This window comes from Heptranchias perlo, chromosome 11 (genome assembly GCF_035084215.1).
Source record: "Heptranchias perlo isolate sHepPer1 chromosome 11, sHepPer1.hap1, whole genome shotgun sequence".
NCBI lineage: Eukaryota > Metazoa > Chordata > Chondrichthyes > Hexanchiformes > Hexanchidae > Heptranchias > Heptranchias perlo.
In genome coordinates this window covers 45,491,231-45,976,886 of record NC_090335.1, presented here as the reverse complement: position 1 = coordinate 45,976,886, position 485,656 = coordinate 45,491,231, and the positions used below count along the sequence as shown (strand labels likewise).

Genomic DNA, 485,656 nt, shown 5'->3' with positions numbered 1-485,656 from the left:
TTATGGCCTGCTACTTCCTGTGATATTAATAGCACATTCCTTACTTCTGTACAGAGTGCTTTGGTCAATTTGACTCTCTGTTCAGTTGTTCGAGACTGACTCCGTATTGGTTAATGGCCATCTGACTTTATTTAGCACAAGCAAGAATCAATACATTACAGTATTTAAGCAGTAATTTACAAAGCGCAATTGAGAATTATATTATCCCGTTATCCTTTGGGTGGAGATCATAACCTGGGCGCATATGGCCTTGTTCCCTTGTTCCACACGTCCTTGTGCCTCCTGGGCTCTACCCCGCTTCCTAGCAAAGAGGTAACTTATATACATCATTTGGGGTTCCTCTTTATGGCTGCCCCCCTTATGCAGCAACCCATAACCAATCCTGGCACTACACCTTCTCTGGGTGCACCTGGCCTTTCACCTTTTTTGCTCAGGTGCCTTATTGCATACCTTCCCAAAAGTACCGTTGTTGATGGTTTCATGTCCCAACTTGTTCCTCTTTCTGACCTGCAAGGTCCGTTAGCAGGGTGCACCTTGCGCCTGACACACAATGGTTTCTCAACGAGTTCTCTCCTCATTCTGGAGCGTAAGTGCCTAAAGATCCGTCCAGACCTGTCCCACAGCTCGTAGTCAAAAGCAGTCTATTATAGCAATACAGCAGTCTGAGCCCAAGATATAGATTAGTCCTAATTCCACATATTCTTACAGTGCCACAAAGAACTCAATCCAAAACAGTATGACTTAGGACCAGTTCAAACCGGTTTGGGTATTTAACTTAATTACATGCTGTGATCTACCTTAACTCAGCAACTAGTTAACAGGACATAATTATCCCAGGCGCCTCTCTGTCTGCTAATTATATCTATTATTATGTTGCAACACACTTTATGAGTGTAACTCTCAACTTTTAACTAGTGCAGTAGTAAATTACCCATGATGTTGCCCATGTTCAGTTGATGAAAAAGATCTTTTTTAGGAACAAGATAGTGATAGAATTGAGAAAGCGACTTCAGCAACTCACTCTGCAGAGCCATATAGTTCCCAGAGCCTGCAACTATATTAGAACAGTTGACTTGACAAAATTGAATAGGAAATATTGACATTGTAATTTACAATTGTAAATACTGGCAGAAAAACAGGATCAAAATTTGTGACGACAACAAGTAAGGTTGTAGATAGGAAGTGAATACTTCATGCAAGTTTTTAATAATATACAAGTAAATCTCCTATTCTGCTGCACATGAGAAGTCAAGATCAAATGTAATCTTCAGGTAATGTGGGATTGGAGAGCAGCAGATAATTGTAACAGGGAATGCAGATATAATTCAATCCCCATTTTAAAGTTATACATACTGTCCTTATATTTATATAATGTGTTGATTTGATATGTTAATAGTTAAATAGCAGAAAAGTGGAGTTGATTGGACATAGGAGTTTCTCTGGAATACAGGCTGGGGAGCTGGAGGACAGAAGCCCAAGGTGCAACAGTGCCATTACTAGCTGAATGATGTAATTATGGCATGACAAGTTTACATAGGCCATTAGCAATGTGCACATTGGTATTTATAATTGAAAAAGTTGACAGAAAAGTGCGACATAAATGTGACAGCACAAAGTAAGGTTTTGTAGACAAGAAGTGCACACAGCTAAAATATTTTTAATGTAATACTAACACTAACATGAGTGTTGCTCATGGTGACAGCGGGCGGGAATCAGAAAGCTTTCCGATCAAATCTGGAGTCAGGCAGAGCTGTCCTCTCTCCTCCGTCTTGTTCGTGTGTTGCATCGAACCTTTTGCCGAGTCCATCAGGAGGGATGCGGGCATAAGAGGGGTGATGATCCCAGGCAGCGGAGGTACTCAGGTCAAGGCCTCCCTGTACATGGATGACGTCGCCGTCTTTTGCTCGGATCAGCTCTCGGTCCGCAGATTGATGAGCATCTGCGACCAGTTCGAACTGGCCTCGGGGGCCAGGGTAAATCGTAGCAAGAGCGAGGCCATGTTCTTTGGGAACTGGACCGACCGATCCTTTGTCCCCTTCACCATCAGGTTGGATTACCTGAAGGTGCTGGGGATCTGGTTCGGGGGGGCCGGGGCGTGCACCAAAAACTGGGAGGAGCGTATTTCCAAGGTTAAGCAGAAACTGGGACTGTGGGATCGACGATCCCTCTCGATCGTGGGCAAGAGCCTGGTCATCAGGTGCGAGGTGCTCTCGGTGTTGCTGTACGTGGCCCACGTCTGGCCCATACCTCGCTCCTGCGCCGCGACAGTCACCCGAGCCATCTTCCACTTTATCTGGAGATCAAAAATGGACCATGTCCGCAGGGTCACGATGTACAAATCTCCAGAGAAAGGGGGGAAAGGCGTGCCCAACGTGGCCCTCATCCTGAGGGCCACCTTTGTGTGCGGCTGCATCAAGCTGTGCATAGACCCTCGGTACGCAAACACAAAGTGTCACTACGTGCTGAGGTTCTACCTGTCCCCGGTGTTGAGAAGGATGGGCCTGGCCACGCTGCCACGGAACGCTCCGTCCAGTTGGACCATTCCGCCCCACCTGTCCTTCGTGGAAATGTTTGTGCAGAAAAACACCTTTGACCACAAGGCGATCAGCAAGTGGTCCGCACGTAACGTCCTCGAGACCCTGCGGGAAAAGGAGATGGTGGAACCTGTCGGTTGGTTCCCCGAGCAGACTGTCAATGTCATTTGGCAGAACGCCTCATCGCCAGAGCTTTCAAACAAGCACCAAGACCTAGCTTGGCTGGTGGTGAGAAGGGCCCTTCCCGTCAGGTCCTTCATGTACTCCCGGACTCTCAGCGCCACCGCGCGCTGTCCCAGAGGAGGCTGCGGTGGAGACGAGACCGTCACCCATCGCCTTCTGGAATGTGCCTTTGCAAAGAAGGTCTGGAGAGAGATGCAGTGGTATCTGTCCGGGTTCGTCCCGAGCAGTTCCGTAACACAGGATTCTGTGCTCTACGGGCTGTTCCCGGGGACGCACACTGAGACGGACATCAGCTGCTGCTGGAAGACCATCAACTCGGTGAAAGACGCCCTTTGGTCTGCCCGAAACTTGCTGGTCTTCCAGTACAAGGAGCTGTCCTCGACCGAGTGTTGCAGACTGGCACATTCCAAGGTCCAGGACTACGTGCTGAGGGACGCACTGAGGATGGGTGCGGCTGCCGCAAAGGCTCTGTGGGGAAAGGCAACCGTTTAGAGCCTTCCCGCCATTGTATACTGAGGGGCTGCAATCAGGGAAAAACCCCCTCGGGCAGAATGTAAAATTCTAACTGATGTAATGTAACTGTAATGAATCTGTAATGAACCTGTAAAGAATCTGTAACGTACCTGTTATCAAAAATGTGTATTGAGTGTATTGCAATGAGGCACCCTGGAGTGTCATGAACTGTAATTATGTCCAATGTGTTCATTGAACTGTACTTGATGTAACCTGCAAATTGTAAAATCTGTATTGTGTACGTTTGGAATGTGATCTGACAACTGTATTGTATGTATTGCCCCAAATTTTATGAATAAAGTATATTTTTTGGAAAAAAAAGTGTTGCTCATGGTGAGTCGCAGGTTGTATAAAGACAGGAGTGTTTTGCAAAGTAATATTACCAAGGACACTGATATATCAACATTGGGAGCAGCTCTGGGATCTGGCAGTACTGGGGAAAAGAGTCTCAGGGTCTAGCAGTATTTTGAAATGTGCTCCCTGGGTCTGGGGATCCCAGGGGTAGGGTCCCATAGTTCTGCAAACATTGGAGAGGGGGGTTATAGGATCATTAGGGCAGGTCCTGGGATTTGGGATGACTGAGAGAGGGATTCTGGGATATAGGGGCTTTGGGGAGGGACTTATCATGGTTTATGAACATTTGGGCTGGTTATGAGATCAGTGAGCACTAGAAATCTCGTCTAGAGGTTTGTGAACACTGAGAGGGGTTTCTAATGTAGAAGTGGGGGAGAGGAAGTCTGAGGAAAGAGAACCCAAGGCCCAGCAGGACTCAGGCAGAAGTTTTAGAGCTTTGGTGGTCACTGGGATATGGCAGCATTGGGGGAGCAGAATCTAACACCCATTAACCCCTTTTGAACCATCATGCCCACACTTCCCCCATGTTCTAACATGTCAGGTACCACCGCCACCACTTTCCCTATCATCAGCTTTACATTCTTAGCTGAAAGCATTTAAGCATAAATTTTCTGAATGTTAAAATTAATGGGAAAAGAATTATGGTCCAGGGGTGTAAAATTTCTTGATATGCAGCCCTGGTGTGCAGCAGGAGACCGCTATTAGTGAGTTGCTTATAAACCCTTTAATAAATACAAATTTCCAAAAGCGATCAACAATTATACCATAAAATGCTCTGGGGTAATCATTTCTGCACATTTTTTGTAAAGAAATTCATGAAACCTCAAAAATGGTTCAAGAGAAAAGTAATAATTGAATATATACAACCAAAAGTCATGACTGACTAAAAAAATCCAACCTGTCAATAACCTGTGTTTTCTTTCACATCAACAAAGAACCCATAATAACATTTGTTACTGTTCCCACTACTGCCTCTGTTTTTCTATCAGGATTTAATAACAGAAAAGTACAATTATAATGTATTTACAAATATTTATCATTTGCCTGAATTAAAGCTTTGAGAATTCAATTTCCAATTTCTTTCAAAGTTTTTTGGTAAAAGCAAACACACTCTCAAACCCTCAGAGGATAAGTGGGCATACCATTGACCTTTCAATTCCTGCTAATCCACAGATTGCTTGCTGGGAAATTCTACAAAATGCACAAGCTCAAAATTCATAGATGTGATTGAAAACTCTCTTAATTGTTGTGAGGTAAAAATATCTAGTCAAAACCCATGTCTTTTGGGAGAGGCAAAGGCCTTCAAATGAAAACATTAACAAAGGCATTAAAAAGCACAAAATACAATTCAATTAATAAATGTAATCATGTTTTTGTAAATATGTATTTTTTTGATTTTTCCCCCCTTTTAATTAAACCTTATTTAGTACATAAGAAATTTTAGTTAGAAGCATAGAAAGGTTACAGCACGGAAGGAGGCCATTTGGTCCAGTGAGTCCGCGCCGGCTCTATGCAAAACAATCCAGCTAGTCCCACTTCCCCGCCCCATTCCCGAAGCCCTGCAATTTTTTTCCTTTCAAGTACTCATCCAGTTACCCTTTGAAAGCCATGATTGAATCTGTCTCCACCACCCCCTCGGGCAATGCATTCCAGATCCTAATCACTCGTCTGTAAAAAAGCTTATCCTCATGTCACCTTTGGTTCTTTTGCCAATCACCTTAAATCTATGTCCTCTGGTCCTTGACACTTCCATCAATGGGAACAGTTTCTCTCTATCTACTCTGTTTCGACCCTTCATGATTTTCAATACCTCTATCAAATCTCCTTGCAACCGTCTCTGTTCCAAGGAGAACTCCAGCCTCTCCAGTCTATCTAAGTAACTAAAGCCCCTCATCCCTGGAATCATTCTAGTAAATCTCTTCTGCATCCTCTCTAAGGCCTTCACATCTTCCCTAAAGTGCGGTGCCCAGAGCTGGACACAATACTCCAGTTGTGGCTGAACCAGTGTTTTATAAAGGTTCATCATGATTTCCAAACTTTTGTAGTCTATGCCTCTATTTCTAAAGCCCAGGATCCTGTATGCTTTTTTAACCACTTTCTCAACCTGCCCTGCCACCTTCAACAATTTGTGTACATAAACCCCCAGATCTCCCTGTTCCTGTACCCCTTTTAGAGTCATGCCTTCTAGTTTATATTGCCTCTCCTCATTCTTTCTACCAAAATGTATCACTACGCATTTTTCCGTGATTATTTTCATCTGCCATGTGTCCGCCCAGGCCACCAGCCTGTCTATATCCCTTTGAAGTCTATCACTATCCTCCTCACTGCTTACTACCTTTCCAAGTTTTGTGTCATTTGCAAATTTTGAAATTGCGCCCTTTAAACCCAAATCCAAGTCATTAATATATATCAAGAAAAGCAGTGATCCCAGCACTGACCCATGGGGAACACCATTGTACACCTCCCTCCAGTCCGATAAACAACCGTTCACCACTACTTGCTGTTTCCTGTCACTTAGCCAATTCTGTATCCATGTTGCTACCGCCTCCTTTATTCCATGGGCTGCAATCTTGATAAACCTACTATGTGGAACTTTATCAAATGCCTTTTGGAAGTCCATATACACATCATCTGCACTGCCCTCATCTACCATCTCTGTTACCTCATCAAACAACTTTATTAGGTTAGTTAAACACGATTTGTCTTTAACAAATCCGTGCTGGTTTTTCCTAATCAATCCACACTCATCCAAGTAACTGTTAATTCTGTCCCGGATTATAGTTTCTAAAAGTTTCCCCACCACTGAGGTTAAACTGACTGGCCTATAGTTGCTGGGTTTATCCTTACACCCTTTTTTGAACAAGGGTGTAACATTTGCAATTCTCTAGTCCTCTGGCACCACCCCCTGTATCTATGGATGACCAGTACCTCCGCAATTTCCACCCTTACTTCCCTCAGCAACCTAGGATGCATCCCTTCCGGACTGGGTGACTTATCTACTTTAAGTACAGCTAGCCTTTCTAGTACCTCTTCTTTATCAATTTTTAGCCCATCCAGTATTTCAACTATATCTTTCTTTACTGTGACTCTGGCAGCATCTTCTTCCTTGGTAGAGACAGATACAAAGCACTCATTTAGTATCTCGGCCATCCCCTCTGCCTCCATGAGTAAATCTCCTTTATGGTCCCTAATCGGCTCCACCTCTCCTCTTACTACCCGTTTACTGTTTACATGCCTGTGGAAAACTTTTGGATTCCCTTTTATGTTGGCCGCCTGTCTATTCTCATACTCTCTCTATGCCCCTCTTGTTTCCTTTTTCACTTCCCCTCTGAACTTTCTATATTCTGCCTGGTTCTCACTTGTGTTATCAACCCATTATCTGTCATACACCCCTTTATTCCGTTTCATTTTACTCACTATCTCTTTTGTCATCCAGGGAGCTCTGGCTTTAGTTGCCCTATCTTTCTGTCTCGTGGGAATGTGCCTAGACTGTACCCAAACCATCTTCTCGTTAAAGGCCGCCCACTGTTCAATTACAGTTTTGCCTGCCAATCTTTGATTCTAATTTATCCGGGCCAGACCTGTTCTCATCCCATTGAAATTGGTCCTCCTCCAATTGAGTATTTTTACTTTTGAGTGGTCTGTGTCCTTTTCCATAGCTATTCTAAACCTTCTGATACTATGATCGCTGCTCCCTAAATGCTCCCCAACTTGTTCCACTTGGCTCGCCTCATTCCCTAGAACCAAGTCCAGCAATGCCTCCTTCCTCGTTGGGCTGGAAACGTACTGGTTAAGAAAGTTATCCTGAACACATTTCAAAAATTCCTCCCCCTCTTTGCCCCTTATATTATTATTGTAATCCCAGTCTATATTAGGATAGTTGAAGCCCCCAGTCATCACTACTCTATAGCTTTTGCACCTCTCTGTAATTTCCTTGCAAATTTGCTCCTCTATATCCTTCCCACTAGTTGGTGGCCTATAGAATAAACCCAGTAGTGTAATGGCTCCTCTTTTATTTCTTAACTCTAACCAAATTTGTTAGTTGAAGAACAATGGTGAATAAAAATATTTTTAAAAAACATTGAACGATGGCCACATTGTGCAATCACAGAGTGACATTCTCTCACTACAAAATAACAGGTATTGTGTGTCGCACAGTGTGTGACCTTTAGCTTTAAAATTTCCCATCACAGTAACAGCTTTAACATTGAAAATACATATCATAGTGACACCTACAGGAGTAAAAGTTACTGCAGGTACTTAGAATGAGTTTTCAACGAAATGTACCCTTGAAATGTACCCTACGTACCAAATGTAATATATAATAAATAGGATATATATGAAAGCAGAACAATGAAGAAATTTTCCATTCTCAGAAAATTTGCCAAAGTACATGTGTCCAGCGCTAAACTGCATCAAGTTAAATGGTATCTAGCATGCAAGCAATAAGCATTTTCACATTAAACAGCTTTACCTTAACTTAGCTTTATCATTGGTTTTATAATTTTGCAATCCTAGCCTTAGCACTATATCAAGTGAACCCCATATTGATGTATGACACATCTTGCATCTTTCAGAAAATCTTTTAATGTTGTAGATCACTTATGTTTCCACCAATAGCAACTTGCATGCTCAGACATGTTTTGGGAGGCATGGTGGCCATATACATTACTAGTCAAGCTCTTCAACCTTACAGCATTTCACCAAGCTGGTCATGATTGTAGGGAGAAAAAGCCCATAATAGACAATAGTGTCCTAGGCCCAACCATCTTCAGCTGCTTCATCAATGACCTTCCCTCCATCATAAGGTCAGAAATGGGGCTGTTTGCTGATGATTGCACAGTGTTCAGTTCCATTCGCAACCCCTCAGATAATGAAGCAGTCCGTGCCCGCATGCAGCAAGACCTGGACAACATCCAGGCTTGGGCTGATAAGTGGCAAGTAACATTCGTGCCAGACAAGTCCCAGGCAATGACCATCTCCAACAAGAGAGAGTCTAACCACCTCCCCTTGATATTCAATGACATTACCATCGCTGAATCCTCCACAAACAACACCCTGGGGGTCACCATTGACCAGAAAATTAACTGGACCAGCCACATAAATACTGTGGCTACAAGAGCAGGTCAGAGGCTGGATATTCTGCGGCGAGTGACTCACCTCCTGACTCCCCGAAGTCTTTCCACCATCTACAAGGCACAAGTCAGGAGTGTGATGGAATACTCTCCACTTGCCTGGATGAGTGCAGCTCCAACAACACTCAAGAAGCTCGACACCATCCAGGACAAAGCAGCCCGCTTGATTGGCACCCCATCCACCACCCTAAACATTCAATCCCTTCACCACCGGCGCACAGTGGCTGCAGTGTGTACCATCCACAGGATGCACTGCAGCAACTCGCCAAGGCTTCTTCAACAGCACCTCCCAAACCCACGACCTCTACCACCTAGAAGGACAAGGGCAGCAGGCACATGGGAACAACACCACCTGCACGTTCCCCTCCAAGTCACACACCACCCCGACTTGGAAATATATCACCGTTCCTTCATCGTCGCTGGGTCAAAACCCTGGAACTCCCTTCCTAACAGCACTGTGGGAGAGCCTTCACCATACGGACTGCAGCGGTTTAAGAAGGCGGCTTACCGCCACCTTCTCAAGGGCAATTAGGGATGGGCAATAAATGCTGGCCTCCCCAGCAACGGCCACATCCCATGAACGAATAAAAAAAACATACAAGCAACAGGAGGAGGCCTAACCAACCTGAAGTCTCTAATTCGGTGTGAAGAAATTACTTGAAATAGTGGGCTAGAATGTGTGGAGCAATCAGCAAGGATCATGCAGAAAGGAATTGGCTAGTGCATTTAACTGACGCTTATTCTATCTGCCCCTAATCTTTCACGTACTCTGTCATTCATTAACTTATCATGTGGCTATTTGAGGTGAAAGTGCATGTTGCAAACACTGAGCACCATTTAACTTGATGCAGCATAGTGTTGGATACATTTTCTTTGGCAAACTTCCTGAGGGTGGAAAATGTCTTCCGTTTCTCAGTGGCCATCCTCTTCTCTAGTGTCAAACCAAGTATTGGCAAATCACATTTGTTACAAACAGTGTGTTGCTGATTCCGTTATAATACTTGTTCATCTTCAGTTTCTATAGGTGTCTGTAAGTAAACAACCAACAGTTGCCCCTTAAGAAGCAAAGCTCTCCATTGTGTATGCCATTTTTCATGAGTTTCCGTGGATGAACAGGAGAACCTCCATAGAAATTGATCCCCCAGTCTTGGATGAGTCCTGCAGCTCAACATCAGTAAGACCAAAGCCATTGTCTTTGAACCCCACCACAAACTCTGCTCCCTCACCACTGACTCAATTACTGTCCCCAGCCACTAAGGTTGAACCAAACCCTTCACAACATTGGCATTATGTTTGACCTGAGCTGAGCTTTCAACCTCATGGGCTCGATATTACCAGGGCGGCGGGTTTGTGGCGGGGGGTCTATTGGGCGCGTGGGTAACGCGCCCGGTGAAATCAGTCTGCCCCACGCGCGATCGCAGGCTAATTGGATCCACTTACCTGGTCTTCCGAGTTCCCCACTGCTGATCTGCGCGTCGGGCGGACTGCGCTTACGCAGTAAGCTCTGTCAGCTGGAGGAGCTCTATTTAAAGGGGCAGTCCTCCACTGACTGATGCTGCAAGAAATAGGAAAAAGTACAGCATGGAGCAGCCCAGGGGGAAGGCTGCTCCCAGGTTTAATGATGCCTCACTCCAGGTATCATTGGATGGTGTGAGGAGGAGGGGGAGGACAGAGATCTTCCCCCCCCGGTGGGCGGGAGGAAGCAGCCTGCCTCTGCCACCAAGAAGGCCTGGCTCAAGGTGGCAGAGGAGGTCACCTGCATCACCAACATATCACGCAACTGCATACAGTGCAGGAGGCGCTTCAATGACCTAAGTAGGTCAGCCAAAGTGAGTACACTTACTCATTTCCCTACACTCTGTCTGCCACATCACCGCCCCCACCCCACACCTCCTTCTACACTGCCAACACTACTCTGTCACATCACCCCTCACACCCACTCAAACCTCATCTTCATCTTACCTGCACTTACTCACCTCACCAGTACTCATCCCGCCACTACCACTCAACCCAATCCTCATACAATCTCATGGATCTATCTCATACTCACCCTCTCATGCATCTCTTTCACGGTCAGCCTCACTCAACCAGCCACTACCTGTGCTGCAGCCACAGGGCATGCATCACATATGTGCAGTAGCCAGCGTAAGGCAAACGTGTCGTGAGCATGAAGGGGATGCACAAGGGTGTTTGAGGGTTTGTCATGGTTTTTACTTATATTTAATTTTTGAGCAACTCACATCACATATTATATTGGCACCACTACTGCCACGTCTTTGCGAATCTTGTCTGGTTTGTGCAATAATGCCCTTTCCTGAGGATCACAATGAAGACCCACACCTGAACACACCCATTGTGTCACTGCAGAGTGGGTGTAGATGTATTTGCAGGGCCCTTTTGTGCAGACGTCGGCGATGTCCCCGGTGGCACCCTGGAAGGATGTGGAGGAGAAGTTATTGAGGGCAGTGGCGACTTTGACAGCGACAGGTAAGAAGATGGTGCTTGGGCCAGCCGGGAGCAGCTCGGCATGAAGGAGGCTGCAGATGTCCACGACTACATGTCAAGTGACTCTGAGACTCCGTGTGCACTGCTGCTCAGAGAGGTCCAGGAAGCTGAGCCTCGGTCTGTGGACCCTGTGGCGAGGGTAGTGCCCTCTGCGACGCATCTCTCTCTGCCTTTGCCCTCCCTCCTGCTGTGCAGGTGGATGTGTCACAGCACTGTGTTGTGGAGCTCCACGTGTCAGAGGTGGACGGCATGGCCGGCGAGGCTGGTAATGTTGTTTGCCCTCCGAGGAGGTCATGACTGCAGCTACGGCGGCCCCCATCCGGAAGATGTACATCTGAGGGGTTCCGCAAGGTAGATACCTGTGTCTGGACCCCGGGGTAAGTGTGCAAGTTAGTGAATTTTATTGTTAGGAGGAGGGTGGTGGACGCCATACTTGGTCCAAAGTGACAGAGTGGCCTCTTGCAATGAGTGAGGGTCTCCCCCCCCCGCCACCTGTCAAATGGACCTTTGCAGCTGCCACAGGCTGATGGCTGCAACACGTCCATTTCAACTGGGAGTGTTTCCCCCTGTACAGGAAACAGTCCCAGTTGTTTGCAAAATCCCACCCCTCCTGAAATACCAGAATAAATACTTTTAAGTGGCACCCCGCTGGCTTTAATTGCCTGTGGGAGTCCCACATGCGGGGGCTGCGCGCGTACATCGGCGCGTCTGTGGGGAACCTGGAAGTGGGCGGGTTGGAGCCGGGCTCCCGACCCGCTCCGGGATTCCCCAATTTTTGGAGCCCCCCGCCAGGAACGCACCCGATAGCAGGTGCTAATATCGAGCCCCGTGTCTTATTCATCACCAGAACTGCTTCCTTCCACCACCATGGCATTACCTGCCTCTATCCCCATCTCATGCCCCTTTGTTACTACAACCCTTAATGCTTTTGTCCTTACTGACCTCCCACCCGCTTGCCTTCATAAACTTCAACTTGTCCAGAAGTCTGCTGTTCATGTCTTGCCCACACTAAGTCCCAGTCACCCCATCCTTGTTGACCTTCACTGGCTCTCCGTCTCCCAGTGCAATATATTTAAAATCTTTGTCCTCATCTACAAATTTTTCCATGGCCTTACCCTACCCTACTCTGCAAGATTCTGCAGCCCTACACATCTCAGATGCTCCATTGCTCTCACTCTGGCCTGTAACTTACCCTCCTCCCTTCACCCCTCCAATTGTGGCAGAGCTCTCAACCATTTGACTACTACTATAAATCACTGGTTAGGCCCCAGCTGGAGTATTGTGTCCAACTCTAGGCACCACACTTCCGGAAAGATGTCAAGGTCTTAGAGAGAGTGCAGAGATTATTTACTAGAATGGTACCAGGAACGTGGGACATCAGTTATGTGGAGAGACTGGAGAACCTGGGGTTGTTCTTAGAGCAGGGAAGGTTAAAAGGAGATTTAATAGAGATGTTCAAAATCGTGAAGGGTTTTGATAGAATAAATAAGGAGAAACTATTTCCAGTGGCAGAAGGATCGGTAACCAGAGGACACAGATTTAAGGTAATTAGCAAAAGAACCAGAGGCGAGATGAGGAGAAATTTTTTTATGCGAGTTGTCATGATGTGGCATCCAATGCCTGAAAGGGTGGTGGAAGCAGATTCAACAACTTTCAGAAGGGAATTGGATAAATACTTGAAGGGGAAAAAATTGCAGGGCCACAGGGAAAGAGCAGGGGAACGGGTCTAATTGGATAGCTCTTCCAAAGAGCCGGTGTAGGCATGATGGGTCGAACGGCCTCCTTCTGTGCTGTATCATTCTATGATTCTACTCTCTGGAACTCCCTCCCTAAACCTCGCCACACCTCTCTACCTCTCTCTCCACCTTCAAAATTCACCTCATTAACCAAGCATTTGATCACCCCTCCTAAATTCTATCTTCTGGTTCAATATCCATTTCTTTACACCCATCTACAAAATGTCGTGGGACATTTTGTTTTGTTAAAGGAACTACACAATTTCAAGTTGTTGCCAACTGGCGTAGGATAAATATATTGTTTGAACTTCCAGTGTACATGGCATCCGCCTTTATGATGTGTTGGTGATCATCACATAGACTGTGCATTGATTGAATGGAACCCCTTCCTATCTCTAAAAGCTACAGCATTCGTGGAAGGAGCCTCTATGACCACATGGGTTCCATTGTTGAGACCCTGCACCCTTGGAAACATTGCCTTCCTGAAAGAGTGCAGAATTCTCTCCTGCTGACAGGTTTTCTGTTGGAAAAAATGAAAAAGTAATTTGTCTTGGCAAACAAGGTATCAGTGACCTGATGGAAGCAGTGGTGCACTGGAGATTGGCTGCTTTTATAGATCTCCCCGAGGCAGCTTGAAAGGAGACAGTTGCTGGTAATTTTTAAAGCCATAGGAAAAACTATCTCAGTCTTCGATGAAGTTTGCAGGTCAGACTGAGAGACTGCCTGGTGCAGCATAGATAGCAGAGGCAGATCTCCTTGGATGTGCCCATGTAATTGTGCTGAGTAGATTGCCTCCTTGGGTAATGGTGGCTCGGAACAGACCACCTCAGATGCAGGCAGACCTGCCTTTTTGAATTCCTGTGCAACTCCTCCTTACTGTTCAGTTCTCTGAGAGCCAGTGAAATTCCCAGAAGAATGCCCACCATACCAGTTTACAATACTTAAATAGAGATTGAACTCCTTGCAATGGTAGGAGGGGAGAAAGGAAAGAAAAAAGAAGTGCAAAAAAAGTGCAAAACTTTAAAAAAAAATTGCAGCTAAATGCAACTGAAAGAGCTATTCATTTAGTCCCATATCCTGTTAAATTTTTCTTCCTCTACTTCCCTTTTAAAAGCTATAATGGATCCTGTTTTCACTGCTGTTTCTGGTACAGCATTCCATGTCTTAACAACCCTCTGTGTAAAAAAAGATAATCTCTGAACTCTCCTTTTGGTGATAACCTTAAATGTATGCCCTCTGGTTACTAATTCACTGACTAGTGAAAATAGTCTTTTCCCAATTTACCTATCAAAACCCTTTATAATTTTGAACTCCTCTATCAGATTTCCACTTAACCTTCTGTGTTCTAATGAAAAGAAAATTAGCTGCTGTAATCTCTCCTATTAATTAAAGCCGCTCATTCCTGTATCATTTCAGTGAATCTCTTCTGCATTCCATCTTTCCTAAATCTGGACACAGTATTCTAACTGTAGCCTAAACAAAGACTTATATAGGATTAGCATCACCCCTTTGCTTTTATGCTCTTTCCCTAATTATAAAACCTGGGATCCCATATTCTTTTATCAACTTGTCCTCTGACTTGTAAAGATTTGTGTATTGAAGTCTTGGGTCTCTCTGTTTTTATATTCCTTTTAAAATTTAGTGTGTATACCCTGTCCTTATTCATCCTTCCAAAATGTATCACCTCATATTTCTCCACAATAAATTTCATCTAATACCTACTGCCCAATTGATTTTACATTGAAAAAAAGCACTTATTGATCATTTAACAATTAACATGCTAGGTGTAAGTTTTTCAGTTCTGTTAATTAAGTGTTAAAGAGCAGAAAAAGTATAATCACCATATAACTTCAGCAACCCATGCAGATAAACTTCAGTAGTGCCCAGTATTGTATGCAAAGAAAATAAAACACACAGGTTTGCGATGTTTTGAATTGTGCTTCAAGGTTTTGATAGAGAATAGTCAGGTTTCAGAGCTCTGGGGAAGCTAGCACAACTTTGGCTCCTGGTATCATTCCTAGAATCATAGAAAGGTTACAGAACGGAAGGATGCCATTCGGCCCATTGAGTCCATGCCAGCTTTTGCAAGAGCAATCCAGCCAGTCCCTCTCCCCTGCCCTTTCCCCGTAGCCCTGCAAATTCTTTTCTTTCAAGTACTTATCCAGCTCCCCTTTGAAGGCCATAATTGAATCTGCCTCCACCACTCCCTCGGGCAGTGCATTCCAGTTCCATCCATTCACTGTGTAAAAAAATATTTCCTTCATGTCACCTTTGGCAAAAGAACCACTCACCTTAAACCTATGTCCTCTGGTCCTTGACCCTTCCGCCAATGGGAACAGTTTCTCTCCATCTACTCTGTCTAGACCCTTCATGATTTTGAATACCTCTATCAAATCTCCATGCAACCGTCGTTGTTCCAAGGAGAACAACCCCAGCTTCTCCAGTCTATCCAAGTAACTAAATTCCCTCATTCCTGGAATCATACTAGTAAATCTCTTCTGCACCCTCTCTAAGGCCTTCACATCTTTCCTGAAGTGCGGTGCCCAGAACTGGACACAATACTCCAGTTGTGGCTGAACCAGTGTTTTATAAAGGTTCATCACGACTTTTGTACTCTATGCCTCTATTTATAAAGCCCACGATCCCGAATGCTTTTTTAACCACTTTCTCAACCTGCCCTGCCACCTTCAACGATTTGTGCACATATACCCCCAGATCTCTCTGTACTTGCACCCCTTTTAGAGTTGTACCCTCTAGTTTATATTGCCTCTCCTCGTTCTTCCTACCGAAATGTATCACTTTGCATTTTTCTGGGTTAAATTTCATCTGCCACGTATCTGCCCATGTCACCAGCCTGTCTATATCCTCCTCACCGTTTACTACCCTTCCAAGTTTTATGTCATCTGCAAATTTTGAAATTGTGCCCTATACACCCGAGTCCAAGTCATTATTATATATCAAGAAAAGCAGTGGTCCCAGCACCGACCCCTGGGGAACACTACTGTACACCTCCCTCCAGTCCAAAAAACAACTGTTCACCACTACTCTGTTTCCTGTCACTTAGCCAATTCTGTATCCATGTTGCTACTGCCCCCTTTATTCCATGGGCCGCAATCTTGATGATAAGCCTACCATGTGGCACTTTATCAAATGCCTTTTGAAAGTCCATATACACTTCATCATCTGCATTGCCCTCATCTACCCTCTTTGTTACCTCATCAAAAAACTCAATCAAGTTGGTTAAACACGATTTGCCTTTAACAAATCTGTGCTGGCTTTCCCTAATCAATCCACACTCATCCAAGTTACTGTTAATTCTGTCCCGGATTATAGTTTCTAAAAGTTTCCCCACCACTGAGGTTAAACTGACTGGCCTATAGTTGCTGGGTTTATCCTTACACCCTTTTTTGAACAAGGGTGTAACATTTACAATTCTCCAGTCCTCTGGCACCACCCCCGTATCTATGGATGTTTGGAAGATTATGACCAGTACCTCCACAATTTCCACCCTTACTTCCCTCAGCAACCTTGGGTGCAACCCATCCGGACCGGGTGACTAAACCACTCACTGTAAAAGTGACAGGGAACAGTGCACATCAGGAGGGTTGAAGTAATTCAAAAGTAGATCAGGGCAACCAAGAAAATGGTGATAGGGTGCAGGGGGTGAGGGAGGGGTGGAGGGCATTGAGATTGGTCAGGTGGGAGGTAGAATTCTGAAGCACTATAAGTATTAATCAGGTATGGTACAAGAGAGAGAAAAAACTAGGTATATTTTCCCTGGTCACGCAACCAGATTCAAACACTGCTGCAGCATAATGGTCCTCTAACACAAGGCAATATTGTAACTCTTAAATTTAATTAGAAAAAAAAAGTATCCACTCATCATTAGTTTAACCAGCTGAGAGTCACATTTGAGCATGTACAACTTTAATATAAAGAGAGTGCTTCACCAAAAGGAATGCATGAATGGGAATCGGGGAAAACTCTCCAGTGGCTGGAGTCATACCTAGCACGAAGGAAGATGACAGTGGTTGTTGGAGGCCAATCATCTCAGCCCCAGGACATTGCTGCAGGAGTTCCTCAGGGCAGAGTCCTAGGCCCAACCATTTTCAGCTGTTTCATCAATGATCTTCCCACCATCATAAGGTCAGAAATGAGGATGTTCGCTGATGATTGCACAGTGCTCAGTTCCATTCGCAACCCAACAGATAATGAAGCAGTCTGTGCCCGCATGCAGCAAGACCTGGACAACATCCAGGCTTGGGCTGATAAGTGGCAAGTAACATTCGCGCCAGACAAGTGCCAGGCAATGACCATCTCCGACAAGAGAGAGTCCAACCACCTCCCCTTGACATTCAACGGCATTACCATTGCCAAGACCCCCACCATCAACATTCTGGTCAATTACCATTGACCAGAAACTTAACTGAACCAGCCACATAAATACTGTGGCTACAACAGCAGGTCAGAGGCTGGGTATTCTGTGGTGAGTGACTCATCTCTTGACTCCCCAAAGCCTTTCCATCATCTACAAGGCACGTGTCAGAAAATATATTGCCGTTCCTTCATCATCACTGGGTCAAAATCCTGGAACTCCCTACCTAACAACAATGTGGGAGAATCTTTACCACATGGACTGCCGCGGTTCAAGAAGGTAGCTCATCACCACCTTCTCAAGGGCAATTAGGGATGGGCAATTGCCAGTGACGCCCACATCCCATGAATGAATAAAAAAAATATTTGCACTATAATTCCATAATGTGATTAAGAACTGTCATTTGAGTTAAGAGATAAGTTTCTTATGATTCTTCAGTTGATTCAGGTTTTAGTAATCTAAATAACTGGTGTTAAGCAGGTTGACTAAAGTAGAACAAAGCTGAATCCTAATGTTTTAAAACTAGAATTCAGTTACCAAGAAACAATATGACACTAGCAACCAATATATCACTGTAAAATTTATTGGGAGATGAGGAACATGTTTCTAAACATTATATGTAATACAATCTCCACTACAAAACCATTGAGGCCAGTTATTATAGCATCAGTCACCTTAATTCATTTACAAGGCACATTAAAAAAAATTTAAAGACAAGGTGATGTCTTAGATTCTTGTAGGTTGCTGTTGGTTTTCATTTAGGCTGTTTGTCCTTGACTTTTAAATCGTAGTCATACCTGAGGACATAAATGAGACAGTAAGGCAAACTTTAAAAAAGGACAATAAAGTTGGTATTTAGTATGAAACAAAAAAGGTAAGTGGCATTACAGACCATCCTTCCTTAGTACAGTGCGACTATATAAATGTCAGTGCTAGCAAAGCACGATCTTGAATGGAATCACAGAGACTCGGACGTAAACAGGACACACATGGTAGCTATTGTACGAGTTTATCAAACATGATGTTAAATTTCAGTTACTTAATATTGTAAAAGTCAATCCAACATTGAAGATTCATCTAAGTGAAATTGAAACAGCAGAAGAAGGTTTGCATCTCCGAGCTTGAAGCCAGTAGATTGCTTTAAAAATATCAAATGATGTAAATCAACATACTTCATCACTGTGCGTGTTTATCATGATTTGTTACAATTAAACAAAAAAATGTTCATGCTTATGTACTGAACATCTTTGGGTGGTTCAAATTGATTAATTTTATGTATAAAAATCTTACATCTAATAACAATGTTTTGCTAACATTTCATTCTCCATCACTTCAAAAAAGGACTATGACTTTGGATATTAAATACAATAGAAAAATCTGCCATGTAGACTCACCAGGATGTTACCAGGAAAGAGTGGTTAAAGTTAAAAAAAAGAGAATTGAGAATTTAGACCTTTTTTCTTTGGAACTGAGAAGGTTAAAGAGTGACCAGGTAGAGGTCTTCAAAATTACGAAGGATTATGATGATAGTGATAAAACTAGCCTGCAAGATATAAAAAAAGGTGCAAATTTAAGAATTGGCAAGGAGGTTAGAAAAAAAGTCTTCAAACGGAAGGCAGTTAGAGTATGGAATTCTCTGCCACAAATTGTTGTTGAAGCAGGATCCAGAAATATTTTAAAAAGGGAATTAAGATATTGATAGTTTTTAAAAAGAGGGCTATTAAAAAGAGTATGGGGATTGAGCAGGAGAATTCAATTAGATTAGGTGGCTCATAGAAAAACATACATGCTGGACCAAATTCCTATAATTCTGATTCATTTGTAGTTTAAAATAGACAAATTTAGGTTATAGTCAGCTCTATTCTGTTGCTTTCAAAGAAAAATTCCAATGGGCCTGTAACATTTTGAGACTTTTACCTCTATGTTCTGGAAGAGATTTGGTTTCAATTTATGCTGTGATATTGAAATTAAGTTAAATCAAGTTTGTAAAGGATTAATTCCCAGGATTGCAGCATTCATTTCAACATTACAAAAGTCTGTAGTCACTGGGAAATGTGCACTAATGAGTTGCTTTGAAGGGAAATGAGCCAGCTATAGAACTATTTATATTGGCATACTGCGTCAGCATTGAGACGACGAGTCATCACTGAGTCTTTAGCAATTCCCACCCTGAAGGCAGAAAGGTTTTGAATCATTACTATGAAAGGAGGGTTAGGTGAATAGACGTGTCGTGAGCTTCCACATCTAGTTAGGGGTATCTCATTCAAGGTGGTAACTTTGATTGGCAGCTCAGTGAGCCAGTCCATGACACACAGCAGAACAGACTTTCTCTCTGCCTCTGGGGAGGGAAGTCTGGAACAGTTTCTCCAGGCAGCTAGTGTCAGTCAATCACAAATTCACAAACAGGCTTGAGTATGGCAGATTTAAATCATTCTGCTTGTAACCAAAAGTTAGTTGTCATTCAGGGACAGCTAACTTGTAAGTGAATTTGGCCCATCATAGAGGCAGATTTGGGCATTTTGTTTTATGCTACAAGGAGCTGTAGGAAATAAATGTATCTCACTGGAAAACTGCACTATGTTCATTCATATATTTCATGTCAAATGAAATTGGTGTCATGGTTCGGAACTCTTTGCCATTTTGCACAGATAGGATTTGGATATGAGTGGGTCTAAAATGGGTCAGGTAGTGCCCGTCGTGTAGGCGCTACGCGAACTCCTAAGGACCCAAAATGGCATCCGCAATGCATGCGCACACTTCCGGCGTGACATGCGCAGGACGCCATATTGGAAAAGGCATTTGCGGATGCGCACTTAACGAATGCCGGCAGCGTGCAAAGTAGGGAGAATATGCAGATCAGTGTGCAATGCTGATTTAAAGAGACAAATTTTGGAACTTCATGCTCCAGCCAAAGCACGGTCTTAACCTCGCACAGCTGAACATATCTTAAACAGCATAGAGGACCCCCCTCCCCCACCACCCCTGCCTGACCAGCGCTATTTAAAAAGAGATCATGCAGGAGTTACAGGTTAGTTGCTGGATTATTGCTTATGGCTGCTGATGCATTTATACCAATTTTTGGAGGTCTCCTATACTTGAATACTAGGACTAAGGGGCATAGCCTAAAAATTAGAGCCAGGACTTGCAGGAGTGAAGTTTGGAAATGTTTCTACATGCAAAGGGTGGTAGAAGTTTGGAACTCTCTTCCGCAAACGGCAGTTGATGCTAGCTCAATTTTTAAATTTTAAATTTGAGATTGATAGATTTTTGTTAACCAAAGGTATTAAGGGATATGGGGCTAAGGCGGGTATATGGAGTTAGGTCACAGATCAGCCATGATCTCATTGAATGGTGGAACAGGCTTGAGGGGCTAAATGGCCCACTTCTGTTCCTATCTTCCTATAATAACTTTTCAATACTCTACAGGGAGTGGGCTGGCTAGCTGACAAGCAACAGCAACAGCACTGGCGGAGTGGCAGGGGTGGGACAAGAATGCTGTCATCCTGAGAGAGGACAGCAGGTTCATACTCCATGGAGCCACTCCAATTGCTGCCTCCTGTTAGGTGCCACCTTCTCCTGCAAGAAAGCAGGACCTGTGTCAGTGAATGTCCTGCAAGGTGTTTGGGTGATGTAGCTGTCATGGTTGAATAGCTACCAGTGTGTGTGACCTATGAGTTGTGGGTGTGCGGCTTGCAACAGTGGTAATGTGTGAGGTTGAGAGGAAGCATCCAATTGGAAGAGTTGAGTACTGATTGAAAGAGTTTGTTGGTAGGTGGGTGATGGGGGTGGGATGTAGTGCATGGAGCAGTGGATGAGACTAGTGGTGCAGTTGGTAGGAGATGCCCCTTGACAGTTGAACTCACTCACCTTGACCACTCGTGTCAAAGCATTGAATTTCTTCCTGCACTGCATCCACGTTCATGGTGCTATGCGCCTGGCATTGACTTCGTCCCCTACTGCCTCGGGAGCATATGTCTGGAGGGCCTCTTGCCTCCCTGCAGATATAGGATGTCCCTCCTTCTGTCCATCTCTTGCACCAAGGCCTCTAGTGCATCATCAGAGAACCCTGTGCACACTCTCTCGCAGACCCAGTACAAACTCAGATCGGCAGATTGGTGGGGTCTGGCGTGCAGATTGGAGGATGTGGGATTTAGTAGTGCGCAACCTTTATTCAATGTTTTAAAATAAATCAACAGTTTGTAAACAAAGGGTCGAGACGTGCATCTGTATTTTACATGTGCGATGTCTGATCTCCGTTGAGACTCCGTGCAGACCTGTAACTTATATTTTGCAAATATCAGAGTCCCGCAAACATTGAGCAGCCCAGTTGTTGCTCATTAAAAATTCCAGAGTTTCCATCATCATCATGCTGCACTACATTGCAGCACAGATTCACTTCCCAATTGACTTCCACCACTTCCTGCAGCCACAATACACCTTCCCTTTAAGATTCAGGCTGCCTTTAAGCGATATCCGGGCCCCCTGCTGTTGAGCAGCCACTCAACAGCTCAGGTAGGGCTGGCTGCACATAGCAATCATAGAAATCACCAGGCAGCATGAATATTACGTTGGGTGGGGGGGGGGGGTTAATCCAATATAATCCCCGAGATCTTTTAAAATGTGGTGATTTGAGCAAAAAAGCTTGCCTGAATAGGGCTAGCTTCTCAAAACTGCCTCATTCAGACAAGAGGTGATTAAAATATGAGATGGGAAGTTGTTTCTTTGTTGTGGTTATTCAGTAAGATGGCTCATACCTTGGTGTTGAAAATCTTTTTTTAAAATCTGTGTGAGCTGAGAGAGAGGCCTTTAAAAATTAGAACACAGATGCTAAAATGGGAGTCAAGTAGCAGCAGGTTGCATGAGGAAAGGATCACTGTCTTGGACAGTAGGGCGGGATGCAGAATGAATGTTCTTTTAAGTTGAGCAAGACAATCTACTGGAGTGGTCTACCACTCATGCGTTCTTTGATTTTGTAACAGTATGTGAACAATTGTACCAAGCAAATCTATTCATAATCATTGCCTCACTGTGGAATAAAATAGCTTACAGTTTGAATCAAACTGCATGTCATCTATCATAGTAATCAGCACAGGAGGCGGCCATTTGGCCCATTGTGCCTGTGCCAGCTCTTTGAAGGAGCTATCCAATTAGTCCTATTCCCCTGCGCTTTTCCCACAGCCCTGTAAATTTTTTCCCCTTCAAGTATTTATCCAATTCCCTTTTGAAAGTTACTATTGAATCTGCTTCCACCACCCTTTCAAGCTGTGCATTCCAGATCATTACAACTCGCTGCTGAAAAAAGTGTTTCCTCAAGCCGCCTCTGGCTCTTTTGCTGATCACCTTAAATCTGTGTCCTCTGGTTACTGACCCTTCTGCCACTGTAAACAGTTTCTCCTTATTTACTCTATCAAAACTGTTCATGATTTTCAACACCTCTATCAAATCTCCCCATGACCTTCTCTGTTTTAAGGAGTAGAATCCCAGCTTCTCCAGTCTCTCCACGTAACTGAAGTCCCTCATCCCTGGTACCATTCTAGTAAATCGCTTCTGCACCCTCTCTAAGGCCTTGACATCCTTCCTAAAGTGTGGTGCCCAGAATTGAACACAATACTCCAGCTGAGGCCTAACTAGTGTTTTATAAATGTTTCGCATAACTTCCTTACTTTTGTACTCTTATGCCTTTATGAATAAAGGCATAGAGGTTAACAGTCTACATTTGGAGAAATTGAAGGAGTAAATGTTTGTAAGACACAGAAGTTTGGTCCCGATCACAAGGGAGTTTCAGATGTACTCCTGGGTCCTGCTCCCATACATAGGGCAGTGGGAGTCAACATCCATAAAAAGCAGACACTCAGACCACTTAAGGGAGCGAGTGCCACCACTGTATCCAGAGAAGATATCTATGGTAGTCCTGAACTTATAACAGTTGGTTTACAATCGACTTCACCTCACTAGATGGCCTTTCAGTCTGCCTTTTGAAAAGACAGGAGAACACATGTTCAAGACCACAGAATCCAGTACACACAACAAAGGTCTACTGTTAAAATCCTTGGATCATGTAATTGTTTGATTAGATACTGGGTGCAAAGTACGCTGCGAATCGTGGCGTACTCGAATTCTATTTACAGGAGTGACTGGTAAGGCTAAACCAGAGAATATCTAGAGTAGATCAGTAAAATTTGTAGCAGGATCCCATAGATTGCTATTCTAATTATACAACACCCAGCTCACTTATTCTTTAGAAAGATGCATTACCTACCTGGCAGGGGGTTTCATTCTTTCAACGAGCTGCCAGAGGCAGTAGTAGAGGCGGGTACAATTTTGTCTTTTAAAAAGCATTTGGACAGTTACATGGGTAAGATGGGTATAGAGGGATATGAGCCAAGTGCAGGCAATTGGGACTAGCTTAGTGGTATAAACTGGGCGACATGGACATGTTGGGCCGAAGGGCCTGTTTCCATGTTGTAACTTCTATGATTCTATGATTCTAATGATATCCATTCTCCATGCACTAAGAGTACAGCCTAATTTGGCAGGTTCCAGGGAAATCAAATGCTAAAGCACCCATATGATAACTTCATCATGATGTTGCTGAACAGTGGTGTTGCATATGGTCTTCTATGCCCATCATATAAAGTCCCAGGACCTGTGCCATAGCATCATTGTTTTGACCTCAAGTTAAACTGAATGTAACTGATCAGTTACACTTAACTCCCCAAAAGATATACCCTGTAGGGATGAGTAGGATCGTGGCGTATGGAGATGCTTATTACTTGAGGAATGAAGGAGATCATACCAGATGGGTAATCTATCTTCCTTTTGTATCCTCCACACACTATGGGAGCTTAGCAAAGTAAAGAAAGAAGAAATGTTCATTTATATAATGCCTTTCACATAAAAAGGATGTCCTGTAGCAATTCACAAATAATGGATTACTTTCGAAGTCCAGTTATTGTTGTTATGTACACAAGGAGGGAGGCTGGGGAACTAAACGTCCCTGCACAGCAGCCACAACACCAGCTGCCAGGTACAATTTGCCAATGGCATTTTCGTGCACTGCAATTAAATACTTAGTAGATGTGCAAGAATTGTTTCAAACAACAGCCTTATATATCCTATCAATTGGAATCTGATTGAGAAAAGCCATAGAATGGTTGGAATTGCCTCAGCTCGCTATTATAAGGTTTCTTTTCTGCAAGACGATAGCAATGCAGGTGCACTCAACCATCCATATAACTATCTTCTGTTTAATCACTGGCATGCTTTGGGTGCACGCTTATAGCAAAATAATAACTGATGAATCTTCCTAAATTGCTCTGTTCGAGAGAGAAAATAATCAGGTTCTGTAAGCATCTACATAATAAAAGCAATGTACAAATATGGCCTACGCTATGGTGGATAAAATAACTTTTCAGTCTAATAAAACTAGGAATTGACTTAGTTTAAAATATTTGAGCAAGCTAGATTGATAAATTAATTATGGCTGATCTACAATAAGGCCTTGCAGTTCAGAAAACTATAAGCTGAATCTATGCTAAGATTGCAAATTTCCATGAAAGAAACAAACTTATACATTCAAAGAGGTTCAGATGGGGGGCACATTGGCTTGTGAAGAACTAAATTAAGGTCCCACTGGGAACCATTGCAGGTCTAAACTCGGCAGTTTGAAATACCTTGCACAAAACTGGATGTCAACAGTTAATCCCCTAATGATGCAAAATGTGTCTTGGAAGATTGAAATACTTACCACATGAATCAAAATAGAATTAAGTTTTATATCAATGCTGAACAAATGCTGGAGGTACTCCAGAATGTCTGGGACATCCTATGAAACAGAGCCAATCAACTTAATGGAACATCATCACGCAAAATGTTTCCATTTTTGTATTATAGCTTGTTACTAGGAATTAAATCAAAGCATACACCAGCAGATTGGGAAATCCTAATATAGCAGTCCTCAATTTTCAATATCCAGGCTGTCAACTGGAATGGCATTGGGTTCTGATGCAATATTTGATGCAGTGGGATTTTGTCTCGGCTCGTTGCCATGCTATCCAAGAACCACAGTTTATGGGATCAATAGGGTTTACTATTATAACAGTCGCTATGTATTCCCAAATCTTTTACATTACTCATTGAATCGGGAAAGGGAAGAAACAAAAACTTGCATGCAGGAAGACACCATTCGACCTTCTAGTCAATACTGCTTTTGTCCTCAAGTAGAAATATGGGAGCTGGTGGTTGTTTGGAGATGCAAACCGATCCATCTCTGGGCACCCTGAAAAAGAGGTCTAGACGGCTGAAGACTTGGCTGCCAACGGTGGGAAAGAGAGAGGGGGATGCACAATAGGCTAGAATCAGAGGAATAGCGAGTTCTGGGGGGGGAGGGGGGGCAGGGGGGGAGGAATTTGTAGAGCTTGAGGAGGTTTCAGAGATAGAGAGGGGCAAATTCATGAAGGGATTGAAACACGAGAATGACATTTTAAACTGGAGGCATTGGTGGACTGGGAGAGGGTACACATATCGACTTGCCATGTAGTACGGTCTGGAAGTGTTACAGAATTAAACTTACTGGCCTTAATTCCTACTGATATTTCAATCATTCATTTGCCCTAAGCCGAGTTCCATGCTGTCACCTGTGAAGAAGGCCATCCCCAACAGGCAAACCATATGATCACAGACCAACAAGGGCTGTTTCTGTGCTGATTGTAAATTTCAATTTGTGATGTAGCCCTTTGCACGCTAATATTCTTGCTCGTTATTGCTTGCTTTGTTTTCTCCTTATGTGGCCATCTCGGGAAAACAAGATTGTTCACAACCTAAAGAGCATCACTTTCTTTTAAATCTTACTTGCATTGATAAGGGAAGCTCATAGTCTTTCTGCAAGTTCATTGCTCGGTTTCAACCATTAACTGCAGGTATCAAGATGCCAACTCCTGGGAAAGCTACAAAAGAAACAAAATTCTGGCTGCCCTGTTTAAATAATATTGTATGAGATATTGAACCGTTTAATGTAACCTACCGCCTGCTGTAGAGAAGCTGCAGACTTCATCCTAACTATTGCAACAAGATATCCAACGAGAGGATAACTTTGGCTAGGGGAAAACGAAACACATTGGCATTATGGCTTGGGTCCTGGGCTTCTATGTCACACAGGAGTAGGAGATTTTAGGTGCTGCAACATTAGGACAACATTTTCATGTGTGCTTATTAGCATGTGCCTTCCCAGACCTATTCAACTAGATTATACAGCAACTTGCATTTATATTGCACTTTTAATGTAAAATTCATCCCAAAGTGCTTCACAAATAGGCAAAATGAAAACAGGTGCTGAGCCATGAAGGAAGAATTTAGGATACTTGACTGAAACCTAGGTTGGAGATGGATTTTGCTGAGGTTTTTAAAGAGAGAGAGAGATAAAGAGGTTAAAAGAGGACATTCCAAAAAGTAGGACTGAGGCAGCTGAAGACTGGATCACAGAAGGCTCAAGTCAAAGGAACAGAACATGTCAGAAAGGATATAGGGCTGGAGGAGATTGCAGAAATACGGTGGAGCAAGGCCATGGAGAAACACAAAGACAAGAACGACATTGAAAGGATCAGGGGACAGACAGCCAGTGTAGTGATAGGCGAGTGAGACTTAGCACAGGACAGGATACGCGAGGCAGAGTTTTGGAGAAGTTGGAGCTTCGGAACATCAACAAGGAATCTGTTAAAGTAGTTGAGTCTGGAGATGACAAAAGCTTGAGGTAATGGCAGAAGCAGGCAAAGTTGGATGTGAAAATAAGCAAAATGATGAGGAAAACAAACATTGCAGATTTATTGAAATGTGTGGAAATACAATTTTGCAATCTCTGCTAACACTTCATACAGGAGGTAATGCATGTTTAAGTTATAGTTTAAAAAGAGACTTTAAAAGTGAAAACAATCTTACTTTAGAGTCTAGGATTTCTAGTGCCTAAACCATGTCGCCAGTAAACAAACTTTGCTACATTCAGATACTTACTTCAAGATACGGATTAGCTGCATACCACCTGCACAGCCCAAGAAGAAGTTCACAGAAAACAAACTCCAGGTCTTCGGAATAATCACAAGCGAGTATCTGGACCAAATGAAACCTGTTGTTACAAAATAAATTATTAGTTTCTATTGTCCAGTTCAGTATCAAAATGAGCAAAACCAACCACAAGAAAGCAAGAATCAGAAAAGGTCATTGGGCCTATTATGGACTCTACCCCAGCTATTTAGTGTCTTGAACAAACATGTGGCATAAATATTCCCTGATCTCCAAAGGTAAGAAAGTAAAATTCCAGAATTCACCTCTCCAGTATTCAGCTCCAACCAGCTGGCCCCCTAGAAGTCCTAACCACTTTGAGGCAAAGAATACTATTGGATCTCACAGCTCCTTTGCTCCCCCTGGTCTTAAACAGGATGCATGTTCGAGTCTACTAGATAAATTTGTATTATGTTCCTCTCTAGAACATTCATAATATATTAGTCTCTAATAGAGAAGCTGCACAGACAGTAGAGAACCGAAGAGTGCCACTGATAGCAATAAAGGTTATCTGTGCCCCCAACTCTTGTGGTTTACAGAGATCGACAATTAACGAACACTAATGGGAGGTATAATCAAAACATCTAGTTTATACTTTAGAGTTACTACTTAAATTATCAACTAATTCAATTAATAATATTACAAGGACTGTCCTGATGCTCCTAAAGTTCAACCTGATCACTTTTGGAGCAAATGCTATGTTGTAAGAATATTTATATTAAGATAGGAAAAAATAAATATATACATTAGACAGAAGAGCAAAGTGCTTAAAGCACCATCATGCAGCACCATAGCCTTATCAGACACAGGCTAGATCATCCACTTCACAGGATTCTTTCTCTCAGCTGTATTGCTATGGTAGTACTTCCCCTGAAAAGAGTCAGGGTGGGGGAAAGAGTAGAATGGGAGAAGGTTAGAGTTGGTCCAAGTAATTCCTGTTCACTACTTGGCAACTGCTTCATATGGTAATGCCACGAGAGCAAGTCAGCATCCCACCCAGAGGCTAGGTTCAAAGAATGAATAAAGTTTAAACCAGAATACATTAGAAAAAATATTTTTAAAAGACTTTACATTACCTGTAGCACAAAGCACTGCTGACTGAGATGGACTAAGTTTGTCTGGAGGCCTGGCCAAGTCAGCTAATCCTGCGGTGACTAAAGCCTGGACAGAAAGTGGGAAAAATCGACATGAAATAAAACACTTCAGTGACAATATACCACAAATGCATTTACCTCCTTTGATTGGCATTTTTTCCCCCCAATTCCAATGGAATTCCAAAATCCAACACCATTTCTCAGCATTTTTTATTAGTTAACACAGTGAGTAGCTGAGCCAGTCAGACCAGGAAGGTCATAAGTTCCATTCTTGGTCTGTCCTGAGTTAATTGGTCAAAGCTGAGACAATTGTAGGGGACTACAGTTAGCCTCAGTGTCACAAGTTATGAAAAGGAAAATTGGCCAAACTTCATATTCCTAGTCACTTAATCACCTGGGTTTATTGAGTGTCATATAATATAAAAACACGATGAAGTAAATGCATACTATTGTTCTTTCTGAACATTATGCAAGAGCTGCATTTGCTCTGTAATGAACTTATTGCAACTACACTGGGGTTCAATTTTGCTCCTTGTTCAAAAGTAAAAGTTATCCTAATCATTTTTATTGCATTTACACCACAACCAGCATACTTCAATCACAACATTATTACTGCATATGACTGTATCACTTTCTGTTTTTAGTTGTTCATTATTGGCAATCTGCAAACCAGGTGGTGATGTTTTTATTTGGAGGAGGGACTGTCCAAGAAGAGGGAAAAGGGTAATGGTTTCACTAGATATTTACATGCAGCATTCGGTAGGTAAGATTTATATGCAGATTGCAGAAGTATAGCTAGAAGCAGACTATTTTCAGTAGTTGAGGGGTCAAGAATGAGGGGGCATAGATATAAGATTAAATGCAAGAGATTTAGAACAGAGTGCAGAAGAAATCTCTTCACACGGAAGGCTTTGAGGCTCTAGAATTCACTTTCAGGGTTAGTGGTTGAGGCAGAAACTAGGTCAACATTCAAGATTAGATTGGATAGGTGGATGAAGGAAAAGAGGTTGAAAGGATATGGGGGGTAATTTTAACCCCAAAGAATGGGTGGGTTGGGGGCGCCATGCATCCAAAACCCGGAAGTCCCATCCCTACTTAGTGTCGGCAGATGGATTGTTAAAGGGGCAATGTACCTCATTGCGTTAGTTGAGGCACTTAATTTTGTTTTTTTTTTAAGGTATTATAAAGGTAAAACATATTTAACCTTATCTACACAGGTTTCCCATGGCTTCTGATTCTCGTCAGGTGAGAGAAGGCGAGAAGGGCCGGATCCATGAAGTGAGTGCCTTTTTTGCACTGCTTGTGGGCCAGGAGGAGCAGTAGTGCTCACCTGGTGCGATCGGACCCCTGATGGCCGAGATCCCCCCCCCCCCCTCCATGACAGACCCGCCCTCCTCCTCCGATGTCTCCGACCCGCTCTCCTCCTCCGATGTCTCCGACCCGCCCTCCTCCTCCGATGTCTCCGACCCGCCCTCCTCCTCCGATGTCTCCGACCCGCCCTCCTCCTCCTCCTCCTCCTCCTATGTCTCCGACCCGCCCTCCTCCTCCTCCTATGTCTCCGACCCGCTGTCCTCCCCCTCCTCCTATGTCTCTGACCCGCTGTCCTCCCCCTCCTCCTATGTCTCTGACCCGCTGTCCTCCCCCTCCTCCTATGTCCCTGACCCGCTGTCCTCCCCCTCCTCCTATGTCTCTGACACGCCCTCCTCCCATGTCTCTGACACGCCCCCGATGTCTGCGACCATCCCATCCCCCCGTCCCCAATGTCTCCGGCCTTCTCCCCCGACCTGATCACCTCCTCCACCCTGATCTTCTCCATGCCCCCCCCCCCAACCATGTCATTCTCGGCCCACGATCTCTATCTCCCACACTCCTCTCCGATTCGCGGCTCCTTTCCCTCCCTCCAGGCAGCCAGCCTGTCAACTGGCTGGCTGGCACCCAGAAGCACGAATAATTACCTTCAATTGAGTCGCGATCGCAGATTGCAACACGCTCACTTGACTTCCAGGTTCCCCATGCGAACATCTACCCACGTGCTCAGTTCTCGGCTCAGAGTGAAAATCATGTGCATGGAAACAAGGTGGGTAAATGTGATTAGAAGTATTTGCTTGTGTGGAGGGTAATGTCCAACATCGACTGGTTGGGCTGAATGGCCTGTTTCCATGTTGTAACTTCTGTGTATTTCTATCTATTAATCTTTGTCTAATTTCTTGCAACACTTCTACGGTGACCTCAGATTACAAAACAAAACTGTGAACACAGGAAAAGTAGCTTTATAAAAATATTTCCCCCCAAATGTGAAAAATTGGAATAGTAAGTCTGTTATCAGCAAACAAAAAAAGATACTGCAAGAATTATTGTGCAAGTATCCTCAAAATAGGGCAGGCAAATATTTGGATACTTAGTCAGTCATAATGTGGTGGGCAAACATTTCAATAATGAAAACAGAACAGTTGTGACTTTAGGATGTAAATAAATTTTGTTCATCATATTTCACACCAGAGTCCTCTATGGGGGTTGTTTATTTTAAAATAAATTCTATTTGAAGAGATTTTAAGTCATTCCTATATGCTAATATTGTCTAACACCAAAGCAACCACAGCCATCTACTACCTAACCTAAGGGGTGCAACTGCCTCCTGGATCAATCCTTTAGTTTTGGTCTGTGGTCAGGGACTGGAGGATGTGACTGTGAGTCAAGCAGGTATGGGGACCAAGGATGCAGTGATGGAGGAGACTCAGCCTTTGACCTTGTCCAACAGGTACTCACCACCTGTATGGGCGAGAACAAAGACTGCAGGGAAGATGGGCAAACTGACCACTGCACTGTGGTACAGGAGGCCATTCAAGTTGGGGGAGCAAAAAGGAATGTGGTAGTGGTAGGGGATAGTATAGTCAGGGGGTTAGATATTGTTCTCTGCAACCGCAACTGGGAGTCCCGACGGCTACGAGGGGTAAGGATGTATCCTCACGGCTGGAAAAGAACTTGGACCATGAGGGGGGAGATCCAGTTGTTGTGGTCATGGACTGGAGGATGTGACTGTGACTCGTAGGAGCCAACGACATAGGTAGAACTAGGAATGAGGTTCTGCTGAGGGAGCGAGAAGCCAGCGTCCAAATTAATAAGGAGAACCTCAAACGGTAACAATTTCTGGATTATTAGCTGAGCCATGCGCAAATTGGCATAGGGTCAAACAGATCAAGGAGTTAAATGCGTGGCTCAAAGAGTGCTGTGGGAGACAAGAGGTTGCGATTCATGGGAGACTGGCACCAGTACTGGGGAAAGAGAGAGTTGTTCCGTTGGGATGGGCTCCACTTAAACCGGGCTGGGACCAGTGTCCTGGCGAATCGAATAACTAGGGCTGTAGATAGGACTTTAAACTAAAATTTGGGGGGGGGGGAGAAAAAAAAGAGGGTTCAGAGGAGGGGAAATTTATAAATCTAAAGAGAAAATTGAAGGCCATTGAGCAGCCTAGCGATTTGGGTAAAGATAAGCAGAGTGTGACAGGAAGAGAGAGAGTGTTCAATGATAATAATGCATCGATGAGTAAAGTCAAATCAGGGAAAAATAGTAAAAAGTTAAAATTATAGGTTCTTTATCTGAATGCACAAAGCATTTGTAATAAGATTTATCTCTCAATGGAATGTATATTCGTTGAGAATGATAAAATATTTCTTTAAATGATTGCCATTGCTTATCTTTTAATCTAATTTCCCAGTCTACCTTAGCCAACTCACCTCTCATACCTATGTAATTGGCTTTGTTTAAGTTTAAGACTCTAGTTTCTGACTTAAGTACATCACTCTTGAACTCAATGTGAAATTTTATCATATTATGATCACTCTTCCCCAGAGGATCCCTTACTATGAGATTACTAATAATCTCTATTTCTACCATTAATGGTAGAAATAGAGATAAATGGGTTTGATCTAGTTGCCATTACTGAGATGTGGTTGCAAGGTGAGCAAGGTTGGGAACTGAATTTTACAGGGTACTTGACTTTTCGAAAAGACAGACAAAATGGAAAAGGGGGTAGCCCTGATAATAAAGGATGACATAAGAAAGGATCTTGGCTTGGAAGATCAGGAAGTAGAATCAGTATGGGTGGAAATAATAACAAGGGGCAGAAAACACTGGTGTGAGTAGATTATAGGCCCCCGAACACTAGTTATACTGTTGGACAGAGTATTAATCAAGAAATAAGAGGAGCTTGTAACAAAGGTAATGCAATAATTATGGGGGACTTTAATCTTCATATAGACTGGGCAAATCAAATTGGCAAAAGTAGTTTGGAGGACGAGTTCGTGCAATGCATTCAAGACAGTTTCCTAGAATAATACGTCGTGGAACCAACCAGGGTACAGGTTATTTTAGATCTTGTCTTGTGTAATGAGACCAGATTAATTAGTAATCTCATAGTAAGGGATCCTCTGGGGAAGAGTGATCATAATATGATAAAATAACTAATTAGAGAAGTTAAGGGTTGTATTAGATTAAAAGAAGAGACTTATAATGTTGCCAAAAAGAGTAGTAAGCCTGAGGACTGGAAGGGTTTTAGAGATCAGCAAAGGATGACCAAAAATTTGATATGATAAAGAGGGAGAAATTAGAATAGAAACTAGCAAGAAATATAAAAACGGATTGTAAGAGCTTCTACAAGTATGCAAAAAGGAAGAGAGTAGCAAAAGTAAACTTAGGTCCCTTAGAGGCTGAGACAGGAGAAATTATAATGGGGAATAAGGAAATGGCAGAGATGTTACACCTTTGTTGCAAGATGGCTCCTGGGCTAACTGCTCCCTAGGGAGCTCCCTTGCTGCATAACTCTATCCTTGGCCATCTGTTGTCCTTTCTCCCCAATCTCCTCTCTTCTACTGTTTAAGATCCCCTGGCTCTAATAGTGGGTGCATTTTAGCCCAAACTACCAGTTCAAGCTGCAAGTTTAAAGTTATCTGGGCCCACTGCCCATCCCCCGACCATGCCTTCTCTTTGTTTCTTCCAGTGAACACTGGATATTTGTTCAAATTTGGCTTCCAAATTCCTGGATTTCTCTGCTGTCAAGACTACGCTACTCCACTGGACTATACTGCAAGTTTCAGCTGCTGTGACTCTGATCTGCTATTCAGTTGTTTAAGTTTTAAGGTAACTTTGTCTAGCCTACAGCCCATCCCCCACCGCTGCTGTTACCTGCTGATCTTATGACCGAAATAAAAACAGAAAATGCTGGAAAAGCTCAGCAAGTGAGGCAGCATCTGTGGAGAAAGAAACAGAGTTAACGTTTCAGATCGAAGAACTTTTGTCAGAACGGGAAGATGTTAAAAAGTTAAAGTTTTTAAGTAAGTACAGAGCCAGGGAACGTGGGGGAGGAAAGAACAAAAGGGAAGGTCTGTGATCGGGTAGAGGGCAAGAGTGACAAAAGGGATGATGGTGCAAGCCAAGGAGGGTGGCAATGGGACAAGTTAAGAAACAAAAGATCGATCTAGAGGAGCTGTAAATCGCAACAGCAGAACCATAACCAGCAGCTGCAGTCCAAAAAAAAATGGGAGCAGTGGTTATGATCTGAAGTTATTGAAATCAATGTTGAGTCCAGAAAGTTGTAAAGTGCCTAATCGAAAGTTGAGCTTCATTGGAACAGTGTAACAGGTTGAGGACAGAGAGGTCAGAGTGGGAGTGGGGGAAGGGGAATTAAAATGGCAAGCGACTGGCAGTTCAGGGTCACGCTTGCGGACTGAGCGGAGGTGTTCAGCAAAGCGATCACCTAATCTACGTTTAGTCTCCCCAGTGTAGAGAAGACCTCATTGTGAGCTGCGAATACAGTATAATAAATTGAAAGTAGTACAAGTAAACCACTGTTTCACCTGGAAGGAGTGTTTGGGGTCCTGGACGGTGGGAAGGGAGGAGGCAATAGGGCAGGTGTTGCATCTCCTGTGCTCGCACGGGAAGGTGCCGTGGGGAGGACGGTGGGTGTTGATGGTGATGGAAGAGTGCACCAGAGTGTTGTGAAGGGAGTGGTCTCTTCGGAATGCTGAAAGGTGAGGGGAGGGGAGGATGTGTTTGGTGGTGGGATCGCGCTGGAGGTGGTGGAAATGGTGGAGGATGATACATTGAATGTGGGGGATAGTGGGGTGGAAGGTGAAAACAAGGGGGACCCTATCGTGGTTCTGGGAGGGAGGGGGAAGGGGTGAGGGCAGAAATGCGAGAAATAGGACGGACATGGTTGCGGGCCCTGTCAACTACCGTGGAGGGGAATCCTCAGTTAAGGAAAAAGGAAGTCATATCGGAAGCACTGGTGTGGAAGGTGGCATCGTCAGAACAGATGCAACGGAGACGGAGAAACGAGAAGGGAATAGAGTCCATACAGGAAACGGGGTGAAAGTGTAATCCAGGTAGCTGTGGGAGTCAGTGAGTTTGTAATAGATACCGGTTGACAGCCTATCCCCAGAAATGGAGATAGAGAAGTCAAGAAAGGGAACGGACGAGTCGGAGATGGACCACGTAAAGGCGAGGGAAGGGTGGAAATTGGAAGCAAAGTTGATGACATTTTCTAGTTCAGGGCAAAAGCAGGAAGCGGCATCAATGCAGTCATCATTGTACCGGAAAAAGAGGTGAGGGAGGGACCAGAGTAGGACTGGAACAAGGAATGTTCCACGTAACCCACAAAAAGGTAGGCATAGCTGGGACTCATACCGGTTCCCATAGCGACACCTTTTATTTGGTGGAAGTGAGTGGAGTCAGAGAAGTTGTTCAATGTAAGAACAAGTTCAGCCAGGCGGAGGAGGGTGGTGGTGGATGGGGACTGGTTGGGCCCCCGTTCAAGGAAGAAGCGGAGGGCCCGTAGGCCGTCCTTACGACTGTCCTACTCGTCCAACTGGTTTTTCAACTTTATTTTGCTACAGTGTGGTTCCTCGTCAAAAATTCACTCTGCTGGGCCGTAGTCTGTTTCTTCACCGCTTCTGCTTCGTACAGTGACCTCCAACTTAACCACTGTTTTTTTGTCCTGTGATCAATTCTGCACACCTCCTGACTCTTCATTCCCACTGAAATTCCTCCAGCAGCGCATCCTCTGATACTCTACCCTTCAAATAGCTTCTGGACTCACTCGCCCTCCACACCTGTCTCCGAACCTGGACATCAGTTCGTCGATGCTCCAAGCTGACGCCACCCTATCTACGTCAACTTTATCCCATCACAGGACCTCTGACTTTAATCTTGGACTCCCTCCTATTGTCTCCTCTCTATTCCCTGTTTATTACCAGGACATACCTATCCCAATCTTGCTATGTAACCATGCCTATGTAACATGAGTTTCCCTGTGTCCATTCACGTGTGTGTTTTGGCTGCCACTCCGGACCTAAGCCCATTGCTTCTATTTCCTTTTTTTCTTTTCTCTTTACCCCTCCTAGGCCCCTCTCTCCTATTGTCACATCTCCTTTCATTTCTCCTCTCTTGGGTACACTGCCCCCCACCCCCCCAAATCCTTACCCCAACCCTTCAGCACTACTCAACCTTCCTACTCTCCTGCCGCCGTCCCAGGCTTGATTCCCTCTTAGATAAGCCTAGAGCTTCCCTCTGTGCCTCCCTTGGCATCCTCAGAGGAGCCCATCGAGGCACTCGTCACTGCGTCCTTATGAGCAGCAACCCCAACTGCCCCATCCTACCCTCTTACTGACCTTCCCGCCCAGCGCTCCTGCTGGAGGCTAATCTTGCTAATCTCTTTCCCATCCCACTCACCCCTCCCAGCGCTGACCCTGTGGACTCTGCCAGCGGATCAGTTATCACCGACCTTCTCCGCATCTCCCTCCAGAATGTCCATTCACTTGTGAACATGGCCCTTGCCATCCATGAGCTTACTATGGATGACTGCATCGACATCATGGCCTTGATGGAAACCTGGCTGAGGGGTGACGATATTTTCCCCTTTAATGAAGCCTCCCCACCTGGCTATATCTTCCAACACCTGCCCCGCCCAGACCGCCGTGGTGGCGGTGTGGCCCTTATCACTAAATCACACTTTGGTCTGTCCCCCCACTCTTCTGGCACCTTCTCCTCCTTTGAGCATCTCAGCTTGTTCCACCCTTCTCACCTCTCCTTTAAAATCCTTGTTCTCTACTGCCCACTCAAGTTTCTCACTGAGATAACAACTGCTTTCCTCCCTCAGCCTCTGCTCCGAGCCGACTTCTCATCCTCAGTGATTTCAACCTCCATTTCAACTCATCATGCTCTCTCTCTCCTCTGAGTTCACTGCTCTACAATCCTCCCTTAATCTCTCCCTCCATATAAACTCCACAACCCATATTCAAGGCCACCCTCTCAACCTTGCCATCTCATGTGGCCCCTCTACTCCCATCGTGTCAATCACGGATAAGGCCATCTTTGACCACTTCTTTGTATCCCTCTCCACCCAAATCCCCCTTCCCCCTCCCAACCCCACATCCTTCTGTGTCCGCCCCGGAAAAAAAAAACTCTCCTCCAAGTCACTTACGACACTTTCAAATCCCTCCATTCACCAGGACATTTCTGTAACTACCAAGCTGCTCATTCACACCCTCACCTCCACCTTTGATGCCCTCGTCCCCACTAAAACCATTACTCTCTCTCACCTTGGTCGTTCCCTCTGGTATGGCCCTCATCTTCGCTCCCTTAAGTCCAAGGGATGCAGATTTGAATGTTTATGGTGGACAACTGGTTTAGCCATTCATCACTAGATCTGGCTGGACCACATAAAGAACTATCGGGTCCTGCTCTCCTCTGCCAAAACTGCTCACTATTCCAGGATCATCCTGAAATGCAAAGATAACCACCGGCTTCTCTTTTCCACTACAAACCATCTTCTTAAACCCCTCTCCCCTCCACCCTCACCTCCAATGAAAAGTGTGAGGAGCTCATGGACTTCTTTGTCACTAAGAACGAGGCCATCCATTCAGCTGCCTCAGCCGCTTCCCTCTCTTCCCCTAGCCCATCAAGCCAAACTTCCCCTATAGATCCCCCCCTGCCCTAGCCCTGAACTCACATCTTTCTCTAGTTTCTTTCCTATCTCCCCTCAAGCCCTCGCCGAGCTCATCTTGACCATGAGACCCATCTCCTGCTCCCTCGACCATATTCCCACTAAACTGCTGACCACCTAACTTCCTTTCTTGGCCCCCATATTAGCTGATACCGTTAATAGTTCCCTCTCCTCAGGTACTGTTCCCCTCCTCCTCAAATCTGCTGTCATCACCCACCTCCTCAAAAAACCGACCCTTGACCCCTCTGTCCTTGCAAATTACCACCCCATCTCCAACCTCCCTTTCCTCTCCAAAGTCCTTGAACATTTTGTCGCCTCTCAAATCCGTGCCCATCTTTCCGGCAACTCCATGTTTGAATCCCTCCAATTAGGTTTCCGTCCCTGCCAAAGTGCTGAAACGGCACTTATCAAAGTCACAAATGACACCCTATGTGACTATGACCGTGGTAAACTATGCCTCCTCATCCTTCTCAACCTGTCTGCAGCCTTTGACACGGTTGACCACACCATTCGCCACTAACACCTCTCGTCCGTCGTCCAGATGGGTGGGACTGCGCTCGCCTTCGATAAGGTGCCACACAAAAGGTTGTTACACAAGATAAGGGCCCATGGGGTTGGGGGTAATATATTAGCATGGATAGAGGATTAGTTAACGGACAGAAAATAGATAGCAGGAATAACAGGTCATTTTCAGGTTGGCAGGGTGTTACTAGTGGGGTGCCACAAGGATCAGTACTGGTGCCTCAGCTATTTACAATTTATATTAATGACTCAGATGAAGGTAATGAGTGTAATGTATCCAGGTTTGTTGACGATACGAAGCTAGGTGGGAAAGTAAGCTGTGAGGAGGACACAAAGAGTCTGCAAAGGGATATAGACAGGTTAAGTGTGTGGGCAAGAAGTTGGCAGATGGAGTATAATGTGGGGAAATGTGAGGTTTTTCATTTTGGTAGAAAGAATAGAAAAACAGAATATTTTTTAAAGGGTGAGAAACTATTAGATGTTGGTGTTCAGAGGGATTTGGGTGTCCTGGTATACGAAACAGAAAGTTATCATGCAAGTGCAGTAAGCAATTAGGAAGGCAAATGGTTTGTTGGCCTTTATTGCAAGGGAGTTGGAGTACAAGAGTAACAAAGTCTTGCTGCATTTGTGCAGGGCTTTGGTGAGACCACACCTGGAGTACTGTGTACAGTTTTGGTCTCCTTACCTAAGGAAGGCTATACTTGCCTTAGAGGCTGTGCAACAAAGGTTCACTAGGGCAATTCCTGGGATGAGAAGGTTGTCCTATGAGGAGAGATTGAGTAGAATAGGCCTATACTCTCTGGAGTTTAAAAGAATGAGGGCTGATCTCATTGAAACATATAAGATTCTGGGAGGGCTTGGCAGGGTAGATGCTGAGAGGCTGTTTTCCCTGGCAGGAGAGTCTATAACTAGGAGGCATAGTCTCAGGATAAGGGGTCAGCCATTTAGGACTGAGATGAGGAGAAATTTCTTCACTCAAAGAGTTGTGAATCTTTGTAATTCTCTACCCCAGAGGGCTGTGGATGCTCAATTGTTGAGTTATTCAAGGCTGAGATTGATAGATTTTTGGACTCTAAGGGAATCAAGGGATATAGGGATCGGGCAAGAAAGTGGAGTTGAGGTCGAAGATCAGCCACGATCTTATTGAATGGCGGAGCAGGCTCGAGGGACCATATGGCCTACCCCTGCTAATATTTCTTATGTTCTTAGAGGAAAATCTCAGCAAAAAAGTTTGATAGCAAAGCACAGAAAAAGATAAAATAAGATTTCTAAAATTTATGTTTCCATCCCCTCCATTACAAGCTCCCATGTTACCACCTATTTTCAGCATGCAAAGTTTGGACAACCCAGGCAATGAACTCTTTCATCATGTCCGTATCAATTCCTTCTGCGATTAGCTAACAGAGATGCATTCCTGACTTTAAACCTAGGTCCCATCTGCCCCCTTAGGTAGACATAAAAGATCCCATGACATTATTCGAAGAAGAGCAGGGGCGTTCTCCTGATGTCCTGGCCAACATTTATTCCTGAACCAAGATAATTAAAAAAGTTTAGTTGGTCATTTAAAGACTCATCAAATTGATAATTTAACCCCTTAAGCCCAAAGTATGAGAACAAGTTGCATTAACTTGGCTTGTATTCCCTTGAGCTTAGAAGGTTGAGGAGTAATTTAATTGAGGTGTTTAAAATGGTAAAGGGATTTCATAAGGTAGATACAGAGAAACTATTTCCTATGGTGGGGGAATCCAGAACAAAAAGGGCATGATCTTAAAATTAGAGTTAGTCCATTTAGGAGTGAAATCAGGAAGCACTTTTTCCACACAAAGGGTAGTGGAAATCTGGAACTTTCTCTCTCAAAAGGCTGTGGATGCTGAGTCCATTGAAACTTTCAAGACTGAGAGCAATAGATTTTGTTAGGTATCAAGGGTTTTGGAATAAAGGCAAGTAAATGGAGTTGGGGTACAGATCAGCTATGATCTAACTGAATGGCGTTACTGGCTTGAGTGGCTGAATGGCCTACTTCTGTTCCTATGTTTCAGTCAGTCAGAGTCTTAGGGCCGCATATTTCCAAAAGGTAAAACATGTTTTAATCTCAAAATTTAGAATTTAATTAAATCAAAATATGCATGCACATAAGCAATTTCATACACGTACAAAATTACATTGCAGGGCCCATTTTACGGCACGAAAGTCCCAGGAAATTATGGTGTAATTGATCTACGCCATTACTTATTCCACTCCACAATTTCCTGGAAATTTTGCGCCGCTCCGCCATACTCTCGTCAAAAGAATATTTTTGGTAATGATCATAGCTCTGTCCATTAAAAACAATGGCGATCGTAATTTCCTGATTGGATGTTTGTTTTCTCGTCGCTGCCACTTAGACTGGAAAATAATGGCACTAGTGGCCTGATTTATTGCACCAGGATTGATATGGAAACAGAGAGCCAAAATCAAATCAATCCAAACAAAGAGTCTCACCTGAACTATAAGAACTGCAGCTGGAACAATTAACATTGACAGCACTATAACTTAAAATCCTAGTGCAAGCATATTTGCCATTTCTTGGCAAACAAATTATGTCTTTAATAGGATTCAATTGTAGTGTATAATGGATAGCATAGTCCAGTAGTCATGCATATGCAGCAATTACGTACATCCATTTAAATGCTCCATATGTGCATTGTGAATAGATTAACAGTGCCCAGCCCTGCTTGAAATGTTCAGACTGCTAATTTTGTCTATTATCCTTAAAACACATGAAATTTATCTTAACTCGTTGATAACTATGTTTTAATATGCAATGTAAAATTCACAGTACGTACAGTCTAAATCAACTGATATTTTGCATGCACTGCTGACAACTAACACTTAAAAATTTAAGTCTGATTCTTCTGACGATGCTCTTCTGGGGAATTGACATCACTATCTCGACAGTCAAGCACACGAAGATCAGCCTGATTATCTGCCTTCCCTCTCTTTTGAAATCTATATATTTCCATGTGGCATGGAGGAATCCAATTGTGGGGGTTAGCTATTGATCAAATATTTGATCAATAGCTAACAAAACTCGGATCAGTGATCAACCAGGGGTTCAAACAAATCTTCCTGTAATTTACAAGCCCAGTAATTGCTCATGCCTATTAACATTTTATCATTATTAACAAAGATGTTTAAAATGGGGGAAAAATCTGAGAGGTGTGAAACTTCCCTACACGTTGCAGGAGCTGCACAAGGTTTGTGGATACGGGAGTTGATTAAAGAATCAACTAAAATAAGGATAAAGAAGAATTGGGTTTCGTTGTACTGGTGCATTTTACAGACGAAACTATATTTTGAAATAGAAATTGTTCTGTTTATAGTTCCAAAATAAGTTTGTTTAGTTTTACGGTGTATTACTTATTTTGATAGAAAAAGCTAGAAATCAGACTATATGAGTTAACCCAGTTAGGGACAGAAATTTCATGTGTTTCATTGACACTCATGGTTAAATTGTATTTCCATCCAACTCTCTATATTTGACCCACAGATCCTCCATTCGGCCTCTTTATTGACATCAGTAATTCATTCTATGTTGACTCTGATGTTCATATATCCACTTTGAAACCCTGCTTTCTATATCTTTCCAGCTTTGAAATTCTTCCAATAACATGCCCTAAATCAGTTCTAATGTTTTACATAACTGCACTAGTGTAGGCTTATATTTCATGGGAAGTAAAATGGAAATTATTTGACATTGTAATCATTCTCATTGTAATAAGAATTGGGGTAACTGAATGTTTTCCTCGTCTATCTAATGAGACCTTAATATGATCACAATTAATGCAAGTGTCCTGAAATTGGTTTCTGTAATAGATGGAATCCCCTTGCAGGCACCAATCAAGCTTAATTAACACAGCTTTAAAAAAAAAGGTCACTTGCACAATAATTGTTTTATGCAAGTGTTAAATGTACAAAAGATAGAAACACTGCCCAAGAGTACTATTAGTCACTGGACACAACATCTGTATTAGTTCAAAATAATTATATTGCCATTACCATTTAAAGAATTTGGTATAGATATAATTATATACATAGACAAATAAAATGGCAGGTTTATTCGGATTATACATACGTGAATAAAAGTGCTCAGAAAGTCGCTATCCATTTTATGCCAACCAGCAAGTGTGCCACACGCTATTGGGGCACTAGGTTTGTGGACATTCAGCATCTCTTCACAAATGACAGATAGAAATCGCCAAATTTGTCACCTATAAAATTCTGTTAATTTCTAATTTGTTCACTTTTCAAGATAAAGCAAGGAAGACATAAAAACATCTGTTCAAATTAAGTAATCTACATATTTTCTTAAATTTTCCATCACAATTTTAACAGTATTCACCTTTTCCATATAACTGTATTTGGTATTTGTTTTACAGAAACAGAGCATTTGAAACTTTATCCAAATCTGGATAAGCCAATTCCTATGTTTTACATAGGAACATAGGAAACATAGGAACAGGAGTAGGCCATTCAGCCCCTCGTGCCTGCTCCGCCATTTGATAAGATCATGGCTGATCTGTGATCTAGCTCCATATACCTGCCTTTGGCCCATATCCCTTAATACCTTTGGTTGCCAAAAAGCTATCTATCTCAGATTTAAATTTAGCAATTGAGCTAGTATCAAGTGCCATTTGCGGAAGAGAGTTCCAAACTTCTACCACCCTTTGTGTGTAGAAATGTTTTCTAATCTCGCTCCTGAAAGGTCTGGCTCTAATTTTTAGACTGTGCCCCTACTCCTAGAATCCCCAACCAGTGGAAATAGTTTCTCTCTATCCACCCTATCCGTTCCCCTTAATATCTTATAAACTTCGATCAGATCACCCCTTAACCTTCGAAACTCTAGAGAATACAACCCCAATTTGTGTAATCTCTCCTTGTAACTTAATCCTTGAAGTCCGGGTATCATTCGAGTAAACCTACGCTGCACTCCCTCCAAGGCCAATATGTCCTTCCGAAGGTGCGGTGCCCAGAACTGCTCACAGTACTCCAGGTGCGGTCTAACCAGGGTTTTGTATAACTGCAGCATAACTTCTGCCTCCTTGTACTCCAGTCCTCTAGATATAAAGCCAGCATTCCATTAGCCTTATTGAATTGGCAAGACTTGTTTAAATTCAGTAGAAAAGTTGTCACCAAGATAAAGTGTAATTAAATATTACAACCAAGACAGAGAAATCTCACCGTTAGCAGTGGGATCGATAGGTACATTGGCTTCGCCACTTATATTCACCACTATGCTCGTTGCGGCATAGTCTAATAATACCAGGAAACTTTGGATTACATTAGCAAAGGCGAGTTTGGTGCGCAAAACAGCAAAATTTATATAGTGTGCATTACCGATCTTGCCGTTGCAGGAAATTCTGAGCCAGTATATCATAGTAATTGTACACTGTAGATGTGTACTGTTGAATAACTCCTTTCGGAGGCATACTTGCTGGTTGGCATAAAATGAATATCGACTTTCTGAGCACTTTTATTCACATATGTATAACCAGAATAAACCTGTCATTTTATTTGTCTATGTATATAATTATATCTATACCAAATTCTTTAAATGGTAATGGCATTGTGCTGATTTGCTAAACCTTTGAGTTTGTTGTAACATGGTATACTCACCCATTTCATAAGTGGTGCCCAGAAAAACACCGTGCGAGGACCTAGAAACAAGATAGAAGTCATTAAAGGTTTACATTTTCAGGATGCAATTTAATAAAATTCTTGACTTGTTTGAATAAAGGCCAATAGTATAGGACACTATAGATTGAAAGAGTAGGAGGGAAGTTAAGGTAAATTAACAGTTAAGTGAAGGGTTTTAAAAGCCTTTGCATTGTAGAAGGCTGAGAAGTCTCAAGGATACAAATAGCTGCTAAGGATGAATTAGATTAGAAAATGGTGCAGAGCTCTAAGTTCAACACAACGAGGATTCAGGAAGGACAGAGCTTTTAGAAAACATAGAGAGTTTAGGAGGAACCAGACAGAAAAGTTCACACAAAAGATTTTTAAAAGTTAGCTAGTTGGAACATTCCTTGGGAGAACTTTTTTCAGGGATCCACTTATTGCAATAGATTTAAGTATTGTATCATGACTTATTCTTCACAGGGGTAATCAAATGATTGATAACAGTAATGTACACTAATTTCAGTAAACAACCTTAAACATTTTACTATTAGAGTGAGGGTCCTGAAAAAAATCCAGTATTTTTAAAATACAGGATCTTTAATCCTATTATTCTTAATCATCTTGTGCAACATCCTTGTGCCAGACAAAAAAAATCAAGCAACATGCTTCGACTTCTCTGCTGGGAAGGACAAGAGAGAGTGGGAAATATTCAGCTGCAATTTGAAATGCAGCAGCAAGTGTCATGGTGGACACCATGGTTGTTTACGCACTTTTTCGGTCTTCTGCCAACGTTACAGCGGACAAGTGAGCAAACCCTGTGGAAATTCACCTCCAATGTATTGATACATGGGGCATGATTTTAAAAGGGAAAAATGGGTGGTTTGGGAGCACAGGGGCATTCAAAATCGTAACCACTTCGGACCTGCTCCCAACCTACCCATATCCAGTTTTCACCGAGGTGGGATGAGGGGCAGGTGACCAACCTGCTCCCAGGAGACGGGTCGGGCATTAAAATCTTTCAAGGAGGCTGCGGGCCTCCATTTTTCCAGTTTCTGATTTCAACCCCGGGGGGGGGGGGGGGGGGGGGGGGGCGGTAATCCCGGGCCTTCTCTTTCACGTTACGTGAAAGGAGGCGAGAAGGCCCGAGGCTAACAGGTAGATGCCTTTCTGGCACAGTTTGTGGGCCCATAGGAGAAGAAGTGCTTCCCCCAGGCCCAACAAGCATACCTGCAGCAAACCCCCAACGATCTCCAACTCCCCCCACCCCGATCTCCGAATCCGACCCCCCCACCCAACGATTGCGGATCCCTGCCCCCGATCCTCCTCAACGATCGCAGACCCCAGCAATGACCCCCTACCTCCCAACAATCGCGGACCCCCACGATGACCCCGATCCAGACACCCCCCCCCCATCCCTCCCCCCCACAACCCCCGTGCCAACCCATGGCGCCCCCCCCTCGCCTCCCAATCCATTCAAACAAAGACTTACCTGAACACGTCCGCTATCTGGCTGGTCTCCCGTCCGACTGAGACCAGCCTATCACTCAGGCCGGCAAACTGACAAAAAAAAGACGTCCTTATGTCAAAATCATAAGGACGTCCGGGAAACACGTACTTCTGGGTTTCCCGTCCACAATTTGACCCCCCACTGCCCCCTTCCCGGCTCAGAGTCAAAATCATGCCCATGATGTCTATCCTCAAGGATTAATCAAGTTTAATTGAGTGATATATTTTGATCAACCGCAAACAATTTAGTAATTCACACACGGAAATGTGGGGAAAAGAAATGAAAATATAACTGATTATGCTGCAAGATATTCAAATATTAATTGGCATTTCTGCTCCCCTAGCTAATTTTCTCCCCTACATTCCTGAAGGCATTGACTGCTTGTCAGGGTACGCCTCCATGGGTACTGACTGTCCTCTGATGCCTTGCTCAAGTATCCATCATTGATGTGCAAGTCTAGACAGCGTGTCGGGGCAGACTATTCTTCCACACGTGAATCATTGTCGTGCCCAAACCCATCCCCACCTGATATCCATACACAAAGACTTTAAGCAAGGGTTGCTGGAAAGCAATCAGAAGTGGAAACCCTGGCCAAATTTTCCTTCCCTAACCAGAGTCCTAGGTTGTAGCTAAATCAGCTAACTGCACAGATCAGGGATCAATCCTGAGAACTTCTTGACCTGTATAGCTCAGATACTCATTGAATAAACTCATAGTACTATCAGGGGTATTATATTAATTGACATTAATGCAATAATATATTTGTGAGGTTTAAGGAAAATGTACTTCAATAATCCTTAGTTTAATAATGAATTTGTTGACTACAGTCTGAAAAAATTACCATATTTAAAATACTTCCAAAGAATTGAATTTACATGGCAAAATCATCTGAGCTGTGCATAGCAGTGACGCTGTGATGACTGTAGATGAAAACAGAATAAAAATGTGGAAACATTTTAGTTTTGTGGTCAAAGAAGCAGAAACCGATTTTACTAAGAATAATCAGCCTCTGTGATGATTTTGCCAACTTGATTTTTGCAGCACCAGCAGTGTGCATGCTCAAAAACAAACCCAAAGGATTAGTCTTTTTATTGCCTATAGTCTCTTTTTTGAGTCAATTGATATTTTAAGTGCAAACAACTTTATGTAGGTATATTTGCTGTAAAGTGTAGTTTATTTAGTAACCTGTTATTTCAGCAGAAACTGAAAATCTGTAGCTTCATCTGTGTCACACGTCTGTAAACTGGTAACAGCCACACCAATCTAGTACTAAAAAGGTAGGCCCACTGCAAAGCATTTCTTGTTGAGCAAGTTTTTCTTTTATAGTTCATCATAACTATTAAAAGGTTTTAATTCACTGATTTGTTTTTAAATAGGTTCAGGATTTTAAATAGGTTCAGGATTTACACTTTTATATTTAAAAAAAAATACATGGAACTTTAATAAATACAGCTTTGTGGTACTGGTTACACAAACGTAATTGTGCATTAGTTGCGCAAGAAATCAGAAGAATTGCCAAGGGCATTCAGAACAAAAAACCCACAATACCTTGCTGTAGTTACGCAACAACTGCAGAGAAGATTGCTATAGCTTATCCCATTGTAAAGCCATCTGTAAATTCATTGTTAAATGAAATAATAAAATGCAAATCAGTCTAACGTTATGATTCTGTTTTGTAACAGATTAGAAATAATTCTTTCACAAATTTGTTTTCCCAGTTCTTTTTTAAAAGGGACGTTCAACAAGAAGGAGACAAAACTATGACGATCACACCACAGCTGCAATTTATGCAACAAACAAGTAAAAGGTGGGCTATAGTAGTTAAAACATTACTTTTTTAAAAAAAGAACCATAGCAATGAAAATAGTGTTTGGCAAATTTTGGTTGGGATGGAGGACAGCCATATATCATTTCTTAGGATAAGGTCAAGTCTAATGAGACACTTCTCTAAACACTATTACATGATAACTAGTCCCTTTTAAATCATATTTGAATGTTTTTGTATTTAAGGCTTTTCTTCCAAAAAAATATTTTTAAGACCAACACTTCAAGCTCCCTTAGCCCCCCTTCTGTTTCTCAGTAATGAATTCTTGTGCTAGCCCACAAATTACCAGATTTATTGAATTCAATGTCTTATTCTCTGCAATATATAACATGATAATTAACCGACCTTCTACCATGGATCAGCAAAATTACCCAATGAGTAGTTTAGCCGCATGAACCAGAAGGTTTCTGGTTTGATGCCCAGTCTCTACTGAATTAGCTAGGGCAGCAGTAGGGGTGTCACAATTGGTCCCAGCAATCTGGGATAGGCAAGGTAAAACTGGTAAGGATTTCTGCTCCCAATTATTATGCAATAACCTTGGATCAATTAACACGCATGATTGTTGGGAAAGGACAAGATTGGGTTTGATGGTGATGTCCTCTTCTGTGGTCAAATAGCCACCATCAGTCACTGTAGAATCGTTGAAATTTACAGCACAGGAGGCCATTCAGACCCTTGTGCTGGCTCTCCAAAAGAGTAATCCGTTTACTCCCATTCCCCTGGCCTTACTCTATATCCTTTTCCAAATATTTATCCACTTCTCTTTTAGAAGCTATTATGGATTTCTTCCACCACTGTTTCTGGTAGGGCATTCCAGGTCCTAACAACCATCTATGTAAAAGCATTTTTTCTAACTTCTCCCTTTGTTCTTTTGGTGATGATTGTAAATTTATGCTCTTTAGTCACCAGCTCACGGACCAGAGGAAATAGTTTCCACCCGATTTACCTCGCAAAGCCCCTCAATTTTGAATACCTGTCAGACCTCCTCTTAAACTTGTCTGTTCTAATGAAAAGAGCCCTAGACTCTCTAGACTATCTTGATAACTAAAGCTTCTATTCCAAAGTATAATCTTAGTCATTCTCTTCCGCACCCTTTCCTAAAGTATTTGGTACAAAGCCAAACTCAATATTCTAACTGTAGCCTAACCGCTACCTATCTGCCTAATTTACTAATCCGTCTGCATCCTCCTCAAGTTGCTTACATTATTATTCACGGTTACCCAAGCTCCATATTTTTGTGCCATCTGCAAATTTTGATATTGTGCCCCCTATACCCAAGTCCAAATCATTTACATCTATTTAAAGCAATGACCCTGGTGAACAAAACTGTCTGCATCCCTCCAGTCCAAACAAAATCTGTATATATGCTCAGATGAAGAATGGGAACTTGAGTGGAGCACTTAAGGACAGAGTTACTTCCTTAAGGAAAGGAGTGGGGTACATTGCTAAGAAAAAAAAAAGTACAGCCGAGTAAAAGATTAACTATTCATTGTAATATGATCTGTATATAGTCACATGAACTCAAAAAATAGCATCAGAAAAGCTTCAAAGATACCTGGATGACCTGAAGCAATGGGCAAGCCAATGATGAATTCTGATAAACCCTGGAAAAATCACTATGCGCTCTTCTCCAAAAGAAACAAGCACAAGGAACACGATATGAGGATTGAGCTGCTGTCAAAACCAACAGAGAGCAGAAGTCTCTGGGCAAACTTTCCAGAGAAATGTGGCTTGATTCCAAACCATGCAATTGGAGGGGGAAGGGGAGAGAGTGAGAGAGAAAAAAAAGAGGAAGTAGGGGGGAAAAAGAGAGAGAGAGAAGAGTGGAAATGTTGCCTTCGAGGGGCAGAGGCTGATGGGCGTTTTGAAAAATGTTGCTCTGGGCTGATGGGAATTTTTTTAAAATTCAGCTGTTAGGATGGGGGAGGCTAGTGGGTTCTGTTATTCTATCTTTCAGTATTTTTGCTGAAGCACAACCAAGTTTGCAAATAAAAACAGGATCAGAAGTGACTTACAACATCTATATGTTCTAACTTGGTTTCCTGAAGCTGCCTCCCAGCCCCTCTCCTATACAAACCATCCATTTTATACTAATGCAAGATATTGTTGAAGTTACAAATATGCACGTGTTTGGCACTATTTACTTTTTTTGCCACTAAACAATGGTTGGGGTAAATCTATACAGGCCAGCTGTCACAAGACCACTTTACTGGCTAGTGGGTCACGGCACTTCAACACTCAAGTGGATATGCAAGTTAATTTTCTATTTACAACGGAGGCTTAAGCATCACTGCCATGTGAAAACCCTGGGAGAGGTGAAAAACCAGATCAAAGTTAAGTTTATCATCATTTTTTAAAAATCATATCTGGAAATTTAAAAGGTAAATTTGCTTTAACATTTAGAAGTAAATGCACCTACATAGACAATATGTCTTCAATCTTAACAGTGACCTGTATTTCTAAAGATAAAGCTTGAAGGACAAAACTCAAATCAACAGCATTCCGAAACTAACCAAGTTGATCGCCCACACAAACTGACAGATTCCATAACTTACCAGTGTGAAGTGGGAATTGTTTTAGCTCCACCTCATCTGAGTTACATTTCTACCATAACCAGGCATTCATTTAAAAAAAAGTTAGGAATTGATTAGCTTTGCTAAAACAGTGAAATATCAATGTCCACCTCACAATACTTAATTCACCGGAAAGATGAAAATGACAAAGTCTTTGAGTAGTCGATCTTCTCTCCAACAACCATTTAAACCTATCTTTGTCTTTACTTTACACAAAACTACATCATTTGTTATAGTAGCAGCTGTCAGGCCCCGGCCAGTGACAAAATGCTGCGCATCAAAACATATTTAAATCTTTCATTACAAGGTTTGCTATTTGTCTTCGTGCAGCAGATCTCATTGTTTATTTCTCAATCACATTCTAGTAAACAACACAGAAAGTGCTCAGTAAATATTTCACACCGGCTGTACCTCCGCAGCAGCACTGCCGCCACACACATAAGAACATAATAGGAGCAGGAGTAGGCCATACGGCCCCTGCTCCACCATTCAATCAGATCATGGCTGATCTTCTACCTCAACTCCACTTTCCCGTCCTATCCCCATATCCCTTGATTCCCTTAGTGTCCAAAAATCTATCCCTCTCAGTCTTGAATATACTCAATGATTAAGTATCCACAGCCCTCTGAGGTAGAGAATTCCAAAGATTCACACAACTGCTAGCAGCAGGCTGGCACTGACAGCGCCAGTCTATTCTGCAGCTTATGAGCAGAAACGTATAAAGCAGCCACGATGTCTGTCCGCGCCGGTCGCAGCATCAAAACCTTTACCTGCCGGGTGATCATAAAACGGCCGCATTTTGGGAGGAAGCATTAATCCAATCTTGTCCATCACTCTGTGATAATTCGCTCTCAGACCGGACACCGCCATATTTCACTATTATAACTGACAACCGGCAAATAAACAATAGTGCGTATCTGTCCGATAATATAAATAAACCAAAGCGGCAGTATTTAAGAGCCCGACTCGCCACCAATATCCTGCACTTCGTCCTACAACTTTGTCCTTTACATCCCTGAACCAAATAGGTGACGTCGAAATGACACGCAGCTCAGCGACCTCCGGCGGAGGGGAGGAGCCAAATGGCGCACTGGGCCCTGGTAACGTTAGGAAGAGAGCAGCCTACCTCGCTAGTCACTTATAACCCGCCCCCTACACGTCCATCTCCAAGGCCGCCGATCGACGCTTTACTTGGGTCGCTGCCAACACGGTCCGCAGTCTCCGCTAATGCGATTGGTTAATGAGGACGTCAATCATTCTGTTTGAACCAAGTTAGATTGAAGCGCAGAGAGGGGCGTTGGCCCCGCCTTCTACCCCGTCGCATTCTCGCCGGCTGTTTGAACGTAATCTCGCGATGTTTTCGGGTTGACAGGCCTATCGCTGACAGACAGACGTGCAACGATTCGCTTAGAGCTAACATGACGGCGATCACTATAATAATAACGATGTGAAAGGACTTCTGGCTGGTTCGGTCGGGGGTTGTTTATTTGTATTTATAACTTCTACATTTGTGTCTGTCGAGTGGACAATGACGGACGTTCGAACCGATTAATATATTTTTTATAACTGGAGAAGCGGCAGGAAGGCAGGATGTCACGTCCCACAAACCTGGTTTGGGATGTGAGGAAGCGCTCGCTGGGGCTGGAGGATCCCCGATTAATTCGCTTGTCCTATTTAGGTAAGAAGTGGTTGACTGGCTGCTGAGCTCCAGCTCAACCGCCCTCCAGACACCAGCACCTGTCTGTCCCCTGCATTTGTAGAGTTTAGTAATTGCGTTTTATAAAATGGATTGATTGCGTATATTTCTTAACCTGAATTATGTTTCCATTTTTGGAGATAGAAATACCCTCAATAAGTATTTTTTAAAATGCACTTAATATTTTTCTTCCCGGGGGGGGTGATAGTCCTGGTGATTGGGTAAATATTTCTACTTGTGTCGAATACACTTCTTCGGGAGTAAATTTTATTTAAAACTAGAAAAGGCATAGGCTGCGATTGTTCTTGAGATAAATAAAAATGTGCAAGCATAATAGTTGACAACAGGATATACGTAACGTAACGTTGAATGTGCATTGTGTGTTTTTCTAGTGGTGGGAAATAGTGTCTTATTTTTCACCGATACCTTGGTTTAGTAGTTTCACAAAAGTTTTTTTTAAACTTTCCCTTTAAAACTTTAAAATTGCAAATATAAGTCTAAGAAAATAAAATAATTCAGTTTAATACACACCACCAAAGGCTGTTGCTAAGCTATTGACGTAATAATAGCCAGATGACAGCGTTTCCAAAATGAAGCATTTGACTTCCAGAAAAACAATCTTCTAGGCTAGGGCATCTTTGAATATTTATTATGACAATAAGTAGGTGTATAGGAATATAACGAAAATGTGGCAATTAAGCTCATTCTGGGAATGAAGGCTTTTATCATGTAGTTGTGCCCATTCTTCAAATTGCCAAGTTATGGATTATTATCTGCCCTTTTCTTGACCATTACCCAAGTTAATGACCATTCCTGCTTCACCTTCTCATCACGTGATTATCCTGTTGCCTATGAGTTTCTTGAATGAAATAAAAATAGAAAATTATTTTTTTATGATTCTCCATTTTGTATTTTACATAAAGTACAACTTTGAATAATTGAGAGAAACTTCATTTAACTTTAAATTCAGTTATTAAGTATGTTTATATTTTTCATTTTGGCAAATAAATCAAATCAATCAACAAGTTCTGTGTATACAGAATTTTTAAAAGGCTCGATCTCAAATACAGTCATCATAGTCACTTATCCCAACTAGTCTTAAAAAACCTTGCAGTTACTTACTTAAAGTAATTAATATTAGTAAAGAAAAAGTACTGGAGAAATGAATTGGACTTAAAGCTGACAAATACCCTGGACCTGATAGCCTACACCATAGGGTTCTAAAAGAGGCAGCTGCAAAGATAGTGGATGCATTGATTTTGATTTTCCAGAATTCCCTAGATTCTAGAACAGTCCCAGTGGATTAGAAGGTAGCAAATGTAACTCTGCTATTCAAGAAAGGAGAGGAAAGAAACAGGGAACTACAGGCCAGTTAGCCTGACATCAGCAATCGGGAAAATGCTGGAATCTATTATTAAGGACGTAGTAACGGAGCACTTAGAAAATCATAATATGATTAGGCAGAGGCAACATGGTTTTATGAAAGGGAAATTGTGTTTCACAAATCTACTGGAGTTTTTTTGAGGATGTAACTAGCAGGGGTAGATAAAGGGGAACCAGTGGATGTAGTACATTTGGATTTTCAAAAGGCACTCGATAAGATGCCACACAAAAGGTTGTTGCACAAGATAAGTGCTCAAGAGGTTGGGGGTAATATATTAGCATGGATGGAGGATTGGTTAATGGACAGAAAACAGAGAGTAGGAATAAACAGGTCATTTTCAGATGGGCAGGTTGTAACTAGTGGGGTGCTGCAAGGATCAGTGCTTGGTCCTCAGCTATTTACAATCTATATTGATGACTTCAATGAAGGGACAAGTATAATGCATCCAAGTTTGCTGACGATACAAAGCTAGGTGGGAAAGTAAGCTGTGAAGAGGACACAAGGGGCTCAATTTTCAAAAGGAGCCGGGAATTTGAGGTCGGGAAACCCATTAGTACGGGTGTCCTAGATGTCCGTACGATTTTGATATAAGGACATTTTTTTGTCAGTTTCCCATCCAACTGACTGGCTGATTGACAGGCTGGTCTCAGTCGGACAGGCGACCAGACAGGGAGAGGACATCTGCCTTTGTTAGCATGGGGTGGGGGGGACCATGGGTGGGCAAGGGGCACGGGTGGGCACAAGGATCGTGAGTCATGGGGGATGGGATTGGGTGTCAGTCACGGGGGCGAGCGGGATCGGGGGACATTACGGGGGTCCACGATCGTTGAGGGGGAGGATCGGGGTCAGAGGATCAGGGGGGTGGTGGTTGGTGCAGGTAGGCTTGTTGGGCTTGGGGGAAGCATTTCTGCCCCTCTGGGCCCACGAGCTGTGCCTTTCTCGGCACTTACCTGCAGTCTCGGGCCTTTTCGCTTAATTCACGAGGCGTAAAACAGAAGGCCCGGGAATCCTGGCTCCCCGGGGTTGAAATGGGGAATTAGCTAAAAATGGAGGCCTGAAACCTCCTTGAAAGGTTTTAAGGCCCAACCCGCCTCCTGGATGCGTCCCCTTGTTCCGCCCCCGTGAAAACCGGAAATGGGCGGGTTGGGGGTGGGTCTGAAATGGTGGCAATTTTAAATGCCCCCCTGTCCCCAACCCACCCATTCTTTCCTTTTAAAATTGAGCCCAAAGAGCCTGAAAAGGGAGACAAACAAGAAGATGGCAGGGGGCGAAAAGTGAGGTTATTCACTTTGGTACGAAGAATAGAAAAACTGAATATTTTTTAAATATTGGTGTTCAGAGGGATTTGGGTGTCCTTGTACATGAAACACAAAAAGTTATCATACAGGTACGGCAAGCAATTAGGAAGGCAAATGGTATGTTGGCCTTTATTGCAAGGGGGTTGGAGTACAAGAGTAAGGAAGTCTTGCTGCAATTGTACAGGGCTTTGGTGAGACCACACCTAGAGTACTGTGTACAGTTTTGGTCTCCTTCCCTAAGGAAGGATATACTTGCCTTAGAGGGGGTGCAACAAAGGTTCACTAGATTGATTCCTGGGATGAGAGGTTTGTCCTATGAGGAGAGATTGAGTACAATGGACCTATATTGTCTGGAGTTTAGAAGAATGAGAGCTGATCTCATTGAAACATATAAGATTCTGAGAGGGCTTGACAGGGTAGAGGCTGAGAGGCTGTTTCCCCTGGCAGGAGAATCTATAATTAGGGGGCATAGTCTCAGGATAAGGGGTCTACCATTTAGGACTGAGATGAGGAGGAATTTCTTCACTCAGAGGGTTGTGAATCTTTGGAATTCTCTATCCCAGAGGGCAGTGGATGCTCAGTTGTTGAGTATATTCGAGGCTGAGATCGATAGATTTTTGGACTCTAAAGAAATCAAGGGATATGGGGATTGGGCAGGAAAGTGGAGTTGAGGTCGAAGATCAGCCATGACCTGATTGAATGGCGGAGCAGGCTCAAGGGCTGTATGGCCTTCTCCTGCTCCTATTTCTTATGTTCATAAGTGCATGGTCTCATTATAAACATATCAAAATGTTCAAAGTTAAATCTGTGTACTTGACAACCAACCAGCCTGTCATCAGAACAACAACTTATATTTTTATAGTGCCTTTAACATAGAAAACATCTGAAAATGCTTCAAAGGTGTACTCAAAAGATGGACCCTTAGCCAGAGATATTTGGAGGGGTGACCAAAAGGGGTGGGATTCAAGGAGGGAGGTGGAGAGGCAGAGGGGTTTAGGGAGGGAATTCCAGAGCATGAAGCAAAGGCAGCTGACAATTTTTTTTAAATTATTCGTTCATGGGATGTGGGCGTCGCTATTGCCCATCCCTGATTGCCCTTGAGAAGGTGGTGGTGGGCTGCAGTCCATGTGATGAAGGTTCTCCCACAGTGCTGTTAGGTAGGGAGTTCCAGGATTTTGACCCAGTGACAATGAAGGGACGGCGATATATTTCCAAGTCGGGATGGTGTGTGACTTGGAGGGGAACGTGCAGGTGGTGTTGTTCCCATGTGCCTGCTGCCCTTGTCCTTCTAGGTAGTAGAGGTCGCGGGTTTGGGAGGTGTTGTCGAAGAAGCCTTGGCGAGATGCTGCAATGCATCCTGTAGATGGTACACACTGCAGCCACGGTGAGCTGGTGGTGAAGGGTGTGAATGTTTAGGGTGGTGAATGGGGTGCCAATCAAGTGGGCTGCTTTGTCCTGGATGGTGTTGAGCTTCTTGAGTGTTGTAATGTGGTGAAGAGGGGAGGAGATCCACAAAATGCTAGAGAAGGATATGCTGATGGGGTTAGATGAAGAGTGGTGGGAGGAGGCTCATGTGCAGCATAAAAGCCGGCATAAACCATTTGTGCTGAATGGCCTGTTTCTGTGCTGTAGTCTGTATATAATTCTATATAAGTCAGAGAAGCGGAGTGTTCGAGTTTGGGATTGTAGGGCTGAAGGAGGTTAGAGATAGGGAGGGGTGAGGCCATGATGGGATTTAAATGTGAGGTTGAAAATTTTAAATTTGAGGTGTTGAGGGACTGGGAGCCAATGTAGGTTGGCGAGGACAGGGATTATGGGTGTGCATGATGTGGTGCGGGGTAGGATATGGGCAGCAGACTTTTGGATGAGATGGAGAGTGGAGGATGGAAGGCAGGCCAGGAGAGCATTGGCATAGTCAACACTGAAGATGACAAAGGTATGGATGTAGGTTTAAGAGACAGATGGGCTGATGTAGGGGCAGAGGTTGGGGATGTTCTGGAGATGTAAGTAGGCGGCCTTTGTGAGCGGTCGGAAGCTCAGCTTGTGGTTGAATAAGCTGCTGGATTTCCAAACGGTCTGGTCAGCTTGAGACTGTGGCCTAGCAGGAGGGTGGATTGGTGGCAAGGATATGGAGTTCGTGGCGGGGGGCAAAGACCATAGCTTTGGTCTTCCCGGTGTTTAGCTGGAGGAAATTACAGTTCATCCAAAACTGGATGCCATACAAGCAGTGTGACAACTCAGGCAGTGGAGGAATCTTTGAGGGGTGGTGAAGAGGTGGAACTGGGTGTCATTAGCTTACATGTGGAAGCTTATCCCACGTCTATGGATGATGTTACCATGGGATAACATGAGGATTAGGAAGAGAAGGGGAATAGGATAGATCCTTATGGACTCCAAAGATAACGGTGAAGGGGAGGGAGGAGAAGAGAAGATATTGCTGGACATGCTCTGGCTTTGATCGGATAGAGTGGAACCAAGTGAGGCAGTCCTACTGATCTAGACAACAGAGGAGAGTTGTTGAGGAGGATGATGTGGTCAACCATGTCAAAGGCTGCACAGAAGTTGAGGAAGGATAATGTACCACGATCACAGAGAATGTTGTGAACTTTTTGAAGGGGGTATGAGGATGGTGGTTTTGAAAAGGAAGGGCATAGTACGTGGGGAGAGCAAACCAATTACAGTGTCAGCCAGCATGGATGCCAGGAAGGGAAGTTGGGTGATCAGAAGTTTAGAAGGTCAAAAGAGCACATGTATGCTGATAACACCCAGCTCTACCTCTCCACCACCTCTTGATTCCTCCACTGCCCCTATCCTGTCTGGCTGCTTGTCCGATATCCAGTCTTCGTTGAGCTACAATTTCCTCCAGCAATCGTCTTAGGGCCCTGCCACAGACTCCGTACTCTTGCCACCGATTCCATCACCCTCACTGGCCACTGTCTCAGATTGAACCAGATTGTTTGCAACGTGCCACGTGACCATGAGCTGAGCTTCCGACCTATATCCTCTCCATCAGAAAGCTTGCCTACTTCCACCTCCATGACGTTGCCCATCTTTGCACCTGCCTCAGCCCATCTGCAGCTGAAACCTGGAATTACCTTGGTTAATGATTTCCAGTTTTTAAAAAAATCATCTGGGGTTTTACATTTGATCATAAACCAATCATGCAACTGTGGACCAAAGGAATATTCCTTTAAAGCATTCCAGTGTAACCTAAATCCATCAACATAGCAATCTAGCCAATATATGCAGGTTGAGACCATAAGATTCCCCCTAATTTCCATATGTATGTCAACAACATCCAACTCCAGCTCTTCACCACAAGCCTCGATTCCACAATCATCTTTGTGTTGTCAGGTTGCCTATCTTGACGTTATGCGTAGATGAGCCTGAATTCTGGAAAGACCAAAGCTATTCTTTGGTTCCCAGCAGAAACTCACTAAGGCTGAACCAGATGCTGGTTTATCCATCACCATGAAAGCATATTTCTATCTCTGCCTTCACCCCTATCTATCTCCCTCCAAAAGCTGCTGAAACTCTTACTCGTGCTTTTGTTGCCCCCGAGACTTCTCAAATGCACTCCTTTTTGGCCTTCCAAACTCCTCCCTATACAAACTCCAAATTGTCGAAAACTTTACACTCATATACTATCCCACATTAACTCCGCTCACTCATCAGCTCTGTCCTTGCTGATCTCCACTGGATCCCAAAACACCAAATCCAAAATCCTTGTCCTCATTTACAGATCCCTTAAGTGGAGCTTACCGAAGCCAGGGACGATGGGTGAGTGAAACTTAATGTAGGACAGAATGTGGGTGGTGGAGTTTTGGACAAGCTTCCCACCTAGTTTGAAAGATTACACTAACTAAGGTTGTATTGCCTAGAATTTAGATTCAGGGGTGATTTGATCAAAGTTTTCAAGATATTAAGGGGAACCATTGGGGTAGATAGAGAGAGAAACTATTTCTGCTGTTTGGGGAGTCTAGGACTAGGGGACATTGCCTAAAAATTAGAGTCAGGACTTTCAGGAGTAAAATTAGGAAACACTTCGAAATGCAAAGGATGCTAGAAGTTTGGAAATCTCTTCTGCAAATGGGAGTTGATGCTAGCTCAATTGTTAATTTTAAATCTGAGATTGATAGACTTTTGTCAACCGAAGGTATCAGGGATATGGGGCTAAAGCGGGTATGCGGAGCTAGGTCACAGATCAGCCATGATCTTCCTTGAATGGTGGAATAGGCTCGAGGGGCTAAATGGCCTACTCCCGTTCCCATGTTGCTAATTTCCTTCTGCCCGAAGTCCCAGTCCACAATCTACACTCCTCTGACTTTAGGATCCTGTGCATCCCCCTTTCTCAATGTTCCTCACTTGGTGGAAGAGCTTTCAGCTGTTTTGGTCCCACCCACTGGGACTCCTTCCCTAAACTTGTTTGCTTTTACCTTCCCTGCCATCAGAAAACCTTAAAACCTTCCTTCTAACCTGTGCCTTCAGTCAACTCCTAAATTCTCTACTGCTTGGTCTGTATCTCTTCTAATTGAAGCTCCATAGGGCACTTTATTATGTTAAACGTGCTATACAAATGTAAGTTATTTATACTTCACGTAGAGAAACTTAATTTTGTGAAAATGAAGAGCAATCGCTTCATATGCTGTTTACTGAAGAAAATGGTGTCATTAACAATAAATCAAAAGCAAAATACTACGGATGCTGGAAATCTGAAATAAAAACAGAAAATGCTGGAGAAGTTCAGCAAATGAGGCAGCATCTGTGGAGAAAGAAACCACAGATGCTGCCTTACTTGCTGAGCTTCTCCAGCATTTGCTGTTTTTATTTTGTCATTAACAATACTGAATAAGTGTTTGGAATCATTTATTTTGAATTACACAGAATAACCATAAGTTGTTAAACATGAGTTTATTGTCTTAAATTGTATGATGGAGATATATGTCATATAGTTCATTTGTTATACTTATATAATGTGAGGCGTTAAAGACCTAACGTGATTAAATCAAGACAAATGAAATGCAAAATTTATGATTTCAGACTTATGAAACGTGTACGTGCTACTTGCAGTGTGATAATTTTCCCCTTTTAGCCATAGAAACTTATTCTAACTGAAAAGTCAGCAGCATGACAGAGCATCAATTGGAAGGTTAGATTGATAGTTATATTGGAAGTGAATATTGAAACCTGTTATCAAGGAAGATGTTCAAGTGCATAACAAATATTTCCGAACCTACATTGGTTTATCACATGGTGGTTGTGCCATAGAAATTTATTTGAATTGTTCAAAGCTCTTCCAGAATTAATGGATGATAAAGTGATGGATATCCTAACCTAGAAATGATTGTTCACTATATAGGCAGACATACTTCTTCGTATCACATACCTCTATCCGTTACTTTAACATGTTCATATTAATTGCATAATTATGTCAAAATTTTATGTAAAATATTTTCCTTCTATAAAATGGGGGAGTACTTTGATTAAAAACTACTCCCTGTGATACTACCAGAGCCCGTCTTAATTTAAACCATGAAATTCTCTATATTTAAATGGGGGAAGTGAGCCAATAACAAACCTGTCCGTGGGTAGCTGTAGGTTTCTGGGGAGATTTCCAGTTGGTCCATGAAAATGTTGTCAATTGCCAGTGCTTTCAGTCTCATGGTTTTGAGATGTTAATGCATGTGAGTTTGCAGCCCATGTTGGTGACACCCTATCTGTTTGAGGACAGCCAAGTTATTTGATATCTGTCAGGTGTCGGAGATAATCGAAAACTCATCAAATACTGAAAGTCTACAGGGTTACACTTTATCTGCCTGAAAGATAAAATTGACAATGTGTTTTCATGTCATAGTGGTGATCTAGGACTCTGTAGTGTGAAGAAGCAGACACACATTAAATTCATCAAAGTCTCAATTAAAAGACTCTGAAAGGCCCTAAAATTTCACACTTTATTTTTTTGAGACAGTTTAAAGTAAGTCAAATATTGCATGGCTGACAATTGTCTGTATTCCTTTTGCTTCTGTGTAATTATGAATCTTTAGTAAATAAAATTGACTAGTTTTAGCCTGAACAATAGAATCTGATAGAATGGTGTTTTCGGAGTTGCCAGGAGTGTATGGTGAGCAGCCTGTGTAACCTCCAGTTCAAAAGATTGCGGTAAAAGGATAATTCTTAATCCTCTGACACGCAATTCTATTTGACAACATGCATAAGGGTACCAGTTTCGGATCATGGGAGGCATGGGTTAGCCCATGGAAACTGCACAGGGCTGTGAACACAAATAAGAGAGTTGAGAGCAAGCCCAAATGATAACCATCCCCCTAGAATTCCCTTCACCTTTTCAGGAATGTCATATTAACGTATGAAATAGACTGATTTTATTTATGTATAATAAAATGTATATGTATTTTTGTGTTTGTGTGTTGTGACTTAATGCACTTCCTGTTGCTGCACTTTCTTCCTATTTCACAGTTTTGTCAAGCTTTGTGGTACTTAGCAGCATCTGCTTATATTACTTTTAATGGGTAATGCTAAACTGCCGTACCATTATATTTGCCTTTTAAGTGGCTCTACTGTGCCTATAAAACTCTGTCACCCAGCATTTTCTACAACCAGCTCTCCTGCTGCCAAGTTTAAAGCATTTTATATACATCTTTTGAATTTTAAAAAATTAATGGAACTTTTGGGGCTAGCCACAAATTAATCGAACAAATCTGCCCTGAACAGATGAATTTGAGCTTTGGGGGAAAAAAGCAATTGTGAATGAAATAAATACAGCTTCATGACATGATTCAGGCTTTGAAGCAATGGGCCAGCTAGGAATTAATTAAATATATAAATCTGACTTTCGGGGCAGTGGGACAGATGCAAATTAATGAAATAGATAAATAAGGAACCTCAATTTCTGCAATTGGACAGACCCCATTTATAATTAAGTAAATGGGGTTTGGATAAAGAAATATGGCCTCAATACATCAAATTGTACTTCTGGGACAGCAGTCTGGCTGGGAATTAATAAATAAATTATGTTGAATAAATGACCCACAAATTAATAAATTATTTTTAATCAAAGAGTCGGCACAGGCACGATGGGCTGTATGGCGTCCTCGTGTGCTGTATGATTCTATGATGAAATTAAGTAAATTGATGAAAACAGGCTTTGCAGAGAATGGGTCAGCGGCAGGTTAATGAATTAAATTAATGTGCTCTGAGTTAGTGGAATCTAACTTTTGGGGGAGCGATGCACCTCCAAATTTATTAATTAAATTATTAGGGTCTGGTTAAAGGAAATTTGGGCTGTCCACTTGCACCCCAATATCTCTGCTCCTCTGTAGCTCTGCCTACTGCTCTCCCTCCCTGCTTCTCCATACCTATTCCTCCTTCCAACTCTACTCTTCATTTATATTTATTTCAATCTGCAATACTTTCATAAGTCTGATCCAAAATTCTCTACCTCCACAAATTCCTCGATTTTCCAATACCCACTGCCCTTGATGCTCACTACCACCAAAGATACCTATTGTCTGCTCACTATTTATTGCCAAACAATTCTTTTCCCCCAATGCCCACTACCCACCATCCAATCTTCTCGCTCTCTATCAGCTTGCTTTACACCCACTACTCACTACAAATCTCCTCAACTACTCATTGTACCCATACTCCCTACCCACTCCTCACATGCTAACTACAGTCTCTGCAATTAGAGATTTCTCCAACCCCAATTTAGAGTATCCCACACCATCCACCTTAGTTTTTCCCTATCCCCCAAGTACTCCCTACGCCTTCAACTATTCACTAACCTCTCAACCTCGTTACTACTGTGTACTCCACCTCAACTATTCTGTCCCCCTCACCTAAAAATTATGTTATTTCCTTTGCCAGCTACTCATTACTCTCCAAATTACTCACTACCTTGGATTACACCTCAATTACCTAATCTCCTAAAGTACTTGCGTCACCTCCTAAATCATCACATAACCAATACTACTTTGCAAAACGCCATATTCTCTCACTTACCATCATCAACACCACACCACGCCCACTTCCTTATAAAGCACTATTACTTCTGACTTCCTGTCATTGGTGTGATAGTAGATACTCAAGTAGTATTATAAATACGGAGTTGAATGATTGAAATGAGGTTAGAATTCAGGTTATTTCCCAACACTCCTTGCTCGTGAACACTACAAAAGGCATCTTCCATAAATAGGCCAGTGTCTCTTATGAACCAAAATGTAACCTTATGAAGGAATGGGATGTACTGTGCCTTGCAGCGAACTATCTATGCTTTCTATTTTGAGTTATACTGGCTATAGAACAGATTTCTCTTCATGGCTTGCCATGGTCTCCTGCTTGTTCCACATGAATTACCATGGTCTCATGGAGCTTGCTTCATTACCTTCAGGGGTGAAAAAAGATGTATAAGCAAGTTATATCAGCAGATAGAGTACTTAGCTTTCAACTGTTTCCTGAATTCAACATAAATAGCTTTGAGAGTCTTAATCCTTTAAAATGTACCTTTGAATTTTTAAGTAAGTGAATTCCTTTGCATTCACGGAGATCTGTCTTGCCACAGTGATCTGGAAATATACTAGATCTGACTTAGCGAAAGACGAGCAGCTGATAAAAGTCTTTGTGCAAGTAATTAATGTAAATAGAGCTAATTTGCCTCTGAAGCCAGCACATACACTGTAGACAGTCTGTGCATTTGTCCCACCCTTCACAAAAGCAATAGAATGGCCTTCTAGAAACCAGTTTACAGAAACTAGTTTAGATTTGCCATTAATAAGTACTACACTACTTCCAGACAGAGATGTATATTCACATTGCTGCAACCACTCAAGAAAGGAAAGAAACACAGCCGTAGCTTCCATTTTAAAAATCCCAGAGCCTTGGCCAGCTACAATTCGAATAAAAGGAAATCACAAAATCACAATTTGTGAATAAGGAAGGCTATTTGGCCTATCTTGGTTTATCCATCTAGTAAGATCCTAAAGTTCCCCCCATGGTGGTACCCAGTTGTTTCTTAAATTATTCCAGGGTTTTTGCCTCCAATACTCTCCATTCTATGTACCGATCATGCTTTGTATGAATAGGAACTTCTTGATATCAGTCCTAAATTTGACTCTTACTAATTTGAATCTGGGTCCCTTGTCCTACTCTTGTAATTTAGTTAGAAGTAAATATCCAGTTTTACTTTCTCCATGCCATTTTCTATTTTATATACCTCAATAAGATCACCTCTCAGATGCCTTCTTTCAAAACCAAAAAGCCCAAGTTTCTCCAGTTTTACCTCATAACTCAGACCTCTCAAACAAAAGATCAGACATGTGGCTCTCCTCTGCACTGCCTTCAGCACTTGAATCTCTCTCCCATGTCTTGCTGATTAGAACTGGACACAATAACCAAAATGTGGTCTGACCAGAGAAGTATATAATTTGAGCATGACTTTCTCTGACTTGTACCCTACTGTTTGGCAATATCGTTCAGCATTCTGTTTGCTTTGTTGATTGCTGTTCTGCAGTGGTTGGGTATGTTGAGCATTGAGTCTACTAAGATACATAGGTCTCTTGCAGCTTCATCCTTAGTTATTTCAACACCATTCATAGAGTACATGTTTCATCCATTTTCCTTTCTATGTGTGCAGTATTGTGTGCATTAAATTTCATCTGCCATTATGCTGCCCACTTAATTTATTTTGCCCAATTTATAGTAATTTCTGAGTTGCCTTCACCAAATCCATTGTCCCTTTTAGTTTGGTATCCTCTACAAATCTGAGAGAACATTCTCGTCTAATTGAACTACTGGTTGTCCAAAAACCTTGCAACCTGGAGAACTTAGTGGCACAATGGGTTGAAGCTGGCCTTTCATATCCAGGACCCAAATTGAAATCCAGCTCAGAATGATAGGATGAAAGACTTTCTCTGTCTATTGGCTGTAAGGGTCCTCTATGAAATGAGTTTGTGCTGCATTAATCCAGTTTCTAGTGGATACGGGCCAAAACTGACCCTAATTTGGCACTAATCGGCATCGTGCTCAGAGAGGCCAAGGATGTAACACTGATGCAGTAGGGGGTGATGGTGTTCTGAGTTTGGGACTGAGGTACATTGCTGGGGCAGACTTGAGGGAGCTTTACTTTGCAGTACTTTTCTGTGCTATACTTAACCCTGGAGTGCTTGATACTGGCAAAGGGTGCTTGGAATTCAAATACACTAACTGAGTAGCAAAATAGTGAATGTTACTTGCATTTTGCTGGCACTCTATATTAAAGTTTTGAAACTTACCAAGTAACTAGTTACTTAGTAACTATCTGGAAGACCAATGCTAGCTTTTAATCCCATTATTTTTATAACTGTAGGCTACAGCTTATATGACTTTTTGCAATTCAGAGCAGGAGGGGGAGGGTGAACAGCCAGTAGTCGTGGTCCATATTGGTACCAACGACATAGGTAAAAAAAGGGATGGGGTGAAAAAAGGTGAATTTAAGGAGTTAGGAGATAAATTAAAAAGCAGGACTTCAAAGGTAGTGATCTCAGGATTACTATCGGTGCCATGTGCTAGTGAGTATAGGAACAGGAGAATAGACAGGATGAATGCGTGGCTGCAGGGATGGTGTAGGAGGGAGGGATTTAGATTCCTGGGACATTGGGACCGGTTCTGGGGAAGGTGGGACCTGTACAAGCATGACGGGTTACACCCGAGCAGGACCGGGACCAATGTCCTTGCGGGGGTGTTTGCTCGTGCTGTTGGGGAAGGTTTAAACTAGAGTGGCAGGGGGATGGGAACCTGAGCGGGGAGTCAGAAGGGAATAAAGTTGAGAGCAGCAAGAGAGGGGAAGACCCAGGGGAAATCTACAATACAAATAGTACAAACAGTTGTTCAAGAACAAGTGAAAGGGAAAAGCGTAGAGCAGCGGAAAGAAAGTGTACTTTAGGCACGACAGATAAAATAAAAACTAGAAGGCGTAAGGCGATTAACCCAGCATCAAAGCTGTGGCAGGGGATTGGGAACCTGAGCAGGGAGACAGAGGAAAGCGTGTCAGGAAGGGACAGAAGGTATGGAGTAAAAGGTAAAGTGTTAAAAAAGGAAAAAACAGGAACTAAGTGTCACAAAACATATTTGAAAGTTCTTTATCTGAATGCACGTAGCATTCGTAACAAAATGGACGAGTTAACGGCACAAATAACTACGTATGGGTATGATCTTGTGGCCATTACAGAAACATGGCTGCAGGGTGACAACGACTGGGAATTAAATATGCCAGGGTATTTAACAATCAGGAAGGACAGGCAGGAAGGAAGGGGAGGTGGGGTGGCTATGTTAATAAGGGAAGGAATCACTGTAATACAGAGAAATTATATTGGGACAAAGGATCAGGATAATGAAACAGTTTGGGTAGAGATAAGGAATAATAAGGGGAAAAAAACACTCCTGGGCGTAGTATATAGGCCTCCTAATAGTTGCAACTCTGCTGGAAGAAGTATTAATCAGGAAATAGTCGGGGCATGTAATAAGGGAACAGCTATAATCATGGGGGATTTTAACTATCATATTAACTGGACAAATCAAATTGGGCAGGGCAGCCTTGAGGAAGAGTTTATTGAGTGTATTAGGGATGGATTTCTTCAGTATGTAACTGATCCTACAAGGGGGCAAGCAACCTTGGACCTGGTCCTGTGTAATGAGCCAGGATTAATTAATAATGTCCTAGTTAAGGATCCCCTTGGAATGAGTGACCATAACATGGTTACATTCCATATCCAATTAGAGAGTGAGAAGGTTGGTTCTCAAACAAGCGTACTGAGCTTGAATAAAGGAGACTATGATGGTATGAGAGCGGAATTGATTAAAGTGGACTGGGAAAATAGATTAAAGGGTAAGACGGTACATGAACAGTGGTGTTCATTTAAGGAGTTATTTTACAACTTTCAAAAAAAAAATATTCCACTGAGGAAAAAAGGGTGTAAAAGAAATGACAGCCATCCGTGGCTAAGTAAAGAAATCAAGGATAGTATCCGACTAAAAACAAGGACATATAAGGTAGCCAAACTTAGTGGGAGGATAGAAGATTGGGAAGTCTTCAAAAGACAGCAAAAAGTAACTAAAGGATTGATTAAGAAAGGGAAGATAGATTATGAAAATAAATTAGCAAAAAATATAAAAACAGATAGCAAGAGTTTCTACAGTTATATAAAAAGAAAAAGGGTGGCTAAGGCAAACGTAGGTCACTTAGAGGATCAGACCGGGAAATTAATGGTGGGAAACATGGAGATGGCAAAAATGCTGAACAAATATTTTGTTTCAGTCTTTACGGTAGGGGACACTAAGAATATCCCAACACTGAACAAACAGGGGGCTCTAGGGGGGGAGGAGCTAAATACGATTAAAACCACTAAGGAATTGGTACTCAGTAAATTAATGGGACTCAAGGCGGATAAATCCCCTGGACCTGATGGCTTACATCCTAGGGTCTTGAGGGAAGTGGCAGTCGGGATTGTGGATGCTTTGGTAATAATTTTCCAAAATTCTCTGGACTCGGCAAAGGTCCCGGCAGATTGGAAAACTGCTAATGTAACACCCTTATTTAAAAAGGGTAGTAGGCAGAAGGCTGGAAATTATAGACCAGTTAGCCTAACATCTGTGGTGGGTAAAATTTTGGAATCTATTATTAAGGAGACAGTAGCGGAACATTTGGATAAACATAATTTAATAGGACAAAGTCAGCATGGCTTTATGAAGGGGAAGTCATGTCTGACAAATTTGCTTGAGTTCTCTGAGGACATAACGTACAGGGTGGATAAAGGGGAACCAGTGGACGTAGTGTATTTAGACTTCCAGAAGGCATTCGACAAGGTGCCACATAAAAGATTATTGCTCAAGATAAAGAATCACTGGATTGGGGGTAATATTCTGGCATGGGTGGAGGATTGGTTATCTAACAGGAAGCAGAGTGTTGGGATAAATGGTTCATTCTTGGACTGGCAACCAGTAGCCAGTGGTGTTCTGCAGGGGTCGGTGCTGGGTCCCCAACTCTTTACAATCTATATTAACGATTTGGAGGAGAGGACCGAGTGTAACATATCAAAGTTTGCAGATGATACAAAGATAGGAGGGAAAGTAGAGAGTGAGGAGGACATAAAAAACTTACAAGGGGATATAGACAGGCTGGGTGAGTGGGCGGAGATTTGGCAGATGCAATACAATATTGGAAAATGTGAGGTTATGCACGTTGGCAGGAAAAATCAGAGAGCAAGTTATTATCTTAATGGCGAGAAACTGGAAAGTACTGCAGTACAAAGGGATCTGGGGGGGTCCTAGTGCAAGAAAATCAAAAAGTTAGTATGCAGGTGCAGCAGGTGATCAAGAAGGCCAACAGAATGTTGGCTTTTATTGCTCGGGGGATAGAATATAAAAACAGGGAGGTATTGCTGCAATTATATAAGGTATTGGTGAGACCGCACCTGGAATACTGCATACAGTTTTGGTGTCCATACTTAAGAAAAGACATACTTGCTCTCGAGGCAGTACAAAGAAGGTTCACTCGGTTAATCCCGGGGATGAGGGGGTGGACATATGAGGAGGTGGAGTAGATTGGGACTCTACTCATTGGAGTTCAGAAGAATGAGAGGCGATCTTATTGAAACATATAAGATTGTGAAGGGGCTTGATCGGGTGGATGCGGTAAGGATGTTCCCAAGGATGGGTGAAAGTAGAATGAGGGGGCATAATCTTAGAATAAAGGGCTGCTCTTTCAAAACTGAGATGAGGAGAAACTTCTTCACTCAGAGGGTAGTAGGTCTGTGGAATTTGCTGCCCCAGGAAGCTGTGGAAGCTACATAATTAAATAAATTTAAAACAGAAATAGACAGTTTCCTAGAAGTAAAGGGAATTGGGGGTTACGGGGAGCGGGCAGGAAATTGGACATGAATTTAGATTTGAGGTTAGGATCAGATCAGCCATGATCTTATTGAATGGCGGAGCAGGCTCGAGGGGCCGATTGGCCTACTCCTGCTCCTATTTCTTATGTTCTTATGTTCTGTATGCCCTGTAGTCACATGCAGCCTTTATATGTGCAGTTTTTCCCCATAATTTCAGGGCAGTTTACAGCCTTGAGTCCAAACAGCTAATGTTGGGGTAGAGTTTGCGCTGGCTTTTTCAGCACAATCCATCCGAAACAGTGCAAAACATCGTGGAAATTTCGATTTACACTGGCCCAGTGTAATTCGAGTTTCTGCAATCTTTTGCCCTGGCTCAAAAATCATTTAGCTAAAGCTGGCTCCACCCACAAAACTGGTTAGGCGCCGAACGAAATAACGTGGATGGTGAGTTTGCGCCAATTGCGCCAACCTACAGACGTTCGATGTGGGACTGCAAATTAAGCTCATTTTCTTAGGCACAAGCAGGCACATTTTAAACGTTTTTAAATATTAAAAAATATTTAATTTACTAAGAAACTGACTAGTGTACACCAATGAAAATAATAAATGGTTCAGTACAGTTTTTTCAATTCATTTTCAATTATTTAAAATCAGGTTACTCATAGGTGGAAGACTAGACACTGTTATTAAAAAAAATGCTTAATTTTTGTCATAAACCCATTTTCAGCTGTATTAAAAAAACTGCACCAGGTTACCACCCTTAAATACATTAATGAATATTTTTTATTGCAAAAGAAAAAAAACGGTTATGCTCTGTTAAGCTGTCGGAATGCGCTGATTCATGGAAGATTTTACATTTGTGATTATGTTAATGCATTTTAGCGGAAACTCGGACTGAAATTCCGCTGGCGCAATTTTCGGTCTCATTTTGCGCCCCGATGCTGATTGCGCCCAGAACAGAAGCTCTACCCCTTTATGTGCACCCTGATGGGTCAGCTGTTCCAGTGTGCTGCAAAGAATGTCCAATAAGAAAGGGTCATGTAGGGTTATAATCGACAACCCCAGTTTCACGTTCTAGCTGTATATATTGCAATATGTTACTGGCTGGTGCATCAGGGAAAGCACTGATGGGCTGTGAGAATAATAAAGGGAACCTGCCCATACATTTAAAATGAAACTCAGCAGTAGAGAAAGAGAGCTTCAATATGGGTGCTTCAGGACATGACTGGCAATCAGGTGAGGAAGGTCCACATTTGGCCAGTGATGTTCTTGCTTCTAGAGCAATTTTCAAGTGGTGAGTACTGATGACAACATTACAAAAACAGGAACTTGCACGTAACGCAGATCACTCATTATGCCCATGTAGGTGGTGGATGAGGCTGAGGATTTATTAGGAGATTTACTTGAAAATTGATCTGTAACTAGAAGCTTTATAGTAATGATGACACAGTTCAGGTGCAGGTCTGTGAGTTTAACACTGTTTCCTGACCAGTCCAGGGTGTGCAAGCATAATTACAGGTAGATAAACCGTAGCCTAGACAGATGTGCGATCATTCCACCTTATTTCTTACTGAGATGCTGTCAATGAACATGCACAACCTTTGGTCAATATACAGTATGCATTAATCCATTTGTACAAGAGGATACCAACGTCTTCTGTACATTGGAACACGCCTTTTTAAATTCAGATAATTGTTTAAGATATAGAGGTGCTACATTATAGAAGCTAACATATTGTGATATTATTGCTGCAACTGAAAACCCAAGAATTTGTAATGCAATCCAAAATGATGATAGGGATCATCTAAATTTAGAAATGAAGTGATGCACTGTCAGTATTTTTCATGAAGGTTAAATATAGGACACAAGTGTTTTGACAAAAGAAATTGGGCAAGCAGATACAGAAATGCTATTGCAAAGAACATTAAAAATGAATGTACCTTATATAGTTAAACATTGCTGTATTGCAGTTATACCAACATTATTCATTGTTCTTTATTTTCCATTTATCATTTGTGAAGTGCATACGGTAGTATTATTGGTTGGGACTTTCCTGGATGCACTTTATTTCAGTGTCTCATATTTTAGAAACATTTTCCTCTGCTTCACAATCAAATCATTCTATTTTGCATTCTAAGTGGGAACTGCTTGTATACCTACTATTGCCATTGGCAGTGCACTCTTATGGTAATTGTTTCAAGTTTCTGTTCTTCAGTTTAATGCTGCCAGTTGGTCTTTGTCATTGAAAGGACTGAAGCCCAAGGACTGAGTGCTGCAGTAGATTAAAACATTCGGTTAGATCCTTGTGATGCATCCAATCTGATTTAACGGTGTAATATAAATTTAGCAAAACAACATTGTATTCTAAATACATTTAAATTGCTCTCTGCTCCTTCACTTGTTTGTTTCTTTCTGCTTTCACATTTTTTTTTTCTCTCTCCTCCTTTCACTTCATTATTTTTCTGCTTTCATTTATGAATGTCTCTCTCTGCCTTCACAACTGATTATTTCCCCGCTCTTTTTACTTTTTTCTCCTTCCCCTTGTTAGTCTTCTGTTTTTAACTCTCTCTTTGTTCTTGTGACTATGGGCAGTGAGAGGGACTCAGGTGAGTGGCTGAGTTAGAGGAAGCAGCAGGTGGGAACTTGGGTGGCAGATAGAAGCAGCAGCAGTTGGCCTTGTGGGTGGGCAGGTTGGTGGCCACCATATCCGAGGGTGTGATGAGAAGGCATGCCAGTGATGCTGCCTTATTCTGGGGGTGGGGCCCAAGTGTGTCCTGCTTGGCAGTTGACTGTAGGGGCAATGACACAGGGTCAGCTTCCATATGAATGCTGATGATACCCAGCTATATAGGTGCTTCAGGAGATGACTGGCAATCAGGTGAGGAAGGTCCACATTTGACCTATATCTATCTACTACAACAATAACAACTTGCATTTATATAGCATACTTAAGAAAAGACATACTTGCTCTGAGGCAGTACAAAGAAGGTTCACTCGGTTAATCCCGGGGATGAGGGGGCGGACATATGAGGAGAGGTTGAGTAGATTGGGACTCTACTCATTGGAGTTCAGAAGAATGAGAGGCGATCTTATTGAAACATATAAGATTGTGAAGGGTCTTGATCGGGTGGATGCAGTAAGGATGTTCCCAAAGATGGGTGAAACTAGAACTAGGGGGCATAATCTTAGAATAAGGGGCTGCTCTTTCAAAACTGAGATGAAGAGAAACTTCTTCACTCAGAGGGTGGTAGGTCTGTGGAATTTGCTGCCCCAGGAAGCTGTGGAAGCTACATCATTAGATAAATTTAAAACAGAAATAGACAGTTTCCTAGAAGTAAAGGGAATTAGGGGTTATGGGGAGCGGGCAGGAAATTGGACATGAAGCTGAGTTCGGATCGGTCAATGCCCTGTGGGTGGCGGAGAGGGCCCAGGGGCTATGTGGCCGGGTCCTGCTCCGACTTCTTGTGTTCTTTAGATTTGTGGTTGGGATCAGATCAGCCATGATCTTATTGAATGGCGGAGCAGGCTCGAGGGGCCGATTGGCCTACTCCTGCTCCAATTTCTTATGTTCTTATGTTAATGTAGTAAACCCCAGGTGCTTCACCGGTGCATTATCAAACAAAATGTGACACCGAGCTAAATAAGGAGATATTAGGACAGGTGAAAAGAGGTAGGTTTTAAGGAGTGTCTTAAAGGAGGAGAGAGAGGCGGAGAGGTATAGGGAGGGAATTCCAGAGCTTAGGGCCTAGGCAGCTGAAGACACGGTCGTCAATGGTGGTGTGATTAAAATGGGGGATGTGCAAGAGGCAAGAATTGGAGAAGCTCAGAGATATAAGAGGGTTGTAGGGCTGGAGGAGGTTACAGGGTTAGAGAGGTGCAAGGCCATGGAGGGATTTGACAACAAGAATGGGAATTTTAAAATCGAGGCTTTTCCAGACCGGGAGCCAGTGTAGGTCAGCGAGCACAAGGGTGGTGGGTGAACGAGACTTGGTGCGATTTAGGATATGGGCACCAGAGGTTTGGATAAGCTCACGTTTATGGAGGGTGGAAGATGGAAGGCCGGCCAGGACAGTATTGGAATAGTCAAATCCAGAGGTAACAAAGGCACGGATGAGGGTTTCAGCAGCAGATGAGCTGAGGCAGGGGCGGAGATGGGTGATCTTACGGAGGTGGAAGTAGGCGGTCTTAGTGATGGAGTGGATATGTGGTCGGAAGCTCATCTCAGGGCCAAATAGGACTACTACATTCCTAGAACCCACAACTACCTCTGTGCTGGTAGGTTGACCGCCCAACATTTTCATGCTTGAATCAAGAATTGGGAAGACCAAAGTAATTGTTTTTGCTGTCAATGGCTCCTGCCACTGACCCACTGACTTTGTTCCCTCCCCTGACCTCGGCTGCTCACTCAAGCTGAATTAGATTCAGTGTGAAAACTCAGCTTCTGGTTCAAACCACAGCTGAATTTCATAATCAAAACTACTTTCATCCACCTTCGCAACATTGACCACCTCCAATTCTACATTACTCCCCCGTCCCCTCCCCTCTCCCTGCCGAAACCCCTTTCCATGTTTTGGTCAGCTCTAGGCTCGATTTCTTCACTACTCTCCCTACTGACCTTCCATGCTCTACGAACTCCAAGTTGTTTGAAACCCACCTCCAGCAACCTGTCCTTCACACAGCCCTGCTTGTCCTTCAGCCCATGCTCATTGTCCAATGCTGACTTCCTGTCCCTGAGTGAGTTGAATTTAAAATCCCTGTTCTCATCTAGAATTCCCTCCATGATACCCTCCCTTCTCCTGCACCCCACCCCTCACCTCTACAATCTTCTCCAATACTTATGTGCCCTCCAGTCTTCTAAGTCTGGTCTTTTATGCACCTTTTCCACCCTCTGCTCCATCATCCATGTAAGCATCAGCTGTAGCTGACACTAAGGCTACATGGAGCAACTCTGTAAAGCATATTTCTTTTTAAATTAAAAACATTACTTGCCTATAATGTTGCCTTCCCTCGAGAGATGCTATTACGATCGAGTAAAGGATGCTCTCCATGCATCTGGGTTTTGCTCGTTTGACATTGATGCTGTATTTAAAACTTTTCTGTTCTCCATTGTTAAAAAATTGGACATATTTGAGCACTAAATTCACCAAAACTATAAAAATAAATCAAGCATTAGCTTCTCTCTGCTGTTTTCATATACAGTTTCTATCACATCTCTGCAAAGTTACTTGTGGATTGGAATTTGAAATTTAACCGTACTCGATGCAAACCTTCTGTAACAAGGTGATAGTAGACTGCTATTGTAGCATAAAATGTGCAATGGGCATTAGTCAGTTAAGTGCATAACCATAATAGGAAACTTATCGGGTTCTGATTCAGATCAGATGACTACTCATTTTGCCTTTAACCTACAAAGGTTGGATCTGCTCAGAACACTTCATAATTAAGACAAAGTAAGGTATACACAATTGGAGAACCGTGGAATGACTTGTGTACTCCACAGTGTCCCCCGTATATATTTTGTACAATTTCCTCTAGATAACTTAACAAATAGCTGCTTTTACCTTGCACGAATTAACGACGTTATAACTGCGGTTCCACTGCAGCTGGAACAGTATGTTTACTGGGACCATGAAGATTGGCGACAGTCAGAAAGACCCAGTTTAAAAAAGAAAGGTCTTCCTCACTATTGGTCTTTAAAAAAACAATCCGTTGAGTTTATAGTTGTTGCTGATTCTGTATAACCTGGAAATTGACAAAAGGATGCAGATGAAACAGTCTAAAAGCAGCTTTAATTTTCCTATTGTGTTTTTCTTAATGACATTTGGGGTTGAATTTGTATATTGTGCCACAAGAAAGAAAAATGATCTTTCATTTATAGTGCGCCTTTCATGTTGTCACGACGTCCAATGAAGTATGCTTGAAGTGTAGTCACTGTTGTAATGTAGGGGAATGTAACAGCCAATGTGCACACAGCGAGATCCCACAAACAGCAATTAGTTAAATGACCAGATAATCTGTCTTTATTGATGTCAGTTATATAGAAACATAGAAAATAGGAGCAGGAGTAGGCCATTCGGCCCTTCGAACCTGCTCCGCCATTCACTATGATCATGGCTGATCCTCTATCTCTCCTGCTCTCTCCCCATACCACTTGATGCCTACTGTGTCTAGAAATCTATCAGTCTCCTTCTTAAATATATTCAGTGACTTGACCTCCACAGCCTTCTGTGGTAGAGAATTCCACAGGTTCACCACCCTCTGAGTGAAGAAATTTCTCCTCATCTCAGTCCTAAATGTCCTACCCTGTATTCTGAGACTGTGACCTCTTGTTCTAAACCCCCCAGCCAGGGGAAACATCCTCCCTGCATCCAGTCTGTCTAGCCCTGTCAGAATTTGATACGTTTCAATGAGATCCCCTCTCATTCTTCTAAACTCTAGTGAATACAGGCCTAGTCGACCCAATCTCTCCTCATATGACAGTCCTGCCATCCCAGGAATCAGTCTGGTGAACCTTCGCTGCACTCCCTCTATGGCAAGTATATCCTTTCTTAGGTAAGGAGACTAAAACTGCACACAGTACTCCAGGTGTGGTCTCACCAAGGCTCTGTGTAACTCCAGTAAGACATCCTCGCTCCTGTACTCAAATCCTCTTGCAATGAAGGCCAACATACCATTTGCCTTCCTAACTGCTTGCTGCACCTGCATGTTTGCTTTCAGTGACTGGTGTACAAGGTCACCCAGGTCCCCTTGTACATCAACGTTTCCCAATCTATCACCATTTAAATAATCCTTTGCCTTTCTGCTTTTCCTTCCGAAGTGGATAACTTCACATTTATCCACATTATACTGCATCTGCCAGGTATTTGCCCACTCACTCAATTTGTCTAAATCGCCTAAAAGCCTCTTTGCATTCTCCTCACAACTCACAATCCCACCTAGTTTTGTGTCGTCAGCAAACTTGGAAATATTACATTTGGTTCCCTCATCCAAATCATTGAAATATATTGTGAATAGCTGGGGCCCAAGCACTGATCCCTGCGGTAGCCCACTAGTCACCAATCGCCTGCCATTCCGAAAAAGACCCATTTATTCCTACTCTCTGTTTCCTGTCTGTTATCCAGTTTTCAATCCATGCCAGTATATTACCACAATCCCATGTGCTTTAATTTTGCACACTAACCTCTTATGTGGGACTTTATCAAAGGCCTTCTGAAAATCCAAATACACCACTTCCACTAGTTCTCCCATATCTATTCTACCAGTTAGATCCTCAAAAAACTCCAGTAGGTTTGTCAAACACGATTTCCCTTTCATGTTAACTTTGTCTAATCCCGTTGATATTTTCTATTATAAAGGCTTATATAGAGCCTTTATAATAGACTCTAGCATTTTCCCTACTACTGATGTTAGGCTAACTGGTCTGTAGTTCCCTGTTTTCTCTCCCTCCTTTTTAAATAGTGGGGTTACATTTGCCACCCTCCAATCTGCAGGAACTGTTCCATAATCTATAGAATTTTGGAAGATGACAACCAATGCATCCACTATTTCCATGGCTACCTCTTTTAGTACTCAGTTGAGGGATAAATATTGGCCAGGACACCAGGAGAACACCCCTGCTCTTCCAATAGTATCATGGGATCTTTTACATCCACCCCGTGAGATCAAGAGGGGGACTCGGTTTCAGGGCAGATCTGAGAGTTGAAAAAGTTTGTAAGTACTTTGAAATAAATCTTTTTTAGGATACAAAGCAGATATTACCAGTAGAATTACCTCAAAAAGCTGTGTGAAACAATTTCTATTCAAGTTTCACAAAATTATCAATTGTGATGTAGAAAATAGTTGCAACTGCCAATTTTTTTATTGAAACATGTCAAACTGCAATCCAGATCTGATTTGGAATGATATATTGCTGACAGGTTCCTCTCTCTGTGCTAATTCAATTCCATTTATTGTATAATTATTTGCCCCAGATGTTTTGACCCATGTATGCATTGTATGATATTCCATCTATCCTACCTGAAAATCTTATTTTTATAATTAAATTTACAGATGACTTTCAGAATTGATCACTTTCACAACTGAAAACAATCTACATGCAGAAGATTGATACTGTGATTGAAGTGTTTTGTGCAAATAAAGTGCAAAATTGGTTCCAGGTTATACTTTGAGGAGATGAGATGGGATAGGAATTTTATTCTTCTTTTTCTTTCTGTTGGGGTAGAATAGTTCATCTCGTGGCCTTAAAAAGAATTAGTAAAACTTGATCACAGCAGACAACTGAATCTAAATGACAGTCCCACCCTTTACTAATAGAAATATCTGTAGTTCTTTTTTTGTAATTTGTAATTCCTAGAAATTAGTGAAATAATGAATAACAATCAACATCTTGCATGTAGTGAACAAATACAACCGTGTTTGCAATGGGAATAACTGGAGAGGACATCGTTGGTTAAGATGTCATGGCATTGTTCATACAGTCTTTCCCTACTTCAATCTTTATAATTGTAAACAATTTTACAACACCAAGTTATAATCCAGCAATTTTATTTTAAATTCACAAGCTTTCGGAGGCTTCCTCCTTCGTCAGGTGAACGATGTGAAAATTGCTGGACTATAACTTGGTGTTGTAAAATTGTTTACAATTGTCAACCCCAGTCCATCACCGGCATCTCCACATTAATCTTTATAGGCATCTCCCTTGGGTTGATGTGTCCGTTCTTTCATAGTTAACGATTGGGCACTTCCCACTGTCATCTGGCCAGAGCAGATTATACTAGATATAGTTAAATGCACTTTCTTGTTGCTTTGTTTCAAATATTTCCCCATGTTGATAGCTTTGGCACACCAGTGACCGAATACAAATCGGGTATGACATTTTATTGCTGTGCAGTTTCCGCTGGCATTTCACGTGGTAGATGTAATTGGAGTTTTAAAAAAAAGTAACCAATACTCATAGTAATCACTGAAGTTATCTACACTTACACTGCACATGTTTTTACTTCTACAATACACCGAAGATTGTGACTGTATGTTCCTCATTTCACCAATTTTCATGAATTTAAAATTAACGTGGAAACAGAAGGACTGTAGGTATTTCTGTAGATTGCAAGTTTGAGGAACCTTGCTCGAGTGTCTTCTAGTTTCCCAAAACAGAACCTCTGACTGGTCATGAGTACTATAAATGTGTTTTAATGAACAATAGATACAGAGCTGAAATAAGCCCAAATATTTAGTGTGTACATATATACACATACATACATAAACAGCACATATTTCCCCAATGTGCCTTAAAAAACAATTTAAAACCACTGTATTAATTAATTTTCTTTTTTTTGGAATAAAATTTTTTCTTCTCAATGGAATCTTGAGTCCATTCACTGTCATTGAAAAACATTAGGAGCTTCAACTTTCTTGTACCAATGTAGAGTTGTTGAACGGTAATATTTAACATTTAGTATTGAGCATTCTAATAAGGGCGCCTCATGAATGGTCAAGAGGTTTGTACATCACTGGATTTCTCTCCCCGTTATCCCTTTTTGTGATGTTCTCAGTATGTTTTGCACATAGAAATGTTCTGCATTATGTTCAAACAAGCTAAGGTACTGCACCAGCATAAAGTAAATTATTTTTTTCCTGTCTTAAAATGTATTTTTGTATAGTACCTTAATATTTACTGTAAAATGCCTAGGCTGTCTTGATGATTCAATAATTATTTTAAAAACAGTATCCTCAGATGGATATGGAGGTAACAAATTATACCTTGGAAACAGTTTTCATTAACACTGATTCTGAAGAGTTTCTGAAGAGTTTCAGTGATGCAGATTGGACTGTTAAAAAGATACTCTTGGCCAATTGTTTTCAAAATCAACTGCCATTTAAAGGTGAACAGGCAATTAGAGGGGTGATTAGGCAAGTAAGCAAAGCTGCAAGAGATTGCAGTATGATAATACTGGGAAGTTTCAGTGTCCCAAAAATCATTTAGTTGAAAGAGAGGGATCATTTTCACTGAGGTAATTTGGCTGAATAAAGAAGTCAAAGCAACCTAAAACTAAGGAATCTTACAACACCAGGTTATAGTCCAACAGTTTTATTTGAAAATCACAAGCTTTCGGAGGCTTTCTCCTTCGTCAGGTGAGTGTGGGATTCCATGAAAGGTACCGCATATATAGTCGGAGAACAATGCCTGGTGATTACAGATAATCTTTCTAACTGCCCGTTATCAAGGCAATCAAAGGAGTTGAATAGTGTTCAGACAGAGAGACATTACATACAGGACTAGTGAATATACAAACGGTCAGAACCCAAAGACAGAGAGAGAGAGAGAGAGAAACATCCGAAAGGAAGAGAAAGACAGAGAATGACCAGTTATATTAAAAACAGATAACTTTTTTTCGCTGGTGGGGTTACGTGTAGCGTGACATGAACCCAAGATCCCGGTTGAGGCCGTCCTCATGGGTGCAGAACTTGGCTATCAATTCTTGCTCGACGATTTTGCGTTGTCGTGTGTCTCGGAGGCCGCCTTGGAGAACGCTTACCCGAAGATCGGTGGCTGAATGTCCTTGACTGCTGAAGTGTTCCCCGACTGGGAGGGAACCCTCCTGTCTGGTGATTGTTGCGCGGTGTCCATTCATCCGTTGTCGCAGTGTCTGCATGGTCTCGCCAATGTACCGTGCTCCGGGGCATCCTTTCCTGCAACGTATGGTCTTGGAGGGAGTGCAGTGTAGGTTTACTAGAATGATACCCGGACTTCAAGGGTTAAATTACGAGGCGAGATTACACAAATTGGGGTTGTATTCTGTAGAGTTTAGAAGGTTGAGCGGTGATCTGATCGAAGTTTATGATATTAAGGGGAACAGATAGGGTGGATAGAGAGAAACTATTTCCGCTGGTTGGGGATTCTAGGAGTAGGGGGCATAGTCTAAAAATTAGAGCCAGACCTTTCAGGAGTGAGATTAGAAAACATTTCTACACACAAAGGGTGGTAGAAGTTTGGAACTCTCTTCTGCAAATGGCAATTGATACTAGCTCAATTGCTAAATTTAAATCTGAGATAGATAGCTTTTTGGCAACCAAAGGTATTCAGGGATATGGGCCAAAGGCAGGTATATGGAGTTAGATCACAGATCAGCCAAGATCTTATCAAATGGCGGAGCAGGCACAAGGGGCTGAATGGCCTACTCCTGTTCCTATGTTCCTAGATGTGAAAAATTAATTTTTCACTTCAGTCTGCACTGAAGAAGACAGGACAAATTCCAGTTTTGATGCAGGAATTTATGGCCAGCTTGGAGATCAGTAAAGCATATGTTATAAAGAAACTTAAAGAATTAAATATCTACAAGGTATTGGATCAGACAAAGTAGATTCTGGAAATCTAAAAAAAAGAGTAGGCGCTCTACAGTGAGATTCTACAATGTTTTGTTTACAGTAGACTACAATACGAGGAATTTAGAAGGCAATTTCAATTGTAAATCGACATGATGGGCATCTATGGTATCTTTTTTTAAAAAAAATTTCTATTCATCTTTGTCAATTACTGGAAAAGTTACATTACATCTATTGCCTTTTGTAAGTTATTATATGATTGATCAGAGTCAAACCTGTTTGCCAGTGTACATTATCCTTTGTTGATATTCTTCAGTGGTGGATTCAAATAGCCATTTACTGCTTTTCTGGGGTGTGCTCATTGCTGCAATGATCTAAAGCTTGAACACTTCCAGAAACAGGAGATGAAAGTCGAGATACTATAAATTAATGACTCTTTTTGTTATTCAAAATAATCCATTTGCACTGCTGACTTTGTTTGTGGCCAATAAAGTCACAACATGCAGATGCTGTAAATAGTGATTGTTTATTATTTATATAACATTTGTATTTCATCACTTTGATTCTGGCTATTGTTGACTCTGACAAATAGTATTGAAAATGCTTGCAGGATTAATCTGCATAAACAAAGGAAAAAAGACTTGTATGCATTGAGTGTCTTGAGCAGAAATATATATCCTTTGATAACTGTTTAAGATACTGATTGAGTGTTGGTTTATCTGTGAGGCCAACAGTTGGCCTTCAATAGGGAAAATGGGGGCATAGGTTCGAGCTGAATGGGAGCTCAAAAAACTTATTTTGATTAGATTGACAAATGTAGAATTTGATCTGATTGAACCAAAATTGAATCTTGCAGCTTGACATCAACCCAGAGTTATCAACACAAATTTGAAATTCTTAGTCTACTCAAATTCTCTTCTGTCATCTTCCACCACTTCTGAAAAAAAATCATCCTATCCTTGATTAGTAGGGCACAATCATTCAACTCACAGAAATCCCCATTAACTTGATCAGTGACGCTTTTTTGACCCATTAGAGGGAGTATTGCAAGGGATGCTTCCATCTGTTTTTCCTGCACCAGGTGGTCTAGACGGAAATAGCTAACTCTTCTTTTCCCCATGGAAATATGCAGTGTAGTTGTCAATTAGACTGGAATTCCAACTCTGTTCTATAGTAGCTGATTGCTCAATGTGTTAATGTCGATTATAGTAGATTGCAGTTCAGGGACTTAGTTTCCTAATATGTTAGCTATTGTCATGTGTAATGCATGCTGAAAGGTTGTGTTGTTATCGACACTGTCCATATATAGCCTTTATTTTTAATGGTAAAATAATCAAAGGATTATAATAACAGTAATTGCTGTTGTCGTATTCAACACCACTACTCTTAGTTTGATCAATTGTAAACAATTTTACAACACCAAGTTATAGTCCAGCAATTTTATTTTAAATTCACAAGCTTTCGGAGGCTACCTCCTTCCTCAGGTGAACGATGCGGAAATGAAGTCCTCGAAATGAAGTCGCATTTATAATTCACAGAACAATGCTGGTGATAACAGACAGTTTTTTCAACTGCCCGTTGCCAAGGCAATCAGTGTGCAGACAGACAGGTGTTACCTGCCAGGTCTCAGAATATACAAATCACCAAAAAAAACAACAAACAAAAAAAAAACAGAGATAGAGAGGTAGAAACATAGAAAAGACAGCAACTGACCCGTTATATTAAAAACAGATAACATTTGTTTGCTGGTGGGGTAACGTGTAGCGTGACATGAACCCAAGATCCCGGTTGAGGCCGTCCTCATGGGTGCGGAACTTGGCTATCAATTTCTGCTCGACGATTTTGCGTTGTCGTGTGTCTCGAAGGCCGCCTTGGAGTACGCTTACCCGAAGGTCGGTGGCTGAATGTCCTTGACTGCTGAAGTGTTCCCCGACTGGGAGGGAACCCTCCTGTTTGGCGATTGTTGCGCGGTGTCCGTTCATCCGTTGTCGCAGTGTCTGCATGGTCTCGCCAATGTACCATGCTCCGGGGCATCCTTTCCTGCAACGTATGAGGTAGACAACGTTGGCCGAGTCACAGGAGTATGAACCATGCACCTGGTGGGTGGTGTCCTCTCGTGTGATGGTGGTATCTGTGTCGATGATCTGGCATGTCTTGCAGAGGTTACCGCGGCAGGGTTGTGTGGTGTCGTGGACGCTGTTCTCTTGAAAGCTGGGTAATTTGCTGCGAACGATGGTCTGTTTGAGGTTGGGTGGCTGTTTAAAGGCGAGTAGTGGAGGTGTGGGGATGGCCATAGCGAGGTGTTCGTCGTCATTGATGACATGTTGAAGGCTGCGGAGAACATGGCGTAGTTTCTCCGCTCCGGGGAAGTACTGGACGACAAAGGGTACTCTGTTGGTTGCGTCCCGTGTTAGTCTCCTGAGGAGGTCTATGCGATTTTTTGCTGTGGCCCGTCGGAACTGTCGATCGATGAGTCGAGCGTCATATCCCGTTCTTACTAGGGCGTCTTTCAGCGTCTGTAGGTGTCCATCGCGTTCCTCCTCGTCTGAGCAGACCCTGTGTATTCGCAGGGCCTGTCCATAGGGGATGGCCTCTTTGACGTGGTTAGGGTGGAAGCTGGAAAAGTGGAGCATCGTGAGGTTGTCCGTGGGCTTGCGGTAGAGTGAGGTGCTGAGGTGCCCGTCTTTGATGGAGATTCGTGTGTCCAAGAAAGAAACTGATTCTGAGGAGTAGTCCATGGTGAGCTTGATGGTGGGATGGAACTTGTTGATGTTATCGTGTAGTCTCTTCAGTGATTCCTCGCCGTGGGTCCATAGAAAGAAAATGTCGTCGATGTATCTGGTGTATAGTGTTGGTTGGAGGTCTTGTGCAGTGAAGAAGTCGTGCTCGAACTTGTGCATGAAAATGTTGGCGTATTGGGGTGCAAATTTGGTCCCCATGGCTGTTCCGTGTGTTTGGGTAAAGAACTGGTTATCGAAGGTGAAGACATTGTGATCCAGGATGAAGCGGATGAGTTGTAGGATGGCGTCCGGAGATTGGCTGTTGTTGGTGTTGAGTATTGATGCTGTCGCAGCGATGCCGTCATCGTGGGGGATACTGGTGTAGAGTGCCGAGACGTCCATCGTGGTGAGAAGTGTTCCTGGTTCAACTGGTCCGTGGGTACTGAGTTTTTGTAGGAAGTCTGTAGTGTCGCGACAGAAGCTGGGGGTTCCCTGTACGATGGGTTTCAGGATGCCCTCGATGTATCCAGAGAGGTTCTCACACAGGGTTCCGTTGCCTGATACGATAGGACGTCCAGGTGTGTTGGCTTTGTGTATCTTTGGGAGGCAGTAGAAGTCTCCCACGCGGGGATTACGTGGGATGAGAGTGCGTAGGATGCTTTGAAGGTCTGGATCGAAGGTCTTGATCAGTTTGTTGAGCTGGTGGGTGTGTTCTTTGGTCGGGTCTGCGGGTAACCGTCTGTAGTGTTCCTGGTTGTCCAGTTGTCGGTATGCTTCTTTGCAATAGTCCGTTCTGTTCTGTATGACTATGGCTCCTCCTTTGTCCGCTGGTTTGATGACGATGTTGCGGTTGTTCTTGAGAGCGTTGATGGCGTTGCGTTGTGCTCGGGTGACATTCTGGACTGTCTTCTGAGTGCGGCTGATGAATCTGGCATTGACGCATTTCCTGACAGCTTGAGCATACATGTCCAGCTGAGGGCAGTGACCCTCTGGAGGAGTCCAGTTTGACTCTTTCCTCTTCGGTTGCTGTACCGCGGATCCCTCTGTCTGCTGTTCCGGATCGTCAATTGTCTCATTGGGTTCGCTGCTGAAATTTTGTGGTTTGTGGTAGAATTCCCGGAGCCTCATTCTCCTGATGAATTCCTCTGTGTCCGCCGCGAGACTCGTGGGGTCCATTTTGGTAGTGGGGCAGAAATTGAGCCCTCGGCTGAGAACTTCGATTTCGTCTGGTTGAAGGGTGTGGTCGGACAAATTGACGATAGACTTCCCTGTGGTTGCAACCGTGGTGCCAGGGGAAGCTTGGTCGATGCTGGTGGTGATGCCGAGTTTCTCAAGCTTCCTGCTCTTGGTTTTCATGTAGGCAGCGTAGTTCCGTTGCCTCGTCTGTTTGGCGGTATAACGTAGCTGGTCTGCTGTGTCCTGAGTACAGGTTGAGAGTATGGACTCTATCTTGGTTTGAAGGTTGTGGCGTCTGCTGTAGAGTTGGTGTACGAGATGGTTGCGGAGTGTGCGAGATGTACGGCGGCAGAGTCTCTCAGCATAATCCGAGTTGTATGTGGACCTGAGTGGGTTCGTGATCTGGAGTCCTTTCGGGATCTTGTCTGCTTTCTTGCAGCTCTGTAAAAACTTGATGTCTGTGTCTAAATGCGCGATCTTCTTGGATATCCTTTCCACTGTGAGCCGGCAGTTTGTGGTGTCGATGGTAGTCATGATGTGGAGATGCCGGTGATGGACTGGGGTTGACAATTGTAAACAATTTTACAACACCAAGTTATAGTCCAGCAATTTTATTTTAAATTCACAAGCTTTCGGAGGCTACCTCCTTCCTCAGGTGAACGATGCGGAAATGAAGTCCTCGAAATGAAGTCGCATTTATAATTCACAGAACAATGCTGGTGATAACAGACAGTTTTTTCAACTGCCCGTTGCCAAGGCAATCAGTGTGCAGACAGACAGGTGTTACCTGCCAGGTCTCAGAATATACAAATCACCAAAAAAAACAACAAACAAAAAAAAAACAGAGATAGAGAGGTAGAAACATAGAAAAGACAGCAACTGACCCGTTATATTAAAAACAGATAACATTTGTTTGCTGGTGGGGTAACGTGTAGCGTGACATGAACCCAAGATCCCGGTTGAGGCCGTCCTCATGGGTGCGGAACTTGGCTATCAATTTCTGCTCGACGATTTTGCGTTGTCGTGTGTCTCGAAGGCCGCCTTGGAGTACGCTTACCCGAAGGTCGGTGGCTGAATGTCCTTGACTGCTGAAGTGTTCCCCGACTGGGAGGGAACCCTCCTGTTTGGCGATTGTTGCGCGGTGTCCGTTCATCCGTTGTCGCAGTGTCTGCATGGTCTCGCCAATGTACCATGCTCCGGGGCATCCTTTCCTGCAACGTATGAGGTAGACAACGTTGGCCGAGTCACAGGAGTATGAACCATGCACCTGGTGGGTGGTGTCCTCTCGTGTGATGGTGGTATCTGTGTCGATGATCTGGCATGTCTTGCAGAGGTTACCGCGGCAGGGTTGTGTGGTGTCGTGGACGCTGTTCTCTTGAAAGCTGGGTAATTTGCTGCGAACGATGGTCTGTTTGAGGTTGGGTGGCTGTTTAAAGGCGAGTAGTGGAGGTGTGGGGATGGCCATAGCGAGGTGTTCGTCGTCATTGATGACATGTTGAAGGCTGCGGAGAACATGGCGTAGTTTCTCCGCTCCGGGGAAGTACTGGACGACAAAGGGTACTCTGTTGGTTGCGTCCCGTGTTAGTCTCCTGAGGAGGTCTATGCGATTTTTTGCTGTGGCCCGTCGGAACTGTCGATCGATGAGTCGAGCGTCATATCCCGTTCTTACTAGGGCGTCTTTCAGCGTCTGTAGGTGTCCATCGCGTTCCTCCTCGTCTGAGCAGACCCTGTGTATTCGCAGGGCCTGTCCATAGGGGATGGCCTCTTTGACGTGGTTAGGGTGGAAGCTGGAAAAGTGGAGCATCGTGAGGTTGTCCGTGGGCTTGCGGTAGAGTGAGGTGCTGAGGTGCCCGTCTTTGATGGAGATTCGTGTGTCCAAGAAAGAAACTGATTCTGAGGAGTAGTCCATGGTGAGCTTGATGGTGGGATGGAACTTGTTGATGTTATCGTGTAGTCTCTTCAGTGATTCCTCGCCGTGGGTCCATAGAAAGAAAATGTCGTCGATGTATCTGGTGTATAGTGTTGGTTGGAGGTCTTGTGCAGTGAAGAAGTCGTGCTCGAACTTGTGCATGAAAATGTTGGCGTATTGGGGTGCAAATTTGGTCCCCATGGCTGTTCCGTGTGTTTGGGTAAAGAACTGGTTATCGAAGGTGAAGACATTGTGATCCAGGATGAAGCGGATGAGTTGTAGGATGGCGTCCGGAGATTGGCTGTTGTTGGTGTTGAGTATTGATGCTGTCGCAGCGATGCCGTCATCGTGGGGGATACTGGTGTAGAGTGCCGAGACGTCCATCGTGGTGAGAAGTGTTCCTGGTTCAACTGGTCCGTGGGTACTGAGTTTTTGTAGGAAGTCTGTAGTGTCGCGACAGAAGCTGGGGGTTCCCTGTACGATGGGTTTCAGGATGCCCTCGATGTATCCAGAGAGGTTCTCACACAGGGTTCCGTTGCCTGATACGATAGGACGTCCAGGTGTGTTGGCTTTGTGTATCTTTGGGAGGCAGTAGAAGTCTCCCACGCGGGGATTACGTGGGATGAGAGTGCGTAGGATGCTTTGAAGGTCTGGATCGAAGGTCTTGATCAGTTTGTTGAGCTGGTGGGTGTGTTCTTTGGTCGGGTCTGCGGGTAACCGTCTGTAGTGTTCCTGGTTGTCCAGTTGTCGGTATGCTTCTTTGCAATAGTCCGTTCTGTTCTGTATGACTATGGCTCCTCCTTTGTCCGCTGGTTTGATGACGATGTTGCGGTTGTTCTTGAGAGCGTTGATGGCGTTGCGTTGTGCTCGGGTGACATTCTGGACTGTCTTCTGAGTGCGGCTGATGAATCTGGCATTGACGCATTTCCTGACAGCTTGAGCATACATGTCCAGCTGAGGGCAGTGACCCTCTGGAGGAGTCCAGTTTGACTCTTTCCTCTTCGGTTGCTGTACCGCGGATCCCTCTGTCTGCTGTTCCGGATCGTCAATTGTCTCATTGGGTTCGCTGCTGAAATTTTGTGGTTTGTGGTAGAATTCCCGGAGCCTCATTCTCCTGATGAATTCCTCTGTGTCCGCCGCGAGACTCGTGGCGGACACAGTTTGATCAGCAGCTCTACCCTAATGTCTTATTGCATTTTTGATAACAGTAATAATTCTCTCACAATGTTCTCTATTTTGCTGCCTATTGTACTCCATGCTTAACCTTTTATTTTGATTATTCTCAATACAGGAAGAAGAGAATTCATCCAAAGACTAAAACTTGAAGCTAAATTGAATGTGCATGATGGTTGTGTGAGTATACACTTACAAACTTTAAAAAAATATTCTAGCAATGAACAAAGAAATGGTGTACTCCACCATTTTTTGCCCTGTACTGGAATCTAAGGAGGCTCAGAAAATCAAAATTTCAATTTTTGAAAAGTGAATGGCTTTCCATTTTAATCAAGCTAAAAATATTTGTTGCAGTACTTATTTTTTTTCTGCTTTCATTATTGCATCACTATACATCCGGTTATCTACATTACTTCATACCTCTTTTAAATTTTTTTCCCCAACCAGAGTGCTAGATTATCTTTATTGGCTCTGGTTAGGGGTATATTGCTTCCAGTTTGGAAACCAAGAGATACTATAAAAGGATGGTTAGTCCCTTCCCATTTGTTTCTATTCCCGTTCCTTCTTCTTGGTATTGGCTGAAAGTTACATTTCAACTAGTTAAAGTTAACTAATGCATTATACTCCACGATGGTGCATATCATAATTGGGATACTTACAATTTCCTAAATATTTTGTCATTTAAGTAGACAATGTGATATTTGACTACTAAACTAATGAGCACAGTTCTATATTACAAGATAAATACGAATTCGGCCCATATTAATTCATCGGTCCAGAAGCACCCTACAGTCCTCCCATTGCAATATCCAATTGTTTCTTAAATAGACCCAGGTATTTGCCTCCTCCACTCTATTTGGAAGTCTATTCCAATTGTTGATCGCTCTCTGCAAAGAACTTCCTGATATCAGTCCAAAAGTTCCCCATTACAGTTTTGGATCTCTGTCCTCTTATCCTATTCCCACAATTTAGTTTAAAGTAGTATACCAGATTTACCTTTTCAAAATCATTTACTATTTCATTATTTACTATTTTATATTTTATCACCGGTCGGATGCCTCCTCCCCAGGCTGAGAAACCGGAGGCTCTAGTCTTTCCTCGTATCTCACACCTCTGATATCAGGGGGATAATTTTAACCCCCAAGGACTGGTGGGTTGGGGCAGGTGGGAAGGTAAAAAAAAAGTAAAACTCTAACCCCCACCTGCCTACAAGCCGCCCACCTCTGGTTTTAACGGAGGGGGGGGTGGGAGCGGGCGATCAGTCCACCCTCGGGAGGTTTTTGAGGAGGCTGCGTGCCTCCATTTTAACTCAAGTTTTATTTAACTCCCGGGAGGTCAGAATCCCAGCATATGAAAGGGGGCAAAAAGGGCCGCATCCATGAGGCAAGTGCTTTTTATTGCACTGCTTGTAGGCCTGGAGGAGCAGGACTCCTTCCCCCTGGCCTGCCAAGCTTACCTTTTCAACACCCTGTAATGGGACCCTTGCTATCGGCCAAGCCTCCCCCTTCCACGGCATCTGCTCTGTGGCGTCCGGCGTCCGACCCCCTCCCCCACCCCAAAGTGAACTCCAAAGACCCCGCACTCACCCCGACCCATCCAATCCAATACTGCAGATCACTAACACCCGGGGTGGGGGAGGGGGATGCTGGAAGAGAATAAGTCTGGCATCGCGGGGGAGGGATGATGGGGGTTGGCGGGGGAGACACGGTTGGCTGTCGGGCATGAAAAAATTTAAAACGTCAAAATTGGCAGGATCATTACTTCCAGGTTTCCCATTCCCAAATCCTCTCCCCGCTCTCTTCCTGCCTCGGGGTTAATATCCAGCCCGATATGTTTCAAAAAATCATTTGGAATGCCAAGGGAAATTGACTAGTATTACAATTATAAAGCTACTTAAATATTAGGAATAGCTCTATTATTGTAAGATCAACCATAATCAATTCAATTAAGCACTGAAAACACAATTTTAAATAACATTTTAAATACTTTTGGTGTCCTGTCACTTTTTTTTTCCTCTTTATTCTCTCCACCTCTATTCTTTATCCTATTTTTTCATTTTAACTTTTGTTTACACTTTTTCTACTTAATGTGGTCTATTCACAATCAACTTTTAGATTGTGCTCCAGAACTAGCTGCGCCTCTAGCCAAGCTATTCCAGTACAGCTACAACACTGGCATCTACCCGACAATGTGGAAAATTGCCCAGGTATGTCCTGTCCACAAAAAGCAGGACAAATCCAATCCGGCCAATTACCGCCCCATCAGTCTACTCTCAATCATCAGCAAAGTGATGGAAGGTGTCGTCGACAGTGGTATCAAGCGGCACTTACTCACCAATAACCTGCTCACCGATGCTCAGTTTGGATTCCGCCAGGATCACTCTGCTCCAGACCTCATTACAGCCTTGGTCCAAACATGGACAAAAGAGCTGAATTCCAGAGGTGAGAGTGACTGCCCTTGACATCAAGGCAGCATTTGACCGAGTGTGGCACCAAGGAGCCCTAGTAAAATTGAAGTCAATGGGAATCAGGGGGAAAACTCTCCAGTGGCTGGAGTCATACCTAGCACAAAGGAAGATGGTAGTGGTTGTTGGAGGTCAATCATCTAAGCCCCAGGACATTGCTACAGGAGTTCCTCAAGGCAGTGTGCTAGGCCCAACCATCTTCAGTTGCTTCATCAATGACCTTCCCTCGATCATAAGGTCAGAAATGGGGATGTTCGCTGATGATTGCACAGTGTTCAGTTCCATTCGCAATCCCTCAGATAATGAAGCAGTCCGAGCCCGCATGCAGCAAGACCTGGACAACATCCAGGCTTGGGCTGATAAGTGACAAGTAACATTTGCGCCAGACAAGTGCCAGGCAATGACCATCTCCAACAAGAGAGAGTCTAACTACCTCCCCTTGACATCAACGGCATTACCATCGCCGAATCCCCCACCATTAACATCCTGGGGGTCACCATTGACCAGAAACCTAACTGGACCAGCCATATAAATACAGTGGCTACAAGAGCAGGTCAGAGGCTGGGTATTCTGTGGTGAGTGACTCACCTCCTGACTTCCCAAAGCCTTTCCACCATCTACAAGGCGCAAGTCAGGATTGTGATGGAATACTCTCCACTTGCCTGGATGAGTGCAGCTCCAACAACACTCAAGAAGCTCGACACCATCCAGGACAAAGCAGCCCGCTTGATTGGCACCCCATCCACCACCCTAAACAATCTCTCCCTTCACCACCGGCGCACAGTGGCTGCAGTGTGTACCATCCACAGGATACACTGCAGCAACTCGCCAAGGCTTCTTTGACAGCACCTCCCAAACCCGCGACCTCTACCACCTAGAAGGACAAGAGCAGCAGGTACGTGGGAAGAACACCACATGCACGTTCTCCTCCAAGTCACACACCATCCCAACTTGGAAATATATCGCCGTTCCTTCATCGTCGCTGGGTCAAAATCCTGGAACTTCCTTCCTAACAGCACTGTGGGAGAACCTTCACCACATGGACTGCAGCGGTTCAAGAAGGTGGCTCACCACCACCTTCTCAAGGGCAATTAGGGATGGGCAATAAATGCCGGCCTCGCCAGCGACGCCCACATCCCATGAACGAATAAAAAAAAATTATCGTCACATATACTGTTTATGAACATTTTCCTCTTGAGACGAGCTGTTGGATAAATTGATTATCAAGGGTTAACTGCATTTCTGGAAAAATACAGGGAATGCCTTTAAGAGTTTTTTGTTCCATCTTTGCAACAGGTAAACACAATTTGCTGGAATGATACAGGGGAATATATTCTATCAGGATCCGATGACACCAACCTAGTGATAACCAATCCATATAGTAGAAAGGTAAATTAAGTCATAATATGTGAATTAAAAATACAGTATAAGCAAGTATCAAAGTACGATGTTGAAAAAAATGTACTGTTAAACATAGATGGTATTTCATTCTTTTTATTTCGTGGGATAAAATTATCATTGTCTCTTAACACATTGGGGTCGATTTTAGCATCCGCGATCGGGTGCGTTCCTGGCGGGGGGGGTGGGGGGGCCTCCGAAAATCGGGGTTTCCTGGGGCGGGTCAGGAGCTCCAACCCGCCCACTTCCAGGTTTCCCACAGACGCGCTGACATGCGCGCGCAGCCCCCGCATGTGGGACTCCCGCAGGCAATTAAAGCCGGCGGGGTGCCACTTAAAGTATTTATCTTGGTATTTCAGGTCGTTTACAGACCTGATTAACGAGATATTTCAGGAGGGTTGGGATTTTACAAACAACTGAAACTATTTCCCATACTGGGGGAAACACTCCCAGTTCAAATGGACGTGTTGCAGCCATCAGCCTGTGGCAGCTGCAAAGGTTCATTTGACAGGTAGTGGGGGGGGAGACCCTCACTCATTTCAGGAAGCCCTCCTGTCACTTTGGACAAAGTTCAGCCTCCACCACCCTCCTCCCAACAATACAATTCACCAACTTGCACACTTACCCCGGTGTCCAGACACATGTACCTACCTTGCGGACCCCTTCAGATGTACACCTTCCGGATGGGGGCCGCCGTAGCTGCAGTCATGACCTCCTCGGAGGGCGAACAGCATCACCAGCCTCGCCGGCCACGCCGTCCACCTCTGACACGTGGAGCTCCACAACACAGTGCTGTGACACCTCAACCTGCACAGCAGGAGGGAGGGCAACGGCAGAGAGAGATGCGTCGCAGAGGGCACTACCCTCGCCACAGGGTCCACAGACCGAGGCTCAGCTTCCTGAACCTCTCTGAGCAGCAGTGCACACAGAGGCTCAGAGTCACTCGACATGTAGTCGTGGACATCTGCAGCCTCCTTCATGCCGAGCTGCTACCGGCTGGCCCGAGCACCATCTTCTTACCTGTCGCTGTCAAAGTCACCACTGCCCTCAACAACTTCTCCTCCGCATCCTTCCAGGGTGCCACCGGGGACATCACCGACGTCTCTCAGTCGTCTGCACAAAAGAGCCCTGCAAATACACCTACACCCACTCTGCAGTGACACAATGGGAGGCATCTGGTGTGGGTCTTCATTGTGATCCTCAGGAAAGGGCATTATTGCACAAACCAGACAAGATTCGCAAAGACGTGGCAGTAGTGGTGCCAATATAATATGTGATGTGAGTTGGTCAGAAATTAAATATAAGTAAAAACCATGACAAACCCTCAAACACCCTTGTGCATCCCCTTCATGCTCACGAGATGTTTGCCTTACGCTGCCTACTGCACATATGTGATGCATGCTCTGTGGCTGCAGCACAGGTAGTGGCAGGTTGAGCGAGGCTGACTGTGAAAGAGATGCATGAGAGGGTGAGTATGAGATAGAGCCATGAGATTGTATGAGGATTGGGTTGAGTGGTAGTGGCGGGATGAGTACTGGCGAGGTGAGTAAGTGCAGGTGAGATGAGGATGAGGTTTGAGTGGGTGTGAGGGGTGATGTGACAGAGTAGTGTTGGCAGTGCAGAAGGAGGTGTGGGGTGGGGGTGGTGATGTGGCAGACGGAGTGTAGGGGAATGAGTAAGTGTACTCACTTTGGCTGACCTACTTAGGTCATTGAAGCGTCTCCTGCACTGTATGCAGGTGGGCGATATGTTGGTAGTGCTGGTGATCTCCTCTGCCACCTCGAGCCAGGCCTGCTTGGTGGCAGAGGCAGGCCGCTTCCTCCCGCCCGCCGGGGGGAAGATCTCTGTCCTCCCCCTCCTCCTCACCCCATCCTATGATACCTGGAGTTAGGCATCATTAAACCTGGGAGCAGTTTACCCCCTGGGCTGCTCCATGCTGTAATTTTTCCTATTTCTTACAGCATCAGTCAGTGGAGGACTGCCCCTTTAAATAGAGCTCCTCCAGCTGACAGACCTTACTGCGCGCGAGCAATCTGCCCGCCGCGCAGCTCAACAGCGGGGAACTCGGAACAAGAGGTAAGTGGATCCAATTAGCCTGCAATTGCACGTGAGGCAGACTGATTTCACCGGGCGCGTTACCCACGCGCCCAATCGCCCCCCCCCCTGCCGAGAACCCGCCGCCCTGGTAATATCTGGCCCATTGTCTCTAGAAGTATTATTTTAAAAAAACTATAATTTTTTTTCCCCTCTACAAACAATGTACAGGATTGATAAGTTACTTAAGGTATATTGTTCTCCCAGAATATTTAGACAAATGAATTGTATAAGGAGGTGCACCATATTCAAAAGAAAGTCTTTGCCAATAGATAATCAGGCAACTGGTTTAAGGATTTTATCAACAGATACATGTGGTGGCACAGTTGTGTCCTGGAGGCTATATAGGAACAGGAGTAAGCCATGCAACCCCTCGAGCCTATTCCGCCATTCATTCAGATCGTAGCTGATCTGAGTTTCCTTTCCTTCCCAGTGCAGGAAGCCTTGTCTTTGTGCAAAAGGGAAATCCTTTCCCACACAGTCTCTGCTCAACACTGTTTAAATTGGGGACTTAGTGGAGTGAGCAATCAAACCCGTGTACTCCGTTACGTGCTCCAAACTACCCTTTTGGTCTTTTTAATCTTTTCTGAAGATTGTAGCATGACCTTGGATCCAAATCTAGTTATGTGGGGCTCTTCTAGTGGCAGCTTGTAACTTTTAAATCGCACTGAACCTTAACAGCTAGTTTGTCTGAAATTCATGCAAAGACAGTTATGCATTTTGCAAGTAAATGTTAAGGAGGACTTTTATCTTAATAAAATTTTCAAAATTATCCTTTTGTTGCTGCTACATTTTGTTGGCAGAAATTGGAAAACAGTAGTTGATTGCAGCTCATGAAAGCCAACATAAAAGATCAAAGTTATCACTTTATGTAATGCCAGGGGATATTACATCTCACTAAAGTTGTAAACTGGCTTGAGTTGTGCTCTAAGGTGCATTAATTTATTACCTTCTGTAAAGTGCAGAAAACAATGATTGCTGGACAACCAAGTCAATCCTGTAGTGCTGTATCATTACACTTGTCTAAGGATAATTTTGCTTCACTTATGTGATGACAACTGTGTGTCTCTTTATTTAAAGAAAAATAAATTCTGGTTTCAGATTCTTTCAACTATACGTTCAGGTCACCGAGCAAACATTTTTAGTGCAAAATTTCTTCCACACACCAGTGACAAACAGATTATTTCCTGCTCAGGAGATGGTGTCATATTTTATACCAACACAGAGCGAGATGCAGAAGCAAATCGACAGTGCCAGTTTAACTGCCACTATGGAACAGCTTATGAGGTAATATAGTAATATTGGTGGTGATAGTGATATTATGGGTGGAGAATAACAAAATGCAGGAAATCCTTGATTCAGTCATCTTTGATTCCAGAAACTCTTGTATTTGATGTAAGAGTTTAAAGTTTATTTTTGTGAGTTAAAAGTAGTTACTTTCTAAATTAATTCTCTGAAATGCATCCTGAATACCATAATTGATGTATCCTGTGCCACAAACTTCCTAGTCATATGTGATGAGAGCTCTGAAAGGATAGTGAAAATTATCAATGATTGTTTTCTTACCCTCCTAAGTTATCAACTCAGCTAACGGTTTAGTCTGACAACCTGTGTAGGTTGCAGACTTGCTCTTGTCCACTCTTTTCTCCACCTACCCCTCAAAATCCATTAAATGTTGTTCAAGCAGTCCACAGTAGAATCATAGAAAGATTACGGAAGGAGGCCCATTGAGTCCGTGCTGGCTCTATGCAAGAGCAATCCAGCTGGTCCCACTCCCCCGCCCTATCCCCGTAGCCCAGCAATTTTTTTCCTTTCAAGTACATATCCAATTCCCTTTTGAAAGCCACGATTGAATCTGCCTCCACCACCCCTTCAGGCAGTGCATTCCAAATCCTAACCGCTCGATGTGTAAAAAAAGTTTTTCCTCATGCCACCTTTTGGTTCTTTTGCCAATCACCTTAAATCTATATCCTCTGGTTCTTGACCCTTCCGCCAATGGGAACAGTTTCTCTCCAACTACTCTGTCTAGACCCTTCATAATTTTGAATACCTCTATCAAATCTCCTTTCAACCTTCTCTGTTCCAAGGCGAACCCCAGCTTCTCCAGTCTATCCAAGTAACTAAAGTCCCTCATCCCTGGAATCATTCTGGTAAATCTTTTCTGCACCCTCTCTAACGCCTTCACATCTTTGCTAAAGTGCGGTGCCCAGAACTGGACACAATACTCCAGCTGTGGCCGAATCAGTGTTTTATAAAGGTTCATCATGACTTCCATACTTTTGTACTCTATGCCTCTATTTATAAAGCCCAGAATCCCATATGCTTTTTTAACCGTTTTTTCAACCTGCCCTGCTACCTTCAATGATTTATGTACATAATCCCCCAGATCTTTCTGTTCCTGTACCCCTTTTAGAATTGTTCTTTTATATTGCCTCTACTCATTCTTCCTACTCAAATGTATCACCTTGCATTTCTCTGCATTAAATTTAATTTGCCACGTGTCCGCCCATGCCACCAGCCTGTCTATATTCTCTTGAAGTCTATCATGGTCCTCCTCACTGTTCACTACACTTCCAAGTTTTATGTCATCTGCAAATTTGGAAATTGTGCCCTGTACACCCAAGTCCAAGTCATTAATGTATATCAAGAGAAGCAGTGGTCCTGGCTGTCACTCTGCCTGGAGGACGTGGATGTCATCTGTTTTTATCTGTTAGATAGTAAAAATAGTGTACAGAGATTATTTATAATACAGCCCAAGCATAATTATACTTGGTGTGTGTGTTAATGTGCAAGAAAGTCAAAAGGCATTCAATATTTCTTGTATCCATTATTAAAGACTAATGATGTGTGGTGTCATCAAATGAAAATTTGAAAATATAGCACATTTCATGGACGTAGTTTGGGTTTTGATTTGGTCCTGCATTAGTAGAGAAAAAAAGATGAAATTATTGCTCTTGACCTTCATAACAGCATAATGTTAGTGTGAGCTAAATTTATTACTTGTTTTTTTAAAAAAATAATAAAACCATACTCCCTGAATCTCAAACTCCACCTCATGGCAATATAACTTATGCATTGCCTTATCCAGTGGTTTTGTGTTTTAAACCTTATTTGATGTATTAGCTTTGGTTAATCTGGAATTCAGTTATGTAATTAAGGTGCTTGTCCTGTGTTGTCATTTGAGTGAGTTAACTAACATTCTACTCCATAAAAAATAATCTTTCGTGACTTTGAAATAGTTTAAGTTTACTGAAACAATTGTATATAACCAAAACTCCATGCCATTATAAGATAGTGGCTGGCTGTGTATAAAATTAAATATATAACGGGCTGCTACCATTCCATTTCCAGTCGCATTTTGTAAGATGGCAGTTACTGACTGGTTTTGTACTTTGTTCTTCATTTAAGTTTTTATCTTAAAATATCTTAAGTGCAGTACAATGTAGTGTGTAAGTTGTGAGGCACAGTTGTTTTGTGAAACTACAGCATATTGTGTATAACTTTGCTCAGCTCAATTTCTGCAATTTCTTAAAATTGATGCAATATTTTGAAATTCTTATTGGAAAGAGTTGGGAAGTTCAAAATAATGGTCTATAAAATTGTACACAAATACCACACTTTATTTTAAAACTGTTTTTGCAAAACTGGCTTCATTTTCAAAAATGTAATTGAGTTCTTTGCCATTTTGAAATATCTTTTTCCCTATTTAGTTTCACATGTACTGATCACCATGCCCTAATTGAGATAGCAGAACTTGTTTTCTGTCTTCGCACCGGTATGAGTCTTATTGCATGAGGAGGTGTATGACAGTGATGCAGGGTGACTGTTTTTCTCCCAACCTGTGGAAAAGTACCTCATCTCTGTACCTCTTCTTTCCATCTTGATGGGAACTCAACATATTGGGTACATTCTACTACTCCTAAATCACTGGCTTTCCATTGCAAAATTTAAATTTTCTCTGTTCATGTGAAAAGAGTATTATCAAATGTTACACAATCTCTTTCATGCAATCTTCCTAAATCCATTGCAATAATGAATCATAATTGCATCCAAACATTTAATATTCCCACTTAATATTTTAAATTGCAGAGCTTAAACTACAAAATACATTTTAAATTGTGTAGATTAAGGAAATATCCCTTTTTGCTAGGGTTAAACAAAGCCATTTACAACAACAACTAACATTTATATAGCGCTTTTAATGTAGCGTCCCTTGACGCTTCGCAGAGCAATTATCAAACAAAATTTGACACCGAGCCACATAAGAAGATATCAGGACAGGTGACAAGAGGTAGGTTTTAAGGAATGTCTTAAAGGAGGAGAGAGAGATAGAGATACAGTGAGGTTTACGGAGGGAACTCCAGAGCTTAGGGCTTAGGCAGGTGAAGGCATGGCCGCCAATGGTAGAGCGCAGAAAATCGGGGATGCAGAAGAGGCCAGAATTGGAGGAGTGCAGAGATCTTGGAGGGTTGTAGGGCTGGAGGAGGTTACAGAGATAGGGAGGGGCGAGGCCATGGAGGAATTTGAAAATAAGGATGAGAATTTTAAAATCGTGGCGTTGCCGGATCGGGAGCCAGTGTAGGTCAGCGAGCACAGGGGTGATGGATGAGCAGGTCTTGGTACAACTTAGGATACAAGCAGCAGAGTTTTGAATGAGCTCAAGTTTACAGAGGGTGCAAGGTAGGAGGTCAGCCAGGAGAGCATTGGAATAACCGAGTCTACGACAATCTAGCAGCTTTCATGGTCACTTTTGCTGATGCTAGCCCACAAATTAACAGATTTATGAATTCAATTTCACAACTTGCCATGGTGGGATTTGAACTCACAACCTCTGGATTGCTAGCTCCGTACCGTAGTCACTAGGTTACCATGCCCAAATACAGTCAGTCCTATGGATAAGGAAAGTTGCAAGTTTGATCTGTGGTATTGAGTTAGCTAATCTCAACTACTGTAGAAGTACAGCTGCAGTAATTGGCTTCAACATACTTGGGTTAGGAAGAGAAAAATCAGAATTCATATTCGTGATTGCTACTAGGTGACACCTGTTGGAAGATGCATGTATGGCTGTCTGGTGAAGGTTAGATTGGTCTTAGCTGTGATTCCTTCCAATGGCCAAGTAGTCTGACAACACTTGGGTAGATTTTCAACTTATTGCCAGGCGTAAAACTGACATTGCGGATCAGCTGCGTATTATAAAAATTGCCTGATTTTAATTTCCGTTGATTTCAAATGATCCGCAACGTCAGTTTTATGCCCATCAGCAAGTTGAAAATCTACCCCTCCTTGTGCTGGCTCACATATGAAGAGCAGCCATTTGCAACAATACATGCTGCTTTTTTTTTTCCAGATCATGACAGTACCAAATGATCCTTACACATTTCTATCATGTGGTGAAGATGGTACAGTAAGGTGGTTTGATGTGAGAGTGAAGACTAACTGTACAAAAGAAGATTGCAAAGATGTGAGTTTAAGAAATACACATTTCATAGACATGATCATACATTTTTAGCGCGCCTGATATAAAGATGCTACTAATAATATGCTCAGATGTTTGTCTGAAAACTCAATTAACAGCATCCTGTTGCAAATTTGCATTTTTTATTTGCAAATTTGTAATGTTTAAATGTGAATTTGCAACATAGTAAGGTCTGTTTAAAAGTAGCCAAAATGAACTAGAATTATGCTGGCACTGGAGGTGGGTTACCACTAGGTCTCAAGATCCTTTTATGAATGTATACTTTAAAACAGAATTGGTAAAGGGTCTGTTCACTGTTTTGGCACACTGGTTCAAGATATTGTTGCAAGGTTACTGAATGAACACAGCTTCAAATAAGCCAGGTTTGCTTGAAAGATGTAGTCTGATCATAACACCTTAAAATATAGCTTCCAGTATTTATATTATAGATTGTTAGAGCATAAAACAATTGGGCAGTGTGATCTTTCGAACCTGGAGTTTTTTTGTGTGTGGTAAATTGAGAGGTAAAGATTAACTTGTTGTTAATGCAAAGTGGACAGCAAGGTATCTGAAATGCTGTTTCAGTTTCTGCAACCATGTTTAGGATTAAGTAAGTAGCAAGGACTTGTAAATAAGCCAATGAGTAAAGCAAAGCTGTTTTGTGTCCATAATCTGTTTGTCGTGGAGGGTGGGAGTCTCTCTTCTGGACTGGTTTATAAAGCTTGGTAAGTTAGTTGTTTAAGTTCTGCTCGTGTTTACTGGTTGTCTGTTTTTGTATCAGGTTTGATATGAGTATTTTACTGTCAAATGCCCTCTGTAAAGTTAAGCACCTCACTTTCAAATGTGGACATTCTGTATAACAACATTAACTGAATTGACTTGAATTTTTGAGTTAGCAATTTCCTAATTAGAAATGTATATCTTAAAACTAAAGATAATTTCCTTAAGATTTCAAAGTGTCTTTCAAAACAGGACATTCTAATAAACTGTCGTCGTGCAGCTACTTCAATCGCTATCTGCCCCTTGATGCCATACTACTTGTCTGTTGGCTGCTCAGATAGCTCTGTGAGAATATACGATCGAAGGATGCTTGGCACAAGAGCTACAGGTATTTAATATTTTTTTACTTGTCACCCAAAATAAGAGCAGGCCTATTTAACATTACGGGCAGCCTGAAATGTAATTATAAGTTTAGTTTCAATTATAAGTTGATATGATTTAAATCCTCATATCCCTTTTGGATGATTTGCAGCAGGGAACATGCATATGCAGTGGATGCAAAATGTAAATTTTAATAAATGAAGGCGATTTGAAAGTATAGTGTTTTAACTGAGGACAGATAGCTTGTTAAAGGACAAGTTCACAGGTCTGGTCTTTTAGTCAATCTGGAAGCCTTAATTACTATTACTTCGAGAAGTTCAATATTGCAGTTGATTCAACTCTCGAGTATGTAACATTTTGTAGCGATCTGATTTTGTCTAAAATCTGTAGGCTCTGATTAGGTGTTACAGTTTTCTGATGACCCAGATGGCAAAATGTTAGGTAAAATTTCATCAGTAGCTGAATGTGAAACATGATAGGAGACATCACTCTCATGGTACAGTTGTACCATAGAGCCTTCAGTGGTATTCTGTGTTTCATAGATGGGTTCGATAGATGACATTAATCGAAACAATGCAGAGAAATGTGAGATGATGCGTTTTGGAAGGAAGAATAAGGATACTGTAAAAGGTAGAGGAGCAGAGGAACTCTGGTTTAGAGGGACAAATCTTTAAAAATGAGAGAACAGGCTCGATGGGCCGAATGGCCTCCTTCTGTGATGTAACGATTCTATGATTCTATAAAGTTTTTTTTTAAAAAGCATGTGGGGTCCTAGGTTGTATAAATAGGGGCATAGAGTGCAAAACCAAAGCTAAACCGATAGATATAGCACCATTAACATGGAAAAAAATGTCCCAAGGTATTTAACAGAAATGCCAGGAATAAATGAATGCCGAAGAGGGAGATATTAGGAGGGTTGACCAAAAGTTTGGTCAGAGGTGGGTTTTAAGGAGGATGGTAAAGGAGGAGAGTGAGGTGGGGAGGGGAGGCAGAGGGGTTTAGGGAGGGAATTCCAGGTGCCTAAGTGTGGCTGAAGATACAGCTGCCAATAGTGGGGCGGGGGAAATTCTCAAGAGAGTGTGGGGACGTTGCAGAGCTGGAGTTGGTTACAGAGATGGGAGGGGCGAGGACATGAAGGAATTTGAATGCAAGGGTGAGAATTTTAAATTTGAGTTTGAGGTGGAAACAAACGGTCTTTGTGACAGAAAGGCTGTATGGTTACAAACTCAGCTCGGGTCGAATAGAACACCAAGGTCGCAACCTGAGATAGTGGCCGGGGAGGGGGATAGAATCGGTAGCAAGGGTATGGAGTTTATGGAGGGGGCCAAAGACTTGGCCCCGATATTTAGGGGGAGGAGGTGTAACGGCTGGGAAACCTGGAAATGTGGGTTTCCTGGCAGTCCTGCCAAATTTAACAACAGGATCTCATTTAAATTTTTTTGACTCCATTTCCCAGCCAGCAGCCAGCCAGATTGGGAAGCTGGCTGGCAATTGGGCGGAAAGACCTATAGCACCAGGCCGCAGTCGGGGAGCAACAGGAAGGAGGGAGAGATCTGGGGTCGGGGGGGTGGGGGAGGGGAGCATGGAGAAGGCCACAGGCCATGTGTAGATCAGGGGGCAGAGAGGGGAGAGGACATTGCAGGCCGTGAGCATATTGGGGGCTGGGGAAATGGGGAGGGGACATTGCGGGCCGTGAGTAGATCGGGGTGAGTGAGGGCTAGGAGGGAGAGGACATTGGGGCTCGTGAGTAGATTGGGGTAAGGGGGGGGGGTGGCGGAGGACATTACAGGCCGTGAGTATATCGGGATGGGGAAGGGGGGAGGGGACATTGCGGGCCGTGAGTAGATCGGGGGTGGAGGGGGGAAGGGGGAGAGGACATTGCGGGCCTTGAGTAGATCGGGGGTGGGAAGGGGGAGAGGGCATTGCGGGCCGTGAATAGATCGGAGGTAGGAGGGGGAAGAGGACATTGCAGGTTGTGAGTAGATCGGAGATGGGAGGGGGTAGAGGACATTGTGAGCCGTGAGTAGATCAGAGGTGGGAGGGGGTAGAGGACATTGCGAGCCGTGAGTAGATCAGGGGTGGGAGGGGGAGAGGACCTTGCGGGGCGGGAGTAGATCAGAGGGTTTGCGATCGCGAGCGTCCGATTGTAAGGGGGGTTCTGATCGTGGGTAGGGAAGCAGGTTAACTTGAGGCACCGGATGGAAGCACCCCTGCTCCTCCTGGTGCACAAGCAGTGCTGGAAAGGCACATATCTGCTGGATCTGACAGTTCTCACCTCCCTTCAGCTGCTGGGTTTCTCGAGCCCTGTGAAACCCGGTCCACAGCCATTAAATTTAAAACTGTCCTAGAATTTGAGGCACGCAGCCTCATTAAAATATTTAAATGACAGGCCCGCCTCTGGAGAGCAGGTTAGTTGCCCGCTCCCCAACTCATCTCCGTTAAAACCAGAAGTGGCGGGTTGGGGTCGGGTTTCCAATTTTTGAATTTTTAACCCCTCCGCCCCTCTCTTGCCTGTCCTGAGGGGTTAAAATCCCCCCCCCTCCCTTTTGCCTTCGGTCTTATCAGTGTTTAACTGGAGAAAATTCTGGCTCAGCTAAGACTGGACGTCTGACAAGCAGTCCGATAACACAGACAGTGGAGGAGTTGAGGGAGATGGTGGAGAATTAAAACTGGGTGACGTCATTGCACGTGTAGAATTTGAATCCATGTCTGCAGATGATGTTGCCCAGGGGCAGAATGTAGATGAGGAAAAGAAGGGGCCAAGGATAGATCGTTGGGGGACTCCAGAGGTAACAGTGTAGTGGCAGGCAGAGAAGCCATTGCTGGAGATACTCTAACTATGATTGGATAAGTAAGAGTAGAAGCAAGTGAAGTTTGTTGGAACAGAGAATGCTGTACAAGTAATAGTGGTTGAAATAGAAATCATAACAGCTTCTATGCCGATCAATTAACTAAAAGTTGATTCCAAATGCAGTTTGTTGCAAACTAAAAGAAGCATTTTGCAGAAAACGTTTTAACTAGGATCTGAGATGTTAATTTTTTTTTATTCGTTCATGGGATGTGAGAGTCGCTGGCAAGGCCAACATTTATTGCCCATCCCTAATTGCCCTTGAAAAGGTGGTGGTGAGCCGCCTTCTTGAACCGCTGCAGTCCGTAAAAGATAAATATTTGAAAATGAAAAGGAAATAGGACAGCTCTTTCAGAGAACTGGAAGAGGCACGATGGGTCAAATGGATGTCTTCTGTGGTGTAAAATTCTATTGTTCTACGTTTATCTTTATTTCTTTGCAGGTAGTTACAATGCTCGAGCAACTACTGGAATGTGTGCAAGATTTGTACCACCACATCTTACCAATAAGTCTTGTCGAGTTACATCTCTCTGTTACAGTAATGATGGGCAGGAAATTCTTGTTAGTTATTCCTCAGACTACATTTATCTTTTTGACCCCAATGATGATCAGGGTCGTGAACTTAAACTCCCCTCAACAGATGAGAGAAGAGAACCAGAGGTAGGTGATTTCTTAGTATTTGAGACAAAGGGATTAATGCTGCATCATAAAAGTTGGTATGCCGATCAATTAACTAAAAGTTGATTCCGAATGCAGTTTGTTGCAAACTAAAAGAAACATTTTGCAGAAAACGTTTTAACTAGGATCTGAGATGTTAATTTTTTTTTTATTCGTTCATGGGATGTGAGAGTCGCTGGCGAGGCCAGCATTTATTGCCCATCCCTAATTGCCCTTGAAAAGGTGGTGGTGAGCTGCCTTCTTGAACCGCTGCAGTCCGTGTGTGAAGGTTCTCCCACAGTGCTGTTAGGAAGGGAGTTCCAGGATTTTGACCCAGCGACGATGAAGGATCGGCGATATATTTCCAAGACTGGATGGTGTGTGACTTGGAGGGCAACGTGCAGGTGGTGTGTTCCCATATACCTGCTGCCCTTGTCCTTCTGGGTGGTAGAGGTCGTGGGTTTGGGAGGTGCTGTCGAAGAAGCATTGGCAAGTTGTTGCAGCCACGGTGTGCCAGTGGTGAAAGGAGTGAATGTTTAGGGCGGTGGATGGGGTGCCAATCAAGCGGGCTGCTTTGCCTGGATGGTGTCGAGCTTCTCGAGTGTTGTTGGAGCTGCACTCATCCAGGTAAGTGGAGAGTATTCCATCACACTCCTGACTTGTGCCTTGTAGATGGTGGAAAGGCTTTGTGGAGTCAGGAGGTGAGTCACTCGCCGCAGAATACCCAGCCTCTGACCTGCTATTGTAGCCACAGTATTTATGTGGCTGGTCCAGTTAAGTTTCTAGTCAATGGTGACCCCCAGGATGTTGTTTGTGGGGGAGTTGGCGATGGTAATGCCGTTGAATGTCAAGGCGAGGTGATTAGACTCTCTCTTGTTGGAGATGATCATTGCCTGGCACTTGTCTGGTGCGAATGTTACTTGCCACTTATCAGCCCAAGCCTGGATGTTGTCCAGGTCTTGCTGCATGCGGGCACGCACTGCTTCATTATCTGAGGGGTTGCGAATGGAACTGAACACTGTGCAATCATCAGCGAACATCCCCATTTCTGACCTTATGATGGAGGGAAGGTCATTGATGAAGCAGCTGAAGATGGTTGGGCCTAGCACACTGCCCTGAAGAACTCCTGTAGTAATGTCCTGGTGCTGAGATGATTGGCCTCCAACAACCACTACCATCTTCCTTTGTGCTCGGTATGACTCCAACCACTGGAGAGTTTCCCCCCGATTCCCATTGACTTCAATTTTACTAGGGCTCCTTGGTGCCACACTCGGTCAAATGCTGCCTTGATGTCAAGGACAGTCACTCTCACCTCACCTCTGGAATTCAGCTCTTTTATCCATGTTTGGACCAAGGCTGTAATGAGGTCTGGAGCCAAGTGGTCCTGGCTGAATCCAAACTGAGCATCGGTGAGCAGGTTATTGGTGAGTAAATGCTGCTTGATACCACTGTCGACGATACCTTCCATCACTTTGCTGATGATTGAGAGTAGGCTGATGGGGCGGTAATTGGCCAGATTGGATTTGCCCTGCTTTTTGTGGACAGGACATACCTGGGCAATTTTCCACATTGTCAGGTAGGTGCCAGTGTTGTAGCTGTACTGGAACAGTTTGGCTAGAGGCGCGACTAGTTCTGGAGCACAAGTCTTCAGCACTACAGCCGGGATGTTGTCAGGGTCCATAGCCTTTGCTGTATCCAGTGCACTCAGCTGTTTCTTGATATCTCGTGGAGTGAATCGAATTGGCTGAAGACTGGCTTCTGTGATGGTGGGGATATCGGGAGGAGGCCGAGATGGATCATCCACTCGGCACTTCTGGCTGAAGATGGTTGCAAACGCTTCAGCGTTGTCTTTTGCACTCACGTGCTGGACTCCGCCATCATGGAGGATGGGGATGTTTACAGAGCTGCCTCCTCCCGTTAGTTGTTTAATTGTCCACCACTATTCACATCTGGATGTGGCAGGACTGCAGAGCTTTGATCTGATCCTTTGGTTGTGGAATCGCTTAGCTCTGTCTATGGCATGCTGCTTCCGCTGTTTAGCATGCATGTAGTCCTCAGTTGTAGCTTCACCAGGTTGGCACCTCATTTTTAGGTACGCCTGGTACTGCTCCTGGCATGCTCTTCTACACTCCTCATTGGACCAGGGTTGTTGGTAATGGTAGAGTGAGGAATATGCAGGGTTACAGATTGTGCTGGAATACAATTCTGCTGCTGCTGATGGCCCACAGCACCTCATGGATGCCTAGTTTTGAGCTGCTAGATCTGTTCTGAATCTATCCCATTTAGCACAGTGCGACAGGTAGATTGGTGAGAACGAGGTCAAGTCGGTTTTTCCCTCGTGTTGGTTCGCTCACCACCTGCCGCAGACCCAGTCTGGCAGCTGTGTCCTTCAGGACTCGGCCAGCTCGGTCAGTAGTGGTGCTACCGAGCCACTCTTGGTGATGGACATTGGAGTCCCCCACCGAGAGAACATTCTGTGCCCTTGCTATACCCTCAGTGCTTCCTCCAAGTGGTGCTCAACATGGAGGAGGACTGATTCATCAGCTGAGGGAGGGCGGTAGGTGGTAATCACCAGGAGGTTTTCTTGCCCATGTTTGACCTGATGCCATGAGATTTCATGGGGTCCAGAGTCAATGTTGAGGACTCCCAGGGCCACTCCCTCCTGACTGTATATCATGTACTGCCACCTCTGGTTGGTCTGTCCTGCCGGTGGGACAGGACATACCCAGGGATGGTGATGGAAGAGTCTGGGACATTGGCTGAAAGGTATGATTCTGTGAGAATGGCTGTGTCAGGCTGTTGCTTGACTAGTCTGTGGGGCAGCTTTCCCAATTTTGGCACAAGTCCCCAGATGTTAGTGAGGAGGACTTTGCAGGGTCGACTGGGCTTGTATCGCCTTTGTCATGTCCGGTGCCTAGTGGTCCGTCCGGTTTTATTCTTATTATGACTTTTCGTAGCGAGATTTTACAACTGAGTGGCTTGCTAGGCCATTTCAGAGGGCAATTAAGAATCAACCACATTGCTGTGGGTCTGGAGTCACATATAGGCCAGACCAGGTAAGGGCGGCAGGTTTCCTTCCCTAAAGGACATTAGTGAACCAGATGGGTTTTTACGACAATCCGGTAGTTTCATGGCCACCATTACTGGTGCTAGTTTTTTTTTTAATTCCAGATTTTATTTTAATTAATTGAATTTAAATTCCCCAGCTGCCATGGCAGGATATGAACTCATGACTCCAGATTATTAGTCCAGGCCTCTGGATTACTAGTCCAGTAACATAACTACTATGCTACCGTACCCATTAAGAGTAAGTGAGGAAGAAAATGACATGATAAATATGGTGGATCCAGTAGTATCAGTTAGTTCTGTGAAGTTTACTTTGTGATCATGTTTGAAGTTGCAATGTTTGCATGTAAAACTTGAGTGTTCGACAGCACCTCCCAAACCCGCAACCTCTACCACCGAGAAGGACAAGGGCAGCAGGCACATGGGAACACCACCACCTGCATGTTCCCCTCCAAGTTACACACCATCCCGACTTGGAAATATATCGCTGTTCCTTCATCGTCGCTGGGTCAAAATCCTGAAACTCCCTTCCTAACAGCACTGTGGGAGAACCTTCACCACACGTACTGCAGCGGTTCAAGAAAGAGGCTCATCACCACCTTCTCAAGGGCATTTCGGGATGGGCAATAAATGCTGGCCTTGCCAGCGATGCCCACATCCCATGAACGAATAAATTAAAAAAAAATATTTTCATTGGAATTTAAATTCTGAATGAAAAGAAAATCGCTGTACATACATTTGTTCCTGATCTCTACTGTAGTCATCTTGCAAACTATGCCCTTAACAGTTTAATTAAACACTATAAACAGCTTATAATTGAAGTGATATTTGTTAAAATTTTGATTTGAATCAGAATATGTAATAATGAGATATAGCTTTCATTCAATTTTATTAGTTTAAAGTGCAATAGTGTGTGGTGGGGGGAAGGAGAAGAGGCTGTATTGATCAGTATATAGCAATGTTAATACTTACCTGTGGAATCAAGATGATGACTGCTTAGCACACTTCCCTACGAGACTCCTGGAGTCCATTACTACCCACCTACAAGAGCCAACAGTTCTCCCTTCTACCTGTGAAGCTCCCAATTCAGATCCCACAGGCAGTTCTCGGCAGTATCAATTTAAAACTGAAATATCGGCTTCTTCTTTGGGCACAATTGTGTGATGGCAATATTCCACACCAGTGCAATGACTGACTCCTGTGGCCCTGGTGAAGAAGAATTTCCACTCTGAAAACTCCCCCACTAGAGATTGACTTTCTGAGATCCTACCTTGTGGATTCTGATCTGAATATCATAAGACGTTTAAGGGCCATTTCTGGACTGCTAGACAGCCATTCAGAACTCAGATCACATTTGACCGCAAGCTAGCAAGCCAATCATCTCTCCCACAGGTACTTGCTATCTTTTTAACTATGTGGTGCTTTGGAATGTTTACTACATTTAGGATATGTATTTATATATAGGGTGCTATATATAAATGTAAATTGTTGTTACCTGTAGAGCTAACTTCACCTTTTAATTATACCTCCTTTAAGTCTTTTTGGTGAGACCTGTGAGATTTGCTCAAAAATATTGTGACAGACTGGCTCACAAGTTAGATTGGCACATTATAAATAAAATTTTCATGGAAATGTTGAGAAAGCTGGAATATATTAGTTTTAAATAAGCCAATCGCCATGTTGTTTTTACAGTTCCAGACAAAAAAAATCTAGCCTGTAGCATTAATGTTGAAAAGTGTTTGGATGATTTTAAAGCCTTTCAGAGCTTTGCCCCAAAGCAGTATCTGTTGAGTTACTTGGTTGCATTTTGACAATTTGGTGCTATTGTTGAAAACTAACATTTGTTACTAATGAAGAATGGCAATATGCACATCCCTAAGCTGATCTTGGTGTACTACAAGCATCATGTCCTTTTTTAAAAAATTAAATACAGTATGTTCTAGCAGGAGCAAAAGAGATTCCCTCATGGAAACTGTTTTAATTTACCTCGACCTTCTGTGCACCAGCAGGATTTTTGGAATAAGAAAATTGAAATATGAAACTAGGTGTATTTGAACATAGCTGACCAAAGGCCATTGAAATTAAAGCCAAAATTTGGTCCACTGGCATTGCTGAATTAGTCAACCACACAGTTGAAGCTGAGCTTTGGATTTCCTTCCCATTGCAGTTCTGGAGGTTTTAAAGAATATGCATATCTGTCTGTTTACAAGTATCTGAACTCAACCCAAATCTACCTCCAAACTTAGCTGTTTATTGGGTCCGGCTATAAACCAGGCTTTAGAGCTGGTGACTTAAAATCACATTCAGCTCTACAGATACTGTTGGTTTCTGCTGACATTCTACACCGCGTACCATTTGTTGCACAGTGCAGTACTTTTGACAGAATGGTGTTGCTGTTAAAATGTTATACAGTGGCCGTGTTGGATCGGTACTCCTCAACAGACTAAAACTGGTTGCACTACAGCCCTCTAATGGAATTCCCTTGATAGTTAGTGCATGACCTTGCAAAAGCTTAGTCAGCTGTGCTTGCAAAATGCCTAGTGCATGTTTACCAAGGTGAATACATTTCCAAGAACAACGCCAACAGCATGTGATTATTGGTTCAGACTCTGTTTATAGAACAGCTATTGGAAATGTTAGAACAAATGCATCTCTTCAAAGCCCTACACGATTGTACTGTTTTTATAACAGTCTCTTATGTTTCCATTGCAATGCATGTTTGGTGTGATCTTTTGAGCCATAATATTGCTAATTTTGTAGAAATTGACAGATGGTGTTGAGAAATGGGCAGTTTCGCACCATTAGTGTGTGCACATTTACAGCAGTCTGTTTCCTGTGTACATTTTAAACTTTTTAGTCTTTTTTTAAAAAGCTGATGACCCGCTCTGCCACTATTCAATTCCTAATTAAAAAGAGGTGACTATACCATAAGCTCTCATCAATCATTAGAAAATTCACTGGCAGTTGGAAGCGAGCTTCATGTATGTGTTTGCTTGCATGAATGGAATGCTGCCTTCCAATTAACAGAGATGTAAATAGCCAATATAAGTGAGATTCTCACCCGTTAATGCCCACAAGTCAATGTCATTACTTTTTTTTTAAAAAGTGGTTGGTGCAGTATAAGTGGGTATAAACACCTAAATCTAAGGAATTCTTTTTCATTTCCCAATTCTGTACATTTTTTAATTATGCTAAATTGGGTCGTGCAGCACCCGTTGTTTCGGAGTTACACGGCCTGTCCGACATCGAAGATGATGTCTTAGCTGCGCAGGCACGTTTCCAGCGTGACGTGTGCCGAACGCCATCTTGGTATTGGAGTTAGCACATGCGCAAATACCGAACACTGGAAGCATGTAAAGTAGGGAGAAAATGTAATCAGTGTGCAAAACTGATTTAAAGTGATAGACACCATTTTGGACCTGAACGCTCAACTCAACGCAGCCTTAACCCCGACCATCTGAAAATATCTTACAGTGCCTGGAGGACCCCCAACCAGCGCTATTTAAAGGGGCCATGCAGGTGTTGCAGGTTAGTTGCTGGTTTATTGCTTCTGGCTGCTGGTGGAGTAGGAAGTGTTTTTTGAAGCTCCCTATACTTACTGACAGTTCCTACAGTATATTTGAGAATGCTTTGGTAGGTACTGCCTTACGGTTTGGAAAGTTACAACCGTGGTTGAACAACATTCCTGGCAACCATGGGCGGTCTGCTAGGGCTCCTGCTGGACATTGAGCACGACTGGGAGCATGCAGTGGGCCACGCATAGCAGGTCAAGTTGTGAGGAGAGGGAGGACGAGGGGGCACAGGGCACTGAGCAGGAGGCCCTATCCAATGAAGGCCTTCTGGGACCAATTCTCTTACCTCAACATGACTGAGGAGGATTGCATCCGACGCCTGAGGTTCACCAAAGAAGCCATGACCAAGATCTGTCAACTGATGTGGCCACAACTGCAGCCTCAGAGCAGGACAAGGACAGCATTGCCTGTGGCTGTGAAGGTCACCGTGGCGCTAAATTTCTACGGCCTTTGTGATGTAGCTGTCCAAAGTGCTAGCTACCTTTCACCCAGCTCGGCAAGTCAAAGGCTGGCTACTGGACAACAAGGGCCATCCCCTCACACCGGGGCTCATGACACCGGTCAGGAACCCACGCACACGTGCACAGCAGGCCTATAATGAGACCCATGCTGCCACGTGCAACATCGTGGAGCACACCGTAGGCCTCCTTAAACAACGCTTCCACTGCCTGGACCGGTTTTGAGGAGCCCTGCAGTACTCCCCTGAGTGGGGTGGATAGATTCGTGGTGGTCTACTGCATGTTGCACAACCTTGCCATCATGAGGGACCAGTCTTTGCCACCAATGATCGGAGAAGACCCTGAGCCAAAGGCTGAGGAGGAGGGGGAAGAGCCGGAAGATGCAAGGGTACATCAGGGACTACATGCCTTGTCTGTAAGGGCTCTGCGTGCTTGCCTGATCCGTGCCTGCTATCAATAATGTCAACTACATCCCCCAATTCACCAACAGTCCTACACTCTCCACCTTTCTGCTCCCACAAGACAATCAAATCGCCCTCCATCTGATTGCACATTGGTTTCCCCCTCAGCTCATCGCACAAATAAAAACCACCACCAAATGCAAATTCAAAGTCTCATTTATCAATGAATAAATGAAATTATGCAAACAGAACAGAACTATTCACTCTCGTGCATTCCCTTGTTTGTGTGCCGTTACCTATCCTAGTGCTCCTACGAGGTGCTTCCCCAGTAGCTGCTGCATGGGTGGTGGGAGATTGCTAGCCTTCAATGCAGGAGCATGTAGATGTCCTTGGAGCAGCTCTGGGCTGGGAGACTGGGCATGGGCTGCAACAGTCTGGCCTGGCTGGCTGATAGGCAACAACAGGGGCACTGGCGGGGAGGCAGGAGTGGGAGCAGGAATGCTGTCATCCTGAGAGAGGACAGCAGGTCCGACTGCCATGACGCCACTGCCACACTCTCGGGGCAGCGCCTCAGCAATGCTAGTGATCAGCTGGAGAACAGATTGCTGGACTGCTGCAATGTTCTGGAAGCCACGTTGCACAGTGGTCCCCAGAGCCATGATAGCAGCAGCCTGAGCTCCAAATGCAGCAGTCAAACTTTTGATGGCAGATGTTTGTGCTGCAATGGAAGCTGTGACATCAGGCATCAGGCGCTGTATCATGGGGGGTTCCACAGGTGACGACCCGTTCCATGTTGGAAAGGATGGGCTCCAAGCTCTGTGCCAAGTTGGAGCTGGACCCCTCCAAGCCCCTTCTCGTTGTGCGCAGGCTTTGAGGTGCCCCGAGCATTTGGTGGTGTACGCCCATCAGCCGTCTTCTGTAGCCTGACCCATCGACGTCCTCATCTGACTTCTCTGCAGCAGAACTAGTGAGCAACCTCAACCTCCGGTGAGTTGGCCCCTGCGGTATCCGTTGCCCCCCCGCCCCGGCTCCTGCGCACTTTTGCCCGGCGTCTCACCACATGCAGATCCCTCCTCTAACCTAACCTCTAAAGGACACGCAGTGTCAGTCTCTGAGCTGGTGGAAGCGAGTGTCAGATCGAGTGACGGTGCGGCTTCGGTGTCTTTTCCCCCCCCTCAACACCACCCCCCCCCTTTCCTCCTCCTCCTCTTCCTCCTCCTCCTTGGACGCTGCCGCCACGTGTTCTTGGGTATCTGCAATGACAAAAGGAAACAGGTTGAGTTGTGGAGCAGGGAGAGGAGCACGTAAGACGTGCATGCTGACAGCATCTGCAGCACGTGAGTCAGAAAAGATTAAGGGAGGAGGGAGATGTGGGAAAGGAGAAGGAGCATTAGATATGCAGAGACCCCCTTCATCGGGACCTCCAGCGCGGCATGTTGTCACGGCTGCAGCGACGGCCCACCCAATGATCTGGAGCACTGTCTCCTAGTGGGGTGAGGATGTGTAAGTGTGCCCATCCATCCTCGGGTCCCTCCTGCTGCCGGCTGTTATGCGCCACCTTCTCCTGCACGACAGAGGACAGTGTGTCAGTGAGTATCCTGCAAGGTGTGTGGATGATGTGCCTGTCGTGGTCGAATAGCTGCCAGTGTGTGTGACCTGTGAGTGGTGGTTGCGTGGCCTGCAAGTGCAGTTCTACGTGTGGGTGAGATGCAGCACGCCGAGTGCAGCATTGCATATGGATGGGCAGTGTTTGTTGGTGGGTGGGTGACGGAAGGTGTGATGCGTGGAGCAGTGGTGCAGTTGGTAGGATGTGGCACTTGACACTTGCATTCACTCACCTTGACCACTTGTGTCAAATCATTGAACTTCTTTCAGCACTGCACCCATGTGCGTGGTACCATCCTCCTGGCATTGACATCCTGTGCCACAGCCTGCTAATGCCTGCGGAGCTGCAGTCTGGAGGGTCTCCCGCCACCCTGCGGATACGTGTTGGTCCTCTTTTCGTCCACCCCTTCCTTTAAGAGGTGCAGGCTGCTGATGACGTTGGCTGAGCATGCCCCATTTTTTAGAAAAACTTGCATTCTAATTAAAAAGGAGCTTTCAAGAGGTGGCATAATCATCCAAACAGCCATTTTATCCATCATTGTATTACTTCAAATGGCTTCTGCTTGTGAAGGTCAGTGAGAATGAATTTGGAAACGAAGTTCACGTGCTGCCTGCGTAGGGGCCATCGCGCGCGGGGTACTAGCGCATCACGCAACCCTTGCCCGAAAACGGCCCTTATCTAATTTTCCCCCCATTTTCTCTTGTCTTGCACACACTTTCTGTCTCTTGCGTACTCATTCTCTCTCATGCTCAGCGCACGCACATGTTCTCTCTCTCTCTCTCTCTCTCTCTCTCTCTCTCTCTCTCTCTCGTGCTCAATCATGCACTAACATTGTCTCTCTCTTGCACACGTGCACACAGACACATTCTCTCACTCTGCAGTGTGGCATCCAGAGTGTCTCCCGAATCGCCATTGTTTTGATGTATGCTGCACAACTCTGCTCCGATTGAGCCACCTATAGAGTAAGACATGGAGGCAGAGGAGCATGAAGAACACAAAGACATAGAGAATAATGAGGAAGAGCAAAGCCGACCAATCCTGCCAGCTGCAACAGCTCATCACCAGCAGGTCATCAAGGAGTGCTTTGGCTAAATCATTCGTACTCCCCTGCACCAACAATCCTGCCCAACATCAGTCCTTGTCCTTCCACGCATTTTAAGACAGCACTCAACCCAAACACCAACCTGAGTATTTCTGTCAAATCACTTGCCTCGTCAACAAATGCTGCACACCAAGAATTCCATAAAAAGTGTTATTTATAATTAACTCAAATGTATCTAAATACTAATAATTTTCCTCCATCCCTCCCCCTTCCTTCTTTCCTCCATCCCTCCCCCTTCCTTCTTTCCTCCATCCCTCCCCCTTCCTTCTTTCCTCCATCCCTCCCCCTTCCTTCTTTCCTCCATCCCTCCCCCTTCCTTTTTTCCTCCATCCCTCCCCCTTCCTTCTTTCCTCCATCCCTCCCCCTTCCTTCTTTCCTCCATCCCTCCCCCTTCCTTCTTTCCTCCATCCCTCCCCCTTCCTTCTTTCCTCCATCCCGCCCCCTCCCTTCTTTCCTCCATCCCTTAGTCTTGACATCCCACGTGCAATGCCAACTAGTATAATTTAATATTATTTGCTCGCTTTGAATATAAGTTAAAAATCTTGTACATTTGATAAGTTTCGATATGTAAGGTGAGGTCTGAAAAAGCTATTTTTAATGATTAAGTTAGATTTAAATCTTACAAGAAGAGGAAAACAAACCTAAACAAACTACTTTTTATTTCAGTCATTTATCAAAGTTAAGTTACTTCCACATATAACAGAAAGGTATAATGAGTTCCAGACCCTGCAAAAGTAAGTGCATAAAATGGTGCATAAGATTTCAGTTCCAACATTTAAATTTTTTTGAAGAACTACTTACACATTCTTGAATGTTAGAATAGCTTAATGATCATTCCGCACTATTGGGACTATGTTCCAGGTCAATTGTTTATATTATTTTTAAGAACCTTGAATAATGGTTCCCCTTCACCCAGATTTATGATATTTATTTCTAGATCCGACAGCCACCCGTTAAACGCCTGAGGCTTCGAGGGGACTGGTCTGATACTGGTCCACGGGCTAGACCAGAGAGTGAACGAGAACGAGACGGTAAGTACTTTTTACATTAAATGTAGATACGTTATCTTTAATTGTAAAGATTGGTAGAGCTCAACATAATCCGAATTGTATAGGATTGGATCGTTAAAACTATTAGTTTATTCAAAACTTCTGATATATTGCATGTGGAATAAAATTATTAGAAAGCAAAAGGGATTGGCTTTAAGTTGATGCTGTAGTATAGCAAACCTCTAGCTTTTAAGTTAATGGCAAAACTTGGAAGTACATTACAAGCAAGTAATTACATTGAGATGTTCAGATGACAGCATTATGTACTTTAGCTTTATTCGAATGGTTTACAAATATTTTGTAAAGCCCCAAATGGTTGTAATTCCTTGTCATGAACTCCCCAAGTATTCTACATATTTATTATGTACAGGCATAGAGTTTGATGTGATAATGAATAGTTCTCTAGGGGAGAGGTGCTGCTGCAGCTGAGTATTTTAATAGGTAGTGTGAAAATCTGACAACTGTTTTGTCTGTTAAATATCACAAGATCAGTGCAGTCAAGGGAAGCCATTTGATCTATTTTAATTCATCCTTCCTGTGGAAATAAGCTTGCAGCTCACCCTATCACATCACCTAACTGGATCCTGAATCACTCCTCTAGAGAACAATTCCAAATGTTGATTGTTCCTTGCATGAAGTTCTTCGTGATATCTGTCCCAAATTGACTTGTCACCAGTTTTGGCCTATTCTCCCTTGTTCTACTTCTTACAGTAGAGTTTTGGGTTACTTTATTTATGCAATTTAATCAACAATCGCTTCCTTTCAAGCCTAAAAAGCCTCATTTTCACCAGTTTTTCCTCAAAACCCAATCCTATAATGTTAAGGATGAGCCTCATGGCAGTACTCTGCACTACCTCAATGGCCTGAATGTTTCCCTTATGTTTTAGTAAACTTATGGTTCTGGGGAAAATTAATTGAAGATTGGGGCCATTGACAAGCTGATTGGCAGGGAGGGGAACACGGAGCACAAAACAACCAGCTTTTCTTTCTGGTTACCACAGGATTATTGGAGAGGGGGGCAGCGACAACAAGCAACAGAGCCGCAGTATTGGAAAACTAGTGAATTGGGGCGGGGGGGAGCAGCAAAGCAGGTGGATAGGTGGGCCACTAAGTTTTCGAGCCAGCAAGGGCAGGCAGAGTGGCCCAGTGGTCTCAGCAGCATTTAACAAAAGAGACACCGCTGCAGCAGCAATACTCCTGCTAAATAGAAGGGGCCTGCAAGTGGGGAGGACCCAAGGAGTGGAAAAATAGGAGTGGGGAACACGAAAACACGATTTCCATGGGTCTGAAGTGAGTACAATGGAATTTGCCTTTACTTATCTTTAGCAAGATGAAAGCTGTTCTCTGGGAAATGCACTGGCATAGTGCCACCCTGTGGTGAATGTTAAGTACTATAGTTAGAATTGACATGAAGCGCTTTAGTTGACGGACAGTCACGTAATGTTAGATGGCGTAACATTGTGCTAACAGCGCCACCTACAGGTGCAACACCATTACACTGTTGAGGTCACCCATCATCTTTAATATACGGCAAAGTAAAAACTACAACAGATATGCATTCAGGACTCTTTTTTTCTTTTACATACACACTCACATTCTCTCACTCACTCACTCACACTCACTCACTCACTCACTCACACACACACACACACACACACACACACACACACACACTTCGAAATTTTATGTATGCAAAATGGGCACAACGAGGCCCAATTTCGGGGAAGGGTGCCAGAAAACATACTCAGATTGCACAATCACAGTTCAGTTCATAGAATCACAACTCTGGGCAAAAATATCAAGTCCAATCCCAGGCTTTTGGTAGAGGCTGAGGCCTTCAAATATAAACATAAATGAAGGCTTCAATGGAAAGGAAAACTGAGTGGAGTGTAAAATGGGCCACTGAACCACTGTCACCCGCTTCAGGTCTGGCAGGAACAGTTAAAATCGACCCCATAGTTTCTGCCTCAACTGAATTAGGGCAGATTTTAAAAAGATGAGGAGTGAGCTAGCTGAGGTGAAGTGGAAGGAGACATTGCAGAGCCTAATAACTGTGTGTAAAGAAGTTTCTCTTTCTGTTCTAAATATTGTTAGTGGATTTTCTATTACTGTCGCTACAAAAGGGTTGTTAATCCTTCAATAATAACTGCCGCATGATACAAGCCTGAGTAGTTATAAAGTAGCAAGCTTTAATAGATTGACTCATAACAGTATTAGAGTTATAATACAACTGTCTTCATATTACGTTAAATGACAAGCAATCAATACAACCTGGTTTTCCCGCGAATTCAGGATGATCAGACCTGGCCTCCGCGGACTGCCTGTGGCAATGGACTTCCGACCGTCCTCTCTTGAGAGCTCTAACTTTTGGGAGGGAGCATGCCCTATCTTTATACTATTCGGCTGCGTTGTTCTGCACGTAAGCATCTCTGTCCTTATCTCCTGGTTGTAAAACATCCCACTGTGCTGACTCTTGTCAAAAACAACCAAGGATGGCAATACTATGTTAGCGTGGCTACCTTATCCCTTATCTCTGCTGCATAAACAGTTTGTTCCACCTCTGCCTTGCTTGGCATTTGCGATGTCTACTGTTTACGTAGTCTTTCACTGTTATCAGGTCTTAGTATGTTTATACTATTTGGTATGAACTGTCTCTTGACTTTTACTTGTTTTTCACCATTTTAATGCCTCAGCATTCTTTCAATGACCTCTTGGGTTTCTATAAGTTATCTTTCTCACAGAGATGCTGAACTTCGCCCCCCCGTTTACCATCCGCCCTCTTGCTAAGATGCTTGGTGCTGTGCTAGCCGGTATCCTTGTCTATGCTTGTTTCAAACCACAGTCTTATATCTACCTCTTCTTGAACCTGAGTGAAACCGCTTTGATTCAATTTTCACTCTATCCCTCAACTCTCTTCTTGGTCTTGCCTAAGATCATCTTGACTTTACATTTTATCAACATTAGGTTTACATAAGCACACAGACATTTACATATTGGTTCCAAGTTTCATTTGGTTAATACAGAAACCTACAATGTATCATATCAAAAAATCATGGACTTAAAAAGATTCTCCAGCTCTCCTTTTACTAATATCCATCTTGTGGATATTTTTGCTAAGTATTATTTCTCCTTAGCCCAATTTCATTGTTAACTGAATGGAACCTAATCCTGAATTTTGGAAATCCAAATTACTATGTCCCTCTTTACTTTAATTTCAAGCCCTCTGGTACCAGTGTTTCCTAATTGTTTCATTAATTAGTCATTTTCTCTATGGAGCAACTGTCGATGCCTTGTTTAAAAGGTTTTCTCACTCTCCTAAACCACATTAAACATTTCATGCTGTTGTCAAGTAACTAAGCATGTCTGAGACCCGTTCTTCAGTGCATCTTCATCATGCATTTCCGCATACTGGTTGCATCACAAGCAACATATCAAAGGTAACTTTCTGCTGGCCAGTTTCTTTTTCCTCATAGTATTTCCAGATATGGCACGTCATATGTCAGTAAGATTCAATCCTGTAAGAGCAACTGCTCTGTTTAAAGAGTGGTTCCAATAGCTCACCAGGCCGTAGGCCTTTATAATCATGTTCTTTATCCTGGTCTCCGTTTGCAATTGATGGCAACGTACATTTGTATCTTTCTTGTCCACTGTAGCCATTCTTGGACTTTCAGATTATCTTATCAAAAGATCGGGGGGTGGGGGGGGTATCTGGAGGTCTTTGCTTATCTTCCCCGCATGTTTCCGAAGCCTCGGATAGTGGCCAGGCTATCGAATGCAGTTTTCTCATTGTTCAGTATAGGCAAGGACACAAATATCTCCATGAGAAAGTTATCAATTTGCTATTCTCAACTACACTTTCCTGACTTTCACTAGATTGTATATTTGTACCAGATTGATATCTTTTGGTAAATCAGGCCCAGGTGATTTATTTACCCATAATCAACCAGGGCGATGACTTTAGAAAAATTACCTTTTGGTGGTGTAAATTCTCTGTTTCTACCTTTATATTCTCAATCACTTCCTCTCATCCAATTTTACACATCCCATTATATTACCATTTCATCTCATTCATCAACCCTGGAGGAACTTTGTCCAATACAATATTTACAGTTTGGTCCAATATCTTAATACATTTTTTGTTTATTTAGCTTAAATTCTTCTTGGCCGCTTTTCATTATCCCAATTCGAGAGCAGTATTGTTGGACTGATAGGACTTGTCATTGTTCAATTTTATTTCTTCTTTGATGCACAGTATTGGGCAGGAACCATTTTGACTAGACTCCTTTTATTTAAAATATAATTTGATTAAACTACAGGTAAATTTTCCCTTTTCGAGTGCTTGAACAGCAACTCACATCAGTTTATCTTACCAATTCCAATTTCAGAAACAAATTATGTCCAGGCTTTGTGGTTTTACAGTAGAGACAGAAGTGCTTGTAATTACTTTTGGATATATCTTCCCCCTTCCCCCTCCCCCCACCTCCATAAGCACTCTGTCTCTGAAAATAAATGGGTTAAAGCAAAACAAATCAAAATGTTTTCAAAAGAGGAAAAGCAACTTGGTATATTCTTAGTTAAGAATAGAAGAGACTTGATCAAGGCTGATGATTGCTTTTCCATCTCTATGTAATTTTGAATTTTCAAAATTCAAGTCTTAAGTCTTAGTCCAAAACGTCACCATGCTGTGATATTTGATATCTGCTGATGTCTGCAGATAAGGTTTTAAATTGTTAACACCACTGATCACTTCCTGCACCAATGTTTCTCCAGCAAAGGTTACTCCGTAACTTTGTGAAGCCACTTTTATGTCAAAGAACTACTCTTGGTAATCCTACACCATCAACACTCATACGATCCCGAAAACCATGGTCACCTGTTTAAAAAGAAACACAGAAAATCCATTGTGAATCTTCTTAAGACTCCAAGGGGTTAATTTGTCAATTCATGATTTCATTCTGTCACCGTGGGGAAATATCCAACTAAATTATGCCAATTATTTTAAATCAATGCAAAGGTTGTTGCTTGGTGAATCAAAAACAGATATCTCTGTCCTTGGAAAGGATTTAACTTCTTTGCAGAAACAAAACGACGGAGCCAGATATCATCAGACCCCGCAGCGCACGTTAACGTAGTTTTCACATAAGAACATAAGAAATAGGATCAGGAGTAGGCCAATCGGCCCCCCGCCATTCAATAAGATCATGGCTGATCTGATCCTAACCTCAAATCTAAATTCATGTCCAATTTCCTGCCCCCTCCGCGTAACCCCCAATTCCCTTTATTTCTAGGAAACTGTCTATTTCTGTTTTAAATTTATTTAATGATGTAGCTTCCACAGCTTCCTGGGGCAGCAAATTCCACAGACCTACTACCCTCTGAGTGAAGAAGTTTCTCCTCATCTCAGTTTTGAAAGTGCAGCCCCTTATTCTAAGATTATGCCCCCTAGTTCTAGTTTCACCCATCCTTGGGAACATCCTTACCGCATCCACCCGATCAAGCCCCTTCACAATCTTATATGTTTCAATAAGATCACCTCTCATTCTTCTGAACTCCAATGAGTAGAGTCCCAATCTACTCAACCTCTCCTCATACGTCCGCCCCCTCATCCCCGGGATTAACCGAGTGAACCACCTTTGTACTGCCTCGAGAGCAAGTATGTCTTTTCTTAAGTATGGAGACCAAAACTGTATGCAGTATTCCAGGTGCGGTCTCACCAATACCTTATATAACTGCAGCAATACCTCCCTGTTTTTATATTCTATTCCCCCTAGCAATAAACGCCAACATTCCGTTGGCCTTCTTGATCACCTGCTGCACCTGCATACTAACTTTTTGATTTTCTTGCACTAGGACCCCCAGATCCCTTTGTACTGCAGTACTTTCCAGTTTCTTGCCATTAAGATAATAACTTGCTCTCTTATTTTTCCTGCCAAAGTGCATAACCTCATATTTTCCAATATTGTATTGCATCTGCCAAATCTCCGCCCACTCACCCAGCCTGTCTATATCCCTTTGTATGTTTTTTATGTCCTCCTCATTCTCTACTTTCCCTCCCACCTTTGTATCATCTGCAAACTTTGATATGTTACACTCGGTCCTCTCCTCCAAATCGTTAATATAGATTGTAAAGAGTTGGGGACCCAGCACCGACCCCTGCGGAACACCACTGGCTACTGGTTGCCAATCCGAGAATGAACCATTTATCCCAACTCTCTGCTTCCTGTTAGACAACCAATCCTCCACCCATGCCAGAATATTACCCCCAATCCAGTGATTCTTTATCTTGAGCAATAATCTTTTATGTGGCACCATATCGAATGCCTTCTGGAAGTCTAAATACACTACGTCCACTGTACGTTATGTCCTCAAAGAACTCAAGCAAATTTGTCAGACATGACTCCCCCTTCGTAAAGCCATGCTGACTTTGTCCTATTAAATTATGTTTATCCAAATGTTCTGCTACTGTCTCCTTAATAATAGACTCCAAAATTTTACCCACCACAGATGTTAGGCTAACTGGTCTATAATTTCCAATAAGGGTGTTAAATTAGCAGTTTTCCAATCTGCCGGGACCTTTGCCGAGTCCAGAGAATTTTGGAAAATTATTACCAAAGCATCCACAATCCCTACTGCCACTTCCCTCAAGACCCTAGGATGTAAGCCATCAGGTCCAGGGGATTTATCCGCCTCGAGTCCCATTAATTTACTGAGTACCAATTCCTTAGTGATTTTAATCGTATTTAGCTCCTCCCCCTCTACCTTCACGTAATTTTTAGAAAAATTGTTGTGCAGGGAGTTTTTTTTTTAAAAAGTACTTGTGCCTGGCCTTTTTATTTACAAATGTTGCAGATCAAATTCCAATTGTTCATAGTATCACAGCACAGGAGGAGGCCATTCGGCCCATCATGTCTGTGCTGGCTCTTTGAAAGAGCTATCCAATTAGTCCCATTCCCCTGCTTTTTCCCCATAGCCTTGTAATTTTTTTCCCCTTCAAGTATTTATCTAATTCCCTTCTGAAAGTTACTATTGAATATGCTTCCACTGCCCTTTCAGGCAGTGCACTCCAGATCAGTACAACTCGCTGCATAAAAAAATGTTTCCTCATGTCGCCTCTGGCTCTTTTGCCGAACACCTTAAATCTGTGTCCTCTGGTTACCAACCTGCCTGTCACTGGAAACAGTTTCTCCTTATTTACTCTATCAAAACCGTTCATGATTTTGAACACCTCTATCAAACATCCTCCTAACCTTCTCTGTTCTAAGGAGAACAACCCCAGCTTCTTCAGTCCCTCCCCATAACTCATGTCCCTCATTCCAGTAAATCTCTTCTGCCCCCTCTCTATGGCCTTGACATCCTTCCTGAAGTGTGGTGCCCAGAATTGAACACAATACTCCAGCTTCAGCCTAACCAGTGTTTTATAAATGTTTAGCATAGCTTCTTTGCTTTTGTACTCTATACCTCCATTAATAAAGCCCAGCAACCCATGTGCTTTTTTAACAGCCTTCTCAACTTGTCCTACCACCTTCAAAGATTTGTGTATGTGCACCCCCAGGTGTCTCTGTTCCTTCACCCCCTTTAAAATTGTACCGTTTAGTTTATATTGCCTCTCCTCATTCTTCCTACCAAAATGTACCACTTCACACTTCTCTGCGTTAAATTTCATCCGGCATATGTGCGCCCAGTTCACAAGTCTGTCTATGTCCTCTTGAAGTCTGTTACTATCCTCCATGTTGTTTACTACATTTCCGAGTTTTGTGTCATCTGCAAACTTTGAAATTATTCCCTCTATACCCAAGTCCAGTTCATCAATATACACCAAAAGGAGCACTGGTCCTAATACTGATCCCTCGGGAACACAACTGTATACTTCCCTCCAGTCTGAAACACAGCCATTCACCATTACTCTCTGGTTTCTGTCTATTAGCCAATTTTGTATGCACGTTGCCACTGTCCTTATAATCCCATGATCTTAAATTTTGCTAATCAGCCTATTATATGGTACTTTATCAAATTCCTTTTGAAAGTCCATCTATACAACATCAACTGCACTATCCTCATTAACCTTGATCTTTACTTCATCAAAGAACTCAATCAAGTTAGTCAAACACGATTTTCCTTTAACAAATCCGTGCTGACATTCATTTATTAGCCCATACTTTTGCAGTGGTAGTTAATTTTGTTCCCGATTATTGTCTCTAAAATTTCCCCACCGCCGACGTTAGGCTGACTGGCCTGTAATTGCTGGATTTATCCCTCTCCCCTTTTTCGAACAGGGGTGTAACATTTGCAATCCTCCAATCCTCCAACACATCCCCATAATCTAAGGAGGATTGGAAGATTGTGGCTAGACCCTCCGCAATTTCCACCCTTACTTCCCTCAGTAACCTAGGATACATCCCATCTGGACGGGTGACTTTTCTACTTTGAGTAGAATCATAGAAAGGTCACAGGAAGGAGGCCTTTCGGCCCATCAAGTCCGCGCCGGCTCTATGCAAGTGCAATCTAGCTAGTCCCACTCCCCCGCCCTTTCCCCGTAGCCCTGCAAATGTATTCCTTTCAAGTACTTATCCAGTTCCCTTTTGAAGGCCATGATTGAAGACAGGCTGATGGTCTGGGCGGGCACATGGCAGATGAAATTTAATGCAGAAAAATACAAGTCATACATTTCGGTAGGAAGAACGAGGAGAGGCAATATAAACTAGAAGGCACAACTCTAAAAGGGGTACAGGAACAGAGAGATCTGGGGGTTTATGTACACAAATTGTTGAAGGTGGCAGGGCAGGTTGAGAAAGCAGTTAAAAAAGCATACAGGATCCTGGGCTTTATAAATAGAGGCATAGAGTACAAAAGTATGGAAGTCATGATGTACCTTTATATAACACTGGTTCAACCACAACTGGAGTATTGTGTCCAGTTCTGGACACCGCACTTTAGGAAAGTTGTGAAGGCCTTAGAGAGGGAGCAGAGGAGATTTACTAGAATGATTCCAGGGATGAGGGATTTTAGTTACTTGGATAAACTGGAGAAGCTGGGGTTGTTTTCCTTGGAACAGAGACAGTTGCGAGGAGATTTGATAGAGGTATTAAAAATCATGAAGTGTCTAGACAGAGTAGATAGAGAGAAACTGTTCCCATTGGCAGAAGGGTCAAGGACCAGAGGACATAGATTTACGGTAATTGGCAAAAGAACCAAAGGTGACATGAGGAAAACTTTTTTGCACAGTGAGTGGTTAGGATCTGGAATGCACTGTCCGAGGGGGTAGTGGAGGCAGATTCAATCATAACCTTCAAAAGGGAACTGGATAAGCACTTGAAAGGAAAAAATTTGCAGGGCTACGGGGAAAGGGCGGGGGAGTGGGACTGGCTGGATTGCTCTTGTATAGAGCCGGCGTGGACTCGATGGGCAGAATGGCCTCCTTCCATGCTGTAACCCTTCTATGATTCTACATTTGTCAGAAGCCTTCTTTTTTCTGTTTCATTTTAATCTCTATATCTTTAGTCATCCAGGGAGCTCCAGCTTTGGATGCCCTTTCTTTCCCACTCTGTATCTAAACCAACTCCTCCTGGAAGGCCTGCCATTGTTCAATTACTGATTTGCCTACCAATTTTTGATTACAATCCACCTGGGCCAGATCCCTTTTTAACTCACTAAAGTTAGCCCTCCACCAGTTATGCATTTTCATATTTGATTGTTCCTTGTCCTTTTCCATAACAATCTAAACTTAATGATATAATTCTCACTGTTCCCCAAATGCTCCCCCACTGAAACATGCTCCACCTGCCCCACTTCATTCCCCAGAACTAGATCCAACACTGTTTCCTCCCTGGTTGGGCTAGAAACACACTGTTCCAGAAAGTTCTCTTGATCACATTTCAAGAATTCCTCCCCTTCTTTGCCCTTTACATTGTTACTGTCCCAGTCTATACTGGGATGATTGAAGTCCCCCATTATCACTACTCTATAGTTCTTGCATCTTTTTGTAATTTGCCTGAAAATTTGCTCCTCTATCTCCTTCCCAATATTTGGTGGCCTGTTGTATACGCCCAGTAGCGTAATAGCTCCTCTCTTGTTCCTTAATTCTAACCAAATAGACTCTGTCTTTGAGCCCTACACTTCATCATCCCTTTACATTGCTATCATAGTTTATTTGATCAATACTGCCTTGCCCCCCCACCTTTTCTTCCCTTTGTTTCTTGAATACCTTGTAGCTAGGAATATTAAGTACCCAATCCTCCCCTTCTTTGAACCAGGTCTCTGTTATTGCCACTATGTCATAGTTCCAAGTGGCAGCTTGAGCTTGCAGCTCACCAATTTTATTTATCTCACTACGTGCGTTTACGCACATGCCCTCTTTTGCCTTGCATTTGCCCTCTGTCTGATCCCTCCTATTTCTGAACTATTCTTTACTCTGGTGCTACTTGTCCCTCCCATAACTCTGTGCACCTTGTTTCTCCTCTAATGTTTCATCCTGGTGCCCGTCCCCCTGTCAAATTAGTTTAAACCCTCCCCCACAGCACCAGTTAACCTCCCAGCGAGGACATTGATCCCCTGTTGAGGTGCAACCCTTCCATCTTGAACAGATCCCCCCTGCCCCAGAACTGGTCCCAATGCCCCAGGAACCTGAAGCCCTGCTGCACCATTTCTCCAGCCATGCATTAACCTGTCTTATCCTACAATTCCTATACTCAGTAACGCCTAGCACTGGGAGTAATCTAGAGATTACTACCTTTGAGGTCCTACTTTTTAACTTCCTCCCTAGCTCCTGAAATTTTGACTGCAGGACCTCGACACTTTTCCTTCCTATGTCATTGGTTCCCACATGGACCACGACATCTCGCTGTTCCCCTTCTCCCCTCAAAATGTTTTGCACCCTCTCAGTGATGTCCTTTTCCCTGGCACTAGGAAAGCAACACACCATGCAGGACTCACGTTGGTGGTTGCAGAAATGCCTGTCTATCCCCCTGACTATTGAATTCTCTATAGCAACTGCATTTCTTTTGCCCTCCCCGTGCAGCCGAGTCTCTCTCGGTGCCGTGGATTTGCTCCTAACTGCACTCCCCCAAGGTGTCAACACCCTCACTGGTTTTCAACACTGAATACCGGTTTCTGAGTGCCACACTCCTAGGGGACTCCTACACTGCCTGCCTGTCTTCCTAGTCTGTCTGGTGCTAACCTACTCCCTCTCCACCTGAACTCTCTGTAGCTGCAGGGTGTCCACCTCCTGAAATGTGATGACCACGAAACTCTCAGCTTCCCGTATGCGCTGTAGTGACGCCAGCCACCCCCAAGCTCAGAAACTCTGAGCTTATGCTCAAGCAGTTAGCGGCACTTCCCTCATGGCACAGGATGTGCATGCGATGGGCCCCAGCTGTGCTGCCATGTTAGCTACAGTTATTTAAGCTGTTTGTTTAGCTTTAAGGTAATTTACTGTTTATCTAACACTTAAAACGCTAACCTCTTTTTAAAAAAAACACTAACTAACCACTAAGAACAATAAGCACTTAACACTAATCAATGAACTAAATACTTACTGACTTGCACTCGGCGCTCCTCCTTGTCTTGTGATGTCTTTTTGACTTTTTCTTGATTTTTTTTTATTCCTTGCGTGGCTCCCTTTATACTCTGCTCAGTCTTAGTCTTAGTCTTTACTTTAAAAAATTATGTTTTTTTGTTCAAGTTTTAAAAGTTGATAGTTTAGTTTATATTTGTTAAATCCTTTAGTATTTATTTAAGATAATTCTTATTCAAGCAGGCATTGGCCCATGCTCTCTCCCCTCTGATGTCCGCTGGACGTATGCATCCATTGGACAATCGCTTTTCTGAGTTCTGTGGGGATGACCATTCGGTTCTGATAACGTACCGATTTATCAGTGTCTAGGGTGATGTCCTCCCCATTTTTAGGACATCCCTGAGGCCACGGGCCTGTGCCCTGTACGGCAATCTGCAGCTGCTGGATCCAGGGATCCTTGTTTTGCAAATTTATTGAATTTAACTGTTCACAAGCCACTCGGACAGGAGTCATCCTGTCGCTAATGGGCAGGGCCCACCATTCGCCACTCTGCTGGACAGCTTTAGCCAATAAATCAGCTTTTCCATTTTTTGCCACCCATGGTGTGTTTTTAGGCAATGCCTTCGCTTTAACAATAGCTACCAAATGTGTTTGATTTCGGGCCAGTTCCAATGTTTTTTATAAGAGGTCAGCGGTGGTTAACAGCTTTCCATCCGCTAAGGTGAATCCTCGTTTTTCCCAGATAGGTAAATAATCAGTCAGTAGCAAACAAGTAAAATGGCTATCGGAGAAAGTGGTCATGGCTCGTTCCCCCTACGTCCATCTGGAAGACATAGGCCACTGCAGCTAATTGAGCTTGCTGTGCTGATCAGCCTCCATTTAAATCTTTTAATGCACCTGACTGTAACAACTTGGTGGGGGTGTGGGCGGTCAGAAGTACGACTTTATCTAATCCGGTGATATAGGCAAATTTGTTAGTGGCCCAGTAGACAGTTAAAAGTGTTTCTCACAGGCGGTGAACATCTGTTCCATCGATGACTGTGTTTGAGGGGATACATTGGGATGTTTTAGTCCCAAAGTCTTCAGTGATATCCCACTAGCCCTAAAAATGACCGGAGAGTCGGTACATCTGTTGGGATGGGATGGTGGCTACGGCCGCTATTTTATAGCTCGTAATCTTTCTGGACCCCTGAGTTAGTCACTTCTAGATAGTCTACCTGATCACAGTCAATTTGTGCCTTTTTTGGGTTTAATTTTAATCCACTCATTGTGATCACTTCTAACAGTCCTTTTAACAGAACGTAATGTTGTTCCATAGTCTCAGTATGTAAGAAAATATCATCCACCTACTGTACTATTGGTGAATTGTCAGAAAATTCGGTCAAGATGTCCTTCAACATCTGATGAAAAATGGAGAGGAAGTTGTGAAATCCCTGCGGTAAACAGGCCCCGGTATATTTTTTTTAGAAATAGGAGCAGGAGTAGGCCGTACAGCCCCTCGAGCCTGCTCTGCCATTCAATAAGATTATGGCTGATTTTCTACCTCAACTCCACTTTCCCACCCTATCCCCATATCCCTTGGTTCCCTTAGTGTCCAAATATCCATCGGTCTCAGTCTTGAATATACTCAACGACTGAGCAGCCACAGCCCTCTGGGGTAGAGAATTCCAAAGATTCACAAACCTCTGAGTGAAGAAATTGTTTCTCATCTCGGTCCTAAATGGCCCCTTATCCTGAGACTATGACCTCTAGTTCTAGACTCTCCAGCCAGGGGAAACAGCCTCTCAGCATCTACACTGTCAAGCCCTCTAAGAATTTTATAAGTTTCAATGAGATCTCCTCTCATTCTTCTAAACTCCAGAGAATATAGGCCCATTCTATTCAATATCTCCTCATAGGACATCCCTCTCATCCCAGGAATGGAGTTTTAAAAAAAATGATGAGTTTAAAAAAACCCTACCCTTTTCCACATTTTATCCTTCCAGTTGTTGTAGTTCGGCATTGCATGCTACTAATTTTCTGGCTCAGTTTGCACCTTCGGTTTGAAGGTAATCTACTGATGCAGCCAAAGTCGTGTTGTAAGCAATTGTATGATTTAATTGATTTTCCACCTCTCATTTTTGTTCCATCAGCTTTTTGTTGAGGTTGCCCTCGGTTTCTAATTGTTTCTTAAGTTTTATAATTTGCTGTCCTTGCTATAGTACGTCTATAGCTTTCCACATTTCCTTTCTCACGTGCTTTTCTTTGGTTACTGTCGTAAGCAAACTCTCCTAACTGTTCTAGGTTTTCTGCTTTTTCTATCAAGGAGATTTATTAACTCTTAGATAGTCCAACGACACGACATTTCTCAATTCTTGTCCTAGAGATACAAAATATCTTTTATTTAATCTTTTCTGTTTTTCGGTCACTTTTTACTGACCAAAGCTGATCACAAGATAAAGGGGTGCTGTCAGTTTGCTAACAGCTACCACATTTCAATACAACCAAAAGGATTATCTCAAAATTTTCAAAATTGATGCTCTATTCTAGATAACAAGATATTGTTCTTCGATTACAGTTACACACATTAACAACTCCTTACACATCAATTCACACCCACCAATTCTCAACACAACTCCAATCAGATCAATTCACGCTCACCAATACTCAACACAACTTCAGTCAGATTAATTTTCATATGTGATAATCTCACATGGGGAATTTGAGACTCTCGTATTTAAATTTATAAGAACCAGAATTTCACGGTGGCCACAATAAAAGTCTGGTTTCCATGATTTAATAGGTCAGTTAACCTCAATAACTCCAATTTTAATTCAGCAATTTCAAAATTGAACACAAGACAGCACAGATAAAATTATCAATATAGCACATGGTCACTAAAACCCAGCAAATTACATTGTTTTTCGTTTCATTCGTTCTTCAGGTATGCCTTTCCAAAGACTGTGAAAATACTGGAAATAACTGCTTTCACAACTAAACAAAATCTTTAACATAACACAAAAGAGGAAAACAAAACAAGAATTAAAAAGGGATCATAGCCCGCAACAGCAAAAGAAAAGCGCTCACAATGAGGATAGGCTTCTTAAAGAAACAGTACACTTTTTTTTATTCGTTCATGGGATGTGGGCGTCGCTGGCTAGGCCAGCATTTATTGCCTATCCCTTCTTGAACTGCTGCAGTCTGTGTGGTGAAGGTTCTTCTCCCACATTGCTGTTAGGAAGGGAGTTCCAGGATTTTGACCCAGCGACGATGAAGGATCGACGATATATTGCCAAGTCGGGATGGTGTGTGACTTGGAGGAGAACATGCAGGTGGTGTTGTTCCCATGTGCCTGCTGCTCTTGTCCTTCTAGGTGGTAGAGGTTGCGGGTTTGGGAGGTGCTGTCGAAGAAGCCTTGGCGAGTTGCTGCAGTGCATCCTGTGGATGGTACACACTGCAGCCACAGTGCGCCGGTGGTGAAGGGAGTGAATGCTTAGGGTGGTGGATGGGGTACCAATCAAGCGGGCTGCTTTGTCCTGGATGGTGTCGATCTTCTTGAGTGTTGTTGGAGCTGCACTCATCCAGGCAAGTGGAGAGTATTCCATCACACTCCTGACTTGTGCCTTGTAGATGGTGGAAAGGCTTTGGGGAGTCAGGAGGTGAGTCACTTGCTGCAGAATACCCAGCTTCTGACCTGCTCTCGTAGCCACAGTATTTATGTGGCTGGTCCAGTTAAGTTTCTGGTCAATGGTGACCCCCAGAATGTTGATGGTGGGAGATTCGGCAATGGTAATGCCATTGAATGTCATGGGGAGGTGGTTAGACTCTCTCTTGTTGGAGATGGTCATTGCCTGGCACTTGTCTAGCACGAATGTTACTTGCCACTTATCAGCCCAAGCCTGGATGTTGTCCAGGTCTTGCTGCATGAAAACAAAAGAACACTTTCTGTAGCTAGTGACCTTCTTCCTTTCCCCTTCTTGATTCCATGGTAGACTACTCTTTTTTTTTACTAAGCTAAATTTCAATTTCTTATGTTTGTGACTTAACCCCATTCTGTGCTGACACAGAGTCTCAAGCTCAGTCTGTGACCTCACCCAAGCCTGATGTGGTGAAGGTCCCTCCATTTTTCTTTTTGTTCTTCTTTCTTCCTCATCTTTCGACCTACCTGTCCGAATTTCAACTTCCTCTCTCAACCTCCCAAACTCTTATGGTTGAAACAACAAGACTCCTGCTTTCCAATCCTCCTCTTTCATTTCCTTCTCTTTTACCAGCTTCTTCATCTTAGTCTCCACCTCACACAAAGTCTGACAGATTTAATTAATACAGTGCAAGTTCCTATGTTCTCCTGGATATACTTGGCATTTTTACATAATTCCTTTACAGCTTCTGTCTGCTGCGAAAGGACTCATTTTAACTCATCATCCTCCTGCACAATTTCTTTCCTCTTCTCTCAAGGGCATGCATGACCGTAATGACTTTTCCACTTAAGTGTAAACTGTCGAACATAAACCATCTCGGCACGGTTTATTCTCTCATGGGCTTGAGGGATTGGCTACTTTCAACTACTTATTCCTCCTCCCCATCTTCTCTCACTGGCTTGACCTTTAGCTCACTCGGTCGAACCATTTTTTCCTCCTCCCCGTCTCCTCGGAATTACTCAGTCCATCCCTTAATACTAGCTACTTTAAATCTTTAAAATTCTGGCCCACCCAGGGACGCCGTATGTTAGCGGATTTTCCATTACTGTCGCTGCAAAAGAGTTGTCAATCCTTCAACATTAACTACAGCGTGATACAAGCCGGAGTGGTTATAAAATAACAAGCTTTAATAGATTGACTTACAACGGTAATACAACTGTCTTCAAATTACATTAAAAGACAAGCAATCAATACAACCTGGTTTTCCTGTGAATTCAGGATGATCAGACCTGACCTCTGCGGATTGCCTATGGCAATGGACTTCCAACCGTCCCCTCTCGAGAGCTCTAACTTTTGGGAGGAGCATGCCCTATCTTTATCCTATTTGGCTGCGTTGTAAGCATCTCTGTCCTTATCTCCTGGTTGTAAAACATCCCACTGTGCTGACACTGTCAAAAACCACCAAGAATGGCCACACTATGTTAGCGTGGCTACCTTATCCCTTATCTCTGCTGCATAAACAGTTTGTTCCACCTCGGCCTTGCTTGGCATCTGCATTGCCTACTGTTTGCGTAGTCTTCCACTGTTATCAGGTCTTAGTATGTTTATACTATTTGGTACGAACTGTCTCTTGACTTTTACTTGCTTTTTACCATTCTAATACCTCAGCATTCTTTCAAAGACCTTTTGGGTTTCTGTAAGTTATCTTTCTCAGAGATGCTGAAAAACTTTGCCCCTCCTCCCGCCTTTAACATCCGCCGTCTTACAAAGATGCTTGGCGCTATGCTAGCCGGTATTCTTATCTATGCTTGTTTCAAACCATATTCTTACAAATATCTTACATTTAATCTTGTATTTATGGCCTAGACCCCTCAACTAAGATTGTCAATTCTGATTGGAGGCATTCCTGAAAGTTTGACCACGTGACATTCAGACCATGTGACGTCTACAAATTTTATTGCATTTATCATCTAAAGCTAGGTCCCCTGTAGTTGAGTATCTTTGCTCATGATTTCGCGCCAGCAGCTGCTTTGCGAGCAGTTCCAAGAACCAGGTGGCCATTCGTGAGAAGGCAAAGATGGGAAACCGTAGGTGGAGAAGAGGGGATACCAAACGTGGGGGAGCAATTGGCAGATGATAAACCAGAGGTGGGAGGAGCTTTGATTCCACCAGTAACTAATGGTGACTTACTGAAATTGCACTGATAACTAATATTAATACTGGTAATGTTCAGATTCCCCTCATAACCCACAGTAATACAATAACTCACTGATAGCCTACATAATGCCCTGATATCCTACCTGTAACTAACAGTAATCCTATAACCTGCTGATATTCAACCTGAAATTAAAACCAGTATCACCCTGCACTGCACAAGGTACAATCAGGTTCCCCAGTTGATGCCACTTGTAATAGAACCCATCTTCCGTCTTATCTCCTTGGACTCCGACTTGTACTTAGGTTTTGTGTGAAGGTGACAACTCTGAACTCAGAACCTTAGTCAGAGACAATTGATACTTGGACTTCACATGTCGGCATAAAAAACCGGCATGCATAGACCGACCTGAGCCAAGCCAAGAGATCACACAAAGGGCAGCAAGCTCGGTGTTTGGAGCACTTCTTAGAGGGCACATCGTTCTAAACTCAGCTCAGCACCAATATTTCTAAACCACTCCCCGGACTTGGACTCAATAAAGGAGAGTTTTCATAGAATGAGAGAAATTACAGCACGGCACTCTCTCCTGTAACCCCATTCCCCCAGATCCTTTTATATTCCTGCTTTTCAAATATTTATCCCACTCCCTTTTAAATTGTGTTTTAGTCTCTACCTCAATTGCCACTTTTGGTAAAGGATCCCATGGTCTAATAGCCCTCAGTTTAAAAACCTTCCTCCTCCCTTCCCCCATGGTTCTTCATATATTTTTGCATGGAACTGCATCTGCCATCTATCTGCATATCCTGCCAACCTATCTGTGTCTTGTATCTTTCATAGTCCATGTCACAAATTGCCATACCTCCCCCACCCCCCAAATTTGGAATCTTCAGCAAATTTTGAAATTGTTCCTTCAATTCCTAAGTGCAGATCATTTACATATATAATAACTCAAATATTATAATTGTATGTATTATTTAACTTTCAAAAGGGAATTGGGTATATACTTGAAAAGGAAACGTGTAGGGCTATGGGGAAAGAGCAGAGGAGTGGGACTAATTGGATAGCTCTACCAAAGAGCCGGGACAGGCACGGTGGGCAGAATGGCCCTCTTCTGTGCCATACGACTCTATATTCTGGAAATGTAGTATGGTGTTGCTATGCTAATGAAAGTGTAAATAAATGTGAAGGCATTAATAATGCTGCAGTTTACCAGAGCAAAAGAAACTTATTTGCATTTTGGTACTCAAGGTCTTATACATGTAATACAAACATTTATTAAGAGAATATCTGTAAATTGACTTATTTTAATCTTTCAGGAGAACAGAGTCCTAATGTGTCACTAATGCAGCGCATGTCAGACATGTTGTCCAGGTGGTTTGAAGAAGCCAGTGAAAATGCACAAAGCAACTTAAGAGGAAGGGGAAGATCGCGATCCCGAGGTACATAGCCATAGTCACTAAAGACCTCATAAAAATATTGCAGCATATGTACATTGGGTAATGCTGCTAACTTCTGTTATATATGATATATGAAGCCTGTCCGAGTATATTCTGAAAGTTAACTTTCAGGATATATTCGGACAGGCTTCTTTCATATTACAACTTGTTTTTTTTGTTATAATTTGTACTTGGGGGGTGGAAGAATCAAGGGTGTGATTCAGTTTTGCTCACATTTAACCTCCCCATTATCTGGACAAAGGAAGAAAGATGATGGCCCCGTTAATAACTCCGAGGTGGGAATATCCTGGTAAATTCATATTTTGCAGTGAACTGCTCTTCATCACTTCATGCGTAATGAGATGTAATAACATCACTTCATGCGTAATGAGATGTAATAACATTACAAACTTAAACAAAAACCCAAAAAGGAGAGTTGCTAATGGGGCAAAATGGAATGTTTGAATATTCTCTGGAACAGAATGTTTTTCAAAAGATTATTGCTTTGACTCTAGTGGGGGAAAAACAAGGAATTTAAAACAAATCAACTGCCTAGTAAAGATTGGAAAGGAGACATTAAACATTACAGATATGATGGTTCCAGCGCAATGAGTGGATATGCTAAAAAGGAAACTGTATTTTGTCTTTCCTGTTTGGATTATTTATTACACTCCATTAAAATGGTTATACTGAGAGCTTTCGTATAATTTAAAGAAAGACAGAGGAAGGTGCACTTCAGGCCTAATTGAAATAATGAAAGTTAACTTTCAGGATATACTCAGACAGGCTTCTTTCATATTACAACTTGTTTTTTTGTTATAATTTGTACTGGGGAGTGGTACAGTCAAAGGTGTGATTTAGTTTTGCTCACATTTAACCTCCCCATTATCTGGACAAAGGGAGAAAGATGATGGCCCTGTTAATAACTCCGAGGTGGGAAGAGAGCGGGGGGAGGATTTGCAGATGGGAAACCCGGATGTATGGGTTTTCTGGACGACCTGACAATTTAGGCGTCAGGACGTCTTTTAAATTTTTAAAATTGGTTTCTCGCCTGCAGCCCGCCAGATTGAGAGGCTGACTGCTGTCGAGCAGGAGGGGGTCAGATCGCCAGGGGGAGGGTCGGCCAATCAAGGTGGTCCGATCACGGAGATGGAAGCAGGTTTGCTTGGGCTGGGGGGAAGCATTACTCCTGGCCCAAAAGCAGTGCTGGAAAGACACTTACCTGTTCCATTCAGCTGTTGTCACCTCCCTTCAGCTGCCGGGTTTCCCAAGGCCTGTGAACCTGTCCCCCAGGAGTTAAACAGGAAACACAGATTGAATTTGAGGCAAGCAGCCTCTTTAAAATATTTTAAGGTCAGACCTGCCTCCTCTCCAAACCCGCCTCCGTTAAAACCGGAAGTGGGCGTGTTGGAGGCAGGTTGGGGTCGGGTTTCTGTTTTTTAAAATATTTTTAACCTGCCTTTTCCCCCCCCCACCTCCCATCCTGGGGGTTAAAATTACCCCAAATGATCTCACCAGAACGCTAACTTGCAGAACAAATAATAAAATTGTTAGCTCTTCAAATGTACACAACAATTACTTTCAATGATATAAGGCCCAATTTTAGCACCCGGTCTCGGGTGCGTTCTCGGCGTGGGGGCCTCTAAAATCCCGAAATCGAGGAGCGGGACTGGATCGCGCCTCGATCCCGCCCACTTCCGGGTTCCGCGCTGACGTGCGGGGGTGCGTGCGCAGCCCCCGCTGGTGGGAATCCCGCAGGCAATTAAAGCCAGCGGGGTTCCACTTGAGTGTATTTATCTAGGTATTTCAGGTCATTAAATGACCTGATTGAGCTGTTTTTTTAACAAGTGTGGGATTTTACGGTGAAATGAGACTGTTTCCCATACTGGGGGAAACACTCACACTCCCAACGGACGTGTTGCAGCCAGCAGCCTGTGGCAGCTGCCAAGGTGCATTCCACAGGTTGGGGGGGGAGAGCCTTCACCCACGCAGGAGGACACTCCGTAACATTGGGCAACGCCTGCCCTCCACCACCCTCCTCCAAGCAAGAAGATTCACCGGCGTGGAAGTGCAACCCCTCGGTGGACGAACAGCATGACCAGCCTCGCAGTCCACGCCGTCCGCCTCAGAGACGTGCATCCCCACAACACGGTGCTGTGGCACATCCACCTGCACAGCAGGATGGAGGGCATCCGCAGAGAGAGATGCGTCGCAGGAGGCACTACCCTCCGCACAGGGTCTACAGACCGAGGCTCAGCTTCATGGACCTCTCTGAGCAGCAGTGCATACGTAGGCTCAGAGTCACTCGGCAGGTAGTCGCCGACATCTGCAGCCTCCTTAATGACGAGCTGCTCCCGGATGGACCAAGCAGCATCTTCTTACCCGTCGCCGTCAAAGTCACCACCGCCCTCAACTTCTTCGCCTCCGGATCCTTCCAGGGTGCCCCGGGGGACATCACCGGGGTCTCTCAGTCGTCTGCACACAAGTGCATAAGGCAGGTCACCGATGGGTTGTTCCGCAGGGCCTCGACCTACATCAACTTTGCCATGGATGAGCGCAGCAGACGGAGAGGGCGGTTGGATTCCGTGCTGTGGCTGGCTTCCCACGGGTGCAGGGTGTAATCGATTGCACCCACATAGCAATACGGGCACCTCCACATGAGCCAGGCTGTTCATCAACAGGAAAGGGTATCACTCCATGAACGCCCAGCTCATTTGTGACCACCGCCAGAGATTCCTACACGTGTGCGCCAGATACCCTGGCAGCTGCCACGATGCCTTCGTCCTCAGGGAGTCCACGGTCCCGCCCCTCTTCCACGCACCCAACACCGGTAACGGCTGGCTCCTCAGCGACAAGGGATATCCCCTGCACACGTGGCTTATGACACCTCTGAGGAACCCCATTACCGAGCCGCAGCGCCGATATAATGACAGCCACATTGCTACCAGGTCTACAATTAAGCAGACCATAGGGCTGCTCAAGATGCGCTTCAGGTGCCTTGATCGTTCCGGGGGAGCACTCCAATACACGCCACTCCGAGTGGGACGAATTATAGTTGTCTGCTGTGCCCTGCATAACATGGCACTACAGAGAGGGGTGCCGCTGGAGGAGGCCCCATGCACACCCGCCACCCACACTGAGGACGACAATGAGGAGGAGGAGGAGGAGGAGGAGGAGGAGGAAGAGGGAGAGGAGGAGGAGGAGGAACGACCCATGGGCCGAACACCGGCTCACCTGCGTGCTCGTCAGGCCAGGGAGGCACTCATATGCCAACGGTTCTCCTAACATCACACTGTGTGAGGCGTTCACATGTCATAACGTGCACAGACGAGGGTCCATACAGGCTCCCTCCACAGAAGAGTGGTGCCTGCACACCTGCACCCACTGTATTATGTCCAATGGGTGGGACGGGGTGGTCGTCGTCATGATGAGGCGCACGGAAGGGACATATTGCACAAGCCGCAGAATTATGGACAAGAGGTGGCTGCATTGGTGAGAAAAAGTGAGTTTATTTTGTGTTGACATTCAAAGAGTGGTAATAAAAAAAAATAGACAAACACCCTGGTGCAATCCCTGTGTGCTCACGGAACTTTAGGCTTTCGTTTCCGGGTACCCCTACGTGGTGCTACCCCTGTGGCTCCAGCAGAGGTGGTGGCAGGTTGCTCCTGTTCGTGCCCTGACCTGGTAGATGCTTTGGGCCGACGCCCCCTGGGTTTCGGTGCCCGTGAGGGCACCTCCACAGACTGCTCCTCCTGCACCTGTGCAGGGGCAGACTCGGCCACCTGGAGAGGATGGGCTATTGCGGGCACTGGTTGAGAGGGGGGCAACGGGTGAGACGTGGGGGCGCCTTGAGTAGCGTCCACACTTCCAGCGCAGATACACACACCTCGGTGGGTCCCCCCCCTCAGTTAGTTGGGATTGCACATGGTGAGTCACCGCGCACACGTGAGCATGAGCAGACCCTGGTGGCAGGGTCAGCCGCAGAGGGTCCGCGTCGGTGGGAGCACTTTTCTCCAGGCTCTGCTCAGCCGGACCCAGATGCTGAACCCAGGGGGCCACCAGTCAAAAGGAGAGTCGTCGAGGGGCAGCAGCACATTGCTGAGGTACTGGGAGAGGTGCCACGCGCACTCTCCCCAATCGCACGGAGGATGGAGGAGTCCAACTCCTGCATGAGGGGAATGGTGGCACAGGTGCAGGAGGGTATCGCTGCGATAGTGTCTTTGATATAATAAAACAGACCAAGGAGCTTTACAGAGGCATTCTCAGAAAAAAGCCAAAGAAGGAGATATTAGGAGGGCTGATCAAACATTTGGTTAAGGAGGGGTCTCAAAAAAGGAATGCTAGGTTAGAGAGGTGGTGGGATTTAGGAAGGGAATTCAAGTGTGGGGCTTAGGCAGCTGAAGGCACAGCTGCTACTGGTTGGGTGAATGGAGGGGATGGACAAGAGGCCAAATTTGGAGTTTGGGGGCTGGAGAAAATTATAGAGATAGGGAGGGGTGAGGCCATGAAGGGAATTAAACATGAGGGTGTGGATTTTAAATTTGAAGCATTGAGGAGCCAATTTAGGCCAGTGAGGATTAGGGTGCTAGCGAGTGGGAATGGAACTGGTTAGTCTCCTTTCTTTCATTTAAAAATTTTGCATTGGTTAAATACTTCAGAAATGAAGGAAAATCATTTTTGCAGGACTTGTAGAGAGAAATGCTTGCAGTTGTTTAAGATCCGTTGATATTAATCTATTGAAGTAGGAAATAATATGTACATTTTCTGCAGTGTGTAAATTACAGTTTCAAGATAAATTAGTCGATACTCTTTGTTTTATTTTTGAGAAAGGTATTCTGCCAGTTTCCAAAATACGTCCTGCGCAATATGTGAATTGTGGGGGTTGATTTTAACCCTGGGTGGTTTTCGGGCAGGCGGGAAGCGGGACAAGTGCGATACATACTCGCTGCAGAAAATTTCAGGCCCACGGTATTTTAATTCACAGGTCTCATTTAAGATTGACTGGCGGGTTTACTACCCGATTAGTGGCTGAATGGGAAACTGTAGGAGTAGTAGAGTTCGGAAACCTTCTTTTAAGAAAAGCGGTATGGGTTGATCGCTTGTGTGTTAAGTAAATTGAAAGAAATTATTGGATTGGCATTAAAGTAATCACTTTTATCTCGTTTGGCGGTTTGGTCTTTCAGTGATTTTTTTTTCATGGTAGCTTCTTAGTCTGCATTGGCAGTATTTCATTGATATAGAGGTTGGCTGAATGGTTTCAATGTTCTTTAATGCAGAATTAAGGGAGTGGTGAAATGGGATAACAAGGACTGTTAATGCAGAGGGGCTTCCTGTAACTCTTCAGAGGAGGGGAATGAGCCTGTCACCAAAAGCACTGTTCTTTTAACTGATCCTTGGCCCCTCTAGCTTCTATGCATTATGTTACTGCTCCTCCTTCTGGTTCTCCCTCACTTTTATCCAATTCTTCCTTGTCATATGATGCCTCTTCCAATTGCAGTCCTCTTTGCATTGCCAGGTATTGCAGAATACAGCACACTAAAATAATGTGGCATACTTTGTCTGGACCATATTCTAGGGAGCTCCCAGACTGATCAACACACCTAAACCTTTGCTTCAATGTAGCAATGGTGTGCTGTATAATGTTCCTGGTGGTTGTATGCCTGTGATTGTACCTGAGCTGATCAGACTTGTTGAGGTTGCAGGGGGTGGTGTTATCAGCCATGTGTGTAGGGTGTGCCCCTTGTTCCCTAGCAGCCACCTCCTGACATTCCCGATGGATGAGTGTCGCAGGATGAAGGAGTTGTGTCAGCTGACAGCAAAATTGGCACAGACTTGCATTATTCTTCTGCTGTGATCACATACCAATTGTATAATGATGGAATGAATGCCTTTCCTGTTCACAAAAGCTCCTGGCTCATCTACTAATGCCTTCACGGTTATACGGTCTATTGTGCTCCGAACACGAGAGAAGCCAGCCACTGCTGCACATCCCAATGTTCTCTCTTTCTAGCTGTTGCCATCCATGGGGAAGGTAATCTTTTGGTTGGCTCTGGCATGGAGGGCAATAGTGACCTGCTTCATGCAGCTATGCACTGCAGACTGGGAGGTGCGGGTGATGTCTCCTATAGCAGAATGGAAGGAGCCTGAGGCGAAAAGGTTAAGGATGGTGGTAACTTTGACAGCCAGTGGAAACATGATTCCCGGTCCAGCAGGCAACAGGACCTGCTGCAACAGGCTACATAAATCACCAACAGCATCTCCGATGAAGCACAGCCTCCCGATGCAATGCTCCTCAGAAATATCCAGGAAACAAACTCTTGGCCAACAGACCCTGTTGGGCTCAATAAGGCCTTCTATGAACAGCCTATCTTCTGTCTCCTAACAAGCCCACCTGCTGTTTCTGGTTGTTGAGGCTGCTGCTGCAGCTGCTCCTCTTTCTCCAGCTGTTCCTTCGTCCAAAGCAAAAGATCAAAAATGGCACCTATGACGAGCAGTGAGTGTTTGATCAGGGTGAATAGGGCAAAAAAAAATCAGAAACAAGCAATCTCCAAGCTCAGAAATCCACTAAACTCAATAGCACACTTATCCCTGTAATCTGAATGCCTGCAGCTGAGTGCTTCCAATCACATCAGTCAGTTTGTGAGGTTTTATTCAGCAGGCTGACCGCTGGGCGTAATTCCAAGCTGCACGGTTAAAAATCGTATCTAATTACATCATAGGACCCTGATTTGCATGTATTAATGAGGCACCCGTCTATTTTCAGTGGGTGTGGTTTTCCAATGAGAACGGGGTAGTAAGTCAATATTCGCTATTGTAATGGCCCACCCACCCCATTCCTGCTGCGTGGGTTGGGTTAAAATTGCTCCGTGGGTGTAAAAAAAAGTAACAAATAAAATGTAAAAACTCAAAAGTGGTTCTCTTTATGAAATTAGTGTCAACTGTGCCATTCTGAAAGCCAGTTTTGTGCAGTAAATTTAATTCCACAAAGAACAGGACTGAAGACACTGAAACTACTTAGGACCCTGTAACGCTCCCACAATTAAATTTTTGCCCCATTAATCTTGGTCTGTTTTCCAAACCCAGATCTCTGAGATAACGGGACTATGTTCTAACACTAGTTCCTCTATTAACTGAAAAGCCACATACTTGGATATCTTCCTCCAAAGTGAAATTCCTTAAAAGCTTTCATATTACTAAAACTTAACATCCACCAGTTTTTTAAATATGAGGTTGAAGCCCCACAAGCCATGTCAGAAGTGATCATTTACGAGTAGTTACTTTTTTCTTCCCTTCTGCAAATCAGTGTAGCAAACGCCCAAAGAATGATTTTATTCACACTAACTTTTTTCACTATAATGGGAAGTACAGTGTTGGTGAAAATCAGATGGAGTTTTGGTTTGAAAATACTGGGGTTACTCTCTTATGACAGGAAATACTGGTAGATCAGAAGCGTCAGATTCAAGCACACCAGCTGCCCAAGAAGAAATCGGAGAAGGTACAATGGAGGTCGATGCTCCAGCTGACCAGGTGCCTCAGTCTTCGTCTTCCTCCACAGTTTCAGCTCAGGCTCCATCAACATCCTCCTCAACTGCTGGCTCCTCTTCCACTTCTCTCCTCTCTTCACCTGATGGTGAACAAAAGCGTTCCTCTCAATCAACTGACAATCCCCCACAATCAGGTAAGAAGACATATGGCTGTAAATGCTTGTTATAATATGGATAACACTTTTTTAATTAAAAAAAAATCTATATTGGAGTGCCAGCTATTTTTCCAAGAGCTTGATATATGCAATTCTGGTTTCATTTTTAACTGGCTTCCATTTTAACATTTCCCAAAGATAAAATGCCTATATCTGAAAGTAAAGATATCCTAATCCTCCAAAAGCACTGGATTCCTGTTCATATCCTGGCTTTAAGATCGTTGAATGAATACCATTCAAATTTTTTTTCTGTGGCACACCTCAAAGTGCAGAGGAACAGGGCACGTTGATTGGTGACTTGCTGCGCCACTAAATACATGGCCTGTTTGTTGTGAAAGGCATAGGCATGGGGTAACTGAAACAAAATGAAAGCAGCTATTTTGAGATTACTTTGCTTGTATTGTTAAAGTAATGAAATTCTGCATTGATACTCTATAGTGATTCACAAATAGTACTACAATAGAGATGATTAACACTGTTGTGATTATAAGTTTTATATGTTACTCCAGCATACCCAATGGGTGACATGGAACAATTTATTTGTGACTTCATGCCTCATATCCAGTTTATTTCCAAATATTATATAACCAAAAAATTGCAAAGTAAATTTTGGAAAAAGAATTGAAAATACCAATTTACTCTCCTGTGTTCAGCAGCTCACAGAATGGGCAATTGGGGTGCAGACTATATGATAATGCTAATGCTTTTCTGAAGTTAAATTCAGTCTTTTACAACAGCCTGAACTTAACAGAATACCTCTCCTCATCCTTTCCTCCCCCTTGAAACTAAAAGTCTGGTTGACAGCTAATAAAACAGACCTATTATATGAGGAACTCAAGTGACAGTCAAGTCAGTTGTTTTTGGGCAGAACAATAGTTCTATAAAGCATGAATCTTTTCTATAATATATAAAACTACATAGAGGATTCATTGGATTAATGATATTAGTGTAATTATTTAAGCACATTATGCAAAGGATTTTTGCTAAGATAGCTGAAGTTAGTTTCAAAAGGCTAGCAATTGTAAAGTTAGATGTAACGTCAAACATTTTTAACTAAGTTATGCATAAATTGAATGATTTTCATGGGAGAAAATCCTTACACGTATGCAGTAATCTGGTTCAAGGCCTGCTGTAGTACGGTGCCCCATCTGTTTGTTCAAAATGAGAACTCTGGAACATCTGCTAAACATTACTAAACTGAAAGCAGCAAAGATTTTAATTTTTGAGAGTGCAATATAGAGCCCCTGACTGCTGAACTAGAGATTGATTTTTGTTGCTTTAATTTAACTAAAATAACCTTTTTTAAAGATTCCTTACACATTTTTGATCTTCCCCACCTTCTGTTAGTTTTGCATTTCGTATAATGCTTTGTTGGATAACAGGCAGGCCATGGATCATCTTTTGCTGGAGTGCAAATTTATCTTGATGTTGTCTGTCTGTGTGAATTATATAAAATATGCCATCTAAATAGGGACTTTAATCATAACAGCATGTGGTGTATGCATGTTTGGTGTGTTTTACCCCCATGTCTCCTCTCCGGGACAGCATATGGTGTGTGTCTTCTACTTCCTAATCATGTACTCCTTCTAAATGTTTACCGACTGAGAAGAGGAAGTAAGATGAGATGGCTGCTGCATGTCAATAACTGCCTCTGGGAATGGGGGTGGTCAAGTACCTAATTGCACTGTGTTAGTAGGCTCTGCAACTGCAGGTACCACAGGCATGGATATGGCAGCTGTCTGGCCCTGGATGCTATCTGATGCACCTACAGTCATTTGAACAGAGAAAGTTGGCTCGATTTATCCTCTTCAACTTTTCTACCAGAAGAATGTACTCGACAATACTTACAGACAAGTTAACTAATTTACATGACAGACTGTCATATAACAAATGTTTGTATTTGCCATTGGTCATGCTTAGGTACATAGTAGTGAATTTCCACAAGATTACTGGGCCTAGTTACTTGATTATTCCCAGGGTGCAAATTTATAAAAGAAATAGGTGAGAAAATTGCAGATGCATTAGTCATAATTTTCCAAAACTCTCTAAATTTGGGAATTCTGCCTTTGGATTGGAAAATTGCAAATGGCACTCCATTATTTAAGAAGGGAAAGAGGGAAAAACCAGGTAACTACGGACTGTCAGTTTAACATCAATTATGGTGAAGTAATTGAAATCTATCATCAGAGACAGAGGGAGTAATTTTAACCCCCAAGAAAGGGTGGGTTGGGGATGGGTAGCAAATTAGAATAACAGTTTTTTGGAGTGGCACTGCATCCCAACTCCAACACACCCACTTCTGAGTTTGACCCAGGCATATTTGGATGCATGCACACAACAGACACCTGGAAGTCCCGCCCGCACTTAAAGCTGGTGGGCGGATACTTAAAGGGAAAAAGTACCTCATTGAAATAGTTGAGGTACTTAATTTTCTGTGTATTGCTAAAGTTAAATGAATTTAACCTTACTTCGGGTTTCCCATCACTTCCGATTCACGTCAGGTAAAAGCAGCGGGAAGGGCCGGATCCATGAGGTGGGTGCCTTTTTTGCACTGCTCATGGGCCAGGAGGAGCAGGAGTGCTTCATCGAGGCCCAACAAGCTCACTTGGTCCTCCATCTCCGATGCTGTTCAGTTTTAGGCATTGTTACTCCAGGAAAGATATGTTGGCCTTAGAAGGAGTACAGTGCAAATTCACCAGAATAATACCAGGGTTTAAACAGTTAAATTATGAGGACAGGTTGCATAAATTTGGCTTTCATTCCCTTGAGTTTAGAAGATTGAGGGGTGATCTATTCAAGCTATTTAAAATGATTAAACAATTCAAAGGGTAGATACAGAGAAACTATTTCCTCTAGTGGGAGAGTGTAGAACAAGAGGGCATAATATTAAAAATTAGAGCTAGGCCATTAAGGAGTGAAATTAAGAAGCACCTTTTCACACAATGGGTAATGGAAATGTAGAATTCTCTCCTCCAAAGATTGTGGATGCTGGGTGAATTAAAATTTTAAAGACTGAGGTCAATAGATATGTGTTAGGTAAGGGTATCAAGGGATATGGAAAAAGGGCGGGTAAATGGAGTTGAAGTACAGATCAACCATGATCTAATTGAATGGCCTACTCCTGTTCCTATGACCCGCTCCTCCCTTGATGAGGATCCAAATGATCAGTCCAAGCAGCTTTCCTGAAGTCTAGCTCTCGGATATGTCAAAGCTAGGTTTCTTTGATATGCCATTTGAAATGTCCTTTTATAGCTCTAGATCAGAAATTAGATAAACATTAATATTAGGAAATGAGACCAGGGACATTTGATTGAACTCCTCCATAAGGACAAATTATTAATTTCCTACTAGACATCATCTAGAATCTCAGTGTTGCACTGTTTGACAAGGTACACATTTCTTTTAAGTCTTTCTTACGTATGCTCGTGCTGTACAACGACCTGTTACGATTTCTGGTAATGCTTTTGTAACAACATTTATAATTGAAATTTCCCTATGTAAAGACCCACAGACAGAACCACCACCAAGACAGCAAACGCAAGTAACAGAGACTAACACTGTGGGAAACTACTAGTTACCAGCAAATAGTTCATATTTCTTCAGTTCAGTCTTGCAATATGTGCCTGTAGATAGGATTTCTGGTTAAATTATTGCCTGACGGTAAGCAAGTTGCAGTTTTCCTAAATCATAGGGTATCACCTAGACTCAAGACCCAAGTATCATTCACTTTAGAGGTGTCATTGGTATTCTTTCTGATCTTTGTCTTTTGATTATAAATGTTTAAATACCAATAAACTGTTATTTTATTTTCCTTTTTGTTTTGACTTTTTCTTACATCTGACTTTCCTTTTGCTTCTGTCATTAACTGTTTCTGTCTGTGTCAGAATTAAGAGTTCAGTCCAATCGACCATCTGGGGTAAGTTTAGTCAGTAAACGTCTACAGCAACTGAGACTTTTGAAGGCTGAACAACAGAAACAGCAAGATCTGGCAAAGAAGTCTTCATCACAGCCTGCCTCTGACCATTTCACCCATGAAGGCTTCTCACTGCATCCTAATATTTCAGGTTGCTGTTTGCTTTAAAATCTATCCTAGAACCTAGATGTGATTATTTCCATTTGATGCCTTATTTTGCTCCCTACTTACAAGTTAATAAAATTAGTTCTGTAGAATTGCCATTTAATGTGCTAAACCTTTTAACAATAATAAATATATTAAAGTAGAAATGGGTATGCCTGTAAATCATCATAGAAGTCATTGCTGGATACACAAACATGTCATGTAGCATTTCTATATACTTAAAAAGATTTGTGTCTGCAAGTAAATTCAAATTTCCTTAATTTTTGAATAGTGTCGTAAGGCTAAAATGATCCATACAGCCTAGGTCTAAGTGGAAAAGAATTTTTCTGTGAGATTTTTTTTAAAACCATCAGACATTGGTTCCTTGCTCGTAGTAACTATTGAAAATAGATTGAAACTAAATTAGCATTTTGGAGTGGTGGTATGAGAAGGATGAAGTTTTTTTGGTGGGGAGGTATGATTTTATTTGTTGGAATTGTAACTACTGTAGGGCAATATAAATTGTAACATGAAGGATTTTACTGTGAAGAAATTCTAGTTTTCTTTATCCAAACTATGTGGATTCTTGTGCTTAGTCTGCTTTCCCATGTACAACACTAATAGAATGATATAGAAGTTGAATGTTTAAGTGCTGCAGTGAAACATTTTTGTGATAAACCTTGGCCTACTGTTGAGGATTGGGGTGAATTGAAATATATTGAGTTAAAGATACTTGAATTCCTGTCTGAGGCTGAATAGCGGATTCCCTGATTATGCTATTTTTGTGCCAAATTTAAACACGGCTCAATTTTAAACTGCCAGGTGGGAACGCTGCAGAGTGAGCGACTGACCTGTCCGGGAGTGGTATCAGGGAGGCGCGGCTGATTTTAACGGCCAGGCCTCATTAGCATGCCGCTTACCGAAATCCAGACCTAAATTGCCGGAAAGTTGTCAGGAAGTGGCTGCCGGGCCATTAAAATTGGGCCAAAGGAGGTCTCTGCCAGGGACATGGGGGAACAGTCCTCAGCACACGGTGCGTGGAGGGGATCCCGGTCAGGGAGGAAGCATGGGGCAGAGGAGCCCCATGATTTCCTTGTGGGGCCCGGAGGAGCACTCCTGCTTCCCCTGGCCCAAAAGGAAACTAAAACAAAATTTAAAAAACATACCTTGCTGAGCCTCTTATAACCGTGGCTGCTGTTCCCAGTAGGTTTTTCTTGGCAGGGAACCTACCACTGCTCCCTCACTCAGGCTTTGGGTTAAAATAGCAGATCAGTGTGGGAAAGAGTGGATAAGTCCCCGCTCCACCTTAACTGCCCCCACTTAGTTTCCACCAGGCAGGGGGAGTTAAAATTGACTCCATAGTGATGTAAATCTGGCATGAAAATAATAATCAGCAATAGAATCTCACTCAAATTTGGCTGCATCACATCTACCAAAGCCCATCCAAGTTGGTGGACTGGTGTGCTGGCTCCACTATAACCGCTGTAGTTGAGACAATTCTCCATCGGCTGACGAGCATTTGACTGACCCCCTTGGGCCAATAGGCTTGTTTTGGTAAGTGGGTTAGTATGTGGCTGGCTTATACTCATTTCAAATATTGGGTTCTTTGGTTTCTCCTGCAGTGGATAGAAACAAAGAACTTGCATTTATATAGTGCCTTTTACTTCCTCAGAACATCCCAAAATGCTTTACCGGGTATGAATTACTTTTGTAGTATAGTCACTGTTGTAATGTAGGTAAACATAGCAGCCAATTCTGCACTGGTGTGTTATCCTAGATTATGCGCTCTTGTTTCTGGAGTGTGGCTTGAACCTTCTGACTCAGTGAGCCAAGGCTGACATGGATAGCATACATCCTACCCTTTGTGCAGTGATGTTCCAAGTTGAGAAGGACATTGGAGTACCCAGTATGTGTGACTAATGTAATTAAGAGGATTTTATTTGAGGTCCATCTTTTGTTCGAGCGAGATAACTAAAATAGCAATATAAGACTATTTGTGTACATAGGAAAATTTCCCTTGCATTCTGCAATTATATTGGCTCAATGGTATCACAGTTACTTCTGATTCAGAAGGTCCCCCTCCTGCACTTCTGTATATGATCTGTGCTGACCTGGAGTGCAGTACTGGGGGAGTGTTGCATTCTCTCAGAAGCTCGTTCTGCCTGTTCTGATGGACGTTAAAGATTACATAACACTTTTAAAGAAGATCAGGAAGTTCTCTGATCATTCATCTTAATGCTGCCAGTGGGATCTTGCGTTATGTAAATTGGCTACCATGCTTGCCTATAAAATAAATACACTTTAAAAATAATTCATCGTTAAGCGCTTTAGAGCATTCCGATGATGTGAAATGTGCTATATAAATCCAAGTTCCTTCTTTTACATTGTTGAGAATTTGCTTAAGAATTTCCCTGTGCCTTTGGATTTCACTGAAGGTATTGGAAAAAGCAATTTTCAAATGATTGCAGTCAGGTAAATGACTTAATGTACAAGCAATAAATATTGTTACGAATCTTGTTTGTTATCAGAAGTCATTTGATAAAGTTCCTCAAGATTTTTTAAGAACATTAAGGGCTCGTATTATTAAGTTAATGGAAAATTAGCTAGCTGGATTAATAATGAGCTTGGTAATAAAAAAACAGAAGATGGTGATAATTTGGAAAAGCTTTGGCTATTAGCTGAGTTAGCTTATCTCAGCTAGGGTGATGCTATAATTGACCTCCATGCCCCTGGGCTGGAGAGGGACTCAGCTGGGATGCTGATAGGGATGCTACAATTGGCCTCTTTCAATAATGCCACTAGGCTGGACAGGGGAAATCAGCCAGAGGTCAGTTCCTGATTGCTATCCAGTGAGCCCTGCTGGAAAGTGCACACAAGTAGGCAGTTGGTTTGAATGCGATCTTACCAGTTTGTGATGCCCTTCTCAATTGAAATGGCCTGACATTCATTGCCTAAGCTCATAGTTGAAGACTAGCCACTTGAGCAAGGCACCAGAGGATGCCTGGGGCTCATGGACCTGTATGCCAGCATGAGTTGGTGTCTTTAGGAGAACGTGGAAGGAGAGGGGAAAGAGAGAAAGGCATTAAGTCAAGTATTTCACTTCATTTTATTTTTTATTCAGAAAACCTATGGCTGGGAACAGAGACTAGCAGAAGTCTTTACAAACAATTTATAAACCGAGTACCTGGAAAATAAAATTTGCTGCTGATACCAAGTTATGCGACCAGATTACAAGCAAAAGAGAGATAGCCAGCATTCAAATGGATCTGAACTAATTAAGCAGATAGGCGAAGGAATAATACATGGATTTTAATATATATAGTCTGAAAGGGAAGAGGTATAACTAGTGATGGTCAAAAGTTAAGTGAAAGAAAACCTAGTCGGAGGCATAAAATGGAGCTTGTAGGTAAATGATGGAGCAGCCAAAACCTGACCCACTGTTTGGCTGATGAAGTAGAGGTGGTGCTACATGAAGTAGTTGCAAGGAGCCCCATTTGACATTCCATAGCAGCAGCCCCTTAGGTCAGCATTGCAACATGCCTGGAAAGAATTGGAGATAGATTTGAGTTGAGTTAGTTATCCTCCCAGCAAGGACATTGGTCCTAACCTTGTTCAGGTGAAGCCCTCCATCCTGTACAGGCTGCTGCTTTCCCCAAAACTGGCCCCAACACCCAGGAATCTGAACCCTTCCCTCCAGCCATGCATTTCAGTCTATTATCTTATTGTTCCTGTATCTTATTGTTCCTGTATTAATAAGAGGCACCAGAAGTAACCGAGTCCTGCTGTTTAATTTGTCGCCCAAACATTGAACATAATATTTAGGGACTCTTCGTGTAGCTACAAAAGTACCGATCTACACCTCAACGTAATCCCCATTATAAACTACATTTCCGTATGCTATTCATCCTTCTCCTCTTCCTCCTCCTCCGTCCCCATGCAACCATTTTTCCAGTGTTGTGGAATTGCTTGTGTTTGCCATTGTCACAAGTACAGTACTAAATCCCTATTTGTCAATTCAGTGACCTCTGGATTCCTATGCTGCTTCCTGGCTCCTCTCCTACCTGGTGGATGATCACGCAGGTCCCTTCCTCATTGCTTCACACTGCCTGCGGGATGGTTCTCTCTTATGCTTACCTGGAACCCATCAGCCTCCCGCATGTGACTGTGTCCCTAGCTGCTCCTAAAATTCTAAAACTTACAGCTCAAGCGAAAGCAGTCAGAGATGCTTCCTGCACGCGCGGTCATCCCGAACACACATGGTTTCCTGGATTCACCCCCCCCCCATCCTGAACACACATGGTATCTTGGACGCACCCCCCATCCCAGTCATGCTCAGTATCCAGGACGCCCCCTCCCTGCTCCCAATATGCAGGCACTGCACATCACCGACTTCAGCTGTCCTTCCATATTAAACTGAACAATTTACTCTTAAAAATGTTATTACTTCAAACACAACAACTGAATGATTTGTCCCCTCAAATTTCATTTTAGACCAACTCCATCTCAAGGATGATCCCCCTGAGGCTGAACTCCTGATCTGCTAAACTCCACACTCTATTGGGTCTTCGCACTCCACTGTGTTCTTCTTGCTCAGGATTAATCTCCCACTAGTTCACTCCAACATACACTCTTTTACCTGGCACAAAAGCCCAATCGCCAAAAGAAAAACCTGCCAATTGGAGAACAGCTAATCATATCACTTACATAATCAATCAATTAGTCTTGTACCAGCTCAGACCAGCCCACAAGCAAACCACCAGATAGACAGGTTAAACGGTTCTTGGCATCGAACGGTTAAAATGAAGTAATTTAAGTCAAAATATAATAAATACATAAGAAATGTTCTGTGGAAGAAACGGACTTCATGAGTGAGTAGCATTTTGTTTGTTCCATGTTTTATGTTCTCCTATTAGAAGAGAAATTGCTCAAGTAGTGAGCTAAGGAACAAGTTTATGTCCTCAAATGGACAAATTTGTATCACTGAAAGCATTTGTTTGATCTGGCAGTTTGAAACAAAGCAGGAGGAGAGAAGACTTCTGTGGTATTATTTATGTTATTTTTGTTTCTTGCAGAATGTACACCTTTTTGCTACAGGAATTGGTAACCCTTACCACAGAATCAGTAGATTTTTGCTAGCCAAGGGTATTAAGGGATATGGAGCCAAAACGGGTAGATGGAGTTAGGATACAGATCAGCCACAATCTCATTGAAGGGCAGAACAGGCTCAAGGGGCTGAGTGGCCTACTCCTGTTCCTACGTTCCTCTAATCCCAAAGGGTGTGCAGAATCATGATACAATGTTAGCAATATGATGTCTGCTTGTGGTGTGCAAAGTTTGGAATAAATGGAGAATTATGTTTTCAAAAAGTGGCTTAATTTGAATTAACTGCAGAATTCATTTGGAGTGAATCCAGTGCTGCTCATTTCACATTTTGGATTTGCTTCAATTGAACTTGTTTTATCTGCTGTGCAAAAGTGTATTCAATTCAAATTGGTTGTCAGTTTGAAGTTGATCAAAATCAGTAACTGGATTATTAGTCCAGACCATTGGATCGCTAGTCCAGTAAGATAACCAGTACACTACTGTGCTGCTATAGTATTTCTGGGAAGAAAAATTGCAATATACTTTTGCAGGCCTAGAATATCTTATTTATCTATAGGGTGTATTTGGAAGCACATTCATATGACTCGCCAGCCTGTGATTTTCCTGCCCATGAAGATGATTGGGGGAGGGGGGAAGGGAGGGCGTTTAAGAGGGAAATCATCAAGTACACAAACTAAAAAAGAAAACCCAGCCTATAAGTTTAATTTTGGTGAAAAGCAGTTTCAGTTTCATACCCATGCTAAACTTGTGAAATGCAAGTTGGGTGTTAAGACCCCAAACTAACTCCAAAGCAAAAACTACCTCCTCCAGGGAGCCTTGCTCCACTTCAATCCGGTGCCAGGTTGAGGCCCGCCTCTTGATTTAGGCTGCATTTTCACTAGCTGCAACATCAGTGCGAAGTGAAAATGTTTCATAAATGCTACAGTTGTAGTGTGAATCATCCTAAAATTGTTTTGCCATTTCGAATCCTGTAAATTGTACATGTTTGTCGTTTTAAAGAAATTAATTCTTGGGATGAGGCCATCACTGGTAAAGCCAGCATTTCTTCTCCATCCTTAGTTGCCCTTGTACAATTGAGTGGCTTGATAGGCCACTTCAGAGGGCATTTAAGAATCAACAATGTTGGTGTGGGACTGGAGTCACATATAGGTTCAAGAAGGCGGCTCACCACCACCTTCTCGAGGGCAATTAGGGATGGGCAATAAATGCTGGCCTCGCCAGCGACGCCCACATCCCGTGAACGAATAAAAAAAAGGTCAGAACTGGCAGATTTCCTTCTCTAAAGAACATTAGTGAACCAGTTGGGTTTTTACAAACATCCAACAGCTTCGTGGTCACTTTTGCTGGTTTTTAACTGAAATTAAATCCTCAACTGCCATGGTGGGATTTGAACCCACATCCATCTGGATTATGAGTCCAGGCCACTGGATTGCTAGTCCAGCAAGATAACCACTACACTACTGTAGTGCTGTAGTAGTTCTGATCATTTTTGGGGTGAAAAATTGCAATATACTTTCACAGGCCTAGCATATCTTATTTATCTATAGGGTGTAATTTGCATCAAATAATTTCAGTACCTAAAACATACATTCAACTAAAATAACATTCATAAAACCATTACTATTTTTTCACTGAATTTTAGAGATAAGCTTTACAGTAAATTTGCACTAGTTTGTGTATATGTGATATATCAACAAAATTAAAATCATGTTGATCTCACAGGAGCAGCCACATATACAATTTTTGCAATACAGTTGAAAGTTGTTTTTTTAAAAAGTTGATGCTAATGGTAGCAATTGCACAATGTTATTTCACAGAGCTATTTAATATAGCAGGGACTGTAAAGAGTCATGGGATATTTTTAATGTCTGGGTTTAAGAGAAACTAGTGAACAATTTTAAAATTTAGCTCCAAGTCTATTTTTGTTAAAGATCTAGTGCAATCTTGGAGATCATTTTTGCTGGCAATAACATATAATAGGTGTATTTCAGACATAGTTTTGTCCCATGTTATTTTCCATTGCTGTTGGTAAAGCTGGTTCCTTACCAAAGTGCAATTCTGCCAGACTGCAGAATTGGATGTCACCAAGCAAATTGTAGTTTATTTTTAGTGGTAGATTGCTGACATGTCTACTCTAGTTGGCTCAGAATTAACTAAAAAGTTACTTGTGATACAGAGTCTATATATAGGCAGAAAGTAACTTCACTTTAACCACAGGCATGGAACCTGCTTTTCACAAGAGATCAGATTCATAAAAGACTTATTATAGTTTTTAAGTTCAAATATTGAAAAATTCTCTGCAACAAGGGAACCTAGTGAATTTTACAAAATAAACTCATCTGAGTTCTTAGCTGCTAACTAGCCACCAGACCATAATGTCTGGTAATCAATTGTAGATGTCCTTAACAAGTGTATGTAAATTAATAGTGGCCAATTTAGATATTTTACCCTGATATCTTATTTGATAATCTAACTTGAGAGTCCAAAATCAAATGTTTTTAATTGTTAGATAAAAGAGAACCATGTGAGTCATCCTGTACAGCTGAGTCACTTGTCCAAATTCATCAGAATACAATACTAGAGTACTTTGTGTCCTGCTATTTATGTTACCATAGCAAAAGATGGAAATAAACTAAAATTGACCAGATATGTTTATCAGAAGTTGAGATCATTTTGAATGGAGTCTATAAAAAAGAAAAAAAGTTATCAAAAGTACAAAGCAGAACTGATGACAGATTGTGAGGTTACTGAAGGAAGACAAAGCAAAGTTAGTAGTGGCAGAGCCTTCAGCTGCCTTAGTCCTAATCTCTGGAATCCTTCCTAAATTCTCAGCCTCTCCACCTTTAGAAACCTTTTTGAAACCCATCTTTTTAACGAAGCTTTTACCTTCCAATACCTCAGTCAAATGTCCATTCTTCATGCGTGAGCCTAGATGTTGAGTGTTGGCAATCCTGTCCTCATTTTCACTTTTTTCCCCCCTCTCCTCCCTAGCCTGGTGGCATTGAGGCTTATTGTAGTGCATTTAGATACACTGGCTGAGCTCATATTTTAGCTTCCTACCTGGAAGCACTCTTGTGCTTGGTTAAATACAAAAGGTTCACCATCATAAAGGCACTATTTAATATCAAACAGTAGAACCACTTGCCAACTAAACATTCAGCCTGAAACTGAAATTTATGTAACCCTCATTGTGAAATAAATTGTGTGCTTTGCATCAGAGAAAACTAATTATTTTGTCGATGTGTTGTTCCAGTTTACATTCATTATCTCACAGCATAAAGCCTGCCATATCTCACCTGCTTGCAAAAATTAATTTTAAAAAGAAGTATTCACAGCTTTGTGGCTTTTATTTGCTTGGGGAGAGATATTCACAAAAGTGCAATTTAATTTTTAAGTTAAATCTAATTTTTGTTTCAGATTCCCCTTCTTCTGTGGTAAACAAACAGCTTGGATCCATGTCACTTGATGAGCAACAGGGTGCGTGCAGCAAGAGATATGTGTATAAACACATATTTCTTCATTAACTCCTCCATGACTTCATCTGTTGTCTGAAGAATTTTATTTCCTATTTTTATTTTACTTTGCCATAGTGTATTGGTTTCAGTTGCAGCAAATTGCTGTCACATTGATCTATTTTATTTGAATGGGCATTGAATAAATCCCCCCCTCCCGATGTTTCGAATCCTTATTACCTGCTGTGAAGAATAAAATCAGTTCATATACTTGCACATAATTAGACTTTGCAAATATAATGTAAATTTTAAAACTACCGTATCCCTTATTATACTAAACCCCCTTATAGGCTTTAAAAAATTAAAGTACATACTTTGCACCCATTTTTGGCTTAATCTCCCAGATTATTGTAGGATGGGGCAGATGGAGAGTGAACTATTCTGCTGTTGCCCTAATTATTAGCCTTAACTACAACATCAGAAGAGAACCCCCGACTGCACCATTGTGACAATTCCAACATGTTTTTTGCCAATCACACTCAATGCTCATCTTAATGAGGATAAAATTCACCAAAAAAGGACTTCACCCCTTTTTTGATCTCTTCTTTCTTTACTCACTGCAACCATTTCCCATTCCCAGAACAGGGGGAGTTTATTTGCAAATTGTCAAGTTTGACCATTTAATGCAAACTAACTAGTTGCAAAAATATGTTTTTTTTTAAACCAGATTTTCACTACATTTGAACTTTCTCTCAACAGACTTTGGGTTTCTTTGAAAAGGAGAATGTTGATATCCATTTGTACATTACTGTAAACAACAGCAACGTGCATTTGTTGAAAAATGACCCAATGTGCTTCACAGAAGCATAATCTGACAAAAATCAACAAGTCAAAGAGGGGTGACTAAAAGCTCAATCAAAGTAGTGGGTTTTAAGGAGTGTCTTAAAGGAGGAGAGGGAGATGGAGAGGCAGAGAGCCGTACGGAGGGAATTCCAGAGCTTAAGACCTGGACGGTTGAAGGCACAGTCACCAATGGTGAAACTAAGGAATTTTAGGATGCATAAGAGGCCAGAGTTGGAGGAATGCAGAATTCTCAGAGGGTTGTAAAGCTGGAGAAGGTTACAGAGATAGAGAGGGGTGAGGCCATGAAAGGATTTGAACACGAGGATAAGAATTTTAAATTTGAGGCTTTAGGGGACTGAGAGCCAATATAGGTCAGCGGGGTGTGTGAGAATTGATGCAAAATATTAAACGGGCAGCAAAGTTTTGCATAAGCTAATCTTAATGGAAGGTGGAGGATGGGAGGCCAGCCAGGAGAACACTGAAACAGCCAAAATAAAAAAGAAATAAATGAAAATGCTGAATATACATAGCAGATTAGTTAGCATCGTTAGAGAAAGTGGCATTTCTGGTGTGTAACCTTTCATCAAAACCTGAAACATTAATGACAGATGCTGACTGACTTGCTGTGTATTTCTAGCATTTTCCATTTTAATTTCAGATTTCCAGTATTTGCTTTTTTCTTTAATATCTTTTAAGATATTGAAGTGACAAAGTAGAATTCAAAGACCTTTAACGGTTTTTTCACCTGAAAATGTCAGTGACTTCAGCAAATTCAAAATAAAAAGTAGACTTGAAGAGAATAATCCACCTGCACATCCAGAAACATTTAATCATTAACCGAAAAGTGCGATTTATTTGATATTCATCGAGCTTGTGTGTTTAAGTATGGCTGATGTCTTTTTCTGGGCAGTTATAAATCTACAGTAATGGCAAATATACAACAGCTCCTCTTTCTTTTCCCCGCTCCTCCCCCTTCCCACAGCACGTTATGAAGCAACCAATGTTTCATTCTCCCCTTCTTTCCTTCCCTCACCCCACCCCCCCCCCCCCCCACTGCGCTCCTTCGAATCTCTATGACGATGCTGCTGGCTGCGGAGAAAAGACTTTTGGGAATATTGTCTATATCCATTATGTTAAAAGAATTTTGCTTCCAGAGCAATTGCAGGTTGATGGAAGCCTCAAGCCCTGTTGTCAATGGGAAGAGCCTGGCCATGTATGAATGAATTCATATTTCTTTTAAACTTTCATATTTAAAAGTAAAACATTTCAGCTATTTTCTAACGATGTAAGAGGGCTGCCAGTTTGTTGCTTCCTAGCAAAGTGAACAAAAATACCTGCTTTACCTTGAAAAGGACACACCAAACATTGAAATTCAGTTTTATATTTGGACACCTGACTTCAGTATCATTTATAGTAAATTCATTGGCAGCTGCTTTGATAACCTTGGGTTCCTTTACAAATCCTGGAGAAATGCTTGTGGAATGTTCCAGTGAACTTATCACCTCAGTAACCAACAAATATTTCATTCAAGATTTAAACTCAACTGAAATATTGTTTGCATTAACACAGCATATACATCAAATATGTTTCTGTATTTGATTGCTTCTATTATTTTAGTTTCACATATTTTCCTTATGCACAAGGCAATGCTATTGAGAAACCTGCACAAAATAAAACCTGAATTCATAGATGGAATTTTTGTTCAAGTAGCAATTAATTTGAATGAGTATTTAAATATTTGTATCTCAACAGTTTTGAGCCTTTTTTCCTTATAAATACTTTTCAGTGTGTGGCAGGGAGGGGAAAGTTCTTAACTGTTCCCTCTCCTGGTTTAATTCCTGAAGTATTTTTGCAAAGGTTTTTTTTGATTCTCAGTGTTCAAATTGTTAAAATCTATTCATTAATTTAATCTGGTGGGATTTTTTGAAATTAGAAAATTGACTAATAGCTCATCTTAAAAAGGGCTGCTGGAACTTTAAAGTTTTTTTCATTGTACTGTGAAGAATTAGAATTTCTTTGTAAACAAGCAAGTAATTATATGTGCAGTCCGTCCTGTGTAAGGCATTCTTACGTGAGATTTTAATTTTTGCAGGTAGTAGTGCTGATAGTTCCAGCATCAGAACAGGGGGTGTTGAACCAGTTCTTAGTTTGCATTATAGTACAGAGGGAACCACTACTAGTACAATCAAGCTGGACTTTACAGATGAGTGGTAAGTATAGTATGTAATACTCACCAGCGATCTTGAAGATCAGTTTGCTGATCTTCAAACAGTTTTTATGTTTATGCCTACATTTGTTTACCTTTCTTCATCTACAGGTTTAATGTCCAAGAATGGCATTCGCACAAGTGTTCTGAATGGTTGTTTAGATATTCACCTTGCAGTTACTTTGTCACTCTAAACTGCATTTAGAAATGCTATTAGGGTTATATAAAAATAATACTTTGTATTTTAAACAAATTACTCCCAGCTAAAAATCTACTGTTGTTTCTCCAAATATGCCTAAGTAGAAAAAAGTGTTGCACCTTGTTATCGCTTAAATTGTTGGGGAAGCTTTTCAGATTTGTCTGTTGTTCCAGGTACAGTTACTTAATTTGTGCAATTGCTGACATAAACATTTATTTCAGAGGAGGGAATTTCCATCGGAATAATTTTACCTATTTGATTATTTTGTCATGATAGCAGCAGCCAGAACTTTCAAGGATATCCGTGTGGGTGGTATTTTGAGGTTCTGGAAGTTTTTTTATGCATTAGAAAATACATAACATTTTCTCACTTTCTACTGGTGTTGATGTTTCACAAACAGCAAAATTTGTAAGAAACAGAATACAGCAAATGCAAATACAAAACTGCAGAGTGATTATCCCAGTGAGTGCTGGAGTTTTCTATTAGTTTGTTGGCCTGCTTTGACAGCTCCTTTTATTAAAATGCTAGGAACAGTTCAGCTTCAACTTCAAGGGGAACTGGAATTCAAAGCAAGCAAAGTAATCGGGAAGAATCGCAACAAATACAAAGCCCTGGGGAGCATTCAGAAGAAATTATGAATTCAAGTAAGACTTGGTGCTCCTAGATGATCTAGTTAGATATTTGGAATGTATGAAAAAGAGGAAAACTGATTTCTAATTCGTTAAAATTAGTCTTTTGACCAGAAATCAAATCTTTTTCCAGTTTACTTTTTGAACAGTTTAATGCTAATTCACTGTGAAAAGTTACTTGTTTTATAGTAATATAGAAAATGATGGGCTATACATAGCAGGTCAGTCAGAATATGTTTTTTAAAAAATGCACCATAGAATCATAGGGTTTTACAGTGCAGAATGAGACCATTTGACCCATCGTGCCTCTGAAGGCTATTTGAAAGAGGTAACCAATTAGTCGCACTCCCCTGCTCTTTCCCCTTGGCCCTGCAAATTTTTCCATTTCAAGTATATGTCCAATTCCCTTTTGAAAGTTACTATTGAAACTGCTTCCACCACCATTTCAGGCAGTGCATAACAGATCATAACAACTTGCTGCATTAAAAAAAATCACCTCATCTGCCCTCTGGTTCTTTTGCCAATTATCTGAAATCTGTGTTATCTGGTTACTGACCCTTCCACCACTGGAAACAGTTTCTCATTATTTACTCTATAAAAACTCTTCATAATTTTGAGCACCTCTTTTAAATATCCCCTTAAACTTCTCTGCTCTAAGGAGAATATTACCAGCTTCTCTAGTCTCTCCACATATCTGAAGACCTTCACCCTTGATATTGTTCTGGTAAATCAACTCTGCCCCCTCTTCAAGGCCTTGACCTCCTTCCTGAAGTGTGGCACCCAGAATTGGACACAATACTCCAGCTAAGGCCTAATCAGTGATTTATAAAGGTTTAGCATAACTTCCTTGTAGTTGTACTCCATGCATCTATTTGTTAAGCCAAGGATCCCATATGCTTTTTTAACAGCTTTATTAACTTGTCCTGCCACTTCAAAGATTTGTGTATGTAAACCCTGGGTCTCTCTGTTCCTGCACCCCCATTTGGTTTATATTGCCTTTCCAATTCTTCCTCCCAAAATGCATCACGTCACACTTCTCTGCATTAAATTTCATCTGTCATGTGCTTGCCCATTTCACCCGTCTCTCTATATCCTCCTGAAGTCTGCTACTAGCCTCCTGACTGCTTACTACATTTCCAAGTTTTGAGTCATCTGCAAACTATGAAATTGTGCCCCCTATACCCAAGTCCAGGTCATTAATATATATCAAAAAGAGCAGTGGTCCTAATACTAACCGCTGTGGGACACCACTAAATACTTCCCTCCAATCTGAAAAACTACTACAGTCTGTTTTCTGTCTCTTAGCCAACCCTTTAATTCCATGGGCTTCAATTTTGCTAACAAATCTTTTGTGTGGCACTTTATAAAATGCCTTTTGAAAGTCCACACACACATCAACTGCACTACCGTCATCAACTCTCTCCTTAATATTTCCAGTCTAAGACCTTTCCTCAGAACTGTTCTACATCCAAAATGTTAATCTATCTTTTTAGAAGTACTGACTGATATGCTGTGCATTCCCAGCACTTTTGTTTTTATTTCAGATTTCTAGCATTTGCTGTTTTTCTCTTTATTTATGGTAGTGCAAATTGTATGTCTTGTTTTAGTATACATTACACCATGTTGCCTATTAAAATTATTAGTAAATTTGATTGGAAAAAAAGTAACCTTAATACCTTTAGTCATGCAATTTATTTGAATGTAAGAGGTGATACCAACATGTGTAAATTTATCTACAAAGACAAAATGTGAAATTTCAAATAAATTATCTAGAACGAAATATAATTACTGTTTCACAAACAGGTGTATTTTATTTTAAGTTGTGCACACACATCAAACTTAAAATAAGTGTGCTCACCAACATAAATGTATTAATCCTCTTCATATACTGAAATTTATTCTATCAATCTTTTTGCTCTTTTATAATACTGGAAAATATAGTAGTCGTGGGGAACAGAGGAAGAATTATTCCAGTGCTTTAAATTAAGAGCTCATTGATGTGTTTGTGAAATCTGGAGGGTATATTCATAATTTTTGTCTTTAGCGATGTAATGTTTGCTTCTTCTAGTAATTGGAAAATTGACTTCCCCTATAAATCAAATTGCAAGTTGTCTTTCTGAAAATTAGATGAAGTTTGCAATTACAGATTGGGTAAATTAGAAAATAGATTTTAATCTGGAAATTAAATAACAAATGTTTTCCACACAAGTAGTATTATTAAGAAAGAGATGTGGCCAAATTAGCAAATTTCAGGTTTTTGCAAATATTTAACTTTCACTAAGTTAAGACTACCTTAGATTTGATGACCAGCTCTTGGTTATTTATGCAATGAATTTATGTTCATTAAAGTGAGAAATACCAGTACTGAATATGAAATTATTTTATACTTTTAGCACTCATTGTCTGTCTCATGCACTTCCTGATATAGCACAGGATAAGTGCAAGGTGAAGTTCCCTTTACAGTGTCCCAACAGGGTGCCACAATCCTAATCTTTCATTGTATAGATGTGACCTCTATTTCTGCATCAGCCATCTTGTGGCCTCTGTGTGTGAGACTGCCGAATGCTAGGTTATGGTCGGTTTTTGTTGTATGTTTATGCCCATTTGGAGCCATGTTAAGGCAATTTGAATTAATTGCAGTTAGGAATCTTAGCAGCCATTAGGGAAAATAAACTTTTGTCCTGTCAGTTTAGGCTAGATTAGGTCCCTGCTCCCCCCTCAACCAGTCCACTTTTATTTAATGACTCCTTTTATATACAAGACCCTACTACTTTAGGTTTCCATGTTTATAATAGTAGATAGTGAGCAAGTAACTGTTGAATGTGGCTGGAACAACAGTAAAATATAATTAAACAGTTTTTAAATGGCTCTAGCAATTCAGTAGGGCTGGTGGGGTCCATTTGGTTCTTGGCAGAGAATGTGTTCAAATGCCAGTAGTCCAGTGGAGAGTGACAGTGGTGTGTCTTTCTGATCCACCAGATGTCCATGGCCTTCAAATTGTTTTTATGTTTGTTATACCTATTACAATGTTTGCCTTTCTTCATCTTCTGGTCTAAGGTCCAAAAATGGCAAATGCACAAGTATTCTGAACAGCTACTGATTCTGTTAATCAGAATTGCTGTCTATGATTTTGATTGGTAGTTATCCCTTGGATTAGTGGAGAGAATAGGTGGCTTCATGTGATCCTTAAAATGCAACTGAAAATTCTACTTTGAACTTCAGGTTCAGCTTATTTCACGAATTGACCCTTTGAACCTGAATTTTGAATCCAAAGTCTATATTTCAGTTCATTATTATGACTTCTTTGTTTTCTTACAGATGGTTCTGCAACTGAATCATCTGAACATTCAGGTAAACGAGTATGCAAAGTGAGGCATGTGGAGGTTGATGAAACCAATAAAGAAGGAAGTACAACCGAAGAGAGCAGGGACAATGTAATAGATTATAGCTGCCAGACTGCCCCAGCAGGTTTAGATGGGGGAAGCTTACAACAGCAAGAAGATGCCTCTTGCCAAAATACAGAAAGTAGTGAGAACTGCACCAGAATTGCTGAATCCACGCAGCAATCGGAACCAGTAAGATTGAGTAATCAGGAAGAGTCTACAAGAACATCTGCCAATCGGGAAACTGATGACAGTGATGATGATCCTATTTTAATTCCAGCTTCAAGGTTTAGGTCAGGACCAGGACATAGGTAAGATATATGCTACTTGTTTATAAACTTAAGCCAGTTTCTAATGTGTCCACCCTACTGAATTGTTTGTGAATCTTTATTTAAAGCAGTAATTTGGTTCAGCTTTAAAATTAATACAGTTCAAAAATAGATTTTAATTGATAATAAATATGCAAAATTTAAAATACCCTCATGGTATATTTTTCAGGATTATGATTCAAAGTTGGCTGTGCTCAAATCAGATTGCTAGAGCTGCCTTTTTTGGTTGCAACGGCATTGCTTGGAAATTTGCATAACCTTACCATGCTTAATTTAACATTTGTGCTTGATGTTCCACACTAAGCACCCATGAAGCATTAAAATCTAGGATTTTACTCCATGTCACTTCAGTTTTGCAGCAGGCAGGATTCTAGATTGATTTAGTTTCCCTTAACAGTTTGAAGCTCTGTTGTGGTTCATTCACTATTTTCTAAATAATTTAAAAACCTATGTCATGGAATCCACTACACAATCCCTTAGTAAAAAGATTGATACTTAACATATTTTTATCGATCACTTGAATTTTCCTAAATCAATAAAGACTAGTTTCATTCTAATTGTAATCCAGATGAGTTGAAAGGTCACTTAATATTATTTTCTTGTTCGTATTAACACCTACAAAACAAAAGCTTTTGAGGTTACAAACTTTACTTTTCTGGAGTACCATTGGGATACTTTGCATCACTTCCAATAAGCATATGAAAAGAAGGGAGAAAAGACTTTTGGGGCCAATGCAACGTCGTGCAACCCTCTCCAACTAATAGCAATGCTAACTCCAGGGGAGATGAAAAAACCCGTGGCCAATTTCAGAAAAAATTGAAAAATTGCTCCAAACTCCATAAGATAACCAAGGAACAACGATAAAAACTTGCATTTATATAATGGCACCGAGGTTCAGAAAAGTCTGAAAACTTCATATGGTTACATTTTCCAATATGACCCCTACAGTTCCATTGGGTCTGTTGGAAGGTGGGGTGGGAGGGTGGGGGTAGTTGCCTTCTGCTTCGTGTGCATGACCTCTGTTGTTCAGCCTCCCAGTCATGGTCTACTGGAAGTATGCAGCTGCTGCAGAGCCCTCATGGGCCATTGTGTGGAAGTGCTGCATGATTCACAATAATTGATTTTCAATATCAACTGCTGCTTTGCCATGTTAATATTACCGTGACATATCAGACATGGAAAACTTTCCTTTTCAGTGCCACCTACAGGTGTGACTGGCACTGCTTGTACATGTTGGCACTTTTACAATGGTTTTTCCCATAGATAGAGCCTGGTGTACAAATTTTCAATGCATTTTGAAATGGAATGTTGTGACCTTCTCAGCATTTTTAATATATATCAAGATAATTTAAGATGGAAAACATCCCAGAGCACTTTACAGAGTGGGACAGAAAATATTAAAGCAGAAAAAAGTAGTAAACATTAAGAAATTAAGCTCGTCACTGGGGTCCCAATTTGAACCCTTCCTATTAATAATGACTTTCTACTTACACAATTTCAACCAACTCCCAGAGCATTCTGCTCTTTCCCAAAAAATACTATGAAATTTTGATTCTACGAACATCGGAACAGGAATATGGCATTCAGCCCCTCAAGCCTGTTCTGTCATTCAATTAGATCATGGCTGATCTGTATATTAACTCCATTTACCTGCCTTTGTTTCATATCCCTTAATACCCTTACCTAACAAAAATATATCAATCTCAATTTTGAAATTTTTAATTGATCTAGTCCCAACAGCTTTTTGGGGGAGAGCATTCTAGATTTTCACTACTCCGCGTGTGAAGAAGTGTTTTCTGACATCACCCCGAACGGCCTAGCTCTAATTTTAGGGTTATGTCCTCTTATTCTGGACTCCCCCACCAGAGGAAATTGTTTCTCTCTATCTGCTCTATCAAATCCTTTGATCATCTTAAACACCTCAATTAATTCACCCCTTAATCGTCTATATTTGAGGGAATGCTGCCTACTCTATGCAACCTGTCCTTATAACTTAACCCTTTTAGCCCCAGTATTATTCTGGTGAATCTGCGCTGCACCCCCTCCAAGGCCAATATATTCTTGAAGAGTGGTACCCAGACTGAATGCAGTATTCCAGATGCGGTCTAGCCAGAGCTCTGTGCAACTGTAGCATAACTTCCACTTCTTTGTATTCTAGCTCCCTTGAGATGAAGTCTAACATTCCATTAGCCTTTTCAATAATTATTTGTACTTGTCCAGTGGTTTTTAGCGATTTCTGTAAATGGACCCCTAAATCGCTCTGCTCCTCCACAGTTCCTAGCTTCTCACCATTTAGAAAATACTCTGATCTTTCTTTCTTAGGTCTAAAGTGGATGACCTTGCACTTGACCATCTGCCACAGTTTTGCCCACTCACTTAATCTATCAATGTCCCTCCCGCTGCAACTTTCTGCTCCCATCTACACTACTTACTATGCCACCTGACTTAATGTCATCAGCAAACTTGGATACACGGCTCTCTATTCCTTCACCTAAGTCATTGATAAATATAGTGAAAAGCTGAAACCCCAGTACAGATCCCTGGGGGGACACCACTAGCCAATTGAAGTACATATCCATTATCTGTACTCTCTGTCTCCTACCTTCTAGCCAATTCCCTACCCATGTCAAAAGGTTGCCTCCAATTCCATGCACTTTCATTTTTGCTAACAGTCTTTTGTGTGGAACCTTATCGAATGCATTCTGGAAGTCCATATAAATAACATCCATAGACACTCCCTTATCTACCACGTTAGCGACCTATTCAAAAAATTCAACTAGGTTAGTTAGACACGATCTCCCCTTTACAAATCCATGCTGGTTCTCTCTGATCAGTTCATATTTGTCCAAGTGCTCAGTCACTTTGTCTCTAATGATAGATTACTTTTTAAATTTTGTTCTTTTCGTACCCCTAAAGTAACACCAAATTCATCTATTGAATAGACTAAGATATTGTCAGCTTCAATCCCAAGTACAGTTTGCTGGTCTTAGCTGGGGTGGTTGTATAATTGGCCTCAGAGCCCCTGCGTTAGGAAGGGGAAAATCAACCTGGGTTTTTGCTTTTGATTGCTACTCAGTGAATCCTGCTGGAATTGTGCACTAGCCGGCACTGGTGAGAACAAAAATCAACTTTCCTGCAACAGAATAGCTACTAAAACTTGCTGTCAAAAGATCATACATCTGGAGGGTCCATAGAACCATACCTCAATAAAGAATCATCATCTTTAAGAAAGGTATAAAAGTTGGCAAGAAATTTTTTTTTGTTCTCTAACAAAGTATAATTTAGATTTTTTTTTCTATTCCAATGCTATTTAAAGAAATGGTTATACCATAAAGTGTTGTCTGCCCCAGGAACTGATGCAAAGAAACCTTTTAAGTTCTGAACAGAAGACAGGCAAAATAGCACCACCTTGTGCCCATAACTGGAGTAAACTGTACAGTTTTACATCAGCAGCCTTGCACATTTGGCTATACAGTATATCAAAAAAAAATTGACAATTTGAACTTCTAATGTAAGCACAAGAATATGTATCATGGAGTAAACTTTTAACAGTTAACAAACTGTCATGACTAAGGACAAAAACCATATCTACATGATATCTTCCATATATTGTGAATTCAACAGACTAAACATGTTATGTTATCATTTTGTCAGAATTATTTCATCTTAAATATATATTACTCATTTTGTATTGAAATCTTTATTTTCAAAACATGAATCAAACAACCCTAAAGTAAAAGTAGCAGCCTTACCTGAAGTATTTGACCTTCTTGGCTAAATATAAATGAGTCCCTTAAAATTAAGAAATGGATGTTCACTAAATTTTTATGTAATTTTGTATTATAATATGGCCCATTTGACACTACATATTTCTTAAAGCCAGTGAACTACAGTTACTCTCCTGTCCACCAATTGTTATTTCTGCATCACACACCCAGCCATAGCCAAGAGAGCAGACAGAAAGGTGATCTACTTTCAGACCTCTACTACTGCCAATCTAAAGAGCTGCCAGTGTGACTGTCCCTCCAGTATGTAAACATTTCTAAATTGAGCTTAATTTAATTATAATAGTGGAACAGTTCACGAGTAAGCCTAAGCATTAAGTTACTGTTGATCTTATTTTGAGCAGATTGACTTGCCAAGAAAAAAAGTTTTTTATATCTGGAATTATTCTTATTGATGACTGAGTGTCACAAAGGGTTAGTGTCCTGTACTTTGACCTCTGGAAGTAGGTTCAAATCCATATCAAACTGAAGTTATGACAATCTTCTCTAGGCTGTGGGTTCCATGTGAAATGAGTTTTTGTGGGGGGTGGGGGGGGGGGTCTCAACTCTATTTCCAGTGGATGTGGACCCACAGTGCAAAATAGTAGTCTTGCTTAGGCCATAAGGGTAACTGATGTGGAAAAATAGGAAAATGTACACTGATGTACTAGATGATAACCCTCTTCACGGAGATCATACTGTGTTGAAGGAATGCAAGGTGTTCTTTCAGGAATTGTTTCACCTTTTTAATAATTGACCCCAGAACTGTGATCCAAAGGAGTATCCACCACACACAATAGGAACATTCCAGTCATACAATGGGAGAAATCAGGGAACTGTCTCTTGAAGAAATTTTAAATGTACTTCAAGGTAAGTTACATGATCCTCCCCTTTCCATGCCTTGTATAAGTTCTCCTGCCCTGGGTTTTTACTACTTCATACAGTCACGTGAGAAATATTTTACTCTTTGTGCAATTTTTGTAGCCTTTGCTTTAATTTTGACTGATTTTTCAGCATGTTTAGGTTTATAGGTATCAAGTTGCTTTTTTTCCCCATGGGCCTGCTCACCTTGTGGGGTGGGGGAAGAATGTATTTTTGATCTGTATTTGAGCCCATAATTTTGCTGGGTTCAAAGTTTCCTAACTTTACCAAATGGTTTTCTAGACCTTAAGGGTATGATGGTTGCTATCATTGCCTTTCAATGCAACACGATCTTCAAGTATTCTTGTTCCCACAACTTCTATAGAGTCGTTCCAATTTTTGAAACGGTCCTCAGGAAAGCATATGGCCTGAATCCTTTGAATCATTACACCATGATTATAGCAAGCCCAGTTCTAACCACAGCAAATCAAAGAGCAGGCTTAGGACCCTAGCAGCTTCAGAGCACTGGCTATGGTTTCCTTCATTACCTTCTATTCCCAGAGTAGGGGAATCGAGCTCCTCAGGAATTTGCTCCATTTACATTGTACCAGCAGCTTCTGTGCTGGCTGATGGGTTTGCATGAACAATTAACATCAATGTTAATGCTTGGGTATGGTATTAAGTAGTTCACCACCTAATGCTATACAGTACAGCCACCTTCACTCGGGTGAGAGGAGAAGGAAGTATTTCTTTGGTACACAGTACTTGTTTACACTGTACTGCTCAGTCCTTCGTGGTTGAAGGATTTGCTTCTATATTTGTGCCCCCTAGAGATTTAACTGGGACTTTATGATTTTGGCTTGGCCCAATTGTGGCTTCAGCTTCTCCTACATGCTGACCTAGAAAAGTAGCAAATGCTGGCCAACAGTTTCAAAAAAGCTGACCCAGCTCTCAAAAAGCTAGCAACTCAAGAATGGTCCTAACATGTGGAAACAAGTAGTTACACAGGCTATGCAACTTAAGCTGTAGGTATACAAAACATTCTTTCTCTTTTATTGGAGGGAAACAAAAAAGTAAGCAGCTGAAAGCCTGAGGAGAAAATCCAAATGTTGAAGATATAAAATTGATGGTGCATTTATAGGGGATTGAGAAAATTTAGCATTTTTACATTAAAAATTATATATTCTGGTTAATTTTATGCCCTTTTATGCTTCACAATTAATAGATTTTTAATCTTAAACAAAGTGAAGTTTGGATTTTGAATAAACCACCAGACCATTATTTGCCCAAAAGTTATCTCATTAGTCACTAATTCACATCCAACAAACCCCCATCCTCTAGTTCACAAAAGCACTTGCCTTTTCCACATCAAGTTTACAGAAACACTGGACCCTATTCAATTCCACACCTTTCACAGACATTCTCTTCTCCAACCCCTCCCAGTTTATAATGGCATGATTCTCTCTCTTTTCCCCCCCCCAGGATTCAAACTTCTCTCCTTCCAACCTGGTTAAGCTGGTACTCTTCTCCTTCCCCTGCCCCGCTCTCCAGATCGTGCTGGCGCTCTCCCTCCCCACTTACTTTCACGTAATGGAGGTGCTGGGCTCTTATCCCCACCTTAAAATGCTGCTCCCACATTCTGCCCTCTTCCCCTCCAAAGTGCTACTCTCACCTTCTTCCCCCTTCCCTCACCCCTTCATTACCATCCATTTCCCCCATCCTTTTCAGTTTCCATTGCCTCCCTTTATTGCCATCCATTTCCCCTTTCCCATTGCACTCCTACTTGAGTCTAGATGCCATGGAGGAGGCTAATGGCAGGTATTGCAGTTTCTGCGTACGGTAGACTGGAACTCCTATTCTCTCGAGAGTTCCTGTCTACGTACAGAGCAGACACAATCCATACTTTTAGCACTGGGAGCGATGTTGAGCAGAGAGGAACCCGGTCTGGTGTATTAGCACCCAGATTAGTGTAGGAGCAGGATGGGGGGTAGAAGCATCCTGTTTATTGGAGTAGAGGAGAGTGATTTGGTCTGCACTGATTTTTGCCAGTATATGCTGATCTGACTCTCAAAACACTGATTGTTGGCATGCAAAGCTGTCGGTTGGCATGTGTGCTTTCTGTAATTCCAATGTACCTCACTAGACAACCGATCTCATGAGATCAGGTTGACTTAGTGCCTAGAGGAGTAGAAGAGCTTGAAGTTTCCTTTTATCTCTTTTCACCAGTTTAATGTTTAAGTAATTTTGCCCCTGACCAAATGCTGAATCCTTAGCCTGATATCTCAACCATGTTCATTGACTTTCCATTCAGTGAGCAGTATATGGGATGGACTTGATCCCATACAGCAGCCTCAGCTGGAAGTGACAAACAGTTCCATTTGCCATGCAAATAATCATCATTCTAACCTCTTCCACAAATTCCTAAACAGTTTTCTAATAGCAGACCGAGTTTTTGGAATATCCCATTGCAGGGTAACAGCTTTGCTCATCCTGAAAAGGAGTCTGAGCTTTTGGACTTAGGAAGCAACAGAATGTGCCCAAGGAATGTGCAAGATGAGGATAGACAATTATGAAATTCACTTAGCCCAGTTTATACATCAACAAAATTCTCTGGTAGGACTTTATATTTGCATTGACATTTTACAGACCACCAAGCTACAAAAGCAGCATGCTGTTGATACTCTTGATTTGGGAGCACAGTCTACAGCCCTGGGCAACTCTCCAGGTAAGGCTTCTAGAGCTCCCATTTAGAAGAAAGTCAGTCTTTAGGAAGCAGACTGAAGAGATATTGAAGCTTTTGCTTTTTTCCCAAAAACACAAGCAGAACGAAGGACATTTGGTGTTTTACGCATGACTAGTTAGGAACAACCTCTGAAGGTGATTGAATGTCATGTCCAAGTCAAAGAAGTCTTTCAGGGAAATAAAACATTCTATGTAACTGGATTCAACTGTCTTGATTTGATGAACCACCTAAATAAGAACATAAAGTCCAGAGCGAGAAAAGGATATTCAGCCCATTATGTCCTCTCCATCCAGACTCCACGTGTGTTTTTTTGACTTGATATCTACTGCCAAGTGAACACCAGTTGGTTACACCAGGTTTTTTAACCTAGGACATACCTTCACCTATACCCTTGGCTGGTTGCTCCCATACTGGAGATTTCCAAGATTGCAGTCCAGTACGAGTAAGCAAGCTAGAACTGCAGACTGGTCTGTTATCATACAAATTACAATTAATCAGTGCACCTGTGAATGAATAACAGTTTGGTGAAGTTTATCAATGAGTGTTGAGGAAACCTGTCTCAAGTTGTCTTTTTCAGGGCCCTTCAGATTAGCCATTGATGCAGTAAGCAGAAAGTTGCTCTTTTAGCTCAGGATTGTACCTCTACATCAATTGACCCAACACTCAAACATCATAATCTTTTTATTCTAGATGTGGGATTATCTGGTATTCAGCATATCTACAGCCTTCAATGACAATGTTCAAGGCAGTAAAAATATTATTTAAAGACTCCAAGACCTATTATAATTTTGATCATTTTTAGGCAAGAAAGATTTCTTGCCTTTTCCTTTCAACTCAAGGATCTTTCAAAAGACTCAGGGTGCTGCCATATTCAGTTAAGCTTCTACAGAAGACATGGTCCTTGGACCTTGATTTAATAATGGACCATTTGGTTAGCTTTCCAGAAAGAAACAAGTTTCCGTCTCGGCTGAATTGTCAGATTTAAGGGGATTCATAGTATCATTGTAGGTAAAGCACAGGAGAAAACCATTCGGCCCATCATGCCTGTGCCGACTCTTTGAAAGAGCCATCCAGTCAGTCCCATTCCCCTGCTCTCTCCCCATAGCCCTGTAATTTTTTTCCCTTCAAGTACTTATCCAATTCCCTTTTGAAAGCCACGAATGAAACTGCCTCCACCACCCTTTCAAGCAGTGCATTCCAGATCGTAACAACTCGCTACGAAAAAAAAATGTTTCCTCTGTTGCCTCTGGCTCTTTTGCCAATCATCTTAAATCTGTGTCCTCTGGTTACTGATCCTTCTGCCACTGGAAAGAGTTTCTCCTTATTTACTCTATCAAAACCGTTCGTGATTTTGAACACCTCTGTCGAATCTCCCTTTAACCTTTTCTGTTCTAAGGAGAACAACTCCAGCTTCTCCAGTCTCTCCACGTTACTGAAGCCCTTCATCCCTTCTAGTACCATTCTAGTAAATCTCTTCTGCACCTTCTCTAAGGCCTTGATATCCTTCCTAAAGTGTGGTGCCCGGAATTGAACGCAATACTCCAGCTGAGGCCTAACTAGTGTTTTTATAAAGGTTTAGCAAAACTTCCTTGCTTTTGTACTCTATGCTTCTATTAATAAAGCCCAGGATGCCATATGCTTTTTTAACTGCCTTCTTGACTTGTCCTGCCACCTTCAAAGATTTGTGTATGTGCCCTCCCAGGTCTCTGTTCCTGCACCCCCTTTAAAATTGTACCATTTAGTTTATATTGCTTCTCCTCATTCTTCCTACCAAAATGTATTACTTCACACTTCTCTGCATTAAATTTAATCTACCATGAGTCTGCCCATTTCACCAGTCTGTTTATGTCCTCTTGAAGTCTGTTACTATCCTCCACATTGTTTACTACATTCCCAAGTTTCGTGTCATCTACAAACTTTGAAATTATACCCTCTATACCCAAGTCCAGATCATTAATGTATATCAAAAAGAGAAGTGGTCCTAATGCTGACCACTGGGGAACACCAGTGTATACTTCCCTCCAGTCTGAAAACAACCCTTCACCACTGATCTCTGCTTTCTGCCCCTTTGCCAATTTTGTATCCATGCAATGGTTGATACTATTCTAACTTCTTGAACCTACAGGAAAATTATATAATGTTAAGTGCAATAGGTTTGCTTTGTGGTGGTGTGATAACATATACAGTTGCTTGTGATATATCCCATTTGTTCTGGAATACTTACAAAGCTTGTTTAACAAAAGCTTGAAGCCTCAATCTATAAGTTGCAGATGCTGCCACTTACCAACTCTCAGTTCAGAATGAACACTTCCTAGTTTCTTAAATCTTAGGAAGGTTCTAGAATCTCAGACATTTTATTTAGAGACTTGGTGCGCTAAATTGGGTCATGTAGTGCCCGTTGTTTCGGTGCTGCAAAGCCTCTCCAACATCCAAGGTGTCATCTTGGCTGCGCACGCACGTTTCCAGTGTGACGTGCGCCAGATGCCATCTTGGTATAGGAGTTAGCGCATGTGTAAATACCGAACACTTGAAGCATATAAAGTAAGGAGAAAATGCATGCAATCAGTGTGCAACGCTGATTTAAAGTGATAGACACCATTTTGGCACTTAATGCTCAACTCAACGCAGTCTTAACCCTGACCATCTGAACGTGTCTTAGAGTGCCTGGAGAATCCCCCCACCAGTGCTATTTAAAGGGACCATGCAGGTGTTGCAGGTTAGTTGCTGGATTATTGCTTCTGGCTGCTGGTGGAATAGGAAGTGTTTTTTGAAGCTCCCTATACTTACTGAGAGATCTTGGAGTACAGCTGATAGTGCTTTGGGAGGTATTGCCTTACGGTTCGGAAAGTTACAACCCGCAGGGCATTGGGCATGACTGAGAGCATGCAGAGTGGCCATGCACAGCAGGCCAAGCTGTGAGGAGAGGGAGGATGAGGAGGCGCAGGCCACTGAGTAGGAGGCCATATCCGATGAGGGCTTTCCAGGACCAATTCCCTTACCTCAACATGACCGAGATCTTTCAACTGGTATGGCCACAACTGCAGCTTCAGAGCAGGGCAAGGACCGCATTGCCTGTGGCTGTGAAGGTCACCATGGTGCTGAATTTCTGCGGCTCCGGATCATTTCAGGCCTCTGCTGGCAACATGTGCAATGACTCGCAGTATGCAATGCACTGCTGCATAAAAGAGGTCTCAGACTCACTGTACCTGATGAGGAACAGGTTCATCACCTTCCCTCTTGACAGAGACGAGCAGAACGAGCGAGCACGGGGTTCGCTCGCATTGCTGGCTTCCCCATGGTGCAGGGTGCCATTGACTGCATGCACATTGCCCTATATGCCCCGCATATCAACTCGGCCATCTTCGTCAATCAAAAGAGCTTCCACTCCCTGAACATGCAGCTGGTGTGCGACCACATGCATCGGAACATGGAGGTCGAAGCCCGCTCCCCTGAGAGCAGTCACGACACCTTCGTCATGTGGCAGTGCAACGCACCAGCTATCTTTCACCCAGCTCGGCAAGTCAAAGGCTGGCTACTGGGTGACAAGGGCTATTCCCCTCACGCCGTGGCTCATGACTCCCGTCAGGAACCCACGCACGTGTGCACAGCAGGCCTATAATGAGAGCTATGCTGCCACACGCAACATCGTGGAGCACACCATAGGCCTGCTCAGACAACGCTTCCACTGCCTGGACCGGTCTGGAGGAGCCTGCAGTACTCCCCTTGGATAGATTTGTGGTGGTATGCTGCAAGCTGCACAACCTCTCCATCATGAGGGACCAGCCTTTGCCACCAATGATCGGAGAAGACCTTGAGCCAAAGACTGAGGAAGAGGTTGAGGAGGAGGAGGACCGGAAGAGGAAGTGGAGGAAGACGCAAGGGTACAACAGGGACCACACGTCTTGTCTGTAAGGGCTCTACGCGCTCGCCTGATCCGTGCCAGCTGTCAATAATGTCAACTACATTGTCAACACACCAGCTCACCAACAGTCCTACACTCCCCACCTTTCTGCTCCCACTAGACAATCAAATCGCCCTCCATCTGATTGTACATTGGTTTCCCCCTCAGCTCATCGTAAAAAGCACCACCAAATGCAAATGAAAAGACATATTTATCAATGAATAAATGAAATTATGCAAACAGAACAGAACAGAACTATTCACCCTTGTGCATTCCCTTAGTGCTTGTTGTTTGTGTACCTTTACCTATCCTAGTGCTCCTATGAGGTGCTTCCCCAGTGGCTGGAGCATGGGTGCTGGGAGGTTGCTGGCCTTCAATGGAGGAGCATGGCCTTGGAGGATGACCTTGAGCAACTCTGGGCCGGGAGAGCCCGGCTTCAGACTGCACCATCTCAGCATGGGCTGCAGCAGTCTGGCCTGGCAGACTGATAGGCAACAAAAAGGCACTGGCGGAGTGGCAGGAGTAGGAGCAGGAATGCTGTCGTCCTGAGAGAGGACAGCAGGTCCGACTGCCGTGGCACCACTGCCACTCTCCCAGCGCCTCAGCAATCCTGGTGATCAGCTGGAGAATGGAGTGCTGTGATGCCCTGGAAGCCCCATTCCACAGTGGTCCCCAGAGCCATGATAGTAGCAATCTGCGCTTCATCCGTAGCTTGCAAACCTTTCATGACATTGGTTTGTGCTGCAATGGAAGCCGCAACATCGGCCATCAGACGTTGCATCATGGTGGGTTCCACAGGTATGCTGATGGAGGTCACCACCCATTCCATGTTGGAAAGGATGGGCTCCAAGCTATGCACAAAGCACTGTGCCAAGTTGGAGCTGGACTCCTCCAAATCCCTTCTTTCTGGCAGGCTTTCCAGTGCCCCAAGCATTTGGTGGTGTACGTCCATCAGCCGTCTTCTGTAGCCTGGCCATCGAAGACCTCATCTGACTCCTCTGCAGCAGAGCTAGTGAGCGACCTCGCCCTCCGGCAAGCTGGTACCTGTGGTATCCGTTCCCCCCCCCGCCCTGGCTCCTGCGCGCTTTTTTCCCGGCGTCTTACCACGTGCAGACCCCTCCTCTAAACTAGTCTCTAAAGGACGCGCAGTGTCAGTTTCTGAGCTAGTGGAAGCAAGTGTCAGATCGAGTGACGGTGTGGCTTCAGTGTTTCCCCCCCCACCTCCTCCTCGGACGATGCTGCCACGCGTTTTTGGGTATCTGCGATGACAAAGGGAAGGTTGAATTGTGGAGCGGTGAGAGGAGCAAGTAAGGCGTGCTTGTCAACAGCATGTGAGTCAGAAAAGATTTTGGGAGGAGGGAGATGTGGGAAAGGAGAAGGAGCATTAAATATGCAGAGACCCCCTTCATCGGGACCTCCAGTGCAGCATGTTGTCATGGCTGCAGCGACGGCCCGCCCAATGATCCGAAGCACTGCCTCCAGTAGGGGGTTGAGGACTTGTAAGTGTCCCCATCCATCCTCAGGTCTCTCTTGCTGCCGGCTGTTATGTGCCATCTTCTGCAAGACAGAGGACAGTGTGTCAGTGAGTATCTTGCAAGGTGTGCGGGTGATGTGCCTGTCATGGTCGAATAGCTGCCAGTGTGTGTGACCTGTGAGTGGTGGTTGTGTGGCCTGCAAGTGTGGTACTATATGCGGGTGAGAAGCAACATGCCAAGTGCAGCATTGCATATGGATGGGCAGTGTTTGTTAGTGGGTGGGTGACAGGGGGTGTGATGCGTGGAGCAGTGGTGCAGTTGGTAGGATGTGCCACTTGACATTTGCATTCACTCACCTTGACCAGTTTGTGTCAAATCATTGAACTTCTTTTGGCACTGCGTCCACATGCATGGTGCCATGCTCCTGGTGTTCACTTCCTGCGCCACAGCCTGCCAATGCCTGCAGAGCTGCAGTCTGCAGGGTCTCCTGCCAACCCGCGGGTACATGTTGGCCCTCCTTTCTTCCACCCCTTCCATCAGAGCTTCCAGTGCAAAATTGGAGAAGCATGGGGCCCTCTCTCGCACCGGTCCTGCCATCCTCGCAGCCTTCCTAGTGAATTGTGCATGTCCCATTTAGAATGTGCACCTGCACCTTTAAGAGGTGCAGCCTTTTGATGACGTGCGCTGTGCATGCCCCATTTCCGACTTCCTCATTCTCCGTGCAGCCTTTCAGCAGCACAGGTAGCATGGCTGCACGGAGATATCATGGTAATTAGCAGGCAGCACGAAGTTCACGTGCTGCTTGCTTAGGGACCATCGGGCGTGGGGTAATACCACATCATGCTGCCCATGCCCAAAAATGGCCCTTATCGAATTTTTCCCACTTAGTCCCTACTTGAACCTGATCTTGGTGCTTCATATACTCATTTGTAGTTTGTTTATAAAAATATTTCCATGGATTTTATTTCAGCAAGAAGAGCAAGTGCTTTGGTTGTTGGTCAACTTTATTTGATCTAGCATGAGGTCCAAACACCTCATTTTTAAATGCCCTTTCAAGATACTTTTTCTATTCTTTCCTCCTTTCCATTTCCTCATGTTTCTGCGGTAGAACATATCGTTCTTTAAGATATTAAATGAGCTTTATCTTGTTTGAGTAATGTATAAGATACCTGAATATCCAGGCAGATGCTCATCTTCTATGGGACGGAACACTAGTTAAACTGACGACTGGGTGTCATCTTGGCTAAATGAACTGTAAAATACCTGAGTTGATGAGACTGCTAGAATGCTCAAAACCCACCTGATAGGAGCCCTGGTGACATATTGGGGTAAATTTAAGAATTTAGATAAAATTTGAAAGGGGATAACTTGAAATTAATTCTGATATTTTCATTAAATTAGTTATTTAACGTAGGCTAAATGGATAGGCAGTTTGGTAGGTTGTTCTTTAATTCAGATCATCAAACCAGGTCAAAAAGGTCATTTCATTTTGTAGCATTATTTATCATTTGCATGTGGAGAAAAAGCTGAATGAGGAAGAAAGTTACCTGCCTTCTGGTGAAGTGCCCCTTTATTTCTTTGAATGATCCATACTGCAACCTTTGATTTTCTCCATGAGTGTAGTTGTGAAAAAAAAGCTGAGCAGCTGATAGATATTTTATGTGTCACTGTCTTGTTTTTGAGTGAAAATGAACTAGTCTGTAGCTTTAAATGTAGTATTTATATATTGCACAGGAAAGGCATTCATGTAGGTTTAAAACCTCTTAAAAGGACAATATCTGTGATTTCTCCTATTTGATGATTGAACCATTTTTATAGTTCATAGAATCATACAGCCATTTGGCCCATAGTGCCTGTGCCAGCTCTTTGAAAGGGTATACAATTAGTCCCACTCTCCTTTCCCCATAGCCCTGCAAATTTTTCCATTTTAAGTATATATCCAATTACCTTTTGCAAGTTACTATTGAATCTGCTTCCACCACCCTTTCAGGCAATGTATTCCAGATCATAACTTATCATGGTAGGTACTCAGTAGGCACAGCACTGGAGGAGGCCATTCGGCCCACTGTACCTGTGCCGGTGATTTAATAATTAAATTTTAAATATAATATAAATTTAGTAATTTATCCTTGATTTTAATATTCAAATAACAGTAATGAAAATATCAATGAATTTCAAGTTTTTTTTCCCCTTTCAAATTTTATTTAAATTCTTAAATTTAGCTCAATGTGTCATCAGGGCTCTCATTAAGTGGGTCTTAACTGTTCTAGCAGTCTCATCAACTCAGGTATTGTACAATTTATTTAACCAGATGATGTCCAGTCGTCAGTTTAACTAGTGATTTTATTATTTAATTGTAATTTTTTAAGTTTATAAAGTGATTTATATTTACATGGAGGACAATTTCATTCAAAGAACTGCAAAGATTTTAGCAAAGGTAAATATAATGTTTTTCTTTCAGATAAAATTATATATAAATGCATTTTTTAATTTTATAAGACCATATAATGTTTTATCCTATTAAATATTATAAAGTTTCATGGCCAGTTGGGTTTCAGAATATGAGGGCATCACTATATTTTATAAACTTAAAAAACACTTTAAAAGGTTGCCTTAAATAGAACAGTTGATACAGTATCCACACTGCTATTACAGTGTTGAAGATTGAATTTATAACATTTGCGTTTACCTGTCTTCCCCATTTACTCTTGAAGCTGAAGGACTACTATGTTGAACTGTAATCTTAGGCTACAGGGTGTATGCTCGTTCTTGAGACAATTTTTATTTGTTTATTTCTTGAGAAGAATTCCCATGTTCCCTTAACAGAGCTGGGTTGATACGATCTCCCAAATATTGCGTTTAATCAAGTGATGGCATGCCAGTTGGCAGATTAGCATATCCTTGCCCCACCCTATCTATGCAATCTCCAGTTCTATAGCCCCATCCCTAAACATTCCGATACTGTGACTTTTATATCCCAGTCCCTTTACCCCATCATTGGCAGCAGTGCCTTCAGTCCCTGGTCCTAGTCTCTGAAATTTGGCCCCTAAACCCCTCTGCCTCTCCAAATCCCTCTCCTTTTTTTTTAAAAGAAAACTCCTCAAAACTCATCTCTTCAATCAAGCTTTCAGTCACCTCTTCTAACCCCTTTGTGGCTTGCTGTCTTTTTTTTTACACGTATCTGTGCAGTGTTTTGGGATGTTATTTACATTCAGGGCTCTATATAAATGCAAGTTATTGATTATGCTTAGCACTCTTTTGTTGGTACACAACTTTTTTTCTTTACAAAATTTTTTAAAGCAATAATACAAAATGTGCTAAGAACAAAGTCAACGAGCTGGAGAGAGAGGGTGCAAGGACCAGATTGTCCAAAATTTAAAAAACTGTGTGATGTTACTGAGCGTATCAAAATTCTTCAACTTACTTTATTGTACAGTAAATACCATATGGTTTTATTGCATATTGTCAAAACTAAGTGAGTAATTTTAAGTCACTTTCATTTAACTTTCAATAATTGTGGCACATTGAACATTTTCAAATGCAGTACAATGGACATGTGGATGCATGTTCATAATTTAAAATGTATTTTAACCTTGAAAAATTGACCTGTTTAAATTTACATGAGTTGTATGTATGCAATGTATTTGTTTCAAACAGTACCTTTTATTGCATACTTCTGTATCTTAAAAGTCATGATCATGAGCCTATTTTTTTAAAAAGTAGTACCCTCGCTTTTTTGGTTTACAAGCCAGGAGCACCTATGCCGAACAGTTAGTTCAAGAAACAAAAGATGATGATGGAAGTACATGTCCACTGCAATGGTTATATTTTTTTGGGTTGCTTCAAATGTGCAGTAATAGCTTTTCTAGCAGGATCTCATGTTTTGAAATGATCCAAAAATGTCTTCATTGTGTGTCTGCATATTGCCAATAAAACTTAACAGTCCGTCAAATATAGAATTTTTAAAAAACTAACTTTTTAAGCAGTATATATAAACTGGAAAAAAACAAATAACTAAATGTCACTTGTGATAGCTTTACTTTAATAAAACTTTAGCATATACAAAATACTAACTTTTTAAATGCAAGGAAAACCAATCATGAAGTACACTTTTGGCTCCTCCCTTGTACCATGTAAGGGTATCTAATGAACAAAGACCCATTAATCTTTCACTTAGAATTAAGACAGACATTTAATTTTCTTTTGAATTCAGTGCCTTTACACCTGCCAAATTGAAAAAACATCAGTTTGGTGGTTTTAGGAGCTGGCAGGGGAGCAAAAGCATGGCTGAGGTACAAATACAAAGTTTTTTTTGGTGCTAAGCCTATAGAATTTCTGATCCAAAAAAATCCTGAATAATTCACCAACATATCTTGGCATATTAATGTTTACTGTATAGATTTGATCTCAAATTTCATAGTATCAACATGCTATTACCATATGATTATAAGAAATGGGCAACCATAATGTTTGGGCTGCACAGTTGTCTGCTTAAAGATTTTATATTCATAAATATAATGTAAAAAAACAAAGAAATGGGGCTGGCATTGCAGCTTTGGACTTGAATCTTTTGAACCATTTCTACTCATGTAAGAATGTTCATAGAATAAAATTTAAGGAACTTATCTGAAATGTTTCATTCCAATAATGTTGACAGGGTTCTGGGAATGTGGCGTCAGTTTATGACCCCCAAGGCTGCTCGTGTATAACCTGAGCCCTTATTCTTTTTCTCCTTGATAGATTTACTTTCAGAGGAATGGCAGTGGGTGATAGAATGAGGTAATTCTATCTACTTAACAGTACTGAAGATTGGAATTTATCAGTTCAAACCATATTTTTCTCATATAACCCATGATTACTCTTGAAGAGACAGTGCTCCTTCTATTTCCTGCCTATGTGTTAATTAAGGTGAGGAAAGATGGTGCAAGATAATATAACCTGTTTCTACTAGTACTTACTGGTAATATATAATTTATCAAGAAATTTAAAGTCAGGTACTAATGATTTAAGGGAATAAATTACTCTTGGCATTATTAGCAAATGAGCACTTGATGTGTCCATATGACATTACTCTCTGCTATTCTAGCAATCGTGTTTACCATTTATTTTAAACAGGTTCATGTCTCTGTTAAAATAGCAAACAGGGAGTGTCATACAAGCGCATTAATCATTTGTTGTTATTATCAACAGTATGTTCTACTCTACGATGTAGAGCTTCCACCTGCGTCTCCACACCAATGTCCTGAAATCTCAATTTAATTACACCTGTAGCATACCAGGGTGGCACTTGCAACAAAACATTTTCTTTGGCCTTTATCTATATGATTGCAAAATAACTTCACATTTTTGGATTTATGTTGACCGAGAATTGCAATGAGGCTGATTTGATTCTTTTCGCTTAAGGCCATACACAACCATTGGAAAAATAAAACATTTAATGCCATTTTTGTAATGCCAAAAACAGAAAGATCAGAGTGGAAATAGAAGGGGAAATTGAAGTGGCAAGTTACAGGAAGTCAGGATCACACTTGTGAATACAATGGAGATGTTTATCGAAATGATCACACAATCTGTGTTTAGTCTCTTTAACGTAGAAGAGACTGCAAAAATTATACTTTTATGGCAAAGTATATTTTTACATGCAGGCTATTCTTGGTCACCTGCTCAGAGCAGCTCCTCATCCTGGGAGAATTATATCTGCATATAAACTCATCCTGCCCCATCTCCTCTGATTTCTCTGCCTTCCTCTCTCCCTTATCTTTCTTCATATTAACTTGCCACCCATAAACACATATGGCAATCCCCTGACTGTAAACAAATGTACAATGGCTATTTGGTTGAGGTACTAGAGGGCAGTCAGTGATCATAGCACTGTACCCTAGCAACAGTCAGCACTTTCAGCTGAGAAAACAGTTTTTAAAAAATAGTTTGTACTCTCATTGCTCATACTATGGCCTGTTTTGATATCTTTTGAATCACTCAAATCTAATCCTTTAATTATGGTGCTTTTAAAAACCCACTATTTGACAAATACTTAGGGAAAATGTTGCACTTTATTAAACATGACATCAAAACCCAGTAGAGTTTTACAACAGTAGCTTGAGTAGGAGAGCTGGGCTCCTCAGTTTCTCTTCTGATTTCACCTGTTTTGGTTCCCTCCCTCTTTGCTATGGCTTATCTTTCAGGAGATGCTATTCTGTGAAGTCAGGTAAACAGCCTCATTTTTTTATATATCTCAAGTCATGAATTAGCTGATAGTTGACAATGTCAATTTTAGTGACCACCCATTGGAAAATGTTCATGTTTGGATCCCAGACGAGGACAGGGCTGGGCTCAACTATAATGCCCTTTTGGTTGGAAGTCAGCTGGCACCAGTGGTATCATAACAGCAGGAGCCAGTGCCTTAAGGAGAGAAGAAGGCTGAAAAATAAAGTTAAAATTATTGATCATTTTCAAGACTAAAGTCAACTTGTAGTGCTGTAGGGTGAGCATCTTTTAACCACTGTATTAACTGGCCATCTTTGGTCTGGATATGCTTGGAGGGGGGAAAGGAATACAGTCTCTTCAATCTTAATTGGTCAATTTATTTATCAGTATTGTCCATTTTAACCCACTGCCTGTCGCATACTTTCATTACCCTAATGGCATGTGCTCTTTGTGGTATAAGTGTTACTTATGCTCTGTAACTCTGATTTTATTGTATAGTATTGATATAAGAATTGATAAAAACAAAGATGCTAATGCCACCTTGGACTAAGTTTGCATGAAATAGTTTAACAGACTAATGAGAATTTACGGGTCATTTTGAACTGTTCAGTCACAATTCTGCTGTACTGGCGTGCCGGAGGTAGTAATGGATTTCCAGCTGAATATCACTATCTTGCTGGGAGCATGTAAAGACTTTTCTTATTGAAAATATAAAATCCAACCACTGGTCTTAGTGCAATCTTAATCAACATAGTATCCTGCTTTCTTTCAGAAGGTAATTGTTTCAGTAGAAAGTTGAACACAAAATTAATTCTGTTTTTGTGGTACAGACAGAGGAAGCTTGATTTGAAAGCATTGGTTTTAAAAGTCCTTCAGTATAAACCTGCACTTATATTTGAGCAAAAATCATACTACTGCATTCCAATTTGCATTGCTTGCTTCATTTTTATTAAAATCAAATTTGTCACTGCATACTTTTTAGAAAACTACAGAAATGGATAGTTTAATAATTTAACAAATATATACATGTGTGTTAAATTTAGTTTTAATTGGGCAAATAACTAACAAATGTACCTTTAGCAATGAAGAACTTTTCTGTGTTATCGAAAAAAACTTTCATTAAAGATGAATAAGCCTATGATAGAGTTAAGGTAAATGTCCTTCAGCTTCCCATTGGGTGTGATGGTGAGGTGAGAATTACATACTGTGTGGAAAGCTACAGGAATTAATGCTGGGACTCCTACTGATTCTAATTTATACCAACAACTTGGATTCACAAACTCAAAGCAAATTGGTTAAAACTAAGGGGAGCAATTAAGTTTGATAAGGTAACCAAGAAAGGTAAGCCAGATAAAACCTATAAGTGGCTGGAAAGTACTGTACATTGGATGAAAAAATGGACAACCTTTATAATTATGAATGGTGTTGAACTAGCTAGGGCTGAATTTGAAAGAGATCCAAGGGTATTAGTCTCATTACTTAGCAGGTAGTCACTGCAGAGTAGTAATTAACGAAAGGAATAGAAAGCTGAATTATATTGCTCAATGAGTAGAGTATAAGTCAGACAACGTTGTGCTGAAATTGTATAGTGCTCTGGTCAGACTGTATCATGTCTGGTTTCACTAAGGGATATGTTGAAGCCCCAGAGGATGCTCCCTGGCATCAGGGGATTGACATATGAGGGAGAAGTAAAATGACTTGGCTCTTGTATGTTGCATCAAGTTCCATGAAGACTCCTGAGGAATTCAAATGTGGTCATTGTGTGAGTCCACATGACAGAATTTAATGCAACGGGTTTAGTCTTATGTTCAGTCTTGGTGCCAATGTGATTAATCACACTAATAGTGATCCCTTCCCTTACCAAAGTCCTTGAATGTGTTGTTGCCTCCCAAATCCACGCATATCTTTCCCGCAACTCAATGTTTGAACCTCTTGAATGACATCCTATGTAACTGTGACCATGGTAAACTATCCCTGCTCATCCTTCTCGACCTGTCTGCAGCCTTTGGCAAGTTTGGCCACACCATTTTCCTCCAACACCTCTCCTCCATTGAGTAAGACTTTCCTTACTTGATTCCACTCTTACCTTTCCAATCGTTGCCAGGGTATCTCCATCAACGATGTCTCTTCTTGCCCCCCGCATCATTACCTCTAGAGTTCTGCAAGGATCTGTCCTTGGCTCCGTATGTTTCCTCATCTACATGCTGCCCCTTGGCAACATCTTCCATAGACGTGGGATCAGCTTCCACGTGTCAACACCTGGCTCTACCTTTCCACCACCTCTTGTGTTGTCAGACTGCTGCAGTCCTGGATGAGCTGTAAACATTGGGAAGACTGAAACCATCGTCTTCGGCCCCAGCTACAAACCCCATAAACTCGCCTCCGATCCCATCCCCCTTCCCGGCCACTGTCACAACTTGAAGCCAACTGTTCATAATCTCGCCATCCTATTTGACCCCGAGGTAAGTTTCTGAACCAATATCCTCTTCATCTCAAAGGTATCTACTTCCACGTCCGTAACTTTGCCATTCTTTATCCCTGCCCCAGCCCATCAGCTGCTGAAACCCACGTCCATGCCTTTGTTGCCTCCAAACTCGACTATTCTAATGCTTTCCTGGCTGGCCTCCCATCCTCTACCCTCCATAAACTTCAGCTCATCCAAAATTCGATGCAGTTTAGGATACTGGCAGCTGTCCCAGTACGCCAATGCCTCCAATTTAAAATTCTTATCCTTGTGCTCAAATCCCTACATGGCCATGCCCCTCCCAAGCTCTGTAATTTCCTCGAGACCCACAACCTTCCAAGGACTCTGTGGGCTAGAAATTCGGCCGTGTAGCGCCATTGTTTCGGCGCTATGCGGCTTCCCGAAGTTTCACAATGGCATCCGGGATGCGCGCACATGCTTCTAGCATTACGTGCACCAGACGTCATTTTAGTAAAGGGTTTCGCGCACACGTGGATAACGAACACAGGCAGCATGTAAAGTTGGGAGAATATGCATTAAATCAGTGTGCAATGCTGATTTAAAGTGATACACAATTTTGGCACTAAACGCTCCACTCAACGCATTGTCTTAACCACGAACACCTGAACATGTCTTAGATGGCCTCGATGACCCCCCCGCCAGCACTGTTTAAAGGGACCATGCAGGATTTACAGGTTAGTTGATGGATTATTACTTTTGGCTGCTGATACATTTGTATCTGTTTTTGGAGGTCTCCTCTACTTGAATACTAGGATGAGGGATCATAGCCAGGACTTGCAGGAGTGAAGTTAGGAAACGCTTCTACACGCAAAGGGTGGTAGAAGTTTGGAATGCTCATCCGCAAACTGCAGTTGATGCTAGATCAATTGTTAATTTTAAATCTGAGATTGATAGATTTCTGTGAACCAAGGGTATTAAGGAATACGGAGCTAAGGAGTTAGGTCAGAGATCAACCATGATCTCATTGAATGGCAGAACAGGCTCGAGGGGCTAAATGCCACTGCCACTTGCTGCCTCTTGTTTTGCGCCACCTTCTCCTGCAAGAAAGCGAGAAGTGTGTCAGTGTTTGTCCTGCAGGATGTCTGGGTGGTGTACCTGTCACGATTGCTTAGCTGCCAGTATCTCCTTCTTTGGCTCGGTGTCAATTTTTGTCTGATAACACTTCTGTGATGTGCCTTGGGATGTTTTCCCATGTTAAAGGCGCTGTATAAATGGAAGTTGTTGTTATTTTGCCAGCATCTGAAGATTGAGTTATGAAGAAAAATGGAGAACTTGCCTTTTGAGCCTTGAAAGAAGGCAACTGTGAGATGACCTAGATTTATATAAGATACTAAACTACATAGAAAAGGTAAATCTGGAATACCACTAAAAACTAATCTATAATAATAGTACAAGGGAGTATAGATTCAAACTACTAAAAGGAAAATTTAAGGCCAATGTCAAGAAGTGCTTCTTCACTCAAATATTGATTAGTACATGGAACGGTGTTCCAGGCTGGAATAATTTAAGAGACAGTCAGATGCTGTGTTGAGAGTGGAGAGATGCACTGATGGGTCAATTGGCCTTCCTCATCTATATCAATCTTATGATGGCAGAGTGTTATGTGCTGCTTATTTGTATATCTAAATTCCACATAAGCTTATGTAAAGCCAACATTTTCTTTTCTGACTGATGAACTCTGCACTAGTAAATTAAGAGGTAATCACTTTTTTGAAACCTTGTTCTGACTCGTGCAGAAAAATGGCCTAACTCCCATTTGAAATCTTTGCCTCATCAAGGATAGTAGTGTGTTCAAATCTGTGAAACTTTCCTTTGTTTTTGAGTAATCAAACCAATAAGACATAATTTAAGATCAAGGTAAAGGATAACTGCTGCCTGAAGGATAAGCAGTTCCAGAAATAAATAGCTAAACATTGTTGCATAAACTTTTAGATTATTTGTTAAATTATGGGGTGAAAAAGCACATAGTGCCTTAGTTGATAAACATTCTTGCAGTGCAGTGCATTCTTGTGTTTTTTAAATAACCATGACAATTGAAAATTAGCTTTTTTTTCCCAATTTCTTCTCATTTTAAATGCTGCCATTGCTTGTATTAAATTACTTGAATTAGGTACTGAGAGGAACATGCATTGTATAATAACTGTACTATCCTAAAACATTTGTCATGCTGTCTCCAATACAGATCTGGCCCTAACAATACAAATGAAAAGTCATCCTTGAAACTAATAATGACCGGAAATGCGGCTAAACTGTGCTTCCAGTCTTGACTAAGGATACGCTCCTGAGATTCTTTGTGCCTCTGGTTGCACTATTACCAAGTGTCAACCTTTGTTCAGTGGTAGCACTCTTGCTTCTGAGTCAAAAGATTGTGGGTTCAAGCCTCACTCCAGAGACTTGAGCACGTAATCTAGGCTGATACTTCAGTACTGAGGGAATGTTGCGCTGTCTGAGGTGCCGTCTTTCAGATGAGATGTTAAACAAATATGCCCTCTCAAGTGGGTGTAAAAGATCCCATGGTCCTGTTCGAAGAATGACAGGGGAGTTCTCCTGGTGTCCTAGCCAACATTTATCCCTGAACCAACATCATTAAAATAGATTATCTGGTTATTTGTCTCATTGCTGTTTATGGGACATTGCTCTGTGCAAATTGGCTTGCAGCCTTTCCCTACTTTGCAACAGTGACTACGGTTCAAAAGTACTTATTTGGCCGTGAAGCGCTTTGGGATATTCTGAGGTCGAAATGCACTGTATAAATACAAATTCTTTCTTTTTTCTTACCAACCCAAAGTGGTACTATTTTCAAAATGAGAAATTTTCGGTTTCTTTTAATTATTTTATGATTGCAGTAGTAACTAACATACATATATTGCAATGAAGAACTGAACACAGAATGGCTAACAAATTGACTGTCTGGCAGTCTGCTTCAACTAATGTATATTGTTGCTTAATTTTCATAGTGCATTGTTTTCGAATTGAGGAAATTCTAGCATTGTAGTCATGTTATTTAAAGTTACTGGGTCCGTTAATTCCTATCTCTCAAACTAACTTTATTTCAGTTGAGATCCTGGGTGAGGTTATTTTAAAGGCAGACCAAATGTTGTTCCCTATGAAGTTCATCATGCAAATCTGGGAAGTGGGGCTACCAGGATTGTGGCATGACATTATACCGCTGGTTGGATGGAACCTTTTACTAGTCAATTCTTCAAGTTTGAGCAGTGCTGCTGTGTAAATGCAGCAGAATGTGGAATTTGTGCACCTCATGTACAGAGAAGGCATATCCTTTTGGATTGATCTTACTGACCTAAGTGGAGCCAAGAATCTACATCACTGCAAAGGATAAGGAGGAATCCTTGGATACATCCTCAGTGTCCGTTTTCCTATCTATCTCCTTTGTGAAGTGCCCTGGGATGTTTTCACATTAAAGGAACTATTTCAAATGCAAGTTGTTGCTGCATAGCTTAATTATTTTTGAAATTGTGTAACTCTTCTGAATATCAGTTGAGACAGGCCAAGAAAGATAACTAACTGCCTTTAAGATTTTTTTTAATGAAACAACTAATTAACATGTTTTCTCCTTTGTTTTAAACTTTTGTACTAAATTACAACACATGGTATTCAGACGTTCTGCAGCTGCCCGTATTCAGGAGTTATTCAGAAGGAGAAAAGAAAAGAAGGAAATGGAGGAGCTAGAGACTCAAAACATAAGAAAGCCTACAATAAAAATGGTATACAAAGGCCACCGTAACTCGAGAACAATGGTAAACAAATCTTGTGAAACTGTCTTTATAAAAAATATAAAAAGACATTTTTGCTGTTGGAATACACAATGATAATTGACTGTCTTTGGGTTCAGATCAAAGAAGCCAACTTCTGGGGTAGTTATTATGTAATTAGTGGCTCAGACTGTGGTCACATATTCATCTGGGATCGGCAGACAGCTGAGTTACTGATGCTATTGGAAGCTGACAACCATGTGGTGAACTGTCTACAGCCTCATCCTTTTGATCCAAGTAAGTAGTCACCTCCTCTGCAAAAAGAAGGAATATTTTTCCCTACCTTTTGGAGTGCTAATAGTGAATTAGTGCCAATTCTGCTGTAGTACTAAAAGGGGAAATATAAGAGGGCCCAGGGTTAGAAGGTAAATGCACCGCATGGTATAGCACTAAGCTACAAAGACCAGTTTCTTTCTCTGGTTTCCACTTGGCCAGTCTCAACTGGGGCAACAGGGTGTCATTATCAGTGCATCTAAACTAAAAGTTTAATATCTGTGCAAAGCAATTTCCACTTGGCATGACAGTAAACTTGTATAGTGTAAATGTGGGGTTAAGGCCTGACCTGATTTTAAAGCAGGGTAAGATTCCTTCTTCCAGAGTCTTTCTCTGATGGTGGGTCAGGCCCAGACTCCAGATTTAGACTGTCTTCACATTATAACTGTAGTATTGGTGATAAGGGGAACCACTTCACACAGACTCTACAATTGTAATGGAAGTGCAGCCCATGTTTGCTCTCAATGTTCCCAGGTTAGGGAGAGAAAAGAATGGCTAAAGTTTCCACTTCTGATAATTGCCCAGTGAACCCTGAAAGACATGGTATGAATACTGGGTGAGAACAGAGATGAACTGTGATAGTGCCAATGGCCATGACTGACTGTCCAGGTCACTTGGGTAAGTTATTGGAGGCCATTACTCCCTGTGGAACTGTACAGTCGCTTTTGTCCCTGCCTCTGAGAGAAAAGGAATAAAGGAAAAAATTGAAGAAGCAAAAACAAAGTGAAGAAAGTGTGTTCTATTGAATTGTCACATCATTCCTAAAAACGTTATCTATACATCTGTCTTCCTGCCTCGTGGTTTATACTTTAAAACTGTTCTTTTTAAGATGCATTTATATAGAAATTACTTGAAATGAATTTCTGTTTCAACGGCAAGAATGGAAATTGTAAGCAACATTCTCTTTGGATACTAGTCAAAGAGAATGTAGCCAATAGGGACCTTTTGAATCTGGATCACAGTCCAAGATTTAGTATACATGCTCTTTTGTCCAAAGAATTTAAGATCCTAACTCGCCCATTTCTGACTTTTGTTACTTCGAGATGTTTTTTCTCATTGCTATCTGGTTTTAATTGAACAGTGGTCTCAATGGTGGAAGCTATATCTGCAGTGCATCATGGAATCAGCATCCACATGTACCCTGTTACCACCCAGCTCTATCAGTCCCTTGACTGCAGCTTTGCTGTCAGATAGCTTGTCTGACATCCAGTCCTAAATAAGCTATAATTTTGTCCAGCCCTCCCAAGCCACTGTCTTAGGCTGAATGGGACTGCTCATAATCTTGGTATCCTATTCAACTTTGAGCTGAATTTCAGAAATCTTAACCTTTCAATCACAACGATTGCTTATTTCCATCTCAGCGACACTGTCCACCTCTGCCCAGTTATCCCCTTTGCCACTGAAACCCTCGTGTCTTCACCACCTCCAGACTCAATTACTCCTTTGCTCCCACATTGGTGGCAGGGCCTTCAGCCACTGGGTCCTACTCTCTGAAATTCCCCTCCCAAACCTCTCCACTCTACTTTAATAACCCTTCTCAAAAACCCATCTACAAGGAAGATTTTTGTCATCCCCTCTTAACCTCTTCCTTCCTGTCTTGCTGTCTGTCCTCCTTATGCCAATCTGTGAAGAACTTTGGTACTTTTTTTTCACATTAAAGACATTATATTATTGCACGTTGTTATTCTTCCTCTTCCTTGTCCTTCTCCGCTTCACTCTGCTCCTCACCTTTCTCCTCACCCTTCTCCTCACCTTTCTAGGAGAGCACTCGCCTCTGAATCAGAAGGTTGCAGGTTCAAGCCCCACTCCCAAGACTTGAGCATATAATCTAGGCTAACACTTACATGCAGTATCGAGGAAGTGTTGCATTGTCGGAGGTGCCGTCTTTCGGATGAGACATTAATCCAAGGCCCTGATTGCCCTCTCAGGTGGACGTAAAAGATCCCATGGCACTATTTCGAAGAAGAGCATGGGAGTTCTCCCCAATGTCCTGGCCAACATTTATCCCTCAACCAACATCACTAAAACAGATTATCTGGTCATTATCACATTGCTGTTTGTGGGACCTTGACGTGCACAAATTGGCCGCCGCATATTCTACATTACAACAGTGACTACACTCCAAAAGTACTTCATTGGCTGTAAAGTGCTTTGGGACATCTTGAGGTCATGAAAGGTGCTAAATAAATGCAAGTTCTTTCTTGTTTGTTTCTTTTCTCGTCACCCTCCTCCTGCTCACCTTTCTCCTCCTGCTGTTCCTCACCATCCATCTGGCTTTTCTTGGAAAGTAGAGCACTATCAATGTTTCTTTCAACTGAAGAGAGAGGGAGTGGCTGGTGGTACATGGGAAATGGAGGTGTGATGTAGGTCAAATATTATTTCATACCTATAATATTATCTATTTTGAATACAGATAGTTGTAAAGTCTGAATTTCTTATCAGGAAATTGCCTTTTTTCAAAGAAGCCGGGCTCCAGACCAGGCTGGGCAAAATGTTTCTGTCAAATAACAGATTATTGGGCGCAATGACATTTTAACATCTGGCGTGACAGACAAGACCTATGTCAGCATCTGTGAGCGATGCCAGTTGTTCTGTATGTAGTCCCTTATATGATATTCAGTTCAATCTCGTGGTACATTGGTGGTCCAAATACACTTCCTTGCATTGATGATGGTTAAATGGAGAGTGGGAGGAGGGAGAAATATATTCTGTGGCATTGCCCCACAATGATTCAGTGTTATACAAGAAGATATCAATACCTTTTCTGCTGTCTTTCAGTTGTTCCTTGTTGCCATGTTTAAATGCAGATTTTTGGTAGTTGGGGAACAGATATTTGTATATAGCCTGGATAATGACGTTATCTCAGATCATAAAGTTTTCTCCACTGATTGTATGAATAGGGAATGTTGCCCTCTGCCTAGGGTGAATATTTATGATATCATTGGAATGCCACATCAGAAAAATTCTGCTCAAAGTGTCAGTCTAACTGGCTGAAGTATTAAATATTGTGTCATGGAATAACTGAGAGACAGCAAAGAAAACAGGTATATCGCTATTATAACATTTAGGAGCAGTTCATTGGGGGACTATAGTTCCTCTACCTCTGTACCAACAGAAGCATAATGGTGGTAATCAAAGGCAATGTTCTGGCGGGTACGCGAATGCATACCCTGCCTACCTGTCGTCCTGATCACTGATGCTTCCCTCTCTGGATAGGATTTCCATCTGGGTACAGGGAACCTGAACATCATTTCAGTCCACCTGGCACATCAACAGGTTGGAACTTGGAGCAGTCTCGTTGAAACACAGCACTTCCATCTACAATGCACAGGTAAGTCCTCCTGTGGATAGACAACACCACAGTGATCTGGTGCATCGACAAGTAGGGGAGTCACTTGATCCTCAATTCTGTGCAAGGATGCCCTGGAAATAAAGTAGTCATCCATATTGCCTTGCTCCTAATCGGCAGGCACAAAAGCACAAAGTTTGCTCAGCAAGTGCAAAATCCTACCCTGTGACTGGATCCAGTAATTTCTATAATTTTCAGGCAAGCTGGGTCACCCACTTCAATCTTTCCATGAATGTACAGCTGTGGCAGTATTAATCCAAGTTCTAAGATCCTTGTGTTAGGCTGCTCTTTCCCAGGCAAGGGAAGTTCTTGTCTGTTTCAACAGACAATCCCTCTGATTTTACTAGTTGGATAAGGTACTACTTTACTCATAGTATGTGGAACATACTTTTATAGAATGATAACTATTCCTAAAGATGAGTAATGCAATTCTTGCTCCAAAGCAAGGTAATGGTCGTAAACCACTGTTATAGACTGTTCTTGTCTTCTAATAACCATATTGAAAATAAATAATGTATACATTAAATGTATATATGTGTGTGAGTGTATATATTTGTATGTATTTTTATAAAATATGGTGCACACTTCCTGCCACAATTTTTGATTCACATTTTATGTCAACACTTTTGTGGAAAAACTCTTGTCAAAACTTCTCCATCACACTTTGGTAGACAATTTTTTTCAAAAAGCACTAGGTGATTTGATTGATTTGTCAACAGTCTTTCTCAATAGCTAAGGTTTCTGATGTCCAAAATAACTTCACAGACAATTTTTTTTAAATTACATACTTCACAATAACATGATTACATTTATCTTACTGAACTGTCTTTTAATACCTTCAATAAAGTTTTTACTTGAAGGCCTTACCCTTTCCCAAAAGCCTGGACTTGGTAATGTTTTTTTGCCCAGAGCTGTCACTCCCAATTAGTTGAAGGCAGCTCCTACTGTCTTGAGAATATGCAGTGTGCACAACTTCCCAAGACACATCAGCATTTAGTCTAGCCCAATTGCTACAATGTTTTTCTTCAGCTTTCAGCAGTCTCAGCTCGGTTGTTTTTCAAAGTTATTTCAGCTTTTTTTCAGTTGAAGGTTATCTTGAGGTTTTTTTTAAAACATTGTGTATGAGAGAGAGAAATAGAATCCAATTTCAAACAGACTAAAAGGTCCAGGAAAAGAGCTTCCAATACTGATTTTTTTTGCTCTGGTGGTACTACTCCATATCTTGCCAGTTAGCTGATTACAGCTGAATGTGCTATTGATTATTAGCTGGTTACTCACATTATCTTCAATATGGACAGGCTGTTACTATATCAGTACCTGTGGTACCTCCTCATTGCCAGATAGTGATATCTGTGTGTTGTGGCCGGTTTATAGAATCATAAAATCATAGAATGATACAGCACAGGAGGCCATTCGACCCATCGTGCCTGTGCCGGCTCTTTGAAAGAGCTATCCAATTACTCCCACTCCCCTGCTCTTTCCCCATAGCCCTGCAAATTTTTCCAATTCAAGTATTTATCCAATTCCCTTTTGAAAATTATTATTGAATCTGCTTCCACCACCTTTTCAGGCAGTGCATTCCAGATCATAACAACTCGCTGCATTAAAAATTGTTCCTCGTCACCTCTGATTCTTTTGCCAATTACCTTAAATCTGTGCCTTCTGGTTACCGACCCTTCTGCCACTGGAAACAATTTCTCATTTGTTCTATCAAAACCCTTTTTTACTTGATTTTGAACCTCTATCAAATCTCCCCTTAACCTTCTCTGCTCTAAGGAGAACAACCCCAGATTCTCTAGTTTCTCCACGTAACTGAAGTCTTTCTTCCCTGGTAACATTCTAGTAAATCTCCTCTGCTCCCTCTCTAAAGCTTTGACATAGTTCCTAAAGTGTGGTGCCCAGATTTGAAAACAATACTCCAGCTGGGGCCTAACCAGTGTTTTATAAAGGTTTAGCAGAACTTCCTTGCTTTTGTACTCTATGCCCCTGTTTATAAAGCCAAGGATCCCATATGCCTTTTTAACAGCCTTCTCAACTTGTCCTGCCACCTTCAAAGACTGTGTATGTACACCCCCAGTTGTGGATTTTGGTGATTCATGTTCCATCTTTTTCATTATCCCTCGTCCAGTGACCGTGCTGATATTTTTGCTAAAATAATCGTTGGGAAGAACCCCCCCCCGCCATTACTTATTTACTGTAATACACTGTAGGTTAGATACTTTGTTAATACGGTGGACAGCAGTTAGGCAGGGCTACCACTTTGGCAGCAGAAATTAATGGCTTGTGACCGCTCAAAATTTCTCGGCCTAAAGAAGTGTCTGAATCCACAGGGAATTTTTCTATACCTTGCACTTTTCATACTTGAAAGAGTCTTTGCTCAGGTTAAAAGAGGAGCAAAGCAACACTAATGAGAAAAGGGAATATTGGAATTGTAATACAGGGATTGGGACAAAAGGGAACTTAACAGTTGGAGAGTGCAACAGACTGAAAATGTAATTGTGCTTCTGATATTTAATGTTCTGTTTGAGAAAAGCAATTGCCAGAGAAATAATTGATTACAGGAAATATTGAGTTAATAAGGTGTAGCTTGCATAAATTAATTAGAGGTAGTCTCTCCTGTTTATCTCTTTCTGGTATAATTTCTATGGTATTAAAGGTGAACTGACCATCATAAACTTTTAAAAGTTACCTTGGTTCTCCTATCACTGTTTATTAGCTAATTGCTCTTTATATAAATATGCTGTTGGTATTAATCTTGTGTTATTTATAAGCCTATTTTGATATAGTGTTAACATTTAGTTATGGTATATGTATAGGCCTACTATGTTATGTTCACCATGTGTTATCTTCTACATTTGGATTCAAGACTATCTTTTACACATCATAGGTCTGTACTTAATGCTATCTTTAAGTAAACCGTTCAACTTTTGCTAGTTTTCTAGTTTGTTATTTATGCAAATGTATTAATTGACTATTTAGCTATTGTAAAATTTCCTGCTGCATTGGATGATGATACCCCTTGCTTTGCACCATTGGACACTTTTCTACATTAAAGGTGCTGTATAAATGAAAGTTATTGTTGCTGCAGTCAAGTGACATTTAATTTAGATAGAGTGGAGACAGTGCACCAAAAAGTGATGCAATTCACTAACCAGCCAGAGAGCCCTTGTTTTTAGATGGAATGTCTGATCCCTGAATCTTCATGATATGGATGAGTTGATTGTTCGGGCCATTGTGGTCCTAGACATGTTTGTGGCGATAGATGTGAAATTCAAGCAGCTGGTAAGATTCTTGAGAAAGTAATAAACTGATGTCAACAAAGGATTGTTTTGCCCATCCTGGCTTTTTTGAGTTAGTACATAAGTACATCGTTTTAGAAGTACACCTTTTTGTTAAATGCCATGGGGCTTTATGACGTTCTAGAGTTTTGTGTAATTGATCGAATGGTACTCTCCTGAGCCAATAGAATACCACGAGTGATGTGATTGCCCAAACGAGGGAGCTCTCTGGTATCCAAGGGCAGACACACCTGTGACCTGAGGTGGCCATGGCTGTAAAAGAATATATGAAAATATTGATCAATTTGGTTCACCAGCATTGCTGGTCCCAAAAGTCCTGTTTGACTAAAGATTTTAATCCAAGACCAAAAGAGATCAGCAGAAAGCTTGACGAGATTAAAGAAAAATATATTTTAAAAAATAGGTGATACAAAAATGTGCCTAAGAAAAAAGAACAAAGTACAAAAAACATTATTAATGTTAAAAGCAGTTTTTTTTAAATGCATGAAGAAAACCTTTGACTCCTTTATTACCAGATTCTTGCAATGAGCACCTATGACCATGAGTCAACTTAGGAAGAATGGGTGACAGAGACATGTGGAGGTCTGAAGCAATGGGTAGAAAGAGAACCATCCTTTCAATTCTAGGGTGTGAATTATATAGGCGGATCAATATTTTCCATGTGACAAGGCTCTTGAGTCGATTGACAGAATGGCAAAAGTGCACTGATCTCAAATATAATGTTTCTGCACTATTGTGGCTAAATGGAGGGCTGATTGTAGAAGTTGGTCACAACCCACTTTTATAATATTGCTAATGACCTGAGTGTGCATTGGCACATAATTATTGCTTCTGTTTTTCACAGTTCTGGCATCCTCTGGTATAGATTACGATGTCAAGATCTGGACACCACTAGAAGGAATACCAGCCTTTGACAGAAAACTTGCAGAAGAGGTATGCAACCAGTTCTGTTACCGTTTGTGTTTAAATTGATTTCATATATGCGTTTGTATCTTGAGAAACACCTGTTTTACAAGAACACAACAATGAGAAAATGAGACCGTTATCGTGAAGTTCAAGATGATAGTTATTTCCTTTATACAATTTTAAAGATGTAATTGTATTCTAAAAGCTAATATGCTTTTATGAAATTGGACTGATGAAATGGCTTTCATAAAAGAAAAGGGTTACCACAGATATGTTTTTTTTTCTGTGGCACATTTTTCAAGCAGGCTATCCATTGCTACAGTCCTCCGTGTGTCTCTCAGTCTCAATCTCTCTCTCTCTCTCTCCTCTTGCACACACTCCATCAGCTCTTGGAATATTTCAAGTACTTAACAAATGTTACTTCCCAAAGTAAATATAATCTTCTGATTCAGTTTGTGATTCTGAAAAATGACTTGCAATTGTGATTTAATTAGTGTGACAACTGTACCATGGAATACATTGATGAAGAGGAAAATCTAAATAACTTGGTTCACAAGGATATTGACTCATTGTTAATAGCAGGTTTGACATATTAAAAGTGATTGGAGACAGCCTGATAGCTCCAATGTAGACCACGGGATTCCTGCTAACAAAGGGGATAAAAATTTATGCTATGAATTTCACTGATTCCTCGTCTGGTAATGAGATGGAATACAGCATAAGAGTGGAGCACAGCAGAGGAAGAATCGGCAGGATCAGCTGTATCCCACAAAATATACCTTCTGATAGCTAATCATGGGCCTAGAAATTTGGGGGGCACAGGGTGCATACCCTGCTACAGAATGGTGAGGCCCAAGACTCCCCAGATATTGGACCTCTGGCCTCATTGGAGCCCGGAGGCAAAAGGTTGTGCAATATCGGGGTTAGTGTCGCCTGCAGCAAAGAAGGTAACACCTGAATGTGGAGCCAGGAGGAGCAGGAGTGCTCCTCCCTACCCCACATTTAACCCTCCTCCCCAACCCGATCGACCCCACTGGTCTGCTCTCCCGACCCCCCTATCCTGGACTCCCAGCCTCTTCTGCCGACCACTGAATCTCATCCCCGTGATTCCTGGATCCCTGGACCTTGAGCAAGTCGGGCCGGGGATCCGGGAATCGTGGGGATCAGATTTGGTGGATGCTGGCTCTGGCTGCTTCATGGCAAATCACTCTTAGAGAGGGGACCTCAAACCGGTGTTAGGTCCTCTGCATATGTAAATAAGGGGCCTAACGTCTGCATCAGGCATGGGTAAAGGACGCCTCATGTTTGTCCATACACAGTATGGCACTCGGTGCGCATGCTTCCTGCCCGTCATATTGGGGCCTCAGTAGTCTGAGTAGTGCCCGAAAAATGGGTGCTCTACGGACCAAATTATAGGTCATGGAGTCATATAAATGGTGATATTTTGTCTCTTGGGTGGTAGGAGGCTTTACTGAGGGAACTCCTTTCACCTGTTTGTCCTTCATTAAGGAGGATTGGAAGCTGCATAAGTCCAAATGAGTTTGCATCAGTCGCCTGTTGTGGGCTTGAAGTCTAAAGGTTGACATTTTTCATCACACCACTGCTTGATGTTGCTAATGCACGACGTCAGTGTGCAATCCCTTTTTCCATTGAGTTATGCATTCAAAGTAGTACATGTAAACTATCCACTGCCGCCATGAGCTACGTGATCAAAATGGATAAACCCAGCAGTGAATCAGCAGTAGTGAGACATGATGGAAACATCTTTTTAAAGAAAAGTTCCACATATTATATGGAAACATTTATGGTTGCAAGCTGCTTTGTGTTGATTGAGTTTATTGTGCATTAGTTTATACAAAAAAACCTCACCAATGTTTGGAGAACAGCACCACAAAAAGGCAATAACAATTGATTTCTCCTTTGTGTGGCAGGTGATAAGTCGCAATGAATTGATGTTGGAGGAGACTAGGAACACCATTACAGTTCCAGCATCATTTATGCTAAGAATGTTGGCTTCACTCAATCACATTAGAACAGGTAAGAGTTCCATCCTTCACAGCCAATTTCTACTGCACTTTTGGAATCAGAGAACAGCTCCAAAACCCAGTTCAAAAGCTGCAGCCTTAGCTCCTAAACTGGTCCATATACAAAACAAATGAAATTAACTCAGTAGTGGGTTGATTTTGGTGTCAGCAGCCTCTGCCTACATTATATCTGAATTCTATGCCTCAGAAGGCATTACTCAGACGCATACTGAAGTGGTGATGCAGGCTGGGGTCATCCAATCTTGTGCCCTAAAACTTAAAAAAAACAACTTTAGCAGAGTCCATGATATGAATTTTGCTTCTAATGTAGCCAGAACATAATAGTTGATGTTCAGTAGATTGCAGGCACTAAAAGGAAATTTAGCTGGAGGCCCAAATTTGAATCCTAGGTTCAATCAATTATTCCCTATATAGTGAGTTTGCCTAATTTGGCTAGTTCTATATGGAGAAAGGCAGGGAGCCTTTACCCTAACATGCAAGAACATTTTTGATGATGTAGAGGAACCTTTGGACTAAACTGTCATCTTGCTACCTAAATTTAGAAACCATAGTTAAAGGAGATGAATAGGATGTTACAGAAGATTAAAGATGAGATTAAGCCACAAAGTTCCTCAACAGAAATGTAATTGTTGCTATAAATACATCTGCATGTTAGGCTACCATAATCAGTATATTTACATGGGGATTTGAGGTTAATTAAGCTGTGGCATATGATTTGAATTTCCTTTGTTATCTTTAGTTAACGCAAGATAAATTCAGATGATTTGATCTCAACCTTTGCATTACTGCATCCAGCTATTAATTTCTAGGGGAGTTGTGATGAATAGAGAAATTTGTCATATTCCAAGTCGAAGAAATGTTCTAGATTTTAAGAATGTATCAGTATGCACTTTGTTCGCCACTTTAATTTTGTATACTGCAGATTTAGATTATCTGATTTGGAAGAAAATCCATTCCTTGTGTGACTCGAAATGACATAGGGGTCAGATTACCATTTGTTATAGTGGGTGACTATAACCAATTACCTCAACTGTCCTGTTTGTTTATTCATTGTCTCCAGGCCTATGACGGGATGTTACACATCTAAATGCTTCAGTTGTATTCATCATCCTTAATGGCCAGACTATTCAAGTTGGCTTTCTTCTATACAGAAGCAGCCATGTTCCATCATATCTATCGATTATTGATTGTCATTCCCAAAGGGCTGCCTTGAAGTCAAGTAACCGACTCCTGCTGGTACGGGAGGGCCCACATGATTTCTCTAGGATAGAAGTTAATTGACAGCTCCTTGCCCAGGCAAAGAGCTGCTTTCTGCCAGCTCTTCATGTCTGCCTGTGTCACTGTATTGCAGCCACTGTAGAAGTGGATTCATTGAGACTTAATGGTAGTTAGATTAACTAAGTTTGTATTATGAACACTAGCATAGGTTTGATGATGAGAGTTAGCAAAGTGTCTTATCTTTTTGTATCTGAGGAGCTATACGGTAGAAGTTCTATAATAAAGTAAAATCTGCTGTATTGACTTTAATTTTTACTTCCAATAATTCCAATTTGTAGTTATTGATTCAGTAGATATGCATATTTTAAATCTTAATAAATTCTGAACTGATAGTTTTTAAGTATTACAGTGTTGTTATTTGGTGCCTTCTGTTGCACAGATCGGTTGGAAGGTGACCGTTCCGAAGGCTCTGGTCAAGAGAATGAAGATGATGAATAATTAATTGTCAGGCTTCAAGAACAGAAAGCATCAAGAAATTTGTATAACAGAAAATTCAGTATATTTTCCCTACAAAGCCTTAGTGTTATTTTAGTTCCTTTTTTTCTGGAAAAAATAACTTTAATATGAAAATTTCTTGGTGCAAAATGTGTGCATGAATTAGGATGAGGAAGGTGGGAAAGAATAAGCAAGTTGCTTTTAATTATTATGTTTTGTGGATGAGATGCTTGGAGGTTTCAAGTGCAATATATTCTCTAATGTGCAAATGTATGTGCTTGGATCAGTGTTATGAGTGTGGAGATTAATAAACACTAGAAAAGGAGGGTAAAGATGAAACCTTTCTATACCTGCTGTTATGCATGTACACTGAGGGGAAAAATTCATTAAAACTTTCGGTTGTTTAAAAAAAATCTCCTAGGTTTTATTACTGTCAGTCCACTAAGCACAGATTCATGAAATCAATGCAATACGTGGAGCTGGAGAGCCTAAAGTTTACACATGCATTTTTTTCCCCCTCCTGATAGAAGATCAGCCATTGTCATCTATTAGGACTTCCAGCCAACATCTGAAAATTCATTATTGAGCAAACATTGCTAGTTTTTGGCCAGATTCAGTGTGAGGAGAAACTGGCTGACAAAGTGCTTCACTTTATGTCAAGATTGACATGAACATCTCTGGCAAAGCCCTCCTTCTAGCTTAACTGAAGAGTAGTAATAGCAGTAATAAACTAGCACAGCCCAGTGATTATTTTCTTCCTTGCCAGATTAGTACCTTACACTATTGGTTGGGAAGATAATGCTTAGGCCTGATTGGAGATGGAACTAGTCACATTACCTTTCTGTTAGTTGTACTGGTGGCAATGGCAGAAATACATACAGAAATTACAACATGGAAACAGGCCATTTGGCTCCATCCATGTTGGCATTTACCCTCCACACAAGTAAATATCCCCTTTGCCTTCATCCACCTATCCAATCTAATCTTGAATGTTGACAGGCCAGGAATTTCTTCAGAACTGCTCCCACTCTGTCGCAATAACTTTGGCTCAAGTGTGACAGAAACCCATTGATGCACATAAACGGGGTTTCTGCTGCACTTCCAGTAAAGTTTCGGTGACAGAGTGGGAGCAGCTGAGGAAATTACCAGCACTAGTTTTTGCCCCAACCACTAACCCTGGAAGCAAATTCCACAGCCTCACAATTCTATTTTTAGTTATTTCTTATGCTCTCTGTTCTAAACCTCACATTTAACCTTGTAACTATAGCCCCTCATTCTAGACTCAACTATTGGAAACAGACAGCTTCTATTTACCCTGTCCCATCCTTTCATGATTTTAAAAACTTATATTCTATCACCCTGTAATCTACATTCAAACAAAAAAAGATATTCAAGTATTTATTTGTATTGCCTCACACCAGACACATCCTAGTGAATCTATGTTGCACCCTCTGTTAAGCCTCAATATCCTTCCTGTAGCGTGGAGTCCAATAACCACACACAGTACTCTAACTGAGGTCTTAAAGTTGTGTATAGGCTCATTATGTCTGGGCTTTTATATTGTATACCTCATAACATCTAGAATTTGATTAGCTTTTAAAGCCTTATCAACCTGAGGTGCTGCCTTTAATGTCTTATGAACCTGTATCGCCAAATCCCCTTTCTACAGCATTGAGCCAAATTCCATTGAGTACAATTACTGCAATTTATTTACTATAATATCACCTCACACTTACTGCCATTGAATTCCATCTGCCATGTTGTAGACTAGTCCCTCATATCAGTGTCCCTTTGCAGCTTCCTTTGATCGCCTAAACAATTAAATATAACTCTTATTTTAGTATCATCTGCAAATTTTGACACCACTTGCTTTATGCAAATCACTGATTATACACAATGAACTGAAACCTATGGGCCACCACTACCCACTTCCAACCACTCTGAAAAACTTCCCTCAACTCCTACTGTTTTTTTTGTCTAATGAATTTTTAATCCAGTTTGCTATCCTCCCCCTAATTCCATTCCCCAATAATCTCCCACATGGTACCTTGACAAAGGCTTTCCTGAAGTCCACGTACACTACATCCACTGCATTTCCCCCACCTACCATGAATTTTACCTCCTTAAAGAACTCAGATTTTTCAAGCACAATCATCCCTTTTGAAATCCATGCTGGTTATTTCTATTTTTTTTAAAAAATTTATCTAGATACGTTGTCATTCTACCCTTAGGGTCAAATTTTCCCTACCACACATGTTAAGATGACAGGCCACTAGGGAGCTGCTCTCAACCTTAATGCTGCAATGGCAGTTTAGAACTGATATTGCATGGAATAGATTTTGTACTACCTTCAACAAGATAGAGGTAGTGACTGAGTAAGTGTTGGTTCCAACCTCACAGTTGAATCTGTCCTAATGTCTCCTCCTTTGGCTCAGTGTCAATTTTTATCCAATTACACTCCTGTGAAGCATTGTAGGACGTTGTACTTCATTAAAGGCACTATATAAATGGAAGTTGTTGTTGGTACAATACCCTAGAACTTACTGCATGTCATGACATTACAGCACATATTAAAACCATCTTTATACATATCTAGGCTCCACCCACTGACATCCTCCAGCAGCCTTCATTTTCCTCCCTTAGCTTTCAAACATCTAACTTTCCTCTGGTATCTTACTCTACCGTATCTTCCCCCTCTACAGTGGGCCTCAAATTCAGCTCTCCTCCTTCGCCTTCAGACCTCCCTTGTGGCAGTCCTCCCTTAGGCAGTCCTCCCTTAGTCCTGATCCATTTATCCCCTTCCCTCTAAGTGAAGTGGGGTCAAAGAGTACATTTGTCTTGAATCCTTATATACAACACTTTAGGAAATGACTAGTAAGATATTAAATCTGTCAGACTGATGTAAAAATAAAAGGCTAGACATCAATATAACTTTTTCAGGTTTATTTTAATACAAAACATGGTGACAACAAAAAATCTACCATTTGTTCTAACTGACTAAAATCTTCAATATATTTTAGTTTGAAATACACAACCCATAACATTACTTGTCTAAAACATGAAAAAGCCCTGACTAGCACATGGCTTGGAAACAAGTAAACACTTGACAGTGAGCATCTGCAAAATAGTACAAGGACACATTTACTATAATTTGAATGGTATAACCCTAATGCTCAGCTATATGTAGTATTAGTTTGGCTTATGTTCTGTTCCTATTGGTTCTCATACATTTCCATAGGCACCCAAAAACATTTTGGAGATAAAAATTCAATACTTAAGATGAGACTTTTTTTAAAAAATAAGGAAAATAAAACATTACCACCAGCTGCAGGTCTATTTTTAGAAAGGTCTGAATTCAGACAGTTTAGAAACCTGTGTAGCAACAAGTAGGCTGAACCAGAACTGGCTCTTTTGCAGTCAGTCAATTCATCACTATGCAGCTGAAATTTATCAGATACTGTTCTTGCCCATTTTAAAAAGTTACAAATTGACATTTTCTTTGCATTCTCTCTTACCCCCACCCCTGAAGATTTCCCTGTGATTTTGGTTAGAAACACACTTGGTTTGAAGCTCAGAGGGCAAGAACCACCCAGTTCTATTAGCTGATTAACCTTCATGGAAGGACCTGCTGATTATGCCAGCAGAGTAACAACTATGTGCCCATTCTCACCACCAATAGTGCCGGTACCAACATTGTTGTTAAACACAGGCTACCACTGCTGGAAGGTAAGGAATAACATTTAAAAAGTCTTTTGCTTTCTAGAATTAGCACAATCCCAGCATTCTTCCTCTTGGGAATTTTCTTTCGAAGAATTTTATTCTGTACATTACTGTAAACCAAATTACCAGAAATAACTACTTTAGGATGTGCACACGTCAAAGCTGTAAACTAATTTCTTTGGCTTCTCCCACTTTTCATTAAATCTTTCTACTGACTGAATTCCTCACTGGTCATTTATATATCAATATTTGAACTGTTGTACAGTAAATGAAAGCATACTAACAGACGCTTTAAGCCTCAGACATCTAACACTTGGTGAAATAAATGTGTTAATGTCATGTCCTTTCTATGCTGCAAGTATGTTTCAATCCTCTCAAGCACTCTCTTCCTCTGTGCCGTCATTAACAATTCCTTCATCAATACTCTCCAGCCTCAATCTCTGACCTGCAGAGATTTTGCTTCCTTTGCTGGTACCCCCAGGTACAGTTTTGATAACAGTAAACAAATCTCCAGGCAAACCGCTCTCCCCAAAAAGGCTCATTTTGGCATCCGTCTCAATAGCTTTGGCCAAACTGGCAGCAAAATTGTCCAGAGTTTTGTGAACATCTGCTGTGATTTGCAGGACTGAAGGTTGGTCAACTTCTTCTGCAAAGAAAAAAGATAAGATGATTAAAAGCATTTCTACCCATTACAATTTTAGAATCATGATTTCTTTTTCTGGCTAATCATCTTCTCCCTTCCAGAAGGCATTATCTCCTTGCTGCAGTATTGTTCAGACAGGTAGCAGGCTAAAAGAATTGAACTGCTTCTCTTGTTCTTCAGACTTACCCAAGGATCTAGTATGGTCTATCCATCATCTTGAACAAAGGGCTAACCACTGGGATATGCTGTAGGTGTCCCCAAGTGCGATATAAAAGCTCGAGAGAATCAAAAAAGTTGATTTGATAATTCAGAACAAGTTCTGGTGGATGCCAATTTCAGCACAGACACAAATCCTTCAGGATTATGCTGAGAAGGGACAAAAAATTCTTCAGTCTTTTAGTTTTTAACCCCATTAATGACAGCAATGTGCCAATGCAGTTAAAGTTTGTGAATAGAAAAGGTGTCTAGCACACTAAGTTGCCCTGCTAAAAATGATGTCAGTCATATAGCTGATGGAAGACATTAGCTGAAGGCAGGTATGAAAACATGCACATATATGTATTGGATTTGGTGTCCATCATGATGAGGTTACAGAGAAGCAAGGGAATCTTAGCAGTACTCTGTGCTGCTAGTTTGGATGGTTTCAGTTAGTTAAACTCCACAGAGCATTTGCATACTTAAGGTCCCTAAGCCTGACCCCTGGACGTAGGTGAGTGGGATGTGTCCCTCGGGAAGAAGTGTATACTCCGTCTCAGACGGACATAAATTCTCTAGATTTCTCAGTAACTTGAGTTCGAGACTCAAACGTGATGATGGGTTTTGCACAGGACAGAGACTCAGTTGACCAAATAAAAAAAAAAGGACTATACAAACATTAGTATCCACCCAAAAGTTGAGACTGATTCACTCATCTTAAGATTGCTGTTAAATACCCAGGATCATGCCACAATACGGGTTTCTGTACACATCAGCCATGTTCCTTATCAGAAGAATATTCAATGGGTGCCAACTTTTCCGATACCTCACCTACTTATCCATTATTTACATGGGAGATATGACAATGTGGATCACAGGCCATTCAAGCACAGTGGTGCAATACAGCCAAACCCAATCCTGTCCTCGTCCAACAGGAGTGGCAGGATAGGGGTCCTTAGGGTGTAATGTTGAATGTTTGACAACACTGCGATGGTGATGTGGTGCGAGTTGAGAGTTGTTTGTGAGTGATTGAATGGGCCAGTGGTATGATAATATTTCTCTACATTAAAACAGTGACTACACTTCAAAGGTACTTCATTAGCAATAAAGCGCTTTGGGACGTCCTGAAGTCGTGAAAGGCGCTATATAAAAGGCAAGTCTTTATGAGTTCTAGCTGGGCTTTGATGATGGGGTGGGGTTATTAGGGGTTGGGACCACAGTGGGAGGATGTGATTTGGAGCAAGAGAGCAGTACGGAATGAGAGTGTATTGCAAAGGGATTGCAAGCTACCACTGAAAAAACATGACGATGGGAGTTTGGTCAGGGAGATATTGACGATAGAGCAGTTATAAAAATAGCAGTGGGAGCTGGAGGTGGTGGTTGGGAACCCCTTAGCCTGGAAATAGGTTGTCCCGTAAGTAGAGTTAAGTTCCCAGTAGAACAGCCTTTAAATCACTCAAAACTTTTCAAGTTAAAGCCAGTTCCTAGCCACAACTAGAAATACAGAATTTCTTCCAACAAGAATAGCTCAGAAGTAGGGGGCTCAATCATTGTGGTAGAAATGCAGGAAAAGGTGGTAACATTGTGAGAGGCAGGCAGCACACTTCCCTTTAACAGCCTCCAAGCTGGTTAGGCCAGTTATTAAAGTAACATTGGACACATTCCCAATAGCAATCTTTTTACAGGAGTCTTTCTTGCAATCTGAAAATAATAAAAGTGGAAGGAGAGTAGATAGAGGTTATACATTAAAGTAGTCCAGTTCAAAGAGATAATCAGTGGTCTAAAGCTCCAGAGGATAGGGACCAGATTAAAGCACCATTGATACAAATAATATACACTTATTATTCCACATACAACATGCAATACTTTTACACAAAAAAACTGTATGAAATCCAGGTATGCATAAGCAAGCATTTAATTTTTTAAAAATGGAACTGAACCTCTGTTATCCTTGTTTATAATACGATTTTTTTAAGTTTGTAAAAAAGCCTGAATCTCGTGAAATATTATAGCACCATGCTAATTATATTCGATATCACAAATCATCACCATGGACATGCAATACAAATTCTACTTGCCGCATAACGTATTTAAAAATGTAAAGGGAAAACAAGGAACATACATAAAATAAATTAAGTACTGTTCTCACAATTTTTTTTATTAAATAAAAAATAACTACCAAAATTCAATTAATAAACTATTTAATTCAGCAAAACTACATACAAAAATATAGTAGCTCAGAAATATAAACCAAATAAAAGGTCATTAAACCACCTATATAAATACCTTGTGGTTCTGGGACTTCATCAATCGTCACAGAGCTCCGCCTTCGATTTGAACAATTATTGTGGTGTGAATAATGACTCCCATCTGAAGTGAAATCTTCCAACAGCATGACATCAGTGCCTAAAATATGTTTTGTTTAAAAGGATGAACAGCAGCATTCTGTGACAACAATACCAGAGCGAGGCATTCCATGAACCAAGTACTAGAATAGATTTATAGTATATTTAATAAATCCTAGTTAGCAAGATTCCATAAACAGCAATGAGAAGAATGAGTAGTTAATTTGCTAGAAGAATGTTGACCAGGATTTCTAATAGTACGACAAGACCCTCCATCTGAACCACTGGAACAGGCAGATAGGGCCTAGGTTTAGCATGTCAATCAAAGGATTGCAACTGAAAATGCAGCACTCCCTCAGTGTAAGCCAGTGCCAACCTAGATTAAATGCTGTAGTCCTGGAGGAGGACTAGACCCACAACCTTATGACTCACAATTTGAGCCATAAATTGTGGTCTGTTTTGTGATGTGAGCCCTCTAGGAGCTAAGGTGACACTGCATTGGTTTGGGCCAAGCCTCAGAAGTGAAAGCACAGTACGCGAACCCACTTTTATAAGAAATGCCACAAAATAGTGCCATTAAAGGGGAGAATGCAAGTTTGACCTCATTCCACACCAAGCAGAGTCCAGTAATTCTGCATAGAAAAGCCAAGGAAGAAGGAAAATAAAGGGAGAGCAATAAATGAAATCAAATGAGACCACCCGCCTGCTCTCATGAGATGAGGCCAGGGAACTGAAAAAACAAAGGATAAAACTTATACTGGGAAAACTGCATTTGAAAATGTCAGGTTCAAGGCACTGGAGTCTTCAGTAACTCAACAGTCCTTAACTGGCTCATGCCCCAAAGTACCAGCAGACACAGATAGTTCTGACATTGCATGGTCTCTGAGTCTTTTCTGTGATGTCTTCTAAGGTAAGCATACAGTTGTCTCAAGCACCTTTAATTATAGATCATGTAGCTAAATCAAAATGCACAAAAAAATTCCAGGTACCATTTCATGTAAGAGAACTCTAATGAGAAACCTTTAGTATATAATGCATGCATTGTTACATTTACAAATGGTTTTGGAAGATTGACTATTTTTAATACTGTGCATATTTACAGTAATTTCTGCAACAAGAAGGTAAATCCACACATTAACAAGATTACAGACAGCTACAAATAGCAAGAACAATTACCGGAGTCCTGAGAGAAGCTGAATCCTGTGTCCCCGGTACTACTGCTGTGCCCCAGTGATTGTCCACCAGCCATCATGGCTGTGAGATGAGGAGACAATCCCAAATCTGTCCAAAGAGCAAATAGAACTTTCAGAACATAGTATTGTCAAATTTATTTCTCCCGGACAACTGCACAAAAAGGGATTTTAAAATCAAACCCAACTATTCTGTAGAACTAAGTAGTCATAGTATTGCAATCTATTCCATTTATATTCATTCCAACAAATATTTGTACCTTTATTTGTACAGAAATTCTTTGTAAAGCATGAAAGTGACATCAGCACTTGTGTCACACTTTTTCAAGGCCAAAGAGACCAAGATCTTAGCAACACACCATAGCAACTGTGCATCTTACCAAGCTATAGGAGATAGGCATCACTCCACCTCCACAGAATCCAATATCCTCACATTTATAATATTTTTTGGAAAAAAAACCTACTGAAAATTATTAATTGAAATATTTATATTTCTTAGCACTTTCATAATCTTGAACAATGGAAAGGTTCATTATGGTTAATAAAGCAGTGATTCAGTCATTAAACAGCACCAGAGTCAGGTCACCAGTTGTAAAAACCATGGACTATCCCAATGGCTGGAATACTAAATTCACATTGTGTGGTACTGAGCCTTTATATGGAGGTAACAGATCTGGGCTGAGGCAAAAGCAGGAGCATTACTGAGGATCTCTGTCCTAAGGGTTGGGAAATAAATCAGCCAACGTTCTGTTAATCACTATTCAGTGTCTCCTGGTGGAAGTTGCCTGTGTGTATGTCTGTACTCAGTAGAGGGCCCGTATATTTACTGCACTATAGTTACTGCTAATTTTACAGAGCAACAGTAAAATGTTGCTATTAAAACAAATGTTCACAACCCTACAATAATTCCTTCAGCTCTTAATCAACTACTGTGCTGTGGCCAAGATCACTGGGTGCTATCAATTTAAATGTTTGATTAAGATTAAATTATTATACCAAACTGAATAGACCTTTGCTATGTGGTCAACACAAATGCCATGACTGGAATATAAAGGGTACAGCAATATCAGAGATAAATCCTTTCAGTATCATCCAATTTAGAGGTTTTTCTCTAGCAAGCCTTAAGACCAGCACAGGCTCAACGGGCCGAATGGCCTCCTGTGCCATAACGATTCTATCTTGCAGGAGTCGGATATACTGTCAGTTATCCATTATTACACCCAACTCCTGGTGATAAGGCTGTTTGAAATTATGAACATCTTGCTAAAAAGGGTTGTTTGGAATTTGGTTTCAATAAGAGAACACAGCTAGGTTTACAGGAGAATGCTAAATCTTAATTTTCCATATTAGGTTGTTGTTTTTCATTTTAGAGTGAAAGGGGATTTAATTCAGTTCATTTCTTTTCCTTACAGTAACTGTCTCTAAAACAAAAGCAAAATACTGCAGATGCAGGAAATCTGAAATAAAAACAGAAAAGCTCAGCAAGAGAGGCAGCATCTGTGGAGAAAGAAACAGAGTTAACGTTTCAGGTCGATGACCTTTCATCAGAACTGGAAGATTTAACAAACTTAGAGATTTAATGGTTTATAAGAATGTAGAGCCAGGGAAATAAGCAGGGGGGGGGGGGGGAAGAAAAGAACAAAAAGGGAAGGTCTGTGATAGGGTGGAGGACAGGACTCATTAAATGACAAAAGGGATGATGGTTAAAGCAAAACGGGATGGTAATGGGACAAGTAAAGAAAGAAAAGATGGGTCTAGAGGAGCTGTAAATGGCAACAGCAGAACCATAACCAGCACCTGCTGTCTGAAAAAATGGGAGCAGTGGTTATGATCTGAAGTTACTGAAATCAATGTTGAGTCCAGAAGGTTGTAAAGTGCCTAATCAAAAGATGAGATGCTGTTCCTCGAACTTATGTTGAACTTCACTGGAACAGTGTAGGAGGCCGAGGACAGAGGTCAGACACAGAGGTCAGACTGGGAGTGGGGGAAGGGGAATTAAAACGGCAAGCGACCGGCAGGTCAGCGTCACGCTTGTGGACAGAGCGGAGGTGTTCAGCAAAGCGATCACCCAATCTATGTTTAGTCTCTCCAATGTAGAGGAGACCGCATTGTGAGCAGCAAATACAGTATAATAAATTGAAAGAAGTACAAGTAAACCTCTTTCACCTGGAAGGAATGATGTGGAGATGCCGGTGATGGACTGGGGTTGACAAATGTAAGGAATCTTACTACACCAGGTTATAGTCCAACAGTTTTATTTGAAACTGTTGGACTATAACCTGGTGTTGTAAGATTCCTTACATTTGTTCACCTGGAAGGAGTGTTTGGGGCCCTGGGAGGTGCGAAGGGAGGAGGTCAAAGGTCAGGTGTTGCATCTTCTGCGCTCACATTGGAAGGTGCGATGGGAAGGGGAGCAGGTGTTGGGAGTGGTGGAAGAGTGGACCAGGATGTCGGGGAGGGAATCGTCCCTTCGGAATGCAGGGAGGGGAGGGAAAGATGTGCTTCGCTAAATATGTTTTTCTTTCCAGCTGCAACGTTGAAACAAATATTAACATGTAACTCAAAAAAAAGGTAGTGTTTCATTTTATTTCTTCTTCACTCTCTGGGCTCCCCCTCCCCAAGGGTAGAAAGTGTGGAAGATCTTATTTACATATACATTATATCACATCAAATCTAGAATGTGCTGAAGCAGCACACTTTTACTATGAGAAAATATATTTACAGCGAAGACACAAATGATACATGTAACTGTGACCATGGAGCATCCTCATCCTTTCATACGGTCGATCACACCATACTCCCCCCAACACTTCCTCTCCATTGTCCAGCTCAGTGGGACTATTCTCACTTGGTTACACTCTTAACTATCTGAATGTAGCTAGAGCATCTCCAGCAATGGATTCTCTTCCCACCCCTGTAGATACCTCTGGAGTCACCCGAGGATCTATCCTCCTCTTCATTTATATGCTGCCCCTTGGCAACTTCATCCATAGACACGGGGTCAGCTTCCACATTAATGCTGATGACAACCAACTCTACCACTCCACCAACTCTCTTGACCCCTCCACTGCCTCAGTATTATTAAACAGCTTGTCCAATATCCAGTCTTGGATAAGCCACAATTTCATCCAACTAGACATTAGTAAGACCAAAGCCATCATCTTCGGCTCCTGCCACAATACCCTTGCCACTGATTTGATCCCCTGCCTGCCCACTTTCTCAGGCTGAACAGACTGTTTCCACCCCAAACTGAGTTTCTGACACTATATCCTTTTAGTCACAAGGAGCGCCTATTTCCACTTCTGTAACACTGTCTCAGCCCACCTGCTGCTGAAACTCTCATCCATGCCTGAGTCACCTCTAGACTCGACTATTCCAATGTTCTCCTGGCCGGCCTCTTATCCTCCACCCACTATAAACTCCAGCTCATAACTGCCCATATCCTATCCCGCACCAAGTCCCACTCACATATCCTATATTGGTTCCTGCCACCCCCATCCCCCCACAACACCTCAAATTTAAAATTCTCATCCTCATGTTTATACCTCCTCACGGCATCACCCCTCCCCATCTCCGTAACCTCCTCCAGCGCTATGGCCCCTTCCCCACCTCCCATTTCTTAAAATTTGGCCACTTCCCTACACCCCCCCCCTCCCCTCACCCCATCATTGGCAGTCATGTATTCAGCTTCCTGGGCTGTATGCTCTGGAATTTCCTCTTAAATTTATCCACCTCCTTCCTTTAAAACCCTCCTAAAACCCACCTCTTCAAACAAGCTTTTAGTCACCCCTCCTAATATCTCCCTTGACTCTGTTCAATTTTTTCCCTCACTGCCCTTAGGATGTTTTTTCTACATTATAAGGTGCTGTATAAATGCATGTTGTTGTTTTTACTTGGTTGCACATACATAGAGCTGCTTTGATGTTGGGCAGAATGCAGAACACAACTAGGAATATAACTTGGGTCTGCTGGCTGTGCCTCGTATTCTATAGGCACCAATCGAGAACAATGTCTGTAATTTAACATCCTTAAAACTGTAATCGCTTGCTGTGCTTTGGTCTTTGGTAGAGCTCACTTTTTACTGGGCATTTCCATGAGATAGTTTGGCCCACTGACTGTAACCTGATTTCATTAAGAGGTTCCAGAGGTTGGTTTGGACCAGTGCTGATGTCACCCAAACATCTGTCTGTCTTTCCTCCTATTCAATTGATCCTTTTCCATCTATGGGTTGAGGTCCTGTCACTTGTGTTTTTGTCTATTGTCAAATTTACATAAATAACGTAAAGCCGAACCTTTAACTTTGCAAGAGACTGTTGTACTCTATATTTGATATTTTGGAAAATGTCAACTTACCAAAAAACTAAATCCTCTCCAATATATTTTATATTTTTTAATATTTACAAATACTAATTGATTACTAACCATGCTACATGGGTCATTACTTATTTTTCATGACAGTGATTGAGATACTGTACTGCACATTTCCAAATCTACTGAACTATAGGACTAGGTGGCAGAGTGGGTTAGCACACTGTCCTTTCACCACTGGGACCTGAATTTAGATTTAGCTTAGATTAATGAGGAGGGGCTGGTGGAAGCAAGTCGCTCTGGAGGGCTGCAACGGTTCTATAAAACAGACAAATGGGCAGCTTTATCTAGCAGGTAAACCTCCTCAGCACAAAACCATCCATAATTTTACATAAAAGACACTCAATGGCAGTCTCACTCAAGAGTCATGTAAGGATGGTTAGTGTGGGAAATGAAAAAAGTTATACTGGTACTGTTAGGGATGGTTTTCAGTGGTTAGGGTTAAGGCACATTTTTGGGCAAAGTAGAGGGCGATTTATTTTGCATCTCACTGTACTAAACCCAACCTTAGTATGCCCAACACCGACAGCAGATACCCAGTGCACTCCATTTATTGGCATGGATATCCCTCAACTGAAGAGAAAAAAATGTAAATTTGAAAAAAAAAACTAGAATGATCCTCACCTCCCCCACCAGGATCCAGAATAGAGGTTGGCAGCATATAAACAAACCTTGTTCAGGATCTCAGAATTAGGGCTGCAGAAACCTGCTGATAGGGTCAGCTTTCAAACACATTTTGGTCAGTAATCTGTTTAACAGAAAACTTTAAAAGCAACAACCTTGTGGGTGCTACTGTTTTAATGTCTGCATTAAAAAATCCTAAACGAAACCTACTAGAATGATTCCAGGAATGAGGGACTTTAGTTACGTGGATAGACTGGAGAAGCTGGGGTTGTTCTTCTTGGAACGGAGACGGTTGCGAGGAGATTTGATAGAGGTATTCAAAATCATGACGGGTCTGGACAGAGTAGGTAGAGAGAAACTGTTCCCATTGGCAGAAGGGTCAAGAACCAGAGGACATAGATTTAAGGTAATTGGCAAAAGAACCAAAGGTGATATGAGGAAAAACTTTATTACACAGCGAGTGGTTAGGATCTGGAATGCACTGCCTGTAGGGGTGATGGAGGCAGATTCAATCATGGCCTTCAAAAGGGAATTGGCTAAGTACTTGGAGGGAAAAAATTTGCAGGGCTACGGGGATAGGGCTGGAGAGTGGGACTAACTGGATTGCCCTTGCATAGAGCCGGCACGGACTCGATGAGCCGAATGGCCTCCTTCCGCACTGTAACCTATAATTCTATTGCTAATATCATTGATTTAGTGTTGCTTTTTTCTAAAAAAAAGCTGAGACACACACCCTCAGATTTGTACTACTCAGTTCTTCCAGACCATGAATCCCTGCCACCTAGACATCGGGTGGATTACCTGTTCCCACATCAGCAATGCTACTCTTACTTCAGTCACCAGGAAATACAGCCCTGGCCCAAGTGAGGCATCCTGATTCTCTCTCCTTCCTTCTGCATCCGCCCCCCCCCCCCCCCCCAACAAACAGAGTGGATTAGAGTAGGGGGCAAAAGAAAAAACATGCGTCAGTGCATCTTGTGACACTGTGTGTTAACATGCCCACAAACAACGCAGGACAGCCCGATTCATGGTGTTTACAGCAGTATATCTGTCACCAAAATAGGTAAACACAATATATCCACGTGATGTCGAGCTGATGGAAAACACCCACTCGTTATGAAACAAACCCTTAGGAATTTCCAACAGGTGGGACTGGAGAGCCACTTACGCCCATTTTGCTAAAGGAAGATTGTTGAATATGAATAGCAGGCATGCAGATTATTTCATTCACAGTTTCCTACAAATAAACTTTTTTTTTGATATAGAAAAGGCTGCTACAAGTCCTGAAAGGGTTAACAAGAGGATTCACATTCAGACAGCAATGAATCTCATGAAATTGGAATTAAAATTTTATAAACTGATGCAGCGGAAACATGCCCCTGGACCCCTCTGCAAAGCTATATTGTCACACCACTGTAAAAGCATCACAATACCAGCAGTCTGCGAGAAACTCAAATGATATAATCAGACATATTCACCTTGCTAAAATCTACAGACAACGGATTACAGCAATTTTCACTTATAATACCTCAGGATATAAACAAATTGTTACCCAATCTCATTCCTTCTAATCTCTCTCGCACCAGTCCCCTTCCTAGTAGCATCAACATTCCTCTTAGCTGCAAGGCTGGATGACACAACATACTGCAGCAGGATTCCTCCCTAATAATCACATTTTAGACGTGTTATTCATTCTACTCTGCCTTTTAAAAACCTGAGAGGGATCTGTTATACTGGGAACAAACAGCCTCTATTTCTTGTAACTCTGAGAAGGTCTAAATAATTTAATTATAATTTCAGGAATCTATTTACTAATGCTCATCTTTTAGAAATCAAAGTAAACAAGTGGCTGGTCAATTTCAGCTGCAAGAAAATCCATGTGAAACTAAAACAGACTCTTGTATCAAGCTGAAGCAGCCTTAAATCCATATGGTGAACAATTTTCTATGGAAACAATGTCTTAATTACAAAAGAGACACACAGAACATCTTACACTCTTCAAATATCTGACAGCCCTAGTTATTGCTCAATATCAGTGCCCAACAAAATATGTTTTAGCGCGCCAAATGTGAAAAAGCAAAAAGGCAATAAACACATTTTTTCATTATGCAGTCATCGCAGCAAAAGCTTTACCCACTCCCTTTTCCTAGGTTACCTGTGATGCGATTGGAGATGCTGAATAACCTGGAAGTCCTCTGACGTTGAATAAATGAATCCCTGTAGTATCTGTCCCCAAAGCACATCCCCAGCAGCTCTTTGCGTACCGTTTTATTCCACAGTCCGTAGATAATTGGATGACAAATAGCACTAGTAAAGGATAGCCATGTTACCAGTGTCTCCAGTCCTGGTGACACAGTGCCTTTCCCATGAAGTGCTTCAGTGCTAATCACTAGCATGTAAGGGCCCCATGTGACAACAAAAGCACCAATCACAATCAAGATAGTTGTCAGGGCTTTGCATTGATTGGCTGAATAAACAATGTTACTGATGGTGTTCCTTCTGCTCCCTGAAGAGGTAGAGGAGTTGGAATTTTTTCTTCCATCCTTATTGGATTCTTCTTGCACAACTATAATAGTTCCACAGTGGATTTTCCGTGCTTTGAGCCTGGCCACACGAAATATAAAGCCGTAACAAATGACCATGGCTAAAAACGGCAACAGTGCACACCAAATCTGCCAAAAGGCAGTGTAACCTACTTCTTTGTACCATGCAGCTATACAGATCCACTTGAATTGGTCAAACTCAAATGTCGACCAGCCAAAGAGAGGAGGAAGACAGCCAATCAGTGAGTGCAGCCACACGTATACAATCACAACAACAGCACGATTTCCAGTTATTTTCATAGGATATACCATTGGGTAAACAACAGCATAGTACCTGTAAAAATCAAAAAATTATTATAGGACAAAACATCTCAGCCATACTCAATAACTTTATCAAAACTACCACATTTGCTATGTGCACTGGAAGTCCTAATTAATATATTAAACATAACTAATCAAACAAAAATATAAAACAAACATATTGACGATAAAGTTAATGGGACAGTAACAATTGAAACTCAACAATCAAAATTAAATCTTTGGACCAAATTGAAATTGTATCAAGTTTATTTTCTACAATGAACATGGTTCTGGCAGTATTTTTTTTACAAAATATATAGGTAGTTCTATTTAAATTGAAAATGGAGATGTACTGAGAAACATAGCATTTTACCTCTAAACAGCAACACAGAATAAACCGAATCAACTGAGGAAATTATTTTGCTAGTGTTTTCACAGGAAATCAGAAGTGAACTAAAACTAAACCTCTTGGTTTCATATGCAACCTATTAGAGCAGCAATGTGCAGCATCACATTTGGGAGAAACAGCTTGATTTCCTCCAGGCCAGAGTTTGTGGACTCTGTTTTGCTGATGTAAGAAAGTGCTGACCAGAACTTGGTACCTAGTTTGGAGGGGGGAGGGGGGAGGGGGGAGGGGGGAGGGGGGGGGGGGGAAGGAAATAACTAACCAATCCCTGCTACAAGCTCAAAGGCACTACTTGAAAATCAATAGTTAAATTAAAAATAAACTGTTTTTGAGGTCTAACTAATTAAAATAAGACAAATAGCTTTACAAGTTATCAACTGTACCTCCAACAAAAGTAAAAAAAAACAGTAACTAAGCTTTTCTTTATTTTGGTCTTTTTCAATTACTAATACATAAATTGTTAAATGCGAATGTTCAGAACATCAGGTTGGAGGAGTTACTGAGGTTAGTTGTTTCACACAGTTAAAGAGACATATTTATCATTGAAGTACTCTAGCTTTCTAACTATATCTCCAACTGATGTTAATTCGGCTCCCTCACACGGATAGTTTCAGTAACTTCTGCTCACTTTTTAAAAAAACATTCAATCTTCTCTCCTCCTGCTTGGAGGTGCACCCAAGAAGTCTGGGTGTAATTGATCCTCTGGTTTTCTTTCTTTTAACAAAGCAGTCACAGTTTGAAATTTAAATCAACTTTATGCCATTAACTGACCAGTTGAGACAGGTCAATCCCAGTACGGTCACAATTAGGAAAACAAAAAAGTTAGAGGGATTATTGTTTAACCAACTCCATGGCATTTGCATTTTTTTCTCCCTCTTTCTCCACTAATTTTCTCCCCTCCCTTCTCCTGAAGCCATTCACCACTTACTGGCATACAGTTTCAGAGGTGCCAGGCATGCTCCAGTACCTTAAGCAAGTGGCCATTATTCATGTGCAAGCTTAAACAGTAAATGCCACCATCAAGGCTGACCTCAACTTTGACTTTACCCAATATCTGCATTTCCAGTGGAGGGTTCTGGATAATGATCAGCAACAGGAAACCTAAATCGATTTTCCCCCTCCCCAATTGTACCACTGTCCCAGCTGAAATCAGTTAATGCAGTACAGACCATGTGACTGAACTGAACTGGTCTGTATGGCTCAGCTACTCACTATTTCAAACCAGCTGGCTTACAGGAGCTACTAAGGCGATTTTTAGATTGGTAGTCATTTCTAATGGGAAGTATCAAAAAGATTAACTGATTTTCATTTTATAAGAACATAAAAAATAGGAGCACGAGTAGGCCACATGGCCCCTCGAGCCTGCTTCACCATTCAATCAGATCATGGCTGATCTTCAACCTCAACTCCATTTTCCTGCCCGATCCCCATATCCCTTGATTCCCCTAGAGTCCAGAAATCGGACTTTTTAAAAAAAAAGTGTAAATTTTTATACTCGACACTGTGTACAAATTAAGGGGGGAGAAAACACTTGAAGATTCTTATCCAACCCCTGAATGTGATCAAACATGTTCCAGGAGATCAAGGTGACTGGGAGACACATCCGCCAGTACACCATCTACCTTATATACGTAGTTATGTCAGCCAAACTCAGGGACACATCAGGAAAATGTGTGGAAACAGAGAAACCACAAAGTCACACATATACAAGAAAAATACTGATCCAAGGTTAAATTTTACATTTATATTACATGTTTGTTCCCTTCGCCCTCTGTTGTCCTTTTTGCTCACTTCTTATCCACTCTTAACTATCTGATTTTAGCCATTTCATCTCTAGCAATGGCTTCTCTTCCCAGCCCCGCATTATTACCTCAGGAGTCCAGCAAGGATGCATCATTGGCCTCCTCCTCTTCCGTGCCTACATGCTTCCCTTTGACATCATTGCAGACGTGGAGCCAACTTCCACAAGTACACTAATGACACCCAGCTCCACTTCTGCACTAGCTCTCTCAACCCCTCCGCTGCCTCTGTGCTATAAGACTGCTTGTCCGATACCCAGTCTTGAACAAGCCATAATTTCCTCCAGCTAAACGCTGGGAAGACCGAGTTATCTTTGGCCCCTGGCACAAACTCCCTGCCCTTGCCACTGACTCCATCCCTCTCCCTAGCCACTGTCTTAGACTGAACCAGACTGTTAACAACCCTGGCATCCTATGACCTCCTAGTTGAGTTTCTGACCCCATATCATTTCCATCACAATAAACAACTGCTTCCACCTCCCTAATATCGTCCACCTCCACCCCTGCCTCAGCCCATCTGCAGCTGAAAGCCTCATGTAAGCTTTTGCCACTCCAGACTAAATGGGCAGGATTTTAAGTGCCAAGTCCAGGTGGGTTCGGGGGGGGGGGGGGGGGGGGGGAAACAAAATCTCATTTTTATGGCGCACGAGGGAATCCCGGCGCCAACCTGCCGAAAAACGCGACTGACCCAGACGCATCTGGACGTGCGGACAGCAAGCCGGAAATCCCACCGACAATTAAATCTGGCAGGGCAATAATTAAAAGGGCAAATGTACCTCATTGAGGTACTTAAGGTAGTTTATTTTTTGTATATTAGACACTTAAAAAGATTTTAACCGTACTTGGGCAGCTTTCCCACAGCTTCTGATTCACGCCTGGACCAGGCAGGGCCAGATCAATGAAAAATAGACTAAATAAATTAAATTAAATTTCCCATTGTAAAAAATAAATAAACATACCTTAAAACTGATGTCACCTGCATCACCCCCCACCGACGTCTCTCTGATGTTCAATGTTTCTTCCACTCCGATGTCTGATATCTCCCCCCCCACCCTGTGTCTCGCCCAACGGCCGACGAGGTCTCTCTCTCTCTTTCTTCCCCCACCCCCCACCGGCTCTCTTCCTGTCATGCCCAATGACTCCAATTCTCCCCTGGCTGGTCTGCCATCATCCACCCCCTAAACTTCAGCTCATCCTAAACTCTGCCGCCCATATCCTATCCTGCACCAAGTTAAATGCGCCTACCAGCCATCCTCGCTCACCTCTCAGTCCCCCAATGCCTCAAATTTAAAATTCTCATCCGTGTGTTTAAAACCTGACATAGTTTGACCCCTCCCCATCTCTAACCTCCTCCAGCACTACAACCCCTGCCCTCCCACCCCAAACTTTTCATTCCTCTGATTTGTTCTAGTGCATCCCCCTTCCCACACCACTGTCGGCCTTGCTGTCAGCCTCATACTCTGGAATTCCCTTCCTAAACCCCTCTGCCTTTCCACTTCCTTCTCTTTTAAGACCCTACTTAAAACCCATCTCTTTGACCAAACTTTCAGTCACCCCTCTTAATCTTTCCTTTCGCTCTCCGTCCATTTTTCCTTACACCTCTGTGAAGCACCTCCAGATGTTGTTCCACAATTAAGTTACTATACAAATGCAAATTATTTTCTCTCACTTGATTTGCCACCTCCTTTTTTCACTTCTTGTTATTCCTAGTAAATCAGTTGTAAACAATTTTACAACACCAAGTTATAGTCCAACAATTTTATTTTAAAATCCACAAGCTTTCGGAGGCTTCCTCCTTCCTCAGGTGAATGTGGAACTGAAATTCCACATTTCCGTTCCACATTCACCTGAGGAAGGAGGAAGCCTCCGAAAGCTTGTGGATTTTAAAATAAAATTGTTGGACTATAACTTGGTGTTGTAAAATTGTTTACAATTGTCAACCCCTGTCCATCACCGGCATCTCCACATCATAGTAAATCAGTGACTGTTGCCATTCTATAACTAGCCTTAATTGTATTTTGCAAAATTCTTTTGTAGCAAGGGCTTCCAATCTCCTTGACACCCTGATGCTTTCGAATTAAGTGATAATCCAACTGCCATTTTCAAAAGTTGCAATTTTTTTCCACATCTGTAGACAATCCCTGTAAAATATGGCAATCCTCATATAGATGGGAGCAATGTAACTGAAATTTGGAAAATGTGGTGTTCCACACACAGGTTAATTGTAAAAATGCAGTAAATACAGATTATTCATGCAAATTCCTAGGAGCTTTACCACAGAAAGGAAGGAGCATATTATTCATTTATAACAAACTTTTGATTAAAGAGCTTGTGAATATGAAAAAAGTGTACCATTGCTACAGAATCTAATCTCCCTGTTGCTCTATTATAGAAGATATACGTATCGAATGAAACAGGTCTTACCGATCTATTGCAATGACTCCAAGGGTCATCATACTGGCTGAGCTGATAAGCATGTACAGCAGTGCTGTGAAGTTGCACCAAACCACCCCAAAGATCCATTCTCGCTTGATGGAGCTCGCAATAACAAAGGGGAGCACAAGAACAGACAACAGAAAATTGGAGAGAGTCAGACTGAAGACAAATTTGTTGCTTGGTGTCAAGAGGTATGACTTCTTGTAAAGAGTTACGACAATCACCAGGTTTCCCAGACAGATCAACACAGCAATGACAATGATGGCAACTGATTCTGCAATGATGACTCCACCATCTTCCTGTGAAGTGTTGTTTCCCACACTTCTATTGACACTGGTGTTACAGTTCATTGTGAAGATGTGGAACAGGGAGGTGATGACATGCTTGAATGCTGAACCAGAAAAATAAAAGATAATTAATTGTATGGTACAGAAAAGATGGTACATTGAGGCTACAGTATGTCTAAATTAAAAATTATAATTAATGAGTGAATTACTATTACATGTAGTGGACATGTAATTTTCCTGTCCTAATATTCCTTCTTTGGCTCGATGTCAATTTTTGTCTGATTATGCTCCTGTGAAGCACTTTTACATGTGCCACTACACTAAAGGCGCTACGTAAATACAAATCGTTGTAGTAAATACTTCAAACACCTTTAATACCTTCTTCTGAATGTCATAAGGACTACAGGGAGGGACGTATTTTTTTTGCAACATATACAAAAGTAACCACATTTTACATATGGGCTGTCATACATCCTCAATTATTCACATTGCTGCATCAATCCTCAACCCAGCTTCTAACTAATCATCTAAAAGGATTTTTAAAAAGCCAGTCCAGTTCCCCTCACTGACACGGGCCTCTAGGGTTAGTACACTGGTCAGACCAGATGAGGAGTGGGGAGAAGAAAAGAGATAGGGAATTATGCAGAAAGTGAGGAAGATGATGAGTTGCAATTTTTTTTAAAAACTGCTTGAGAAAACTGGCAATATTAAATGGTTTATTAATACTTGTTTTTATTATTTACAAAGAGAATACCATGATTTATCGCAATGCTACTTTTTGTTTAAATAGTATCTAGTCTCCAACATTAAGTGTTGCATTCCACTTTTGCACTAGTGACCCGTGTACAGCTTATCTAGTGATGCCAACCACCTCTACCCCAAATATTTGTGGGCCTGAGTCCTTCTGGCCCGGGGAGATCCACCCGTCCAGTTCATTTAAAATAACTGGATATACTTTCTTTTTGCAAATAATCAAGCATTGCCGTAAACAAAAGCGACAATGCGGCATTTTGCTTTCTATGAAAAAAAATCTGCCATCTGAACCGTCCACAACTACATCGAGTTCATTCAGCAGTTAGAACATTCTCATTCTACTCTGCAACACAAAGCACGTTAACAAAATGACAGAATTCATAAAGCTGCCTGCATTTAAGTGAAGAATTGTTGCAAAAGACGTTCCTTTCAAGGAAGTTTTAAACATAAACATACTGAGGTATTAGAGAAAAGATTCATTTTCCAATCTTTAATCCACATACCTCGCCCTGTGCAATGACTGAACCAAACCACCAGCTTCCTTTGTCTGCTCAACTCAAAAGAACTTTCCTGCTTTCACTTTTTTTTCTCTTTCTTCCCCTCGCTAAATAAAACTTCCACAAATGTCACGTCTCACCTTCGGTGCGCAAAGTCCATTCATTTGCATGTTTCCAGATTTGGCCAAGTCTTTTCTAAAGTGTGTTTTTTTTTTCTCCTTCTTGTTCTTTTTCCCCCTCCCAAAAGTCCTCGGTTACACAAACCAGCAGATGTGCTGCCTGCAATGGCGCCGGTCTCTGAGCGGACTCTCCCTCCTCACACTGTGGGTGGTCTCGCCGCTCCAACACATCACTCGAGAGATAAGGGGGGGAAGGGGGCAAATGTACATCCCGCAAACCTGCTGCCTCACGTTTCATTTCTACCCAAGAACCGGTTCAACCCGACAATCGGCCGCCCCTCTCTTTTTAATATCAAATTTAATCCTCATTTCAAACTAGATTTTTTACAAGTTGTTAAATACCGAACCTCCCCCCCCCCCTTCCTCCAAACTTCTTATACACTGATGTGAAATCCAATGTTTGAAAAGGTACTCGTTCACTAAAAGTGGGTCTGCTTTGCTGTCACTGTGTTGGTCTTTGCTGCACCGCTCTGTCCACTCTGTTAATAAACATCAGACACTAATTCAGCACCGAGTGAGATCAAACGTTCCCGCAAGTTTCCACTCCTCTTCCCGTGGTCACACGCACACCAATCACACCATGGAGTCTCCATAATTTATGCCACTTTGGCGTGGGAGACAAATGCGTCTTCATCGTAGGTTAAGTATCATAGTAGGTACAACAGAGGAAGAGGCCATTCGCCCCATCGTGGCTGTGCCAGCTCTTTGAAAGAGCTATCTAATTAATCTCTTTCCCCATAGCCCATACTATCATGGGATATTTATTCTTATTTCTACAGAGCTAGATTGCAGAAATCTTTTTTTCAATCGGCCAAGGCAAACCTTCCTCCTCATCCTCACCCCATAATAACCTTCAGGTCCTAATAATCTTCAGGTCCTAATTGCTGATCTATTTTAGCTATTTGCTGCATTGCACAATACACGCAGTGAATTGCTTAATTCTGTACTGTCGGTTTACCCAAAATATAAAGAATGGGGTACAAAGAATACATATACAGGAAATGGCAGAGGTATTAAGCGAAGGAAAAGGCAGAGACATTAAACAAATATTTTGTATCTGTCTTCACAGTAGAAGACACAAATAAATACCAGAAATAGTGAGAAACCAAGGGGCTAATGAGAGTGAGGAACTCAAAGTAATTAATATCAGTAGAGAAAAAGTACTGGAGAAACTAATGGGACTAAAAGCTGATAAATCCCCTGGACCTGATGGCCTACATTCTAGGGTTCTAAAAGAGGTTGCTGCAGAGATAGTGGATGCATTGGTTATGATCTTCCAAAATTCCCTAGATTCTAGAATGGTCCCAGCGGATTAGAAGGTAGCAAATGTAACCCCGCTATTCAAGAAAGGAGGGAGACAGAAAACAGGGAACTACAGACCAGTTAGCCTGACATCAGTCATCGCGAAAATGCTGGAATCCATTATTAAGGAAGTGGTAACAGGGCACTTAGAAAATCATAATATGATTAGGCAGAGTCAACATGGTTTTATGAAAGGGAAATAGTGTTTGACAAATTTATTAGAGTTTTCTGAGGATGTAACTAGCAGGGTAGATAAAGGGGAACCAGTAGATATAGTATATTTGGATTTTCAAAAGGCATTCGATAAGATGCCACATAAAAGGTTGTTACACAAAAAATGGGCTCAATGGGTTGGGTTAATATATTAGCACGGATAGAGAATTGGTTAAAGGACAGAAAACAGAGAATAGGGATAAACAGGTCATTTTTAGGTTGTCAGGCTGTAAGTAGTGGAGTGCCGCAAGGATTGGCGGTAGGGCCTCAGCTATTTACAATCTATATCAATGACTTAGATGAAGAGACTGAGTATATTGTATCCAAGTTTGCTGATGATACAAAGCTAGGTGGGAAAGTAAGCTGTGAGGAGGACACACGGGCCCCGATATTAAATTGGAGGCGGGATGGCAGTGGCGGGGGGAAGGGGGGGTGAATGGGCGCGTGGGTAAACCGACCAATAAAAAATGTCCATTTCCCACACGATCACAATTCAATTGGTGCCACTTAAAGGGGCTTCCGGGTTTGCCGTCTGAAAGCTGCGCAGTGGGCGGACTGCGCACCCGCATCACAGGCTGTCAGCTGGAGAAGCTCTATTTAAAGGGCCATTGCTCCAAAGGCTTTTGCTGCAGCAAACACCCACAGAACACAAGGGGGCAGCACAGGGGCAAGGCTGCTCCAAGGTTTAATGATGCCTCACTCCAGGTGCTACTGTGATGTGAGGAGGAGGAGGCATGTGTTTTACCCGGCGGACAGGGAGGAAGTGCCCTGCCTCTGCCACCAAGAAAGCCTGGCTTGAGGTGGCAGAGGAGGTCACCAGCAGCAGCAACATCTCCCGCACCTGGATCCAGTGCAGGAAGCGCTTCAATGACCTATCTAGGTCAGCCAAAGTGAGTACACTTACTGATTCTCCTACGTTCCATGCTGCACATCATCTCCCCCAGCCCCCCAACTCATTCTACATTGCCAAGACTACTCTATCACATCACTCCTCACACCCACTTAAGGCTCATCCTCAACTTACCTGCACTTCCTCAGCACTTCCTCACCTCCCCATTAGTCACCACACCACTACCACTCACCCCAATCCTTATCCAATGTGATGTCTCTGTCTCATACTCACCCTCTGATGCACCTCTTTCACAGTCAGCCTCACCCAAGGCAATGCATTCATCGGCTGACCACTTCACCATTACTCACTCACATGTCTGTACTTTCTCCCCTTCTAGGAGAGAGCGCAAAATGCACGGGAGAGGGCAAGGACCGGAGGGGAGGTCACAACAAATACCGGTCCTCACAGAAGCGGTGTAGGACACGCTGGAGCTGAGCCACACCTTTGAGTGCCAGTCTGTCGGGGCGGCTGAGACCGACACCCCACAAACGTCTGGTGACACAACTTTAACATTCATCACACACAACATGAATTGATGTTAACATGCTTTGCCATCTTCAACACCTCAGTATGCTCATCGCAGCATGACATATCTGTGATGATGCTTAATATTGCCTTCTGTTCTCTTACAGGGCCTTCAGCGACCGCAGTGACAACAGAGGGCGCTTCCTCAGAGGACCTGCCGGCATCTGAGGGTACACTGTCACATCTTAGTGAGCCATCCACCAGTGCAGATACTCACACCTCGGTGGGTCCTAGTAGTGAGTTAGTTGGGTTGGCACCCGGTGAGTCACCACGCACAAGTGAGCACGAGCAGACACTGGTGGTAGGGGCAGCTGTGGAGAGTCCGCATCAGTGGGAGCCCTCCTCTCCAGGCTTTGCTCAGCTGGACACAGATGCTGAACCCTGGGGGCCATCCTTTAAAAGGAGAATGATCGAGGGACAGCAGCACATTTGGTGAGATACTGGAACAGGTGCCACACGCTCTCTTCACAATAGCGCAGAGGATGGAGGAGTCCAACTCCTGCATGAGTGGAATGGTGGCACAGGTATGGGAGGGAGCCTCTGAGATACTGTCACAGGGACGTGAGCAACTCTCCAAGATAGTGTCACAGGGAAGTGCGGGAATGTCTGTGACGGAGGGAAGGCTAATCTCCATTGAGCTTCAAGCATGGCTCACAAATGAGTCCATTCAGGCCCTAACAACGATAGTTTGGACTCAGGGCGAACAACTTTCTGCCACCTTAGAAAGGCAGATACACTAGCACTGGCCTTACAAGGCATCACACATGTCCTCCAAACTGTTGTTCAGCAGAGTGGTAGGAGTGATGTGTCCCCAGCCCAGGGGAGGGATGATGGCAAAAGGGGATATGGAAGTGGGGATGCCATTCAAAGCGCTCCCACGTCTCACCCGTTGCCCCTCTCTCAACCAATACCCGCAATGCTGCCTCCTCTTCAGGTGGCTGAGTCTGCCCCTGCACAGGTGCAAGTGGAGCAGTCTTTGGAGGGGCCCTCACGGGCTCTAAAACCCAGAGGCCCATAGCATCTAAGCAGTCAGGGCATGAACATGAGCAACCTGCCACTACCTCTGCTGCAGCCACAGGGGATGCAGCACGTAGAAGTAGTCGTAAGAGGAAGGCGAGGAGGTTTGCACAAGGGTGTTTGACAGACTGTCATGTTTCTCATTTATATTTGCTTTTTGTTAAAGTGACATTAAATGTTATGATTGTCACCACTACTGCCACGTCTTGCCCATTCTTGACTGGCTTTTGTGATAGGACTTTTTTATGAAGTTCACCATGAACGGCGACACTTGATGCCACCCATTGGGTCACTTTACAGTGGGTGTATATGTAGCTGCAGGACTGTTTTGTGCAGGGCGGGGTGGGCGGCCTGGTGTGGGTGCTGCTGTTTCCAGGTGGTGTGACGACTGGACACTTCACACTTTCTGATGTTAGGAGAACCGTTCACATATCAGTGACTCCCTGGCCTCACGAGCAGCCAGGTGAGCCACTGCTCTGCCCATGGGTTCCTCCTCCTCCTCCTCTTCAATGTGGGTGGCAGATGTGGATGGGGCTTCCTCAAGCGGCACCCTTCTCTGTTGTGCCATGTTGTGCAGGACACAACACACTACTATAGTGCGTCCCACTCTGTCTGGTGTGTATTGAAGCACTCCCCCAGAACGATCAAGGCACCTAAATCGCATCTTGAGCAGCCCTATAGCATGCTCAATTGTAGACCTGGTGGCAATGTGGCTGTCGTTATATCAGCGCTGTTGCTCGGTGATAGGGTTCCTTAAAGGTGTCATGAGCCACGTGTACAGGAAGTATCCCTTATCGCCAAGGAGCCAGTTCTCAAGCGTGTTCGGTGCATGGAAGAGGGGCGGGATATTGGATTCCCTCAGGATGAAGGAATCGTGGCAGCTGCCAGGGAATCTGGCGCATACGTGAAGGAATCTTTTGCGGTGGTCACAAGCGATCTGAGTGTTGATGGAGTGATACCCCTTTCTGTTGATGAACAGTCCTGGCTTGTGTGGAGGTGCTCAGATTGCTACATGGGTACAATCGATTACACCCGTGCGAAGCCAGCCACAGAGTGGAATCCCACTGCCCTCTCATCTGGCTGAGGCCGTCCATGGGGAAGTTGATGTACTGTGAGGCTCTGTGAAACAAGCCGTCGGTGACCTGCCTTATGCACTTGTGTGCAGATGACAGAGAGACCCCGGCGACATCCCTGGTGGCACCCTGGAATGATCCGGAGGTGAAGAAGTTGAGGGCAGTGGTGACTTTGACAGTGACGGGTAATGAGATGCCACTCGGCCCAGCCAGGAGCAGCTCGGCATGAAGGAGGCTGAAGATGTCCGCGACTACCTAGCGACTCTCTCTGAGCCTACATATCCACTGCTCCTCAGAGAGGTCCAGGAAGCTGAGCCTCAATCTATAGACCCTGTGGCGAGGGTAGTGCCTCCTGAGATGTCGCTCTCTCTGTTGTTGCCCTCTGTGCTCTTGTGCAGGTGCATGTGGTGCAGCACTGTGTTGTGGAGCTGCAAGTGGTGGAAGTGGACTCCGTGCCTGGCGAGGATGGTGATGTTGCTCGTCCTTGGATGTAGTGGTGAATGCAGCCATGACGCCCCCACCCCCCCCCCCCCCACTACATCCTGAAGGTGTCAGTTTGAGGGGGGTCCAAAAAGTTGTTAAATATGTGTGAACAGAAGAATTGTGAGTGGAAAGTAAGAAATTTCAGTGAAAACACAAAGATCTCGCAGCCAAAAGTTTGTGTGAAAGAACTGAGTGCCCTGCAGCAAGAACTCACCTTTTCTCCCCATCTGTCAAACAAGCATTTGAATGTGCAACTGGCTGCTGGCTGAAACACGTATGGTAGAACATGGAATGTTTCCCACAGCACGGGAAACACGCTGAGGATGTTTCAAAATCAGACCCTTCCTTAATGTGGACAAAATTAAGTACTTCAGGTACTTCAAGTATGTACATAAGTCTCTTAACTCTCATCCCGCCAGCTTCAATTGCTGGTGGGACTTCCACATTCAGGAGGCGCGTGCGCATCAGACGCGTCAATGGGGAACCCGGAAGTCTGTGGGTTGGAGCCAGGTTCCGAACCCGCTCGGGATTTCCACGATTTTTGGAGGCCCCCCCCGCCCCCAAACGGTCCTGCTACCTCCTTCAAAGGGATATAGAGAGGTTAGGTGAGTGGGCAAGAAGGTGGCAGATGGAGTATAATGTGGGGAAATGTGAGGTTATTCACTTTGGTAGGAAGAATAGAAAAACAGAATATTTTTAAAATGGTGAGAAACTAATAAATGTTAGTGTTCAGAGAGATTTGGGTGTCCTTGTACAAGAAACACAAAAAGTTAGTATGCAGGTACAGTTAGCAATAAGGAAGACAAATGGCATGTTAGCCTTTATTGCAAGGGGGTTGGAGTACAAGAGTATGAAAATCTTACCACAATTGTACAGGGCTTTGGTGAGAGTACTGTGTATAGTTTTGGTCTCCTTATCTAAGGAAGGATATACTTGCCTTAGAGGTGGTGCAACGAAGGTTCACTAGATTGATTCCTGGGATGAAAGGGTTGTCCTATGAGGAAATGTTCAATAGAATGGAACTAAACTCTCTGGAGTTTAGAAGACTGAGAGGTGATCTCATTGAAACATATAAGATTCTGAGGGGGCTTGACAGGGTAGATGCTGAGACGTTGTTTCCCATGGCTGGAGAGTCTATAACTAGGGGGCATAGTCTCAGGATAAGGGGTTGGCCAATTAACACTGAGATGAGGAGGAATTTCTTCACACAGAGGGTTGTGAAACTTTGGAATTCTGTACCCCAGAGGGCTGTGGATGCTGAGTTGCTGAATATGTTCAAGGCTGAGATTGATAGATTTTTGGACTCTAGGGGAATTAAGGGATTTTGGAAACAGTCAGGAAATTGGAGTTGAGGTTGAAGATTAGCCATAATTTTATTGAATGGCGGAGCAGGCTCGAGGGGCCGTATGGCCTACCCCTGCTCCTATTTCTTATGTTCTTATATTCTTATATGGGATAGTAGATGGCTGACAGTGAGATACCAGGCATCATTTGAGCCCAAGATTTCTGCTGATATCATGAATAGGGATGTCCAACGATTTGGAGCCAGAGGCCAGAATACACATGGCAAAACCAGGCTGCATATTTTTAGGCAATAATGCGAGACTCCCCTTTTGCACAAAAAGGAAACAAAAATGCTAGACCTGCATATTCAAAGAAAAGAGATTTGCATAGACATAAAATGTAAGGCCTCCAAAAGTGAGACCCCCCCCCATACACAAAAAGTGAAAGAAATTACACTCCCTTACACACAAAAAGTGATCCCGCGACTGGTGGGTACCGCAGAGACTGGAGTGCATAGTTGACAACGGCAACAACATATAATTTAATTTGATAACTTTCTTTTCTCTTTGATTTATTTGGATGTTTACAGTTTGTGCCCCTCTAAAAAGGGGGTACTTTTGTTAGATTTCTATTATTTTGGGTTGATGCCACTGGGGGCACTGGGTTTATTAAAAAGAGGCAAAAGGTGAGACCCCATAACTAAGACTCCATGTACACACAAAACAAGATCCCATAGTTTGTTTCTATCTGCTCTGTTTCATTCCTTCATTATTTTCAACACCTCTATAAAATCACGCTAGTCTTCTCTGTTCTGATGAATTTCAGAATTTTTCAAGTCCTTCTTCATATTTGTTTTTCCTCATAACAGGCAGCATCCCAGTGAATCTGCACTGTACACTCTCTATTGCCTCAACATCCTTCCTATAGTGTGGAGCCCAAAACTGCACACAATATTCCGGCTATGGTCTTGGATCCTAGTGGTGGGATTGAGACAGAGGCAGAGTTAGCTGCAGCGGCTAGTCCTCCCGATGCATTCTGTGGAGCGAGCAGGGTGGCTGTGGTTGATAAACTGGAGGAGGACAGCGAGTTGGTTGAGTGTGCAGGGGATGGCACTAAGTCTATTGCTAGCGAAGTGGTCAACTACCCGGTTCCATTCTTGAACGCCCCTCATTCCTGAGAAATACATCTGGAAATTCATGAAGCACACCATTGCGGAGGATGCGTGAGTGCCAGCAGGTGTATTCTACAAATATCAACTGGGATAAGTGCTCTGGACTTTTAGTAGGCCAATGGAGGGTGATCCCTGCCAAGGAGCTCCGTGCTTTCAGCTGGAGCACCACCTGTCCGTTATATCTGGGATTCTTTCTGAGTTTTGCTGAGCAAACTGCTAACTGAGCAGCTTAGACATCACTCATCTGGATATTGAACAGGGTTGCTCCAAGTGCTTTCTTACAGGGGTAGAGTGGTCATAAACCAGCTGATGGCTGCTATATTTTGATACTGGTTGGTCATTTTGATCTCTCCCTTGAATTTGTCAGCAATATCCAGAGGAAACTGATTTCTTCTGGGACAGAGAGAAGTACTGGGTCTCCCGCTTACAGAGGGCAGTCAGGCCCTGGTAAGCGTTCTCACCCAGGTAGCAACTTTCTGTCATCAGACCCTGCAGATACCTGTGCGTTGGGAATCCTTCAAAATAGTGCATTGGCAAGGTTTTGCTGTCACTTGATGCATGGACTGAATTACAACAAGCAGCTCATCTACATAAAACTGCAGGGCGATTTGCATCTCTGCTAGAGCTGCCTGTCTTTTACCATGATGTACCAAAAGCCTAGAGCTTGGTAGCTTCCAGAATAGGCTCTCTCTCGACTGAGGAAGCGGCGATTATAGCAGAGTCGTTTTTCCTCAACTTCCATTTCCATGTCCTTGGCTAAGGAGGCATGCGGCCAGCAGAGAGAATCCTGCAGCGAATGTAATTAGAGACAGGGATGTACGGGATGACATCGGAGAGGGGTAAATGTCACCAGAGGCATTAGCTAACCAGTCGTCTGGCCTACAGCCAAGGCCATTCAGGAACTGAAGTCCACACTCTGTACTGGCTTAAGTGTATCGAGGAGGCTGAAGCATGGGAGCACTTCCATTCTACCTCACCACCATTCAGATGGAGTTGCTCATCAGCGTGGAGCTCCGAAACCTCCCTCAGGAAGCTCCACTTTACAACTTGAGCCTTCACTCAGAAATTCCCTTCGGGTCAGTCAATTCTGCAGTGGCATTTCCTGCATAATTTGATATTACACTCTCCACATCCTCTCCCTTACCTTCCACCCATTTGCTCGTTGGTGAAACATTCTGCCAACCAGTGGAGGTGACTCGACCGTGCTGAGTGGAAAGTATTGTATTGGGGGGATTTTTCCTGGGCCTGTTGGGGATCTGTGATAGAGTGTTGCACATCAGAGTGGCCTCATATCTATTCGGGCTACTTTACTCACCCTCAGGCCACGTGACCATTTTATGTTCAAGATAAAATGGCCTTCCACATTTCTGTACAATGCCAGAGATTGTAGCCCTTTTTAAAAATCTCCTGAGGGGTCTACTCCTCAACTTTTGGTTCCATTTTATTCTCATCCAGTATGCAGAGGATCTCCTGGTGGGCCTGTTGAAAACTGCCAAACACAGATCCAGGATTTACAAGATTGGCAGGGGTGGGGAAGGGGGGAGCTGCTTACCACTCTTCCGTGGGCTTTTGCACATCTGGGTGACCTTCGAATGGGATCAGAGTGTCTATCTGTTCACTTGTAGCTTGCCACAGCCAGTGAGTACGGACAGACTCTCCATTATTAAAATTGAAAATCAGATCCTGATTTAAATACTTCACACACATTTTAAGCTTTACTGGGCTGCTTTATTAGTAGCGCTGCCCTCGAGGTGAGGACTTGTTATTGGTGCTTGTTCTGATTGGTCTCATGCCCAATGCTACTCTAGTGCTGCAGTCAAAATAGTCCCACTAGTAACCCCTCCACACCACTAAAATCCCCATTTTTGGAAGAACTGGTCTCACTCCACTGTGTTATTCACCAGGGATATTACTGGGAGAACTCAGAGCAGAATATCAGGTAAGTTTATAAGCATGACAGGTCTAATGGAAAAGTGTTACTGGAAGCAGGTGCAACACTTAAAAGTTCACATGCACCTCCTGTTAATATATTATAGGTAGATAATAGACAGGAAAGGGTGGTAACATTCCTATTTTGAACCTCAGCATAAAAAAGTAGTAAAAAAGGTAAGATTATGAGCTATGGTTTAATAAAGCATTTTCTTACTACATTGTTATTTCTTTCCCTAGCCATTTTGCACACTTTTTTAATTCTTAGAATCTGGAGTTTCTTTAGTGCTGTGAACACATGCAGAGATGGACAAACTTAAATCCACTTTACCCATGAACCATCTATATAGATAAAGTTCTATCAACATATTTAAATCCAGATCACAGTACTGGACAAGTTTTAAACACTGTACCCGCAAAATGCGAATGGTGATGGTAAAAAGGCATGAGGGAGGGAAGGAGTGGGTTAAAAAGTAGCCTAGTTTGCAGGAAAATTTTGATGAGCTGGACTCTGCTGCAACACCTACAGTCAAGAAGCCTGCACATATTCAGTGTTTAGGCTGACCTATGAGGAAGGGCCTCCTGTGCAGCTACATCCTAACAGCCAATGCTTTTGCAAAAAAGGGAGAAAAACAGATTGCAACTGTTTGTGTCCATTGCCTGTCAGAGTGGTGGGCTTCAAATTATGTAAACTGGTCATTTTTTTTTTTGAGAAACTTATGAGATTTTATCCACAGATTTACAAAATCCAAAATATGACCACACATTACAAAACCCATTTTGTTTTCCCCTATTCAAATCAGTCCTATTTCATTAGGATAAACACCAGTTGGAACCTGTATGTGTTTTTTCAACTGGTAGTTACATTTTTTTTTAAAGTTTTGTATTAAAAAGGCATGCTCAGGATTAAACACCACTCAAGACATCATTGCTTTCCAACTGTAAAGTGAATTCAGTTCTTAAAACTAATTCAAATGTGCAATTATAAAAAGACAAATATAATACACAGCCTTTATTTAAAAGCTTTTTAATATTGACACATTTTTCACATTATAAAAAGGTAATTTAAAGTGCAATTTCTTATCTACTAAAAAGACATTGTACAAGAAAACTAGTTTTACATATTGTCTAACTGAGCCATTAACTACATGGAGCATAAATCAAGCTCTCAGAACACCTGTTTTGAGGTATGGAATGCATGGAAACTGTTATACTGCTCAGGAATGTTTTATACAAAAAAATGTACTAAGCACTTCATATGTTGTGTGTTTCTTTTAAAAAAAAGTAGAGTTGTGTATAATTATTGCTGAATTATTTACAATATAAAATTGTAGCAAAGCAAACAGAATTATACAAAATTAATCTGAAATGAAATCAGCGTTAACATTTCCCCGCCACCCCCAACTCCCGTTTATAATACGCAAAGTTGCTGGTAGCTTTTTTTAAAAAATGACTTTATCTAACTTTTATATATTTGAACCTCTAGGTCTCTCCATTCATGAAACATGCCTGTTTGAAACAACCATTATTGCAAAGCAACTTCGTTTTAAGAATTTATTTCTCTAGACAAAAATAAACTGCACTGCATTTCTTGTGCGACTGCCTGAATTCAGATGACCATAAAACTTTCAAGCCTCCTCTTGGTTTTTAAGTCTTTTCACAACCCGTTACTGTCTAATAATAAGCAGCAAAACACTCAGTTCAAACAGATTTATACACTGTCCACATTTCATCTGTCAAGGTTATGAAATCACCTCAGCCCAATAGTTTTTTGAAATCACACTCAAAGCCAGTTAACAGTTTCATTTCTCTGGAGATAATTAACAGGCCTTTTCATTTCTTCATTCGGGTCTGATCACCCCAGAAGCCCGACATGTAAATCTTGTGTCAGATTGTATTGTTTAATGTCTTAAGTGTGTTATAACTTTATTACTGCACTATTGTAACTCTTAAATAAACCTTTATACTTTGAACAAACCACCTGCAAGTCTTTTTGATTTTATGTCGGACCGTAAAGTAAGAACTTACAGACACTTAGTCACCTCATCATAAGACATATTTCCACTGTATGCACTAAAATCAGTACTTGGTACATCATTCACATCAGGTCAATTATATTATGTGCTGCATTAAAACCAACATAGTGCTTTTGTAACAGCACCCAAGACTAACTTGTAACAGGCTTACTGAAACAAGACTAAAAGAGATAAATTCTTAATTTACCTTTCAGTAGCTGGGGATTTTTAATCTTAAAATTTAATGTTTTTATTACAGTGGCTTGTGTCCAGTCTCCAATACCATGCTTTCAATTAGATAGAGTCATAAATTGATACAGCACAGAAGGAAGCCATCTGGCCCATTGTGCCTGTGTCAGCTCTTTGAAAAAGCTATCCAATTAGTCCCACTCCCCTGCCCTTTCCCCATAGCCCTGAAAATTTGCCCCCTTCAAGTACTTTTTTTTGTCTGGTCTGTTCTTCTATAGAAGGTTGCTATAGCTGGGCAGACAGTGGCAATATCATAAAATTAAGGCAGTTAGTGTGGGCAATCTCAAACAATTAAATGATTTTTTAACACGCTTTCTAATTCCACTATATGTCCACATCAACACATAATAAATATATTCAGGTGCTTATTATAATAGCAAAGCATAATTTCTGCCTAACTGACATGCTTACAAAAAAGAAAAAGCAGTACCGATTTGAATCTGTATTATTAAGGTGCTGGTATCTAGGTCAATTATAAATAGTTGCACCGAGCAGCTGAAGTGAAAATTTCACTGTTCAATACTTAGCTTTCAGCCAGGGTCCTCCTGCAGAAACGCCCCCCCCCCCACCAAAAACAATTGTATTGGAACCAATAACAGTGTACTGATGCACGTCATTGAAATAGTATAGACAGTACCAGTCTTTTAATCCCCGCTGATTGGCAACTTCTTAATTCTCCATACATTCCACACTTCACTTGCAAGTGAAGTATTATGCAAGGTGTGAAATGCATGGGGATTATCTAATCCAGCTCAGATTTTTTTTTAAAACAGAAACTCAAATCCAGGTGAAGCATGAAAGGTATGACAAGAAAATTAACGAAGGTTCACAATCAATGGTGGGGGTGGGGAAAAGAAAGACGAAAGCCACAATTCACATACACTAGATTTAGAACATGAAGTATTGGCTACCTGCTCCTCAACATACTTAACTTTTCACCTGCCTTGCCTGACTAGGTGAAAAGTCCGGTTAGACAGCTATTATAAATGCTAAGCAATACGTGGAAACTCAGGGGCTAAACACAGTAAACTGTTTAGAAAGGCCAATAAAAAAAGTGACCAGTTTAAAACTGTTTCTATGCAGTATTTTAGAAAAAGGGTGAGGCCCCTAAATCTGGGCAGATTTGCCTCTAAAATTGGTCGAGATTCTGTAGACGTCTAGGGCCCTGGTCATACAGAAAACAATAAACTGTATCAAAGTGCAGCGGAAACCTTGTTCACGTGTGTAAACAGGGTGTCCGCCACATGTCTGGTGAAGTTATGGTTGAGGAGCATGGGCAGCACCAAGGAAATTCCTGCTTAATGACACTCTGCAGAAATAGAAAGGTAAAACAAGCAGCATTTTACTTCAGTGCATGTAATTAATGAGCCACATCACATAAAACGACAGAAATTTGAAACCGTTCATTTCAGGAGTTGGCTTTAGTAAGCCTCTGCATGTATTACGCCTGCTCACAAGACAGCTTTAGTGACACTTCATCCCTGCAGTCCGAACAACCAGGGAGGTTTTCAACTGTTTGTGATTCTTTGTGTTTCTTTACAATGCTGTACACACCAAAGATCAGGAACAGCACTGCAATTGCTGCAAAGTAAATGGAGTAAGCCAGAAACTGGAAAGAAGAGAGAAGTATTAAATTCAGTAAACAGTTCTTTTGGTCTCATCTAGCAAATAATTTCAAATAATGAAAACGTTACTTATTAGTAAAGGTTACTATATAGTAAGAACTCTCCCATCCTGTGGGTTCAGTAATCTGTAGAGTGCATTAATAAAGTTGAAACTAGTGATGCAGCACATTTAATCTTGAACATGCTGTGCTACAGACAGATAGGAAACCTTTTTGAACCCTTAACCCACTGTATAAATGTACTGAGCTGAGAACGGGGCCTTCTTGACTTGAGGGCGGGCCGGGCGAGCGAATGGGAGAGACAGACACAGAGAGGAATAGTTGCCGCAAGTTGCTCTTGTACATCTAATATTAATTTGAAAGCTGGGAGCATTCACCCATTTCTCAGCTAGAGATAAGAGATAAGAGCTGGGGCGGGGGTAACTTAGAACTTCGGTTGGGCTGGAAAATTGGTGGTATCAGATCGACCATGGAAAGGAAAGTCAGGTGAGGTGCATAATGGGTGATACCATACCGCCAATTTTCCACCCCCGAAAGTTATAATATAGACAGATCCAGGAAACAGTTACAGAAGGTACCTTAAGAGAAAGTCTCAACTTCAAAAAAAAAGGAAAAAGCACAAAGTTCTCAAGTATACCTCAAAAATAGTTTCAGTTATGCTTGTAATAAAGCTTTCCCTGCAAATATATTCAATTTATAGTCAAAACTAGCATCATGGGTGTATTTTGTGCAATTAAGTTGCATCATGATGGGATCTGTGGCCTATTTCTATGCTGTTTTCTGTTGTACAATTTTCCTGATGTTATAGCAGCAGTAATACAGCTCAGGTGAGGAGGGGGTGGCTGAATCATATTTGTGACTTTTATAGTAAATCAAACCAAAACAAGATTTTTCTTTGTGTTTATGATTTCACTATAGTGAACAGCAGATGCTCTCTCCTCTTCCCCTCTAGTTAAAATGCAATGATCCTGGCTGGCAATGGCAGTACCAAATTGGATACTTTACCTGTCCAAATATGTCTAAATTCAGCATGCCAGATTCCACTACAATCAGAGTCAAGACAGTTTGAAGGACTAAGGCAACAAAAGTGTTTACACCAAACACCAAAGCATACAGTTCCACACTTAGATTTGCAGCGATTTTGTACCTTTAAAAAGAAAGACAGGTAATTACTACTGAGTTTTCTCAAAACTATTACAAAATTACAGTTAGAATCATTTACACTTTTAAACAAAAAAGTCCACTCACGTTGCTATGGTTATAAGCATCATGTAGATAATTCTGAAAACAACGTAACAGACGTAGCACACCCAGATGTTTTGGACAGTGTCCATCACATACACTGCAACAGCAATAACAAGGGAAAACACAAGGAGTGCAACTTCACCCCAGATGGACCATGATATCTTTACATAACCTATGACAAATGCTGCCACAGCACCTATACATAGACCAAAACAAGAGAGAATTAAAAATAAAGTAGAATTTGACACTTCATATCTTTAGTTAGATTTTTATTCAGAGCAACAAAACATTCCCTATCCATTGGAACTATATCTAGTATTGACAATGTGGAAATTGAGAATTATGAGCATTTATACTATGATACTCATTGCATAAATGAAACAGAAGGGAATAGAACCGTGTGAGCCAGTCATATTACTCACAATACATCCAATCAAAACTGACCCGATTTAAAGATTTATGTAACCAAACAACCCCATCTCTCCCCCCACTTCAAGAGTCTCTGCTTCTCTTGGACGTTTTACCAGTGTAGATTTTCTCTTCTTCTTCTCTTCCTCTCAAAGGGTATCACCTTGCATTTCTACACATTCAATTTAATTTGACCTCTATGCACGCAATCTACTAACCAGTCTACACCCTCCTGAATTTGCACAGTCCTTGTCAATGAGCCATGCATCCCAATTTTATGACCTGTAAATTTTTATATTAAACCTCCATGCCCAAGTCCAGATTATTTACATTAAGATCAATGATCCCAACACTGACCCAAGGGGACATCAATGTTTACATCTCTTCTGTCCAAAAAAAAATCCATTAGCCACTGCTCTGTTTTCTGTCCTACCAAATGGTGCCATTACCTTGATTAATACTGTGCACACAGTATAATCGACAAGCCTTCCATACAGCACCTTATCGAAATGCCTTTTGAAAATCTAAATATACACAACATCCACTCCAGAAGAACTCTTAAATTTGTCAGGCATGATTTGCCTTTAATAAATCCTTGCTGGCTGTCCTTAGTCAACCCATGTCACTCGAGGTGAATATTAATTTCACCCTGCATTATGGATTCTCGAATCTTATCCACTACCAACGTTAGGCTGACTAATCTATAGTTATCTGATTTTGTTAGGCTGACTGGTTTATAATTACCTGTTTTTTCCCTTTCTCTGTTTTTCAGCAGAGGTGTTACATTGTTCTGTGGTATAACTTTCATATAAGCCTCCAGGTCAAGGGACAGAGATTAGAAAGAATAAGAGGGTATGAAGAAAGATTGGAAGAGAGCATAAAGGGAAGCAGTAAAGGATTTTTAACAGGAAATAGAAGATTAAAGAAAAAATGAGTCAGGCACAAATTCAAAGTACAACAGAATTAGACAATATTCATGACATGGGGGAGAGGAAATTGATGGTGTGTGCGCAAGTTGTACCACATTGGAATGGTACAGGCGTGATGGACCAGCTGGTCTTTACCTGTCTTCCTTTTTTTGTTTGAATGTAAAGATGGTTGAAAGATTGTGATGAGAGCCTGATCTCCCTCAGCATTTTAAGTTTCACCAATTTTTTCAGTACTACCTTATTTACCTTTCATTCCCACTAACAAACTTCCATCTGTGAAAACTGAGGCAAGTATTCATTTAGTATCTTCACCACCCCTTCATCATCTATTCGATTACCTTTTTAAAAAAAAATCTAATCAGTCCTACTTTTTCTTCAGCTAATCTTTTATTTCCTATTGTTAAAATCCTTTACTGTTTCCCTTTATGCTCCCTTCCAATCTTTCTTCATACCCTCTTAGCCTTTCTAATCTTTGTTGCTTCACTTCTATACTCCCTATATTCCATTTGATTTTCTTTTGTATTACGAACCCTCGATGTGTCAAGCGCCTCTTCTTTTAATTTGAGTTTCTCTTCAGACAGAAACTCCAGCTTTTGCTGCACCACCTTTTTCTTTTGGAAATATGTCCACTTCCTTGTTGAACTAAAACATTAATACCTCATGGCGATTTATATGGAAAATAAAATCAACTGCTTTCATACAAAAAAAACCTAGTCTTTGTGAACGTACCCAGTAGTGCAGATACAGCTTCCACCATTCCATTGTAAATCTGGGAATTCTGAAAAGGAAGAATTTTCTCCCACAGGATTTGAATGTAATTCAATATTTGAAAATAGCCACACGTAGACAATGCCCACCATGCTGACCAGCAGAGGAGGGGCCGTGAGGAATAACACTGCAGGAAAGTCTTCCATAACATTGCAAGAACGCTGCAGATACTTTTGAGTGTTTTTTTATTCTGGAAAATAAATAAGATAAACTATTGCCCCTGGAAAAAAAAAGTTAAAAAATACATCATGTCCAGAAATTTATTTTTTAAATATGTTTTTCTTGTTAAATAGCAATATACTTAATATTTTGTTTCAGGAGCAGCATTTTGTATACTGGCAGAGTGAGCACAGTGCAGCCATATTCTCATCAGAAGTACATGGTACAGAGTCATTGACAACAACATTGCTGTGACATGTCTTCTTCCAGATCAACTGGAGTGTCACAGGTGAGGGTTTGAAATAAGAGAGCTGGATGGCAATATAGCACATTGATGCTATACAGATTTGATCCTCAGCATATTTTCCTGATCGTACGACAGACAGACAGACAATGAATTTCAGGCCTTGAGTTTAAGTAAAGCTTTTGAACTAGTGAAATCTGCTGTTTGTTCCTCTTAATGAACTCAATTCATAGTTTATAGCCTCTGTTAGAGTGTTATGTAACTATTTTAGAAAGCCAGAGTACAAAAACGTCTTGTAATATAGAGTATATTAGCAGTATAAAAAGGTTTGTTGTTCAACCTGGGCATATTACCTCCTACGTTATTTAGTACGTGAGGGTAGGTTTCGGTTTGTAGGAAGATAGTTTTGCCTGTGGAAGCTGTTATTTTTGCTAGGCACAAGAAAAAGAATCTGGAGAGAACTCAAATCTTAAGTTCACACCAGCTGTTCACCCAAACCACGATGCTTCTGATTTCAGCAACATGCAAAGGGTAGGCAAAGCAGGAAATGTCAATATAGCAATAAAAAACATTACCGTAATTTCATGGGCGTATGGGGTGCTATCCATTAGTTCTGGTAGACAGCCATCCACCATATTCTCAGCATCATCATGGTCACAGTTTAATGGTGTTGTTGATGTTGATTCAAGTTCTTCTGAAGGCGGCCTTGAACCTTCATCTTTGATTTCCTTTCCATTAGGGTCTCCTCTCACTCTGTGAAAGAACATGCTCCTCTGTGGCATTGGAAGAAACAGCGATGTAATAAAGGCAACTGTTACACAGATTAAGGAAATGACATTGAGGTGGAAGAGGGACACTTCAGTAAACGAGACCAAGATTTGTCCAGTAACAGATCCCACAGTGTACCCAACCAATGTGGCACAACGACAATATCCAGTTACTTTCTGGTACATATTAAAGTCCACCACCGTGTAGATGTAGGAGTAATAAGCCACTTCTGATGCAGTTACCATCCCATAGAAACACTCCAGAAACTGCATTGCCAGCAGTCCTTGGGCATATAACAGCAGGAACCAGGTAACAATCAAAGATGCACCTTGTAGAATGATGACTGGCTTGTAACGGAGGTAGTCAGTTGCAAGGAAGACGGGAAACAAAAGCACTAGGTACGAGTAAGTCCACACTGGAAAAATCTCGTTCACCTATTTAAGAAAAAAGTCCAATAGATTTAAAGTCAGGAAGGTTAATTTGTAATTTTCTATCACTGATATCTCTAAATTCAAAACCTTAGTAACTGTTAGAAATATGAATGAAACTATGTTTACAATATAATTCAGTAACTCTAAATACATAAGATGTTATATGGTGAGAAATCTGAATGAAGATTAAAACTGCAAAACAGTATTTTATTTCCTTCTGAATCCAGTTCATTCTTCTGGAAAATCTCAAAAGTTATGAAAGTAATAATTACTCCTCTAATCTCATTCTCCTCCAAATTTTCTTCCTTCTCCCCGGGAGGCACTAACTCATGCTGCAGTAGTCCCACAGGCACCTGTAAACATCAGCTACTTCACTCAATTGGCCATTCTCGACACAAACATAGACAGTGAGCATCAAGCCAGCTACTACTATATCTTCATGAAAAGCATCAACTAGAATCTGACCTCACCCGAGATCCACACGCAGATGTCCAGTTGGGGGTCATCGATGGTGATCAGGAACAGAAAGCCTGGCCGATTCTGCCTGACCGGTTCCCTGCCTCAGGCTAGGAAGGTAGCACCTGGAATGCTGCCCTGGCTGACACCAGCCAAAAGCACAGGTCTGGGATTGAGCCTGGCACCTGTGTTTGGTTTATATGCCTTGGTGTTCATGCATACCACAGTGTGGCACTGAGCCACCAAGGGAGAAAAATAACTATTTTCACTTGATAAAACTCTGACTAACCTGCTGTCAGGACTCAATCGATACTAGCTTCAAATTGGCTGTTAAGAGCTTGTTAGAACTGCCCAGAGCAACTCGCCGTCTCTACAGAAACAGGCCTTCGCTCAGCATGATGCCATAATGACACAGCAGAGATCAAGAACTCAGCATGAATCACAGAATCAAAACCCCCAGCTATCACTCCTATGGTGTGCTACAGTGTAAAGCGGGGGCTCACAGATAGACTGGATAGTACATCATAAAGCAGTTTAACTGAGATTTAAAGGCATTTTCTTGAATGACTGCTTTGTAGTGACTTTTACCAATTTCCTGCTGTAACATTACACAATTGTTTCTTTAATCTCGGTTTTATTTTAAAAATACATATGTCCCAATTTTAAATTTTCTGCAATGTCACAACAGAAAAGAATGCTCCACCTCCATCTGAGTGTAAAACCCAGGACTGGGCTAACAAAAGGCTGCCCCAAGGCAAAACTAACATAATAAGCAGAATTTTGAAAATACAGACTAGTTTGCATGACAAAGGACACTGCGCTCTATGGGCTGTTCCCAGGGACGCACATCGAGACAGTTATCACCTGCGGCTGGAAGACCATCAACTCGGTGAAGGAGGCCCTTTGGTCCGCCCGAAGCTGGTCATCCAGCTGAAGGAGCTGTCCACAACAGAGCGTTGCCGACTAGCACGTTCCAAGGTCAAGGAGTACATGCTGCGGGATGCATTGAAGCAAGGTGCAATGGGGGAAAGGCCACCCCTCCTAGTATTGTACACCATGAGTCATAAGAAATACTGTGTTTGAATTGTAATATTGAGATTGCTTTGTACACAATCTATAATGTATTTGTTTGAATTGTACTGGTTTGGAATTGAGATATTTACATAGAATTTAAAAGATACACACAGTTCAATGAAATAAAGTATATTTTGAAATTAAAAAAAGTTTGCATGACAAATAATGCCCCAACCAGTCTGATGCAATCTTTGCCTTCTCAATGCAACTTCACAGTACATCACCCTCCCCCCCCATTGCATTGTTCTTTATAGCAAGGGTTTCCAAGCTTTTTGTATTTGTGGGCCCCATAGGCACACCCCATGGAACTTCCAGGGCAACAATCTGTGTCCCACTAGTTTGCATATATCTCAAGTTGCTGATCCAAACAGTGATCATAATTCCATTAGTTTTAAGATAGCTATGGAGAAGGATAGGTCTGGCCCAAAAGTTAAAATTCTAAATTGGGGAAAGGCCAATTTTGATGGTATTAGACAGGAACTTTCAGAAGTTGATTGGGAGAGTCTGTTGGCAGGCAAAGGGACGTCTGGTAAGTGGGAGGCTTTCAAAAGTGTGTTAACCAGGGTTCAGGGTAAGCACATTCCTTATAAAGTGAAGGGCAAGGCTGGTAGAAGTAGGGAACCTTGGATGACTCGGGAGATTGAGGCACTAGTCAAAAAGAAGAAGGAGGCATATGACATGCATAGGCAGCTGGGATCAAGTGGATCCCTTGAAGAGTATAGAGATTGCCGGAGTAGAGTTAAGAGAGAAATCAGGAGGGCAAAAAGGGGATATGAGATTGCTTTGGCAGATCAGGCAAAGGTGAATCCAAAGAGCTTCTACAAATACATAAAGGGCAAAAGGGTAACTAGGGAGAGAGTAGGACCTCTTAAGGATCAACAAGGTCATCTATGTGCGGAACCACAAGAAATGGGTGAGATCCTGAATGAATATTTCACATCGGTATTTACGGTTGAGAAAGGCATGGATGTTAGGGAACTTGGGGAAATAAATAGTGATGTCTTGAGGAGTGTACATATTACAGAGAGGGAGGTGCTGGAAGTCTTAACGCGCATCAAGGTAGATAAATCTCCGGGACCTGATGAAATGTATCCCAGGACGTTATGGGAGGTTAGGGAGGAAATTGCGGGTCCCCTAGCAGAGATATTTGAATCATCCACCGCTACAGGTGAGGTGCCTGAAGATTGGAGGGTAGCAAATGTTGTGCCTTTGTTTAAGAAGGGCGGCAGGGAAAAGCCTGGGAACTACAGACCAGTGAGCCTGACATCTGTCGTGGGTAAGTTGTTAGAGGGTATTCTGAGGGACAGGATCTACAGGCATTTGGAGAGGCAGGGACTAATTAGGAACAGTCAGCATGGTTTTGTGAGAGGAAAATCATGTCTCACGAATTTGATTGAGTTTTTTGAAGGGGTAACCAAGAAGATAGATGAGGGCTGTGCAGTAGACGTGGTCTACATGGACTTCAGCAAAGCATTTGACAAGGTACCGCATGGTAGGTTGTTACATAAGGTTAAATCTCATGGGATCCAAGGTGAGGTAGCCAATTGGATACAAAATTGGCTTGACGACAGAAGACAGAGGGTGGTTGTCGAGGGTTGTTTTTCAAACTGGATGCCTGTGTCCAGCGGTGTGCCTCAGGGATCGGTGCTGGGTCCGCTGTTATTTGTTATTTATATTAATGATTTGGATGAGAATTTAGGAGGCATGGTTAGTAAGTTTGCAGATGACACCAAGATTGGTGGCATTGTGGACAGTGAAGAAGGTTATCTAGGATTGCAACGGGATCTTGATAAATTGGGCCAGTGGGCCGATGAATGGCAGATGGAGTTTAATTTAGATAAATGTGAGGTAATGCATTTTGGTAGATCGAATCGGGCCAGGACCTACTCCGTTAATGGTAGGGCGTTGGGGAGAGTTATAGAACAAAGAGATCTAGGAGTACAGATTCATAGCTCCTTGAAAGTGGAGTCACAGGTGGATAGGGTGGTGAAGAAGGCATTCAGCATGCTTGGTTTCATTGGTCAGAACATTGAATACAGGAGTTGGGATGTCTTGTTGAAGTTGTACAGGGCATTGGTGAGGCCACACTTGGAGTACTGTGTACAGTTCTGGTCACCCTATTATAGAAAGGATATTATTAAACTAGAAAGAGTGCAGAAAAGATTTACTAGGATGCTACCGGGACTTGATGGTTTGACTTACAGGGAGAGGTTAGACAGACTGGGACTTTATTCCCTGGAGAGTAGGAGGTTAAGGGGTGATCTTATAGAAGTCTATAAAATAATGAGGGGCATAGATAAGGTCGATAGTCAAAATCTTTTCCCAAAGGTAGGGGAGTCTATAACGAGGGGGCACAGATTTAAGGTGAGAGGGGAGAGATACAAAAGGATCCAGAGGGGCAATTTTTTCACTCAAAGGGTGGTGAGTGTCTGGAACGAGCTGCCAGAGGCAGTAGTAGAGGCGGGTACAATTTTGTCTTTTAAAAAGCATTTGGACAGTTACATGGGGAAGATGGGTATCGAGGGATATGGGCCAAGTGCAGGCAATTGGGACTAGCTTAGTGGTATAAACTGGGCGACATGGACATGTTGGGCCGAAGGGCCTGTTTCCATGTTGTAACTTCTATGATTCTATGATTCTATCTTGGTGCCCATATGGAGGATTTATCCACCAGTGAGGCAACCATGCTAACAAAAGCAATTCCAAACCTCCAGTCCTACAAACAAGACAAAGCAGCAATTAAATATAAAAACAACAAATCAGACTGATTTGTCAGGACTCAGGTAGGGCATTAATACTTGACAGCACTTCCTGCCAATTTTCAATTTCTACTACCTAACTTCTCAGCAGTTTTTGCACGAGAAGTTTTTGCAGTTTATGACAAGGTAAGGGCATTCACTTTCAAAATAAAGTTTATAAAAGTAAATGCTTCATAATTTATATATTTATTTCTCAATAATCCATAGTTGAATGTTATCTTCTGAAGTTGTAAACAATTTTACAACACCAAGTTATAGTCCAGCAATTTTATTTTAAATTCACAAACTTTCGGAGGCTTCCTCCTTCGTCAGGTAAATCTTCTGAAGTAGGAAGGGAGAATCAATGCAAGAGTAAATACTGCATGCATCCGAGAGGAGAAATACATCAATTTATCAGCGGCACAGTCACTTCCCATCTCCAGCTTTAAAAATCTAGGTTCTTTGACCTTTAATTTCAGAACGTGTAGGGCGAGAGAATCACTTTAGACAAGAAACAGTGTGTCGGTGCTGCAATACCCATCCTTGCAACACTCAATCTCACTTCCGATTAAGTAATCCTCGAATGACTTAATCGAATCTCCTCAGGCCCGTTCACTGTGCAGGACATAACGTTAAGGTAGTTTTGTGCGGGATGTAAATAAAGACGCAAAATTTTAAAACGCGTCTGTCCTTTTTTGTTGCTGGCTCATGGTCATGACCTTGGTGGCGCCAATCCACCAATACTTGGCGAATAAAGCTGCACCGCGTTCTGTCAACATGACCTTGGATATCGCAGGAAAGTTCTTCGGGGACTCAGAAATACCGTGCTTAACCTTCACAGCTACTGACAACACAGCACAAAACTAAAAAGCACCGTCGATAATCACAACAGAAATATGGAGGCGGTATTTCCTCCTTTAAAGGTGAGGAGTGACTCTCTATAAGCGGCAGCTTTAAAGACTATCTGGAGGTACACCGAATACAATACCAACCTCTAAAGGCGAATAAGAAAAAAAAAATCTTTCAATAGCAAAATACATCCCCAGCCGTGCTCGACATCACACAGCAATTCCCTGCCTTCGTTGGTACGTTTCTCGGTCACTCACCTGCTGCTCCGTCAGGTTTTTGTCCGGCCCCAGAAGATACGGAGTCAAGAAAGGTTCAGACGGCCGGACGTTGGAGAAGAACCCGTACACACACAGCAGGGCCGTGGGGTAGACCCAGCTAGAGTGCAGGCTCGCCACGACTCTGCGCTTCACCTTACAGGTGCTGTCCATTATTATATTCGAGTTACGGTTTGCGGCTCCGGCTCCGGCTCCCTCACCGGCACGTGCTCACAGCCCGCCCCCCCCGCCCGCCCGCGCGCGCGCGCGCACGCACACCTGGGCTAACGTTCCATTCAAACCTGCACAGAGCGCAAACGCACGGGGGTCGATCTATCCGAGTGCACGCCTATAATATATTTCGCATGGACGCTAACATTACTTTTATACAAAGCAAGACCTGCACGCAACCTCGTAACTCTGCAAACTGAACAGAGAACAAGGACCATGCTGTCCCGGCTCATGAGCAAATAGCGAGGCGGGATTGGGAGGCGTGTCAGACCGTCATCAGATAGTCGACGTGACTCGGAAGGACGGTGTTGTCGCGCGCGCGGGGCGAGCCGAGCCGAGCCGAGCGGGGTTCGACCTCACTGCCCCTGGGCTTCGGTGATTGATCTTGTTCTTTTATCTCAGCGGGGACACTTCATGCACCAAGTGCAAAGCAGATCGTCACTCCTGTATAGTGTTTCCTCCTCGCTGTCGACAAGAAGACGCGTCGTTACCTTGGTTGCATTTAAGGATTGTAAACAATTTTACAACACCAAGTTATAGTCCAACGATTTTATTTTTAATCCCACAAGCTTTCGGGGGCTTTCCCCTTCCTCAGGCTGTGTGGAAGGGGAAAGCCCCCGAAAGCTTGTGGGATTAAAAATAAAATTGCTGGACTATAACTTGGTGTTGTAAAATTGTTTACAATTGTTAACCCCAGTCCATCACCGGCATCTCCACATCATCATTTAAGGATTGTAAGACCTATTTGTATGTCTGTACTTTGAACAAAACGTCTCCTCGTAACTTCCCCCCCCCCTATTCAAATAAAAACGGCTTAATAGAACATGACGCTGCTTAAGAACTGATGTGGAGATGCCGGTGATGGACTGGGGTTGACAATTGTAAACAATTGTACAACACCAAGTTAGGGTCCAACAATTTTTATTTGAAATCTACAAGCTTTCGGAGGCTTCCTCCTTCGTCAGGTAAATGTTCAGGAGCTCCTCGAAGCCTACGCATTTATACATATAGAACAATACATGGTGTTTACAGACTGCCCCTGCAACTGCCCGTTGCCAAGGCAATCACCGTGTTCAGACAGAGAGGTGTCACCTGCAGAACCCCCGAATACACATTCAACAAAAAAACAAACAGGAAAAAAAAAGAGCGAGGCAGAAACATCCGGAAGGCAGAGAAAGCCAGCAAATGACCCATTATATTAAAAACAGATAGCTTTTGTTCGCTGGTGGGGTAACGTGTAGCGTGACATGAACCCAAGATCCCGGTTGAGGCCGTCCTCATGGGTGCGGAACTTGGCTATCAATTACCCCACCAGCGAACAAAAGCTATCTGTTTTTAATATAATGGGTCATTTGCTGGCTTTCTCTGCCTTCCGGATGTTTCTGCCTCTTTTTTTCCTGTTTGTTTTTTTGTTGAATGTGTATTCGGGGGTTCTGTAGGTGACACCTCTCTGTCTGAACACGGTGATTGCCTTGGCAACGGGCAGTTGCAGGGGCAGTCTGTAAACACCATGTATTGTTCTATATGTATAAATGCGTAGGCTTCGAGGAGCTCCTGAACATTTACCTGACGAAGGAGGAAGCCTCCGAAAGCTTGTAGATTTCAAATAAAAATTGTTGGACTATAACTTGGTGTTGTAAAATTGTTTACAATTAAGAACTGAAGCACGTTATGAGTGTACTGCTCTCTTTAAAGCTTATACTCTAACGTTAGGATTGTGAACTGTAAGTGATTTAATTCCTAAACGAACGATTTTTGTGAAAATTAAGTAAATCAGGATTCGATTTTTAAAATTTATATTTTCAAAGACAGTGCAGCATCGTGTGAAGACCCAGGCGTACCAGTGGATAATGTAGGCTTCGACATTGTTCAAAAAACCGCAGACACCGTTATATTTGGAACAGGATGTGTTTGATTAAAAAAGGGAAATGTGGCACAGATTAGCAGCACATCTTCACGGTACATTGTAAGTCTTGCATTTATATAGCGCCTCAGGACGTCCCAAAGCGCTTTATAACCAATGAAGTACTTTTGAAATGTAGTCACTGTTGTAGGAAATGCGGCAGCTAATTTGTGCACAGCAAGGTCCAACAAACAGCAATGAAATAAATGACCAGATCATCTGGTTTATTTAGGTGTTGGCTGAGGGATAACTGTTGGCCAGGACACTGGGAGAACTCCCTAGCTCTTCTTCAAAATAGTGCCATGGGATCTTTTACCTCCACCTGAGAGGGCAGACGGGCCTAGGTTTAATGCCTTATCCAAAAGATGACATGTCAGACAGTGCAGTACACCCTCAATATTGCACATAAGATAGATCAGGTGCTCAAGTCTCTAGTGTGGGACTTGAACCTGCAACTTTCTGACTCAGAGGCAAGAATGCTGCCACTGAGAAGGTTGAACTTCTCTCTTTCCTCCTGCAAAGAGCCACAATTCTACCTTCCCACTGCCCAGCCACTCTGGTCATTATATTAGGTATCAGTAGTGGGACTTGCAGGTTTGATTACCTGTGCAATCATTTGCTATTATAAACCACACTGCTGCAGGAGAAGGAAGTCAGAGTGAGATATCTCCAGACAGCTAGCATTCACCTCCAAGTAGCTCAATGAGGTACAAGTGGTTAGGATCTGGAATACACTGCCCAGGCAGGTGGTAGAGGCAGATTCGATCATGGCCTTCAAAAGGGAACTGGATAAGTACGTAAAAGGAAAAAAATGTAGGGCAACGGGGATAAGGTGGGGGAGTGGGACGAGCTGGAATGCTCTTGCATAGAGCCAACACGGACTCAATGGGCTGAATGGCCTCCTTCTGTGCTGTAACCTTTCTATGAAAGCTTGGGAGCATGTTGACCATCCACACTCCTGAGTGGTGCATGGTTTGAGAAAATGGGGAGAAAATACATGGATTCATAACCTTACAAATTATCCAAAAATGTATCAAAAAGGCAGCCATTTGAAATTAGATCTTTTGAATCCAATTTTTGTTCTCACTGCCTTCCCAGCTGCTGGAAAATGAAAAGGAAATACTAGCATGGCACAGGTCAAAGGGATTTCATTGCAGCACACTGGGCTGCTTATCAATAATGTCAGTGCGATTGGTCCATTGACAGGCTAATTGTGAGACTGCTTTCTTTTTTTTTAATTTTCAGGTATTTGCTGATCTTTCAACAAATAGGTGCTGCGGGTTGAGGGAATTATTAAGTCTGTTTCTGTACCAGCGAATGCATTGTAAGACGCTTCATTGATATCTTTATTTGGAGTTTGTTTCTCGCCTGGTTCCAGAGATACCACTGACTACTGTTTTAAGGAAGGAAACTGGCCCCTCAAAGCTATTGACTGGTAAGCGTATCATCTTTTGTAGGGACAATGCTAGAAAGTATTATACAAAATGCTAGGAATGATAACTTAGAGAGTGCCACAGTTATATTGAAGATATTTTTTCTAATTGCCCTTTATCAAAAGCTTCTAGAAATCTAAATCCATAAAATCCAGAGAACTTCCTTCATCCACTGAATAGTGATTTCCTCAATAAAATCCATCAAGTTAGTGAGGCATATCCTCTGCTCCTGGTTTCAGGAGCAGAGGATATGCCTCACTAACTTGATGGATTTTATTGAGGAAATCACTATTCAGTGGATGAAGGAAGTTCTCTGGATTTTATGGATTTAGATTTCTAGAAGCTTTTGATAAAGGGCAATTAGAAAAAATAGATTTAGTTGCATTACTTGGGGAAATAGTGGAATGGATTGGGAGGAGGTTGAAATTGTGTAAATAGGGAGTGGTTATTAACAGCAGGGATTCAGATTGGGGCAGTTACAATTGGAGCTCCCCACGACTTTGTACTGGGTCATTTTATTTTGATTAATAAATTCAAGGGCATCATTGTTACTATTACAAGTTTAGGGTCTTCCCTTATATATTCTCTCAGGTACAGCTGGGCTGGTCACTCCCATTAGCAGTCCAAGTGTCTTACGTTTAGATTGTGCCCATGCTAACTATGCGTTAACATAACCCAGGAGTATAACAATATTATCCCCTTCTCATCTGAACTGGATATTCATGTCTTTCACATGTTCTTCAATCACCCATGAAGGTAAATATTTGATGAGATAAGGACATATGAGAATTGTTAAGCTTATCTCACAGCAAGTGTACATACAGAAACAACAGTTACAGTCAGATTCACTTAATTCAATTAATATAATTTGTCTTTATACAATAATACAAAAATAATGAACACACTATACTCCCCTGAGATGATATTGTCGACCATACCCCCACTGTCTCCATCCTGCCTCATTCTTCTCTCCCTAACCCCATCCCTACTCCTCCTCTCCCCCTTTCTTACAGGTAAACTCCAAACAATAGTTGAAAGAAAACCTGTCTTTTAAAATATCTACAGACAAATTCTAAAGTACTATCTGTTGATGCATTTTATGTAACTTTATTTTAAAAATCTTTTGGCAAAACCAACAGACTGTAATATATGATTTAGATACAACCAACATCAGCTGTATTTTGATATGGAAGTATATGGAAGTATGTTTTATAATGAATCCAAACCAAAATAACTAGTAATAAAATTTACCCTGATTTTTCACATCAGCATTAATTCATCCACTCTGTGTATGTTGAGAACCCCCCCCTAAAAAATGCATTGATGAATTTAATTAGAAAAGTTTTTTTTCTTTTTACAAAAGGTCCTCCTTTCTCCTGTGAATGCCCTTGAAAATATCTTCATTCCAAAGCACAACCAATGAATTCTAGTCGAAGTGCAATGTCGTTGTTCCAACTTTTTGGAATAATCCGGATATATTTGGCAAAAATGGGTGGATCAATGTAGTTTTTCTTGTGTCCATGATGATCAGTGTTTCCTGTGAATATCTGAATTAAAGATAGTATCAATTAAAAATTGAGTTTTATTGAAGTATTCTTACACATACGTGTGTTTGTGTGTGTGGCGGGGGTGGGGGAAGAGATACCTCCTCCTATACTTGAGGCTCTTGCATTTCATTTATTTTTCAAATAATCAACCTTTTTGGAGGAATCTTCAACTGGGTGCTTTTCCATTTCCCTAGATGTGACCCAACCTTTCAGATCAAGTGAGGATATTAAAATGCTCTTAACTGTCAGCTGCCATGGACTCAACCAACACGAACACTGGTGATTGGTATCTTTCTCATTCCTGGATGATGATTTGGTGTTGCCATTCACTTTCTAACCCAGTACTGGCTGAATACAAAGCAAAAGTGCAAAGCACATTGATCCTGTTCTAGCCCTCCAGCTACTGTAAGTGTGTCCCAGGGCCTCCACCAACCTGAGATGTCAGTGTTTGGGTGTGGTGCAATGATCCAATTCAGGATTCCTCCTAATCGTTAAACTATAAATGAGTAATATGTTTCTTTGGTAGAATATTAAAAAATATTACGAATCAAATTTATTTCTTGCAAATTGATATAAGCTAAAGAATACAATATTTATTTTTTCCTTTTAATATGCTTTTTTCAATTGAATTATGCAGGTTGCTATGGAGAAAAATGAATATGATATGATTTACTAGAGGAAAAGTGATAATTAAGCATAATGAACTAAAAGGCTAGTGTTTTTAAATTGAACAAAATAAGTTCTGTGTAGCATAAAAATGATTCTGGCCATATGTAAAATAAAAAATATTTTAGTCCATTTTCTTTTTGATGAGGCAAGAGGATAAACAATTCTACCAATGTGCAGTGGTTGGCAACAGGGGTCTGTGTTGCATCACATACCTCAGACAATATTTTTATAAAAACTCATCACAGGCCCTTTCGCCCAAGAGCATTGACAAGTCTGCATTAGAGATCACTGTACCCCCATTTTCTAATTTAAGAAATGAAAGAAGGTCAAGGGATTGCTTTTCTACCCCCTGATGGGACAAAAATCCTGAGAAAATATGAATTATAGGTTGATAAAGGTAATTTGTCCCATTAGTCGATGTTCAGAATGGGTATGAACTATTTTTATTGCTCTTTTCCCTTGGCAATAATTCAGCAAAATAGTTCCTCCATTCTTTTTTTGAATGACTATTTTTTTCCTCTGGAAGATGCTGATTCACACTCAGATAGTTTCACAGACACTGGCAGCTCTCCAGCATCTTGCTCAAGTAGTCATTTTCCATTTGTGAGCCTAAGCAGGTTATTTGATCATAAGTAGCTTGACAGCCGAACCTGATCAGGTTATCACCAATCGTCCACACAGATGTACTTACGTGCTGCGTGTGATTTACACTTCAGCCCCTTAAATACAAAAATGTTCTGTATTTGGCATGGATAAATGCTACTAATGTCACACCAGCACTGCCAAAACAGACATTATAAAATTCTTGCCTTTTTCTCACAACATTCAACAAGTTATGTTCCTACCTTTTCATCCATATTTGACTGATCTGCATATGGTAGCCATATTTCTCCATCATTGCTATATTGCACAGCATAGGTTTTCACAAACATCGCAGTGGTGAAGGACTTGGCCCCTTGCGTAATAATACCACTTATCTTCTTTTGCTTCAGGAAATTAACCTGAAGCCATTGGTCTATGTTTTGTTCCTGGTTTGAAAATAAGATATTCAGTTATTTTTTTAGGGACAGTTTAGTGACATGGCAGAACACTGGAATTTTGGTAGTTGGCTTTTACTTTATATTAACATTTCTTGTGTTATCTATATCATGACATTGAGTTTGTCTCTCTCCTGTCTCGCTCTTCCCTCCCTAACCCCATCCCCACTCCTTTGAATTTGTGCCATCCAATGCTGTTGTCTTCTTTCCAATGGGAAAGTGATGTGTCTCAACAATGCTTATATCAGTGGTTTTATGTATCAGTAGACTGATAGACACAAATTACCAAGGATAGCTTTGAAGGATATGGTTGTGTAAAAAATTTATGCTGTGGTGACCTTCACAACTACACTGCAGAATCCAACATGGTGGCGCCCGTTTTGGAATCTGGGAAACGTGTGGAACACATACCAATTTCTACCCTATGGAGAGAAACCTGTAGAAGGGAGAGGTGACATCTGTGGGCTCTTTTTCTGCTGGGAGCAGGAGGGATAGTTACTGTCGCAGCTTAGCGAACCCATAATATTAAAACAATGGGCATCATTTTAGCACCCGCTATCGGGTGTGTTCCTGGCGGGGGGGGGCCCCGAAAATCGGGAAATCTCGGAGCGGGACCGGAGCCCGCCTCGAACCCGTGCACTTCCGGGTTCCCCACTGACGCGCCGGCATGCGCGCGCAGCCCCCGCTGGTGGGAATCCCGCAGGCAATTAAAGCCAGCGGGATGCCACTTGACGCTATTTACTTTGCTTGTTCAGGTCATTAACTGACCTGATTAAGGGATTATGTGAGGAGAGCTGGGATTTTAAAGCAAACTGGGACTGTTTCCCACACTGTGGGAAACACTCCCAGTTCAAATGGACCTGTTGCAGCTGTCAGCCTGTGGCAGCTGCAAAGGTCCATTTGACAGGTTGGGGGGGTGGGGGGGGGGGGGGAGACCCTCACTCATTGCAGGAGGCCACTCTGTCACTTGGGACAAAGTTTGGCCTCCACCACCCTCCTCCTGACAATCAAAGTCACCAACTTGCACACTTACCCCGGGGTCCAGAGACATGTACCTACCTTGCGGACCCCCTCAGATGTACATCTTCCGGATGGGGGCCGCCGTAGCTGCAGTCGTGACTTCCTTGGAGGGCGAACAGCATCACCAGCCTCGCCAGCCACGCCGTCCACCTCTGACACGTGGAGCTCCACAACAGAGCGCTGTGACACATCCACCTGTACAGCGGGAGGGAGGGCAACCGCAGAGAGAGATGCGTTGCAGAGGGCACTACCCTTGCCACAGGGTCCACAGACCGATGCTCAGCTTCCTGGACCTCTCTGAGCAGCAGTGCACACGGAGGCTCAGAGTCACTCGACATGTAGTCGTGGACATCTGCAGCCTCCTTCATGCTGAGCTGCTCCCGGCTGGCCCGAGCACCATCTTCTTACCTGTCGCTGTCAAAGTCACCACTGCCCTCAACAACTTCTCCTCCACATCCTTCCAGGATGCAACCGGGGACATCGCCGAAGTCTCTCAGTCGTCTGCACAAAAGGGCCCTGCAAATACACTTACACCCACTCTGCAGTGACACAATGGGTGTCATCAGTTGTGGGTCTTCATAGTGATCCGCAGGAAAGGGCATTATTGCACAAACCAGACAAGATTCGCGAAGACATGGCAGTAGTGGTGACAATATAAAATGTGATGTGAGTTGCTCAGAAATTAAATATAAGTAACAACCATGACAAACCTTCAAACACCCTTGTGCATCCCCTTCATACTCACGACACGTTTGCCTTACGCTGCCTACTGCACATATGTGATGCATGCCCTGTGGCTGCAGCGCAGGTAGTGGCAGGTTGAGTGAGGCTGACCGTGAAAAAGATGCACGAGAGGATGAGTATGAGATAGAGCCATGAGATTGTATGAGGATTGGGTTAAGTGGTAGTGGCGGGATGAGTACTGGTGAGGTGAGTAGGTGCAGGTAAGATGAGGATGAGGTTTGAGTGGGTATGAGGGGTGATGTGACAGAGTAGTGTTGGCAGTGCAGAAGGAGATGTGGGGTGGGGGCGGTGATGTGGCAGACGGAGTGTAGGGGAAAGAGTAAGTGTACTCACTTTTGCTGACCTACTGAGGTCATTGGAACGCCTCCTGCATTGTATGCAGGTGACCTCCTCTGCCACCTCGAGCCAGGCCTTCCTGGTGGCAGAGGCAGGCCGCTTCCTCCCGCCCGCTGGGGGGGGAAGATCTCTGTCCTCCCCCTCCTCCTCACCCCGTGTATTGATACCTGGAGTGAGGCATCATTAAACTGGGAGCAGCCTTCCCCCTGGGCTGCTCCATGCTGTAATTTTTTCTACTTGTTGCAGCATGTGTCAGTGGAGGACTGCCCCTTTAAATAGAGCTCCTCCAGCTGACAGATCTTACTGCGCATGCGCAGCCCGCCCAACGCGCAGATCAGCAGTGGGGAACCCGGGAGACAAGGTAAGTGGATCCAATTGGGCTACGATCGCGCGGGGAGCTGACTGATTTCGCCGGGCGCGATAGCCCCCCCACCGAGAACCCGCAGCCCTGGTAACATCGGGCCCCATATATCCAACTCATCATAAGCAACAAGACTGGGGACCCACTATACCTAACATTTGTGCTGATTCTCAGCATTGAATTATAATATTAGATGGTAACATTTGTTAATAAACATAATACAAATCTAAAGTTGAGTCCTTAGTATTATCAAAATGAGTTAACTTATTACTTAGGTGAGATCATTTTAATATAAATTAGTCATTTAGTCATCATGCAGATAATTGAAGCTTTTTTTTCCTGCATACATTTGGTTGCCATGCATTATATCTGCCTTCCAGGTCCAGACGTGCGAGTGATGGTTGCCAAGAACCCCACCATGAACTCAAAAAGGATGAAGCTGTTATCTGATCATCTGTAATATTTCCATTCTCCATTCCCAGGGGTTGTGAGCAGTCTGAAGAACAGCAAAGAGTTGTGTGTGAACGTGTAAATAAATAAAACCAAAACTCTGCAGTCTGTATTTCACTCATTTTAGCAAAAACGTACATTGCACTACTTTATACTCATTTCCTCTTTCAATAAAATTAGTGAAGAGATGAAACTATTGGCCTATATGCTCCCCTTCCATGGTCCAGGTGTGCATCATTTGTAGCTAAAAGAGGATGATCACACAGCAGATATACTCCTCGGCATCCATCAATAACACTCTGAACTTGCTGCTAAAATGTACACTAGGTGATCTTATTTAAATGTACGTTTTATGGTTTTTAGGTTCTTTCTAATACCACTTTGTATTTCCCCGACAACTGCCATTTCCCAGCTGGAATGAAGAGGGGAAAGCTGGGGAAAATGAAAAAGAGTTATGTGCAATTATACTCACAGTCTATTTCACAACCATATAATTCCATGCGAAGAGTAGGTCTGACTTTGAAGGATGTTGGATTTAATTTTAGATACCTTGCGATAATGGGAGGGTCGAACCTGTTAAACTTTATTTCTGCAGCATCAGAATTTCCTTGAAAAAGCTTCAGATGGATCACAGGAAAAAAAAATGGAACAAGTTTTGATACAGATGAAGAACACATACTAATTAGGAAAGCTTTTGATATTAAATGAAACAAGCTCCTCAAGGCAAGCTATATTTTCACATTCCACTTTTAAAAAGCATTTTTGCCACATTTCTGTTTATCTAACTCTCCTCGTTAGCTTCTTCCTCGAAGGACACCCAACTCTTGAGGGTGAGCGTCAATCTGATCTCAGGACCCGCCAAAACCACTGGATAATTATCCAGTAGAGGTTGAATGTGCTGAGGGGCTCAGAGGGCCTTATCAGTAAACCGGAGCCTTGCCCCAAACACCCCCAGCTGTGAACCTCATTCTAGGTGGATGTAGGCGTCTCCCCATTTTCTTTCCTCCTTCAAGGAAATCAGTTCACCTCTGCACAATGTCTCCCCAGAGGCTCAACACATGAGCAATTCAAGCTTGCCAGTAGCCAGTTTGCCCGATACTGTCCAGCATAGTCTGCGCAATAAATAAGATTTTTTTTAAAGAACATAAGTTTTTGGAATAGCAATAAACCAATTGGCTAAAACGAGCTCAACCATTTTTAGAAGAACATAAGAAATAGGAGCAGGAGTAGGCCATACTCCCCAAGCCTGCTCCACCATTCAATAAAATCATGGCTGATCTTTAATCTCAACTCCACTTCCCCGCCCGATCCCCATATCCCTTGACTCCCTTAGTGTCCAAACATCTGCCGATCTCAATCTTGAATATACTCAATGTCTGCGCATCCACAGCCCTCTGGTAGCTCAATCCCATCTTTCTGCTTCCTTACCATATCACTCTCTCTCCAGAAATGCATACATGCCAAACATCCAAACCTTTCATCAACCCTCAATCCACTCGAGTAGCAGCAGGTATGAGCCAGGAGCAGCACTAATTTTTGTGCCTGGAATGCACATAGAATCTCAAGACAGTGATTTAATGTGTTCCTGCCCCTAAATTTGTGCCATTTCATGGGAGAGAGAATTTGTGCCATTTCATGGGAGAGAGAATACCAGCATACATTGGGTGGAGGAGGGGGTTGAGAATGCCAGCTTGAATTGAGGGGGTAAGGAAGAAGAGTGCAAGCATGAACTGGGGGAAGGATGAGAAGAGTGCCAGTGTGTACTGAATGAGAAAAGTGCCAGCATAAACAGGGAACAAGCGTGGCAATGTGAATGAGGTAGGAAGGGGTGAAAAGTGCTAGCATGAACTGAGATAGGTGGAGGAGGAGAAAAAGACTGCCTCTATATTACTGTGGTAACCATACAAACAATTTTAAAACAACTTTTAAAAGTTAGCAACAGAGAATTCTAATAATAAAAAGAAAGAATTTGAATTTATATAGCGTTCTTCATTACCTCAGGGCATCCCAAAGAAGTACAGTACTTTCAACTGTAGCCATTGCTGTAATGTAGGGAAATGCAGCAGCCAATTTGCACACAGCAAGGTCCCCCAAACAGCTAGGAGATAAACAACTTTATATAAATAGATAATCTGTTTTAGTGATGTTGGTTGAGGGATAAGTGTTGGCCAGGACATCTTCCTTGCTGTTCTCCAAAAAATGTCATGGGATCTTTTACGTCCATCTGAGAAGGCAGACAGGTTTAATGTTTATCCGAAAAATCTCCTACAGTGCAGCATTCCCTCAGTGCTGTAATGGAGTGTCAGCCTACATATCCAACATGTCCGACCACATATCTGCTCCATCATCAAGTGTGAGGAGCTCATGGACTATTTTGTCACTAAGATTGAGACCATCCATTCAGCTGCCTCTGCCGCTTCCCTCCCTTCACCAGCCCACCAAGCCAAACTTCCCCCATGGTCCCCCCCTGCCTTAGTCCTTAACTCACATCTTTCTCTAGTTTCTCTCCTATCTCCCCTCATGCCCTCTCTGAGCTCATCTTGACCATGAGACCCACCTCCTGCTCCCTCGATCCTATTCCCACTAAACTGCTGACCAACCAACTTCTCTGCCTGGCCCCCATGTTAGCTGATATTGTTCCTCTCCCCTTCAAACCTGCGTCATCACCCTCCTCCTCAAAAAACCCACTCTTGACCCCTCTGTCCTTGCAAACTACCGCCCCATCTCCAACCTCCCTTTCCTCTCCAAAGTCCTTGAACATGTTGTCACCTCCCAAATCCGTGCCCATCTTTCCTGCAACTCCATGTTTGAATCCCTCCAATCAGGTTTCCGCTCCTGCCACAATGCTGAAACGGCCCTTAACAAAGTCACAAATGACATCCTATATGATTGTGATCATGGTAAACTATCCCTCCTCATCCTTCTCAACCTGTGCAGTCTTTGACACAGATGACCACACTATCCTCCTCCATCGTCCAGCTGGGTGGGACTGCACTTGCCTGGTTCCATTCTTATCTATCCAGTCATAGCCAGAGAATCACCTGCAATGGCTTCTTTTCCCACTCCCGCACCGTTACCTCTGGAGTCCTCCAAGGATCTATCCTTGGCCCCCTCCTATTTCTCACCTACATGCTCTCCCTCAGCGACATCATCCGAAAACACAATGTCAGGTTCCACGTACATGCTGACAACACCCAGATCCAACTCACCACCACCTCCCTCGACCCCTCCACTGACTCTGATTTGTCACGCTGCTTGTCTGACTGGATGAGCAAAAATTTCCTCAAACTAAATATAGGGAAGACTGAAGCCATTGTCTTCAGTCCCCGCCACAAACTCCGTTCCCTAGCCACCAACTCCATCCCTCTCCCTGGCCACTGTCTGAGACTGAACAAGACCGTTTCCAACCTCGGCGTCCTATCTGACCCGGAGATGAGCTTCCGACCACATAACGGCTCCATCACCAAGACCGCCTACTTCCACCTCCGTCTCTGCCCCTGCCTCGGCTCATCTGCTGCTGAAACCCTCAGCAGCAGATGAGCCATGCCTTTGTCACCTTCTAGATTTGACTATTCCAATGGTCTCCTGGTTGGCCTCCCATCTTCCACCCTCCATAAATTTGAGCTCATCCAAAACCCTGCTGCCCGTATCCTAACTTGTATCAAGTCCCATTCACCCATCACCCCTCTGCTCGTTGACCTGCATTGGCTCCCAGTCCAGGAATGCCGCGATTTTAAAATTCTCATCCTTGTTTTCAAATCCTTCCATGGCCTCACCCTCTCCCTATCTCTGTAACCTCCTCCAGCCCTACAACCCTCCAAGATCTCTGGGCTCCTCCAATTCTTGCCCCTTGCACATCCCCGATTTTAATCACTCCACCTTTGGCGGCCATGCCTTCAGCTGCCTAGGCCCTAAGCTCTGGAATTCCCTCCCTAAACTTCTTCGCCTCTCTCCCCTCCTTTAAGACGTTCCTTAAAACCTACCTCTTTGTCCAAGCTTTTGGTCACCTGTCCTAATATCTCCTTAGGTGGCTCGGTGTCAAATTTTGTTTGAAAATTGCTCCTGTGAAGTACCTTAGGATGTTTTACTACATTAAAGGTGTTATATAAATGCACGTTGTTGTTGTGGTGGTGTGTGTGTGTGTGTGTGTGTGTGTGTGTGTGTGTGTGTGCTAAAGTCCCTGGAGTGCGGTTTGAACCCATAACCTTCTGATTCCGAGGTAAGAGTGCTACCACTGAGCCAAGGCTGAAACTATCAATGAATATCAATAATACTCCACAATTTCTCCAAGAAATAAGGGAAAATCTCCGCAACTTTTGCCAATATCTTCTGTTATACAAGTGATGGGATGCTGAGTATACCTGCACCTTAAGTTATGACAAGCCCTTGCTCCAATGTATTTTTAGTGTAACTATATGTTATAGGTCTATATTTGGGGCTGTTGTCCATTTTTTGAAGTTGGTTGAAGTTATTTAGCTTTTGGTAGTTTTCCAAGCTGACGTATATGGAAATGCATCCAATTATCTCGAGCCCATTTAGACAATCTGCTTCAGTGACTTTCTTGATAACTTATTCTGTAACTCAACTATTCCTTGTGATGGAAGTTTTGCCTGATTTCCCTTCATACTCCAAACTTTTAAGCTTGCGTCCTGTTATTTAAACTCTTCACCATAATAAACAATTTACCGGGATTCACTGTGTCAAATTTCTTCATAATCCTGAAAACTGCATATTCTCAGCCGGTTTTTGCCTCACACTACACCCCAACCAAGAGAGTGTACAACTACTCCATGCTTGCAAAACCACTTGCCAATGCTGTAATGTAAGTGGCCTTTAGGAAGTAAATGGGACTGGCTTGGGATAACTCACCTTCTGATTTTATATTCATTCCTGTCTGGCCTTTTTTTAAAAATCATCTTCCCCTCATTCAGTAATTTAATTGCTGAAGTTTGTAACTCATCAAGTGGACAACCTCAAGCATAGAGCCACATCGTACCATTGCATCCGATGGTGAATGGCGGGATTACGAGATGGCATGCCAGGCAGAGGCAAGAAAGTGTACAGATGGTTCAGTGTTAGAAAAAAAAGTTACATTAGTAGTGCAAAATATTGTTTCTAAAGGAAAATAATGCTCAATCTGAGTTGTTTAGCAGAAGATACATTATCAGAGGAGCCCCACATTGTAGAAATTGATATTACTCCCACTCCATCCCTCAGTGGATTGTGAATAGGAGTAGGTACACAGCTACAGTTGGTGTGATAAATTATTCATACTTTATAATTTAAACTCACTTGTTTGTAGCTTCTGCTGTTTCCATTGTAATACTTCCAATTTTTCCCATCCCCACTGTATTCAATGAAAAAGGCTCTAATGTAATTTTTCACAAAAAATTCACTAGCCCCTTGGGTGGCAATCTTAGTGAGCACCATTGGCCTTTCCAGATCAACCTGTGACACAACAACATTGCACATCCATTAACTAAACAACACAGGAAAAATAACACTAATTATCAATAAATTGCTGACTCCTTCATTCTCTGATATGGCACATAGGCTGGGAACAATCAGAGAAAAATTATCAGGAAGTTCCACAAATTGCTGATAAATGTCAAAGAATCTGCACGCTCAGCAATCATGCCTAGCAGGTTTACTCATTCATTTTTAAGCCATTAATTTACATTGCATGTATGAATCACAAAGCTATACACAAGTGAACAGTTTCAGTAAAAAAAAGCAAGTGGAAGTTTTAAATTGTAATAAAACCTAAAATTCAACGTTCCAAAGGGTAGAATTAGTTTTATGAATTAGTGTGGCGGGCGCAGAGCTTCACGCGATGAGAACACATATCGAGAATTCAGATGTGCCGGTCGGTTTGCCCCACGTGATTAGATTGTACATGGCCTTTGAAGAAGTAAGCTTCTGAAACCAAATTACTTATTCTCAATCACGCTTTCTTACATTTTTATGTAATGTCCAGTCATTTCCAAAAGTGCGTTTATGTTTACATATTTGAAGAAAGCACCCCTAATGATTACTCTGTGGTCAATTCTTTTTAAGAAAAGATGATGTGGTCATTACATTCATTTGTAGCAATTAAGACATACTTGAATCCAAGGTTTTTTGTGGCTGTACATTTCAGCACTCCAGGCATTGATCCTGTCTCTGTTGTGCAATCTTGCTAGCCTTGGCTCCCAGTAATCTAAGAAAGAAGGAAAACAATGTAACAAAATGAAAAGGAAAAACTGCAAACGCTGGCGAAACAAAGATTAAAAAAAATACACACCAGATCAGTCAGTATCTGAAAAGAGGTTACGGTGTTTTGGGTGTGCACTTTTCATCAGAATGCGCACCTATAAAGGGAGCCCACACAATTTTCCATCCATTTAAATCAATTGATGGACAATCAGCTCCATTAGGGGCACATGCTCCTCCCTGCCCAATTTTCCTGAATTTGCTGCAACCAGGCGATCCAAGAACAGGAACATCAGTCCTTTGATAATTTACCCTGCTGTACTGAGTTAGTGCTGCCCTGTTCGAGCAATTAATCTAAATCACAGTTCATTGCTTATTGGAGAATACATATGATGCCCGTTATTCTGTCAATTCAGATGATAGTAAATGTCACACTGTTGAGCCACTTTTTACAGGATAAACTCCTGTACCATATTTGTTTACAAGTATGGTGATTCGTAAACGCAAAAAAAAGCAAGATACTATACTGCACAACTAGCAGTTGCACTATGTACAAACTGGGTTTTGATCGTTATTTTCTATTTTCTCTCAGTGAAATCTTGACATGACAGTCTCTGGTGGTATATGCACAAGTGTGTTACTTACAGAGCTCTGCGCAACTCCTGTATACATAATGGGAAACACGAACAGTGACTGAAGAACACACAAAGGAGTCTGAGTTATAAGAGTTTTTTTATTCGTTCACGGGATGTGGGCATCGCTGGCAAGGCCGGCATTTATTGCCCATCCATAATTGCCCTTGAGAAGGTGGTGGTGAGCCGCCTGCTTGAACCGCTGCAGTCCGTATGGTGACGGTTCTCCCACAGTGCTGTTAGGAAGGGAGTTCCAGGATTTTGACCCAGCGACGATGAAGGAACGGTGATATATTTCCAAGTCGGGATGGTGTGTGACTTGGAGGGGAACGTGCAGGTGGTGTTGTTCCCATGTGCCTGCTGCTCTTGTCCTTCTAGGTAGTAGAGGTCGCGGGTTTGGGAGGTGCTGTCGAAGAAGCCTTGGCGAGTTGCTGCAGTGCATCCTGTGGATGGTACACACTGCAGCCACTGTGCACCGGTGGTGAAGGGAGTGAATGTTTAGGGTGGTGGATGGGGTGCCAATCAAGCGGGCTGCTTTGTCCTGGATGGTGTCGAGCTTCTTGAGTGTTGATGGAGCTGCACTCATCCAAGCAAGTGGAGAATATTCCATCACACTCCTGATTTGTGCCTTGTAGATGGTGGAAAGGCTTTGGGGAGTCAGGAGGTGAGTCACTCGCTGCAGAATACCCAGCCTCTGACCTGCTCTTGTAGCCACAGCATTTATATGGCTGGTCCAATTAAGTTTCTGGTCAATGGTGACCCCCAGGATGAGTTTTAGAAACCAGCAAAGGACGACCAAAAAAATTGATAAATGGAGACATAATAAGGAATCTAACCCTAACCCTATAACCTGGTGTTGTAAGATTCCAGTCCATCACCAGCATCTCCACATCATAGAGACAAAATAGAATACGAAAGTAAACTAGCAAGAAATATAATAACAGATTGTAAGAACTTCTACAAGTATGTAAAAAGGAAGCGAGTAGCCGAAGTAAACATTGGTCCCCCTAGAGGCTGAGACAGGAGAAATTATAATGGGGAATCAGAAATGGCAGATGCGATAAACAAATATTTAATATCTGTTTTCACAGTGGAAGACACAAAAAACATACCAGAAATAGTGGAGAACCAAGGGGCTAATGAGAGTGAGGAACTTAAAGTAATTAATATCAGTAGAGAAAAAGTACTTGAGAAACTAATGGGACAAAAGACCAATAAATCCCTGGACCTGATGGCCTACATCCGAGGGTTCTAAAAGAGGTGGCTGCAGAGATAGCGGATGCATTAGTTACGATCTTCCAAAATTCCCTAGATTCTAGAATGGTCCCAGCGGATTGGAAGGTAGCAAATGTAACCCCGCTATTCAAGAAAGGAGGGAAGAGAGAAAACAGGGAACTACAGGCCAGTTAGCCTGACATCAGTCATCAGGAAAATGCTGGAATCCATCATTAAGGAAGTGGTAACAGGACACTTAGAAAATCATAATATGATTAGGCAGAGTCAACATGGTTTCATGAAAGGGAAGTAGTGTTTGACAAATTTATTAGCGTTTTTTGAGGATGTAACTAGCAGGGTAGACAAAGGGGAACCAGTAGATGTAGCATATTTGGATTTTCAAAAGGCATTCGATAAGGTGCCACATAAAAGGTTGTTACACAAGATAAGGGCTCATGGGGTTGGGGGGAACATATTAGCATGGATAGAGGATTGGTTAACGGACAGAAAACAGAGAGTAGTGATAAATGGGTCATTTTCAGGTTGGCAGGCTATAACTAGTGGGGTGCCGCAAGGATCGGTGCTTGGGCCTCAGCTATTTACAATCTATATTAATGACTTGGATGAAGGGCCGAGTGTAATGTATCCAAGTTTGCTAACAATACAAAGCTAGGTGGGAAAGTAAGCTGTGAGGAGGACACAAAAAGTCTGCAAAGGGATATAGACGGGTTAAGTGAGTGGGCAAGAAGGTGGCAGATGGAGTATAATGTGGGGAAATGTGAAGTTATTCACTTTGGTAGGAACAATAGAAAGCAGAATATTTTTTAAATGGTGAGAAACTATTAAATGTTGGTGTTCAGAGAGACTTGGGTGACCTCGTACAAGAAATACAAAACGTTAGCATGCAGGTACAGCAGGCAATTAGGAAAGCAAATGGCACGTTTAGGAAAGGCGAGTTGAGGTTAAAGGTCAGCCATGATCTGATTGAATGGTGGAGCAGGCTCGAGGGGCCATACGGCCTACTCCTGCTCCTATTTCTTATGTTCTTATGTAATTAGACTTTGAAGTTCAAAATCATCTCTTTAAAGCGGTCTCCAGACCTTGGTAGACAATAAGATAATGACCTGCACCAAGTTGTATTTCCTGCTAGAAATTTCCACCAGGCTGTTTTCACACAAATTACATTTTCTTCCTTTAAAATGCTAAACCCATTAACATTTTGATCATGCCGCCCCAATATTAAAAGGAATCTTTTGTCAGCTAATTCATGGAGAGCAATCCTGCTTGTTGTAGCTGGAATGCCTCTGGGCCACCATTTTGCACTTAGTGAAAAGAGCACCTCCATTTTATTCCCGAGCTGCTTTGAAAAATAGAAAACCAAAGACAGAAAGACTTATTTTTGTCACACTGACATTGTTTCTGTTAATCAGTATAATAATGCTAGAATTATGAGCACAAATTTCCTTCACACAGTTAGATACTCCGCAGTACTGACTCATTATGTGCTTAACTGTATGTTTAATTATTCTTATATTACTCACATGGGATTATAGAGTATTGAATGCACTTTTGATATTAAATTGTTTTCCGACTGCATAATTTATTCATATCTTATTTCCAATAAAAGGGGACATAAAGATCCAAGAATATGTGGCATTGCAAGTTTAGGCGCAAGTTTAACTCCTGGGCGGGAACGTGATAAAGCGAGTGACGTGCCCGTCGGGGAGCGGCAGCAGGTCGACTCGGCCTATTTTAATGACTGGGCCTCATTAGCATACCGTTTGCTGATTTCCCGACCAAAACGGCCAGGCCGTGACTGCCAGGCTGTTAAAATCGGGCGACAGGAGGCTGCCGTTGGGGACCCAAGGGAGGGGAATCCTGGTGAGGGAGGAAGCCCGGGACAGAGGAGCCCCAAAGTTTCCAACGAAAGACACATCAGTGCTGGGGAATGGAAATAAAAACAAAAATTCTGGAATTATATGTCAGGTCGATCAGTAACTGAAAAAAGATAGATTAATATTTCAGATTCTGATGATGGGTTACACCTGAAATGTTCACCACATCTTTGAAATTTCAGATACTGACAGAGTTTGTCTATTTCCAACACATGTAGTTTTCTTTTTATCACTGCTGGGGAGTGGGCTTAGCTTCTCAATTTTGTACCCAATGTCAGTATCAAGCACTCCAACAATCTGCTATAACCAAGGTCCCTCATGCTCAGAGGCTGCACAGGCATAGAAAGCACCACAGAATTTTCCCTTGCCAAAACAGCTTTATGGCAATGAATGCTGCTGTTCCCAAACTGAATTATGTCAACTGGCATTAGTCTTTCAATCCCCCACTGATTTGGAATTTGTTAATCCTCATGCATTTCACACTTTGTACCGCTGACCTTTGAGGCTAGATGGCTTCTAAAAAATCAGCTGATTGAGTGGCTGAGATGAATGAGTGATAATTGGGTGGCCTGCCTCGCAAGTGAAATGTCCACAGCTTGAAATGCATGGAATACATACTGGTATTTATAAACTGGTATCTCCTAGTATGGTGATAAGAGCTGCAGTATTAAGCATTTCCCATTTAAGGTTACAGCTTTGCATCTGTTTGTTTGACTAATGTATTCCGTGCTTGTTAAGTGTAATCTGTCTGTCAGCAACTGCTGTTATCATGACACTTTAGAAAAAAAATATTTTAGTTATACCCCTTAAAAAGGTGGGGGGGGGGGTGAAGAAGAGGTGTAAATTTGTTTCTCTGTTGATAACACTGGAGCAAGCCCTGTCATCTTTAAGGATCAATTACAAAAGTGAACTTAGCAAATTAAATCACAGTATTATTGTCAGTGTCCGTTATGCACTCCGGTCCCTGCGGTGCCCAGTGATCGCGGAAGGCCTCAAGTATACCAGCGGACACCACGTGTTCCTTCTCCAGGGCCACCCGGGCGCGGAGAAAGCCATGGAAGAGAGGCAGGCAGCCGGAGCGAACAGCCCCAGGGGCCGCATCTAGCCAGGACCTGTGGATGGCCACCTAGGCTGGGCCCAGGAGCAGACTCACGAGGAGGTCCTCCGACTTGCCTACTCCCCTCCTCACCGGGTGGCCAAAGATCAGGAGCGCGGGACTGAAGTGCAACCAGAAGTTGAGGAGCAGCCCCTTCAAATAATGGGTTATCATGACACTTTACACATACGAGGAGAGACAATGTTGTAATTTTCAATTCTAATTTAAAACGAATAAACGTTTACAATGCTGTAAATACTGGTACTTTAAACAAGAGTTTTGTTCACTACCACTCCAGCTGCCACTTAATACTCACCTGGTTAGGTGAAAATTCAGGTAAGGCAGCTAAATGTTAAGTGCAACACAAATACAGAAAACAGTTGAGCAGTACATGGGTAACTCAGGCTTTTAAACAATTTAAAATGCCCACGTTTTAAACAAAAAGCACTGGATGTATTGGAAAAATATTACATTACAGGCTACTTAGAAGTTTTATAGAGATGTACCCCAATCTTGCACAGACTTGCTGCATAATCTATATTCTCATGCTGCAAAATTTGCTTGGGATTGCTGTAGAAATTGACTTTGAGAGGCCACAGAATTCTAAGGGCCCTGGTTAAAAACTCAAGTACAAGCTGCAATGTACCGGAAAAACATCCTGTAGTGGTCTAGTGCGAGACTTCCCATTTCCCACACCAGCGGCTCTTGTGACTTTGCTAAGTGAGAATTAATGCTGGATCACGCTTGTTTTATGCTGAGGAGCCACACAGTCTAGACTCTGACCTAGAATTGCCCAAATTGTTTTTGTTTACGACACACGTTGGAGGGATAAGGTTTTCATCTTAGCTTGAACTGGATTCAGTCAGACTATTGAGCCGAAGAACAGTGGGCTGATTCATTGCATCACCCAGTCCTCCCATTTTCACATGTTTTAGAAACAAGTGGCATCATTGAAAGTAACAGTGGCAAAGTACTTACCTACATGGTCTGATGCTGTGATCTGTGAATCAGATATACTTCCAGATGCCATACCCAAAGGATAATCACAATCTGTACAGAAAGCATTGCGTTAGATATAATCTGGGAGCATTCCTCTTTCTGAATCCTTTTGTTTATTCTATATTGTTCGGGTTGATTAGTCCACTATTGTAACGGTCTGGGCAGTGTAAACTGTAACAGGTTATGGTTGAAATTAAAAAGAAAGTATTGACATTTCTACAGCCTGCGTGCACAGCCCAATAGCATTAGTCAGCTTCATTCTCATTAGGATGTGTAGCCCAAAGGTGCTTGACCCCAAATTCAGCTTCCTCCCCTAAATCGGATCTGTCCTTAAAACTGCTTTTCTTCCACCTCCAAGACATTGCTTCCTTCCCCCATCTTCATCAAATGCCAAATCCACACTTTTCTCACCTCTGGCTGGATCTTTCCAACACGCTTCTTGGTGACTTCCTTTTACAATTCATAAATTACGTAATCCAGAATACTGTGGCCAAGTCCTCCCTTGTATTACGGCCTGTATCCCCAATACCTCCTGTCCTCACCAAGTTACATTGGCTTCCTGTGTCCCAGAGGATCAACTTTTAAAATTCACATCCTCACCTTTCAACCGCTCCATGGCCTCGCTCCACTCCTATGTTCCTGTGTGTATCTCCTGGTCTTCCAACATTAGCCTATTTCTTGTTCCCCGCTCCCACTGCTCCACCACTTCTTAGTCACCTTGCTCCTCCCCTGGAACTTCAATCCTCAGTATCTCTGTCTTGCCACCTCCTTCCTGCCTTCAAAAATACCCTTAAGGCCTACCTATTTCCTTATTCCTTTGCCCCCTCTTCTTTCCCCTCCTCTCCAGGATCTGTCACCACTCACAATCAACCACCTGTAAAGCACTCTGAAATGTCTCTGTATGTAATGAGTGTTATAGAAATATAAATTATTGTTGTTTCTTTGTTTGATAATGTCAGTGATGAATTCATGAAGGGAGAGAAGGATAAACCAGGTATCTACAGACCAGTTAGTCTAACATCAGTTGTGGGCAAACTCTTAGGATCCAAAATTTGAAATAAAATTAATGATCATTTAGAAATGCATGGGTTAATCTATGACAGCCAGTGTGGATTTGTTGAAGGCAAGTCATGTTTGACAAATTTAATAGAGTTTTTTGAGAAATGACTGATTGCATAGATAAAGGGAATGCAGTAGATGTCGTGTATATGGATTTTCAGAAGCTGCTCAATGAGGTGTCTCACAAGAGGCTGGTTAGTAAAATTCAGGCATATGGTGTAAGAAGAAATGTAGCAGCATAGATAGAAAGTTGGTTGATGGGCTGGAAACAAAGAGATCGGGAAAATGACATGGACCTTATTCATGAGGGAAGATGAAATGGAATGGGGCAGTGGTTAATGATCTGTCTGCAGGGGAGGGGAGAGTGGAACAGGTAAGAGAGATGGGGAGGAGGTTAAACTCCTAAGAGAGAGCTTGATGAGATGGTCTCCGAGTGAGGGGTGAGACAATTGGGTGCTGCTTTGGGAAAGCTAGCAACAGGTGCCACAATGGGCAGAGGATTCCAAGGGCATTGCAGAGGAAGGCTGTGGGCTCATTCATTAGGAACTTAAGCCTGGGAAGGCAGCAGAAAAGAAGGTAGACTGAGAAGAAACATCAAGTGAGAGGGTGAGGGATCGAGAAAGCATGATACTGGAGAAGAGGGAGGTGAAATGGGACGTATCAGAATGAAGTGGAGGACAGAGCAGAGCCTTGAAATAGTCCAAAGGAAAAGTGGCAGCCAATACACACATAAATGGACACAGAGGGAGACCTTAAATTACACAGAGCAGTGAAAGAGAATTAGGCATGACAAGGAAGGCTCCTACCATATCTGAGGGCCTGTCCTCAGAAGCCTCCAGGCAGGAGGCAACAGGTGAGTGAAGTCCGGTTTGGGAGACAGCAGGGGAGTTAAAATTCAACTTGGAGCCAGTGATGAGCAAAGACCAGTCCTGGAGCATCAGAGGTGTGGTGTTAGATGCAGGAGCTAAACTTGAATTTAAACTTTAGGCAGCCCATTTAATCTGTAGGTGAGGTTTATCCCAAGTAAATTGTCAATTGTTAACTCTCATTATCCTTTGCACTTAAATGCAGTTTCCATAGCAGAACCATGTCTCCTACAACCAGAAACTTACACCCTAATGCATGCTGTGGACAAGAACAAGTAGTGTGCCTGCACTGTTGGTTGGGGAATGGTACAAGGTTAAAATTGGGGGAAAATGGCAGAGTAAAAGGCCATATCCTTTGATAGACCACAAACGCTTTACTCCACAAACACTTTATATGCTTGTTTATGTTTTCTCACCAGAAGAAGAACCATTTCAAAACCCCTCACTATAGCATGGTTTGATATACCACAGCCTCAGATATTTCATTCATTAGTTAAAATGTCAACAGGAACAGAAAAATATGAAATATTATAAAACATTATGATATATCACAGTCTCTGATATAACATGCGTTACACTGCATAACAAGTCTGCCTGTCAGACTTTTAAAAATGGTCACGTGTCTCATATAGAATTGTCGGTTACAGTAGAATCTCGATATTGTGATTGATTCAGTAAATTATGCAATGATCAGTATAACCGAATGATGCTACATCAGAAAGCAGGTATCCCACAATCCTTTAGTTCTCAAATCTTTACAGGCAATGCTATGTATTTCATTTAATTCATAAAAGACTATACCGGACATAAAAGTTGAGAAAGTTTTAAAAGTTTAAAAAAGTAATCTAGTAGAGCTAAATCCCTCTGACTCATCTTGCACATTGTTCCTAACTCACTTGTGAGCCATTATGCTTGCTAGGTGAGTAAATTATGTATAGTCTCTTTCTAGAATTCCTTCGAAGTTTGCAGCTCCACTCAATGGAGGGGCTAACACGCAATCATCTGTGAAATCGCTCCACTCCCAAATTCCCGATATGCACTTCTGTCACACAAAGCTCTGTGCTGGGAACACCAAATCCTAAAATGTATCCCTTCACGCGCACAACATGGTGGGAATTGCAGTGGAAACTAATCAGTACAACTGACTTGTACTGATCAGTACCAACTGTTTAAAAAGTAACAAAAGCAAACGACTGCAGATGTTGGAAATCTGAAATAAAAACAGAAAATGCTGGAAACATTGGTGGAGAGAGAAACAGAGTTAACATTTCAGGTCGATGATCTTCCGTCAGAACTGGAAGATGTTAGAGATGAACAGCTCCAGGAAAAAGGGGACAGGAAAAGAACAAAAGGGAGAGGTCTGTGATAGGGTGGAGGGCAGGAGTGATTAAACGACAAAAGTGATGATGGTGCAAGGCAAAAGGAGGTGACAATGAGACAAGTATAGAAACAAAAGATGGGTCCAGAGGAGGTGTAAATGGTTGCAAAGGAGGAGGGAAGCATGGAAAATCTGGCAAAGAGGAGAAGGCTCTGTGGCCCAGGCATGTGACGAAGAAAGGGAGGTAGACCGCAATTTTGTTTAAAAAAATACAGCCCCAATGCAATTGATTTCTGGAAGTTGTGATTTGAGCTCTATATCCACATGATTACTGCAAACAGTGGTCACTATAAGTGGATTCACCTGTATATGGCAATAATCTTATCACAGCCATTTTACTACAGTCCAGAACTAACTAATCGAAAGAACATGCAATCAATCACTATCAGCAACCAATTAAGAACAAAGGGCCTGAAATATTGGGGGGGGGGGCAGAAAAGCAACATACTCCTGGCAGGAGGCTACAACAGGGTGGAAACAGGATTTGTTGCATTTCCACCACATAACCTCTGGCGGTCGGTGGGAAGAGGAGAGTGGGCAAGTTTTCCAAAGGTCCCCCCCACACATTTACAGTGAACCTTGGGGGCATGTCTGGTAGTGTAATTGGCTGCCAGTGAATATGGACATATATTCGTCATCTTAATGCCCTGATTTTGGGTGCTAACAAGATGCTGTAGGGAAGGTGAAACTTATTCTTTCACTTTGAACAATTAAAGTGATGTTAGATTTAAGGGATACGGCAGTACTTGATTGGTACCATAACTGTTGATCTAATACGTTTTTGTGTCATAGGGCATGATTTTAAAAGTGAAAAACGGGTGGGTTGGGGGCGGGGGGCATTCAAAATTGCACCCATTTCAGACCCGCCTTCAACCCGCCCATTTCTGGTTTTCACCGGGGCAGTGGGTGGGCGGCCAACCCGCTCCCAGGAGGCGGGTCGGGCCTTAAAACCTATCAAGCAGGCTTCAGGCCTCCATTTTCCCACAGTTTCCGATTTCAACCGCAGGGGGCCACGTGAAAGAAGGCTAGAAGGCCCGAGACTAACAGATAGGTGCCTTTCTGACGCAGCTTGCAGGCCCGGAGGAGCAGGAATGTTTTCCCCAGGCCCAACAAGCCTACCTGCAGCGACCCCCCCAACGATGGCGGACCCCCGACCCCGATCTCCGCCCCCCCCCCCCAACGATCGCGGATCCTCGATCTCCGCCCCCCCCTCAACGATTGTGGACCCCCAACCCTGATCCCTGCCCAACAATCGCGGACCCCCCCCGCCGTGACCCCCGATCCCGACACCCCCTCCATTACTGACCCCCAATCCCTCCACCCATACTGACTCCCCCGTGTCAACCTGTGCCCCAGTGCCAACCTGTGCTCTCGTGCCAACCCACTCCCTCCCTCCCCGTACCCCCCCTATCCATACAGTCAAAGACTTACCCAAACACCTCCTCTCCCTGGCTGGTCTCCCGTCTGACTGAGACCAACCCGTCAATCAGGCCGGTCAGTCAGACGGCAAACCGACAAAAAAGACAACCATATGTCAAAATCGTAAGGACGTCCGGGAAACCAATAATTCAGGGTTTCCCCTCCGCAATTTGACACCCCTCACTGCCCCCTTCCCGGCTCGGAGTCAAAATCATGCCCATAGTGTCTATTACAAATATCCATCCACTATTTTCTTTGACTATTTTTCAATTTTTTTCTTAACTGATAAAGTGTCTATATTTTTCTCCTTCTAAGTGGTCATTTTGTACTTTAATTATTCACCAATTATATGGAAGAAGACTTTCTTTCTCCAAAAATTCACATGAGATAGAAGGAAGATAGAAATAGTTAAAGATAAGAGATAGAGAGAAAGAAAGTACATGAAGGCCAGCAAAATGAAAACAGAAGGAAGGAGGCAGAAAGAGAGAATATAAACAGAAAGATAGAGCAGAAGAATAAGAGGCTGGGAGACAAGCAAAGTGATAGCGCAAGTTTTGTTTTTATTTTTGTCTGTGAGCAATGCCATCGAGGAATTCAGGTAAAGTCTGAACTGCAAGAGCAAAGTGATGGTGTTTTATCAATGTTATTTGGGCCTTCAGACATATCACATCCTTGAACCAATTTGTGGCTACAGTTATGTTCCCTTTTCTGACCTTTTTACATTTGCATTTGGCAGCTGTCGTAACAGACTGTCAGGAACTGTCGGAACTCTTGATTAAAACATGATTTGAAGTGTTATTTCACTTTAAGTGATGTATATTAAGTTTAATTTTACATGATGTTACCCTGTACACTGTATGTTACAGAATATAACATGTGGTATACATTATTATACTATAATCATTATATTCGCACATACCTTGTGATAGAACCAGCAAATGTGCCTGCATCCCTGCTTTGTAATGCTCTCCATTTTCACAGTCTAATAGCCATATGCCAGGTTTTGATGAATGCATTTCAATGGTTCTAAAAGCACCTATATAAAATATTTCATATGATATTTCGTATTTCAGTACAAGTGTTTGATTAGAAAAAAACAGGATATCAGATGAGTTTAGAAATAGCCAATTCCTTGAACATTGTGCAGTAGAAATAATTCTGTTCTCACATCTAATATCAGTTTAATAATTTTCTATAAGTAGAATCAATGGAGGAAAAATAATAGAAATCCAAAAAAGTGTACCACAGAAATAATTAGATTTTCTTAACATTAAGGAACCTGTTTAAATGTGTTATTGAAAGTAGAGTGAAGTAACACACGCCCCTTTTCCTTACCTGGATACAAATTGTAAATGCCCAGCCGATGTTGGTTGTCCCTTCTTTCAATGAATGTCTGACCATGGAAATGTAGAGAATGCACGTCCTCTGAGCTTCCCATGTTAATCAAATACCATCGCACCAGTACGTTCTCATATATCACCAGACCCCTTAATGAGTCATCGACAAATCCATTTATAGCTACAAATGCAAAATAGTCTTTTAAGAAAAAATTGTTGAAATATTATTGGGTGTTTTGAAAGTTGTGATCCCTTCACAAAACTGTCCATAAATATTTTTACTATTTAAATGGGAAAGGAATTAATTCCACTTGAATTAAACTGGATTCTGGTTGTAGGTTAGGGTTACCAACCTTCCAGGATTGTCCTGGAGTCTCCAGGAATTAAAGGTTAATCTCCTGGACATTGCTGCAAGCAGCCCAGGAGAAAATTCTTAGGGGGATTAAATAAATTGTGCATTTTTCATTTGGTTTGAATACTTCCGTTTATTAGTTATAAAAATATTGGAGATGGGGAGAAAGGCTGTTTGACTGGGCACGGTGATTGGAGGTGAGAGGTCATGTGATGAAAACTCTAGGAATACGTCCAAACAGAGTTGGCAAACCTATTGTGGGCAGGAATTCCGCCCTCAAAGTGCCTGTATTACGCCCTCAAAAATAAATCATCCAAATGTAGGACAAAAGTGCTTTAAGGAATGTCTCACCTCTTGAACGCAATGGCTACTAGAGGTGGAGGTGGAGGTGGTTGTGTAGGTTGACAGGTATTGCTAGGTACAGTGGCGTCCACTCATGCACTTTTCTGGTTACAGGAGGATAGTTTAACGGGAAAGAAAATAAAAAGGGAAATAAATAGAAGAAAAGCGCTTAACAAAAAATAAAACTTAGCATTCAATAACAAAGCTTGTTGTCCATTATCATTGCTGACGTTCTGGCTACTGAACTGGTAAAATTGGCAGTAGTGCCTCTATGGTTATTGAAAAGGTTTTAAAGTTAAAGGTATTTTAATACTGGAAAAGGAGTGAATACCATGAAATGTATTGCGCTGTATAAAATCTGAATTGTCCTTGCTCATCTCACTGGACTCCTTACTGTTGTCATTCAGGTACCAACTTTTAGTTTCATCAAAAGTGTTGAAGAGCAAAATGAACTCCTGAGCATCGTTGGGGGTTTCAGTAATGGAGTTCAGTGTTCCTTTCTTACAGATTAACAGAGGCCCGATCAAACCTGAGTTAATATCCTTCTCCTGTAAAGAAAGAAACAATACTTCAAACATTTGCAAAGTGAAAATATTTCATTTTATAGTTTAAAATGATTAGATTCTCCTCTGTCAGACATTTCAATTGTGAAACACTTACAAAGTCCACGCTTGAATAATAGACCCAGGTCTTGCAGACTGAATCGGTGGTTTTCGGTGCAGACCGAGGCGGCACATTCCATACATAAGTGTAGGTGCTGTTTGGGGGAACAGCATCATCTGATTTAAACCAATCAGTGGAGAAATCTTCATAGCTCACTCCTTCAGATGATTTCTCAAATGACACTCCATGCGCGTGAATGGAGTACGGTATCGAAGCAAAGTTTTTGAACATAACCTGATGAATAAGTACAGGTTTTAGAATATTATCAATACATGGACTCTTTGTTTACAAAATCAATGCTGCTGCTCCCTAAAGCACGCAGCAAGGGTGGCACACTGAAGATGTCTGGATGATCACTTCCAGGAACCATTCAACAATGTTTACATTTTTATTCTTTGCACTTGGTCTCAGGATATTGACAATGCCACTCAGTAAATGGCTGCGAGGGGACATCTGAGGTCAGCCCAGGCTGATTCATCTTCCAATTTCCTACGTGTGGGAACATGGCCTCCATTCTGACATTGGAACGATGATCATTCGAAATGTTAAGAATACAATGTACAGGAATGTAAGAATTAGTGAAATCAAAACAGAAAATAGAAAGGCTTGCATATAGTACCTCATTATATCTCTCAGCATGTTGTATATAATGACTTACTTTGATGTGCAGTAACTATTATGTAGACATACACAGCGTGAAATGAGTTGTGTTAGTTGAAGGAGGACTGTTGGACATGACATTGTGCAGAACTCCCTACTCTTCTTTGAATAGTGATAATGACATATGCTTAATGTTGAATGGGCAAATGTAACATCTCATCCAATTTCTCAGTAATACATGGGGTGTCAGGCTAGATTATGTGCCAAAGTCTTGGAGTGAGCTTGAACGCACAACCGTCTGATACAGTCAGTAGTACTGTACCACTAATTAAGTCAAACTGACACACAAAAGGATAATTCACTGTTTAAAATTATCTTGGAAGCTGCAACCTCATAATTTGCAGTAAAGTATTATATATTATGCTTGCAATGAGATAATGTAATCTATCATTTGAATATTACAGTATACCTTGATGACATCATTAACTTCTGCTCTGATGACAGGTCCAAGTATTCCCAAGTGGTCGTCCCTTTCTCCATGATCATAACGTTTCGTAAAGAATGCGTCAGTGTATCTCCGAAAAATGACTTTTTTATACCGAGTATTTCTTTGCTCTGCCAAACTTCTTTTATCTCTGATAACACATTTGGAAGATGTTATATGTAGAATTTAATCCTATTAAATTCAATAGGTCAGGACACATACAGGAGTTGTATATAAGCTGGACTCACAGACATGACTAATTATCTGCATATATCATTGGCAGCAATCTTCTTCTTTCAAGATTCTTTATAAGTGACTTTACACTATATAAGTGAACTTTAATTACAAAGCTTTGCTGAATGCCAATGTATTACAAGATTTGGTATTTTAGGATTATCTGGCCTTTATACCTTTTTATGGAGTGAGCCTTTGGCTTAGTGGTAGCATTCCCACCTGGTGAAGTGTTCAAGCCCCACTCCAGATAGCCCCAGTGTGTGGCAACTACAATATGGTCTCTAAATACAGGGTTGACATCCAGCGGGGTACTCGTGTCTGGACGGAATGTCCACTGGCTCAGTGGTAAGTCTCTGAATCAGAAAGGTTGGGTTCAGGCCCCACCTCAGTCTGCCCCGGCAGGCAGAGACTGGCTCAGAATACAGGATTGACATCGAGCAGGGATACTTGTGTCTGATGTGTGCAGGAGTACCCCCCCCCCCCTCCACCACCATTTTAAAGGTAGCTGTGGCTCTTTAGCCTTAGTTGCAGCCCATCAAGGAGAAGGCACTCCGAAGATAAAAACCATAAGGAAGACGATGGGAAATCACCGTAGCAACTTTCCTCTAGTAAATGGCTCAAGGATCTTAAAGGTGGGACATGAGTTAGGACCTGCCCTAGGGCAGAACACCATGGACAGATACCTTTATATACATGTAACAATTTTTTCTTTGCTAAATATTGATATTAATGAGATTTTTGCAATTAGTCTGGCAGTTTATATATCATATATACATATAAAGATTAGTATCAAACTGGGCTAGACTGTCATACACTGTGTTCCACCAAAGATAATGAGAAGAAAATTTGCAAATACACTGATATACAATCCATCAACAGCATCTCAATTCACCCCACTAACATTTTGGTCTTTTCTGCATATAAGGCACACGAGTAAGTTGCACCATACACAATATGACTACTGCTTTTCATAGAAGGAAGAGGCTCTGTTCCTCATTCTTGTTGCGTTTGGTAGGCTGAAAACAAAGCCTTGTATAAGACTATGGACCAAACTGTAAAATGGTGGGTTTATAAAATGTTTAGTTTTGAGATTTTGTTCAGGAGCTAAGAGTTTGATTTTTATTCCTAAATACCTTAATGAGGTAGCATGCGAGTCTAAGAATTTACACCAAATGATAGTACTACCTTTTTTATTTAGGGCAATTGCTTGGCCAAGTTACAACGCTGCTGTTAATTCTGACAAACAAAGGCAACACAAAAAATAGAACAAAGAACTACAAAATTACTGCAGAACACTATTTGGTGCTGGAGCAGTTTGTTCCATTTCAGAAAGCAAAAACAATACTTTCTCAGTAATATACGAATGGAACACCATTTGCACTGTATTTGCTCTAAAAAAAGCACTTGTGCCATTTTAGGACAATACTTAAATATAAGTCTATACTTAAATTACTTCTTATGGCAGAACATGATAATATCTTTGCTACACCTGATTGGTTAAACAAATTACACTATGTTTTATACTTTGACATTTAACATTATTGCACTATTATGGTATCCTGAGAATAAGGCAGTTGCTTGATTTCTACATGGTTTCCATCTTACCCTTTTCTTGCTGCCAACGGTAGCTGCATTTTTGAACTAATATCAGCAAAACAATGTTAGTCATTTTAGTATTTTAATCTGAAAATAGGGAGAAGTCATTATTACCACTGCAGTTTATCTTATTGATCTGCAGTGTCTAAAATCCCTTCACATACTGAATCCCCAACCTCAGCCATGACACTGAGATGCCAACTATTGGATAAGCGATTCTCCCAAGGAAGGGAGTGGAAATAAAAGGGAGATAAATCCTGGTCACTCTGGCATACTTCACTGCAGTTGGTTCACGGCAACTTCAGAGTGTCCTGGGAGTAGGATGTCCACTTGCCCCCTTAGCCAGGGACAATACACAACATGAGGAAAAGAAAAAAGATAAAGGGAAGAAAATACCTTAAAAGAAAATTGGAAATGGTGGAAAATGTTATACTTGCATTGTATTTCTGGAATAATCCCAAAAGATTTCCTCTGCAGCAATAAAGTAACGTCTCACATTCCCACGGTTGCTGCGTAAGTAATGTTCGACGATCATTTCTGGATCCCGGGACATGTCTGAATGAGTTCGGCTGTCATGGGTATAAGGGTTTACAGAATCTAAATCTGTCTTCTCTTCATCCTGATTTCTAGTGGCCCCAGGAGGGCTTACCTCCAGATTTGCGATATATTCATCATAATCAAGAGTGACTCCGTTATTACGTTTTGGAACTCCGACTATAATACTGCTTGAGATGTCATCTTGATACATTAAAGAATAATCAGGTTGAGGTCTAAATCCTCTTGGTGACATATGTTTTTTACCTAAAGGAATGTGCACTCTTTGTTTAAAACCAGGCTTGAATCCTCTAGGTGACATTTGTTCCTTCAATTTTTTTCTGTGCTTCAGCATCATTTTAGCTGCAGCTCTCCTTCTGGCATTTTCCGCAGTTTTGAATTGCTTGGTAGAATTGTTTTGTATTGTGACCTTTATGTATCTTTTCAAATTTTTTAACTGTGAAACGCTAATGCCCTTTTCCTCCACTTGGTAGGTCAAATGATGTCCTTCAGGTTTTAATGGTGCTCCCTGAAATCGAACTCTGTGGCTACCTGTTAAATGCTTCTTTAAGTAAATGAAGACCTTTTCAGGATCTTCACTGCTCTCCATACTTGGTTCTTCTGAGGTATTAGTGAAATGTTCCAATACCTCACCAGACACTTGATTGAATGAATTGCTCTTCTCACTATCAACTGTCAGTTGCCCTTTATTTGTGCTGTTATCATATGTACTGGAGTTAGTTTGATTTTCTTCATAACCGACTGAAAAGTTAATTGTTTGTGAAGAGGCCGCTGCACTCTGTCTTGATGAAGTAGCTGGATGTTTTGTTTTTGTGCCTGTATCATTTAATACTGTAATTGTTTCATTAAAAATATTTGTCATCTCATGCAAGGCACAGCCTTCATCCACACAATGTTGGATGGTATTTGCCTGTTGGGTGAAGTTAGAGCTGTGTTCAGGCTCAATTGTGTGATTCTGTGCAAGTAACAGTGATTCATCAATCAAACCGAACTCCACACCTCTTTCTGTTCTGACCACATTTCCTTTTCCTGAGTTGGTTTCCTCTCTGTCATCCATTCCACTGCCAGTATGCCTTTCTACAACTTCTTCATCCTCTCGTGTGTTGAAATCTTCCGCTTTGTCATCTTGACTAATTATTTCTGTGCTATTTTCTTGTGGGACTAAATCAGATTCCTCTTCTCTTTTGCCATCAGTAATGTTGGCATAACTGATGTTCTCTGCAGTTATTTGAAAATTATCACTTTGCTTTAATGCTAATACAGGAATCTCTGTGAAACTCCTCTTGTTCTTCACAGTGAGATTCACTAGAACATCTGTATCATTCACATTAAGTAGGAAATTGGTATTTTTGGCAGCAGTCCTTAGTGCAGCATCTTCAAGTACACTATTGTCATTCTTTGTTTTATAGTCTTCTCCAAAAAGCTCCATGTTAATATCTCCCTCCATCATATCTAGCATATTTGTGGATGTGAAATTCAGCACATATGAATCAGATAATGACCTTTCAGCTATTTGTGTCATCTCAATGAGTGCTTCTTCTTTTGATGGCTCTTTAGACGTAATTTCACTTAATTTCTCAGATTGTTCAAGTTTGTCTTCAGATATATCATACTTTAAGACATCTGTTATATTTTCCCTCAGTAAACTGATCAGATTGCTTGGCTCGATAGATGTTTTATCCTGAGTTCCATTTACATTTGAATGCAAATGGCTTCCAGTTAACGGACCTTGCTCCTCAGTTATATCAGTTTTGAGCTCTCCCGAACCACCAGATCCACCTTCAACAAATTGGAGAATATCTTCTTTCTCTCCCATTTCCTGTGGCTTTTTGAACGATCGCAATCCAAGTTCTTTTAGAATAGCAAGTGTCTCTTCATCAATTTCTTCCTCACTGGCTTCCTCACTTACCTCCACCAACACTTTGTCTGTATTATATTCAATCTTATAGATAACTAATGGGTGTGCAACCGTTTCATCGTCACACCGATAAACTTTAATTTTTATCCTCATACCATAGGTCTTCTGCTGTGAACTTAAAGTTCCGAGAAGCCATTCACCTACAAAACAAAACACCATATCACAGGAACAGCAGCAAACCAAAGTACCTTATCACAGTAACAGTAATAAGATGATGGCAGTAAAACAATGTACAGTATCACAATAACAGTAAAAAAAAAGTACTGTATTGTGGTAGCAGCAACGAAGCACGGTACCCTATATGGATTGAAATGTAGGCTAGATGTGTTACTGGTACTTACTTCTTTTATTTTTGTTTCTCCTCTCTGTAAAGTGCCTTGCGATGTTTTCTATATACAAGGCGCTATATAAACAGTTGTCATTATGATGGCATAAGATAGGAAAGGAAAGCTTAAATTGTTTATCTCAATCGTGATGTGTGTTAATCTCCTGTGCTAGCCTATAAAATTGGAGTCCAAAGAGAAGGGAGGAAGTTTATTTTTTCATTTTTGACAGATTCTAATTTTCTTTTGTTGACAACATATGTTACGGTGGACAGGAAGAAGAGGACAGGCTTTGTGATCAAACTACCTAATTTGAATTGCATCCATTTTTGGACAGGGACAATCATCAGAGCAGCACTAAATATGGGTAAGTAGTCTATCAGTGCTTTCTACTGGTATTATACTCCTTTTTATTCACATCTACTTTTAAAAAAAAACATTTGCCCCGTACATTCCCTTTGAATTAAGATTATTTATGCGAGTTCAATTCCAGTACTGTTTGGTAAGGCATTTCTTAATGTCAATTCTTAACCCGCCTTGGACCTGCTGATAAGTACAAGAAAGTCAGTTGATATTTTCTAGGGCTGCAGCACTGAAGTTTCTGTTTGTGCATCGACTTCACTTCATTAAAACCCAAATTTAATTTGGCTTAAATAGATCTAAAGAAAGAAGAGAGATCTCTGCATTTATATAGCGCCTTGTCACATTATTGGAATGCCTCTAAGTGCTTCTCCATGTCTTCGCGGGGAGGTTCACTAGTGCTGTGGGGGAGGGTTTAAACTAATTTGGCAGGGAGGTGGGCACCAGGATGAAGCAATGGAAAGAAGAAATGAGGTGCACAAAGGGTTGGGAGCGACAGTAAGAAATAATACAGTATTAGGTAGGATCAGACTAAGAGAGAATACGAGAAGATCTAAGATAGGTTTACAGTGCATGTGTGTAAACACAAGAAGCGTGGTAAATAAGGTTGGTGAGCTGCAGGTGCAAATAGCCACATGGGAATAATAGACCTGGGTCGAAAAAGGGCAGGATTGGGTACTAAATATTCCTGGAGACCAGGGGTTCAATTTTGAAATGGTGGTGGGTTGGCAGCAGGGGGTGGGGGGTGAAGGTGCGCGTGGCAAACCCGAGTAAAAAAAAATGTACCTTTTCCGACGCGATCGTGATGTAATTGATGGTGATTAAAGTTGTTTCTGGGTTTCGTGCCCAGCAGCCAGCTTAATTCACAGGCTGGCTGCCTACAGGAGCTGCAACACGAGGGGGGGGGGGGGGGGGGGGTGGGGGAAGAGAGAGAGAGAGAGCGATACTTCATCCGGCACTGGAACAGAGAGTGGAAGACGCTGAAGATCGGGGGGGATGGGGGGAAGAGTGGAAGATCGGGGGGAAAGAGAAAGATCGGGGGGGAGAAGAGAAGATCGGGGGGGAGAGGGGAAGATCGGGGGGGAGAGGGAAAGATTGGGGGGGGAGAGGGGAAGATCGGAGAGGGAGATCGGGGTGGGGAGAGGGACATCGGAGAGGGAGACATCGGACATCGGAGCAGGGTGGAAAAGGTAGGTTTATTTTGTTTTTTAACCTTGTGCAATGGGTTTTTATTTAATTTATTTTGTTTATTTTTGCCTGATCCGGCCCTTCACGTCTGGTTTCACCAGGCGTGAATCGGAAGCCGTGGGAAAGCTGCCCAGGTATGAAAGATAGGGAAGGAAAAAAAGGAGGGGCGGGGTGGTGTTGCAGTATTGATTGAGGAGAATATTACAGTGCTGGAGAGAGAGAATGTCCTTGAGAGGTCAAGGACAGAATCTATTTGGTTAGAGTTAAGAAACAATAGAGGTGCCATTATACTACTGGATGTATTCTATAGGCCACCAACTAGTGGGAAGGATATCGAGGAGCAAATTGGCAGGGAAATTACAGAGAGGTGCAAGAACTATAGAGTAGTGATAATGGGGGACTTCAATTATCCCAATATAGACTGGGATAGTAACAGTGTAAAGGGCAAAGAGGGGGAGGAATTCCTGAAATGTGTTCAAGAGAACTTTCTGGAACAATGGGGGGAAAATTCGATCAGGCCAATTATTGGTCGTAGGTAGCGTGATCCACCATTAACACGCCCCAACGGCCCCTGCGCAGGCTGGACGAGACTTTCTTCAGGCCTGAGGACTTAACTGCACGCAGCATTGAAAATCAGTGTTAACACGAGGATTCAATGCAATTCACACTTTTCACCAGCAGGGGAGCCCCAATCTCTTAATGGGAGGATGTCTCTTAAAATCTCTGATAGGTAGCCAGTATCTGTTATTTGCTAAACATAACAGTCTGCTGTCTGCATGGAGTCTGAACGGAGATCAGACGTCGCACACGTAAAACACAGATGCTGGTCCCGTCTCTATGGTTACACACTACTAAATCCCACATCCTCCAATCTGCATGCCAGACCTCACCAATCTGCCAATCTGAGTTTGTACCAGGCCTGCGAGAGAGCGTGCACCAAGGTTCTCTGCTGATTCACTAGAGGCCTTGGTGCAAGAGGTGGACAGAAGGAGGGACATCCTATATCTGCAGGGGGTCGGGGGCAAGAGACCCTCCAGACATATGCCCAAAAGGCAGTGGGAGATGAAGTCAATGCCAGGTGCACTGTATCATGAACATGGATGCAGTGCAGGAAGAAGTTCATTGCTTTGACACGAGTGGTCAAGGTGAGTGAGGTCAACTGTCAAGTGGCGTCTCCTACCTACTGCACCACTAGCCGCATCCACTGCTCCAAGCACTACACCCCCCATCACCCATATACTAATAAACTCTTTCCATCAGTACTCAACTCTGCCAATCAAATGCTTCCTCTCACCCTTACACATTACCACTGTTGCAAGCCACCCACCCACAACTCACAGGCCACACACACACTGGCAGCTATTCAACCATGAAAGGCACATCACCCAGACACATGTCCCGCTTTCTTGCAGGAGAAGGCGGCGCATAACAGGAGGCAGCAAGTGGCAGTGGCATTAAGCCCCTCGAGCCTGTTCCGCCATTCATTGAGATCATGGTGGTCCTGTGACCTAACTCCATATACCCACCTTAGCCCCATATCCCTTAATACCCTTAGTTCACAGAAATCTATTAATCTCAGATTTAGAAATCACAATTGAGCTAGCATCAGCTGCCATTTGCAGAAGAGCATTCCAAACTTCTCCCACCCTTTGCGTGTAGAAGCATTTCCTAACTTCACTTCTGCATGTTCTGGCTCTAAATGTTAGGCTATGTCCCCTAGTCCTCGTATTCAATTATAGGAGACCTCCAGAAACAGGTACAAATGTATCAGCAGCCAGAAGCAATAATCCAGCCACTAACCTGTAAATCCTGCATGGTTTCTTTAAATAACGCTAGTGGGGGTCCTCCAGGCACTCTAAGACACATTCAGATGATCGTGGTTAAGACTGTTGAGTTGAGCGTTAGACACCATTTTGGAACTTATCACTTTAAATCAGCATTGCGCACTGATTGTATCCATTTTCTCCTTACTTTACATGCTTCCGGCATTCGGTATTTGCGCATGCGCTAATATCTATACTAAGATGGCGTCCGGTGCACATCACGCTGGAAATGTGCATGCGCAGCCAAGACACCAACTTGCATGTTCGGAAGGCCGAAACAACGGGCGCTACACAGCCCAATTTAAGCTCAGTGTGTATCCAGCCCAACCAGGAAGGAAACAGCGCTGGATCTAGTTCTGGGGAAAGAAGTGGGGCAAGTGGAGCAAATGTCACTGTGGGAACATTTAGGGAACAGTGATCATAGTATCATAAGGTTTAGATTAGATATGGAAAAGGAGAAGGAGCAATCTAGAGTAAAAATACTTAATTGGAGGAGGGCCAATTTCAGTGGGTTGAGAACGGATCTCACCCGGGTAAACTGAAATCAAAGATTGGCAGGCAAAACTGTAATTAACAATGGGCGGCCTTTAAAGAGGAGATGGTTCAGGTACAGTCTAGGTACATTACCATGAGAGGGAAAGGTAGGGCAACTAAAGCCAGGGCTCCCTGGATGATGAAAGAGATAGAGAGTAAGATGAAGCAATAAAAGGGGTGTATGACAGATGTCAGGTTGATAATACAAGTGAGAACCAGGCTGGATATAGAAAATTCAGAGGGAAAGTGTAAAAAGAAATAAGAGGGGCAAAGGGAGAGTATGAGAATAAACTGGTGGCCAACATAAAAGGGAATCCAAAAGACTTCTATAGGCACGTAAATAGTAAACAGGTGGTAAAAGGAGGGATGGGACCGATTAGGGACCAAAAAGGAGATCTGCGCATGGAGGTGGAGGGCATGGCTGAGGTACTAAATGAGTATTTTGCATTTGTCTTTACCAAGGAAGATGCTGCCAAAGTTACAATAAAAGAGGAGGTAGTTGAGATACTGGAAGGGCTAAAAATTGATAAAGAGGAGGTACTAGAAAGGCTGGCTGTACTTAAAGTAGATAAGTCACCCAGTCCGGATGGGATGCATCCTAGGTTGCTGAGGGAAGTAAGGCTGGAAATTGCAGAGGTGCTGGCCATAATCTCCAAACATCCTTAGATACGGGGGAGGTGCCAGAGGACTGGAGAATTGCAAATGTTGCATCCTTGTTCAAAAAAGTGTGTAAGGATAAACCTGGCAACTACAGGCCAGTCAGTTTAACCTCAGTGGTGAGGAAGCTTTTAGAAATGATAATTCGAGTCAAAATTAATAGTCACTTGGACAAGTGTGGATTAATAAAGGAAAGCCAGCCTGGATTTGTTAAAGGCAAATCGTGTTTAACTAACTTGATTGAGTTTTTTGATGAGGTAACAGAGAGGGTTGATGATGGCAATGTGGTTGATGTTGTGTAGATGGACTTTCAAAAGGCGTTTGATAAAGTGCCATATAATAGGCTTGTCATAAAAGTTGATGCCCATGGAATAAAAGGGGCAGTGGCAGCATGGATACAAAATTGGCTAAGTGACAGGAAACAGGTAGTAGTGGTGAACGGTTGTTTTTCGGACTGGAGGAAGGTGTACAAGTGTGTTCCCCAGGGGTCGGTACTAGGACCACTGCTTTTTTTGATATATATATTAATGACATGGACTTGGGTACACAGGACACAATTTCAAAATTTGCAGATGACACAAAACTTGGAAGTGAAAACTTGGAAGTGTAATATTCAGTGAGGAGGATATTAATAGACTTCAACAGGACATAGACAGGCAGAGTAGTGCGAAGTGATACATTTTGACAGGCTATGGGCCCCGACAACATCCCAGCTGTAGTGCTGAAGACTTGTGCTCCAGAACTAGCTGCCCCTCTAGCCAAGCTGTTCCAGTACAGCTACAACACTGGCATCTACCTGACAATGTGGAAAATTGCCCAGGTATGTCCTGTCCACAAAAAGCAGGACAAATCCAATCCGGCCAATTAACGCCCTATCAGTCTACTCTCAATCATCAGCAAAGTGATGGAAGGTGTCGTCGACAGTGCTATCAAGCAGCACTTACTCGCCAATAACCTGCTCACCGATGCTCAGTTTGGGTTCCGCCAGGACCACTCGGCTCCAGACCTCATTACAGCCTTGGTCCAAACATGGACAAAAAAGCTGAATTCCAGAGGTGAGATGAGAGTGACTGCCCTTGACATCAAGGCAGCATTTGACCGAGTGTGGCACCAAGGAGCCCTAGTAAAATTGAAGTCAGTGGGAATCAGGGGGAAAACTCTCCAGTGGCTGGAGTCATATCTAGCACAAAGGAAGATGGCAGTGGTTGTTGGAGGCCAATCATCTCAGCCCCTGGGCATTGCTGCAGGAGTTCCTCAGGGCAGTGTCCTAGGCCCAACCATCTTCAGCTGCTTCATCAATGACCTTCCCTCCATCATAAGGTCAGAAATGGGGATGTTCGCTGATGATTGCACAGTGTTCAGTTCCATTCGCAACCCCTCAAATAATGAAGCAGTCCGAGCCCGCATGCAGCAAGACCTGGACAACATCCAGGCTTGGGCTGATAAGTGGCAAGTAACATTCACGCCAGATAAGTGCCAGGCAATGACCATCTCCAACAAGAGAGAGTCTAACCACCTCCCCTTGACATTCAATGGCATTTCCATCGCCGAATCCCCCACCATCAACATCCTGGGAGTCACCAGTGACCAGAAACTTAACTGGACCAGCCATATAAATACTGTGGCTACAAGATCAGGTCAGAGGCTGGGTGTTCTGCGGCGAATGACTCACCTCCTGACTCCCCAAAGCCTTTCCACCATCTACAAGGCACAAGTCAGGAGTGTGATGGAATACTCTCCACTTGCCTGGATGAGTGCAGCTCCAATAACACACAAGAAGCTCGACACCATCCAAGATAAAGCGGCCCGCTTGATTGGCACCTCATCCACCACCCTAAACATTCACTCCCTACACCACCGGCGCACAGTGGCTGCAGTGTGTACCATCCACAGGATGCACTGCAGCAACTCGCCAAGGCTTCTTCGACAGCACCTCCCAAACCCGCGAACTCTACCACCTAGAAGGACAAGAGCAGCAGGCACATGGGAACAACACCACCTGCACATTCCCCTCCAAGTCACACACCATCCCGACTTGGAAATATATCGCCGTTTCTTCATTGTCGCTGGGTTAAAATCCTGAAACTCCCTTCCTAACAGCACTGTGGGAGAACCGTCACCACACGGACTGCAGCGGTTCAAGAAGGCGGCTCACCACCACCTTCTCAAGGGCAATTAGGGATGGGCAATAAATGCCGGCCTCGCATGAGGAAAAACTTTATTACGCAGCGAATAGTTATGATCTGGAATGGTGGTGGAAACGGATTCAATTGTGGCTTTCAAAAAGGAATTGGTTAAGTACTTGAAGGGAAAAAATTTGCAGGGCCAAGGGGATAGATCAGAGGAATGGGACTAACTGTGTGCTTATCCAAAGAGCCAGCATGGGCTCGATGGGCTGAAGGGGCTCCTTCTGTGCTGTAACCATTCTATGATTCTGTGCTTCGCACTGTGAATTTGCTTAAGTACAGGCTCATATTCAGACTATTTCAAAAGAAATGGAAGCCTACAGGAAGTGAAGTTTACCTCAATAAGGCTCCTTTATTACATTCAGTTCACCTTAACGAGGTGTGAACTAGTAAGCACAAAATAAACAGTGCACTTAAGAAGCTATTATCGGCAACTTAATGCAAATGGGTAATAGTTATCACTTTTTGGCTGATATATGCGACCGCCCATTTTAAGTGGTGGGGACTGTGCTTACTTCCAACTCTGGCTCTAGCTCACCCCTACTGCTGCTGAAACCTTTACCCATGCTTTTGTTACCTCTGAACTTGAATACTTCAAAGTCCTTGCAGGCTTCAGCTGGCCATTTCCTGTCCTGCACTAAGCACCCATCACTTCCATATTTGCTGATCTACACTGGGTCCATGTCCCCCAAAACTATGAGTTTAAATCTCTTATCCTCAACTTCAAATCCCGCAATGAATTTGCCCCAATCTATCTTCTCAACCTCCTTCAGCCTTACATCTCCTCTTGCATCCTTTGGTCCTCTAATTCTGGCCTTCCTTTCACCCCAACATTGGTGCACAGCCTTCAGCTATCTCAGCCTCTATGGACTTTTCTTGCTAAACCTCTCTGTCTTTACTTCTCATCCCACACTTAAAATCCTTCTTAAAACCCACATTTTTAACCAAGCATTCGGTCACTTTGTCTAACTCTCCCAAGATGGCTTGGTCTTTTTTCAAAAAAATCCCTCTGCAAAGTGCCGTAATACATTTTTCTACATTAAAGGTACTATATAAATGCAAATTGTTCTTGTAGCCTCGACCCATTGCTATGGTAGTCTTTAGGTGTCAGCATGACTCAGCTGATGGCTCTCTTGCCTCTATGTCAGAAGATTGTAGGTTCAAGCCCTACTGCAGACTTAACAACATAATCTTGGGTGACACTTCACTGTAGTACTGAGGTAATTCTGCATTGTTGGAGGGGCCATCTTTTGGATGAGATGTTAAACAGAGATCTCCATCCTCAGGTGAATGTAAAAGATCCCATGGGACTATTTGAGGAGCAGAAAACTCTCCCTCTAACCTGGCCAATATTTCTCCCTCAACCAAAAGCGCATTGGGATTGAATTTTTGCAGAGGTTCTCCTGATCATTCGGCAGAATCATAGATCCGATTTGCGCCATTTCTCCAGGGTTTCCGTGGATCGTCCACCAACGTTACGGTGGACGATCAGGAAAACCCCATCCCCATTATCTGGCCATTCATTATTCATTCACTTACTGTCTGTGGAACACTGTTGTATGCAAATCAGCTGCTGTGCATGCCTATATCACAATGGTGACTGCATTTCACATGTAATCTATTGGTTTTAAAGTGCTTTGGGATGTCCTGAGGCCCTGAAAGTTACTATATAAATACAAGTTGTTTCTCGTGTTTGTGATAACCTTTGCACTCAGTCTGGTCTCTCCTCTCCTCCTGCTACTTCACTACTGTATAATCACCAGTAGCTACTGCATTCATGCTTATCGACAAAAAAACCCCTGTGTATTATTCACCCATGACACTACTGTTAATTTATCTAATGCCAAGTCTGACCTGGAATACAACATGGACTGTACAGCTGCTGTATGGAGCAGTATTGTTAATGGCATGTAATAAGGTCTCATCCGGTAAAAAAAAAGTCCTTTTCACTAATGTTGGTTAATCCATTTTGGATAGGAGCAATCCTCAGAGCAACACTAAGCATGGCTAAATAGTGTATTAGCATTATCTATTGACATTAAAGCTCTTTTTAATCACTCCAAATTTTTGGATAAAATTATTGAAGACGAAAAAATAGACCCAAGTATATTATACATTATAGGGTGACTCAATAAGTTGCACTTTCTTGCATTCAATTAAGACAGGAATGCAAAAGCAGAGATTAGATTTATATGTTTTCAGAAAAACTTATGCACTCAAAATAAGTCTTCATATATTTTCTAAACTTATGCACACTAAACAAGTCTTCATTTTTTTTTAAAAAAGGAACTTTTTGTTTTCATAACTTCTTCTGAAACAAACAAAAAAGATAGGTTGAGGAGTGATGCTGTTTTAATGTTAAACATAATGAACAACTCTGTAGTCATAGGGGCCAGAACAACTTGGTTGCCAATTTTTCAATTATGCAGATTTGTAAATGATCTGGTAAAATAAACAGTCTGTACAGAAAACAGCACAAATGAAGACACTCACCCAAACTGTCCATCTCCATGGCTAGAGTTTCACCGATTAGAGGGAAGAGGTGTATCACATCCTCATTTGTTTTTTTGTGTTTGAAGGTGTGCCCAAAGAAGTGAACTGACTGAATGCGATCTTGGGCACCAATGCTTGAAACATGCCAGTATGTGACGTCTCCTTCACATAATGGCAAAACTTCCTTGGTTTCGTACACAAGGCCGTTTATTGCTGAAAACATCCAGAGTGGTTTAAATATTAATTTGTATACAGTAGAATATAAATGCAAAGGTTAAAATGTGGTTATGATTACAGTTTATGAAAAGACAGTTGGTAGCTAGAAACGTATTAGCTTAAATTGCTCAGTCCTTATGGGACTGGGATGGTTTAGTGGGTTGCCGCACTCTTTTTTCATCTCTGGATCTTGGATTTGAACCCATCCCAGAATGAATGCATAAGGGTCTTATTTCTCTGAATTCTCTTCTTAACAGCCCTTTGGGTCCTAAGTGAAATAAGTTAGTCAGACACAAGATCAGTGGAGGGGAAAACCTATACTGGTCCATTCAAAAGGTGGTCTTCACAGGTTGGAATTACGGTACATTGATGATGTCAAGATAGAAATAGCTTTAATGTCCATGGCTCATGCTATCTATACCTGACCTGGGAGTGTTGATGCTGACGTGGATACCGGGTGCCAACAACAACAAAAAAAATTATATATTCTGCCACTGACACCTGGTCACAAATGTGCCATTGTAACTTCCTCGCCATTTTAAAAATAAACTCTGAGACCTGAAATTATCGCTTTCTTTGTTTTTTTTATGCTTTTCCTCCCCTTGAAGGGAAGCAAAGTGTAGAGAGGGGGTTGTTCATTATAGAAGATGATAATGATCTTGCCAGGAATTTCTGATATTTTAAAAAACTCCAATTGCATCAATTACGATGAGCGCCCCAGAATAGTTTGATTTCAAACAGCAGGGGGAGTGATTTCAATTATCCTGAGGGTGCTCCAGAATTGCACAACCCCAGGAAACCAGAGCACGGAAATTCATTGGGACCAGTTGCCCCAATAATGTGTTGTAAGGATGAGCCTTCCACCTGCCAATCCGCTCCAGAAAACACAGGGTCTAGGGTCAGCTCATTTGCATATCCACTGAAATTGGCTGAATGCAACTCCGGTGTAACATGGAAGTACTGCACTGGGGTGAAGGGGGTTGAAAATTTTAGGTGCCGCCTTTAAATAGGTAGGAGTGGCTGTTTAGGCTATATAGTTCAATGTTTTATTGGCTTTGTTGATAATTGCTTTGCATTGGTTGGACATGTTGAGTGTCGATTCTACTAAGACTCCTAGGACTTTTTGGAACCTGAAACCAGTTACAGTTCTAATTACCTATGATTTTTAAATAACCTGTTGATCTGAGGAGGAATGATAACCAATGCAACTGTACTCACTGTACATGATGTTTGATTCGTAAAATTCAGGGTCTGCGGGGTCAACACTGGAAGGATCCAGGCAAAATTTCTGAATGTTCCCATCAATATACCAGCTTTGGTTCTCATCAATCGCTGCAAATATAATGTGTTGCTCTTGATCCACTCTTATCTAAATCAGATAGAAAGAAATGCCAGAAGATTTTCAGAGATTCCAATATCACAATTTTGGCTGGATTTTCCTTTGGGGCGGGTTCATTGCTGGAGGAGGATCAAAGCGAGACTTCTGCCTGCCAACCTGACCCCTCTGTGACTCTGACTCATTTTCCTAGGTGAGGGCTCATATTGCATATGCAAGGTGGGCTCCTCACTACCAAGAAGGAGCCCGCTGCTGCGAGTTAGGAAAAAGACACCAGTGTGACACTTGCTGCAGTAAAAGGAGGAGGAGGAGAAGGAGGTACTGTTACAGGGGCAGGGAGCCTGAAGAGCATTTTGTTAGAAACTTTGATCAAGCTCTCCGTGAGCCGAGTGACATATAGAAACTTGGGCCCTGCCATCATATTTTTTTGCAGTGGTGTGGTCTGGGCTTATGAAATCTATTTCCCCATAGTGGGGGGAGGAGGGAAGGCCAGGTTGGTAGTGGTAAGAGCTGAGATGCTGTAGTAGCCTCACCTGTCCAAATTTCTTTTATTTTCCAAAATTGGATGTTATGGCAGAGGAAATTCCAATCTTTTATCCCTTAAGCAGCAGCACTTTAAAAACATAAGGAGGCCAAAAATCTGTGGCACTTCTAATGCATTTGCCCCAAAAGCATGGCCGAATGCAGTGGAAGAGCTTTGAATTAGGACAGGGCCTGGATATGCCAGAACCCACCTTTCCTTGGCAGATTCCATGAGGCCATGTTTGGCGTAGAGCCTCTGCCCACCCTATCAAAGACACCGGCATAAGACGGGGTGTAACTGGGGAACTAGGCTCCCAGACCAGCAGTTAACTCATTCCAAGCCTGGTGCAATATTGGTGGGCAGGACTGCTACCCCAGTTCAGCCACTGTAAATCAGTAGCCCTGATATTGATATAAAACCCTTCTTATAAAACAGCAGATCCTCCAACTTACCATGAGCAATGCCACAGTAGATCAGCTAGTATATGGTTAATGCTACTTTACCTGTAAATTCCTGACATCCAGCGATTGACCCTTGCAGATTAAAAGTGGTCCAAAAAGTCCTGTAGCAATGTCGCGGGTGATATCCACAGCACTATGATATACTCTTGTTAGGCACCTGGGGTCCAAGGATGTCGGTCTAACATCTTCAGAAATAGTCCAAGTGTAAATGTAGATTTGATCAGGATCGACCTGGTTCTTGGAATCTGCAGGGTTAATGTAGAACATTATCTGGTTATTGAACACTTGGACCAGGGTAGATAAAAATCCGACCTCCCTACAACACAGAATCCATTGTGTTCCATGGACTACTTGATAATTTCATATATATACTTAACTCTATAATCATTCAGAAATGTTTTCAACCCCTTTTATATCACATGTTCTAGATTATTCTTGGTAGAATCTCGGTAGAACATCAATTGCTCTACCAGTTACAATACAATTTGAGGCACACTGTTCCTTTAAGGTTATTTTCACTGGACTGATGTTGAAAGTTAAAAGCGATAGTTGGCATTTAACTATCACAGTGCTAGTGGTGGGGGGCAAAGAAACAGCTGATTGGAATGCAAAGGTATGCTTCTGATACTACTTTCACTGTCTTTATAGAAATTACTCCACCAGAAGCTAAACCAGCCAAGAAGTGAGCCATATCTTAAGTATGACATGGCTCACCTATAACACTATGTAACCCTACTTTTAACCCCAACATGGATAAAATAAATTTCTCAATTTCTTTTGGGGGGAGGGGGGAAGAGTGAATCTGTAAAAAAAAACAATTTCTTGAATTTGAGGGAAAAAAACAAAATTTCCTATGTTGTCTTACCAAAAATCAGGTCTTGAGATGCATGCAAATTGCATCAGTGATGTCAGCACCCAAGTTACGTGTTGTATGTACCATGCTGAGGTCACTAATGTGCATCTGGAGACCCGGTTTTTGGCATGAACAGAAATGGAGGCTGTGCAACTTTGCTTTCCTTTAAGAGGACCTGGATCAACTGTAGATACTGCTGTGATGACTATATTCTTTATACTACAGCAAATGTCAGGTCTTTCATTCTGAGTTAGGTATAGAGCAAGGACAGCAGTGCACTGACAGTTACCACACCGATAGTCCCCTGAAGACTGAGGCCATCAATGAAAGGCTGGTCACACACTAAGGTGTTGATTACTAAACGCATGATTCCAACTATGCCCCTGTGTATAATCTCCCAACAATTTTTAATATCTCACTAACATAGTGGCAGGTAGGTGCCAGAAGCTATAACAATAAACATAAAGAATGGAAGCACCTTTCAAGACTCAAGATGTTCCAAAGCGCTTCAAAACCAATGAAGTACTTTTGAATTGTAGTCACTGTTATAATGTGGGAATTGCAGCAGCCAATTTGCGACATCCCACAGTGAGATAAATGACCAGATCATCTGTTTTGGTGGTGTTGTTTAAGGGATAAATGTTGGCCTGCTCTTCTTCGAAAAGTGCCATGTATCCACCTGAGAGGGCAGACAGGGCCTTGATTTAATGTTTCATCTGAAAGACAGCACCTCCTTCAGTACTACATTGAAGTGTCAGCCTAGATTATGTGGTCAAGTCTCTGGAATGGGACTTCAACCAATGACTTTCTGACATAAAGGCGAGAGTGCTACCACTGAGCCAAGTTTGACACCAAACAGAGCCTTTCAATTTTACTTTTAATTTTAAAAAACTATCAAGGGATTAGGTGAGAATCTGACAGTGAACCCCATCAAAATGGTGTTTGTGAAATGTGAAAATAATTGTGAGTTGTTATTTAGCTTGACTGCATTTTTTTTAAGTCCCTTGCTTGTTGATTTGAGTTTTAACGATGTTCAAAATAAAAACTGTTTTTACTGATTTTCTCCAAATTTTATACTAAAAATAAAACTGTAAAGGTCCTTCAGTAGACATGCCTCAAACAACACTGTTCCCAGAATGTGGCTGTAGCACAATATACCATAGTGTGACAATATATATCAACTTATATATCAAATAATTATGTCATAAAGAATTTAAATAAGATCGTTTTACCTGTGGAGTTCCCAGGGTAGTTAGTACCTTCATTCATCTTATTGACTGTTATACCATGAGGGTAGATGCTATAGGGTCGACTAGCCATATTCTTAAAAAATATCTGCAAACAGGAAAAAGGGCCAATAATTAAAATAAATTGTTAACTATTATAGCGTCTTCCAAGATACCTTGGTATGCTTGTAACCAGAGGTATGCACTGTGCTATCAGCTGTGATGAGATGAAATCTTTGTATTAATAGTCATGTCTGCCCCCACCTCATAGAATCCTACAGCACTGAAGGAAGCCATTCGGCCAATTGTGTCTTTGAAAGAGCTATCCAATTAGTCCCATTCCCCTGCTCTTTCCCGATAGCCCTGCAAATCTTTCCTTTTCAAGCTATATCCAATTCCTTTTTGAAAGTTATTATTGAATCTGCTTCCACTACTCTTTCAGGTAGTGCATTCCAGATCATTACAACTCGCTGCATAATAGAACTTCTCATCTTCCCTCTTTGCCAAAGATCCTAAATCTGTGTCCTCTGGTTACCGACCCCCCCTGCCAGTGCCACCTCTCAAACTTTAAAATATGAATTCAAAACTATGTACCTGATGCAGCCTTATCCTGGATGGCTAATATGATATCAGCCTGGCTTAGTTTTTTTTACGGGGGATGATCGGGAGAACCCCTGCGGAAATCCAACCCCATAATCTAGGCCGACACTGCGGTACAGTAAAGGCGCGATATAAATGCAACTTTTTTTCTTTCTTTCTTTACTGAGTGCTGCACTGTTGGAGGTGTTGATCTTAAAATTAAATATTAAAACCAGGGCCCTGCCTGTCCTTTTGCAGTATAAGTGATTGTTAAAGATCTTATTGCTGTAGTTGGGAACTTTCACAAGGTGACAGGGTTCCCTGAATGCAAGGTGTCAAAAATGGTACCCATGTGGACATCAGGGCTCTTCATTTCCACCTCATGGTTGATGTTAATAGCAAGGGTTCAAAAATGGAAGAAAATCAGAAATATCCAAAATGGAGTCGTAAATTTAACTGGAGACTATGGGGGCTAAATTGGGCCGCGTAGCACCTGTTTTGTAGGCGCTATGCGTACTCCTAAGCACCGAAAATGGCGTCCAAGATGCCTGTGCACACTTCCGGGTGTGACGTGCGCAGGACGCCATCTTGGTAAAGGTGGTTGCGCACACACACTTAATGAATGTCGGAAGCATATTGAGTAGGGAGATTATAATGTCTCTATTAATATCCAAGGCAATAGTTAATTAAACATGAGTACTTCTATTTAAATTGAGTACCTTGATTATATCACTGACTTCAGCTCTTATAACAGGAGCCCCAATGCCGTCTTGTAGAATAGAGACTGGTTCGTCTTGTTCTCCTGGTATTTTACGCTCAGTGAAAGTTTCATCTGTGTATTCTACATAAATTGCCTTTTTATATACTTTGCCAATGCGGTTTGGTCCTTGATCCAAATATTTGGATTTAAAATCGCTAAGGGCAATAAAAGGAGAATTGAATAATTTAAAGATAAAAATAATACATAGTTGGGAAAGAGTTTTAGATAATAATGTTTGATTGGTCGATTATTTAATTGATCTCTCCAGTTACTTTTTCTATGTTCAGTTGAAGCTGCACATTTTAAGCTATGTTAAGATGTGTGGCAAGCTTCTATTAATATTCATTTCTACTCAGTCACGTGATCTTACACCCTTCTATCTGGGATGTCAGTTCTTACACTGATAGAGATTATTATTTTGCTGAGGGGTTCACACTGCCATCTTCTAGTACAATTAAATAACTGACCAGTCAAACTGAAAGCAAACATCGGCAGATGTGGCACAGATTCCCCCTTACTGAGACTCTGCCTGAAGAGGCAGAAACCACCCACCAACAAACCCCCCTGCTCTGAGGTTGAAATCGCTCACCAAACATATCCATGCAGCCAGAAAGCATCTGCTGAAACCACCCTGCTTTTGAGGAATAATTCGCCTATGGCCTCACCACAACTGAGACAGAATCCAGCAACGGGTAACTCCACTGGAGCCAGAAATTGGCCATCGCCCGCCCTCCCAAGGCAAAAATGTTATGCTGTTCCCACAGCCCTGCCGAGGTAAAAAGTAACAGCTGGGCACCCCCATTCCAACCTCCTCCCCACCCCCCACCCCCACCCCACTGCTGAAGCAATATTAATTTCCTGGGTCCCCCAAGGCAAAATTTGCACTCAGATCCCAGAGGCAAACTCCCCCTCTGCTCCTCCCCTCTCTGAGTCCCACCTCTCCTACCTCGTCTCCCCCTACTCCCCAACTCCTTTACTTCTTTCCCCTCTCCTCTCCCCTGCCTTTCCTTCTTCCTTCTCTTCGCCTCCCTTTCTCCTACTTCCCCCGCCCTCTCCTCTCTCCTTCCCCTCTCCTTTCCCATTCCTCTACCTCTCTCTCCCTCTCCTCACTTCTCCCCTCTCCTCTGTTCCTTTCCCCTGTCTCTTTCTCTCTTCCTTTCCCCTGTCCTTTCCTCTTCATTATCCTCCCCCTCTTTCCATTCTCCTCTCCGTCCCCTATCCCTCTGCCCCCTTCCCTCTCGCCCCTCTCTTCCTCCCCTCTCCCATACCCCATTCCCAGTCTCCCCACCTTCTCCATCTCCACCTTTTCCCTCACCTCCTCCCATCTGACTCCACTCCCCCCACACTTCTTTCAATTATCTCCATGTCTTCTAACCCTGCTTGATCTGAAAAGTGCCTTGAATCATAGAATCATAAAATGGTTACGGGACAGAAGGAGGCCATTCGACCCATTGAGCGCTGCGCTGGCTCTCTGCAAGAGCAATCCAGCTAGTCCCACTCCCCTGCTCTTTTCCCGTAGCCCTGCAAATTTTTCTCCTTCAGGTACCCATCTAATTCCTTCTTGAAAACCACAATTGACCTTGCTTCCACCACCCTTTCAGGCAGTGCATTCCAGATCCTAACCATTCGTTGCATAATCAAGTTTTCCCTCATGTCGCCTTTGGTTCTTTTGCCAATCACCTTAAACCTGTGTCCTCTGGTTCTCGACCCTTCCGCCAATGGGAACAGTTTTTCTTTACTTACTTTGTCTAGACCCTTCATGATTTTGAACACTTCTATCAAATCTCCTTGCACCCTTCTCTGCTCTAAGGAGAACAACCCCAGATTCTCCAGTCTATCCACGTAACTGAAATCCCTCATTCCTGGAACCATTCTAGTAAATCTTTTCTGCACCCTCTCTAAGGCCTTCACATCCTTCTTAACGTGTGGTGCCCAGAACTAGACACAATACTCCAATTGTGGCCGAACCAATGTTTTATAAAGGTTCATCATAACTTCCTCGCTTTTGTACTCTACGGGGGGTGATTTTAAACCCCAAGAACGGGTGGGTTGGGGGTGGGTGGGAGTTGAAAATAGTTATTTTTTTGGGTTGCAACCGCAAAATCTTCGGACTTTGCATTCCCAGTGGGAAGCCTGTACTGTTGCGCCGATATCAAACCCGGAAATAAAGACAGGTTGCAGTTGCGACCCAAAAAAACAACTATTTTCAGCTCCCACCCGCCCCCAACCCACCCGTCCTTGGGGTTTAAAATCACCCCCTATGCCTCTATTTATAAAGCCCAGGATCCCTTATGCTTTCTTAACCGCTTTCTCAATCTGCCCTGCCACCTTCAACGACCTGTGTACATATACCCCAAGGTCTCTCTGGGTTCCTGTACCCCCTTTAGAGTTGTGTGTCTAGTTTATATTGCCTCTCCTCATTCTTCCTACCGAAATGTATCACCTCACACTTCTCGGCGTTAAATTTCATCTGCCATGTGTCCGCCCATTCCACCAGCCTGACCATGACCTCTTGAAGCCTATCACTGTCCTCCTCACTGTTTACTACACTTCCAAGTTTAGTGTCATCTGCAAATTTGGAAATTGTGCCCTGTACACCCAAGTCCAAGTCATTAATATATATCAAGAAAAGCAGTGGTCCCAGTACCGACCCCTGGGGAACACCACTGCAAACCTTCCTCCAGTCTGAAAAACAGCTATTCACCACTACCCTCTGTTTCCTATTACTTAGCCAATTTCATATCCATGTTGCCACTGCTCCTTTTATTCAGTGGACTTCAATTTCATTGATAAGCCTATTATGTGGCACTTTATCAAACGCCTTTTGGAAGTCCTTACACACCACATCAACCACATTGCCCTCACCAACCCTTTCTGTTACCTCATCAAAAAACTCAACCAAGTTAGTCCAACACGATTTGCCTTTAACAAATCTGTGCTGGCTTTCCCTTATTAATCCACAATTGTCCAAGTGACTATTAATTTTGTCCCGGATTATTGTTTCTAAAAGCTTCCCTACCTTCGAGGTTAAACTGACTGGCCTGTAGTTGCTGGGTCTATCCGTACACCCTTTTTTGAACAACTTCCTGTGTACAATGCCATGGGAGATTCATTAGTATGTACAATTTCAACATTGCTTCCTTACTTGTCTACTCAATGCCCCATGTGTAAAACCCAAAATTCCATTTGTCATTTTATGGCCTGTCCCATCTTTAAGGATCTATGTACATGTACTGCATGTGCCATCTATCTGCCCACTTTGATAATTGTATGTGTCCTGCAGTCTTCCTCACAGTTTGGCAAGCCCCTAACTTGATATCTTCAGCAAACTTCAATATCATTCCTCTTGTATTATCTCCTAATCGATATTAGAACTGATTTTTTTTCTATATACAGCATGTTCTTGCTATATTTTCTTGGTAATTCTGTACATAAACTTCAGCACAACCCTATCTCAGCACAGCCAGATCTTAGCACAACCTGTTTTTTTTCTGTTTGAGAAGAAAAACATGAAGAGTTGCCAATCGTTTCCAACACAGTGACATTGTTCACAAGTGACTTAATGTGTTTCAATGTGATTTATGCTGTTATTTTGTGCGTTTCCAAACAAAAAAGGTTCACCTACAATTTTTCACAAAAACGGTGCTGCACGTAAAAGTTGATTTGCTTACATACTCCTCTAGGTGTGTCTTCACTTGCGTGTTTGTATAGGAAAGTGTACAGAAAAGGCATCAGCTAACAAAAAGGAAAAAATTGAAGCCTACAGGAATATGGCCTTAGAATGCTGTTGGGATAAATTATGGCCCTAATTCCCATTAGTGAGAGGGCACTTTTATCCCTCCTTTCTATAGTGGATTCAGACTGAAAGGCTATAAGTGACAACAATGATACTTTAGCAGTCTTGTTCCATTCTTCCTTGCTACACTCGTATATGTACATAAAATATATATGCACACAAAAATACACATACAAAAATGTGCAAAATATTAGAAAAACTTCAACATTAACTCATTTTCTTAAACAATAAGAATAATAGCTAGAAACCAGTCTTCCATTGGATTCATTTTGAGACTAAATAAGGCTACCTGTCAATGTAGCTGGGAATATCAGAAGCATAATCCCACAAAATTTCTTCAGCTGCAATAAAGTATTGGCGCATTTTGATTGCCCGTCTGCTTGAACTATATCTCGACGGAGCCTCCTCAGAGTTGCATTTTTCTATGTCAAGGTATCCATACATTTCAGCTGTTCATGTCAGATTACAAGAAAATAAGATTATTCATGCAATTGTTGTATTGTTAACAGGCTAATTTAAATGGTTATACTGGAGATCACTTTGCCTCATAAGAGGAAAGACAGACAGCAGTGATCTTGCACTGCATCAGGTACACCACTTGTTGGCTGAGCATAAAGTGGCATTGGTGTAGCTGTCACAAGAAAGACTGAAGCTTGTTTAATCTTCTCACCATCTCAACTGAATGGGAGGAAGGAAGGTCACTGGGAAAGGTACCCAATCCCAGGTTAAGATCATGCATTATCTTTTCAGATTACCAAATATCCAGGAGGCACTTTGTCCCTCTTAGCAGTTTATTCCCATGTTAAATTAAATATATACACATGTACATACATAAATACACGGCAACAGATCTCCCTTAAAGTTGAGTCAGACAATATGCTGTTTTATCCCATTTAATGTACAAAACATTGTCAGGGCAATTGAATGACGGTGATCGAATTAGTCGAATTGCATTTTTATTACACGGTATTATGGGAGTCTTGGTGGTATTTTCGGGTTTGAATTCTATGATTATACCCATTTTGGTGTGGAAACTAAAAATCGTGATTATTATTGCATGTTCATTTAACTATGTAGTTAATTTGATCTCTTTAAAAAAAAGTCTAGGATACATAGCAAGATGGTGGGGATGATATTCTCGGTTGCAGGTAGCTAGGAAGCATGGGGAAGTATTGGGAAATGGGCCGTGTGGTTTGATATGCAATTGGCAAATTCTGTAAAAGCACATTTCATGCTTTAAAATGAATAGATAACAGCTAGCAGCCAGTGACAGCCTAAAGGCCTGAAAGAGGCCTAGATGTGTCACAGAAGCAGCAGAGGATGAAGCAAAAGCAGGGAGGCAGCAATAGTTGGGGTTGGAAAGAGAAGCAGCAATGGGGAGAGGGGAAAGGCCAAAGGCCAAAGGCAGTGTGGGTGAGAGGCCCAATCTTCCCAGTCCTCAGGTTTGTGAGCACTGTGGTGAATAGAGCCACCTACCTAGGAAACAGAGCTGGAAGAGCTCAATGAAAGGCGGGTACAGTATATGGGCAAGTTTTTAAGCAGCTGAATAGCACAGGTGAGAGTAGCCACTCTTGACATCAAGGTAGCATTTGACCAAGTATAGCACCAAGGGGCCCTAATAAAACTGAGGTCAATGGCAGTGAATGGAAAAACTTGGCAATGGTTGGAGCCGTACCTGATGCACAAGAATATGGTGGTGGTTGCCAGAAGCCAATCATCGCAGCCCCAGGACATCGCTGCAGGAGTTCCTCAGGGCAGCTTCCTTAGCCCAACCATCTTGAGCTGCGTCATCAATAACCTTCCCTCTATCATAAAGTCAGGGGCTTTTCACTGATGATTGCACAGTGTTCAGCTCCAGGTACAATTCCTTCAATAATAGAGCAGCCCATGCAAGCCTATGGCAGGACCTAGACAACATCCAGGCTTGAACTAACAAGTGGCAGGTAACCACCTAAGCATCACATAATCACCATCTTCAAAAGAAAAAGGCCAATCAACCTCTCCCTGATATTCAATGGCACCACCATCACCAAGTCCCCCATCATAAATATCCTGGGGGTCCCATTTACCAGAAGCTTAACTGGACCAGCCATATCAACATTGTGATTAAGCGAGTAGAGCGTAGGCTGAAGCATGTACTATCTATTGGCTGCACTGCGGCAACTTGCCCAGCTTTCTTCAACAGCACCTCCCACCTTCGTGACCTCGGCCTGAGAAGAAGATCAGCAATGTTATGAGAACACCATCACTTCCAAGTTCCCTTCCAAGTCCCACAGTACCCTGACTTGGACATATATCGCTGTTCCTTCATCATCGTTGGGTCAAAATCCTAGAATTCGCTACCTAACGCCATTACCACAGAGACTGTAAGGCCCAAGGACTGCAAGACTCAAGAAGAAGGCCCACCATCATCTTTTCAGGGCAAGCAGGGATGGGCAATAAATGCGGCCTTATCAGCATCATATAAAAAAAATTGCAAGCCTTGCTCAGGCCAATTAGAGGCTGATTGCTCTTAGCAAATCCTCAGGTAGCTTAGAGGTCAAACAGATGATTCTGGAGTCTGGGAGAAGTACGTTGGGAGTGTGAAATTAGTGAGGGAGGTGCTCGGGTGTGGAAGTGGTGGGAGGGTGTCTTGGGAAGTGGGGGTCCTGGGATAGTGGTGATGGGGTATAGGAGCATTGGGGCAGGAGGTTGCTGGGTGTGGGAGTACTGAGAGGAGGATACTGGGTGGTGTGAACAGTAGAAAGGAGCTGTGTGGACCCATTGAGAAAAGTCTTATTGCCATGTTCATGCATATTAACCTGGGAACTACATACGAAGTTCCTTAAAGCACTTACTGCCTCCCTCTCAAGCCGTTGCTTACCTATCGTGCACTTAAATTAGCAGTGCAAAAATTTGAAAATGTACTATTCCCCAGCAGTGACATACCCCCTTACAATGAACATAAAATCACTCCTCCCACAAATTGTATTGTTTTCAATAAAAGAGACAGTGCAAAACATTGAATATCTCATTGTCCTTACCCAGGCGATGATGTTGTACTTGAGAAGAGAGCAGCCATTTTCCAACTTGAATGGGAGACATCTGAGCTGTGACAGATGAGCCTGGAGTCAGGCCGATGGATGATACCCTGTGATTATTTTGTAATAGGACTTGACCATTAAAATGAACAGAGAATATTTCTGGACCCAAGCTCATTCCAATCAAATGCCAGCTAATGTCAGTATTAGCACAGGCACCAAGCTCTGCAACAGAAACAATATAGAGATTACGGGCTCAATTTTAAAACTGAAGTCCAGGTGCGTCAGGGGCCGGACGGCAAAGAAAATCGGGATCTTCTGGAGCGGGCAGGCATCCTGGCTCCAACATGCTGAAGAACACGCATAACCCAGGGTCATCTGGGTGCACATGCCATTCCCGAACCCAGAAGTCCCGCCGGCTGATAATTAAAGGAGCAAGTGTACCTCAAATGTAGTTTATTTTTTGCATATTGGACAGTTAAAAAGATTTTAACGTTACCTGGGCGGCTTTCCCATGGCTTCCGATTCTCGCCTGGTGAAAACAGGCGGGAAGGGCCGGATCAGTGAAAAATAAACTAAATAAATGAAAGAAAATAACATTTTCCATTGTAAAAAAATAAACTTACCTAACAAACGCTGTCACCTGCACTCCCCCACCCCGATGTCCATTATCTCCCCCCCACTCCGATCTTTATCTCCCCCCCGCCACCAATCTCTCTCCCAATGATTGAAGACATAGCATCAAATTAATGCACTGGGGATATGGGGAATGGAAATATTACAAGACTGACAGATTACAGCATATATGTTAACCAGGAGATTTTTTGACTTGGACTAGTACTTCTGGAAAAAACACACATTGCAATATCTACACAAATCTGTCATATTTTATGAAAAGTTAATAAACTGCCCATTAACCACATTATATGACTATGGTGAAGTCTTTATGAAATCCTAAATGTTGCAGGGTTCTTTAAACTCAAGTTCTTTCATTCTTGTCGCTGACCAAGAATCAACTCCCAGCAATAAAGTACAAAATCCCAACAGAAGAACAAGTGTAGCCTGGACACTAGTTTTGTATCAGAACAATTTCATGCAAGTTTCTTGTGCCAGGATACTAATGGTACGAGGAAAATAATGCATGAGGAAGAGAGCCAGGTCCAGGTGCTTTGGAAACAATCCATAATCAGATTATCTCTTTCCCAACGGCCGATGCAGTCTCTCTCTCTCTCTGTCTTTCTCCCCACCCCGCCCCACCGGATGTGCAACTCCTGTCGGCAGCCAGCCTGTCAATCAGGCTGGCCGCTGGCCACGAGACCCGGAAGAGGCTTTAATTGGCCCCATTAGGGTTGCAATCGCAACCCGCCTACTTCTCTTCCAGGTTTGACGCCCGCAAATCACCCTCACCGGACTCTTCCCACAGGCATATTAAAATTGTGCCCTAGGTGCCTACTACAGCCAACAGCACCAAAATACCATAATACTGGCCAATTCTTTAAAGGTTAAAATTATTTTTCTAGTACTAATTTTTTCAAAAAATAATGAAGATTCATAGGGATGGGATAGTCTATCTCATAATATTTGGTTTCTTTTGTGGTATCTCTTAGTTCTGGACTTAAACACCTGGCATTCTTTAGCCAAAGGTTTATACTGATTGTTGCTGCAAATGAATGTTTATCCCAACACTGGGCCCTCTCATAGATAAACAATTTCTTTTTGAAATACATACCAGTCAATCTCCTGAGGCATTGCTCATAGTGAATCAAGGGAATTGCTGATCTCAAACCTGTGCCTGTCAAGTGCTGACAGGGAGCTTTCCTCACACTTGCAGCAGAGGCACAAATGCATGTCAGTGCTACTAAGAGAAATCTCGGAGCAAAAACAGTTGATCTGTCAGTTGGGAATGTTGCTGGTTTTCTTAGCAGGGGCACACATGGCCAACATGGTTCTTCGCATCTAGGAGTGCGGCTTTGCCTATCTAGTTGCGACCAACAGCCTGGGTAATGAAAAATGAAGCCTTGAATTTCACTAGGGGTTGTCTTGATCTCCCATTGTAACATGGGCGGGAGATTGGCACAACTTCCACAGAAACAGCTGATTTCAAAACCCCGGCCTGGAGGTTCCATTAGGCCCCACGTCTACCCATACAATGACTTAGAGGGGAAGGTGGGGGGGGGGGGTGTGGAAGAGAGAAGGTTGCTTCCTAGTGTCCAGATCGCTGAGCAGAAAGGAGGCAGTGTCCATGGGAATTCCAGCAGGGGAAAGCACTGCCACCAGCAGATGGAAGTGCCAACTGCCACCTCATGGAAAAGTGACAATGGCTCTTCTTCTGAGTGGAGACCCTGAATTTCTGCGTTAGCTCTAATTTTTGTCCACCTCCACGACACTGGGAGTGTGCCAAGAAATTGGAGACATTTTATTTATTTATTTATTAATTATAGGGATTTGCAATGGATTGTATCAATTGTATGATTGCTTTCTGGGAAAAAAGTTTCTGTTGTCTTTGTGAAGCAGATAATACACAACTTATAAACAGTCCCTGGCTGCTTAGCCAGCTTGCTCAGGCTGGTGATGTATATTAATATATGTAAGGCTGCCATTGCAAGTGGAGATGCAGAACCATCAAAAATAAACTTTTATTTTGAAAAGCTAGCACATTGGAGGCAATTTTTATCTTCACCACTTGGGTGATTGCCTGCCCATTTTAGAAACTGCCTGATTTTCATTTCCATTGTGGTTCTTCTGTTTTTTTTTCTTAGAGGTTTCCGCTAATCTTCTGCTTATGTTATGGACAGAGATTGGGAGAATCCCCACAGAAATTCTATCTTGGTGTACTTATTCAGAAAGACATCTGGTGAAACACTATGGTTCTGTTTGCCAGGGACAAAATAAAACCAACCTTCTGTTCCTGGACTCATTATAGTCCAAAGCTAGATGGATCAGCGATCTACACAATGGTGGTCTACTTCATGTCAAAGTTCACCTTCTGTAACATTAGAAAGATGTAGGCAGGCCGCCAGCCTGCTATTAAATTAGATAACGAAGCAGTCCGTGCCCGCATGCAGCAAGACCTGGGCAACATCCAGGCTTGGACTAATAAGTGGCAAGTAACATTCGCGCCAGACAATGACCATCTCCAACAAGAGAGAGTCTAACATTCAACGGCATTACCATTGCCGAATCGCCCACCATCAACATCCTGGGGGTCACCATTGACCAGAAACTTAACTGGACCAGCCACATAAATACTGTGGCTACAAGAGCAGGTCAGAGGCTGGGTATTCTGTGGCGAGTGACTCACATCCTGACTCCCCAAAGCCTTTCCACCATCTACAAGGCACAAGTCAGGAGTGTGATGGAATACTCTCCACTTGCCTGGATGAGAGCAGCTTCAACAACAATCAAGAAGCTCGACACCATCCAGGACAAAGCAGCCCGCTTGATTGGCACCCCATCCACCACCCTAAACATTCACTCCCTTCACCACCGGCGCACCGTGGCTGCAGTGTGTACCATCCACAGGATGCACTGCAACAACTTGCCAAGGCTTCTTCGACTGCACCTCCCAAACCCACGACCTCTACCACCTAGAAGATCAAGAGCAGCAGGCACATGGGAACAACAACACCTGCACATTCCCCTCCAAGTCACACACCATCCCGACTTGGAAATATATCGCCGTTCCTTCATCGTCACTGGGTCAAAATCCTGGAACTCCCTTCCTAACAGCACTGTGGGAGAACCTTCACCACACGGACTGCAGCGGTTCGAGAAGTCAGCTCATCACCACCTTCTCAAGGGCAATTAGGGATGGGCAATAAATGCTGGCCTCACCAGCGACCCCCACATCCCATGAACGAATAATATAAAAAAGTACTGGAGCAGCACCATTTCAGCTAAGCCTCTACATTTATGCCAAGTACATGAGATCTGCTGCAACTGCATCTCTGACAGTCCTGGAATAATGTCCTTGTAGTGCATACCTGGTAAAGTGCCATTTGTAAAGCCGTTGATGGAATACATTTTGATTGGAGTCTTTTTCTTATCCTCGTAATACCAGCTCTCACTTTCATCAAATACAGAAAACAGCAAAACAAATTCCGCCACAAAGTCTTTTTGCTTTTCGTTTTTATCTAAACTACCTACACAGAAAGAAAAAGGAACAACATCGTTACTGGGATTGAGTAAATACTTGGTACAGTTTGCACTTCACTCGATCTGTTCTTCTGTTCACACAGAGCTGTTAAAGTAGTCCTCATTTGCAATAACTTCACGTTAATTTTAACTTGAGGCATGAATCCGGCAAACTGGGGAAGGCGGGGTGAGCAAGAGGCTACCCTGCAGTCACCAGTGTGAGGCCTGGGCAATTTTAACTCCCGGACCTCATTTCAGTATGATTAATGGGCTGTCCATCCCACTGCATCAGGAAACAGGCAGCCTGCCTACTTTATGCGCACAATTTCCAGTGGGCCTATTTAAAGCGGGAATGCACCTCTTAAAGTGAGGTCGCATTCCCTGAAGACATTCCCTGAAGACTGTGCACACAATTCTGCTGGGACTAATGATTTGAAGCGCTGCCGCCTGGTTTTCTGATGCCTCCCTGGAGGTCCACGTGGAGGAGATTAGGGCAAGGAGGGAGGTACAGTTCCCTGGCACCTGTAGGAGCACCCCCAGGGCCACTATCCAGCAAAGCTGGACAGAGGTGGCTGACAAGGTCTAGCCTCAGTGTAGGAAGAGGTTTAATGACCTCACAAGAGCAGCGTGGGTGAATACCACTCTTCAACCTCTTCCGCTCTCTCAATAACACCTGACAACACTCCTTTCACCTCCTCCCCCTCCAATCTGAACAAGTCCCTTCCCTCCATCACATCCTTCAGCATATAATCACAAGGGCACAATGTAACGCTTCTTATTCCAAACACACTCACCTCTTCCTTTGCTCTCTTCACACCACACACTAACAGCATTCTCTTCTCACATCCTAGCACTTACATAACCATCAACTCCACCCAGCGTTCCTTCCTCACTTCACATTCCACACACTGGGGGCTTTACATTCATCACCTCCCCGTCCTCATTCCATCTTGTTTCTTCTCCACCTCTCACCACATGCATTATATGCACAAGCCTTACGTATTTCCACTTACCTTTTCAACAGCAACTTCCTTACTCTCACCCTCTCTTTCGGCAGGACAAGGCAGCACATAATGCGAGGGAGAGGACCAAGACCTGGGGAGCGGTATCAAACATCAAAAAAGGGGAGAGGGATAAACCGGGTAACTACAGGCCAATCAGTCTAACGTCAGTGGTGGGAAAACTACTAAAGACCATTGTCAAAGATGAAATTAATTCTCACTTGGAGAAGCATGGGTTAATAAGGGACAGCCTGCAAGCATTTGTTAAAGGCAAATTGTGTCTGAACACAGTGGTGTTCCCAAGGGGTCGGTACTAGGACCACTGCTTTTCTTGATATATATATTAATGACTTGGACTTGAGTGTACAGGGCACATTTTCAAAATTTGCAGATGACACAGAACTTGGAAGTGTAGTGAACAGTGTGGAGGGCATAGACAAGCTGGTGGAATGGGCGGACACGTGGCAGATAAAATTAACGCAGAGAACTGCGAAGTGATACATTTTGGTAGGAAGAACGAGGAGAGGCAATATAAACTAATGATGTGGAGATGCCGGTGATGGACTGGGGTTGACAATTGTAAACAATTTTACAACACCAAGTTATAGTCCAGCAATTTTATTTTAAATTCACAAGCTTTCGGAGGCTTCCTCCTTCCTCAGGTAAATGTTCAGGAGCTCCTCGAAGCCTACGCATTTATACATATAGAACAATACATGGTGTTTACAGAATGCCCCTGCAACTGCCCGTTGCCAAGGCAATCACCGTGTTCAGACAGAGAGGTGTCACCTGCAGAACCCCCGAATACACATTCAACAAAAAAACAAACAGGAAAAAAAACAGAGAGAGGCAGAAACATCCGGAAGGCAGAGAAAGCCAGCAAATGACCCATTATAGTAAAAACAGATAACATTTGTTCGCTGGTGGGGTAACGTGTAGCGTGACATGAACCCAAGATCCCGGTTGAGGCCGTCCTCATGGGTGCGGAACTTGGCTATCAATTTCTGCTCGACGATTTTGCGTTGTCGTGTGTCTCGAAGGCCGCCTTGGAGTACGCTTACCCGAAGGTCGGTGGATGAATGTCCATGACTGCTGAAGTGTTCCCCGACTGGGAGGGAACCCTCCTGTTTGGCGATTGTTGCGCGGTGTCCGTTCATCCGTTGTCGCAGCGTCTGCATGGTCTCGCCAATGTACCATGCTCTGGGGCATCCTTTCCTGCAACGTATGAGGTAGACAACGTTGGCTGAGTCACAGGAGTATGAACCATGCACCTGGTGGGTGGTGTCCTCTCGTGTGATGGTGGTATCTGTGTCGATGATCTGGCATGTCTTGCAGAGGTTACCGTGGCAGGGTTGTGTGGTGTCGTGGATGCTGTTCTCTTGAAAGCTAGGTAATTTGCTGCGAACGATGGTCTGTTTGAGGTTGGGTGGCTGTTTAAAGGCGAGTAGTGGAGGTGTGGGGATGGCCATAGCGAGGTGTTTGTCCTCATTGATGACATGTTGAAGGCTGCGGAGAACATGGCGTAGTTTCTCCGCTCCGGGGAAGTACTGGACGACAAAGGGTACTCTGTTGGTTGCGTCCCGTGTTAGTCTCCTGAGGAGGTCTATGCGATTTTTTGCTGTGGCCCGTCGGAACTGTCGATCGATGAGTCGAGCGTCATATCCCGTTCTTACTAGGGCGTCTTTCAGCGTCTGTAGGTGTCCATCGCGTTCCTCCTCGTCTGAGCAGACCCTGTGTATTCGCAGGGCCTGTCCATAGGGGATGGCCTCTTTGACGTGGTTAGGGTGGAAGCTGGAAAAGTGGAGCATCGTGAGGTTGTCCGTGGGCTTGCGGTAGAGTGAGGTGCTGAGGTGCCCGTCTTTGATGGAGATTCGTGTGTCCAAGAAAGAAACTGATTCTGAGGAGTAGTCCATGGTGAGCTTGATGGTGGGATGGAACTTGTTGATGTTATCGTGTAGTCTCTTTAGTGATTCCTTGCCGTGGGTCCATAGAAAGAAAATGTCGTCGATGTATCTGGTGTATAGTGTTGGTTGGAGGTCTTGTGCAGTGAAGAAGTCCTGCTCGAACTTGTGCATGAAAATGTTGGCGTATTGGGGTGCGAATTTGGTCCCCATGGCTGTTCCGTGTGTTTGGGTAAAGAACTGGTTATCGAAGGTGAAGACATTGTGATCCAGGATGAAGCGGATGAGTTGTAGGATGGCTTCCGGAGATTGGCTGTTGTTGGTGTTGAGTATTGATGCTGTCGCAGCGATGCCGTCATCGTGGGGGATACTGGTGTATAGTGCCGAGACGTCCATCGTGGTGAGAAGTGTTCCTGGTTCAACTGGTCCGTGGGTACTGAGTTTTTGTAGGAAGTCTGTAGTGTCGCGACAGAAGCTGGGGGTTCCCTGTACGATGGGTTTCAGGATGCCCTCGATGTATCCAGAGAGGTTCTCACACAGGGTTCCGTTGCCTGATACGATGGGACGTCCGGATGTGTTGGCTTTGTGTATCTTTGGGAGGCAGTAGAAGTCTCCCACGCGGGGAGTACGTGGGATGAGAGTGCGTAGGATGCTTTGAAGGTCTGGATCGAAGGTCTTGATCAGTTTGTTGAGCTGGTGGGTGTGTTCTTTGGTCGGATCTGCGGGTAACCGTCTGTAGTGTTCCTGGTTGTCCAGTTGTCGGTATGCTTCTTTGCAATAGTCTGTTCTGTTCTGTATGACTATGGCTCCTCCTTTGTCCGCTGGTTTGATGACGATGTTGCGTCAATGACGCGTCAATGCCAGATTCATCAGCCGCGCTCAGAAGACAGTCCAGAATGTCACCCGAGCACAACGCAACGCCATCAACGCTCTCAAGACCAACCGCAACATCGTCATCAAACCAGCGGACAAAGGAGGAGCCATAGTCATACAGAACAGAACAGACTATTGCAAAGAAGCATACCGACAACTGGACAACCAGGAACACTACAGACGGTTACCCGCAGATCCGACCAAAGAACACACCCACCAGCTCAACAAACTGATCAAGACCTTCGATCCAGACCTTCAAAGCATCCTACGCACTCTCATCCCACGTACTCCCCGCGTGGGAGACTTCTACTGCCTCCCAAAGATACACAAAGCCAACACATCCGGACGTCCCATCGTATCAGGCAACGGAACCCTGTGTGAGAACCTCTCTGGATACATCGAGGGCATCCTGAAACCCATCGTACAGGGAACCCCCAGCTTCTGTCGTGACACTACAGACTTCCTACAAAAACTCAGTACCCACGGACCAGTTGAACCAGGAACACTTCTCACCACGATGGACGTCTCGGCACTATACACCAGTATCCCCCACGATGACGGCATCGCTGCGACAGCATCAATACTCAACACCAACAACAGCCAATCTCCGGAAGCCATCCTACAACTCATCCGCTTCATCCTGGATCACAATGTCTTCACCTTCGATAACCAGTTCTTTACCCAAACACACGGAACAGCCATGGGGACCAAATTCGCACCCCAATACGCCAACATTTTCATGCACAAGTTCGAGCAGGACTTCTTCACTGCACAAGACCTCCAACCAACACTATACACCAGATACATCGACGACATTTTCTTTCTATGGACCCACGGCAAGGAATCACTAAAGAGACTACACGATAACATCAACAAGTTCCATCCCACCATCAAGCTCACCATGGACTACTCCTCAGAATCAGTTTCTTTCTTGGACACACGAATCTCCATCAAAGACGGGCACCTCAGCACCTCACTCTACCGCAAGCCCACGGACAACCTCACGATGCTCCACTTTTCCAGCTTCCACCCTAACCACGTCAAAGAGGCCATCCCCTATGGACAGGCCCTGCGAATACACAGGGTCTGCTCAGACGAGGAGGAACGCGATGGACACCTACAGACGCTGAAAGACGCCCTAGTAAGAACGGGATATGACGCTCGACTCATCGATCGACAGTTCCGACGGGCCACAGCAAAAAATCGCATAGACCTCCTCAGGAGACTAACACGGGACGCAACCAACAGAGTACCCTTTGTCGTCCAGTACTTCCCCGGAGCGGAGAAACTACGCCATGTTCTCCGCAGCCTTCAACATGTCATCAATGAGGACAAACACCTCGCTATGGCCATCCCCACACCTCCACTACTCGCCTTTAAACAGCCACCCAACCTCAAACAGACCATCGTTCGCAGCAAATTACCTAGCTTTCAAGAGAACAGCGTCCACGACACCACACAACCCTGCCACGGTAACCTCTGCAAGACATGCCAGATCATCGACACAGATACCACCATCACACGAGAGGACACCACCCACCAGGTGCATGGTTCATACTCCTGTGACTCGGCCAACGTTGTCTACCTCATACGTTGCAGGAAAGGATGCCCCAGAGCATGGTACATTGGCGAGACCATGCAGACGCTGCGACAACGGATGAACGGACACCGCGCAACAATCGCCAAACAGGAGGGTTCCCTCCCAGTCGGGGAACACTTCAGCAGTCATGGACATTCATCCACCGACCTTCGGGTAAGCGTACTCCAAGGCGGCCTTCGAGACACACGACAACGCAAAATCGTCGAGCAGAAATTGATAGCCAAGTTCCGCACCCATGAGGACGGCCTCAACCGGGATCTTGGGTTCATGTCACGCTACACGTTACCCCACCAGCGAACAAATGTTATCTGTTTTTACTATAATGGGTCATTTGCTGGCTTTCTCTGCCTTCCGGATGTTTCTGCCTCTCTCTGTTTTTTTTCCTGTTTTTTTTTTGTTGAATGTGTATTCGGGGGTTCTGCAGGTGACACCTCTCTGTCTGAACACGGTGATTGCCTTGGCAACGGGCAGTTGCAGGGGCATTCTGTAAACACCATGTATTGTTCTATATGTATAAATGCGTAGGCTTCGAGGAGCTCCTGAACATTTACCTGAGGAAGGAGGAAGCCTCCGAAAGCTTGTGAATTTAAAATAAAATTGCTGGACTATAACTTGGTGTTGTAAAATTGTTTACAAATATAAACTAAAGGGTACAATTCTAAAGGGGGTGCAGGAACAGGGAGTCCTGGGGGTATATATGCACAGGTCGTTGAAGGTGCCTGAGGGCAGGTTGAGAAAATGGTTAAAAAAGCATACGGGATCCAGGTCTTTATAAATAGAGTACAAAAGCAAGGAGGTTATGATGAACCTTTATAAAACACTGGTTCGGCCACAACTGGAGTATTGTGCTCAATTCTGGGCACCGCACTTTAGGAAGTATGTGAAGGCCTTAGAGAGGGTGCAGAAAAAATTTACTAGAATGGTACCAGGGATGAGCGACTTCAGTTACGTGGATAGACTGGAGAAGCTGGGGCTGTTCTCCTTGGAGCAGAGAAGGTTGAGAGGAGATTTGATAGAAGTGTTCAAAATCTGGATGTGCACCTGAAGTGCCGTAACCTACAAGGCTACAGACCAAGTGCTGGAAAGTGGGATTAGGCTGGGTGGCTAATTTTCGGCCAACAAGGACACGATGGACCGAATGGCCTCCTTCTGTGCTGTAAATTTTCTATGATTCATGAGGGGTCTAGACAGAGTAGTTAGAGAGAAACTGTTCCCATTGGCGGAAGGGTCGAGAACCAGAGGACACAGATTTAAGGTGATTGGCAAAGGAACCAAAGGTGGCATGAGGAAAAACCTTTTTACGCTGCAAGTGGTTATGATCTGGAATGCACTGCCTGAAAGGGTGGTGGAGGCAGATTTAATTGTGGCTTTCAAAAGGGAATTGGATAAGTACTTGAAGTGAAAAAAATTGCAGGGCTATGAGGAAAGGGCAGGGGAGTGGGACTAGCTGGATTCCTCTTGCAGAGAGCCAGCAGGGGCTCGGCGGGCCGAATGCCCACCTTATGTGCTGTAACCATTCTATGATTCTATTCTATGACTAACCTGGTTGAGTTCTTTGATGAAGTATCAGAAGGGTTGATGAAGGTAGTGCAGTAGATGTTGTATATATGGACTTTCAAAAGACATTTGATAAAGTACCACATAACAGACTTATTCGGAAAATAGAAGCACATGGGATTAAAGGGACGGTGGTAACTTGGGTACGTAATTGGCTAAGGGATAGGAGGCAGAGAGTAGTGGTGAATGGATGTTTTTCTGACTGGAGAGAAGTATGCAGTGGAGTCCCTCAGGGATAGGTATTAGGACCATTGCTTTCTTGTTATATATAAATGACCTGGACTTGGGTATAGGGAGTACAATTTCTAAGTTTGCCGATGATACAAAACTTGGCAATGTAGTAAATAGTGAGGAGAATAGTAGCAGACTTCAGGAGGACTGAGATAAGTTGGTGAAATGGGCAGACACATGGCAGATGCAATTTAATGTGGATAAGTGTGAAGTGATGCACTTTGGGAGTAACAACATGGAGAGGCAGTATAATCTAAATGGTACTATTTTGAGGGGAGTGCAAGAGCAGAGGGACCTGGGGGTGCATATTCACAAAGTTTTGAAGATGGCAGGGCAAGTTGATAAGGTGGTTGAGAAAGCGTATGGGATACTTGGCATTGTAAATAGGGGCACTGAATACAAAAACAAGGATGTTATGCTAAACCTTTACAAATCATTGGTGAAGCCGCTGTTGGAGTATTGTACACAATTCTGAGCACCACACTTTAGGAAGGATGTCAAGGCCTTGGAGAGGGTACAGAGGAGGTTTACCAGGATGATACCAGGAATGAGGGACTTCAGTTATGTGGAGAGATGGGAGAACCTGGGATTGTTCTCCCTAGAGCAGAGAAGGTTAAGAAGAGACCTAACCGAGGTGTTCAAAATAATGAGGGGTTTTGATGGAGCAAATAGGGAGAAACTGTTTCCTCTGGCAAGTGGGTTGGTAACCAGCGGTCGTTGATTTAAAATATTTGGCAAAAGAACTAGAACAGAAATTAGGAGAAATTTTTCCACACAGAGGCTTGTTAAGATCTGGAACGGACTATCTGAAATGGTGATGGAATCAGATTCCATAGGAACTTTCAAAAGGCAATGTACTTGAAGAGAACTAATTGCAGGGTTATGTGGAAAAAGCTGGGGTGTGGGATTAACTTGGACAGCTCTTTCAAAGACCCAGCACAGGCACAACTGGCCAAATAGCCTCCTCCTGTGCTGTAAGATTCTAAGATTCTATTTTATCGTAGCCCTCAATCAAGTGGAGCAAGAATCATAAAATCATCGAATAGTTACAGCACCGAAGGAGGCCATTCAGCCCACCGAGTCCGTGCCGGCTCTATGCAACAGCAATCCAGCCAGACCCACTCCCCCACCCTATCCCCGTAGCCCTGCAAATTTTTTACTTTCAAGTACTTATCCAGTTAACTTTTGAAGGTCATGATTGAATCTGCCTCCACCAACCCCTTGGGCAGTGCATTCCAGATCCTAAACATTCGCTGTGTAAAAAAGTTTTTCCTCATATCACCTTTGATTCTTTTGCCAATCACCTTAAATCTATTCCCTCTGGTTCGCGACCCTTCTGGAACGGGAACAGTTTCTCTCTATCTACTCTATCTAGACCCTTCATGATTTTGAATACCTCTATCAAACCTCCTCGCAAACGTCTCTGTTCCAAGGAGAAAAACCCCAGCTTCTCCAGTCTATCCATGTAACTAAAGTCCCTCATCCCTGGAATCATTCTAGTAAATCTCTTCTGCATCCACTCTAAGGCCTTCAGATCTTTTCTAAAGTGCGGTGCCCAGTACTGGACACAATACTCCAGTTGTGGCCGAACCAGTGTTTTATAAAAGTTCATCATGACTTCCTTACTTTTGTACTCTATGCCTCTATTTATAAATCAGGATCCCTTCAACGATTTGTGCACATATAACCCCAGATCTCTCTGTTCCTGTACCCCTTTTAGAATTGTGCCCTCTAGTTTATATTGCCTCTCCTTGTTCTTCCTAATGAAATGTATCGGATTGCGTTTTTCTGCATTAAATTTTATCTGCCACGTGTCCGCCCATGCCACCAGCCTGTCTAATTCCTCTTGAAGTCTATCACTATCCTCCTCACTGTTCACTACCCTGTCAAGTTTCGTGTCATTTGCAAATTTTGAAATTGTGCCCTGTACACCCAAGTCTAAGTCATTAATATATATCAAGAAAAGCAGTGGTCCCAGCACCAGACCCCTGCGGAACACCACTGTACACCTCCCTCTAGTCCGAAAAACAACCATTCACCGCTACTCTCTTTCCTGTCACATAGCCAATTCTGTATCCATGTTGCTGCTGCCCCCTTTATTCCATGGGCTGCAATCTTGATGACAAGTCTATTAAGTGGCACTCTATCAAATGCCTTTAGAAAGTCCATATACACCACGTCAACTGCATTGCCCTCATCTACCCTCTCTGTTACCTCATCAAAAACTCTATCAGGTTAGTTAAAAACGAATTGCCTTTAACAAATCCATGCTGGCTTTCCCTAATCAATCCACACTTGTCCAAGTGACTGTTATTTCTGTCCCGGATTATTGTTTCTAAAGGTTTCCCCACCACTGAGGTTAAACTGGCTGGCCTATAGTTGCTGGGTTTATCCTTACACCCTTTTTTGAACAAGGGTGTAACATTTGCAATTCTCCAGTCCTCTGGCACCAGCCCCATATCCAGGATGTTTGGAAGATTGTGGCCAGTACCTCCGCAATTTCCACCCTTACTTCCCTCAGCAACCTAGGATGCATCCCATCCAGACCGGGTGACTTATCTACTTTAAGTACAACTAGTCTTTCCAGTACCTCTTCTCTATCAATTTTTAGCCCATCCAGTATCTGAACTATATCTTACTTTACTGAGACTCTGGCAGCATCTTCTTCCTTGGTAAAGACAGATGCAAAGTACTCATTTAGTACCTCGGCCATGCCCTCTGCCTCCATGTGCAGATCTCCTTTACGGTCCCTAATTGGTCCTACCCCTCCTCTTACTACCCGATAACTATTTATTTGCCTTTAGAAGACTTTTAGATTCCCTTTTATGTTGGCTGCCAGTCTATTATCATACTCTTTCTTTGCCCCTCTTATTTCCTTTTTCACTTCCCCTCTGAACTTTCTATATTCTGCCTGGTTCTCGCTTGTGTTATCAACCCAATATCTGTCATATGCCCCTTTTTTCCACTTCATCTTACTCTCTATCTCTTTTGTCATCCAGGGAGCTCTGGCTTTACTTGCCCTACCTTTCTCCCTCGTGGGAATGAACCTAGACTGTACCCGAAATATCTCCTCTTTAAAGGCCGCCCACTGTTCAATTACAGTTTTGCCTGCCAATCTTTGATTCCAATTTACCTGGGCCAGAGCTGTTCTCATCCCATTGAAATTGGCCCTCCTCCAATTGAGCCCTGGAGATTAGTGGCCTAGGCAGAGTCACGAGCATTGGGTAGGCAAAGCAGGCAGCTTCTCTGAGCAGGGTGTCTGCATATTATTTGTGACCCTTCATCCACTTCAACAAGTTTACAGAGAATTACATTACATAGAATTTTACAGCACAGAAACAGACCATTCTACCCAACAAGTCTATGCCGGTGTTTATGCTCCACACGAGCCTTCTCCTACCTTACTTAATCTAACCCTATCAACATATCCTTCTATTCCTTTCTCCCTTATGTACTTATGCAGCTTTCCATTAAATGTGTGGCAAGCTTCACAACTTCAAGCTGCATTCTCAAGATTGTCACCTGCTAATGTCCAGCTTCTCAGTGCCATCCTGACTCTTGTCCCTTTTCTCCTTCCTCTAGATCCTTCTCAGCAGCAAGAGCTTCCTGAAGAAGTCAACAAGTACAAAAGCAAGGAAGTTATGATGAACCTTTATAAAACACTGGTTTGGCCACAATTGGAGTATTGTGTCCAATTCTGGGCACCACACTTTAGAAAGGATGTGAAGGCCTTAGAGAGGATGCAGAAAAGATTTACTAGAATGGTTCCAGGGATGAGGAACTTCAGTTATGTGGATAGACTGGAGAAGCTGGGGTTGTTCTCCTTGGAGCAGAGACGGTTGAGAGGAGATTTGATAGAAGTGTTGAAAATCATGAAGGTATTTAGAAAAAGTAAATAAAGGGAAACTGTTCCCTTTGATGGAAGGGTCGAGAACCAGAGCACACAGATATGAGGTGATTGGCAAAAGAACCAAAGGCAACATGAGGAAAAACTTTTTTACACAGCAAGTAGTTATGATCCGGAATGCGCTGCCTGGAAGGGTGGCGGAAGCAAGTTCAATCGTGGCTTTGAAAAAGGAATTGGATAAATACATGAAGGGAAAAAATTTGCAGGGCTACGGGGAAAAAGCGGGGCAATGGGACTGACTGGATTGCTTTTACAAAGAGCCGCACAGGCTCAATGGGCCAAATGGCCTCCTTCTGTGCCGTAACTATTCTATGATTCTATGAACTCGGAGGAGGACAATCCTCCTGAGGATGCACTGTCATGGGCTCCATCCCACCAGCAAAGACGTTGGCACTCCATGTGGGTTAGATAGTGAGGCAGAGGGGTCTGCACATGGAAACATGCAGTACAAGTGAGCAGGAGCAGGTAGTGGTGGCAGGGACAGCACAGAACACAGCTCTCCCAAGGCAAGATCCTCCCTCAGCTTTGCTGAGCAGGAGATAGGCAGATCTGACAGATTTCTGGACTCTAGGGGAATCAAGGGATATGGGGATCGGGCAGGAAAGTGGAGTTGAGGTCGAAGATCAGCCATGATCTGATTGAATGGCGGAGCAGGCTCGCGGGGCCATGTGGCCTACCCCTGCTCCTATTTCTTATGAGAGAGATAAGGACTTCAGGGGCCAAGCCATGAAAAGAAAACTGCTTGCCTATCACAAGCAGTTACACCAGATATTGGAAGACCTGCCAAGGAATTTCAGCACCATGGCTGTAAGTGTGAAGGAGTCGGTTTCCAACTTGTGTGGTATCATCTCACATGGCATCGTGTGGAGCACAAACACCAGCATGAATGGCCAGTTTCTGTGCTGTACATTCTATGTAGGTATAAGTATGTATATGTATCAGCACTCAGCAGTGTACCCTGGAGAGTGTCACCTTCTCCTGGGACACTGCAGCTAGGGCCTCACAAAGGAAGTCAGTGTCACCAGTCTTTGCAGCTTTGGTGGAAGCTCAAACGGCTGTAATACAGACTCTGGGCTCAAACCTGTGCTCCGCCTTGAAGAGGCAGACCTCCGCCTTGCAAAGACAGGTGTCCATCTTGGACAGATTGGTGAACCAAATACATAGGAGCTTTGAAAGAGTATCTCATCTTCTGCAGTCTGCTCTCCTGCAGATCAGTGGAAGTGATGAGCCCCAGTCCCACAGGTGTGGCAGTGGCGTGATCGGAGCAGTACGTGTTGCCCTCTCCAGGATGCCAGCTCCTTTGCCATACCCTCCCTATACCCCTTTACTTCCCTCTCCTCCTTTAATACCACCCCCATAAAACCTACATATTTGATCAAGCCTTGGCTTGGCATCCATTTTCTTTTCTTTATGGCTCAGTGAAGCACCTTGGGATGTTTTCCTATGTTAAAGGCACTATATAAATGCAATTTGTTGTTGTTAAAGGCTTTTAAGCATAAGAGCCAAAGGCAAGTTGGACACTCAGCTGGCATTCCATCTTGGACTTCCCCTCCGAGTGAGCTTGTAAATCTCAGTAATGATGTCCTAGAAGGTAAGCTGTGCTGGGAATGATCACTTTTAGGTGATAAGAGAACTAGCAACATAGCTTCCACAGTCTGTCCTGCCCATTGAACTGAACAGGATAGCATAGATCCAGGGATGCATGTCAAGGAGGAAATAGGTAAAAATTCCAACTGAAGTACAATAAGAGGAAAATAAATGAATTACCAGGTTTACAGATGAGTAGAGTTCCAATCAATCCTGAGTGGAAATCTTTTACTATATCAATATCAGAAGAATAGGTGTAGGTAAGGCACTGAGGATCAAATGATGTTGGTCCTACTTCTTCTGTGATCTTCCATTCATAGGTATGTTCTTGGAGTGGTACAATTGGTTCTTTTCTGTCTTCAAAGCATAATCTGTTTTCATAGAAGAATCCTAAACAAACACAAAAAACAATGTTAATATTTCCTATGCTATAGAATACAGAAATGGTTATGGTAGAGTTGGTGATGTTAGCATTTTGAAAAGTGTTTAAAGTTCACTTTAAATGGTTGCATTTGGACGATGGTAGAGTTATTTTAAGTCTACTGTTAGATCTGGATTATAAATTACACCGCTATTTTAGACATCATGGAGCAGAGAGATCTGGGTGTGATCCCCCACTCTCGTCAGTTCTGATTCTCAGCCACACAATGTAGGGAGGTGTTGATTCAAAGCTAGGGAAATTCTTCATTGCCTTTAACATTAACACCTTTTACTATCACATTTAGTCAGTGGTCCAGCTCCAGCAAATGTACATTCCATGCATACAGGTATATCTCTTCTGATGGGTCCATGCACAGCTTTTGTTAAGTAAATGAGTGCAATATGTGTTTGTCCAGGCTCGTGGTGCACTGCCATTTGAAAACTGTAATTCAGTTACATCCTTAAACTTGCCAGTCTAGATTTTCTACGGTTTCACCAAAAAACTGTGTAAATTGAATGAAACTGACCATGAGTTAGGTGGGGATCTGTCACGACAGGTATCTGCTCGTTTTGCGTCCCATGCAATTTTCCGGTGGCATTTCCGTTTGGTGTCCATGGCAGTTACCATATTCTCATCACTCTCTGGGTAAAGAAGTTTCTCCTGAATTCCTTATTGGATTCATTAGTGAATATTTTATATTTATGACCCCTTGTTTTGGACGCTCCCACAAATGGAAACATCTTCTCTACGTCTACCCTATCAAACCCCTTCATAATATTAAAGACCTCTTTTGGGTCACCACTCAGCCTTCTTAATCCTAGACAAAGAGCCCCAGTTTGTTCAGTCTTTTCTGATAGTTATAACCTCTCAGTTCATTATGTTATGTCCATAATCTTTTTTTTATTCGTTCATGGGATGTGGGCGTCACTGGCAAGGCCAACATTTATTGCCCGTCCCTAATTGCCCTCGAGAAGGTGGTGATGAGTCGCCTTCTTGAACCTCTGCAGTCCGTGTGGTGAAGGTTCTCCCACAGTGCTGTTAGGTAGGGAGTTCCAGGATTTTGACCCAGCGACGATGAAGGAATGGCGATATATTTCCAAGTCAGGATGGTGTGTGACTTGGGGGGGAATGTGCAGGTGGTGTTGTTCCCAAGTGCCTGCATGATGGGGCACCATTAGCTTATGATCTCATCAATAATGATATTCAATTAATCAATATCTAACTTACTATTTGTTTCCCCATCCCCTCCTGTCCTGAATGCACTGACTCCTTACTGGGATATTGTACCATGCCCTCAAATACCTCACCCAAGTGCCCATTCTTTATATCTGTGCCTAGACAGCGAGTATCAGCAAGCTTTTTACTATCCAACATTGTCCTCACCCAACAGTCACACACATGTACTTCCAGCAGGAGGTTGCTGGATAGTAATCAGCAATCAGGAGTCTGACTGACTTTCCCCTCCCTAACCCATGTACGCTAAGGTCAATTGCTCTACTATTGCCATGACCAAGATTAGCTAACTCAGCACAAACCGAGGATTGAACCTGGTTTGTATGAGTCACTCACTATGTTATCATGGGTGCTACCAGTAACAAGTTATTTTTTAGAAATACTGAAAAACAATAGTTAAATTACTTTTGGTGGGTGACAAGCCAGTATAACGAAAGACATCATGGCCTCGAAATTTGGGCGTGCCCATTTTTGGGCCTGCGGTGGGGGGGGGCAGTGATTCATCGGTGCAACTGAATGGTGCGGCCCGAGGCGCACCCGATATTGTGTCTCGGGCGTTAGTTCCATCGAGCCGCCGAGCTGCGGACATGAATGGGCAGCTCTGCGGTGAAGCAGGCTTGAAGATCAGGCTGCTGTGATGCTAGCAGCAACCCTCAGAGGTAAGTGATGAAGAGGGGAGACCGGGAAGGCTGCAACTGGTCGGGAAGAGGGGCAATCGGGTCGGGAAGTAGTGGTGGTGTTCGGGGAGTCGGGCGGTGACGGCAATTGCTTCTGCTCCTCCCGGCTCCACATTCAGGTAAGTAAATTTTAAAATCTTACTCTGTTGGTTGCAGCCTGAATTAGAATTGGCTGAATACAGTACTTTTGAAATCTAATGGAAACTGCACGCTGTTAATCAAACAGAAAAGGCAGATAAGTGAGCTAGGATTAAGCCCTGCCGACATTTAAAATTACAGAATTAGCGGGAGAGCATTCCTCAACCATTCCAAAGGTTAGTTAGTTTACAAACAAGTTCAAAAGGAGGACAAATTTCCAGGTATCATACTGGTCAGTAAAGTCAACAGCCTCTAGTACTTCGAAAAAAGCAATTTTAGAACATTGTTAGAAAGGATCCTTTCTTAAGGTGTTTATTCTTATGGGAAGCACATGAAAAAATGTAAAGAATTAAACAAGATCAGAAATGAATCAGGACGCATAATTTCTAAGGCAATATTACAGATGTACAGGTTACAATATGAGTCAGAGAGAGCACACGTGATTGAGGAAGAGGAGCAGCAGGAGGCTGCATGGGAAGCCAGATTAATCAGGCAGCACCAGAAGAGAGCCAGACCATCCTGACAGAACCCATCCAGGAGGATGTATAGGCCCAAGCGCATTTTGAGAGACCTTTCACAGAAGCAGTGTCTCAGAAGCATACATTTCAGCGATGAAGCTTTAGAGGAACTCTGTTGCTGCAGCAAGTTCTGCAATCAAGGTTCACCACACGGGCAGTTCTGATTGTGGCAGAGAAAGCAACCGCAGCTCTGAACTTCTACACCACTGGCTCATTTCAGGGAGCCACAGATGACTTTTTGCCAGATAAGCCAATTCATTGTACACTTCTCTATAAGGTAAGTCACCAATGTCCTCTTTACCAGCTAAGTTTATACAATTCGACAGTGCTCCCAGACAATTCACTAAGAGGGCCATCAAATCTTTCAGAATTACCAGATTTCCCATGGCTGCTGTAACATACCTATTATTTGCACAAAATATCTGCAGCTTTACATTTTAAACAGAGGTTACATTGACAGTCTGAGTGGACAACATGCCAAAAAAGTTCTTGCTGTCATTAATAATTAACTGTTTGGTACAATTATTGGCTGTTACTGAGATGCCCCCTTTCTAATACATACAATTGTGTTAAACATTAAGCAGGCTATCAATAAATAAATGGCTTGCCCTACTAAGTTATTTACACAGGGCACCTGCCAACATGGTGCAGCAATCAAATTAATGAATTATTGTAATGTATGGAGTCAACATCTGCAGTGAAAGTTTACATTTACCGCATGATAATTGCAAACACTGGTGGGTCTGTTTAGGTTAAATATTTTAGGTTAAACATGTTTTGTGTCTCTGCACAGAGTTTTCAGCATTGTAATTTGAAGTGTCAATTCATGTCAAGTTGTGCAACTTGAACTTAGGCAGGCGGTGTGGGACCAGCTGAAGAAGGCAGTCTCACACACTGGCTGCAGTATAACGGCAACAGGTGCAAAATGAAGTTTAAAAAATTCCCAATAGGTTTACTGGTTGTTAGCAGAGAGTCAACTTTAATATCAATGTTAGCAGAAAGCAAGCTTCAGCACTAATGTTAATCATCTTGTTGCCTCTTTGTCAACATTAGAATGTAATCTGCTTCAGATGCTAATTAATGGTGCATGTAAGACAAATGTGTAGAGCTCCATTTTCCCTGACTAGAGGGTGATGCAGGGCAGGCAGTTATAATTAGTGTTGGCCAGCTCCAAATTCCTTTAAGCAGGTACTCGTCTAAAACTAGTACCTGAAGTATAACAATGACCAGAGAGAATAATTGAGGAGTGTATGATGCATCTATTGTAACTTTAGCACTGGACAGCCATGACTAATGTCTTCAGTACATTGAGATATTGAATATTGAATAGATTTATTCTATTGAATAGATTTTATGATTATGTGTGTACGAATAAATGAATAACATTCAAACACTATTAAATCTAACAGTATTACCCACTATGCAATGGATTCAAGCCCATGCCTAAAAGCACCAGTAAAGGACACAGTGGGGGAGGGAGTAGTATGACCTTGTGTCCTTTGAATGGAATTTGTTTGTTCACCCCTTTCCTACAAATAATCTTTACAAGTCAGCAATACTGAAACTCAGACTTCATCATTAACCAATTTGCTTCTGAACATGGATTAACGCAATCAGATTAACTAACATGACTGGACCAAGTTTCTAAATCCGATGTTAATCCATGACTTCATTTAGTGCAGGGTTGCAATCTCACTGGTGCAACAGTCCTGAAAATCTTATCAGTCAAAGCACATCACCCTTAGGTAATGAGGCTGAAATTACAGAGAGATTAAGATAATGGGCCAGATTTTACTGTCAAACTAGCAGTGAAGCTAACAGTGCTCACTGTTATTTATGCGTAAATTAGACAGCAACTTCAGGCAAGCGGAGATGTGCAGTTAAATACGGAAATCTGGAAGTTGCTGTCCGAGATGCGCTGCCCCTCCGTTAACTGCGTGAAAACGGCATCTCACCATCTGGCTGGCATGAGGTTCCTGTACTGACGTCGTACATATGGACTAAACTCGCCACAAAAAGTTAGGGCTTGTCCATTCTAGCCTAAGCAACCTTTTAATGGTGTGATAAGTCTTAATTACTGCCAAACAACCTCTCTGGCATTGAAAATTAACTAAGTGTGGAGTTTCATTCCTTCAGCTTTTAATTGTTGTTGGAGATTTTTCAAAAAATTTAAATAATTTTTTTTAACTTTTCCTTTCTGTCTCTTTTATCTCACTCTTTAATCCAATCTTTCTCTCCTTCTATTTATTAAGCTTTCTGTACCTGATTTGACTTTGAATTCATTATTCTAACTTACACTTCCTGGTTCAGACTCTGCGCTGCGCGATAACAATTCTTCAATCTGATTGGTTACGAAGACACACAGTTGCTTGCCCTGTTCACACAGGTCCCAGATGCCCTGTCGAGGGTGTTCAGATCTCTTGCAGACAGCAACTTTCCGTGCAAAACCCCATGGAAAGTCTGTGGGCAAGTGCAAGTCTACGAATGGCTGGCGCCGTTCGTTCGCCGCTCACAGCAAAATCTGGCCCAATGTTGTGCTGCTGATAAAAATATGACACATAAATTGGGAACTAGGGCAAACTCTGCACAACTACTGTCTTGTGATCGATCTGAACACTTACAAAATTGCAGGGGGTAGAATTTCCACAGGGGTTTCTTAATCATCCACTGTAAGATCATCCACTGAAGATCAGTGGAAACCCCGGAGAAACAGTGTAAGCGGACGTTTTTCACCAAAATTATGGTGGGAGATCAGGAGAACACGCGCAGAAATTACTGGTGTAGATTTGTACAAACTGCCTGCTACTGCCCTCTGTAATCTGAATCATTTTGTTTCTCAAAACACATAGGTAATCCATCAAAAACTTGATACTGTTGATAATGTGAATTCAAGGGGGAGGATTGGGAGGAGAAAGTTACACAGGTTCATTGGTGAGGCTTCCTAGACTAAAATTCCTGGCAGTAACACAATGAAGTTTCCTGCTGGGATTTTTTTCTAATAGTGATGACTTTACGTTGCCACAGACTACTGACCAAAATGTTAAAATGTGTGCTAGCACACTTATCAAAGCCACCAGCCAAAATCCATCAAAGTGCAGAGACCTAAACAAAGTGGTCACTAGCACTAATTATTTTTTGTGGGCCTTAGACCAAGTGGGACCACAATTTTGACGATGTTCACCTCGACGATTATGGGCTAGGCTTTCCAAAAAAAGGGTAAAAAACGTGCACTTTCATTGTCAATTATAAGCAGCCAATGAAATCGTGGAAACTCTTGATTCTGAAGTTGGTGATTCCTGAGAATGCAATTTCAGTAGTGGTAACAAAAATTCACAATGCATCTGCAATAACGATCCTTCAAACTCCTCAAGCAATTAATAAACCATTTACCCAGCTCAGTTTTGTTAACGCAGCTGTGAAGTGCACAATATTTGCAGATAACAGTTAAAGATAAGTTAAGAGAAGCCTGGTTTACTGACCAGGCCCTGCACATAACAGTTGTAATGGAACATCAGAAACAGATTTTGGGTACTGGAGGATGTCCCTATGCTAAAAAAGAACATGCATCTAAATAGGTTCTCAAAGTATGTCACAACCAATGAGTTACTTTGAGGTGCAGTCACTGCTGTTATGTAGGCAAATGCAGCAGTCAATTTGTGCACAGCCAGGTCCTACAAACTGGAAATCAGATGAATAAGTGATTATTTTATTTTGATGGTGTTGATTAAGGGCAGAATGATGGCCAGAGCATCAAGAGAACTCTCTGCTCTTCAAATAGTGCTGTACGATCTTTTACACCCATCTGAACATGTCCCAGAGTTGAATTTTCGTAAAGGTTCTCCGAATCATCTGCTGTAACTTTGATGGAAGATCTGCAGAAACCCCGGAAAAATGCTGCAATGGTAGAGGGATCTGGGGCTTTGGAGGATAGCTCACTGAGACAATGGTGCAGTGTGTGGCAGCGGTAAGGAAAGCTAATCGGATCTTGCAATGTAGAGCCAAAGGGATAAAGCACAAATCTCAGGATATGACAATGAGCCGGTACAAGGCACTCATATGTCCAGATCTGAAGTTGTGTGTGTAATTCTAGTTCCCATACTACAGCAAGGATATCCAGACACTGCAAGACGTGTTTCTAAGAAAAGTAATCCATCTTATTCTTCTGACTACTGCTGTATTGCCCTTACATTGGTACTTTACAGTTATGGAAGTTGCTGGCAGCTCTTAAATTAGGAACATAGGAACAGGAGTAGGCCATTCAGCCCCTCGTGCCTGCTCCGCCATTTGATAAGATCATGGCTGATCTGTGATCTAGCTCCATATACCTGCCTTTGGCCCATATCCCTTAATACCTTTGGTTGCCAAAAAGCTATCTATCTCAGATTTAAATTTAGCAATTGAGCTAGTATCAATCGCCATTTGCGGAAGAGAGTTCCAAACTTCTACCACCCTTTGTGTGTAGAAATGTTTTCTAATCTCACTCCTGAAAGGTCTGGCTCTAATTTTTAGACTGTGCCGCCTACTCCTAGAATCCCCAACCAGCGGAAATAATTTCTCTCTATCCACCCTATCTGTTCCCCTTAATATCTTATAAAATTATGGCATAAAGTTTTGGCATAATCAATGTTTGCTGGTGAGAGTTTTATTATGGCTGTTCCATTGTTGTCTTTATTGACTATGTTACACATCTCTGTCATTGTCTTAGGCACCTATGAAGGCACAGAGTCTGGCACCATCTACTTTGAAATAAATTACTGTCAAATAGTTAAAAAAAAAGGTCAAAACTATGTTTGTGACTATCCAGCTTGCTCTCAAATCATTCTATCTGTTTCATCACCCCTGGCTCTTTTTCCATCAACTCAGGGGTACCCGAGGACTCTGTCCTCTCATCATTTAATCCTACCCACTCTTGCTGATGTTTCCATTCTACATTCATCAACTTCCTTTAATGGCTGAATCACTGCATCTTGATCTATTCTATATCCTTCAATGGGGCAACGAAAATCTTGTTTCTTTCAATTCTTCAAAGATGCAGTTTTTTCAAAGTTTCGTCAAGTCTCTCGAGATGAATCAACAGCTACCAGTTCTACATTTTATGTCTCCACCATTAGTCTTTCTTTATCTATCAATATTCCTAACGTGTCACCTAATCATTCCTTCCCAATCCAAGGCAGGTAAATGGAGTTGTGGTAAAGATCAGCCATAATCTGATTGAATGGTGGAACAGGCTCGAGGGACTGAATGGCCTACTCCTGTACTTACATTCCGATCTTATCTTTTCTTTTTGCCTGCTCAATTTTGGTTGTGCCCTGCACTATGCACCTTGGCCCATCACATTGATTTCTCAATAAAGCTTAAAACAAAACAAATCAAATATTGCAGAAAGGCGATTAGTACATTTGGAAATTATTCTGCCTGACAAACACAATGGGGGTGATTTTAAACCCCAAAAATGGGTGGGTTGGGGACGGGTGGGAGTTGAAAATAGTTGTTTGTTGGGTCGCAACCTGGCTTTATTTCCGGGTTTAACATCGGCGCGGAAAAGTACAGGCTTCCCACTGGGAATGCAATGTCCGAAAATTTTGCGGTTGCGACCCAAAAAAAAACAACTATTGTCAACTCCCACCCGTTCTTGGGGTTTAAAATCACCCCCAATATTCCCTGCTACTTTTTTATTTGTTTCCATAAATGGGTTTTTATTTAAATAATTAAGCTGCATTGAGAATCAGAAAATTCTAATTTTATTAAAATGTTGCATTTAAAATGTGTGTTTACATAGAATAAAGGTAGTTATACACAATTGCACAATTCTACTGGCAGTGTTTACTGGTTCATGGTTCAACACCCTTTTTATGTTGGTTACCTTGTGAATGGACTTCTGTATGCTTTATAATCATGGATGTATGATAGCCGAACCCGATCTTGTCCTCATTTGATATCATCACACACAAACTTTCCAGTTTAGTAATAAGGAGCAGGAACCCTGAATTATCTTCTTCTTTCCCTATCCCAGGGGCACTAAGGCCAATTGTAGGGACCCTATTGCTGACCTGGCTAAGATCAGAAACCTGTTATTTGAAAACATAACTATGAACAACCTTAATTAATAAAAAATCATTTAGGAAATTACATTCACGTAGCCTCAAAATGTCCATTCCTAATGATGTAGAGGTCGGGTGTAATGGTAGTGGTGGAACCCATCGCTGCTGGGTTTCCATCCCTTCAGAGCAGGAATGGCAAATACTAATGGAGGGGCAGATGTTTCTTCAACCTGCTCCCCCTACGTCCCAACATCCTTCCAGATATGCCACTGTAAGGCCCAGCAGTATCTACACTGTTCTTAGTTATTTATGAAGGTGGGGGGAGGGGGGTAAGGATTTATATCATTTAGAAATGCAGGAAGGAGCGCTTGATTGCTTGGTTCTTCCAAGCTCCAGGCAAAAGATAACAGATATCATCTGTTCTGATGCCATATGTCTCATTAAAATGGACAGTAACATTCTGCTGTATGCTATGGGTGTGGGAGTGAAGGTGTTTTCCAGTAATTAGACCCAGTAGGAATCGGACCAAGTGTGAATGCATTATGCGGTGAGTGGTGGTCTTTGTGACCTCCTGCACTGCTGCTCAGAAGGCTGGGTGAAGGGACCTGGCTATATCGTGTGCAACAACTTGCCATTTTGAGTGCAGCCCCTCCAGCAGTCTTCCATGAAGGATAGATGAAATTTTCAAGGTGTGTGATATGTCCAGTGACCTTTGGATGGTCCTCACACATTTCTATTTCCGAATAGTGAAGCTGGAAAGTAACAGGCGATAGGCCAAGTGATTATTGTCTAATTATTTCTTCCTCTGAGCCTAGTCTCCATTCAGTATCTCCAGTTAATATTACACAAAAGATCAGGAACTCACCATGGAGGTGGGGGGAAGAGGAAATCAAGGGCATAAACCCCTGAGGGGAGACTGGATGAATGCACTGCACCAACTTATACTAGTCTTCTTACTTTAAAATAGCTAGATGCACATAATATCCATGCTCAAATTCCTGATTTAATATCAATGAGTCTAACACATTGTGGTTTTCATAGGAGAATCTGGCACGAACTTAAAATACACGTTTGCATACGCGATAGAAACAGATTCCTCACAATGAAATGTGTAAATAAAGTCTATCAAGTTCAAACTGTTGAAAAATAAATCACTGCTTTGCGCTTAGCAATAAAGTCAGTGAGAGGTCTGATTGTACACCTCGACCGACTCCACAAGCGTTAAATCCAATCTTACCGTCAGCTGATTTCCCGCTGGAGATTCCTTGTGGGCGAATGTTGAAAGGATAAGCGGCCTTATTCTTGAAATGGATTTTTAAAGTATCTCCTACTTCTGCTCGCAGAGTGGGACCCAGTAGACCTGTAACAATCCCCCACGAAGTAAAACGAAAGATTAAAAGCCAATCACAACCAGAAGATAAACTTATTTTCATCTCTACTTCAACCATAGGAAATAGAAACGATACAATTGATTTAACTCAAGCATCTCTTGACTGTTCGGTATTACATCTGATTTTGTATTAAAATAATAGTTACCTCTCCACTCTGGGACAACTTTTTCTCTGGTAAATCCGGAGTCCTGATACTCCTTGTAAACGACCTTCCGATAGGTTTCTGTTGCAGCAGACGAACTGAAAATGCACCATTTCAGAAATGTATTAGCTTAGCCTTAAAACGGCCAAACAGCTACTTAGCACCACGAACGCAAAGACTGACATATGATTTAATATTTTGGAGGGAAAATAATCAAATCACCAGTTGATATAATTCGAGATGTTTACAGAAGTCATAGACGGATAAGAAACGGTAATTTTAAAATAATTTTTTCAGTGTCACTAGAATCAATAGTTGGATGTGCCTAAAAGTGGATCGAACCTTTCTCCTCCACGTTTGGAATAAACCCATTCAATTTCAACAGCAGCCACATGGTGCAGCCTTACTGCCGCCAATCCTCCGTGTATTAGAGATGAAATTAGCAGCACGAGTGTGGAGCAGCGCTTCATGCTTTCATCCGCGCCTCGTAAATCTCCTTCCACAAAGTCCACGAACTTGCCCAGTTTTATTTGGAATCTGACGTGCGCATTCCGGACTCGGTGACCCGGGGATTTGACTCTATCTATCTATCTATCTATCTATCCATCCCCGCCACTTCCGTAACAGAACATCAAATAACAAACCCTGCCATCAATATGCATAGACCCGTCACAAGCCTTTAGGTAAACACAGACTCCGTGAGTCACCTCCTGTGTGCTAATACCGCTCTTTGGGAGTTGAATTTCCGCGGTGGGGGGCTTCTCTGCCGTAACTTCGGTGCAAGATCCGTACAAGTCCCGGAGAAATGGCGCAAACACGGATCGGGGGAACTCCTGCGGAATTTATATTTTAAAATACTAGCGCATCTCAGGAGGGGCTGTGCGCCTTAAATCAGAAACACGTTTTATAAATGCCAGTTTAAACTTTAATTTTAACCAGTTATACGTTTTACAGTTCTGTTGAAAGGGCATCGACCTGAAACGTTAACTCTGTTTCTCGCTCCACCTGCTGAATGTTTTCCAGCATTTTCTGTTTTTATTTTATACGTTTAAAAATGCTGGGTTTTGCCCATTCTCAACCCAAGCAAAAAGACCCAGGAAAATGTAATGGGAAGCGCTCTGACATCGCTGGTGGCTCAGTAGCATACGATTATCAGGCCCACCCCTGTTCCAGGCTCAAGAGTGCCACTCCCTTGGGCAACCTTCGGATATACCCAGGCAACGTAAAGGGAGCGGGCACTGGGCATCGTGGGGCACCTCCTCTTTTCCTTTGTCTTGCACTTGGGAAATAAGCGATCCCTGGGCACAAAGCAGAAGAAAATGGCCCAATTTTTTTTTGGATAAAACAAAATGGTTCACATTGTTATTAAAAAAAATGTTACATCACATGCTTTTGAGTTTTTTCATTCAACTGCAAGCATTAATGTAGCTGTGGAAATAAAGGGCAAACATTTTGCTTCCCAAAGGATTTGGGGGTTAAAATCCTGCCTTTGTGCACCTATCAGAAAACTGTGGAACCTCAGCCCATGATCTGCCATCTATTCAATGAATGGATGGAAAATCACAAGCAAGCAGAGCACAATTTCAGATATGTGCTCCAGGAGCACAGAAGCAGAATTTTTAGTCCTAAAGCTTTTGAATTGTAAATGTAAACAATTAGATTGTGTCTTTTTATTAATTTAAAACTTTAGTTGAAAACCTATTCACATTCATCGCCCAGTTTGTATTTAAATCATTTCAAAAAAACACAAACATAAATATTATTAAACAGAAAGACACCATTTGATCTCTCCAATGAGAAAAATAAATAGTAGATAGTTGGGCGTACAGAAACAAACAAAAGCAACCACAGTTCTGTTATCAGCACTGTCTGCCATGTTAGAAATTATCTCTGCCTGTTTCTGTTTCTCTTTTCATTTCCATTGATTTTAATGGAAATTAATTTTGGCCAGTTTCTATAATGGGCAGTCAATCCACAACACTTGTTCTACTCCAGGCAGCAAGTTGAAAATCTTCTACATCTGATATTAGCTCTAACTGAATAAAGCTTTTGAACTTCATTTTCTAGCTTCTTCAAATTGGTTGTGAAAAGCAACCAGATATTGTTACAGTTCTGATGACAGGTCATCGACCTGAAAGGTTAACCCTGATTTTGTCTCCACAGATGCTGCTTGACCTGCTGTGTGTTTCCAACATTTTCTGTTTTTATTACAGATATTATTACAGGCTGAAGAGGGAGAGTCACAAACCAAGGTTTTAAAGTTAAGTAAGGCTGACTTAGAAAGAATGAGACATTAACTGGCTGCAGTAAACTGGACTGACCAGTACATACCCCTAAAAGGCAAAAGCTCCACTTGCGTACTTAAGCAACCACAGTCAACAAATGAGGTACAGTATAAAACTAAAAGAAGAGGCTTGCACAAATGTAAAGAAAAGTGGAAATCCAGCAGAATGAGAGAGCTATAAAAAGCAATAGATACAAAGAAAATATTAAGAGCTGCAAAAAGGAATATGAAAAAAAAACTTGCAAGGGCTATTAAGGCCAAAAGTAAAAGTTTTTATAAATATATTAAGAGAAAGTGCCTGAGGGAAATGTGGGCCCATTAAAGACAGACACAGGTGATACTGTAATCGACAATAAGGAAATGGCAAACTTGTTAGCCTAACTCCATCCACCCGCCTTGGCTCCATATCCCTTAATATCCTTGGCTAGCAAAAATCTATCGATCTTAGATTTAAAATTATTAATTGAGCTAGCATCTACTGCATTTTGTGGGAGATAGTTCCACACTTCTACTCTTTGCGTGAAGAAGTATTTTCTAACTTCTCTCCTGAATGGCCTAACTCTGGTTTTGAGGTTATGTCCCTTTGTCCTAGACCCCCCACCAATGGAAAAAGTTTCTATCTACCCTATCTGTTCCTTTCAAAATCCTAAAAACCTCAATCAAATCATTCCTTAACCTTCTATATTCCAGGGAATACAAGCCTAGTTTATGTAATCTCTCCTCATAATTTAACTCTTGAAGCCTTGGTAACATTCTGGTGAATCTGTGCTGCACTCCTTCCAAGGCCAAAATATTCTTTCTAAGGTGCTCCGGATGTAGTCTAACCAGGGATTTGTATAGCTGTAGCAAAACTTCCTCCCCTTTATATTCTAGCCCTCTAGATATAAAGGCTACCATTCCATTAGCCTTTTAAAAATTATTTTTTGTATCTGACCACTACATTTTAGTGATCTGTGTATATGGACCCCTAAATCACTTTGGACCTCTACTGTTCCTAGCTTTTTTGGTCCAAAATGGATGACCCCACACTTATCTGCATTGAAATCCATGTGCCACAGTATTAAGGGATATGGGTCAAAGGCGGGTAAATGGGATTGAGGTACAGATCAGCCATGATCTACTCGAACGGCAGAACAGATTTGAGGGATTGAATGGCCTACTCCTGTTCCTATGTTTCCTTTTTTTTTTTGAGAGGACGTTTAGAGGTCAGTTTGTAACAGGAATCAAAAGTTCCTTCTATGTTTCCTTACTGAACCATTGCCTACTTAAGCAGACCTCTTCTGAGTCATAATCGAGGGAGTAGTATGTAGATTCTGTAGAAGGGTATCTCCCAGCTGGTCGTCTTCTTTGGTGTTGCCTTATCCTCGATATCTGTCATTTCCTCTTCCTCCTGTCCTGCCTCCATTTTAAAGATGTAGCTGGGAATCCCCATAATGCACCCCATTTCCCTACCTGAAACTGCTGAAAAGCAGCTTGTTTAATCCATTCTTAGTTGCATTGCTGAGAAAAGATTCTTCTAATCGAGAACAGGGGACACGGCCTGCACTTGAAGAGGGGTAAATTCAAAACTAATCTGCGGAAACATTATTCAGTGAGCCAATGGTCAATCTATGGAATCTTAACAGAATTTTAAAAAATCTTCACCTGGTGCCAGGAGGATCAGGAGTGCATTCCCGACTCCCGAGTTGTGACGATCGATCCCCCCGGGGGTTTACCTGTGGACCGCTGCCAATGAGGTACGCAGCCCAATATTCGCGCTGTTCAAATCAGCAAACTGTCTGTGGAGACGTGTCAGGTGCCAGCAGCTTGTGGTTTGCCCATGTGTCTCTTAATCCTATTACACTGCACTTTTCTTTCAACATGTTTCCAATTCTTCAAACATTCATATACGAGCATTATTAAAAATACTTAGCCATTTCATTTTTGTTTTATTATTTCACTGATCTATTTACTCTTTGTTCTTTTCTGCCCAACATTTACTTTTAATCACTTTTCCTTTATGATTTACCCCTTTGTATTTGCTCCATTTCATGAATATGTAGCTCAATACTCATTTTGTTGTAGGTGCTGAGCATGTATTTGGAAATTTGTGAATCTGTGCTTTATTTCATCATGAGAGTTAAATGAAAATTGAAATGCAAATAGCATGGGAAAAAAGGAAATAACGATTTATGCAGTTCCTGTCGGTGCTGAGTAAGAACATTCTGAACTTATATAGTTCAGGATTGTAGAAGGTAATTGACAGTACTACAAGTTCAATGGCAGTGAAAATTAAAGCATGTTGCAGAGTTCTTTGGTCTCACATCTAATTTACCATTTTTCAATATACCTCAAACAGTTCACAATGATACATTTCAAATTTCAAAAAAATCAAGCAATTAAAGTATTGCTGGTGCAATGTTGTCAAGTATTATGACATATTGGCAATGAATGGAACAATTTAAAACTAAAACAGGATAAGCATTAGCTCATAATAGCAGAGGAATACATTTATAGTCCCCCTCAATTCCTTGCTCCAAATTTAGTCTGCTTTGCTTACTTGCGTAGTGCCAATTATGTTCACTTACTATTTTCCAGTTAATTGCCAAAGATGAACGCAAACACATTTCATGTGTTACAATTCCATTTGCATGAAAGACAAAACATTTTATGAAAAACTTTGTCAGACATTTTAGTTTATTTGTATACTGCAAATATAAACAGGTTTAGTAGAAGTAAACACATCCAATGTGAAGTATGATCTGAAGCAGTATTTTCAAAAAGCAATTAAACATGAATTAGAGTCTCTGTATTTGCTTTAGTTGTTTACTCAAAAGTAGAACAGGGGAGCACAAAATGTAGGGTTCATGGAGAAAAAAGAAAAATAAGCCTGGTAATTGAATTCAGCTTCTTATGTATAAACAGACAAGTTCATGCCAATCTCATTACAGAACGTCTGTAAAAAAGAACTGAACCTGAACAAGCAATGGTCAGAATTAGGTTGAGTGAATTATCAGCTACAGTTGAAAGGTAGCAGCATTTTGTCAACCCAGAACATATTCTGAGAATGTTTTGATTGTGTAAACTTGGAGTTACATGGTGAAGTGTCTTGTGTAATCATACTCGATTGTTGGAATGACTGCTTGAACAAATTTCAAAAAAATAAGAAGGTACCTGAAAAACAATAGTTAAGGAAACATCACTAAAAACCAATACAATTAATAATTGCAAAACTGAGTCTTTTGTTTTAATTGCAAATAAACACTTAAGTGTTACAAGTCTGAATACTCTTGTGCCCTCAGGAGGGCATCTAGAAATCTTTAATGACTGAAGAGGTTAAGAATTAGAAACACACTATATGTTAAGTGATCTTACTTGTGGCTGTTTCAAACTCTCTCAGCCTTAGGGCAGGAGGAACTGAAGATGGAAGTAAAACAGAAACCAGATTAAAGGGGAACAATGCTCATGCATTGCTACATAATCCTAAATGTAATGAAAAAAAGATTCCTGCACACATACTTGGTGGCTTTCTCATCCTTCCCTTGTCAAATTTAAATCACAAAACATTGAGATGCAACCTGGGAGCAGACAGAGCAGAGTGCATTCCAACAGTGGCATCACAGTTGGGTATAGAGGATTGGGAGGATCAATCCCAAACCCAGATGTCACTGTATATTGAAGAAGCTTACATTCCCTTAGTGTTATTTTCCTTTCCTGTGTTTTAAACTATTAGATGTATTTTCTCAGTCTCCTTATGCATGATCCTCGATTTCTAAGGCACCAAGTATGGCCAGGCAAAGTATTTAATCAGACATGGCAAATTTGAATTGGAACCAACCTGAAACACTTGATTTACAGGAAAAATATCTTCATGGTCTTAGTGCCTTCCCAGGTGTATCACAATTGACTTGAAAACATGTAATGTGATTACATATAGTATGGATTTTAATATTCAATTCTATTAACTATAAAATGAAGCCAGTTTAATGAAAAAACACTAAATTTAATTGAGCTATTTTAAAAAGGTTTATATGCAATGTATAGTACTTTTTTCCTGTAAAAAAGGTTATCCCTCACACTGGCTAGCACATGGCAATACTCATATAGATGAGCTTTTTTTTAAGTCAACTGGGTATCTGACATGTGTGAAACTCATCATCATGTTTAAATGTCTCTAAGACAAGCTATTGAGATATCTACACAAATAGAATTTCTCTTTGCTCAATACAGAGTGTACACTCTCACCCTACAGTGGCACATCCCACTCCCCCAAGTCCAGAGAACTTAGGCACATGTTGGCAGACCCAAGGCGTAAGGAAACCCAAGTGTATAAAGGTACTGCTGGAGTTTAGCCAGCTAAAATAATACAGCTTGCCAGTATGGAACACTGGAAAGCTTCCTGCCTAATGTCCAGCTAAGACCACCTTACCCGTCAGGCACTGGCTTGCAGGGTTATCTCACGCAAAGTGGGAAAAATTCCAGCACTCAGTCATATAGGAACATAGAAAATAGGAGCAGGAGTAGGCCATTCGGCCCTTCGAGCCTGCTCTGCCATTCAATAAGATCATGGCTGATGCTCTATCTCAATTCCATGTTCCCGCTCTCTCTGCCTACCCCTTGATGCCTTCTGTGTCTACCCTCCAGGTTCCATGGTGAGCCAGGCTGGCTGATCAACCACCACCAGTGCCCTGATGCATTATAGATCTACCTGCTTCATATATTGGATTACAGAGGCTGCCAAAGAAGGGTGTTTTAGTTTTGAACTTCCATAGTCAGTTTTTTTTTTAGAAACTTATTCATGGGATGTGGGCATCGCTGGCAAGGCCAGCATTTATTGCCCATCCCTAATTGCCCTTGAGAAGGTGGTGGTGGTGAGCCGCCTTCTTGAGCCGCTGCAGTCCATGTGGTGAAGGTACTCCCACAGTACTGTTAGGTAGGAAGTTCCAGGACACTGCTCATCTCCCCCTTTTCCCCCCAAGCAGTATAGTCATTAGCTGGTCATTCGATAACTGACAAAGATGGGTTTGAGCCTTTACTAGAAGACAGCAAGTATGCAGAGTTCCTCATGAGTGGCATTATGAGCAGCACAAAAATTTGCAAGCGCATTGCCAAAATTCTGTTGAATACAGCATGGACCGATATAATTCCCCATGATATGGTGGTTCCATCAGTTGAAGAAGCAGAGGTTCATCAATGTCTGCCTCCTTCTGCAGCCCTCTACACCTTTTACTCTCATTATCAATTCCTTCACCTCCGCACACCAGCAACACTACTCTACCCTGACATGCATATCCTTAAAACATCTCACTAGGATAACATACAGCTTCTTTCTTGCAGGAGAAACTGGCACACAATAACAAGGAGCAGGCAGCCACAAGAGGAGGCCAAACATCTATACAGATCGTGTCCCCTCTGGAAGAGGCTGTCATTGACATTGTGGTCAGGGGGAGGCATCAGCAGCGTGACTTCTGGAGAGGCTGGATAAATCCCGCAGGGCTTTTAAGCCATCGCACCCTCTTACCCTTCTCATTGAAAACTCACCCTCACATACTACGTATGACAAATGGCTGCTGCTTTCAGCAGTCACTCATCAGTCTCTGCTTACCCTTGCCACTAACTGCTAACCCATGTCCCTCTCTACCCTTTCAGATCCTGAAACTTTAGAGGGCATAGCGGGACTGGAGGAAAAGGAGGACATCCCTCAGGAGATACAGCATCACTCATACTTACCCAAACAAGCACCAGGTCAGAGACTGGCACCCTGCGTAGGTTAGAGGCTAGAGGCTAGAGTAGAGGTCTGTACTGGGAAATTCACTGAAGACAAGCGCACAGGAGCAAGAGCAAGTGGATAGGACAGCCCAGGAAACATGTCGCTGGAGGACAACCTCGCATCCTAGCCCTACTGCAGAGGCTGAGATGAAGACCTCGAGGACCCAGCCTACAGAAGAGTACAGTTAGCTATGCTACACAAACTTCTAAGTGCACTGGGCAACCTGGCTGCGAGCTTCCGCCCAATGGCAGAGAGCATGGAGAAATCCAACGCCAGATTGGGTGGAGTCTTGGCATCCAGACCATGCAGTCAACCTAGGTCCCCATAAAGCCAGGAGGAGCTGGCATCCCTGGGCATAGATTATTGCCTCCAGCACCATTGCCAACCATCCATTTTTTATGCAGTCAGCATTTCTATCTCCTAGTCATGTGGGGGGGGGGGGGGTCTGGAAAACCGCTGATTTCAGGCTCACTGAGGTTACCCCATATTCCCTGTGGCTCACCTCTTCTGTAAGTGCGCTGAAATGAGCCACGGTGCATTAGGAGATGGCTTCAGCATGCCAGAAATCAGCTGTTTTATTAGCCCATATTGACCGTCTGTACGCTGTTCTTATTTACATCAACGCATTCTGCAGCAAATATTCCCTCTTTTACCAATATTGCCACTCCAACTCCTTTCTTAGCTTTTCTATCCCTTCTAGATATATCCTGATATGTTATCCATTTATTAGCCCATCGTCAAGGTTGGCTGGAGAAGTTGATACCAGTGAGAAAAGTAACTGGTTGGAAACTGTGTGTTAAAGGCACTAGATAAATGCAATAAGATAGTAATCACTAAAAAAAGTTAGAAGATGAAAATCTAAGCCTCCATTAACATTTTGGTTCAGTTTGTTAACCTCCAAAAGGATACATGTGTACACCGAGTTCACCGCCACCTTCTGCAACTGTTTCAATGATCTTTTTCATTACCTCCGCGTGTCTGTAACACAAGAAGTTAGTTACTTTTAAACTGCTATTGAAATATAAACTTGGAGCACTAACAGAAAAGACAGTAAATACAAGTGATCTCTCAGGAATGAATAGGTTAAATTATTGCACTTACTTACACAGGAAATCTAGACTTAATAGCATTAACAGAAATCTGGCTGCAAACTGTACAAGAATGGATAACATATCAGGATATATTTAGAAGGGATAGAAAAGCTAGGAAAGGAGTTGGAGTGGCAATATTGGTAAAAGAGGGAATATTTGCTGCAGAATGCGTTGATGTAAACAAGAACGGCGTACAGTCAATATGGTTAGAGCCCAAAGCTAAAAAAGGGGTAGTTTCATTAATTAGGGGCATATTATAGGCCTCCAAATTGTGGAAAAGAAATGGAAAAGAAAATCATCAGATTAGACAGAGGAGCAGGAATAACAACATTTTTGTCCTGGGAGATTTTAATTATTTACTTATCAATTGAGACAGAAGGGGAGTAAATGAAGAAAAGGGAATAGAATTCCTAAAATGTATACAGAATTCCTTCCTCAAGCAGTATGTTAGTAGGCTTACAATGGCAGAGGTGTACAAAATAAGCATAGTCCATTAAAAAAGGGAACTACTACTAACCGTAGGATGCCATGGAGAAATAAAGAAATTAACAAGTTAAAATTGAAGATGGACTATCAGAATAATAATGTTGAAAAAAACCTAAAGGAGAATATGAGAAAATAAGAGAAAAGGTTAAGAGCAGGATAAGGAGCACTAAGAGGGAGTATGAGGAAAATATTTTTAAAAAACACCAAAAAGGAACAGTAAAGTATGTTACCAGCACATCAGTAAAAAGAGAATTGTTAAAAGCAAGGTGGGGCCTCAAATGTGAGGACTGTCAATTTGTAGGTGATCAAAAATGGTGGAGTTATTTAATAAGTACATTGCATATATCTTTAACAAAGAGAAGGATATCGGAGAGGAGGTGAATCCTGAAGTGGTTGAGAGCAAAATGAGCGATCTGATGATGGGTAAAAGGAAAGTTTTAGATAAGTTGGTTCAGCTACAGAAAGATGAAGCACCAGGGCCCAAAAGGACATATTCTAGGTTCCTGAGGGAGATGAGGAAGGAAATTATATTTCAGGGCTCTATTGAGCGGGGATGGGTGCCAGAGGACTGGCATGTGGCCAATGTAGTACTCATTTTTTAAAAAGGGAGACAAGAGCTAATCTGGATAACTTCAGGCCAGTTAACATCTGTGGTAGCGAAAATTTGAAGAGTCTTTAATTAAGGATGAAATTACCTTGTATCTAGATAAAATGAAAATAGTTAGACATAGCCAGCTTGAAATCTTTGAGGCGGTAACATGGTAGAGGGTGGGATATGCAGTGGATGTAGTATACGTGGACATTGACAAGGCACCACGTGGGAGATTACTAGAGAAGATTATGAGGCCTGGAATTAAGAGGATAGCAAATTGGATTAAAAATTGGTTAAGAGGAGAAAAAACAAAGAGTTGGAGTTAAGACTAGTTTTTCCAGAGTGGTTGGAAGTGGGTAGTGATGTCCTACAGCATTCAGTTCTGGGACCACTTCTATTCACTGTGTATATCAATGATTTGGATATAAGCTTAGCGGAAATGGTGTCAAAATTTTCAGACAATACCAAAATAGTAGGTATAGTTAATTCCTTAGAATACCATGGAAAGCAGCAAAGGAATATTGATAAGGTGGGGGAATGGGCTAGAAAGTGGCAGATGGAATTCAATACCTGTAAGTGTGAGTTAATCCGTTTTGTTAAAAAAATAGCAGTAATTATGCTCTGAATGGAAGTAGGCTTGGTGCTATGAAAGAGAAGAGGGATCTGAGCGTACAGGTCCACAGGACATTAATGGTAGCAATTCAGGTTGATAAGACTGTAAAAAAAAAAGCTAATGGAATTCTAGGTTTTATCACAAGAGATGTAGAATATAAAAGCTAAGAGGTAATGATGAGCCTATATAAAACCTTAATAAGGCCTCCAATAGAGTAATGGGTGCAGTATTGGGCTCCATGATATAGGAAGCATATTGAGGCATTGAGTACAACACAGACTCACCAGGATGCTGCCTGGTATGAGAAAATACAAATATGAAGACAGACTTGAAAAATTGGTTCTTTTTTGTTATAACGCAGATTATTGGGTGATATGATAGAAGTGTTTAAAATTATTAAAGAATGGACAGGGCAGACAGAAGCAGACTGTGGTTCAGGGGTTTAGAATGAGAAGCCATAGATACAAGGTTAAATATAAGAGATTTAGAACAGAGGACAGGGGTAAAAGTAATGCACCATCCTCACTGGTCATAAATCAAACAATATTACAAAATACACTGCTATTTACTGACAACGACTACTTCCGGTTATACATTTACAAACCAAAGATAAGAACCAGCTGTCATCTGCACAAAACTAACAGAAAGAAGGTTGTGCAATCACAGCAGAGCAGTTGAAATAGTCAGAATGACAGTGAGAAAAATACAGAATGGCACCTTACACTGCTTCCAGTTTGGAAATGGCGTAATCTCAGAACACAAAAATTTATATCTGAACTAGCCTAGTTCAGAATGGAAACATATTAAGGTATGTTTATTAGATATTTTGGGATTAACTCCTCAGATGTTATGGTATTTGTGGTTTCTTGTAGCTCAAGATGTGTGCATTATTTTGCACAAAAAATCACTAAGTTGATGATAGCTTGTGGGTTTTGGGGAGATTGCATAAATGAATTTGAGAACTGTTGGATTATAAACAGAAAAACAGCTACAAAAAAATAGGGTATTTTTGGAAACCATTTCATTAAACTTTGACCATTTTATTCCATTATTTCATTAAACTTAACAAAAAATGCCATTTTTAAAAAAAATGGAGACTTTAGCTTTATGAGAAGATACCTAATGTTGAGATTTTGTGACTTTTAAAAAGATGTACTGACTAATCTGTGAACAAACTTGGTCGGTCCAAAAGCTTGTCCTTTGCAAGGGACAGTAATCTCCTATGTTGAAAGTTACTATATATTGAAACTACATATCTTTAGCTTTTTTAGCCCATTATAATCTATTCTCTGGTATACTTGGTACAGTCCTGAAACAATGGCCTTCAAATCTTTAAGTACCCGGAAAGAAAACTCTTTCATCCAAAAGGAACTATTCCTTTGAATTAAGAATGTTTTAACAATCTATCCTACTTTCTGTTAATATCAAGTCTCATACTTTCAAAAGGTTTCAGGATTTCCACCTTGCCAGAAATGGAGAGAAGGAGTTTCTTTAGTCACTGAAGTTCTGTGGCAGGGAACATAAGAACATAAGAAATTGGAGCAGGAGTAGGCCAATCGGCCCCTCGAGCCTGCTCCGCCATTCAATAAGATCATGGCTGATCTGATCCCAACCACAAATCTAAAGAACACAAGAAGTCGGAGCAGGACCCGGCCACATAGCCCCTGGGCCCTCTCCGCCACCCACAGGGCATTGACCGATCCGAACTCAGCTTCATGTCCAATTTCCTGCCCGCTCCCCATAACCCCTAATTCCCTTTACTTCTAGGAAACTGTCTATTTCTGTTTTAAATTTATCTAATGATGTAGCTTCCACAGCTTCCTGGGGCAGCAAATTCCACAGACCTACCACCCTCTGAGTGAAGAAGTTTCTCCTCATCTCAGTTTTGAAAGAGCAGCCCCTTATTCTAAGATTATGCCCCCTAGTTCTAGTTTCACCCATCTTTGGGAACATCCTTACTGCATCCACCCGATCAAGACCCTTCACAATCTTATATGTTTCAATAAGATCGCCTCTCATTCTTCTGAACTCCAATGAGTAGAGTCCCAATCTACTCAACCTCTCCTCATATGTCCGCCCCCTCATCCCCGGGATTAACCGAGTGAACCTTCTTTGTACTGCCTCGAGAGCAAGTATGTCTTTTCTTAAGTATGGAGACCAAAACTGTATGCAGTATTCCAGGTGCGGTCTCACCAATACCTTATATAACTGCAGCAATACCTCCTTGTTTTTATATTCTATCCCCCTAGCAATAAAAGCCAACACTCCGTTGGCTTTCTTGATCACCTGCTGCACCTGCATACCAACTTTTTGATTTTCTTGCACTAGGACCCCCAGATCCCTTTGTACTGCAGTACTTTCCAGTCTCTCGCCATTAAGAAAATAACTTGCTCTCTGATTTTTCCTGCCAAAGTGCATAACCTCACATTTTCCAATATTATATTGCATCTGAACCTAGGAGGGTTCAGTTTTTTCCTGGCTTTGCGGTTTCTTAACAATCCAGCATGACAGCTTCACTTGAAAACTCTCAGGAAGATCTGAGCAAAGTAACCAGACATCCCTATGGAACAAGATGAGTAGCAGAAGAGTGCATCCCCACCTCAAGTGGATCAAGAGCACATCTTTCATGTAGCTTCAAAGTCTTAATATTTTCAATGAATAGTAACTAATTATCTCTCCAACAGGTTTGAGCGACAATTGACTGCACCTGAGCCTCAGAGTGCAAATGATGTGTAGTCAGGAAAATCCACAGATGTAAGCAATTCGAATGAGCGAGTACATTGTAGGTAAGGGTACATCCATTACTAACATTATTTGGCATTGAACTCATCAGAAAGGTGTTAAAAATATGAATACCAGAAAGTATATCCTCAACTTTTATCTTTGTTTTACGTTTAGGAAAGCCCAAGGTTTACCTGCTATCAATTGTAAATGAGATGCTTGATAAATGAATATTCAAATTTCTGTAAACATATTTTCAAAACTACATGCAGAGGGAGCTTTAGAAATTACTTTTCATCCCAAATTCCTCGACAATAGATAATTTAGCTCAAGTATTTTTTATCCACCATGAATAATTCAGGTTAAACATATTATTCAAGACCAATACATATTTAAAAATTACCCGTGAGCATTTTACTATTTCATTTTAACAAACATTTATGAATCCTTAATTCTCTATTTAATTTTTACACTTATGAAAATTAAAAAAGAATGTACCTGCATGGATGAACAGAACACATTGAAGGTGGAGGCAAGTGAGGATGATTTTCAATTGTCACTGTTTTCTTGACATGGTCCTGGCTAATGTCTTCATACATCTCTTCAACAGTCAGTGGGTGTCGTTGCTGAAAATAGGAAGATGCCAGAATAAAAGAATTACTAAATCTAAAGTGTAATATGGCTTTAAATACATTAATCTTTATATATAGAAATTTTACACCACATTAAAAGAACAGCATTTGGTGTATTCTTCACTTCAGTCATATCTTCTATAACAAAATCAACAACGTTCACGGAAATAAAGCCCACGGAAAGAATTGCGAAATACTGTGCATATCTTAGGTAACAATGCTTTAAAAAAGAACTATTTATTTACCTCATCATAACCAAACAACCAAAGTCTTGGCGTCTGATAATACTTGTCGTAAGTAATGTATAGATCATAGGTTCTAGTCTGAAGGATCCCATCTTCTCCAGCAGCATCTGCTTTAGGCTTGTTTGCTTCTGCTATCTTACTAGTATCCAGGGTTGCCTAGTGCAAAAAATAATTTTAAAAATCAGTTTTCAACTATCCCTTACCAGAATCCAAATTATATTATTTTTTGTAGCATTTAAGTAAAATCTGCCTTAACTTTCCATTTAATCCTATTCTCCTAACCTTTAGAGTCTTGTGCCATTTCTTAGCAGAGAAGGCGGGCCTCTACTGCTAGGAGATTGGCTGAGTGGCTAGGACAACCTGTACTCTGATTTTCCCTTTTTATGAGGAAAAATACTTGGCTCCGCTCTGTGCCTCCCTGAACACCAGAAAATACTGCTTGGGAACCATACCGAACAGAGGTCTGATTATCTGATTGAGCATTAGTCAGGCCGTGTTATTAGCAGCCATCTGCCTTTAGTATCCTGACCCTGCTTGTTTTTGTGGGATTAGCTTCATTTACATAGTACAGGTGAGCTCCTGTCCTCTAGTAGGCCTGGTGTTGGAAGCTCGCTGAAGTGGTTCTTAAAATAATTTTTTTTACAAGGATGGGGGGCAAATTAAGTAGTCCTTTAAGACCTGCTGATACATGCCACTTAAAAGGTATGCATATAGGGATAAAACTATTGGTGGCAATTGCAAAGGTTACTAATATCTTCTATGTAAATCTCAGCCTTTTCAGAGGTTGTTTGGGACAGAAATGTACAGCAAAATCTATTGCTGTCAGAATAAGTGTGGAGCAGGAAACCAAGTCTGTAACCAAGTGATGGAGTAGTGCAACACTTCAGCTCCTTGTATGATGGCTGGTGAAGTGGAGTCAATGTAAATGAGATGGTAGTGAGGGGCGTGGCCTAGAATTTCACTCCAGAGCATTCTCCTCATAGGACAGTGTTGCAAGAGGTCTTGACAAAGATAAAGGAAGAGGCCTTGAGGCTGTAGCTGATCATTATAGTCACTGTGCACGTTAGTTAGATGCTCTTGTAGTAATGGCACAGCCCTGCTCCTGGATGCCTGCTCACCTGTAACCTGTGTAGCTGGTTCTGTATGCATGTCAGTAAATGTGGGTGGAAGGGTACCAGCAGGGTGGGCACAGTCTACTTCTGGTGCAGACCTGCCTATAATCCCTTCATTCCTCCCCTTATTCTTTCTCCAAAAACATAAATAAAGAGGATTCCAATGGAAACCCATTGTTCAAAATCATAGACATACCAAACAAAAAGGAATGCTAGAATATTTAACAAACTGGAAACAGGAAATAAACAAAAAGATATAGCCTCAAAATTATGTTACAAATCTTACTGTAGGAGTTTTTAAATGCCCTTTTGTATACAGTAAACTTTAGAAGCTCTGAATGCTCAAATGATATGAGCAGGCAGTTGATTGAGCACTATGCTACCTAAATAATGTCAACAATTTTACAACACCAAGTTATAGTCCAGCAATTTTATTTTAAATTCACAAGCTTTCGGAGATTTCCTCCTTCCTCAGGCCTGAGGAAGGAGGAAATCTCCGAAAGCTTGTGAATTTAAAATAAAATTGCTGGACTATAACTTGGTGTTGTAAAATTGTTTACAATTGTCAACCCCAGTCCATCACCGGCATCTCCACATCATAAATAATGTCACCAGGGCTAATTGTAATATAACTAACTGCAAACCAACAGGTACTTCTGGCACCAGTTTAAAAAAAAACAAACAAGGTACTATCTGGCAGAAATCTGGGGTAATGGATTTCCACTTATTTTTCTGATCAGTCATGCCCGTTAATTGGGTGTAACTAATTTGAAAATCAATCGTCATGTCTGCTAAACTGTATATTTAAGTAAATACACAGTTTAAAATTTTAATAAGTGAAAGCATCAACAAGAAACCAAAAACCCCAAATTGGGCAATTAAATCAATATAAAGCTTTAAATTTCAACAATGTTCTTGCTGCTTGACCCAAAACGCATTGTAGTGAAATGGATTATTTGCAGGTAATGAATGTATAATGGAGGTATTGCTGAAAGGCACTACTTGGAATCCAGACAAATAATGCTTTATGTTGAAGGGTGAGGGCCTGGCATGCACTTAAAAAAACACAAAGTAGGACAAAAGCACAAGTGATCCAAGAAATTAGTGCACTTTTCAAAAGCACATACAGGTGGGCTTAGTTTGGGATTTGTTGTATGCTAGGATCGTAATTACTGACATTAGGAAAAAGATAGTTGGGCCTGTGTTTTCTTTGTTCAAGTTGCTCCTCTCTTTCTTACCACAGTGGCACTACAGGGAATATAATTTTGATTGAAAACTTGCATCTTCAAAATGGATACAGTAGTTTAGTGGTTATGTTGCAGGACTAGTATTCCATTCGCAATTCCTCAGATAATGAAGCAGCCCATGCACGCATGCAGCAAGACCTGGACAACATGCAGGCTTGGGCTGATAAGTAGCAAGAAACATTTGCACCATACAATTGCGAGACAATGACCACTTCAAGGAGATTGATTTAGGTCCAAGTGGATATGTTATTAGAGCCATATAGGCATGGAGGACTAGGGGGCATCAGTATAAGTTGAGAAAACGAAGTCAGGTTAGGCTTCAGAAAACTTTTTTTTTTTTTTTTTGCAGAGAGTCGTCGATCTCTGGAACAGGTTGCCAGTACGTGTGGTGAATGTGATTTGCTGATGAGCTCCCACAAGTGGAAGACATCTCGAGTTTATAGATATAGGTTAACTGGAACTGGTGATATCAGTCACTGTAATCTCTTGGAGCATGCTCAATTGCCTTTGGGAGTCAGAGAGAAATGTCCCAGTTTTTTTCCTATATTGGCCTAAAGTTTTTCCTCTGCCAGGAGATTGCATCACTCAGTGGTGGGGCAGGGGGTGGGGGTTTTGGTGGCACATGTAGGTTGCATATGTCAGGATGGGACAGGTTTAATGGACCAGCTGGTCTTTTTCTGTCCCTTTTCGTCATTTTCTTATAAATCATTTATCAAAGGAGGTAGGTAGTATGGCAAAAATTAAGACGGAGTTGGACAGATATTTATGGAATGGGTAATTGAGAGGTGCTAATCTTTTTAGATTGGTTAGATGGACTGCATAATATTTTGCAGCTTGTATCCCCCATGTCCTAGATTTACTAGGATGAGAATTTACAGTTATGAAGACAGACTTGAGAAATTAGGGCTTTTTTCAAGAGATGAGAAGGTTAAGTCCTGACCAGATGGAGTCTTCTAAATAGAGGAATATGACAAGGTGAAGAGTGATATATTTTTTCCACTGGTTGATGAGACAATTACGAGAGGGTACAAATTTAAGATTACAACATAATTAAAGAGGAGGTTAGAAAAGTCTTCTTTACAAAGGGTGGTTAGAATTTGGTAATCTCTGCCACAAATCATTTTTGAAGCAGAGCCCATACATTCATTTGATAGAGTTAGATGGTTGCTTGAAAAAAAGGAATATTTAAGGATATGAGGGGTGGCAGAGGTGTGGGACTGGACTAGGTGGCTCACTTGGAGAAACAGTGGCACAGACTTGATGAGCCAGATACCTTGTTTCTGCGCTAAAATATTCTGTGATGTTAAACTAGACAGAAATTCAGCTTAGTTTATTGGACAAAACTTCTATGAAAAACATGTGCCTGGCTACTTCCCTATTCCCTTCCACAAATACGTCAGGTTGTTATTTTTTTAAACCAAGATGCAGTTCAATCTACAAGATCACATATTTTGACCGCTAGATCATCAAACTACAGAATAATAGACTTGATTAAGTGGTTCAAACACAAAAATTATAATTGGAACCACTTTCAAACTGGTTACAAAAAGAGTAATAAAACTGAATATGCATCAGACTTCATTGTGGCCTCCATTAACAATACAGTAGCTTTTATTTTCAAAATATCACAAATTGCTTAGCACCAATTCAAATTCAGTTCCATTCTTTGACCAGTGCAGTCTCATCATAATAAGCCAAGTTTCTTGAACAATACTTGAGCAAGGTGGGGAAGGTAAGAACAACAGTTAATATAGGTGTGCAGATGGTGCTCCAAATGACTACTGGAAAAAACACTCCATTGTAGTTTTATATTATACTGGCTAATTAAATAATATTGCTCAGTTTTAACTGGTTTAATCTTCAAAAGAGCATTTGACAAAAACAAATTCCTTTGTTTTAGTATACATAAACTAATGAATATGACATAACGTCCAATCTAGAAACGGTTGCAAAGCAACAATGCAGAGGAATTGAAGTGATATTATAACCATCAAAAGTGAAGCTCAAATGATAGACCATTGACTTTAACTTGTGTACGAAATGTTTGGACCAAAAACCAAATGTGGATTTTTATTCGCTAATACAGGGTGTACTATAAATTCTTTGTATTAATTATAGGCAGAATTAGAGAGACAGTGGCAGTGGAGAATTTTACTATTGCTGTGCCTGGCGTATTGGATCGCCTGGATGCAGTGCATAGTGAAAAGTTCGACAGGGAGGCGTGCATACCCCTAAGAAAGCCCATCCAATTTGCCATCCAAAATTGATGGAAAATAGTGGGCTTCCCTATAGTCATGTGCTCCTCTTTGCCTGATTTTCCTCGATGTGCTGAATTCATGTGATCCATTACACTCAGGTGCAATTACAGGAGAATCTGCTCCAGTAAGTTAAATGCAATATCATAGTCATACAGACCATAAAATCCATAGAAGTCACACCATCCCTCAGGTTTTTTCATATCCTCAAAATATGGAGTTGTGAGAATGCTTTTATTGAAGCACTAGAGGTAAATTAAGGTTACAATTCAAACATTGAACAGTAAATAACTGCTAATGAAGACAGTTAAAACATACAAATCTTGTTTTCTAACACTGTAGCAATTTGTAACTCACATCGTCTGTATCTTCTAACAAGCCACTCTCTTCATAAGCTGCAAGAAAGGAAATATTTACCAAGGTGCTTGAACAGGAATACAAACTATTTACTGATTTGACATCATAATCACGTTAACATATTGCCACATTGTTACCTGTACTTGTGTAGTGCTACAGATCACTGAATAAAATGCCATGTTTTCCAGTGCAGTGACTAGGGCTATATCTTTCCTTTATCTTCCTTCAGTCTTCAGCTACCTGTTATAACTCTGAACACATTTGAATCAGTCAGATGATTCAACCATAGGAGTCGACAGTTCAACATCCTGAGGAGCCAATGGCAAACCCCTCTCTTCAGACTGTGCAATGAAGAGTTGGCAACTCCGGCATTGGCTAGTCTGTTTTTTTTTCTCTAAAGTCATGAATTGTGGCAACCAGAAGCTGAAACTAAAATAGCAACATAGGGGCCACAAATAAAAGGCAGTAGTTCAATGATAACAAGTAGTCAAGCTGAGTACTACCGCTACAATAGATGGATGATGGCAATAGTTTTAATTAAATTTGCTACCTTTGAGGGACAATGGGCGAATTCCCTAGGCAGGCCTGCACCTTCTATGGGAAATGAACCTTATGCAAGAAGTAATTGGGATAGTATGCCTCAGAGTTAACAATCTAATGTTAATAGTGGAAATAGTATGGGATGTTCACCGTACTTTTTAAAAATTCGTTCATGGGACGTGAGTGTCACTGGCGAGGACGGCATTTATTGCCCACCACTAATTGCCCTGGAGAAGGTGGTGGTGAGCCGCCTTCTTGAACTGCTGCAGTCCGTCTGGTGAAAGTTCTCCCACAGTGCTGTTAGGAAGGGAGTTCCAGGATTTTGACCCAGAGACGATGAAGGAACGGCGATATATTTCCAAGTCAGGATGGTGTGTGACTTGGAGGGTAACGTGCAGGTGGTGTTGTTCCCATGTGCTTGCTGCCCCCGTCCTTCTAGGTGGTAGAGGTCGCGGGTTTGGGAGGTGCTATCGAAGAAGCCTTGGCAAGTTGCTGCAGTGCATCCTGTGGATGGAACATACTGCAGCCACTGTGCGCCGGTGGTGAAGGGAGTGAATGTTTAGGGTGGTGGATGGGGTGCCAATCAGGCTGGGCTGCTTTGCCCTGGATGGTGTCAAGCTTCTTGAGTGCTGTTGGAGCTGCACACATCCAGGCCAAGTGGAGAGTATTCCATCACACTCCTGACTTGTGCCTTGTAGATGGTGGAAAGGCTTTGAGGAGTCAGGAGGTGAGTTACTCGCCGCAGAATACCCAGCCTCTGACCTGCTCTTGTAGCCACAGTATTTATGTGGCTGGTCCAGTTAAGTTTCTGGTCAATGGTGACCCCCAGGATGTTGATGATGGGAGATTCGGCGATGGTAATGCCGTTGAATGTCAAGGGGAGGTGGTTAGACTCTCTTGTTGGAGATGGTCATTGCCTGGCACTTGTCTGGCGCAAATATTACTTGCCACTTACGAGCCCAAGCCTGGATGTTGTCCAGGTCTTGCTGCATGCGGGTTCGGACTGCTTCATTATTTGAGGAGTTGCGAATGGAACTGAACACTATGCAATCATTAGCGAACGTCCCCATTTCTGACCTTATAATGGAGGGAAGGTCATTGATCAAGCAGCTGAAGATGGTTGGGCCTAGGACAATGCCCTGGGGAACTCTTGCAGCAATGTCCTGGGGCTGAGATGATTGACCTCCAACAACCACTACCATCTTCCTTTGTGCTAGGTATGACTCCAGCCACTGGTGAGTTTTCCCCGATTCCCATTGACTTCAATTTTACTAGGGCTCCTTGGTGCCACATTCGGCCAAATGCTGCCTTGATGTCAAGGGCAGTCACTCTCACCTCACCTCTGAAATTCAGCTCTTTTGTCCATGTTTGGACCAAGGCTGTAATGAGGTCTGGAGCCGACTGATCCTGGCGGAACCCAAACTGAGCATCGGTGAGCAGGTTATTTGTGAGTAGGTGCCGCTTGATAGCACTGTCGACGACACCTTCCATCACTTTGCTGATGATTGAGAGTAGACTGATGGGGCGGTAATTGGCCGGATTGGATTTGTCCTGCTTTTTGTGGACAGGACATACCTGGGCAACTTTCCACATTGTCGGGTAGATGCCAGTGTTGTAGCTGTACTGGAACAGCTTGGCTAGAGGCGCAGCTAGTTCTGGAGCACAAGTCTTCAGCACTACAGCCGGGATGTTGTTGGGGCCCATAGCCTTTGTTGTATCCAGTGCACTCAGCCGTTTCTTGATATCACATGGAGTGAATCGAATTGGCTGAAGCTGGCTTCTGTGATGGGACATCGGGAGGAGGCCGAGATGGATCATCCACTCGGCACTTCTGGCTGAAGATGGTTGTAAATGCTTCAGCATTGTCTTTTGCACTCACGTGCTGGACCCCGCCATCATTGAGGCTGGGGATGTTTACAGAGCCTCCTCCTCCTGTTAGTTGTTTAATTGTCCACCACGACTGGATGTGGCACGACTTCAGAGCTTTGATCTGATCCGTTGATTGTGGAATCGCTTAGCTCTGTCTATAGCATGTTGCTTCTGCTGTTTAGCATGCATATAAGTCCTGAGTTATAGCTTCACCAGGTTGGCACCTCATTTTTCGGTACGCCTGATGCTGCTCCTGGCATGTTCTTCCACACTCCTCTTTGAACCAGGGTTGATCCCCTGGCTTGTTGGTATTCCTGATCTCTCATAGCACCATGCCAAAAGACCAAATATTCAAGTTAAACTAAAAATTGCATTCATTGCAAGATAGAAATTTATGCCAAAGCAAAATAAATCATCAGATAAAGACCAATAAAGCCCTTTAAACCATTTTCTGAAACCAGTCTTTTTCAGACTCCTTACACTCAAGCCTTTTGATGATTCCACGTGGTGTAAGCCTTTGCCTCACAGAACTGTATCTTACCATGCAACATGGAAACATGGTTGGACATTAAAACAGGAACAGTTAGAAGATCACCTCTATCAAATTAATTCTTTCACAATAAATAGATAAGAACATAAGAACATAAGAAATTGAAGCAGGAGTAGGCTATACGGCCCCTCAAGCCTGCTCTGACATTCAACAAGATCACGGCTGATCTTCGATCTCAACTGCACTTTCCCACTCTACCCCCATATCCCTCGATTCCCTTACAGTCCAAAAATCTATCAATCTCAGTCTTGAATATAATCCACAACTGAGCATCCATAGCCCTCTGGGGTAGAGAATGCCATAGATTCATCACCCTCTGAGAAATTCCTTCTCATCTCAGTCCTAAATCACCACCCCTTATCCTGAGACTATGACCCCTAGTTCTAGACTCTCCAGCCAGCGAAAACAGCCTCTCCGCATTTACTCTGTCAAGCCCTCTAAGAATTTTAAACGTTTCAATGAGATCACCTCTCATTCTTCTAAACTCCAGAGAATATAAGCCCACCATCCCAGCAATCAATCTAGTGAACCTTTGTTGCACTGCCTCTAAAGCAAGTATATCCTTCCTTAGGTAAGGAGTCCAAAATTGTTCACAGCACAATGAATAAAAGCAGCAGCAGACCTGCAACAAGAGAAAACTATTGTGCGACGTCACAGGTGAGGCAGGAGAGTCCGAGAGGTGAGCACAGTATAAAAGGAGAGACCGAGAGCGGGAGGAGAGTCTGAGAGTCTAAGGCAAGTCATGGCAGCAGAGCTCGCACCCGTGATATGCTCCTCCTGCACTATGTGGGAAGTCATGGACACTACCAGTGTCCCTGCCGACCATGTGCGCAGGAAGTGTGTCCAGCTGCAGCTACTGGCTAACCGTATTTTGGAGCTGCAGCTGCGGGTGGATTCACTTTGGAGCATCCGCGATGCTGAGACTATCGTGGATAGCACGTTCAGTGAGGTGGTCACACCGCAGGTAAAGATTACGCAGGCAGAAAGGAAATGGGTGACCGCCAGGCAGAGTAAAAGGACTAGGCAGGTAGAGCAGGAGTCCCCTGGGGTCATCTCCCTCTCAAACAGATATTCTGCTTTGGATACTGTTGGGGGAGATAGCTTATCAGGGGAAAGCAGCAAGAGCCAAGTTCGTGGTACCACGGCTGGCTCTGCTGCACAGGAGGGGAGGAAGAAGAGTGGCAGGGCTATAGTGATAGGGGATTCAATTGTAAGGGGAACAGATAGGCATTTCTGCGGCTGCAAACGTGACTCCAGGATGGTATGTTGCCTCCCTGGTGCTAGGGTCAAGGATGTCGCGAAGCGGCTGCAGGGCATTCTGGAGGGGGAGGGTGAACAGCCAGTAGTCGTGGTCCATATTGGTACCAACGACATAGGTAAAAAAAAGAGATGAGGTCCTGCAAGGTGAATTTAAGGAGTTAGGAGATAAATTAAAAAGCAGGACTTCAAAGGTAGTGATCTCAGGATTACTACCGGTGCCACGTGCTAGTGAGTATAGGAACAGGAGAATAGACTGGATGAATGCATGGCTGCAGGGATGGTGTAGGAGGGAGGGATTTAGATTCCTGGGACATTGGGACTGGTGCTGGGGAAGGTGGGACCTGTACAAGCGGGACGGGTTACATCCGAGCAGGACCGGGACCAATGTCCTCGTGGGGGTGTTTGCTAGTGCTGTTGGGGAAGGTTTAAACTAGGGTGGCAGGGGGATGGGAACCTGAGCGGGGAGTCAGAAGGGAGTAAAGTTGAGAGCAGCAAGAGAGGGGAAGACCCAAGGGAAATTTACAATACAAATAGTACAAACAGTTGTTCAAGAACAAGTGAAAGGAAAAGCGTAGAGCAGCGGAAAGAAAGTGTACTTTAGGCACTACAGATAAAGTAAAAACTAAAAGGTGTAAGGAGATCAGCCATGATCTTATCAAATGACAAGGGGCTGAATGGCCTACTCCTGTTCCTATGTCCCTATGATTAACCCAGCATCAAAGCTGAAGGTCAGGCTAGGGTGTGTGGCCCAACTAAGAGTTCTATATACAAATGCACGGAGTATAAGGAATAAATTAAATGAACGACAGGTTCAAATTCAAATTGGAGGGTATGACATGATAGCTATTACTGAGACTTGGCTGCAGGATGGTCAGGATTAGGAACTAATTATACCAGGTTATAAGGTCTACAGGAGAGATAGGGAAAAGGAAGAGGGGGAGGAGTAGCCTTAATGATTAGAGATGAAATCACTTCAGTGATAAAGGGGGATATAATGAGAGGTAAGCAGCCAACAGAGACCTTATGGGTTGAATTGAGAAATAGGAAAGGATCTAAGACTATAGTGGGAGTTGTATATAGGAGCCCTGGCAGCAGCTCTGAAGTGCTAGATTGTATAAATGCAGAGATTAGACAAGCGTGTAAGAAAGGCATAGTGGTCTTAATGGGGGACTTTAACCTTCACATATATTGGGAAAAGCAGACTAACAACTGTCAGAAAGGTAGCGAATTTCTTGAGTGTGTCTGGGATAGTTTTCTACAGCAGTATGTCCTAGAGGCAACAAGGGGGCAAGCCATACTAGATTTAGTAATGAGTAATGAACCAGATTTAGTTAACGGCTTAACTGTGCGTGAACATCTATCCAATAGTGATCATAACATGATCGAGTTCAATGTAGTGTTTGAAAGAGAAAAAAGTGAATCAGCTGCTAAGATTCTAGACTTGGGCAAGGCCAACTTCAATGGGATGAGACAGAGACTGTCCACAGTAAACTGGGCAAATCTGTTAATGGGTAAAACGACTGATGATCAGTGGGAAATGTTTAAAGAAACATTTAACGTGATACAGAATCGGTTTATACCCCTGAGGGGCAAGAACTCTACTTGCCAAAAAAAAAGCCATGGACAACTAAAGAGGTAAGGGACAGTATAAGACATTTTTTAAAATTTGTTCACGGGATGTGGGCGTCGCTGGCAAGGCCAGCATTTATTGCCCATCCCTAATTGCCCTCGAGAAGGTGGTGGTGAGCCGCCTTCTTGAACCGCTGCAGTCCGTGTGGTGACGGTTCTCCCACAGTGCTGTTAGGAAGGGAGTTCCAGGATTTTGACCCAGCGACAATGAAGGAACGGCAATATATTTCCAAGTCGGGATAGTGTGTGACTTGGAGGGGAACGTGCAGGTGGTGTTGTTCCCATGCGCCTGCTGCTCTTGTCCTTCTAGGCGGTAGAGGTCGCGGGTTTGGGAGGTGCTGTCGAAGAAGCCTTGGCGAGTTGCTGCAGTGCATCCTGTGGATGGTGCACACTGCAGCCACAGTGCGCCGGTGGTGAAGGGAGTGAATGTTTAGGGTGGTGGATGGGGTGCCAATCAAGCGGGCTGCTTTATCTTGGATGGTGTCGAGCTTCTTGAGTGTTGTTGGAGCTGCACTCATCCAGGCAAGTGGAGAGTATTCCATCACACTCCTGACTTGTGCCTTGTAGATGGTGGAAAGGCTTTGGGGAGTCAGGAGGTGAGTCACTCGCCGCAGAATACCCAGCCTCTGACCTGCTCTCGTAGCCACAGTATTTATATGGCTGGTCCAGTTAAGTTTCTGGTCAATGGTGACCCCCAGGATGTTGATGGTGGGGGATTCGGCGATGGTAATGCCGTTCAATGTCAAGGGGAGTTGGTTGGACTCTCTCTTGTTGGAGATGGTCATTGCCTGGCACTTATCTGGCGCGAATGTTACTTGCCACTTATGAGCCCAAGCCTGGATGTTCTCCAGGTCTTGCTGCATGCGGGATCGGACTGCTTCATTATCTGAGGGGTTGCGAATGGAACTGAACACTGTGCAGTCATCAGTGAACATCCCCATTTCTGACCTTATGATGGAGGGAAGGTCATTGATGAAGCAGCTGAAGATGGTTGGGCCTAGGACACATAAGGAAAGGGCATACAAAAAGGCAAAAAATGGCACAGATCCTGGTGAATGGGAAAGGTACAAAGATCAACAAAGGGTCACAAAACAGATAGTAAGGGCTACAAAAAGAGAGTATGAAAAGAAACTCGCAAGGGATATCAAAACCAATATGAAGAACTTTTATTGTTATATTAGGAAAAAGAGGGTGGTCAGGAGCAGTGTTGGCCCCTTAAAAACTGAAAGAGGGGATATTGTCATTGACAATGGGGAAATGGCGGACATGTTGATCAATTACTTTGCGTCAGTATTTACAGTCGAAAAAGAGGATAGCTTGCCGGAAATCCCAAGAAAACTAATATTGAATCGGGGACAGGGACTTGATAAAATTAACATCAGTAAAGCAACAGTAATGAAGAAAATAATAGAACTAAAGAGTGACAAATCCCCAGGACCAGATGGTTTCCATCCCAGGGTTTTAAAGGAAGTAGGTGAGCACATTGCGGATGCCCTAACTATAATCTTTCAAAGTTCTCTAGATTCAGGAACTGTCCCTCTAGATTGGAAAATTGCACATGTCACTCCGCTTTTTAAGAAAGGAGAGAGAGGGAAACCGGGGAATTATAGACCAGTTAGCCTAACATCTGTTGTGGGGAAAATGCTGGAGTCTATAATTAAGGATAGGGTAACTGAACACCTTGAGAATTTTCAGTTAATCGGAGAGAGCCAGCATGGATTTGTGAAAGGTAGGTCGTGCCTGACAATCCTGATTGAATTTTTTGAAGAGGTGACTAAAGTAGTGGACAGGGGATTGTCAATGGATGTTATTTATATGGACTTTCAGAAGGCATTTGATAAGGTCCCACATAAGAGACTGTTAGCTAAGATAGAAGCCCATGGGATCGAAGGAAAAGTACGGACTTGGTTAGGAAGTTGGCTGAGCGAAAGGCGACAGAGAGTAGGGATAATGGGTCGGTACTCACATTGACAGGATGTGACTAGTGGAGTCCCGCAGGGATCTGTCTTGGGGCCTCAATTATTCACAATATTTATTAACGACTTAGATGAAGGCATAGAAAGTCTCATATCTAAGTTTGCCGATGACACAAAGATTGGTGGCAGTGTAGATGAAAACATAAAATTACAAAGCGATATTGATAGATTAGTTGAATGGGCAAAACTGTGGCAAATGGAATTCAATGTAGACAAATGAGAGGTCATCCACATTGGATCAAAAAAGGATAGAACAGGGTACTTTCTAAATGGTAAAAAGTTAAAAACAGTGGATGTCCAAAGGGACTTAGGGGTTCAGGTACATAGATCATTGAAGTGTCATGAACAGGTGCAGAAAATAATCAAGAAGGCAAATGGAATGTTGGCCTTTATATCTAGCGGACTAGAGTACAAGGGGGCAGAAGTTATGCTGCAGCTATACAAAACCCTGGTTAGACCGCACCTGGAGTACTGTGAGCAGTTCTGGGCACCGCACCTTCGGAAGGACATATTGGCCTTGGAGGGAGTGCAGCGTAGGTTTACTAGAATGATACCCGGACTTCAAGGGCTAAGTTACGAGGAGAGAGTACACAAATTGGGGTTGTATTCTCTAGAGTTTCGAAGGTTAAGGGGTGATCTGATCGAAGTTTATAAGATATTAAGGGGAACAGATAGGGTGGATAGAGAGAAACTATTTCCGCTGGTTGGGGATTTTAGGAGTAGGGGGCACAGTCTAAAAATTAGAGCCAGACCTTTCAAGAACGAGATTAGAAAACATTTCTACACACAAAGGGTGTAGAAGTTTGGAACTCTCTTCCGCAAATGGCAATTGATACTAGCTCAATTGCTAAATTTAAATCTGAGATAGACAGCTTTTTGGCAACCAAAGGTATTAAGGGATATGGGTCAAAGGCAGGTATATGGAGTTCGATCACAGATCAGCCATGATCTTATCAAATGGCGGAGCAGGCACGAGGGGCTGAACGGCCTACTCCTGTTCCTATTTCCCCACATTATACTCCATCCGCCACCTTCTTGCCCACTCACTTAACCTGTCTATATCCCTTTGCAAACTCTGTGTTCTCCTCACAACTTACTTTCCCACCTAGCTTTGTATCGTCAGCAAACTTGGATATATTACACTCGGTCCCGTCATCTAAGTCATTAATGTATATTGTAAACAGCTGAGGCCCAAGCACTGATCCTTGCATCACCCCACTAGTTATAGCCTGCCAACCTGAAAATGACCCGTTTATTCCTACTCTCTGTTTTCTGTACGTTAACGAATCCTTTGTCCATGCTAATATATTAACCCCAACCCCATGAGCCCTTATCGTGTGTAACAACCTATTGTGTGTCACCTTATCGAAAGCCTTTTGAAAATCCAAATATACTACGTCCACTGGTTCCCCTTTAACTACCCTGCTAGTTACATCCTCAATAAACTCTAATAGATGTCAAACACAATTTCCCTTTCATAAAACCATGCTGACTCTGCCTAATTATATTATGATTTTCTAAGCACCCTATTACCATGTCCTTAATAATGGTTCCAGCATTTTCCCGACTACTGATGTTTTCTCTCTCCCTCCTTTCTTCAATAGTGGTGTTACATTGCTACCTTCTAATCCACTGGGACCGTTCTAGAATCTAGGGAATTTTGGAAGATCACAACTAACGCATCCACTATCTCTGCAGCAACCTCTTTTAAAACCCGAGGATGTCGGCCATCAGGTCCAGTGGATTTGTCAGCTTTTAGTCCCATTAATTTCTCCAGTACTTTTTCATAATGAATATTAATTACTTTAAGTTTCTCATTCTCATTAAACCCTTGGTTCCCGACTATTTCTGGTATGCTTTTTGTGTCTTCTACTGTGAAGACAGATACAAAATATTTGTTTAACGTCTCTGCCATTTCCTTATTCCCCATTATAATTTTTCCTGTCTCAGCCTCTAAGGGACCCTTGTTTACTTTCGCTACTCTCTTCCTTTTTACACACTTGTAGAAGCTCTTACAATCTGTTTTTATATTTCGTGCTAGTTTACTCTCATATTTTATTTTCTCCCTCTATCAATTTTTTGGTCATCCTTTGCTGGTTTCTAAAACTCTCCCAATCCTCAGGCTTACTATTCTTCTTGGCAACATTATAAGCCTCTTCTTTTAATCTAATACTATCCTTAACTTCTTTAGTTAGCCACAGATGGATCACTTTTCCCCTGGAGTTCTTATTTCTCAATGGAATGTATATTTGTTGAGATTTATGAACTATTTCTTTAAATGTTTGCCATTGCTTATCTACTGTCATAGCTTTTAATCTAATTTCCCAATCTACCGTAGCCAACTCACCCCTCATACCTATGTAATTGGCTTTATTTAAGTTTAAGACTCTAGTTTCTGACTTAAGTGCGTCACTCTCGAACACAACGTGAAATTATATCATATTATGATCACTCTTCCCCAGAGGATCCCTTACTATGAGATTACTAATTAACCTCATCTCATTATACAAGACAAGGTCTAAAATAGCCTATTCCCTGGTTGGTTCCACGATGTTTTGCTCTAGGAAACTGTTTTGAATGTAATCCATGAACTCATCCTCCAAACTAGAATCGTAGAATCATAGAAAATTTACAGCACAGAAGAAGGAGGCCATTCAGCCCATTGTGTCCGTGCCGGCTGAAAATGAGCCACCCATCCTAATCCTACTTTCTAGCACATGGTCTGTAGCCCTGTCGGTCACGGCACTTCAGGTGCACGTCCTGGCACTTTTTAAATGAGTTGAGGGTTTCTGCCTCTACCACCCTTTCAGGCAGTGAATTCCAGACCCCCACCACCCTCTGGGTGAAAACATTTTTCCTCAGCTCCCTCGAATCCTTCTACCAATCACTTTAAATCTATGCCCCCAGTTATTGACCTCTCTGCTAAGGGAAATAGGTCCTTCCTATCCAATCTATCTAGGCCCCTCATAACTTTGTACACCTCAATTAAATCACCCCTCAGCCTCCTCTCTTCCAAAGAGAACAACCCCAGCCTATCCAATCTTTCCACATAGCTAAAACTCTCCAGCCCTGACAACATCCTCGTAAATCTCCTCTGTACCCTCTTGAGTGTAATTACATCCTTCCTGTAATGTGGTGACCAGAACTGTACACAGTACTCAAGCTGTGGCCTAACCAGTGTTTTATACAGTTCCATCATAACCTCCCTGCTCTTATATTCTATGCCTCGGCCAATAAAGGAAAGTATTCCATATGCCTTCTTAACCACCGTCTCTACCTGTCCTGCTACCTTCAGGGATCTGTGGAGATGTACTCCAAGGTCCCTCACTTCCTGTACACCTTTCAGTATCCCCCCATTTATTGTGTACTCCCTTGCCTTGGTTGCCCTCCCCAAATGCATAACCGCACACTTCTCTGGATTGAATTTCATTTGCCACTTTTCTGCCCACCTGACCAGTTCACTGATATCTTCCTGCAGTCTACAGTTTTCCTCCTCACTAATCAACCACATGGCCAATTTTTGTATCATCTGCAAACTTCTTAGTCATGCCCCCTACATTTAAGTCCAAATCATTAACATATATCACAAAAAGCAAGGGACCTAGTACTGAGCCCTGCGGAAACCTAATGGAAACAGCCTTCCAGTCACAAAAATACTCGTCAACCATTAGCCTATGCTCCTGCCACTGAGCCAATTTTGGATCCAACTTGCCACTCTCCCTTGAATCCCATGGGCTTTTATTTTTTTTGACCAGTCTGCCATGTGGGACCTTGTCAAAAGCCTTGCTAAAATCCATGTAGACTACATCAAATGATCTACCCTCATCGACCCTCCTTATTACCTCCTCAAAAAATTCAATCAAGTTAGTCAGACATGACCTTCCCTTAACAAATCCTGCTGACTGTCCTTAATTAATCCATGCCTTTCTAAGTGACGGTTTATCCTGTCCCTCAGAATTGATTCCAATAATTTGCCCACCACTGAGGTTGGATTGACTGGCCTGTAATTACTCGGTCTATCTCTCGCTCCCTTTTTAAATAATGATACAATGTTAGCAGTCCTCCAATCCTCCGGCACTACCCCTGTATCCAGAGAGGATTGGAAAATGATGGTCAGGCCTCCACTATTTCCTCCTTTGCTTCTTTTAACAGCCTGGGGTGCACATTTCATCCAGCCCTGGTGATTTATCTACTTTCAAAGATGCTAATCCCCTTAATACTTCCTCTCTCACCAAGTTTATCCCATCCAATATTTCACATTCCTCCTCCTTAATTACAATGTCTGCATCGTCCTCCTCTTTTGTGAAGACACATGCAAAGTATTCATTAAGAACCATACCAACATCTTCCGCTTCCACACATAGATTACCTTTTTGGGCTCTAATAGGCCCTACTCTTTCCTTAGTTATCCTCTTGCTCTTAATATATTTATAAAACATCTTTGGGTTTTCCTTGACTTTACTTGCCAATATTTTTTTCATGCCCTCTCTGTTTTCCTAATTTCCTTTTAATTTCACCCTTGCACTTTCTATACTCCTCTAGGCTTTCTGTAGCACTGAATTCTCAGTGTCTGACATAAGCTTTCCATTTCTGCCTTATCTTATCCTGTATACTCCTTGACATCCGGGGGCTCTAGATTTGGCAGCCCCACCCTTTTTCTTTGTGGGAACATGTTTACTCTGCACCCCTTGAACGCCTCCCATTGCTCTGACGTTGATTTACCTTCAAGTAGCTGTTTCCAGTCCAATTTTGCTAAATCATTTCTTAGCTTAGTAAAATTGGCCTTTCCTTTGTCAAACTACTTTTGCCAATTTGATTTGTCCAGTCTATATGAAGATTAAAGTCCCCCACGATTAATGCATTACCTTTGTTAAAAGCTCCTTTTATTTCTTGATTAATACTCTGTCCAACAATATAGCTACTGTTAGAGGGCCTATGGACTAATCCCATCAATGTTTTCTGCCCCTTGTTATTTCTTATCTCCACCCATACTGATTCCAGTTCCCGATCTTCTGAGCAAAGATCCTTCCTCACTACTGTCCTTTATTATCAGGGCTTCACCCCCTCATTTTCCATTTTGTCTGTTTTTTCAAAACGTCAAGTACCCTGGAATATTTAGTTCCCAACCTTAGTCACCTTGCAACCAAGTCTGTGATGGCTATTAGATCAAACCCATTTATCTTTATTTCTGCCATTAATTCATCTATCTTGTTACGAATGCTTCGTACACTGAGATAAAGTGCCTTTAATTTTAACTTTTTACCATTTTTCCACGATTTGACCTTATTCGCTGATGCACTATTGTCGTTAAACTCTCTGTCCCTTTCAGTCACACTCTGCTTATCTTTACCCAAATTGCTACACTGCTCTAATGCCTTGACTTTTCTCTTCAGATTTCTAAATTTTCCCTCACCTGACCCCCCCCCCCCAACACTTTTTTTTAGTTTAAAGCCCTATCTACAGTCCTAGTTATTCGATTCACCAGGACATTGATCCCAGCCGGGTTTAAGTGGAGCCTGTCGCAACATAACAGCTCCCTCTTTCCCCACCTCTGAAGAAAACTCAAACCCTTTCTCAACAGGCTGGTGATCAATATTAATTATTTCCATCACAGGGTGCAATGGAAATGAAGAGCATCTCCCATGCTGTATGAGAAATTAACATTAACTTGCAATTATGTAGCACCTGTAACGCAGTAAAACATCCCAAGGCGCTTCACAGGAGCGTTATCAGACAAAAATTGACACCAAGCCAAAGAAGGCGACATTAGGACAGGTGACCAAACACTTGGCCAAAGAGGTAGGTTTTAAGCTGCATCTTAGGAGGAGAGAGAGAAGCAAAACCTATTGAAATGTTAATCTTATTTGACATCCCATTTTTACTGGCTATAGCTGTCAGATATTTATCTTCATGTCTTCTACTAGCCAATAATGATATCTGCTCTACTCACACCCTCTCATGACAAAAGGATGAAGAAATCCTAGCAGCCATAGTTTCTAAATGAAATCCCATCCCATTGACCAAGCTAAAATTTATATGCAAAATGTAACAAATAATTTATAACTTGATGCATGATGGAGCCCACGCCCATTACCCACCATGCAGCGGTTCAAGAAGGCGGCTCACCACCACCTTCTCAAGGGCAATTAGGGATGGGCAATAAATGCCGGCCTTGCCAGCGACGCCCACATCCCGTGAACGAATAAAAAAAAATACAAGCTCCCTGAACATCTATTTGATATGTAATTAGGGTGATATGATTCAAACATTTTTATCATGAAAATGTTTGCGGCACTTGACAATAACTTTTTTTGAAACTAAGGCTGAAATGAAGCTTCATTTCTCAAAGCACTATTTAAGATAAAACCTGTTTACAAGCAAGTAGATATTCACCAACAGTAAATACTGAACCTCTGCCAAATTTGTTCGTAATGCAGCAGGGTGTGAAAAATTAATTTGGCATTCTGGGCTCAGTAAAATACTACAGTGGACTATGGAACCTTTACAATCAGCAGAGGTTTTTACTCCCAATTGCTGACAAGTGACTTCTGCTTGCAACGGCACATATATGGACATCAGGTTCGACTGTGATATCCTCAATGGTTTAATAGCCACTCACTGTCTTGCACATGCATGAAGAATGACTACTTGAGCAAAATACTTGTGGGCCGCCAGTACCCATGAAACTGTATTCCAGCTAGAGTCAGTGCCTCCAAAAGGGAGAGAGTATTTTGAAAAGATTGCTATTTAGTATGAACAGAGGATAGTTGTGATCTCACCTTCCATGTCAGCTGCTTCTCCTTCATCATCGTCTTCCTCATTATCATCCATACATGCTGCGGTGCTCCCTATACACTTTGAGTTGTCTTTGCTTTCTAAAGTAATCTCTGTAACAGTTTCTGTCAATCCAGCAACACCTGCCGATGGAAGAAAAAACACAGCAAAGAAACAGATGGTGCCCTGTCAGACAAACTTTGCAATTCACAATGTCAGTAACAAAAAAAAAATCTTAAAAAATTTGAAAGATAACTGCACATTAGGTCAGGCTTATACATTAATAAAAATGGATTGGTGGGGGGGGGGGGGGTGGTGGGAAGTGATTATAATGATCTCATCTGGGGTTCAGACATGAGGTTTGTGGTGTTATTTGATGCTCTCAATTAGAGCTTCTTCTAATCACTCTTACCCAACCATTTTATTCTCTCCATGTTAGTCTTAAAAGCACAGCAAATCCTCATACTCAAACTTATCAATTAATGTGCTGGTACATTTTGTAGTACTGCAAGTACTACCAGCAAAGGAAACCCAAATGTACGAACAAATAAAGACATAGTCACCTTTACATTCTAAGGCAAATGGTTCAAAATCTGGTTAATTCACAGTTTAAGTACAAGAAAAAGAGTGGCTATAGAATAATGTCTCAAAAAGCTGCAGTTTACCAAGCTTTTTAGTATTTTAACAGCTAATTTTCGGCAAAACCAAGTAACAATTTGCGCAATTCTTATGTCCTTATAAACAAACGTATCCAGCACAAATACCAACTGAAGACTAGACTTTACTTGGGTCGACTGGTCCACAGTTCATCTTCTAAAGCAGTTTGTCAAATTACAAGTATCACAGTTTCAGACAGTTTTAGATTTGGTCTATTAACATTTTCAATGTGTAAACCATCCCTTTTTGATTTGATTTCATGATACCTGAATTATGAAAAGTATCCACCCATCCCCCATCACCATCATCCTCTTCAATGACTGCCTCAAATTCATCAGAGTACTCCATCTGTTTGCAGCGCTTATAGCAGGGAACTGTGGAAAGAGAGACTCTCGGTGAAACAGCACAACCAGCATTATTAGTTTACTGTACTTATCAAAACAAAACAAAAATAGTGCCAATGAGTTTGTTAAAACTACATAGTAAATTTTATTATGTAGATTTTATTACTTTGGTTTAGTTTAACAATATTGTTAGAATATTTAGTCAGTGAACAAGTGAAACATTTAGAATTAAATATGGTGCTCAGCAATATTTTAAATAGCAAGGAGACAGCGGTTCATAATGGTATATTGTGACTGTCTCAAAAAGTATAATTAATAAATTCTATATAAACAAACCCGTACCATTTCTAGTCACCAAAAACTGCTTTTCCTTGGGCAAGTAAGGTTTGACTTTGGCATCCTCCCCTGTTCCCCTAAAGAAAACAGTGGCACACAGATAACAATCAATTCATTATAAATGCACGTCATTATCTTATATTTATTAATTAAAGTGCAAGTATGCATTAGCAGTGTCTCAGGGTTACATTTTTAAAAAAAAACAAAATCTCAATTAAGTTTTGCTGCAAACCTGCTGTACTGCAAACAATAAGGTCCTCCTGGGCAGTAGAAGTGGGGCCCAGCCAAGGGTCATGCTTAGGCCTTGGTCTGGCCCCCCAAAAAACTTGACTGCAGCTGGTGGCCCAATTGCCTATTGGCTCCCTTGTGAAGCCACTTAGAAATTTCATGGTTGGACCTGGGCTCGCTGTTTTAACCCGAGTGGCAAACCTCTGCCATTTCTCCCGACTATCAAGATGCACCTACTGGACATACTTAAATCAGGAAACATACCCCGACCCCAATTATTCCAGCAGGGTCACAAGGGATTCCCAGTGGGCATATCCTGGTACTTAAAGATGAGATGCTGGCCCAATGATCTAAGCAAACCTTTCCTCACAGAAGTTTGCCTCAAGCACCAAGTGGAACTTTCTGTACAAAAAATTCTATATTGCATCACATTATTACAGTGTTTCTTAAATAAAAACAAAAACACAAATTAATTGAGTCACATTATGTTTTTTCTGACAATAAATGCCATTAACAATTGCACAGATCACTGCTTAAAAATATTTTAACGTTATTCTTTACTTGAACTTGTGGGGAAAGAAACTTGTTAGTGCCATTTTAAACAGAGAGACTAAATCCTAAAGTGAATATACCTTTGGCATAGTCGAGAAGCTAGTTATTGAGGAGTTGAAGACTTGAAACAGGCTATAAAGGATCTGATGCAGTAAGGAAGTAAAAAAACTGAGAACTGGAGATGGAAACTTAAATGCATTGATTTTACTTAAAAGATGCTTGTTTTTTCTTATAGTTTCCCAAAGCTGGAAAATAACTGGCAACTGGTTAAAATTTTCCAGCTCCAGTATACATGTATAAACAGGTTGCTATATAATTGGAAAAATACTTGGACCTAAACAAATTCCATTTATAATAGATCTAAATTTCAATTCTCAATTATTAATCTAATTTTACACCCTTCCATTATTCACTTACCATTGCCAAGTGGGACAGTGATGGACCAGATGATCTCCTGCTACCACAAACTGCAAAATAAAAAGGAAAAGGACACCCACAACATTAAGTATTTTTAACTGGAACAATCATATTTTGTTTTGAGGGCATTGTGAGAATGGTTCCATATTTCACACTGTAAACAATGTAAGTAAGAAAGGAGCATTACAGCCAATTGGAATTAATCATTTATTTTTAAAGTACTGTCTTTATTGGACTTGAATTTAGCATGGTATACAGGAAAATTATAGCAAACATATTCTAGTTTGAAAACAAGATCAATTTAATAGCCTGTAAGAACCGAGCCAGAAACAAATGTTCAGTAGATAAAAAGCATTAATTCTTTCACAAAACAGTCAAGATACAACACAAATTCCTGAGGAGTTCCAATCAGTTTATTGAATTATGTGAAAATTTTTCATGTAGCTCTAGCAACCAAGAGAAGTTACTAACTTATTCTGTGTTCATTTCCTGAATGTATTAAGATTGTAACAATGAAAAGGGAATTTAGTAATTCATTGCTTCATCTGACTGTCAAAGAAAAATTAATTTTAACCAAAGCAACCTTCAGCATATAGCATCCAACTAACAGCATTTTAAAAATAAACACATAGCTTTCTATACAAAACCCACTATATTTTGTCTGATCTCTACTGAAGTATCCTGTCTAAAGCTACACTAGGCACAGGAAATTATTGTGCATCATTTTAAAAGGAAGTCCATTGGAACAAACTTTCCAGATGTATTTCACAATCATATCTATACCAAAAGAAGAATTTTTAAAAATACAAGACTTGGTCAACTATTCTGTAAAATGGCTTAGATTTGGAGTTAGTTTTAGGTACAGCTGAAAAAAGGACTTCTTTTCCTGAGGCCACTTTCTGGCAACAAACTTGATACCCTGTCTAATGTCACAGCAACATTTTGGGCACAGAAGATGTGATTTATGAGGTGCATTTACAGCAAAAAAAATCTTACTAATCGTCTAAAATCAGAACAGCTTTTCTAAATCAAAACTCAGTTTGTTCTTTACTTAGCATTGGCATTGCTATTATAGATAAGATCATCTACTTGAATCAATGCACAGAAAGGGATGTATGACTTCGTTCATTAGCATTTAAACAACTTAGCAAGACCTCTCCACACTCACCTCCTCTGGGGTAATTACTCCAGTCTCCTTAAATTTTGACTCCTGCATTGAAACATTGGAGAAAATACACATTAATGATAGAAAAAAAAACAGGCCTCTTGCATTAACCAAGCTATTCCTCAATCAGCACAGTAGCTAACGTGAGGTAACTGCAATTCCATTGCCTCAATTTACTGGGCAGCAGAGGGAACTAAATTACACCCAAAGGCTAAAGAACTGTAGAAACAAATCATATTAGTATTCAATTGTTAGTTATACAGCTTGAAGAAGCTAAAAATCACTGCGCAGAAAGTGGTTTTAAAAGCAGTAGTCTGGATACTAAAATGTTACATGGCTTTTCAATACATCTAATTGCAATCCAACCTATATGTTCTCTGTGCATTACCTCATTGAATAGTGAAACACAGAAAGGTGTCTAACACTGTGTTGAAGCTTAACTATTCCAAACAAAAGGACACATCCAGTATGGTAACTTATTGCAATCACAATGGTGTTCTTAATCCAACAAAGTTTTATTTAATTTCAAAGGCTGGAGGTCTCAGGCAGTGATAATAGTCAAAGACAATCTGGATACCACAGCTGATGAAGAAAAAAGGGCTCACTAGTACAAAAGCAAGAAAGTTATGCTAAACTTTTATAAAATACTGGTTCGGCTGCATAGAATCATAGAATGGTTACAGCACGGAAGGAGGCCATTCGGCCTATCGAGTCTGTGCCGGCTCTCTGCATGAGCAATCCATCTAGTCCCACTCCCCTGCCCTTTTCCCAAAGTCCTGCAAATTTTTTCCCGACAAAGTACTTATCCAATTCCCTTTTGAAAGCCACGATTGAATCTGCCTCCACTACCCCCTCAGGCAGTGCATCCCAGATCATAACCACTCATTGAGTAAAAAGCTTTTCCTCATGTCACCTTTGGTTCTTTTGCCAATTACCTTAAATCTATGTCCTCTGGTTCTTGACCATTCAGGGACTGGGAACAGTTTCTCTCTATTTACTCTGTCTAGACCCTTCATGATTTTGAATACCTCTATCAAATCTCCTCTCAACTTTCTCTGCTCTAAGGGGAACAACCCCAGCTTCTCCAGTCGATCCACGTAACTAAAGTCCTCATCCCTGGAATCATTTGAGTAAACCTCTTCTACATCCTCTCTAAGGCCTTCATATCCTTCCTAGTGCTGTGCCCAGAACTGGACCCAATACTCCAGTTGTGGTCAAATCAGTGTTTTATAAAGGTTCATCATGACTTCCTTGCTTTTGTACTCTATGCCTCTATTTATAAAGCCCAGGATCCTGTATGCTTTCTCAACCTGCCCTGCCACCTTCAACGATTTGTGCACATATACCCCCAGATCCCTCTGTTCCTGTACCCCTTTTAGAATTGTGCCCTCTAGTTTATATTGCCTCTCTTCGTGCTTTCTACCAAAATGTATCACTTCGCACTTTTCTGCGTTAAATTTCATCTGCCACATGTCCGTCCATGCCTGTCTATGTCCTCTTGAAGTCTACCACTATCCTCCTCACTGTTCACAACACTTCCAAGTTTTGTGTCATCTGCAAATTTGGAAATTGTGCCCTGTACACCCAATTCAAAGTCATTAATATATATCAAAAAAAGCAGTGGTCCCAGTACCGACCCCTGGGGAACACCACTGTACACCTCCCTCCAGTCTCTCTCTTTCCTGTCACTTAGCCAATTTTGTATCCATGCTGCTTCTGCCCCTTTTATTCCATGGGCTTCAATTTTGATGACAAACCTATTATGTGGCACTTTATCAAACACCTTTTGGAAGTCCATATACACCACATCAACCGCATTGTCCTTATCAACCCTCTGTCACCTCATCAAAAAATTCAATTAAGTTAGTTAAACACGATTTGCCTTTAACAAATCCATGCTGGCTTTCCTTAGTTAATCCCCACTTGTCCAAGTGATTGTTAATTTTGTCCCGGATTATCGTTTCTAAAAGTTTTCCCACCACAGAGGTTAAACTGACTGACCTGTAGTTGCTGGGTTTATCCTTACACCCTTTTAAACAACGGTGTAACATTTGCGATTCTCCAGTCCTCTGGCATCACCCCCATATCCAAGGATGATTGGAAGATTATGGCCAGTACCTCCACAATTTCTATCCTTACTTCCCTCAGCAACCTAGGATGCATCCCGTCCAGACCGGGTAACTTATCTACTTTAAGCACAGCTAGACTTTCTAGTACCTCCTCCTTATCAATTTTTAGTCTATCAAGTATCTAGGGGTACGATAGCATAGTGGTTATGTTACTAGACTAGTAATTCAGAGGCCTGGACTAATAATCTGTGGAGGGATATGAGTTCAAATCCCGCCACGGCAGCTGGGGAAATTTAAATTCAATTAATTAAATAAAAAAAATCTGGAATTAAAAAAAAACTAGTATCAGTAATGGTGGCCATGAAACTACTGGATTGTCGTAAAAACCCATCTGGTTCACTAAAGTCCTTTAGGGAAGGAAACCTGCTGTCTTTACCTGGTCTGGCCTCTATGTGACTCCAGACCCACAGCAATGTGGTTGATTCTTAATTGCCCTCTGAAATGGCCTAGCAAGCCACTCGGTTGTAAAATCTCGCTAAAAAAAGTCATAAGAATAAAACCGGACAGACCACCCGGCATCGGACCACTAGGCACCGGACACCGGACACAACAAAGGCAAACCAAGCCCAGTCGACCCCGCAAAGTCCTCCTCACAAATATTTGGGGACTTGTGCCAACATTGGGAGAGCTGTCCCACAGACTTGTCAAGCAACAGCCTGACACAGCCATACTCACAGAATCATACCTTTCAGCCAACGTCCCAGACTCTTCCATCACCATCCCTGGGTATGTCCTGTCCCACCGGCAGGACAGACCAACCAGAGGTAGCGGTACAGTGATATACAGTCAGGAGGGAGTGGCTCTGGGAGTCCTCAACATTGACTCCGGACCCAATTAAATCTCATGGCATCAGGTCAAACATGGTCAAACCTGCTGATTACCACCTACTGTCCTCCTCCATGTTGAGCACCACTTGGATGGAAGCACTGAGGGTAGCAAGGGCACAGAATGTACTCTGGGTGGGGGACTTCAATGTCCACCACCAAGAATGGCTCGGTAGCACCACTACTGGCTGAGTCCTGAAGGACATAGCTGCCAGACTGGGTCTGTGGCAGGTGGTGAACGAATCAACACGAGGGAAAAACCTACTTGACCTCGTCCTTAATGATGGTGGAGTCCAGCACGTGAATGCAAAAGACAAGCGTTTGCAACCATCTTCAGCCACAAGTGCTGAGTGGATGATCTATCTCGGCCTCCTCCAGAGATCCCCAACATCACAGAAGCCAGACTTCAGCCAATTCGATTCACTCCACGTGATATCAAGAAACGGCTGAGTGCACTGGATACAGCAAAGGCTAAGGGCCCCGACAACATCCCGGCTGTGGTGCTGAAGGCTTGTGCTCCAGAACTAGCCGCGCCTCTAGCCAAACTGTTCCAGTAGAGCTACAACACTGGCATCTACCCGACAATGTAGAAAATTGCCCAGGTATGTCCTGTCCACAAAAAGCAGGACAAATCCAATCCGGCCAATTACCGCCCCATCAGCCTACTCTCAATCATCAGCAAAGTGATGGAAGGTGTCGTCGACAGTGCTAACAAGCGGCACTTACTCACCAGTAACCTACTCACCGATGCTCAGTTTGGGTTCCGCCAGGACCACTCGGCTCCAGACCTCATTACAGCCTTGGTCCAAACATGGACAAAAGAGCTGAATTCCAGAGGTGAGGTGAGGTGAGAGTGACTGCCCTTGACATCAAGGCAGCATTTGACAGAGTGTGGCACCAAGGAGCCCTAGTAAAATTGAAGTCAATGGGAATCAGGGGGAAAACTCTCCAGTGGCTGGAGTCACACCTAGCACAAAGGAAGATGGTAGTGGTTGTTGGAGGGCAATCATCTCAGCCCCAGGACATTGCTGCAAGAGTTCCTCAGGGCAGTGTCCTAGGCCCAACCATCTTCAGCTGCTTCATCAATGACCTTCCCTCCAGCATCAGGTCAGAAATGGGGATGTTTGCTGATGATTGCACAGTGTTCAGTTCCATTCGCAACCCCTCAGATAATGAAGCAGTCCGTGCCCGCAAGCAGAAATACCTGGACAACATCCAGGCTTGGGCTCATAAGTGGCAAGTAACATTCGTGCCAGACAAGTGCCAGGCAATGACCATCTCCAACAATTGTAAACAATTTTACAACACCAAGTTATAGTCCAACAATTTTATTTTAAAATCCACAACTTTCGGAGGCTTCCTCCTTCCTCAGGTGAATGTGGAACTGAAATCCTCGAACCTATCGCATTTATAAATCACAGAACAATGCCTGGTGATTACAGAGAGTCTTTTCAACTGCCCGTTGCCAAGGCAACCAAAGTGTTCAGACAGATAGGTGTTACCTACAGGTCCACCGAATATACAAACGGCCAGAACTAAAAAAACAGATGATGTGGAGATGCCAATTAAAAAAACAGAGCGAGAGAGGTAGAAACATAGAAAGATCCAGAAGGAAAAGACAGCAATTGACCCGTTATATTAAAAACAGATAACATTTGTTCGCTGGTGGGGTAACGTGTAGCGTGACATGAACCCAAGATCCCAGTTGAGGCCGTCCTCATGGGTGCGGAACTTGGCTATCAATTTCTGCTCGACGATTTTGCGTTGTCGAGTGTCTCGAAGGCCACCTTGGAGTACGCTTACCTGAAGGTCGGTGGCTGAACGTCCTTGACTGCTGAAGTGTTCCCCGACTGGGAGGGAATCCTCCTGTCTGGCGATTGTTGCGCGGTGTCCGTTCATCCGTTGTCGCAGCGTTTGCATGTTCTCGCCAATGTATGAGGTAGACAACGTTGGCCGAGTCACAGGAGTATGAACCATGCACCTGGTGGGTGGTGTCCTCTCGTGTGATGGTGGTATCTGTGTCGATGATCTGGCATGTCTTGCAGAGGTTACCGTGGCAGGGTTGTGTGGTGTCGTGGACGCTGTTCTCCTGAAAGCTGGGTAATTTGCTGCGAACGATAGTCTGTTTGAGGTTGGGTGGCTGTTTAAAGGCGAGTAGTGGAGGTGTGGGGATGGCCATAGCGAGGTGTTCGTCGTCATTGATGACATGTTGAAGGCTGCGGAGAACATGGCGTAGTTTCTCCCCTCCGGGGAAGTACTGGACGACGAAGGGTACTCTGTGTCCCGTGTTAGTCTTCTGAGGAGGTCTATGCGATTTTCGCTGTGGCCCGTCGGAACTGTCGATCGATGAGTCGAGCGTCATATCCCGTTCTTACTAGGGCGTCTTTCAGCGTCTGTAGGTGTCCATCGCATTCCTCCACGTCTGAGCAGACCGTGTATTCGCAGGGCCTGTCCATAAGGGATGGCCTCTTTGACGTGGTTAGGGTGGAAGCTGGAAAAGTGGAGCATCGTGAGGTTGTCCGTGGGCTTGCGGTAGAGTGAGGTGCTGAGGTGCCCGTCTTTGATGGAGATTCGTGTGTCCAAGAAAGAAACTGATTCTGAGGAGTAGTCCATGGTGAGCTTGATGGTGGGATGGAACTTGTTAATGTTATCGTGTAGTCTCTTTAGTGATTCTTCGCCGTGGGTCCACATTCACCTGAGGAAGGAGGAAGCCTCCGAAAGCTTGTGGATTTTAAAATAAAATTGTTGGACCATAACTTGGTGTTGTAAAATTGTTTACAACTGTCAACGCCAGTCCATCACCGGCATCTCCACATCACATCTCCAACAAGAGAGAGTCTAAGCACCTCCCCTTGACATTCAACGGCATTACCATCGCCGAATCCTCCACAATCATCATCCTGGGGGTCACCATTAACCAGAAACTTAACTGGACCAGCCACATAAACACTGTGGCTACAAGAGCAGGCTGGATATTCTGCGGCGAGTGACTCACCTCCTGACTCCCCAAAGTCTTTCCACCATCTACAAGACACAAGTCAGGAGTGTGATGGAATACTCTCCATTTGCCTGGATGAGTGCAGCTCCAACAACACTCAAGAAGCTCGACACCATCCAGGACAAAGCAGCCCGCTTGATTGTCATCCCATCCACCACCCTAAACATTTACTCCCTTCACCACCGGCGCACTGTGGCTGCAGTGTGTACCATCCACAGGATGCACTGCAGCAACTCACCAAGGCTTCTTCGACGGCACCTCCTAAACCCACGACCTCTACCACCTAGAAGGACAAGGGCAGCAGGCACATGGAAACACCAGCACCTGCACGTTCCCCTCCAAGTCACACACCATCCCGACTTGGAAATATATCGCCTTTCCTTCTTCGTCGCTGGGTCAAAATTCTGGAACTCCCTTCGTAACAGCACTGTGGGAGAACCTTCACTACACGGACTGCAGCGGTCCAAGAAAGCGGCTCACCACCACCTTCTCAAGGGCAATAAATGCTGGCCTCGCCAGCGACGCCCACATCCCATGAACGAATAATATTTTTAAAAAAAGAGTATCTCAACTACCTCTTCTGTGACTGTGATTTTGGCAGCATCTTCTTCTTGGTAAAGACAGATGCAAAGTAATCATTTCGTACCTCAGCCATGCCCTCTACCTCCATGCATAGATCTCCTTTTTGGTCCCACCCCTCCTCTTACTACCCGTTTACTGTATTTATGGCCTTAAGACGACTTTTCGATTCCCTTTTATGTTAGCCGCCAGTCCATTCTTATACTCTCTCTTTGCCCCTCATTTCCTTTTTCAGTTCCCCTCTGAACTTTCTGTATTCAGCCTGATTCTCACATGTATTATCAACCTGACATCTGTCATACACCCCTTTTTTCTGCTTCACCTTATTCTCTATCTCTTTCGTCATCCAGGGAGCTCTGGCTTTAGTTGCCCTGCCTTTCCCCCTCATGGGAATGTACCTACACTTTACCTGAACCATCCTCTTTAGAGGCCGCCCATTGTTCAGTTACAGTTTTGTCTGCCAATCTTTGATTCCAATTTACCCCGGCCAGATCCGTTATCATCCCACTGAAATTGGCCCTCCTCCAATTGAGTATTTTTACTCTACAGTGCTCCTTGTCATGTTCCATAGCTACTCTAAATCTTACGATACTTTGTTCGCTGTTGCCTAAATGTTCCCCCACTGACACTTGCTTCACTTGACCCACCTCATTCCCCAGAACTAGATCCAGCAATGCCTCCTTCCTCGTTGGGCTGGAAACGTACTGGTCAAGAAAGTTCTCCTGAACTGGAGCTGGATTATTGTGTTCAATTCTGAGCACCACACTTTCGGAAAGATATCAAGGCCTTAGAGAGGGTGCAGAAGAGATTTACTAGAATAATAGCAGGGATGAGGGGCTTAAATTATGTGGAGAAACTGGAGAAGTTGGGGTTGTTCTCTTTGGAACAAAGAAGGTAAAGGGGAGATTTGATAGAGGTGTTCCAAATCATTAACGGTTTTGATAGAGTAAATAAGGAGAAACTGTTTCCAGTGGCAGAAGGGTCAGTAACCAGAGGACACAGATTTAAGGTGATTGGCAAAAGAGCCGGACGCGACATGAGGAAACATTTTTTTCCACAGCGCATTGTAATGATTTGGAATGCACTGCCTGTAAGGGTGGTGGAAGCAGATTTAATAGTAACTTTCAAAAAGGAAATTGGATAAATATTTGAAGGGAAAAAAAAATTACAGGGTTATGGGACTAATTGGATAGCTCTTTCAAAGAGCCAGCACAGGCATGTTGGGCCAAATGGCCTCCTCCTGTACTGTACCTACTATGATTCTATGAGCACAATGAGACCATTGCAGCCTAGATCATTACTCAATTTATTACCCTGTTTTACAACAAACTTTGTTAATGCCACATAGCTCTCCTGTGGAAAACACAGAAGGCCTGTTGAAAGAGATATAACTAGCAATTAGCTAGTCATATACCGAGTTACATTGACCAATGTATTAATCCTAAAGTTTAACCTACATAAGCTGCTATTAACAGCACAAATCCTCTGTTACAAATAAGTCTTTTTGAGACTCGTTGGTTATGGTTTTCCCAAGAACAAATTCCAAAGCTGGCCAGACTTGCAACCTAAAACCCTGCTAGTGCTGCCCCTCCAAATTGCTGTTATTTCCTCCTGTGCTAGATGGCAAAAATAACTCTGTTTAAGTTGTGCATGTTATGTCCATCATATGCACATCTTCAATGTAAAAAAATAATTGAGCCTTCTGTGGAGGATGCTGTGACGAAAGCAAACATTTCACCCTGCATCAAACATGAATATTTTTGTAATTTTACGTTTTACTGTTTTGAAATAAAGTGAAAGCTATCTTTCCTTACTAAATTTCAAAATAGAGATCACAGCCTGTGAGTCTATGAGACACAGGCCCAGTTGTTTATATGTAAAGTAGCCAAGATGGAGAAGCTTGGTTCTAGGTACCAATCAAATTATTCATCCTCTGAGGTACATGGATTAATTGATATTTAAACTCCAGCTCTTGCTCATCCTTCAAAGATGTGATTTCAATTGCTTGCAAGTGTTAAAAGTCTGAAAGTTTACATACATATTCATACAGCTTAAATGGGTGAACCATCAGGAAGCTTTCTTCAGAGATAGCTTCATGTAATACTCTGTCTTGTCCTTGATGCTTTTAAACAAAGTGTGGTTTCAATGGTCAGATGTCAACAGCACATAGACAATAATGAACCCTGTCATTACATCAAATATAATTTGTGGTTCATCCCATGGTTTTCAATTCCTTACTTTGCACTGCCTAAACCACACAACTTGGCTAAGAAGGGCTCAGTGCAAGTCATGTCCCATCTAAATTAGATACGAACATACAAATTAAGTGCGGGAGTAGGCCATTCGACCCCTCGAGCCTGCACTGCCATTTGATAAGATCATGGTTGATCTGATTCCGACCTCAATCCTACTTTCCTGTCTACCTACTATAACCTTTGACTCCTTGTTAATCAGGAATCTATCTAACTCAGCCTTAAAAATATTCAATGACCCTGCCTCCACCGCTCTCTGGGGTAAGGAGTTCCACAGACTCACGGCCCTCAGAGAAAAAAAAAATACTTCACCAAAAGCTACAGAAAAACACTACAAGGATGTGAGACCATCTCCTTTCTCATTTTGAAATGGTTTACATTTGTATAAGTCAAAGTATTGTACTGCTAGTTTCTCTCTTTATCTTTCTGCTTCTGTGCATCAATTGTACATAAATCTGACTCCTAGTTTTAGCTTGAACGTAATGGTCTGAGAGTGTGGCATTTATCATTTTTCAGAGTGGACAGGAGAATGTGGTGGATATTAGAATTAGCCTCCAGTGTGATCTGGCAGAATTAAGGGGAAACTGTCCCATGTCATGTATTCCTCATTCTTGACAAACATAAAGGGGGTGATTTTAGGAGGCAAATGCGGGTGTGTTAGGGGCTCCGAAAATCGTGGAAATCCCGTTTTTTTATTTATTAAAAAATAAATAAATACAAATAAAAAAGTTTATATATAGTACACATGGTGATTTTCTTGGCTTTTCAAGCCATGACATCTCATTCTGACGGATCTTCACACAAACTTCAGATGCAACCCGCCGGCTTCCGAGTTTCCCAGGGACCCACCTGTGCGCGTGCGGGCGATCCGAAAACGGAAGTCCCGCCAGCAATTAAAGCCCCTTAATTCTGCCAGATCACACTGGAGGCTAATTCTAATATCCACCACATTCTCCTATCCACTCTGAAAAATGATAAAATAAAAAGCCAAATGTACCTCATTGCGGTACTTAAGGCACTTTACCTGTGACAGATGAAGGGATTAGAAAGATTTTTTTAAAACTTACCTGGGCAGCTTGCCCACCGCTTCTGATTCACGCCTGGTGAAACCAGGTGTGAAGGGCCGGATCAAGGAAAAAGAAACTAAATAAATTAAATAAAAAACCATGCAATGAAGTGAAAATACTAAATGCACCTACTTTTGAAATCTCCTCCGATGTCCCCCTCTTCACCCTCCCGATCTTCCCCCGATGTCCCCCTCTCGATCTTCCCGATGTTCTCCTCTCCCCCCCCGCCCTGTCCTGGTCTTCCTCTCTCACCCCCTCACCCCCGTCTTGCAGTCCAGTGCTGGATCTTCCATTCTCTCCCCAGCCCGGTCAATCAGGCTAGCTGCCGGGTGCGAAACCCGGAGAAGACGTTAACCACTATCAATCAACATGCGATTGCGTCGGAAACGCTAAGTTTGGTTCCTGCAGGTTTGCCACACGCCCAATTGCGCCCCCCCACCACCCCCCGCTGCCATCCCGCCTCCCCATTAATATCAGGGCCAAGGAAGCAAGCTTTTGTTCATAGGAGAAGCAAGTCAGTTTATGGAAGCTGCTATTTTCCTGTGAACACAAACTTAAAGTGCTGGAATTTTTAAGAAATGGCACAGCATGCCTTCACTACAAATTAAAAGTGCCCTAACCATAACATAGGTGGGAGAGGTGGGATGAATTATCAGTCACAAACCAAACAGGCCAATTAAAGTAAATGACCAACAGTAAACAGCAGTGACCTGGACTACAAGAGCCCAGAAAGACACAAATGGAGAGTAGAATTGGCTGGTCTGAAAGCAGAGGATAGGAAACAGCATACACACATCACTTAGAAGTGCATAAATTTGAGGTTGAAAAGGAGCAGCACAGTACATGGCAGAAGGGAAGTATGGCTCAAGCATGAGGAGGAAGAAAAACAGCAACGGCACTAAATAACTATTAAAACTAAACTCATTCCAAATTTTAAGAAAGGAGGACAGACTGCTTCTTAAGCACATTTGGATTGTCAGCTGGTCAACTCGAATGGGACTTTGGAATTTGGGCAGGAAAACTAGTAGCATCATTCAGTGGGAAAGTTCTTATTGCATTCTCTGAAGTAAACCCCAAATTCTATGTAGACTACAATACTGTGAAATGCACAATCCTAAATAGTTATAATTTAACACCAGAAGTGTACAGGCAGAAGTTGAAAATGCTGCAGAAACTTCGGATCACAGTTACAAAGAACTGGCAATAGACATGAATGATGTTTCGAAACTGTGGTTAGAATGAGAATTTTTTTTTTGGGAGAAGTTTGAGAGTTGATATTGAAAGATCATTTTTTGGAAGTTGGTACAGGTACTGCTGCTCGACCAAGAGCAAGTCAGACGGCTGAGCAAGCAAGTCATTTTGTGACCTCATGAATACTAGGCAGCTGATGAATGGGTAGGGACAAAGAGCTTCTACACCGTTTGATTGGCAGGTGATTTGCCAAACTGAATGATCAATTGGCATCCTGTGAGCCGGAGACTGTACAGCCCAGCCGGTCATAGAAGAAACATTTAACATCCCTAAATTTCAAGTACAACAAGGTAAAGCACAAAGCAAGTAATCGGTCTGAAAGGAGTCCAAGGTACTGTGGGGAAATCTGAATGTTACCTTGAGACATAAGATTGTTGGTTCTTGTAACAGGTCTTCTTTCACAAAATTTGACATAGTACATACACCTGATCAGTGAACAAGTGGAAAATAGAAGGCTTGCCTGATATGAGTTGTAGTCTGATGCTTGTTCACCCACACCTGGTGTTGGGCGATCAGTTTCTAAAGGGCAGGAATGCTGGGAGCAAAAGATGTATCTTTGGCCAACATGTGGTAAAAGTGCCAACTTTGGAAGAGTGAGAAAGTGTTTGCATCAATGCAATGCACTTTTGGAAAATTATTTAAATGTTAATGTATTTGTAGTTAATAGGGAACAGGCTATAGCTGGAAAAGTGTCAGACTAACAGGATCAGTGCAGTTAGCTACAGTAGGTGCTGGTGACATAATGCAGAAGAAGGGGCTTAACCAAACTGAATACAGTCAGGAGCCCAGACTGTTTGGAAGTGGACGACCAGATGCATTAACTTGGAGCACATCAGAGACGTGCAGAGTACTAGCAAATTACCCACAGAAAGTCACCCAGAGAAGCTGGGTAGCATGAGCTGAAGAGAACTGGTACTGCGTACTCACTCTACGAGAGACCACATGGTAGCAAGTGGAGAGCATAGATCTTACAATGCAGTCTAAGCTAACAGTGCCATTCTTAAAATTGCTGAATTTAAGAAGCAACCAGCTACATGGTGCAATGTACCGGCCAGGGTGAAATTTTTATAGTGCACTCGCTCCACATGTTTAGTGTTGGTGGAAAGCTAAAATTGCTTTACATTAAGTTAAACTTGGTGTGTAAATTGGATGTTAAGGCCCAAACTAACTCAGATGTAAAATGGAACAAGACTCTTTCCTCCAGGTAGTCTCACTTTGGATCGTTCCAGTGCCTGTAGAGAGCGAGGCTCACCTGAAACACTAAACCAGAGGAAAATATCTAGAGTAAAACCCTAAAAATGCACCTCTTCCTTTGTTCGCAGATATGTGGTAAAATGCTTGCTTTAAATTAAAACTTTTATTTTTGTCTTTTATATGAAGACAATAGTTTTTAGGCGTTATTGTAGGTTCCTGCTCAGAGACTCACACAATCATCAAATTACACATTAATCAAGCACAGAAGGTGGCTAATAAGCACATCATGCCTGTCCTAGTGCCAGCTCAAAATCTGAGTTATCTACTCTAATTCAATTTTACTCATACCCTTTAATATCTTCTGGTGTTTTCAAATATCATGATTACCTTGGTTCCAATAGCCATTTGCAGTAATGTATTCTCTATTCTATAACCTTTTACATCAACAAAATTCTTCTAACTTCCCTTTTTTTCTTCAATTATTGATCCTAAGTTTATGCCGCCTTTTTATCTATTCACCTGCCAGTATAATCAATCTTTCACTATTTACCTTATCAACCAATTCATAATTTTGAACACTTCTATTAAATTCCTTCTTAACCTTCCCTGTTCTAATGAATACAGTCTTAGTTTTTCCAAAGGTGAGATTGAAGAGGTTAAGGAGGCTTTGGATGTTGGAGAGAAATGAATCAAGGCAAATGGGTCTTGGAGGAAATTCCAGCAAGGAGGGACATGATACTTAACTACATCTTTTCATCCTTGGTATCACCCTAATTAATCTGTTACACCTTTTCCGTGGTTCCAATAATCTTCTCTTTAAATCAGATGTCCATATCAGTGTACACTACACTGTAGCTTAATCGATGTCTTGTATAGATTCATCACCTCTGCTTTTATATTCAATGCCACTATATATAATGCACATTTGACATTTTATGACTTTTTCACCTGCAATCCTAACTTTAAAAATATACATATCTGAACTCCTAGATCTTTCTGTCCCTCCACTCCATTGAGAATTTTACCATTTACAGTATATTTCTATTCTCTGTTCTTTTTCTCCAGAATGTACAACTTCACATTTATAGACATTGAAATGAGTTTGCCACATATCTGCCTACTCCCCAAACCTATGTTTTTTTCTGGAGTCTCCCATATTCTTACTCAATTTGTCATGTCCCATAATTTAGAATCTTGTGCATTCCTTCCTCCCTCCCATTGATGACATTGCCTTCAAGTATGATGGCCCTTCTCTCTGGAACTTTCCTCCCAAACACCTCTGTCTTCCTCTACCCTCTTCCAAAGCCTCATTGAAACCTACTTCTTCAAACTTACTTTTGGTCACCTCCTTTAACTTTTCTCCTATGCTGCTTGGTTTGATAAATTCCTTTACCTACTGCCCCCTCTTTTGAAATGCCTTAGAATGTTTTCTTATGTTAAAGGCACTATATAAATGCAAATTGTTGTCATCAGCAAATTTTGATATTATTCCCTCCAGGTCCATGTCCAAATCATCATGAAACATGATGTTACAATAAAAAATAGTAGGGTTGGATTTCTGGAAGAATGAGATCAAATGGGTTGATAACCATCTGTATTCAGCTTGATCATAACTAGCTCATGATATTTAATATTTCATGGCTAAGATATATTCTCCATCAGTTTTAGTGTTATAACATACACTATAGACTTCTGCCTCCTTGCCCTAGGCCTTATTTTACGATACAGATTTTTTTTAAATTGGAAAATGACTCAATAATTCATCATTGCAATGAAGAAGTTATGATGATCATCTGTTGCAATTAGGTTAATGACAGTTAAACTAAATTTTAATTTAACATCAGAAGGTATGTAGATGACAGGTCATGGAAGGCAGCGCAATATAATAAACATCAGCATGGAAAGTCAATGAATAAATCTTGAGTGCAATATTATAAGTGGAGAGATTTACCAAATCTCACTGCAAGTCATGACATATTTTATATTGCATTTTTTAAAAGTTCTCAAGTGTAAAATTTATAACACCTGTATGGGGAAATATCAACACTAATAAAATGATTCTTGAACTGGTAAACAATGGTGACAAAATGATATCACAAAGCAATTCAACTGATTTAACTGGGCTAGAAAGATACTCATTAAAATTTATTTTCATCAGTCAAATACATAGAACAGTTATTAATAGAATATCTAACAGATAGCAGAGGGACAGTCACTTGTGAGACAATTAAAATTCCCTCAAAACTTTTATCACTCGCAGTTATGCACTAAGCCTCATCCCTGAAGCTACTTATATTATGCCAGTAGTGATCACCTGTGGAATTGTTTGTGAAGGGTGCAGAAGGCTCCCTTCTATTTCTCTGGCATGGCCAGGTTTGGGAGAGGTGGGATGGTGTATGGCACCAATGTGGGGCTTATGGTGAGAATGGGTAAAAGGTTGAGGTTTTGCATACATAGATAATAGGCTGGGTGTTGGGATATGGGTTGACTTACAAAAGAAAGAAAAGGAGACAAAAAGAAAGGTAAGTCTAGGAAGAAAGCACAAGTGGGCCCAGAAAGTGGGGGGGGGGGGGGGGAGGGAAGAGTGGGCTGCATATAGGAACATAGAAACAGGAGTAGGCCATTCAGCCACTCGTGCCTGCTCTGCCATTTGATAAGATCATGGCTGATCTGTGATCTAACTCCATATACCTGCCTTTGGCCCATATCCCTGAATACCTTTCGTTGCCAAAAAGCTATCTATCTCAGATTTAAATTTAGCAATTGAGCTAGTATCAATTGCCGTTTGAGGAAGAGCGTTCCAAACTTCTACCACCCTTTGTGTGTAGAAATGTTTTCTAATCTCGCTCCTGAAAGGTCTGGCTCTAATTTTTAGACTGTGCCCCCTACTCCTAGAATCCCCAACCAGCGGAAATAGTTTCTCTCTATTCACCCTATCTGTTCCCCTTAATATTTTGTAAACTTCGATCAGATCACCCCTTAACCTTCGAAACTCTAGAGAATACAACCCCAATTTGTGTAATCTCTCCTCGTAACTTAACCCTTGAAGTCCGGGTATCATTCTAGTAAACCTACACTGCACTCCCTCCAAGGCCAATATGTCCTTCCGAAGGTGCGGTGCCCAGAACTGCTCACAGTACTCCAGGTGCGGTCTAACCAGGGTTTTGTATAGGGTTTGCTTCAATCAAATTCTTGGTTTGTAGAAACCCAGGCATCTCTACATCAGCATGCTACGGATGTAATTAAATTTGTGCATGTAATCTCTTGTGCAATTGTATTCCTAGAAGCATGCAATAATTCAATTATCTCAATTTTTATCCTCATTCTCGGGTTATGCCCATCCGTAGTTGCCCTTAAGGCGGTGGTGTGCCTTCTTCTTGAACTGCTGCCATCCATGTGGTGAAGGTACTCCCACAATGCCATTAGGTAGGGTGTTCCAGAATTTTGACTCAGCGACGATGGAGGAACAGTAATCTATGTCCAAGTCGGGATAGTGTGTGACTTGGAGGGGAACTCGGCGGTGATGGTTTTCCCTTGCACCTTCCGCCCTTGTCCTTCTAGGTGGTGGAGGTTGGGGGTTTGGAAGGTGCTGTTGAAGAAGCCTTGGCGAATTGGCAATTTACAGAAATAGTATCAAAATCTTCTCTGAGTATGGATAGGAAGCATACTTTTTGCTGCAATGTGACTAGAGAAAATTTAGATTTTTGGAGGATCTAATTGGTAGAAAAGTTTTGCATAACATGAACAGTAAATAACAAAAGCAATGAAGTAAATAAATTTAGAAAGAAGAAACACAGAGCCTTAACCAATGAAAAAAATATATTTAACTAAAGAAGAAAATTGGCAGATTCAATTATCATGATGTAGATGGGACAATTCAGGTTCTCTCCCAACACATTATTTGTGTTAGTCACAAAAGGCAACTTCCATAGGCAGGTTTGCAACTCCTATGAAGTGAAATTTAATCTTGTGCATATAGCAAATTAGATGTAATAATCTATCCTTTTACTGCTGGGTTATTAAGATTGCCCACCAGACACTCCTGATCTCTCTTTTAGGCTGAAAACACAATGATGACAGATAAGATATTCAAGGCTGAAACCACTGGCCAACTTATTGTAAGACATAAAATTATACAAAAATAGAAATAAAAGATAAAGTAGCAATACAGTACATAACTGATATTTCAAATTGTTTTTAAAGACCAAAATAACAAAGAATTCTGAAATTCCTATAGAGTCCCTTTCCAGTGTCCTTTTAACTGTAATATGATCATTCTAGTTCCATGGAATTGCACCTTGCAGCAATGACTTGGACATGTGGTTCAAACAAGTGTGCTAAAGAGAAGCAGCAATGCCAAATGAAACTGTTCATGTCACAGGTGCTAATTTTGAGACTGCTTTCCTAGCAGATACCCCCTGACTGGGCAGCCATTATAAATAATAGTTCTCTCTTTTGCAGTGGCAATGTTGCAACATTGTCTAAGGAATTACTTAAAACATTTTTTCCCTCCTGATGGGGGTTTGTTAGCAAGTGACTTATATATACAGATACAGAGTCTGGTCTTTCTTTGAAGATCGCATCTATCCTCCAGACAGGAGGATAGATGTGATTTTCTCATGCTCCTTCCCTCCCCACACAAAGGCAATGGAAAACCTTTCCAGAAGCAGTCAATTTGAAACATTTGTTACAGTAGTCAAAAGACACAAGAAACATTCTTATAAAGATATTGATGGCTAGCACATATCATCCAAGTAATAATATTTTCAACCAAAACAAACAAACTTCTGTGGTTATACTGGTGGAAATATGAAACAGATACATTATCTATGGCATGTCACATTTAAATGTAGAACTATTTTAATAGTTAATAGTTTTAAATTCACATAATTTTTTTCACAGCTTTATGACATAAGCTCCGATGTTTGCAGAATGCATGCTTTGTAACACTGCACGGATACTGATGATATTTGAAGGAATATTTTTATATCAAATGTTTAGCCTATGACTTCACTGTACATTTCAACAATCTGCAAACTTTACAGGAAAGGAAAAAACAAAACTTTTCAACTCAAGTTCTGGTAAAAAAAACTCTTTTCAAAGGTTAAGAATTTTTAAAAGCTATATATAAAGGGAATTGGATATATATATAAAAAGGAAAAAATTGCAAGCCTATGGGGGAAAAGCAGGGGAGCAGGACTTCTTTCAGAGAGGCATGATGGGCCGAATGACCACCTTCTGTACTGTATAATTCTATGATACAAACATTAATAATTTCCTTCTTAATAGCTGCATAAGACAATGAGTAATTAATAACAATAAGTTATAGCTCACAAGTAAAAACAAAAGGCAATAACCTCTTTCTACTGTTCCTGCAATAGCAATTGAAAGTGAAAGTAAATATCTTACTGGGCCTGGAACTTATTACAGTTCAAATCCTGCACCATACTAGGAGCCTCCCTAATGCAACTTGGATTTTAGCATCGAGATTCCCATCTCAATCCAGGAATACACAAGGTTGCGTGTTGAATTTCACCTTGATTGATGAACTAAGCCCCCAATACTTTCCTCTCTCAAAATGTCCAACTTGGGTGCAACAATCAGCCTTTGTATCTTTTATTGACTTATTTGTGCGGTGTAACTTTAAAATTGATTTTTTAAAAACTTCTGTTAATTGCACAAACTACGGCATTAACCAAAAATCAATGAGTCTTGGATTTTGAACAGTCAATGCCTCGACAATCACAGTCACAATCACAGTCAAAGTGAACAGGAATCTGATCAGTGAGTAATAGAATGGATGGGCAGCTCCTGTCACTCATTGAGTAGCTGGCCGGTCAGACATTGCCTGGAAAGTCATTTCGTTCAAGTAGAACTCGTGCAACTCGGTCCGTCAGTGCCGCCAGTAAGCAAATACTCAATCCAATGCCTGAACATCATGAACACTTATGCAGTTCTGTCAGTCAGTCACTCAATGCTCGGTCAGAGAGTCAATGCTGTCACTAGCGTTATAGTAACCACAGGCCTTAATAATAACACTCACCTTAAGTACTGGCGTCAAGAACTCTGCCACTCCGAGCGCAGTCCCTTTGACAGTGTTAATGACGTTCTGCATGTCGTTAGCCTGCTCAAGTTGAGCGTGCGGCAGTCACTGCCTGTCAGTGATCCCCAGGCACTCTGCTCTCTCCCGGACTGGACTGGACTGGACTGGACCGGACTCGCCGCCCCGCTCCTCCTCCACTCCTTCCTCCCTCAACAAGTTCCGCAACTGCACTCGCGCATGCGCGCACCCTCACTGGCGAGCGTGAGCGGGCGCGCGACACAAACGACGCCGGGCGGAAGCTCAAAGTGCACGAGTTACCAGCGCTGAACGTTGGGGGGGGGCGGCGGCGCGTGCAGCGTGACGCATGCGCAGTGTTTGATTTGGCTGACGGAGTTGACCTTCCAGCTTTTAAGTAATGGCACGAGGACCACTGTCTGAAAAACAATGGAAACAGTTGGCGTACAGGGACTTTCAGGTGAATTGTACTCTGCCGGCGATAAGGTGAACTCTTCTTACTGACTGTTAAGCCGTGGAGTGATTGTCTACAGGAGGCCTGTCTGGTTGGAACAGAGGGACGGTGGTTGGCCGGTGTCAACAGATCGTCACAGTTCAGTGCAAAAATCTGGCGCAAAGCTGTCAGACATTTATCCGTCCCCAGCAGAGGAACGGGGCAGGGTGCAGAGTTTATCCGTCCCCAGCAGAGGAACGGGGCAGGGTGCAGAGTTTATCCGTCCCCAGCAGAGGAACGGGGCAGGGCGCAGAGTTTATCCGTCCCCAGCAGAGGAACGGGGCAGGGCGCAGAGTTTATCCGTCCCCAGCAGAGGAACGGGGCAGGGCGCAGAGTTTATCCGTCCCCAGCAGAGGAACGGGGCAGGGCGCAGAGTTTATCCGTCCCCAGCAGAGGAACGGGGCAGGGCGCAGAGTTTATCCGTCCCCAGCAGAGGAACGGGGCAGGGCGCAGAGTTTATCCGTCCCCAGCAGAGGAACGGGGCAGGGCGCAGAGTTTATCCGTCCCCAGCAGAGGAACGGGGCAGGGCGCAGAGTTTATCCGTCCCCAGCAGAGGAACGGGGCAGGGCGCAGAGTTTATCCGTCCCCAGCAGAGGAACGGGGCAGGGCGCAGAGTTTATCCGTCCCCAGCAGAGGAACGGGGCAGGGCGCAGAGTTTATCTGTCCCCAGCAGAGGAACGGGGCAGGGCGCAGAGTTTATCCGTCCCCAGCAGAGGAACGGGGCAGGGCGCAGAGTTTATCCGTCCCCAGCAGAGGAACGGGGCAGGGCGCAGAGTTTATCCGTCCCCAGCAGAGGAACGGGGCAGGGCGCAGAGTTTATCCGTCCCCAGCAGAGGAACGGGGCAGGGCGCAGAGTTTATCCGTCCCCAGCAGAGGAACGGGGCAGGGCGCAGAGTTTATCCGTCCCCAGCAGAGGAACGGGGCAGGGCGCAGAGTTTATCCGTCCCCAGCAGAGGAACGGGGCAGGGCGCAGAGTTTATCCGTCCCCAGCAGAGGAACGGGGCAGGGCGCAGAGTTTATCCGTCCCCAGCAGAGGAACGGGGCAGGGCGCAGAGTTTATCCGTCCCCAGCAGAGGAACGGGGCAGGGCGCAGAGTTTATCCGTCCCCAGCAGAGGAACGGGGCAGGGCGCAGAGTTTATCCGTCCCCAGCAGAGGAACGGGGCAGGGCGCAGAGTTTATCCGTCCCCAGCAGAGGAACGGGGCAGGGCGCAGAGTTTATCCGTCCCCAGCAGAGGAACGGGGCAGGGCGCAGAGTTTATCCGTCCCCAGCAGAGGAACGGGGCAGGGCGCAGAGTTTATCCGTCCCCAGCAGAGGAACGGGGCAGGGCGCAGAGTTTATCCGTCCCCAGCAGAGGAACGGGGCAGGGCGCAGAGTTTATCCGTCCCCAGCAGAGGAACGGGGCAGGGCGCAGAGTTTATCCGTCCCCAGCAGAGGAACGGGGCAGGGCGCAGAATGATGACGGCTCCCCAGCAGAGCGAGCCTAGCTGCTGGTGAAGTGTCACAGTATCACTGTTCTACGGTTTTGTGTGTACAGCTGAACCTTGATCTTGCCAACTAGATATACGAAACACATTAGTCTGCAGATGATGTCATGAACTGTAAAAGGGAAGTTTGCTTGTTAGGAGAAGGTAAAGCTAAGATGAGTGCTCATATAAAAGCTCTACGTTCGCCCGATGGCTTAGTGTGCAGGTTCACTGTCTGACTGAGGCTGCCTGACTTGCTGAGCTTCTCCAGCATTTTCAGTGCAAGTTCACTGCCAGCTGTGATATTGAGACATACAAACATGGAAATTCTTTGCTTGAATCTCAGCCTGTGCACCAATGGGGGAGGGGGGCTAAAATTGGCTTCAGGATCCCTGGAAGTTAGGAAAAAATCAAACGGGACTTTTTCTCATGATTGTTTCCGAATGATCCCTGCTGAAAAATGTGAATATCGCATGAGGATGGGATTGGTCTAGGCTGTGATGCCCTTCATAAATGACTAGCTTTCTGATGTTCATTGGCTGCGATGTCCTTCTGGTAAAATAGCCTCTTGATGCTTGCTGTCTTGGCTTGCATATGAGTAACTGCACTATCAGCGAAGTACTTAGTGCCTGTGAAACTGTACCCCAGTGTTGGTCAATATCATTTGGAGAGCAGGGTGAAATTTGGAGGGGGTGATTTAAAAAAAATCCCAACCTATTAGAATGTAAGTTTATTGTTGTACAGTAGTTTTGGCTACATGATGATTTGCAATTTTGGATTTTACATCCCTTAGCTTCTTTGTGATGTACGTTACTTGGGCATCCTGCATCCTTGCTGGAGTGGCTCCATTGACTTTAATGGGAGACAGCACTTTGGACCAGATTGGAGACTGAACTTGAGCTGCCTGGGTTAACTTACTAGCATACAATATTGTGTGGAATGCATGAGAATGTGCTTCCAAATGAGACATGGAGTTAAATATTCTATGACTCACTTCTGAAATCAGTAATACACAGTTGGGCTCATCCATTATAGCTGCCATAATACTGGGGAAAAGTTTGGTTTTAGTTGTGGGAACTGATGCATTAATGGAAAAGTAGTCATAGCCCCAAAAGTTGAATATTGAAGACTTTCAATAAAACATAAAAATAAATTACTTCCCTGGTTCACAGATTGTATGTACAGGGGGAATAAAAGAACTTCTTATGGCCAACAGTTTCAGAAATAGCAAAGGAATCTGTTTGACTAGCCTGGATTGTCTTCAACCCCACTGCTGCTTAATTCAGCCTATTGCATGGCAATTATATTGTCTTGAAATCGTAGACAAAAACCCTCCCTACAATGTGTAGAAGAAAGATTGAACTATGTACTGCATTCATTGTATAAATGCAAGTTTATTTGTTCTTTCTTTGAAGGAGCATTCTGGTGTTTGAGAAACAGCAGGTGCGTACGGAAACATATGGCTAGATATGGTTGCCGAGGTAGGGTGAAATGAGGTTAAGAGATAGAAAGCACTTGTATTTACATAGTGCTTTATCTCATCCTCAGGATGTTCCAAAGTGTACAATAAATGAATTACTTTTGATGTGCAGTCACTATTGTGTAGGCAAACACAGCAGCCAATTTGCTCACAGCAAGGTCCTACAAGCATCAAATGAATAAACAGTAAACTCTGCTTTTGGTGGTGTTGGTTGAGAGCTGAATGTTGCCAGGACACTGGGAGAATTCCATGCTCTTCAAATAGTGCAGTGGGATATTTTACATCTACCTGAGAAGGCAGACTTGGTTTAGCATCTGATCCAAATAATGGCACCTCCAACAATGTAGCACTTCCTCTGTACTGCACTGAAGTGTCAGACTAGAATATAGGCCCTAGTCCATGACACAGAAATTTGAACACTAGTATGAGAATCTTAGAATTGATTCATTGGGGTATAGGGAACCTATGAAGTTTGACTAGGACAGGGCTAAGAGACTTTGTGTGGATGAGAACATGGGTTGTTGCATTCTGAATAAGTTATAATGTATACTGAAGGTTAATTTTATAACCTGTTAAATTGTTGGGGGTTTTTGTTTTTTTTAATTCATTCATGGGATGTGGGCTTCGCTGGCAAGGCCAGCATTTATTGCCCATCCCGAATTGCCCTTGAGAAGGTGGCGGTGAGCCACCTTCTTGAACCGCTGAAGTCTGTGCGGTGAAGGTACTCCCACTGTGCTGTTACGTAGGGAGTTCCAGGATTTTGACTCAGCGACGATGAAGGAATGGCGATATATTTCCATGTCAGGATGGTGTGTGACTTGGAGGGGAATGTGCAGGTAGTGCTGTTCCCACGTATCCGCTGCCTATGTCCTTCTGGGTGGTAGAGGTCGTGGGTTTGGGAGGTGCTGTCAGAGAAGCTTTTGCGAGTTGCAGAAATGCATCTTGTAGAAGGTACACACTGCAGCCATGGTGCGCTGGTGATGGAGGGAGTGAATGTTTAAGGTGTTGGATGGGGTGTCAATCAAGTGGGTTGCTTTGTCCTGGATGGTGTCGAGCTTCTTGAGTGTTGTTGGAGCTGCACTCATCCAGGCAAGTGGATAGTATTCCATCACAGTCTTGACTTGTGCCTTGTAGATGGTGGAAAGGCTTTCAGGAGTCAGGAGGGGAGCCACTCGCCGCAGAATACCCAGCCTCTGACCTGCTCTTGTAGCCACAGTATTTATGTGGCTGGTCCAGTTAGGTTTCTGTCAATGGTGACCTCCAGGATGTTGATGGTGGGGGATTTGGTGATGGTAATGCCATTAAATGTTAAGGGGAGATGGTTAGACTCTCTCTTGTTGGAGATGGTTATTGCCCGGCTCTTGTGTGGTGCAAATGTTACTTGCCACTTATCAGCCCAAGCCTGAATTTTGTCTAGGTCTTGCTGTATGCGGGTACGGACTGCTTCATTATCTGAGGGGTTGCGAATGGAACTGAACACTGTGCAATCATCGGAGAACATCCCCACTTCTGACATTATGTTGGAGGGAAGGTCAATGATGAAGCAGCTGAAGATGGTTGGGCCTAGGACACTGCCCTGAGGAACTCCTGCAGCGATGTCCTGGGGCTGAGATGATTGGCCTCCAATAGCCACTACCATCTTCCTTTGTGCTAGGTATGACTCCAGCCACTGGAGAGTTTTCCCCCTGATTCCCATTGACTTCAGTTTTACTAGGGCTCCTTGATGCCACACTCTGTCAAATGCTGCCTTTGATGTCAAGGCGAGTCACTCTCACCTCACCCCTGGAATTCAGCTCTTTTGTCCATGTTTGGACCAAGGCTGTAATGAGGTCTGGAGCTGAGTGGTCCTGGCGGAACCCAAACTGAGTATTAGTGAGCAGGTTATTGGTGAGTAAATGCCGCTTGATAGCATAGAAGGTTGTTGCAGACGCTTCAGCCTTGTCTTTTGCACTCACGTGCTGGGCTCTGCCATCATTGAGGATTGTAAACAATTTTACAACACCAAGTTATAGTCCAACAATTTTATTTTTAATCCCACAAGCTTTCGGAAGCTTCCTCCTTCCTCGGGTGAACGCTGTGAACGGTGTGATTTCCACACCGTTCACCTGAGGAAGGAGGAAGCCTCCGAAAGCTTGTGGGATTAAAAATAAAATTGTTGGACTATAACTTGGTGTTGTAAAATTGTTTACAATTGTCAACCCCAGTCCATCACCGGCATCTCCACATCATCATTGAGGATGGAGTTGTTCACTGAGCCTCCTCCTCCTGTTATTTGTTTAATTGTCCATCACCATTCATGACTGGATGTGGCAGGACTGCAGAGCTTTGATCTGATCCATTTGTTATGGGATCACTTAGTTCTCTCTGCAGTATGCTGCTTCTGCTATGTAGCCAGGTTGGCACCTCATTTTTAGGGATGTCTGGTGCTGCGCCTGTATACTCATTGAACCAGGGTTGATCCCCTGGCTTGGTGGTAATGGTAGAGTGAGGGATATGCTGGGTCGTGAGGTTACAGATCGTGGTGGAATGCAATTCTGCTGCTGCTGATGGCACACAGTGCCTCATGGATGCCCAGTTTTGAGCTGCTAGATCTGTTCTGAATCTATCCCATTTAGCACGGTGGTAGTGCCACACAACACGATGGATGGTGTACTCATAAAACCATAAGAGATAGGAGCAGGAGTAGGCCGTTCGGCCCCTCGAGCCTGCTCCGCCATTTAATGAGATCACAGCTGATTTGATTTTTACTTCAAGTCCACTTTCCTGCCTTATCCCCATATCCTTTGACTCCCTTGCTGTTCAAAAATTTGTCTAACTCAGCCTTGAATATATTCAATGACTCAGCCTCCACAGCTTTTTGGGGTAAAAGAATTCCAAAGATTCACGACCCTCTGGGAGAAAAGATTCCTCCGCATTTCAGTCTTAAACGGGTGAACCCTTATTCTGAGACTACGCCCCCTAGTTTTAGATTCCCTCATGAGGGGTAACATTCTCTCAGCATCTACTCCATCGAGTCCCCTCAGAATCTTGTATGTTTCAATAAGATCTCCTCTCATTCTTCTAAATTCCAATGAGTATCGACCCAACCTGTTCAATCTTTCCTCATAAGACAACCCTTCCACACCTGGAATCAACCTAATGAACCTTCTCTGAATTGCCTCCAATGCAAGTATGTCCTTCCTTAAATAAGGGCACCAGAACTGTACACAGTACTCCAGGTGTGGTCTCACCAGCACCCTGTACAGTTGTAGCATGACTTCCCTGCTTTTATACTCCATCCCCCCAGAAATAAAGGCCAATATTCCGTTTGTCTTCCGGATTACCTGCTGCACCTGTAGGTTGACTTTTTGTGTTTCATGTACGAGGACACCCTGATCCCTCTGTACCACAGCATTTTGTAGTATTTCTCCATTCAAATAATATTTTGCTTTTTTATTTTTCCTCCTAAAATGGATGACTTCACATTTTCTCACATTATATTCCATCTGCCAAATTTTTGCCCATTCGCTTAACCTGTCAATATCCCTTTGCAGACACTTTGTTTTTTCCACCTATCCTTTGTATCATCAGCAAATTTGGCCACAAGACACTCTATTCCTTCATCCAAGTCATTGATATATATTGTAAATAGTTGAGGCTCCAGCACTGATCCCTGCAGCACCCCACTAGTTACAGATTGCCATTTTGAAAATGACCCTTTTATCCCGACGCTGTTTTCTGTTAGTTAGCCAATCCTCTATCCATGCCAGTTTATTACCCCCAACACCATGAGCTCATATCTTGTGCAGTAATCTTTTATGTGGCATCTTATCGAATGCCTTTTGGAAATCCAAATATACTGCATCCATTGGTTCCCCTTTATCCACCCTGCCCGTTACTTCCTCAAAGAACTCTAATAAATTTGTCAGACATGATTTCCCCTTCACAAAACCATGTTGACTCTCCTTGATTGTATTATGAATCTCCAAATGTCCTGCTACTACTTCCTTAATAATGGATTCTAGCATTTTCCCAATGACAGATGTTAGGCTAACTGGTCTATAGTTACCTGCTTTCTGTCTCACTCCCTTCTTGAATAGGGGTGTTACATTTGCGGTTTTCCAATCCGCTGGGACCTTTCCAGAATCTAGTGAATTCTGGAAGATTATAACCAATGCATCCACTATCTCTGTAGCCACTTCCTTTAAGACCCTCGGATGCAAGCCATCAGGACCAGGGGACTTGTCAGCCTTTAGACCCATTAGTTTACCTAGTACTTTTTCTCTAGTGATAGTGATTGTTTTTAGTTCCTCTCTCCCCTTTGCTCCTTGATTTTCTACTATTATTGGTATGTTATTAGTGTCTTCTACTGTGAAGACAGGTACAAAATATCTGAGCAATTTCTCTGCCATTTCCTTATTTTCTATTATTATTTTCCCAGTCTCATCCTCTAAGGGACCAATGTTTACTTTAGCTACCCTCTTCCTTTTTATATACTTGTAGAAGCTTTTACTGTCAGTTTTTATATTTCTTGCTAGCTTACTCTCATAATTTATTTTCTCCCTCTTTAAAAACCAGCAAAGGATGACTAAAAGAATAATAAAGTTTTCCCAATCTTCAGGCTTACCAGTAATCTTTGCCATGTTATATGCTTTTTCTTTTAACCTGATGCCATCCTTGACTTCCTTAGTTAGCCATGGTTGGTTCACCCTTTTTGTGGAGTCTTTCCTCCTCACAGGGATACATTTTTGTTGTGAGTCATAAAATATCTTTTTAAATGTTTGCCACTGCTTATCCACCATCATTTTACCCAGTCCACTTTAGCCAATTCCGCCCTCATTCCTTTATAATTGCCCTTATTTAAGTTTAATACAGTAGTTTCAGACCCAAGATCCTCGCTCTCAAATTGGATGTGAAATTCTATTATGTCATGATCACTGCTTCCCAAGGGATCCTTTACTTTGAGATCATTAATTAATCCTGTTTTGTTACCCATTACCAGTTCCAAAATGGCCTGTTCCCTGGTTGGTTCCCTGACGTATTGGTCTAAGAAACAGTCCCTAATACACTCTATGAACTCCTCAGGGTTATTTTTGCCAATTTGATTTGTCCAATCAATGTGAAAGTTAAAATCGCCCATGATTATTGCATTACCTTTTTTACAAGGCACCCTTATTTCCTGATTAATATTTTGCCCTATGGTGTAGCTACTGTTAGGAGGCCTATATGCTACTCCCACCAGTGATTTCTTTCCCTTGCTATTTCTTACCTCCACCCAAATTGATTCGACATCTTGATCTTTCTCACTATTATACCAATTTCATCCTTTATTAACAGAGCTACCCCACCACCTTTACCTTTTCCCCTATCCTTCCGAAATGTTAAATAACCTTGAATATTTAGCTCCCAACCTTGGTCACCTTGCAACCACGTCTCTGTAATGGCCACAAGATCATACCCATTTGTTTCTATTTGTGCCATCAATTCATCTATCTTATTACGAATGCTGCGCGCATTCAGATAAAGAACCTTTAATTTTGTCTTTTTACCATTCTTTCCTACCCCGGCCCCATTTGCTAGTGCACTCTGTCCCTTCCTGACACACTCTGTTTATCATTACCCCCATCACTTTCCTGTACTACTTCCTTGTCTTTTCTCTTTATCAATCTAAACTTCGCCCCAGGTGAGCCCTTCCCCCTCTATTTAGTTTAAAGCCTTCTCTACTGCCCTAGTTATTTGGTTTGCCAGAACACTGGTCGCAGCATGGTTCAGATGAAGCCCTTCGCAATGGAACAGCTCCCCCTTTCCCCGGTACTGCTGCCAGTGCCCCATGAATCGAAACCCACTTCTCCCACACCAATCTTTGAGCCACGCATTCATCTCTCTGATCTGATTTACCCTGTGCCAATTTGCTCGTGGCTCAGGTAATAATCCGGAGATTATCACCTTTGTGGTTCTGCTTTTTAATTTAGTCCCGAGCTGCTCAAACTCCCTCAGCAGAATCTCTTAGTCCTACCTATGTCGCTGGTACCTACGTGGACCACGACAACTGGATTCTCCCCCTCCCACTCCAAGTTTCTCTCCAGCCCTGAGGAGATGTCCTTAACCCTGGACTCTCGCTCTTGGCTCCAGAGAACAGTGTCTATCCCTCTAATGATACTGTTGCCTACTACAACCACATTCCTTTTTACTACCCCCCCCCCACTTGAATGGCCTCCTGAACCACGGTGCCGTGGCCAGTTTACTCATCCTCCCTCCAGTCCCTGCACTCGTCCACAAGGACTGTAAGAACCTCGTATCTACTGGACAAGTGCAGAGGCTGAGGCTCCTGCAGTGCTACCTCCTGGATCCCCGTACCTGCCTCACTCGCAGTCACACCCTCCTGTCCCTCACCACGTGCCAATTCTACAGTATTTAGTCTAAGGGGCGTGACCGCCTCCTGGATCAAAGTGTCCGGGTAACTTTCTCCCTCCCTGATGCCTCACAGTGTCTGCAGTTCGGACTCCAGCCCCTCAACTCGGAGCCGAAGTTCCTCGGGCTGCAGACGCTTACCGCAGATGTAGTCGCCCTGGACAAAACTGTCCAGTAGCTCCCATGTATTGCAGCTGCAACACATCTCCTGCCCTGTCATAACTATTTTATTTTATTTAATAGAAACATAGAAACATAGAAAATAGGAGCAGGAGTAGGCCATTCGGCCCTTCGAGCCTGCTCCGCCATTCAATGTGATCATGGCTGATCCTCTATTCAATACCACATTCCAGCTCTCTCCCCATGCCACTTGATGCCTTTTGTGTCTAGAAATCTATCTATCTCCTTCTTAAATATATTCAGTGACTTGGCTCCACAGCCTTCTGTGGTAGAGAATTCCACAGGTTCACCACCCTCTGAGTGAAGAAATGTCCTACCCCGTATCCTGAGACTGTGACTTCTTGTTCTAGACCTCTCAGTCAAGGGAAACATCCTCCCTGCATCCAATCTGTCTAGCCCTGTCAGAATTTTATATGTTTCAATGAGATCCCCTCTCATTCTTCTAAACTCAAGTGAATACAGGCCGAGTCGACCCAGTCTCTCCTCATACGACAGTCCTGCCATCCCAGGAATCAGTCTGGTGAACCTTCGCTGCACTCCTTCTATGGCAAGTATATCCTTTCTTAGGTAAGGAGACCAAAACTGCACACAATACTCCAGATGTGGTCTCATCAAGGTCCTGAATGACTGCAGTAAGATATCCTTGCTCCTGTACTCAAATCCTCTTGCAATGAAGGCCAGCATACCATTTGCCTTCCTAACTGCTTGCTGTACCTGCATGTTTGCTTTCAGTGACTGGTGTACAAGGACACCCAGGTCCCCCTGTATATCAGCATTTCCCAATCTATCGCCATTTAAATAATACTCTGCCTTTCTGTTTTTCCTTCCAAAGTGGATAACTTCACATTTATCCACATTATACTGCATCTGTCATGTATTTGCCCACTCACTCAACTTGTCTAAATCACCTTGAAACCTCTTCGCATCCTCCTCACAACTCACAATCCCACCTAGTTTTGTGTTGTCAGCAAACTTGGAAATATTACATTTGGTTCCCTCATCCAAATCGCCGGTATATATTGTGAATAGCTGGGGCCCAAGCATTGATTCCTGTGGTACCCCACTAGTCACCGCCTGCCACCCCTCACGCGCAGTGGAGACATGAAACACAGAAGTAAAATGATAATGAGGCACCCCTATTGAAATCGGACAGTCCCACACGTCCCATGATCTTGCGCATTTGTCACCCGCTATCGCTCAGTTCCCGTCTTCGCGTTAATATCGGGGCTCTGAAATCGAAAATGAAATCCAAGCCATATAAGTTAAGTATAATCTAACAGTACATGAAATGAGGACATGTAGTAATTTGAGGAGCAGACTTATTGGCCCGGATATTTATGGGGCAGCGAAGAGGGAGCGGGTTGATTACCACTATGCCAATCAAATTATTTTTAGGTTGAGCCAAGTACTGGCCTTGTTTAATTTATTAAATTTAATTTAGTTTTTTTTTAAAAAAAATTAGTTTTATGCTGTAAGTTACTTAGCCCACAGTCCTAAAAGAAAAAAACAGAAGAGATCCTCACCACCAACCACCTACCTGCCTTACCTGTGACGTCACACTGCAGTTTTTTTTGTTGTTGCTGTGACCCGCTCTTGGTACGCTCCTCTCCGCTGACTAATCAAATGCACCTCACCCCTCACTCACCTAATTCCCAATTATAGACTCTGTTGAAACCAGACTCCGTCGATAGCTGCTACTCCGTGCTCCCTCACTCCCTTACTCAGTGTGAAGACTGGACTTCGTTTCCACAAGGACTGTGCGGTGGTCACTCCTACCAATACTGTCATGGACAGATGCATTTGGTAGGTGGTTTGACCTGATGCTATGAGACTTCATGGGGTCTGGAGTCAATGTTGAGGACTCGCAGGGCCACTCCCTCCTGACTGTATACCACTGTGCCTCCACCTCTGGTGGGTCTGTCCTGCCGGTGGGACAGGACATACCCAGGGATGGTGATGGAAGAGTCTGGGACATAGGCTATGTCAGGCTGTTGCTTGACTAGTCTGTGGGACAGCTCTCCTAATTTTGACAGAAGATGTTAGCAAGGAGGACTTTGCAGGGTCAACTGGGGCTTGGTTTGCCTTTGTTGTGTCCGATGCCGTGTGATCCGTCCATTTTTTTGTCTTATGTCTTTTTGTAGTGGGATTGTACAACTAAGTGGCTTGCTAGGCCATTTCAGAGGGCAGTTAAGAATCAACCACATTGCTGGAGTCATATATAGGCCAGACCGGATAAGGATGGCAGGTTTCCTTCCCTAAAGGGCATTAGTGAACCAGATGGGTTTTTACGACAATCTGATGGAGAGAAATCGAGAATGCTAAAGATAAAAGACAAGGAATCAGTGCAGGAAAATGATGGGGTAAGGATAACCAGATTGTGTCAGGAAGGGACAGAGCGTACAAACAAAAAAGTGCACTAACAAATAGGGTCCGGGTAAGAAAAAATGGTAATAAAACAAATGGGGCCATAGCACAAAAAAATGTTAATATGTCTAAAAATGTTAAAAAGACAAATCTAAAGTCACTGTATCTGAATGTACGAAGCATTCGTAATAAGGTAGACGAATTACATAGAAACATAGAAAATAGGAGCAAGAGTAGGCCATTCGGCCCTTCGGGCCTGCTCCGCCATTCAAAATGATCATGGCTGATCGACTAACTCAGTACCCTGTTCCTGCTTTTTCCCCATATCCCTTTAGCATTAAGAAATATATCTATCTCCTTCTTGAATACATCTAATGATTTGGCCTCCGCTGCCTTTTGTGGTAGAGAAATCCACAGGTTCACCACTCTGAGTGAAGAAATTTCTCCACATCTCAGTTCTAAATGGCATACTCCATTTCCTGAGACTGTGACCCCTGTTTCTGGACTCCCCAGCCATCGGGAACATCCTTCCTGCATCTAGTCTGTCTAGTCCTGTTAGAATTTTATGTTTCGATGAGACCACCTCTCATTCTTCTAAACTCGAGTGAATACAGGCCTAGTTGACCCAATCTCTCCTCATACGTCAGTCCTGCCATCCCAGGAATCAGTCTGGTAAACCTTCGTTGCACTCCCTCCATGGCAAGGACATCCTTCCTCAGATAAGGAGGCCAAAACTGCACACAATACTCCAGATGTGGTCTCACCAAGGCCCTGTATAACTGCAGTAAGACATCCCTGCTCCTGTACTCAAATCCTCTTGCAATGAAGGCCAACATACCATTCGCCTTCCTAACTGCTTGCTGCACCTGAATGCTCGCTTTCAGCGACTGGTGTACAAGGACTCCCAGGTCTCGTTGCACCTCCCCTTTTCCCAATCTATCACCATTCAGATGATAATCTGCTTTTCTGTTTTTACAACCAAAGTGGATAATCTCACATTTATCCACGTTATACTGCATCTGCCATGTTCTTGCCGACTCACATTCCATCCCAGCTTTGTGTCGTCTGCAAACGTGGAAATGTTACATTCCATTCCCTCATCCAAATCATTGATATATATTGTGAATAGCTGGGCCCAAGCACCGATCCCTGCGGTACCCCACTAGTCACTGCCTGCCACCCGGAAAAAGACCTGTTTATTCCTATTCTCTGTTTCCCGTCTGTCAACCAATTCTCAATCCTATGCCAGTATATTCCCCCCCCCAATCCCGTGTGCTTTAATTTTGCACACTAACCTCTTGTGTGGGTCCTTGTCAAAAGCCTTCCGAAAATCCAAATACACCACATCCACTGGTTCTCCCCTATCTATTCTACTAGTTACATCCTCAAAAAACTCCAGTAGATTTGTTAAGCATGATTTCCCTTTCATAAACCCATGCTGACTTTGTCCAATCCCATTAATGCCCTCCAAGTGTTCTGTTATCACATCTTTTATAATAGACTAGCATTTTCCCCACTACTGATAAATTAACAGCGCAAATAGATGTAAACAGATACAATATAATTGCGATTATGAAGACATGGCTGCAGGGTGACCAAGGCTGGGAGCTGAATATCCAAGGGTATTCGATATTTACGAATGACAGGCAAAAAGGAAAAGGAGGTGATGTGGCGTTGTTAGTAAAGGATGAAATCAGAGCAATAGCGAGAAAGGATATTGGCTCAGAAAGTCAAGATGTAGAATCAGTCTGGGTGGAGTTAAGAAGCACCAAGGGGCAGAAAACACAGGTGGTAGTTGTCTATAGGCCTCCAAACAGTAGTGGTAATGTAGGGGATGGCATCAAGCAGGAAAATAGAGTTGCATGTAACAAGCGTACTACAGTAATGATGGGTGACTTTAATCTACATATAGACTGGCCAAACCAAATTAGCAATAATACTGTGGAGGATGAATTCCTGGAGTGTGTACGAGATGGTTTTTTTTAGACTAGTACGTTGAGGAGCCAACTGGGGAACAGGCTATCCTAGATTGGGTATTGTGCAATGAGAAGGGGTTAATTAATAATCTTGTTGTGCGGGGTCCTTTAGGGAAGAGTGACCATAACATGATAGAATTCTTCATTAAGATAGAAAGTGAAGTATTCCAATCCAAAACTAGGGTCCTAAATCTAAACAAAGGAAACTACGAAGGTATGAGAAGTGAGTTGGCTATGATAGATTGGCATTAAAAGGCATGATGGTGGATAGGCAATGGCTAACATTTAAGGAACAAATGCATGAATTGCAATGGTTATACATTTCTTTCTGGCACAAAAACAAAAAGGAAAAGCGGCCCAACCGTGGCTAACAAAAGAAACTAAGGATCGTATTAGATCCAAAGAGGAGTCATATAAAGTTGACAGAAAAGCCTGAGGATTGGGAGCAGTTTAGAATTCAGCAAAAACGGACCAAGAGATTGATTAAGAGGGGAAAAATAGAGTATGAGAGTAAACTTGCAAGGAACATAAAAGTGGACTGTAAAAACTTCTACAAGTATGTAAAAAGAGAAAGATTAGTGAAGACAAATGTAGGTCCCTTACAATCAGAAACGGCAGAATTTATAATAGGGAACAGGGAAATGGCAGAGCAATTAAACAGATACTTTGGTTCTGTCTTCACTGAAGAGGTCACAAATAACTTCCCAGAAATGCTAGGGAACCAAGGAGGAATTAAAGGAAATTAGTATTAGTAAAAAAAAAAGTGCTGGAGAAATTAATAGGACTGAAAGCCGATAAATCCCCAGTGCCTGATAATCTGCATCCCAGAATACTACAAGAGGTAGCCATGGAAATAGTGGATGCATTGGTTGTCATCTTCCAAAATTCTATAGATTATGGAACAGTTCCTGCAGATTGGAGGGTGGCAAATATAACCCCACTATTTAACAAAAGGAGGGAGAGAGAAAACATCAGTAGTAGGGAAAATGCTAGAGTCTATTTATAAAGGATGTGATAACAGGACACATAGAAAATATCAACGGGATTAGACAAAGTCAACATGGATTTATGAAAGGGAAATCGTGTTTGACAAACCCACTGGAGTTTTTTGAGGATGTAACTGGTAGAATAGATAAGGGAGAACCAGTGGATGTGTTGTATTTAGATTTTCAGAAGGCCTTTGATAAAGTCCCACATAAAAGGTTAGTGTGCAAAATTAAAGCACATGGGATTGGGGGTAATATACTGGCATGAAAATTGGTTAACAGAGAGTAGGAATAAATGGGTCTTTTTTGGGGTGGCAGGCGGTGACTAGTGGGGTACCACAGGGATCAGTGCTTGGGCCCCAGCTATTCACAATATATATCAATGATTTGAATGAGGGAACCAAATGTAATATTTCCAAGTTTGCGGACGACACAAAACTAGGTGGGATTGTGAGTTGTGAGGTGGATGCAAAGAGGCTTCAAGGCGATTTAGACAAGTTGAGTGAGTGGGCAGATGCAGTATAATGTGGATAAATGTCAAGTTATCCACTTTGGAAGGAAAAGCAGAAAGGTAGAGTATTATTTAAACGGTGATAGATTGGGAAATGTTGATGTACAAAGAGATCTGCGTGTCTTTGTACACCAGTCACTGAAAGCAAACATGCAGGTGCAGCAAGCAGTTAGGAAGGCAAATGGTATTTTGGCCTTCCTTGCAAGAGGATTTGAGTACAGGAGCAAGGATGTCTTACTGCAGTTATACAGGGCCTTGGTGAGACCACACCTGGAGTATTGTGTGCAGTTTTGGTCTCCTTACCTAAGAAAGGATGTACTTGTCATAGAGGGAGTGCAGCGAAGGTTCACCAGACTGATTCCTGGGAAGGCAGGACTGTCTTATGAGGAGAGATTGGGTTAACTGCGTCTGTATTCACTAGAGCTTAGAAGAATGAGAGGGGATCTCATTGAAACGTATAAAATTCTGACGGGGCTGGACAGACTGGATGCAGGCAGGATGTTTCCCTTTCTGGGGGTCCAGAACGAGGGGTCACAGTCTCAGGATACTGGGTAGGACATTTAGGACTGAGATGAGGAGAAGTTTCTTCACTGAGGGTGGTGAACCTATGGAATTCTCTACCACAGAGGGTTGTGGAGGCCAAGTCACTGAATATATTTAAGAAGGAAATAGATTTCTAGATGCATCAAGGGGTATGGGGAGAGAGTGGGAATATAGGAACATAGGAACAGGAATAGGCCATTCAGCCCCTCGTGCCTGCTCCGCCGTTTGATAAGATCATGGCTGATCTGTGATCTAACTCCATATACCTGCCTTTGGCCCATATCCCTTAATATCTTTGGTTGCCAAAAAGCTATCTATCTCAGATTTAAATTTAGCAATTGAGCTAGTATCAATTGCCGTTTGCGGAAGAGAGTTCCAAACTTCTACCACCCTTTGTGTGTAGAAATGTTTTCTAATCTCGCTCCTGAAAGGTCTGGCTCTAATTTTTAGACTGTGCCCCCTACTCCTAGAATCCCCAACCAGTGGAAATAATTTCTCTCTATCCACCCTATCTGTTCTCCTTAATATCTTATAAACTTCGATCAGATCACCCCTTAACCTTCTAAACTCGAGAGAATACCACCCCAATTTGTGTAATCACTCCTCGTAACTTAACCCTTGAAGTCCGGGTATCATTCTAGTAAACCTACGCTGCACTCCCTCCAAGGCCAATATGTCCTTCCGAAGGTGCGGTGCCCAAAACTGCTCACAGTACTCCAGGTGCGGTCTAACCAGGGTTTTCTATGGTATTGAGATAGAGGATCAGCCATGATCATATTGAATGACGGAGCAGTCTCCAAGGGCCAAATGGCCGACTCCTGCGCCTATTTTCTGTATTTCTATATTTCTATGTTTCTATGAATGCTGTAGCGTAAAGGATCCCATGACATTTTTGTAAAAAGAAGAGCACAGAGTTCTTCTGATACCCTGGCCAACATTTCTTTCTCAACAAACGCCACTAAAGACTGGTTATACATCTCATGGCTATTTGTTGGTGTTGCTGATGTTTGCTTAAATAACAATGTCAAAAAAATTCATTGCATAAAGTGTTTTGATATGTTTTGACATGATGGGCACTATGTAAATGTCGTTTTATTGTATGTAAATATATTCCTGCTCAGTCGTGGCAACAGTGGGAAGTGCTTAGCAGAGATAAGGTCCTCCCCATGGGCAAGGAGGAAAATTCATTCTTTGCTTGATATTAAGCACATTCTAGTATTTGAATGGCATTGTTGGAACCTGGGAACAGATTGATTTGCTACAGTTGGCATGTGACCTGTGGATAAAAGTAGAGAGCTTTCCTTCACATTGAAAAGCAAAATTAGGTGTAGCTGTGCAGCAGAGTGGGGTAGCATTGTCTCACCTTTGGAACCTGTGTTGGAATCTGCCTGAGAATGATGAGATAAAAGCTGTTTTTATTTGCTGGCTGTAAAGGCCCTAGGTGAACTGTGTTTAGGTAGTCTCAATCCAGTTCTTAGTAGACGTACAACACAATTTGTCTCATATTTGGACAAATTAACACATAAATGGTAATCTCACTCAAGTCTGTAGGATGGCTAGTGTGGGAAATTAGAATATCCCACTCATGGGCAGTGTTTGCCTTGCAGGGGCCCCCGTGCAAAGGTTTGGTTTGGGGTCTCTACAATTCACTAGACAATGATATGAAATACTATCTACTTAATCTGGTGTCAAATCCACAGCAGCATCTGAGAAGGGAAAAGGATTCTCCTGGAAAGGTTTCCACCCAAAACATTAATCTGTCTCTTCAAATACTGATTGAACCACTGCATTAATCCCAGCATTTGTTGGTCTAACTGCAAAGTTGAGTTTTAACTAGCCTGTATATTTTTTTTAAGCCTGATTCGTTTTTAGAGATGTTCCTTAAATGAATGGGGCCTGAGTGCAAAACTGTGGCAGATGGGTTTCAACGCAGGTAAGTATGAGGTCATCCAAAAAAGGATCGATCCAAGTATTTGTTAAATGCTAGGAACAGTGGAGGTCCAAAGAGATTTAGGGGTCCATGTACACAGATCACTAAAATGTAGTGGTTAGGTACAAAAAATAATCAAAATGTTAATAGACTGTTAGCCTTTATATCTACAGGGCTAGAATATAAAGGGGAGGAAGTTTTGCTACAGCTATAAAAAGCCCTGGTTAAACCATATCTGGAGTACAGTGTTCAGTTCTGGGCACCGCACCTTAGAAAGGATATATTGGCCGTGGAAGGAGTGCAGCATAGATTCACCAGAATGTTACCAGGGCTACAAAAGCTAAATTATGAGGAGAGATTACATAAACTAGACTTGTATTCCCTTGAATATAGAAGGTTAAGGGGTAATTTGTTTGAGGCTTTTAGGATTTTGAAAGTAATTGATAGCCTAGATAGAGAGAAATTTTTTCCGCTGGTGGGCGAGTCTAGTACAAAGGGACACCACCTTAAAATCAGAGCCAGGCCATTCAGGAAAAAAGTTAGCAAACACTTCTTCATGAAAAAGGTGGTAGATGTGTGGAACTCTCTCCCACAAAAAGCAGTCGATGCTAGCTCAATTAATAACTTTAAATCAGAGATCGATAGATTTTTGTTCGCTAAGGGTAATAAGGGATATGGAGCCAAGGCGGGTAAGGAGTTAGGATACAGATCAGTCATGATCTCATTGAATGGTGGAACAGGCTTGAGGGGCGAAATGGCCTACTCCTGTTCCTAGGAGTGCTGCCCAGCAGCATGGAATGGAGGAGGAACTCCCTAGTAGCATGGGAAGGTAGGTAGGGAGGAAGGGCAGGAGAGGGAAATTCCCCAGCAGCTTAACACTACATTTAACTGTCCCCATATGTGCAGAAAATTAATTTTATTCCATGAAGCACATCCTGATGGGCAGAGGTGCTCTACATATAAAGATTTTGGGCAGACATTAGATAGTTCTGGAATTTGGAACCAGAGGAAAGAGGGACATAACCCATAACAAAAAAAATCTGGAGGGACATAATTCCCCCATATTATTGGGGCTTGGTGGAAGGAGCTTCGCTTTGCAGTTGATTATATTACCTCTGACATTGTGTGCCTCATATGGGAAAGTGTACTATTTCCCAGTGCTAACTTTGCTTGCATAAAAAGTTTAATAAAAATGAATCTTAATTCATAAAATTATTTTCTTTTTAAATTGCTCTATAAGTTTTGCGCTGTTTAGAGACACTGGATTCTAATCCTGGCATTGATTTGTAATTTAAATTTGGCCATCCGTATGAATGAGTTTTTGAGGCCGCTGGAAGAAACTGCAGTGCTAGAACATTTTGCACAGGCAATAGAACTACCAATGAGATCTATCCATCTCTACAAGGAGATTTAATATGGAACAGCATTTGTGGAGAAATTAATAGTTTGCATTATCCCAGCTGAAGGAGAATGGACAGCAAATGGGCATAAGGTTCTTTAGAAATCAAGAGTCCATTCCATACAACTTTTAAGACCAAATAGAAGAATGCCACATAACAGTGGACAAGTATAATTAAATGTTGCATAAAAAAACACTCACTTTTCTAGTTACTGTTAATTGCTCATCTTTTTTTCCTGCTCAAAAACTGTCACTATTTGCTATGTTCCTAGCTTTGTTTCTAGTTATACCTTGTAAACAGAGATTACAGCATCATGCCAATTGCAGAAGATAGGTGCAACAATTCAATTATTTACTAATATGCTGAACACCACAGCTGAACTTCATAAAATGTGAAAAATAATCAATAGATTAGCAAGTTTTACTAATGATTTTTAGGTTTTACTAACTGCTACTATTCTAAATTTTGTTTAGAAGCGGGAAGCCTTGTGTGCAAAATTTAATGAATTATAGTAAAATCTTGATAATCTTGAAACATGAATTCCTACTAATGATATTTGCCTGTACAACTTAATTTGACAATATTTTTTCTTACATTTTTTAGGTAACCTTCAGTCTTTTGTGCAAGAGAATTAAGACAAATAGTGAAGTTTGACATGACTGGGATGTGCCAACCACCAGACATCCATTAAGTTTTCTCAAAGGACCATCAATTTGTATAGTAAGTGCTGCATGAATATTCAAATTTATGTTTTATTAAATTTGTTAATTTATGTTATAAAGTTTAATTTGCCTTTTAATTTGTCCAAAAACTATAATCTGCAGCATAATTCCTTCAAAAATAGTAAGCCTATCTGACACCCGTTCTGAATAACACTTGCTTTCAAGAATTGCAGTGTGCACATGCTTTACCTAAGTGTGGCTTCAATGGAAAAGAAAATCAGATGAGACATAAAATGGTCTGCCGATTCGCTATCGCCTATTTTGTGCTTTTGCTGAAGACCAATATTACTTGGTGCGCTTCTCAGCTGGAGCTTGAAACTGACCAGGACACTCCAAAGTTCCCAGATCAAAAAACAATTAAATTTTTAAAACTAGACTTTGTGGCCTTAAAAACACAAAGCTTCACCCTGCCAGCAGAATAGTACATTGTGCAGTAGATGGTATATAACACTTCTGTCCTGATAAACAGTGCATCAGCCAACTTATCATCAACAATGTTCTGGACGATGTGCTAATTTTCAGCAAAATGTAATCAAAAGAAACTGATATCACAGAATTGTTTTTAACAAAGAATAGCATTGAGAGTACTGATCCAGATCATTATTTTAATTATTTTTATTTTGCATCAGCTTGCTTAAGTTACATTAATGAGCTTCCTAGGTGATGGTCCCTCAAGACATTATGGGTTTCATAGACAGAATGTTTATTGGTCTCTCCCTTTCCTACCTGATGCCTTCCCACTCTCAAAAGCTTTTTTTTAAATGTAAGAGCTTTTTGAGTCCTAATTAGAAAGCAGATTGTATCCTATAATGTAGTAGCCACACTTCTCTCTGGTCACTAGCAGATCTCATGTGCATTTCTTACAATGAGTCAGAAGTTTAATAAGAACATAGCTTTTGTGCCAAGTAGTTGACAAGTTAGTGTCGCTGGTAATACTAATTATCAGCATTTGGGGTAGTTTTGGGATCTGGAAGCACTGGGAAGGGGCTGGAGTCTGGCAATACGATGATGGAGTTTGAGGTTCCAGCAATGGGGGTGGTTCTGGAATCGGGTAGTGTTGGGAATATGGTCTAGGTGTTTCTGTGCACTGGGATTGGAAGGGGGTGGAAGTCTGAGGAGGGGACTTCAGGAGCACTGAGGAAGGGGTTTTTATAACTTTGAGGGTAAGGGGAGAGTTTGGCATTATTGAGGGATTTCTGGGATAAGGAATTTCAATGTTAAATATTGACATAAGTGTGACAAAAGGAAGTTAAGTTTGTGTACATACACAAGATTTTTAATCAGTTAGATGTTAGAAAAATCACAATGAAAATTGACCAAATTCCAATTGATTCATGCAAGATTCTAATTAATGTAAGGTAATTAAAATATATTTACTATTTTTTTCTTACCAATTTTTTTTCTCCTCTCTTTTGCAGACTTCAAGACATTGCTGGTGTGTGATTCCATAGGTTCCAATTGCATAAGAGTCTTGACAGTGAGTGTTGTCAGACTATTTGATTGCAGGAGACACTACACTGATCCCAATCTTGCTTTGAAAAACATCCACATGTTTGCTTCCTGCATGCATCACTGGTTAGCAAGCTAGATCAGGAACTCTGACTTTTTGTTTTATTCCTCTACTCTAAGTCAGGACGAAAGCCATATGTACTATCCCTGCGTTCACCCTCTATTTGCTCAATATAGACTGGGGAATGAACACAGGACCTACTTTGGTCTGTGTAGTTTAGTAACTCACTGAATAAACTTGCTGTGCTATGTATCGAACAACTCACTGAATGTTAAGTGATATTTCAAAACTTGGTTGAGAAAAGTTGAAATTGTACAATTGTATTTTTCATTGGAGTGTTTTTGGCAACTACTTTAGGTAGTCTGGTCTCTAAATATCTGTTCCTTTTTGTATTTTGTTGTTGTCAGGTACTCAAATACCGGAGTTGGAAATGGTATCCAAATCCTATGCTTCCTTTTGTTCCCGTTCAGTGGCGTATACACTGGTGTTGGGTGCGTTGTTCATCTGCCTTGGCTGCAGTCGGATTCTCCTAATGAAGTTTTCTGCCAATGAAGGTGCCAGGAATTGTTCTGTTTATTTTTCTAAACACTTAATCACAAAAACATGATATTCTGAAATGTAACCTTGGGAGTTTTATTTGTAGTCTGATAACGACATGTTCATTTGAAAGTCATGGTGTGCTTACGTTTATGGTCAACCAAGATATGCTCACCAGAAATACTTTATATAAGTCTGATTTTGATAGAATTGAATTTCCCACATAATTTCTATCTACTTTTTGTCCCCTTTAAGCATTATTAAACTGAGTTCAGCCTGAATTTTTACTGCCCGTGAAACATTTTGTATTGAATCAGAGAATGTTATTTTGCACATGGAGTATTTTGCTGAAGTTTGAAAATCAGATCTGTAACTACAAGATTATTGTCCTAGTGCAAAGTAACAAAATGTTCAAAATCCCTTTGACTATTTTAAGAATTATAAAAAGAATCCAAATGGCTTGAATGGCCAGGCACTAATAAATTATATCCTGAGATATATTCACCGTCAGCGTAACTAACGGTTGAAAGTCTGTGACGTATTGTGGTGAGTTATTTGAGCCCACTGGGGTAAAGTATCAGACAGCACAAAACCAGCAATTGTATTTAAACTTTCAAGAAACTTGTTACAAGCATGAATGCCTTTGGTATTAGGTAAAGTGACAGCTTGGATATGGTAATGCTGAAGAATATAAAGCAGTGTGTAGGAGTAAATGGATGTCTCTTGGATTGGCTTGGCAAAGTGTAGCAAGTGATGTGCCTCAGGGCTCTATGTTGGAACCTTTTGTTCTCCATATGCATAAGTGATTTGTACATTGGCAGCTACAAAGAGGATAATGTAGAATAAAAGAGAGCATGGAAAACTTTATACATTTTTGGGAAAAGAGCATTGAATTCTCTGTCGAATGGAGGAACATCGATTTAGGGGTGCAGATATAAAGATCTTTAAAGCATTTTCAATAGTGATGGAGAGGGGGAAAAGGGGGGTAGTGGCATTATTAGTACAGAATTCTAATGTTAGGATGTTTTAAAGGGTTGTGTTAAGACAGAGTGCATAGAAATAGAGCTAAGGAATAGGAAGGAATGTGGTTCAATTTTTGGCATGCATTATGATAAATTTGTACAAGGTCATGGTTAGGCAACAGTTAGAGTACTGTGAGCAGTTTTGGGTGCCTTGTTATAGAGAGGATATGAAAGCTGCAAAGAGCATACAGCATAGATTCTCCAGTCTATGAAATCTTCTTTTACTGCTACTATTTGCTTTCTCCCTCCAACCAATTCTACTTTAATGTGGCTACCTTTTCCTTAACTCCATGTGCCAAGTTCCATCTATGCCAAAAATCTTTAATGTTGTACCTTAGCAAATCCATTTTGAAAATCCATATAAATCTCCAATTGCATTTCCTCCTCTCTCCTTTCATTTCTTCAAAAGAATTCCAAGATTAGTCAAGCATGACTTGTCTTTTAGACATTTGTGCTGACTGGCCCTGATTAACTCATGTTTCTCCAAGTTGTTTGATAAACCAAATTTAAGAACAGTGAAATAGAAGTGAGTTGGAATTTTATTTTAGAACAACAATAATGAGTGCTTCTTGTGATGCATATTGTATGGTTATTTGTGTAGTGTGTGCATATAATCATAATTGTGGATGAGAAGTGTTAATTTTGTTCAATTTTGTTGCAGTTACAATTCTTAATATATGAATGTTGAAAAATTAGACTGCACAATTAGTTTATCACTCAGTTAGTTTGTTAATGAAACCATTAAGATTTATTCATTTTTTTTCTGTCAAAAGTATCTTAGTATTGGCAATAATCGTAATGCTTATAACTGGAACTAAAATGTTATATAAAGTATTTAAAATTAGCTTGTGTTTCCAAAAATATTACTTTTCTCCTGCCACTGATGATTGCGGCTGAGATTTACCCATTGACGTGTTCTTTGACACCTCAGTACAATTGTGATCTTAATTCTGTGCACCAGTGACAAATACTTGAGATGCCTGCCTTATTTCCTTCAGTTGCACCCTAGTGTTGTGCTACTTTACAAAAGAAAAATCTCAAGAAATATACTTACTGCCATCCAGTGTTCAAATGTAAAATTGTCTTAAGAAATAGGACAGCAAACTACAGTAGCTTCACATATATTGGTGACCATAAGAATAATTATTTCTGAGAATTCTAGTTCATAAACATGACTTTTGCTCTTTACCTTCTAGCTATGACACTTGGATACATTTGAAGGAAGATTTTAAATTCTTATGATAGGAAATTACTTCTCAGAGCCAACAAAGAAAAGCAATTGCTGCATTGTTCAGACATAAACAGATCTATTTGACCAATGAAATAAGCCTACCATGAATAAGAACTCTAAAACTTGACAAAATAAGATTTTTTTTTGGGCATCATTAATGTGTACACATACACATGTACACACACACTAAGGGATTCTACACTTGCTGACCAATAATTTAAATATCCATTGAGGAAATCTGGTTACTTGTTAGTGAGCCTACTTCTAAAAAGGCTTATGTGGGCAGGAGTCTGGTGTGTCTGCTACAAGTATGCGTTATGAACCAATGGTTAAATAATGTCAAAGAAACTGTTTTCAGATATTAGCTGCCTATGGTTTCAAAAAATAATCTTGCCATCCTTTTAATAACAGCAATTTATTTGTTGTTTCACAGGAGCAGTTTTTGCCAAAGCAGTGCGACATTATTAGACATACAATCTGAAGTGTCTATGCTTTACAATCAATTATAGTGTTCACCAAAATCAGATCAAATGTAATTTTCTCCCTTGTTAAAATCATCAGTTTGGTGCATCTTTTAATGCTTGAGTTTTTGAAATTCAACTAAGAATCCTTGAGGCACTGGAACCTATGATGAAAAGTTCCAGATTGTGAAATATGTGAAAGGGCAGATACAGGCAATGAAGCTGAATGAAACTACTATAACAGATGGTAAAGTCGTCTTGTTGAGTTTTATAGCAAGATATGTTCAGACAGAAACATGCTCAAAAATAAAATCCCCTCAACAACTACAATTAGCTTGTTACTTGACCTAAGGTTTTAGGAGCAACTGCTGATTTAAAGACAAACTTATCTTTCTGCAACAGCCAGCAGCCTCGAATTGACTTGTGGCCTTAAAGGCCCTGGCCACATTAAACGTAGCTGTATCATTAACAACAGACACCTTTCCTCAAGTCAATCCCATTACAACAATTAGAAAAGGGCTATCCAGATGTAAATGTTTTCCTTGTTATAAATAACATTGTGCTACATAATGCTTCTGTTATTAAAATAGAATTTACATGAGCAATGCCACAGCATAAACAGTAGTTTACAAAGCACAATTGAGAATTATATTACCCCTTGTCTTTTGGGTAGAAGCCACGACTTTGTTCCCCGTTCCTTCATGCACATACACTCGTTTACCTGCCTGGTACTTTTTTTTTCCTCTACACTTAACAAAGGCTCAGACTCCCTAGTTATACTCCAAAAAACAGAACTGTGGCAAAATATGTCCAATCAGGTATTTTCCAAAATATTCCCTCCAATCATATAGACAACATGTATTTGTCCAGAAGAGACAGTGCCTTGTGGCCCCCATTATCTCTCCTTATCCTTAGCACAATGTTCCTCAGTCCCTGCAGTGGATAAATCACCCTATAGGCCTTGAAGGTGACAGGAGTATTAGCTAGCTTCAGCATTCCAGTATGTCTGAAGGAGTGGGGGTACCGTTATGTTCCTCCCTTAGTTTGCAATAACTAGATTCTCATGGCTCAAATGCCTGCAGCTGCAGTAGCTTAATTTAAAAGGAGTCTATTTGTGAGACAGCAGTTTCAGCTAAAGCTTGTCTATTTAACCCTTTTGAGCCTGGTTCCCCATAATACCTTCTTAACCTATATTTCCTTACACATATCTCAGACAGAATGTTGCTAGTGACAATGCTGGCCATCATCTTAGCCAATGGTGCTTTGAGCTGGCTGCAAAACGGTACAGAGACTTGGAAGCCTGTTACATGCCTACCTTCTCAGCAGAAGGTGCATTGCATGGTGGAGGGGAAACAGGGATGCAAATCTTTACAAAAAAAAACTCCAAGATATGGTGCAGGTTAATGAACACAGTGGGATTCCCAACATGTCCATGCTGATGATACTGACTTAAAAAGAAACTCCTGTACTATACAGAGGAGCACTTCAGCAGGGGATGACTAAAATTATAGTTCTGAGTTTGAAATCTACCACTCACCTTTAACAGCTATATAGTTTTGAGTGGTAACGTGTTTTCTGTTGAACAAAATAGTTTCTCGGTAATTTCTAGTATGTCAGTTTAGAGCTATGTTTTCTTGATGCGCAGTCAATGATAACTAACTGAAAACTGCTTTTTTTAATGCTTCCCAGAGAATAGATACAACTATCTACCAGCCACAGTGAATGTATGTGCAGAGACTGTAAAACTGGTGTTTTGTGGAGTTCTAGCTCTAAGGGTTCTGATACAAGGTAAGTTTAAAATATCAACCTTGTGGTAGGATTTCTGTGTAGTTCTCACACTAGCATTTATAGGATTTGTGCAAGTCATCTAGTGAACATCAAAAATTAAATTTTAATATTTTGTTTACTCCCCCTATGGTTGTTGTATAATGAGTAGACTCCACTTTAATGTTTATAACTAATGATTTGGCTTGTTTTATTTGAAAAGGAAGGCAGTTGTACTTCATATTTCAATCTTCTTCAGGTCCACCATTCCAGTAGACCTACTGGAGGATTCACTGTGATTGTTTAAGTAGATAAATTATGACAACATTGTGCCCATTCCAGGAATGGAGGTTTCCATCGTGTATAACATCCCATTCACGCATCCAGATTATCCTAAAACATCAATCAGTCCACTTATGAAAAATTGAACATTTTGAGCTTTCTGTCCCCGGTGCAGAGCTGATGCAGTTCCAGGGCAGTCTTTACTGGGACTGCCTGAAAGACATTCAAACAAGTTTGGTTAATAGAAATTCTAATGATGTGAGAGCACCGATAGATCAAGAATTCAGAAGTCAGTTTGAGCTTCCGTTTAATGTTCAGTGAAGAAGTTTCATCATGATCTGTCTTTGCATGATAGACAGATAGACAGAAAAAAATGGTCGGTGGCTTGTGGCAAGGTACAAGCCATTAATTCAATTGAGTGTGCTTGTTCTAAACCACAAGAATTGGCATAATTCAAAGCATTGTAGACCTAGCAGTTCAACCAATGCCTTACATTTGTCAAATTGGGCATTGTATATTTTGATCTTTATTGGTACATCAAATATAATAAACACATTACATTCAAAAAAGTAATAAAGACTTAGAATATCACAACACCTATCACAACATATCTGGGCTAGAAGTTCCAACTGGCTGCTACAAGTTACTTTCTAGCTTTCTAGCTTCTAGCCCAAATACCAGTAAACTTGATCTGTTCCCAATAATATTTTCTTACCGACAGTTGTTCCCCTGGGCTTCCTCTGCAGTTTAACTGACCACTTCAATCAGACTCTTGGTCGCTAATTGCAAATTTCTTTGCTCCATGCTGTTATTGTTTCCTTGCACGAACCTGCACTTGGCACAAACCCTAATGTGATTGATTGTTTCATCTGTGCTGAAGATTGAACTCCCACCTGTGATTTCTGACCCATGTTATCTGCAAACGCTTGCATTTAGTCAAATGGTTTTAAAATTTTGGTGAGAAGCATGAAAAATATGGTTATAAAAGGCGATCAAATGTGCAGATTCCAGAACCATTTCTACCCACAATAGAATATGACATTGAATTAGACCAAGATACACATCACCAAGAAGCTGATTATAAAGGTCAGTTGATTGATATAAACATTTGTTTAATTTAGCATCTGCTGCATAAAGCTTGGACATTTATTCAGACTGGTTTATTTGTTTCAAAGACCAAAAAAACTGATCTGGAGCCATTTTTTTTCAATTTACTAAGTTTATTTCATGTTTGAATACAGTGCAATTTAAGGATCTCATTGTGGAGGTACAGTTGTCTCTCCTTGGCAAATATACTTTTTAACCATTTTCTTTCCCTAAACTTAAACATAAATTATTTGCTGAATTGCTGCTAAATGGCTAGAGGTGATATTGATTGCAAAAGTTTTCAGTTTATTTCATGGTATGAGTGCAAAAGTGGAACTTTGGCCATCAGAGGATGGGATTCTGCTATACAACATTATTTCAGAAAGCAAGCTAAAGCTCTGTTTAGTAATTAAATATTAAGGGTAAGGATACTCTAGGGAAGTATTTTCAGTAGAAAATCTTACACCTACTTATTTCTAAGCAATGCAAATTATGAAAAATGCCAGATGTAAAATTGTGACCCCACGTAATATTTCTGAAACAATGATGCAGAGTAACATTCTTAAAAGGAAGTGTATAAACATGGCAGGGGTTGGCTTTCCTCTTCTAATTTCCCCTTCATGCCAACGAAGCTGGCCTCGGATAAAATTGTGAACTGTGAATGTTCTGCATCATTGGGCCACTGCAATTAGATTTTGAATTTTAGGAAAATTTAGTAACCATAGTAATATCCCACTCTGTTCTTTGTATTGCATTAATTTCTCTTTTTATTCCTCCAAAAGACCTACCTTCCACCGTAGAAAGGATTGCTTAGAGACCGAGTCTCAGTTTTCCACTAGTATCAGTTTTTAGCCTGTCGCTTGGAGACTGACTTGTGGTGACTAGCACTTCATTTTATCTTTATCTTCATCTTCCCTTCCCCTGCCGATGCACTTGGCTACCCCAGCACGCAATTGAGATCACAAACTTGCCATGTGACAAACAGGTGCAAGCCTGTTGTGTATCTTCAGTGTAAAAATTACTGGAATGCTCTCTTTCTTTCTTCTCAGAGGGACAGACATGCAAGGATTTGGGATGTTCTTCTTGGCGCAGTTTTTTTTGGTTTATGAAATGGTCTGTTCCGGCATTTCTCTACTTCGTGGATAATTTAATTGCCTTCTATGTGTTGGTCTACCTCCAACCAGTAAGTTGTTAATTAATGCCTTCAGCACAGAGATGTAACCTTTCGCATTATTACTAAAAGTGTAGCTTGTAAAACATAGAGAATTTGCCCACATTTACTAGAGATAAAGTAAGTTACTAGGTCCAGAAAGGCATTGAAGACAAGTAGGGGTGTTCTCCCAGGTGTCTGGCCAATACTTATCCCTCAACCAACATCACTAAAACAGATTATCTGGTCATTTATCTCATTGCTGTTTTGTGCGACCTTGCTGTATGCAAATTCCTGCCCTGCTTGCCTACACTACAACAGTGTAGTACAAAGCTATTGAGTACTTCAAAGGTACTTCATTCATTGTGAATGATTTGGAGCGTTTTGAGGTTATGAAAGATGCTATTTAAATGCAAGTTCTTTCTTTAGGTTAGGTATTGGCCTTTGACCTATTAGACCTAAGTTTGAAATCTGCCCCGGATGAAAACTTCCTTTGTCTGCTAGCTGCAAGGGTTCAATATGAAAGGCATTTGAGAGATCGAGTTTCTAGTAGACAGGGGTGCAAAATTGCCCTTAATTGGCTACTAGTTAACTGTTGTGAGGAATGAAAAAGACTGTTCTGAGATTAAGGTTGGGACAGAGTAGATGGAACTTGGCTCTGCATCTAATCGTGTTTTTTATTTTTATATATATATATAATATGCTTGATGCTGACACTTTCCATTCCCCAGCATTAACATCCCACATCTTGTCAAACGGAAAATTCACACAAAAAATTGGCCCTCATCTCCACCTGCTGCCCATGTTCTATCCTGCACCAAGTCCCGCTCACTCAACACCCCTGTGCTTGCTGACCTACATTGGCTCCTAGTCCTCAATACATCATATTTAAAATTCTCATCCTCATGTTTGAAGTCTTTCATGGCCTCACCCCTCCCTATCTCTGTAACCTCCTCCATCTTCCCGAATTCTCCACTCCTCTTGTGCATTCCTCCTCCCTTCACTCCACCATTGGTGGCCGTTGCTTCAGCCATCTTGGTCCCATGCTATAAGGATATATATACTTGGAGATATAGGGGTAGATGTAATCGTGTACACTGCATAGAATGAGGCCTGCTGACTTCTTGTGCACTGGATTAATGTGCTTTGGCATGCCGGGAGATCCAAGTTTAGATAAAAAATTTCTGATTTTGGTCAAATTGACAGACATATCACCAAGCAAAAGTGGGGTATCTGGTCAAGGAAAAAGAAGGAAATTGAGTAGCGGTTCCACCTTGAGTTATATTTAAGCATCTCTTGGTCACAGAAAAACACTGGTAGAGAACATGAAGTGATTCCATGGCAGATTTTAATGTTTGTGTCTAGAGTGGGTGAGAGGCAAAAGAAAAATAAGGACTGGAAATGTTGAAACATATAGGTATAGAAAGCTATTGAGGAGAAATCCTACCAGATTATATAGTAAATAGGATTTACAGTTGGAATAAAATCAAAATTAAAGCTACCAAATCAAAAATAGAAAGTACAGCAACAGTGGAAAGAGGCATCAACAATCTTCAGCCCTCATTACCTGCAGCTAAATTTAATAATAGAGTGGATTTCAGGCATGTTGGTTCCCCACTTCACCCTTCAGATAAATTCAGAAAATGTTTTCCTATTGAATCATTATGTTAATGATGCAGTTACTCCGACTTAACCATGAAATAATACTTCAATTTTATTCAGTGGTTGTTTTTACTACGAAAGTGTTGAACATTTGTAATCTTTAGATTATCCAGCACTTTTTGGGATATTGTAACATTTTCAGCTATTTTTATAATTCTATATTTTATAAACTGTAGACATGGGACTTGAAACTGGCCACTGAAGTACTTGTTGAACAATAGTCGATCATATTAAAATACAGTGATTTGGCTTAGCATTTTGTGATGAAGGCTCACGTTTTCATGGCTAACTAGTTTTTTTTCTGGTCTCTCTCGTTTAGGCAATGGCTGTCTTGTTCTCAAATTTCGTTATTATCACAACAGCTATTCTGTTCAGGATTGTTCTGAAGTAAGTTGACTGAATAATTCCTGTAGCAATCTGATAATTAGAAGGATTTCCTAACACACTTCCGCATGAAGTAGCACAGAGATCTAATATCCTCTTTATACTGTGAAGAGGGTGCCCTAATCTGTGTGGTAAGACTTAAGTGCGGATGCTGTTGGCTCTCACTAGAGCCACTCTAAAACCATAATTACTTTTTTTGTTAAATTGCACAATTATTTTTTCACATTAACTGGTATTGATGGTTACAGGGGGTGGAATGGAACAGGTATGAACATAAACCATGCGACCACTTATATTGCAGTACTTTTGAACTGGTCCTGACATGAAATCTACTGTATAAATAGTTGACTTCAATGGAAAAGAAAATTGGGTGCAGCGTAAAATAGGCTGCTAAATCGACCCCACTGAGTTTAATTGTTTAATCAGTCAGTTTCTAAATTGTTTTCTGGGATTCAGATGAAATTCTTCTGTTTAAAACAGGAGAATGCCTGTTTTTCTGCTGTGAGTATTGCATTCTTACAAAATTACATTTCAAACCTGTCTATTCTTGCTATTTTGTTAGTGAGCCATTCATTCTGGAGAGTAAAAAAGCACACTGTGCTTTTTTTAAGAGACATTTTGGGTCTCAGGATCCAGTTGTAAATTGAGTAATTGCATTTGATGTTAAATTGATTTTGGGTAAATGATTTCAGTATTCCTCGCCATAGGATTCTGCTGAAAAATCAGCACACATCAACTTTGTTTAAATAGCTTGATTTTGTATTTAATCAAATTATCAAAAGACATATACATAATGATGCTAACTATTTCCACAAAGTGGGTAAGCTAACTCTAAACTTTGAAGAAGTATTAATTTTTGCATAAATCCACTCAGAATTAATACAGAATAAAATGTAACAGTTAAGGAATAAGAGCATATGTTTCATTACTATTTGGGGGAAAAAGTTACCACTTTAGTCCATCAGTTTTATTTTTTGAATGGTCATAAGTTCTCTTTGTATTCAATTGTTCAATCATGGCACAATTATTCTATAGTTTCTGAAACCACTGCTGATATTAAAGGTAATGCTCAGTGAAGAGCTAGGAGACTGCCTCCATACAGTGCTCTTACACTGCTTGCCTAAATTCGATTTGAGTAATTCTCACCTGCATTGCAATGCACAGCTTGCACTTATGCAAACTGTACAGTATCACTGATTCACAAGAACCCTCACAGCACTTGTATTTATTTAATTTTTTTTACCTGACATGTTACAGCATGTATATGGTTACTGCAGTTTTGAAGTTTAGGAGCTCAAGGTCTAAGAGTCATGCATATTTTGTTCTGCTCCCACTGGGAGTTATTCTATTCACAAGAACCTGATGTGGCATTGTAATGCCTTCCCATCTCCGTGAAATCTTTCTGGAGTACTTCGTAAAATGTTATTTGCTAAACACAGACATTTTCAAAGTGTTATGGAAAATGATTTGAATTCAATCAATAGTTTGGCTATATTAAAAACAAACTTTTTAAGTTGTTATAAAATTCTTATAGTCTTAGAGTTAAAAACATTTTGTTGTTCAAGATTCAGTTAGATTTAATGATGGGAGACTGATTAGAGCACAAAAGTCAGGGATGAGAAAAGCTATCATCCACACCATGTAAATTGCAAGCAGGCAATAATGTTGTGTTTCTATTTTCCAATAGGCGGCGCCTGTCCTTGGTGCAATGGGCATCACTCGTGATTTTATTCCTTTCCATCGTAGCTCTCACATCAGGAACTGGAGTAGCCCAATATGTTGTGACAAAACACATGTTTAATCGCAACATACACTTCAATGCTTCGAATAGCTGCATCCCATTCATAACATCTCAGGATAAAAATGCTCAACACCTGATGGAGATCAATTCCACAATGTTTTTATTGCCAGCTTCGAAATGGGACACAAGCTCTTTAAAAAACTTTAACCTTGGTCTCTGCCACCTTTTTATAATTATACAGTGTTTTATCGCATCCATGGCAAACATTTATAATGAAAAAATGCTGAAAGAAGGAGATCAATTGACTGAAAGTATTTTCATTCAGAATAGTAAGCTGTACTTTTTTGGAGTTTTATTCAATGGGCTAATATTACTTCTTCGATCTGAATCCCGCACCCACATCCAAAACTGTGGGTTTTTCTATGGGCACAACCTGTTTTCTGTGACTTTAATTTTTATTACTGCTGCCTTTGGATTGTCCGTGGCTTTTATCCTGAAGTTCAGAGACAACATGTTTCATGTCCTCACTGCCCAAATAATAACTGTTATCATTACTACAGTATCTATCTTTATATTTGATTTTAAACCGTCATTGAGCTTCTTATTTGAAGTCCCTGTCATATTCCTGGCAATATTTATTTACAATGCCAGCAGGATAAAGGACCCAGCATATGTGCTACAGCGAGAGAGACTCAAGGTTATAAATGGTGAACTTCTGGAGCGTTCCAGTGGGGTAAGTAGTCCCTGTGTTCAAAAAGTACCTTTTGCTCCAAATAATCTCAAAAGAAATAAAATCAGAGTTCACAGATGTAATATTTAAATTTTCTCATGTACAGATATGTGCTAACAAAGCTTTCAACACCTTGTACTTATATAGTGCTTTAATGTTATGCTTACAGTTGGTGATTTACAATGTGAAGTTAAAATAAGATGTACTTGCATGCATACTATGATTTGGGCTGAAAATGGATTTGTGTGTATTTAGTGCAATAACTGGCAATCAGTGGTTATTGATTTTGTATTTATAATTTTTATATTTAGTCAAGACTGTTTTAATAAATATTTTCCATAATCACTGTTAAAGTTCGATCATAATTAGCACATGAGCAGAAATCTTGGTACGATGAGCCATATATGAGGCACAGGGCCAAGATGTGGTACTGCCACATAACAGGGTAAAATCACAGCAAGTCAACTCACACCTGCAAATGCTGGCAATCTGAAACCAGAACAGAAAATGCCAGAAATACAGTCAGAATTTGTAAAGAGAACCTACTGTTTGTTCCCAACATGTTCTCTCTGAATTTTTTTTCTTATGATTTCTCTCCTTTTCTTTCCTTTTTCCTTGTGTTTGCATCTCCCATGTCTTTTCACTATTTTTATTACATTCTTTAATGTGTTTCTATTGCCTCATTGAAATCTTTTATCTTACCTGACAGTTTTCTATTAAGCATTGCAATTCATTAAACCCATTAATTTCCTCTGTGATTGGAGTATCTATTGTTCCTCTTCCCCTCCATCCTTTTTCTGCTGTAGTTGCTTATCTTTTAGTTGTCAGTTCTAATGAAGGGTTATACCAGAAATATTCACTTGTCTTGTTTTACAGATGCTGACTGACCTGTGTATTTCCAGCATCTTCTGTTTTTGTTTGTGTCGCATTGGCAGAAACCTGCAAGCAGGTTGTCCACCTCTATGATCAAAGAATAGCATGTGATGTGGGTGGTTTCACTGGTTTCCTGAATAATTTCAGGAAGCTAGTTATGGAATGACAGATGTTTCATGCATCAACAATGAACAGCCTTGTGTGATTCTCAAGTATGTGCAATGCAAATAAAACAATTTAATAAGACATATAGATGAAACACAATTGACTGCCTGGTCCCCATGGAGTTTAGTGAGGATGTTTATTAATATTTGTCATTTGCCCCATCCAGCATGACATACTGTTTGTTGATCGAGCATGCAGACATTCTGCTTGTGGGCTTCTGCCAATGTGACTTCATAATCATGCATTAAGATCTCTATCATTCCAATTTTAATATATGTGCTGCTGAAGCGAGAGATGCTTGAGGCTGAAATGAGTTGACTGATTCTGATTTTACCACCCCTGTGGCAGTGCCACCCATTTGTTCTGTGCCTTTGGCTCATTTTATCACTGGTTCTGCACACATAATGGAGCTTTAGCTATGACTGCAGAAAATGTTTATTGTATCAGGTTTTACTTATGTACAAATGTTCTAAATATTGATTACAAAAATAATTCCACACGGTAACCACAAGACCATTGTGCATGTAAGTGCATCTTATTTTTAACTGCTCAGTGAAAATCACTGACTGCAAATATAGAAGGTTGTGCTTCAATTTTAGAAACAAAAAAATGACATTCACTGTGCATGATACTATTACAGAACTATCATTACTTGCCTTTGAAAAATGGCATACTGTTAATCTGCTCAAGTTTAAAAAGGAAGCTTTGAAGTTTAGGAATAATTTACAAAGACAAAGGAGCATTTGTTCACCATCCCATCTGTTGGAATGATTGGTTTTCTGAAGTGGATACTTTTTGTAACTCGTTTATGGAATAATAGGGGATTAAATTGGTTAACCCCCAAAAACGGGCACGGGGATCGCGGTGCTCGATTAACCCGATCTCTAAACTAAACTCGTTGAGATCCAGGCAGCACATAACATTTGTGCTGCCTGCTGATTTACATGATTCCTGCGTGCAGCCTGCCCTACCTGTGCTATTGAATGGCTGCTCACCAACAGGGGGCCCAGATATTGCGAGTGGCTATCTCCACTTAAAGGCAGCCCAAACCTCTGAAAGGGGAGGTGCACTGTGGCTGCAGGAAGTGGTGGAAGTCAATTGTGAAGTGAATTTGTGCTGCAATATAGTGAAGCACGGTGATGATAGGAACGCTGGAATTTTTAATGAGCAACAACTTGGCTGCTCAAAGTTTGCGGGGCTCTTATATTTTCAAAATATAAGATACGGGTCTGAACAGAGATCAGAATTTGCGCACATAAATCACTTGCAGGTCCTGTCCTTATGTTTATAAACTGTTGAGTTCTTTCAAAACATTGAATAAAGGTTGTTCACAACTACATCCCACATCCTCCAATCTGCATGCCAGACCCCGCCAATCTGCCGATCTAGGTTTTTACCAGGCTTGCGAGAGAGCGTGCGCCAAGGTTCTTTGATGCACTAGAGGCCTTGGTGCAAGAGGTAGACAGAAGGAAGGGCATCCTATATCCGCAGTGGGGCAAGGGGCCCTCCAGACATATGCCCCCGAGGCAATGGGAGACTGGAATGCTAGGAACATAGTACTATGAACATGGATGCATTGCAGGAAGAAGTGCAATGATTTGACACGAGTGGTCAAGGTGTGTGAGTTCAAGTGTCAAGTGGCATATCCTACCAACTGCACCACTAGCCGCATCCACTGCTCCATGCACTACACCCCCCATCACCCACCTACCAACGAACTCTTCAATCAGTACTCAACTCTTCCAATCAGCTGTTTCATCTCACCCTCATACATTACCACCGTTGCAAGCCGCATACCCACATCTCGCAGGTCACACACACTGGCAGCTATTCAACCATGACTGCCACATCATCCAAACATCTTGTAGGACACTCACTGACACACTTCCTGCTTTCTTGCAGGAGAAGGTGGCGCATAACAGAAGGCAGCAAGTGACAGTAGCTTCATGGAACATGAACCTGCTGTCCTCTCTCATGATGACAGCATTCCTGTCCCACCCATGCCACTCCACCAGTGCCCTTGCTGTTGCCTGTCAGCTAGCCAGCCCACTCCCTGTAGAGTATTGAAACATTATTATAGGAACAGAGTAGGCCATTTAGCCCCTCGAGCCTGTTCTGCCATTCAATGAGATCATGGCTAATCTGTGACCTAACTCCATATACCTGCCTTAGCCCCATATCCCTTAATGCCTTTGGTTAACAAAAATCTATCAATCTCAGATTTAAAATTAACAATTGAGCTAGCATCAACTGCCATTTGCGGAAAAGAGTTCCAAACTTCTACCACCCTTTGCGTGTAGAAGCATTTCCTAACTTCACTCCTAAAAGTCCTGGTTCTAATTTTTAGGCTTTATCCCCTCGTCCTTGTATTCAAGTATAGGAGACCTCCAAAAACAGGTACAAATGCATCAGCAGCCTGAAGCAATAATCCAGCAATGAACCTGTAACTCCTGCATGATCCCTTTAAATAGCACTGGTGGGGGGTCCTCCAGGCTGTTTAAGACCTGTTCAGCTGTGCAAGGTTAAGACAGTGCATTGGCTGGAGCGTGGAGTTCCAGAACCGCATCTGTTCCTTTTAAATGAGCGTTGCACACTGATCTACCACACAATCTCCCTACTTTACATGCTGCCGGCATTCGTTAAGTGCACGTGCACAAATGCCTTTACCAATATGGCATCCTGCGCACGACACACCGGAAGTGTGCGCGTGCATCTCGGACGCCATTTTCGGTCCTTAGGTATCCGCGTAGCGCCTACACAATGGACGCTAGGCAGCCCAATTTAGCCCCCATAGAATCTCACAGCACAGAAGGAGGCCATTTGGCCCATCATGCCTGTGTTGATTAAAATTAGTTATTTGGTCAGTGATACAGTTGGCCCTTCTAAAAATGAAAATCAAAGTCAAAAAGCCTTATGCCCTCAATTTGGCAATGTTGGAGGTAGAATCATTAATTTAATGACTACTACTAATAATCTTCCAAGTAAAAGCAATGAGTTTTTAAATGATCAATTAAAGAAAAATCAGTGCATAGTAGGAGCCCTTTGACAGGACTAGCTTTTTAATATAGATCATCTGAAGGAATTGTGGCTACATATACCCACCCACCTGCAGCCTGACTCTCCCATGCTGTGTGTGAACCTGCAACAGATGATCACAAGATTATGGATGAGGAAGGCCATTTGAACCATCTTAGCTCATCCATACAGAATGACGCCAAATTCTACCCCCCCCCCCTCCACTACAGCATCGGGTTAGTTCTGACATGGTTCCAGGTTTTTTGCCTTCACTACTTTATCCCTGTACGAATCCATTCCACGTGCTGCGGACTCTGTGTTTTAAAAAAAAAACTTCCCTATGGTAACTGTCACGTAACTTGAACTGGAGACAGTTGATGCTGCCTGGGTTGATGGATCAATGCCCTAATGCTTATTTTTGGCATTGCTCATGGTGAGTTGAAGGATACATTGTTTTATAAGAATAGGGGTGTTATTAGAAAATGTGATGGGGAAAGTGTTCCAGGAAGTAAGTGTGACACTTTTAATATTGAGATATATGTGTAGTAAATAAAGGTGAACAAAGTTATAAAAGTTCTTGATTTAATTTAAACTACAAAAGAGTGATTTCCCCCCCCCCCCACCTTTGTTTTGACTTTTAGGACGGTGAGGAGTTGGAGAGATTGACCAAACCAAACACAGATTCTGAAACAGAAGAAGATTCATTCTAGAAAATGCATTTTTTTGGAAAAGTTGAACTTCATGAATGAATCCTTTTCATAGATTGGATGCAAATTAAGTACTTAATTTCTTTGATACGTTGTTTAGAAAATGTTAGCCATTCCTCCTTGTCCACGTTGTTAACCCTTTCTAGGAACTTACACAAAGCTTCAAGAAACCAGATAGAAAGCCACATCAACAATGTGTAACCCCAGCCTGGTTACAAAATAACATAGGAATAACTAATTTGACTGTAGGTTGGACTAACTCAAACACTTATATGATGGCCTTACATTATATATCCTCTATTTACATCATAGTTTTTATTCTATCATATGAAGGTAATAGCATGTCCTGTTATTTCATTGTAACAATTATTTGAACTCTATCTAAAGTCTTTAAAAAAATTCATGAGAATATGACTGAACTGTACCAGGAGAACAAATACCTTTTCTGGCACTTTGAAATAACATTGAAATTTTTTTTACTCTTGATTGTGCAAATATACTGTTGGAAAACAGTACAGTGGAGTAGTTTAATGCCCATTGCAAGGGTTCCTGGTCTTTCCTGCTTTTGTATAGTTTGAAAGAACTGTCCTTGATTGTAAAGGCTAATACTATTAATTCTTTGTGGAGTAGTAAATCAGGAGATACGATACTTGAGTTCATTAGAAAAATGCAGTGTTTGCTCAGTTGTTCATAGAATGTGCTGCTGTATCGAGTAGTTCTGAAATGTTTTTATATTAAATATTAACTCAGGGGATTAAAGTGAGGATGAAAAGAAGCAAATGTACAAGTACTTGCATTTGATAAGTACATACAAACTGGATTCAAAGATAAATGGATTTTAATTTAAAATTAAATGAACATGATGAAGAAAATACAGTGATTTATGAGTATCTTGTTATAGAAGCTTTTGATTAATGTACTTACTAGCAATTATTAGCAGATACAATATGAAACTATATTTGTAATGCTTAATGTATGAGAAACTGTTAATTGAAAGATTGATGTGAACAGTTCTTATTTGTAGATTTAATAAATGTGGCCACCTACTTCATGAGAAATACATATGCTATTTAAATTTGTATCATGAATCAAACAAGCATGTTACAAAGATTAAAAAGAAGACCATGCTGACAGTGAACAGCAGGTCTGTTATCTGCTCTCTATTCAGAAGCTAAGTTAATTATATTGGATGTAAATCCTTTGTATACATTGATGCAAACCTCTTGGACTGACAAATATTTGTCTGTCAGGGTTAGTGTAGAACAACAAGTTATAAGAGATAGGCATCTTAACTCCTGTAACATGCAGATAATGAATAGCCTGCAAACAGGTTTTGTTTATACTGGAAGGAGGCTAAAAACTGGTGCACAACGAGCACCTCACATTACCAGATGAGAGAGAAATTGCTGAACTACAAGCAACACAATTAATTCCATAACTGTATAATTAACACAGCTTTGGAGGGAAGCTCACCATGTCCTGGCCTTTTCTAGTGCCATGCAGTGAAACCTGTGCAAATACATATGGTGGTACATTGATGTGCACTTCCTGTTTTCTACTTCAGTCATCATACTTACAGAATGAAATAGCAGATTAGGAACTATAAGCATTTTACACAGGAACAATTCAACAGACACTAGTCTGGAAAGTAAGTTAACCAGTAAAAGAAAGTGAAATGCAGACAATCAAATTGCTCTGAATGTTATTTCTCAAATCCTTTTAGCAGCTATTTTTCTTTTCCTGGCCATGGAATTGATATTTTTCCATCTACAACCCGTCTTCACACTGACTGCTCCATCCATTGTGTTGTGTGGCACTACCACTGTACTAAGTGGGATAGGTTAAGAACACATCTAGCAGCTCAAAACTGGGTATCCATGAGGTGCTGTGAGCCATCAGCAACAGCAGAATCTGTAACCTCATGGCCCGGCATATCTCTCACTCCTCCATTGCCATCAAGCCAGATGACCAACCCTGGTTTAATGAGGAATGTAGAAGAGCATGCCAGGAGCAGCACAGGCGTACCTGCAAATGAGGTGCCAACCTGGTGAAGTTACAATGCAGGACTACATGCATACTAAACAGTGGAAGAAGCATGCTATTGACAGCTAGGTAATCCTACAACCAACGGATCAGGTGAAAGCTCCGTAGTTCTGCCAGATCCCGTTGCGAATGGTGATGGACAATTAAGCAACTAACGGGAGGAGGCGGTTCCATGCGCATCTTCATCGTCAACTAGTAGGACTTGATGGCTGAGCCCAGCACGTGTGTGCAAAAGACAAGGCTGAAGCGTTTGCAACCATCTTCAGGCATAAGTGCGGAGTGGATGATCCTTCTTGGCAGCAAGTTAAGCCAGGACCCAGATACATCAGGTCCCAGACTTGCATTGCAGTTTCCAGGATGACCTTGTTCGGGGGGAGGGGATGGGGTTTGAGCCATCTGTGTAATGGGACACACGGCTGGGGGGTAAGGACTCCCTACCTCAGGAGTTCATGCTTTCCTGACCCTCAGAGGGACCAGGTGTAGGGTTGGTAAGGAATAAAAGGATAGATTTTGATTTTCCATGAGATTCTTACTCATCGCCCTGAGCCCATGGAAACCCAGGAACTTCAACTGACACTACAAAATGTCTTGGGTTTGATGACACTTGAACAAAACTCACTAGAAAATTTCTTGGCTGTAAATTGCAATAATGTCTAAAAACAGGTAGGTGGTACTAAGTGATTTTTAAAAATTTATTCATTCATGGGATGTGGACATCGCTGGCGAGGCCGACATTTATTGTCTATCCCCGCAACCTCTACCACCTAGAAGGGCAAGGGCAGCAGGCACATGGGAACAACACCACCTGCACATTCCCCTCCAAGTCACACACCATCCCGACTTGGAAATATATCGCCGTTCCTTCATCGTCGCTGGGTCAAAATCCTGGAACTCCCTACCTAACAGCACAGTGGGAGAACCTTCACCACACAGACTGCAGCGGTTCAAGAAGGCGGCTCACCACCACCTTCTCAAGGGCAATTAGGGATGGGCAATAGATGCTGGCCTTGCCAGCGACGCCCACATCCCATGAATGAATTTTTAAAAAACTTCAGAAAGGGGAGGTTACCAAAATTTGCTTTTCACAGAGGGTGGTTAGAGCATGGAATGCATTCCAATATCTACCCTGATGAGTGCATTATAGAAGAGTTTGGATTAATTTGCTATATTGAGTAAATTCAGCCTCTTTAGCAACATCACAATCTGTAACCTCATCGCCCGGCATGTTCCTCACTCTACCATTACCAACAAGCCAGGGGATCAACCCTGGTTCAATGAGGAATGCATTTCACCCTTTGTTCGGGCATAAAATCAATTTCTGGGCACAAGGTCCTGCACCCGATCTGCGCCAGCGGCATTGCTGCTGCTATATTGGTCCTCGCTGTTTTTAGGAGTCTCTAACAGCCGCTTGAAACCAGTGTTGGACCAATTTAAAAATGCATAGAATGGTCCTGCACCTGTTTCAGAACCTTTCTGCAAAATATGTGAAAAACTAAGCAGAGCATAGGTCGTGCATCAACTAGTTTTTCTAGTTCTACAGCAGCCCAACCTGTGGTCCTTAAAGGGACTGATGGAGGCCACCGAAGAAATGGTAGGGAAGATTTTTTCTTACTTCCCCCTCCTGTGTATTCGGGAGGAGCAGGAGTGGTCCTTCTGGCTCCACAGCAACACTGTGGGCTGCCGACCCAGGCTCAGCCTTCTCGAGTTTTACTCCGCTTCCCCACCCAGGACTTACCTGAGGGTCGCTGCCATAGAATGTTACAGAACAAAAATAGATATTAGCTTCATCAATTCTGTGCTGGTGAGTCATATGATTCAGTCCCACTGGCCTGCTCACTTCCCATACCCTTTAATAATTTTTTTCTTTCTCAAGAAACAAAATCCCTTTAAAAAGAATTTATGGAGTCTGATTCGACAATAGTTCGTGGCAGAGCATTCCCTGCTCTAACCACCCTCTGCCATTGTCCTTCTAGGTAGTAGAGGTCGCGGGTTCGGGAGGTGCTGTCGAAGAAGCCTTGGCAAGTTGCAGCAGTGCATCCTGTGGATGGTACACACTGCAGCCACAGTGCACCGGTGGTGAAAGGAGTGAATGTTTAGGGTGGTGGATGGGGTGCCAATCAAGCAGGCTGCTTTGTCCTGGATGGTGTCGAGCTTCTTGAGTGTTGTTGGAGCTGCACTCATCCAGGCAAGTGGCGAGTATTCCATCACACTCCTGACTTGTGCCTTGTAGATGGTGGAAAGACTTTGGGGAGTCAGGAGGTGAGTCATTCACCGCAGAATACCCAGCCTCTGACCTGTTCTTGTAGCCACAGTATTTATGTGGCTGATCCAGTTAAGTTTCTGGTCAATGGTGACCCCCAGGATGTTGATAGTGGGGGATTCGGCAATGGTAATGCCGTTGAATGTCAAGGGGAGGTGGTTAGACTCTCTTGTTGGAGATGGTCATTGCCTGACACTTGTCTGGCATAACTGTTACTTGCCACTTATCAGCCCAAGCCTGGATGTTGTCTCGGTCTTGTTGCATGCGGGCATGGACTGCTTCATTATCTGAAGGGTTGCAGAGTCTGACTGCCAAGCACATTAAAGTGAGAGATGTAAGACCACCTCAAGCAGATAGTCTCACACCACTTGGAGTTTGCAATATAACTCTAGACCAGGGTGACGCGTCCAGGCAGTTTACTAGATTCATTTGTGTGTATGAAAGGTTAGAAATAATTTCAGAGTACTTAATGATCATAATACCCTCAAGGACTACACTACCATTGCTACTTTCAAGGAAATAACCTAGATCCAACTTAGACTGACAATTAGTCTTAAATTTCATATACTATAAAAATCTGATTTAAAGCACAGAGGATTTGTCTCTGTCTCTTATTCTGGGAAAGCTATTTGTGTGATTATATAGTGTATTAGTCAAACTCAAACGCTTTCAGTGTCTGGATTCATTCCTGTGTGAGTTAAAGAATTGTGCCAACTTGAAAAGAGATCTTAAGCCACAAATTGTACTTAGACTAGACTCAATATGAAGACACTATAATTATCCAATGAGTAATATGATTATGCTTCACAGTGTTCCAATTTGCTGCACGGCATCTTGATTCCAGGCACCTTGACGTGATGTGATGGTTAGCTGTGACTCAATTGATTTCTGTAAGGAATCTTACAATACCAGGTTATAGTCCAACTGTTTTATTTGAAAGTCACAAGCTTTCGGAGGCTTTCTCCTTCGTCAGGTGAGTGTGGGATTCGGATTCCATGGAAGGTTGCCGCATTTATAGTCAGAGAACAATACCTGGTGATTACAGATAATTTTTCCAACTGCTCGTTGTCAGACAGAGAGATGTTACCTATAGGACCACCGAATACACAAACGGCCAGAACAAAAGACAGACAGAGAGAGAAACATCCGAAAGGAAGAGAAAGACAGAGAATGACCCGTTGTATTAAAAACAGATAACTTTTTTTCGCTGGTGGGGTTACGTGTAGTGTGACATGAACCCAAGATCCCGGTTGAGGCCGTCCTCATGGGTGCGGAACTTGGCTATCAATTTCTGCTCGACGATTTTGCGTTGTCGTGTGTCTCGAAGGCCGCCTTGGAGAACGCTTACCCAAAGATCGGTGGCTGAATGTCCTTGACTGCTGAAGTGTTCCCCGACTGGGAGGGAACCCTCCTGTCTGGCGATTGTTGCGCGGTGTCCGTTCATCCGTTGTCGCAGTGTCTGCATGGTCTCGCCAATGTACCGTGCTCCGGGGCATCCTTTCCTGCAACGTATGAGGTAGTCAACGTTGGCCAATCACCGGCATCTCCACATCATCAATTGATTTCAGCCTGGCTTTCTTCATGCTCTCATCCATTTATTGATTTTTATTTTTCAAATTGTAGAAAAGCATGATTGAAAAGGAAAACATACTTAGCTTAGAGCAGAAGCCTAAGAATGGGCCAGGTTTACTGAAGGACTCAACCTGATTGTTCCATTTTTCAATTAGCCAGTCTGTTGTCAGTACAGTACATGCGGATTTCTGTTATACACATTCAAGGCTAATTCTGAAATGTGCTATTGGTATCCTTTGTGACAGTGAGGCTTTCATAATACTGACTCTTATTTACATAAAATATGCATCTTAAACAAGATGAACAGAACTAGCCTTCAATGTGTGGAACAGAAATTATAATGGAAAAGGTTGGTGCAGAACTTCTCAGCCAGTTGATGCCACATTTTTCACTGTGAATATTCTAGTAGTTAGTGTTCAGTGGTTATACAATGGGGTAGATTTTCAACTTGCCACCCAGGTGTAAAACTGCCATTGTGGATCGGCCATCCATTATAGAAGCCTCCTGATATTCATTTTCATGCATTACAATGGAAATTAAAGTCGGGAGGTTTCTATAACAGGCACGTTGAAAATCTACCCCAATGTTTAAAAGATAGGATATCATCAAATCCCAGGGTTTCAGCAACAAGGACAGCAAAGCCTAGATTTTTTGATACTGGCATTTTTGAGTGGGTTTGAGAAAGAATCAAATATCCTATTTTCTTTCAGTTTTCCCAGGTCAGCTCGTTAGCATAGCTTCACATGCAGATTCAACCAGGTTTAGGGAGCACACGAGTGGTGGGAGCTGAACATTGCATGTGCCATATTTAAAGGGATGTGGACAATCAAAGAGTGTCAAAACAGGGGGACAAAATTCAGAAAGATTTTAGAGAACCTCAAAAGGCATTTCGATCCATTAGTAGCCTTTGTCAAGGGAGAAGTGGCAGGCGACTAAGAAGAGCAGGCAAAAATAAAAGGGGCTGCTATAACTTCGGTGTACGATCGGCAGAATGCCTGCACAAACTGTGTAAATGGGTTTTCACAGATCTTCCACCAAAGTTGCGGTGGCCAATCGAGAGAAACCCTGAGAAAATTCCCAGTGTTTTTAAGTTGGACACTAGTATATTCTATTGTTTCTGTAGGGTGCGGGAGTGGAAAGATTGATTATTTTCAGTATAGAAATGATTAAAAGTGTGCAATTTAATTATTGATGATTAAAGATGGCCAGTCCATACAAGTATAATCTCTTAAAAAGAAAAACACTTACCTTTAAGTAGTCGACACTGATGTTAGTTATCTTTGGCCCTATTTTTTGCATCCGTTTTCTCCCCTCCCATCTTCTTCTCGAAGGTATTGACATGTTACTGTTCCATGTTTCTTTTATTCACATGTACACCTTGGCAGTGAGTGATCAAAGTCATCTGACTGAAGCTCATAGCTTAGCTCAATCCAGCCCTCAACTCAAGTACATAAATGTGCACTTCCAGCAGGGATTGCTGGATAGAGATCAGGGGCATGATTTTATCTAGGAGGTGGGTTCTCAGCTGGGAGGGGGGAGATCAATAATCGGGTGGGAAACCCGGAGAAAAAAATTGTGCTGATTTCCGTGCGATCGCGACTCAATTGGAGCCACTTAACTCAGCTTCCAGGTTTCGCGTCCTCCAGCTGCACAATGGGCGGACTGTGCACCCGCACAACTTAAAGCCCACTATTTAAAAGGGCCACTCCAGCAATGCATTTGGAAGGGGAAAGGAGGAAAAAATGAATGGGGAACGTCGTAGAGCGAAGCCAGCACTTAGATTCTCTGACGCCGGCCTGGAGACATTGCTGGGCACAGTAAGAAGCAGGAGGGAAGTACTGTACCCAGCAGACTGCAGCAAGAAACCTGGTTGTGTCGCCAAGAAGGCGTGGCTCGAGGTGGCGGAGGAGGTGAGCAGCAGAAGCACGATGCCCCGGTCGTGGCTTCAATGTAGAAAGAGGTTTGGTGACCTAACCAGTACAGTCACAGACTGACCTGCATTCCGTGATCCCCCACATACTGCCCTGTGATATCTACTCCATCACATCACTCCTCACACCCAAGGCTCAATCTCGACTCACCATCACTTCTTCACCACACTGCCCCCCTCCACAATTTGTGCACCTACCTCTCCCACTCACCCCAATCCTGATGCTATGTGACCAATCTGTCTGATAGTCACCCTCTGATGCACCTGCTTCATTGTCATCCTGACCCAAAGCATCCATCGGGTGACCACATTATGCCCACTCACTCACTCGTCTGTACTTTCTCCCCATGTAGAAGAGAGCGCAAAATGCAAGGGAGAGGGCGAGGACTGGAGAGGGGCATCCCCAAATCGTAGCTCTCACAGAGATGGAGGAGGAGGCCATGGATATAAGTCGGACGGTGGAGTACCTTGCTGCCGGGAATGCTGAGACTGGCACCCTGCAAACGCCTGGTGACAGAACTTTAACATCCCTCGCGCACAACATGGATTGACGTTATCAATGATTGATCTGTTGCACACCTCATATGCTCATCGCAAAATCACTTCTGCGATGATTATTAATATTGCTGTATGTTCTCTTTCAGGGGCATTACGGACCGAAGACGTGATCGAGGGTGATTCCTCAGTGGAGCTCCCTGCCTCTGAGGGTGCACCGTCACATTTTAGTGAACCATCCACCAGCGCAGATACTCACACCTCGGTGGGCCCTATTAGAGAGGTAGTTGGGTTGTCACCTGGTGAATCGAGACACAAAAGTGAGCACGAGAAGAAACTGGTGGCAGGGGCAGCAGTGGAGAGTCCACATCAGTGGGTATACTCCTCTCTAAGCTCTGCTCAGCTTGGCACAGATGCTGAACCCCGGGGGCCATCCTTGAGAAGGAGAATGATGGAGGTACAGGAGCAACTTTGTGAGGGAATGGAAAATGTGCCATGCACCCTCACCACAGTCGCGGAGAGGATGGAGGAGTCCAACTCCGTCGCTGGTGGAATGGTGGCGCAGGTAAGTGCGGGAATGTTTGCGATGGAGAGAATGGTGGCCTCCATTGAGCTCCAAGCATGGCTCACAGATGAGTCCATTCAGGCTCTGACAATGGCTTTGGATGCCAACATATTTGTCACCTTAAACAGGCAGATACTTCAGCCGTGGCCTTCGAACGTTTCACAGATCTGCTCCAAGCTGTTGTCCGGCAGATTGGTAGGAGTGATGTGCCTTGGCCCAGGAGAGGAGTGATGGCGAAAGGAGACATGGAAGTGGAGACGTTACTCAAAGCACTTCCACGTCTCACCTTTTCCCCCCCCCTCTTCACCACCCCCCCCCCCCCCCGCAATGCTGCCTCCTCTCCAGATGGCCAAGTCAGGCCTGCAGAGGCGCAGATGGAGCAGTCTTTGGCGGGGCCCTCACGAGCTCCAAAACCCAGAGGTCGTAGGCCGAAAGTATCTAAGCATGAATCTGAGCAACCTGCCACTACCTCTGCTGCAGCCACAGGAGCTGCACCACCTAGAAGTAGTAGAAAGAGAAAGTCAACGATTTTGTAATCACCAAGAGTATGCACAAGGTTGTCTGACAGACTGTCATGTTTTCATTTCTATTTGGTTTATGTTAACGTCACATTAAATGTTATGATTCTCACGACCACTGTCACGCCTTGCCCATTCTTGAGTCCCTTTTGTGGAAGCACCCTTACATATGTTTGCTCATGAAAGGCGATTTGATGCCACCCATTGGGTGCATGTGTCATTGTATGATTGTTTTGTGCAACCTGGGTGGGGGAGGGGGGCAGTTGTGGTTGTGGTGGTCATTACAGGTGGTCTGAGTACTTGGCTGTAGTCACTTTGCTGATCTCCCTATGAGAATCTATAAAGTATGAGTGACCCCATGGCATGACGAGCAGCCAGATGAGACGCTGCTTCGCCAATGGTTTGCTCATCGTCGTCCTCCTCATCCGCCTCCTCCTCATCCTCCTCGCCTCCTTCTTCAATGTTGATGGCAGGTGCAGCTGCTTCTTGAGCGCATGGGACCTCATCCACCGGCAACCCTCTCTGTTGAGCGATGTTGTGCAGGACACGACACACGAGTATTATTCTGCACACCTTTGCCGATGGCTTTCCTATGGCTTGTTCTATGACAGACCTGGTAGTGCTATGACTGTCGTCGTGCTGCTTATGTGCCTTGCTGGTGATGTTTCTCACAGGTGTCATGAGCCATGTCTTCAGGGGGTATCCCTTGTCTCCAAGAAGCCAGCCCTTATGTGTGTCTTGTGCGTGGAAGAGGGCCGGAATGCTCGATTCATGCAAAATGAAGGAATCATGGCACACACCTGTGGAAACCTCTTCCATTGGCCACAAACCAGCTGCGCATTGATGGAGTGAAATCCCTTGCGGTTGATGAACAGTCCTGGCTCATGTGGAGATGCTCAGATTGCTACGTGTGTGCAATCAATTGCACCCAGTACCCGTGGGAAGCCAGCAAGGGAGTGGAAACCCACTGCCCTCTCAGTCTGGCTGATGTTGCCGATGGGGAAATTGACGTAGTGGGATGCCCTGGCAAACAAGCCAACTGTGACCTGTCGTGTACACTTATGGGCAGACAACTGAGAGGTCCTGGTGATGTCACTGGTGGCGCCCTGGAAGGATGCAGAGGCAAAGAAGTTGAGGGCAGTGATGTCTTTAACTACGATGAGTAATGCATGGCCATCAGGCCCAACCGGGAGCAGCTCTGCTCGATGGAGCCTGCAGATGTCTGCGACCACCTGGCGACTTAATCTGAGCCTTCATAGGCACTGCTCCTCAGAGAGGTCCAGGAAGCTCAGTCTCTGCCTGTAGACTCTCACATGTGGGTAGTGCCTCCTGCGGCCCCTCCATTGTTCCCCTCTTTGGCTTTTCTGCAGGTCCCTGTCGCGCATCTCTGTCTTGTGGAGCTGCAACTCCCAGAACTACACACCATGCCTGCCGGGGGTGATATGCCTCCTGCTCAGATGTAGTGCTGAATACATCCATTGCGCCCGCCCCCCCCCCCCCCCCCCCATCCTGATGGTGATGGTTTGAGGGGGTCCAAAATGCAGGCAAATATGTCTAAACAGAAGAATTCTGAGTGTAAACACAGAAATCTGATTCTAAACACTAAGAACTCCCAGCCAGATGTTTGAGAGAACTGCTTGCCCTGCTGCAAATCCCCATTTGTCAATCACTGGTTTAAATGTCCAAACGGCTGCCAGCTGCAACTTTTCTCCGTTTCTGTGACATGTTTCAGAGGCCACGGGAAGCACATTCGGGCAGAGTTAAAACTGTTTGTCTACCTCAATTCCCACCAAGTTAATTGATTTAAGTAATTCAACTATCTTAATTCCCCCTTTAAATGTCATCCCACTGGTTTTAATTGCCGGCGGGACTTCCGGGTTTCCGAAGCGCGCGCGCACCCAGGTGCGTCTGGGTGAAACTCATTTTTCGGCGTGTCAGAGCCGGGACTCGTTCCCGCTCCCAACTTTTACAATTTTTACTGCGCCCCCCCGCCCCCAACCCAACTATTCTTCGGGGTTAAAATCATGCCCCAGAAGTGGTAACCCTGGCCCACCTTGCCGGTCCTGAGTGCAGCAGAATTGGCCTCCATCTGCTGTCCTGGTTTAGATTAGCTAAGTCAGACAAGTGAACAAACCTGGCACTTTCTCTGTCTGGTTCAACATGCTGAGCCAGTAGTGGAGCAATTCTGTATCCCAAAAATCAGGAGTGTGGACAGCTATGCCCTTTGGACAAGGGAGGAACAATTCAACATCCAGTTCAAAAACAAATTTGTGTGCGTTTACTCTCAGGCTGATGTTTCATACTTCGCAAATTGTGATTTTTTTTTACAGATGTTAAAAGTTGTAAGGTGAAAAGGAGATTAAGCACTTTTTTGGCTGAAATAATGTAATGTTTACTGTAAGAAGCAGTAGCATGGATTGGTAGGAAAAATGAGAGCACAGTATTTACTTTCTGAGAGATTGAACCAACAGTGTGAAGAAAGCAGAGATGAAAACTGCAAATGCTGAAATTAAAAGTACTAGAAATATGCAGCATTTATAAAGAAAAAAGACAGGTTAACATTTTGAATAAAGACCCTTCATCAGAACCTTGAGATGAAGGGTCGCAACCCAAAACATTAATTTGTCTTTTCCCACCTCAGATGCTGAAGGACCTGCTGTGTAATTCCAGCATTTTCTCTTTTCCATGAAGAAACATATTTATTTAAATATTATGATTTTTTTCACAACAGTGTTGCTGTGCCACTCCAGTGAAATAATTTCACCACCCAGTCAGAAAATTGCTTCTGTTATTATTGTTTCCCCAAGTAAGAATGATCCAGAAATGTTTACATTTCAGAATACACTGATACAAAGTGAAAGGAAAATATACATTGTGGCTAATGCTACTGCCAGGCTTTCAATTAGTGGGATGCTGTACCAAATATTACTGAAAGCAGTGTTTGTTTTCTAAAATGTAATACATGTTTAAATTCTAAGTAACTCTAAGGTCACTGATTGCGAAATACACTACACACTATGGCCTACTACGAACGCTCTGTGGAATTTCTCAACACATAGCCAAAAATGAAATAAAATACAGTACACATTTTATTCAATTCTAGATAAATTTGTGAATTATCCCCGGTTTAAAAACTAACATTTTGTGACTAGAAATGGTTATGAACCACAACACGTTGTGTAACAATGTCACTGAGCTTTATGAGCACATATCGCCTCCCCTCCCTTTTACGTCCTTGAGCAAAACCTTTCTGACTGTTAATGTGAAATGTTAGTTCAACTCCAGAGCTGTCTCACAATTTTGGAGGGGTACACACAATTAAAAAGAAAGACTTGCATTTATATAGCCCGTTTCACAACCTCAGGACGTCCCAAAGCGCTTTACAGCCAATGAAGCTCCTTTAAAGAGTAGTCACTGTTGTAACGTAGGAAACGCAGCATCCAAATTGCACACAGCAAGGTCCCACAAACAGCAATGTGATAATGACCAGATAATCTGTTCTAGTGATGTTGGTTGAGGGATAAGTATCAGTAACGGGGAGAACTCCCCTGCTCTTCTACGAAATAGTGTCATGCGATCTTTTACATCCATCTGCAACATCCATGGTTTAACATCTTGTCTGAAAGATGGCACCTCTGACAGTGCAGCACTCCCTTAATACTGCAGTGAGGTGTAAGCCTAGATTATGTGCTCAAGTCATGCAGTGGGACTTGAACTCACAACCTTCTAACTCAGAGGCAAGAGTGTTACCACTGAGCTATGGCTAACAATAAATAATAAGGGATCAATGAGCAATTATCCATGGCTTATGAGGAATTGTATTACATTAATTGGCTCATTTTTGCTTGAGACCTTTGTAAAAAAAAATCCATGAATATACTCTTAATTGTAACAGATCTATATTTTTAAAAACATTAGTTAAAATTTTTGTTCTACTCCACCCCCATAAATTGAAAAATGATTAATGAACTTCCCCTATATACAATGCTGGCCATAGTGCAGTTTTAATCCGAAGAAGAGGAGGCTGTAGCCAGAATACTGTTTCTATTCTAATCCATGTTTTGCATCAACCTTTCTTTGTATATGTGTGCTAGATGTAATGCAGTGTCAGAGGTACAGCATTGCTACAGCCCTTCAAACTTCACTCGTCTTCACTCTACAAACTGACAGCATGGTTACCTTCACGGTACACAGTATTTGTTTCTTTCCTTCATGGTAAGATAAAAACAAATATTATTTATCATGAGTGATTTCTGTAACTAATTTGATGCTAATTCCAAAGCTATTTTTGAAATGGCTTGCATCTTTTGTTTTGTATCCAGTAGAAAGTGTTCTATTGCAGCAGTTCTCAGCACCATGTTAAGTAGGTGATACTAACACTAGTTTCATTTTTGTTTAACTCCGTTTGCTTTTTAGTTTTAGCATAGATACATCTTTGTTGATGCACACTGAAGATTAGGAAGATAGTTTTCTCTTAATATTTCTGGTTGGAGTCCCTCACAATTGATGCAAGTCTTTCTCCTTTAATACACAATAAATACACTAAAAATAAACAAAAAACTCCTCTAATTATGGATATACACACTTTCCATATTAAGCATCAGCTATACAAAATTTCTTGCAAAAATGCTGACTATAGTGTGGCTTCAAAAATTACTATTTGTTCCTTAAGTCAGCAGAGGGTTCAGTGATTAGTCTTTAAATATTTCCAAAATATAACTGAAAATTCACATTTATCCCCAATAGCTGTAGCAGAGTATTTTCTTTAAGCTTTTTTTTCAGTGATTCTGAAAACAAAACTCAAATTGTTATCAAATGTGATTTTTAGGTTGCTTTTAAAACTTAGTCCTTGTGGTTTGCAGCGTTTAAACTGAAAGGCCACAACTTATTATTTTTAGTAATGGTATCCACCGTAGTGACCCTGTTGATGATATCCATCTTGGTAACCATGGTAACTGTATCCATATTCATCCTCTGGGCAACGCATGCCCAAGGATTGTTGAATGGCCATTTCCTGTCGGCGAAGCTGCATGGAGTCAACAAGGTCATAAACGATGGCCATATTCCACATTGGAGTTGGATACCAGGACTTGACATTTCCATCCTTCCCAACCAGTAGCATTGAGAAATACTCTGGGCTCACTTGGAAATAATTTCGTATATCTTCTACCAAGGACTGGGAGAGCTCTTCGCGCTCAACAGTTGCGGTTCCTGTAAATGTAGCAAACAAAGCCAACAAACTTGTTTTACCATAAATAAGGTTTAAAAAGATCCTTCATTTGAACCATAATTTCTTTGAAACTGCCATTTATAAATATATCCTTCTTAAAAATACCAAATTAATTATTAAACAACTATATCTTACAGAAGAATAAATTTTCACTGGCAAAATCCAAAGATTATTTGACTACAAGACAAATTTACTACCTGACTTAAGTATCTATTATAATTTTAAAATGGTTATTTATACTGTATTAAGGTAGACTGCTTTGGCCTTTAAATGCATTTTCATATCATTTATTTTGTGTAGAAATAAAAATACTATATAAAAAGATTCAAAAGTTCAAAGATACAACCTCTGCAGCCAAAATATATTAATACAGTCAAAGTATAAAAATATTTACTTTTTTATATATGTGTCATAAAATAAATTACATACAGATGTCAAAGTTTGCTCGGCCAGTTTCGTCAAGATTTGGGCTAAGATTGAGAAGCCTGCCAAGCTTTGGATCTTACACTTTTTTTTCTTTTACTATGGTTCTTGTATGACATCTCTGCTAGTATATTAGTCATACTGGCAGTACAATATATTGGATATCACTGTCGAGAATATGCAGCCCCGTATCCTTTCCTAAGAAACCTCTGTGAGCTTACATGGATTCGTACACTCTCCCAATTAGTAGTGACTTGTTGAGCCATGAATTGCAATACAGTATGATATTATGAACCATTATATTTCCTCCTCTCAGTATTTCATTACATGGAAAACAGAAGGAACCATATCTCTCACAGGATTTCTGAGTTAAAATTTGCTACTTTCCTGAATTTTGTCTTATAGCTGACAACACTGAAAATACCAAAACAGAAACCCAAACTTTGAAAGCTGCCACATCTGAGAAAATTTCCTTATGGAGTGTCAAGAAAGTTTTTTTTTAACAGAACTCTATATCATGTTGTGGAGACAATAGATGCATTTATGTGAAATGTACTTCTGCACAGGAATTGGACACTTTTTAATTGACAGAACAGGGAACAGTGGAAGGTTGCTTTCACAACAGTACTAATTATTTTTGGGCAAATCCTTGTTACTATTCCACCAAACATTTTAGATTCAGAAAACTTTAAAATCTACTGCAAACCACATAAAAACTTGATAGGGTTTGTCTGTAAGATAAAGCAGTAATATTTATGGAAAAGGGAAGCCGATATACAATACTCTTTCAATATGGAATTATCTGCAGATGACACTTCCAGATCAGCACTGTTCATTTAATTTCTTTATGTGTAAGGTTTCATGTTTTTCACATGAATCAATTTTAACTTTGGTTCTTAAGTATATAAGTTGCATATTCCCACACATTTTGCAATTTTTCCCTTGGATTTCTGTGTTGTACACCATTCCTTGCAGGAGGTGAACCATTCCAGGGTATAACTCAATATTACACTCCAGCCACCTGCTAGGAGAAGAGTGAGAGCAATGAGAGTTGACACAGTCTGTCACTTAAATACTCTACTTGTGGACCATGGCTGATTTCTGCATGTCACGTCCCCCCAGGTAGCTTGGGAAATTACCATGTGGGGAATTGTGCTCATGAATCCATGTCCTACCATTCCACTGGTACAGCTTGCCACTAGGATAACTAGCTCACCATGCCGTTGATATACCCAATTGTTACAAGTTTCAGTTCTGCCTTAAATGTTCTCTCAGGTGCAGCGGTGCTGGTCATTCACATAAGTGGTCCATGTTTCTAATGTTTAGGAGTGTGCCCACACTGCCCAATATCTAAACATGAAACAACATAACCCAGGAGGACCTACTTGTGATCTGAACTGGATGTCATCTTTCACACATGCCCTCATATATGCTTCACCAATCTTTCTGAAGATGAACTGAAACACTTTGTGAGAGGCGGCCTGGTACAAATTGTCAAGTTGCTTAATTTTACAGACACAAAGTGAATGCACAGAATAACAGCTATAATCAAATCTCATCTTGATTCAACTAACTATAGAAGTCAAGAACAATACACCACATTATACCTATTAGCGGGCTTACAATGTTTTCTGGTCAGCCTTCTGATTCTGATTGGCCTATATCCAAGCTGTAGTGTTGAAAACCTACGCAACAGAACTAGCTGCCTCCCGCCTCCCCCCCCCACCTCCCACCTCCCTAGCCAAGCTATTCTAGTGCAGCTATCACATTGGCATCTATTGTTATGTAGACGTTGTCCAGGTATATCCTATTCACAAAAAGCAAGACAAATTGTGCAATGAGAAAATACTGATTATCCCATTTTTGGGCTTGTATACTGTTTTTACACTGTTTTCGGCTTGTATATGTGTTTTAAAGTGTGCATTTTTGACAGTGTATATTTAGCACGGGTGCTTAAGGTTATGTTGGTAATCACAATGCATAAATGAAAAATTCTCATCTTAATTTTTATGATAATCCCAGTATTTGACAGGAAGAAGACCGTTGTAAATTTAATTGAGATGAATGAACTCACTATGGTTATGGGTGTGTGTTTATTTCTCAAAGAAGCTATTATAGCTTCCATCTCACTGAGTGTTGAAAGGTATCAAGAGGCTATAAAGAGAAAGGCCTTTAATAAGCTTGGTGAAAATTCAGCAAAGGGTCTGTAAGCTATTCAGGTAACAAATTAATGTTTAAGTAAAAACACTGTCTGATACAGGGATAGTTCCTAGTATGTGTTTTCTAAAAGAAACCTGCTGTAAAAAGAGAAGGAATCACTTATCAAAGACCCAAAAAGTGAATTTTGAAGTTATGCTGATGACAGAAATGAAAAGAACACCAGAATGATCAGGAGCTCTCCATTGTCAAATCCCAGTGCCAATTGGACAACATCATAAAATAACTCCCCCCCACTCCCCTCACATTTCCAGCAGTAAGAAGTAGTTGAAATACTGGATGGGATAAAAATTGATAAAGAGGATGTACTAGAAAGTCTAGCTGTGCTTACAGTAGATAAGTCACCCGGTCCGGATGGGATGCATCCTAGGTTGCTGAGGGAAGTACGGGTGGAAATTGCGGAGGTACTGGCCATAATCTTCCAAACATCTTTAGATACGGGGGTGGTGCCAGAGGACTGGAGAATTGCAAATGTTACACCCTTGTTCAAAAAAGGATAAACCCAGCAACTACAGGTCAGTAAGTTTAACCTTGGTGGTGGGGAAACTTTTAGAAACGATAATCCGGGACAGAATTAGCAGTCACTTGGACAAGTGTGGATTGATTAGGGAATGCCAGTACGGATCTGTTAAAGGCAAATTGTGTTTAACTAACTTGATAGAGTTTTTTGATGAGATAACAGAGAGGGTCGATGAGGAGAATGCGGTTGATGTGGTGTATATGGACTTTTAAAAGGCCTTTAATAAAATGCCGTATGATAGGCTTGTCATCAAGATTGAAGCTCGTGGAATAAAGGGGGCAGTAGCAGCATGGATACAAAATTGGCTTAGTGACAGGAAGCAGTGAGTACTGGTGAACGGTTGTTTTTTGGATTGGAGGGAGGTGTACCGTGGTGTTCCCCAGGGGTCAGTACTAGGACTACTGCTTTTCTTGATATATATTAATGACTTGGACTTGGGTGCACAGGGCACAATTTCCAAATTTGCAGATTTGAACAGTGAGCAGGATCGTGATAGACTTCAAGAGGATATAGACAGGCTGGTGGAATGGGCGGACACGTGGCATAGAATCATAGAAAGATTACAGCTTGGAATGAGGCCATTTGGCCCATCAAGTCTGTGCCGGCAGATGAAATTTAATGCAGAAAAATGCAAAGTGATAGATTTCGGTAGGAAGGACGAAGAGAGGCAATATAAACTAGAGGGCAAAATTCTAAAAGGGATAAAGGAACAGAGAGATCTGGGGGTATATGTGCACAAATAGTTGAAAGTGGCAGGGCAGGTTGAGAAAGCGGTTAAAAAAGCATACGGGATCCTGAGCTTTATAAATAGAGGCATAGAGTACAAAAGCAAGGAAGTCATGATGAACCTTTATAAAACACTGGTTTGACCACAACTGGAGTATTGTGTCCAGTTCTGGGCACTGCACTTTAGGAAAGATGTGAAGGCCTTAGGGAGAGTGCAAAAAAGATTTACTAGAATGATTCCAGGTATGAGGGACTTTAGTTACATGGATTGACTGGAGAAGCCGGGGTTGTTCTCTTTGGAACAGAGAAGGTTGAGGGGAGATTTGATAGAGGTATTTAAAATCATGAAGGGTCTAGACAGAATAGATAGAGAGAAATTGTTCCCATTGGCGAAAGGGTCAAGAACCATAGATTTAGGGTGAATGGCAAAAGAACCAAAAGGTGACATGAGGAAAAACTTTCTTACGCAGTGAGTGGTTATGAATGCACTGGAATGCACTGCCTGAGGGGTGGTGGAGGCAGATTCAATCGTGGCTTTCAAAAGGGAACTGGATAAGCATCTGTAAGGAAAAAAATTGCAGGGCTATGGGGATAGGGCGGGGGAGTGGGACTAGATGGATTGCTCTTGCATAGAGCCGGCACGGACTCGATGGGCCGAATGGCCTCCTTGCGTGCAGTAACCTTTCTATGATTCTATGAGTATGTGGGTGGAACCAACTAATTAAACAGAACTTATCATCACTTTCTTGTCAAGTAATTTAAGGGATGAAAACAAAATTACAACTTTTACCTGTGTTGTAGATAATCTATTCAAAATTGGTTAGGATTCTATGGGATTTATTGTAGGTTTTTCAAGAGGAAATCCTACAGGGCCATCTTTATGGTAGACTTTTGCTAAAGGAAGCTTAAAGGTCACTGCTATAACATTTATTACAAATTAGCAATGAGAATAAAAGAGATCATGTCATATTGCAAAGCCTCTCACTTCTTTAACTGCCTCTCTGGGCACAACCATTATTTACTTATAAAATAGTACCATGTTTATACTGGAACATGTTGGCTGTCATCACCAGATAAAGTTTCAGCTCTCACAGCAACATAAGTATTTTTAAATATATACGATTATAATGAAAGTACTCTTACCGTTAATTGGATAGAGTTCCAAAACCCCTCCAACATCAATGCCCACACCCATCAACTTCAGAACAGCCAAATGACGTAAACCTTGAAAAGAGATTTATTCTCACGTTAATTTTACTGGATAATATGTAGACCACAAATAATTGGGTAAATGCTAAGAAAGAAACTTGAAGCTATGGTAATCTGTTTTTACAACGTTTCTCTTTCCATTTTAGGTTCATAAATTCCAAATAAGCCAATGAGCTCGGGATACGCAGGATAGTTTGGAAGTGGAAGTGTTAGAAAATAAATTACAGTAACAAAATAAGAAAAACAAATGAAATAGATGTAGAAATTCAAACAATTGTGAATATAAGCCTGTAGAAAGCCAGGAATAGGGTGCTACATCACATAATTCCCAACTGCTACAGGTTGAGTTACAGCAGAAACCAACAGCCCACTGTTAATTATGAGATCAACAATGTCACTTCTCAGCTGGACACAGAGACCTAGAAATTGGATCTGAGCCTGCCGACGTGAATTGAGCACAGGGATCGACCCGATATTAGGCCTCGTGCCTCATTTACATCAGACCTGCGAGCTGCAGACAATTGCTGGGCGTCCCCAAACTGCTCGCTGGCGAAGAACATTTTAATTTCGGGCCACCGCATCACTAGCTGGAGCGAACACTCCTGCACCTCTCGGCTCCACATTCAGGTATGCATTTTTTACAAATTTACCTTTATGGTGGCAGCCTGCAGCGGTCCCTTTAAGGAGCGCTGGTTAAGCCGCATGTAAACCTGGTTTTCCTGAATGCAGCCAGCATTGCGCCGGCTGCGTTCAAGGCACAACAATTTGCTAAAGGGGGCATCAAACAGGCGTTAAGCCCCTTATTTGCATATGCAAAAAGCCTAACGGCTATTTCAGGTGCAGGCCCTGGACGCCGCTTTTGATACCTATTCCAATATGGCGGGTGGTACACTTGCAGCTCAGAATTTTACGCCTGTAAAAACGGGCACAGCATATTTGGATTTCTAGGCCAGAGATTTCCAGCACAGGGCAGTTTGCTGCAGATTTTCAAAAGTCACTGTGCTCGATTTTATAGCTTGTGGTTGTGGTTTTAAAAGTGTACAGTTTAAAAACAATTTATCCCCAGTCTGGGATCAATCAGTAACAGCAGGAGAACAAATTCCTGACTGCTCCCTTAAGCTACCTGTCACTTGCCACTTTAATTCTCCGTCCCACATGTACTCTAACCTCGCTGTCCTTGGCCTTCTACACTGTTCCAATGACGCTCAATGCATATTCAAGGAATAGTGCTCATCTTTCTACTAGACACTTTGCCTCTGGACAGACCTTCATGGGGAGGGAACGGGTTGGAGCTTGGGATGGGGACCCCCATCAGTACAATGCCGACGAGCTGTCGACCTGCCTTTTGCTTCCACCAGATTTCCTGGGCCACTGGAACCTGCTCTGTTTCGCCAGGTTTCCATGCTCCCCTCTCCACTATCCTAACTATTCACACATTCTCTGGGTCTTGGATATTTCTCTCATCATGCCTTCTTTTTATCTTTTGCTATTATCACTTCTGTCATTTAACCATTTCCTGTTCTCTACTTAATCACTTTACATGATATTCTTTTTTCTTTTCTTGCATATGTGAACCTTCCCTCTTCCCCCTTTTCCATTGCTCTGTTACTTCTTAAAAGTTGTTCACCTTACAGTTCTGATGAAGGGTTATACCTGAAACATGAACTTTTTCCTTTCCCCACAGATGCTGCCTGACCTACTGAGTGTTTCCAGCATTTTCTGTTTTTGGATCAGCATTTTCACTCATTGTTAACAATTATTATTTAAATGGAATACCAAGCAGGTAGTAGCAAGAGTTTTTCCTATCACTTCACCCAAGTGATCATTATTCATGTGTAAACTTAGACAGTAATACTAGGAATTTCCTCAGGGATTTGCCCATTTGGCCACCCTAACATTGGTGGAAGATAGGCAAAAGTCCTGTTTACACGTGTATCTGGGGTTTCCACCGATCTTCTCCTGAGGTTACGGCAGCCAATTGGGAGAACTCTAGAGGAAATTCCCAGGGTGAGTGTCAGCGGCCTAATGGATCATGTAGGAAGCTATGGAGGGCCCTTATCAATCAACAAGCTCATGGCTTCCTGATCCATGGTCTGCTTGTCCACTGGTAGAGGCAGCGCTGGAGAAAGGATTGGTGTGGAACTGTGCAGCAGGGCCTGCAACTTGCAGTAACTAATGGAATGACTCACAGGAGCACAGGAGATTTCAGTTGCCTGAACAGGCTGATTTTATACACATCGTCACTGAGAAATGAAGAGTCCCGCTCCACACTTTTCTTTAGTGCTGCCTTTGCTGTGCCCACGCACAAGCGCATGGAAGTTTACAGTAAATATGACCAAAGGCAACAGTTCAGTCCGCTAGAAAACTATCCTGTGAGTTTCCTTTTTAGATGCAAAATACAAGAAGACACTAATAAACTTGCAGAAGGGGCATGTAGTTGGCAAATGAATTTCAATACAGATAAGTGTGAGGTGGTGCACTTTGGTAGGAAGAAGTAGGAGGCCACATACTCCTTGGAAAATAAGCGTCTAAGTGGGGTACAGAAGCAATGGGATCTAGGGGTACAGATGCACTATACACAGATACAAATCACTAAAAATAGCGGCACAGGTTAATAAGGCCATAAAAAAAGGAAACCAGCCACTGTGGTTCATTTCTAGAGGGATAAAATTGAAAAGCAGAGAAGTTATGTTAAATTTGTATAGAACCTTGGTTAGACCACACTTGGAGTACTGTGCACAGTTCTGGTCTCCATATTATAAAAAGGATATAGAGGCATTGAAGAAGGTGCAAAAAAGATTTACTAGGATGATACCAGAACTGAGAGGTTATACCTATTAGGAAAGATTGAACAGGCTGAGACTCTTTTCTCTACAAAAGAGAAGGCTGAGAGGTGACCTGATAGAGGTCTTTAAGATTATGAAAGGTCTTGATAGGGTAGACGTAGAGAAGATATTTCCACTTGTAGGGGAGACCAAAATTGGGGGCCATAAATATAAGATAGTCACTAATAAATCCAATAGGGAATTCAGGAGAAACTTCTTTACCCAGCATGGTTAGAACGTGGTACTCATTACCACAAGGAGTAGTTGAGGCGACTAGCACAGATGCACTTAAGGGGAAGCTAGATAAACACATGAGGGAGAAAGGAATAGAAGGTTATACTGATAGGGTTAGATGAAGATGGGTGGGAGGAGGCTCGTGTGGAGCATAAACACCGGCATAGACCAGTTGCGCCAAATGACCTGTTTCTGTGCTGTGCATTCTTTGTAATGGGATTGGATGGGGTTCGTGGCTTCTTGTACTTGTTCTAAACATTTTGCAGTGATGCAAATAGTTCAAAGGGGCCTCCATTTGTAGTTTTCACTGGGGACACTGAAAACCATAAGACGTTCCCTGAAAAAGAACAACTTGTCAAAACTACTGTTTTGAAAATCTATACTCTGCACGACACTAGTAAGATTCTCAAAATTCACAGATCCCCCAAAAACTCCGAGAAAAACCCTAAAGAAATTCACCTTTTCCCTGAGTATGGAAAAACTTTGGCCATTGACCAAAATCCTAAGATGGAAGGATAGGTGAGAGGTCACCAGACGAATTCAATAATACACATAGTGGAATGTGTGAGAATTACTGCTTCAGACATGTCTCTGTTTTAATGCAAAACCTAGAGCTGGTGGTAAACTGCCATTGAAAGAGGCAACTGCTCCAGACATGGTGGGGCCATGTCTTTGTTTTAAAGCAAAACCGATCAACACGTAGGACGTTGGATACAAAAGGAAGCCTTGTGTGACAAGCTCTAAAAATCGGAATTAACAATGACCCATCGGGAGAAGCAATTGCAACATGATGAGGGACCATCAAAAAACCATCAAAGATTCTTAAGGACTTTGTAAGAACTGTTTAAACAGACATGAAGTGTTTTTTTTAAGTAACGAAGACCATTGTAAGAGGGGGATATAGAAGTGGAAACTCGAAACCTCTCTCTCTCTCTCTGGTTCTTGTTGGCGCTCGTGTGCTGCTTGTCTTGGTTCTGCCTGTCTCTGGAAGGAAGAGCAGCTTCCAACGAACAACAAGGCGAGGGGGCAACAGGAAAGCAATTCGACAGGGAAGGTCAGCAGCTCTAGAAGCAGGCCGACACACAAGAAGAAATCAGAGCAACAATCCCAGCGACCATCAGACACCTCACGGCAACAAGGGCTTTCAAAAACAACCAACCGAATATTATCACCAACCAACCGGGTAATATTGGGCCACCGCGACCAAAGAAAACCAACTCGGGAGAAAACCAAAGATCCACAAAGTTTCCACTCTACAATCTATTTCTGACTTACCTCTGGGTGAATTATTGTCAAGGATTCGTTTGGTGAGCATTATCTCTGGCCCTTTAGAGTCCAACCTAGCTAGTACAGTGGGATTGGGAGAGGTGAGGTATCTTTCTACTGTAATTTCCCTCGTGTGTACCGAAGTGTTCCCCATTTTATTAGAGTGTTAAGATTGTTGTGTTGTATTTTCTCTCTTGAATAAAGGTCAAAGTTTCTTGCACCAAAACCAGTTGTCTGCTGCACTTTGTCACAACCCCCAAATAAGTCCAAGGTCGAGAACCCAGGGAGTGGGAGCAATTCGAACCGCTCAGAAGTCAGAGGTGAAGCTGACACACACCACCACCCCCTACATAATGGCGACCCAGATGGGACCTTGGCAAAAGGGACGTGATACAGTGGACACTGATTTGGAAGAGAGAACTGTAATGGAAGAGAGGATTTCAGGTTATGTGTTCAGTAAGGTGAATATGGAAAAAAATGGGTCACTAATCTGTTAAAGGCTAGGCTAAATGGACAGAAGGGAAGGATCATAAAAAATCCATAGAAAAGGCAGTCTGGCTGATGTGCTTCAAGAAACAGATCCAGCTTTTGGACAGGCACGTTGAAGCACAGGCAGCTGAGATTCGGGAGTCAGCCCTGGAAGTCCAAACAAAGGCCTTAGCAGGGGAAAAGTTACTGTTAGCATTGCAGGCTCTGAACCAGGAAAGGGTGCAGTTAGTGGGGGTTTTCCTCCTCAGCTTCTGCCCCTAATTCCACCCCCCCTCCTGCCAGATTTCGCTAAAGCTTGGTGCTACGTGTGGTGGTCGTGGGCCCTCCTGCTCCTCAACCGTGTAGTCCCTTGGCACTACCTGTGGTGTCTGAACCGTTCCAGAAGGGATATTTACAGTGTCAGGTCACCGAGGCCAAGAACAATGAGCTGAGGTTGCGGGAAAAGAATGCCCGCCTAGCAAGACAAGTAAGAGAGCAGGAAGAGAAAGTAAAAGGCTTACAGGCAGCCTATAAGATAGTGAGCACACAGGGGTTTGAGGATGCAGACCATGGTCCCTGCCAGATGCAGATAGAGAGTCCGAACCTTGCTCTAAGGATGGCAAAAGGCATGGTTTGCCTCATAAGCCCTAGTGCAGCCCAGGTCGACTTCACAGGGAGCCTGGGGAGAACGGTTCAGACACCACAGGTAGTGCCAAGGGACTACCCAGTTGAGGAGCAGGAGGGCCCACGACCACCACCCGTAGCACCAAGCTTTAGCGAAATCTGGCAGTGGGGGGGGGGGGGGGGGGTGGAATTAGGGGCAGAAGCTGAGGAGGAAAACCCCCAGCAAGAGAGGCTGGGACCAGGGCCAATGTGCCCAGCCCAGCAGCAAAGGTTCGGCCCGCCCGCTGATAACGGGATGAGGGACCCCTCCAAAAACAGTTAGTAGTTCTCCACGGCACCCAACAGCTTAGGGCCATGGTAAGCCATTTAACTAAACTTGTGGCAAATGGGGACCCCTCGGTCCACTTCAGGGAAGTGGAACAAGCAGCAAGCATCAACGAGTGCAATGATGCTGAACAGGCCAAAATGCTGCTATTCTCCCTGGAGAGTAAGCTCTTCCAATGTAAGATGGGACAGTGTGATTATGGGGAGCTCAAGGAGGAAGTTCTTGAGGCCATAGGGATGAATGAGGGAAGTCCTTTCTCCCGGGTGGAAAAAACAGTGCAGCTCGTAGGAGAACCCCCGCAGGCTTCTGCAGACAGGTTGTGGCCGGTGTATAGGAGCGCATGCAGTGGGACGCCTAAGCGGGCTAACCTGGACCAGGATCAGCGGGCCCAATGTCTCCGTTGCCTGGTGGCAAACAGCTTGCCACAGGTCAGGGCCGCGGCAGGAATGTGGTTTGACCCAAAGAATCCCCTGACTACCGAACTCACAGTGATCAGACAATTGACCATAGCTTACCGTAATGGTAAAGGAACCGATGCACACCCACCTAAAGGGAAAGTGCATGAAATGAAACCTGGCCAGGGTAGGAAGGAGTGGCATCAGGAAGGGAATAACCCTTCCAGCACGAAGCTCAACTGTTATGGGTGTAGGAAGGATGGACACTGGAGGAAGGAGTGTAAGAATCGTTGGAAAGATAACAAGGGAAAGAATTCCTCAACCCCAGCCCAAAAGGTAGAGACAGGAATCCCTCCCGCCACGGTCGAGTCATTTTTGGACGCCATGAGAACCCTATTGACTGGCCCAGGGAAGGTAGCAGCCACCACCGGCGGTCTGACCCCATCAGCCCCATCTAACCCACGACCCTGACTACAGCCAGCGCAGCCTATTTACCTGTGTTCCCTTACCTACGACTTATGGAAGAGACCCCTCGTTGAGATGAAGGTAGAAGAGGGTAAGGGGACCTATCTGTTGGACACGGGAGCATCATGTACCGTGATCCATTCAGCTAACCCCACCACCTCACCTCTATCTAACGGGGTCCCATACAGTCTGTTGGGATTCACAGGTAAAGAACAGGCTGGCTCATTTTCCATCCCGCTGACCATTCGTTTAGGAACACTCCGCTCTAAGTGGACCTGTATCCTAATGAAGTGGGAAGTGGAGGGTGGAAAAGGGATCCTGGGAGCCGACTTTATTGTAGGCCACGGGATCCTAGTGGATTTGAGGAATCACTGCCTGTGGGAGGCAAATACAGGAAAGGAAGGCGGAGTAGTAGTCATCCCAGGGAAACAGGGCAAGGGGACCCTGTGCACCATGAAGTCTAAAGAGGGTTATAACCTCAAACTCATGGTCAGTAATACCCCAAGGGAGTTCCAGGCATTTGTGCGAGCCCACCTAGCCACATTTGCCACACAAAAACACGCCTGTGGGAGGGTCAACGGGTTCGAGGTCAGTGTAGATGGGGACCCTATGGCCTGACCACAAAAGCAATATAACTTCCCCAGGGAAGCGGAGCCAGACATGGAAGCAGCCATGTCCTCCTTAGTGCAACAGGGGGTCCTGAGACCGATAGCCACCCACGTGAACTCTCCACTGTGGCCGGTTAGAAAACCGGACAACTCCTGGAGGGCCACAGTGGACTATCGGGTGCTCAACAGTAACATCCCAGCCTGTGCACCCACAGTAGCAGCAGTTGCCGACCTGATAGGAAGTATCCCAGCATCCGCGACCACTTTCACGGTACTGGATATCTTCAACAGGTTTTGGTACATCCCTTTAAGGAGAGAGGATCAGTACAAGTTTGCCTTTACCTTTAAAGGGCAACAGGGCTTCCACAATAGCCCCAGCATTTTCCACCAATGCATGGCAAACAGTTTAAAGGGCTTCAGCCAGCCCAGGCAGCTGGTACAATACGTGGTTGACCTGCTCCTATTCACCGATTCGAGAGAGGAGCATGGACCACTTCTGGCCGAACTGCTGGAACTGCTTGGGCAGGAAGGTTTTAAAGTGAACCCAAAGAAAGCGCAGATCGGCCAGCAGGAGGTGAAATTCCTGGGCCTGACAATACGCGCTGGGGAAAGGGCCATAGATAAAGCTAGAAGGGAAGCAGTATAGGAGTTACCAGTCCCCAACACAGTCACGGGAGTGAGATCGTTTCTAGGGCTAACCGGGTACTGCAGAGACTTCATTGAGGACTATGCGGCCACAGCAGCCCCTCTGCTCTGACTCCTGCATAAGGGAGTGGAGTAGGTTTGGGATGAGGGGTGCCAGGCAGCATTTGTCAGGCTCAAGAAAGATCTGCAGACCGCACCAGCTCTAGGGGCCATAGATGGAGGGAAAGAGTTCTTCCTGGAGGTAGCAGCCAGCGGGGACAGCCTGAGTGCTATGCTGCTCCAAGAGCGGCATGGCAAGCTGAGGCCGATGGTCTACTCCTCCAGGATACTCACAGATGTGGAGAAGAGCTACTCCAATTGTGAAAGGCACCTCTTGGCCACACATTGGGCTGTGAAAAGATCGCTGATCTTCACAGGCACCTCTCCCATCACTCTCCTCACCCATCACACGCCCACCCAGATTCTCCTGGACGGGAGAATCAAGGATGGGATAGTGAGCAGTGCCCGCATTGCTTGCTGGACCCTGCTTCTCTCACAGATGGACCTGAAAGTAAAAGGGCTCTGCGAGCCAAAGCTCGCAGCTAACCTGGTATATCCTGGAACAGCCCACCGGTGTTCCATAGAAGGGGTATGGGAAGTAGACATAGGTTTACGGGCCGGGATACACCGCACAGGCCATGAAATCTATGTGGATGGCTCCAGCACAGTATCTGCTGGTGAGCGACTCACAGGGTGTGGAGTTTATGACCCAGCGGCAAACCTTGCCCTGGCAATTAAGCTCCCCAGCACCATGAGCGCCCAGCAGGCTGAACTGTCCGCGGTAGTGTACGTGGTTACACACTCCAAGATCTTCCCCACCCCATACACGATTTGCTCGGACAGCATGTTCACATGTAATTCGTGTACGGAGTACCTGGCCATCTGGTCCCGCCGCAGATATACCTCCGCTGACGGGAGACCCCTCACAGTGAAACCCTTGCTGGAGAAAATCTTAGCAGCAGTGGGGGAGGAAGGGGAGGTTTTCATCCATACGGTGAAAGCCCATTCCTCCGCAGAACCCTGGAGTGAGGGCAACCGGCAGGCCGACGTGCTAGCTAAGGAGGGTGCCCGCACAGGCACTTTCTGGGACCCATATGGGTCCCGTCCTATAGCAGCAGTCACGGGTAGGAATGGGATACAGGGGAGTGCAGGGGTAGCTTTAACCCCAGACCTTAAGACGGTCCAAACCCAAGACCCCGTCCTCAAGGCAGTGGCAGAAGGGAAAAGGGTAGAGGGCCCTTACAGAACAGCAGCCCTCTCTGTAAAGGAAGGCATGCTGTTTAAGGGAGAGCAATGGGTAGTACCGCAGCAGCACAGGAGGGAATTCCTTCAACTGGTCCATGAGGGTCCAGGAACGGGGCATCCCGGGCCTGAGACCACCTGGCAGCGGGTGGAACAGGCAGGATGGTGGCCAGGACTCAGGGAAGATGTCCGTGAGTTCTGTGCCAGCTGTCTGGTGTGTGCCGCTAACAACCCTGACCCCCACAAAAAGGTACCTATGGGACACATCAGGAGGGTAGAGGGACCATGGCTGTCGATCCAGGTCGACTACATCGGGCTCCTACCCACCGCCCAGGGAGGCTATAAGTACTGCCTAGTGTGTGTTCACAAAGTGGGTAGAAGCCTTCCCCTGTCGAACAGCCACAGCTCTGAGTACAGCCAGGATCCTGGTCAGGGAGGTGTTCTCACGATGGGGGCTACCACAGTACGTGGAGTCGGACCAAGGGAGCCACTTTACCGGGCAGGTCATGCAGAATACCCTTATGGTACTTGGCATAGAGGGAAAATGGCACGTTACACACAACCCACAGTCCTCAGGGATTGTAGAGAGGATCAACAGAACCTTGAACGAAAGGCTGAGGAAAGAGACAGTAGACTCACCTAGAAAGTGGGTAGAGGTCTTACCGATGGTCCGAATGGGGATCTGAGCCAGCCAGTCAAAAAGCACGGGGTATTCCCCACACGAGCTCATGACTGGTAGGGTTATGCGGACCCCCATCCATGTGCTAGCCCCGGTGCTCACGGAGGGTCAGCTCAGAGAGGTGAACCGGGACAACTTCGTCAGGAATCTGTTTGAACACCTTAAACAGGTTCACTGGCAGGCTGCTAGCAACATGGGAAAACAGCATCAGAGTAACCGACTGCTGCTAGAACCCCGTATGCACCACGAGTGGGAGATAGGGGATCAGGTTATGGTTAGGAATTTTGCTCGGGTAGGCAGTCTAGAACCATTATACATGGGGCCCTACAGCATTGTAGATAAGGCAAGCCCCATGGTATACGCCATAAAGCTGCCTCGGCGCACCAAATGGTTCCACATTAACCAATGTAAGTTGTTTAAATCCGAGAAAAGGGAACAGCCAGTTGGGCAAGGTCTGAGGATAAAAATCCTCAGCCTGCAGCAGGAGCAAACTCACAGATTGCACAAGCAGGTGCAGTGGCTTGTTTTAAGGAAAGGGTCATCCCACCCACCGTTTGGGACACTCCCCCGCTCATCTGGGACTCAGACAAGGTGGGACCTGAGGGCAGAGAGTTACCTGTCCCTGACCACAGGTTTAGAAGAGGTACAGCCTGAGGATAGAAATCCCCAGCCAGCGGCAGTGGAGATTCCACAGACCGCACAAGAGGGGACAATGGCTCGGGTTGAAGACCCACCAGCCAGAAAACCCCCACCAGCCAGAGTCCCTAGAAGGTCCCTACGATCGCCACGGCCAAAGAAACCGTGGTCACCGGCTCCCCAGTTTAAAAGGGCAGCCCCTCAAGTCAGGGATCGATTTGAGGACAGAGGTCCCCAGCCAGCAGCCGCAGGCTGCGAGGGACCAAAGGTACAGGACAGGGCGGCCACACCAAAGGGAGTAGTGTGCTATAGCCCGAACAGGGATTAGCCTGGCTGTCCGGGGACGGGCGGCGGATGTACAATAGCTTCTGTTATTTAATTTTGAGATTGTTAAATTTTATATAATGTGGTTGGTAGTTTAAGTATTATTGTTTACCGTGTATTATTTTTCTATGTATGTACCGTATTTTCCAAGTGGTGCAGGGGTGTTGGAGCCCCTCCGTGCTTGGATATGAATGTAACTGAATTCTTACCTGTGTCTGCATCTGAACACTACACCTAAAGGGGAATGTATGTTTTGGGTCTTAGATAGATAAAATACAGGGGAAGGTTGGCTCTCGAGGATCGAGAATTTTGCTCACCTTTTACCAGTATGATACTTGAAGCAAGGTTAAAGTATCACAGGGGGGAGTGTAAGATTCTCAAAATTCACAGATCCCCCAAAAACTCGGAGAAAAACCCTAAAGAAATTCACCTTTTCCCTGAGTATGGAAAAACTTTGGCCACTGACCAAAATCCTAAGATGGAAGGATAGGTGAGAGGTCACCAGACGAATTCAACAATACACATTGTGGAATGTGGGAGAATTACTGCTTCAGACATTACTCTGTTTTAATGCAAAACCTACAGCACGTGGTAAACACCCACTGCCTTTGAAAGAGGCAACTGCTCCAGACATGGTGGGGCCATGTCTTTGTTTTAAAGCAAAACTGATCAACACCTAGAACGTTGGATACAAAAGGAAGCCTTGTGTGACAAACTCTAAAAATTGGAATTAACAATGACCCATCGGAAGAAGCAATTGCAACATGATGAGGGACCATCAAAAAGCCATCAAAGATTCTTAAGGACTTTGTAAGAACTGTTTAAACAGACATGAAGTGTTTTTTTTAAGTAACGAAGACCATTGTAAGAGGGGGATATAGAAGTGGAAACTCAAAACCTCTCTCTCTCTCTGGTTCTTGCTGGCGCTCGTGTGCTGCTTGTCTTGGTTCTGCCTGTCTCTGGAAGGAAGAGCAGCTTCCAGCGAACAACAAGGCGAGGGGGCAACAGGAAAGCAATTCGACAGGGAAGGTCAGCAGCTCTAGAAGCAGGCCGACACACAAGAAACCAGAGCAACAGTCCCAGCAACCATCAGACACCTCACGGCAACAAGGGCCTTATGAAACAACCAACCGAATATTATCACCAACCAACCGGGTAATATTGGGCCACCGCGACCAAAGAAAACCAACTCGGGAGAAAACCAAAGATCCGCAAAGTTTCCACTCTACAATCTATTTCTGACTTACCTCCGGGTGAATTATTGTCAAGGATTCGTTTGGCGAGCATTATCTCTGGCCCTTTAGAGTCCAACCTAGCTAGTACAGTGGGATTGGGAGAGGTGAGGTATCTTTCTACTGTAATTTCCCTCGTGTGTACCGAAGTGTTCCCCATTTTATTAGAGTGTTAAGATTGTTGTGTTGTATTTTCTCTCTTTTTTTTTATTAGTTCACGGGATGTGGGCGTCGCTGGCAAGGCCGGCATTTATTGCCCATCCCTAATTGCCCTTGAGAAGGTGGTGGTGAGCCGCCTTCTTGAACCGCTGCAGTCCGTGTGGTGACGGTTCTCCCACAGTGCTGTTAGGAAGGGAGTTCCAGGATTTTGACCCAGCGACAATGAAGGAACGGCGATATATTTCCAAGTCGGGATGGTGTGTGACTTGGAGGGGAACGTGCAGGTGGTGTTGTTCCCATGCGCCTGCTGCCCTTGTCCTTCTAGATGGTAGAAGTCGCGGGTTTGGGAGGTGCTGTCGAAGAAGCCTTGGCGAGTTGCTGCAGTGCATCCTGTGGATGGTGCACACTGCAGCCACGGTGCGCCGGTGGTGAAGGGAGTGAATGTTTAGGGTGGTGGATGGGGTGCCAATCAAGCGGGCTGCTTTATCTTGGATGGTGTCGAGCTTCTTGAGTGTTGTTGGAGCTGCACTCATCCAGGCAAGTGGAGAGCATTCCATCACACTCCTGACTTGTGCCTTGTAGATGGTGGAAAAGCTTTGGGGAGTCAGGAGGTGAGTCACTCGCCGCAGAATACCCAGCCTCTGACCTGCTCTCAGGATGTTGATGGTGGGGGATTCGGCGATGGTAATGCCGTTGAATGTCAAGGGGAGGTGGTTAGACTCTCTCTTGTTGGAGATGGTCATTGCCTGGCACTTATCTGGCGCGAATGTTACTTGCCACTTATCAGCCCAAGCCTGGATGTTGTCCAGGTCTTGCTGCATGCGGGCACGGACTGCTTCATTATCTGAGGGGTTGCGAATGGAACTGAACACTGTGCAGTCATCAGCGAACATCCCCATTTCTGACCTTATGATGGAGGGAAGGTCATTGATGAAGCAGCTGAAGATGGTTGGGCCTAGGACACTGCCCTGAGGAACTCCTGCAGCAATGCCCTGGGGCTGAGATGCTTGGCCTCCAACAACCACTACCATCTTCCTTTGTGCTAGGTATGACTCCAGCCACTGGAGGGTTTTCCCCCTGATTCCCATTGACTTCAATTTTACGAGGGCTCCTTGGTGCCACACTCGGTCAAATGCTGCCTTGATGTCAAGGGCAGTCACTCTCACCTCACCTCTGGAATTCAGCTCTTTTGTCCATGTTTGGACCAAGGCTGTAATGAGGTCTGGAGCAGAGTGGTCCTGGCGGAACCCAAACTGAGCATCGGTGAGCAGGTTATTGGTGAGTAAGTGTCGCTTGATAGCACTGTCGACGACACGTTCCATCACTTTGCTGATGATTGAGAGTAGACTGATGGGGCGGTAATTGGCCGGATTGGATTTGTCCTGCTTTTTGTGGACAGGACATACCTGGGCAATTTTCCACATTGTCGGGTGGATGCCAGTGTTGTAGCTGTACTGGAACAGCTTGGCTAGAGGCGCAGCTAGTTCTGGAGCACAAGCCTTCAGCACTACAGCTGGGATGTTATCGGGGCCCATAGCCTTTGCTGTATCCAGTGCACTCAGCCGTTTCTTGATATCACGTGGAGTGAATCGAATTGGCCGAAGACTGGCTTCCGTGATGGTGGGGATATCGGGAGGAGGCTGAGATGGATTATCTTGAACAAAGGTCAAAGTTTCTTGCACCAAAACCAGTTGTCTGCTGCACTTTGTCACAACCCCCAAATAAGTCCAAGGTCTAGAACCCAGGAAGTGGGAGCGACTTGAACCGCTCAGAAGTCAGAGGTGAAGCTGACACGCCCCACCACCCCCTACACACTCTACTGAAGCGGAAGTTACTGTAGAGTAAACATCACAGTACCTTACAAATTACCTCCTACTGAGTACCAGTTTGGGGATTAAACTACTTAAATTGCTCTTTTCCAGTTCATTTTTGGATGATCCTAATTAGTTACAATAGGATTAATTGTAATTGTTTTGTTTCATTCTAACTAAAATGAATCATGGTTAAGCAGCTAAAGTCTTAGAAAGTTGACAGCAATGTATTCCTAGTGGCAATCCTCTATGAGATGCGACAGCATGTATATTGATCAGTAAAGATGCTGAATCTCACCCAGGTTGCAAGCTTGTGCATTTAAGGCGTAAAGCTGATGTTGATAGGCCCATTCTTCATCAGTGGGGGTAGAAATAATAAATAAACGTCTCCTCCAACGGAATCTGAGGGAAAGAAACAAAGCAAATGAAAACAATTCTCGGTGCTGATAGTAAGCTTTTGTACTCAGCACCAATGCCAGATGGTGCACAGAGGCCCTGAGGTTGCTCAGTAGCTTGTGCCATCAACAGGGAAAGACAGAAATGCTTTGTTCGCTACACAGGTGTTTCTTAACTTAAAGGAGATTAGCCAGTTATTTAAAAAATTACCATCCTACACTTTAATTTTCTAGAAACATGAAGTTTCAAGGAAGTAACTTGTAGAACAGCAAAAAGGAAAGCAAGTTCATATATAAATGGAATTTGCGTGTTTTGTCAGCTATTCAAATAAGGGAGGTTCCTGGAGAGAGATCTAAGTCAGTCTAGTTCTTTTTTGGTTGACTGTACTATGGAGGGATTAAAGGAATGTTTTCTGATTGAAGATTTCAATTAAACGGGACTTTGGTTTTAATCATGTACTAACCACTTGTATATTTGTTTTTTTTTAAATCTTGGCGCAGAAATTTATTTTTTAGCAGTCTTTGATTATTCTTAATGAAAAAGGGAACTGGGTGTTTCGAACACTGGCTTTCACATCTGCAACCTAGGTTTAAATCCAACCCAGACTGATGAGATGAAAATCTCTTCAGGCTGCTGGGTACAACAGTCCTTATTTTGGACAACCTCAATCTAGCTATTAGTAGTTAGGGACCCACCCCACAAAACTCCAATATCAAGTGATAATTTCACTCAGAGGCCACACAATGGCTGGTGCGGAAAATGGAAAAATGTTATATTTGTGCAGTAGGGGATGCTCTTCCGAGATTTAGGCTAAGGCACATTGTTGGGATATCATAGAATCATAGAAAATTTACGGCACAGAAGGAGGCCATTCCGTCCGCGCTGGAGATAGAGTGGGCTCCTTTCTTTCTTTCTAAATACTACTAATAAACTACTTATGGTGCCTATCAACCCAGCTGACTAACACTGCCAGCAACTCTAAAGATCAGTCATATGACTCAACTTCTTACCAATATTTTTAGCTCTTTAGTAGGAATGGCAGCATCACAGGTCCAGTGAGTCAGCCAAGCTTAGATATGTGAATCCAGCATGAGAGGTCAAGCAACAAGAGAGAAGTTGAGATCATCAAAATCAGCAAAAATAAACCGTAGTGTTGATAACAGAGGAGTGCAATTACATCATCGATGCCAGATACTGTCAGATAGATGTTTGAGTTTATTCAGCAGTTTTTGTGTTTTGCTACAATTTATACCACCATCTTCAGGTATCTGTCACTCTGGCTTTCCATCCCAATCTTTATGCTGTGTTAAGTATTATGCGAGTTTGAGATCATTATTAGGAATACATCCCATTACATCAGTGCTCGGCTACCAGCAAAAATCAAGATTTGAGCGACACTGTGTGAAACCTTGAAATAAAAAATACTTAAACTTCCAAACAGAACCTCAAATAAAAAACTTCAAGAACTGGAAGGTCTTTATCCCCCACCCACAGACCAGCACTCTCCCACTCTACCCTCCATGACTTATTGAGTAAGTGAATTGTATAATGTGATGCTAAATTACATAGACCAGGAATAATAGGTTCAACCACTGGTCTTTGCTGAGTTAACCTATCTCAGCCAGGCAGCAATGAGTTTGCTACAATTGTCCTGATGCCTTAGACTAGGGAGGGGGGAAAAACAGCCAATATTCCCATTCATAATCATTATCCAGTCACGCCCTGCTGGGAAGTGTGCATATTTTGGTGTCACATGAAGAATCAGTAGGTTTGGCTGTATGATTTCCCCCAACATTCCCAGTGCTAGAATAATCCTCTGGCGCTCATTTTCGAGGCTCACGCATGAAGACTGGCCATTTGGGTCACATACCAAAGGTCCATCAACACCTATGGAACCATACCATGACTTTCTTCAAAAGAGGAACAGTAAGAGGAACCAATTGGAAAGGCAAATGGAAGAGACAGCCACTGACAGTGTTTAAGCCATTGTGATAAAAATATCTGAAAGTAAATGCTGATTTTACTTTGATTTTTAATCGGGAACATAACCATCCTAAAACTAATCAGCTAAACATCTCAGACAATTGTAGACGCAAACATTTGAGAATTTGATATAGCCTCTATCGAATAAGGTTACATCACTATGCCTTCGTTTAACTGGTGGTGTGCTTCTGCCACAGTAGAAACGTCTGCAGTAAACTGAACACACAGAATCATAAAACGTGCTACCGACAGGAAGAGTGGCCCATTGTGAAGAAACCACAATAAAATATAATTTCATACAAATTGCACAAAGGTGCAACTTACACTGGCTTATGTTTTCATAGATGGAAGAAGTAGCTGAAGTACTTATTCTGGGTATCTCAATGTACAGACTGGAATCTTCCTCTCATTCATTGTTATACAAGACAAATTTCAGCCATAAAGGAATCGGTTACAGGAAAGTAAATGCAGGGAGCCAGTTTCTCTCACATTGACTGATACACAAATTGGGTGTTCGCCTTTTACAGTGGCCTTAGTATGACCGGCACTCAACTTAAAAGTAAAAGAGGGACAGCAATGTACAGAGAATAGGAGACAAACAATTCGGCAATACAAAAGCACCTTAAAATGCGAATAGAAGTAAATCTGTTTCAATTTTATTACTCTTTAGTTTTAAAACCATACATACCGGGACAAGAAATTTTCCAGTGATCTGGGTTTGTCTTCCTTCTTGCATAATGTACCATCTCTCTTCTGTTTCTCCATCTCTTTGATTCTTGTCGTGAAGGTGTCAATCAAATTGAACACAGCTTGCATTGCAATTGGTACTTCATAGTGTTGCTGTCAATACAGATATCCATGGTTACCTTTCCTGTCCTTTTTACTTTCAGGATTCATTTATAATTGAAAACAAAAAATAGCAGCAACACAATATCCAGTGCTACATTTTTCCATGTTAAAGTTGCATTTCGTGAAGCCCGCTTAGGGCCACATCCCACCTGCTCTGCAACACAACAATTTGCATTTATATAGCACCTTTAAGGTAGTAAAATGCTCCAAAGTGCTTCACAGGAGTGCAATCAGACAAAAATTGACACTGAACCAAAGAAGAAGACATTATGGAGAGATGACCAAAAGCTTGGTCAAAGAGGTAGGTTTTAACGAGCATCTGAAAGGAGGAGAGAGAGGTGGAGTGGCAGAGAGATTTAGGGAGGGAATTCAAGAGCTTAGGGCCTAGATGGCTGAAGGCACAAGTACCAATGGTGGGGCGAGTGATGCACAAGAGGCCAGAGTTCGAAGAACACAGAGTTCTTGGAGGGTTGTCGGGCTGGAAAAGGTTACCATAATAGAGAGGGGCGAGGCTGTGAACAGATTTGAACTTGAGGTTGACTCTACGGCTAGGACAGTTACATTAATGACACACTACTCAGATCTACAAAACTTTAAGGTGATATGCCACCATAGTTTTCGTAACATTGAATTTTAAAGAGGAAGCTTTCCAACTTGTAGCCATTTTAAAAATCAAACAGTTGCAAAGCATTATGAACCTTAATATTCTTTTTTCTTGTTTCACTGCATATATTTTAAGGATAATTTTGTTTAAATGAGTATCAATGACATCATGAAGCTCCTAGGGCCAGTTACTGAGCTCCAAGCAGTGATGGAGCAGAATGACCTCACTGTTTAAAGCAGAAGCGTCCAGCTTAGTGACTACAGAGTAGAAATTACTGATGGTATACAAGCCAGACAGGAAAAGTAGAATGTGCGTGCTACTGCTGAGTGTACTTACATGGTTCATTCCCTGCAAAATTTGGCATTTACATAAATTATGTAATCTAAGCAAGCTCCCATCTGCACAGCAGACTGCCTGGGAGATCACTCGCACGTGAGCACAATGATAGAACCAAAAGAGCTTCTGAAATCCTTTAAAAAGACTGCATTCTCAAGTACAAGACAAGGGAAAGGAATTACAGCTGCCAAATGGAAAATTTTTGTTCATGCATGCCCAGATTCACAGAAGCTATGCTTGAAGTTGTACTAGATGGAGTGAGGCAAAGGATGGCTGCCCTCTTTGGCAATGACGGGTAAACTCCCCAACAAGCCAGGCAGCACATAGCTGATAGGGTGAATGCTGTCAGAAACACCCAAAGAACCTGGTTGCAAATGCATAAGAAGCTGCAGACCTGAGGAAAGCTTCCAATGGCAAAGCAACTCAACAATTTCCTATCATAAGTAACTGCCCCAAGTATGCGTGCCACAAAGTATTTCCTCATAACCGGTTAGACTTTTACTGCTGCCCCATCCAAAGCATTCATACAGTTGTACAACCTTAAACCCCTTTGAATGTTTCCATGCATTGCCATTCTGCAGGATACAAATACAAGCTGGAACTTACATCTCAAACTGTAGTAACACTGAAATCTTGAAGGGGATTATGAACATATGAAAAGAAAGATAAGAAAAGAACATCAGGCCCTTAAATGCTCACCCTGTCCATTAGATAATGCAACCAGGTGCACCACCCTTCCCAACTGTTAACAGTGATAAATCTTGGGGGAGGCAAAAAAACACTAATTTCAGGAAAAACTCTGGGAAATTTCTCCCTAAGGCAATCAAACAAGCTCCAGAAGACCATAATTACCCATGACACTTCACTAGAAATACATAAAGTAACCCATACTCCTTCCCCTCCCAGTTCCCAATTTTCTTAGGACTACACAGAACAAAACTGACCATCTCCAACCATCAGGCCAGTCCTGACGTTATTACCTCACTTTACCACTGATACTTGTGAATAGTCCTGTTTGTCAAAATTTCACAGTGCAAATCCTTCTGAAACAACCTAGCTGCATAATGGACAGTCATTCACTGTCACCCATGATGGACACTCATGTATAATTGTATGTACCGGGTATGGTAGCACAGTGGTTATGTTACTGGACTAGTAATCCAGACTCTATGAGTTCAAATCCCGCTACGGCAGCTGGGGAATTTAAATAAAATCTGGAATTTAAATAAAACTAGTATCAGTAATGATGGCCACCAAACTACCGGATTGTTGTAAAACCCCATCTGATTCACTAATGCCCTTTAGGAAAGGAAACCTGCCGCCCTTACCTGGTCTGGCCTATATGTGACTCCAGACCCACAGCAATGTGGTTGACTCTGAAATGGCCTAGCAAGCCACTCAGTTGTAAAATCTCGGTTAAAAAAAATCATAATAAAAATAAAACCGGATGGACCACTAGGAACCGGATGCGACAAAGGCAAACCAAGCTCAATCGACCCTGCAAAGTCCTCCTCACTAACATCTGGGTACTTGTGCCAAAATTGGGAGAGCTGTCCCACAGGCTAGTCAAGCAACAGCCATATATAGCCATACTCACAGAATCATACCTTTCAGCCAACGTCCCAGAATCTTCCATCACCATCCCTGGGTATGTCCTGACAGACTGACCAGAGGTGGTGGTACAGTGATATACAGTCAGGAGGGAGTGGCCCTGGGAGTCCTCAACATTGACTCTGGACCCCATGAAATCTCATGGCATCAGGTCAAACATGGGCAAGGCGACCTCCTGCTGATTACCATCTACCATCCTCCCTCAGCTGATGAATCAGTCATTCTCCATGTTGAGAAGCACTGAGGGTAGCAAGGGCTCAGAATGTACTCTGGATGGGGGACTTCAATGTCCATCACCAAGGGTGGCTCGGTAGCACCACTACTGGCCGAGTCCTGAAGGACATAGCTGCCACACTGGTCCTGCGGCAGGTGGTGAGCGAACCAACACGAGGGAAAAGCTTACTTGACCTAGTCCTCACCAATCTACCTGTTGCAAATGCATCTGTCCATGACGGTATTGGTAGGAGTGACCACCACAGAGTCCTTGTGGAGACTATCTAACGTGTTGTGTGGCACTATCACTGTGCGAAATGGGATGGATTCAGAACAGATCTAGCAGCTCAAAACTGGGCATCCATGAGGCGCTGTGGGGCTGCAGCAGAATTATATTCCAGCACAATCTATAATCTCATGGCCTGGCATATTCCTCACTCTACCATCACCAACAAGCCAGGGGACCAACTCTTGGTTCCAACGAGGAGTGTAGAAGAGCAGCACCAGACGTACCTAAAAAAGAGGTGCCAACCTGGTGAAGCTACAACTCAGGACTACAGCATTGCTAAACAGCGGAAGCAACATGCTACAAACAGAGCTAAGCGATTCCCACAACCAACGGATCAGATCGAAGCTCCGCAGTCCTGCTACATCCAGTCATGAATGGTGGTGGACAATTAAACAACTAACGGGAGGAGGAGGCTCTGCAAACATCCCCATCCTCAATGATGGCGGAGTCCAGCACGTGAGTGCAAAAGACAAGGCTGAAGCGTTTGCAACCATCTTCAGCCAGAAGTGCTGAGCGGATGATCCATCTCGGCCTCCTCCCGATATACCCACCATCACAGAAGCCAGTCTTCAGCCAATTCGATTCACTCCATGTGATATCAGGAAACGGCTGAGTGCAGTGGATACAGCAAAGTCTACGGGCCCCGACAACATCCCGGCTGTAGTGCTGAAGACTTGTGCTCCAGAACTAGCTGCGCCTCTAGCCAAGCTGTTCCAGTATAGCTACAACACTGGCATCTACCCAACAATGTGGAAAATTGCCCAGGTATGTCCTGTCCACAAAAAGCGGGACAAATCCAATCCGGCCAATTACCGCCCCATCAGCCTACCCTCAATCATCAGCAAAGTGATGGAAGGTGTCGTCGACAGTGCTATCAAGTGGCACTTACTCACCAATAACCTGCTCACCGATGCTCAGTTTGGGTTCCGCCAGGACCACTTGGCTCCAGACCTCATTACAGCCTTGGTCCAAACATGGACAAAAGAGCTGAATTCCAGAGGTGAGGTGAGAGTGACTGCCCTTGACATCAAGGCAGCATTTGACCGAGTGTGGCACCAAGGAGCCCTAGTAAAATTGAAGTCAATGGGAATCAGGGGAAAACTCTCCAGTGGCTGGAGTCATACCTAGCACAAAGGAAGATGGTAGTGGTTGTTGGAGGCCAATCATCTCAGCCCCAGGACATTGCTGCAGGAGTTCCTCAGGGCAGTGACCTAGGCCCAACCATCTTCAGCTGCTTCATCAATGACCTTCCCTCCATCATAAGGTCAGAAATGGGGATGTTCGCTGATGATTGCACAGTGTTCAGTTCCATTCGCAACCCCTCAAATAATGAAGCAATCCGAGCCCGCATGCAGCAAGACCTGGACAACATCCAGGCTTGGGCTCATAAGTGGCAAGTAACATTCGCGCCAGACAAGTGCCAGGCAATGACCATCTCCAACAAGAGAGAGTCTAACCACCTCCCCTTGACATTCAACAGCATTACCATTGCCGAATCCCCCACCATCAACATCCTGGGGGTCACCATTGACCAGAAACTTAACTGGACCAGCCACATAAATACTGTGGCTACAAGAGCAGGTCAGAGGCTGGGTATTCTGCGGTGAATGACTCACCTCCTGACTCCCCAAAGCCTTTCCACCATCTACAAGGCACAAGTCAGGCGTGTGATGGAATACTCTCCACTTGCTTGGATGAGTGCAGCTCCAACAACACTCAAGAAGCTCGACACCATCCAAGGTAAAGCAGCCCACTTGTTTGGCACCCCATCCACCACCCTAAACATTCACTCCCTTCACCACCGGCGCACAGTGGCTGCAGTGTGTACCATCCACAGGATGCACTGCAGCAACTCGCCAAGGCTTCTTCGACAGCACCTCCCAAACCCGTGACCTCTACCACCTGGAAGGACAAGAGCAGCAGGTACGTGGGAACAACACCACCTGCACATTCCCCTCCAAGTCACAAATCATTCTGACTTGGAAATATATCGCCGTTCCTTCATCGTCTCTGGGTCAAAATCCTGAAACTCCCTTCCTAACAGCACTATGGGAGAACCTTCAACACAAGGACTGCAGCGGTTCAAGAAGGCGGCTCACCACCACCTTCTCCACGGCAATTAGGGATGGGTAATAAATGGTGGCCTTGCCAGCGACGCCCACATCCCATGAACGAATAAAAAAAATGTGCTCTTTAAACTCGCAATACCTCAAAACTATTTTTTTGCTTACAGGACAAGCTGGCTCATAACCGAAGGGAACAAACCCAAACTGAATGAAGGTCCAGAAATTTCAAACCCATGTCAGCCTTTGAAGTGGCCATACTGGTTGGATATGAGAGTAATGAGAAGGTTGGGGAAGGGGAGATGAAGCCAGAAGCCACAAAATCATTGCAATGCAAGTTCTGTTTGAAGGGGTCTCATGTAGCCAGCATTAGAACATAAATGTTTATCTGTGTTTCTAAACCTGCCAGCAATGCAAGTGGCCCAGAGCAAGTCAACACCTCACCTCACACTCCTTCATTCTCACTTACTATTGCAAGCACCAATATAGCTACACCCCCCCAAAGGATTTAGATAATGTGCTTAAGAAGGTAGCACCAAGTGAGTCGCAGTGCACTTGTGCGGAGGAGCAAATGTTGGTGGAAATGAAGAAACAGGAACCTGCTGGCCAAAGAGCCGGCTCAGCTTTTTCTTCAGCTGTAGTGCTTAGGGATTTAGATCTCATTAGGCCTGCATGTCAAAGGAGAATGAACAGGAGTCACTTGAGTTTATCTGAAATAAGCTGTAGAGAAGTCCACCAGCCGCACCCATGCGTTTGTTTAGGAATGATGTGGAGATGCCGGTGATGGACTGGGGTTGACAATTGTAAACAATTTTACAACACCAAGTTATAGTCCAGCAATTTTATTTTAAATTCACAAGCTTTCGGAGGCTTCCTCCTTCTGCACTGCATGGAGTGTGTGGCAACTCCAGGAGCATCTGGAGTGGAGTCCCCAGATTGTGCTGTAATACAATTCTGCTCCTTAGGAAGCAGCACAGTAAAGGAGAGGCACTAATGTTAGTTGAGAATGTGCAGAGGACAGTGTTGCAGAAGCTGCATGTGAAACATAGGGAGGGTTGTTATATCGCAAAACAAAAGAACAGCTCTAATCTTTATGTCTATGTGTGAGATTTTGATAGTCACTTTAATTTGCTTACTTCTGACTGCGTACAACCTCGTTAATTGGAATACACGAATCTTCTGAACCCAAACAACCATCTGTATTGCTCATAGCTATGTGAATAAAGCAACTGTGAATAACTTTTCTTCACTAAATATAAGGATATGCAAGATGTGGGACAGGCAGAAAGAAGGGAAGCAAATAGGAAAAGATTCACAGTCCATCCATGAGTTATAAATAATTAAATCTGATCCTGGGAAAGTGACAAACTTAATCATTCAAGCCTGCTGGCCTATCAGGAGGTACAAGTCCATGGTAGTGGACAATATCTATGTTTAAAATTCCATAGCTGGTAGATAGCTTTATTTAATTACAAAGAAAACCTTTCTGATTTCTTTTGTCCCAGTTTGAACTTCAAAATGGACGGGAGCTAGACCTCACTCCAGCCTATAGCTTTTCCTCAATTTTTCCTATCTACTGTATTGCAGCCCACGTAGAGCTAAGCAAGTGAAGGCACTATGAGAGTAGACTACAACTCGTGTGTGAGTTTCATGGTACAGGATGCTGTTTCAAATTCAGTATTATTTGAAGGGTTAATGGAGTGTTGAATCTTTTATTATTTTTGTATCCTTGGAGATATAAATTAAACATTCTGTAATCAGGTGAAATCTAGTGTGTTAATCTTTTGCTGCATTTAATTTCTTGCTTCTTGCTTCACAGATTATAGCCTAAACCATATGGTCTAACAGAGTGATTATTCTCTTGTTATCTAAAAGCTAGACAAAATGAGAAAGGGTTTGTGTTATTTCCAGTGAGCAAGTTACAGTAACCAGGTTGTCTGTTCAAGCCCTGGACAATGCTGCATTGCCAGATATTATGCATATACGGTCACATTTTGGTTCATAGAGATTTTACAGGAGTGGTCCTTGGCACTGAGTAGAAGAGAGACATCTGGAGAAGAGCCTAAAAATATAACAATGCTTAGAATTACTTTTCTCAGTACCATATGGACAGCATGGCTCTTTAAAGGGGCAGCGCAGACACTTAGCTAGAAGTCTCTTGGACAAATGCCTGGTGCACCAATCTTCCTGACTGAACTGGTTTTTCTACAGCAATATCCTCTTAGTCAATGTCTGCAGCCTGCTCTGGTCTTGACTGAGTTGATCTTCTCTTTTTGTGGAGTTGTGGAGCATGCAGCAAATGGTAATGATCTTGGAGATCCTGGTAGGGCTACACTGTAGGGTGTCCCTTGATCTGTCAAGACATCTGAAGCACTGCATCGTGATGCCAATGGTATACTTTATATGATCAAGGTAGCTGAATGGGCCTTTTTGTATCTACAAGGAAGGTTTCAAGTCTGATTCCTGGTCTGTGCTAAGTTAATTGATCTTGGTTAGGGCAAGAGCTGGAGTGCTACATTTGGCCTCAATAACGCTGGACCTGTGAGGGGATAAAATAGCCCGAGTACCTTGGGAGTGAAATTCCTCTTGTAAGGAAAAACGTAAGAATGCTTATTTTTATCCACAGTTAACAAGCCACTAACAGATTTGAAAGTTGCACGTTCCTATGATTTCATTAAAGGGTCACCAATTACAGGAAGAGACAGGAATTCTCTCTTATATCGTTAGAAAAGGAATTTCAGGTCCTCATCATGATTAGGCCCTATTGGGAATTGTACACATGTGGTTGTTGGGTGAGAGCAGAATCGGGTGCGGCTGATGCTCACTACAGTAGAATAACCCTCTGTTTGGGGTCACACATTAACAATACTAAATGGACAAGGTCCTGGAGGCTGTTGGTGCCTGTGGTACCTCAACAAAATAAATCAACACCTCAAAGCAAAGGTGGAGAGCATTGGAAAAAAATATTTGGACAGCCAAAACATTTTGTCAAATTAAATTACAAAGGCTGGTAATGTGTTGAAATTGACAAGCTGCTGAATGTATAAAACCTTTCAACTGAAATGATGCCCTCATATTGACAGATGTATTAGGTGCTGTGTATGAAAAGTGATTTTGTCGTACCTTGATTTTCATATCAAAATCAGTTAGCACCATGAAGAACTCATTTTCAGTTATCCCATACTCCTTTCGAAGTTCGGTGATGAGGTCCTGATTCAGGTCATTGTGTCTTATATCTTTCACAGGCTTTTCATTGTCTTAAGATAATAAAATATATTATCACAGTTAATATCTTATTAAATAAGCAAATGACCAAACTAATGTTCCTACATAAAAGAAGTAATTTTCATTAAAAAAAACGTTCCTGATATGAACAAACTACCCACTGGGTGGTGTCTGACAAGAGTGCTGTAACATTTTCAGTAATATTCTTTTAACAAGTTCTCACATGTATTGGAAGCACACTATTTACACTCTATTAATAGCCTGATTGACTAAAACACAACAAACTGTGGTTGCTGCCATATCAGAGAATATTGTTGTTAATTTAGGCCCATTTGTTTTTGTCATATTAAGTGGAATAATGACAATATGCAGCCAGAGACCACTTTAACAAAGATTGTGTCAAGCAGCACTCCACACCAGTCATCTGGAGACCATTATTATTTTGTGTTGTGGGCCCACACCCATTTGGATCTGTGCTAATACTGCCCAAAGTCTTGCAAACTCAGACAGAAAAAGCCCATCATTTTTTAAGGCTTGTTCCCAGAGCACCAGCCCAGTGCAGCACCCAATCCAGCTGGGTGACCATGCAACATCAAGATGTAAAGCTGCTGTTGCAATGTGCCTCTGAGTTCAGTACCAACTGTATTTGTGAAGCTTTGTGCGCAGCAGTTACACTGGCTTCTCGTATCATTTTGGGATGTTAGTGAGTAACAGGGCTCTGCGGGTGTGAACTCAAATACACAGAACGTTTCAATTCCAGTTTCTACCAGCGAGAACAACTGACGGGTCATTCAGCTTTTTTACAATCTATAGAAAATTAACAGCAGCTACTAAAATGTAGCTTTGCATTTGTGGGAGTAAGCAGAGTGAAACACCCATCACATTTACATCGATGTGGTATGCGCCTGAAACTTTATATCTGTATTTATTAGGATTTCTATATTCAATTTACACCCAAAACAGCACAAATCTAAGACGAAAATTATAGTATTGAGCAACAAAACTGTTATCCAATTCAAAGAAGCGATAAATGAGTTTAATAGCACATGGATTTTGGAGCAGTAATCAGAATATCTGACAGGTGACTGTTTCCTGTTCTTGATCCCCTCTGCTTTCTAGCCTTCCATTTTGAGTTCTTCTAAAGACTCCATAGACCAAAAGTTAGCCTAGCTTTTCTTTTCTTTTCAGACGGTGTATTTCCAGAATTTTCTGTTTTTTTAATAGAAATTTCCAGTATTTTTCCTTCTTGTCTGAGCCCTCCAATTCAGCTGCTTCGCCTTTACCGAGGCCCACCCAAGAAGGAGCAGTGCTGTGTCAGATATAATACAACAACTGGAGCCAACACAGGGTTCCAGAGACCAATGCGCACCACAATATCCTGACACACACTGCAACCTTTTACCAACATGAATCTGATCCCCGCACTCATTCCCCCAGTAAAAAGATTACACACATATGTAGCCATGTGAAACAAGATACACATCATTGGCTCTCTTGTTTCTTCCATAACGCGGAGCTTCACTATGAGTGGGTAGGCACACAGACAGGTATAACAAAGTGTGTATGTGGCTCCACATATGAGGTGCTGCCCTGACTTTTGGAGAAACCTGCAGTGCCATCTGCGGCAAGCATAATATGAGGCAGCACTGCGCATCATTCATGGCAGGGCCATACGTGTAACACCGGTAAAATAATGCACAACATGCTAAAAATCTCAGCCGTGAATCAAAGGTACGGAAGAAAACTGTAGACATCATTTCACAAAGAGAGGGAAGAGAAAGGATGAAATACTGACCCAGCTGGTAATGATCAATTTTAATCGTGCTGTTAAGCAAAGGCCCAAAAATGGTGATAATTGAGATTTTTCTTAATGCCATTTCACAGACGTGCTCTAAATACTCATCTCGCTGCTGTTCGTACATGTTGTTTTGATCATTTGGCGAGGTGATAAGCTATGAATAAGAAGGAGAAGTTCATATTGGCAAAGTGAAATCATCTGATGTTTCAACCTTTAGGAATGCTGACATTTTGAAGTCAAATATTGTTCCCAAATATTTAAGCCCCTGAAAATGCCACACAACATTGTTTCCGAGCTGTAAAAATTCTTAAGCTATATATATAGTACCAATTCAAAGGACAAGCTTGTGTCCCCATATCACAATATTAGTGTTTTGTATTGAACTCTTACTGACCCCAACGACAGCAGTCACTGTGAGATTCTAAGCCTGCAGATATTCTGCCACTTTTGCATGAGTGCAAAGTGGTTTTGGGTATTCATCAGCAAAAGTGGCATCATAACTCAGCGGACTACCAAGTGCACTAAAGCCCTGAGGTATGAGAACCCTTCACTTTGAGTTCCCTGAGAGTGTAGTTTAGTTCCAGTCTAAAACTGCAAGGAACTGCCGCTTCAAAGGAAGGACAAAGACAAAAAATACACTAACGTGTATCACTGAAGGCAACACATCTGAATGACTTAAATATGATCACTGTATGAAATGGCTGAATGTTGGAGTTGAAGTTTACCTAAGAAAAAAAACATGCTTCCAATATTTATGCCAGGCTCTTTGAAAACTGTCAAGAACAAGTAAACTTTAAAATATGGATAAAAATCATAAACCTGGAATTATTTTTAAATGCTGTATGTTAAAGTTGTGGATCAATAGCATTGCTAATCTGAGTAGACAGTACTGCTGCGTCTATCCCATTTGTGACATGTTGGTGTCCGAGTGTGAGTGAAGTAATCAGCAAATCATTATAGTTCCACTAATGGAAGTGCCAATTTTAATAACAAAACTTGGTGGCTATGGTAAAACAAAGATCTGGAAAAGAATAAACCAGGACTGGAAGGAAATTTGAAAACATGCCATTGTGGACAAAGCATTGATAGATATGGGCAGCAGAGTTTTAGAGGAGCTGAAATTTACTGAGGGTGGTGGATCGGATGTCATCCAGGAGAGCAATAGGATAGTCGAGTCTGGAGGTGACAATCACATGGATGAGTGTTTCAGCAAGAGATGGGCTGATATAGGTCCAGTGAAGGGCAATATTATAGAGGTGGATGTAGACGGTCTTTATGATGGAGGGGATGTAGGGTTGGAAGCTCAGCTCGCACCTCGAATTGGGCACCAAGTTTGTGAACAGTCTGGATCTGCTTGAAACAGTGGCCAGGGAGGGGAATGGAACCAGTAGCAAGGGTACGAAGTTGTGATAGCGGCAGAAGACGATGGCTTCGGTCTTCCCAATGTCTAGTTAAGGATATTGTGCCTCACCCAAGACTGGATGTCAGACACGCAGTCTGACAACACAGAGGCAGTGGAGGGGTTGAGACAAGTGGTGGAGGGGTTGATGTCAACAACAACAACTTGCATTTAACGCAGCAAAACTTCCTAAGGTGCATGTTTCTGATAACTTCCAAGTTGTGAGAACTAGTTTAATATCGGTTGTCGTAACAATTGTTTAAGCCTCCATGAATATTATTTTTAATAAACAGACCAGCTAATGTCACCATTATCAGCAATCCTGCAAACAGTTCATGAGCTTTTATTTCTTAAAGACCCAATGCCATAAAACTGACTTGTAGGAGATTCTCCCATGTAATAGTGGTTCATTGGTTATGCCCTACACCACAGCATGAATTCTCCCCCATAAATTCACGCAGTGCTATGCACACATGTGGGAAACACCTTGGAAGGCACAGAATAGAGGCCTAAGGGAAAGAGGGTAAATCAGAGAGTGTTTCAACCCATGCCATTCTTTCCTTTAGCTCTGTTTTACATTGTATAAATTTTTGCGTTCATTAAGATGAGGGATGTTATTGCTGGGGAATGAACAGTTTCCATTCAGGTACCCAGTGCCACCAAAAAGCACTCCCAGGTCAGCTATAGCACAGTTAAATGCAGAGAACAGCTTCCTCTACTCCATCACAAAAATGTGCTTCATCGTCAGAACAGCACCTCCTAAAGCACCAATGTGACATTTTTCCATTTTCGACACCATCCATTCTGTGGCCTTTCTGAATGAGATTGCGGTAGTAATGTCAATTTGTACTGAATTGGGAGCAGTTTTGAGCTATAGGCCCATACCTACTAGGTACTGCATTTAGACTGTCCAAACTAATTTTACAAAGGACTCTTACAGCCAACAGAGATTGTAGACTTTTATCCCAAACTGAAAAACCACTGCCTAAACATGCCACTCTTGAGCACTTCACAGAGGCTGATTTCACAGCCATATTGGCAGAGGCCTAGAAACAGAATGTCTTTCCTTTATTATTCACTGTAGGGATTAGGGAGGAAAATTAAATTACACAGAGAAATGAATTTCCCCCCATCCAGGTAGGAGCTAAGGACACCTGCCTCTGAATGGTTAGGATTTTTCTTTGAATTTTCTCTTCCTTTTCTCCCAACTTTCTCTTTTTTCTTCACATCACTCTTGAAGATGTTGATTCATGGCACAGTTCCATAAGCTCCTCTGGTACCTCTCCCAGCTGGCCATTGTTTGCAGGCCATAGGGAGCATCACAGCCAAATCCTATGCTCATCTGACATCTAAACACTTGCACTTTCCAGCAGGGGCTTTGCATAGCAATCAAGAGAAGGAAGTCTGTCTGATTTTTTTCCCCCTGCTAGCCCAGGGTGCTGAAGCCAATTGTACCACACCTATTATCATCCTGGCTAAGACTGACTAGTGAAAACCTGAGAGTAAACCTGTGATCTTTTGGTCTGTATGGCTCAGTACCAAACTGTGCCTTTAAACTACCACTAAACCATCAGGGGAGCCACTATTGTGATTTTTACTGTAACCATTCAGAGATGTTTCATTTTCTGCATCAGAGATCCATTTCAGCCACATATGGCTTGGATACTCATGCTACTAACCTCTGCAATTCTCTGAGTTCCTGCCAATGACCCAGTCTGCACCCAAATCTTGACATCTTGATTTTAGTATGAAAAATTTAATACCACAGCAACAGGTAGTGTAACAAGTGTAAATCTAAGTAAGTAAAACAGTTTTACTTACATTATTAAACTTAAAATTGTATCACTTTGTGAGGCATTGCAGCTTTAAATCTTACTGGGCTGGGCTTCTCAGGCTACAACATAAAAATGAGCTCATTTAATGGAACAGGTATCATCTTACACATTAACCTTGGGCTTTGTTTGAGCATTGCTAAGGTATTGTCCTGAGAATTATAAAGTTAGAAAGCACTACTGCAGAAATAAAAAAATACCTGTCTACCATTAGGGGTTCAAAGATTAACCAGTTGGAACAACATCTGATTCAGCCCTATAACTGTTAGCAGCTGTGCTGCATGTGATGTAACATAAACAAACAATGCAAGGAATGTGTTCTGAAATGTAACCTTTCAGATATTATAGTGCTGGTGCGTCTCCATTGATCTTTTATGACTATGAAAGGCTTTGTGAATACAACAGGCACTGACTAAGTTGCAATATTAAGTCTATCATTTGTAATACACCATACTTTTTTATTCCATTATCATCTCTTGGTAAATTTAATTTGCATTCCACACTGCAGACCATCAATTGACTACAGCCAATTATAATTTTTGATATTCTTGCAGTGAACAACCAAATTACCAAGCAACAAAAGGCATCATAATGACCTGTAACTATAACAACCAAGTTGCTATCCCCATATTTTACTATTTATTGAAATGTTAAAAGGAAGGCAAGTCTATGGTAATACATTTTATTTAAGAGAGAAAAATAATATATTCCACAATGTTGTTCATTTTTTCCATTTTCTGAGCTGCCAGGAGACATACACGGTTGGGCTGGAATGCATGGAGACAGCCCCTGATGATGACATCATGGAATGGCCTATCAGGGAGGGAGGTGTTCTTCATATAGCTCTCAGAAAAAAAGTCAAACAAAATTTTGATGTCATTATTTATCTGTAAAATGTACTTCCTTGACTTGCTTTTCCCTTTAATTGAATATTTGGTACATTAAACTATCAGAAACCAATGAGTGTGATATGAATGGGGTAACTGATGGGATTTCTTTCAACTTAATATCTATTGGCTCTTATTATCTAAATATTCTGAGTTCACATGAGCACTCTATTAGTGTGTGCAATCTTACAATAAACGTCAAGGGGGCACTGTTTTAGTGAAAAGTGTTTGGCAAGCTTTGATTCTGTGCTTGTCAAACACTAACTGTATGTGCTGAAATGTGTCACTATTTTGGGCAAACATCATGTTGTCACTTGCACGTAATGTCATTGTGATAAAATCAAGGTGTGGCTGGTCTTCCTTGCTAGTGACAAGGATGGTGCCTCTTTAATAGATTGGAGCACTTACTATTAGTCGTCGTCTATTTTCAAAGTAGTTGAGAATAGATATCAAGGACTTTGTCGTTCCTAGAATCTTCTTAGGCTGCTTGAAGGCCCCTTTCTTGGTTGGCTTCTTGGGTTTTTTATTATTACGACTGGTTTCCTTTACAGGCTTCGTTTTCGTCACAGGTTTGACTTTCTTCCTTGTTTTTTCATTCTTGACAGGTTTTTCACTCTTCATTGGCTTCTTCTTTTCACTCTTGACTGGTTTGCCATGCTTTTTCTGCTCCTTCCCTCTTTTCTGAGGTACACGTTCCACTTGAACCACCTGCTCAGTGTTTGTAGATGAGGCTTTCTCAGGGTCATATTTATCCTCATATTCATTCGTCAGGATTTTATTATTTGTAGTTTTTGATTTTGGTGGCTTGACTTTGGTAGGTTTGCGTTGGGCTGGTTTCACCTGTGGACCCTTCCGGCGGTAATGCCCCTCTTTTTTGTCTGTGCGGTTGTATTTGTGCCTGCCTGTCTGTACTTTTGTGTAATCTGGACTGGCTGTTGTGGTCTCAGGAGTAGGCACCACAGGAAAGAAGCTGAGGGTTTTTGAGGATTTACTTGGAACTAATTTGCTGCCATCGGTGGTGCTCATCACCCGATGCCTATCTCTGTGTGTGCCACCCCGTGCTGATGGGGAGTACGCTTCAGTTGTTGACCTTATAGGAGTTTCATCTACTACTGCTGGTTTGCGAAATCTTGGTGATGATGGTGAAAACATTACATGAGATCTTGTAAAGAGCGGGATGTCAGTTTGTTTCTCAGTAACAGCTGTAGAGGGCACTTTTGTGGAGACAGTTGTGATAGTAGTTGTGGTGGGGGATGTGGTAGTTGGTTTTGTGGTGCTGGTAGTTGTTGGAGGACTGGTTGGTGTTGTATTTGGCACAACAGTTGTCCTAACTATTCTAGAGCTTCCATGTGAGTTCAGTAATATCCTAAAGGGCTTCTTAATGATAGTCTTTTTCCTTTTGTCTAATATTTTTTCTTCTCTAGTCTCCTTTGGACCTGTCACCTCGATATTCTCATTCTTTGGTGTAGGCCTAGGCTGCTCTTCTTTCTTCTTCTCTCCACCATTCGGTCCAACTACCTGCCCTTCTACACCAGCCTCCTTACATTTCTGCACAAACCCTTTCTGCCTCAGCCTCTCGATTTTCCTCATTGGGGCCTGATCAATCACTTCGTACATTGCCTCCAGTCTCACTGGGTAAGGGTACGTCTCTTCCACCTGCAGATTCTTCCTCAGCAAGACCATGCTAAATTTACCTTTCTCCAGTTTCAGAAAGTCCAACAACTTGAGAACGGTCCTTGCGTCCAGGGATTCCTCCAAGATTTTCCCCTCGTTGGTGATCTTCCTGACTTTCCCCCCCACCTCTCCTTCCTGGTGGAACAGCACGATCTGGTAGATGTGCCTCTCCGCTAGCTCGCAGTAGACGTCGTCTTTAAGGAGGCTCAGCATGAGCCTGTAATAACCATCCGAGGCGTGCGGGGCCGAGATGACCCAGAGCCGCTGCCTGCCCACCATCCCGGCCAGTAGGCTGGGCGTCCCAGAAGCGGGGATGCGAATCATTCGGGTTCGTGCGGGTCTGCTGGTGTCCCTGACCATCCCTGAGCGGGAACTTCTGATGGGGATCCCGCTTTTCGCTCGGACTTTCACCGATCTGGTCGGGGGCGACCTGCCCTCGTCCCGCTGCGCTGCATTCCTGACTCTGACGGGACCCACCGACTGGGAAGTTCTCACCGGTCCCTGATCTCCGGTCGCGGACCCATTCGCCAGTCTAACTAACCTCAGTTTGCTTCTTCTCCCAAATCTGTACATGGCTGAGGGCGTCTCGGAGCCACACAGCAGCCAAAGCACCATCAACGAGACAAGTGAGAACAAACCAGTCCCCTTCATGTTCTTTCAATTCTTTTGCCCAATTATTATTATTATTAATATTTTTTTTTACACAATCCACAAATTAACACAAACCCAACATTGACTGTTGGGGCAGAGTCTTATCCCAAAGGTGATGAGGCGGGAGCGTCCGGAGATACGATCAAGCCTTTTTTTTCTCCAGAAAGCACTCTTGTTAAAGCCTCTTGTTAAAAACAAGGAGAGCGTGTTGTCACCCTCAGCCCGATCTGCCCGGGAAACTTGTACCAGACGCCCGGTCTCCCGCCGCTATTCCGGGACAGAGGTGCACATCTTCTTACAAGGATTGCTCGAGTACTTTCAAACAAGATACAAGTTCAAGGAATGTGCAGTGAACCATTTCACCAAAACTCAGCAAGCCCGGAGGTTAAAGTTGTTCGCGACGTGAAATCCCTTCTGTCTGTTTTTCTTTTGAACAGTCAGATTTCGGACAGTTCTGCTCATTTCTCCACTCAACAGTCCCTTCGCTTTCAGATCGCCATGATCTGCTGGTGTTAATGTCTCTCCGGCGTTTCCGGAGGGCGAGAGTTTCAAAGAAGAAGAAGAAGAAGAAATGCCCCCTCGTTTTGTTTGGCGATTTTCAGGAGAGGCTGAATCGATGGAATGGGGAGGGAGAGGAGGATCCCAGGGAGGTAACGAGAGAGAAATGCCTCCCTTTCTGTTCTCTGATCAGAGGGAGGAGGAGGAGGGGGGGGGGGGGCTCGGCTGAGGACAGCCGCCACTCACAATGCACTAGATCACCCACTCAAAACTATAGGCTTCACGGAATTACCAGCTCGGCTCAACACCGCCTCCCTCCCCTTCCACACAGCAGGCTGAAGCTTCCAGCCTGCAAACCCTACCCGCCCGGTCAAAAAATGAACCATTGCCAGGATTATCCTTCAACCAGACCGGCCAACTCCTTGACACACCGACCGGTCCAGCAACACGTGCTGGGATACCTAGAATCTGAGGTTGTTTAAAACATAGACAGTTTAAAATAATTCGTGATCGCTTGAAATATTTGTCTTTCTTATTCCTATTATTCTCTCTGCCGTGTGCTATTTTGTTATTAAACTGATGTTCATGCGACATGCTCATTTCTTTCTGAGAATCTTTTCACTTCCTTTCCTTTCATTGTCCACTTGTTGCTTCTTCTGTCTAACTAACCAAGCCTCAGTCTGTTCAATACATGGCAAAAAAAGCCAGCTTCAATCCGGTGTAATTGGATGCACCACTAATTTTCACTTCGTGCCTCTAACAGGTTATTTTCACATGAATTAATCTTCATGCTGATGGTTTGCAGCTAACTTTTTCTGCATCGCCAACACAGAAATATTTTCCCAATCCCACTGTAAAACCAAATCTCCACACCATTGGCTCCCTGATCTGCTACCGAACTGACAACAGGACGGTCCCCATCTCAACGATGACGTCCACCTGCAGGCGTGAGCCGTGGCTCAGTGGTACCACTCTCGACTCTAAGTCGGAAGCCAATATTTATTCCTCAACCAACATCACTAAAACGGATTATCTGGTCATTATTTCATTGCTGTTTGTGGGAGCTTGCTGTGCACAAATTGGCTGTTGTGTTTCCTATATTACAATAGTGACTACCTTTCAAAAATACGTCATTGGCTTTGGGAGGAACTGTGGTCATGAAAGGCGCTATATAAATGCAAGTACTTTCTTTTCTTTGACGCACCAACAACCTTTTTATAATGAGCACTAATGATTAATTTCAATAATAACATATATTAGTGTAGAATGGTTCAATCATTCTCAAGGGCAATTAGGGATGGGCAATAAATGCTGGCCTCGCCAGCGACGCCCACATCCCGTGAACGAATTAAAAAAAAATCACCATTAGCCTATACATAGATTCATTTTAGAATGAAAACACCCCTTGAACAGTATCATAGAAATAGGTACGTACCTCTCAGATTGTGACAATTTCCAGTCTTACCAAGTCCCATGCTGGTTTACTGTCTGTGTGCCCCTCCCACCATTCCACCATTGGTGGCACAGCCTCCAGACATCATATTCCTGCATTCTGGAATTCTCTTCCTAAACCTCCCCTTACCTTTAAAAGCCCCTTAAAACTATTTCTTGATCAAACCTTTGGTCACCTCCCCAAATTCTTCTCTTCTGCTCAGTCTCCTTTCCACCTCAAACCAAACCCCCAGCCCCTGTGAAGCACCTTAAGATATTTTGCTACATAAAAGATACTCTATAAGTGTGAGTTCTTGTTTAATTCTTGTTGAAGCTATTTGCACCAGAAGAGAATGCCTGATTCTACTCAATCCAGATTGCAATGTCTTCTCTGCATCCCTTCATTCTCCCACTGACTGCAGGTTTCCATCTCATCTCACACTGCATTCTGTACCTGACAATTCATGTCCCATCTTGTGCTAAACATTCTCAGTCAATATCTATTTCTTTCAGTGACTGGCTTTCCATGCATTGACTCGGCTTGTCACCTTTTAAAAATTGCCAACTGAGCGCATCTTCAGTGTTCAGTGATGACATATAGAATGACATAGAAATTGCAACATCAAAATTGGCTGTTTGACCAATCCATGTTGATGCTTACCTTCTACACGAGCAGTAGCCCCAATCATATGTGGCCACCTTTTCCCACATCCGTATATTTCCCTTTCCTTCCATCACCAATCTAACATATTCTTAAATGTTGACATGGGAGTCTTCAATCACGAACTCCAGTAGTTTAATTCCACAGCCACACAACCCTCTGTGTAAAGAAGATTTCTGCTACTTTCTGTCCTAAATCTCTTACATTTAATCTTATTACTATGTCCCTTCATTCTAGATCCACAATCACTGGAAACAGTCTGTTTCTATAAGAACATAAGAAATAGGAGCAGGAGTAGGCCATACAGCCCCTTGAGCCTGCTCCACCATTCAATAAGATCATGGCTGATTTTCTATCTCAACTCCACTTTCCCGCCGTATCCCCATATTCCTTAATTCCCTTCAAGTCCAAAAATCTATCGATCTTAGTTTTGAATATACTCAATGACTGAGCATCCACAGCCCTCTAAGGTAGAGAATTCCAAAGATTCACAACCCTCTGAGTGAAGACATTTTTCCTCATCTCGGTCCTAAATGGCTGACCCCTTAACTTCTATCTTCAATCTTCTACCTACTCTGTACCATCCCTTCATAATTTTAAACACCATAGAATCATAGAAAGGTTACAGCATGGAAGGAGGCCATTCAGCCCATCGAGTCTGTGCCGGCACTATGCAAGAGCAATCCAGCTAGTCCCACTCCCCCGCCCTATCCCCTCAGCCCTGCAAATTTTTTCCTTTCAATACTTATCCAGTTCCCTTTTGAAGGCCATGATTGAATCTGCCTCCACCACCCCCTCTGACAGTGCATTCCAGATCATAACTACTCGCTATGTAAAAACATTTTTCCCCATATTACCTTTGGTTCTTTTGCCAATCACCTTAAACCTATGTCCTCTGGTCCTTGATCCTTCTGCCAATGGGAACAGTTTCTGTCTATCTACTCTATCTAGACCCTTCATGATTTTGAACACCTCTATCAAATCTCCTCTCAACCTTCTCTGTTCCAAGGAGAACAACCCCAGCTTCTCCAGTCTATCCATGTAACTAAAGTCCTTCATCCCTGGAATCGTTCTAGTAAATCTTTTCTGCACTCTCTCTAAGGTCTTCACATCTTTCTTGAAGTGCAGTGCCCAGAACTGGATACAATAGTCCAGTTGTGGTCGAACCAGTGTTTTATAAAGATTCATCATGACTTCCTTGCATTTGTACTCTATGCCTCTATTTATAAAGACCAGGATCCTATATGCTTTTTTAACCACTTTCTCAACCTGCCCTGCCACCTTCAATGATTTGTGTACATAGACCCCCAGATCTCTCTGTTCCTGTACCCTTTTTAGAACTGTGCCCTTTAGTTTATATTACCTCGCCTCATTCTTCCTACCGAAATGTATCACCTCGTATTTTTCTGCATTAAATTTCACCTGCCACATGTCCACCCATGTCACCAGCCTGTCTATATCCTCTTGAAGGCTATCACTATCCTCCTCTCGCTACACTTCCAAGTTTTGTGTCATCTGCAAATTTGGAAATTGTGCCCTATACACCCAAGTCCAAGTCATTAATACATATCAAGAAAAGCAGTGGTCCTAGTACCACCCCCTGGGGAACACTACTGTATACCTTCCTCCAGTCCGACAAACAACCGTTCACCACTACTCTCTGTTTCCTGTTACTTAGCCAATTCTGTATCCATGCTGTTACGTCCCCTTTTATTCCTTGGGCTTCAATCTTGATGACAAGCCTATTATGCGGCACTTTATGAAACGTCTTTTGAAAGTCCATATACACCACATCAACTGCATTGCCCTCATCTACCCTCTCTGTTACCCCATCATAAAACTCTATCAAGTTAGTTAAACACGATTTGCCTTTAACAAATCAGTGATGGCTTTCCCTAATCAATCCACACTTGCCCAAGTGACTGCTAATTCTGTTCCGGATTATCGTTTCTAAGCGTTTCCCCACCACTGAGGATAAACTGACTGGCCTATAATTGCTGGGTTTATCCTTACACCCTTTTTTGAACAAGTGTGTAACATTTGCAATTCTCCAGTCCTCTGGCAACACCCCCATATCTAATGAGGATTGGAAGATTATGGCCAGCCCCTCTGCAATTTCCACCCTTACTTCCCTCAGCAACCTTGGATGCATCCCATCCGACTGGGTGACTTATCTACTTTAAGTGCAGCTAACCTTTGCAGTACCTGTTCTCTATCAATTTTTAACCAATCCAGTATCTCAACTACATCTTCCTTTACTGAAACTCTGGCAGCATCTTCTTCCTTGGTAAAGACAGATGCAAAGTACTCATTTAGTTCCTCGGCCATGCCCTCTGCCTCCATGCGTAGATCTCCTTTTTGTTCCCTAATCAGCCCTGCCCATCCTCTTACTACCCGTTTACTGTTTACATGTCTATGGAAGACTTTTGGATTCCCTTTTATGTTGGCCGCCAATCTATTCTCATACTCTCTCCTCGCCCCTCTTATTTCCTTTTTCACTTCCCCTCTGAACTTTCTATATTCTGCCTGGTTCTCACTTGTGTTATCAACCTGACATCTGTCATACACCCCTTTTTTCTGCTTCATCTTACTCTCTATCTCTTTTGTCATCCAGGGAGCCTATCTTTTGTCATCCAGTTGCCCTATCTTTCTACCTCGTGGGAATGTCCCGAGATTATACCCAAACCATCTCCTCTTTAAAGACCGCCCATTGTTCAATTACAGTTTTGCCAGCCAATTTTTGATTTCAATTTACCCGGGCCAGATCTGTTCTCATCCCATTGAAATTACCACTATCAAATTATCTCTTAATGTCCTCTGTTCTAATGAAAACAACTCCAATTTTTAAAGTCTTTGTTCATATTTGTATTCGCTCATACCAGTCAACATCCTAGTGAATCTGTGCTATACCCTTTCTATTGCCTCAAATCCTTCCTATAGCGTGGAGCCCAAAATTGCACACAATACTCTGACCGCAGTCTTACTAAGGTTTTACACAGATTCACCATTACATCTAGATTTTTAAATATTTTTTTACCTCTTGCTGTATACCTAGTATTCCATTAAGCTTTTTTTTTCTGGCCTTAACCACTTGGGGTGCAGCTTTTAATGTCTTATGAACCTGAACCCCAAATCCATCTGCTCTTCCACATTACCCAGCCTTGTCCCATTCAAAATATGTAATTTTTTTAACCAAAATGAACCACCTCACATTTTCAGTTATTTGAGTATCACTCCCTGAAGCCCTATATTCAAATCACTGAACATAATTCAGGCACAGAATGGGGCCAAAAAGTACCAGTTTCACGGTGCTGTCTTCCAAGCCCTAAGTGTGCCGGGAATACATTCAACCTCAAATTGGATAGGACAATTTTTCAGGTGCCCCTGGCAGCTGTCTAAAACAGGCATTATGCCCCTGACATATGTAAACAAGGGGTGTATTGCCTATTTTAGGACTCCTCTCCTAAATTGGATGGACTGAGCAAAGCAAAGCATGACCTCAAGACATCCCAAAGCATCTATAAGCCAATGAAGTGCTTTCGAAGTATAGTCGCTGTTGTAATGTAGAAAATGTGGCAGCCAATTTGTGTATAGCATGGTCCCACAAACAGCAATGAGATAATGACCAGATAATCTATTTTTTAGTTATGTTGGCTGAAGGATAAATATTGGCCAGCACACTGGGCAGAACTTCCCTGCTCTTCTTTGAATAGTGCAATGGAATCTTTCACATCCACCCGAGAGGACAGACAGGACCTCAGTTTAACGTCTTATCCAAAAGGTGGCACCTCCGACAATGCAGCACTCCCTCAGTGAGGTCAGCTGAAGTGTCAGTCTAGATTTTGTGCTCAAGTGTCTGGAGTTGGACTTCAACCCACAACTTTCTGACTCAAAAACGAGAGTGCTACCACAGAGCCAAGGCTAACACCTATTGCATTCCTAACTGAATTTCCAATCTCCTTGCCTTGCACCAGCTCACATTTTTTGATGTCATTATAATCCATTTGATGATCATGTCTAGAGATGGCATCCTCCCCCAGTCCTTCAAACATATCACAGAGGATAATGTACTCTGGATGTTCCTGCTCACTTTCCCTGACCTGTTGATAGTCACCACTCCTTCCTCTACTACTGTCAGTTCCCGATCTCTCAGCAGGGTGACTATCCTTAAAAACTCTTGCTCCAAAAACCTCTCTCTCCCTGATGTGTTGGATTGTCTCCAACTCTGCCTCAAGTTTTGTGATCTTAAGCTCAAGTAATTTCAGTTGGACCACTTCCCACTGATGTGTTTATTCAAGTTAATATCAGCTGCTTGAAACTCCCACACCCTGCAGGAACTGTATATCACTGTCCCTTCCGGTGCTGTCACTCTTGTTATAAATTGTAAAATTATAGATAAGTTTTACGTTTTTATTCTTTATCAACTTAAATTTCAATTAAACTACTCTGCTCCTCCCTTTTCCCTCTGCACCTAATTCCTACTCTAGTCAAAATTCCATTTGGAAAGTACTGTTTATACTCTGTACCTCCCTAACTGTGTCACCAGCTCATTCTGTGGTGTGCTGCCTGCTCAAACTTTTGCAATAGATCAAGAGATGTCAGCTAAATATACCTCATGATAAAGATATATAAAATACTAGTGGATCTCCTATGACAACAATAATGGTGAGTTGGAGGATGCACTCTGTTGTAACAAAACTGTAATTATATATTGAGACACATAATGTATGACCTTTAATGTTTGTCCAAAAAAAACCTCCTAAATCTAACATTTTTTTTGTCTTTCAGTCTGTTTTCCTAAAGCTTGCTATTGGCTGGTATGTTTCCTTACCCTGCCACAATCATACCACTGAGACTGGTACTGACTGACTGATGATAGTTGCAACTATTTCCCCAGTCAACATTCTTTCCACATTATGCTATTCCAGATAACGCCAAACTGTGTGAACTTTCTTCAATCAACCTAGATGAGATATTGTGAGGAAGAAGGGTAGCTTCAGACTGAAACCTTTACTTTTTGGTAGCACAACTACTGATTTAGCAGTGGATATTAGTTACTTTTCTTGAACTCAAAGTTACTAGTCTATATTTAACACCCTGCCTATTACTGCTTGTCTGGATCAAGGCTGGCATAGCAACAGATCAAGAGATCCCACGTAGGTTGTCAGCTCATTGATAAAGATATACAAAATACTAGTGGTTCTCTTATGGCAATACCAATGGTGAGTTAGAGGACGGACTGTTTTCTAACAAAAATGTAATTATACAATGAAACAGAATGGGAGTGGATTTCCATGGGTGCACTGCACTCCCACTCATCCACCGTAACATCAGCAGAAGAGCCCCGAAAATCCCAGAAAAACAATAATGGGGTTTTCATGGCTATTTTGCTGAAGTTATGGCAGAGAACCCCTGTGAAAATTCACCCTAAATTCATTCTAAAAATGTATTTTTAGAAAATAGAGTGGATGACCTGTGCATTATTCAGAGCTGTGTGGATTGAGGTGTTATCTGTTGCATGCTGGTGGTGGGCCGATTGTAAATAAATAATTATGGGGTGGCTGGGAATAAATAAATAGAAGCGGGTAAGAGTGGAAAGAAGCAAAGAAGAGAAAAATGGCACAGGCTGGAGGAGGTCACTAAAAACTTATTTCAAAGGTGTGTTCAGGGACTGTGAAGTAAGTGCAGAACTGATTTTTGATTGGTTCCAGTGAAATTTGAGCCAGCCATGATTTGCTTTTCTTTGTGTGACAGTCAATATTGATGTGATGGACATACACCAGAAGCAAACCTTAGCTGAGCTCCCATGGCCCACAAAGTTTTTTGCCTCCCCCAGGAGATTACACAGCTGGGAGGGTGGGTCTGAGGGTGGGAGGTCGGGGGAGGGAAGAAGTGTTTAGCCACAATGGATTGGTCATCATGTTGTGGGGCAGGCTTGATGGACTAGCTGGTCTTTTCCTGCCCATCAATTTCGTATGTAAACTGAAAAAATGTTTTAAAAGTTACCTCGATGCTGAGAGATTGTTTCCTCTGGCTAGAGAGTCTAGAACTAGGGGGCATAATCGCAGGATATGAGGTCGGCCATTCAAGACTGAGATGAGGAGGAATTTCTTCACGCAGAGAGTTGTGAATCTTTGAAATTCTCTACCCCAGAGGCCTGTGGATGCTGAGTCATTGAATATATTCAAGGCTGAGATAGATAGATTTCTGGACTCTAGGGGAATCAAGGGATATGGGGGTCGGGTAGGAAAGTGGAGTTGAGGTCTAAGATCAGCCATGATCTGATTGAATGGTGGAGCAGGCTCGAGGGGCCAAACGGCCTACTCCTGCTCTTATTTCTTATGTTCTTATGCTCGCTGGGCCTCGTCTGGCTTTGGCTGCAACTCCCAGTAGGCTTGGCCTGGCGACGAAGCCACCACTGCTCCCCCACTCAGGTTAAAATGGCAGATCGGGCCCCGATTACGTCATCGGAGACGGATCGGCATATTTAAAGAGGACCCCACCAGCATGGGGAAGGGTGTCTTTTCCGCCTGCAATTTAAAAGGATTGTGGCAGGAAAGGAGTGGGTAAGCCTCCGCCCCATTTTAACTGCCCACAATCTTCCCCCACTGCCTGGTTTCCTCCAGGAAGGAAGAGTTAAAATCGAGGCCTCGGTGTTTCAGATTGAAGGATTTAAGGTCCTTATTAACTTTATTTTTTATAGATAAATACACATTCATGTTTCACAAGGAACAAAGTCTGAGTATGGTTGCTTTTTATTCATTCATTGAGACTTGTTTACAGAAGAGTTGGCAGAACCTAACAATTAGTGTCCTGTTTCTGAACTGCTTTATTACACAATTGACAATGTTAAAAATTAGCACTTTAAAGTAGACTAACATTCTGATCAGTGGCCAACCATTCAAAACAGATCTGTTTTGATACTGAAATGAGAAATAAATATGCATTTTGTTCATATTTTCAGCATCAAGACTTAATACAATCAGAACAGTTTATGTGAACAGAAGGAGACCCGATGGTAGTGATTTATTGATAGTCATAATTCTTATTTTATCTGTACACATTTACATTCTATTAAAGTGATATGCTGTGCAGTAATGCACTGTACTGCTCCACAGAAATATATTAAAAGTAAAAATGTTTCCCACCACCAGACTAAGTAAGAGACTTATTTTATATGTCTTTGAAAGTGTCTGTGAGTGTCTGTGAGTGAGTGTGTGTGAGTGTGTTTGTGGTTGTGTGTGTGAGAGTGAGTGAGTGTGAATGAGTAAGTGAGTGTGTGTGAGTGAATGTACTTGCATGTGGTTGTGTGTGTAAGTGAATGAATGTGTGAGTGAGT

The 485,656-nt window shown here is 42.5% G+C and overlaps 8 protein-coding genes and 1 long non-coding RNA gene across 19 annotated transcripts; 3 read left to right on the top strand and 6 right to left on the bottom strand.

The window, feature by feature from the left end:
* Nucleotides 1-17,902: 17,902 nt before the first annotated feature.
* On the bottom strand, nt 17,903-50,627 carry mpc2b (mitochondrial pyruvate carrier 2b). Its single transcript, XM_067992921.1, has 5 exons — nt 50,336-50,627; nt 43,658-43,698; nt 28,465-28,549; nt 27,341-27,452; nt 17,903-18,132 (listed from the first exon to the last, which is right to left on the bottom strand). Exons 1-5 carry the CDS (start codon nt 50,433-50,435, stop codon nt 18,090-18,092), a joined length of 381 nt encoding a protein of 126 aa, XP_067849022.1. The 5' UTR covers nt 50,436-50,627; the 3' UTR covers nt 17,903-18,089.
* A 312-nt stretch (nt 50,628-50,939) lies between these two features.
* Nucleotides 50,940-197,218, top strand: dcaf6 (ddb1 and cul4 associated factor 6). 8 transcript variants are annotated; one of them, XM_067992912.1, is made up of 21 exons: nt 50,940-51,243; nt 86,242-86,303; nt 89,884-89,976; nt 93,181-93,366; nt 97,427-97,540; nt 98,507-98,642; nt 101,926-102,143; nt 113,283-113,376; nt 131,992-132,114; nt 139,541-139,789; nt 143,695-143,874; nt 152,388-152,447; nt 155,358-155,475; nt 156,199-156,314; nt 159,618-159,993; nt 177,496-177,534; nt 185,067-185,205; nt 185,301-185,457; nt 192,986-193,074; nt 194,979-195,084; nt 196,750-197,218. In XM_067992912.1, the coding sequence occupies exons 1-21, from the start codon at nt 51,156-51,158 to the stop codon at nt 196,806-196,808; spliced, it is 2,802 nt and encodes a 933-aa protein (XP_067849013.1). In that variant the 5' UTR covers nt 50,940-51,155; the 3' UTR covers nt 196,809-197,218. The 8 variants fall into 8 exon arrangements, 7 of the variants coding, with proteins under 7 accessions (XP_067849013.1, XP_067849018.1, XP_067849016.1 ...); XM_067992917.1 differs by lacking the exon at nt 143,695-143,874; XM_067992915.1 differs by lacking the exon at nt 152,388-152,447.
* Nucleotides 197,219-199,746: 2,528 nt separating this feature from the next.
* gpr161b (G protein-coupled receptor 161b) lies at nt 199,747-219,233 on the bottom strand. The gene is made up of 6 exons (XM_067992920.1): nt 219,052-219,233; nt 217,363-217,765; nt 212,046-212,767; nt 204,885-204,989; nt 203,650-203,769; nt 199,747-201,171 (listed from the first exon to the last, which is right to left on the bottom strand). Exons 2-6 carry the CDS (start codon nt 217,722-217,724, stop codon nt 200,900-200,902), a joined length of 1,581 nt encoding a protein of 526 aa, XP_067849021.1. The 5' UTR covers nt 217,725-217,765; nt 219,052-219,233; the 3' UTR covers nt 199,747-200,899.
* A 10,757-nt stretch (nt 219,234-229,990) lies between these two features.
* Nucleotides 229,991-243,432, bottom strand: LOC137327268 (thiamine transporter 1-like). Of its 2 annotated transcripts, none has more exons than XM_067992908.1 (6): nt 243,194-243,432; nt 237,196-237,822; nt 236,179-236,407; nt 234,116-234,308; nt 233,873-234,014; nt 229,991-232,852 (listed from the first exon to the last, which is right to left on the bottom strand). In XM_067992908.1, exons 1-6 carry the CDS (start codon nt 243,362-243,364, stop codon nt 232,685-232,687), a joined length of 1,530 nt encoding a protein of 509 aa, XP_067849009.1. In that variant the 5' UTR covers nt 243,365-243,432; the 3' UTR covers nt 229,991-232,684. The 2 variants fall into 2 exon arrangements, with proteins under 2 accessions (XP_067849009.1, XP_067849010.1); XM_067992909.1 differs by having other exon boundaries at nt 234,116-234,209.
* Nucleotides 242,670-248,315, top strand: LOC137327271 (uncharacterized). Of its 3 annotated transcripts, none has more exons than XR_010964411.1 (4): nt 242,670-243,353; nt 245,234-245,387; nt 246,570-246,759; nt 248,121-248,315. It is a non-coding gene; the product is annotated as an uncharacterized lncRNA (long non-coding RNA). The 3 variants fall into 3 exon arrangements; XR_010964410.1 differs by having other exon boundaries at nt 242,671-243,353; nt 245,230-245,387; XR_010964412.1 differs by lacking the exon at nt 245,234-245,387 and having other exon boundaries at nt 242,680-243,353.
* Nucleotides 247,602-327,926, bottom strand: f5 (coagulation factor V). Its single transcript, XM_067992911.1, has 25 exons — nt 327,782-327,926; nt 327,443-327,537; nt 327,144-327,266; nt 317,059-317,268; nt 304,071-304,229; nt 300,091-300,312; nt 297,357-297,516; nt 293,231-293,426; nt 291,939-292,041; nt 289,896-290,098; nt 288,752-288,902; nt 287,318-287,530; nt 275,718-277,893; nt 273,436-273,601; nt 272,364-272,600; nt 272,035-272,251; nt 271,008-271,190; nt 270,592-270,708; nt 264,930-265,001; nt 259,026-259,120; nt 258,214-258,369; nt 253,394-253,538; nt 252,819-252,967; nt 249,819-250,001; nt 247,602-248,304 (listed from the first exon to the last, which is right to left on the bottom strand). Exons 1-25 carry the CDS (start codon nt 327,907-327,909, stop codon nt 248,158-248,160), a joined length of 6,006 nt encoding a protein of 2,001 aa, XP_067849012.1. The 5' UTR covers nt 327,910-327,926; the 3' UTR covers nt 247,602-248,157.
* A 4,455-nt stretch (nt 327,927-332,381) lies between these two features.
* atg3 (autophagy related 3) lies at nt 332,382-383,689 on the bottom strand. Its single transcript, XM_067992910.1, has 11 exons — nt 383,458-383,689; nt 365,124-365,165; nt 363,956-364,005; nt 362,765-362,835; nt 362,345-362,452; nt 361,427-361,564; nt 346,824-346,861; nt 341,853-342,008; nt 341,474-341,601; nt 336,382-336,450; nt 332,382-332,876 (listed from the first exon to the last, which is right to left on the bottom strand). Exons 1-11 carry the CDS (start codon nt 383,527-383,529, stop codon nt 332,795-332,797), a joined length of 954 nt encoding a protein of 317 aa, XP_067849011.1. The 5' UTR covers nt 383,530-383,689; the 3' UTR covers nt 332,382-332,794.
* A 143-nt stretch (nt 383,690-383,832) lies between these two features.
* slc35a5 (solute carrier family 35 member A5) lies at nt 383,833-423,395 on the top strand. The gene is made up of 9 exons (XM_067992907.1): nt 383,833-383,932; nt 403,794-403,910; nt 405,331-405,389; nt 405,830-405,976; nt 410,363-410,461; nt 412,855-412,988; nt 414,937-415,004; nt 416,689-417,475; nt 422,167-423,395. The coding sequence occupies exons 4-9, from the start codon at nt 405,853-405,855 to the stop codon at nt 422,233-422,235; spliced, it is 1,281 nt and encodes a 426-aa protein (XP_067849008.1). The 5' UTR covers nt 383,833-383,932; nt 403,794-403,910; nt 405,331-405,389; nt 405,830-405,852; the 3' UTR covers nt 422,236-423,395.
* Nucleotides 423,396-434,394: 10,999 nt separating this feature from the next.
* Nucleotides 434,395-476,431, bottom strand: ccdc80 (coiled-coil domain containing 80). Its single transcript, XM_067992905.1, has 7 exons — nt 473,811-476,431; nt 469,282-469,438; nt 467,385-467,518; nt 458,985-459,136; nt 456,216-456,319; nt 441,875-441,955; nt 434,395-436,826 (listed from the first exon to the last, which is right to left on the bottom strand). The coding sequence occupies exons 1-7, from the start codon at nt 475,725-475,727 to the stop codon at nt 436,510-436,512; spliced, it is 2,862 nt and encodes a 953-aa protein (XP_067849006.1). The 5' UTR covers nt 475,728-476,431; the 3' UTR covers nt 434,395-436,509.
* Nucleotides 476,432-485,656: the final 9,225 nt, after the last annotated feature.

Excerpts from the sequence above, each read along its gene's own strand:
- atg3 (XM_067992910.1), bottom strand. The coding sequence starts at position 383,529 with ATGCAGAACGTCATTAACACTGTCAAAGGGACTGCGCTCGGAGTGGCA. Across the intron at positions 362,836-363,955 it reads CACTGTCCCACTTGGCAATG|GGGAACAGGGGAGGATGCCA; the intron begins GTAAGTGAATAA and ends TGTTTTCTTTAG. Across the intron at positions 341,602-341,852 it reads GGTTGTTTGGTTATGATGAG|CAACGACACCCACTGACTGT; the intron begins GTAAATAAATAG and ends TCCTATTTTCAG.
- LOC137327268 (XM_067992908.1), bottom strand. The coding sequence starts at position 243,364 with ATGGACAGCACCTGTAAGGTGAAGCGCAGAGTCGTGGCGAGCCTGCAC. Across the intron at positions 237,823-243,193 it reads AAAACCTGACGGAGCAGCAG|GTGAACGAGATTTTTCCAGT; the intron begins GTGAGTGACCGA and ends TTTCTTAAATAG. Across the intron at positions 234,015-234,115 it reads ATGCTTATAACCATAGCAAC|GTACAAAATCGCTGCAAATC; the intron begins GTGAGTGGACTT and ends TTCTTTTTAAAG.
- slc35a5 (XM_067992907.1), top strand. The coding sequence starts at position 405,853 with ATGGTATCCAAATCCTATGCTTCCTTTTGTTCCCGTTCAGTGGCGTAT. Across the intron at positions 405,977-410,362 it reads GAAGTTTTCTGCCAATGAAG|AGAATAGATACAACTATCTA; the intron begins GTGCCAGGAATT and ends AATGCTTCCCAG. Across the intron at positions 415,005-416,688 it reads CTGTTCAGGATTGTTCTGAA|GCGGCGCCTGTCCTTGGTGC; the intron begins GTAAGTTGACTG and ends ATTTTCCAATAG.
- dcaf6 (XM_067992912.1), top strand. The coding sequence starts at position 51,156 with ATGTCACGTCCCACAAACCTGGTTTGGGATGTGAGGAAGCGCTCGCTG. Across the intron at positions 93,367-97,426 it reads ACTATGGAACAGCTTATGAG|ATCATGACAGTACCAAATGA; the intron begins GTAATATAGTAA and ends TTTTTTTTCCAG. Across the intron at positions 185,206-185,300 it reads ACCGTAACTCGAGAACAATG|ATCAAAGAAGCCAACTTCTG; the intron begins GTAAACAAATCT and ends CTTTGGGTTCAG.
- mpc2b (XM_067992921.1), bottom strand. The coding sequence starts at position 50,435 with ATGGCGGTGTCCGGTCTGAGAGCGAATTATCACAGAGTGATGGACAAG. Across the intron at positions 43,699-50,335 it reads GTTTTATGATCACCCGGCAG|GTCCTCGCACGGTGTTTTTC; the intron begins GTAAAGGTTTTG and ends TCTTGTTTCTAG. Across the intron at positions 18,133-27,340 it reads CAGCTAATCCGTATCTTGAA|GTATGACTACGATTTAAAAG; the intron begins GTAAGTATCTGA and ends TTATGTCCTCAG.
- ccdc80 (XM_067992905.1), bottom strand. The coding sequence starts at position 475,727 with ATGAAGGGGACTGGTTTGTTCTCACTTGTCTCGTTGATGGTGCTTTGG. Across the intron at positions 469,439-473,810 it reads AAAATAGACGACGACTAATA|CTTATCACCTCGCCAAATGA; the intron begins GTAAGTGCTCCA and ends TCTTATTCATAG. Across the intron at positions 436,827-441,874 it reads GGAACTCTATCCAATTAACG|GAACCGCAACTGTTGAGCGC; the intron begins GTAAGAGTACTT and ends CTACATTTACAG.
- f5 (XM_067992911.1), bottom strand. The coding sequence starts at position 327,909 with ATGAAGCGCTGCTCCACACTCGTGCTGCTAATTTCATCTCTAATACAC. Across the intron at positions 327,538-327,781 it reads TCCAAACGTGGAGGAGAAAG|TTCGTCTGCTGCAACAGAAA; the intron begins GTTCGATCCACT and ends GTGCATTTTCAG. Across the intron at positions 258,370-259,025 it reads ACAAAAAACCTTGGATTCAA|GTTGATCTGGAAAGGCCAAT; the intron begins GTATGTCTTAAT and ends GTTGTGTCACAG.
- gpr161b (XM_067992920.1), bottom strand. The coding sequence starts at position 217,724 with ATGAACTGTAACACCAGTGTCAATAGAAGTGTGGGAAACAACACTTCA. Across the intron at positions 212,768-217,362 it reads GGAGTCATTGCAATAGATCG|GTACTATGCTGTTGTTTACC; the intron begins GTAAGACCTGTT and ends TGATTTTTACAG. Across the intron at positions 204,990-212,045 it reads CATCTCCAATCGCATCACAG|ATTTGGGATTGTCTCCTCAT; the intron begins GTAACCTAGGAA and ends CTCTTTGGACAG.